The 574,206-nt window shown below is 42.5% G+C and overlaps 13 protein-coding genes and 3 long non-coding RNA genes across 65 annotated transcripts in view; 8 read left to right on the forward strand and 8 right to left on the reverse strand.

Annotated features, from left to right (window-relative positions):
- Window positions 1–919: 919 nt before the first annotated feature.
- ATP6V1E1 (ATPase H+ transporting V1 subunit E1) lies at window positions 920–11,215 on the reverse strand. Of its 3 annotated transcripts, none has more exons than XM_079303736.1 (10): window positions 11,111–11,215; window positions 11,024–11,065; window positions 7,820–7,885; window positions 6,814–6,923; window positions 6,270–6,336; window positions 4,378–4,467; window positions 3,046–3,114; window positions 2,556–2,650; window positions 1,645–1,732; window positions 920–1,064 (listed from the first exon to the last, which is right to left on the reverse strand). In XM_079303736.1, the coding sequence occupies exons 2-10, from the start codon at window positions 11,054–11,056 to the stop codon at window positions 1,002–1,004; spliced, it is 681 nt and encodes a 226-aa protein (XP_079159862.1). In that variant the 5' UTR covers window positions 11,057–11,065; window positions 11,111–11,215; the 3' UTR covers window positions 920–1,001. The 3 variants fall into 3 exon arrangements, with proteins under 3 accessions (XP_079159862.1, XP_079159861.1, XP_079159860.1); XM_079303735.1 differs by having other exon boundaries at window positions 11,024–11,102; window positions 11,133–11,173; XM_079303734.1 differs by having other exon boundaries at window positions 11,024–11,213.
- Window positions 11,216–12,139: 924 nt separating this feature from the next.
- Window positions 12,140–45,723, forward strand: BCL2L13 (BCL2 like 13). 3 transcript variants are annotated; one of them, XM_079303198.1, is made up of 7 exons: window positions 12,140–12,339; window positions 17,071–17,229; window positions 24,987–25,097; window positions 26,021–26,177; window positions 27,251–27,320; window positions 31,521–31,664; window positions 42,051–45,723. In XM_079303198.1, the coding sequence occupies exons 2-7, from the start codon at window positions 17,112–17,114 to the stop codon at window positions 42,849–42,851; spliced, it is 1,401 nt and encodes a 466-aa protein (XP_079159324.1). In that variant the 5' UTR covers window positions 12,140–12,339; window positions 17,071–17,111; the 3' UTR covers window positions 42,852–45,723. The 3 variants fall into 3 exon arrangements, with proteins under 3 accessions (XP_079159324.1, XP_079159326.1, XP_079159325.1); XM_079303200.1 differs by lacking the exon at window positions 17,071–17,229; XM_079303199.1 differs by lacking the exons at window positions 12,140–12,339; window positions 17,071–17,229 and adding an exon at window positions 20,630–20,752.
- Window positions 45,724–49,443: 3,720 nt separating this feature from the next.
- Window positions 49,444–56,459, reverse strand: BID (BH3 interacting domain death agonist). 4 transcript variants are annotated; one of them, XM_079303204.1, is made up of 6 exons: window positions 56,384–56,459; window positions 54,940–55,011; window positions 53,147–53,324; window positions 51,714–51,856; window positions 50,681–50,884; window positions 49,444–50,293 (listed from the first exon to the last, which is right to left on the reverse strand). In XM_079303204.1, exons 2-6 carry the CDS (start codon window positions 54,946–54,948, stop codon window positions 50,282–50,284), a joined length of 546 nt encoding a protein of 181 aa, XP_079159330.1. In that variant the 5' UTR covers window positions 54,949–55,011; window positions 56,384–56,459; the 3' UTR covers window positions 49,444–50,281. The 4 variants fall into 4 exon arrangements, with proteins under 4 accessions (XP_079159330.1, XP_079159328.1, XP_079159329.1 ...); XM_079303202.1 differs by having other exon boundaries at window positions 53,138–53,324; XM_079303203.1 differs by having other exon boundaries at window positions 53,138–53,324; window positions 56,378–56,459.
- Window positions 56,460–68,646: 12,187 nt separating this feature from the next.
- MICAL3 (microtubule associated monooxygenase, calponin and LIM domain containing 3) lies at window positions 68,647–233,708 on the reverse strand. 25 transcript variants are annotated; one of them, XM_079304036.1, is made up of 43 exons: window positions 233,567–233,708; window positions 170,088–170,463; window positions 164,705–164,912; window positions 163,279–163,395; window positions 162,486–162,587; window positions 161,768–161,923; window positions 161,147–161,247; window positions 160,329–160,586; window positions 159,676–159,791; window positions 158,328–158,454; window positions 157,743–157,836; window positions 156,492–156,639; window positions 155,092–155,288; window positions 154,095–154,207; window positions 153,541–153,603; window positions 152,635–152,808; window positions 151,475–151,567; window positions 146,113–146,208; window positions 144,022–144,078; window positions 142,079–142,180; window positions 139,494–139,601; window positions 136,856–136,963; window positions 136,070–136,256; window positions 132,797–132,885; window positions 131,679–131,766; window positions 114,776–114,971; window positions 110,706–110,944; window positions 109,524–109,613; window positions 106,355–106,492; window positions 104,202–104,264; window positions 101,388–101,492; window positions 100,701–100,838; window positions 100,269–100,360; window positions 97,455–99,330; window positions 96,457–96,551; window positions 92,808–92,858; window positions 91,117–91,224; window positions 90,314–90,407; window positions 85,452–85,502; window positions 76,954–77,019; window positions 74,604–74,703; window positions 73,593–73,666; window positions 68,647–73,512 (listed from the first exon to the last, which is right to left on the reverse strand). In XM_079304036.1, exons 2-43 carry the CDS (start codon window positions 170,349–170,351, stop codon window positions 73,328–73,330), a joined length of 6,927 nt encoding a protein of 2,308 aa, XP_079160162.1. In that variant the 5' UTR covers window positions 170,352–170,463; window positions 233,567–233,708; the 3' UTR covers window positions 68,647–73,327. The 25 variants fall into 25 exon arrangements, with proteins under 25 accessions (XP_079160162.1, XP_079160169.1, XP_079160151.1 ...); XM_079304043.1 differs by lacking the exon at window positions 233,567–233,708 and adding an exon at window positions 213,489–213,660 and having other exon boundaries at window positions 110,706–110,941; XM_079304025.1 differs by lacking the exon at window positions 233,567–233,708 and adding an exon at window positions 213,489–213,660.
- Window positions 152,128–248,663, forward strand: TUBA8 (tubulin alpha 8). 2 transcript variants are annotated; one of them, XM_079304081.1, is made up of 6 exons: window positions 152,128–152,131; window positions 242,234–242,297; window positions 245,273–245,495; window positions 246,134–246,282; window positions 246,800–247,480; window positions 247,985–248,663. In XM_079304081.1, the coding sequence occupies exons 2-6, from the start codon at window positions 242,295–242,297 to the stop codon at window positions 248,270–248,272; spliced, it is 1,344 nt and encodes a 447-aa protein (XP_079160207.1). In that variant the 5' UTR covers window positions 152,128–152,131; window positions 242,234–242,294; the 3' UTR covers window positions 248,273–248,663. The 2 variants fall into 2 exon arrangements, with proteins under 2 accessions (XP_079160207.1, XP_079160206.1); XM_079304080.1 differs by lacking the exon at window positions 152,128–152,131 and having other exon boundaries at window positions 241,984–242,297.
- PEX26 (peroxisomal biogenesis factor 26) lies at window positions 235,237–238,840 on the forward strand. Its single transcript, XM_079304087.1, has 5 exons — window positions 235,237–235,506; window positions 235,891–236,031; window positions 236,375–236,682; window positions 237,346–237,492; window positions 237,864–238,840. The coding sequence occupies exons 1-5, from the start codon at window positions 235,262–235,264 to the stop codon at window positions 237,965–237,967; spliced, it is 945 nt and encodes a 314-aa protein (XP_079160213.1). The 5' UTR covers window positions 235,237–235,261; the 3' UTR covers window positions 237,968–238,840.
- A 4,994-nt stretch (window positions 248,664–253,657) lies between the features above and the next one.
- Window positions 253,658–261,758, forward strand: USP18 (ubiquitin specific peptidase 18; the record flags this gene model as incomplete). The annotated part of the gene is made up of 10 exons (XM_079303737.1): window positions 253,658–253,826; window positions 254,511–254,607; window positions 256,125–256,267; window positions 257,785–257,864; window positions 258,631–258,777; window positions 259,188–259,283; window positions 259,741–259,911; window positions 260,634–260,765; window positions 261,180–261,229; window positions 261,600–261,758. 10 exons carry the CDS (start codon window positions 253,658–253,660, stop codon window positions 261,676–261,678), a joined length of 1,164 nt encoding a protein of 387 aa, XP_079159863.1. The 3' UTR covers window positions 261,679–261,758.
- Window positions 261,759–264,707: 2,949 nt separating this feature from the next.
- LOC306801224 (aldo-keto reductase family 1 member B1-like) lies at window positions 264,708–273,422 on the forward strand. Of its 3 annotated transcripts, XM_079304084.1 has the most exons (10): window positions 264,708–264,865; window positions 266,800–266,967; window positions 267,624–267,740; window positions 268,324–268,401; window positions 269,647–269,769; window positions 270,003–270,109; window positions 270,890–270,971; window positions 271,399–271,482; window positions 271,856–271,938; window positions 272,661–273,332. In XM_079304084.1, exons 1-10 carry the CDS (start codon window positions 264,800–264,802, stop codon window positions 272,698–272,700), a joined length of 948 nt encoding a protein of 315 aa, XP_079160210.1. In that variant the 5' UTR covers window positions 264,708–264,799; the 3' UTR covers window positions 272,701–273,332. The 3 variants fall into 3 exon arrangements, with proteins under 3 accessions (XP_079160210.1, XP_079160211.1, XP_079160212.1); XM_079304085.1 differs by lacking the exon at window positions 271,856–271,938 and having other exon boundaries at window positions 272,661–273,418; XM_079304086.1 differs by lacking the exon at window positions 266,800–266,967 and having other exon boundaries at window positions 264,757–264,865; window positions 272,661–273,422.
- Window positions 273,423–278,804: 5,382 nt separating this feature from the next.
- Window positions 278,805–297,883, reverse strand: LOC306800762 (uncharacterized protein). The gene is made up of 19 exons (XM_079303090.1): window positions 297,729–297,883; window positions 296,241–296,408; window positions 295,802–295,918; window positions 294,477–294,554; window positions 294,237–294,359; window positions 293,337–293,443; window positions 293,134–293,215; window positions 292,626–292,709; window positions 291,653–291,735; window positions 286,796–287,222; window positions 286,401–286,568; window positions 286,196–286,312; window positions 284,858–284,935; window positions 284,339–284,461; window positions 281,887–281,993; window positions 281,658–281,739; window positions 281,043–281,126; window positions 280,142–280,224; window positions 278,805–279,425 (listed from the first exon to the last, which is right to left on the reverse strand). Exons 1-19 carry the CDS (start codon window positions 297,792–297,794, stop codon window positions 279,383–279,385), a joined length of 2,220 nt encoding a protein of 739 aa, XP_079159216.1. The 5' UTR covers window positions 297,795–297,883; the 3' UTR covers window positions 278,805–279,382.
- A 2,405-nt stretch (window positions 297,884–300,288) lies between these two features.
- Window positions 300,289–304,706, reverse strand: LOC306801222 (aldo-keto reductase family 1 member B1-like). The gene is made up of 10 exons (XM_079304082.1): window positions 304,595–304,706; window positions 304,346–304,513; window positions 303,981–304,097; window positions 303,184–303,261; window positions 302,847–302,969; window positions 302,248–302,348; window positions 301,996–302,077; window positions 301,815–301,898; window positions 301,621–301,703; window positions 300,289–300,928 (listed from the first exon to the last, which is right to left on the reverse strand). Exons 1-10 carry the CDS (start codon window positions 304,703–304,705, stop codon window positions 300,886–300,888), a joined length of 990 nt encoding a protein of 329 aa, XP_079160208.1. The 5' UTR covers window position 304,706; the 3' UTR covers window positions 300,289–300,885.
- Window positions 304,707–304,874: 168 nt separating this feature from the next.
- Window positions 304,875–326,924, forward strand: BPGM (bisphosphoglycerate mutase). 2 transcript variants are annotated; one of them, XM_079304090.1, is made up of 4 exons: window positions 304,875–305,107; window positions 316,053–316,145; window positions 318,499–319,154; window positions 324,379–326,924. In XM_079304090.1, exons 3-4 carry the CDS (start codon window positions 318,554–318,556, stop codon window positions 324,555–324,557), a joined length of 780 nt encoding a protein of 259 aa, XP_079160216.1. In that variant the 5' UTR covers window positions 304,875–305,107; window positions 316,053–316,145; window positions 318,499–318,553; the 3' UTR covers window positions 324,558–326,924. The 2 variants fall into 2 exon arrangements, with proteins under 2 accessions (XP_079160216.1, XP_079160215.1); XM_079304089.1 differs by lacking the exon at window positions 304,875–305,107 and adding an exon at window positions 315,091–315,199.
- An 18,555-nt stretch (window positions 326,925–345,479) lies between these two features.
- CALD1 (caldesmon 1) lies at window positions 345,480–535,914 on the forward strand. 14 transcript variants are annotated; one of them, XM_079304064.1, is made up of 17 exons: window positions 345,480–345,694; window positions 418,336–418,419; window positions 447,015–447,109; window positions 464,101–464,212; window positions 510,301–510,447; window positions 511,288–512,224; window positions 512,794–512,868; window positions 516,253–516,392; window positions 519,653–519,902; window positions 521,840–521,980; window positions 528,183–528,226; window positions 528,333–528,411; window positions 529,686–529,817; window positions 530,763–530,858; window positions 533,020–533,100; window positions 533,330–533,363; window positions 534,206–535,914. In XM_079304064.1, the coding sequence occupies exons 4-17, from the start codon at window positions 464,142–464,144 to the stop codon at window positions 534,235–534,237; spliced, it is 2,259 nt and encodes a 752-aa protein (XP_079160190.1). In that variant the 5' UTR covers window positions 345,480–345,694; window positions 418,336–418,419; window positions 447,015–447,109; window positions 464,101–464,141; the 3' UTR covers window positions 534,238–535,914. The 14 variants fall into 14 exon arrangements, with proteins under 14 accessions (XP_079160190.1, XP_079160193.1, XP_079160188.1 ...); XM_079304058.1 differs by lacking the exon at window positions 345,480–345,694 and adding an exon at window positions 385,665–385,798; XM_079304068.1 differs by lacking the exon at window positions 345,480–345,694 and adding an exon at window positions 385,666–385,798 and having other exon boundaries at window positions 534,209–535,914.
- Window positions 458,161–458,998, reverse strand: LOC306801231. The gene is made up of 2 exons (XR_013774027.1): window positions 458,834–458,998; window positions 458,161–458,328 (listed from the first exon to the last, which is right to left on the reverse strand). It is a non-coding gene; the product is annotated as an uncharacterized lncRNA (long non-coding RNA).
- Window positions 535,763–543,306, reverse strand: LOC306801223 (aldo-keto reductase family 1 member B10-like). Its single transcript, XM_079304083.1, has 10 exons — window positions 543,158–543,306; window positions 542,246–542,413; window positions 541,143–541,259; window positions 540,462–540,539; window positions 539,878–540,000; window positions 539,101–539,207; window positions 538,842–538,923; window positions 537,837–537,920; window positions 536,987–537,069; window positions 535,763–536,813 (listed from the first exon to the last, which is right to left on the reverse strand). The coding sequence occupies exons 1-10, from the start codon at window positions 543,224–543,226 to the stop codon at window positions 536,771–536,773; spliced, it is 954 nt and encodes a 317-aa protein (XP_079160209.1). The 5' UTR covers window positions 543,227–543,306; the 3' UTR covers window positions 535,763–536,770.
- A 13,671-nt stretch (window positions 543,307–556,977) lies between these two features.
- LOC306801232 lies at window positions 556,978–558,639 on the forward strand. Its single transcript, XR_013774028.1, has 3 exons — window positions 556,978–557,750; window positions 558,321–558,449; window positions 558,580–558,639. It is a non-coding gene; the product is annotated as an uncharacterized lncRNA (long non-coding RNA).
- Window positions 558,640–570,444: 11,805 nt separating this feature from the next.
- Window positions 570,445–574,206, reverse strand: part of LOC306800820 — a 6,333-nt gene continuing 2,571 nt past the window's right edge. Inside the window, exons 4-5 of one of the 2 annotated variants that reach the window (XR_013773925.1) lie at window positions 572,072–572,188; window positions 570,445–570,573 (exon numbers count right to left, since the gene is read on the reverse strand). This is a non-coding gene — a long non-coding RNA (uncharacterized lncRNA). Of the gene's footprint in view, window positions 570,574–570,646; window positions 570,722–572,071; window positions 572,189–574,206 lie in introns of those variants that run through there. The other variant, XR_013773926.1, reaches the window with a different exon arrangement.

Below are 574,206 nucleotides of genomic sequence, written 5' to 3' on the forward strand. Positions count from 1 at the left end.
ACTTGGAGAAGATGAGTTCAAAACACATTTAAGTAGTAATTCACCAGCTTCTATTTTCCACGAAAGGAATCTCAAATTGAGCATTAGGAAGAGTCAGGGTACAGTTTGCATCTCCTGCACAGAAGCAACAAACTTGTGCTGGGAAATAGATGGTGTTTGTTTTATCTCAGTGGCACAGCTGTGTTACTGAAGTTCTCTCCTATGACAGGAGACTGAGGGAGTAAAACTACTGACCCATTTTTCAGGGAGAATGATGCTCCAGAGTCCTGGGCTCCTATTCAAAAGCCTTGCCTACAATCCAGTGTTACTCCTGCAAACAGCTTGACACTCCTTGCACTTGAATTGCAGCCTCACAGAACAGCTCACACACTCAGCTCAGGTAGGAAGTCCTGACACACACAATCCCACTTTTCAAAGGCTCTGCCAATGCTCCAGAGAGAAGTGACAAGGAACTCCATACACACACGCAATTTTTATTTTAATAAATAGAGTTTTACAGGCTCAGGCTTTTTTTTTTTAAATCACATATACAGAACAGGAAATGCCTGACCAAATAACATGAATTGAACTACTAACCTTGGGAAGGAATACATGCCCTCTGTTAACACTGAAGACCATAACTGAAAGGGGATTTGCCATCAGCAGCATAGGAATTTACTTCACAGATCAGACAACTGAGAGAAGTGGCCAAAGCAAAGAGAGTAACCCTAAATGGACCACTTGTCTTTATAGAGTCACAGCAGTGCAGGGAAAGCCAAGAGCCCAAGTGCCTCCATTTCCCAGTGTCACTTCTGGATGACCATGTGTCTTCACATCCCTTGAGCAAGGCACTCTAACCACAAGTAGAGAGGCTAAGCACAGCAGGTATGCAAAATTATTCCATTGAAGAACAGATACTGGATGACACAGTAATGTTAAATTTCAAAATTTTAAATTAGCAGATGCTTTTGCATCCCCTTCAGTATGGCAGTGGAACAGATCCCACCTTCTCCCACAGAGGTTTAGTCCAAAAACTTCCTGTTGGCATTAGCACCAAAGAGAGCCACTCGGATTTCTGGCATCATCTGTAGAGAAAGAAGACATCAGCTATGTGAAATGGGCAATGAAACTGCTGTGTGTTCTTCCTGTAGTCATTGTGGGACAGTTTAGTTGGCTTCAAAATTAACAAATCACTTTATCTGAGCTTTCTGAAGTCTTTCTCAGATCACACATTGCCTGTTACTCTATAGTCTGAAAGCATTGCCTGTACTGCACCATAAGAGAAGCCAAAGCTAGGGTTTTTTGCACTTGGGTGTAACAGATCTCAGCTGAAGTCTGTACTCAAGCTAGCTTCAGTAATTAAAATTAACCTCAGCATTTCAGCATCTTGACTGCAGTGCAGTCACAGCCAAGGCTTCCAGTACCATAATGTATAGAGTTTTATGCTCAAGCTTAATTCAGAAGGAATCATTCTGGGGAAAGCCATGTTTTTTTGCTGCACAAACAATAAGTAATTTACTTGTTTCTATTCAAAAATCACTTTTTACTTGTCATTCCCAATGAAATCTGATGCCATGCACTATTGTGATACTTTGGAAACACAAGGATTTCATTACAAGAACAAACTTGTTAATTGTACTTTGTTTACCTGTTGGAAAAACTCACCTGCTGGGCTACAAGGTCCAGACGACTTTCCAGGGTATTGGAAACTTTAATTTTGCCATCACTGTTGTAGATTTCAACACCTCCAGCACTGAAGATGGACAAAACAAAAAAAGAAATAATGCAGTGAAACCCACAGGCAGAGTCAGAATGTGGCAAACATAAATGCCAAATCAGCTTTTAGAGGAATGCCAGATACATGGCTAAGATTTCACTTCAAACTTTTTGGTCGTGTCTTAATAGGAATCAGCACAAACAGATCCACTGAAACAGTGCAAAGCACCTTTGGAGTTATCAGAGACCACAGCTGTGTGCAAGGATCCTCATCACCATGTTTTAAATCTAAGTGGAGTATGCAATTTGTCCCTTCAAAACAGCTTCAGACTCTGTTTTATTGACAGCTGTCACATTTTGGAAAGTGAGGAAAAGACTTGGAAGTATTGTTTGTTGGCCCTTACATGAAGATGACAGGATATACAGCTTTGTCTATGGTACTTCTATGGTATCATATGGAAATAGAGCCCTGCAGACAAAACAGACACAAACCCCATCAAGTGACTCTCCTGCAGCACCTTAGGACTCAGTTTGCTTCATCTTGAGACAGAAAGCATGGCTACCTCTCCTTAAGAGACCAGTGGCTCAGTTCCTATGCACAGTTATTCCCTACTCCAGTACTGTGAATCAGCCTGGAGACTGCACAAAACCTTTCCTCACATTTTGGATTGACACAGTGCTTGTCTGGATAAAACTGCAGAGTCTGTGTCTGATAAACTCAAAGAAGTGCCAGTTCCACAAGAACAGCAACAGCCACTTTGAGGACATTCCACACCTAATTTTCTGATATTAATGTGAGCTGTGGCTTGAAAAGTTGCATTAAATTAGTGCCCTGTACAAATCAATCCCATTTTCCTTACATATCTTCTGGCAGGAAGCTGTCTTGGTCAATGTGGACATCCACATCCCTTTTTATGGCATTTTTGTAGATGGGAATGCTCTTCTGTACAGCAGCCTAGGACAGAAGATAAACCTTCAGTTAGCACTGACAAATGCTACTGCAGCACTCAGGTTTGATCACTCAATTACTTGTACTAATAAAATGAAGAGATTGAGGCCTCTTTTTTGTTTGCTTAGTTTTTTTAAAATAAGCAAATGCATTTCAGTTTGGCTCTTCAGCCAAACCCAGTTATTACTTTTAATTCTGTAGCCATGTCTAAAGTTTCCAAGGTCATATCCAAGCAGGGAAACATTCCTCAACTATGGAAGCACATTGTAGCTGCAACAGAAGTTCAGGCAGCAAATCTTGTTTTCATATCACACAGAGAGGGGGATCTGAGCAGCAAATATCTATAATCAGATCTCAGCCTCTGTGAGCAGGGCACTGAAAAAATATTCCAGGTGTCTTACCTTAACCATGGGGAGGTCCTGCTTCCTGCACCGAACAACTAACCTGGGCTCAAGCAGCTGGTAGAATCCCTGCAAGGAATAATCATTCAGCTTCAGGAAGTCAACACTTTCTTTAGTATCAATAATTAATAATTTGTCAGAATTATTTAACCCCAAGAAAGGAAAGAAGCTGATCAATTTGAAACCCAAGCCCTAACAGTACCAGCCTTATTTATTTAGATCTTTGCTCACGAGTTCACCTCATGCAGAGGTCTGAGAGGAAAGCACCAATATTTGGGGAAGAGCCCAAAGAGGGATGATGTTTTTGGATCTCAAGTGCAACTAAACCTATGGAATCTCAGTTAATGTTCATGCACACATAAGGATCACTGCTGAGCATGCAACCAAGGTCTTGAAGACATGCAGCAGTTTCAGATGCTTGTTCCAAGAACCCCTGCCTCGCATTTCCCGTGGTAATACTTGAGGCTAGAACAGAATAAGTTTAGTTCCAGTTTGAAGGCACCTACAATGATCATCAATGGTCCAGCTGTGAGCACAGATCCCTCACTGGATCTAACACAATGAGCCAAGACAAGTGTGGCCAGTTTGCAACAAGAAGAATGGTTTGTTTGATGTACAGCAACCCCAGACCTGAGTGTGACAAAGAACAACACCCAGCTGGAGACACAAGGTGGCAGGAGACACAACTGAGAAAACTCTGCCATCCAAGTGTGACAGGAGAGAGCCTGGGTGGCTCCTGGAGCTCACAGCAACAGGATCAGACTGTGCCAGAAGGAGGCACCAGAGCTCACAGGACTGACCTGGCTAAGAGTGAACTTTCAGTCGTTCATTTCTGGGGCTTGAGGATGCTCTTCTAGGCAAACAAAGCACTGGTTTCTGTTTCTGTGCCTGCCTCTGTCACAGGCACACTCCACACTACAGTAAATTTGTCAAAGCTTATCAAGTCTCAAATGCCAAAAAGGTTTTCAAAGCAGATATGGACTGATTTATAGGTTTTGAGAAACAGCCTCGGCCAAAGGTGCATTTGATCCAACTGATCACTACAGCAGCTTGATGTGTGAACCCCAAAATGTGTGTGCACATCTGCAATTATTCTTACAGTGGAACTGCTGCTGGTGTACCAGATCCCACACCTCAAAATGAGTCACAGTCTTTTCTGTTCACAATCCAAGACTCAAAGATATTGAAGTGATGTTTAAAACTCAAGGACCACTCAGCAGCAATTGATCCAGACTCCCATACAACTGTAACTTTCAAAGGGCTATTTCTGACAAAAAGAAACTTGGGGGCTAGAGCAGCAATGATCCATTTTTTTACTATTTAAATATTTACCTGTAGAACTAGTCCATCCAGCAGTGTCTGGTACCTGGCATTATCCTTCACCACCTTGGCAAGTCTCTGCTTGGCCTCATTCAGCAAATCCTATATTCAGAAGAAATCAGATCAGCAGAGCCCATCCATTTGGCATTTGGTTTCATACTTACCAACTTTCTGTACCTTCATTATAGCTCTCACACCCTTCCAACAAGTAAATGTACACCCCAGCAGGTGTTCATCCAAGCTAGACCTCCATCTCTGTGTGTGGCACACTGCCCCTGCCCAACACTTCCCTTCTTCCTGTCCTGGGCTGACCTCATTAGAACCTGACAATAATTCCTTTTGTGGGAAAAAGGGAGAGCTCAGGAGTAAAAGGATAGTACTTAGAGCATTAACTTAGATAAATGAAATATGTAGTAAATAACTGCTTAATGTAAAACAATACAGTTGTCCAAATAAATTTTTTTCAGCTTTCTAGTTGAGCAAAGAAATCCAATCTACTTTTCCATCAAATAATATTCAGGTTAAGCATTCTTTAATTGTAAGTCAATACAAATCAAAATTTCAAAGAGAGAGCTTATTTTTAATTTGAAGTAGCTGTCTTGGTTATCTTTACTCAGCAAATCAGTACTGGATGGGATTGAATTCTAAAGAAACTTTTAAAGAAATGTGAGTTAACTCAGAGCTCATAAAACTGAACCATCAGAAATGCTTCAGATAAAGGAACTTTGTGATTTGCTATAAACCCTTCTTTCCTGTCCTGTCTCACAGTGTTTTGAAAAAGAATGCCCAGTAACACAATCAGTATGAGGATATAAAACTATCACAATTTACTGCCATGGTCAAACCTAGTTATTCTGTCCTCCCTAGAGTAACACTGCATTTTTGGAACTGCTCCTATCTCTTCATTAAAGAAGCCAAAGATCTGATAAGGGAAGAAAGAATGAGCAGCATGTGACCTCAAATGTCTTAAAATGAGGAAGAGTGTTCAGAACTACTCAGAAGCATGAGGTTGAGTCAGCAGATAAATGAGGAAGAGATGACCCAGTAGAGACAACCACAACAGAGTTAGCCCTTGAGCAATCCATCTTCCTCCTCTCTGGGAATACAATCTGAAGTTTGAAACTCATTTTAAAGAGCCAATAAACTGGTGATTTTCTTCTGCTAACTCCTCTTTTTCATGGTAGCATCAACCTGAACATTTATCCCATCTTTTATTTTGGACTTGCACGGGTGTCTCAAGTTTTTCCACCAGCTCAGCAGCCCCATCTAGCAGAACATGGAACACTCAAAACTATTTCTGAGACAGGGTGGGAGAGCACAGCACATCTGGTCACTGCTCAGTGAGCAGAATGGGGACACACTGCCCAGGGTGAGAGACAAAAGCCTGAATGTGGCCTGCCCTGACCAATGATTACTCACCCTCTGTGTCAACACACATACTGGTCACCTACCAGAACAAGAAACAAAACTTTTCATGTACTATAGGCCATTGAAGGACACAAAAAATCCAAGTTTTAAGCCTCCTTGCTTATGCCATTCTGGGTTTTTCACATAAACATTGCTTCAGGCAAACAGAATTTCAAAATTCTACCAACTGTGCAACAGAGAGTTGCTGTTCTTTAAAGAAACAAGTTACTGTGCAAATGACAGATACAACACTGCCTGCAATGTTCCTGGCAGACCAATCTATTTCCCTAAAACAGCAGGTAATGGAAACTGTGAAAATAGGGAGATTAGCAAAGCTGGACTAAATCTTCAAGGCCTTTTCAGAGCAGCTTGGAAAGCCATTTTTGGATGTTGAAAGCAAACATCACTCAGTCAAAAATCGTATTTTCTGGATAGAATGGTTCAATTTCCTAACACATGGTAGAAACAGACTGTGTGTTTGCTTCAGAGATACTCACTGCAATAAGGTCATCCCTTGCCTTCAGGACCTTCAGCCTGGCTTGATTCATCAGGTTGGACATCTGACTGCAAGTTGCATGATAAAGTTGAATCAATCCATCAGCCTTTGACAGAAAAACTGTAACATTTAACTGCACGCTTTGCATTTAAAGGTAACAGTTCTACAACACTTAAAAACAAGGTCTGTTCACCTATTTGAAACTGTTTCTGGACTTGCACAAAAGATTCAACTGCAGAAGCCCTTTCTTGGTGAAGACACAGCTAAACCCAACATGATCATTTCACCCAGAGTAACAGAGCAGGATAGAATTCCAGACATTACCTACATAAAGAACAGTGAAGGATTCTTTCATCACACTAAGTTAGAACATTGTAGTTCAGCTTTGATAATTTCTCCCCAGAAAAAAAACAGAAACTCATGATTAGAACTGAATATGTTGTCTACAATTTCCCTGCTCCCAAGGGAAGAAGAATTTTATATAAACATAACAACAAAATGCAAGGTCAGGCTCTGAAGTCAGCTGTCTAACCCAAGCAACTTACATTTTCTTTTGCTGTTCAATTTGCTTCTCCTTCTTTTCATAATACTCCATGATTTTCAACCTCTGTGTCTGAACGAGGCGACCCTTCTCAATGTTGAATTCCTCTTCTGCCTACAGTAAAAATTAAATAACTGAAGTGGAAATTGATTCCTTGGGCTGAAAAAAACAGAACCAAAATGTAAAAGAGCATATCCACAGACAAGATAGGATGATACAATTTATGGCTCTATGTAAAAACCCTTCACTTCTTTAAGTAATTCTTACACAAGGAGGGTGACAGCCCAGCTGTTAATTTTTTATTGTGAAGCCTCACCAGACAGAATGTAAAAACACATGGATAATTCTCCTACTTGTACCTGAGAATCCAATCTCAACTTCTGAGTTCTGTTTGCAGATCTTCAGGAATACCTGTTTTGGTACTGATTAAATACTTGTGTAAATCTAAATGTTTAAAGAAGATTAAATATTATCAGCAATACATATGCTGAGTCCAACACCACCAAGGCATTTCAGTAGTGGCACAACACAGATTGTTGGGGCTGAAAGGCACCATTAATCCTTCCTCAGTAAACATCTATACTCTATCACCAGGTTAATATTAAACCCAAACTCTTGTGGCTTAACCTAAGTGAAGCATTCTGCAAGTAATTCAATTCATGCCTTAAATACTAATTTAGTGGGGGAAGGTGTTCTGCTTAATCCAACTGAGTCACATTACCACTCAGCTTTTCTGATTCTGTAAAAAAGGGGTGAACTTTGATACAAATATATTTATATTCAAGAGCCACCAAAACATTGACCAAAACCAGCTCTGAGTCATTTTCATTTGTCAAAAGCTAAGAAATGCTAACTTTATTTGGTATAATATTTTTTGCTATGTAATAACTAAACAGAAATCAGCTGTAGCTCACAAAGGTGTTCTAGTCCTCTCTGACTGCACCTTTCAAAGGAGGATGTGGGATGCAGTTTTCCTTTTGCACTTACTGACAGTGAACTTCCATTTTTACCTTTGCATCTATTTCTTCAGCCTTTTCATTGGCTTCCTGCTCGATGAAAGCCATCATGTGCTTGATCTGTAACAAGAGAGAGGAAAGGAAATGTTTTCTGTTGGAAAGGACATTGACCAGAGGAAGTAGGTGTGTATATATCCTCATTTGTAGATCCTCTATATCCATTTACTAACTCATATAATGTTGTTTTGCAAGGGAATTTAATTGAGCATACACACTAAAGAGTCAGTTCATCTTGACATATATTACATGTGAAGCAAAATCAGTCTGTTTGTTGTGACATTTATATTAAACATAATGATGGCATCTGAATGGACCTGGGCCTTCCACAGGTGAACAGAGAAGCAAAGCAAAGTGCTACTGACCACTCTGGTCAGATTTGTACAACCAGAAGTTGCTTTGAACACCAGAGACACTTCTATTGAAAACCTGTAATAAATAACCTGTAACAAATTCTGTAAAGACTTGTAAGGTCAGTTTGGAGGGGAAGGAGACAGTGGCAGCAACACCCTGTGATCCAGACCACACCAAGAATGTCACATGCTGCTTCAGAGCCCCACATGAACCACTAAGTCCCACTTGAAAAACATTTCTGAAGCCACCTCAAAGCACTACAGAGCCCAAGTCCAGCTGCTTAAAGACCATGAAAGCCATCAGACCAAGTTCTGTTCATCCATCACATGCCCTTCTGTGGCCACACCTCAGATCAGGTTCCCATTTGGGGCTCACTGGAAGGACTCATTCCCAATCAAACTGCAACTGGGATGAGGTACAGACACTTCCATGGCCAGACAGAGCAGACCATAAACACCTACTGACATTTTGCTTGCACTTAGTGATGAGACACATTTTGCAGAAAATCCAGTCTGAATAAACTCGCACAAAAGACTCTATTTATAGAATCTCATGTTAAGATTAAATATTTTCAGGAGGTTAGAAAGGTGCCAAGGTGAAAACTGAGCCAATGTGCAGAACAGCACTAAGCCTGTAGAGATGAAAAAACAGAAGTGAAGAGACAAGTGGAAGATTTTAAACACGTGTTAACACAGTGGAAGAAGTGAACAGTAACATCTACATCCTCAAATTCCAATCAGCAGGTTTTATTTTAATTCATATCTTCAAAGACTCTCAAGTGCTTGTCTACCTACAGCATCATCTTCCTACCCTGCCCTTCAGAAAGGACAAGAGAGGCATTTAAAATAAGAATATTATTTTGCTGAATAGCCTATTGTTGAAGAAACTGACAAGACCAAGCAGCAGCAGCCTTTATGTTACTGAGTCACTTCCTCCAGTGTAGTCTGGTTTCTGAATTTTGGAAAAGCACTTTTAACAGTTCTGGGTGTTCAGGAAACATCCCCTGTGTAAAGGAAAGGAATGAGATGGAAGCAAGATAATATGGAATCTACTTCTAGACTGATAAGAATGAACAGTGTTACTTCAAAAGCTGCTGTACTGAAATCCCCTCTTGCTTTTTGTAGAAATGAAGAGAGTGCCAAACAGAGATTTTAATATCCATAAATAGTATTAGTTTTAATAACACTGACAAAAATGTATTTAGAAATAAGAGACTAATTTTAAAGCAGTATTTCCTATAGAAAGGAAGAAGGGGTTTTCCCATGAAGAGCAGTGGGATTATCCTTTCCAAGGGAAGTCCTAGATGTTAGATGGGCTTTAGAAGTGACCAGATGAAAAAATATATTAAAGACCTTTGACAGAACAACAAAGCAAGTCTGTCAGTGGGAAAAAGTCTCAATCAGGGATGATTTTCAAAGTGACAACCATTGGAAGTGTGGTGGCAAGGAGTTAAGAGGACCAGCAGGCTAATTCATGCCAGATTCATCCACATGCATGATTGTCAGCCACCAGCCCTCTCCTTTCCAGTTTGCAGCATCATCCAGGGCTCAGGAGTGGAAAGCACTCACAGGAATGCTGCAGATGTGCAATGCTGGTAGTTTTACATGTTTATGACATCATCAGAGCCTGAACTAACCTCTGAAGTTCAGCTCCCTTCTGGCTGAGCAAGACCACCCTAGTGTCAGCTTTATTTTTATTATCTTCGTGGGAGTGTCAGGAAAAAAAACCACTGAGCTTTGTAGATAAAAGGAACACAATGTAATGTTACAATTCTCCTTCTGGAGAAAGGCAACCTGCTAATTTTACTTTTATTGTGGTGCTTCCTTGCCAAGAGACTATGTTTACTGAATGAGAAAGTGAGACACGAGTACTTGTGATGCAGAGGACAAAGGGAACTTGCCTGATCTGCTTATCACCTGCAAGAAACCACCCAGACCAGTGCTGACCGGGTCCCCACAGCCTTTAACACCACACATCATCTCCAACCCAGCTGAAAGCAGCTTTTTTAGCTGAGGGCAGTGTTTACAGTCAACAGGGACAAGGCATCCTGTCTCTGGAGGAGTGTCCACAGCCAGACTTCAGGGCTGGAAGTTTCCACTGCAAGCCAAGGCCACTCTGCTTAGGATGAAGAACTGAAAAGGGCATTTAGGAATGCTGAGCAGCCCACCCAAATGCTGAGCTACAGCTAACTGAAGGTAACACAGCTACAAGCATAAAAGAGATGGGAAATCCTTAGAGAACCATAGAATCATTAGGCTGGAAGAGACCCTCGATATCACCCAGTCCAACCATCAAGGTAGCATTACACTTTAAACCCCTAAACCACTTCAGATCCAGACACTTCCTAAACACCTCAGGGATGGTGACTGCACCACCTCCCTGGGAAACCCATTCCAATGCCTGATCACACTAACAGTGAATTTTTTGGTCTCTTATCTGATGTAAATCTCCCCTGTCTCAGCTTAACGCCACTTTGCCTGTTAGCAAAAAGGGGCTTGTATATATCACTTGTATATATCTACCACAGCGACACGCAGAAACATTACTCGTCTAAAGCTGTTCATTTACCTGCCTTGGGGTGCAATTAAACACTGCACACAGCACACAGCCTGCTCACGAACCCTCTCGTTACAATCTGGCGCAAGATATCACCAAAACGCCTCAATGAAATTCCCCAGTGGGGCCCATCCACCCGGGCAGGGAAAAAAATGGCTTTGTCCGAAGACTGCTCTTTCCCGGCCAGGATCTTTCCCCTCAGCCATGTTCCTTTCGGCAGAGCAGCAGAGCCGGGCCCCGGCGCGGCCAGCCCCGCTCCTCACGGCCCTCAGCGGCTCCGCTCGGCCCTACCTGCTTCTGCACGTCGGCATCGCTGAGCGCCATGGCGGCGGCGGTGACAGTGGCGGTGACAGTGGCGGTGACAGTGGCGGTGACGGTGGCGGTGACAGTGGCGGTGACAGTGGCGGTCGCAGGCCCGAGGAGACGCGCCCGGTGCCGTCGGTGGCCGCGAGCGGAATCAGATCCGGTTCGGGTCACAGCTGCAGCGAGGCCGCCAGAGGCCCCGCCTACCGCGCCTCTGGACCAATAGGAACGCCCGTATTGTATGATGTCATCACACCATATATGGCGGGGCAGGTGCCGCGTCACTGCCACTGTAAAAACTGAGTCATTTCACAGAAACACTGCGGCGAGTGGAACCTGCAGTGGACAGAGATGAAACACGGAGACGAACTCGCTCGAAAGGCCCTGAAGTAGCTTTGTGTTGGCAGTGCAGGGGAGAAACAGAAAGATGCAAGAAAGAGCATCCTTTACGGCACAGTTTAAGCCAGCTTCATGATCTATAACAGTATTGGTTTGTTCCAATTGGCAACTTCCATTTCCATTCTGCAGGAATATCTGGGGGAAAAGACAAACCCATTTCTTTACAAATCAGTGTCAAATGAAGTATTCATCACATCGATGCTTCTTCCTGACTTATTTCCACCCCCTTAATTTTTTTCTGCGTGAAGAAGCTTATTGTAAAACTACGTTATAATGCTGGAAATCAGCGTGTATTTTGAGTCTGGAGAACGCTTTGCTCTTACTTCAGGTACCATCTAAATAATATTAAAACCAAATTTTAATAAAGAAGAAATAATACATAATAGTAATGAGAATTATGTCTATTACAACAAAATAAATATTACTAAGTAAAATAGCAAATACAGTTGTAATTATACGCAGACTGTTTCTTTTCCGTGTGCCCCCTTTTGGGGCTCCGACCCACTTAGCCTCACATGATTTAGGCGCCAGGGTCGCGGAGACCGAACTGCCGAAAGCCCGGCCCCGTTTCCCTCGGAACCCACGAGTAACGCGGGACAGGTGGGCAGGCGCGCGCCCGCGCTTTTCCCGGTGACCGAGCCCCCGGGAGCCCCACCCGGGCGGTGACGTCACGCGGGCGGAGCCCCGCCGGCCCCGGCTTTTTCCCCGGCGCGAGCCGTGACGCGCGGCACGCGCCGCTCCCCGCGCTCCCGCCCCCGCCCCTCCATCATGGCGGCGGCGGCGGCGATTTAGGGCAGAGCCCGCGCACCGAACGAGCGCGCGCGCCCGCCCACCGCCCCCGGCGGGAGCGACCCGGGAGCTGCGGCCGCTGCTCCGGCTCCGGCTCCTCCCCGCGGCGCCCGCAGGTGAGGAACGGCCGTGGGAGCGGGGCGGGCCGGCCGCTTATTTATTTATTTACGTGTTTGTTTATTTATGTATTTATTTATTTATTTATTTACCGACCTGTCTGTTTCATTTGCTTGTTTATTTAAGGGCGGGGGGCAGCGGGTACCGGCGGCGGCCCCGCGCGCGCTCCCGAGGGGCGGGCTGGGGACGAGGGGGGGGGGCGCGAACCGAGAGCGCGCGTCTCGGCGGGGGCGCGGCGGGGGCAGGCGCGCCCTCTGGCGGACCCCGCTCCACCCGGGACAGCCCCGGGATAGCTCCGGGATAGCCCCGGGACACCCGGACCCGCCCGCCAGGGCCGCGGAGCCGGCGGCTCCCCCGCTGCAGAGCCCGCGGCGGCGCGCAGGCTGCGAGTCCCGGTGACTCATCCCGGCGCCGTGCCCGCCCGCCCGGGTATAAATATCTCATTCATCGCCGTAGTAACTGAGGGGCTCACGCTGCGCTCCCGCCGGCGGCTCCTGAAACTTGGAGAGGCTTTTTTCGGATGCTCAAACCCAAATAGGCGCGTTGAGACAGAAAGTGAATGGGAGCTCGTTAATAAGAACAGTGTTTTGTCATAATTTAGCGTTGTGGTGAGACGGTTTGAAGCTGCGAAGGACTGAGGACATTCGTAGCGGGTAACGCGTGCAGCTTTTGTTTTTCTTCCTAGAAGAGCAGTCAAAGCGTTTGCCTGGAATGCTCGCTAATTGCGTTTTTGTCAAAGGTCAGCTACAGCTGCTACAGATAAAGAACAATTATGTTTTCCAGTATTTCTATCCCTTAAGTGCCACCAGAGGATCAGCAGTGGCTGCAGTATTGATTCATTTCCAGTAGGAACTGACATGTTTGAACTGAGTAGTTCTCAGTTTATTATAAACAATCTCTTAGTCACACCCTCATACACAGTTGGAAAAGTTCTCCGGAGAATTTATCTCCCCGGTTGATCACAACTGGGTGCTTTGGATAGTCCTGCCTGCTCCGGGAAGCGTTTTCAGAGGCAAACTGCTGCGAGGTTAAACTAGTCCACACACGCAGGTCTCAGCCAGATCCCCACGCAAACCTTCCGCTAAGGCTGCGGAGCGCTGGGTGTTTCCACCTCGCTGGCGCGGGTGCGGTTGTGCAGAGCTGCGGCTCCTTGAGGCTCGGTGGGTTTGTCCGAGCCCGGTGTGGAGCCGGGGCTGCGGGCGCAGCCGAGCCGGGAGCGGCTCCCGTTGGTGTCGGGAGACGATCCAGGCGGGGAAGGCACCCGGCTCTGGAGCTCAAGCCGGGAGCTGCGGCGCTGTTTGGAAAGCCGTGCCGGTGTGTCCGAGATCCTCGGTGCCTCTGCCGCTGTTTCGCTCCAAATGCAGCCGGGGCTGTGGCGGGGCAGCGGCGCTGCTGCAGTTTGGGGTGTGCAGTGAACGATCCTGACCCGCGGGAGGTTTCACAGATGGGCTGAAGCGCAGCCCGGCCTCCAGGCTGGGGATTATATTCGCTGTATCCATTGGCGGGCTGGTGCTGCCCATTATCCAATTTATAACTCTGCCGTGGATTAGGAGGTGACAGATGGGGAAATGTCAGTCCTGCTGCCACTCCTGCTCTCAGGTCGCTTGAGCAGCTCAGCCCACATGAGACAAGTGACAGCAGGGCCGGAGGAGTGACGAGCTGAGTGAGCTTCAACAGGTACAGCCTTCCATCCCCCAAGGCTGCCAAAGGGGATTCTTTTTGTTTGTCTGTAGCGAGCAATTGGTAATAATGTTGCTCTCTGTAGCTTTTTAAGGCCGGTATTCCCGCAGAGAACCTGTTAAACCAGGAGCAGCCCTCTTGCCCTGGCTTGGAGACACGGGGAGTCTGAGCAACACCTCATTTCTCTGCTCCTTTGCATCTCCTGTACCAGCTTGTTCAGGAAACACTCTCTGGACTCTGCTCATTTTGCTCCTTTAGCAGAGAGCTCTCTTTCCTCTGATCTGGTCTCTCAAGCTGTGTGTCCTTTTTCAATCCCCCTCACTGCTGAAAAATGGCCTTTTCTGAGATATTTACAGTATCTGAGTCAATATTTCTTGTTCCTTTTTGTAAACAAAACCAGTCATTCACAATCTAAAAGGAGTCATTCAGTCACTGTGCTGTGAGTTTCTCTCAAAGGAGGACCAGTGGTTCTGATGTGCACTTCCACTCATTATATTCTTTTATGTCAATTTCAAGATCTTTCCCATTCAAGTTTTTAAGTCTCTCTTCTCATTTCACTATAAAACTGCCTCTCAAAATATATCCACAAGGTAATTTTGGGGGTTTTTTTATCATTCTTTCCCCAGGGAAACATTAGCCACTATTTAAATAAATAGTGGTCTGATTCTCTGTTTTTTTTCTCCCCTCCTCCCCTCAGAAGTGCTGAGCCAAGCACACTGTAATTTTTTGTGAATTAGGCCTCCCTGTTGCACTGTGCTGCTTTGGATTTCAGGCTTGTTTTGATCAACTTTTAAATTTATTGCATTGATTTGGAATTGCATTGTGAAGAATAATCTTTGTTCTATACCCAGACTCGTTCTTTGGTCCACATCACAGTTTCTGGATGTCTCTGGACCATCTGTCAGGCTGATTTTTTTCAGGAGAGATCAGTTCAGGTTGTCTGGAAGGGCTCCCATTCACTGTGTAGGCATTGTGAGAAGCATTTTGATTTCAGGGCTGTGGATCTCTGCTGAACAAACCAGAGTTGAACCATGCTGGGGAGTTTCTGCTCTGGTGAATGGCACCTTTCACACCTGGTGATGTGAATGTGTGATGTGCCTGAAGAGCACATCTATTCTTAAAGGATCTTAAAGTCTTCACAGCTGTTATTTATTTTTTTCCAGATCCTCTTGCTCTGTGAACATCTCAGTTATGGAAGAGGCTCAAGGGTGACTTATTGTGCTAAAGCTGTGCTGCTTTGCTGTGATTTTTGAAGTTTCTGAAGCAGGATGTGCTGCCCATGGAGCACTTTGAGATGGAAGAGGCAGCACAGATGAAGTGTTGACTCCAAGTTTATTGTTTCCTTTGTATATAATTCACTACTTTGGTTCAGGCTGTAGCAAGGACCCAGCTGAACCTTTCTGGTAAAGGCTTTTAGGCATTTTCAAATACATGGAGCAGAGGCAGGGCTGCCATAGCATGGTCTTGCTGAGAGAGCCCTTGTCTGTTTTCAGAACTGAATGGGTTTCAGAAACTAGAGTTTCTAAAGAGAATAGTCAGCCACTTTTACACCAGTTCTTTTCCTTTTGCAGCTTTTAGTTTGGTGGTGAATTTTTCTTTGCCAAGCTGTCTACTCCCACAGCAACCATGCCACAGCACAGTTCAAGATCTGTTTATCCACAGTAACCAGTGGCCAGATGCTGTTAATCTGAATTCCTTCTCAGGGAGGGGGGATTAGAAGTTAGCCCAGACATCTTGAATAGCTACATAGGCAAGTGCTTTTCTTTTGCTTTCTCAGATTATTATTAATATTTTTAATCTTGAGGCTTCATTTGCAGGTTGTTCTTTGCTTTTGGAGCCTGAGATTGTTTCTTTTAGTCCCAAGGCATTTCCAGTGCAATCCATAAATCTCTTGAGATGGTCCAATTTCTCTTCCCTGTATATAGCATTTTGCTCTCTGCTTTAAACTCGATTTAATTTCTTATTCTAAATGTAAATGCAGTCTCTAAATTATCTGGCTCTTTCAGTGCCTGTTCAGTAGCTGTTCTGTAGCACAAACTTTCTTGTGTGCCTTTCATTTAGACATCCATTCTGGTGGCCAGGAATGGCTCTTTGAAGTCCTAGAGAACTTAACTTGAAGAGTTTATTAGAAACCCCTGGATAGTATTATTTATCCATCAAGTTGGCAGCATGTTGGAAGTAGTTACCCAGACTTTGCCAAACAAAAAGAGCTAAAACATGTTGATTAGTAGCAAACAACCTTTTAATCTGTTGCATGGCTTTCCCCCACTTCCATGTTGTTGTTTGAGATTTTACTTTTTACCATGTTTTTAATTTCTGTCTACCTTAGTTTTTTTCCTGCAGGTCTTATTTGGATATTTGAAAAAACCAACAAAGCAATGACAGTGAATCAGGGAGGAGTTCTTTGGCCAGATGTTGCTGTTAGGTGTGGGTTTCTGGTTTGCACTTAATAATGTCTGGGTGAGAAATGCAGAACAAACAATCATCTGTTCTTCCAATCTCCACAATGAATGTGGAATTTACTCTGTTGACCATATGTTTTCCATTGCTGTTGGCACAGCAAAATTAATTAGAGGCAATTGTGGTCACTCTTTCTGCATTACAATTTTTGAATAGGGAATCTGAGAAAGCAGAGGAAATACTCATGGGAGGCTTTGGGGAAAGAAGGACTCCTCGGAATTTCTCCTTTTACCACAAGCTGTGTTAAGGAAGTGTTCAGGATCTGTCAGAAGGTGAACACGTGTATTTTTGTGCGTGGTTGGGATGGGAGGTGTTGGGAGGAGCACACTGGTGAGGGATTGCTTGTTTTGCTTCCCTGGGAGTGTGAGCATGGCAGGCAGGGGTGGGAAATGCCACTGCTGGCAGCAGCCAGGAGCTGCCGGGGCACAGCCGCCTTGGCTCTGCACGGTTCTCATTACAGCAGGAACGCACAGGATAGCAGGGCAGAGACCTGCATATTGCTTCAGGACTGTTGCATAATTCCTTGTGGGTTCACGACCTGCTGCAGCCTCACAAACCAACAAACCAAACCCTTGCCTCTTCCCTGGCAGCCTCCCCAGAGCGACGCGTCCGCGCCAGCACAGCCACCCCCATGGCGGCCGCTGCCGTGCCGGGAGGATTCCACTACGAGACCAGATTCGTGGTGCTCAGCTACCTGGGCCTGCTGGCACAGGAGAAACCACTGCAGCATCCTCCTCCTCCAGCCCAAGGTAACATCTGCACCCTCACTCCAGCTGTTGGCATTGCAGCTGCATTTGCAGGTATTCTTGGGCTCTTTCTGCAGGGGTGCAGAGTGTGAGACAAAGCTCGTGGTTTGTTCAGTGAAAAATGAATCCAGCTCGCTTGGAAGATGAGAGATGCTGATGGAAACAAAGCTGTTTGCGTGTTTAATTTGAGCTGTGCCAGGGCTGACTGGTGTTTGGGAAGCAAGTCACTGGTTTTGATTGCTGGGGGGGATGGATGTGTATTACCTTTGAGTCATTGTGAGAATTTCAGCCCATGCTTGCTGCTTTTTGGGGCACAAGTGGAAGTAAGCAGAGGTGAGGTGCTGTTAATGGCATAAACTGAGTGGTGTCTTGAGCAATCTCCTGTGCTAAATAGTTCTGCCCTATTACATGGAGGCTCCTGTTGTTGTCACTCACTGCTGGGGCAGAGATGTGGTCTGTGCTACTTCTGTTTGTTCATTTATTTATTTATGAGAAGCCAAGGACTCTTCCTTGATGTTTCTTCCAGGACAGGTTTATGGATAAAAAAGGTTAAATAAATAAATAGAAGACAGAATAAAAGAAGTTTGGTAGATTGTGGTTCACATAAACTTAGGGGGTAAAGCTGTTCTTTATTTTGTGGTAGTGAGCACTTAAGCAATGTTGTTTGTCAGGATTACCTGGATGACTTGTCACTTCTTAATGACGTTTTAGTGTCTGCTAGTTCTGTGATTCAGAACACAGTCTGATGAAAGGAGGATAAAAAAGCCCAAAACCAAAGAGACAGTCTTCACAATCTTTTTTTTTGTCTCTTTGGACCATCTTTTAAGGATGCATATGTTGTCATTTACTGAACTTACCTGTCATGAAGTTAGAAATTCCTAAAAAGAAAAGATTACATCAAAGTTATGAAACTGAAAACTGCTTTTCAGTTTGGCACTAAAGCATATATCACATGCTGGTTATATTATATGTAATTCATTATGTTAATGTTAGTATATGTGATTCATAAAATTAACCTTAGTATATTTAAGGTATGTTTGGTACTTCCACTTTGACTGCATTTGTGGCTCATGAAAGGAGAAGCACCTTAGCTGTTTGATAAAAACCTTTGTTGAAAAATGTGCTTATTTAAGCAATAACATCTCATTGTATTGAGTATATATAAAGATTCAATGTGTGAGATTGTGTTAGTCTTAAAGCTTTTTAAAAACGATTTGGCTGTAGTTACCTTTGAAGTATTTGTAAATTGAGGTGAAACCTTTCCATTTCACAGTCAGTTAATTCTCATTACTAAAACCTCTAAGCTTCTAGTTTGAATTACAGAGATGTATTTCAACTTTCTAAAGAGGAAGCTGCAAATGCTTAAATGACAATTTTGTAGTAACTTAAGAGGATTTTACTTCTCAGATATTTAGATGTGTTAGCTTGTGTGACAGCAATCTCTAGTTGGATTTGCTACTGAAATACTCCCAAGCATTCATACTTTATGACTTCTAAAAAGGAAATCTTCCTACATTTTTGCCCCCTCATTCCCCAAACCAGACAGTGTCCACAATGTCTTCTCTCCTGGTTATGTTTCACTTTAATTAGATCTCTCTTTCAGTGTTTTTGCTGCTTTCAGATCAAAGCTTCTGGATTAAATCATTTTGCCTTACTTTCAATTTGCCAACTTGTTTCTCACTCTCTTTTGTAGTGCTTTGAATGAACTTCAGGCTGCATTGAACTAAGCAAACATTTTCTTTCGTTTTTCTCCTTCAGGATTTGTTTCATTCTTTCCTAACTCACTTTTGTTGGTGGTGGTTTTCTGCTTTCCATGCTTCTGAGAGGTTTATTTTGTCTGCCAGCTACATTTAAAAGTCCTTTCTCCTACCTTTTCTTACCTTGCTTGCAGTTAAGCAGTGTTTGAGCTGCCCTCCCTGATGTGTGTGGTTATATCAGAGTGCTGTGTGCATCTCCATTGGCTCTTGAGCAGTTCATATACCCAGTGTGAATCCCCTAGGAGGGGAGCACAGCCCATAATGGATATTTCCTGCCCTGCCTAATGCACTGCTGGGAGGTGTAGCTGGGTGTTATGGTGCTGTGCATGAGCTGGGAAACCTGGCTGGAGCAAGAGAGACAGGAAAGGTGGGAAATGGAAATGTCTGGAATCCTGTAATGAGGGGGAGGCTTGTGGGTTTGGTAACAGCAGCAGAGCATTGCTTCCTGCTTGGCTGTGTGTTTCCCAAGCACCATCACCAGCTGTTGATACAACACTTTGAGTGATCCCAGTTCCTTCCAGTGTGGATTTCTGTGGCACTTCAAAATGCTGGTCAGGAGTATTTCTGTATTGATTTGTGAATTGAGAGGATTCCAATAAAAAACACCTGTCCTTAATCTTACTTTGCTTTGATTTGGTTATTGTGCAGACACATTCCATGGGAAGTAATGAAGCAGCAATTTTGCTTTTGCCTGTTTCCAGTTGCAGAACACTTACTGTACTTTGTGTTTCATTCATATGAGGCCTTGACTCTGGTTTGCAGTACTTTCCCTTCATTTATTTTTCTCAGATACAAATAAGACTGTACTTCTGGTCTGTTTTCTGAACCATACTCATTGTAGTGGGAATATCCAGGAAGACAAGTTGCAGCTTGCCCTGATGGAGTTAAATTAACTTACTTGTCTGTGTGATTGGGAGAGTAAGGGACTCCTCTAGAGGGCAGTTCAGTGCAGGATCCCAGTTCCAGCCACCTTGTGTCACCTGCTGGAGGATCTTCTGCCTTGCCATTGCATGTGCACAGAACGTGGGAGGTGAGGAAGAAAGGTGCACTGGGTGTTGTTAGGATTTCTGTATTTCCCCTGAATCTCCTTCTATAGCAGTCTCCCAGATTTCAGTGCAGTTTCATCACTCCAGTTAAACTAGAAAGGGTATCTGGTGGGTCAAAACCAAAAGAGTGATGCTTCCCAACAGGAGTGCTGTTATTTTCTCTGTCCACCAGAACTGGTAGGAAGGATTGAATGCTTTTGTTTGTTCCCTGTCCTTCCCTCCTACCATCATCTGCCTCTGTTTTCCTGCATTTTGTACTGTTATTTTTTCTGGTGTATGTCTTTCTGTTTCAAAAACTGAGATAAGAATAAAACTTGAAGATAAGTTGATGGGTTTCCAGTTAAAACTTCTCATTTTTTTGTAGGCCTAATGTGCTTTGCAAGACTGATGGTTTTTGGAGGGTTTTTATTCAGTGAATAGAAAATTAAGAGAAATTACGTAGAAAATTTCATTGCAGTTTCCTTTTGGGTCTCTTGGTTGGTCTTGGTTTTGTTGCAAGGAGAATGGTTTCAATCACTTCTGGCTTCAAGCAAATAAGGTTGATCTAAATCAACACCTGATGAGCATTTGGAAATTTTTATTTTGCTCTCTTCAGCACAGGGACTGAAGAGAGCTATCCACAGTATTCTAGACTCTTGAAGAAAAGGCAGTTTTACTGGACAAGCCAATCTTTTAACATTATAGCTCTATAGTGTTCTGTAAAGGATTTCAGTGTCTCCAGAGGTAAATCCAGCAAATTTAACTGGCCAGTGCTTTGGGAGATATTTCCTATTTGTTTTGCCAGAGCAGTGATTCCACATAACAGTCACTGCAGTTTCTTTAAAGCAAAATCCATTAGCAGTAAATTCTGTTACTTTTGGTTGGTTTTCAGGTAGGTGAACAAATCAGATAAATTGATAAAACACATAGAGGAGCATCACCTGTGTAAGTCACTGTGGTTTGAGGCAGCAGATGAGTACATGTATTTAAAATGTGTAGAAGCTCTCAGCTGTCTGCTCATTGGATTGTGGAGAGATGCTTTGTATTTTTTCAGAACTCTTGTCATAAGTACTGTAAGTACTGGTTCAGACACAGAAAATAGTTATTAAGTATTGGAAAACATCTTTACCCTTTTCCTCCTGAAGTCCCTCTCTTTACAGAAGCCTCTGCTCTGCTCCAGTTGTTAGTATTGCTAACTGTTCAAGGGAGTCAAAGTACTTTGTTTTTGTGATTCAATTTAGTTGTGTTTTGTTTCTTTGTATTTTATCAAGGAGTTACTTTTAATGTATTTCTCCTTTTTAATCTTCCCCTCCATTGCTTGACACCACCCCATGCTTGTGGCTACAACAAACATTGGGAAGAAAAGTGTTTTTTCTGGGTTTCCCTTGAGGTGAAGAGTGAAAAATCTTAAATAATCCCTTTGTTTACAGAGCATCTGAAGGATTTATAGTCAGTGCTGCTTCTGCATGGTGACAGTGGAGTCAGGAAGTGTGCAAGGGTCTGACAGTTTTACACTTTCCCTGAGGAGCATGCTGCCCACAGAACTTTCATCCAGTTATCATGGAGAATGTCCTTGGGACATTTATTATCTTTTTGGAATTACACATGAAGTGCTGTGTGCAGTTAGTGGTTGAGCCATTTTCCTGGTTTCCCACACTCATGGCACCTGCTGTTGGCTTGTAGGAAATGGAGTTTTTTGATTGTTTTAACTTAGATGATGAACTTACCTGTTAGAGACCTTCTCTTAGGGAAAACAGACCTAGCTGGGCTGTAAAAATTCACATTGTGGGTCAGAGCAGTCCAGTTCATGGGGATAAGGGAGCTGTTCCTGACCTGAGGCAAGGAAAAGGAGCTTTTTGGGGTGGGAATTCTCACTTGGTTAAGCCTCCTTCTCTGCAAAAAGAAAGGAAAAAAAATTCAGTGTTAGATGGCAGTATCTTGTCTCTTTTTAATATTTTAGACTTTTTCAGTTTCTTTTAAGCTGAGCCTTCTTATGCTTTATAAAGATCTTTTAAACATTTCTGAAATTGAGGGCTCCATCTATGTGTGGCAGTCCCTGGCCTGGAGTTTGCTGGTGTAATGGATGTACTTTTCATTAAAGGAAACAGATAAATACATTTGTAAAGAGATTTTGTGTATCTTTGTCATTTCTCAGTGGTCACAGTAATTTTAGAATCTTACTTAATGTTTTAAGAAGTCTGAGATGTTCAAGAAATATTACAGTCATGCTGAAAGTAAATATTTAAGTCAACTGTGCAGAAGTTAATATAGAGACCTAGGAGAACTCAAAAATGAAGATACTACTAAACTAAAATTACAGGCATGAAAGAAAAAAATCAGGAGCAATCTGTGACATCAGGAGATTTCTAATCATCCTTCATTCCCTTGAACTAAAAGGAAATCTTTTCAGTCTCTCCTTATAATTGCTGTTGTCCCTTGTTGCTGAAGTTTTGGCTCAAGCACTGTTAAAATGAGATGTGCAGACTCTGTAGCTCTGATGAATGATTTCCCATCCCTCCTCCTGGGATCAAACCTGGCACACAGGTTACTCTTCTATTGTTGCTGAGCCTCTGGAGTTTTACTGAAGTATTACATTTGTTTATTAGTCTGATGCTCCCTGATGCAGTGCTTGATGGACTTTCAGAACACATTTTCCTCTACTTTTTAGGTTATTTCCAAATACCTGAAACCCAAAATCTTAACAGGAACATAATTGTGCCAAAGTGACCATTTATTCCATAAATAGAGAGTAGAATGCACTAACTATGTGTAAGAACACATAGCAGAGGTTTGTTGTGCCTCTGGGTTGGGAAGAGGCTGTGCAGAATTCATTTACCAAAAACCCAGAAGAGGCAAACCCATTTCCAGAGCAAATGAAAGCACTAAGTGCTCATGGCTCTTACAAACAGCATTTCTGGTGTGACCATTTGCATCTTTGATAATGAAAATATATTCTCATCTAAAATAAGCTGGTTTTTCTGTTTTCTTCTGTTTGTGACTTGGAAGTTGGCTAATTGAGAAAAAGATAGCCCTCACTTAGGACCTTTGCTGTTGTGCAGTGTTTGCTGGTAGCAGTGTACATCCAGGAGATGCAGAAAGCTGAAATCCATTCTTTATTAGGGGAATAAACAGTGCAAAGTCACTGCTCTAGGAGGGGTAGGGTTTTGATGTTCTGGCATGACTGAACAGTCAGGTGCTCTCAGAATTAGCAGCTGCTGCAAAGTTGTGGGTGTTACGAGATGGAAAGCATTGACTGCAGTGCTGATTATCTAAACAGCTCTTTTGTTTAGATAGCTAACTAGCAGCAGTGGAATTTCTCTTCCTTCCATTTTCTGGGTGACTTCTTATCAAGTATGACAGCCTGCCATGGGTGATCATCATCACATTAGTCCTGTGAGAATGGGTCTGTCCCTTTCCTGCATGGGGAAAGCACAGTTCACACAGGGGCTGCCATTTGCACACACTTGTTGCACTTGACTCCAGAGCAGTGGTTCAGTTTTTCAAATGACAGGGACTGACAGGGCATTAACCAAAAGGAGGAACAGTTTGCTCCTCTCTGGAATTTATTACTCAGAGTGACAAAGAGGCACTACTTGGAAAGGGATTTAAGAAGCTAAGTTATTCTGAACATGTGTGGTTAAGTCAAGTGGAACTTAACTGGTTATCATTGTTCTTTTCAATTGTAGGAGACCTTAGAAGCTTACTGTCTAGTGTTTTGGTTTTTTTTTAATACAGAAAATGCACCGTGTACTTCATTATACATTTGTGTGTGTTGTGCTTTTACACACCCTTTTGTGAAATTTAGTGATTATGTGTGTTCATTGTGGAAGAAGAGGGGAGGCAAGATGACTCTTAAAGTGAGTTCCAGCAGAGAAACAAACCAAAGAAAACAGGCATCAAGTTATGATTTAGCACCTTCAAAACAGGAATGAAAAAAGATGTGCCAGAAAGCTCCACTGGCTGTTCCAGCATTTACCTGAAGATCTGGGTGTAAAATGAAAGTGATGAGGAGGAAATTGAGTCAGATGATACCAACATTACAGATACAAATCCTTTCCCTTTTTTGTTTTCTTCAACTGAGTGAAGAATGTAGAGCAGAACATTGGTAGCCCTTGGTGTAGGTGCAGAAAGGGTGAGAAATTCAAATGTCCTGAATGCCTGGGTTTGTTTGGAAACATTTTTGTGTTTCTTGGTGCAGCATAATGATTAAGATGATTGAGGGTCTATGTAACCCTGACTGATAAGGCTGAAACAACTTTTTGTTACCAATATCTAGAGTGAGCACATAGCAAATGTATTTGTGATGCGTGTGAACTTCTGGGGATATGTAGCCATTTCAAATTCCTAAATTTCTGGTTTAGGAGAGGAGAATTGACAGAAAATTGTGAGGTCCTTTGCAAGTCTTCACAAGTCTTGCTTGTGAACCCAGTGTTAAATTGTGGCCTGTAGACTCCTCATGGCCAGGGAAATTACGCACAGTTCACAGGTTTCAGGATTCTTCATTGATGCCATTGCATTGCTGTTCTGAGAATGTTGAAGATTTTGCAGGTGTCAAGAGAAATTTTATATTTTTGCTACTAAAATTCAAGCTTATGCTAGTCTGCTTTGGTGTAGTTTGATAATAAGTGTATTAGTTATAGTGGCTGATTGTTTATGTGCCTTGGTTTGATTTTGGTCTTAAATTGAAGGTGTTGCTTTTAAAGTTCCTGTGCATTCTGTTTGTAGCCTTACAGTTGTTTTGTTTTTGTTTGTTTGTTTGAAAACTATTTAAAACATCAGTTCTACCTTGAATAGGCCTGGGTTCATGTAATCAAACTTTTGTAATAAGCCCTCTGAAGGGATCATACTTGTTACTTTGTAAAATCAAACTTTCATCTCGAATTCCTTTATACCTAATATTTCAATGCCACGTTCCATTATCTACCTTATTCGAAACACAAAATTAGAACATTGGAATTATTTCTTTGGTTTCTTTCAGGGACTCAACAACAGCTTATGGCACAGCCTGCTCTGGAGAAAGAGGCTTTGGAGAAGATTAAAATAGAAATCGAGGAGGAGCTAAAACGTCTCGATGAAGAAATCTTGGAAGGTGCTCTTGAGGTTTTCCCGTTTCAATCCATAATCTCTATGCACTGTAATGGTGGTTAATTTGTAACAGGTACTCCAGCTAAAGAGATTTTTGAATATGTTGAATCTCTTTATCCTCCTCCCCCCCCACCCAAGATTTGTACACATTGTCACATGGAGTAAAATAGTTAAAGGTTAGCATTTGGAGTGGTGGAGCCTGGCCAAAGCAAACAACTGGATGACATTTAATAGTCTGCTGTAAATAATGAAAAGTAAGCAGCCCTTAAGCTGCTGCACTTGATGGCAGAAGCCCTCAGGAGCTAATATTTCAAGGAGTGTGGATTTAAACTGTCACATTTCTCCCTTGCACCATGTTTATTTTTGTGATATTCTTTGACCTGTAGATGTGGTTTTTATAGAACTCCCAGCAAGGAATGATGTCAAACCCATCTTTGCTTGGCATGCATGTTGCAAACCAGAAATCTGAAATAGAAGCACTCCAGGGCTGTTTAAGTTCATTCATATGGAGCTTTCTACAAGTTTTAGACTGAGAAGGAAAAGGTTATATGAACCAAATAATATTGAAAATACCAGGACTCTAGTACTGCTGCAGAGATGTCCATGTGTGGGCAAGTATACTCTGGAAAGAGGCTCTTCTGCTGCTCCATCTGGGTTGGCATCAGCTTAAAATGGGAGAATAGCTCCATGTTCAGCAAACTTGCTGGTTAGAATGCAGTTGTGAATAAGAGCTGGTGGGGAAATATAGCTCAATCTCTGCCTTATAAGTAGCACTTTGAGAATGTATTTAGACATTTGTTCATTGCATGCTTTGACTACAGAGCTGTGGTTTTTTTCATCCCTCATGTAAACTGCTGGGATAAGACATCTGAGACTGTTGATGTTCTTCTGTCAATCTGTTTTATTTTGTGTGCCTTCTTCTCTCAGCATTTACCACTACAGGGTTTGACTGCCACACTTCCCCAGTGTTCAGCCCTGCCAATCCAGAGAGCTCAATAGAAGATTGCCTGGCTCATCTGGGGGAGAAAGTGTCCCAGGAGTTGAAGGAACATCTGCACAAAGCACTGCAGATCTTGCTTAGCAAGTGAGTTTCCATTTGCTTTTTCAAAGATGTTTCCATTTGCACTGTGACTGCTGCTGAAATGCTGAAGTTGGGACTGCATCTTGTATTGCAATTTCCAGCCTGAAATTTAATGGATTCATGTGAACTACTTTAGGCTTCTCTGAGTGACTTCCAAAATGTGTTGGTAGAGAGGTGGAGTTGGAAGGTGCTGCTTTAGGAAGAGTTGCATGAATGCAGCCATGCATTCAAGTGGTTCTAGCTTGTTGATGTTCTTGACTTTCTATGTTTTCTGTAGGAAAATATTTACGTTCCAGGTAATTTTTTTGTTTATCAATGTCAATACATGAAGTCTGAAATGCCTGTGAAACTGGACTGTCATTTTATAAGGCAAACTAGAGTTACTGTTTAATCTCTTCATAATATCCTTCCTGCAGCTGTTCCTGCTGCTCTCATCCCACTGATTGATTTAGATTTGGTTTCAAAGAATTAATGTGCCAAGCAAGTCAAGAGAGTGCCCTTAAAATGACCAACTCAAGTTATGTTTTCCCCAGTGTGCTTTAACTCTGTTCTTTCCCCCCTGTTGCCAGAGTAGTGCTATTTGATGAAATACTTATTAATTTGACTTTTATTTTCCTGCCCTCTGACATGCATATGAACAAGTTGGTACAGTAGGCTGTCAGATCACATCAGGCTCTGGAGTTCAATGAGCAGTTTTCTGTCCAATGCCAGTTACCACTATTTCCATTAAACTGAAGTCTGAACTTGCCTTTTGTAATGATCTGGCTGAGGACAGCAGTGCATCTTCTGCTGTTACTGGGCAGAAAGCCTTTGCTGTTACTGACTCTGAGATGCCAAATCATCTTAGAGGAAGATGGGAATTTCATCACCCAATTCAGATGATTTCATCATCCAATTCAGGATGTGATAAAGGTGTCTGGTGCTGGTGTTTTATATCTGAAACACAAAACTTGCTAGCTCTTGAAAATTACTGTAATACACGTGAAACATTTTGTCCTCTGGAAGCTGAGAACTTTGTTTTATTCATGTTCTTTTATTTCCTTTTGTAACTTAGAGTGTTGGTTTGACTTCTTTAGGCCGGTGACGTATCAGGAATATCGGGAGCGCACGCAGGAGGCAGCTGCTCACGCCAGTGGATGGAACAAGGTACCACAGCAGGGACTTGCACTTGCATCTGTCTCATGTCTCCTTGGTGTGCTTGTTTGTGCTAGCTACAGTTGTGCTTCTCAGAGCCAAAAGTAGAAATAACTTGGTTTTAGTCTAAGTTCTACTTTCAGAGTGGTAGATGTGCACATAGTGGGTAGTTTTATAGATAGAAGTTACTGAATGGAAGTGTTGGGTCAGCATTCCTTTAGTTTGGTGAAATAGAGTTAGACATGTTGCTTGACTTACTTTTTTTCAATTCCCAAGAGAGGTTAATTCCTGCAGCAGTTTTGGAACAAAATCTGAGATGGTTTTTTCATAATACTTCTCTGCTCTTTACCTGCTCCAATGTCAAGTTTAAAATATATGTAAAAAAGAGAACATGGTGAAAATAAAAATTGACAGTATCTTCATGATATTTAAATTTTTCAGAAAACATAGGGACTGTGTTCCTACATGGTTTCAAGAGTAGTTATCTCAAATGATGGGAGTCTTTTTTTTTTTAAACAAAATGCAAATCTGTAAATGAATTATCTTAAAATACTTTTAATGTAGTGTGAGTAGATTACTCTTCCCAGATTCATCTTTCATTAATCATTCAAATTCATCACCTTAATCATTCTGAGTTCAGCTGGGCATCAGAAAAAGAATGAAAGAATGAAATAACTTCTTGCAAATTTAATCACAAATTGAGTGTTAAAATATATACTTAAATTCAAAATAGAACAAGAAATCTTTTTCCCCTTCTTTACATTTTTTTTTCAGGAAGACTTTTTTCCCTGACTAGATTTCCCTGCTTACTACAGAAACTGTTCATCTAACCAAGGGTGTGGGCACTTGTAAAGCAGTTTAATAGACATTGCATGACAAGTTACTGCCCATGGCTCCAGCAATTATCATTGCTTTATGTGTGTGCTCTTTCAATTTGTCATCTTGTGATTCACAGCATTTTGGTTTAAACAACCATGAAATCTGATTATCAAGAAGGTGGCTTAAGCTAGCACATTTCACTTTTCAGCTGGTGAAAGCTAAAACCAAGCATAAAACCATTGATTGTGGCTCAGCTGGCAAGGGAGGAGGTGCAAGGGGCTTCTCAGGTCAGTCTGCTTTGTGCCACCTCCTCAAGATGCAGTGTGGATGAAGTTTATGATCCAGCCTTCATTCCTCTGGCTCCTGGATTTCCAGCAGCTTGTGGTGGAGAGCATCATCCACAACATCTTTGTCATCAGTTGTGCTTGCTCTCTCAGCATTTGTTGCTACAAAACATATATTCCAAAAGCAAACCAGAGTGGAAATTTTGTACCCAGCACAGCATCTGTTTGTGTTGTTTTTCTGGTGGCTTGGAGCTCCAGGAATGCCTAGCAGTTCCTTCAATAATCTTTGTTTTGAGGAGGTGGAATACATTTGTGGTGGTTTCATTTCCTTTTAATTTCCTTTATCATCTTGATCAGAATTATGTTTTAGAAGAAATCTAGATATCCTCTCCTGCCATCTCAGCTCAGCTTAATTTTTACTCTAAAGAAGCTGTTAGAAAAACATGGTGATGTTGAATTCTATAAAGGAAAAGGATCTTCATATTTTATTTGAAATAAGGCTGTCATTTAAAAAAAAAACTTCCAATCCACTTCAGACAGGGCAAATTAAATTATAGTAAAATGAACATAAGAAAAAAAATTAAATACTCTCATGGTGAGTTTTTATGCTTTTTTCTTAAAACTAAATATTATATACATAAATCAAAAATGCATAATCCCACTTTGTGCTTTATCTGGAAGGATAAGAGATATTGTTATTGAGAGCCAGTTGAACTGGTGAGTAGGGTAGCAGTCTTCTTAAATCCCATTCTTACTGATTAATGGGGGCATAGAATAGCACAAGAAAAATGCAATAAGTAGTCATCTGAAGAATTAGATTAATTTTAAATTGGATTAGTTACAAGGTACACAGAGCTGCAATAATTTTGGGTATAGCTTCCTCAAAGCCTCTGAAATTTATTTGGCTTTTTTTGTGTGTGTGCATTTAAATTTGTAGTATTGTACAATGGGATTGCAATAGTGTAGTGGACAAGTGTTTCATTTACACAATCAGCTGTCTTCTGATAGTGAAGTGGGTTTTATAATGATTCCCTAGAAGTTTTCTCCTGCCAACTATTTTCTGTGTGTGTTTTTCTTCAGTGAAAATATAAATAGCCTCTAGCATTCTTTCCCAGGTCCTGATGGAGGGAGTTACAGTTGCTTTGAATTGCAAAGGCTGTATTTTTACTTTGTTCTAGTTAAATCTTACCACCATTCACACAGCTGCTTTACTGTGCAGAAAGGTGTTGTTGATTTTGATGGAAGTCCTGTGAGGTAATTTCTTTCATGAATTTAGGGACATTCTGGTGCAAACCTGCTCCTGTTCCTACTGGTCTCAAAGGCAGCAGTGTCAGTAATTTTAGCAGGAAGGGAAAGCTGGATGGTGTTGGTCTGAGTTTGGTTCTTTATTCTGAGGCTTGAAGAGATTTGTTGAATTTGGGGGGAATGGGTGGATTAGGCATCAAGTTAGCAAAGGAGGAAGGCAACAATCATGTTCACTATGCCAGCATTTGAGCTCCCTTCATGTCCCAAGCAGCCTTCCCTTGCCTTTGTTTCTCTTGCCTTCAGCTTCCAGTAAATGTCAAATATTTTGAGATCTCAGTGTTCATGCTGCTGTGGAGCTATGTGGGTGTGCCCTGAAAGATGCCTCACCTTGACAGCCTGGGTTTTTTGATCCAAAAAATGGAAGATTCCTCCTGACACCCCATCTTGACCTGCTCCTTATATCTGTGCACTGTGATCTCTTCTTCATCTGAGTTGAGATTAATTGCAAGAAGCTCAAAAATCCCAACACTTTGAAACTTCTGGCACCATGACACCCCTAGTTAAGTGCTAACAGTTACCAGTGTTAACTATTCATCACAGAACAGTATGTGTCTGTCACAGTCTTGGACTCCTTTGTTAATCAGATGGAGCATCTCAAATTTACCAGATTATGCATGTTTTTTAGGCCCTGTCTGATTTTTAGTAGTCAATCTCAGTGTGATGGCACCATGAATTTAGCACAAATCTCAATTTCAGCTTACTTAACCTATTCATCTTCCTCCAGCTTTGCACCCTAAGATGTGAGTTTTTTAATAATAGTAATGCAGAATATTTACAGAGAAGAAAACCAGACTGATGGGGGAAGAGCCTGGAAAAGCAGTAGTAGAGCCTTCATCTCCCTTGTGCAGCTGGGAAACAGCATTCCAGTCTGCACAGTGAATAGATGTGCAGTGCAGTTGCCTCAATTAAAATGCAGTAAAACAATTATTTTTCTCTTGTGTCATAATGCTGTTTCAGATGCTAATGATTTCAGTCCATACCAGTTTCTTGACCTTGGCTGGCTGCTGCATATAAACATTGCCCAGAGAGCAGCTTGCATGCTCTAGGGGAATAAATTTAGAGTTTAAAAGTTCAACTTCATGTTGTTTAGGTGAACAAAAAATTTCAGAAGCAAGTTTCTAGAACCATGTAATGTGAAGGAGGTGGTTTCACAGAGTCTTGCATCTTCCACAGCAATTCAGGTTCAGGCTGAGCATTCAGTTGAAAGGTTCCTAAAAAGGAATAGGAGTAGGAAATAAGGGAGGAAGATGTCTCTCTGCTAAATTTGGCATCAGAGGCAGAGTTTGACATGGAAAGGGCTTTGTGCTTGTCATTTTAAACATTTGTAATGTTGTTCTGCTGGCTGGAGGTGTTTGTTTCTATCCTGCCTCAAAGCCAAGTGTGAACTTTTAAAAAGACTGTCTGGTGCAGTGTTCTTATTCAAGAATGTGTATGAGTTTGCTGTTTGCATTTGGATGTATATCCCTTCAAACTGTTTATGATGTTGCATCTTTATACTTCTGGGGTAGCAAATTCTGGACCTGTTCTGCTTTTCTACCTGTGTTGGGAAAGAAGTGGGGCTTAAGAAAACACTGCTGTGGTGTTCTGTGAAATTCTCCAGGTAGACTGTGGGTTTTTGCTCAGCAGATCAAGTGCATTTTATTGTGTGTTTGCCTTGTGTCCTCTCAGAAATGAAGTGTATGGTCCCTGGTATGTTTGGACTTGAAGGTTCAGAGCTTTTCTCTGGACACATGAATTATCTTCTAGCTGCACAGTAGTATTGATAATGCTTTCTGTATTTATTCACAACTCTTGTTTTTTAAAGGTCTTGGTGCCCCTGGTTCTGTTACAACAATTTCTGATGGAGCTGACCAGACGGGGCCAGGAGCCACTGAGTGCCCTTGTGAACTTTGGGGTGACGTATCTAGAAGATTATTCTGCAGATTTTATCATTCAACAAGGAGGATGGGTAAGAAAACTTCATTTTTGTGTGATACTAATAGGAGTGGAAGCTAAGAGGGGTTGCTAGAAGTAAGCAGATGCAAGAAGGAATGACTCAGATGAAGAAATAAAAATAATAATGAGGAGGTCAGGATCAGAGAGGGATCTTGGGCAGTCATCCATTTGTCTTCTCTGCCCCAAGGCAGAACTGACTTTCACCCATTCATTTTTTATATTGATATTAAAGACCTGTGTGACTGGACTCCACAATTTCCCCAGGCAATCTGTTCTACTTCTTTGCACTCTGGTTTGTTGGATTGCTGTGGAAATTGAAGAGGTCCTTAGGTGTCAGGTCACAATTAATTTTCATATAGTGTGTGTTAAGGTGGTAATTTATTGCAGTATGGTGAGCTTGGTGCTTCCCTGTTAATATACATGGAGCACTGCATTTGGAAACAGACACCCATAACAAGAGGTGCTATCTTTTGGATTCTCTTTTTAATGGTATCTTCATCCTCTGGTGACTGCTGGAAAAGGTATTTGGATTTTTTCCTCCTCTTAAATTTCAGAGAGTTTCTTAGCAGATAAGTAATTTGGGAGCATTTCATACAGAAATGTCAATAGGTACTAATTTATTTTTATAATAAGTGATAAGATAGCTAATGCATATTAGAGTTAATAGCTGTATAGGAACATGCATAGAATAAGCAATCAGGATTTCTTTGTGCTGCATTTTTCCATCTAGAAATCTTTAATTCATGGTAGCCAGTGTTCCTGAGTCATGGCATGCTGAGAAAGTTTCATTTAGAAATATTTCAGAAAGGCAGCTAACAGCTGATGGGCTGGGTGTAAAATTACTGGGTTTGGGTAGAATGCCAGATTTGAATGGAATTAATCTGGGATTTGTGAAATGCCTCCAGCAAAGTGATTTATTTTAAAAAGAAAAGCTGCTGAGGATAGTGATAAAAAAGTAGTAGTAGGAAAAAATCTCATTCAGAAGCTTCTTGTATTTACCTGAGGGTTTTTTGGTTTTTTTTGAAGAATAGCTTGTTCCAGAATTTCTGCATATCTGCACCTTCTTTACCTGTTCCCTTCCCAGCAGTTGTGGAGAGCAGTTCTCAAGGCCTTTGGGAGGGGTTGTTTGTCTTTAATGGACTGAAGCACTAACAGTATGCAGCCAAATGACCTTAAGTCATTTGATTAATGCACTCATATCTCAAAGTATTTTCATCTCAGGATAAGCCCTTACTTGCAGCTTTTAGACAGATCGATGTTAGTACTTTTTTGCTTTTCTTTGCCTTGTTTTTTGACCTCCAGAAGGGTTGTGCTGTGCTCTCCAGCCCCTTTTTGAGGCCTGCTGGAAACACACTTCATAGAGCTTCTGAAAACAAGCAGGGCCTGCCAGGGAGGGGCTGAGCTTTGTGCTTGGGTGGCTCTGCATGGATGTACAGATCTGGGTGCTGGTGTCCAGCAGGCTCCCAGTGTGTCTGTGCACATCCAGCCAGGCAGAAAATCAGACTGACACAGGCAGTGCAGCAAGCAAGCCAGAGCTATTTTTGAAACAGCACAAGAGGCGAGGAAAGATACAAGGTGATGAAAATCCTTTCCAGATGAATTAATGTAGCTGCACTAACCTTTGTGAGTTGTTCTGGGAATGGGCTTGGAAACTCACTAAGCTTTTTGTGGAGGAAGGGGAATATATGGTTATATTGTATTTTTTCCTCCCTATAAGGAAAAGGTTCATTTTCACTCTGTGGATTGTTTCTGGGTTTGTTCTGAGTGCATGGGATGGCAGTGCTGGGAGCAGGGCATGGGGCCAGCATGGGAGAGGTTGTGTTCTGAGAAGGGCCAGGAGAGGCTGGTAGCCACAGGGAAGTGTTGGAGTGTTTGCATTTTTTAAGATAAGCATCTGCCACAGGAGCTCTGTGTGCTGGATCAAGTTGTCAGTAATAATTTGCTGGAGCCATAAGGGTGGTGTGTAAACCTGGGAGTCTCCAGTGACTCCCGTTGCTGTGACAGTAAGAGCTTCAATTTTTGTGTTGTTTTGGAGCTGTGTGAAGTTAGGTCTTTCCTACATCTACTAAGAGCTTGCTTAAAAGTGAGATGCAAGAATAGGCTGTCTGGTTTTCTGTGGATCTGGAGCAGAGGAGAGCTTCACAGGAGTCAGCTTTTCAGGGGCAGACCTGAAAAGCTCAGTGGTATCTCTGGTGCTGTCTCATCCCTTGGCACTGTGTAATTTGGGAACTACCTCAGTTTTTGGATTGCAGTCAACCTTTGCCAGGAGGGGAGTAGCCTGTCAAAGGTAAGGGGTCACCTGAGCCCTTGCTGTGCCTCAGTGCAGATTTGGGGAGTCAGAATTGCACAGAGCTGTGTCATCCATTTGCTGCATCATCCTGTGCAGCCACAATGAGGCTGGAAGAGCTGCCAGGGTTCTGCATGTGTGCAAGACTTGAGGTTCCCTTGTGAGCTCAGGAGGCTTGGGAGTCCAGGAAAGCATCTGACTGAGGGTGGTAGACAGCTAACTAGAAGCAAAATTTCCAGCTCAAGGGAATAAAGGTTTGTAAATTGAGTAGCTGCACAGCAGATTGCAAGAAATTGCCATGGTTTGTGGGAAATGAGAAATTTGATACACTGGAGGATGAGAAGTTGCTTTTTGATTTTTCCATGCCAGTGCCACAGAGATATGATGCTGAGATGGTGTGTTGAAACAATGAGTGTTCCCCTCCCCTACTCCCTTCATTAGAATTGTAATTCAGCTGAGTTCTGATAGCAGTATGGGACTGAGGTGCACTGGTGGGTGGGTTGGTTGGTTGGTGAGTGAATGGCTGGCATATTTGTATGTTCCCTCTTTCATTAATTGCTCTGACAGGTTTGGCTGCAACTCTTGCATTTACCTGTTTGACTGTTTGAATTTTAGCATGCCCTCTCCTTTGGAGCAAAAAGCATGCTGGGCATTCCAGGTTCTCTAAACAGACATGTGAGGACACACACTTCTTCCTCCTGATTAGTGGCTCCATTGATCCTACTGAGACCTTCTACTTTTATCATCCTGAGCCATTGCAAAACAATACCCAGCTGGATTTAGAAGCAGCTTTGTTGTTTTTTTTCCCCAAAACCAGCATTAGGGGCTCAGAAAACAGACACGCAGTGTGTACAGGCTCTCCCCACCCCTTTCCTCTTCTCTCCTCCCTTCTCCTCCTCTCCCCTCCCTTCTCTCCTCCTACTGCCCCTCCCTTTTTCCTACCTCTGACTTCTCCGGGGCTGAATGCTGCTGCATCACAAGCAATTCTTGGTCTCCTGGAAAAGTGCACAGTAAGACCAGTCAGGATTGGTAAGGATTTTTTTTCCCTCTTCTTTTCCCACTCCTTCCCAAATAATTTATTTCTTCTCAAGTTCTGCTGATCCTGTTTTCCATTATTAGATTTCATCTTTGTAGAAATATCTGGGAATGTCTATTAGGAGAAAAGAGTATAAGTTTTATTGGAAGCTAGCTGCCTTTTTTTTCTCTCAGATTCCCATTTCTGTTACCAGCCCCTCTGCTTTCCTCTTGTTTGAACCTGTTTATCAGAGTGCAGTTAATAACCTTTCTTCTCATCACAAGCCTGGGAGTTATATTTTGACCCATGGCAGAAATTCTCTGCCTTCCCAGGGGTCTTGTCTCATTGAGTTCAGACCTGGATTTGCATTTAACTAGTTAACTGCCCATGTTGAAGGGAATAAAAGTGAATTTGCTTGAAATCTACATAGTGTTTACAGTTTCCTATCTCAGCCTTAGAGGAGCTGTTTTCTCTGTGTCTCCAGTGTTTTGTCTTAGGCTTTGCAGCTGGTTTAGTTGTTTTCTTTGCTGCTGGTGAATAATACCCATATTAGAGAGTGTTGACAATCTGGAGGACAAGGAGAGTAAAGAGGGAATTGTCATCCTAGGGAAGCAAGTTAATTAGTTTGTGCTTCCAGAGATGAAAATCTCCTTCTGCAGCAGTCCAGGTGTCTGCCCTGGCAATGACAATGCAGAAATAGAGAGACCTGCTCTGCTGGAGGAAAGAGAACTAAGTTTGATGTGGTAGAGATGCAATAAAGGGCAGTCTAGTTATAGGAGTCCTAGAAAGGAGTTTTCCTTTCAAAATAATTGTGCTTTATGCTTGTGTCATGGAATACTGCAGCCAAGTGTCTGCTTTTATTATATGTAACTTCTTTGTATAGTAATAGGTTTTTTAAATTTTCATGCACTGTGGCTGAAGAAGGACATTAAATAGTGAAGAAGCAACTAGATCTCCTTGCTATTTTCCCTTCCAACAACTTCAAGTCTGAAGAAGTGGTCTAGAAATAACTGAATTTACCTAATTTTAAACCCATGAGACTGAAAACTAAAGGGTGTTGCTTTGGTGCTGACTTTGTGCAGGTTGTAGAGGTTATGTAGAGGAAGGCAGGGATGGTAAAGGATCATTTCTGCAGGGTGTTCTAGCCAAAGTATTCCTTGAAGGGAATGAGAGCAGGGGCTGCAATATCAGAGTGCTTTGATGTGGTTCACTTGACCTTTTTTCCTTTTTTTTTTCTTAATAAAAAGTGCAGTCCTATTTGTAAAAACTTTCTTTTTTTTGGCTCCACCTATCTTGACAGTTTCAGCGGGATGAACAGAGAGGCACAGTAAGTGCCTGGGGGCTTTTCAGGACTTCTTCATATTTTGGAATGTTTTGTTCTGGATCTGAGTGTTGTCAGCAGCTCCTTTATAATCCGTTTCTCTGAAGGCTTAGCTGGGTGATGCTGTCTGGTCTGATTTCCATGAGGGTCTGTAAAGGTTTGGTATAACAGAGACAGATGGAGCTGCAGCCTGGGCACACCCAGGTGGGAGTGAAACCATTCCTGAGCACAGGCACCCCTGTGCTGCTCCTTTGCCACAGCTACACATCATGCAACAGCACATTCCCAGCTCTAGGGAAGTTTGTTGTTGTGGGAAGTTTGCTTATTTCCCTGTGGGAGATGTCTTGGCATCCCTGGCAATTTGTCACTCCTTGCCTCTTGTTTTTCAGACACTGGATTTCAAGCACAAAAGCATTTGATGGGTTCCTAGTGCTCACTGCTGTGACAGCATTGGTGTGGGGAAGGTGGCCATACAAGCACAGAATATCCTGTGTTAGAAGGGACCCACAAGGATCCCTGTGTCCAAGGATCCCTGAGCCACACCATGTGCCTGAGAGCATTGTCCAAAAACACCTCTCAAACTTCATTTCTCTCTGGGATGGGTTATGTGACAAGACAGTCAGTGCCCTTACCTAAGAAACTTTCTAGTATGAGTTGAGTGTTGGAAATTTTTATTATAGCCAAGACTGCTCTCCTGGGACTCTGTGTTCTTCCAGCATTTCCTCTTGAACCCCAGGATACTCTTTTTTCTCAGGGATTTTATGTGGCTCTGTTTAGTTCTGTGTTGAGAGATTGAAGCTCAGGGAATATGGAGATTTTTTCCACTGGTCCTGTTCAGAATTTTTGCCTGTGGCAGACAAAACCAGCATCTGGGGTGTACAGGTGGCTTGCTGATCTATATATTTTTCAGGTGGGCTTTTTTTTTTGTACCTTCAGAAATGAGTTTTTTGTGAGTTGCCTATCCACATCATTCCTTGTTTCTGCTTTAAGAAGTGAGCCAGAGAGACCAGTTGAGGTTTTAAGAACACTTAAAACCAAGCCCTGGAAGAAGTTTCAACAGCAGTTAGACACTGCTGTTTTGCCTTTTCCTGGTCTTTGGAGGACAGGGCAGGACATTCAAAGTCTGCTCTGACTGCTGTATTGGACACCTTAATGGGGATCTCTTCTGTTTTTATCTAATCTCATCTCCATTACAGATGCAGTGTGTGCTACTGCTCCTATTGCTTTTTTAGAGAAAAGAGTTGCTTTTATCTTTGAAACATTGAGAATTTTGATCTGAATATATCTTGGCACCAGCAGCAGCTTTGCATAAATCATGCTGAAATTATTACTTTGTTAAATAAGGATTTTTTTATCTTATGTGTAATTAGTTTTGCTGTTAAGCAAATGTATACTGTAGGTAATGAGCCTGTTGGTTTGTATACACTTAATGATAGACATATTGGAAAACAATGAAAGATACAGAAAACAGACATAATATAGACAACTTAAGAGTCAGTTTCTGTGTTTTGGGAGAGGTTTTGTCATGTCTGCTGTCTTTAAATCACAAGGTGTTTTTAAAAAACAGCTCAGTACTATATTATTGTGGGAGCTTTCAGACTTTTTTCCATTTTGTTACCATCTTGCTGTTCAGTGTAGCAGGCTGGCCAAGTGTGCCACATTTGTTAACAGTGTTTCCTGTCACTTGTAGAAGCATCTTGGAACATTCCTGGGTCAAACCCCATAGGCTGAGGACAGTGATTGATTTCAGTAGCAGATCTTTTCTCCAAGACTGCCTCATGGGATGTGGCCATTCTTGCTGTGTTCTAGCCAAGCAGGGAGATGTGCAGTTCTCTGTCTCCTCATAAGTTGTTCCAGCTCTCTCTTCAGGTTGCAGTGGGTGGGATCAGGAGTGGCAGGAGGCTGCAGGGAGGGACACCAGCTTCTCTACCCCACCTCACATAGCTCCCTAAGTATGCTGGATGATGAAAAGCACTCCCAAGTTGTTGTCAGGATACAGCTGGGAACCAAGAAAGCAGCTTTGTTCTCAAGCTGCTCTAGCCTTGCCTTTCTCAGGCCTTTACAAGGTCAAGGAATTAAAACAAAGATTATGCACCTGCAGGGTGCGTGAGAGATGTGATGTTTTGCTTAAAGCATGTTTCCCAAGAGGTGTTTCCTTCTTTGACCAATGAATCTTTTCTGCTTTGTTTTGCACAAACTCTTTTATTTAAAGCCATGGTTTTCTTCAATAAATGCTCTTTCTTGCACCATGCAAGAGTGCCATGTTACTATGTCCTGCTCTGTAACCCCTTATAGTAACACCAAGTTTGCAAGTTTCCAACAGCAAATACGGAAAAAAAGCAACTCTGTTTCTGGTTTGAAGCAGTATACTGTCTATTTACAATAAACAAAGCAGATAAAGAAATGCTTACATACATTCCTTACCTACTATTAAATCCAAAGTGTAGGGCTTATATAAGGCCTCCTCATGTTATTAAAAATCTTTCCACATGTCCCATCTTGTCCTGGAATAATCTGCCTGTTGGAGCTTTGCTTCTAGGTCACATCTGCAGATGAATCAAGAGAATTGTCCTAAATGTCATTCAGTTTTTATCACACCCGCTTGAAAATGAAAAAAACCCCACCAAAGTGCAAACCTCAACTGAACCAGCACAAAATCCCAGCTTTATCCGCTTGACTTTATGTATTAAATCTTAATTCAGCTCAAGAAATATTAATCATGTGTCCTAAATAATGCCCATTACTGTCTGGATTTTCAATTAAAGCTTCATGAGCTTTTAATGAAAAAGTGCTGGAATTACCCAGGGCCAGTGTGTCAGCTCTGCCCCACCTTCCCAGGCACTGTCTCTCCAAGCCTGGGGAGTTGTGTCCCTGAGAAGTGACACGGAAGGGAAATTGTCTGTAAGGACAGAAAGGAATCAGCCAGGCTGCACAAGGCTCTGATTTATAGGGAGCCAGCAGCTGATAGCTCTTTTGAGGTCAGTGCAGTTGGCGTGAGAAAAGGAACAATAAAACCCTTGAGCCCCTCTGGCCCTCCTCCCCCTGCTGAAGGCAGGCTGCCTGTGTAGTGTTGGTATTAAAGAGGTATTTGAAATTATGAGGATGGCCCATGTTCCTTGTGTAACCATCCCTTCATTTCCTGACCCTCTCCAAAGCAGTTTATCCTGCAGATACCCTCCAGATGTGCCCAGATCTCGCCTGTATTTTTTGAGAAGCAAACCTCCAGTGAAAGTATGTATTTAGAAGTATCAGGATGGTTTTAATTTCAGTCTCTGTACCTGCTGTCCCCTTTGACTACAGGTGGCTTCACCCTCTCCTCTGTGGGCTGCTGAGTCATGGCTTGAAGCCTCCTGGCTTTCACCAGTGCACAGTGTGAGAATTCAGGGGAATTCAAGTGCTCAGTGGAGCACTTGGTGATTTTTTTTTTTGTAACAGCAGCATAGTGTGTTTTTAGAATATTTTTTTGAGTGAGTCACAGCAGCATGTGTGCACTTCCATTGGAATGTTAAGAGCAGAGCAGTTATCAGTGGCATGTGTCCCTATTCTTTCTTCTCATGTCACACCACAGGTCTAGTGTATTGTGATGTGGTGTGGACAGGAAATAAATTCACCCTGATCTGTGGAAGTGGAGAGCTGAATAGAGAGGAGGATAGTATAGAGCTTTGTGAGACTGCAGGTTTTATCCCTAATTATTTTGTTGTTTAATTGCTGCTTTTCTGAGTCTGTGTCACCTGTGGTAATACAAAATTAACTTTGATCATAGCTGTCTGCTCATGGCTTATATTCCAGTGAGAGCATTTGCTCTTATGTGTAGAGCTCTGTTTTGTTTTAATGGCCTGAGCAGCATTAAAGAAAATCAGTTCTACTGCAACATGACTTTCAGAAGGGTACTGGAGTCTTGAACTGTCAGTGACTGCTTGCAGAGCACAGCTTCCTTTGGGTTTGGCATGTGGTTGGTGTCTGAATATTTTCACAAATGTAATGCTTTACTTATTTTTATTACATTCTGAATTAGACTTTGTGGTGATCCTCAAATGGTTAGTGAACAGCTTACTTGCTTTTAACCCTTTCCATGAGGAACTCTGTGCATTGTTGCACTTTAGTTCCTGAACATCTTACCAAGCTGGATGATGTTTCCCACATCCGAGCAAATTAAAGGCATTTATGAAGAAAAGTTCCTTTCCAAGCATTCTGTAGTATTCCTTTGTCCATGTCCAAACATCTTCCAAAATTCCATGGGCTGAGGGTTAAAAACATCTCCACAAAACAAAAAGAGTGTTTGTTTTTAATTGGGATGAGCTCCTGACACTGGTCACTGTGTGGATCCATAGAAAGTTGTGAAACAACTAAGGAGGTATCTTGGAATGGGAAATGAGGGAGGAATCAAACCCCAAATTCACAGCTGTTGGGAAGGGTTTAAAAAAGGGACAACTGCTCAGAGTGCTTTGGGAAAACTGTTGTGTGTGGAAGGGAGCAGGGAGAAAGAATGAATGGAATTTTTTGTTATAATGGACTGTAGAGGAAAGTTTGGAATTTGCACAGAAGGGGCTCCCAGCACTGCAGCACTTGATAGAATGTTCAAATCATTCTTGTTACAAAGAAGAAAGTTACTAAATCTTTGTTCATTATTTCACAGACTTCTATTTTATGTCGTAGGAATTTTGGAGTTTCTCTCTGTCCCCATCTCTTTGTCCCTGTTTCAGCTGGAATAGGGTTAATTTTCTTCCTAGCTGGTACAGAGCTGTGTTTTGGATTTAGAGTGAGAGTAACATTGATAACCCACTGATGTTTTAGTTGTTGCTAAGCAGTGCTACCCCTAAATCAAGGACTTTTCAGTATTGCATGCTCTGCCAGTGAGGAAAGAGGTTGGGAGGGAGCATGGCCAGGACAGCTGACCCCAGATAGGATATTCCAAATATCCAAAGGGATATTCCAGACCATGGAACATTGAGCCCAGTTCATGAACTGGGGGCTGATCACAGGAAATCAGTATTTTACATGTGCAGTGTCTCCAGCTGAAACCCATTGTCAAATTTTTAGGATGCCTACAGAATTTTCCTAGCTAAATAAAAAGCAAGCAAACCTTCTCACCATCTCTGGGTGTCTGTGTTTGGTTGTTTCAACTTCAGTTGTGTAGCCAAGGTTATGATGGTAGTCTTCAAAAGTGAACTTGTTTAAGAATAGCTAAAATTGTAGTAAAATACTAGAATTGCTGTAGATTTCAGCTTGTTGGTCCAAAGCAGAAATACAGGCTTCACATAGCACTGGAAATGTGATCAAATTAATGCAAGAGGAACACTGTTAGATGAAAATGGACAAGCCATAGACAGCACTTGCATAGAAAGGAGTGGTACTCAGCTGGCATTATGTACTTGTGTTTCCTTTCTTTTTCTTTGTTCTCTTGCAGTTTGGTTTCAGACTTTGGCATCTTGTCAGGTTAAAAATGATGTGGTCATTTTTAACCTGACAAGATGATAACTATTTTTTTAGTAGTTTGGTAAGTTTATTTAATCACGTGTTTTGGTGGTATCAAAACATCAGAAAAAGGAGGAGGTGCCAGCAAAGCTCATGTAAGGGGTTCCATTCTCTGGACATGCCAGCTGGACCAGCTGGGTTCTGTCATCTTTACTGAAATGTAGGTCAGGCTCCTGAGAAGCCCTCTCATCTTTCCTTCAGCTCACCAAGTTTCCAGGTGTCCTGTTCTGTCCTGTCCCGTGCAGGGGAGGGACTGCTGAAGGCATCACTCACATGTTGTATCCTCTTTTTTTGCCCGTAGGGAACAGTTTTCACTTTGGAATCCGAAGAGGAAGAATATCCTGGGCTCATTGCCGAGGACAGCAATGACATCTACATCCTGACCAGTGACAACTCAGGGCAGGTGAGCCCCCCAGAGTCCCCCACCGTGACCACGTCGTGGCAGTCGGAGAGCCTGCCCGTGTCCCTGTCGGCGAGTCAGAGCTGGCACACCGAGAGCCTGCCCGTCTCCCTGGGACCCGAGTCCTGGCAGCAGGTGGCCATGGATCCTGAAGAGGTCAAAAGCCTGGACAGCAACGGAGGGGGCGAAGAGAGGAGTGAGAACAACTCTTCCAACTCCGACATCGTTCACGTGGAGAAGGAAGAGATTCCAGAGGGGATTGAGGAAGCGGTGGTGCCGGCCGGCGCTGCAGAGACCACGCAGGCAGCGTTTCCAGAAACCTCTGCTCCTTTACAGGAAATAAAACCTCCTGAAATTGCTGCTGCTGAAAAAGCACATCCCTCCACACTTCTGCGTACAAAACAGGAGGAAAAGGGAAAAGCAGCTGAAGAACCTGAAATCCCCGTGTTAAGTAAACCTGTCCCAAAGTTAGCCCCATCGGAAGAAAAGGCTGCACCAGAACCTGAGAAAATACTGCTTCCAGGGGAAAAAAAAGTGGGGAAAGAGGGCCATTTGGAAGAAATAGAAGAGAAATCCTCAGCTGCAGAGGAGAAGCCTATCCTATTGCCAGAAGGGAAATCTATACTGCTGTATGGTGGGGCTGCTGCAGTCGCTATATTGGCTGTGGCAGTCGGAGTAGCGCTGGCGCTTAGGAAAAAGTAACAGAGCTCTCTTGAGGAGGAGGGAGGAGAGAAGAGAGCACATCCAATTTTTGTAGTTGTGTTACCTAAAGGTTGAGCTGCCTGCTGTTTAATTGGACATTTGAGTAACTCAGTGGTGATGAGGTGAGGTTGTTCAATAAGCCTCCAGCTACGGACAATCATGTTTTTAGTAGAATCGGGGCGGGGAATTGGATTTTCGTGATTAAAAGTATGGGGGTATTTTTAAAAAAAAAACAAAAAAAAATCTGCAAATTTAAGAACTTAAAGTGCAGGTGCTGAAGAAAGGGGTGCTCATACTCTAGGAACTGGAACAGAAATCCCCAGGGGACGGGGAGAGCCAGCTGCCACCAACCCCTGGAGATTTTGGCTTCTCAGATTGACCGCTGTTGCAGCTGTGCTGTCTTGTCACTTCCCGTTGTGCCCCTGAGCCCCTCCTAACAAACATTAGCCAACCTGAGTCCTGTAGCGAGAGGCTGGTGTCCCTTTTGTCTCAGCTTCCTCTCAGGTACAGCACTGCTCCTCATAACCTTCCAGGTTCCTCCTAAGCCCCAGAGGGACAGTGCTTATTCTTACCTCTTGGCTCAGTCTTTTGGCCCCTAACGTTTACTGGAGCCCCATCCTGTGAAGATGCTGCCTCTCTATCTCTGAGCATCCTGGTGGTTCCTGGGGCAGAGGTGCTGCCCAGGGGGATGGGAGGGACACTGCTTTTTGCTAGTTTGAGAATCCATTTGCTCTTCTCCTGCCCAGCCCACTTTACTGCAAACCCTTCAGTTACCAGAGGTACGAAATTCATGCTGGACAGGGTGCTGTTGGGATCAGTACTCTGATATCTGGGGTGCATTCAGCAAAAATACAGCAAAACCATGTGGAAGCAAGGCCAGTGCCTCAAGTGCAATTGAGACATTAAATGCTCTGCTGTCCTGTGTCATGCTGCTGTCTGCATTTTCTTTCCCAAGTTAAGCACAGAGTGTATTTAGTCCTAACTTGGTCTTGCCTGTGTCAGAATCCCAGATATATAAAGCAATGGATTCTAGTAACTGAGCAAAAGAGCATTAAACATCTCCATCTGCTTGTTCCTGACCTGGCCCAGAGTGGTGTTCAGTGCAATTTCTTTTGTGACTGTGAATCTGTAGTTAGCTAAACTTACAGGTTCACAAGTGGTGAGCAATTTACTTGGGCAGAAAAAGGAAATCCTCTATCCTGCAGTCACAACACTTCAGGTGTGTGTGGAGAAAAGCCTTTCAAGTAGTGTCCTATCCTCAGTGGGATCCAGCTGCAAGTGTTCCTCTTCCAGCATGTTTGTGTGTCTGTCCTTGTCCATACTGCAGCTCTGTAGGCAGCACCTTGGACTTCCCAGGCACAGCTGTGGATGCATCTCTGAGGGTTGGTGCTGACACTGTGGCTTAGACCAGATGGAGGGAGGTGAAAGGGAACTCGTGATAATGTAAAAAACAAAACCTGAGCTTATGGGACTCTTTGCAAAGCACAAAGACAAGGTACTTTTAGTTTAAGTAACCATATCAAGAGTACATCTCATGATGAGCCTGTTTCTTAAGGGATCTCAGAATGAAGAGATCTTAGCATATTCTCTACTTTAGGATATTCTTGCTGCATTTTCCTATCCCAGGATGCTGGAAAGTTAGTCAGAATGTGTCAGATTCTGAGGAATTATTTTTGTGTAAGCTTTTGTGAAATGGATTTTCTAGAAAACTTACTGGATTTTGAACTGTGTGTGTGTGAAGTTGAGTATTAAGAGGAAGGGTTGGGTATATACTGTTGCTGTGGACTCAACTTGGGAGCTCTGGACTGTACTGTTGATCACTGATTGCTCTTCTTCCATGTACAAAACAAGCAGGTTGGCCTTATCAAAAAAAAAAAAAAAAAAAAAAGCTAATCTTTTTATCACACTGCAAAATGGAATTTACTTCCTTTTTTTTTTTTTTTTTTTCCCTTTTCTGGTTCCCTGCTGGTACTCGTTGCTGTGCTGTGTCCCCAGAAGGGGTCGCTGGGATCTCCTCATGCCATGGACTCTGGTGTCTGCCTTCCCACCCAGCAGTTCCCTCTCCTGGCCCCTTGCAGGAGCTTCCCCCACGTGGAGGAGAGGTCTCTTTATGCTCCATTTGTCACGGACATGCAGGAATACTTTTGTTTCACATGAGTTTATCAGGGAGTGGTACAGTCTCTGAGGCAGCAGGGGCAGCTTTATTGCTTGGTCAGTCAGGGCAGGGCTGCCCCTCTCCTGCTGCTTTGCTGATGGCTTTGGGTTTTTGTTGGAGAGAACTGTTCTTAACCTACATCCCCTTCTTATGAAAGCAATGAACCTACTTTTGGTACAGCCACACAGAAGGTTACTCTGAAGCAGAGATGAATTCTGTGGACCCTGGGTAACTTTTGTACCAATGGGAGGAGGGTGGAGGCAAGGCTGGTGTTACTTCATCTTCTTTCTGGGTGGGGTTGTTTCAGTAGTAATGTAGAGATGGGTAGAGGACAGACAGGAATAAATCCAGTCTGGCAAGGGAAGAAGTTCCAAACTTAGTGTCACAAAAAAAAAGCTTCCATGCACAGCAGTGAGACGGTGGCAGCAGTAGTAAAGAAAATAAATGACAGTGTGAGGCATTTTCATGGTCAGGCAGAAGTCTTGAGTATCTGGTGTGTTGCTACATCTCATGGAGCATTAGTTGCACCATATGTTTTGGTGGCTTGGTTCTTTCTTTATAATGTTCTTCTCCTTCTGGTGTCTTGGATTTGGCAAGTCAGGGAGAGTTGGAACTGAAATTGAATTTCGCACATTCAGAAAATTTCCTATAGGAGTCTCTTTCCTCTGGGAACACTCCACTAGTTAAAAAGATCAGCTTTTAAAAAGTTAGTTAAAAGCACTAGTTAAAAAGGTCAGTGGGGTTGAGTTTGCAGAGTTTGGAGTCTGGGGTCAGAGCTGGGATCACCTAAGGGTGGATAAGCTCAGATGGCTGTGTTCCTACAGTCCTGAGTGAGAGGCTGCTCTGTTAAGAGGTGTGAATTAGAAAATGGAAGTTTTCTTCCCCCCATTTTCAAGTATATTATAGTAATCTTAAACTGCAGGGTCCAATTACCCCAAAAGGTGTGATAGAACCTCTATGAATCTCTTGTAGCTGGCAAAGGGAAGACAGGAGCTATAGACTTGCAAAAGGGCATACAGAATTACTTTCACTTGTGTTGCTCATCCCCTTCCCAGAAGTGCCTCAATATCTGTCCTCGAGTGGCCTGTACTTTAACAAAATATCTACCTTAGACCCACTCTGTCTTCACTTTATCCTTAGCATACTCTAAAGCTGAGATGCTAAAGCAGCAGAGGATTTGATCTATGAAAAAATGTGGGAAGGAACTGCTGTGGAGCTGCAGGGAAAGGAGCTGACAAGGGAAAGGCTTTCAAAGTAAGGGGCTGTGCTTAATTTTAAGCAATGCTTAGTTGGGCATTGTGGCTGGGAGCTGAGCAAAGTCTTTCTTCAGGGAGCACTGCAGGAGCAAGAGGCTGAGAACAAAGAAAATTCCTGTTGCCCAAAAGCCCAAAGTGCAGATGCAGAGCCAGGTCCCAGCCATGTTGCAGCTCTTGTGTGCTGGGTGGAGCCTGGTGGGCTCTGCCTCCTGAGTCCCTTGAGCTGCTGCAGAAGATCCAGGCTGTGGGGCAGGTCAGTACTACAGCAACCCATCCTTGTGTTGGTGAGGGCTTCATTTTTCACTCTCAGGCAGCTGCAGCTCAAGGGCCAGGTGGAAGCTGCAGTTCTGAGTGCTCTTACACAAGCAAGTTTTGCTGCCAGAATCCCATTTCCTTCCTTTCCCCATAGTGCTGATCAACAGCTAGGCTAAAGCTTTGGCCTGGATTTTTAAGCTAATCAGTGCTTTCTAATGGTCACAAATAAAATGTTTAACTAGTACTGAACAAGCAAGCTGCTGAAATTTGGTCTTCATTATTGTAGTAGATAAAATAATGTGAGGTTATAAACCTTCCCTATATTTAATGTCAGTTACAGAATCATGCCACTACTGGCAAAGCCTTAGTAAGATAGATCTTGCTGTTCTGGCAAAAAACTAGAAATGCTTCTGGCACTGCAGTCACTCATTCACCAGAGCAAGTTCCTGTTACAGAGTTTCCAAGTGTAATTCCTAGAATGTTTTGCTGTGAAATGGGGGAGTGGGGTGAAGAGGTGCATATGGCTGGCCCAGGTGTCATGTCTTCAGGCATCAGAAAGCCCAGGGCTTCAGTACAGTGTCATATTCTGGGCTCTATTTGTGTCTGCTCATGTTGGAACACAATGGGAGAAAGTGTTACCCAGTGGAAAAATTCCTGTTTGGCATCTTTATTGATGATCTGGATGAGGGGATCGAGTTGAACATTAGCAAATATGCAGATGACACCAAGTTGGGTGCAAGTGTTGGTCTGCTGGAGGGTAGGAGGGCTCTGGGAGGCACCTGGCCAGGCTGGATTGGTAAACTGAGTCCAGTTCAACAAGACCAAGTGCCTGGTCCTACACTTTGAGCACAACCAGCCCCTGAAGTGCTACAGGATGGGGACAGTGGCTGGACAGTGGCCAGGCAGAAAGAGACCTGGGGACACTGATGGACAGCAGGCTGAACATGAGCCAGCAGTGTGCCAGGTGGCCAAAAAGGCCAGTGGCCCCTGGCCTGGATCAGGAATAGTGTGGCCAGCAGGACCAGGGCAGTGATTGTCCCCCTGCACTCAGCACTGGTGAGGCTGCACCTCAAGTCCTGTGTCCAGTCCTGGGCCCCTCAGTTTGGGAGGGATGTTGAGATGCTGGAGGGAGCCCAGAGAAGGGCAACAAGGCTGGTGAAGGGTCTGGAGCACAAGTCCTACAAGGAGCAAGCTGAGGGAGCTGGGAGTGTTCAGCCTGGAGAGCAGGAGGCTCAGGGGAGAGCTTGTCACTCCACAAGTACCTGAAAGGAAGGTGCAGCCAGGTGGGTCAGGCTCTTCTCCCAGGGAACAGGGACAGGACAGGATGACACAGCCTTAAATTGTGCCAGGGAGGTTGAGTTTGGACATTGGGAAGAAGTTCTTTACAGAAAGGGTGACTGGACACTGGAATGGGCTGCCCAGGGAGCTGGTGGTCACCATCCCTGGAGCTGATTGAAAAGGCTGAATGTGGCACTCAGTGCCCTGGTCTGGTTGGCAAGGAGATGTTTGGTCATAGGCTGGACTTGATCTCAAAGGTCTTTTCCAAACCTAGGTGATTCTAGGAAACAGAGAGGGGTGACACACAGTATCTACCTAGTGAGGGCAGAAGCTGTGCATGATTTTAATTTGGCTTGGATTGCTTAATTTCAGCATGAGGAAGGTTGCAAGAACAGTATTACTTTAACTTCAGGTATGCAAGCTCTGTATTGCCATAACAAAACAAAAAGGAGGGGGGAGTGTTTATAAAATTTTAGCCAGCACTTGGACTCAGGTAGAGCAAGCTCTCAGGCCCAGAGGGAGCAGGGACTGCAGGGCCAGTCTAGGCAACAGAACTCAGTTTGTGTCTGATGCAGTGAAAGAAGGTGACCAGGACTTGGCTGGAGAATGACAGCGGCTCAGAAGGGTCAGTGGTGTTAAGTCCAGGGGATCCACAACACATCACTTAGCTCCACCTCCTTAAGTTAGATAATTTTATCACTTTTTTTCTACTTGGAGCTGACCTTCTCTCAGTCTCTTGGGTAGGCTGACTTGCTTCCTCCAAACTTGAGGTCTATGGTCATGCTGTAGAAGTGGGGGAGCTCCTGTTGGCTTCCAGTGGAAGCTGCTTTTGATCTCCCTGCAGTATTTGCAGGGCAGGCAAGGAACACTATTGATGTGGACACAACAAACTGGAGAGGATGCATCTTATTGCTATACCTTTAGGGGCTTTGTCCTCAGTTTTAACTTGCAGGAGAAGCTTTTATTCAAGTGTAAACCTAAAAGCCCACTCAGACCAAAAGAATGCCACTTGATTTGTTAGGTAGCAAAGATTAATGGGACTGACTCTGAAGCTGCAGGTTAGGGGATCTCTTCTGCTAGGCTTCTGCTGGGTGTAAGCAAATAGTGACAGACTTGCAGGGATTTTGGATTCTGTTTTCAAGAGGTCTGTCTGGGGGCAGACACCCTGACTGATCCTCAGGTCACCCATTGTCCCAGGAACTCATCACACTGTTCCTTCCAATATGCAAGTGCAGCCCTCTTGGGGAGAACTGTCTAAAGCTTCTTGTGCCATTTGGTTAATAAAAGTGTTTCCACCTTGACAAGAAAGTTCCTTCCAGCTTCATTGTTCAATATTCAATTCAAGTGAAGGGGTATATACATTTTTTCCCTCTGCTAATGGGACACTGCTGTAAGACCATGCCCCCAGGTTGCACTTTAATAAATGGTACAGTTTCCAAGAACAATGTGTAGACTCTTTCTGTGCTTCCCTTCTCCCCCTCTTTTAGTGCAGGCACCAGAAGAAAAGGTGGTTTTACTTACAGGACACTTGCTTATGCAAGGCATGAGGACAGGTCCAGAGTGTTTCTGCCAGCTGCATCATAAGCCATGGTGAATTAGAAGAATGCCATGAGTACTTGCACAAAAAATTCTTAGGTGGAAGCTGACAGTAGTAGCCATCAGAAATGAAATTTTTATTTAAGTTAAAAAAACCCACAAAATATTTACATACTAATAAAAGTCCTGAGGGAGCTGGTTCACGGGTGACACGTGTGCCACCTTGTGTGATTATATATCAAACAACCTGAGACCAAGTTTGTTCAACCTGAGATGTAACTGAAGATAATGCTACTTTTTCTTGAAGTATATCCAGGTTGCATTCCCAAAAGACTTGCCTTGTGCCTACCCTACCCTTTTCTTTACAGTTTTTCCCTGTTTTATTTTTCAAGGAAACTCGAGTGTATGATGATTGATACTGAAGTATTTCACGTGAGCCTTCTCTGGCCACAGCCCCCTCTAGCACTGAGGGCTCTGTTCCCTCTTGCCAGCTTCTCATCTAGACCTGATTCCCTCCCACCCCTGATTATTCTGCTGATGAACCACCCATTCCATAGCCTGAGGCCTTCCTGGGAACAACATTCAGCATGGCTCAGCTGCAGGAGCAGGGCTGGGAAGTAAATAACTGAAGCAGAATGTTACAGTGGCTTTCAATAAACCACAGAGGGTAGGCCCTGTGCCCACTGAGCCTGTGGAGGCACAAAGGTGGCTGCTGCTAAAATAAAAAATATTGTAAAAGGAGAGAGGCAAGCACTACTCCCTACAGGTACTGGAGAGCTGGCAGGCAGCTCACACTACAATTACTGCTGTCCTAGTCTACAAAAGCCTATCTATGAAGCTCCACCATCCCCTTCACAGCTGTATCTCAGAAGGTAAGAGTAAATCAAGTTATCTTCATCCATCAAGGAAAGTCTTCAGGAGTCCACATGTTCCACAGAGGGCTGGGGAGCTCACTCACCCAGCTAGAGGGAGAGAAACAGAAGGTGCATTATTAACAGCAGCAGGGTTGTCCCACAAGCCCTGCCCTGTTCCTGTACTGTTCCAGGAATTCCACACTGCCACCTGCTGTGCTCCTTGCTGTGCCAGCTCTCTGCCCAACAGAACAAATGCACTCTATTCCCTGGCTGCTGCCAGAGGAGGGCAAGCAGAAGCTGGGACATGACCCCCTCAAGCACACTCATCTCCAGAGCCCTGCAGGGACTGACATTCCCTTCTGGCCCAACATCCAGAGCACTCCAGGGAAAGCAGCAGGTCACTGGCAGTTCAAAGCTAGGCCCCCCCTGAGGGAATGACCCAGGAGAGCTAGAAGGCTGGCTGTGACTCCCACAGAGCTGTTTGACAGCACTCACCATTTCAACAATGTAGTCGTGGAACTGCTGGTTCATGTAGTTCACAGTGGCATCATAGACTCGGCGTAGAAGGGAGGGCACTGTGTTCACAATTTTCTTAGTTAAGACCATTGCTAGCACCAACATGGCCTTCTCCTGTGCCATGTCTGAGGGGATGGATGTTAAAAGCTCATTCACTGCCCTGGACAGGTGCAGGGCTATCTCCTGTATGGAAGGAAGTGAGGGATCTCAGTGCAACAGCTGGGGCAGAAAGGGGTCTCAGCACAGTCTGCCAGGATTGTGCTAATAACTCATGTGCTTTTTGTGCCATTTCACAGGGTGTGCTCCCCATGCTCCCACCCATGGGAGCCAGTCTGTTACATTAAAAAAACCTCCCCCAAAAACAATGACATTTGATCCAAATGTAGATGTAATCCTTAGATAGCCATCCTCTTCTTTTTTAACACAAGACACTTCCAACTCCACTTTTCTTGCACATCTTGTTAGATGCTGTTCCAACTGCATCTAGGAAGAGGCCACTCCAGCAGGTCACCCAGGCAGGCCTAAACTCACTTCTACTCCCCCAAAACTGTGCCTATGAACCCACTCACAGCACCACAAAAGGATCTTGTGACTTGCTGTCTCTTCAGTGCTCAGTAACAAGCACAAGTTAAGCTCCTGTCACTAACCTGCTCAATTTTTACCCACATGATGGTCAGCAGATGTACAGGACTTGGCACCAAAGTCCAAAGATCTGAAGTACTAAAACTAAGCCTTAGCCAGACTGCTCATTTTCTAAGATAAGCCATGGGGCCATCAAAAGAATGACAAAATGCTTCAAAGTCAATCCTTTTCCACAACCACCATTTCACGATCTGCAGAAAGGAGATGAACCCAAGGAACCCAATTTACACATTAACTTCTGCCACAGAATCACCTCTAACATATCAAAGCTAAGTGTTTAGGATGAATTTTCAGATGCCTTGCAAGTCACAGCAGGAAGTATGCAGAATATTTAAAAGGAGAACTGCTTATCAGGCTGCTTTTCTCTCACCTCTTTAGACAGTTTCTCATTCACAAAGTGCTGCACTAGGTCCTTTACTACTCTTGCTTGGATTTCTTTATCAAACTGGTCTCCAATCTCAGCGAGCTGAGCAGCAATGATCCGGATAACTTCTTCATTTGTTGGAGGCAACTCTGCCAACACAGAGGAGAATTTAGTTCACAGGCCATAGTCAGACCAGGTTCAGCACAGGTCACAGTATTTTGCTAATTTCCATTAGGAACCTCCTTCCCATCCCTGAGTGTATTCATGACCAATCTAAGCACAATTTCTTTAAGTGCACACAGGCTGCTTACCAGAAAAAAAGTGGCAAACAGGGGTTTGTGTCTGTAGTTTAGGTAAAGTGCAGACTCACCCTGCACAAAAAAAATAATTTCAGGGCATGTTAAAACATCTCCAACCAAAATTTGAACAGAATAGTTGCAGCCAACATCCTGCCCAGAGAGGGGAATTGAGAAGCTGTGCATGACCTTGAAGGTGTTTTTCAAGCTAATGATTCCAGAATTCAAGTGACTTGTCAGGACTTGTCTCTTAAGCACCATCTAAAATGCAGCACCTCATAGAATAATTGGGAGTTGGAAGGGACCTTGAAAGGCCATCTCCTCCAAAGCCCCTGCAATAAGCAAGGACATCTTCAACTAGATTAGACTGCTCAAAGTCCCAGCCAAGCTGACCTTGAATGTTCCCAGGGGTGAGGCATCCATCACCTCTTTGGGCAACCCGTGGCAGTGTTTTGCCATCCTCATTGTAAAAATCTTCCTTCCATCCATTCTGAATATGTTCTTTTTTAGCTGAGAACCTTACACCTTGTCCAACCTGCTTTTAGCATGAGATGTATGCAAATTTGTGTGAGGGTGAGGGCTATTCACTGTAGCAGTTCCTCCTCACTCTGCTTCAGTTGAAGTCAATGTGCCAGCTGACACACCCTGGGCAAGGGGCAGTAGCCACCCTGCAGATGGCAAGCAAAGCAGGAACAGGACCAGAAGCTACTTGAGGAACAGTTTCCACCAGACTGGTAGAGCAGAAAGGGATTCATCCAGTACCAGGACTCGAGTTGTTCCAAGATCTCAGCCCAAGTATTGATACTGCCTGAGGAGCAGCATGAGGCCTAACTTTTTATCACACTCCTTGAAGGCAGCTATCATCAGTAGCAGCTTTGTGCCCATGACTGATGTGCTGCAGACAAAACTCAGTGACAGGTGTTCCAGAAATCCACGAAGAGAGAAAGTACTAAGCAGCAGTTGTCTTAAGCTAAGTGTTAAATTCCCAACCAACACCACCAACAGCCACACAGTGAAGTTTCTCAACAAAACAAAACATTCCTCCTCTGAGACAGACAATGGCAAAAATAGGAAATGGGGCAAGAAAACCACCATGTTCAGAGAGACCTGTGGGATGGAGAAAAGCCTGCTCACCTAGCTCACTACTCTGCAAGTGGCCACTCCGATTGCCATCGGTCTGAAGCTCGTCATCATCATCTCCTTGGTACAATATGATCTGTGGGCTGTGCAGGGAATGCAGCTGGTCTTTGAACTGACAGTCAGAGGATGCATCCAGAAAGGTGAACAGCAGTGCATGCTCCATCTGAAGAGATCCATTGATCTGACACAGAAGGAAATCACTGTTAAGCCCACGCTTAGAAAATTTCCCACTCAAAGCATCTAGGCACGCACCATTTTCCAAATCTGAACACCTCTGTCTCTGTGGCCTCCTCTGGGCACCTGAACAGCATCAGCCAGGAGCCCACAAGGCCTCAGCAAACACAGGCTTACTCCTGGATGTGGACCCACACAGGACTGTCCCATGGTGAATGACAGAAGGCTCTGTTCTTACAAACTGGTGGTGAAAACCCAGCTCACCCTTTCCTCATATTTCCAGCTGTGGAAATGGCAGCAACCCCAGTCCAAGCTTCTCTTCTGACACAGCTGTGTATTCAGCAAAAACCATCCATCTCCTTACTCAGACAGCTGTGTTTGGAAGGGCTTTACCCCTGCATTTGGGAATGGGGCATTCTACTTGCTGTGCATAAAGGAGGCAGCAGCTCCCCACTTGTATGTAATCAGAGCAGAGCAGTAACAAGGTGGGAAACAGAGATAAGAGCATAAGCCTGCAAAAACCTCCAAGGTTCACATTTCTTCTCCCCCTTGGAAGGAACCAGCTCCATAATAAACCTGTTCAGCTCCTCACAGAGAGCCAAGCAGCTGCTCACAAGAAAAGGGACATGAGATGACAGACCACTGCCACCTCCAGTGGCACATCCACCCCCAGTAAATGGGCACGTGCTGACTCCATGGCCACACAACCTTCAGCTTTCAAGCAAGGCAGCACAGAGTGCCCAAATTAATTAGGCTGAGGAGGGCCATGAGGCAGGCAGACTGATGGGAGCAAGAGGCCCCACTGGAACACCAGGCTTCATAACCAGTTAAGGCCTCCAGAAAACCAGGAGACTCCAGAAATTTTAGTTTTGGGGAGTGGAAACTTGCAAAGCCTTGACTCAACCATATCTGACTGGGCAAACAGAAGGAGGAACAAAGTCAACAAAAGGCAGGGTTCAGAAATGGAAATAGATGAAAAATAAAGTATATAAGATATAGGATCAGTCAGAGATGAACAGAAGGCACATATTCCATGATCTGAGCATGCATGTATGCAGACAGTAGTAGTGAACCAGTGGCAATCCCCTGCAACAGCCTGCTGGACTGGTCCTTGGGTTTATCACTGATAACACTTTTAAATCATGTTGTGTTCAAAAGGCTTGTGGGAGGCCAGAGTAGGGGGTTAGAATTGTATCCTAACATGAGCTGGGCTGGGGGAAGATGGCAGACATTTCAGTTACAGTTCAATGTGTAAGATATAAATGTGCAAAGTAACAGCATCATAATTGCACAAACCAATGCAATGCACTGATCACTGAGCTGTGCCAATTCTTTTATTAGTTTAGCAGTTTGTAGCTTTATCAATAAACATTGTAGTCTGTTACATCTCCATCTCCAGCCTGCAGGACCAAGGAGAAGCCACAGTGAGAGCTGCAAGGAAGCAGCTTGCAACCCAACTGATTCCATTCACTTCCCTGTATTCAGAGCACTGCCAGAAACACTGCAGAAATTCTGGCAAATTCAAGAAGGCCACAAGCCAACACTGAGACTTATCACCTCCAAAGTATCTCAGGACACTGTACACTGTGAATAGCTGACTTCAGACATGTCTGAACTCTAACCTGTTCCATGATGGATTCAGAGACACAACAGCAGCTTGGGTCACCCTCTGCTTCAGACCAGAAATCCTCGTCCTGTGAAAGAGTAAGAAAGAAAAGTGTCAAAGGAAAAAAATTCCCGTAAATCCACATCTTGCAGCTGTACTTATATGTCTGGCCATGTCTCATAGGAAATGTTCCTTTTAGTGATGCATATCTCTGTTTCTGGAGAGAGCTGCCCATCTCACACCATCAGTCATGAAAAAGGCCTGAGGAAACCACAGTTGTCTCAGTGAGAAGGGCCCTGTGAATGAGAGGCACAAGTCACCTTTTTGCCATAGACATGTGCCAGACAGTGGAGTGACACAAGCTACAAATAGAGCTTTAAAGCCAAGAGCTGCTCTTGGGGATGGCAGGGACACCTCTCCATGGAGCCACAGGCTGGAATGAAGAGCAGGGTGATCAGAAAGGAACTCCTGAGCACCTCCTGAGAGCAGGTGAGCTGATAGGCCTGCATGCACAGCAGAACATTCTGAAATGAAAAAACCAGCTGACATTGTCACACATCCACAGGGCCTCAAGGGTGCATCTCCTCACCCTCCATGCAAGAGATGCACATGGACACTCTGGCTCATTTCTATACTTCCAACAAATACCTGTGGTGGGGAAGGCTGGATAAACTGCCCACAGAGGCTTCCAGTCATATGAGTGTAACTCTGCTAAGCCTCCAGGTAGGCTAGCTAGGAAGAAGGGAGAAAGCAGGGCAGAGCACAGGGGAGGAGCACCCAGCAAGGGAGGGCACAGGGGAGCCTCCCTGTGTCCCCTACAAAGGGGTAGGATGCAGGAGCACAGTGCTCCTTCCTCATCCTGCCAGGAGCAGGTGATGGGTGGGTCAGAACCTTGCATTTGCTGCCTTAGACACAACAGTCCCACAGCTGCACACAGAAATCTCTGGTTCAACTCTTGATGAGCAGGGCCTGGCTGAAAGGGGGCACTCCCTCCCTACCAAACCACCTTCACCCAGGGGCAATAACCTGGTTGTTATGCAGGCACCTTCTAACCAAAAATGGGCTAGAAGCACTAAGGAACCCGAACAAACCTAACCACCAAAGACCTCAGCTAGAGATAAATGATCCTATTTCACAGTAACTACTGATCACATCTGTGGTTTTTTAATAAGGAAGTGTACTGGTAGAAAAGAGGGAAGTGAAAGCAGAAAAAAATTCCAACTCTGAAGCAAACCAATCATATTTCAAGAGACCATGAATGTCCCAGCTTTTCAAAGACTCTTAGAAGTCTAAGACCAAAACACAATCTCAAATATATCTGAAACACACAAAAGCCCACATGAGCTCTTCTTTTCATGGAATTATGTCAGACTAACAGCTACAACACTTAGACTTATCTCTTGCTGCTTTGCATTTTCTTCTGTTCCATTTGAATCCCTACTGCTGCCACTCACTTCTACCCTAAGGAGTGTTCTGGCTGAAGAGAGCCCTCTGTTATTTGGGACCTGAAGGGGCTCTGAAACAGGTCAGGGTGACACAGATGTTAATTCACGTTAGAGAACTTGAAACAGAATGCTGAGATTAGAGGAAAGTGGGGATTTGGAATGAATTCTGTGGCAGGACTTTGGCTTTGTGCAAATTCCTCAGGAGTTGTCCACACAAGCAGGATTTCTGTAGGACAGGTAAAGCCTCAGTTTGCACATATACTGGTTTTAGAGATAAAGTTTCCTTTCAATGCAATTTTCCCACTCTCTGCTTTACATGGAGAGGCACAGACTGCTCCAGCCCAGCCAGGTGCCTGCTGCACCTGCAGATATCAGTGGCTGTGCAGGGAGAAGAGACCTACAACATCTGTCAGTTCTTCCCTTCCCTCAGGGATCAAATCAACTCTGTGGAGACTGAGACACTGCTCAGGCCAAGTCCACAAAAATGGACACATTAAAAAAACTCACCCACCATAGTTGCAAATAGCAATTTTGTCTACTCCTGCACACAAACAGAGAAAACAAATACACAACCAGAACAAAGAAAAGTTCCACCACACTCCAAAGTACTAATATGGCAAAAAATGAAGATAAGGGAGCCTGTACATGATAACTTCACAAACTGAATTTCCTAAACCAAAGGTTGACCACCCACACAGTAAATGCCCCTGAAGGCAACACCTGCCCTCTGATAAGAAAGGTCTGCTTGGGTGGTCAAAAATATACCTGAGGAAAAAGGATTTCTCTCATACCCCAAAACCCTACTTCTACAGTACAGGGCAAATTAATTTTTATTTTAGTTAACTAGTAATTACACGAACCTCAAGTTTTACAAAACTACTTTGGATCAATGCAAAAGCTTTGACAGACACAAAGTTCCTCGTGAGAAGTCAAATTCCTTAATGGAATCTCAAAAAAAAAAAAAAAAAGAAACCAAACAAACAAACCAAAACAAAACAAAACAAGTCTCCCCCAGACAGTCAAATGTAATCATGCTGGTATCACCCAATTTTTTTAATCATTAAGACTTTGGAATACTGGTAGTTTTACATTCAGATTAAGATTGTTTCTGGTGGAAGGAAAAAGGTGAAGGAGAAAAGATGGATACAAACAGAAAGATACAAACACCATATGCACTCATATTCAGAGTGAAACTAGATCATTTGCTAAGGCTGCCTTAGGGCTGCTGAAATCCTGCAATGAATTTTTACAGAATATGATGTTTTAATTGAAACACCAACTAATTTTAATATATTATTCACGTTTTACTTCACTCATTAGACAAATGAGCTTTGTGAGAAGCTCTCATTTCTTTGTGAGAAATGAGTGCTTCTGAGAAATCACTAAATGCCTTGAAGCACTCAACACATTACACTACAACCAGTTTTTTTGACCTGTTCTTTCTCTCTTTCTTAGAAAGAAATTAAAGAGGCACTTTAAGCACTTAAGAACCTCAGAGACACCCCCCATATGAACTCCAGACAGTGACTCTATCCATCAATGAACCCATTGTGTGAGCTGTCAAGGTGTTTATGGCTCACGTTTGAGTTGGAGCAATTAAAATCTGCCCAGTAGAAACTGCAATAAAGTATCAGTCATTGGCAAAGTCAACAACTTCCAGCCTGAGCATTGCTTTCCCCGTGTGGCAGCTGAAAGGTAAGAACTTTGGGTGTGGCAGACAGGATGACATCGTTATTGGAAGAAATAAAACAATGTTTTATTTGTCCCTTTCTGCCTCTGGTGGCACTTATCTGTCCTGTAGGCAGAGGTTTCATTGCTGAGCTGCAGCAAAGCAAGGGCATCATTTTACAGGCAGGGAAACCAAATATTTGGTATGTCCTGACATTTTAAACCCACATATCAAACCACAACCACTCAGTTTTACTGTCTTCATGAGAACTTGCCAGAGGCACAGTTACTTTACATAAACAGTCACTATTGGAAAATAAAGAGAAACAGCATCAGACTTAAGAAGTTCCTTACCTGAGAATATTCTGAGCTGTGCCACTGTTGTCTGCAGCACTTCAGGTCATGAAAGTGTAAGCAAATACCACATCACAGAGCCCAAAGTCACCAAAAGCCACTCCACTTCTAGCCCATAAAGCCAACAGGAACTAAACAGCTCAGTAAAGGGATCTTGGTGCAAAACCAACAGTGCTGAGATGAGTAAATAGGATTTTAACATTACCCCAGGAAAATTGTCCCCATGGCTCCTTACTCTGCAAAGGATTCACCAGCCTGTAACAATGTTTAGAACACCCCAGGATTTTGCCTCATTTGAGAATCACTCCTAAAGTAGAATTTGCTTCTAGGCTTTGGAAAGAGAAGCAGGGTGGTGGGAGAGCAGAGACATGCAAGGTGTAATCCAGGTGAAGGATGGGCTCAACAAGACCCTCTGGGCATGCATGGATGCACCTACACACACAGCTGTGAAACTAAAGGATGGTTTGGCACATCTGGTTAACACCAAATTTATTGGCTTGGAGAGTGTCAGGACTTCCCCTGCCACAGAGAACACTGCTTCCAAACAAACTGAGGGTATTTTCCACCCACTGACCTCTGAGGGAACATGCAACATCATGAGCTCATTTTGGAAGTGGCAAAACTGAGAAGCCATGAGGAGCATATTGGAGATAGCACCAGCTCAGTGGACCAGAGCAGGTCACACCTCCTGCCCCAGTCACCTGCAGGGCAGGAATGCCCTGTTAGTCAGGAATCATGACTACCTAAAATCCGACCAGAACCTCTCCCTGATACACCTAAGCAGGACAGAGGAATGCTTGAGGTTATCAGCTTTTGTTTCTCTTTCTTTCAGCTTCTTTAGGATGCAAATAATGCTAATAACTAATCCTTCCAGCAAGAGAAAACAAAATCCAGCACCAACACAAAGCTATTTACTCCTCATACTTTTGATGCAAAACATGCTGAATACTTACTATTGCCTTAGCTGGGGCATTTTTACCTTTGCTTCTTTATGTTGCTTTAGTACAGAATTATCATCCCAGCCAGCACACCAAGCACTCTCAGGTGCCTCTTTTGGCTTAGAAATACATTGCACTCTTTGTTTAAAGGGAGCTTAATCTTACTCTTTGGAAGAAAAACTTTATTAGAGACAATTCTAAAAAGGTGTCAGTTGGCTTTTTTGATGGAAATTTATTTAAGTTATTGAAAGTCTTTTGCCTTTTCATGATGACATGAATTGCAGCAATCTTCTGGTTATCAGGGCAGTACTTTTGACTTCTTAGGAAGAAAATGAGCCAAACCCCTCATCAACCACCCTTCTTTGGCTCAAAAAGCTCTGCTGACCAGCACATGAATGAGTAAGAAGGAACACTGCCACATTACTAATGCTCTAAAAAAAAAAAAAAAAAAAAAAAAAAAAGGTAGGCAGGAACATTTCATCAGTGTGGTTTCTGTATCAGATCAGTGACAGAGGCAGCAGGACAACACTTTATTCTTCAGCAGCCAGCCTACATAGAGCTGAGCTCAAACTGAGTTGGCAGGAAGTCTGCAGCTGGAGTTTGAATTCAGCTAACTGCAGCTGGAACCAAACAGAATTTCCCCATCTCCATGGTTTTTAGCCACACCTAAGAGGTAAGGACAGGACTTGGATCCTGGCTATCAGAGAGCAGGCAGTTTCTTGGATCTGGCACTGGGCTGTTTCTCCTCTCTGGTGCTGAGCAAAGGAACTCCAGCTGGGTTGGCACAGTGCATGTGCAAGCAGCTCTTATGTCTGCCTCTCAGAAACTATGGAAAAGCAGGAAGCAGTGAGGAATCACAGTCCCAGTGTTTGACATTATCAAGGAAGGACAAACAAACTGAGAGCAGGCAGCACTGGGACAAACTCCAACCATCACAGTGATGTGCAAGTGACAGTGTCCAACCAGAGAAATGCAAGAATTGCTTCTGGATTTAGAGCATGCCCCAGCTGGACCCTTGCACTCTGGCAAAGCTGCTTTTACTGAAGCAGCTACAGAGTGCTCAGTTCCTGCAGCAGGCAGCCTCAGCACTTGGCAACAGCACTCTGAGAGCTGCAGGTGCCACTCGGACAGGCTCTGCCAGCTGCAAGACCTCAAAGTGGGATGGATACAAGAACTGCCATGCCACCTACAGGACAAGACAATCCTCCTGACTTTAGCTGTAATACACGTACTACTGTTCTGTGCCAGCATGAGCACAGACCAGCCACAAGGCAGAAAATCAGGAATGTCATTCTGCAATTTGGATGCATTTCAGAGCTTACACCAACAGCAAAGAGGAATGTAAATCTTGTTTTTCCTCTGCGTGACTGGCTAGTTAGATGAGCAAAACAAGAAACTGGTAGGAAGTAATTTTAAAAAAGAATTCAAAAAGACAGCTTTATGGACACAGGTGACTCCCAACAGTAGCATTCCCTCTGCCTTTCAGGCCATATGAATAGCAAGAATTCCCTTTCTACCCTGGTAAGCACCAGGAATATCTGCTGCACTGCTTTCTGGAACAAAGAGAAGCTGTAAAGATGTTTCAGTGTGAAGTTTAAATACTGGATCTGAAATGGCATGTCCAAAGAACAACACTTCAGCACTTTGGGAGCTCCCTGCTGAGGTAAAACAGCAGTGCTGATGCAACAGCCAGGATGGCACTCAAGGAGCAACATTTCACTGCACTGGAAAATTTACTGTCAAGGGAATTCTCACAGAATGTCTTCAGTGGAGCTTGCCCACCCTCTCAGACTCTGAACATTGATCATAAAAAGACCCAAAGTATTTCTAGAGGAAGGGGTACAAAGACAAGTCTTCATAGCTGCATGCTCATGTGCTCTGAGAGCATCCACAACCCTGTGCCAATATTTGACACCTTTTCCAGAAGACAAAAGTGAATTTTCAACAGGCTCTCCTCCTCCTAAACTCCCAGTGTATCAGAAATGTAAATGTCTCTTATGCTGCTCACTTTGATGAAACAACTGTGCATCAGCCAGAGGAGATCCCCAGCAGGAAAGTCTGACACAGATCCTTTGATTCCATTCTCCCACTGTGCTGCACTGCAGCTTCCATTCCCACCATGACAGTTAAACTGATGAAGCAGGCCCAAAAATATATTTAAAAAAAAAAAATCAAGATAATCTTGAAGGAATGTCTTATGACAGTAACCCAGAAATCCTCAAGGACCTCAAAAAGAAAGTTGTGCATCAAACCAGGCAGCCAAAAACGATAGTAACTCAAAGCAGCATTCATCACCCTGATCAAAGCCATTTGACAAGAGCACCTCATACACTGTGAGCATAAAAAAAGCATCATCTCTTTTAAAAACCTTTCACAACAATACAGAGCTAAAAAAATATTCCCTCTCAAAGAAATGCTGTAGGAGCCATTTGGGAACTGTGACAGGAAAATGGCAAATAGATGCCTGCAGGAGTACACATTTCCTAGTGCCAGGCAAACAGGAGATACCTCAGCACATTGCTTCTTCCACTCAACACTTAGAGCCTCTGCTGACTGTGAAAAAGTGCCTGTTCTCTAGGAGAAAACACATGACTCTGCACGAAACAAAGCAAAACCATTTTGCTTTCAGTTCTACCTTAGGAGGAACAGGTTGATGTTGAAACGCAGGAAGAGCTGACAAACTCAAAATACAGCAGCTGCTGACATAAGTGGATTTGTTTTGTGTGGCTGTCAATCTAAAGGGATGACAGCAATTACACTGAACAAGCAGAAGACACACTTACCAAGGAACACCTGTGTCATTAAAAGATGAATGAAATAGCCCAAAATATTTAAGAGACCTGGGTATTGCCCATTCTATAAATAATAGTAAGAGCACTACAAACTGGCCAAAGGTCACAGGAAACAGAGCAGGTTTGCAGACATTTAAACAAAAATCCAACGTTCACGTGTGCCACGATTGCACACACACTCCACCTCCCCTGCTCATACTTCAGTGCAGCTGAATAAAAGCTCTTAGAGTTTAAAGGAAAGTGGGGAGCAAGCTGAGGTAGGAGGAGTTTAAAGCCACAATGGCACTGGAGAAAGGGCAGAATATCCACAATGCATGAAGGGGTACAAGGCTTTGCTCAGGCAAAGCCCAGCAGGGCCAAGCAGCACCTCCAAGCAGTGCCAGGACAGGGTTCACTGCAGACATCTGCTACAAATCAAGGCAACCACAGAAGTTTAACAGATTGCTACCAAACCTAAAGAGTGGCACTGGACACTGTGACTCAGCATTTCTTTCTACATTTCACCCCTCATTTCCCTATATCCTTCCTATCTTGTCTGGGTCAAAAAAAATCAATTTTGTACAATCTCTGGGGAAGGGACCATCTATGCACATAATGTGATCATTACTGATAAGCTTTAATTAAAGCTAAACTCAGTCCCCTGCAAGCTTCTCCAACCCCAAGCAAAGCCATCCAAAATGAAAAGGGGGCTCAGACTTCCAAGAGTTTTGCACCTTTGGTTAAAAGATAAGCTCCACTCACTAATTAGAAATACTTTCACATACTTGGCTTTGCACAGTACAGAGATAAATCCAGCCCCCAAAACTCTTTTGTAATCTGACACAGACAAAAAGCCATAGCATGCCAAGAAAAAAAGGAGAAGGAAGCTCCTCGAGAAAAAAAAAAAAACAAACAAAACAAGAAAACAGCCCAAAATTTATAGTAAATTCTGCTCTTTCACTCATCTAGGAACTGCTAAGCAATGAAAATGAAACCTGCCCATCTGCATGAATTCCCCTCAGCAGAGGAACCACAGGCCAGGCTGGCTCTTTCCTGCTGGGGAGTTCATACCCACAGGCCAAAGGAGCTGCTTTGTCACAGAGCAGAACCTGACACTGCTCCTGCACAGCCACACCAGCACAGAAACCTGTTCATTTACCACAGACAGCCCCTTCTCCACCATCTGATGACTTCCAAGCACCAGGCTGCTCCAGGAAGGTCTCCAAAGGTGACAGTCACAAGATTTATGTGTCTGCCTGCTTCGACTGCAAACATTTTCATTCCATTACAGGAAAAAAAAAAAACAAACCTGTTTGATCTGTCAGCTTCTCAGACTGCTGCTGAGTGTGGATGACTCCTGTCATCCTGTTAACAGGAAAAAACACAATATAGGGAAACACAGCACGAATGAGTGAATACAAACACTCAGAGCCCATATTATCCCCTAATTGTGCATCACAGTTCTTATGGTTTGGGACTTAACAGAAATAAAAAGCCACACTGAGCACCTTTACAAGGCCCTATCCAGAGGTGCAGTGTCCTGGTTCTGGGTTCAGGCATGCCCAAATCCCGGGCTCACAGCCTCTGGGTTTGCACAGGCAGCCCTGGTGGAGTGTGGCACACTGCTCTGCTGCCTGTGCAGAGAGAAACTGACCTGAACTCAGCTGGCCTCGTCTGCTTTTAAGAAACTGTGAGGGCAGGAACCCAAAAAAAAACCACCTAACCAAAAATTAGTCACATTTTTTTCTTCCTAAATTCAGTAAATGTCACCAGGTGCAAACAAGAAAGGGAGGTTTTTCACACCAGCCTTCCTTGGTACAGGGCAGTCCATCCACAAGGTTTGCCATCCCCTGTTACACTCTGCACGTGCACATGGAATTGTTTTGACTCGGGAGGTCCCTAAGCCCTCCCAGCTACCTCTAAAGTGACCTAGAAAGGACAACAAGAAAATGGGAAGAGATGGGTTGCAGAAATCCAAGCGAATAACAGGGTGCTAGAATGCTACTTTTTATACAATGCATTTCCCCAGTGTTTCTGTGTAACGCCAGTAAACTCATGTAAAGAGGTTTGCAAAGGAGAGGGGGAAAAAACCCCACACAGAAAACCCCTTCTTTTTAAATAACACCTTTTAAGATGCTATGCTTCCACAGGCAGGTGAAAACAGTTTCAGTCCGATTATGACAAAGTTATAACAGAACCAAAACCACTCTTCCCCACAGGTGGACTTTTGCAAAAAGTCCTTTACGAAAAAAAAAACAAAACAAAACAAAAACTTCAAAAATAATTTCCTGTCGGGGAACCACTCTGCTCTTTCCTCCACCAAACTCTTAAACCGTTTTGAACAGATAACAAGTATCCCATGATGAGATCATGGCCGAGATATTGCAAGTGACATAAAGAAATGTACACCATTTCTGAAATAACCATTGACTTCCTGAATGAAGACTTTAGTGATTTAAACAGCTCTGATGCACTCTATTTTTTTGGTTTTTTAAATTAAAGCTACAAAAAATATTGTTTAAAAGAAGACAAGAACATCCCCCCCCCTTACCAAACCCACAGTCACTGCATGGTACACAGACTATAGCATGTAACTTACAGAAACACTCTTTAACCTCTGCTCACTCCGTTCCCTTCACACGCTCGCAATCTCCAGCCTTCACCCACCCTGAATCCAACCCATCCGTGTGTCACGGGGAAAGTGAGCGCTGCCCACGGGAAACAAAGGGACAGCCAAAGGCTCTCACCTCCTCAACAGGCAGCCACAGCTTTGGGAAAGGCAAGGAGAGGACAGAAAAGCTCACACCGAATTGACTCATCTGTATCCATCACCAGCTCTTCCTAAATAATGTTAGCGCTATTATTAGAAATCTTTCCTCGCCTTGCTTTCCTTGTGGAGCCGCCACTCCCACATCCCCGAGTTGCTGGAAGGATGAGGCAAGCGCTCGTCCCTATGGAGTCGCCACTACAGGGTTCACTCCTTGCTCTCCCTCCCCTGCCCGGCCAGCGCCGCCAGCGCCTGACAACTCCCATTAGAAACTGACTGAGGGCGAGATGCTGCACTTTAACCACGCAGTCCAAAGGCGCTTTTATGAAATAGCACCTGAGCGGGAGGGAGGCCAGGGAGGAGGGCGAGGCTCGATCCCGCCGGGGGAAGCAGCAGAGGGGCCGGAGCCGAGGAGGGACGAGCGGGGAACAGATCAAAGGCAGAAACAACCGCATCCCTGAACTCGAGGCCGGCAGCGGCGGGCGGAAAGGAGTTCTGATCGGCCGGGAGGCAGAGGAGTTTCCAGCACCCAGAAGAGAACGCAGAAGGGATCCCAGGGGATCACTGCACGCCCAGGCTCGGGGGGCTGCGAGGGGCAGCCGGCACCTCCGGGCCCGGCGCTGACGCCCCGCGCCGCAGGAGCCCGCGGGCCCGACCCCGCCGCAGCCACCCGCGCTCCCCGGGCGGGCCCGCGCATCAGCGAGCACCCAGCGAACTCCCCGCCCGACGCGGTGTCCCCTGCGGCCGGGGAAGCACAAGCGACACTCACCAGACCGGGATGGGACTGCGGCGCTCGGCGCTCCCGGCCGCGCTATTTGGGCGCAGCGGCGGCCCCGCCTCACGGGCGGGAGCGCGCGGCACGCGCCCGCCGCGGGCCCGGCCCAACGGCCGCGCGGGCCGGGGCCCTGAGGGCTCCGCAGCCGCCCCGGGAATCGCTTCTCTCCCTGCCGAATAAATGCTGGTTTTTCGCTTAAAATCGTTTCACGGGCTTAAAATCGCAGAACCAGTTAGGTTGGAAAAGACCTGTGAGGTCGTCGTCTCCATCCTGTGACCAAACGGCACCGTGTCGCGAGACCGTGGCACTCAGTGCCACATGCAGCCTTTCCTTAAACCCCTCCGGACACAGCGACGTCACGGCCTCCCTGGGCAGCCCATTGCACTCTATAAACACCTTCCTGCGAAGGAATTACTGCCCCTGTTCATCCCCAACCTCCCCCGGCGCACTTTATGAATTTGTGCTCTCATTCTGTCACTTGGTTCCTGGGAGAAGAGGCCAGACCTCCTTTCCCGCCACTCATATTTCAGCTAATTCCTATTTAATACAGCCTTACACTCGAATACAGCTCTGTTTAGAGCAATGCTTAGCTGGTATTCAGTACGGGTGTCCTTCCCTGTCACCCTTTTCTTCCTAAAATGCCCAGTCACGGTGCCAATGCCATGAGGCTGCCTGACCTTAGAGTGCTTTTTAAAGTTCCTGGGATTCTCCAAAATAGACTGAACCGATTCTGACTCAGGTTTGAGTCATGTTGGTCAACCCACCGTTTGGCTTCCTGCTAGGAACGGTCTTAAAATTTCAAGGAACTGCAGCTTCTGTTTTCCCAAACTGTTTAGTTTTGTCCTGCAAAGCCAGCACTGCCCCAAGCAGCACTGGCTCCCTTTCTCCCATCTGCCCAGAGTGTATTTGGTTTTGTTTTTGTATCTTTTTGTTTCTGTGTCTGAGTAATATGAAAACTATACTTGTATAGAACATATGAATAATAAAAAAGAGATGTTATCTTTTGCTTACAGAAAGCCACGTGAATCCTTCACTTGTGACATGCAGAAAAGCACCACACACTCGGCAGGTTAGGAAATAGCAGTTTATTTACTTTCCTGGTGTCTGCAGGCATTCACACTGTTGCCAAGGTGCCAAGGCAACACAGCACTTTTTTCCAGAGCTGGTTTCTGGAGCAGGGGGATTTTTTTGTTCCTTATTTTGAGTGGTGTGTAAAAGGATGCAGGCTAAGGAAATAGGTGATGATTCTTCATCGTATCCCTCAAGCAATATCTATAAAATGATAAGCGTGAGGCCCCTTTTTCCTTGTGACTTCAGGAGGAGATGCAGCCACGTCAGCACTGTTGCTTTCACCCATTGCCACCCACTTCTTCTTCTGGTAACTGTTCCATTGCTGCTGATGCTGAGGATCTACAGCAGGAAGATACAGTCAGGACCTGCTGGAATTCTTAAGAGATGTGTAGCCAGGTAGAATCCTTACAGGATTAGGGTTGCATTCTCCAATATGCGGGACTTCAAAATGTAATTGCTAATTGCTGTCACAGCACTGATGGTGAGGACTTTTCAAAAAAGGCCCTATAAAACATGAGGGAAGCCAGAATGGCAGGGGGTTGTAGACATGACTGTCCCTTAGTTATTTTTCCTGACAACTTACATTCATTGTCTTCAGCCAGGCCGAGTACAGCCAGGAGGGCTGTGTAAGATAAAATATATCTGCTGCTGCCAGAAAGAGGCTCTGCATACTTCTGAATGAGTCCACTGACAATCTTCCTCTTGTGTTCTCGAGAGCAGAGGGAACATTCACCCTTCCCCCTGTTATTCTTTGCTGTTCCTCACCTCTGCAGGGTGGGGAGGGGTTGTGGTTCTGTGCCAAGGGGAACAATGCAGGGTGGGCAAGGCAGCTTCTGGGCATGGAATGCCACCTGTGGGGAAAGGTGGCATTCTAAAAAGCTACTGTCATTATCAAGGGGAAAGGAAAACAGCAGCTGCCACCAGGCTGGACTCCTGGGTGGGGTTTACTTGTTAGAGGGCCTTTTTCTGGTGCAATTTCTTAGACACGTGTAGCTAATCTGTGCAGGACTACTCATCTTGGAAGGCCAGCATAGGTTTTGCCCAAGCTAACAACAGATAAAGTTCTTCCTCGATCCGTTGTTCCATCCAGTTTATAAAACAGCAGTATGTTTTTGTCCCTAATTGGGATTGACGACTAACAAATTAACAGTGTAAATTAAAAAACCATGATGAAGTGTTGCAGGACTGCTCTCCTAAACTGTGGATTCGAGCCAACCTTTTGTGTCCCACATCCCAGCGCTGTCATTGCTGCCTCCTCCTGCAGCACAGCCTGCTGGCCCAGCCTCCAGGCAAAGGGAAATTCCAGACCAGCCATCCCTCTTGCTGCACTGATAGGCTTCCTTTCATCACGCCACCACAGGAACACCACGATTTATCCTTTGTTTTTGAAAGTGCTTGAGTGAGCACAAGAAAATAAAACACATTGTTTGGGATTTCCCCGGCTGGGATTTCCCCCACCATCCTGTGCAAAACTTCTTCTTTAAGAAAAAAAAAAAAAATTCAGCAAAGAGGCTGACTCTATTCAGAATATCATTCTGCCAGTAATTTACTGAATCCTGCTACACCAGCATCAGATGTTCAGGCTAGCACTCCAGTCTGAGGAAGTGAGGCTTCAGCTACAAAAATGAAATCCTAGTTTCTACAACCCAATTTGTATTACCTTCATTTCTTCTTGGCTATTTACTGTAACTTCTCTTCACTAAGAATCTGAAGAAACAATGTAGAATATGTACATGTAGTGGGGGTGTATCACTGATTTCTTTGCATTGGATAATTCATTCAGTGGCTGAGAATGAGCCAGCAAAAGAGAAATTGAAGCCCATGCCCTTGAACACCCAGATTTATCTCTAGATCACCTCCTCTCAGGTTCTCATCAAACATCAACCAAGGAAGTCACAACAGAGGAAAGAAACTAAAGCGCCACCAACAAAAAATAAAAAATAATTAATGACTTTATTTTTTTTTTTTTTTAGTTCAGTTGGCCATCTGAGGTGCTAAAATCTCAACACCAATGAAGCAAGTGTGCATAAAAACAAATGATAAAACACAACCAAATAGAAGAAAACAGGCTGGAACAGAGTTGGTTTTGTACAGGTAGGGTATTTGCTTTTCTGTTAACGCTCTATACATGCCAACCGTAAAAGCCTTGAACAATCTGAATATCAGAGTTCACGTTCATACAAAAGGGAAGACGCCAAAGCAAACTCCCTTTGCCTGGATTAGACTTCACACACACACGCATGCACCCACAGATACAGAGTATTTAAATTACTGCAATGCCATCAGAACATGGCATCCTCCCCTTCACACCTGCTTTCAGTGACATCCCCATCTGCCTGCTACCCTGCCTAGTACCTGCCAAGCAGTCCTTCAACAATCCAAAAGCAGGAACTTCTGGAAAACTTCTCATCTCTGTTACTTTGCAAAGGTCAACAGCCAGCAATCTCTTTGTGAACTATATACAGGCTGGTTTTTACTATTAAGAGCTTTAGGGCTCTCTTGCTTGCAGACAGTGCCACCTGAAATTCCCATTGCAGCTTTTCAGTTTGTACGCAGGAGATTCTACAATGCAACGCCTCTCTCAATCCACTGGTGTGTGGTGTAAACACTTAATGCAAAACTCATTTTAGAAGAATGTTAACCAAACAAGGTGTAGCTGCTCACAAAAGGGAACTGCTGGCTGCTCTAGATCATGCTGTCTAGACCACTTAGAATATTTCAGGACATTCAGGATTAGGATGTATAAAAATATTAAAACCACCAGAGTGCACACAAATGTGGTGACTAGCTCTACGCAAGCACCGTGTTCTAACAGAGGCCTAGGCATTGCACAAAACTCAGATTCTTGACCGTGGGAGCACCCCAAGGATCCACTGGTGCCTTTACATACAAACAAATATTTACAGAAAATGCAGAGACGGAGAGAGAAGGGCAGACTTTTAAAACTCGCGGTTTGCTCTAAAATATGTTCAGCAATGCAGTTTATAACATGCCCTAGTGAGACCAGGGAGTATTGGTTAACTGAAAGAAGGAATATGTCTGAAAGTTGGAGCTGAAATGTCTTGTCACCTCCCCACACATTAGTTCTCTGAAGCTCAGAATTTTACAGCTGGTTGTGACTTTTAATGAGAATATGGTTAAAAGGAACAGAACAGTTTAAAAAAAAAAGGTACTGTGAAAACAGCAGATTAGTTGTTTGGGCAGTCCTAACTCCCCCATCTCCATTTGCCTCCTAGGAGTTCCCTTCCAGGAGCTGGTGTTCCCCTCCCTTCCCCAAAGGGGGCTCAAGTGCTTGCCCCATCCTCAGTGTGGCCTCTCTTCCCACCTGCTGCCAGGACGAAGCGGCCAGCCCCGGGTCAGGACCGTGTCACCTGGGCACAGCCACCCACCTTGGGGTGCCCAGGTCTCTGGGGGGAGCTGGGGGTCCCCTGGCTCTCCTCACAGGGGAAATGGACACACGTCATTGAATGCACATGGCTGAGTCGCTGCTGCTGTGTCGGGCAGTGCCAAGAGCTAGAACGTCCTGCTCGGATACAAATAAGGAATCTTGTGCTCACAAGAGCCTTCTTCAGCTTTAAAAATACAAAATTTGAATTAAAAATATTCAGAGTAAAAAAACCCACTATCTGATATGCAAGTCATATTCTTAAAGTGCAACTGAACAGCAAATAACAAGTTGTGCCTTTTACAACCATTTTGATATAAAAAGGCCTTTTAACATTCCCTTTTGTGTATTTTTAATCAATTTGTGAGGCCATGTTAGCTCTTCGTTTTCATTCTGGCTGCTGGAGGCCTTCAGCACAACCCAAAGTGTTTAGGGTTAGGATAGGTGGGTTTTCTGTGCAATAAGGTATTACACCCTCAAGTGATCTCACTCCTTCAGCATTGCAAAGATCTGGCCAATGTCCCCCAGCATGACATGGAAATGAAACCATCTGATGTTTCTTCTTCAGGACTTTTTTTCTGTTCTACAGCTCACATTCAACGACCTTTTGTTACAAGTTAGATGTGGTCCATATACCCAGAGCACTGTAAAATAAACTGAGGTCAATTCTCTGCACAGTCAATTTACAGTAAGCTTTCTTTCTTCCCTCTTCCTGCACTCCAGTTTCCACTGGCCCCCTCAAATGCAGACTGTGTAAACTACCATTGCCTATTTGACTCGGGCAGCAGGCCCTGCACCAGCAAACAGGAGGGAATTCTGTTTGTTGGACATCCTGCTGATAAACCAACACTCCAGGATGCTGGTAAGGCAGGTACCACTTGCTAAACACACACAGTTATGAAGTAGCACTGCAGCTGCCTGTCTGCTTGATTTCAGGAGTATCTGGATTTAATTTGCAATGCCTTAGCATAAAACACTAATAAAGGGAGAACACTTTGGGTGGAAAACACGTTTCCACAGTTAGCAACCAGCACTGCTCACAGTCCCTGTGGACACTCCTACCCATTCTTGCTCAGCCTGGGGCATTCTCCCAAGTCAGAGGTGAATTCACAGACCCTGGCTTACAGGAGACCCCTCTGCAGGAGGTAGAGAGCCAACAGCAAGAAACCATGCAAACTTCTGTGCCCGGGCCAAAGACTGAAGGATGTTCAGCCCTGCTGGGGGGCCTTGCACCGGCAGTGTCAACTCAAGCTGGAAGAGTCAGTGCTCTGGACAGTGTGCTTGGGAATGGGACACATTCTCAAAGATGTCACAAAGCAGGCTTGGTGCTTCTTTAACAGGAAAAGAACACAGTCAGCATCCCGAGGAGGGAAACCCTCTGGACACATCAGGTGATGGATGGGATGCATCCCCAGTGCACGGTGCTGTTTCAGCTCTGCAGGACAGGTTAAGGACACGCTTTGCCCAGGGAGTCTGTCCCACAGGGAATGAATGGTGCTGAGCTGCTCAGTGCATATCCTGCTCATCAGTTGTCATGGGGTTACAGTCAGGACCCTCCTGGCTCAAAAAGCAGCAGATTCACTAACTGGGCCAAAAGGAGCTTCTTCCAATAGATGCAGCAGGAAATGTGCTATTTTTGTTTTCATGGAAATCTCTAGAACTGTATCAGCACTGTGAGGATTCCCTCTTTCAGTGAGGAAGAGACATATGGGATATTTCAACCTCACAGTTTTGGCTTTCTTGTTATAAAAATGTAAAATTTAAATAAATATAGGTTTGTTAGTCCAAAAGAGAGAATCTGGGATGTGGAAGAAAAGGATGCTAAGAACACAAATAGATTCTTAAACTCCATGAGTGCACAGGATTTTTTCATAGAGGAAAACTCCTTGGGCAGGACGCATCCATGGGTACATAAAGGCTGCCCTTGCTGTGAAGCAAGGACTAATCTGCAGTAGTGTCTTTCTCTAACAGAGTTAAAACACTCCCTCCACAATCAAATATGTGTAACAATCAAATTATTAATAAGAACACTAATAAATAGCCACAGGTAACAACGTCCAGTAATTTTGAAGTGGAAGTTGTAGGATGCAGCAGGCACACACACCCATCACTCGTCCATTTTTTTCCTAAAAGATACAAAAATGAATCTTCTTTCAAGTATTAAAAAAATAAGTTAATTGACATAAAAGGGTCAAAGTGACTGAGGGCCCAGGCAGGTCTTAAGCTTTGTTTCCAATGTGCAAAAACAAAATACAGAGGAAAAAAAAAAATAAAAACACTGAAAAGTCTTAATGGTGGTTCGGTCACTTAAGGGCTTCTCCCTCTTAGGGGCCAAATAACCAGGGAATGCTGCCTGGGAACACCCCTGCCCCAGCACACACTTACCACTGTCCCACAGCAGTATTTTCCAGTGTCAAAACAGTCACAAAAACAAAACAAGGAAGCCCACCAGCCTCTGAGCTGTGGCCATGAAGACTAAGGCCAGCAATAGCTGTCTCTCCAGTGTGTAGCAAAGCAGATGGGCATCTTCCCTCTCTCTTCTGCTCCTCTTGTTCCCCACAAGAAGATTTAGGAGGCTAAGGTAGGGAAAGAGTCCACTGATGCCCACTTCTCTCCAAAAACCAAGAGGCAAAGAGTTCCATCACACATAGCAGTATCTTCTCTGTCTTGTATTTCTTCATTTCCATGCATAAGGATCAACTGCAGGTTTCTTTGGTGGGGAGGAAGACTAAAGCAAAGAAGGTGTTGCCCTGGGCTTCTGGAGCTCTCTTGGACAGCTGACTCCACTGCTACAGGTTGCTGTGGTTTTTCAGGAAGGGTTGCCACTCCCCTCCCTTTCATTAGAACTGGTGTAGTAAAAATGGGAAAGGAATGGACTGCCTTAAATCCAATGTGGTTAAGGGTACCTCTTCCCTTAACCTCCTTCCCCACACATGGATTATACCCCCCTCCCTCCTACCACGCACACAAAATATGGCCCATCGTACAGGACCTCAAGGAGACTCCACAGTCTCAACTCACTTCTTCAACTTGGCTTGCAGACATGTAAAACTTAAGCTTCTGGAACCCACACACTTATCAAAAGGCTTTTGAGTGCTTCAAACCAAATCCCTGCATGCTGTTGGACCCTTCGGAGGTTTCTCCTTCAACATCTTCTTATCCATGTAACTCTGGCAAACTCAGGGTAGGCCAACTGGACAGCACAGACCAGCAGAGGTAAACTGTTAAGCTCAGGACCAGTTTAAGCTAAAACCTTTGGAAAGCATGACTGCCTCCAGGTCCTTGTCTTCTTCTTTTTCTCGAAGCCGCTGCTCCTCAAGGAGAGCCACAAGGGAATCTCTCTGCTCCACTACTTCAAGCATTTCGTTCAGGATCCTCTTCTCCTCTGAGAGCTCCTCATCTGTCTTCAGATGATCTACAGAGATACCAAAAATTCTCAGCATACACAGGGCTAGAAATACATGCAATCCATGAAATACTCCCTTTTGCTCTCACCTTCTACTGCCATCCTCTCACGGAGCTCCTGCTGCAGTCGACTCTGCCTGTCTTCCAGTTCTAGCTCCCGAGCACTGAAAGGAAAAGAGCAGAAATCCAAGTTCCAGATGTATTAAAATACTGCATACATTGCTTCATGTTCATTCTCAGTTTCTGCTCCCTCTCTAGATATCTGCTTGCATTTTACCAATCTTGTTTAGAACAAGTCTTAAGTAACTTAAGATATAGAACTGCATTTTAAAAGATTTCATTGCGCTTTTAGCATTTGAGGTTCTTTGCCTTCAGCTAGAAGTGCAATGCCAAAAGTGGAGCAAACTAAATATAGAGTGGAGTCAAAGAGCAAATAGATCTGCAATGCCTTTACTTATCCCCTGCTACTTCCCTCTCAAAAACCCAAGTTACTTATTAACCAAGTATTTATTGCTTAAGGACATGTCAGACCATTGCAAATACCACATTAAGACTTTTCTGCTTCTAAGGCCATCACCTTCCACATTGCTTAGCTGAGCTGACACACTCCAAATTAATTTCAGTGAATTTGCACAATGGGAACTGAAAAAAAAAAATATCCAGTTTCATTAACAGGAAAACATCTTTACCATCTGAGCCCACATGAGAGGCACTGGGGTGTCACTACAAGCAGAGAAGAGGGCCACATGGCAAAGGTGACTGAATTAAATGCATTTGGCTGTGCTTAAAAGACACTACCAAAACCACGAGTCCCACGTTATTTCTGCACAGCTTGAAAACACTTGCAATAAACAGGATATGCTTTATACAAGAATAGCAGGAGAAGGGCTCACATAGCTGTACTTCTGCATGTGCACAAATAACTGGAACTTTAATTCCTTACCACTATTATCCCTTCTTCTATCACTTCTCTAAAATGTAGCTGGATTCCTATCTCAGCCTAAGAGGCTGCCAAACTCCTGGCCTTACAGGGAAGACAATACTGACAGATTTTCCACTACTACTTATGACAAAATCCCCATTTTTTCCACATTCACTCACAATATCATCAGTTCAGACTCGTAGCGAACCAAGGCATTCTTCTCCTGCACCAGCTTGAACCACTCCTGCATCAGCCTGGGGTCATCCTTCTTACCCATGCCTGCCAAGAAAGAAACCTGGTAAATTTTCAGGTAATACCCTGCAATCCTTACAAGCCCAAACTGCAAAAACAACAATAGGGCAAAATGTGCAAAGAAAGCCGAGCAAGATGCTGCCAGAGCACTCCCAAGCCGGGTCCGTTCACTTTGCCTACAGCACTCAGTGGAGTGGAAGTCACCTCCAAAAGGATTTTCTTCTCTTTGGAGCCTACTTTTTTTTGTTTTGTTTCTGATATTCTTGTGATTACTTGTTTCTTCCTCACTTTTACTGCAGGAAGCCCAAATTCCTATGAGTATTCAACTTTTCCTTTCCTTAGGAGAATTTTATAGATGTGCATGCCAGCTACTTAAACGTATGCTCATCAGAAAAGATTCAGTTGCCACTCCATGTGTTTTACCTTCATTTTCTTCAATTCCATCTCCTCAAGCTTTTCTTTTACTAGCCAAAAGTTACATTTTATCTCCTCTGTTTTCAACAGTTAAGTAAATCTTTTCTGACTGCTCCTCCTAGCCCCACACATCTATTCATCTTGAAGATCCCCCTGCACAGTGACCACAGAAACTTCTTCTACTGTACTGCATAGCAGAGCTAGAAAGAAAAGGAACCTCCAGACACATTTGCTATTATGAAACAGGAATAAAGAAACCTTAGGCCTTGACCACCTGGTACAGAACTCTTAGCTGGTCCTTTTATTTTAGGATGAAACTCCTAAACATACTCAATAGTCTACTGGTAACTGCTGTGCCTGTCAGGAGTCATGTGGAATAAATGCAGAATGCTGTTCCCAAAGCCTTCTGTTGATATTTAGCAAACACAAGAACTTACCAAGGAGGCTCCTCCTGGCAAGCTCTTGGTCTGGGCCACTTATTCCACACTGAACCACCTGCATTCTCTAAGCTGTGATTCACATCAGACCCCATCAAGGCCAGTGGCAACATTCCTGCCTATGTGGAAGTAGAAGCAGGAGCAAGGCCTCAAATCAAGCTCAACAGCACTTTTGGACTGCTGCACGTGACCTAGCATCCCAAAGCAACTACCATCCCTGTTTCTGCTTGTTATTATGGATGCACACATTCTACATCAAGAACAAAAGCTCTCAAACAGTCCATCTAATGCTAAAATAATCAAGCAGCAACCTTCCTATTCAAACTCTACGACACAGACACATCATAAATACATTAATGGCCACTTAACTCAGACCCATGCCCTGCCTCACCCCCAGTATGCCAGAGAAGTGCTGCCCTGCAGTTACACAAGGGAGAGCCTACAACCCCTAGTAAGCTGCAGCTTGGGCTGCCTTTCACCTGCCTGTGCCATACCAGCCCCTGGGGGAATACCAGACTCGGCTGTACCACCCTAAGAGCCCCCAGCTCTGATCCCAGTGTGTTGCTCAGTTCCAAGCATTCCTTTCTGAGCATCTCTGCACAATATGCCCACGTGGCACAGGAAAGGGAGACTGTGCATGCAGATGTCCAGTGCTGTGGCGCCATGAAAACACTGGGAAGTCTCCCCTTCCTTTCCGATGCCAGGATGTAGAGAAAACAAATGCCTCTAAGAAAAAAGCCAAAAACACAACGCTACTGACCTATGAAAGAAGTAAGTATTTTGAAACAGCCAATGAGTACAGGAATAATGGGAGGATTGGAAAGGGAGCACTGACAACTGATGTGAGGGAGCACCATGGAAAGCGGGTAAGTGGTTAGCAAAATTACACCATGAACACACATAAAACAACCCCTTCCCCATGCCTTGGCAATGTAAACTCTACAGCAAACTTCATTTGGGATAGTTAAAGAATGCACTCAGCAAGACAGATGAAGGAAAGCTTGTCTAACTTAAGGTCTGTCGGTTTTTAAAGTTGAAGGATGTTTTTCAAATCAGTCCTTATAAAGACACAGTATTCCTTTAATCCCTATATGCTAATTAAAAGGCCATTATTTATTAAGGAAACAGATTTCCATCCCTTACCGAATGAAAACAGAAACTTTTGAGTGTGACACTTCTGGTCCCACAGCTGCTGCCCATTGCCCCTCCCAGTCACTGCACCTTCTCTTGCACAGCTGGGACTAGCAAAAGGGATACTGTACCTTTAACAGCTTGCCACAGGCTCAGAAAAGCTGGTTACCAGCTAGCTACACACAAGGCTGGTTTGGGGACACAGCAAGAAAAGGGCTGTGGTCACTAGCTGGCTAGTGCTGCTATGACAACCCAGCTGTGGGCAGGAGGACAGGGGTGTGTGAGGTTACGTTACCTTCATGGGCACAGCAAGGGCAGAAGGAGAGAGGTCTACGACGTGGTGTCCCGGCATTGGGCTCAACTTCAATAGGACCAAACGAGGAAGAGGAAGAGGCAGGAGAGGAAGAGGAAGTTGGAAGTGGAACGGAAGAGGAGGAAAGGGGTGAAATAAAAGACAAGCAAAGGACAAAAAGCGTAAGAGTGAGAAAGGAAGGAAACACAAGAAGAAAAGAAAAGAAAAAATACAAGAAATGGAGAAGCAGAAACAAGGGATACAGTCTACAGATGAATAATGTCCCTGATAAGCACAGATAACAGGTAAGAGGTAGACTGAGGTGCTGGTGAACTCTTACTGAGCTGTACAAATACCAGGCAGGAGGTTACTGTTACTGCACTTTTCCTAATGTACAGTTTTCCCGTGCAAGGTCTTTGAAAGGTTTGTGACCCAGATGTCAGGACGAGTAGAGACTTATATTTCACTTCTGCTGGTCAAGGTCAGATTTCAAGCAGGGTTACAGTAAGTCTCTCCTGCATGCATAAGACACCACCTGCAAGCAGCCACCCTACCTGAAGCTCTATCAGAACCATGCTCTTATCACCGTGGCAGCATCCACTGATGGTAAAAGTGTCTTTGGTAATGGAACAGAATGTTTTCAGACAGGGAACATCACAGGGAGAATCTGATTACCATGGAACCAGTGTGCCAGGATCTGCTGTGTCAAGTGTGGTGAGTACACATGTACTCCCCTGGATTGTTGTGCTTAGGGGGGGAAAAGGCTTTTACATGGATAAAGTGATTCACATCAGGCTCTGCAGGGACAGTGACCAACTGAGGACTTTGCAGAGTTAAAACAATAAATTTAAAGCTCTCCCTTGGTGTTCTCATAACACAAAGCATTCTAAAGCTTACAAGTACTGTTCGTATTGGTGACTTACTGAATCTTTATCATCTTTTCCATCAGCCAGTGAAAGACAAACATTTCTCATCTCTCAAAAGGTTCAGCTGTTTTAACACCAAGAATTTGCTTTTCAGTGGTACTTAACATTAGAGATATAAATAGCAGGCAGTAACCAGTATCACTAATAGTTACAGGAGAACATGCACCAGGGAGATGATGAACTCTGAAACGTCAGAGCTACCAGAATGGAACACTTACTGATCTCAGGGCACAACAGCATTTATAAAGAGGAGGCATTTCTGTGTTGAGAAAAGGCATCAACTCCACAACAACAGTATGGTAGGAATAACACTCATTTTGGAGAAGTCAGCAGTGTTTGATCTTGGTGGTTCAGAGAGAGTTCTACAAAATTAGAGTACCAGTGAAGTGGGAAGGCTTTAGAAGGGACCATCACAGAACTAGAGCAGCACATGGAGGACACACTGGAGCAAGAGGGAGAGCACACCAGCTTCAGAGCTCGTGACTGAGCAGCACAGCTTCCCCAGAAGAAGAAACCTCTGTACTGGAAGCAGGAAGGGGCAACATTAGGAAAAAAGGTGTCACAGCTGGCCATAGGACAGTTACAAATAAAGCATTGTACCAACAAGAGTTGAGATCAAGTAGCAGAACATGAATTACAGCTGTTCTGAATTTTCCAACATCTTCATTTAAAATAGAAAAATACTAAGGCTTTTTCCCTATAACCACCATTTCACAGAGCAGGTTACAAAAGCAAAACAAACAAGAAAAACCCCAAACCACAAAGGCACAGTGAAGAATATGCTTGCACACAAAGCACAGCATTTACTGTATGATATTTGTTAAATATTTTTTATTTCCCATCTTATTAAAAATTAATTCTTTCAGCTAAAAGCTTTAACACTCTAACTTGGTCTAACCCCTATTTTAAGGGTGATCAGGGAGATGGAGATTTAAGTGTATAGAAAAATTCACTTCTCTCAGGGTTTGACTTTTCATTCAGAACTGGGGCTGGAGGATTTGATACATTTCAAGCCATGGACATAGAGACTTGGTGAGGAACTTCCAGTTTCCCATATTTGAGCTGAAAATAAATACCCAGTATGTGAAAACATGATTCATTTCATTGTGAAATGACCACAAACTACTAACTTTTGTTATCAGTAAGCAAGCGAGAAGACACTAGGAGAGTGTCCATCCATGGAAAGACCATCTTTGGTCTCCAGTAAAAAGCCCCAGGGATCACACAGCACCTGACTAATACAGAGCTTGCTCCCCACAACTGTATTTTCCTCCCTTGCTCTTTAGTTATCTTCCCACTCTTGTCTAAAGAAAAGTTGTCCTTGAATCAAGTGACAAAGTCCATGGTGTCTACACTAGTCTTGCTACTAGAAAAGTCAACATGTTTTTTCAGTAGGATAATAAACATAACCTTTGCAATTAAGATCCTTTCCAGATACTCTAGATGTAAATTACAGTTAATTACATCCGTGAATACAGGTCATGATCAATGCAATTACTTTGGAAACAATTTCTGTTCAAAGCAGGATGATTAGCAAGGCTTTAAAAAGTCTTCCTTATGTACTGGAGGTCTTTAACAGCAAGAGCAAAGTGCAACCTGAAAACTTACTTCCTGTGGTTCTCTAAAGCTTATTTAATGGCTTATTGCTCCAGAAGCCATTACTATTCCTACAGTAATTATTACTATTACTATTGCATTGTTTAGAGAAGATAAATCATCACTTCTTAGACTCATTAAATTATAAATAGGATCATCACTGCAGAGAATTTTTCTTGATCTGGAGCCAGGGTCAGATAGTGAAAAACCCATTTGTTGTGCAAATTAAACAAACCTCAACAAACCAACACCCCTCCTTTCTGTTTAAGTCTCCTTCACCACCAAAAATATACTGACACAGGTCTTCACCCACAACATGGAAAGAGCAAATGGCAGCAGCAACATCTGCTGAAGCAGTTTGTTTGGAAGGAGCTGAGAGGCAAGAGAAAAATCATTTCTGTGAGCATTCCCTTCTTAGGTTCCTTCTGAGCTGCCAGCAAGTTCAAGGTGTGGCTATAGCCTCTGGACAGAAAGTTACCATTTTTTTGACCAGAAGGATAAAGCTGCCAACAGACTGTATTAGTCACGAGTTGCTCCTTTCAGTGCCACAAGCCAAGTGTTTTTTGGTTTTTTTTTGTGAAAAGCCTTGGCAGCAGAGCTCAGCAGTACAAGCTGCTGGCAAGCCAGAGCATGGTTTGGAGGCAGGAAATGAGTGTGCCCCAGTTCCTGAGCACACTGAACATTCTCGAGAGGCAGAAGCTCTGCTTTGCCCACCAGACACATCCCATCAATAAAGTGACTGGAATTACCTTGCTTCTGTGTAAAAAAGCCACAACAATGACCTTGTTTGTCACAGTACTTTTGAGAGATGGCAGATTTTGCTACAGTGGTAGAAACCAAGAGCCAGGTCAAGAATAAACACCACAGCTTCAAAGTCTCTTCAAAACACGGACCAGAAATTGTATAGCCACTATGAAAATATACCTTCATTTTTCCTGTACACTGTTCTTTGCTACAGAAGCTACATTGAACTGTTGCATTATTTTCTAATCTTTATTTACCTGTTGATTAAAGAGCAATTCTTCAGACTGCTTTTGTCCTTTTCCTCTCTAGCTCCATAACACTTCTTCACAATCAGAAGCACAGTGGTCAAAATTAATGATCAGGATAAAGAAAGCACTGCACAAAATTTGGGGTGGCAGACTCCATCACTCCCAAGCTACAGCTCACACTGATCCTCTTCACTATTTGCCCCTGCTTTTTGATATGAGAGCTGTGATGATTACTGAGAAGTGGTGAGCTGTTGCAAGTTAAATTTACTTGAACAGATGCACCACAGACCAAGTGGGATCACATCCTTTGTGAGCTTTGCATCCAAAGACTTAGATTTTTACATTGTTGACTAATCGTGGTGGTTTGGAAAACAGCAACAATGGACAGGAAATCCAGCTCTGAGGCCCATCTCAGTTCTGTGGCACTCACCTTCACAAGCTAAAAGCATGACACTTGAGAAATTTATTCTACCAATAAACTTCATCTCTTATTTACCAGGAATACTAAAAGCTCTGATTTTAAATCAGTGCTTAAAATATGGATCACTCCAAAAGAGATCGGTAAGCCAAAGAGCACTGATCACAGTAAATGTCCTCTTTTCCACCCTTAAAAAAAAATCAGGTTATGGTCAGAAATCCAAGTACTGAAAAACAAAGCATTCTAACTCGATTATTTGGTGAAGTTTCTCAACAGCAGCATTGTTAAAAATCAAGGATACAGAAAGCCAACCCTTGGAGAACAGCATGCACAGAACTGCAGGCTGAGAACGAGGATTTTGACAAATGTCCTGCAAGCACGTCACACTTTATTAAATCTGGGTCAAACTCAATATCCTTTACAGTACAATCACGAGAAGAAACCTGGGGAAAACTCACAGAGCACTGGATTGTCATGAGAACTGAACCACTTATTTACCCAGCAGAAGGGGGTGAGGGAAAGGCAGGAAAGGGAAGGAAAAAAAATGAGGAAAGCAATGGTTGGAACAGAACACACACACAAGTGACTCCACAGAAATCTTCTGCTTCCACTCAACCTTGAGGCACTTGATAAAGCACTCAGAATGAATACAATCCTGCACTGACCCTGTCTCCCAAGACTGTTGTTTTTGTGTGCAGAAAGAAGCAGGTGAATAGCAATTGCCTAAAACAAGTACTGGTACTTAACAAGTTCTGCTTATCAAGTGTTGCTTCCTGCACAAAATTTACAGCAAAGAAAACAAGTCACCGATTCACTTCAGGGTCAAAAACAGCTGCAGACTCTGAAAACAATGTTTATCTTGCAACTCCACTCCCCTTCCACAAGAGCTGTGTTCGCCAATCACAAGAAATAGGACTGATCCCACTTGAATATATCAGACTCCAGCCTTGCAGAGTTAGACCTGCAAGACTTCAAAGGACATAGCAAATTCAAATGGTTTAAATAAGTTTAAAAAAGATGAAGCTGCATAAGGCTCTTGTCAAGAAAACAGACACTATCAAACATACCAGCTCTCTTCCCTGCATCCTTCTTGCCTCCCTTGGCATATTCCAGCCAAGAAAAAAGCAAGATGGGTGTGTGTGGCTGTTTGTTTAATGATTCCCTGCTGGGTGCCAGGAAAAGGAAGCTGCTCACTTGAAGGCTGAGGAAACCATGGAGGTACTTTCCAGAGACACACAAGGAGCTGGTGGGTTAGGAGGAATTGAGGCTGGGACTAAGGAGGCAAGGTGACTCATGGAGAATGGAAAAAGGAGAGGGGGAAAAAAGGGCAAGGAATAAAAGGAGAAGATCTGAGAAGAAGGCAGGACCTAAAATTTACAGACAAATAATGCTGGGCAAAAGAGGCAGCAGAGCCCAAAAATTTTGGAAGAAGTCCAAAGGCTGGGATTTGTTCTGTGGAGACTTTGTCAGTGGGAAGACAAGACCAGGAGTAGCTAGTGGAGAGGAATAGGAGGTCTGAAGGGTAGAATGCTAGGATTTCTTGGTCAAGAAGGCAGGATTAAAATTAAATGCCTGAGAACGAAAATGGGAAGTGGGGTAAGGAGCTCTGGATGAAGTAAAACAGGATCAGGACAAGGACTGTCTCAAAAGAGGGAACAAAAGGACAAAGAGTATATATCCACCAGGCCAGGGCACCCCTCCACTGCCTGGCTCAGAATCCATATTTTCAAGTCTCACTATTCCACTGCTGCCAACAAACATGTATAAAATCTACTGATTGTGTCCCATTTCCTCTCCATAAGGACCCAGAAGATGACAACCTAGTGTTGCAACCCATTATTCCATAATGACATGAGACAGCTCTCTGTGGTGGATCTGAAGGTTATAAATCCCTTGATATATCAATATAATATAAAGACTTAATTTCAGTTGCTTTTGCAACCTTTGTAATGTTCTTTTAACCACACCACGCACACAATATACACACAGGAATAATTACTCAGAATTGAAATGTGACCATCTGGAGCATGAAATGAAACATCTGTGTTACAGCAACAGTACAAAACATTTCAGAACAGGAAGAGAGGAATATGACATCTGAGCAGAGCAACGGAGCTAGCTGAGATAGCAATCTATAATCCTACACACTGGAAGTTGACCAGGATGTCAGAAGTTATCACCCCCCTTGCAGAAGCTGTAAATATTACCAGTTTGCAGATAACTTTCCAAAGTGCTTTGCAATTTTTGTTAATATTCTATGACAGCATGACCAGAGCCACGGCCATGCCTCAGAGACAGGGGTTGCAGATATAATAATTAACTGTGCAGCATCCAAGCTGCCTGCAGTGCTCAGCAGAACCTCCAGGGATTTTAACAGCACTCCACTCAGATGCAGCATCCTGCACAGACATGTTAATCTTGGAGATGAGCTCTGTATCTGCCACTTGAGCTGACAAGTATCACCAGAGCAATGTATCCCTTCTGGCAGAAGTGTTCTGGCAGGCCCAAAAGCAAATATAAAGCAAATTACAGAGGCAACAAAATAATACTATAAAGCCACATACTCCAGGCTATACTGGCTCACTGCATTTAAAGGGATACTGCCAAGTAAAGTGTTTTTTAAATTTAGTTTGGAAACAGTGTTTTTGAGATGAGCAGGAATTTGAGAGAGTTTTAAGACGTATCAACTGTTTTTAAAATATCCATGAAAATTTCCTCTGAGTGTTGGAAGCCCATGTGACTGAGTCACCATATAAATAAAAGCAGCCTGTTCAAAAATGAACACTCTGAGGAACAGAAAAGCAAACACGCAAAGAGATAAACAGTAAATTCCATTTCCAATTAACATTTTCTGCAGCACAGCACATTTTTTTTAAAGTGACAGTGTCCCTTTAAGTGAAGATGATTTTGCTTTTCTTAAAGCCACTACAAGTGATTTTGATGGGATTGCTGTCTCTAAAGGGGCATTAGGAGCAGAGGCAGGAGGAGGGAGAGGTGTAGTGGAGATAGCATTAAACAGGGAGAAGGGTCTGTTAAGTGTAACTCAGCATCAACCCTTTTACAGCTCCTACTCTATGCACATATGAGAATGGGCCAGCCCTGGTGGATAAAACCAGGAAGAGGGTTTCAAAGTCTCTCTGCAGGAGATAGCCCAGGAAAGAATGCCAGAGGGACTGAACAGTGAATGAAGCACAGGGCTAGCAGAGGACTATCACATCAAAATTAGCACAGGGGAACTGGGCAACAAAATAGATTACTCAGGAGGAAAGCTTTCCATTCTGAAACTTGCACTTGGGTGGATATTCTGAACTCAGGTGGATGTTCTTCAATAAAAGGCTATTGAGTAATTCACAACAGGTAGGTACAGATGGATACTATGTGGGACAGCCTCCATGGAGCAGGAAAAAAAAGGCTCTTAAAAACCCAGGCAAGATTATGTTTGGAGGATCAAATACACAACACAATGAAACCAGGGAAGACTTCCAGGGATGTGTCTTGGATCAGGCCTAGAGTGTGTGGATCTTTCCCTCTGCAGAGCTGGTCTGCAATACAGTCCCTCAAAAAAACACAGCTTATATCAAGCAACTTTCTACTCTGAAAGATAAACTAAATAAGACCCTCAGATAACAAGGCAACTGAGCAGAGTTTGCTTTCTCTCGTATCTGCTGACAAACAGTCATGTTCACTTCCTAAGAATAGATTTTGGGTGGTTAGACTAGCAAGGGAAATTTTAATTTTCAAGATAGGCAAATGCTAATAAAATGTCATTTGCAACCCAAAAGTTAATCACCTACTAAGGGACTAAGGAAGTAACAATTAAAGCAAGGGCAGAACCATGGTATAGAGTGATGACCAGATTCTTAAGTGAAAATGAAAACTAAACACTGTAATGTGTGTTTAGCACTAAATGGGATATTAAAGCAATAGCACAGCAAGGAACTTAATATCTGTGTAATGATGCAAACTGGATTCCAGCAAAAATGACTGGAACTCTTAACAGCAGCTTCTCTTCTAACCTTACAGTAAGACAAAACAAGAAAGAAGACATAACTGTCATCTGCAAGTGTTTTCAAAGTCCCTTGAGGGAGCATTTCTGTTTTGTTAGATCAACATCACACTCTGGATTTTTTGGAAGAAAAAACAAGCCTCGGAAGGGCAAGACAGAGGCAATAGCATGACTAATCCTTGACAGTGCTGTTTGCTCTTGCTGTCCCCTTAAAATACTTTCCTAAAGAAAACATCTGTGATGGAGATGGAATTTACAAAGGAGAAGTAAAAAACCAGAATGACCTTCTACTGCTAGCAGGGAAGGTGGCTGGAATGAAAACAGTAAGCAAATTTAGAAAAAAATCAGCACTGTGAAAAACAGAAGAGGGAGCCTTACACATGGTTTGTGGAACATGCCAGGATCTCCTGCTCCTGAGCTGGAAAAGGGGTTCTGCTATCATCAGTCATGTGCAAGGGCTGTTTCTTCTCGTTTGTGAGCCAAGGATGGGAGAAGTAGGTGAAGGGAGGGTGGGGAGGAGTGTCAGCAGGGTTAGTGTCAGCAGCAGGTTCAGCCATACATACCACCCAGATGCAAGTCGATGAGGTCACTGTAATAAGACTCTCCCCAATAGTCTACAACAAGGAATTGGTGAAGACAGAGTTATTGAGTCAGATACCCACCCTAGCCCCATACAATCAAAGCTATATATGGGAAAGACACAGAAACAAAAAATGGGCAAACAAAGAGACAGGCAGCTATACACGTGGGCACACACACATATTTATACAAACACTATTCTCTTTCTCTGTATATAGACATATATGTACACACACACACAAATATATCACAAACATATATATTGGGAAGATGAAGAGAAAACTTCCAGCAGGCAGGCAAGGACTTCCAAGGGGAAAAATCAAGAAGGTTACACAGAGACACTTCACCTATTTGTGTTTGCAGCAGCACCTGTCACTGATGTCTCTCCTGTTCTTGCTGAGAAAAGCAGAATTAATCCTGTTGCTTTGGAGCTGAGCAATATGTCAGAAGGAAACTGTGTAATTTCTTAGGACAGCTGCAGGAAAGGTGTAAGGGTTGATTTTTTGGAGGTGAATGAGTGGAGGATGGTGGATGGCACACAGGTGAGAGGCACTGACTGAGCCCCAACACGAATGGCAAACACCCAGGCGTAGGAAGATGGGGTTGTGTGCTCCTGCTGATGCAGTCTCTGTGCCAGGGAAGAACTGCACAGCAGTTTTCAGGACAGAGATGTGCATTTCCACAGCTGCCAGAGACAGGGGCAGTACAAGTCTAGCACTGTGGAACATTTTGTTGGGAGCAGACAGATGGAAGTATTGAGAGCAATATTTCTCACTGCATATGATCCATTTGTTGTAAAGTGGTGGCTCTTAAACTTTTCAGGATTGATCTGACAGTAGATGTTTTCCAAGGTCTTAAAAATGACTATCAAGGTTTATGCTAGAGGGAATAAAAGAAAAGTCTGGAAATTTCTGATTTCACATATTTTTAAGTTAACGATTGAAAAAAAGAAAAATTCACAGAGGAAATTCAAGTCATTAGCATGTCCAAACAGGCGAATGCACTATAATACAAACTACTATTGCATTAGTAATATTGTATTACATTAATTAACTCATTCAAGATGTCTCTTGGGACACCACAGAAAACTGAGACAATTCTTCATTGAGACAGATCCTGCTTTACCACTGTAGTGAAATACCATGATGCAATAGGAAGGGGGCAGGGAGGGGAAGGAAAACAAGGAATGACAGGAGCTTAGACCACCTGTGTATGACAAACCTGCCCCTGAACACAGAGCTTACACTGCCACTTGAAAGAGAGCTCAGCCTCCTAATCATTCATTCTTGCTATGAATGCAACTATCAAAGGCTGAGATTTTCAAAGATACTCACAGAGAAGACAATAAGGCAATTAAGTAATCACAGGTTGTGAGATTTTCTGAATCAGAAAGTAAATGTTAGATTGAGCATTCAGGTTTTGAAAGAATAAAAGACCAACTGTTCCATGCCTGAGGCTGAGATAATTTTAAAAAAGACAAGAAGGCAACCAAGAAGATACAATTATTTTGTCAGAATTAAAGCTGATGGTGACCTCCAAAATCTCTGTGATTTTGATTAGCTGAAGAACAAGTATCACCATATAAATATTCCACCTTGAAAATTAGCAGATAATGTGTGAAACTCCTGGAAAGAATATTGAGCTGCCTGAATCTATTGCTAGGATCTAAAGCTGTGACCTCTCAGCAGGTCATCACTGTGAAGAATTTATTGACAATCTTCTCAGTGTAAGTTACTTGCCCATAACATATTAAGGGTGATGCAAAATGGATAGAAAGTAGAAACAAAATTATTCTAAGTCAATAAATTTTTATCCATAGAACTGGTTTTTGTTCTTACCAGTTGAACTGAAAAATACTTTTTTCTAAAAATGGAAAGTGGTCCAGACATGAGAGATCTGAGGAAATAAAGTTAGTGGAAGACCTCTACAAAAGAAAAATTTGCAATTCTTTACAGACAGAAAAGAAGACTAAGAAGCAATATGCTACAAGATAATAAACTAACTAGAGAAGTAGTTCAGATGGTCTTGTCTGTCTTTTTCCATAAGAGAAAAAGAAAAGAATCATTGCAAGTTACAGAATTCTGTTTCTTCTGTTTGGATTTTTAAATAGTAAGAAACTACTATTAACATTACCCAAAACTCCTTATTTAAATGCTGATCAGCAAGTGATTTTCTCCTTTCCCTACAGGGAAGGAACCTGAAAATCCCACTCATTACAGAGCCTAATATATTGTCCAAGAACAGCTAATACTGGCTGCTGCCTTTGAAATTGCCATTTTTTGATGCTGTACTGCAATCCTCTATTTATGTGAACAGAGCAACTGCACAGCAGACATACCTCCCAAGCTTCCCCATTTTTTCTCTTTGTATAACCTTATAAAGATTTATTTTTTTTTAAGGTGGCAACGCTACTCTACACACTGCTTTTCCCTTTTTGTCTTTATGGTTTCATTAGGGAAGGGACTGATCAGAGACAAGAGCACGACTCCACACCTTTACACAGAGCTCCTTGCTGGATGTAGTGGTCACTGTCAGGTCACAAAGCAGATGACAGAAAAATGATGCTTCCCTCTTGAATAATTAGTGGATATTGCAGGGAGAAATTAACCTTATGGACTGTGATACCACAGATCTCAAAAAGAAGGAATTCAGTTATTTTGATTCCAAACATATGTAAAATGTCTGGAAAAGAAGCAGCTGAGAGGAAACCTTACTGCACTCTACAACTTCCTGACAGGAGGCTGTAGCCAGGTGGGGCTTGGTCTCTTCTCCCATGTAACAAGGAGCACAACAAGAGAAAATGGTCTCAGGTTGTGCCAGGGGAGGCTTAGCTTGGATATGAAGAAACATTTCTTCATGGAAAGGTTTGTCAAGCCCTGCAACAGGTTGCCCAAGGCAGTGGTGGAGTCCCCACCCTGGAGATATTGAAAAGACATGTGGATGTGGCATTTTAGGGACATGGTTTAATGGTGGGCTTGGCAGCATTGGGTTAATTGTTGAACTCGTCATCTTTTCCAACCTAAATGATTTTATGGCCATGCAAGAGGATCCAGAGAGGTGAAACATGGGATGGATTTATAATCTTGTGTTTCAGTCAAAACAGATTAGAACATGCTTTTCTTGCCCACCCCAACAGAATTTTGATTCTGGCTAATCCCCTGAAATAAGGGGAAGAATTTAGGATGGTGAATTCTTTATATCAGAGTTAAGTTTCTGCAGCATGTGACCCACTGATAGAAATATTTTGCAAGAGCAAAGCATACTGTAGAGACTTCCTGAAGAGATCCCTTTTGAAAAGCAGGACCCACAATTGCACAGTTTTAGGAAATTCACAAATACACAAGCTCATCTAAGACTGCTTCCATTTGGGAGAGCTGGGAGTGAGAAGCTATTTATCCAAAGGTTTATTCTGCAGTCCCCCCATATAAAATTGTAATTCTTACTGTTGGTCATAGTCTGTCCTCTCTGAACATGTCTTAGGCATCCTATGATTGTTCAGTGAGAAAACTCTGTCATGAATAGAATTCTCTCAGCTGCTAAGATTTCCCACTTGTGCTGGCATGTCTTACATGAAAGTCATTCAGCAGCTCAATAATCAAGATTATTTGGACTTTCAGATGAAAAGAAGCAAAATAAAAAGAACCATTAGAAACAATGGAGGTGTGTTTAGTAAGTGCAGTAACTGGCAGGCCAGAGAACAGAGTGGGGCTACAGAGGGACACACAGCATAAGGAAGGAGGCAGCTCTGAAAGACAGGTATTTGCACAAGCCAATTTTTTTGATCCCACAAATGAAAAAAGACAGCCTGATCATAAACACATTGAAGTCCTCAAGACTGTTCTTGACACCTGCAGGACCTATTTGCTTGGATGAACACTCAGTCCTGCTTCTTTGGCACATCCATGTGGAGCACCAGACATACCTGACTCTGGCTGAGTAGCAACTGGCAGGAAGGAACCACAGACTTTTCCCTGGTGCAGCCTCACTGCCTAATCAAGCTCCATCTTCAGAGGCATAGATGTGGCTCTTCAAGCAACAAGCAAACATTTCCCAAAATATGTTCTACTGTTGCCATTTCTGAACTCTTGTGATCAGGTACATAATCCATATACACACACTGCATTTGCCTGTTGGATATTTGACTCCTTGCAAATTGAGGATTTTTTTTTTCCCAAATCATTATACTACTATCAGCATTATCTGAACCAGGTACTCCTCCACTCATATGCTTGCCAGATCAGATGATACTCATTTAATTTAGTTTCAAGTACACACAACATTTGTTTTAACAGCTTGACATGGATACCTTTCAGTACACATGTGCATTTCTGCTCTGCACAACTTTGTCAGAAGCAGCCAGTGTGCTGGGCTGTGCAGTGAGGAAGATGTTCTGTGATGGTCCCTTGTAAGGACACTACCTTGATAATCCAACACAGTAGTGAAAGCACACACAGTTTCCCAATTATTTCCTTAACATACAAACAAGGTTGTCTTACTGTGACAACTTTGTGTGAATGGCAGCTGAGAAACCCCTGCATTTTCTAGCTGTAGGATCCAGTAATATGCAGAAATAGACAGCCATTAGTAGTAGCTGGAGAATTACCTCCCACACCTCAGGTAAAGGTAAATGAACTAAGTCTCTGCCAACAGGGAAGTCCCAGAATTAAAAGAAACATAGGAAAAACAAGGCCTCAAAAAGATAGTAGAACAGGGAGAAAGGATTCACACTGGGCTCAGTCTCTAGGATATACTGGTCCAATTGCCTCTAAAATCCAAACAGCTACAGATTACTGCACAAGCATTTGGTAAGAAAACATGGGAAACCAGAGCAAGTTGTGATGGATACCTGCTTCTCCTCGAAGGGCCTTCTCCACAGCAACTCCTCTCTCCTCCAGCTGCCTCTGCTTCTCTTCCACTTGCTCCAACTGCCGCTGGATAATCTGTTCAGAGAAGAAGCAGCAGAACCTCACCAAAGCAGTTCTCTTGCTCTGTCTGCAGCACACATCCAGCACTGAGAGACTTGGGACAGATTTGCCTTCTCAAAAACAAGTATTTGTATTCAACAGCATCCTTCTTCAACAGCAAGCATCACAGATTCTGCTGTCATCCTCCTCACCCTGGTGTATCTTAACTCTTAAATCTGCAAACACCTTGATATTCAGTCACTTGCTGCCACTCCTATCACCTTGCTGAACACCCAAGTGAAAGGTGATGCTATTCAGTCAGCTGAGTTCCTGACAAATCCCATCACCTGTAGATGATGTTAACAGTTTTTCAGCAGATTCTCTTGTAATTAAAGGTTAATTTTATAACAGATCAACAACCAGTCTAACCTAGCAAAGCAATGAACAGGTGCAGCTCTATCAGGTATTATCTGAGTTATCACCATTCCATTAAGTGCATGATGGTTCATCCATGTCCAGCTACAAAGATGCTATGGGCATGATTTTTCTCACTGTGAAACTCTCATGATAGGTTTCAGCCAACCTTCAATTCTCTGTGGCACGACACGAAATTTGAAAGAAGGAGCAGGAGCACTCTTGTAGAAAGAGAGGATTGCGTTCTGATACATTTACAGGAATGTCAGGATCAGGGTGCTTTACAGAGTTATCTGTGTAAAGCCACGACAAGAGGTTTGAGAGACACTACCTGAGCTCTGTGCAGCCTCTTTAGCTCCTCTTGCTTGGCTTGTCTGCGGGCAGCTTTCTGTACTCGCCGCGTCAGCTTGGCGTTCAGCTCCTCTTCTGTGTAGGCCCTCTGAAGGAAGGAAAAACAGCAGCAGATCTTAGTGACATGCTCAGAGATATGGGGGCAGGGATGACCACTTTCTCTTCCAAAAAATCTCAGAAGGGAGGTGTTCTGTCTTTGCCATGGCTGTGTCAAAAGTCAAGCTTCTGTAGGCAAAGGTGTTCACAGTGCAGTGAGCAACAATTTCAGGATCAAATCAGGAGTGAAGAAGCATTTAAGCCAGCTGCAAAGCTGTGATTTTATATGACATCCCATCCCTGCCTTCCCTGCTATATGAAACCCCTTCCCAAAGATCAAAGTGGTTTTTATTCTCAGCAATTTTCATTTCTCAATAAATTTAGCCAAACGGATTTAGATAAATCAATGAGTACCATATAGAGGGTTCATCTTGACAGAGCTCCCCTTGATTTGATTTTACAAGAGGGTAAAGGCTTGTCTACATGAAAAGTTACAGCAGTGTAAGCTAAGAAATTACTAGAAACTAATGGAGAATATTGCACCACCAGAAGCCATTCAAAAGGGGAAAAACAATGTTTATAGAAATAGAAGGGTATTTCCTCTTCTGTCAGTGAAACTAGTTTCAGAACATGCCTTTCTAATATTACTGAAATTTGGTTTATGATCTTTCCAGATACACTAACTGGATATATCATAGCCTAGAAAGGCTTTCTCTCAAAGAGCTTTAAGAGGGTCAAAAAAACTTGATGACTGCACTAAGTAAACTACAGTGAGGAAAAAGCCTCTTTTCTCATGTACATGTATTTAAGCTTTAAGAGACTGTTGTAAACGTGCATCTTCCACTTCTGGAAATGTATCTCCTCTGTGGACAGTGAACCTCAAGAACAGAATGTTATTTCAGACCACCCTGAAATTTGCTTAATCTAGTTACTGTACTGCCACATGGGCCAGTCTACCTCTGTTGATGGTTCTCAGTGAACAGAGTTTAAGGTAGGATCACAGCTTAATTAAAAATCCCTCAGGTAGGTCACTGGCAAACACTACTGTTAAAGCTTAAAAAGCTCACACTTTATTCTTTCTTAACACACAAATCCACAATGGTACTTAAATTAGAAGGTAAAGTGACAGAACACATGACCTTTCTATCCTACATAACACTGTTGTGACTGCAAAGACAAGACAGTAAGAATTTCAGAAAGCAGCAACTTCTGCTTTTATTTTACCTTGATACAGAATTTCACTAAGATTTGAGCCAACTTGGCCATTCTGAAAGCTGCTGATTAAAGTGTGATGATTCATTTGAACTCACATGTGAAGTATTAAAAAAGTAGAATATGCAAACCTATACAAGTGCCTTGAAGACCAATTTGCTCTGAAGCTCACAGATCATCCACATCACTTTACAGTGGTGCACTGATAAAGGCATGCATTCCAACCAGACATTTCGGAGCTTAATGCATTTTTGGGAGACATCCTCTACAAAGAATTTGCTGCCCATGTCTGATACCATCTTAGGCATGCACAGTCAGTGTTGATGTTAGTGCACATGTGGTGCAGAGCTATGGATTCAATGGGTTAATGTACAGGGGGACATGCAATGCAACAATGGCCAGTTGTGGGAATGGAGACACTACCTTTGACGAGTATGATCTCTTGAATGCCAAGGCGTGTGGTACATAGATCGACTTTAAAGGGGGAATGGTAAAGGGAGAAAAATAAAAACAAAAAAAAACGCACAAAATGAAGCAAAATCAGTTCAACATTGAAAACAGATGCACAGTAATAAAACAAAGTGGTTTTTACATGAAACGAAATGGTGCAAATGCTGAACGTGGCCCACGCTGATGAAGCACAATGGAACTTCTGGCCACCAAATCAAGTTTCTAGCACTTTCCTGAAGGCAATTAGTTTTGGCAGCCTCCTTGAAGATAAAGTCAACTTGGAAATATCTTTTTCTAGAGGTTGTATTTGGCCTTTGCCTACCTCTATGAGTATGAAATTCTAGCTTAAAATTCGGAATAATGGCTTATTTCTGGAATATATTAGGTTTGAGCTTGGTGAAACTATTACTCTGCCACACAACTCTCCATTTACATTCCAATTTACAGGCTCTCCTAGGAGTTGTGTTTATTCCATAGTTTCAAATTATCTCTATTTCATAGAAATTATAATTGACATTTAACCAACATCATAAATCTTATTCACTGCTTTGTGAATAGATGGGCTCAGAGTGGGTTATGTGTCCTGCAGTAATGGAACCTCCTTGTCTAAAAGGAAAGACTCCAAAGATCTTGAGCTAAAACTAGAGGGGGAAAGGAGCAGGAAAAGGAAGGCAAAGTCACTGCTTACTCTAGCCAAGGACATTCTATGCTACCCTGTACCCAAATACAAGGCAAGCAAAGCACTTAGCTTTGTTTGCTAAGAAGAGAGGTAAATTTGCCTTCATGTCCTGAAGTCCAGAAGGCATTGTGCCACTCTGGGCAAACAGACAGCATTTTGCACTCTCACATTCAATTAACTAAACCAGTCACAAATGAGAAGCCAGAGAACAACACCAGCATGTTTACAGGCTCCAGGAAAAAGCAAGCTACCTGTGGTGGTGAACACCTGAGCACAACACCACAACTGTACACAACAATGACAAACATAGATGGTGACAACACACCTACAAACACAACACCCATGGGGCATTCACATTAGCAATCCTTTACAAGATGCTTCTCTTGAAAGACACCATGTTAAGCAACACTGAATTAATTCACTGCTGATCACAAAGAACAGGCTAAACAGAGCAGGATGTCTGGGAAGCAAGCTGACTACATTACCAAAAAAGCAGCATGAACAGGATTTCAGTTTGGAGAAGGGGTTCACATAAAAGTTAAGTAGCACACAGTAAGTCAGCTCTTACCCATATAAAGTAGCAGGCAGGTTATAACTTAAAAAATACAACTCCCACCCCAAACCAGTACCAACCCAGCTTGGTCACACTTCAAGTTTGGTTATATTTCTTTTGACAGCAAGGCATTCCAGTGTTTGCATGTATATTCTACATCCTTGGATAGGATGCAACAAAATGAGGTAAGTCAAGTTTTCAGATCCATATAGTCTAAATAAATACATTCTTGAAACTATTCTTAAGAAAACAGGCAGATGCTAGTGAATAAATTCTCAATGTTAGCTTCAGCAACAGCAAATGAGTGAAAATTACACACTACCACCATGCCCTTGGAAGAACTTGGATTCCAGGCATCTGGTACCATCACCTATCACCCCCTCCTGTGCTTAGAGATGTGATCTTTCTGCAAAAGCCATTTTAAATCTAAGTGGCCCAGCACAGAAAAAAAATTACCAACAAGGCAGACCAAAAACTCTGTAACTCTTATCTGAACCCCAGGCATTGGGTATCTGTCCTCTGCTGGCCCCAAGTACCTCATTCTTCTGCATCTCTTGGAAAATGCAGAATTTCTCATGAAACGCCTTGAGGGCATGCAAGGGGGAATGGAAGGGGGAGAGAAAAAAGGGAATAAAATAAAAACAAAATAATCTTCCTCTCAGATGAGATCTAGACCAACTAGGGAAAGAGATTAAAAGAGAGATAAGTAAATACAGAAAATTCCTATTTAGTTCATCAATTTCTTTCACCAGCCTTAAATTCATTCATTAGCCATTATAATTCATTCTATTATATATATTTAGAAAGCATTTCATATGACACTTCAATTTGCAGTACTTCCACACCTTTGCCATCTCAGCCAAGGATCACCTTGGCATCTGAGACTGATTTGTGCACATGGGATGACAGATTTGAGTCAGGAGGCACAGGACACTGTGCCTATGACATTTCCCTCCCAGAGGCTCTTTTCTTCTTGAGCTGTTTTACTATGTGTACCAGGCACCAATAGGCAAGAACAGTGGGAACAGTTTTCATTTTGATATACCAGAAGAGCCTTAGTGTTCTATGGGGTCAACAAAATCTCCTCAAAACCCTGCCAGTTCTGCCTAGCAGAACTTAGAGGCTCTCAGGAATGAAAGCTTCATTACTGTGATCAAAGAGTTCCTTAAATTATTTGCCCTAAACCAGGACACCTTGCTTTTGCATTAACAGTGACATTCTAAAATTCAATCAAATATTTAAAAACAACTAGCTTTGAAACTTGGCTTTCACCATATATTTTCCACATATAAATGTGTGCAAGTAAACTAAATCCTTATACTTAGGACAGTAAGGAGGGTGCACAGCAAGCTCCCTACCCTGGACTTCAGGAGAGCAGACTTTGGCTTCTTCATGGATCTGCTTAGTGGAGTGGAATGGGTTAAAGCCCTGGAAAGATGGTTAACATTGAAGGAATGCTTCCTCCAAACTCAGAGGCAACCATCCTAACAAAGAGCAAGTCAGGCAAAAGTGCTGGGAGGTCTGTGTGGGTGAACAAGGGGCTCCTGAACCAACTCAAACAGAAAAAGGAAGTCTACAGAGGGCAGAAGCAAGGGCAGGTAGCCTGGGTGGAATACAGAGAAATTCTCCAAGCAGCCAGGGATCAGGTTAGGAGAGCTAAGGCCCTGACAGAATTAAATCTGCTCAGGGACATCAATGGTAACAAGGAAAGTTTCTGGAGGCTTGTCAGTGATAAAGGAAGATTGGGAAAAACATGGGCCCTCTCCAGAAGGAAACTAGAAACCTGGTTATCCAGGATATGGAAAAGGCTGAGGTACTCTAACTTGGCCTTGATTTTCACCAGCAAGTGGCTCCAGCCACACCATCCCAGTTGCAGAAGGGGCTGGGAGAATGAAGAACTGCCTGTGTAGGAGAAAGTCACACTTGAGAACATCTAAGGGACCCACAGGTGCACAAGTTCTGAGGGAACTGGCAGAGAAAGGGCCTAGGCCACTATCCATCATATTTGAAAAGCTGTGGCAGTCTGGTGGAATCCCCACCGACTAGAAAAGGGAAAACAAAATCCTATTTTTAAAAAGGGGAAAAAGGAGAGTACAGGCCAGTCCATCTCCCTTTAGTGCCCAATAAAGTAATGGGACAGTGAGACAATGGATCCTTCTTCTAACAGCAGTAGAGAGTAGCTTGTAATCATGAAAATAAGTGAAACCATCTTATTTTACATAGGAGAGTCAGCCAATTTACAGGAAAACCTGTTCCATGGGAGAAAAACAACAACATTAATCATCTAAGTTCCTGCATGGGACAAATATTCACCATCTAAGTTGCTGATGTGATTCTCTGTGATCTGCATGGTGCTAGATTGATCCAGAGAGCATTTCCCACCCACGTACCTCTCGTTTGGATTTCTGGGAGGAGCGTTCCAGAATATCATCACTGGAGAGGTCGGAGTCCTCTGAGAAACTCAGGTGCTGACGGAGCTGTAAATCTGCCAAGTGGGGAATAAAAATGGCAAGTTAGAGAAGTGGCAACAATTCTGTCTGCAAACTCTCCAGAGCTCAGCTGTAGGCTGGTTGATTGAGCACCAAAGTACTCAGTCCTTTTATGTCATGTCAGTTGTTTTGCCTGAAAGGCATCAAAGAAGACCTGCTCCACAAAATGACCAGCAGGAGTTTGAGCTGTTCTAAGAGAGCATCACTTTCTTTGAATGCTGTTAGAAATGATGGTCATGGCTCTCTTTTTGTGCTCTATCAATGCTCTTAGCATTGGAATGACAGCAGCTGGCTCTACTTTGGCTGTTTGTACAATGCCAGAGAATTGTAACATGTTTGCTTTCAATCCTATTTATGGGTACTTACTTTACTGTACCCTAAGTTGTAATTTAACATCTCTGCCTGCAACTGGTGGGCATGTGAAAGATTTACAGGAGGTTACCAAATCCCTCCTTCAGATCAGCAGAGAGACAGACACATGATTACTGAAAACAGGAATAATAGCATTTCTGCTGCCTTAAGCTTCCATGGAGTCAGATGGAAAGAAAGAAAATACATGAGCCAAAGAAAAGATGAAGATCAGATTAAAAGAAGGGATGATATGTCACAAATTCCAACAAATAATGCTTATTTTCTCAAATCTAAGACATAAAACAGATGTGCCTTGTACATATTCAGAGTTAAGCTTTTAGTTAGGGTTCCATTTTTTTTAATGGATTCTGTCAATATACAGGCACACAAATCTAGTCCCTAGCACTTACCCTGCTCTGCCTATCTGACCCTGGAGAGTAACAGCATTCAGCACAGCAGCTGAATGATAAAGCAAACCAAAACTGTTTTCAAGGATACCTTGGAAAAGTAGGAAAAGTGCACTGGGCAGAGGCACTTATCTGTTATACCTGCAGCTGTAATCAGTGGAGAGGGTTTGTGCTTGCCAGAATCCACAGTGGCATTACTTGAGGGAGTACTTGGGCAGGATTTCTCATCAGCCTTTTTCTTCTTGTCTTTCTTATAGCCAGAGAAAACAGATTTCCATAACGACCTAGGCTTTGTTGCTTCCTCTGTCCCACCACTGGATTTGTCAGAAAGTCTGGTATCATTTTTGGATTTCTTCTCCTTTTTGTTCTTACGAGGGGAGAAGAGGGAACTTCTTTTCTTACTTTTCCCACTGGAGCCTTCTGAAGAGCTGACAGACCCTTCAGGTCCAGCCATATCAGCAAGAGGAGTGGAATACTTCTCAGTAGCAGAATTATGTTTTTGTGCAGATCCCTCTGCTAATTTCAAGGCCAAATGCTTTGGAGAGTCATAAAACAACTCTTTGGTCTTCAAGGGCATAGAAGATGCCTTTCGTGCCCTTGTGGCCCCAGCAGCAGCAGCAGCAGCCATCTCCATATCTTTCATCTTACTTAGCTGTTTAGCCATGGCATCACGTAGTGCTGGGCTCTTGACAGACTTCTCTCTGGCTCTCATTCTTTCTTCAGCCAGCTCCTTGGCCTCCACAGAGATGTCAGGGAACACTCTCTTCTTGTGGTGAACCCCTCCTTCCACCGAAGGTGGACCACCATTTTCTTTGACCAAGGGCAAAATCTGTGGTTTCTCAGGCCTTGGTCTGCTGGTAGGAGGCGTGAAGAACTTCTCATGAAGGCTTGAGTCCTCTGTCCTGTCATCATAGGTGTCTTCTACATCATCAGCAAACGGAATCTCATCCACGCTCTCCGCGAACGATTTCCGCACGTCGTCTCTCCTGGCTGGGGGGGACTCCTTGGCAGGAGGGGCTGGCTCCTGGTGTCTGGGAGCAGGAGGTGTTGATGCTGGTGTTGGAGGTGACCTGGCTTCAAGCTCATTCTGCCACAGTGCCTGGTACCTCTTCCTACGCAGCGTGGCTGGCTCCTCGTTCTGAGGAGGTGGTGGGGGCGGGCTCGATGGAGGAGTCAGCATGGTGGAGTCAGAAGTGTTGAAGCTCTGGCTGGCCATAGTTCTCATGTTAGATGAGCTCTCCTGAAGGCCAAGCCCAGAGCTGCTGGATACATCTCCCCGCACTTCACTGGGAATCTTGAGCTCTTTTTCTGAGGGAGACTTGGGAGTGAGCAGAGAAATCTGCTCATTTTCTAACTTGGATAGTCCCTGTCTTCTTGGGGCAGGCTGGGGTTTCACAGGATGGATCCTTTCATCCTCTGAAATATTCCTGCTGTTGAAAGCCTTCTGAGGAGTTGTCTCCAGAGCAGACACAGTGAAGCTGCTCTCTGAGTGTTTGTTTCTGTCCACGGGGGTGAGCCCTAAGCTCCTCCTGATTTCAGCACTCTTCATCCAGAACTCTTCCACCAGGCTGCTCCGTTTCAGGGCTTCTTCTGCAGCAGTAGGGCTCCTCAGTTTTTCCACCTCACCATCCTGGCCCCTGAGGGCCAGTTTGGCTAAAGGAGTAGATGTTAAGGCTGGGACAGGTTGGAAACACACTGGAGGCTCCACTGGGGATGGGATGGATGTTTCAGCAGAAGGCAAAGGCTGGGAACAGATAGGTGTTTGGGCAGATGCTGGGGATGAGGGCAGTGCTGGAGCTCCTGGCTGAGACTCTGCCAGTGGTGGGGGTGCAATGGCTTCTGGTGATGCAACTGGCTGGGACAACACTGGAGATGGTGGTACCAAAGGGCTCTTAACTTTCCTGTCTTTGGGAATTTCATCCTTTGGTCTTTCCTCAAGAATGAAAGGCTCAGGAAAAAAGCGTGGCTCTGGAGATTTTATTGCACGGCGTACTTCAGCCAGGGGATCTTCTACATTCTACAGAAAAATGAAAAAGGGGAGGATTAGCAATCACTGGGCACATGGGAATACAATTCCTTTTCTTTTTTCTTTTTTTTTTTTTCTTTTAACAAAGCTAGAAATAAAGGAAACCATCCACATATCAAAATACTAATTTAATGTCCAAAAGTCTGCCTGCTAAACATTAACTGTGTCTGATAGAATCATTAGGTGGCCATCAAAAAAAACAACTTTATTTTAATAGAAAGTGAATGTTATCAGCAATTGCTGTCAGCAAACGAGACTCAGCCCATTGTACAGTAAACTGGTCTTTAAAAAAACGAAACCAAACACAAAAAAAATCCCACCCTGAAATATTTGGAAAGGAAATTTGAATTGAACATTTTAACATTTATGTACATTATGAAGATTGAACATTTATGTACTTCCAGCTCTTAAGTTCTTACACACTGCAGTACACTTGCAAGCTGCCTCCCAGGGCTGACAACATGACAGTACAACACTGACATGCCTCAGTTCCTTAAGCTGAACTATGCTGAACCCTGGAATAAAGAAGCAGTGCTTTGGTTACTAATGTAATTTTCAACTGGAACTGTATAAGCATATAAAGGATAGCCAGACCAGGCTAAACAAGAAACACTTTACTTATGGCTCCCCACATTTATCACATATACCCGTGGTGAACTGCTCACCTCAATTAAAATACCCTGTATAATTCTGCCTGGGGCTCTAATAGAGCCACTACACTCTGAAGATAGGAAAGAAAGATAACACACATTGTATTTTAAGCCTAATCAAGTCAGATCTCAAGATTAACATAAGCATTAGAGACATGAAAGGAGGAGAGCCCACTGCAGTCAGCCCCCATTAGTTTATTCAACAAACTTTTTTATTGAACTACAGTCTAAGTTGAACTATGGTGCTAAGTTGAAAATGTCAAAGACTCCCTTTCTTACCTCTGCTTGTTTTGCTTTGGGACTAGCAGCTGGAGACAGAGGAAGAACACTGTCACTAGAAGGCTGGATAGGGATTGATGGCTTGCATGGATCTAGGGAAAGGAAAAATGTTCCAAAAATACATAAATCATTAACAGTCTACATTTTTTAATGTTACACACAGCAAGCAGCAACAAATTTCTCACCTTTTTTTCAAATTTTAGATTGATCATCCAGAACACAACAAAAATTTTTACATGTCCAAAATGGTACAAGCTTTTTAATAACAACTTTAAAAAAAATTAGTTAGAAGGGTTCTCACATTTTATCAAGCTGCAATTAATGGATTCAGAACATTCTTAAAATGTTAATGCAAGCGCAGAGTTTGCCAGTGAGAGTAGTGAAGAGAGTCTTATCTCATCTCAAAAGAAATTAGCATTATTGAGTGATTACCTTCTGTCACACTGTGAGAAGCACTTTCTGCTTCTTCTTCTTCTTCATCTTCTTCATCCTCAGAGACTTTCACTTCTGGCCTTTCCACACCACCCTGGCACAAGCGAAACTCCGCTTCTGCATCAGATGCGATGTCGTCTGGTCATGGATGGAAAATAAAAGAATTTGGATATAAGTCCATCAGGACATAATACTTTCATAACCTGAACACTTAAATGGTCACTCCATTTTTTGGTGTGATAATTAGTCATTTAAGCAGTAAATGTAAGCAGTAAATGATTGGACTGTTAGTACAAAGAGTTATTAAATCAGTAACTGAAGTCCTGCCTTATCAGTTCTCTGGAAAGTTTTCCATGCTTTCTGCCATATGCAGTTAATTTTACAATAGCACGGGAAGGATTCTGACAGTATTATGGAATATTTTCACAAATTTAATTCTATTTCTGTTATTCATCAGGATCAGTATTGAATACAGACACAAGACATGTGGTGAGAGGACATGAGAAATTCATTACATAATCCAGGACATTGAGGTTCTTCTCTTTCTTTTCGTCCCTCTCAAATATTTGAGACAAACTCCCACACCTCTAAAAATAAGACCAGGTTTAAGTAACCTCATGCAAAGTGTTCATTGCCAATACATTCTGTTCACACAACAGGTTTAAAGACTGCACAGTGGTACCCTACCATCATCCAGCTCTGCACCCGTGTCTCCCTCTTCACCTGCCTGCCCTTCTGTGTCTGCAGGCTCTGTGCCCAGCTCATCCTCCACATTATCCTCCTCACATGGAGCTAGAATATATTCAAATATTGAGGAAAAAAAGAAAAGAAAACAAACACTACACAGTGAAAAAGTTCTACATTGAACTGTACCAACAGGTTATACTGGAGATGTTTACCAACTACTGTCAAAAGAAGAAACCCTGAAATGTGTCACCTGGAGAGACATCTATGGAGAAGTGACACTTCCAGACTCAGTAAATCAAGGAATGCCTGCCCTTGGGGAGTCTCCAGGACATTTGCAGTAAAAGCTGCCAGGGCTTTTCTGAGCAACAGGTGTAATGAAAAATTAAAGAGAAGGGAACTGTGAGGACATCAAACCAGAAAAAAGGTTACTGTTCTTCCAGGAAGATTTTGTTTTTTTCTTTACCACAACAGAACAGTTACCACCCCTGATAGGATGTGTGTATTAGCACAAAACTGAAACCTCACAATTTACCAAGACTGTTCATCTTGAAATGGAAACTGGCCTTGAGGGTAAGTCAGAGTCTAGGTATAGGACTGACCATTATTACACTTGGAAAGAGCTTAACTCTGTGCAGCTACATCAGTCTTTGGTAATAAAGTCTAAGAAAATGCATATGCTGTATAAGCAACTAGTGCACAAATTGAGATACTGTAATGCAATAAAAATTATATATATAACACCTTTTTCTGTTATGTATCATTAATTGAGACACTTTTAAGCAGTTCAAATTACATCTTTAAAACATTGTTTTCATTTTTCATTTACAGACTACAATTTGATTTGCTGGGTCAAAATGAAGAAGAGATTGTTGAATTTGTAACTCTGAAAACCATGACATCTGACACTTCTGCTTTTGACAGGATTTAAATACAGGAGGAGAGACAAGACCAATGTGTGGAGTATAAATCTCATTATTAAATGATGCTTTAAAAAAAACAACTGTGCAATTAATTATTTGCTGCCTTTTTTTTTTTTTTTTTTTTGCTTAAACATTTCCATTAAACATAATTTAAGTATTAAAATAAACTTGAGCACTTCCAGTTCCTGATCATTTTTATTTGCTAGTGACCATGTGGCTCTTGGAATTATTTATGTCATTGCATTGCTAATTAAGACAATCTTGAAAACAAACTAACCCTCCCTAAAATTAAGGTCTTGCAGCCACTCCTTTAAAACAGGTTTTTGCTTATTTAAAAGACAGCCTTCAGCAGGTGGTTTGTCTTCTTCCTTCAACCTGAGAATTTCCTTTTTGGCATGCTCTGTAGTATTATTCAGACAGACAAATGTATGGATTAGTTTAATTTCTGTCAGCTACCATGGAAAGGTAATTCCACTCATGTACTGGCCTATTCCTTTACATCAGAGGATTATCAAATCCAGACCCTTACTGATGTCAAGCATAGGAAAACTGAATCATGTGGCAAAGGCTGGACTTCCCACAGGAGCATTTATAAATCTACTGAAGGAAACCAAACTATGGTCCAGACTGATTGTTGCTTAGGTATGCAACAGCTTATGTTATTTTGAAAATGATAATGTAATGGAATGGCTTTATGTTAACAGCAAATATGAGTAATCTTAATCAAAATCTTGCAAAAAATATGACTGATGTTAAGAATATCTGAATCCACTATGTATGTGTGAGTCATCAGATCCACAAACCATGAATGGATTTGACATAGAGATTGTATTGGAAAGAGAGGAGAAAATCAGGTTTTAGATACAAAAAACTCAATGGACGATTACAGATGCATCAATAAGTAACAACTTGGTGCAAGGGTGGATCCCATTCTGAGGGACACAGGAAGCTTGCAGGTGGCTGGTTATATGATGCATATACTGTGCATATACACATATGCAGTTAGGATAAGGAGCAAGAGGCCAGAAGCTGTCACACAATAACTCAGAAGTTACACACTACAGCAGCCAGAAACTGGGATCAGCACTTGGTTCATATTAGCTGGCAGCTGTGAGCAGCCTGCATCGTGTGCAGGCACCTTGTAAACACTGCTGACTTGCCAAAGCAGCAGCAGAAGCAAAGTTTTAAAGGCAAGCTGGCTGTTCTGGTGTGCCAAAGCAACTCAGCTGTAGATCAACTACCTAGCACAGACTGCTCCACTAATTTAGACACCTTCACAGCTTTACACAACTCCCTCACTGTCATCCCAGAATCTCCAGGCTCAGTTTGTAACAGAGATTAGGGAACCATGCAAAAAAACATCAGCTGAGCTCTGCCATCCTTCAACATCCCTGAGGCTTTCCTGAATACTGTGAACACAGGTCAATAGAGATTGAACAACCTAAAGATCTTAGCTTGGACTTATTCTTCTTTCCTCTTTTCTTCACCACATCACTAGTTTGCAGTTGCTACACTGAAGTGCAATTGCTTTGAGCTCTCTCTGTCACTTAACCTTTCAGCTGCGAGAAAGCCCCACGTTCTCTAAGGGCTGGGGGAAGAAAATCTGAGCCCATCTTCAGCTTACAGAGCACATGGAAGTGCCCAGCAGGATCCCTGCTCCATCCCTGCAGCACCCAGGGTAAGCTGTCCTTGGCCTGCCCTCGGGGGGCTGTGATGAGTGTGGGTTCATGCAGAAGGGGCTGCCTGAGCAAGGCGCACATGCACACTCCCCTTCCCCCCATGCAGTAGCGACAGGGCTGTAAGTTCCAGGGTTAAAGTACCAGCTCAGCTGCTGAAGGCATGGAGAAGAGAAGGGTTATTGTGCATTGGAATACATAGAACATCACCAAACTACCTCCAGGGACAGTCTCCAGCCACGCCTGTACTGCCTCATGGCGTACGGAGGGAAGGTCGGATGCTGAATTTAAAAAACAATAAATTGTAAGAAGTCACAATTAGACCATCAATCAGTGTCTAAAACAGAAGAGTGATAGAGGGAAATTTTTCAGTAGCAAACACAGGAATAAAACCTATGAAATTTCAAACAGCTGATTCCAGGCTTGAGAATTAAATTGAGGTAACACACAAATGCCAAGAGCCTCATCTTCCTTTGGGATCTGCAATGTCAGAGGAAATGTGTGACACAGTGAGAAGAACACCACATCTGACCAGCAGGCTGCTGCTACCCTGCTCCCCTTGGAACTTTGCAGAGGAGAGAGAGAAGGAAGAGCTAAGCAATGGGAGGGGGGTCCCAGGTGTCCCAGGACCCGTGCTGCCCAGCAGAAGAAGAGCTCCCAAAGCAGAATGAGAGGCACTCCTGGGAACTGTGGCACTGTCCCAGGCTGTCACATCAATCCTTATCACTGCTACAATGGGCTCCCCAAAAACCTGGGATCCCACAATAAAACTCCTTAGCCAGGAACAATGTGTCTATTGAGCTCAGGTTGAAAACTTACAGTATATCCACAAACAGCCTTTTAGATGCCCAAAGTGCTGATAACACCTGCACACGCCTCTACCATATGACAGAGCAACAGAAGCAGCTAATCTTATATCAAGATAGTCCTAGGTTGGCCCAGTTTCAGGGGACAGAAAGGAAATACTGACTCCTTTCCCAAATGAATTTGGAAAGATCACAAAATCAATTTTTTGCTGGCAAGGGTAATAGTACCCCACAGAAAAGTAAGGACTATAAAATACAAATTCAAATAAAAATTTGGAAACTAGAGTGACACAGATTTTCAAGCAGAAGCATAAGTAACCGTAATTGTTGTAAACTTAAACTCTGTTAACATATTTTACTAAATGCTTTAAAATATTAATAAACCACTCTAGCAATACTGAAATTTACAGCCAGTAGAACACAGCCTATTTCTTAGCTGCAATGGGAACAAAAATACCCTTCTCTTATTTGTAGAGAGCTGATTTCACACCAGAAAATCCCAGTGCATTCTTCAAACTGCAAATGTAAGTACAGCAAAACTGATCTAGAATTGTGTATCAAGCTAGACCAGGATTTGAACAGCCCTTATACCAAACATTTAACTGTAAGGAAAAGAGAATTATCTGAAATAGAACAGTATAAAGTATCATGAGGTAGAGCACCAGATGTATAACCAGTTTCCTTTTTTCTGTGAAAGACACCCCTTCTCACAGCAGATACACTCCCTCTACAATTCTGTCCCCAGGGTTGCAGAGAGAAGACCACTGCTCATCAGCTGCACGGTGAACTTTTATTTAAGCCCACACACAAAGCACTTATGACATACTTACCTTTAAGACATGCTGCAACATAACCTAAAAGGAGGTCAGCAGGGACTGCTGGAAGGTGTTCACATGAGATCTAGACTATCAGCATTTCCCTGTCCAAAGTTTCCCTTTGAGCAACTGACAACTTGCAAAGGTCACATCTCACATTAGAGGTAGATATGCTGTCAAATCTTAAACACAGGAAGTCAAACCCCCACTGGCCAGATTTGCAAAGCCCTTTGACTCTCATCATTCCCTGCTAATACCAGATGCAGTTACACACTTGGAAAAGAAGCACCAGAGAAATTTGCTCAATACAGAAGCTGACCCTGTTCAATTTCTGCCCTAGTAGATACACAACACAGCCCCTCAGCTCTCCCTAAAGAGTGTAGACTCCTCACTGCCACAAAAATCACAAGACTGCTGCTATTAGCATCCCCAATCAGTTACAGAGGGCTGATTGCCAGCACTAACAAATCATGTGTGTTAAGAAAAAAATGCTATGGAGTTAAAGCAGGCAGACAAATAGGTCAGAAGTCACAAGGTCACAGAGCTGAGAAAGCAGCAATTTTAAACAGACACCTGACCTGCAAAGCAAAATGTTTAACCAAGTGTAATTTCAGTGCAATTTGAAAGCAGTTCCTTTCAATCACTGCTGCCCCTGCTGAAGTCACTGCTCTTGAAGGGCGCAGAAGCAACAGAGTTAAACAGCTGCAACTGGATCCAAGAACTGACAGTGTGGGCTTGGGGGAAGATTACCTCTGGAGGTGGAGGACTTTGATGCTGAGACCATCTTTTCCTCCTCCTCTTTCTCACGGATGTGTGTCCAGTGCACATCTGCCAGGATCTCCAGAGGATCAACCGGATTTACAATCTGCTGCAGCCTAAGGTTTCCAGCTAGCAGGGGGAGGGCATGGCATAACAGGTTGTAGGCAGGGTGTATGAAGGGCAGGGAGGAAAAGATGGGAGAACAGTGGAAAGGAAAGGTAGCACATCATAAGAAAGGAAATAAGAAGAGAAAATATTATTGGCCAAGGTCAGTTTGCAAGACAGACAGAAAAAGCTCAGCACTGTGTGCGCACGCATCCACCAGTCTCAGAGCACTCCTCAACCTCCCATCAAAGCTGAGTAACACCATTCCAAAGGCAGAGGGATGCTATTAAAACATCATCAGACATCTTTAGACATCATGTCTATTGCAAGAAGCTTCTCTGGAATGAAGGACATTTTCTGGGTGTCCAGCAGTATGTGGTATGGAAATACCAATTTAGCAGAAGTTTCCAGCTCCTTCAGCCCATTCGTTATGATTATTGCCAAAGATGTCTTGCTGTTAAAGGTGATGCACCAAGACAAAAGGTTTCTCATTCCCTGCTATTGGGTTAGGCACTTCTTTCTAGGCTGGGTACACATTTTGTGAATTAAATAATATGGTGGATCTGAGAGTTTCACATGTGTATGTGTGTATGCACACATGCTAATTTTAACACCTAAAACACCACTTTGTTTACTCCTGGCTCTTTTGTACTGACTTGTTTAAGAGAGGATTTTTTTTCTGAAGGATAGCAACATTTTGGTTGTGACTTAACACTCCCCAGAAGGGAATTCCTGTCATACAAATTATTGTGTTTAAGAGAAATTGCATTACTCCTCAATTACCTGCCTACACAAAGCTCAGCTACTTATGGGGTGTCAAAGAGAACAATGGGCATCTAAAGCAATTGATGAGCTTGTTTAACTTCTGCAAAACACCTGCCTTGGGAGCACTTAGTCTGAGGTATTAAATTTATAGACCCTGTCCCTGCTGCTGTCTGCTCTGGTTCTGCAACTCAGGCTTCATTTATCCATTACAAAATAACCAGTTCTGCAGGGGACAGGTGTTCACCTGTACATTGTCTGCAGGAGTGGTCTTCAAAAGCAAATGTCTTAACCTCAAAAGGAAAGTGCCCACTTACTTTATAAAGTAGCAAGTCAATTTTCACAATAACTGAATTACCACTGCGTGGGGCAAAGCACTGTTGCAGCAGTTTAGAACCTCAACAGCAATTAGAGTTTCATCTGGTGCTCTACTGTTTGAAGGAAACAAGACACATTAGCAGCACTTAGAGCTTGTGCTCATTATTTCCTGCTGCCTCATTTTAACAAGTTCCTCTCTCCCAGCCATGTTTTCCCCAGACATGACAAAGTGTTTGGGCTTTCTCTTTCAGGAATGACTATGTGTGAGATTTGGCATTCAAACCACAGAAGAAACAGGCAGAAGGAACTGCAGGAAGGACAGAATCAGCAGATGGTCATTAAAGGGGAAGGGGCTCAGAGGCACAAACTCAAATGCAGAGCAGGATTCACAATGTAGCCAAGTATTCTGCAGCTTTATGTCTGTGTTGCCTCACCAGAGGGTTTTTGTACCAATGAGCACACCATGGGCTAGCAGAGGCACTGCCCATCCTGCAGGGACAGGAGCCTGGGCTGCTCCCTGAACCAAAGCACTCGCATGCAGGCCCCAGGATGAGTCGAGTTAGCGTTTGCACTGCCACACAAACTTTTGTGTTAACAGGTTTAGGTTTGCCAGCAATGGCTGAGAAGTACAGAGCCACTCAGCAAGGCTTGGAAAGAGCAGGTCCCACATGATCTGCATGTTTTCAAGTGGATTGCTCTGGGATTTAGACCTCTGTAACACACACCTTTAGTTTCTCCACAAGCTTCTGGACAGCCTGTCTATCCCTCTCACCTCTTCCAATAAATAATGAGCAGCACAGCCAGACATGAAGGGCTGCTGCTTGGCTCAGAGGCAAACCTAACACTTCTTCAAGGTCTAAGTGTTTGAGAATTTCAAACAACACCTGGCACAGCCTTTTCTCAGGACTGCCTGCTAAGCTTTGCAGGAAGCTGAACATAAATTGCACTTAGATTTGGATTGGTAGCTTTCCTCCATTTCCACTGTAGCACCCATCAGCACTTTATAAGCTGTGGCCAGGCTCAGTGTTTTCACTTTATTGAAGTAAAGAGCCACCTGCAAACCAAATCCTTAAGAGTCAGGGCTGAAGCACCCTAGAACTCCAACAGGGAAAACTTCTTCAGTTATGCCCTTCAGCCACCTTACTAATACTTCTCATTCTTATCACAGAAAAGTTAAATGGCAAAAAAGAATAATGCTTCTTCCTTTTTTTTTTTTCTGTCTTGGAGAAAAACAAAATAAAGTCAGAAGCAGAGTTGTTATTACAACCACAAACTGTAAAATATGCAGTTTGACAACTGTATATTCCCCCTTACATGCAGGGAGGAACTTGGATTTCCCTCTTATATATTCTGGCTCTAATGAACCACACTGAGGGAATAAGGGATTAACAAGATATTAGGACCAAGTGTTACAAAAAAAACAACTATCAAAAATAAACTACAAGAGAATGCATGTGGAAAATGACACAACCAGTTAGATTTGAATGTCTGATTAATTTTATGACCATTACATAACTGTTTGAAGAATCTTGAGGGACTGCTGTTGCTTGATTAGTTTCCTTCCAGACTCTCCCCACAGACAGACACACATAGAGGACAACAAAAAAAGCAGATTTGCTGACACAAGCAGTCTAAAGGCAGTACTTTTGATGTGTCCCATGTGTCTGAGATAATGCACAGGTGCAAGCAGAGAACAAATCTATACTCCTTATTACCTGGAAGTCACTGTTCATGCAAATTACAGTGGCAAATTGTCCGGGTTTTCTAGAAATCCTGAGGTACTTGGCAGCTTTATCACCTTCCTAAAAATGACAGATCTGATTTACGACACTCGAACCAGGAGATCAACAACCATCAGATTTGAGGGAGCTGGTGACACAATTAAATAAAACACAGAAACTGCTCATGTGGGACCTGCTCTTTGAAACCTTCCCCACTCCTGGGGGGAAGTAGAAGGGAGACAGTGTTGGGGTACCTTTCAGTGTACCCGAGTCCTCTTCATCTGAGAGACGTTGGAGCCAGAGGCCTTGCTGCAGCTCTCTCTCCCAGGGGTTATACTCCCCCTCTACAGCAGAGGGAAGCACACAGCCACATTTAACACCAGACACGCCAGCACACACAAGCCATGGAGAGAGGGAGAGAGAGAAACAGAGAGGACAGATCAGAAAGAGAGACTGCCTGGAAATGCTGCAAGCCCCTGTACTCCTGCTGTACTCCAAGTGCCTGACAGGAAAACTGCTTGAAAGAAGCAACATCTGTCCAAGAACACCACTGCTCAGCAGACTGAACACACAACATGCATGTCACCATTCTTACAAAGGAGTCTTGATTTCCACAGACTTCACTCAGCTCCTACATTGAGGATGCAGCCAAGGAGTCTGCTGAGCTCATCAACAACACTGCCACTAAGACTCAAAACTGGACCCCTGCTTGCAGTAGGCAGCCAAAGACCTTTAGGAAAAAGCTCTTTGGAGTCTACAAGTCTCCTCAAAAAGGAAATGTGAGTATAAAGACAAAGACAAGAGCAGTGAGAAATTTGGCATGGTGGTGAAACACTGGAAACATGTCTATTCTGAGCACAAACTTTGCATTCTGATGACTGAGACAAACACAGGGGAAGGAGTCTTTCCACAGAAAGCTTTCAAAGCTAAAATGGAAACTACCTCAACTTTCTTCTTTCTCAAGGCCATCTTTTAACTTAGGAGAGCTACAAGCACCTTCCTGTGGAATTCCCTGCTGACAGTGACAGGGCATTACCCCTTAGTGAGGCACTCAAACTCAAAACACTGCAACCACAATGCTTCCAGTTCCTGCTGTCAGAGAGCAAAAGGCACATTCAAATCTCTTTCCAAATAATAATAAAAACCAACCATATGCCAATACACCAGCACAAGGCTGTGAATTGACATGTTGGCATGGTGTATGGCAAGCATATTGTGTTAGTACTAGTACTCTAAACTGTCCTGTGGGCAAAGTCCTTCAGTCTCCAGAATAACCACCTTGAGCCTTCCTTGACAATAACCCCCTCAAAAATCAGAGCAACAAAGAAGTGAAAGAAAAAGTAAAGTTTTCCAAGGCAAAAATCCTTCTTGCATGGCAAATACTCAACTCATTTGTCTCTGCTGGCTAGAAGAAACAAAGGACAAACCAAGCTAACCTTCACTTGACTCCTCGTCTTCCTCCTCTTCGTATTCTTCCTCTTCATCATCATATCTGTACTCAATGTCATGATTTTGCTCAGCCTCAATCTCCTCTTGGCTCTTGCCCTTGAGGAGGGCGTGGATACGCACGGCCTCTTTCCATGGCACTCCACCCAAGTCTGAAGGGGGTTGCTGAGGCAGCAGCAGTTCATCATCTTCCTCCTCATCTTCCTCCTCCATCTCAGATTCTGAACTACTGTAAGGTTTTAGAAAAAAAATTTTAAAAAAAGGTTATATTGCTAATAATAAATAATAGCATTAAAGAACATGAAGTCAGTGTTTGCTTGATCGGTCTTAGATCACTAACAAATCATTTCAACACACACAAGGCTAAAACATAACACTGATTTTCAACTTGCAATGTTTCACAGGCCTTTTAGTGACAGCAGCTCCTGTGGACTGCAGTGTGGTCCTTGCCCTGCATCTTTTAAAGAAACTGAGGCAGCAGGAAAGTGCCTGTGAAGCCAAGTCCAAATATTTGTGCAGCATTTATTGTTACAGTTCAAGACAACTGAATACAACAGAAAAACTATCTTCTTCATATCACATTGCTCTTGATAAATTGGTGCAAGAGTTCTTCACAGTAACAGAATGTAGAAGGCCATGTCTTTTCATACAGCAGCTACTGTTAAGATATCTAATTTACTTTGGCACTTACTCCTGTGAACCAGAGAAGCCTTTGGGAGCAGAAAATACAAAACACGCCAAGCAAAGGATACAGCATGTGAACTAAGAAGAGATGGAGAAAAAAACCCCCAAAATTCCTCACTTTCATGCATCTCAGACAGAAATATGTATCCAATTAAGTACACAGTGTACATGGTGGCAAGAAACTGTAGGAAGTAGTGCAAAGATAATTACAATAATGAGATTATTATTCCCACAGCAAAGTCTAAACCATGCAAAGCAATAAATCATTAGTGTCTTTCAGAAGCGGCTTCTTTTTAATTCTAACAGTTCCTCAGCATCTGCAGCAGGGGCAGGAAATGTAACCACTTATCCAGCAACATTTAATCTAGCCCACTCTTACATGCCAGACTACCTAGAGGGACTGAGGAGAAAGATGGTTGCATTTGTCACTGGAAAATGAATGAGAACTACAACACACTCATAGATCCACTCTGCAGGGTGAAAAGGTGCTCTAGCTTTGTTTTATCTTAATAGAACTGCATTTATTAGAGCAACTGTTGGATGATTCCCCTATAAATCTTAAAAGGCCCAATTCATCTGACTGAAGGAGAAAACTGTTTGAGAATAAAGTCTGGGTGAATAATCTGAGAACAGTATTCCTGCTGCTTCCTCATGCCCACTATCACTGGCTAACAGCCTTTGGCAGAACCCATTCCATACAGACAATGAAAGGGAAAACCAACAAGTTGAAAGTAACAAAGTTTACACTTCTTGTAGGTCTGCAAAATACAACTTGTACAGCTGTAGTATCATATTTACATAATTTTATTCATCTGCTTGTCTGAGAGCCTATTTTTGATAGCAAACCTAATAAGGAGAACACTTTGTTCTTGCTCTGATTGCCATACACTTCTGTCCATAGGCTCTTAAATTTTCCTCACTGGTCTGATAAATTTAAAATTATTTTCAAATTATAAGTCACTCTTTCATAGCACAAACTCAAGAGTTATTTTTAACACACTGCCTGATTTTCACATGTGAAATACTGAATACAAACACTGTTGCAAGCCACAGAAGTGGTGCATGGAGACCAGAGCACACTCCAAAGGCTTTATGCAGATACTGTCACAGATATAAAAAGTGATGCTCCTCTTCTCCCTGATTTGCTTTCCCACCCTTTGGTATGGAAATAAACCTGACAGGTGCTGCATGCTGGGGGCTTGGTGTGCTGTCAATAAGGTTTACTGCTGCTCAAATTGTTGCCATGGGTGCTGGATGAGCTGCTGCTCTTCCACCAGCCGGCTTATCGCATGGAAGAGTGACGACACAAATTCCTCACCACACAGCTCACTGCACCTTCTTTGGGTTTCATTTATCACTTGGCTTTTGTTTGACCTTTGAATGCTGAGAAATGAGAAGCTGAAAGACAGCAGAGAGAGATGGCCTGGTGTAGTGAGCATTCCTTTCAGCATGAGGATTAATTCAACAGCTGAAATTTTATTTTTCTATAAAGCAGAAATCAAAAACCAAGGTAGGTTGCTCTATAGCATTTGAATATCTCATTAGGAAAAGGTGTATGTACACAGATTTAGAGCTGAGGAAAGGAACTGGAGCCTAAACTGTGGCAATGAATCTCTTCTCCTCCCTTGCCATACAGACCTATCCAGCACAAGTTGTCCTATGACACTCCTTGGAAAGGCCAGAGGGCACAACACCAAAACTGGAGATGGCACACTGGGGGTTACTGCACCTTCAAGGCAATGAATAAGCCATATAAAAGGTTTCCCACACCTCAGACTACTGTGTAGTCTGGGTTTAGCTGCTTAACTGATCTTTTTCCTGACTGAAACTTAAGGTTAAATCTCTTTTGAAAAAATATACTTCAAGTACTTTTCACTATAAACTTTCTCTGCAGTGTGTGCATGATGGGAAGCTGTGCACCAAAATGTGAGGTCTCTGCCTGATTTCCACCAGCCACCTCAGTGAACCCTGAATGACCAACCCATCCTTTGTAAAACATTGAGGGAACAAAGAGTTCCCCATGTCCTCACCTGCTCCTAGCCCTGCAGCACTGCACCAAGACAGTGAAGATGATTAAATCAGAGCCTTGGTTGGATTGTTGCAAGAGTCAAAATTTGGTTTTTTTGTGTTGCTGAAAAAGTAGTCAGACTTCTTCCCTTTTATTTTTTTTTTTTTTCAATCTTCACAGTCTATCCATTGGCTGGATATAGCTGGACAGAGGAAACTCAGTATCTACATCCCCTAGAAAATTCTCCCTCTGCTCTCTCTGATATTTGGTCCACACAGCCTTGTCCATTTTCTGAGTAAACCTGCTTGCCATATTTGGATGTGGAATATAAATTCTTCCAGGTCAAACTGACAGGGAATTTGATGTATTTTCTCTTTTCTCCTTATGACACAATGTGAGTTGCCCACACTGCTTCTCACATACAGAATTATACAATGCATTCTATTACAGACAGAAATACTCATACTGATAATAAGTTGTAGGGATGAATGTAGGACAAAAGGAACTAAATGTAACACCTACAAGACAAAAATCAAATTTGGTAACCTAATAGTGTCCTGCCCTTAATCTCAGAATCTCACAAAACACTTGTAGAGATGACCATCAGCTTCACGCCAAAATTTCACTTTTTTTAAAATTAACTCTTGGTCTTTTTAAGTTTTCTGCCATTTATTCAGCAGGCCTATTGTGTCCTGATTTATTGAAATCAAGACAAAGAATAACAACAGTCAACAGCTCCACACTTTTGTTTTAGAGGTAGAAAAACAAAGGAGTAAAATCCCCTGAGACCATCAATGCTTATACTGTCATAATTAATATAATTCCTAAACCTGAGCAGATAACTAGAGAAAAATATAGTTTGCATCTCCCACAAATAGGCCAAGATTATTCAATTTCTGATACAGATCTCTGTCTGCAGGTAGTGCATACACAGAATATTATTTCAGAATCTAAGTTTCAGGAAACAAATAGCAGCATTTTCTGAGTTCATTTCAAGACTACTGGACAGACTCAGAGATGAAAAGCTAAGGGCTGCAATTGCTACAGAGACAAGTAGATGAGAAGTTGTATTAAGAGACCAAGACTCAGCAGAAGTGTGTGACTGACTATAAAGTTCACAAGCATCCTTCCTCATGGATTTTCTCTCAATGATTCTTGGAACAATTGTTTCCAGTATCTCTGTCTGCATGGATGTGGATCCTGGTGTGCTTGCACAGAATTTTGCAGATGAAGAGAAATTCATCAAGATACAACACATTTATATACCTTCATTTTGTTATCATGAAGAACACCTTGGTGAACAGTTTAAAGAACAAGCAAATCTGCTGGGATGGGTGCAGAAAAAGCTGATGGGCAGTGTGTGCTGACCTGCTGGGCACATCCTCCTGTGTGCCTTTGTCCAGCACGCTGCTGAGGTTGTGCTCTGCCAGCGTCTCCTCGGGCACCTCCTCCAGCTCCTCCTCGCGCTGCAGCGACAGCCGGTAGTTCTCCAGCTCGATGCGCTCCGGGGTGCCCCGCAGCCTCTTGGCCAGGCTGGGCTCCTCCAGCCCGTTCACACTGGCACCTGACAACAAGGCAGCCAACAGTCAGAAATGCACCTTGTTCACAGAACTGAGCGACTGGGAGCAAAGGGGCACCAGGCAGAGGGAGGGAAATAAAGCGAGAGAATACCTTACGTCATTATCCTGGTTCGCCACTACTGGGAAGCCAGACTGCAAAAGGGAATCTTAGTGGTTTTGGCTAATAGATGCTAAAAAGAATGTTAAATTTCCTAGTTGAGAGAGGAAATAGGGCCATTTTAGCTGCAAAAACTAGAGATGCAATCGAGTCTGTGTGGTAGGTACTGGGGAAGGCCTGGGCAGAGGCTGGATGTAGCCCTGCTACATGTTAAAACTGGCACCAGCCAAGGGAAATCTACAGAGCTAAGGTGCAAGACAATATTGTTACTCCTTAAAGATGAGGGAAAGAATCAAAAAGGCCAAGTTTTAAAACTTGTAATACATTTGAATCTATTGACCTTTCAATCAGAATTTGTAATGAAATGAATCAGGGACAAATCTCAGAGACATTGGCATGCAAAAATCCCAGAAATCCCCAAAAATTACAAGGATATGTGAACCAGACAGTTGTAGAAAAGTATTGAGAAGCTTCATTCACTGCAGAACTCAATGAATTTTACTCTATCCTGCTTTCATCCATTTATTTTTAAATTGGAATATTTTAGCTTGAATACCAGGCCACTGCTTTTGTTTTGCTTTGCTAAACAAGCCAAGCCTTTCTCTCACTGAACATAACCTTTTCAGTGCACTTATCATCCTCTAGTTCTCTGCACCTGTCCCAGTTTGGATTAATCTTTCCAGGCCTGGGTGATTAAAAGTGAGGGTGGCTTTCCAGATGAGTTCTTATCAGCATAACACACAAATCTCTGCCACAAATCTCTCATCTGATACGTGCTGAGAAAACACAACCCTGCCACAAATCTCTCATCTGATAGATGCTGAGAACACACCTGCCTATTTACATGCTACATAATACAGGTGGCTTTTATGGTGTTGAGATCTTTCTCCTTCTTTGCTTTCAACTGATAAGCACTTTGTTGGTAGCCAAAATTCTTAACATCATCTTAGTGCATGACCCAGTACTTTCCACTATTACGTTGCTAAGTTTAATCTTGCAGTTGGCAACATTTTGCAGCTCTTAGTGAATGACATGCCTGTCCTCCTCTGCATTGATGAGGGTTTGAAACATTACCTCAGCACTGAATTTCATTAGCAGGTTTTTTCCTTGTTTGTTTGGGTTTTTTTTTTGCTGGTAACCTTAGTGACAGCATTACAAAGATCAGTCCCCATATCACCTTTTGGGACACTGCACAGTCTCTAGGTGACATCCAACCCCATTATTTTCTCCATTATTAAAACCTCTCATCTCTAATTTAGGTCAACTTCTAAGATACTCACACTTCATGTATTACTCTCCCATTTTATCCAGTTCCAATAATTATTTCCATGTGTCAGCATTCCTGTGCTTTACTCAAGTCCAAACTGTTCAAATGCAGTAACATTTCCCTCATGGAGGTATCAGTTGCCAATAAAAGCTGTCAAGCCAGTCTAGCACAGTCTCTGGTGAACCCATGTCACATTTTACAGCACTTACCTGCATGAGGTCAAAGGACTTCTCCTGCAGAACTAGCAGGTTTTAGTTATTCCTTAAAAGAAGGTGCTACACTCACTCTTTGACTGATATGTACTTATTCAGATCACATTTTAAATTTTTTTTGTTGTCTTTTCTTTTTAGTTTTTTATCTGCAGGATATACTTCTGTTACCCAGTGGTCACACAGTATTTCCTGAATGACACAGTCAAAGTACATCAGGACAGCTTGACTAAATCACAAATTGTTACCACAAAGCTCACAATTTCATTTTATACTTTTCTCATCCTTCTGAGACAAAGAAAGACTACTTGCTTCATTGTATTAGTCTTCATTTCCCAATCTTGCTGCACTCTGACTCTTTTGCTCCCATGTCTGACTGACTATACATAAAATTGCATTTTATGCCAGCTCAATCTTCACTATGAACATCCCTCTGCTTTTTCTTACCTTGCTTTTACTTACATGCTTAAGAGCTCTTAGCTTTTCTCTCCTTTGCAAAGTCTAACCCAGAACATTTACTTTATCCTCACACATTTTAACCTCCAGGCCAGTTTTTCCTTCCTTTCTTCATCCTCTGTAGTTTCACACTTTATTCCTAACAGGTTTTTTTTCACTCAGCACCACCTTCACATTTCACACAAAATTACACAGGTCTTTACATAATTACTGGCATCCACTTCCAGTCCCCCTCCTCAAAGATAAAATCTAAAAGACAACTGCCAGAAGTGTTTTTCTCTCTTCCTTAGTATGATTTAACCCTTCCATGGTGTGGGCAAGTAGCTGCCATGCCTTTAGCTGGAACTACAGATCTTCTCCATGGAATAAACAAATAAGCTTGGTCAGGTCAATATCCAGGGATATTGTGGTCTCCTCCATGTCCTGCTGCTAAGCCTTCTGCTGTGCTTTGATTTGCAAAGTTTAGTGGAACTGAACTGCCTTTTTCACTGGGATTCACATTTTATTTCATTCACTCTCTCAATGGTGATAGCAGTTCAGCTAAACCCATTTTTGCAATCTGGTACATTACCCAACTCTGAGTTCATAGTAACAGGGGAAATTACCTCGAATTTTGCTCTGCCACTTTGGCTGACAGCAAAAAAAACCACAGGACTCTGGGTAAAACAGTAACACCAAGGTCAGGGGAAACAAACAAGGAATGTACTAAAATAATGATTTTTTTTTAAGGGTTTTTTGTACTGCTCAGAACTCTTTATACACACAGAGCCACCACTGAAGCTCAGCTACTTTAACAGGAATGTGTTTCCACAAGCTGTTTTTAACTTATTCTCCTCTGATGCAAACCCTGACACAGGTGCAAAGTTCCCAAGAAAAAGAATTCTGAAAAACAAAGAACGAGAACTCTTATCCATCTGATATTATTTTAGTCCTTTTGTTTTCTAACCACCTTAGGGGCTTTTTTTGTCAGCCTTTTCAAAGGAAAAAACCAAAAAACCAAAAACAACAAAAAGTCCAATAAATCCCAAACAAACAAACAATTGCCATATAATTAAATTAAATTGAGTTCTTTAAAAAAAAGGCTCTTTCAACACTCCAATATCTAATGTGGGGAGAAAGATTGGCAGCAATCACTGTAAGGTAGAAAAGGACTGAAAATCAAGCTGATATCTGTTTATATGCTTTTCATGAACATGCATGATCCTCCAGGTAAGTTCCTCAAAACACAAATCATCACAAAGACCCAGTGTAACTGTAATTTGTTTGAGAATCAAACAGATCTTATCACAGCACAAACTGTAAGAGGGAGTGACTCAATGCAACTGTGTTAAAAATCTTAAAAGATGGAAACCAGACATGGTCAAGCCAAGATGTCCTGTGAGCTTGACAAGCACTCCATGCCTTGAAATCTCAGAGTAGGAAGGGCATTCCCAGCACTTTCTCTTATTAATTTATATATCTTACTTGAGATGCAAAAGTGATCACATCCCTCCACTGCACTCTGCCAAGAAAACAGCTCTGCATCAGACAATATGATACAGAAGCTCCACTGATGACCAGTTTAAGCATGGGATTTTTAGGAATTTGCACTACACAGACTATTTAGTCTACTTCATACATTAGTTTTGTTTCTAAAAGATGCCATTTAGCCAACCTGGCTGTTTGCAAAGCCACTATCCAACCCATTACCAAATATGAAACAAGAGATGTGCTACTATAGCCAAATCTCTGCATCACAAAGCCATGAATTATCAGAAGGAAAAGCTCTGCACTTCACAAACTTACACAAGGGATTAAAGTAAGTGTGAGATACAAGTGTCACTGAAGTGTTCAGATGATGGACAATTTCCCCATTTTTTATAAAATTCACACCAACTAATTTGATGCTACAATTAAAAAACAAAAATGCATAAAAACACTGGAATAAAAATATAAATAAGCTACCTTAAAGCCAAGTGTAGCTTCTTGAACAACCAAATGATCAGCTAAAAACTCACAAACATCCAAAATAGGACACATTTTAAAATCTGACTCTACTTTGGAAGAGTCAGTGTGCCATGAACATCACATAGATCATCTGAAGGGAGCTGTTTTTCTTAACAGGACAGGCTGCTGACCTGGTGCATGAAAGCTGCCAGAGTCCTTCATTTATCTCAGCTTTGACAGAGCTTGAAATAAGTGTCTGATCAGAGATAACATTCCTAGCAGAACTGCTCCTTGCCCAGGGGAGTGTGTCCTATTCCAGCAACTCTGGCAATTCCTGGAAGACTTGGGAAGCTCCTCTTGAGAGAGGATCCTATCCCCAATTCACCTCCAGAATTACCTTGTTCTGTAAAATTGACACATGATTCCCATGGGCTCCATGAAATCTTGTCAAGATTACTCCTTGACACACTTCCATGCTGAAGATGCAGGAGAGAACTGAGAATCTGAGAACAGTGAACTCATCCCTAAGGAAAAATATCTATTTTACTAGGAGCTGTTTTTCAATAATCATGCAGCACCTCTAGACTTGCTTTTCTGAGTTTGCTATCTTAATATCTGACTAAGGCACATGTCATCTCTTGTCCAGTATTTTGCACAGACTTAGCTGTGGCCTTGGGGAATTATGGAAATTCAGATAAAGGAGTCTGCTTTGAAACAAATGCAAAAGGGGGAAGGAATTAATAAGCTCTCAGGAAAATCTTCCTTATGGATTTCCCAAAGCTTGTGGTTTTGTGGTCGTGTGAAACACTGTACCTGTTTGTTTTCACTTGTCTTTTCCAAACACTTCAATTACTTCTACCTCCAAACAATTGTCTGAGAACTGTGTCAGATAAACCCTACAGAAATAGTAGCATATTGCCTGTGACCAAGTACTGAAAAGGAAGATGGGAACTTTTTAGGGGAGTTTAAAAGTGATGTAGTGAGCTCTGAGTTTGAAATGCTGGAAGTCCTCATATTACCTTGCAATTAATTTCTAAGAAATACCTTTTGGGGTAAGGTTTCTGAAGTGTACTATCCATTCAGTAAACATTATCACTGAGGTATAGTGAAGGCAGCAAACAAGACCCAGCAATATTTTTAGTTTCTCATTTTTCATCTGTGTTCATGTCACACTGAGTTTCAGGATTTTTCCTGGAAGTTTCACCCTCACCCACTTCAGTTCCATTAACTGCCTGTTTGTATTCCAACTCCACTTCTCATCCAAGGGCCTCAAAATGCTTTACAAGTGCTAGCACACTAAAACAAACCTATTTTGGAAGTAGGTAAGTACTGTAGGGGCACTGCACAAGTCCAGACACAGAGATTAAATACCAGCAAGGCAATCTCACAACAATCTGGTGGCAGTGCCAAGAACAGGATCCAGAATGCACAACACTTCACTCTCAACTTGACTCCAAGTCAAGAAAAAACACTTGGATGTAAGGAAGTGCCCAGCAATGTGTGCACAATAAGAAAGGAAATTTTATATCAAGGCTCATTGTTAGATGCTGCACATTCAAACTGTAAGTCAATTAAGACATTCCATTTAACTAAGTGCAGGATTTCTTCTAAAATCCTTTCCTTAATCCTCTCAAAAATTATTATCTAGACACTGTTAACAATTTCTGTACTGCACAGAAACAGATAGATAAGCCATGTACATGCCAGTTCTAAACTGACTGCAGAAGGGTGTTAAACAGAAGGGTTAGTAAGAAGTTAAAAGTTTTAAACCTGGATTCATCTGCCCTTTTACATTTATCTTCTCCTTTAGGAAATTTCTCCAGGAAACCCCTGGCAAAAGCTCAACAGACCTGCTGCATTCTTGTCAGTGCTGGTTCACACAGCTTCATATCATAAACTGCAGAACTGCACATTTCCTGGTAGGAGGCCCTGAATTTGGACAAGCACATCCTCAAACACAAAAGAGGCAATGCAACACCTTCTCAAACAGACACAACAACAAATTTATTTGAATTTAAATACTTAATAGTATCCTGGTTTGGGTTGGGATAGAGTTAATTTTCTTCCTAGTAGCTGGTACCATGCTGTGTTTTGGGTTTGGTGTGATATAAAATTGGTGACACTCTGATGTTTTGGCTGTTGCTAAGCACTGACTCACCCTGAGTCCAAGACTTTGCAGCACCTCATGCTCTGCCAGTGAGCAGGTGCACAAAAGGCTGGGAGGGAGTGTGGCCAGGGCAGCTGACCCCAAATGGCCAAAGGGATCTTCCACCCACAGAACATCATGGCCAGAACAAAACCTGGGGGGAGCTGGCCAGGAGGGACTGATAGCTACTCAGGGATGAGCTGGGAATCAGCCAGTGGGTGGTGAGCAAACTGCATCATGCACCAGTTGTTCTTTGGGGTTATTCCTCTCATTTTCATTACTATCATTATTATTATTATATTTTTCTTTGTTTCAATTATCAAACTGTTCTTTCTTTCTGATTCTGCTCCCTGCAGATGTGTGGTACTTAGTTGCCAGCTGGGGCTGAAGCATGACAAGCAGCCATCAAATGTCAATGTTATTTTGATAAAATGCCTCAACTTTCTCTCTTACTATCCCAGGGTATTCCCAAGCCCTCAGGAAACCTGAATTACTCAGCTGTACTATGAAGCCATATCTTGAGTTTTCTGATGCTTCCCATTTGATCCATAATACACTGTGCTAAATATAAAAGGTCTGAATTCAAAGAGGACAGTAGGATAAGAAAAACAAAGTCTATACAGAAGCAAGATACTGAAAATGTACTCAAACCTGAAGATGGCTCTCCTGAAATTTCTGAATGCACATGTACCAATCCTAATAGTAACTAAGCTTTCTAGAAGATGTGTTCAAAGCTCTTAGGAACTGTAAATGCAAACTGGCTTATGCTGGACCTCCTTCCTTACACCATCTGCTCTCTAGAAATTCTCCTCAGCAAACTGGTGACCTAAACAGAGAAGTGGGGAGATTAAACTGTACAGACAGAAAGGTGTTAAATCAAAAAAGCCCCTAATGCACCCAGTAGAGTTATCAAAGAAACATTTTTAGTGCTGGCCAAGAAGTTTTACTGCATTAATTGAACAGCACGTTAAATAAAAATCAGTGAGATGTCTATATTTACTAACCAATGAAGAGAACAAAGTCCCACTGCCCCAAACCATTATAATGAGTATAGGTACAGCTGACAGCTAAAATACTGAAGGGATTCTGAAACAGACACCTCAGAAGCAAACATTTGAAGGTGTAAGTCCTCCTCCACACATTCCACAACATCCAGCTAGAATTAAGCTCTCCATTCTCAGACACTGTCCATAAATGTGGAAGCTCGTTCTCTTCATAATAGTGAAAACTACCAGGACTCACTATTGAATGAAATTGAAAACTCACACATCTGTCCTAGGAGTGTTGCAATGTTTTGCCCCATTGCCCCCATTATTTTGGTTAAAAGAGATTTCTAGAATTCCCAAAACAGACACTGACAAAACAGTTGCTTACTGCATCAGTAGGGCTGAGCTTAGAAACAGCTGGCAATAGCATTGATCTGACCTTTCTCTGGTTTTAGCAGAAGCAACCAGAAGTGAATATAATTAGCCAGTTTAAGATCAAGGTCACCTGTAATTTATACTTGTGTCTTGGAAACAAGTAGAAATTCCTCTAACTCAGAGTATAAGTTATGTTTGAGGAATAGAGTTCCCCATATGCAGATGCATGAAGTAGCAGCATTGTGTAATGAAGGTTAGGAGTTCACTATATGGTTTAGCAATACAGAAAAGTTGCCTCCCTAACAGCAGAGGTATAGAATAATCCAAGCAGTATGGCTATTTTTGACTCCTGGAAAGTGGCCAGTGTTGTCACTGGTGGGTGGGGAGGACAATCAGGGGAAAGGAGGCATTAGGTCACCTAATCCAAGCCCCAGGGAACACTGCTAAGCTCAATAGTCCTTATTGTATCTCTTCTGGCAGGAAAATCTTTATGTTTGTACAGAATTCACTTTCATTGCTGCCCAAGTACTGAAGATACAATATAGGTTATGTAGGTATTTTAAGCCTATCACTCACACAGGAGCATTGGTAAGTCAGTATTCTATTAGCAATCATTCTCCATTTTGCTGGTATTATCTAGGATGGCAGAGCTCTCCCTGGTATTTTGATCAGCTCTGTCATATGTTGCCTGGCCTCATTTCCATTCTCTGAAAGAAGCTGAGTGTGGGAATGCTGAAGAGGATAAAATAACATTACTCTGCTGGCATAAATTTTCTTCTGGAAGCTATTCAATGTGTGATACCTCAAAGAACTACCTGGGATGAAGCACATCCAGGGACCAGCAGGGAGAAAAAGGAAAAAAAAGAAAAGGGCACACTAGATTTTAGAATCACAATGACCTGGCTTAATGAGGTTTCCCACTTTTTGAGTAAAGCATTCTCTTTATTTTTGTTAAGCAACTTAGAAATTAATATTTAAGACTGATTGTCCAGTTACAATGCAAATCAGTCAAAGGCAGGGACTAGAAGGATGAAGAAGTGGCCCATACAGGAGAAGGTTTTGAGAAGGTTTTGGGGTATTGGTGGACAAGAAGCTCAACATGACCCATCAGCGTGCACTCACACCCCAAAAAGCCAAATCCTGTCCTAAACCTAGGAAAATTCTTGCAATTATATATGTAGATAGTTACATTAAAATTTGGCACAGTTCCAGGAAGAAAGTTTCCAAAAGACTTATTACTGATTAAAAATAGTTTACACATCAGTTCTGATGTGTTTTCACATCAGCCTGGAAGTATTCAAAACATCTCTTGGGTAAAAAAATTCCTATTTTTAAACACTTCTACCCTCAAGCCATCAGATAAATGTCTGTAAGAGCAGAAAGGAGGATTATGAAATTTTCCTTAAAAAGCAAACACAGCCTTCTGGGATGACAGCAAACATGAGAAATGTCAGACTAAACATACATTTTTGAGAGAAGATGTAAGCAACTAAACAGGGTGTAGAAGTGCCATCTCATCCTTAAAGAGCATCTGCCCAGTTTTGTATGGAAAGCCCAAACTGAACTCTACATCATCAGGATCAGCTCAGCAATTCACCTTCCTTCATAAACACACATCAAAGGAGCAGGAGAATAGCTTTGATGTTGACTCTGGATTATCTGCTCCTTCCCTTGAGATAATTTCTATTTGCTTTGGTTTTGTGGATTTTTGTTTTGTTATTTCTGGTTTGGGAGCTGGTTTTTTTTGGGTGGCATTTTGTTTTTGTTTGTTTGTTTCTAAAATCTGGTTTCTTCTCCTTAGTTCTTGCATTTTAAGATACATCATCAACTACATATCTTAATAAATTACACTGTTGAGCACAAGAAGGTGCAGCTCCCTTGTTTTAATGTATATTCATTTTTATTCACTCATTATTTTAGAAGTACCTCCTTTTTCATCCCTGTTGCAGAAGTCATAACACTAGAGAAGGACCATAGGGACACAAACAGAGAGTATGAGCTATCTGTGTAGACTTTAAAGAGAATTGAGGTGAGGGTTGTCTTTCCTACCACTGCTACACATGGTTACTTCAATTTTTAGTTGATAACATGGCTTCCTATATTGGTACAGCAAGAAAGTCTCATTTCTGCTCTGAGAGGAGGAGGTGACCTCTAGAACTGCAACTCCCTTCATCCTTTTTTTAATTTTTTCCTTAATTCATGAAGCAAAAATTTGATTTCTGGAGAGCATATATGCAGCTGCAGAGTTAACAGCTTTCCTGATACAGACCAGCAATATGAAGTTTTACACTGAATGCTCATGGATTCCTCCTCCTCAGAAGTGAAAGCTCATCTTAACCTCAAAACTATCACTGCTTAACACAGTAATGAAAAACAACAGGCAATTTCAAAGGCATAAAGCAATCACCTCCCTCCAAAGAAGGAAATTTTACATATAAAGGAACTGGTTTGTGATTGTAGTTCTGTGACCTACCATTTAAACATAACTACTCTGGCCACTCACAATTGAACTTTCAAAAATCATCTGCTACAACAAAGCTTTTAGCAGTGGGTGGTGCAATAGGAAACAAAAGAAGCATGTGAGGAAAAATCACAGAACAAGTCCCTAATGGAGACCAACTGAGTGGATTTCTGAGACCAGGAAAATGAGCTCAGAACTATGATCCAGGTCTGTCATGGTGAGAATATCACAGAATAGGCTCCTAAGGGTCTGGAGGAAGGCAGGTCACCTTCTTGTGTACAGCTCTCAGAAAAGACAACAGTCCAGCTAGAACATGAGAAGCAGCATTTGGCTACAGAGCTCAGTATTTACTCATTTTCTGTCTTCTCAGCACTCCAAAACATCCCAGCATGGCAGCAGATCTACACCAAGCAGAGGAACTAAAGCCTGTCAAGACTCTGACCTGTCACACTACATGTCCCAGTCCCCCCATGGGTGTGACTGCCCTGCTCACAGAGCATGACAAAGACCCCTGCAAGCCACAAAACAACCTCCCAAGACACCAAACTCTGCAAATGCACAATGCTGAGAGCACATCTATCCAAAGCCAGCAGAACATCCAGTAAGGAGGTCCCCAGAGAATCATGCTGTCTGTGCAATGTGTGCCCTGCACTCTGAACAAACCACAACGTCACAGCAAAATTTAAAAAAGCCACCACAACACAGAAAGAACCTGAAAAGCAGTACTTGGCAGTGACAGACAGCACATGCCATGGAGCTCCTCAAATGGCTCTATTCATTCCACTGTCCCCCAATCCTGTATCCCCTGCAGCATCCCTTACCTGGGACCAGTGGAGGGATGAAGGGGAGGACAAAGAAAAACTCAGAAACCTGAAGTTTGTTTGGAATTTATTCCCTTGAACATTTCACACAGTTGAACAAAAAAAAAAAATCTCAATTTCACAGCAACAGGGAAACCACGTGTTACATAATTCAGAGACCACACACCCAAAGCAAAAACAGGTTAAAAACAACTGCATAAATCAAAGTCTTCAAAGGGACTATACAGTGGAGACATGAAGCCTTTCTGAGCACTGAATTGTCTCACTTGAACATTATCTGTCACTGAACTTATTTTATGCACAGCCCCTCCTTTTCTCTGAGGGAAACAATCTCAAAAAATAGTATTACTCAGATTCCACTTTTCAAAAAACCAGACATTTTAATTCTGCAATTAAAAAAAACCCAACTCTTTCACAAAACTTAATACTATTTTTCTAAGACACAAAAACATTCAATGAAGCTCTTAAAGTGCCCAGAAAAATTCATATCACCCTTCAGAATATACACATACAAACAACAAATATTCCAGTGGCACAAGTCTACAGGTCTGAAAGCTAGAGAGAGGAGAAGCTGGGAGCCCAGTAACTCCCAAGAAAAAGTGTTCTTAGCAGGATCCAGCCATGAGCACAAACTCAGCACATTGTTGTTTTGTGCATATCCTTCTCAGTCCTCAAAATGTTTTTCAGGATTTTTCAGTGAAACTGCATCAGATCAGTTGCATCTCCTACTCTTAAGAACAAATGACCTTCTGCCATGCCTTTTCCTTCCCAAATTTTCTGGGCTTCAAATTGCAGATCCTTTATCCAAATCCTGATAAGAACACTGAAAAAGATCATGATGGACTGGGAACAGTCAAACACTTATCCTAACAGATTCCTGGCTGGTTATTGAGGGATGATTCACTGGGCACTGAACCTGGTTCTAATCAGGCAACTCATACACTCCCCTCAATTTCCAAAAATACAGGGCCTGGGTCTTAAGTCTGTATTGCAAATGTCACAGAGAGAAGCCAATCTTCCATCAGATTTCTCTGCAGTTGTATGATGCCCCAAAAAGGGTTCAGTATCATGTGCCATGTCCTGCTAAACACACCACCTCCAAACAGAACAGACAATATTCAAGGCACACTAGGAGAGGAAATAGCTTTCATCCCAATTTGGTGGTGCATCCTGAAATATTAATATTTTCCCTTCTCTTCTTTATTTTTGGCAGGGAAAAGAATGGGATGTAGTTGAAAAGGTTCAGTGGTTTAAAATGAAGGCACATCAAACAGAATGTCGCGACACAGCATTTGTTTGCTGTTATCTTCCATAATTTAATGCTTAAACTAGACCAAATTAAAACAAGAACAAAACCCAAAGGTGAATAATAATGAAAAGAAATGGCCAAGTAAAGCATTTCATCAAGATGTTTGTTTGCACAGCAAACAGTATTGCTTTGAGCTAAATAACTTTCACAAGTAAGGCATGTTCACAGTATGGACAATGGTGAAGAGGCAATGCTTCTGAACAGAGGCAATGTTTATGAACAAGAAGCTTTTCCCTAAACAGAAATACATTGGTAATTTTCAGACGCAAAATTGAATTGTGTGCAACTAATATTGGATGAATTAAAAATATTTTTTATACTTGTACAGATACTTAAGATCCTTTACCAAATGTGGCTCAGATGATTCACTTCAAAGGACTTTGTTTAGAGGAAACAGCCACTCTGTCCTAGCTCTTCAGGTCACAAAATAACTTCCTCATGTATATTGCTTGCTATAGACAACAGTACTAGTTTAAGGGTCTACTGTCAAGGGTTTAACTCTGAATATTTCTCCCTGAAAACACTTAAGGCACATCCATAGGAGGATTTTAACTTTTCAGATTGCATACCTATATCATACACATTACATATTTATGTGACATTAAAGCAAAAGTCCTAGTACCTCAACTTTGTATTGCATTTTTCAGTTTTTCATACTGTCACTTATGTTTGATTTCTTCATCTTTCACAGGTCAACTAACTAAAGCAAAAGATCTCATGACTTGCCTTTTATTGCTGTACAAGTATGAGTTTCCCTAAGCAGTCTTTCCTTTATGAACTTCCTATTGCTGATAGGAATGCATTGTTGTAAAAACATGTGCCTGAAATGGGAAATATTTTACAACAAAACATTGCTGGCTAACATCACCCCAAGGAGCATATCATAAAGCTGATAGGGGTAAAGACTGTTCCAAGTCCATCCGTCAAGAAAGAGCTGAAAATTCAGAAACATTCTTACAGACCTTTAGAACAAACAGAAGAACAGCATTTGCATTAAAAGCACATCAAAACCATATAAGTACTGTAAATAATATAAAAAAAAAATTCCAAGACACAGCAGTTACAGATTATCAAAGGGAGAGACAGTCAAAAAATAAGTTTTTTGTTCTTTTTTTTTTTTTTTCCCTTGGCAATAGCAGCATTTTGGCACAAAGGCAGATGCAGAAGATAGAGAAAAACAGGCAGACAAGGTACAGAGAAAGTTACAGAATCTAGGACAAGCATGCCACAGTTCAGCAGGACCAGAAGCACAGGAAGAGCTGCCCCCACCTTCCCTTGCCCCAGAGAGAATGGCAGCCACTGCCCAAAAGCTTGTTGCCACTTCCCACACTGAAGGGCTCCAGAAGCCAGTTTGGCCACAACCTCCCCTGTGAGCAGCAGGGCAGAAGCCAGGTGGGCTCTCTGCACACCCCTCACAAAAAGGGTGATTCCAGCTGAACCAACCTCAGCTTGCTGATCAGACTGTGCCCTGCAACCACTGCTGCACAAGGGACAGACAGAACTCACTGAATGCCACAGGCAGGGACTGACACCTTCAGCAAAGTTAATCTGTGACAAACAGGTTAGTGACACACAAGGAAGGGCTTGCTGTGACCCATCTCACCTCAGCTGACTAAACCTGCTGAAGGCTATTTTGTGGTTGAATATATTTTAAGCATTTAAAAAGGTTTGCAAAGTATAGCAAAGGGGGTAGTAAATGTAGGGAGAAAACCCATGCAATTTACATCCATTAGGGATTTCATGACAACTACTAAAAAGTCATGAGTCACCATAAAGCTCCCTGAAATGAGCCCTTTTGCTAACCCAGGGCTGAATTTAACTCTCAGGTATAAAATTTTTAAATGGCTGCCTTTTTATATATTCCACTAGGGATCTTACTGTTGTACACCTTCCCTTTGCCTTCTAAACAATCTCTACATCTCCACCAAATATCAAACCTGAGCATGTGTCACACTTTTCTGCTTTTACTTAATCCTTTTAGAGGCAACACTCTACACCAAGACCTACCTCACCACTGAGGATTAGCTCAGATCTCAGGGCCTGAAATTGCTATTGCCAAATTCCATTTGGTGGTCTTGTCTTAAAGGAAGTAAAACACTTTCAGAAGTATGACCTGTACCAGGTGAGTGACCAGAAGGATGAAGTGGAGGCTTGGAAACAGAACTCTGCCTCCATCTTAGACAGGTTTTTGCTCAAGGTGTTTATCTAGTCTACAGTGAAAGCTTGCAAGAAAGCATATACACCAATAATTTAAATTCAGGATTTACACTGAGATTAAATCTTACAGACTCCTTTTGATTATTCAGGAATAACATCCTGCACTTGCACTGTACAGGTAAGCTTGGTAGTTCAAAAAGGTTTGTTTTTTCAAACCATAAATAACTGTAAAACTCATCACAGGTTTCCTGAGCTATCTACCCAGCAAGAACAGGAGCTAAAGGTAGGTACCTATAGGACATGGCTGTTACTCTAACAGAGAACTGACCTGCCTTTAATGCCACTGTGGCTTGTTTTTAAAGCACATTCCATTTAGCTCCCTCCTGCTTCTTAACCACTGCTTAGTCAGTAGTGCCAAGATTTCCTTAAATCAGACTTCACAAAGAAAATGAAACTAAGCCATTAATGGCATTTCTTTAGCACAGAGGCACTGCTCACCTCTTCTGCCACTGAATGTATTTCTGCCATGCACACACAAGAATGCACCACAACACCCTGCCTGAAAGGTGACCCAGCCAAGCTGAGCATGTCCTAATGCTCTGGGCACTGCAAGGGGCAAAACTTCCAAAGCACCAAAAAGCTCTAAACATTATGCTACAGTTATACACTGCCTTCAAAAAGCACAAAGAAAACAGAAGGAGCCCTAGATTTTATGTTTTGCCATTAGACAAAAGGTTTCTGTTCCATCCTACTCCTCTGGAAGTACTACAGTGCTGCTACAGGATTGTGCCACCACTACAGAAGGAGACATCTGATTTATAGCTGATTTTTATCTCATTCATAGAAGTTTATCACAAACTATGCTCTGTTTGCTCTACTTAGTGATCACTCAGGTGCTACTTGCTTTGTACAAGCAAATAAATTTTATTTGTTGGAAGGACTAAAACAAAGGAGGTTTTCTGTGATAAACTAATCAACAAATGTAATTAAAATCTCCTCCTTCCAATGCACATCACCTACAGCTTCACTCCACAAAACAGCTTATGCTCACACCAGTTGCCCTAGGTATCAGTAAATATTTTTTCTGTTCACCTTTAAGAATATGCTCCAAGCTACAAAAAAAATGAAGTTTCTTTTCACTTTCAGAGAAAGTAATTTTAAATCTATCCACTTATGCAGAAAATGCTGCAGTTCATGCATCTGTCCATAGCATTTTGCAAGTATCATTTTTCCCTACCCTCCTCTCACTTTTGCCATATGGAAATTGCACACACACAAAGGAGGAAATCTTGAAAGTAACTACACTGCAAGAATCAACACACTAAGAATAAATTTGTCAGATGGCATTCAGTTACAATCTTAGAAACACTTGTATAATAATATGAAGTCAAAGAACAAAATGATTTTTATCTGCTCCTGTTGTTAAGGTCTTAACAGGCACTATGAAAACATTTTTTTCTCAAAGTACTCCTCTAAGTATGCTCCCTTTCTAAAAGCAGCTGATTTAGCTTATTCACAGTCTTCTGGAACAAGTACTAGAAATTAATATTTCCTCCTTTTTCTGAAATCACAAAATGAGCACTTGGGGGCTGGGCAAACGAGCATTTGTAGCACAGACACTTCTCTGGTGTTAGAAGGAATTAGAATTTCAAGTTAAAGGGGAAAACTACGTCACAGTAAGACACACACATTCACCACCCCATTTCCCAAGCCACGGCCAGGAGCAGCACAGATGCTGGCAGAGGGAAGAGCTCCATGACCTGCCAGCACTATGAAATTCAAGGGGTTTAAGGAATCCAATCCCATTAGCTGTCAGACACCCAGAATTCCAAAGGAGACACAATCCAAAGATAATGGCATCTTTCCCATTCAAGTACCAGATCAATAAAGAGAAGCTTGGGAGAACGAGAAACCACACCCAGAATTCAGGAAAACACAGAAATCCAGTTTGTGAGCTATTCCAGTGCTTCAGAAAAACTTTTAATTTCACTGACATTGAGCTGCATACATTACAGGGCTCTTCATCTGGGCTGACTCAGAGGAGACCCTCAACTGAGCATCTGTGTTTTCCTGGAACGAGTTCAAATAACGCCCTCGAAAGAGCTGAGAACATCTAGGCCCCAAAGCCACAGTGCAAAATAATATATTGAGATTTCCACACAGCACACACAAAATTCACATGGCACCGCAAAAACCCAAACGAGTGACACGGCTCCGAGTCGGCTCACACGAATCCTTACGGGTCAGCAGGCTGCCCGCAGAACTCCCCTAGGATCTGCCCGAGAACTTCTGACTGGACATAGAGAAAGGGAACCCCAAATGCCAGCAGCTGACACATGAAAAAGGAGTCCAGAGGGTTCTGGGCTACGTGGTGCCCAATGGAGGAGACCGTGCTGTGCAGGCGCTGGCTCAGCACCCTAACTCTGCCCACGAGGCCGAGCGAGTACTGCACCACCCTGCTAAGGAAGGAAGCGGAGCTACCTGGGGCCCTCTCAGCCGAGGCGGGGATGCTGCCGGCCCTTCCGCTCCCGTCGCTGGCCATGGCCTCCTGCAGGGCTCCCTTGGTGTCCTGCAAGAACGTGGGGCAAGTTAAATCCACGGCAAAAGGCAAACGGCTGCGCGCACGGAACGCGCCGAGGGAGGAACTGAGAACCGCCAGGCGAGGCAAGGTCTGACAACAAGCATGATCCTGCTCAATTTAAAGCTTGATTAAAGCTCTGGAAAGAGCCAAAGTCAAAACAGTAAGATCCCTGAAGTCTGATCCTCTGGGAAATAAAATAGGTACCATTTTTAATCTTTATTTTTGGGATGGATCTGTTATCCTTCCAAAAAGGAGTACAACTTCAGCTTGTACTAATCAAACCTGAGAATCAGGCAGAAGGATAGGCACAACTGCTAGCACAAAGGAAAATATAATTTAAGGGAGAGGGGCAATTTGCAGCATGCAAGTTTAACAGAACTTAGGAAACTAGCACACAGTTTCCTCAGTGTATGTGAAAATACTGAAAAGGGGTTTGAGGAGAAAAATTAGTAACAAAAGCTGAGGGACTTGTCTGTATTACACATCGTCTCCTCAACCTATATTTACAAGCACAAATACTTCTACTATGATAGTACAGGAAAGGGGATATTCTGTCTTTTTCTGCAGGTTCCTGTTAAAACACAGCAGACTTTCAGAAATGAAGGCATGTGATCTCCATAGCTTATGCAAGTGGGGTAGAATTTTATGTTTCAAAAGAAATGCAAATAATTTATTTCATCTTAAGGAAAACCATGGAGAAATAAAGCAAAACCAGAACTGGTAACATTATCCATTTAGTTTCAGTACAGACTGAGAAAGCATTTCAGCTGACAAGAAAAACAATCAAAATTCTGTTTTGAACAGGATAGCATATCATTTTATAATAAGTACCATGAAAAGGGCAGTACTAAGTAGAGGAACTGCTTTTAAATAAGATTTAGTTTTACAATAGATAAAGCAACTAAATACACTGAATTTTTCTGCTTTCTGAAAACACCCCGAACCACCACACATACTTTCTCAATGCTAAGAATTAAAATCTATTAACATAGCATTTAAGATGAAAATAATGAGTTACCTTTCCTGACAGAGGACCCACTGCTGGCCTCTTCCTCTGAGCATAACCAGAGACTCGGTAACAGTAGTGAGGTTTACAGTAGAATTTACCTGCAGATAAAACACAAAAGGTCAGCAACAGCAACACAGGAATTTAGCACAATGTAAACGTCCATCTCATTGCAACTTTTTTTCTGATGCCATTTCTGTTGCTCTCTCATTTCTTCACTACATGCAGAGGCAAACACTGGCTGAAGTTTTAGTTCCAGCCCTGCTCTCTCCCCCTGTAACTAGCCTCTTTTCCATTGGGTGCCTGACAGCCATTTAGTTTAAAATCCTATCAAACACCAAAGCAAAGCTGTGAGGCTTGTGTGGTATCACATGCTAACAATGCAGCAGTGTGTGAGGAACAAAGACATCATCACATGAAAAGCTGGCAGAAGCACTTTTGGAAAAAGCAAGAATGAATACAACCAGCAGAGGAAAGTGGGAGAGGACAGTGCTAACTCCCAAAGAACCATCTCTCAAAATGCACAGTGGCTACTTGTAGAAAGGACAATGATACATTTTCACAAATAAGACTTCTTGTGATCCTGCTGGTTTTACTCACACCCCAGAAGTCTAGAGAGGTTTTTCACTGGTATCTGAGCACTGTCAGCAAGACAAAGCAGCATTAGCAACATCATCATGCAAATACTACTGGTACTAATAAAAGCAGCAAACTGATGCCTCATAATTATCTTGACAGTACCTTTGTCAGTGTATCCTGCTTGGCATATGCAGCCCATAGCACCCTCCACTGCTATCCCATTCCTAGAGCTTTGCCAGTGCATTCCAACACATATTCTGACCTCTGCCTTTTCCTCTAGTTTCTCTCTGCTGCTATTTGCAAAATGCTTCATGTTGGAAGCAATTATTCCTAGAAATCTTTGCTTCAATAAGCATTTCTTAATATTTACTCTTGTCAAAATCTGCTTTTTGAGATTGTCTGAAATGAGCAACAACTGAAAAGCTCTTACATAAAAATTCTCAGACTTTGAAGCCTAAAACTAGACACTGACTGCAGAAGGCTGCAGAATGCTTGTCAGCCCAAACAGCTAGATGAACAGTGACAATGTGTTGTATAGCTTTGTTGTTTTTTTTTTTCCTCTCAAAGGAAACTCAGAATGAAATACAAGTGAGTGCTCAAAATAACACCAGTGCTCAAAAAATGCTTTTCCCCAACTTTGATTTCTGACAAAGATGTTACTCTTATATGTTGACTTCAAAATTACCACTGGCCCCTTTAAACTTGCATGCCAAGTCTGCTGGACTTCCAGACAAGCAATAAAGGGGTTTCTATTCCTTTCTGGGAGTCTGGTTTGATGACTCTAATTTTCCTCAGCTCTTCACAACCCAGTAAGTCCATTACTTAAAGTCATTACATAATGCTTTATAAATACACTATTTTAGTTCTTTTTGCCCCTTAAATCAGATGGTGTTTCCACAGCCATTTTTCTACCCAGTATATACCAAAATATTCTTCTTAGTTACACAAAGTGGATACCCATCAATTTCAAACTGCAGTAGACTATCTTGGAGTTCCATCCTGTGACATCAATTTAAAATTTTTACTTCATCTTTGCCTCAATCAGTGGGGGAAACTACTAGTACTAACACCTTTTTCCTGCTATTTTGTTTTCTACATCATCATGTCCAAAATAGAATCCTTGGCACATTATTTGTCACTTCTTTTACACCATTTTGCACTTATTTTCCTACTGAGACTGGACTAAAGATAGGTAGTGTGTAAGAAAATACCTGCTAATGTGAATCAACATTTACCTGATTATCATACATTTTCTTCAGATGTGACTTTTGTCCATCACTGCTCAAAGATTGTAACACATATCCACCCTTATGACAAGGACACTTTTCACAAGTGATGGATGACCTTAAATTATTGCTTTCAATATGCACATGTTGTTGATAAAGTGAGTTTCACTTGCTGCCATATTGTCTGGATTCTCCAACTTGTAACGTGTAGTTGAAGCTTCCCTTAATTCTTAACATGTTAGATCTTGCTGACTGAGGCATCAGCAACTTCTGTAATCATATTTTTTCTCCTTAGTCTATCAGATACAGAAAATCAGCCATTATTCAATCTTCAGTAACTACTGCAGCAACACTGCAATACTGACTTACCTCCACTCAACTTTGATGCTCCATCTTTTCTATGTAAACAGAACTTAGCTTATAATGACCTATTATCACAGCCCTTGATTATGAAGTCCTTGTTTTAGTACATCTAAAATAGACAGAGTTGTGGTATCTTCAAGAAGAACAAGCTGACTGCATTTCTCTCCAGCTTTGAAGTGGTATTAAACACTCAGGAGTTTTATTTAAATACTGTCAAATGAGGAGAGCAAAAGGTCTAGCCCTCAAACACAGCCTGTTAAGCTTTTTAAAGCCTCCAGTTACTCTCTGCTTCCCTGCATTCCAGCAGCTGTTATGCTGTTGTATTAATTCCTACAAGTTAGGCTGCTCTGCTGCTGCCATGACCTGGTCATAGGAAATCCATGAAGCTCCAACAGCTTGAGAGATGATGTCTAGGGAATGGATGTTACTCTTTGTAAATGGGTTAACTGCAGCACCTAATTAGTGGCTTGTCCTTATTTTGTTTGGCCTTCACTCAGAGTCAGGATTAAAACCAGGAAGGAGATTAATTTTCTTGTGTTTGGGCTTGGTTGTTTAGTAAATCTTATCTAAAGTAGAGAGTTTTGCAACACTTCTAGCTACCAACTAGAAGTGAGCAAAACGGAGCTGAATTTAGCTAGTTACAAGGTCTCTCCAAGCTAAACAGTCCAAAAACGAATTAACACCTATATTATTTATCCTTTTGACCCAATAATCAAACTCCTGTGACCTGCAGTATAAAGGCAGCTGTGAGTGCTATCCAACCAAAACTATTACCTTCAAGCACAAAGGAAGAAGACAACACCCAAAAACTTCCATCTTCCCCCATACCTATTACTATATTCTAGAAACCTCAAATTCAAACCTTCACCAAGTGATATTACACACTTTTATTCCACCTACACACCTGTGACTCTAACTTCATTACCCAAATTTGGAAACCTTCTCCAAGACCTCAATCGCATGCTGCGTTCTTTTGGGGGTCAGTGCCGGACAGCACAGAAAGCTCCAAACTCTCAGGTTTCTGGGTTCCAACAACTCTCTTCCCAAATAATTTTGAAGTGATAGCAGAGCTGCCATGCAGTGGAGAGCCTGGGGAGCAGAAGGCTGTGTCCCTTACCATCCTCGATGTCGTAGGCGTAGGAGGACAGGCGCAGCGTGGTGCCGCAGTACTCGCACTTGAAGCAGCTGCGGTGGAAGAACTTGCCCTCGGCGCTGAGCCGCTCCATCACGTACACACGCTTGCGGCAGAAGTAACACACGTCGCTGCCTCCCAGGTTCTGGGGGAACTCCTTCTTCAGAGAGCCCTGCACACAAACAAGGATGGCTCAGTTGGGTCATGCACCAAGGTTTGGTTTTCTCCTTGTTTGTGTGGATACGGGAGCACCTGGATGCTGCTGCTGTTCTCGGACATGACTCACGGTTTTAAACAGAACACCAAAAACTGACCTTGTTGTCCAGGAAAAAGGGCCCTAGGATGCCATGCCAACATGTAAAACAAGTTCTGGGTAGATGAGTGGACACCAGCACTGTTAATGATGACCCTGAAATCAGTGATTTCAGCAAGGAGGCATATGAATCAAGGCAAAACCATTAGAACACCCTCAATGAGCAATTATTAGACCTGCATTACCAAAACCAGTGTCTCCTCCAGAAAGTAGTGCAGAACAGTTTTCTCAATTCATTATGCACCATCTTTGGATGCTGGCATTAGACTAAAAATATTTGGCAAAGAAAATGAGGACAAGAGTGAGGGTAGATGGAGAAAGGGAAAAAAAAATAAAAAAATCACTCACAAAGCTACGACAGATTCCATCAGTGGTGTAACAACTGGACATTCACAAAACTTGAGATCTACACAACATCTAATCACAAACACACCATCACCTCCAGCACATCATCTTACCAGTTCCTTCTTGTCTAGAAGGGTTTTGGGTTGCTCTTTCCTTTGAAGCTGATTGGCTATTTGCTCAGCCAATGAGCTCACTCCGCCTGTGTACATCTTTATGTACTTCTATCAGATGGGTTGAATAAAACAAGAGTGATGTGAGAAAAGAAAAAAAGAATCAAATTAAAAAAAAAATAACTAGAATGATGAGGGATTAGGTGGTGAAAAGGTGCAAAGAGGACAAATCATGCCAAGACAGTGGACAATATAAAGTGACAAGCAGTAATAGCAAAGCCAGTGTCATCAGAAATCACCAGTACAGTCCAGGATCACCTGTAGGAACAGACAGGAAGGCTTGCATTTTACATTTTTTAAGCGTTCCAGAAATACTGTGATGATGAAGATAGCAGATCTTGTTTTCACCTGCAGGGTATTTTATCCCTGGAAACTTGAGTTTAGACACTTCCAAAAGATGAGGTTAAATACAGGTAAAGATCTTAGGTTGCAGGTAAAATTGACATCAGAGAGATATTTTATAAAGTATGTTACAAAGTCTAATGCAACAATGCTGATTTACAGCAGTACATTTGTATGCTTTGCACCTGGAAAGAATTAATTTACAGAACATTCACAGAGCAGGGAGAAGTCCTTAACTAAAGGATTCACAGTGATTGAAAAATATTAATTCTTTCAGTGCTAAAAATATGCAGAGGCCTATATGGAAAAAGATGGAAGAGCCTCATCCAATGCCATACCTGCATACATCTGGAACATGTACTTGTTCCACCCTGAACACAGCTTTATGACTTGGCTTTTCTCCATCACAGGCACAGACCGACTCCATAACTCTGGATATCTAAAAACCCTCCAGTGTTTTCAGCAGTCTAGGCAAGTTGGCTGTTACCTTAGATGGTACCAAATGAGTGTCTGCAAGCCAAGTTCAATCACTGCAGGAGTGGAGGAAGTGCTTTTCACAGCAAACACAACCGTTGGCAATAATTACATGGTTAAGAAAATGAGGTGGTTACATCCATGTTAGCCCAGTCACACTGCAAACGCCACGGATTTGACTCAGAGCAGCAAAGAGCACGCCAAGCAACTTCCCTTCTCCTGACTAAGCAGCATGATGAATGTTTCTAGCTGGATTCTTAGCTAATACAGGATCAGAGAGCCACTCAGCTTCTAGCAAGTGTGAAATGCCAAGGATAACAAAAAGGAAGTTGTATCTTAAAACCCCCTTTACCTGTTTAGCAGAACTTGCTTGAAGCATAGTAGTTATTTCCCACAACTAATAACTAATTTAATATGTGTGGTTATAAGCCTCTTAGAAATGTTTAAAACTTTCACAAGTTCAGACATGAGAACAGAAGGAAGCATCACAAAAACTGAAATTGACCACAGAATAGGTACTTCCTTGGGGAAAAAGATTATGGAGTGAAAATGGAGTGCTCAGCCAGAGATTACTGCTGCTGTCACTACAGTCCTAATTCTTTAAGCTCTTTGTCACTGCAGTAATGAGGGTTTATTTCTACCCAGAAAGAATTTACACCTGTCCACTGAGTCCATTCCAAGAGGCACTTGTACTATTTCCATATGCAAGAAATAACAAATGATCTGTCTTTCAGAGTTTTCCAGGTTCCACATATATATATATGTGCAGACTTGCTTTTCAATGACACGTCTTGTCAAACATTACACTTAAAATGGTGCTCACTTCTAAACTTTTCTTCAGCATTGATTTTTAACCAGCAATCATAATAATCTGGCCAAGAGTTTTCCATCTCTTCTGAATGATCAGAGACCTTTGATGATGTTAAACTTTCTTAAAAGAGCTATCAAGCATTTCCAGGGGAAAAACTTAATTTCAGCTGGACTAGGTTTCCACTGATCAAGTTTTGATTTGAAACCTCCAATTGCAGATCCTTCAGGATCTTTAAATTTCTACCAGTACATAAGAAGTTCAAAAATGAATATGCTAACTCACAGTACCTTGGACTGTTTGATGTGAGAAATTTACTTGCTGAATTTTTCATTTGATTTTGTGTGTTTCTGATTTGCATTGCTTTTAGCCTGCAAATCACATCTGGCCTAATTATGAGCATTAAGTGAAGCATTTTATCTTTCTTCCTATGGTCTTCAAGACATACAGTGTTCTGCAACATTTTCAAAAGGAGGCAAAGAACTTGCTCCAGCTGAGGACAAACCAAGTTCCTGCTGTTTACGCAGGACAACTGTAATTAGCTAAAATTCTCAGTGATTCTTCAAGAAGTCAAAGCACTTTTTATTTCACACTATGCATTAACCACATATGCACAAACACATTCTGTTGTTTAGCCCAAAACTTCCACAAAAGCAGCAAGCAAAACCAGAAAGCTTCACTGCAAAGCCAGAAGGACCATCAGTGCTCAAAAACCCTGGCTGGAGTGCGAGATGCACCACAAACCTCTCACGGACACGGAATGTTAAACGCGTTTAGTTCCAAACCGCTTTAGGGCTGGCAACACCCGAGCCGTGCCCGGGCTGCCTCTGGCTGCTCCTTTGGCATGAGCAAGCACAGAGGCTCTGCAGGTGAAGCAGTGCCAGCCTGGCTGTGCCCCGTGGGTGTCCTTGGCAAGCAAAGGCAGCTGAGTGCAGCTGGAGCTCAGGTGAGGGCTACCTGTCGGAGAGAGTCGGAGGAGGGTGAGGAAGGGCGGTTGGAGGAGCGGAGGCTAAGGGAGAGCTCCCACTGGTCAACAAAGAATCGGCGAGATGGCTCAGCCTCAGGCTAAAACATAAAATAAACATCAGCACAATCACACATGCTCTCTTCTGACAGAGAGGAGAAAGTTAAAACAGAAAAACAACCAACCCAGGCCTTTCTGGCTACCATCAAGAACTAATTTTTAAAGACTCTTACAGGAAAACTTAGAGGAAAATACCCAGTGCACCTTGACTTTCTCCCTAGCGAGGCAGATCTTTATTAGGTTTTACATTATTTAGGGCCATTTGGAAGCAGTTACCTTCTCCCACAGATGTCCAACCTCCAGTAACCCAACCACCTAAGCCACTGGCAAAGACCCCAAATCAATTTCCTCTGCTCTTTCTGCATCTCCCAATGCTCCCCATTACTGGCCCAAGGCACTAAGATCATCTTTCAAGCCATGTGAGGCCTCTTCTACATCTTAACAATATAAACCAAAAGTCTGCTCTCCTGGGGGACAGAAGAGAAAAAAGTTAGCCTGTATGTATTTCCAGTGATTAACAGCAAATTTCCAACCTAAAATTTACAGCAAGCAGATTAGAAACACTGAACCAAAAAAGAATGAATCAATATGAAATAATCTGATGATCTTGATTATCAAATGGCAAAGAATAAATCACAGACTGAGCACCTGCATCCTTCTGAAACTGGTTCCCCACAGGAGAACCAAAAAATTGGTCTTCTCATATACCCTTGTCATTACCTCTATGGATGACTATGCCCATCTCCCAAGAAATACTTCAAATAAATAGGAAAAAAAAAATTGAAGTTGAAAGTATCAGACAAACAGCACTGGAAGAAACTCTGCATTCCTAAAAATTATAGTCTGGAAAGAAAAAATATACACATTACAAATAACTGGCTTTCTTTGAAAAATAAATTATGGTTTTAGTTATACAAAGGCAAACTAAATGTCATGTAACTACATGACCCATGAAAGTAGCTACTTCTAGCCACTTGGACCAGGCTAACCTCAAGATTAAATTTACTGATCAAAATGCAAAAGACCTTGGCTTTCACAATTTTCCCTATTTATGGAAATATAATTGTTTATAACAAAAATTTTTTTGTACACCAACATTTAATCAAGTTTCTTCTCTGAAAATGTCTTACTTTGTTAAGCCTTCTCTCCCTTAGTGTTTTTCTTGTTTTCTTCCCTTAAATCCCTCATCATAATCCATCATTGCTTGCAGTGTTCCAACATCTGTTTCCTTTTTCCTCTCTGCCCTACCCACTTTATGCTTTCCTCTACTTTGAGTTTTCAGTCTGTCCTCCTTTTCAATTCTGCACAATACAGAAATTAGCCAATTTCAAAATAATTTCTATCTTTGCATTACAATGCTGTAATCCTTTACAGCCTCAGAAGGGGCTTAAAATCTGTCAGAGAGCACTACAAAAGGTAGGACAAAGTATTTTGGTCTAGATCTTAATTTCTGTATCATCATTTTAACTGAATAATGAAGTGCATATGAGCATTGTGGACCTTGCTTGAGATGCTAAGTCATGGCACCCATTAACAAAGAGGTGACACTAGGTTTAAAGCAGTCTTCTTATTCAGGCCTTCATAGCTCGTCCCCAAAATTTCTAATCTACCCAAAGGTTTGCTGTTCCTTCTTGGAGAACAGCTTCTGTGATTTTAGCCATCAGGAAAAGATGGCATCCCAAAAAACCCCAGCAATGGGAAGTGACCTAGATGTCACAAATTTCTATTCAGTAGGGCTTGCAAAAGTTATGCCCACCAGCAAAATTCTGGGACTGTCTATGCTCCAGCTCAAGAAGACAGGTTTGATTTGGGATGGTTAACTCAAAACAGTAAGTTAATGAAAAAAAACCACTTCACTTCTGTAGATAGTGCTTTCCAAAAAAGCACTCTGCAGTTTGCCAAGCACTGCTGAAGATAACTGGAAACAGAAAGCAACCAAACAAACCACAGTTCAACCTGGCATGCTCCCATAGCCCCAAGACAACAGACTGGAGGGAAAATTAAGCACAAAACCAAAACAAAACACAAGTGTGGAGTCAAAGACAATCTGCACAAACTGCCAGCTCTACCACTGGAAACAACTGCACAGGAAGGATGGACACAAGAGCAATACTACAGAGCCAGGAATTAAGCTTGGAAAATGTGAATTTTCTTGTTGCTTGCTTCTGGAAACTTCTCTGAGTGGCTGACTGCTAAATGACCACTGTGAGATGACTTGATCCAGAGTCCATCTGGTTTCCAGCATTTACTCTGAAGCTCAGTGGCTGCTTTTTACTTCATTGTTTATATTTTGTTTTGAGGAACAGAAAGGGTCACTCACCACACAAGGAGTCCTCTAGGAAATGGCAATTGAATTAAACATTACACAGAATAATCTTGACAGTTGTTTTAACCAAGTGACTGCCCAACAGTGGTCATCACATTTTGGTGACTTTTTTCCTCTCTCTGACCCAAGGTTTCACCTGTACCAAGAATCCCACCCTGCTACAGGACAGCAGATAGGCAGGGCTGTAGTCACCTGATGCCTCAGGGCACGTCTGGACTCCAGGAGGGCAGCCAGCTGACATGCCCTTTGCACAACATTCATGGGCACTTGGTCACGAGAAAACAAACGAGATCTCTGCGAGACGAGGAAGGAGGCAGCAATGAACAAACCAGCACACCAAGGAAGAGACACCAAAATGCCAGCCAAAAGGTATGACATTCACATGCACAACAGTAACAAAAGCTCTCATGTGAAATTTGGGGTTGCTTTACCCCCAATATCTACTTTTCTACTCAAGTGCTACATTTTGACCCTAAGGGCAAGAAAAAACAAGTTGAATTAATTGTTATTCACAACTCCTTCTAGGACTGCTGCAGCCAAAATCAAACAAGCACATAGCCTCTCCCTCTGGCATTACCATCAAAAATAAATTTAAAATGTGGCTTTATCATGCACAAAGAGCCTTATTTGTCAGTTTATTTCCCCACAGTTCTCCATTCTCAAGGATTTCCTTTAAATATTTCAACCTGTACTTAGTTGTTTCTTAGATTTTTGTGTACAGAAACACATTTTAGGATAATGCTCTTCAACTCTCATAAAGAATGAATTAATTTCTTAAAGATGGTGTAAAGTAAATACTCTACATGCCAATGAGTGCATGTTTAACAAGTCTGTCTAAATAAAACAAAGAACAGCAAAATCCAACACTCACAGAAGCTGCCAGTTTTACTTATGCAGCTTCACTGTCCTATTGTTCTTATTGCACTAACATGTCAATACAGCCCAGGCACATTATTTGACACCTCTGCTATTCTGGTCTTTCATATCAATGTTCCTAAACTGTTGTGTGGTGCACTTGGTGACATGAAAAAAGACCTGGCAGGTGGCCTGCTATATAAGGCAGGACTATCACTGCAGTATCACACAGCCTTCAGCTAATTTGTTTGTAGAGTACAACAGTAAATGGACCAGGAACTACAAACATGTGCATCAAGAAATCTGAGGCTTGATCTGTCAAGAATGCCAGGGTGCTGCTCTGTATTACTAATTGTCCTCCAGTGCATAAAAGAGAATTGGGTTCACACCCAGTTTACAAGAAACACTTTTCCCATTCAGATGCATTAAATAATACTCCCTACTTTCAAGCTGCTTTCCATTCCACCTACTCCTTCCTACTAGATCATTTTCACTAAAACTGGGGCCTATTATAAAGCTGTGGGCTTCTGTGTCATTGCAGACACGCGTATTCCTTTTCTACTGCCTGTCAGAAAACATTCAGCCCACAAGAGGCTTTTGTTAGAACACATTCTGGAAGTTGCAACAGTTTTATTGCTGGCTCTCATTTATGACTTAATTCATTCAAAGCCTGTACAGGAATGTCAATTAATTTGTCAATATGAATTCAAATCAACCGGTCCTTTTGAGTGGCTATCTTTTCTTTTCCCATGCCTCTGTAGAATACTGAGCCATTCAGACAGACTGTTGAATATTTCATTGTTAAGAAGGCTTCAAAGTCTCTATACTAAATAATGTCTCATCATTTTTCCTTTTACTTTGGCCTGTAGGAGGGAAGATGGAATGCCAGTTGTTTAACCATCCAGAAAGCAAGCGGTGAACACAATGCAACCATGTTCGCATGAATTAGCACAAAACATAAAACTCTTCTTGTTCTGCTGCAGCCACAACATACTTCACTAAAGAGGTGGAAGAGAAAAAGAAGAATGACAAGAGCTCAAGTGCTCGACCTAGGGCAAAATAAAAGCAAAATATAGCCAACTGTTGATGAAGGCTTGTTGTGCATTTATGTGGGGATCACACAGGAAGGATTGCTCCTGACACACTCAGCAGTTCCAGCGTGTTAAGAGCAGCATTAGGGCAAGTGTGCTTCACCACCCCCTGTATTTGACCTCTGTATGGCACACATCCACCACAGCTTTGTGTCATCAGCACCCATGCCATTTGTTCATGCTCTTTACCCTTTCCTGTCTGGCACTCTGCTCCCCGAGATAGCCGGAACCAGGTTCCCTGAATCTCTGCAGGCAACAAAGGATGAGCTTAAAAACAATCACAGACCAGCTTCCTAATTAGAACACACTTTATCTGATTTTTCTTATGATGCAGGCAGAAAAGAAGCCAGAAGAGCAGAAGTTTATTAAGAATATTCTAAACCTGGCAATAGCAAGTTGGATCCTGTAGGGAGTTTTTTAAAAAGTATATATTCATATTAGGTCAATAAACAACAACAGAGTACCACAATATAATTGAATTAGTGCAATAAAGATGGGAAGACACTCAGTGTAACTGTGATGTTAGTTCAGAGGAAGGAAATGGAAAGTTTAAAAGAAGTGGCAGAATAAAAGCAGCAGAAGAGTAGAATAAAAGGTTTTAAAAGACACCAGAGTAGCAAGGATACAGATCCAACTGACTTGCTATGAGGCCTGGGCTAAGGCAATTTCAGGGGGAAAAAAATAATTTCTAAGGAAAAAGAATGCCTCCAAAAGCAATTTACACAACTGAGTCTAACATCAGTTCTGGAGCACAGAAGGTAAAAATTCCTGAATTAAAAGAAGGACTTCTATAGGTCACAACATAGAAAATGGTCAAACTACACTTGGCAGTAGCTGGCTTTCATGACTGAACTAGACAACCAAAAAGACACAGGACAAACAAACACTTGGAGGAAGGAAAATATGAAGTTACCAGATCCTTAGTGAGTGAAAACTAATTTCTCTACATGGAAAACGAATCCCACACTATAGATTAGAAAGTGAAACTCAGCACAGTTTCTCTATCTGTAAGATTGGGGAAAACCTTTGTTCTTTCATAAAATGTATCCAACAAAATTTTCAAAGGATTTTGACACAAGGAAGGCAGTTAGCTATCACATCATCTGATAACGTTACACTGCAGTTTAAATGCAGGCTTTGCTAGTGAAAAGGGCTTTCCTCACCCATTCTACCTAGATGTCCTCTTGAAAAGTCTGCTGTTTGCAGTGTGGCAGAAAACCAAGCCCCTTTTTTGTTAGGACAGTTTCAAATGGGATCAGTAGGCAGAGCTGATCTCTCTTGCAGATGCAGACGCCACAGAGGCAGCAAAGAATGTGTGTCCTGGAGGCTGACAATAATTAGACCAGATAAACTGCAACATGTAATTAAAATTTGAGAATCACAGCAATAAGGCAAGTCAAACTTTCTGCCAAAGAATAAAACTTGTCTATTCTGCTAAAAGATAATGCTCCTTTACAGTTTATAGGCACACAAGAGCTCAGCAAAGAAACATGCTCCTCCTCTGGGGAAATTCATTTGTACAACCCTTACGTGACTGCCAGCTCTAAGGAACTACAACTGCCTTTTCAGGATCTCTAGTTCAGGATTAATCAAGAAGTGGATGTGGATAAGCAGGAAAATGAAAAAAAAAAAATTTAAAAGGACACAACTCAAAGAGGCACAATGACAATATACAAGAAGACACAAATATTAGAAGGATTTTGGGTAATGTTTGACTGGGATAACAAATACACGAGCACAAACACATGGATGCACATTTTTACAGTGTGCTCAGAACAGCTCTCAGTGCTCCAGGTTCAAAGTCAGACTGAGACAAGAGCCTGGTGTGGGAGAAACAGAAGGACCACAATGCACATGTGCAGGCCACTACAACACACAAAAACCACTTCAGATAAGCAATCCTAAAAAAGTTACATGGATTCAAGGGCAGATTTTCAATAATTTAAATGGAGAGTGGAGATGGAACAAATTTTAATTTTCTTGCCCTGCATTACTCCAAACATTTAATTTCTACTTTGCTGCATCTTAAAACTGTGAAAGGCTACTGTAATAAAAAATACTCCTACAGCAAAATCTCAGAGTCTCCAGTGGAGACTCTTCATGCTTCCAGTGAGCAAATGCTGCCCTATCTTCCTAACCCAAGAGGCTGAAAAACCCCTATGAGCACCTGAACTAAAGAAAAACAGAAATGTATTGGTAAATAAGCTATTTGGTAACTGAGCTAGTCACTTGTACAAGCAGCAATGAAGAGAAAGGGACAGAGCATGCAGAGGGAATCACCTGCTGCCTGGGATATGGTGGAGAGGAACATGGAGTGGAAGAAGAGAGCATGATCACTTTTTTGGGGCAGGTCCGAGAACGTTCTTTATGCCTCATCTTTTTTTAAAACAGAAAAAGAAAAAAAAAAATCAAAATAACGGTAGAAAGGAGGTGACATTACCACTGGTTTAGTGAGACAGGCCAGAATGCATAAACTGAGAAGACAGTCCTAAGCTCACACCTCTCCCAAATGAGCTACAAGCACAGTGTATGCAAAGCTGAGAAACCCAAGATTTTACCCAGAGCCACACAATCACATTTGACAGTCAGTGAACACAGACCTGTATCAATCAGCAATTAAACCATCAGCTTTTGAGTCAAGGTCTTACAATCAGTTAAAGGCAAAATTTGAAACTCTTCATAGCACAAATAGACTGCTCTTTTTGCTTCATGAAAAAAATACTTATTTCTGTGCCTTAAAATGCTTAAAAATACCAATCCTGTTGACCTAATTACTCTTGCTTGCAGCTCAGTACTAATACAATTCAAGTCTCAGTGTTCTCTTCTCAGCTTCAGATCCTCCCTCTCTAACTTAGACATTACATCACCTCAGGCAAGATAAAATGTACTAAATTCTACTTAGAACAGAAATCCAGCTGGTTTATAGATAAAATGGAGCTGTATCTAATAGTCTGCATAATACACAATGCACATACATGTCCTCAATTTAACACACCTGAAAACATGCCTTTCTAGTGCTGTACCTCCTTATCAGGTACAGTCTTTTCTCCACCATTTCTTGTTTATTAATGTGTCTTCTTCCTAATTTTTCCTTTCGAGTTCTCACCAGAGCATAGCTGGAAATAGTTGCCCTGGAAAAAACAAATGCTGTGTACCCAAAGCCACTGTAAGATAAGTCCCTAAAAACTGCACATGGTATAGAGATATGTTTATTAATGCCCTTGCAGATGAGCTGGCACTAACATCTGTTTGGGTACTGTCTTTTCAACAAAACAATTAAATAAATAGTACACTCCTCTATCTCAAACAGATGCTGCAAGCAGCTTAAACTAAAGCATATGACTTTGCACTGCAGTGGATGAGGATCATTTATATGATGTTTCAAAAGGCTTAGCTATGAAGTCACTAATTTCTAGCTGCAAGCATGGCAACATTCTCAACCATAGAGCTGCTCATGGATTTCCATTTGTCCATGGCCAAGTTTGCATTTCCAATACCAGAATTTTCACAAACTTGCTTCTTTTTCCAAGGCAAATCTCAGAATATAATACTGGATGAATGCATGAAGTACATGCCAAGTCAGTCCTCCAGCAGAATCTACTTCTGAGCACACAAAGAAAATGATGACTATAGGAAAGCAGAAAAAAAAAAACAGATTTAAACTAAAAATTTAAGGCAAAAAAAGCAATATTTGCAGAAGTCATGGGTGGTTTTTGTTTTCTCCTGTTGAGGTTTCAGCTCTTGCTGTCTGTGGTCATCTCAGTCATCACTTATCTTTAAAAAATACAGTTCAAACAAAGTTACTGCACAGTTTGCACTACTGCCCTTTATCACACTTCAGGGAATGGTCTCAAAAGAATAAGCAGCACATCTCCAGAGGCAGAAAAGATGAACAATCAAAAGACATGGGATCTCCATCTCACAAAAAACTTTGCACACATCAAATATGATTTAAGCTTATGTATTACACACAGAAGTTGCTGCTCACAGGAGACCTAAGGAACAATAGCAGAAGACTGCTGAAGGCTGTAAGCTGAGAGTCTGGAAATCCAGGGCAAAATTCAGTTCCAAAGGCTCATCTCTCACACCATATCCAGTCAGAACCTCTTCTGGATAGATCATATGGCTTTCAATGGCTTCATGATCCTGGATGAAATGCTGTTCTCCCAAAAGCAGTCAAAATGGCTCAGAAAGCAATAGAGCACATGATGGAAGATGTTCTTATACAAGCAGGCATTCATTTCAGGAGATTAATCACATCTTCAAACACAATCCAGCCTTTTTAAGTGATATTATCATCATATGAAAATAATTACATTTCCTCTGTGCATATTCACAATATCTTCATCCATGATTAGATGTTGCTGTGGTGCTCATAAGAACACAAAACCAATTTTGACAGCACAGGTCAACATCCTCAAAGTGTAACTCAATAACTTTATAATCCAATTCACAAGGGATGCAGGCCACACAGAATATTGTGAGAGGCAGATTGGTGAGGTCTTTAAACATGTTGCTCTTTGAAAGGCATTGCCTTTCAAGAGAGACAGAATTAAGGGTCTTGTGATGGAAGTAAAAACTTTATTAGAACAGATTCTGACAGGATTTCACTATTTCTAGGAATTCTCTCTTAGCAAGCCACCCCTACCCCACCTATACTACACACAGAGTTATCCTGCCTTACAAGCTCATGGAAACTGCTCAGCTAATACCTTAATTCAAGGGTAAAGCAAGAGTCTAGATTTAAACTGGTAACCAAGTACAGCTAAGGAACTCCATCTGACAGACACCAGCAGGAAATACCCTAAAGTAGATGCCAGTTTTTCATCAGAAAAATGTGGGTCCAACCCAGACCATTTCCTTTGCAACTCTCTTCCTTGCAAACACTCTTAATGCTTCTGCAATATACTTTCCTCTTCCATGCAGTTACCAAAAGACAGGAAGAACCAAACCTGTCAATTATATAACTGCCCTTCTCCCAAAGAAGGAAGTTAATTTTGCCAGCTAGTAAGAATATTAGGCTATCTATGGTTTCTCTCAGTAACATATCCCACTTTGTCCCCTTGGGAGCTGCTTTGCTCCTCTTCAAGGCACTCTCCACTAGAAGGTATTTGCTATGTGATATATTCAGTCAGTAGCAGAAGTTCCTGCTCATGAACTTCAACACCTGTGCCAACAGAGAAACCTTTCCAAAAGCTTCATGAACAGCTCTTTCTACCAAACATACATCCTCCCTAAAGAGCTTGTCAGAAGCAATACTAGTCCTGCACAGCATGTGCAGTGATAAAGAACTGGAATGGTCTGCCTGGGGAGGTGGTGGAGTCACCATCCCTGGATGTGGCACTTGGTGCCATGGTTTAGTTGAGGAGTTAGGGCATAGGTTGGACTCCATCACCTTGAAGGTCTCTTCCCACTGGTGATTCAGTGACAGGTCCTGGTGCTCAGCAGCACTGCCCTGTCAGCAGTCTGTCACCCAGGGATGAGCTATAAAGCCCAGAAGGCCAGTCCAGCCCCATCAAAGGGTGCAGTATCACAGCTATCAGGTTCTGCCTGCCTAAGCAACCAGAACCAGAGATCTCAGCAGCCAGCTGAGGTACTGCTCCAGAAACAACTTCCTGCAGGAGGGGTTTCTGTCCAGGCTTGGCAAAGCTGCCTGCTTGGCTCAGTGGTCTCAGCTGATCTCTGCTCAGTCAAGAATAAATGGCTTTGTGCACACCCATGGCTTTTGAATGAAGGTAACTCATATCCTTCCCTTCCCAGCCACACAGGAAGGAACCTTTGGAACAGGGATCCCATCAGTGGGGTTTTGATCCTTCTGTATCCTGCAGATTTTGCATCCTTGAGACCCAGTTTTATACTTCTTCATTACATAAGCACTGAAAATCCTGCAAGAAATCTGGACCCAGGAATCAATCATCTTCTGTTGACGTAGTAAAGCCAATCAAGTAAAGATCATCTCCATGTGTAATACTGAGAGGGAGATCATCCACACAAGGAAATCATGCCACTGTTGAAAAAAAGATATTTAAATCCTCTGAAAGTAAAACTTGCAGAAAGATTTTTCAAAGATATGCCCTACATTGCTTACTATACACAGATGTTATCAACATCAAGAGACAGCAGAACGATTTTTTTCTCCCTTTTAAAAAATTTCTTTTAAGTTGTGTAGTGGTGATATTAACAAGAACAAACAAAAACCTAAAAGCTGCTCCCTGGTGGAGCAAAATCCTCAATAAAAACAGGAAATAAAACTTCGTCCTCCTTTTTTCTCTCAGTGACAAAAGGGTGACAATAAGAACCTTTGTATTTCACTGTAAGTGCTAAAACAGAGAGAGACACCCAGTGCAATCCACTTTTCCTTTTTCCAGGAGGTAACATAAGCAGTGCTCATCAACTCACTTAATATTGTACAGCTTTTTTGCATCAGGTTTTTTTTTTTTCCTCCTTGCTAAGTATTCTTAAGAAATAAAATTAGCCTTAATCATGAATTATGTGAATCCATCTCAAAGTGCTCATTAGCCTACAAAGAAGATTTTGATGAGACAAAAGGAACAAGAACAAACACTGAGTCAGGAAACCAAAGCATCCTGACAGTCCTAGTGACAAGAACTCCCCTGGGCTTAGGTCTTCTTCCTTGAAGAGAAATCTTCTGGATGGTGGCACCAGTCATGACATGCAACACTAATTGTGCTGAATGCCTCATACATGAAGATCACTGTGAGTCTGTATTCATCAAGAACAGTGAATTTCCAAACCAGTGTCATCTTCTTCCCCTTGACTCTCAAGTATGCTCTGATTAAACTACAGCCAGAAAGAAATAGATGTTTCTTCAAATTGTCAGCAAAATACCTCTGAGCACTCTCAGCAACATGAGGAGGCCATTTGTACAGGGAAACAGTGGAAGCAGATGAAGCCAGTGAGATGAGTATTCTTAAATGCCTGAAAAGATCATCTAACAGAAGTCTTAGTTTTGGAAAGTGCATGGCTGAAAGAAAAACAGCAGCAATGACAATGGCCCAAAACACTGGAGAGAAAATAAAATTTGATACCTGCTGATTTTTCTGCTGTTGATCCCTATTCTGAACCCTTCTGTGGAAGAAAACCTAAATGTTCTGAATTCACAGTAACAAGTGTGAGAAGATGGCAAGGAAAGCTGCATTAAAGAAAATGTCATTAAAGAAAGGGAAACCACAGGGAAGTTTCCTGCAACTACAGAACACCTAAGACTTCCCACAGGAATAGCAAAACTGATAACCAATTTTATTCTTTATATCAAGGAAGAGCTTTAATATCATAGATATGACATCTTTTACCTTATGAGTTTCCATAAATGTTTACATCTTTTCTTTATTTCTAACAGAAGAACGCAGAAATTCTATAGCAAAAAATTTCTGCTGCAACATCCATGAAAGTCTTGCTAAGTTGAAACTAGCATAAGAGGACATGGAAATTTTGATTAAATATTTTTGAAACATTAAACCATGCATCATCACCAAAGGGAGACGTCGACTTCGTTGACTGCAAGTTATTTAAGATAATGAACTCAGACAAGGTGCTGGAAAAGAGACTGGCTTAAAAACACAGCAGTGATAGGTGGTGTTGGGTGCAGGCAATGCATTGTAGTCAGAATGAGTTTCTTTACCTGTTTCCACTGGGGTATGGGGGCAAGCCGGCCCTGCTCTCGTCTGCTGGATGCCTGGCTGTGAACACGTTCTTGATAAGGCAGGACAGGTTGCTGCATGCAGGTTGTAGGGAAGGTGGGACCAAGGAGGAAAGATAAAATAGTGAAGGAAACTCAAAGGAAGCCATACAAATGGAATACAGAGTAAGACAAACATTTACAAAAAAAAAAAAAAATAATAGGGAGGGGGGAATTCATTTAGCAAGTAAAATATAAAAAGAAAAAAAACAAACAAGAACGAAAAACTTGGCATATTTTTGGACCTTTCCTTTAATTTCACTGTTTCTTCAAATCATTGGCTGCGTATGCCAGCCCATGTGTAGCAGCTGAAGAAACATTTCATTGTATGGATAGACATCACCATTGTGATTGTTTTACACTAGTGCTGATGAATAGTGTGGCATAGACAAACTCGAGCTGGCTTTCAGTCAGCCAGGTCAGGTCCCACTCACCATGTGGCCATGGCAGCACAGAGCAGGCACAAGCTGTGGAGATGGACTCATGCAGCAGAGCAAGGACTCTGGCACTTAAACCACACTGAGTCTCATCCTGCTGACACTGCACTGCCAGCAGCAGCTTGAAGTGACTCAATCTAACTTCAAAGACAACTGCCCTGCAGTTGCAGCAGTTCAGATACCATCCTGGATAACAAACAGGCCTCACTTGGAATGACACAAACATCCTGATTGCCAAGAAACTCCCAGGCATTCATCTGCTGCACATGTGTACATGTACAAAGTTTAATCAAGTTCACAGGAACAAACAGATACAACCTGATATGAAAATGTTCAAATCAGAAATCAAATGGTTGCTCTTAGACACTATAAGGAGAACATTCCTGGAAAGCTTTTAAAGAGCAATAGTAGTTATAAAAGGAACTAAATTGCTGGTAATGTATTTGTGAAAAATTACATAATAAGGGTAATAACAGAGAAACAGACTTTTTTTTAGGAAGTTCTTCTCCACCCTGTACTTGTAAGCTTTGGGTAAACTTCACTCTTCTCTAGGAGAGCCTTTGAAGTAGAAAGCAACACTACCATCCAGTCTTGAGGGCTGCATGCTGTCCTTCATGGTTTTCCTCTCCAATTCCAAAACAAAGGAGTTTATTATCCATCTCCTACCTGTCTTCGTAAGTTTGAGGATGGCACTGGTGCATTCTCTTCAAACTTGGCCAGCAGCTGGGTTGCCATGGACTTGACTTTGTTCTGATTCCCAATGGCAGCATCAATTCTCCTCTCTGTTAGGGCACTCACCAGCGTGGGCCTTTCTTCTCTGTAGCTTCGTGGGAGGTCCTCCTAACAGTCAGTGACATCAAAATTGAACAAGATACAACCAGGTCACCTTTTCCTTTCTACCCCTTTGCTGTGAAAAGTCTCTTGGACTACAAATAACAAATCTCTTAGCCTCACTTGAAAGCTCAGATTTTAATTTCCTTTGGCAAGTCATCAAATGTTCTGTTAAACTTGACTGATCTTTTCAAGCTAATTTGATACACTTACTCACCAAAAAGGCCTCAGCTGAAACACCCCTGTGAAGGCAGTGACATAAACCAAAGGCCATCTTCAAACAAAAAAATCTCAAAGCACTGAATTTTAATTCACCTGTGCCCATTTAGTTACAAACACTGAATTTGAAAGATTGCTTTATGGGGCATACTGGAAATGTACACTTTTTGTACAAACCAAGGTTAAAGTTGAAATATGCATCAAGATTCTGACAGTACTGCATGACTTTACTAAGAAGTTTTGAGTGTTGTGTCCTCATCAAACCATAGTAATTTGCAACTAAAATAAAATCTCAGGGAATTGCAACATTTCATTTGTTATGCAGTATTCTTTCATAAACATTAGTAAAATGTTTGCACTAAGGATACCATGAAAGTGTAACTTCTTAAGAATAATTAACTCAATCTAAAAAATCTTATATAAACCCTGCCTAGATACAAAAAAAAAATTAAAGAATCGAAGTGGAGAAAAGGCACCTACCCATTTATTTTGCTCCCTGACACCTCTCACTGCAATACTTACATCCTCAGATTGGCTGGTTTTTCTCCTTTTTCCTGCACCATCCAGTTCCTTCTCTTTTTTGTCCTGAAAACAGGAGGAGTAGGGGAAAGGAAACAAAAATGAGTCTCGTATCTTTCTGGGCTGAGATAATTGTCATCAGTGCACTTAAACAGTTTAGTTGCAAAGCTTATTTAATTCCCTATGCTCATTCTCCATTTGTTTAAGAAAAGAGATTTTTTTTTTTTTCCATAGACACTCCTTAGGGGATTGTTACCTCCAACTGGACAATTATTCAACACTTTGAAATCACTGAAAACTGAGCAAGCAGCTATGTTCCAAGAGAAAATACATGCCCAAACACTACCACAAGGCTAAGATTTTAAGACTGAAGTACACCGAGAGTACATATTACAAATGCAATTTTGCAGTCATAAATGTCCTGTATTGTCCCATACCAAGAGCTGGTGAACACCTGGTGTCTTGCAAACCAACTACACAAACAAACACTACCAGCTGCATTCTGAGCAGCACTGCTTGGACAGAGCCTGCCAGTGCCAGGTGCTGTGCCTGGTTACCTTGGGAGTGCGCTTGCGAGAGATGCTCTGTCCCAGTTTGCTGAGGAAGGAGATGGGAGACTTGGTACTGGCAATCAGGGCAGCCTTTTCTTCTGCATTCAGGTCCAGGCTGTCTGTTAGTGAAAACAGGCAGAACAAGGGAATGCCATGAAGGTTTTTCTGTGGTGCTATTAATAAACATACAACTGAAGGACTTGCTGATTCTTTTTAATGTAACAATCTTGTTAAATTTTCTGTACAAAACGACTAATGTCTAGAATTAATCATTTTCTCAGCTATCCTGCTTTTTCATTTTGCCCACAGTAGTTCTCTCAGACAGATACTGTGTTTACTCTATTTACTTCTATATTTAAAAAGCATGATTTAAAGAACATGAATGTCAGTATTCTTAAAAAGAGTTCAGTTTTAGAAATAATACATTATACATAGTATATTTTTAATAGGCTATTAAACCAAATTCTTTGCCCTCATCAGACAGATACATGTGAATTAAGATCATCAGTAATAAAGAGCTGTAACAACATTATCAATATTTAAAGGCTGCCCATATTGATTTGGGTTAGGTAATTATATATTTTAGTTCTGATGAAAGATGTTTTGCTCCTCATTGGCCTGAAGTCAGTCTCACCATTCACAGGTGGCAAATATGTATAAAACTCAGTTGGTGCTTTCAAATTACCCATTCAACAACTACTAGCAAGACTCTTAACATTAGTTAAGACAAACAAGCAATAGTGAGAAAGCAGAAAACTTACCTAGCAGTGCTGATATGAGTTTAGAATTTTGAGGACACTATTTTATATTAACTCCTTATTTTGCTCCTGCTGCTGCTAACATGGTCTTTATCAGCACCACTAACATGTTCAACATTTGTAATGTAAAGCTGCAGTGAGTGATTACTCTGTGCTCATGCAGAAGTAGCAAGAAGGTAACTGAAGCACACACACTGACCCTGGAGCACTCCTCAAATCTGACAGAAGTGCCCCAAACTGCTTACCACTAGAGGGGATGGTGTCTTTGAACATCTCATAGAACTGTGTGAGGTACATCACCATGGACAGCTTATCTGGCTCTCCAACAGATGCCATTTCCTTTCCAGTCATAATGGGAGATATTCCAAACTCCTTCTCAGCAATGTCGAAAGCAAGTTGGTTATTCTTTTCCACATTGTGCTCATCCAAGGAATCAAAGTCTCTGCAAAGTGCAAAAAGAGGCCTTCTGAACCAAGTAGAAACCAGCACTCTGAAAGAATTCCAACACCACTCCCCCCCCTTTTTTTTTTCACTCGAAATCTTCATTTTTTCTGCCATACCCATGGCAAAGTTAATGCTACTTAATGACAGCAAGCTTTGGCTCAAATATATTCTTTTTAAATTTGTTCTTATTAAAACCTAGACTTTTCTTAAAAACATTATCCCCTGAAATACATCTCCACTTCCTCCTCTGCTGGAACTAAAATAAATCTTGACTTTTTGTCCTCTTTTTTTCTTGACTGATGCATATTTTTGTCCTGCTGGCTCTTTCCAAAACTTGTATAACTATATGAAAAGCTAGAGCTTGTAGAGAGCTACATGAACCACTTTAAAAGCCATCTGAACTCTCCACAAGCAATAAAGCTGTTAAACACTTTGTGTAGCTCAGGTTAACTCAAGTACACCAATACAGAAGTAATCCAGTGCATATGGATTGGACTAACTCCACAATTTTTCAGTATGTTTTACAGTGGATGATGTCTTCAAGTACAGCTCTACAATTTACTTCTTCTGATGTCCCTTTGGAAAGTTGGATACATTTCAGATTAAAGTACCAGAGTCTCTGTTACCATCACTTTTTCCAGCCAGTGTTTTCCCATTTTAGAGTCTGGGCACTGTTTTACCCAGTATATCACTGAAGAGGACACCTATTCACCCAATCAACAAGTCAGGGTGCAAACAGGAATAACCTCTCTGTTTAGGCTGTTGGTCACTACTTCTAGAAACAGCACCCTGAAACTCTTTAGTGAGAGTTGCTTTGTTAAACAGGAAATTTACACAAAGGACCTTGCAGAGACTTGTTCAAAGAGATTTCACTGAAGCTATGAACTGCTCCTTACTCACTTCACACATAAAACCTGTCAGTCAATAATGCTTTCCAGTCAGTACTAATTTAAAGCTTAATTCTGCTAAATCATCCAGAAGGGAAAAAGACAACACACTTATTTTCAAATTCATCAAGCTATCATGACCTTCCACTCTGCTAGTGAATCACTGGACATTGGTTTCTATCAAGTTTAATTGAATTAATTTCAATCCATTTCTTCATAAGTCACAAATGCACTGCCTCCAACTCCATATTATTAGTTCCAAACACCCCTCATTTCCTGCTCTTCCCAGTCATTTGCAGCAGTCAGTTACTCACATTAAGTCTGGACGGTATCTGTGGATAATGGCACACAAAGCTAAGCCACTTTTCCATGACATTGTGAGATCTGTCACATTGACACCAGCATAGCCATCAGTCTGCCTCTGGCACCAACTGAGCAATTTACTAGAGCGAGCTACGGACTCTGTAAAAAATATAACACGTTTCACAACAGAAATGCACAACAGCTTAAATTCTAAATACAACATAAAACCCCATGAATCAACAAGCAAAACCTTAATCTAAAAAACAAGCCCCTTCTACAATGGTTAATGGAGGACAAGATTTTTTTTTTTTTTTAAATAAATACTATCATATCTATTTTAAATCCAAGGAAATATTTTTAATTTGCTGAAAAGTAATTATCTAAGTTGTAACTTGCCAGACTTTTCACCCTAGCCATTGTAAAAGAGCCCCAGGAAATATTAAACAGTTGCAAAGGCTTGTTAAATATGATCAAAAGGACATACAGTAGCAATGCTATTTCTAGAGGAAGAACTGCAAATGTACTTCTGTAACTTCTTCTTCTGCCTTGAAACTTTCATTTAAAGTGCTGACCTATCCTGACCTTGTCTTACCAGAAGATCTGATGAGATTACAGCCTAAAGGGACATGGCTGTAGGGCAAAGAGCAGAGACTGCACAGCCATTCAGCAATGAAAGGGAGGCTTAGCAGCAAAAAGCCACTCTGGAAATCCCAAAACACTGTCTGGGCATCCAAGACAAGGTGTGCAAAAGGAAAAGTCTGACCTACCCCTCAGGGTAGAGACAAGTAGACAGATACTGAAATGCTTATCACAAGGCATCCAGCTATCAGAATAATCCAAGCAAAGTGAGATTTCATTTAGTTGGGAGACAAGAAGAAAAGGAAAGCAGGAACATGCAAGACTGCACAAGCAATACCTTCTGTTACATTTGTAAGAGTTCTGAGTCTACTGTTAGAGTGAACACAGTCCAGCCTTCTGCAGTTTAAGCAAGGACACTTAGAGATAAAGGAGGTGAAAAGCACAAATATGCTTAGAAAATTAACAGCATTATAAGGCAAGGAAATTAGGCAAAGAAAAATAAATTCCCATACTAATGGAAGCTTGAAAAATTGTAAGCTCAGAATGTTGACAAAACAATTACTGGATACATTTTCTAAATGCAGAGACTGGTTAAATAATACCCTACACCCCTGGTGCTCCCTAGTTCCTGCACTGATCCAGCTCCAGAATACCAAAAGGAGTAGGAGAGCAGCCAGGCCTACCATTTCGAGTCAGTTTTGGTGTCCTGGAGTTGACAAAGTTCTCTATCTCCAGGTGAATGTCTTTCAAGTCTCCTGTATTATACAAGTGGCGTACCTAAAATGACACACAAAAACATTGAAGATTATCAACGTGCCATGCACCTCAGATGAACACAGAAATAAGAGAAGACAATAAGGAGACATCCCAAGGTAAGCACACGTAGATAGCAAAAATCCTACCCCAAGAACCTCACAACAGCAAGGGTCAGCTCATCAGTGCTGACCAGCCCAGCTGGCTGCTGCTGCTGCTCAGTGGATACCAAATTCAATAGCAATGACTGACTGCTAGTCTGGATTATTACAAAGAAAACACACATGCACACACAGAAAAGACACATTTATAAATCTCCTGAATCATTATATCACATTTAAAATTATCAAAATCAAACATTCCTAAAAAGGAATTCGTTCAAGTACACAAGTCTACTCCTGCCTGATACATCCATGTCATACACACATTACTGTGCTCCCAGAACACTGGCACAGCTTTGCCTGAGCAAAGACAGTGCAGATGACAAGCACTCAGCAGCACCATCTGTCATGTACCTGCTGTGGCCGCAAGAAGTTGACGTTGATGTTGGGATATCGGGTGGCAGGATCGATGCTGTAATGGCTGAAGTTTTTACTCACGTTCTCTGGGGTGGTCTGAGGCAGCAGCCTGTAAATGCTTTCCCTTGGGAAAATAACACAAAAAAAAAAAAGTTGGGTTGTTTGTTTTGTTTAGGCTTTGTGGTGGTTTGGGGTTTCTGGTTTGAGGTTTTGTTCTGTTTTGGTTTTTTCTTTAAGAGATGGATCACTACTACTATGGCTAAGTAAACTCTGGAGAGATAAGCATTCAAATCAGAAATCTAACCACTTCAGACACTGCATAGCTAAGAGTCAGCATAAGCATATTAAAATCTGCAACTCCAGAATTCCAAAGGAGGGAAAAGAACAATGCACTAAGGCATACTGAAGGGGCTGCCCAGTACAATAAAGACACAGACACAGGAGGGGCCCAGGAAAAGGGCCACCAATGGGACTGGAGCATTTGCCCTGTGAGGAGAGGCCAAGAGAAATGAGTTGGTACAATATGTGGAAGAGAAAACTCAGGGAAGATATTACTGCTGAGTGAAGTGGCTAATGGAAAGTGATGAAGTCTGCTTCAACAGAAATACTATTTTCCTCACTGTGTTTCAAAATTCAAACAAAGGGAATTTTAAGTATGAATTGTGCTATTGTGCAATTTTAGAAATTATACTATGATTCCTGATGGTCAGAAGCTGTAGTTGCTGAATTTTAAAAGAGAACCTACAAACTGTTGCTTTTATTTACTCCATCTTCTAATTCTCCAAGTTCTGATCTCCAAGAGAGCCCCTTGAGTCACCAACACAGCACTCAGGCAAACCTGATTTAAACATCAAGAACTCAATACTTCAAAAGAGACAAGATGCTGTTTGGCTTACAGGAAACAAAGTGACCAAGGACAACATAAAAAATAGCAGGTCACAGCTTCCTTAAAAAGAAATACTAAAAAGTATTCACAAGATAACAGGAGATGGCAAGAACTTATGTATCTTGGACTTACAAGGCACCTACATCTTCATCTAGTTTGCCACTGAAGGGTTGGTGGCAATGTGTCAGGCTCACTTTGTCCATGCAATGTCAATAAGCACCTAAAAAAAAGATTCCTCATCTAATTTTTTTAAACTAGGACCAGGAATATTCTCATATTTCTTACTCCTCCGTATACTTCAGTTTATCAACTCCTTTGAAATTTTTTTCTTCAGGTGAATTATACCCTGAAGGATTCCCTAAAAACTGTCTACATATTTGTACTAAAAGAAACTGGAATGAATGATGTGATGTTGCAGGATTGGATTAGAAGCTTACATGTATTCACTTTCTCCATTACCTCTCAGCAAGAACTTCCAAAGGACTAGCTCCAAGCGACCAGCTTCGTACCATCCAAGCAGAGTCCATTGCAGCCAAAAATCCTCTGGCTATTCCAGTTCCCATTGGCCAAAAGGGCTGATATTATAGGTTACCAAACAAAAAAAAAAGAAGCAGAGAAAGGAAAAGCATCACTTAGGGAAAATTTTAAAGAAGTATCAAGTACATATTCAGGCAGCAATCTGCTGGGAAATTGTAACTCAGTAATTAGCTTCAAGCTCCACTCCCACTGGGTTAGAGGAAACCAGATGTATGAGCTCTCCCAAAGCCAATGTCCCTCTATTTCCAACAATAATTCATAGCCTGCAGTGCCTTAACAGCTTCTCTTCAAGACGGCACTTTTTAACCAACTACAAAATGCTAATTATTGGCAGGCCTACATGAGGTTGTGTGGAGAGTCAACTCATCCCAACAAGAAGCAGATGGAACAGACAGAACTTCGGAAAGTGCCCCGCACACATTTCCTTAAGAGAGATGATAACCACGCTAAAAATTCTCCTTTCCCAACACTCCCACCCTTGCTTGGGATCCCACTTGATCCTGTGGCACACAGCAGCCATCCTCCCAGTGATGGGTGCCAAGGCTGGAGCTCCCCCCAGCAGGCAGGGCACGCACCTCCAGCAGGCTGTCCCCGACCAGCGCCACGAGCAGCTGGTGGCCGTTCTGCTCGCGCACCAGCGCCGCGTTCTCGGACGCGTACATGCACGTGAAGTCGAACATGGCCACGTCGGGCTGCCCGTAGTGGTTGATGGCAAAGTCCAGCGATGGCAGCTGCTGGTTAGTGGAGAAATCTGCTGCTTCCCTGGCGTAGTTCAGCAAAGCCTCCTGGTCCACGTTCTCCCGTGAGAGCAAGACCTCTGTGTCGGCGTGGTCCTGCCAAAATCAGCAAAGTATAAGTGTGGTCAAACCCACAAGTTTATTTTAAGATTGGTATACGTGGTAGTTGGCATGAAAACGCTGACAAATCCACTCATACAAATTTTGGTTGCTGATTTTATTTCATTCTGATCTGTGTTAATGTTATATAAACATATAAATCTTTTATTGCAAACAGTAGTCAGTCCTGCTTGCATTTCTGACTGTCAAAGGGCCTAGAAACTTCTGGGTATTTTTCATTCCCATAAAATGAGGGAAGCTCAACTAAATTATCAAATGTTCTTTCAGCATATTTTATCTTAACATGAACAAAACTTAAATCCACAAAGGGAGACAAATTTGAAAAGGACAGGTTTTGTAACAGTTGTCAGATGGTTTAAAGTACTTGGGAAGGGCATTAATTGCCTTTTAGGACACAATTACAATAATTTCTAAAATAACAGCTGTATAAAATAATTTTGTGATGGAGAAGTACATTTTGCTACTTTCACCTTACAAAAAGTAAATAGTCACCACAATTTTAGCTTACAGAGAAGACAGGAGAAGTTAATACCCACATGCCGTATCACTCCTTTATCCAGCAGGCTCTGCTTTTTGGCAGTCATGACAAAGTAGTGCGTATCATCTTTGTAGTAGACAATGTTCTCCAAGTCAATGCCTTGTGACAGAACAAAAAACATGGTAGTGAAGGAACAACTTAGGAGTTATGTGCAACAAAGTTCTACCAGAAGAAAGAAAATTGAAACTGCACGGTTAGAAAAAGTCAGAGGCAATGCCAAGCAACTTTCTCCCGTGCTCTGGATGACTTTAAAATCTGAATTGTCAACAAAACCACAGACAGCACATTTCACCTGCATAAAGCTACCTCTTTTTAAAAATCCACTTATTATCACTCTAAGGTTTGCACTCAGCTGTGGAGTGCAAACAGCAGAACTCTGGATTCATGATCTCTTCCCATCTAAATGGGAAAATCTCTCCACTTCTGAACCAAAACAACGCACACCTGCTTTGTACAGCACAATAGGGGCAAAAATAGGGAAGTGAGATTTCAGAGACAGCAATGACTGACTGCCTTGCACAAGGTGCTTGTTACTTGACTAAACACACAAATCTGAGCTGCAAATTATAACAACAAAGACAAATAGTTTTCACTGGAATCCTGTCACGTGCTGGCAAACCTGTGGCGTCTCGGAGATCCTGGAAGAACTTCTGGTTGAAGATGAAGGCCACGCCGCTGATCTCTTCTACTTTGGCTTCAGCTGTGGTGTTGCGGTTGATGAAGTTTGCGGTGATAGCGATCGCAAGCTTCCCACGGAATTCCTTCCGGCGAAACCCTACAGGACACAGGAAGGGGAAAGCTGCAATGCTGAAAAGCAGACACACCTTCAGAGAAGGCTCAGGGTGCCACAGACAGGTACACTCACAAAGGAAGGACAGGGAAGGGAGTTGATGAGTTACAAACTCCTCCACAAAGGAATGAACAATTGCTTCATGAGAAAAGTGTTTAGGGATAGAGCTCCCCAACATCCCCTCTCTCATCTCTGTTCCCAAAGCTGCAATTTTCATTAAAAAAAATTAATATGGGATTCTCTGCTACACAGAATAACATCCAGCACCTCAATTCCTGAAGGTAGGAGTGACATCACTACTCAATTAAAGAAAAAATGTAGGAAAATTTAGTCAGATAGAAAACCCTTATGTGTTTATTAGTTTAGAGGAAGAAAAGAAAGACCACCCATGTCTTGGCTACAGATGGATTTTTACATGGACTTTTAATCTCCTCATCACTTGTCAAGTGTCTTTCCAGATGTTTGATTGGCATGTTAAAGGCCACTTATATTCTAACAAATTTAAGAATAAGTTCTGTTTGGAGGTGAATTATGGGCACTCCATTACCTTCTAAGGTGTTTCTCCTGCCGTCCCCTCCAATGATTACTTCAAACTCATACTCAGACACTGGATGGGTTTTGGGGTGGACCAATGCACGCCAACCTATTCCTGCAGACAAACTCCAAGTTAATGACAATATAAATGGCAATAATAAGGGGAAAAAAGGTAAAACCAGTTCTTAGTGTCAATAAATCCCTCAACACATGATCAGTCAAGAAACCCTACAGGACAGCTGCACTGATGACAGGGCTATTCCTGAACAGTGCAGTCATTCCATGTAAATCAGAGGCAGACACAGTTCTGCTAAAACTCTCTTAATTCCTTTAAGAGCCACTACAAACTTGTCTACTATCTATGCAATTAATAAAAGACCAAAAAACAAGTAAGCTACATCTCCTGTGGTGATGAGAGAATAGGCTTCACAGTTATACTGAAAGCATAACATGGATCATTCACCAACACAAATATCCTCAGTGAATGCAATGAAAGGAGCTGTTTGAAAATCTTATCAGAACGTTATGTAATAGGCTTAAGTATTTTAGAAGCAATTACAATTTACCATGTCTTGGTCTATTTCTGTGTAGTCCTGGTGACTTTGTTTCACACAGTAACTAATTTGGATTTGCCACTAGAAAAAACAAATCCTACTAAAAATCCAGGCAAAAATGGATTAATAACTGTTCTTGCTAATGGAGCAAGAGGAAAGGACTTAACATAATGAGCAGAGTTAAGGAGTAGGAGACACAGGCTCCTACCACAACTTCCCCCCTCCTCTACTGCCCATTTCAGTGCTACTTGCTTTCATTCTCCTGGTCCTCTGGAGGGTAAACGAGCCCCCGAAACTCCACATTGACGTGGATCTCTATTCCCAAGATCAAGGCAACCTTCAAAAGGATGAGCTGGAGCTGACGGATACCTGCAAAAAAAAAATAGCAGGTGATAAAGAAACAGAAGAAACAAAAAAGAGCACAAGTACCCGTGTGATATTACTGATGTCCTGATTCCAAGGCCAGCTGCTACTTTCTTCTTCCCCACGGTGTTCCCAGTACTTTATCCAGGCACCACCAGTGTGTGGTATCACAGCACGCCTAGAAAATTCTACATAGGTGAAAACCCAACCCTTTTCAAAGAATAAAAAGTAATTTTTTGATGTTTCAGTCCCCTAAATGGAAACAAGGGAAACAACCAGGACAGGGAGGGAAGGCAGGACTGCACTTGTCACAGATGGCAAAGAGCCACTGGATCAGCCTGGCTGTCATACTGACCTGCACCTCCATCCCAACACCTCGGGGTTAGTGAGGGCATAGGAAGCTCCTCACCACCTCTTTCCTCCTCAGGTAACTTTGGCAATGAGGATGAAAGTTGCAGTGTGCAAACTCAATTAATTTCAATGAAAACACCTTACTGCCATATTTCAGATAGTGAAATGAAAAAATCCTTCACCTAAACACTAAATTTTAGCTGTGCTGATACACAAAACTAACAAAATGCATAAAGACTGAAAGAATAAAAATCAAAATCAATTAGAAGGAAAAAGCAATTTGCAAGACTGCAGTTATGAAAATCTTCTGTTTTATCATTTGTTACCAAATTAAAAAAAAAAAAAAAAAAAAAAAAAAAGAAAGAGAACAGACTGGTGGGCACCACCTGGCTGTGCCATGTACAGTCAATTTTGGCAAAGAAAAAAGAAAAGTAACTCCTGCTCCACCAAAGCATTCAGCCTTCAAAGAAAACTGATTTAACAGAATTTAAAAATCATCAAGATTATTCTCAATTCTAACACATAAGCATCTATTTAATCAAAACACATCATCACTCTTCTGAAAATTAACAAAGCCAAAACCCTTCCTCCTTTCTCCATGCAAGAAATTCACAAGAAAGTTCAAAAGAATGCACTGATTTTTCTTTACAAGTTGCTCAAGAGAAACAGCTGCAGGAATGTATCAGCAAAAAATAGAATAATTATCCATTAAAAAAAAAAAATAAAAAAAGTGTCAGAGTTTTAAGTGCACTTTTCAGTGTCGGAAGAATATATGCCTTAGGAATGTCTAAGAGATGTGTTTATCTCACAACTAGCCCAGTGCACACAATGCAAAGTAATGATGAATTTTGCCCTAATAACTGGAGAGCAGGGACTGATGTGGGCTGAATATCCATTATTCTCCACCTCCATCTCCCCCCCAGGAAGAAGCAGAGCTGCTGTGCCCAGCCCTGGCTGCACTTACTGATGTGGTCTATGGAGCCTGCACAGAATTTGCCGTAGAACTTTTTGGCGCCAAGGCCCCTCAGGTCATGGATGGTGAATGGCCAGAGATGCAGCACGTTGTTGCGGGAGAAGGCATCCCTCTTCTCTATGACCACCACCTTGGCTCCCAGGAACGACAGGTCGATGGCTGTACGAAGGCCACAGGGTCCAGCCCCAATTATCAGACACTGCAAGACAACCAGCACACAGTAACTGCGCAGTCCTTGGAGGAAATGCATGTTCCTGCAGCAGCTTCCGAGCATCTGCAGCTCTTAGGGGTAAGTGCTCTTGGTCTGAAACATAAGCTGAAATTTCACATCAGTCCTTCTATTACTAACTGATAAACAGAAGCCACCACCTGAAAATGAAGTGTATTGCAGAGCAGTGAAAAGACTCAGGAAGCAGGGAAGTGAAACTGTGTGCTTGCAACCATTGCTGTAAGAAGAGCTGCCAAGTCATACTCTCCAAGATATCTAAGTACCTGGATAACAACAACATTTCTGAAGGCTTCTTCCTCTCACACTCTTCTTTTCTTCAAAACAAAACAAACCCTAAACAACCTCCAGAAAACTAAAACAAAACCAATGACAAGTTTTCCTCTCGTCTTCCAAACTCTGAGCTGGCCTTTCTTAAGAAAATCTTCAGTAGCATTGCAACACCACAGCAGATAAACACAGGACACTAATGTTTTCATAAACTTCATCATTTAGAATAACAGAATAATACAGAGTAGCCAAGTCAGAGCATTACAAATTATGCCTTTCTTGGTGCTTTGCTGCTTCTACTACTGCAGCAAAGGAGACTTCAGGGAAGTGAGCATCACATAAACCAACCTTTGTGTGGCCAGACACATTCCTCCAACCCTACCTTTGTTCTATGAAAGCTCTCACTTTCTCTTATCTTTTTCCACTCTACTCACAAACTCCAGACACCAATAAACAGCTTGAGAACGTGAAATACGTGCGTGTCTAGCACTGAAGTACCTTCTGATGCAGCAAAAATAATTCTGATTAAAAACCCAAGATAGTGAGGAGACACTTGTGACCCACAGAAGCTGAGGTCCACAGAGAAAGTGTTGGTATGTGCAGTCACACAAATACAGTACACAGTCCAATCCATCATATCGTTATTGTACTTTGATTTCTACCAAGCAAACCAGAGGCACGGAATAAAGACCTTGGTACATAGCTGGCTGCTGCTGCCATGTGATTCTTTTCCAGATACTTTTGGCTGCACAAGAAAGCTCTTTGAGAAATTCTTAATTATGCCAAAATTTAACCATGAGCCAGTGTTCTGATAAACAACCAATTCCAAAAAGCAAAGCTTTGTGTTCAGTGGTCATCCTCATCTGACAATTTTTACAAGTGGCCACATTCTCACCATTTATTGACTGGGCCATAAACTCTGCAAGCATCATGAAACAGCAAAGGTAAAGCTGAATGATGGAAAACCAGTACAAGTGACAGCAGCAATGACACAGCTACTGGCATGTAAATTCCACGTAAGACTAATGAGTAAGATAACAAGTCCCATAAATCTGAGGGCAGAGATCCAAGTCTAGAGGAAAGGAAGGGAATAATAACACCACTGCTTCTTTAGTGGCTGCAGGAAACTGAAAGCATTTGCAACAAAAGGCACACCCAAGCTCTGAGCTGATAAATACCTAAATAAAACTGTATATTGAACAGCTGTCCATCTTGTAATTTGGTACACGGGATCCTCAGTTAGGACCTACTATATTCCTCCAATTTAATCCTGCTTTCTTTGTAGCTAAGTGTAACTCCCAAACAACACCTTGTCTTTCTTTTTTTAAACTTTTCAGAAAATTAGCTCAGCATATCATACTTACCCAGGTAACAAGTTTGTTTTGCTGACAACTACAATCTTCAAAGAGCCTGGATTTCAATAAACATCAACAACATCCTAAATTGGGTGACTTTCTTGACAAATTCTTTGACAAATTTCCACATACAAAATATTTATCATGTATGTACACAATAGTACTTTGTTGCAATTGTACTAAAATCAGACCATTCAAACTCAGGTTTCATGAAATTATAAACTAGTTTTTAGTTTCAGTTTACTGCAGTTTTGTCACAGGAAATTAAAAGGTTCCCTTCTCTCTATCCTTCCTCTATCCATCCATTATAGCAGGATGTGGCAAAAAGAATTTAGGATATGTTTGAGAGTCTAGATGTTCTAAATGTAAAACACTCAGGGTAAGGAATTTATGGTCAAAGTTGCCTTTTTTAAATACTATTGCAAAAACATGGAATCGTTACAAAATATAAATTCTAAACACAATTAAAAATATAAAATATTATTTTCCACCTCTAATGCTTTTTCATAAAAACTCAACTTCTGATACTCCCAGTCAGCAGTAACTCCATGAGATGCCAAGTACAGCCAAATAAAGGCAGCTACTGTTATTCCTTGTCCCCTTTCCCCTCAGTGACTCCAAGCAATTCTGCAACTCCCTGCACTGAAGCTGTCTCACCCTTCCAAAACACTTCTTGCTCAAGATCCTTCAGACAGATTATATTAAGTTTCCAGTAACAATGCCATGGTAATGGAACATCAAATGCAAACTGAAATGTTGTATTCTCTGTATAGCCAATGAAGAGAGAGCACTAATTGTAACTATTTACATTTGAACCAACAATCACATCCTGGATGCCTCCTACAACTCTGATTATCTGAATTTTGGTTAGCCTGGATGCTGGCCACGTACACAAACTGCCCAATTCCAGGCACAGCACCTCATCCCTGAACAATTTTTAAATGGGCAATTAAGAGCTATCATACAAAGTATGAAAACTTCAGAAGGGTTTATGTTCAAGTGTACAGAAGCCAGGCTTTCTAAAGAAATGACTGACTTCTGTTCTGGCATGGACAAAACCCTAATCTTTATTTTAAATTCTATTATCTCCACATGCCCACTTAAATTTCTGTACCTTTTAATCAGCAGTTTGAAAATTACATTAAACATTAGGAATATAAAGCTAAGTGAGTTAGGAAACATCAAATCAGACATGACTCAGTTCTCAGAAGGCCTCTGCTTTGAGCAGCTATGATTATCTCTTAGGAACTACATTTAAACATTTAATGGCACATACTATTTGGATAGGAAACAAGAAATTAAGAGAAATATACATTAAAAGAGAAATATTTTTAAAAGTTTAAAAAATATATCCACTGCAGTCACTGCCCACTGCCATCACCGTGACCCTTCACACCAACACCATCAAGTTCTGAGGTTTCTCTCTCATCATTCAATGAGGGACAGCCCCACATGAAGAGCTCTTTTAAAGACACTTGGTTACATGTATCTATTCAAAGCACACTCTTTTCTGATGACATTTGAGCCTCAGTACTCCCCTGGGTCTCCAGTTATTCTTTCAGAGCCCATCTGAAGGATTCTGGAGGACTGTCATTCCTCTCACTGCCCCTTCCCAGGGGGCTTCACCCATGATCTCACATGTGATCTTCCTCCATAAACTGTCTTTGCATCACCTCACTCAGAGACACTGGTTTAATCACCTTTGTCAGAGCTGCCAATTCACAGAACTTCAACTCAAGAGCATTTTGGCCAAGCTAAAGCCTCTACCTTTCTGAGGTAGATTTCCTCGTGGCTGCCTCGTTGTTAATTCAAGCCCATCACAACCAAATGGAGCCCTAATGTCCTTCCAAACTCAGTTCACCACTTCTCATCAATGTAAATGCCACACTCAATTTTCTGAATGCCCTTCATAGCTGGATGTCACCCTCCACTCACATCTGGTTTTTCATATGCTCTCACAATCAAGCCTATCCACTTACCTGCCCATTAAATCCCTTCTTTAATGTTTCATCTCTATTATTGAACCCATCTTTCCCTCTTTTCTCTGTCATAAAAACATAAACCATCTTCATTTCACAGACTTAAACACCCTAGTTCAGTCCAACATATTATGCTTCATTCAAAGTAAGAGCAATTCCTGAATCTAATGAATGCACAGGGCAATCAATTTTGCAGGAAATTTTGAATTTTTCCCATGATGCTCATAGCACTTGCAAGGCTTATTCCTAAGCATACACAAAACCTACTACATTTATCTTCTGGTAAATCCTTCCTTTCTTATGTCACCTGAAAAATGCAAACTTTAACAGTTGGATTTTTGGGATGTTGTTGTGACTACCAACAATATCCAATAGTTTGATTTTCAGAATGTTACTATAGTAATCATTATAAATGAATGAGTTTATAACAAATGTGTTTACCAAGTGTTACTATAGTAATTCATTATGAATGCCTCCATCCAAATGAAAATGGCCACTGGAAAGTAAAACAAGATAAACATTTAAGAAACTAACATAACTTTCTAATATTCAGCTGGGGGAAAATATAAGTCCACAGATCTTAAATTACATTGTCCAAACAAGATATATTTCACCCTTAATTCTATACTGAGGAATAAGTCATTAATTCTTCCAATTAAAGTAGTTCCTTCTCTCAAAAGGTGACTATTCAAGAGAAAGAGCAGCATCTATTGTCCTCAATGAAGGAGGACAGAACCCTGTTCTAATTTTATCCTATTCTGCACTATTGGTCTGTTCTGAAAAAAAAAGACTGCTTGATTGCTTACAAAACCAACCTATCCTATTCACACTTCAAAAAATGACATAAAGAACTGCTTTCAAACTGCACTGTCCAAAGGGTGCAGCACTTAAATGCCAGCTCACAATAATTCAGGTTAAAAAAAAATAAAATGCTCCGTGTACGTGTGTGTGTAAGAGCAGGAATTCCTGCACTAAATACCACACATACCAACCTTTTAAAAAGAATTTGCATGAGTTTCCATGCATATTTTTTTCTTTGAACATAGAATCTAGATGATTACTTTCTAAATAATGGGAAAGAGTCTGTTTTGTCAAGTTGAAAGTTCAGTTTTCTTGAGTCATGAGAATTTTCAAATTAAAACTTGAAATTTCCAAACACGCATATTTTGCATCCTAGATTCCAACAGCACACATTCCTGTTACTGTCAAAATGCAAAAAGAAGATAACCAAGATTAAAGGTTTACCAATTAAGATTTTCCAAGCCATCTATCTGTAGGACTGATGCCACAAAAACTTACCATGTGAAGAACCTGCTGGCTGCTTCTCCTAAATAAAACACAAACATTCAGGCGGGCAATCACATCTGGTGTTGCCAAAGGAATTCCTGATTGCTGATCACATGTTAAAATAGTGACAACATTCCTGAAACTTCCCATGGTTTACAGTGACACCAGGCACTCTCCTCCCACATCCACACCTTTCTAGTGTGTGTTCCAGAGGGACTGGGTAACAGCTGCCTGGGCCATGGGGACTGAACCCTTACCTTCGTGTTGGCGCATGCTTTCCCCTTCTTGTAGTCCTTATGGCTGCCTCTTTTATCCAACTTGGCCCACAAGGCTTTGGCTTTCCAGTAATTGAGCTTGGACTTGAGTTTGTGATAGAAGGAACGATAGTCCTTGGGCTTTAGCTCCAGGTAGTCACAGAGCTCCTGGAAAGCCTTCAGAGTCCCCTTGCAAGTGGAAGCCTGGACAAATCTGTCGAAGAGAACATGAGCCTGGTTCACCTTCTCGTTTTTACTCTCCTCCATGCTTCACACGTGGCAGCTGCCCAGGGAGGCAGCTGTGCTCTTCCAGTCTGCCAGATTTCCTGATGCTGCTCCGCTGAGCCACTTTCACCTCTGGCTTACAAGCATTATTAACCTAGAAAATAAAAAGAAAAAAGTGTAAATGAACTTGCTCTTTCTTTTTCGTTCCAAAATTTGTCTAAGCCTGCTGAACTGAGAGCCCAGATTCCTAGTCAGTTCTCAGCTAATTGATATCCCAATGATTTCTGCCCAAGCTGACTGAAGCAGAGGCTTCCAGAGTCCACTGAGCCTCACTGCAGACAGCAGCACATCTCACATCTCTGTTAAATCACAAAATCCTTTAACCTGAACCGGTGTCTTGGAAGTTTTATCAAAATTCACACTGCAGGAAGAGCAGAGAAGTTACAAGTAAACAGGCAGATGTTACACGAGGTCTGGAAGAGGGCAGAGGTTGTAAAACAGAACAGGCAGACCTTCTGTGTCACAGTTACCATGTGACACCTCAGCAATGGTTATGGGATGGTCTTAAAAACATTACTGCCACAAACCATTTCAAGAGTTGGTGCTCCATCAGTAAAATAGGCTTTGATGCCTTCATTCTAAAAAGACATATATCTCATCTCAAACAGAGATGAGAGAGGATGGCACAGCACAAGCTGATAGCCAAGAGTGGTTTTTGCACAGTGATGGTTACTGTGATCTTAAAACTATCAATTTCTTAGGAAAATATGTCAAGGCTGAAAAAAAGGAAGCCTGTCTTTGTTGCATCAAGCAGTATAAACATTTCCCTTACCTAAAGCCTATACACATATTTCAGTCAGTAAATGAGGAGCATAAGAGTGGAATGTGGCTGGTGCACAGGCCTGCTAAAATATAATAATTCCTATACTAATCCCTCTATTCTCTTGTTTTTGACTTCTTTTGATATGCAGACCCATACAAAAGTTTAAGTGGTAGCTGAGGTCTACTTTAATCTGCTGGGGCAGATGGGCTCCCATGAGCTCTACTGCTCACTTCTGGGATCCCTCAGAAGCAGGCTGGAGACCTACAGAATGGATTTTTTTATATAGGCCATGATTAGAGATGTTGTTTGAAGGCTATCTTCTCTTCCTCTCTCTTTTATATGCAATAAACCTTTTTCTTTCTTTTATACATAACACTAAGTATATACACTACATTACCCTACTTGCTGAGAAAGAATGGTTCTGTTTGCCTACAGACACAAAGGCAGCATGGGAACATATGCACAAACTATGGAAGTGAAAGCACTTGTGAGGTGTTTTTTGCCCTTTGCTTTTTTTGCAAAGGCTATTAAGGTAAAAAGGGAAATATGTGGACTTGGATAAACTTCTTAGATTCTCACCAGCTCTTTTCCTGCTTCCAGCAGACAGGAAGCCAAGTCAAACATTACAGCTCATGTCTCTTCCCCTCCCATATGAACAGCTCTCCAGTAGTTTATTTGGGCACTCCCGCTTTTCAGCCTCACATGTTTATGTTTGGAAACAGCAAAGGAGACCTTCACATATATCCACAGACTGGCAGCTTTTAAAAATAAAAGGTTCTACAGAAGTCAAAGTACATCAATGGGTTATAGTGCAGAATGCAATTCTAACTTTATTAGTACAACCACCTTAGAGGACTCAGTACCCATGAAGCTGTTTTTCCAACTGGCTGATAGTGATGCCCATGTCCATATCAGGACTGCTCACTAAGCAAACAGGAACTGCTTCACTCATGTTCCATCTTAACTTCATTGTTGTGAAGCTGGAAATATGGTTCAGCCTTCCTCAGGGAAACCATGCACTACTACAGAGGTTTAAGTCTAACCCTAAAACAGTTTGGTTTGAAAGGGACCTTAAAGGTCACCTAAGTCCAATGCCCTTGCCATGGGCAGGGACACCTCCCACTAGAGCAAGCTGCTCAAAGCTCCATCTACTAACCTGATCTTGAGCACTTCCAGGGATGTGGCATCCACAGCTTCCCTGGGCCGTCTGTGCTAGTGTCTCAGCACCCTCACAGTAAAGAACTTTTTCCCAATACCCAATCTAAACCTGCCCTATAACAGTTTGAAGACACTCCCACTTGTCCTATCACTCATGTCCTTGTAAAAATTCCCTCTCCACTAGATACTGAAGGTTTGTGTCTCCTCTTTTGTTCTCAAGAAGAATATTATAATGCACTCCAACAAGACACCTCTAACGCTGATGGAGTTATTTCAGTGTCTCTGTGTCATGCAAACACAATAAAATACCTACAGTCTAAAGTCATATGCCTCATTAATCAGCACAGCATTCCAAGCTGAATACTCCTATGTTCCACCCAACTTCTTGCACCCCCACTCTACCACCCAAACACTCACTTTACACCAGTGCTTTGGAGACAGACTTCTTCAGAAAAAGCAATAGAAGTTACACGACCTAATTTAAGCAGAGTCACAATTTAGGACTGTTAGTCCACATTCCACTGCTGATATACCACAGTGTAAGGACAGGGATAATTTCTTACTCTTGCTTCTCCTGTAGTTTTTCACCAAGGAATTGAAGCAGCATTGTTTTGGCACTGCCCAAGGATCCCAAAGTTAAAACCCAGCCTCCTTTCACTGTAGAAACTTACTGCTGTGTGTCCAAGGTTTGCCAAGCAAGCAGCCAAAACTGCAGAAAGCTGATCGTTTGAGCCAGCACATTCCAAAGGGCACCTTAGAAAGGCAGCTGTGCCCAAATCCCGTTTCACAGCCTGGGAAATCAGTTATGCCCACAGGTGAAACACCGAGGCTTCAGTCACCACATTAGGTCACTCCCTAGAACTCCGCATTCCTGATGTAAACACCCCGAGCCCTTGGAACCCGCGAGCAACACGTCAGAGAACATGGAAATTACAGGAGGAAAGCAAGGGCAGGCAGGAATTATTTGCCAGGTTTCCAGGGTACTTGTGTGCCTTGCCGGCTGTTCTGCAAGTCTGCAGCATCCTGCGTGTTTTGTCTCGAGGCAGCTGATTGCTGACTCAGATGCTCGGTGAATTCCTTGGCTGCGGCGGCGGGCGAGAAGGACAAAGCCCGTGGAAAAACGCATGCAAGAACAGTGGTAGCGTTGCTATTTACAATAATAGCAGGAGGTTGTCACTGACTCATGGCTCCAAGCACCCTCAGGATCTCCAGTACTCGCCCAGGACAAAAGCAACCAAGGAAAAACACAGAGATGTAGGGAGTGAATAATTCCAGGTGGTGGTTCCTCCACACAGTCACCACAGATGCAGGAATATGAATATTTTATCAAATGCATACACGAGAAAGAAAGCCCAGTGCCCTACTTCTGCCAAAGGCAAGAGATAAGAGGAGATTTTGCAAATTCTACACATAAGGAATTTGGTTGTACAAATTGAAGTTCTGCAGTAAGTGTTGCAAATGCAGGAGTTATATATTTCACACAAATAAACCCCCATTATGTGAGTCACTACCCCCTCTACATTTCCATCCTAATTTTGTTCAAAGTGTTCATTCAAGCAATGACTTGAGTCCAGGAAAAAAGTAGACTACTACAGGGATGTATTTTTCAGCCATCTCTTTTTTTTTCCCATCAGAAATTATTGAGTTAATTCCATCTACATTCACAGCTTGTTCTTTCTAGCCTAAACCAGGAGTGAATAAAACATTTGCCAAAGTAACTGCCCAGCTGCAATTCAAAATGCTGAGTTTCTCTGAGCACAATGGAAATGCTTTCTTCCATTTGAGTTATTTCACAGCCAGGCAGACACCACAGATGCACCCTTGACAGACAAACCTCTGAGGAGTCAGGCATCAAGAAGAGGTGGCAATATCATATGGACTGGAAAGCAAATGGGTCTGTGATTATAGAACTACTGTCCAACAACATCCCCCATGCCCTTGCCTCCCTTTCACAGCCCCTTCTGTAGCTGGTGCCTGAACAAGGCTCAGTAACATGCTCTGGAAACTCAGAGATGACTGCAGTACCCAAGCAGCCAGGACACACTTGCAACCTGGCTAGCAAAAGCCTAAGCACAGATTATAGTTAAGCTTATGCTACAGACATGGGGACACCTATTTTTGTCTCTCTCCTCCACCCAGCCTCCAGTTTTCTTGTAGGAAACCAATTGCCTTTGAGCCTCACTCCTCATTGAATCTGGATGAAATTGTTCAAAAGTTATTAAGGATGAACTGAAAAGCAGATGAACAAATGGCTCAATCCCATAAGCCTTCCTTCTTTAGGAAGCCACACACAAAAAAAATCTTTATTCCAACAAATGAAAAAGCTCTGTTTGCATTTCCCAGATTTAATTTCTTTTACTTTTAGCTAAAATTGCAAAATAAACAGATTTTCTACAATATATTAATGACTTTCTAAGTGAACACAGGTATCAAAACCTGCAGCTTTAGGGCAATGGTAAGACTGTGGAACAGCTAGCAAAAAAAAAAAAAAAAAAAAAGCAATTTTGACAAGAAAAGCTCAAGCCAAAACAGGCAACTGTTTTAGCTCCATATTACACAGAGCAAGAAGGGGAAAGCAGGAGGACAAAGGCGTGGTTGCCATTGTTTGCAGCTTCCCTTTTACACCAGATGGAAAAGGGGCACGTCAGCACTGTCCACAGAATGTTTTAAGATGGGATTTAGATCTGCTCCTGTTCCTAACATTCAAAACTCAAGCAAATAAGCTGTCAAAAATCCATGTTTTAATGCACTCATTAAACTTCTGCCCACCACATGGAAGAGTCTCTTGGGTCTCACTTCTTGCCTGTCTAGCCTCCCTCCCAAGCTAGGCCAAAAGTGGGAGAAAGAGAAGCCAAATATGAACGTGACTGAAAGGACAAGAAGCTGCTCCTAGCACATACCCAAAGAGTTCACAGAACACTCATGTCAAGAAAAACTCAACCCAGTACTGACTTAAGAAGAAATGCTAACTATAGAAATGAACATGGAAACACACAAATACAGAATCAGTTACAGAAAACATTTTGGTTCCCAAATTCACATCAAGGTACAGAAGGAAAAATGTGTACATTGCTTATGACTAACCATTTCTTCAATGCCACAACACAACTACTGAGAGCATTTGACCTACAAAACACAACCTTTTATCTATGAGAACTCAAAAAGCATTCTTTGCTGCTGCTGTCATATACAAGCCTTTGATCACAGCACTCCCTACACTGAATGAACAGTAACAAAGAAAGAGATGGAGAAACAGATCAATGCTTTTTGTTGGATGGGGAAAAAAAGAAAACTATACCAAGAAATAGGTAGCTGTACCCTCAGAGAATGATAAGGGAATAATAGTAAGCCAGCTGGATAAGTGTCATTACCACACCACGATGTTACAGAGCAACACAGTTAAATTCTCTTACCTGAAGTGCTTTGAAGCTGTTCCTGATGTTACATTTCAACACAGAAACAAATCCTAAAGTTAGCTCCCACCCAGTTTTACAAGCTGGATTTCCCCAGAGTTCTGCAAACACTAACAACCCTAGGAAAGTGCCTATTTAAAAAACAAAAGAAAATAAAGACTCCTAAAATTACCAGAATTACACTTCCACAAAACTTTATTTCTATGGGGATAAAAAAAAATGGGGATAAAACAAATTGGTTGCCTTAGCACAGCAAGATATATCAGGACATGGACCCATTCACTTTTCTAAGCTGTGTATGCCACAAGAAACACCAGAAACACCAGCTTTTTTGAGAAAAGCTTTGCTGAACATTCAAGAACAAGAACACTGTTCTGCCCCAATTAGAAACTCTGAGCAGAATGAAGACTGAAGGCTACAAACACACTTAACAACCTCTGCAGTCCAGTGAGCCAAGTCCTCTGAGGTCTCCAGATTCTGCCAGTGCACTGATCATCCCAAACCATTCCATGGCACAGGAAGGAAACAAATAGAGCTTGTGATCTTGGAAAAAAAAGTCTCAGATATTCTGTAATGAAACTCACATCAACACATTTGCAAAAATTTGTATAAGTGAAAGTTTCTATCTGCCAGAAACTAGCACCAAAACACAGACTGCAATGATCACAAAGGAGAAAAGATAATCAGGAACAAAGAGACAGATGCAACCATAAGATCTGCAAGTAACAAGAAGATAAAACTTACCAGTCTTTGTTGAGCATGTAAAATGGTTCAGAGATGCAAAAAAATTAAAAGGTCTAGCACCCTCTGTAGTATGTGCTTGCTTTGTCCTATATGCAATTGCCTCCACTTAATGTGCTCCAGTTCTCTCTCATTACCTAATTAGCCAGAGAAGGGAACAAAGCCAGTGAAGGGTCTGAAGCACAAATTGGAGGGAGCTGGGGTTGTTTAGCCTGGAGAAAAGGAAGCTCACAAGTGATCTTATCTCTCCCTACAACCACCCAAAAGGAGATGCAGCCAGGTGGGGGCCAGCCTCTTCTCCCAGGGAAGAAGTAGACAGCCTTGAGCTGTGCCAGGGGAGGTTCAGACTGGGCATCAGGAGGAATTTCTTCAAGGAAAGGGTCATGGAACAGCTGCCCAGGGAGCTGGTGGAGTTGCTGTCCCTGGAGGTGTTTAAGGTAAGACTGGACGTGGCAGTGCCATGGTGGTGTCTGGTCAGAGGTTGGACTTGGTGATCTCAGAGATCTTTTCCAAGCTCACTGACTCTGTAATTTCCCCTTATATAGGTCAAAGATTACTTATCACCTAGAGTCACGGGATCCAAACAAGACTGAATTTATCAAAGCCCCCTTCATTTTCATTAGTCATTAAGAGAAATATTTAGCACTCCAGAAGCAAGCTCAAAGACTGGTCATTTGTGACAGCATTTATTTTAATCACAGCAGATATGATGCCTAGACTTTCAATCCAGGGCTCACCCCTCTGTGGTTTGGCAAATCCAGACTCTTACAAAAAAAATTCCACTTACAGTAAAAAATGAACATGCTAAAGCAAGTTTTATTTATGCTGCTTCCAACTCTCAGCTGTAATGGGTGTGGAAAAGAGGCAGGCACTTCCTGAAAGGAAGTGGTGGACGACAAGGGAGTTAGAAAACAGGATTAGAAGATTCCTAATTTCACCATTTTTACACAGTCCACCAGGTACGACGTCAGAAATCCCCTGCACAGAGCAGTTCAAACGTATTACAGGCTATTTAGTGGATGTATAACCATTTTCTGTGGAAGAAGACTGATAGGAGAAAACAGAGGAAGTTCAAAATTTTGCAATCTTCTTCCCTATACACATCTTGCAAGACTCTTTTGGGAGCCAAGAAACCTAAGTAAACAGACATCTGAACAAAAGAGATGTAAAGATTTCTCCAACCAGCAAACCACCATTTAGAGACTACTGAACTTTTAAAAAAACCCTAACAAATCCAAGTTTTTATTCTAGTTCAGGAAGGGTTGAGATCATGCTATAACCCATGGGTGCAACATTAGCTTGTATAACTACCACATAAAAGAGACACACAAAATCAAAAGAACACCTACAAAAAATCAGACCTTAAACCCAGACCTCCAGAACTGGCACCTCCTTTCCCTTGACAAGACAAGTCCAGCCTGGAACAGCATCTCAAAGACTCACCTGCAGATCAGGTCACTCTGCATCCCAGTTATTTGATGCTCCAACCTGCCCCTGTCCCCAGCCCATGCATGGCCAATAAGGCCCAAGATCCCACAGGGCAGGGTGACACCCCCAAGCTTCACTGCTGCCAAAGGAAACCCCACAGTGTGTTTATGGCCACTCATGGCTGTACCCTGCTCCTGTCACTCAGACCACTGCCCCAGCCTTCCTTTCTCCTTCCAAGTTATGCATGAAAATATGTGCTCTGCAGGCTGTCTATACACCTAAAATCAGAAATGGCAATGACAATGAACTCAATCCAGGTTAGATCAGGATTTCTGAACACCCTGCAGGCTCCACAGCCATGTACTGTCCTCCAACATCAGTTACTAGATCAGACCATAATACACAATGAAGTAATTTCATTTGGCTTTGCAGAGGTGGAGAATTACACACCTCAGCAGGAGCACTACTGAGTGAGCAGAGTCTGAACAGGGCACCAAGCAGGATTTGAAAGGAATCAGGAGACTACTTTCCATCATGGCTTATCTTTTTGGTCAGATTCACTATGGAGTTACATCTCATTTTTACAGTAAATTTTATTTATCAGACTCTAAAGGCATGGGGCTTCTAGGTAGCAGAAGAGATACTGAACATGTTCAATGGACACAATGTTAAATCCCAATTTGTCACGGGAAGAAAACACACCCACACATTAATCCTATAATTTATTTCATAAATTAGATCATTTGGTTGAGGTCTATTCCACACAACTCACAAACCTCCTCTATAACCTCTCCCAGGCTGCACTTCTGTAGACGTAACTTTCATTTCAGAGGCAAAGAAAGTCTTTATCATCCTTTCCTCAAAATACTCTTACTATGCTTACATTTTGTAGTTCTTGGCAGTATGTTAAACTTAAGTTTAGTATTTACCTTTGATAAATTTACTCATGTAAATCCTCTTTCCAAGATAAGAATACCAACCCTTTGCACATGCCCACAATCCTTAGTAAGGATTATAATTTTAAAAAGCAAAGCAAAATAAAACCCTTAGCAACTAGCAAACTAACAAACTGAGACAATGACATCAAATGACAACTGATGAAATCTATCAACTTAATGAAAGTTTGTCTCTGTTACACAATCTGCTGTGCCTAATGCTTCCCCATCGTTCATTTTCCTCACAGGCACAAGGAAAGCTTCTACCAGGAGACAGGAATGCATTGCAAGCAAATAAGTAGTTCAACATTTTGGCTCAGTCTTGACAAATAGACAGAATAAAGAGTTTGCATTTTCTCAAGCTACAAAATATACCAGAATCTTGAGAAGTAATCAAAAATGTAGGCAGAGAATGGCAAAACCAAAACTCTCAACACTGAACTTTCAGTTCAGCAGAGGATATCAGATAATACCAATTGCACATATTGTTACATAAGTTATAAATAGTAACCAGGCAGCACCATCCCCTCTTGGCTGGACATTGACTCACAGTAAACACGGAGCAGTTTCAATTACCCAGATAGAGATTTCCCTGCAGCCCTGGAACCCGCAGCATGCCCCTCTCAGCAAACACCATGCCAAGCTCCGTGCCTGGAGCCAACGAAAATCTGTTAGGAAATCAGCTAGAGGAAAGAGGTGGAGGTGGTTCTGGGATTTAGCCTCCTCTCCCTGAGGCTTTGGCAAGCAGCTCCTGGAAGAAGATGGCAGCCATCACTTCCAGTCTCCTCAAATACAGCTGCACTGTTGGGGACATGAAAAGACTTGGTACGAATTAGTCAGAGATTACAACCAACCTAAATGTAAAGATGCCATCAGCAGAATTTGCTCCTAGTATCGAGCACACATCTCTCCTTGCCTTTCATCCTCAAGGACTGTTCTGTTTAAGTCTTTTTAATTCCATCCTCCTTTGGATAAAGGCCATTCCTCTGCAAGGATATCTGGGGGTCTGAGGCAGATAGCTGGGAGGTTCAGCTGAGGATATCTGGCAGAGAAAGTAGCCTGGGGAGGGGGCAGGAGCATTCCCTTTGTTTGATGCACTTTTTGTGCAACACATCAGTGTGCACTTGGTTAACAGGCAGAGCTCACAGACTGCAGTGTGAAACAATGACTGCCCAGCAGGGCTGGACAGGACTGAGGCACTGCTCTGCTCCTGTGCTGCCCACAGGCCAGGATCTGTCCCATAGGGCAGTCCAGATTTCCACTGGCTGATGATTCAGTTCTGGACCTTGGACTCTAACTGTGTAATTTCCACAATCTCTTATTCCATTACATCCTGTATGTGAGCACCAGCCAGCATGACCCTTTTCCAAAATGCTTTTAATGCAGCAAGAAGGAACACGAGAGACTGCAGGTCACTTGTGACTTTCCCAGTGACAACACCAACAGGCTGCTGCTGGCATATCTGGAGAAGAAAAGCACTGAAATCAAATATTTTCTCCAACTTCTGCTTTCAGGCTCAGTCAGCCAGAGCACAGCTCTGTAAACTGGTAATGACCAGGGTGGTGGTAGCACCACAGCATGACTGTAGATGCTTTCCTGGGAATCCATACAGTGCTCCTGGAGAGCATTAACAGCACAGAACCATCTGGGGTCTTCAACTTCTGAAAACTACTCTCTCTCTAGTTGCTCACACTGGCAGTAAACAATTGATTATCTATATATTTGCTATTAGTTTACATGAATAGAAACAAATGCTGCTATTAAGAAAGCTTAGTTTTCTCCAAATTGAGGACTGAGAAATGTAAACTATTTGTTTCTTATTACACTGGGAGCTACCAGTAAAATCCATATCTACTCTCCACTACTCCCCTGTCATTTCCCATATATACACCCCAAAAATTATCATGTGGGGTTTTTTTTTCCATTGACTCAAAAGATCTAGCTAACTGCAGTGAAAAAATTCTTATTTCCTGGGGCAAACCAGAAAACTCTGCAGTATTTGGTACTTGAGATAGTTGGGAGTGACCACAAGTAATAAGCAATGTTTGCTTTCAACCTTTAATTTCTGTAACACTCTTGTTTATTTCCTAAGATAGAAAAGACTATTCCAGTTGAAAGAGCCCTACAGTGATTGTCTGATCCAACTGCCTGGCTGAACAAAAGCTCAAGTGTGTTGTTAAGGGCACTGCTATAATCTAAGTTCATTTCCCTTCCCTGGCTGGGAATGCACCTTTTGCTGTAATTTCTGCATTATGTTCTGTACCTATGGGGAGTAACAGAGAAATGCTCATTTGAAGAGTAAAAGGCAGACAAAAGGATCTAATGCTCATAAAAATGGGCAATTTCCTACCCTTATCACACTGTGGCTGGCCAGTGAGATTATTAATGCTTTATGTCTCATCCCTGTTATCAACTCCAACATTTCTTCCTGAGCCAGTTGTTTTTATGATCAATAGCTTTCTTTTAATTTCCAGGCCAAGTTTATACCTCTCTGTTTCTGTGATGATGCTGACCTATGCATTAGCTTTCCCTCCCTTCCCACAAGTATTTATAGACCTTGCCCTTGCCCATTATTCATAGACATCTCCCCCTGACCTTCATTATGCTAAGATCAAATCAAGCTCTCTTGGACTAAGGCTTTTTTTTCCTATGCTTCCCAAAGAGAAAACTGGGATATTGTTGGGTATGGGGTTTAGAAGTTTGAAAGGTGGGGAGGTTGTGTGATCTTAAGAAGAATTACAGCTGTACAGTGTATTTGACCAGATGAGTTCTCAGAACAGAATTGCACAATGGGGTGTACAATACATCCCTCTCCTGCCCACTCTGGGATTGCTTGAGCTTCTTCCACCTCTACAATCCACAGCTGGCATTCATGTTAATGTACCCATGGATCAATGGAATCCCTCTTTCTCCTTTCTCAGTTATTTCCAAGACAAAGGCCATCAGACTGTCTCACACTACTCAATTTAATTCAATGTGCATCCTACAAGTTCTAGTTCTTTCTACAGAAAGAGTTGGTCTCACAGGGAGAGAAATACAGCCCTAATCCTTTGAGAGCAGGAGCAGGAACCCTTCCCCTGCAAATTAGTTTCTTCCCCTTCTAAACACAATCTGGTCCTTTTTGTGAAAGATACAACTATTTGGATGCAGCAGTCTTTTCAGAAAAGAGATGCAGTATCAATGCCATGGGCCAGGTGACTGGTGGAGCTCTCATGTGGAAGATTCCCACAGTCAGCACCTGTGATCAGCCCTTCCAGTCTCCTCTACTTCCTGACCTACTCACAGCAATATAAAAAAATAGTGTAGAACACCTCCAGGAGTGGGAAGAACAATGTGTTGGCTTTTGTCCTGCAACTCAGCATTTGAAATCAGCCAAATGGGGTTCTAGAGCACTCTCCAACATGAAAAGTCCAAGGCAATTTCCCAGTTTATTAAGAGAATACAGTTCTCTGAAACTGAAAAGAAACAGATCACATACTAGGATTGTCTCCAAACCAGTCCAGTGTTTTAATATTACTGTATGGATGCAGACATGACAATACACACACAGGTGATGTGCCAAGCCAGAATTACATGCTCCTAACCATGACTGCAAACATGCAAAGCAAAATAGTTTTATTGAAGGTTCAGTGAAGGCTGTGCAAAATGATCAGGTTCAAGGCCTTTAGCTGCATAAAGTTGAATTTCTGTGAAAGCAACTGATCCTAGAGCCATTTCTGTAACCCTCTGTCCTCTGATAAGTGTTGTGTGGGGTGAGAAGAGATGTGAGGAAGGTGACCCTGTCATCTGAAACTCCATTTCCTTGACAGGATGGATGAAATTTTGCTTCTTCCTCTGTTTTAAAGAATTACAGTCTTGAAAGCTGAAGATGGCAAGAGACTTCCAGAAATTTGCCAGTGTGCATAGAGCTGCCAGAAACAGTGTTGGTAGCAGTGTTGTTTGCAAAGGCTGCTCATACAATTTCAAGAAAACTTGAAATCTCAAGTGTGCTTTTGGTACAACAGCTTACTACAAGCTGCTGGTATGCTCCTGCATGTTGTTTACTTTGGAAAATGAAATTTGAATGTTGTTTTATCTCAAAGGCAAAGCTATGCAAAGAAATACTTGAGGCAATTTATGCCACATCTGTGTCCCCACAGCTAATAAAGGAATGCAAGATGACTACAAGTTATGTGGGTATAATCACTTCACTAAATTACATAAGACAATTTAAGAGATAAGTACTGTTCTAAGTGCTCCAAGCATATATTATATGTTGCCCAGGAGTCCATTATCACAGAAGAAGAAAAATTATTTTGTCTTGGAATAGCTTTTAGAAATAACTAAAATATCCCAACAGCGTTTTTAATTCAGCATTGCTCTAATCTGATCTCAAACGAGATCAGTTTTCCCTTTTCCACCTATGCAATGGAACAGTGACTTCACTTTCATTAGTCCCCTGGCTAACTCCTTAGATCTGACAGTAATACAGTCATTAAGCAGATCAGCAGGGTCTCAAGTTTAACAGAAAGATCAGTATTTAGACATGTCTGTTACTTCAGTCCAAGGTTGCTGGGCAGCCATAGATTGAGATGCAGTAGTACCTTAAAGAAACAGAACAAAGCAGCAAGTTTACAGTATCCAGATGTAATGAAATGTGAAACTCTGCCCTTGACAAGCATAACACAGCATTGTTCACTGGATACAAGAGGTGGCTTGGACTGCTACCTGTTCCACGTGCCCCTAGGCCCATCACACTTGGTGGTTTTGGAGCAAACAGGCTACCAGGGTATTGCATGGAGGGTCTAGAGCTCATCTCACTGCAGACTGTGGGGAGGAACCCTGAGGGGTACCCAGCATTGTGGTACCTCAGTAACCCCCAGCACACCCTGGAGAGAACATCTGTGCTACCCACAACCCTCTCCATGGAGTCACCCAGCACGTAAGTAAATTCAGGGCAAGGTAACATCTCATGAAAACAGCCAATAAAACAGGTACCTTGCTATTAAAGGTAATGTGTGGGAGAAGCTGACATCAGTGCAAAGTAACCTGCAGCAAGGCAGATGTGGATGCAAAACACCTGCAAACAAACTCAATCCATTATTAAAGGTGAGTTTGACTTTCACTTAGAACTGAACATCACACACAGTCTGTGCCCACATCTATTTCAATCCTGTCTTGGGACAGCCCACAGACACACAAATGACCACCTGAAGTGGGCAAGAGCTCTCTGTAACTGGAATGACCAAGCTAGGTGGCCCATTCTCTCAGCAGTCTTCTTTACAAACAGAATGGAGCATGGAGAAGCTTCCAGCACACTCCTCTCCTGGTTTCCTTCACAAACATAACCCATTCATGGAAAAACAGCCCACGTGCATGCAGAGAAAAACTAGTCTGTCTCAACCAGGCTACACTAAACAACTGGAGTCAGAACTAAGGTGACCCAGACAGGATTAAGCTGGAGGTCTGCCACACCATTAGCTTGCATCAGATCAGTATTCAGCTGCAGAAAAAGCAGATCATTTCTGGGGGAAAGGCATCCATGTTTCCTTTTCTCTTCCTGATTGGGAAACTTGATTTGGCTGTTGATTAGGGAAGTACACTGATCCAAATTGTTTAAAACTCCTGCTTGAGGAGTAGGTCAAACTAAGAAATTGTGAGTCACAGAACCACAGAATAATTAAGGTTGGAAAAGACCTCTGGAGATTGCCTAGGCTGATCCCACTGCTCCAAGCAGAGTCAGCTAAAACAGGTTATTCAGGACAGTGCCCAGTGGGGTTTTGAGCATCTCCAAGGACAGAGTCACAAGGGATGCTTTAAGCCTAACATAATATCTCTTGCAACAGACAGACCTGCATATTTAACCTCCAGGCAGATTAATTTTTATGTACCGAAGCAATACAAGAGAGGATAGATACTCAAGTCCCAGCACACATCACCCTAAAAGGTAAAGTCAAGGGCGCCAAAAGCAGCAAGTCACTTTTTCCCCTATATTCATGAAACTCATAAGGTTCTCAGATTTCCTCCTTGCCCTGAAACAAATTCAATTGTTTATTCCCAGGCCTAATGGAACATTAAACAAAAGAAAGCTTAACCCATGAAGACAACACGTGAAGCTTCTCTAGCACATAGTACTGAAGCTCTGAATCCCATTTTTACACTCCACTTTCTAAACAAAGGCAACACCTAGTGCAAGGGTTTAACTAAGCTGTCTCCTCTCTCCCTGAAAACAATTCTTCCAGATCTGAACTTGCAGTAAACAAGCACCAGCAGAATCAAAAATAACATTTAAGAGACCCTCAAGAAGTGGTTGAGTGTCATGTTGGTCCAGATGCTGACCCAGAACATGTGAATTTCTTACAAGCTGCAATATCAAAGAGGTACCTAATGACATCAAAAAGGATATTCACACCTAACAACAAAAAATATTAGGATTAAAAAGTCTCTGCTATGTTTTCCAAAGGCAGAGTGCAATTCCTGGCAATGGAGCAACAAGGAATAGCTATGCAGCTGGCAAGTGAACCACAGGGTTTTAAATAGATAGTTCAAAGCCAAAGATTACTCTCTTATCCTGTGCTGGAGGTGTTACAAGGCTGTGAGGAAAGATAACAATGTACAGAGAAGAATCTAAAAATGTATCACTTCAATGTTAACTTATCTACCTCTGCCTTTGCAAAAATCACTTCTGGGATAATTTGCAATATGATTTAAAACAGTAGCTGTTTGTCCAATTCAAAGACCCCTGATTCAGTTTGGGTGTAATCAAGAGGATTTAGCTTTTGCAGGGTTACTATTTTAATTTTAACATATAAAGAACTCACTGAATAAAATAAGATTCACCTCTGGGATGAGAAGGTGTTTCTAGTCTCAGTTCATGGTATGTACTTAGGAATACTTGGGTAAAAAAGTGGTTTTGGTAGGAAAAAAAAGGTTGCTCATGGGTGTTAAGAAGTCAGCAGCACCTACAAAGAGCAGATTTTAAAAAGGGAATCTATTTTAAAGAGAATTTTTCATGGCAATCTGTTACACACAGGCATGTGGGACTGCAGAAGCATCAGCAGCCCTCCTCAGCCCTCTTACACCCAGGGTCTTTTCTTTTCTCATCCCCTAAGAGGAGGGTCTGGAGACGGGATTTGAGAGGATTACCAGGTCAAAGCTGGAAGTGCATTCCCACCAGCAGTCTAAAAGTGAAGCTAATCACCTCAGCACTTACAAAGGGGCAATGCCCAGCAAAGACTGAGCCAGACTGCTTTCAGCAACTGGCCTGAAACCAGTCACAAGCCACACAAATGCCAAGACTTTTTTTGTTAAAAGAAAATAAGCAATAATTTGTGTGTGTTTGTTTAGAAAACAACTACCTCCACTCAAATCCGCTGGCAAACAGGGAAACAGCACTAAGTCTTTTCCAGGGAAAAAACTTCAGTCCAGACTTAGAAAAGGCTTAGTCCAGACATGGATACCAGCAGTGAAATTGGGACATTTTTTCTGGTGTCCTCAGTGCACAGGATCAGTGTCTCTCTTCTCACAGCAGGCAGCCCAGGTCGGGGTCCAAGACTAAATTCAGCTATCATATTACCATACCCTGTCATGGTGCAGACTTGCTCAAAAACTTAGCAATTTATGCTGAAACTTGGAAGAAAATATCCCAGCCAACAACTTCTAGCCAAATTTGAATCAAGTCTTTAGCCTAAAGAGGTCAGCTAGCAATTGCAGAAGTATACACTGAGTTTGTTCTGCATTTCATACATATATATTCATCCTTCCCCTCACATAAAAAGGAAAGTCAGGGATTCTATTTTTAAAACAAGCTTGTTTTCATTTAAAGAGAGAAATCTGCACATATGCAGCTTTAATATCAAGTAGTCCAAATCTTGGGCAAGTTTTTTCTTTAGTGACTTGACTCCTCAAGCAAACCAAGAGGTCATCCCAAGGAGACACATTAGGGTTCTGGGAATTATTGCTAAAATCCTTAAAATTCAATTCTTCAAAGTTCATTTCAAACACAAACCCCTGACTAAGGCTTTAAGATTATTTCAAAACATGCTACCTTACTGCTAAGTTTATATAAATTAATTATTTCAATACATCCTCGAGCTTTACAGTTCACTACTTTAAAAAAAGCAGAGCAGGTTTCTTTAGACTTAGACCAGAAATTCATTTTTAAATTAAATTATTTTTTAGTTTAAAACACTAAAAAAATATTCCATACCTTGATATCATTAGTAATACTTTACAGATCATTATTATATGAAATTTTGAGATAGGGCAACCAAAACTGTTTTAATTCTCTAAAATTGGAATCTGTCATAAAAATTGCACAGGAAAAGCCACAGTTGGTGGTTTTCTTTTTCCCCCTCTTTGTTTTCAGATCCTTCAGTGAAGAGGAAACCCTTCTAGAAAGAAGAGCTATTCCCTGCAGTACTACCTCTCCATTCCCAATTTCCAAGAACAGTGCAAGGAATGGTTTCTAGCATGGGCACAGAGAAATCTTCTTCCAAAAGTTTGAGGACGCTCTCCCTCAGACTATTTCAGTCACCAATAACTGCACTGGAATGGCACTGGAGATTCCAAAGGGAAAGCTGTTATCCATCACCAGCAAGTCAGCTACACTCAACACTGTAAATACATCTCAGAAGAATCAAGTGTTAGATTTTTCCTACATTTATAGTACTGCAAGAACAGAACAAGGAATACAGTCTATTTAGCTTTCATTTTTGTCTTGCTATGTTTCCATTCTAAATTTCAAAATTTATTCCTATCACTGAATTGTACATTTATTAAAACTGAGCACTTTCAAATGCAATCTCAGTCAAAAATGAAGAAATGACCAAGAGAAAATCCAGTACCTACATCCAAAGAAGTGCTAACAGACATTTCCACCTTGAGAAAGGCCAAAGACAACAAGCTTGTTCATCAAAACCAGTTCCTGAATTTTACAACTTTCTCTTCCAGTCCTGTGGTTTCACTGGGTTTATTAAATCATATCAGCTGGTATTATTAAGTACTTGATGATAATGCAGAAAGGAACAGCACTTTTGTGGTCGGAAATGCAGCCACACAACCTTCCTGTTAATGCATAACTGGAGGCTGTAACAGCAGATAGCAACCAACATCTCCAGACATATGGACCCATACTTCACTTAAATCTATTTATCTAGGATATCTATTTCATGCTGCCACTGAAAGGTATTTGTTTCTCTTCCCTCTGATTTTGGACATGAGTTTCAACTGAAGATCATGCTGGAAACTCCTCTGCCTAACCAAACACAGGTATCCTCTTCAGTCAGGTCAGAGATTTGACCTGACTCCTCACATGGCACAACTAACACAAGACAAATGGAAGAGGAAAACAAACACAAGGTTTGTGGTGAGATGAGATCCATCCCTTAGGCAATTGTTCATCTCCAGTTGTTTCATGCAAATCATGAAGAAATCCCTATCTTTATACCTTAGGGCAGAGGCTGTAAGAAATAAAAAAATCTCCCTTAGCTTTCAATGTCAGTGAAAGTTAAAAAAAAAAAAATTGGAAATCAGCAAGGTCTTGGCAGAAGAAAATATTTATGTCAGTATTTAAAAAAAGAAAAGCAGTTTCAATCTCCTCAGTATGACATGTCTGGGAAAACAAGTTTCTTTCTTTTTTGTTTGACTTTTTTAAAAGTTGCATTACCACTAAGTTTAACTAGAAATTGCATGAGCAAAGCCAAGAAGCCAGCCTGCTTAACAACCAAAGAAAGAATAAAAATTATTTGTCTGGATCTACCCTTTAAATCTTCTGCATGCTTTAAGGACACACCTCTTTAAAAATGCAGATTTATTTCATCTTCTTACCCCTTTAAGAAAGGCTCCAACTGCTCTTTTAACATCCCAATAGTTAATTTCAGCTTTAAAAACCTGTCGATTTATCACTGCCTTTTTCTTGCACTCCTAGTAGCTGTACACTTCGCAGAACTTTATTCCAGGATCTTAAATGTACTTTTTAGGGCTACAGCTAACTAGCTTTCAAAAAAATTTTGGAGAAACATCAGTCAGAGCAGTCCAAAGGGCTGCCATCAGAAACTGTGACAAAGCAGCACAGAAGAGCTCATACCCACATTGGGGCTGCTGTGGAACAGAGTCCAACTCAATGTTTGCTCTATTATCAACTTGGCACACTCAAGGGAAGTTGTGGAAGTCTGTTGTTCAAGTAATTTAAAATTAGACTGCTTAAAAAAATAACAGGAGGAATAAAGTCTTAGCTGTCTAGATTATGTTTCCTATAATTTTACAGGAAAATTATACAAATATCCACAGTTTTATTTTTGTGCAAGGGTAATAAGTTCGTGGGATGTAAATTACCATAAGGTTTGATGCTTAAGAATAGAACATCTGAAGTGCAATATTCTTCCCACTCTCCATGAGTGTTCTCAGAGCACTTGGCCAGGTGCCTGACAAAATATATTTGTCTCACAGAGTTCACAGGTCAGCACCTGAGACTTCTCAAGTGTCCCATGACATTCCTACCCAAGCCCTCTTCCACACAGCTACAGAAGAAGACAAAAGACAATCTTGATCCTGTTTCTGCTGGAATCCTGACACAGAGAACATAAAATACCTGTGCCAGCTGATTGGCATGTTTCCTTGCAGATTTCAGATGGAGAGGCAGAGGTAAGCACAGGGAAAAAAAAAAAAAACAAAAAACAAGTATACAAACAAGACGTTATCACAGCCCATCTGTAGAGGCAAACAATACACTGGGTGGATTGTAACTGGGAAAAAAACAACCTTCAGCATCTGACACCTGCTTTATTTTAGGTATGATCATCTAATTATCTAAGAATTCAGAGAAACATTTCACAAGCTTTCATACTTTATTTACACAAGAGAGTTTCTCTCGATGAAAGAAAAGGTTGTAATCTCTGAATATGGCTTTGAATCAAAAATACAGTCAAAAATCTGATTTTCACAAGTTACTTTAACTCAGCTTGAAAACCCATCTGATTTACCATCTTCAGCTAGCAAGGCTGCACCAAGAGCACAGCTCCAGAGCATGCCTACTCTCCTGGACTATGTTTTGTTCAGGAGAATGTAAACCATCTGTGAAATTCTGTCTTTCATGGGGTGAAGTTGTACCACATAGCAGCTAAAGATATCCCAATCATTATATGTTTAGAAGAAAGCAGTTAATTAAGCCAGAAAGCAACCACAGCCTTAACAACTACCATTTCTACAGTGATTTTTTCATCTTTCTTTCCAGAGCCAAAATACATAGTTCTCCAGAATCTCTAAAAGATTAGACAACCTAGGAAATAGCTTACTTTTTCAAATCAGCAGGGAAGTGGCATCTTTAAATCTGAGTTACACAGGTAACAAGTGCACCCAAAGATCCAGAAGGGAGATGTTTCAGAGGAAAAAAAGGAAGACAAGTTTAGTTGGAAACAATCCTACAGCCACAAAAGCACATACTGTCCTCACTATAAAATCTATTTACTTTTCAAAGCAGCAAGATGAAAGATTACTGAAAAAGTGCCGGACAAGATAAAGCAACAATTCATCTCAATTAGTGCCATTCAGTTTGTGTTCAGTTTCAAGCCTTTAATCTCCACTTTTTTTAATGCCCACTTCTTGCCAGTTCACCACTATTTTAAAGGAGAGCTAGGACAGGCTCCACAAAACCTTCATTCTGATGAGGTTTATTTGATTGCAACACAAAATCAGTTCATTCCCAAGCAATTTCCAAATTCTCAGCTGAGGCTGCTGGCACTTGAGAGGTAGAGCAAAGCAAGCAGCTCCTGCATTTTTGCTGCCTTACTTCACTGTCCCTCTAGATCAAGAGCACATATCCTGCTGGCTTCACCTCCTGCCTTTCAATTCTGCACTCCAGGGAAATCGATGCATTTCAATTATGCACACTGACATCACCAACTTCCATCCAGGCAGCACAGAGTTCAGCTCATCCATTACACTCTGCTCCCTTTGGCAGCAGGGAAAGGGGTGCAGGTGGAAAGCAAGAATCCCATCTGTGTTTTAAAGGGCAAAGGTAAATCAGGTACAACAGTGAGCAATTGCAATAGCAGTTAGGCATGAGACTGAGCTGAGGTTCTTAGAGCACATATAGATACTACAGCAAAAACTGAATCACTTTTGTCCCCATCACACATACACAGGGTGGCAGGCAGACAGAACCCTGGTGATGTGGCAGCTGGTTTTTCTTCTCTCCCTACAGCAGAAGATTTCATGTTAGATTATATATTGATTTAAAAAAAATATCCAGAACTGTCATGCTTTTCAAAAAAAGCATTTCTGACCACAATGTGGCAACACAGGGCTAAAAAGGGAGACAACAAAAAAGCAGTTTTGTTTGAGAGCTATTTTAAGTTCACATCTCCAGGCAGAACAGCTTTTAGCATTGCTATGCTCAGTAAGAAGCTTCAGGGTCAGTTGGTGCATTTGTTTTTTCTTCCCTAAGGGCTAACTAGGTTTGCATGAATAGCACTGTCTAGCTTGGCTGAGACTGTGCATGTGGGGGAAGGTGGAAAAATACATGAGAGGGCCGGAAGAGACAAGAAGAAAATTGCAGTGCAAACACTGTTTACAAATGTTACACCACACTAAGATAATTTCCTCAGCTGCTCAGGCAAACCATTACTTTAAATCCCAAGCAATGGCTACAGAGGTGGAAAAAAGCCCTGCTGCCATCTCATCCTTCCCTCCAGGGGTAGGTGGAAGGGCAAGGATGTTCCATGCAAAGCTTCCAAGAGGACAATAGAGGAAACCTTGAGTTTTGCCCAGGAATTAAGCACTCCAGTAAAGCAAAGTGAGATAATTTCACCACAGCAAAATAGCAGACTTCCAATGAATGACATACACAAGTGAGACCAAAACATGACTGTGAAAAAGTCACTACAGTCAAAAAAGTGGTAATTTCATACATAAAAAAAAAAAAAAAAAAAAAAAAGATGACAGAGTCAAAAAGAACTCAAGGACAGCCAATTCTGACCATGAAAGCACAGCTTAGCTGGGGCCTGGCCTACACAGCAATGCTGCCATCACAGGTTTCTATTTTTATCTGGACAGTGAAATTGTAGCTGATGTAGTTAGAAGATTCTCACTACTTTACTGACTAGTTTCTTTTATTTGAAGTTCATGAAGGAATGCATAAACAGCCCATTTATCAGCTGCACAAGCACGAGTGCTGTGTCCTGTATGCCTACTTCATTTCTTCAGTTTTTCATTGACACCTATTTACTTCTTTGACTGCAAGTTTATTTGCAAGTACCATTTATGGTTGTTTTTCAGAAACCCATGCCCTAAGAGCCTGACAGAGTGCCACCCCAAACTGAAGGGCTTCACATGTCAGCTCTGCCAAGTCAGCCTGGAACCCCTGAACATGGGGAATTCTTGACATGAAACTTCTTCAACTGTGGTATCTGTTATTCCCCCAGAAAAGCAGAAGAGCTAATAAATATGCTTTTACAGTCATCTTTAAGCCTCTAGAAATTACTCTCCTTTCTTTGTCTTGACATGCCTTTCTTCCTCTTGAACACTCAGGATTTTCTATTACCCCAGTGCATTTTAGAATATATTCTTTAATCCCTTTGCTGACTGACAACTTCACTTAAGATTTTATCTTCACCCTCTTTACTTACATGGTCAAACTCTGCTCTTCAAATAGCTTGTAAAGTGAGGACTGAACAATAAGGGGTGGGAGAAATGAATTTAGCATCAGACAGACAGAACAATTCTGGCTCCTAGGGTTGGGAAAGCCTTGGAAAACACAAGACTTCTTGCCATCATACTGCAGATCACCTGCCAAAAAGTAAACCCCCCACAAAACAATAAAAAACCCCCCAACAACTAAAAAGACCACAAAAAAATCCCCAACCATTTTCAGATCCAAATGTAAAGGAACAGGCAACACCACAGAGCTGATAGCCTCCATCCTTGCTATAGTAACAGAGCCTCCCAACCAGCTATTTATCAAGAATCCACAGCCACATGAGCTGGAAAACACTCCTCTCTTCAGACTCTTGACAGCTGTCCCAGCTCAGGTTAATACCAAAACTCCAGTCTGGTACATGCAGAACCTGTGACAGGCTTCACTACACTGAGAATGTGACTAAAAAGGTGCTGCTTCAACACCTCATCAACTCAATACCTCTGTTAGGTCTAATATTAGAATATTTTAAGTCCATTAGTGCTAAGTGCTTTCATTAGTCTTTAAATAGTTTTTCCATGGCAGTATCTCTGAATTCTCTCTCAGTCTCCAAGCACTGGGGCACACAGCTGCCACACTGTTTTCTGAGGATGGCAAGCCTTGGGTGTTATTAAGAGAGGAAGCTACAGTTGCCTTCATTCTCCTCTATTAAAGCTCTTAAGATAAATCATATTGCACCAGCACCTTTTCAACCACCCTGGTTAAAAAGAGGCCTCTCCAAAGCACTGTTCACACATGCACCTCCTTTCCAATTCCTCCTCTCCACAGCAGAGCTGCTCCCAACCTTGACAGAAAACAAACAAAACAAGGGAAACACACATGACTTCCAAGTCTAATTTATGAAGCTATTTAGACACTGAGAACAAAAATGTTTGATCAGCAACAAGCAGACAGGAATGGCCTGGTCCTGAAAAGACTCTGAAGGGAGAAAGAAAACACAGCACAAAGATTTGTTTCACTAGTGCTGCTAAAGATAACTAAGCAATTGAGTATGTCTCAATTTGTGGTACCTCACATGCCCTCTTGACCAGTTCTTGACCCAGAAAAAAAAAAACCCTAAAGGGACAGAGAGGAAACTACATGAATATTTATGTTCTTTAAGAACAATAATATGTGTATTGAAACACATAATATATAAACAGTTTACTGAGGGTCAGATTTTGAGTGCTGCATTGTCCAGCCAAAATTTTTTGCTTGTGAGCTATTACATGAATCCATCTTTTAAAAAAAACCTGTCAGTCTCCTGCTGAAAACAAATCAAGTATTAGTCCTTGAAATCTCACACGAGCAGTAATTATTTTTAGACTAAGGGATACTAAGTGAAGGTTATGAGGTGAGCAATGCCATTTGCAAATAAGCTCTCTGAAGCAGGAAACATCTCAATTTGGGCCTGTTGCTATTCAAAACAAGTTATCTAGCATTTCTAACCAAAGGCACCTTTTATACACACAAAGGTGCTGGTTTCCAGAACCAAAACACAACTGCCACTCTTGAGCACCTGTGATAGATACAGAGCTTCCAAAATAAAGGATGATGGAGAACACAGACCCCCCTCCCACCCAATTTGAAGTTCAGAACCACTTAGGTGCTTTGAACAGGGAAAGGAGGCTACATCCAAACTAAGAGGAAGCAAAAGGAGGGATGGCTTCTTTTAATAACAGACAGGTACAGCCATGATTTCAATTTGTGTGACATGACCACAGAGATTCACATGAGCTCAAACACAGCCCTCAGCACAGACCAGTAGGGCAAGAAGAATAAAATGGTTACACTGGACATTGCTATTCCTCTTCCATCAAACAGACCACCAGCTAATCAGTTTCCCATCACTACTGGTGCAAGTTAGGAGCAATCAAAGTATAGAAGGATGATGAGTGGCCCTGCTGTATCATGGACAATTTCAGATTCAAGGAATAAATATTGTTCCTTCCCAGCCTCCAAATTAGATACCAGCTGAGAAAAAAGACTGGCCTGCATACTCCACATTTTTGCATCAGCAAGGAAGAACAGGTTAGTACAAGAGCCTCTGGAAAATATCCTGTCAGAAGCTATAGGTCATATTTCTGGGCTTGTTCTCTTATCCTTGACAAAAGCTGCTCCACAGTGCTATGCTCATTTCACCAAAACAACTTTTTGGGAGTGTGAGGAAACTTATGAATAGCAGAAGTATTTTTTACAGATAAGTGGATTTCCACCACCATCACCTCCAATGTATATTTATTTTTCAGATTATGAAACATGAGTCTTTGGGTACTTCATATTCAAAAGCAGGTATTTGTTTATTTCAAATTCCAGCCTTTTTTACTATTGTTCCCCACATATATCCCTGACTACTCAGAAAACTAAACACCAAATGTAGCAGCATTTACAAAACTCAAGACCTTGTTAGAACAGAGTTCTTCATGCTTTATCACACACTATGTCTCTCACATAAGCTGTTATGCATGTTATAACCAGTTACATTACTTTTTAAAACAATTGTTATTTAAGAAAAAAAAAAAAGACAATATTTTGTGGTGTGTCTCAAGAAAGGCATAATATCTGCAGCTGTTGTTCATTTGAGAGAAACCTAACTTCTTCTAGAGCTGAGGTCAGTACATGGGCACCACAAAATTCCTGAAAGGAGGAACTAAGCTGAAAGGCAACAGCTCTTCCATGAAATTTTAAGACTCAGCTTCAGCCTCTTGCCATCAATCATGAGTATTTACATTTATGGCTCAGCATTTTCTCCAGTATGGTATCTCCACTTTGTACTAGACAACTTCTAGGACAAATACATTAGAACTAGAACCAAACTTTCAAGTCTTACATACACTCTCAAACAACCTAAAGAATAACTGATTTTAGCCTGCTATTCTCCATTCTCAAACAATCTGAAACCATGACCAAATTTCCAAACCACAAAGTTAACACATATAGCTAGAAAAAATTTTGATTTTTTAAATCAATTTCATCAGCAAGAGAGTTGTCATGACTTACAAGTCAGTGTAAGTTACCAAGGTTACCAAACTCTGCAAGATGGAAAAAATGTTAGAGTAATACCTCTTGAAAAATCATAGAATGGTTTGGGTTGGAAGGGACCTTAAAGATGACCTAGTTCCAACTTGCTTGCTTCCAACCCAAAGCCATTCTGTGATTTTATGAATTGCCAAACATTAAGAGGCACCACAAGCACTTAGAAAATACTCCATGAATGTTAAGCAAACCTGTTGCCCTCCTACACAATAACCTCACTATGCCCTGAACTTGAAAGACTCCTTATGGGAATGCTCCTGAATCTGGAAGGAAAGCCTGCCAGTAAGCACTAAACAAACATGAGTTGGGGTGCTTTTAAGAGGCCACTTGACTTGATAAAATGATAGAAATATCACTAAGAGCAACCTAGAAGGATGAAGGCCCAGCTTATATTAACAGCACAAGTGGCAGTATAGTCTCTCCATCATTCCTACTGCTTTAAGACAAGGGGAGTTGAGGGAGGCAATAACTCCATAATCTCCCTTCAGCACCACAAACCAACTACTTACAGTCTTCAAAGAACTCTTAGCTGAAGAGCAACCAGAGGAGCAATGTGACCAGAAGTTGCCTGGGCAATGAATACACAAGGGATTTGAAATTTTGCTTCATTTTGTACTGAATCACTCTGCTGGTTTTATAGCAGGAAGGTTATAGAATTCATAGCTGGCAGGCCAACTCCAAGGGAACACTTCAACATGCACCCTATAAATCTCCATCAAGCTATTTGTATAACTGTGGATTAACAGGCTCTTAGACAAGAAAATACCTTCACTTAACAGTGAATAGGCTCTACTGCCAATATTTGAGACCCAACTGCTTGTGTTATGCACCTGCTAAATCCATTTAAGTCAAGTCTGATCCAGAGGGACCAAGCTTAGAGAGAACCATCTCCAGGTGTACTGTGTAAGTGAACAGAGCCAAGGCTTAGTCACTGAACAGTGTAAAACCATAAGAGTTTAGTCCCAACTCTCACAAACAAATTTTATTTCCAGAGGATCTTTCACTGTAGAGGTCTCTGTGTCTATCCCACATCATCATTCCTTTGAAAATTCAACAACTTATTCCAACTAATGGAGACTTATCAGTAAACTATTTGGTTTCACACAAACCCAAAACAAGTGAGGGTTGCTGAAGCACAGTCCAAGCCTTTGACCTGTGAAAAAATATTATCTTAAGATTCAAATGGGGACCACTAACACCAGTGCTGAAAAAATTAAGGGAGACAGAATATCAGCAGAGAAACAGAGGCAGGAGTTAAAAGTAAATCTTAAAGCCATCTCTTTTATCCTCAGCCCTGGAACCCCTGTGATGAGGTTTATTTTCCAATAAACTGATTTGTCCAGAGACACAGGTTTTCAAGGATTCAAGCTTCTCATCATATGGATGAATTTAACTTTAAGCTTATTCTTGGGTCTACCAAATTGTTCCTTGAAAATCATAAATCATGAACAAAAAGAAAAACCCCTAACACCAAATCCTTTATTTACCAAATTACCCTAATCACATTGGCAGAGGTAATAAATGACATAACAGATGGCTGCATGACACAAAGGCATCCAAATTTGAAAAGCTGGTACCTTGGTTCTATGGCACTTTAGTATTTCTATAATAACCAAAGTTTTTCAGTCAGTTCTTCAAAAATGCACATCTCACCTCCAACCATTTGTTTTGAGATGGGTCCTATAAAGGTTTATCAGACAAGCTCTTTCCAGAAGACTTTGTAAGATCTGCACATCTAAATCTCACTGAGCCCTACAACAGTTTGAATTCTGTTTTTCCTCAAGCCCTCCAGGAAGCCCTACCAGAAGCATGCTGTGGCACTAAAAGCCAGCTGTCCCTGCTGAGACTGTTCCTAAATTCTAGAAAGGCTTCCTCAGAGACTGGAAGCATACCTAGGAGTGCAGAGCATTACCTCTTCACATTTTAGGATGACACCAATATTCTTGACCAATGTAAGGACAGCTTCCACTCATACAGGTATCTACACTGCCAGAAACCTTCACAGTAAAAATAGCAAAGTCAGAAGCAAGGGCACTTACAAATCTCAAACTAAGGAAGGTTTTCAGCCAAGTTGTGTTGTGTGCCCTGCCCATCTCCTCAGCCCATGCCAGCAACCTTCTTCATTAATTTCTACAGATACCAGTGCAGACCTTCAAGCAGGCAGTAAAAATCCACATTACAGTTAAATGCTGCCCTCCCCAAGGGGCCAACACACACACTGTGCACACACATCTCTCCCCAGGCAGGCTGCAGCACTTGAGCAGAGGGACACAAAGATCTGGCTCCTGGAGAGTGCTATCAATCCTGTAACAAAGTCCAGGGCAGGCTGACAGCAGCCAGCACTGCAGCCAAGCCTCTGCTGCAAAGAGCAGCCCCACGGTTATCTCCCGCGCACAGAGCGCTCCCTGCTCCTCCAAACATGGAGCTCTCACAGCACAGGGAAAAGCCCCAGAGCAGGAGGCAACATGGCTGGGCTGGTTTATGGGCTTTAGCCCAGAAAAGCAGATAGCCCTGGCACTTGGGATAACAGCACAAACACTGCAGCATTCCTTGGGAACAGAATGGGAGAAGGTTTGTTACTTGTACAGTCAGCGAGATGTCGCATTTCTATATCTCACTGCAAACTACAAAAAGGAGCTGTGCCCTTCCCACTCCAAGGGAAGTTTTCTATAGGATTTCTTTATTCCATCCTACCTCATTCAAAGCAACATTTTTAATGCATGCTTCAGAGTTGTCTTCCATTTGTGGCAAACAAGTTTTATTTAGACAAGATTTATGTGCACATTATTGCTGAAAGTAACACCTAATACCAGTTTTTAAAGAAAAGACTAGAATAGGCACCTGTGTCAGAGCTGTGCTAGTGTCAACAGGCCTGCCCCCAGCCAAAGAGTAACCCCATCAAGCCAAATGTGACTGTTTGGTGCCTCTGCTTCTGTTTCATAAGGGAAAAACAGCACTGCAATAAATGCAAGTTTGTCAGATAAAGAGCTCTCCTTAGCTGTCAAGTCTGAGCTCCACAGGCAAAAGTGTTTCTACAAACCAGACTGTAGACATGCCCTAATACCTACTACATTTGTTCAAATACAGTGTGTTCCCTTGTTTATAAAAGTAAAGTTTATAAATGTCTTTTCAGCACAAGAGAAAAACTGGCCATGCAAGCAGAAAATCTGAACATGACACACTGTCAAGCTGACAAAAATAACACTGAAATTTCCCTCACTCTGTTAGCATAACAGACTTGAGTAGAAACCTGTAAGCAGTAAAGTATTTTCAAGGAAACAGTCAAGATAAAGGCATTTCTTCCACCTGCCAAAGTGAATCTCCACTGCTTAACCATAACACAAGTAGTGAACATAAACCTGGAAAAGAGCAAAGAAATTAGATAGAGTTCAAACCATAACTGTTGCTGCAGATACACAAACATATGAAAAACAACTTTAAAAAAATCTGTTAATGCAAACTGCAAACACTGGACAGTGCTGCTCTAGATTCTGTGCAACAATAGTAGGAAATGGAAGTATCTTGCCTTTTTCAGTCAAAATACACAAAACACAAACACACTAACCATCTTCCAAGTAGCTGTTCTTCCACAGAAAAGCAGAGGAAATTTTCCCCTCTGATAAAACCTCCAAAGCCAAAGCTGTTTCAGTAAGAACTAAGCAGAACCCTTTCATCTCAGTTCAGATCCAAACTTCTGCTTCCCACCATCAGAAAGCTGGAAAAGCACCTACTGGAAAAGCACAAAGTAAATGATTCACTTTTCCTCTGATAACCACAGAGCAGATTGTTGCTACAACAGACCAAAAGAGAATTGGGAAAACATGGTTTTACTTGCCCTTAACCAGATATCTGAAATACATATAGAGGCTGAAGACACAGTTCAGTCCCAGAATAAATATCTCCTAGGCCTCCAGTCAGGACTTGTGGTTCCAGCTTAGATGTGTGAGCTTTGCTCTAACCACCAAGGAGGGGATTACTGTACTGAGAAGTTACAGCAGCACAGGTTAATATCAGCCAGGGCACACAATCTCTTTATTATTATTTTTACTACTGCTGTTTACCAACAAGAGCCCAAGTTGTGCCTTCATATCCAGCATATCAGCCATTCAAAAAACCCTGCTTGGAATCTGTGAATGTACCTCAGATGAAACTGTGAAAGAACTAGCCAGATCAGAGAAAGGAGCAAGTCATTTGCTCATTTAAGTGTTTTAAAAAGCCAGAACTGAGCCAAAAAAAAAGCAACCATACACACTTTCTTCAGCTGGCAAACCACACACTTTCACATTATGCTCTTAACTAAGAGAAAATAGTCCAGGGTTGTTTCAATTTCTTTCCAAGCTGCATCATCAATGACAATACTGGTCTAGGAATCATTCACTGATTATCCTTCTACAAAATCAAAAGTGAGAGCTTCTACATGTCATACACAGGAGCACCTCCCACTCATATAGAAGTGTTAAATACAGTTGTAAAATCTGGACTGCTTCAAAAGCCCAATAAAAATACAAGTCAAGTTTACTACAGTGATTAATCCAGCATAAGAAGACAGAAGCTAAATAAGGCTGCTGGGCTCACTTCTCAGGGCAGTAGCACTAACTTCATTTCTTTCTTTTTACTGTTATTAGCATGCCAAGCAGGAGCAGGAAGAATTCCACAGGCTCCCATACATTATCCCTGGCAAACTGAGCTGCCTCTTTTCCATCAGTTAACTTGAAACACACCAACAATGGTCTCTGAGACACTACCTGACAACTTGTGAAATTCATTTCCACAAACTAACTTACAAGCAGATGACTCAGTGTGACCACAAATTGAAACAACCAAACAAACAGGGCACACAGGAACGAGCACAGAAGAAATGATCTGCAGTCAGACTGGTCAATATTAAAAAAGCACACCCGAGGGCACAGTAATTTCCAGGGAGGAAATCCATGTACTGGCAAAGATCAGAACTAGATGGAGTACATACTCTCATGCCAGAGGCAGAATGTAACATATTCCAATATGAACAACTGCTTCACTCATGGCATATTGATCCTCAAATACCAACTCCAGTTCAACTCTGGAACTCCTGTTATTGGACTATTCATTCACTAGTTTGCACTCCATGAAACAGCTCAAGCATTGAATTTCCACACCTCCATTTTTTTCACCTGTTGTGGCAGGACACCTTGAGAAAGCACCACAGCAATGACTGTGGTCAGAATGAGAATTACAACAAAAAATGTTACACTGTGTATTTCAGTGCAGTTTCCAGCACTGGCCAAGTTATATAAAGCTCAGGCACTGATTAATCATATAGTCTACATATTTTTTTTAAAGGCAGTAGTTCAGATGTTTGCAGTGAAGAACCCAAATTTACTCCATACCCAAGAACTGTGTTCATTGCACAGACAAAGTCACTAAAGGGCCATGAACCCCATTTATTTCTTCATTTTCTGGAAAAGAACACTTAATGTTACAAAATTACAAAAGGGGATGGTTAATTAATGCCAGACTGCCCAGAGCAACAGAAGGCTCGAATAATAGCTTCCAGACAAAAAATTATTAAATACTCACTGAAACAACTGTTTAAAAAAAGATCCTGTGAATGCTAAAAGCAGAACAGGCTGCCTCCACTAGGTCAGTCCTCTGAAAAGGTCAAACACCTTTTAAAAACATGAGTACAACAAGAGAAACCAAAACAGAGCAGAACACTATTCTTATTTCTCTAGTTATCTAGAGCGCAGCAAAATAACAAAATCTGAATTCCCCCCTGTGAATCAGTACTCTTAATATTTAAATCAGAATGATAATTCTACAAACATTTCTGAATCAAATACTGAGGCTCTTGTTATGAAATGATTGTGTTAAAGGAACAAAAGCAGGTCATGGGGGGCCATCAGCTGTGACAGACATTCAAAAATACTACAGGTGTCAAGGCAAGGCTGTGGGAACACTATCCACTTGAGAAAGAAGCATTCTTGCAACTAACTCCAAATTTAAGCAAGTCAGATTTTATAACATATCTGTAAATCACCAATCTCTTAAAAACAAGTAAGCACAGAAAGAAGAGCCATCTTTGTCACAGAAAGGGCTCAGAGCACACATCTCTAGAAACAACTCCCAGCATGCAGTCCAACAGAACTGCCAGCTTCACCACCAGCCACTCAAATTTTAAATTTCACAGTATATTAAAAAGGGTTTCAGGTTCACTTGAACAGCATTCAGTTTCCCACAAGCAGCATTACCAAGTTTGCCTGCTTGGGGAAGTGAACAGTGGTCACACAACCCATTCAAAAAGTCACCAGAGACAGGAAGTACAATTAATATTTTCAGCAAGGGATAGTTATGCTTTTAAAAAAGCCCCTAGAGTTCATGACTCTTTTGGGGAGGGACAAAAGAAAGGCAATTTCTTATTTTACCTTTTAATACTGTTCTGCGAGGAGGCATTTGGACACACTGTATGTGCCAAGTGACACAGTTACAAGCTATCACAGTTTTCCCAGGCCTGTATCTATTCACACCCACACTGGTATCTGGCAAGTCCATACCCATGTGCATCTGTAAAAACAGATGTAGGACTTCATTAGTAGATGCATAAATATTCATTAGTTGCTACTCATGCCCACAAACACATATATCACATCTGCAAGACTGCAAAAGGTTCCTTTGTCCTGTTCCTGGGGTCAGTGCATTAAGAGCCCTAGACTCATATCCTGGCTGTGTCTACACTCACCAAGGTCAACTCCAGAGCAATAATGCTGCATTCCATTTATCTCCCTTCAGAAACTGAGGGGACAAGCACTATTACCCATTTGGTAAAAGGGCAGGAATACCTAGAGATGAAAGAATTTCAGGGTAACGTTAGATCAATAGTATTTTCACCCCTGGAAAAGGTAATGCTGCTTTCCTAGATAAGGACAGACTACAGACAGAAACCCTGTCACTGCAAATGCCTAATCTCACCTAGAGAGCAAAGTACAGAAAAGCAACCATCAGTATCACACTCCTGAGTAGTACAGAGTGTGTACAGCATGCAGTCCACCCTGGCTCTGTACAGGTGCACTGCAAAGAAAGCTGGGCCTTTCCTTTCCAGTTTTGCTTCCTTTCAATTGCTACTTGGGCTTTGTAAAGCTGAGTAACATTCACACCCAGCAGGGTTAGAACCTCTAATTTTTCTCCTGACTTTGGTCAAAGACTGCACTGGCTCCACCAGGTTTACATTCCTTCACAAAGCAGGCAGGGCACCTTCCTTCAAGTTTCTCTGCAGATACAAGCTCAGTTCCTGAGGGTAGCTGCTCATCTTGGAGCAGTGAGACATGTCACCTCCCACCACCCTCTGGGTACAGCCAGGATTTAAGTCAATTCCATTCCAATGCTTCACAAAAGTCCTGGCATATTCTGTCCCTCCTTTTTACATGGGTCAGCATCCCAAGATCACACTACAGTAAAAGGTGCCCAGCTGAATCAGTGTCAAGCCCTTTGAAGGAAGCATAAAAGAGGCAAGACATCTCAACCTAACACAAATGGGTACTTAAATATCCACCTAAAAACTAAATCTACAACAAAAACAAGTTTAAAAAAAGAACACAGCTTTTTAGGCTACCTACATTTCACCAAGCTGCTCCTAATTGCCAAGAAAAAGCAGTCATGTGTTCAGTTATTAAAAGCTTTGATTTTTTACATATTCAGTAGTAATTAAGAATGAGCAATTAGTATATCCTTTGCTAGTAAAAATATTATGAGGTTGTGTACAGCAAGAGGCAAATTTTGTTATAAAAGCAGCTGGTACAGGCAGAAGTCCCAATGTTCACAAATGCCCAAGCACACCTGAAGCAGTTGGCAGAGCTAAGAGGAATAGCAGACAGCAGCTAACAGAAAACCACATTAAGTACTGCTCCTTTTAATTCTCAGCTGGGGCCCTGGACATACAGAAGAACCAGAATAGGAGCCTAGGAATCAAAACCCTACATGGGATAGGAATAATGGTTCAAAAGAAATGGTGATTTTATGGCACCTCATCTAACCACTGGATGTATTTTCTCTCCTTTATGCATTTGCATCTCTCACCTTTCTTTCATAAAAGCTTATAGTACTTCTCTTGGAACATTCCTCCCTCTTCTCCACAGGCACTGTGCCCTCCCAAGTACAACACCATTAAGCAACAACTTTTCCTTGTCATTCACCACTAAATCCTCCTCCCTGACCAGCAATGCCATCGTGGCAGCCATGGATCCCACAGTAAACCCACCCCATTTCACATCTTTTATTCCAGCAAGGCTATTTTTAAACCCAGATCAGATTTCTGATAAGACTCTGTGCACTCTCAGACAGCTGTGCTGTGTGACAAGAGCAGGCAAAGAGCACACACAAGTCCAGGGTTTTACTGGAGGGCAGGGGCACAGCCCAAGACACTTAAAAATCCTGTAATTGTTTTTTCTTTTGTGTTTAGGTTTAGTACTTGTTGCTGTTGTTTCAGATCTGAAGAACCTGAGGGCCTTAAAGCATGTCTATTTACTGAAAAGGAATGCACTTCACTGCACAATGTATTCATAGGAAAGCTGTTTCTAAAGCCTGTTTAGAAAACAATGAACAATTGTCTTGATTTAAGCATCTTCAGATCTCTAACTCCACTAGTATCAATATTTAAACCAAGGGTAAAAAACAACCTCTCACAGCAAGCACTACATATTCACTTTATCCCACTGGCTCTGCAGCAACAAAGCTTAGTTGAGAAAGGTCCTGGTTCTAATAATGCTGCCATATCAGAAAAAGCAGGAAAATACTTTCATAAAGGAAAAAGCAGAAATCAAACAAGAAAGGAATTTTGTTTGTTTGCTTCTAGAGCTGCCTTTGAGTTTAAGAAAACACAATGGAAAGCATAAAAACCTCAGAAGAATGAAGCAGACAGCAGTGCCCTGAGGGAAAAAGAAAGAACACAGATGCTGTGTTCCAACAGCAGGCAAGAGTTATTGGGCTGTAGATGGCTGAGTGCTGCACAACCAAAGCCCCCCAAATCCAGAAGTATAAATTTATGATTATATCTGGGCTGTCTTCTTAACAGCCTCCATGCTACAGTACACCTGCTAAGCACCTATTTCATTCTATCCGTGGGATTTCCTGAGTTAATTTAACACCCACAAAAGAGTCAGCACATCTTGCAGGAGCCTGGGGATAGCAGCATTTACAAGATCAAGAACAAAAGTGACAAGCAGCAGCTATTACACTTCCACTGCAAAATCAAAATAGATCTCTGAACAAATGCAGGACATTTAAACTGCTTATTCCCCAAACAAAAGGGCCTCCCAGAAAATATTTTCCCAAATGCCAGTCACACACGGTACTGTTTGTTTCACTAGAGCACACATTCAAGGTCACTCAACTCCCCCCCCCCCAAATCCTACTTTTACATCTAGCTGTTTTCTGTGGATCCTCAAATACAGGACCCTTAAAAGATTTTTCTCTCTTCATAGCATCCTGTCCAAGCCCTAGGAAAGGCTGCCACGTTTAGCAGGCTCCACATTAAGCAACGCTTCGTCCTACATTTACCCCAATTCTCTCCAACAGCAGGGCTATTAAATGGATTTCCCCAGCAGCCTCCAAAAGCACATGCCATGTACCAGATGTTCACTCACCCAGAAGCTCACAGCCTGCCACCAAGGGGAAAGAGAGGTGGGCAACAGCTCTGAATTCCTCTGTGTCTGGCTGAAGAGTGTTCCCCCTCCTGCGTGCTGCATTCCGTGGAGCACTGCAGTGCTCAGAGCAGGCAGACTTGCAGGAGCAGCTGGAAAGCTGAGCAGAGGTGTCCATCCCAGAGCCAGGCTGGTTTGTGCTCAGCAAACCCATCTTCTACAACCCCCTGACCAGGGTGGGTCACACTGACAAGTGGCCATTGGAAGGTGCTGACCAAGGCAAGAGAGGATAATGAAGCCAGAAAATTTGCCTGCACATGTGTAGGAAGGGAAAAGAATAAGTGGAGCAAATAATGAGTGAAAGAATGGAGTCAGTATGCAAAGAAAATTATTTACTGAGCAGACTATTCGTGCTGCTGACCTCAGGCCATTCCTCTCCAAATTTTAACTCCTTAGAGTAAGGGCTCTGGCTGTGAGAGGAGGTCACAGCTCATCTCCCCCACTGCCCTGCCATGAACCACTGTAGGATGGAACCACCAGATCCTGCACTGAGACTCCACAAATGTGCTGCTGCTCCATTCCACTGCTCTGGGAAGTTCTCACAAAGCAGAACATGAACACCAAAAGCCTGGTTGGTCCATTATGTTTTCCTCCTACACCCAGCAAGGAAAGCCCCTCTAATCCCAGAGCTGAAGAGAGTGGCCAGAGTTCATATAACTACCATTTCTAAGACCTTCACAGAAAGGAGAATTTTTCTGCAGTACCTGAATATTATCAGGTTTTAGAAAGTTGATGCTTGCCAAACATTCTTTTGGAATGCTGTATGCAAGTTAATCTCACACCCACGACCTTGTTCTTGCCACCTAAAGATTTGGCTGTCAAACTCCATAGACACTGCACACATTGAACTGTGGCATGAACTCGAATATGTTACAGCAGTTTGCTTTTCATACAGCAGCAGCCATCCTATCAAATGGGAATACTCATATCTTTTGCATTTCTTCTTGAGGATACAGAACAATACCATTTCTTATACCTGAGGGGAAAAAAATTTTAAGTCATTAATGCATTTGAGAACAGGCTTACAAAATCTACTTGACTCTCAGATTCCCAGATACTTATCAAGGATATTCTCTCCATATGGGAGCCTACATGATGAAGCAAGTGGCAAACCCCACAGATAGCATGCAACAGCCAATGTAACAACCCAGCAGTTAATACATAACACTGGAAACACCTTCTACCCCATACTACTGTATAGAATCTTTTCAAAATACATAACAAAGCCCCTGGCTTTGTAGACAGGTTGAAAGCTTTTCCTGTTCTTCTGTCATCTGTCAAAAGACTCCATTCAATCAAGTCAGGAATTAACACAGAGAATTTGTAAGTGCTATTGCAGTTTATGAAGCACAATTCTAGTAAATAAGCCAACCTAGCTTAAGCTAAGGCAGCTGTTGGAAGAACCAAGCTGAGCTACCCATTTATGTGAATCATTTCCTGAATTGCCATAATTAGCAGAGCATTGTAATGCAATTCATGCTCCAAACCAACAGAAGTCAACATTCATTTTACTACAGTAGTCTCAGAGCTCTTGATTCCCATTATAAGTTTTGCCTTCAGGAGGCACCTCTGCTGTGACACCAGCTGGAAAAGGAAGAATTGAGAGCAGTGTGCAGTAGGCACTGGTCTGCTGGGTCACACCTGACCTGTGTACCTGGAACCTGCTTGGCCACATCCTTTCTTCTCTTTTTACAACTTGGATGTGTGCTCCTTGTTTCTGAAAGTCTTTGCTTTCTCCAAAGTCTAGAACCAAAACACTCTGCTCAACAGCTCAATGCATAGGCAGACCCCAACTATGAGAAAGCATCGTGCCCAGAAATCACCACCACTGCTTGCATGAATGCTAAGAAGAATTCACCATGATTTCTCACTACCATCAAAAAAGTCTTGACTGCCTGGGATGCTTTGCTGTGTGCTGGTTGATCCCTAGAGCTTTATGAAAGCTGCTAGCTTCTCTCACCCTTGGAGAGACACACTTTTCATATTATAAACCCTGAGCTCCTTGAGAGTTTGAAGCAGCATAAAATAAGCATAGTTTAACAGTCAAATGAACAACAAAGGGCTTTTGTGATAACTGGAGAGCACAGGAATGGAGCAGCAAAGGAATTAGGACTAAGAAAAAGACAATCCCTTTCACAAGGAGGTAAAAAATCCTGGGACTTTTGATTAATGATTTATCAGTGACATCATATGATTTCAAATTAACACAATAACTTTAATTCTTGTCCTGACAGAATCCATCTGAAGACTTTAGATCTAGACAGAAAATTATATCAAGTAGAACGGCTACGAAGCCGGAGAAGTACAACACGATAAGGAAATCTGACCTCCGGAAAAACATTTCTTTTCATTTTTTTGGCAGAAGGTAAACAGTAAAGTCCCCAGGTTTTTGGCACAAGAAAGGAAGACTTACAAAATGCTTCTATTGAAAAAAGTAAATTTATTTTTCTTGTGTAATAGTACCTTACTGCTCCATGGGAGCTACAGTTCCAAGGTGGCTACCTCAAGATGAAGCTCACCTTACAATGGCAGAACATAACACAGGTGAAAACAAGTCATCTTTTTATAGCAGAGAATGAAGGACAGTGCACAGCAGCCCCTCAAGTAAAACATTTGGGTTTGGCAATATGTCAGTTTGTGAACATACACAATTTAAACTAGGGGGTTCTGAGGAAGAAAGATACAAAGTAAACAAGTCATCTTTAACACAGTTTCAACCAGCCTTAGAGAATAGAAGATACAAACTTATTTTTGTCAACCTAGACTTTCAGAAGAACACTTAACATTTTAATTCCTTCTACCCTAACACTCCAGCATTTCAGGAGACTGTTGCTTCAGTAACTATTTAAAAATAAACTCTCCAGAGAGCACGCAGCACTAAAAACAAGCCACTCCAGACTGATGAGACATCTAGACAATGGTCCAGAAAAGGGCACATTAGCAGAAGAATTCTCCTAAGGAGGAAGCAAACATCTCAAGTGACACTCGGCAAGCAATTCAGCTGGTTTAGATCACAGCTGATACTATACCATTTCTAAATTAGCATTAACCAATTCCTCTCCAAGAGGAGAACACAGCAAACTGCACAGCTAACACAGCCCATGTGGCATGTCCTGGACACATTTCTTGGTCCTACTGGCTCATGGCTATTGCTACCAAAATGTATAAGCAGCCCCACTGTCCCTGAAAAGGCTAGAGTATGTTTAGATTCTGTTTATAAACAGCAAGACAAATGACACCGGATCTGGAAGAAACCTGAAGTACCTGGAGAGAGGCACTGGCTTTCCCAGGCTCAGCAGGGAAACTAGACACAAAGGCTAACTCCAAACCAGTCTTCCTTTACAATCAGCACAGCAAGAGGCACAGCTCTAGAGAGTTCTGAATGGGAACCTTGCCTAATTAATGAATTAGTGATTTAGTGTAGCAAAGTGAATCATCAAAAGCATGGTGCATTCTCCAAAGCTGTTTACCCTTCCTGACACAGAAAAAGCCATATTAGACTTGCTCAAATGGAGCAGAAGCAGAACTCTGTTTACACCAGATGGAGTACCATACACCATGTACACAGACTGCTATTAAAGAAGTTACTTTCTGCCACAAAATGACCCAATAAAAAAAACAAACTAGCGAAACATTTTTAGATTTGACTGTTTCAAGCAAGACTCCCAGACAAACACCTGCCCCCATTCCTCATTTCTGTGCACATTACCACAGAACAGAGGACATAGAAGTCTACTGTCCTCCCCTTCATTCCTTCAGTCACATAACCATGATGTTGGAAGTGCTGGAGGACACTCCTCAACCTAAGAGAGAGAAAAACCTATCCCATGGATATCACGGATGGATATCAATTGGGTTTGTGCTCTTGACCTGGGTTAGAATCAAATTCACCTTCTGCTTGTCTTTAGACTCAATTCTTAAATGAACCCTGAAAAACATCTAAGTGTTAAATGGTGCAAATCACTATAAGCTGCAGCATCTCACCAAACAGAGCAGAGTTTATATTGTCCTGTACACTCAACCCAACAGGACTTCTTAACAGTTGAGTAAGTCTACACAACATATTTAAAAACACCAAGAGGAAGGCAAAAAGGGGCTCCCAACCATTCTGTTCCATCATGGTCCTAAAGAAATAGAAATATTAGATAGTACTCACACAGCCACAAGCACTTTTATTTGTATGGCAGAGATATGATCCCACAAAAATGCTGCTGTTCTGCCTCCACTTCCAGTGAGAGCTCTCCCCACAGAATCAGAGTAAAGATAACTCAGTCATCTAAACAGAGGTCACTGTAAAAGTTATGCTATCCATTGTCACTTTAGTTCAAAAGTTGCTTAGAAGACTAGGAGATTATACCCCAAGATTTCATCAGACACACCACCCAAAGTTCATTCCAAAGCATTTTGCAGTGATGAAAATAAAAGATGCAAAGTAAAGCTTGAAAGAGATTTATTAGAAGCCTTCAGTGCACTCCCAAGTCCTTTTCCCTCAGCCACATCAGCACCCAGCAAGCCTTGCCTAGCTTCAAAGCACAGCATTTTCAGAGGAATTATTTCCAAACAGCAGGGCAGGGAGCTCTCATACAGAACAATTTTCCTGCTGACCAAAGAGGAAGTTGATTCTGTAAATGGGCTATTTCCCAGATTTTAATTAAGCTGTGCAACTGGAATACTAATGTAGGTAAACACAGCAAAAGACCCAGAGAGCAAGACAAATATTCCTGGGCTGAGGTTGGAGCACAGAAAATGGCAAGAATTTACCTTTGTTTTGTATCCTACAGTAACATTTGAGATCATCAGTCTAAACCAGAATTCCAAAACTTATTGCCTCAAAGCAAGCAGCATTACCAAGTGGGACTACCAATCAAGTGCTCCACAGCATTGCACTCCAGATGACAGTAGATAAGTAGCAAAATGAGCTTATGTCTGTAGCTGTAGAACCCTACATAGGAATGATTTTCAGTAAAAGTGGTCATTGTTTTGGACAGTTGAATTCAAGAAGAAATCCAGACAAAGCAGGGCAGCCTAGACTAGTTTTAACCATGTGGCTAGACACAAAAGATCATATCTCAAAGGCTCTGTGGAGAAAGAATGAAAAAGGTTAACATATAACAAGGATAAAGATCTAGGAAGAAAGAGATGACAGGCTGAGAGAGACAGGAATGTAGTAAAAAAGTTCTTCTCATAATTTCCATAGCTTTCTTCAGTGTCCCCTCTCAAAAATGAAAGGCAGTTTGTCATGTCGTCTATTGCAAAACAAGTTCAGAACAGTTCATCTCTATCAGAGCAATCAAGTTTTTGTTTCAAGTAAAAAATAACTATGCTGCTAGTGCCCACCTTCAGTAGAAAAGTTAAGAACTCCCTCAGGAAGTGTGGGATGAAATACATTCCTCTTTCCTGAAGCTGAAATAATTCTATTGTTAATTTACTGCTGTCTAGGAAAAGCAAGAAATTGCATTTCCTTTCCTAATCTTACTGAATACTTTTGAATGGAGTAAATTTCAATACCTAAAAAAAAAGAAAGAAAAACATCCTTCAGTTTCCTCTTGCTACCAGGGCAAATTACTGCTACTTGATTAAACTTTCAAAGGAGGAAAAAAAGAGAGGCTGCCCACAGAGGTGAGCAACCTCTCCTATTTTAAATTGTCTCCCATATCTGGCACTCCATTTTCTATGACAAGTCACTCCATCCACAAGACTATCAGAGTGCTCTTCAAACCACGATACAACACAGGCACAATGACAAGAGCCACTCCAGTTTACTGTTAACACAAAGAAACCAAATGCTGTTAGAGCCTTATCAACTCATTAATCCATATTCCAACCACCTCAACATTAGAAGGAATCTACAGGGACAGACAACAAGTAATTCATTGAAACTGAACTCGTGGTGTGCCCCACTCAGATAAAATCCAAATGTTTTCACAACGTTCACCAACACCAATCTATTGCAGATGTCATTCCTTGGCATGTCTATGTTCCTGGGTTCTCCTGGATGCACTTTTCCCTTTCTCCCTCTCCCCTGTGCAACGTGAGATGTCACATTCATTGGGGGGAGGGAGGAGTAGAAAAAGGAAGGAAAGGGTGGTGAGTTGATGCTCCTATGCCAGCTTACCTCTAGCTCTATCTCCACTGTTTTGGGCTCCCCTCCTAGTAAACAAACAGTGCCTGCCTCTTGTATCTTATCACATCATTCCCAAATAGCAGCATGAACCCCAGCTCAGTATCACTGCTATTTTATTGCCATATCTCTAATTACAAGCAGCATCTCTGGAGCTGACATCTAGGCTACATCCTGCTATATACTCTGCAAAGGTCAGGCCAGTTCTAGACTCCAGTGCTGCTGGGACACCTATAAAAACACTTCAGAGCAAACACAGCTCCCCTCATGACAAAGTAACAGTGCAGAGCCTTTATCAAGAGACCTGCACCTGCAAAATAACTGAGATTTCTCATGTGAGGCATGTTTGCAGGATATTTGAAACCCAGAGAGGCAAGAAAGCTTAGAATAAAATGTCATCCTGACCTCAAACAGCTGTGTTTTGGTTTAGACCAGGAATATACAGTTACATACTATTTACAGATCCTTTCTTAATACACAGGATAGTCAGAAACAGGATTTGCATTCAAATTTATTGAATATTGAAACTGAGACACATGTAATTCAGCAGCAGTACAACCACTAGGCATTCCTTCTGCACAAATACTTAGAAGTAACTGGTAAAAGAAAAATATTTATGGCTGTCCTGTAACATTGAAGAGGAGTTCCCCATCCATTAATTTAATAATTACAGGATTACCAACATCACCAATTAGCTGTAAGGTGTGCCTTCCAACTGTAATTTAAGACATGAATGAATACAAGTCCAGCACACCTAGTTAAGCCATCTACTTAGACACAAGTATTTCAGCAAGCTGCAAGCTAAATACAAATATATCTGTTTTCTTAACTGCAGTGTGACTTTTGCAGCTGCAGATGAATGTCTGGTGGACTCTTGGCTGGTTTCAAGGGGCACTGCCAACTCCAATCTAACTCTAAATCTAGTTTTGTACCAGTAAGCTTTCACAGACTCTCAGGCCAGCAGAAATATTCCCATGATTGAAGAGCTTAATTCCCATGCAGTGAGTTATTTTTACTGAATATATCCCTTCAGTGCAACCAACACAAACACAAGTACTGAAAATGCAACAGTGAGAAATAAATAGAATATGTTACAAGAAGTACAGAAAGAGGTATTAGTGTAACCATTGACAAGACTGGCATATTTCAAGCAAGTGCATAGCCAAGTAAAGATAACATTGTTTATTGCTCATTGCAAAGCTCAGCTACCTTGTATCTTTGAAAGTTATTAGCTAAAAGGAGCCTCGTGGATGATCAGTTTCTGTATATCCAGCTTGTCCACTCAGAGGCCGCTTATTTGCTCAGCTCCCCCTAAGTCGATTGCACCAGCACAGACAAAGTTCATTTAAAGCGCAGAGTAACCAAGAACGCCAATTGTGAGTCTAGCACTCAGATTTCCCATAGATTCCTCATTTTGTTCAACTTCCAAAGTAGCACAACAGGACCAAAGGAAGCAGCATTTTTTTGTCGTGTCAGACTCTAACTTTGGCCGAGATGAAGGGATCCTTTCCAGGTGTTCCAGAGCACTAACATTAAACGGATCACCGCACGTGGTAAAAAAGGATTCCTTCACAATATGGAATTAAGTCATTGCAGCGAATGGATAAGCAGGTTTTTATTATTATACAAGAAGAAAATCTATGTTTAGAAGCAGCTACCCCTGTTAAGTACTAAACACCCTTAAACACATCTTAGGACAACAGCCCGCAGAGATTAAGAACGAACCGCAACACAACAAATAAAGCAAGAGAGGCACAAGTACCACAACCCCTCGCAGCGAGTTTATCTAGCAGGACAACGAAGAGGCCGGAGGCGAGACGAGCAGCAGCCGGTGCGGTTTGTGCCGTGCCTCACGCAGGGCGCCCCAAGCTCCGTGTGGCGGAAGCGCCGCAGCCGCCGGTGACCCTGAGGCGGCCGCGGCTGGCGGGCGGTGCACGGCACCGGAGCCGCCCCGAGCCCCGCCGTGCCCTGGGCTGAGCCTCCCGAGCTCCGGCCCGCGTCCGCCCCGTTCCTGCCCGGCGCCCGGCCGTGTAATCGGGTCACGGAGCCGGCACGGCTGTGCCAGCCACGGCCGCTGCCCTCACGGCGCGCAGACCCCGCTGCTCCCCGCGCGGTGCTGCGGCACCACCGGGTACTCTCCGCCCCTGCCCCACCTGCCGCCCCGCAGCCCTCCCGCCGCGCCGCGCCGCGGGCACTTGCCTTCGCTTCATGCCGCTGCCCGGGGGCGGCGGAGCGGAGCTGCGGCTGCAGCCCGAGCCGGAGCGGAGCGGGACCGGCCCGTCCCTGCCCGCCGCGGGAGGGGCGGGTGAAGCGGCGGCGGCGGCGCGCGCGCGCACACCTTGGCAGCTCGCGCTGCCGCTGTCCCACCCACCGCGCGGGCAGAGCCCCCTCCCCGCCCGTCCCTTCGGGCGGCGCACCGGGGAAAGGGGGGGGCGGCTGCAAGCGGCGGCTCCGCAGCCGCTGAGCACGCTTTGGAGAACGGGGATAAGGGAAGGAGAGCGAAGGCAACGGGAAATTAACAGATGTGGGCGGAGAATGGGCAACACCCCCCATGCGACTCTCCGCCCACAGCTCCCAAGCGCTCTCGTTCCCCCCCGCCCGCTGCGTCAGTGGTACGCTCGCACCTCTCGAATTGTAACAGGCCGAGCGGGGATTGGCGGAGATCAAAAAAATGGGCGGGGCGAAGTTGACCGTTTAAAGGGCCCGCGGGCGGGGGGCGCGTGTCCCGGGAGCGCGCCCTGCGTCCCGGGAGCGCGCCCTGTGCCCCGGGACACGCTGGTGGAGCCGAGAGATGGCACCGAAGGAACCGGCTGGAGGAAGGCGCCAAATAAATCAGATCTATAAGCGGCCGCTTGTAAAATTGTCATGAGAAAAGTGCGGCGATGTTTTTGGGCCGGGGAGAAGCACTGAGGGGATCCCAGAAATGTCCTACCAAAGCCACAGCCTTCCAACCCTACCCTAAAAGTTTTGGTCTCCATAGCACATTAGAGATTTTGGCATGAAAAGCAGTGAGGTATTGTAATAGTACACGATAAAGTACCAAGCAGGTATAATTCATAAGAGATGCATAAAGTGAGTTAATGATATGGCCAAGCAAATTCTTACTACAGTGACATATGACAAATATTAGCCAGAAGTGCACAATTCCCGATTCACTATCTATATCCGTGTCTGAGAACAGATGGAGGGAAGCCTTTAGCTGATCCAAACTTGGCTCAACCCACCCTGTTTACTGATGGAGTTTCCATGAACACAGAAATTAGAGCTACTGGTTGCAATCACTGGAGAGCCTCAGCCTGCTGATTCAGCTTACGTGTTGGAAAATCTGGCAAGGATACCTGTCCTTACCTGAGCAGATGCACAAAGTCATGCCCATACAGGCACCAAAGGGTGACAAGAGCTCCAGACAGGCGATATTCCCCCTTGGAAGTCACCGAAGGTCACTGACAGAGCAGCTCTTTGCAGGGGAGGCAGCAGCTTGCATTATCTGTTCAAAACCAATATTTGCATGCGTCCTCCCTTGCAAAGATGCAGGTTGGGGGTGTGTTAATTATTGAAAAATGAAAGCAGATGGAGGAGGGGATTTACATACAGCGGTAGAGGAGATGTTTCAAAATGTTCTCCCGAGCCCCTGCTCGCAGTGTTTGCAGCGATTACTGGCTGAGCGCTCCGAACAGTCAGGAGGAGAGCTGGCAAGTGTAACAATAATCTTTGAAAAGTGCTAATAAGGACCCAAACAATTCCCATTAGGGAACTGAAGAGCCATCTGCACTCTAGCATGAGGCTGCCTATGGCATCCACAGCAAGACTTGTATGTCTTGGCTCGATATTTTGGAATCCAGCACCAGAGAGGCTTAGTCATATGACAGGGTTATTTGCATCATTATGCCGCTGGATTCCCAGAGAAGTTTTCACAATGCGCCGTAAGAGGAAGGGTTTAAACAAGTAGAACTGAAGGAGAAACAAAGGACTGTACTGCCTCTGCATGTCCCTTGTCACCGCGAGCACGTGGTGCGCAGAGTGGGAGGAGGGTGGCAGGCAGTACTGTACAGAACTTTAAATAAATAAAGCACACTCACAAAAACTGCAACAGCAGTACAAAATGGGCTATTTTGCAACACAAAAGCAAGCTAAGACGGCTGAAATCCTGCATCGCAGCCTAGTTAGAAGCCTGATGTTCCAGGCTGGCGATGCTCAAGGCAAGCCCAGCATCGTTATCTCCCCCGAGGATTTTACAGAACCGCTGGGCTGGGGAACAGTCACCTCGCCCCAGGCAGGCAGTGACTGACTGCCTGCGAATTCCTGCCTGCAGGCACTGTAAAAATGGGTGTTGGCACTCCACAAGTGACCGCTAGTGAGCAGAGCAGCTGTGGAAAAAGCAGTTCCAAACTAACCCAGGGAAAAATATTGTGGTGCCAGAGCTTTTTGAAGGAGATGACCTGCTACCGCTCAAAATAAAGTCAGAGTATACTTATTTTCAAAAGTTTGTATAGAAACATAAGGCCTGAGTTTTTTTATGTATTCTAAGAGAAATTACTGAAGGCTCATAAGGCTCAGGTGTTGCTCCCAGTCAGACAAGGAGTATAACAAGGAAGGCAAGTTACAGAAGAAAATTTGATAAAGTTTTTGCTTTCTCTATGAAACCAAAGCTATTTTCACAGTAAAAATAGCCAAGGAATTTTAGATTCTATTTTGACAACCTTCCAAGGTTCAGGATTTGCCAGGTGCATGTTCCTGTGGGAACGTGTAATCTCTTTAAACCAAGAACACCAAATTCCACTGGAAGCGTACTGTCCCAGAGCAGAGTCCCCACATCTGGAAATAGGAAGTGAAAACACAGCAAGTGGATTTTCCAACAAGGAGGTGATCACCAAACTACAGCACTGGAAGGGATACTGAGAGGTCATGTAACTCCAGCCCTGTGAAAGCACCTCTGTCCCATCTGTTTTACCTCTTAAAGACCTCCCCAGTGCAGACACCACAGTCTATCCAGGAAAGATGTTCTTTTCTCATGATTCACTCTTTTTTTGCCTTTACAAAGTTTCCCCTTATACTCAACCTTTTTACCAACGGATCTCTTTTTACCATAATTTACTTCTCATCCTACCCAATAGACACAAAAAAACCAACATTTGCTCCTCTCACTCCTGCAACAGCCTTTTAGATGCATGAAGAATTCTTAAGTCACTTATCACATTCCTTAGACCTAAAACTCCATTTCTTCTTGCCTATCCTCCTAGCTTAGATTGAGTGAGGCTCTGTTGGTTCATGGTGTTCCCCTTGGTCCCTCTCACTTTGATCCATGTCTTTCCTGAATGGTGTGTTCTGCAATCATCCCTCCTGTTTATACATTTTAGTGTGAAGTTTACAGTAACAGAGGATTTTTTTGTTGTTTTTTGCTTCAATTTGTAAAAGTCAAGGCCACAACATGAAATCAAACTGCCACTGAAGCCCCTGAGATGCTCTCCATTAACAGGAACCCTTTTCTCCTGTGTACAAGTGTTTCTGTTAAAAGTCACTGTATTTGAATTGCCATCTGCTGTAAGCAATTGCATTGGGATATTGATGAGTTATAGTCTTGTTTTCTCATGCTCACACTTACTTGGACAGCTAAACCCATTTTTTTTTTTTTTACTGTAAAAGTAATCTGTATGCAAATAAGCAGCTAAGAGCTTCCAAAAGAAGAACTGTTTTCAGAAGAAACTGAAGGACTAGTCCAGCCTACAGAGGTTTTAAAATTTGCTGCTTTCTGTCCATTTTTTCTGGAGCACTGACTTCCTAAGCAAGAACATAAGTGTTCAATCTGAGGCTCAAATGCAAGGCAGAAGTCACCAAGCACCCAGCATTCTCCTGATGCAAGTGATTATTCACTGCATAGGCATTTGAATAGCTGTAATATTTATGAAATGATGCATTCAACCCCCTGCACCACCTCTGAACACACATGCACACCCTAATCCTGACCGACTTGTGTGCTGAGCTGGAAGCTGAGTTTCAAATTAATTGCTTGGTGGTGTTTGGTTGCAAGAAAACAAATACAAGTCTAATTCACCTGAAAAAAAAAACCCCTATCTCTTGGCTCACTAAGTAGAAATTTCTGTAGGTAAAAACTTCTGCAGTTAAAAAGGAAAATAAAAAGCCAGTCCATCAAAGCCAGAGAGTTTTGATCATGTAGATTAACATTTTTAATCCTTCATGCTGAAAAAATAAGTGTTCTGATAGGAACAAATAAGGAAGGTTTCTCTGGGGCTACATGCAAATCTGCTGAGTGTTCAGTATAGACTTTAGCATTTGGAACTATTTTAAGAATAAGAGAGGCTCTGGGTCTGTGCATGCACACTGCAGACAATTTCACTGCTCACAGATTTTGCCAAGCAGTAAAATATAAAGTTGTAGCTGGGTTTGCTGCCATGAGTTAGGACCATGGGCATAAAAGAAGCTGATGAGAAACACACAACTTTCACTTCAATTCACTTCACTATACTATAAAGTTTTAAGTAGAATTAACCCAAACCAAAGGCTACACAAGTGCAGAAAACTCCCTCCCAAAATGGTACATGATGCTAAGGGCTAGGAAGAGTAGCCCAGCTGAATTTCACTTCCTACTTTAGGAACAACAGTTCAAGTGTGTGAAGAGGTGTGAGATCATCCAAAGCAGTAAGACAAGTGCTTGTCAAGGAAGAAAATATAGATATGCAAGAAGACCATACCCATATGAAGTACTGCTATTAGACTGCTGCCCTACATTTAATACATGAGTCAAAAAATACAAGTACAGCATTTCCTTGTACTCAGACAGTCCACAAGAAGGACCAAAGGGAATGGATTCAAATGTACCTTGGTGAAATGTAATGGCAATTCCTGCCATGGCCATCATTGAGACATTTTATTGGTTCTTCATCTAATTTGGACTACACAAGTTCCCAACAAGAGCTGCCTGTAAAGCTGAGATTGGTTTACTCCACGTAGAATGCATCAAGGTCTGAAAGCCATGTTTACTATTTGGAGTTTGGATTAAGGGAGAGCCTGAGCTCTGCTTTCTATGTTTTTAAAGCAACAGCTTTTTACTCCTTTAAGGATGTGGACAGAGCAGCTCCCTTATGGTGTAATCTAGAATAACTGGCAGCCCCAGATCTCAAACAAATTTGGCAGTTTCCTTCAAACTCTTAACCATGGTTAGGCTCTCTTTGGCAAAAGGCTGTATTGCCCTGATTGAGAAGCTTATTGCTTTATTAGAACTACTGGAACTGTTTTTGACAAGCAATAAAAAAGACTCTACCTATGTTCAATCCAAATTCATCACTGTTTAGAAAAGTATTAATAAAAAGGGAAAAGTAAATCAATGAAGTCACTTTATTGATCTTGAGAATGTGGAACTACTATTAATAAAACATGTTGATGCTGTTTTATGGATAGGTCAAATTCCTGGTAAGGGTGTGTTTGTCATTCTAATTTTTGTGCAGCTTCATCAACAAAGTATTTGCTATTGCAGTATTGTAGTTATTCATCTCCTGTTTTCCTCCCCCACAGCCAGAACATCTGCTAAACGTTTCTGAATCTGAGCTTGCTGGGCTAGGGCCCGTTGCTTTTGCATATTTATGAACTGTGTGGTACACTGGCACTCATTCAGCAGCTGCTTCCCAAGGCTCATGCGCCAATGACATCAACTGCTGCGGGTTTGTGTGCAGGAGATCCACATGTGCAGGGGTCACACAGGGGCTGCAAATCCACTGGCCTCCAGAAGCACTCAAACCCCACTGCTGAGAGGAACGGAGCTATCAACTAATATTTGAGTGATGCAGGGCTGAGGAAGAGCAACCAGAGGCTTTTGTGGTGTCCCCTGGAATTGTAATGAAGAGTAATGGGCTCGAATTGAATGAAAAGGGTTGTATCTGACTCCAGAAATATACAGTAATAGCATCAAAATATGTTTAATTTGGTCAGAGAGGCCAACTAAAACAAACGCTACTATGCTTGTGTTAGCTATAACAGGCAGGACAAAGCAGAACACAGGAGTGCTTCTGGGGCTGGAGAAAGGAGCCCATAATTAATTTCTGACTTCTGTTTTTGCTCTGTGGTAGCCCAGCCTGCCATGCCAACACTGGCACAGGCACAGCTGTATTTCCACACGGAGGGGAGTGTGCTGTGCCATTATTGTGCCCACACGTGACTCCCATCACAGCAGCACAAGCCCTGCTCACAGACTGCCCTTGTGTGCCCGGGCACAGTGACCTGGCTGGCCCTGCCTGCCTTCCCAGCTGCTGTGCAGACACTGCCTGCCCAAAGTCGAGCTGCAGGATGTTCAAACGCCATGGGAAACAACGGACCCCCATCTCCTCTCAGCTGTGAGAGCTCCAAGGATCATTTGTCTGCCCCAATGCATGCCAGCAACAGACCACAAGCACAATCACAGCCTAATAGTCTTAATGAGATTAGAGCTAGAGATGCCCCAGTGCTGCTGTCTGATTAAGGAACAGAACAAGCACCAAATTCATCTGGAGAAAAATAAATCTCCTTGGTTTTCATGTGAGCAGGCTGCAGGTTGATCAAGATTTCAGATCTATGGTATACAACCTTTGATTTATTTTCCCTTATAATTGCTTTTTTTGCAAGGCATTACTTTCTTTACAAACTGCATCCTTTCCACAGATGTCTAAGTTGCACTAATATTTTTTCAAGACATGATTTAAAACTGATTATGATATTGCTCAGTAACATGACTACATTTATAGATGCCTATTGTTAGCTAGATTGATCTCACCCATGGCTACTGTCTGTGTGCTTGACTATGACACCCATGTGCTACAGGGAAACCTGGTGGATCTTTGCCAGTATAATAATTCCTTTTATCAGCAGTTTATCTGGAGCATCTGTTTGTCTCATCAGAATGAAACTGCTTGTAACTCTATCCTTGTAACACAGAGCAAATACTCATTCTGCACCTGTTCAAGCACTTGATTTACTTACTGCTTAAAATCTTAATCTCAACAAAAACAAATAACTCATCTTGTACAACAAAGGCTTGAATCATGAATCAAATGAAAAAGCTGATATAGGACCATATCAGCTGGCTAGAGCACAAAACCTGGTTTTAAGGTAGGGATTGTGCAGTGCTCACTGCAAACTCCAGACCTCATCAAGCCTCCTGCAAGAAACGTGCTGCTAATGGCAAGGCTGCAGCTCCTGCAGGAATTCATGCCTAGGACAAAAAACCAGTAGTAGTGCATTCATGGATTTTGCATGAAGCCTAGAGCTAGCACAAAAGAAAATTCCTCCCCTTAGACGCAAGATACGCCGAGATTCACTAGCCACTGACAAACAATAAATAATATTTGCAGCAGAAGGCAGAGAGGCTGTCTGGGTCGGTACTCACAGAGAGAGGCTGCAGGAATGACCTTCTTCTCACATGAGCCAGCTCCTCCCCGGCAGGTGCTCACAGCTCCAGGGGCAGACACCTCAGCCAGAGCCCCTCGCCACTCCCCCTGCCTCCACACCGGCTTCTCTCTGCAGGGCTCCCACCAGCGATTTTCCCTCTAGGCTGGCAAGGCAAAGCCAAAAATTAAAAGGAAGGGGGATCTGAGATGCAAATGTGCTTGTGTAAGCCGTTGCCAGAGCATCTCGCCGAGTCTCGGGGAGGCTGTGTGATGATGGCTCTGGCTGCCAAGTCATCGCTGTTGCCACAGTAACGGAGCACTGGTCCCAATGGGAGCACCGAATGGATGCATTGCCTCCTCCTTCCAGGATTCCTCTGACCCGGGTAATCCACCCATTTCTTTAAAAAGCTGTTTTATACAGAAGGTATTTCCCTCGCACCCCTCCCCTCCCCTCGGTTGCTCCACTCACGCAGCTCTACAGCACCTTTTATCTTGTTCCTGGGGCATAACCCCGAGTGAGCTGCTGGCTCCCCTGGGAAATACCATGGCTTGTGAAAAGAGGAGAAAAGAAACCTTGTTCTGGTGAATACCTGAACACGAGCACACGCTCACCAGCGTTTGAAGAAGGGCTGGGATGGGGTGATACGATCTGGTCTCTGTGAGCAGGTGAATGAGCAGCTGAGACAGCAAGAGGGGATTTCTCTGCCAAGTGTTTCTCTGCCAGCACGACCGAGCACAAGTGTGTCTGTGAGGCCCTATTACAGCCACGGGGAAGCTCAGGGCTGGCACAATTCCTTTGTTCCTGTCCCCTCAGCTGAAAAGTCTCGGTGCTATCATTTCTGAGCCTTAATATCGCTGGTTTCTACTTATTTTTATTAACATAAACATTAGCAGTGCTGTTAGGCAGGACAGTCCACCAGAGTGGAGACCTACAGACCCTGGGCTGTAGTCAGAAAAGCAGCCAAGGCTGCAGAAACAGGCATTACTTTGCTGGATAATGAACAATTCAGCTTTGTTTTGGAAAGCAACTCCTTGGATAGTTAAATAATACCACTTGTTTATGAGACAGACTATTTATCTCATCTTCTTTACAAAATGTTGCTAATGGTTCTTTGTTGCCTTCCTTATTATTCTCTCTTAAAGCCAAGTGCTTCTTTTAAGGTAATGGGTTTCCTCTCTCAGGATGCCAGTAACAAACACAGCTCTGTGTGCACGTAGGTGATGTGGACAAAAACACACACAAGTAAAACCCACACATTTAATTTCTTCATTTCCTCTCCTCCCTTTCAACTCAGGTTGTTTAGGCAATCTGTGACAGTGGCTCATCCCAACTTGCTAGGTAGGAATAGGGCTCCAGGTGCCAAAGCCCAGGTGTTAAAGATCCCATCATGACAAGGGGTTAAGGACCTTTTTGCCCCACTGTAATCTGCAGCAGCAGAGGTGGAAGTAGTTAAGAATAGCAGTATCAGCCAGAGGGGCTAGAAAGAATTGGATTAGATTATAAAAGCCTTGAGCAGGCAAAAAAAAAATAAAAATCTCACGTGTTAAAAAAAGTAAAAATTCTAATCTTTTCACTTATCTTTTCCTCTGCCTTCAGACTGAGTTTTCCAGCTTTCCTCCAGCATACTGTAAGGATCAGAATTTAAACTGATTTAGAAAAAAACCTTCCATTTCTCCTATGTTTACAGGATTCTTAAATGTGGGTCTGGGAGAGCATCACCAAATACAGTGATGGCAATGACAATGCCACTGGGTTTGGCAGTGCAGAATATCTCTGCAAAGTAGGCAAGTCCATCTAGGCCCAGCCTAAGGGTATGAGGTTATTAAACATATGAAGGCATCTTGTAGAAATTCGAGTTACCACAGGCATTTTATGCCTGTTTCTTCAGTAACCCTGAATAAGACCCTAAAATGAGAGTGCTCTGATGAAAGATCTGAGCTGCACACTTGGTCTCACATAGGAAAATATTGGTCAGTACATAAAATTAAATAAATCTGTTTTGCTGACACTCCCTCCCCAGCCCTTCCCTCAGCTATTTTTATGCTTAGTGGAAAAGACTTGGTGCCTCTGGGTGTGAAGCATGAAGCCATTCAAAACGAAGCTGTCCCCTGCAGAAGACAATCCTGAGAAGGAATAATGCTGGGCTCTCAGGGAGTATGAAAGCAGCAGAGGAATGTAGGGGAGAGGAGGTGGCCGGGCTTAGCCTGCAGCACTAAGTCTTTTCCATTTGCAGCTTTTCTCCTCCTTGCAGTCAGAGCTATTTAATGGGATCACGAGGGCTGCTGTGCCATTACTTAGGGAAGAGGGTATAAAAATGACAGCAGCTAATAAGCACCCATTTCTCAAGAGTTGCCTCATAAGGCTAATTGCACAAACAGAACGATTTGGAGGCTAACGGGCTGGAAATGACATTCTGTCTGCTGGACCCAGACCAGTACACAGAGACTGCATCCCTGTGCCTGGCCACAAACAAAAAGAGGGCTATCCCTAAACGTATGTGCCCACAGGAGGACACAGACTTGGGAAACCCAGCTGGAATGCTAAAGACACAGCACAGTCATTCTTCCTGATGATTAGGAGGCACCGGGGAGCAGAAACATTGAATGTTCCTTTGTCCATAAATGTCCAGACCACATTCCTGGTTCTGAAGTTCTCTCACAGAAAGGAAGGCTTTGTCTGCAGCAAGAGGACAGCAAGAAAGACTTAAAAAAAAACAACTGAAAAAAACCAATCCAAGCTTGGTGGAGCAGGACAGAAACACACCTTTAAGTGAGGCCTCGGTTCAGAGGAGGCATTCCTGCTTCCCAGAGAAGAGGCTGGCTGATGGGAAGGGCAGAAAGTGGACAGAGCTGCGTGTGGTCCCAGAGCAGGATAAAGGCAGGGAGTGTGTGTTTATGTGTGTAGGAAGGGAGCTGTTGGGAGTGGGAGTGCAGTCCCTGCACGTGAATTATAGATGTCAAAGCTGAAAAAGTGCTTTCACTTTTTTTTTTTTTTTTTTTTTTTTTTTTCCCTGTTCACTTTCCCTTCTTTTGGCTGCTGGAGATTTGAAAATTGGAATCTTCCACTCATTGCATCAAAGGATCTAATGTAGTATATTTGCTCTAGTATCATCAGTCACTAATTAGATAATTCTGAAAAAAATACTTGATAAGGTTGGTTCTCCCAAACATCCAGGTTCCTTTTGCTCTTAGTATCACTATCCAGGTTTATTTTAAACCCACATTTAAATTTTTTTCTCACTCTGATCTATACTTAGGCTTGTAAAGAAGTGTCTGTGCTGTTGTTCTATTTTTAAAATATGGGCCCATGTTTGATCAGTTTTTGCTTGAGATTCTCTAGTGCACTGCTGGTAGAATTAACTCACAACCAGTTCTCAAGGCTATTGGAAAGTTATCACCACATTAGAATATATTCTGTGCTAAATGATTTGGATATGGTAGGCTTTTTTTCACAATATTTCCACACCTGATTTCCATGGAGATCCATGCCACTGCCTGCTTATTTATACTCTTATTAACTGCTGCTATGGTCATGTAGGTTATTGATGGGTTTCTGGAAAGCTCAGCAACTCAGCAATTTTATAACTGCATTATAAATAATTCTATCAACTGTTCTTCTCCACATCTACTTCTCATTTATTAATGGACTTTCTTTCTAGGCATTATTTTCTTATCTCTCATCACCATCATATATATATATATATATATATACACACACACACACACACACACTTGGGGGAGGAATGTAATTAGTTTTGCAGTCCTTGTGCCAAAACTTCCACTGACTTCAGTCAGAGATTTGCCTGATTACAGCCTGTAGGAGCTGGTCCTATTTCTGTGCACCAGGAACAGGCTGAAGTGAGTGCACACAGGTGGGCAGTGCAGTCCCATGGGTGTTTGAGCCCAGAGGCACTGGAAGAGAAGTGTGGGCTTGTGTGTACAGGGAAAGGAAGGTGAAGCACGTGGAGAGGAGCCAGGCAAAGTGATTGAGGATTCTGTTGTACAAGGGCAGGGGAAATTGAAGATTTTACATTATTAATTCATATTCGGCTTTGTTTGTTTGTTTGTTTGTGGGTTTGTTTTGTTTTAACTTCTCAAATAACAGATGAGTGGGTTTTCTCTTTCCCCCTTTTCTGTCATCAGACAGCTGTGCAAATATTTTAGCATGTGATTGTGGAAGCACACTGCAAACTTCTGCATTGTGCCAAGAGAAAAGTACAGGAAAACAAAAGGCAAAAGCCTGGGGTAGATCTAGCTGCCAGGATCTTCTGTCCCCAGGGGAACCAGAGAGAGGAAAAGGCAGAGAAAAAAGGAGAACTGTGATAGCTTTCACTGCTGACAGTATCCCAGGTCAGAATGAAACAGACTGGAGGGAGAGCAGCAAAGGTATCAGAGCAATTAGCAATCATAGAACCACGTCTTTCTTCTTCCTTTTTTTTTTTTTTTTTTTTTTTTTTTTTTTTTTTTTTTTTTTTTTTTTTGGCTTTATCTGTATCACCAACTGCTTGTATTGTACCTGCCCTAAGAGCCTGAGTTCTCTGGTTGCAGGTAAATTGAAAACCCAACTTACACAGTGCAGTAAATCAGACTTTTAATTTAGGAAGTCAGACCTACATGCTTGATTTGTGGTTATGCTGGCCTGGCATAAATCAGGTCTTTTCCAGCAGCTTAAGGGGTTCATCAGCAAAGCAGAGATTCAGGCCAGACAACTGAAAACTCATCTCTTCACAAGTTCCCTCAGGAGTTTATGCTACACAAGTGTGGGCAGTGGGTGATAACACAAACCTAAATATGCCACAGCCAGGAATCAAGCTGACTGATTCCCTGCCAAAGAATCCTATTTTGTTACTGTAGGGGAATGAATTAATCCATTAAAAAACCCATAAAAAAGCCATCACTTGCAACATTCTCAGTGATTTTTGCCACGCTCATTTCAGTGTTTCCTCTACATCACATGACAGCACATCTTCATCTTTCACTGCTTAAGTGAAAACAATAGGTCTCTGTGTAATGGTACTCCATCTCCCAGCCCATCCTGCTTGTGAGAAGTCAAAGGATCAAGACTCATTCCTGAAGCTGGTCATCATTCTGAGCCCTGAAACACAGAGCTGGGGATATTTTTTTTTTTTAGATCTATAAAACTGCCAAAGTTAAACAAACAAAAAACTCTTGGCTGTACTGCATGTAATCTCCCATCCCAGGGAATTAAACAGGTGGTTATTAAAACTGTAATAACACCCACACTGGGAGAACATTTCAACCCTAGAGGAAGAAATTCTTCCTCCATCAAAGAGAGCAGAATCATTTAATGGTTTCAGGAAGTCCTCATACTCCAGCTTCCTCTAACCATTTACACTCCACTTCCATTTAATTACCTGAATGATTAATTAGCATCTATCAGCTAATGATTTGCACAGTGCTTCAAGTAAGTATAAATCCTTGGTAGGAATTTATGTCACTGTTGTTGCCTTCTGGGCTCTTCCCATTCCTTTCCATATTCAATTTCATAGGCAGTGGTCAGTGCTACCTACCATGGCTGTTATTTCCAGCCCAAGTTATGGAGTCAACACCACCATCCTCCTGGAGCTGTTCCAAGAATATGTAGCTTTTCTGGCATTGTCATGTGTACTTTTAAAGGACCTGAGTCCTCAGCCAAGATCTTGTTCCCTGTTACCCACTTGAATGGCATTTTAACCTCACAGACTCCAGCCTCACAGCACCTCTCCCCTGCCCAGTTTGCACAGTGGTGAGGATGGAGGCTCCCTTCACTCAGCATGAAGCAGAAAACAAAGGTGGGTACAGCTCCTCCCCAAACAAGCCCTGGAAATATCTGCAGTTCCATCCCTCCTTTAGGAAGCCTCAGCAGGGTTCTCCTGATGCCATAGGGGCTGAGCACGGATTCCAGCAGAGCCATGGTCAGTGTGGCCTCTGAGGGCAGAGCAGAGTCTGTATTTCTGGATTTCTGTCTGGAACAGAAATCCCACCCACCACCACATGACTCTCCTGTGACTCTGGGCAGGCCATTTACAATTAGGTGTACAGCTGGTGAATTTGGGTGTCCAGAGTTGCAGCTGCCTTGAGAGACCAAAGACATGACTTTACAAACCAGGACATATCCCTGCAATTGGAACCAGTTGTCTCTGCAGTTACTGTCTCTGCAGATCCTGTGAGACAAGTACACAAAACACTGCATTTGCTTTGCCTTCCTTTAACTGTCAGCCATACAAGTTCTGCTTTATAATTGAACATCAAGTCAAGTTCTTTCCTTCTTACTCATAAGTAATGTTCAACAAGCCAAAACAGGCCACAGGAATGCCAAAAATATAACCCTTTGGAACTTGGTAAACAATTTTGTTGATACTGCTGAAAATGGAGCAGAATCATTTTCTCTGCGTGCTTTGGCTCTTCAGAGGTAATGAGAGCCCATTTCTTTGAGTCACTGAACTCAAGCCTGAGTGCCAATGGGACAGGCTGAGCTGGTGACTCTCATGATCCTTCCCTTATGTCCCAGTTTGTTTTAACTCCTTCTAGTCTCTGAAGGAAAAGACTCTTATGCTCAAAGACACTGAAGCAGCAAAGGACAAGTCCAGGATTAAAGTCCCTGTAATGTTCTTTTCTTCCTTGCCTAGATCAGTGCTGGACAAGCATAGGACTGTCTCAGCAGAAATGTCCATGGAGAGAAGGGAAAGAACCTCATAATCCCCTTTCCTTCTGTGTCCTCACACTGAATGCAGCTATGGGTCTGTGGGGACTCTGAAACCTTGCTTTCTTCTAATCTTTATTGTCTTGGTCCTTAATAACTCTGGAAGTAGACTGCTAACAGCACAAGATTTCCATGTAAATCCCACAGTGATGTCCAAGGGTTTGCCTTGCACAACTGCCAGTCACAGTCCCCAGTGCTGAGAAATGATGGAATCTGCAGTAAGTCAGCACTGGAGGAGAAAAGAGAGAACAAAATAGAGGAACAAAAAATTGAGGGTGACAAATGGAGATTGCAGAAAAGAAAGGTACAGAAGACAAATCAGAACCACTTAACATGGGTTAATTTCTTCATGGCTGGCATCTCTAAACCCCAGGAGGGGTAGTTCAAACCCAGAAAGGCAGCAAGCTTGCTCTGAAGACCTGCATGCACATTCAGATATGGAGACATTATACAGGCAGTATAGAGAGTTCAGATGAAAGGGGTAAATCTATCTGCTGCAGTGTGCATGTGCATCTTCCATGGTATGCAGCACCAGCAGCTCTGGGAGTAGAAAATCACAAGCCAGGCCTTACATTATACCACAATAGGCTTCAAAACCTTGTGATTTTGAGCTATAAATAAATAAATATACTTTCAAACACAACAACAAAACAAACAAAACACAAACAGAACTACAAACCTCACAAACAAACCCCACCAAAACAAACAAACAAACTCCAAACAAACAAAAGTCCATACCAGGGCAGTGTGCACTCTTTTGCTGAAATCCAAAAGTGGCAGAAGAAGGTGAGGATGAACAGAAGTGGTTGCTGAAGTTTGTTTGCCACCCCTTGGTACCTGTGCTGGAGAACTCACACAAATCTGGAGTGTCCTGCACACTTTGGCAGCTTTGTGCCCAGACTGAAGGCTTTCTTTGAGGGACAAATCTGGAATAAACTGCAGCAGAAGGTTGATGAACTAGTGCCTGACTGACCCATAAAGAATGTAAGGAGCAGCCTTATGGAGAAGACTGGACAGAAGGGTGCAACAAGGGGCTTGATGTTTTCCCCCACTGAATCAAGATGGAAACAGTGAATGGGTTTTGGTTCTCTTTGGCTCCAGTGACTCTGGGGAGAGCAGGGGGATTGGTTTCAGTGCTCATTACCCCAGGCTCCTGCTGTTTCATGGAGATCAATGTATCATTTAATAGGGAGAGGCTTTTCAGCTCTCTGAGATTTTATCTGCTGATGGCTTCCATGATATTTATAGACATACCCATCAACCTAACAGCAGGAAGCAATTCTCCAGGGGTCAAATTGGGTGGATTTCCCCTATTTAAAGTGCATTATGGATGCAGCTTTCTGTATAGGATTAACCACTTAACTCACTGAATCCTGAACATCATCAGCTATTGTTCACAAAAACTGATGATCTCCACGGCTTAGTTGTGGGATGGTTGACTTGTTTTCAGCCTCAATTATCTTTTCAAATAATAAGGTCCTTTGTTAACCTCTGACTTGCTGAGCACTGTGTAGGCAGCCTATTAAATACTTCACAGTCCTCTTTTAACCCTATGATTCAGGCAGCTCTAGAGATTTAGTTCCATGATTGTCCTATTTCAGGCCAGTCTGAATCTTCGATTGCCACATGAATAGCAACACCAGAGAACCTGCTTTGATCACAGCAAGCTTAGGAAAACAAACCACGGTGGCTTGGAAGATCAAGGCTTATTACACAAAGTGTTTTAATGCTTTCAGCCTAACTTTTGGTAATGATTTACAGAGCACGCTTCCTTGCTAAGATTATTTAGAGTCAGCTCCTTTGAGGATTTAGGATGCAGTGATTCTATCTCCTAAAATTATTCGACTCTCTTTCTAGTATTGAATTTCTCTTTTGGAATGAGGCAGCCCTGCGAGGGGAGCTCAGAGTATTGTGCCAGCAGCTCAGAGTGCATTGGAAATGTGAACTCCTGTGAACTGCTGCTTGGTCTGACACAGAAAGATGGATGTGGAGTCCTGACACGGACAAGTGTTCTTGAATACAAATTTGAGTTATTTAAGGTTTTGTTTCCAATCGCCAGAGCTATCATCGGTCACGTCTGGCAGTCCACTCTCCCTTTCAAATTCATGACCTCCTCATGCCCTTATTTCACTTAACCTTGCTGTGTTTACAGTGACCTCCATCCCCATGACTTGGTTGTACTGTGAGTGCCAGGCTCACACCAGCATGCAGCTCTCTCACTCACAAATACACTCCATGAGGAAATGTAAGAGCAGCTTATATTTCTATCTATCTCTCTATCCCTGAGAGCAAAATTTAAGTTCCCAATCCCACCCCATTTTCCATCCTTGAAGGTCTGGTCAGAGCTCATTCATGAATCCCATTTCCATTTGTTTGCTCTTGAGTGATTTTATTTTCCTGGTGTACACAGCTGCAGTGTACTCTTGATCCTTTGCTTTACCCTCATCCATTTATTTTCATTCAGATATATTGGAACACCCCATAAATACAACTGAAATTACAAATCAAATAAGCCTCTGTCAGGTAGGAAAGATAATGACATTATCCTCTCTGTTCCCCTGGCTTCATCTGCTGAAGGATGGCAAGACAGGAGAGCTACAGCCTAAAGTTTACTTTGATAAGCAAAAAAATATTATAAATACAACTTGTCCCAGCTATAGTTCCAAAATATATTAATTACAGCTTAGTAGCTTTTCTGCCATGTTTCAAGCAAGTTCTTTCAGGCTGTCTGCACTGAGTCATTTTTTGGAAATAAACTTTTTGGATCTAACATTAAATGAGAAATTATTTCAGATTTGGTAATACAGACTGTGTTTTCAACTTCCTCCTTGAACAGGCATCTGGAACAAAAATGTGTCTAGAAAATTTTGGCCTGACTTGAGTCTGCCTGGGCTCAGGCTGCTCCCAAAGCTGAAAACCTCACTGAGAGTCAAGGGCTGGATTCCTAACAGGCTGCCCTTCCCCCAGTGCCAAGAAGTAACCACGTATGTCTAAGGCTGCATAAACTAATTAGACATCTAATCCTACCTTTGTCTGCACCTGGTATTGCCAAGAAAGATGAGAAGGAGCAGCAAGTACAGGAGGTAGAGAGGGAAAGAGAACAGCTCATCAGGGAAATGAGGGCCAATACACTGCTTGAGACATTAATCCTACACACAGTGTAAGCACCTCCCAAACCAGCAACAGCACACAGATCACAGTAAACGTGAGTTCAGGATGAGGGACAGATGACTGACAGACACTGTGAAAAGAAATACTGACATGTCAAGAAGTTAGGTTAAAAACGAGAAGAACCATTTTCTCAAATCCCCTTGTTTGCCTTGTGGTACAAATAGTTCCAGGATTCACAACTGCCAAGCCTTTCTCCCAGTCATGAGAGCACAAGGCTGGCTTTTGCAAAAAGAGGAAAGGTGGAGACCAGTGGATGAGAGTTGATTTTGGCAAGTTGGGCCTTGAGAAGAGGTATTAACTGTTAGAGGGGTTGTGACTCTACAGCAATGAGCAAAGAGATGCTGTGCTAGGCAAACAGGGTGTAATTGACCCACAGTGATGACAGCCTTTGGTATTTTCTCACAGATAATGACTAGCTGAAGAAAAGAAGATGCCTTAGGCCTCTAACCAAATTGGTCACCTTACAGCTATGAAATGCCCCACCCAGAGCTAATTATGACTATTATAACAGTAACAATTAAATCAAAGTAACTGCTGGTGTTCTTTGACAGCTGCCTTGCCAAGGCGAGTATTTTGTTTGATTATGAAGCAAAGAAAGGGACTTAATCAACTTAAAATTGCCCTTTGTTTTGTAAAGGTTTTGTTATTATCTGATTAAAACTCAAGTTTTGACAAGTTGTGAACACAACCCTGTGTTTCCAGTTTCCCAATTTCCAGTGTTTACACCTCATGCAGTGTTTGTGCATCTGTGATGAAGGTTGAAACAGAGATTTGCTCTTTTATTTTATGTGATACCCCCCCCCCAGTTGGACTGTGGCTGTAGTTGTCTTTTCTGCCCTGTACCATCCTCACCTGTTGTTTACACAGGTTTGGGTACAGCCAAAATCAGACACTAGTGCATTTAAATACACTGACTAGGAACACCAGCAAGTGGGCTCAAAAAAATCAGGTGAGTCTCCTCTATCCAGTTCTATTTTTGACACAAACAAGCAGGTTTGATGCTGTGCCACGATGCTCAGTGAGATAAGGAAGCATCACCATGGGCCATCTGTTCAAAGCACAGCCAGAGAACATTCACCTTCACCCAGCCCCAGGCTCTGCAGACTGCCAGCAGCCAGGGAAGCCCTGAATCTGGGCTAATTGAAGGCATCTGCAGCCAGCCAGCTTCATATTTAATGAGGATTTACTTCTGATGGAAATTACAAGTGAATCACACATTGCAGCTCGTCATGGTCTCGCCAGAGTCAAACAAAAGTGTGTGGTGGTAAGAACAAAGTGCAGCACGCTGGGACCTGAGGTCTCCATGGACCTCACTGCTTTCCTAAACAATTGCTGGCTGGTGCTACAGAGCCCCACAGCTTTCCTAGAGGCTGTGCTCTCCTCAGGTGTGCTTACAATGCTGTTACAATTTCCAGCTCTTCTGTTTGTCCTTACACCAGCGTGGGAGGGTTTCTTTCTCTTCAAATCAAATCACAGGGCCTGACCATTTCTAGCTCAAAGTCTCCCTAATGCTGCTAATCTCCTATTAACAGCCTACTGACACAGAAGAGACAACAGAAAAAGACTGATTGCCAGCCCTCTGGCCCTGTGACCGTGTGCTGGTCAGATCTGGATTAACACTTGAGGCGATTTACCTCAGGAGGCCTTGTCACAGGTGCCTGTGACTCTAAACTCTCCTCAAACTGCCTGGCAGGAGAGGGAGGAGGGGAGCCAGCAAATCCACAGGTGATGCACACACAAAAACAAGTGCTGAAACTCATTTTTCTTCTCCTATGCAAAATCAGGATGACTGCAGGGAAAAAACCTCCTTGACTTCATATAAAAGGCAATGAGATGGGCATGGACATCCCATCCAGGACACCAAAATCACTACCTGTCACTGGCAGCAAGTTCATTTAACTTCAGCTTTTCTGAAATTGTTATCCAGGAGCACACTGCTTTTCTCCAGTGCTCGTTTAGTAGGAAAAATTGCCCTGCTGGTTCAAGTTCAAGAAGGACCCTTCCAGCTTTAAGACAATTAACCTGCTCCTATTCAAGGAAAGATGGAAAAACAGCATCACACTCTTATTTGGCAACAAGTATCCATGTGACAGTCCGGTTCAGCAGCCCGAGCAGCCTCAGGCCCCCCTCCAGGGCTGCACCTCCTACATCTGCAGTGCTGGCTGAGCTGCTCCATGACCCTACATAGCAGGAGGAGGGTGCTGGGATGACCAGCTGCACTTGACGTCAGCCAGCAGCAGTGTGAGCATCCACACACAGCGACTGAGCTGCACCAGGACTCTGCCTGCCTGCCGGGGGGAGAAACAGAGGCAGGAGCTGGGGCTGCCTCTGGCCAGGTCAGCTGCCAAGGCTTCACGTGTGCCCGACAATGGAGCTCCAGCATCGCTCTCATCTCCACGAAGATGATTCTATTTCAGGATGATTTCATTTTGCTTGCTAACAAATTGCTGGTAAAATAGGTAATTGTTCCTGGCCTGAAGTTAAGCAATCCTATTACAGAGTGTTATTTGCAGGTCAGAGAGCTGCAAGAGGGTTGGACTTCAAGGCACCACACTGTCCCCTCTAGGAAGAGGGTTGAACTACAAAAACATTCTACCATGCCTAACAGAGAAATTAATTTAACCTGTAATTACTGTTACTAGAAGGCTGCTTGCCTTCTTACACAGCCACACATGGCAACTCATACAGAGCTGCTGTTCAGAGCATCTCCTACCTCTCCCTGATCCTTCCCAGCCTCGAACATAACTGCATCAATGTTGCAGCTCTGTCTTTCCTTTCCATAGGTCTTTATCCATCGGGCGTATCTGCAGGGAAGCAGGTTCTGACTCACTCCGCAGCACAGCTGCTCCTGCTGCTCACTCCCCCACCCAAAACAACAGCCCGGTTCCAAAAGCTGCCTCTACGACCACGACACCCACTGCGAGCATCACCAGAGCGGTGCTGTGTTGCCCTTCTAAGGGATAGAACATTGCTGGCTGCCCCCCATGAAAGAAATCCTCGAACAGCATCCTTGCAGAACGCACACTCACCTTGTTTTTGTGCTGTCTCCCTCCTTTTCTGAGTCTCAGTGAGGAGCATCCAGCCAGTGTGAGTCTTTTTCGAACTTGATTCCTTATCCATATTTGGGAATTTGTGCTGGGCACTGGCTGGTACGAGGCACGTTCTTCCCACAGTGCACTTTGGGACTTGTAGTTCCCAAAAAGGAATGTTGTTTTCTAAATTGCAAGCACCGAGCAACAGAACGAGTCTGAAAAACCTTTACCTCTGCCTTTGCTTGCTGCTGGGCCCTTCCTTTCACATGTTTCTGTGCAGTGGTTTCACCTCAGCCGGCCCGAATCCTTCAGGAACCTCTTCCACAGTTAAGGGCGGTGTGCCAAGCTCTTGGATGAGCTACTGTGTAAAAGCTGCTACTGCGGAGTGCTTCTGCACAGGTACATGGCCCTGCCTCCTGGAAACACCACCGAGAAAAAGAGAGCTCGCATCAAGATTTTTGTCATATTCGCCACACTGAAATGGCACAGAAAATCCCCTTGAAAATATGCGTTTCACTCTTCAGCATGTTTTGTGTTAGCCTATTTGATTTTTAATTGAATAATTATATGTAGGGGCACAGATAAACGTGTCAGTTGTTTAAAATGATTGCAAGATAAATAAATCCTGTATCTCCTGTAGAGATCCATTTCTGAGGAGCGTTTGCAATGACTGCCGTAATTACCCCGTATCCAAGACACCCTGTTGTTTTCAAATAACACCCGCCGGAGAACGCGAATCGCTGCCTGCCGGGGACTGCTGGAGACGCTGTCATTACTCCCGAACTGCACTAACAGCGTAATTCGCTAAAAACTGCGGGCACGGGGTGCCTGGGGAGAGGTGCCCGGAGAAAGGACGGGAGCGGAGAGCATCCCTCAGCGGGGCGGTGCTGCGGGCGGCGGGGAGCGCTGCCCCGCTAGCACCGAACCGAGCGGCGTCTGCCGGCTCCGGGCCGGGCTGACTCCCGGTGGCCGCGGGGAGAACAGCCGAGGGGCATCGCCGGCTCGGTCCCTTCCCTCGGCAGAGCAGGAAGATGAAGGAAGCGCGTTTTGGTACGGACGGGCACAGATGTCGGTGCCGTCGAGACCCCGCTTTGCAGCGCTGATCGCCGCAGGGTCTCAGCAGAGATCAGGCTGGAAGGGAGCGCAGTGGGCATCTAGTCCCAGCTCCCTGCCCAGTCAGGGTCACTGCAGAGCAAACAGCACAGAATTGCATCCAGGCGATTCTGGAATATCTCCATAGAGGGAGAACCGCACTTTTTCTGGGAAATCTGTTCCAGGGCATGGTCATCGCACAGAGAAAAAGTTTTTCCCCATGCCCTGGCGCGTCAGTTTCTGCGCGTTGCTTGTTATCCTATTGCCTATTTCACAGGTGCTTTGTCTTAGCACCTCCCTTTAGGTATTTATGCCCATTAAGAAGGTTCCCTCTCAGTTGTCTCTTCCCATGGCTGAAGACACTCAGCTCTCTTAGTCTTTCCTCGCCAGAGACGCTCCGGCTCTGCCATCCCTTCGCTGCCCTCAGCGGTGACTACAGGTCCCGGCGGCCCGCGGGTGCTCGCCGGCGCGGCCCTTCCGCTGCCGGGCGGCTCCATCGCGGCTTTCCGGCTCCTGCCCGAGCGGAGCCGGGCCCCGGCGGGGGCGGTGGCAGCGCTGGAGCCGGAGCCGGAGGTCGGGGAGAGCCCTCCCGGCGCGGCCATGAGGGCCGAGCCGCCCGCCTGGGCCCCGGCGGCCGCGCTGCTGGAGGAGGCGGCGGATCTGCTGGTGCTGCACCGCGACTTCGCCGCCGCCCTGGAGCGCTGCGAGGCGGGCTGCGACAGCCTGGGCCCCGGGCCGGGCCCCGAACCCGGCACTGGCTCCGGTCCGGAACCCGGCACTGGCCCCGAACCCGGCACCGGCCCCGAACCCGGCACCGGCCCCGCTCCGGAGCCCGGCCCCGAGAGGTGCGAGCGCTGGCGGCGGGCGGACGGGACGCGGTGGAAGCGCTCGGTGCCGCACCAGCGCCCGGCCATGCCTGCCCCGCTCTGGGCTGGGAAAACAGCATAATAATTATTTGGCAACAAATATCCGTGAAACAGTTGGGTTCAGCAGCCCGAACAGTGCAGGCTCCCCTCTGGACTGCACCTCCTACATTGGCAGCATTGGCTGTGCTGCTCCGTGACCCTATATAGCTGTAGAGACTTATCCTTTCTTTTATCCTGTCAATATTAACATGTTTCATCTATGCGTGTTGGAGGGAAATGAGGTGTCTCTTAGTTCTCTCAGAGATACAGTCACGGTGCATATACACCTAAAGAAGCACTTATTTAGGTGTCTCTTCTTACCAGTTTTGCAGAAGTGAAATGCTCCCTTTGTGTTGTGGGGATTCAGGCGCTGGCCGAAATGAACCGGTGGAGAGAAGTTCTGTCTTGGGTCCTGCAGTATTACCATGAACCTGAACATCTGCCTCCAAAAGTTCTGGAGCTGTGGTGAGTTTCTGCCTGTTGCTGTCAAATACACACACGGGGCTTGCATTAGGTTTAACAGCAGGCCAGGCTTGGGTATTATGTGATATTTTTATTTTGCCTGGTGTAAGTGAGATCTGCTACAGGTCTGTTATGTGTGTAGGAGCATGACTGCAAATTTGCTTCCTGGTGATGAAGTCCAAAAGGGGTGATGCTGAGAGAGTAGCATCAACAGCTGCACCTGTTGTCTGTCTCAGAATTGGCTCTGTTTTGATCTAGACCCTGACTCACACCTTGACCTAGCTGTCAGGGATGTCACCTTGGACAAAGACTTGTGTTTTTCTCACATTTCTCCCTTGCCTTTCAGCATCCTGCTGTACAGCCAGGTGGGGGAGCCGCAGGTGATGCTGGAGGTGGGCAGCAGCTGGCTGAGAGCCCAGGCCAACCAGGGTCTGCCCGAGCTGGGGCCGCTGCTGGAGCTGTTCCTGGCGCAGGTGCTGCTGCCGCTGGGGCGCTTCGAGGGCGCGGAGCGGCTGGTGCGGGGCTGCCCCGGGCTCCACGGGCAGCAGCAGCTCCTCAGCTCCATCCTGGAGAGCCGCTCCCGCTGGGCTCAGCGCCAGCAGACACGCCCAGCTGATGGGGAGCGGCAGGACCCGGCTGCTGCAACTCTGATGGGTGGGTTTCCCTCTCTGCTCTGTGCTCCTTTCTTGCAGTTTAGCTTTGCCTTCATCCGTTACTGGCAAAGGGTAGCAGGTATTAGCTATGTATTAAGAGTATTGCCATGATAAACAGGCCATGAGAAAGTCCCATTATCTATCACAGCAGGAAATTAAAAACTTGGTGATACCTTTGCAAAGCATATTTAGTCTCTGCCAATATCAAGCAATGACAGTGTCCAGAATGGGGGTTTTGGAGGGGATTTTTAAGGTAAAAAAGGATAACTAAGACTACCTGGCAATCCTTTAAGGGCACGTTTTGTTGGCTCTGTGTACAGTTTGCTTCATTTCCATTTCAGTTGCAAAGCAGAACAATGCCTGTCTAGCATTTAAAGTAGTGCTTCTTTTCCAGAACTGTAAATCATTTGATGTTTTCTCCCAGGACAGAAGTTGGCAGTACTGTGGTGTAAGATCATATTGTAGTAAAGTGAATGCCTGAAAAAGAAGTATAGTGAGTTGTTTTACAAAATTGTACTGTTTCTCTGTTCTGTGTTGTATTAAAACCCAACCCAACTCTGATGCAATCAGGCTTCCAGTATCTTAGTTTCTTTTTGTCTATATCTGTGCAATTGCTTTTTAAACTTTAGTTTGCCCTAACAGCCTTTCTGTTCTTGTTTTCCAGGAGTGCTGTCCCAAAAGCTCCTGGCCATGTTGACATTGCTACGTAGAGCACTGAGGTCCATGTCAAACCACTTCTATTTACTTCCTTACAAGAAGATGCTCTTGGCTACTTTTTTGCTGTACCTGGTGGTGGTGAGATTAGACCCAGGTATAGGATTAAGCTTTCCAATTTTTCAAATTGTGTTAGGGTTATGGAGAAGAAATTAGTTTCTTGTAATAAATTAGGTGTCTCAGGGAGACACAAAATCTGGGTGAGTAGGAACTTAGTGTGTCTGATGGTTCCAGTTGCAATCCATGGAGAATGATGAAGCTCCACAAGTACTGTTTTTTTGCAAACTCTTTCCAGCAGACAAGGAACAGACTCTGAGGCAGAGCTGTTCTAGTCTCAGCCTTTTCCTTATTGAAGGAAGGAAGAGAACTAGGTTTTTATTAACTCTGTTTGGGGGTAGTTCTTTCTTAATATGTTTAGTGTATGTTAGTTTTACCTGCTGAGTTTTACCTTTCTGTTCTGCTTTGCAGCTTCTCCCACATCACTGCCATTCATTTACAAACTGGTCCAGCTCTTCAGACAGGCTTGGGCAGCTGTGCTTTCTCCAATCCACAGGCCTCCAATTCCAGACTAAGTGTCTTCCTCCACTGAAGGTGTCACCTTGTTTTGGGGACCTTACCAGAAAATGTAGAAATCTGAGATGACCCCCTGTAAACTCCTGGAATTTCTTCAGATAGGGAATGGTGGTGTGTGAATTTGGAAGCCACAGCAAGTATTCCTGACGTTTTCCTTGCTCCTGTCCAACACTTCCATATCTGCAACTGAGTAAGAATCCTCCTTTTCAAACACTTTGCTTTGGATGTGTCTCTGGAGTGACAGTTGTGTAGCCAGTTATCAACAATGGAAGAAGTTCTCATCCTTGCAAATGCTGAGCAGTTCTCTGAACAAGTGCAATAGTGTTCCTGGAGCCATGACTGTGAAAGGCAACAGAGTACCAGTGGTTAGGGGAATATTCTGTTTTACCTGAAGACATCTGAAAAGCCCAGTTCCTACAGCATGGGATTTAGGACAAGCACATGGAAGAAAAGCACTTGAGAAAGTGAAGCCTATTGCATTTTGAAAGCCATTATTTCTCTTGTGACTGATGCCCCTTTGGACAGTCATGCTGGATTTTAATAATATTTCAACCAGAAAGATGAGGTGGGTGGGCCACAGACTGTTCTGCTGTATCTCTTCTTCTTAAATGCAAATTACAGCAGTTAGTGCTTGCCTGATGTATAGTCATTCTTAGAAGCACTTGGTGGTGGTGGTGGGACTTATTTTTTAAAATTATATTCAATGTTATTGTCTTCAGTTGAACAACAGAAGTTGTTGCTTTGTTTTACTCTTTCCCTACCTCTTGCTTTGTTTATGTAGATGTCAAAAAGTCTCTCTGTATATCTAGAATTGCTCCCCAAGTGCCCAGTATCAAAAGCCCTGGGTTAGGTGGGAGTCATTTAGCAATGCTCTGTCGTTCAGAGCAAAAGTTTACTTTTTATAGAAAGAGATACTTCTCTGACATAACAAGACCTCCCCCAGATCAGTGGTAAGAAAATTGTACATAGGCAGATTTGTCACCAGACCAACCCCATTTCTGGGCACTTGGGGCAGAAATTGGAGGTTTGAGGTACAACATTGATTTCTCCTCCATCCATTCATCCATCTGTCATCAACTAACAAAGGGTAAATTCCAAGGAGGGAGCACTGACCTAACAAAGCACTGCTTTCAAACTGCTGTGTGCTGGAGGGGGCTAGTTCAAGGTGAGAGGCCACAGACAAATTGGCTTCTGTCATTATCATCAGCACCTGTGCCAAAAGGGTGTCAACTCCCTGATGGCAGCCCAAACTACAGAATGTTGTCAGGGCAGCCTTTTTGGTGGGACCACACCAAAAGAGAGAAGCAGCCAGTGCAGGTCCCAGTGTGGTGTCTCAGCAGCAGTGCCCTTTGTCTCTAGCAATAACCATACTCCAGGGTAGTAGCCTTTGCTGTTTTCTTCACACCCATGGTCCTGTTGGTGCCCTCAGTCTGTGTGACCTGCTGCTTTGCTGCCTGCTTGGGGCACTTTGCAAACAATCTAACCTTCACTACTAAAAATAGTCTGTTTCATCTTAAATTACCCCAAAGAGCTACACTCTAGCATTATTGTCACACAGACACAGGCAGGTTATTCATGAGTGCAGTAATACCTTGCCTAATTGTCTCAAGAGTTTTTAAAGCCCAAACCAATCCCATATCCCTCCCCAAAGTTGTCTCTGCCAGGACTCTACACCAGGTTAAGTAGCACTTAGTGCTTCTCCATATAAAAGAGTAATTTTTTATATACTCTCCACACACAGGGATGAGCAGCCTTTGTTGCTAAATGGTTCCTGTAACCCAACAGTAAGTGGAGTTACAGCACTGAAACCCAACACCTGATGTGGAATCAGGTAGAATAAAACATAGATGCTCTGTCTGGAGCTGAGCTCTTCCAAAAAAATAACCAGGATGAGTTTTCTGCCCCCCTGCTTTGCAAGGCCTCAGGTTAAGTCTTTTGTAAGCCAGTTAGGGAAATGGCAGACTTCACTCTGAAGTCAGTTCAAATTCTTATCCAAGTGACTGTTAGGTAATGAACACTTTTTGCTGTAGTCTCCTGGCATCATTTTTAGCTGGATGGCAGAGATGCTGTTTAGGAGGATGGTTGGGACCAGTGGTTTCAGCAGGCCATACATAGTTTCTAGAATGCTGTTAAGTGTCATTTACCAAGACTTATAACATTCAACTTTAAGTGTATGTTGGGAACCTTGACTTGATTGGAGTACAACTGATTTAGAATTTATATTGTTTTTAATTTATCATGAGGGAGTAAGAAGGCAGAAGCAAGCTATCAGGGTTTTTTTTTGCAATTAATACTAAAGCTGCAGTATCTAATTTTTATAATAAAGTGACTACTGATTTACCTCTTGGTAGAGTTGCTTGTTTGTGCTGTGACTGAGTATATATATATTTTAAAAAAGTGTTACTTACTAGACTTGTGAAGTTCAGAAATCCTCAAGTGGCATGCTGCTGGTTCTCCCAGCAGGTGGCAACAGACTGACAGAAAACAGTTACAGAGGGAAAGTGTTGAAATCCTCATTCACTTTCTGAGCAAGGTATTATAATGTGTGGGAAATGAAAAGGCTTGCATGTCTCAAATTAAAAGGAAAAGAGGATTTTGTGTGATCACCTCAGGAGTTAATAAGAATGCATTGCTTTGTAAAATGGCACAATAATGTTCTAAAATAACCCATGATTCTGACACTGTTGTAAGTAACCAACCTGTTAACTTAGCTCCCATCAGGCAGGGAGTGATGTACATCCAGTAGAGGAGAGAAAGCATTTAACTGTTTTATTTGCCTCTTGATGTATTTCCATCTCCAGCATATTTGCCAAGCATATTGAGTTGGGGGAAGAAGGAGGAAGGGGAGGACATTCAGAGTGATGGTGTTGGTTTTCCTGAGCCAGTGATGGAGCCCTGCTGTCCTGGTTGTGGCTGAACACCATGGCAAGTGTGAATCCACTCCTTGGTTTGCTCTGCTTGTGTGTACAACTTCTGTTTTCTGTGTAAAACTGTACCTCAACTCACAGGTTCTCTCTTACTCTTCTGATCCAGTGCTCAGTTGCCAGCTGGGGTTAAACAAGTGCAACAGCACTTCTGAGTTCTGGATTATTCAAAAATGCCATTTTCAGAGGTGTTTCTATCTTTAATTAGAGACAAAGGCTTTAGGTTTGATATAGCAACTCACCATCTGCCCACAGGGGTTGAATGCCAGCATCCATCAAGATGATTTACTTTCCAAAAATCCAGGTCCGGGCCATATCTGCCTCATGTCTCTGTGGGCTCCCACTGGCAGAGAAAATGCCACAAAGGACTAAATTCCAAGTAATTTTGTATTTCACAAACCTCTTTCAGAGCTCATTGCTGCTAGATCTGATACATTGAGTCAAAGTGTGCCTAAGAGATTTTGCTGCTCAAAGTGAGACTTTTTTCTAATTCTCTGAAGCTGTAAGCATTAATATTTCAGATTGTCCAGAGCACCAGAGCTTGTCTGGAATGTTACCACTTCCACTGGAGGAGGAACACTAGAGCAACCTATTCCTTAGTCTCAAAGCAACCATCTGATGGTTTTCTGAAGAACTTTGAGATGCAGCTTAAACAAAGCAGCAGATGGAAATCATAATGGAAATCCTTTGTTAGAAAACAATTATGGCTCTCTAGCTTTTCCCAGCCAAAAGAGTAATGATTTGCAGATTTATGTGAAGAACAGCAAAATGAAGACTATACCAAAGTGAATTTGTAAAAACAAGGATGAACTACTTCTCACTGTTAAAATGTAGGTGTTAAAGAATATACTTCTATGCTGGTTGCTAAACAGCTGCAGAAAAATCTATTGATATTATAAGGTCAGAGTAGACTACATTTTAGAAGTTGTCTATCTAATGTCTGCTGATTAAACAGCATCATAAACAGTACATTTACAAAGTCTGGGGATACATATCCCAGAGGAAATAAGTGTGCCTTCCTCTTTGTTACCTGAGGATTTCTCTGGTGAGAGAAGCTGCTGCTTTCCAGTGGTGAGCTAGTGCAGAAGCAGCCAAGTGGAGGTGGCTGCACTGATGGTGTGTGTGCTGCAGGTGATGGGAATTCCTGAGGTGTGAGAAATCACAGTGTTACATGGCCACTCTCCAAATTAACCAGCATGCCAAGCCTGGCTGGCTGAGCTTGAAGCCTGGGGTGTCTCAGGGGGTGGATTTGCACAGGAGGGTGTTGGAGCAGCAGGGTGACCTCTTCCCCCTGTGCTGTGACACTGAAGCACAGCAGCAGGTGCCACAGGGTGCCTGCAGCCCAGAGCCAGGCTCCAGCACAGAGCAGGATCCCAAAGGGGGAAACACCTCTGGAGACACCATGGTAAGGGGGCTGGGAGGGCTGTGGGTGAGGGGAGGCAGTGGGGTCTCTGCTGTTATCAGTAATTTTTGCCACAAAACCCTGACCTCACACACCACTTACCACATAACAAGATGGGAAGGCAGTGCAGAAAATATCACTGAAGCATTACAGCATTAGGTTTTCTTCAGAATCCCTAATGAGTGGAATTGCAAGATGAATTAGATGTGGAGTCTTAGCTGTTTGGTACTTCCTGTTGTTAGCACATTTTCTCAACACCAGTTAATTTTCATATGAGAATTTTTTTATAAATCAACTTAGTTACCCTTGTGTCTGTTTTAAATTACTTTAGCCCAAATGGCTGTACTGTCCATAGCTATACAGGATATGCAAGTGTGTTTCTGTAGTCCAAGAATTCTTTTATATATGCATGTGTTTAAGTAAGTGACAAAATGCCTTTGTTTATAAGTCTTGGGGGTTTGTTATAAATTTGTAGAAATCTCTCAAAACCTCTTAGACTGTGAAAAAATCCATTTTACCTTGTACCCCAGTATATCTCTAGCACTGAGTCTAATTTTGGTGCAGAGGAAGAACTTTCTGCCAGCTCATTTCACAGGCAAAATACTTCCACAGTCTTACCAGACCCAGGGAAGTGAGAATGATTGTGGAGCAGCTGGAAGACTAAACTCTGCCTTTTCCACTCAATACTGGAGCCAGGTTTGGTTTTTTAAGAGTCAAAGCTGTCCCAGGTTTAGTTTCACAAAGGATCTGGTCCTTTCTACCATTTCTTTGTTAGACCAGTCCTGGTACATTAGTGGTGGGATGTGAAACATGAGTTTGGAATAGACTCCAAATTAAAATATCATGTAAAGATCAGTTTACTCTCTCTGTGACTGAATAAGGGTCGCTCTCTTCCCTGCTAAAAGTCTGGCATGTATTTTAATGCTGTTTACTATGCAAAATCAGAAACCTCTTTTTTACTGTCTTCTCTCTATGGCAGAATATTTCCAACTTACTGCTGGGGTAGGAGAAGATGAAATGGTTCAAAAAGCAGGATTTCAATCTAGAGCAGCTGAAAACTCAATCTGGAAAGTCTTCAACTGTAGTCCTATACAAAACTTTACAATATTAACTTCCTAAGGCAGCATTCACTTTTTCTGTCTGTAAAAACCAGACCAATTCCTCTACAGACTTGAAGAAGTGAACAAAGCAGCTCTTTAGGTTTAAAATATTGCTTGACTTGTAATTGTAGTTTTGCTTTAAAGGATATTCTTTATAAAAGCCAGCTGGCCTCATTGCTGTGCTTGAAATGGAAAGAAATATTTTTCCTGTCCTTCTTTTTCCTTATTTTTCTTGCTGCCAGCCTCACAGCTTCACCCTGGGATTTGAAAGAAAAGGCAGGAGCCTTCCCTGTGGCAGGTCAGCATTAATTGAATTCTCTAAGACCATATATGCCTTTGGTGTCTCCTGAGAAATCCTCCAGATTGCAGCACATTGTTTTATGAAGCCCCATTTTCACTCAAATAACTCAGAGACTTTTGCACAACTCAGTTGAGAAAAACTGGCTTGTGCAAGAGCACTTGAGAGCACATGCATTTGCAGAGTCAGCAGCTTAGAAATTAGTGCTGAATAATTTAATTCATTGATTGAAAGATTTAAATTGAGCTTTTGTGTTCAGGGCATCTCAATTCCCCTTCCCTCTCCAAAGCCTGGCAGTGGTCAGTGAGCTGCTCACTGGAAACCATTCCTGACAATTGGTTGTTTTCTGCATGGTGCCCAAGCATTGTCTGGGAAAATATTGACTGGCCTAAGCCTAAACTGTGCCAGTTTTTTTGGATTATCAGTCAGCATAGGAGATAACAGTCAAGTGTTCAGTGCTGTGACCTGACTTTCTTTTTTTACTTCCTAGTGTAGACAGGGCCCTGGAGATCACAAAATCAGAATTCAGGCAGCTTTAATTGCTTCAAGTAAGAAACCAAATCTGAAAAAAATCCACATCCCTGAAACCACTCTCTCCTCAAAAAATACCTTCCACTACACCCAGTGTTGCAGCTGTTGGGACTAACCCAGAAGTATTTGCTTTATAATTCTGTTTGTGAACTTATGAAATCCAGCACCATTTCATGCTCCTGTACTTTTAGAGGGTTTTAGAGCAATTGACTCCTGCCTACTTTAGCCTGGTGTTACACAGTTTTCTCTTCCTGGCTGCCACAGAAACAATGCTGGAAATCATGCAAACACACTATACTGCAATGGCATTGCCTGACAAGCAGTGGACCCATGATACAAAATTCATGTCTGCTCAGGAGCTGGAGGGAACATTTGTTTCAGCTAAGAAAATCTGAAATAGTTTCCTTAGGTGAAAGCAACTCTTCCAAGTTTCCATGTGTGCTGGTTTTGTGTTAATTGGTGAGGAGGGCATTTACAGAAGTAAATGTAGAACAGGAAAGAAGGGGTGGTCTGAAAGATTTATTCTAAATTTATTATTCCTGTATGTTGTTAACAAAAGTTTTCTATGCACCCTTTAAGTTCTAAACCTACCTTACTTTTACTCCTATCTCACAACAACAACACAAAGTATATTAAAATTAACAAGCCTAAACCACTGTACCATGCTAGCCTGCTATCAGAGGGTAGAAGGATCAAAAGACATCACCTGCCTTGGGTTACATAAGGGTGAAGGATGCCACATGGCTGAGTCAGGTTCCAGCCAGGAGTAAAAATAAACCAAACTGGGATGTGCTCCTCAGCAGGGCCAGTCCTGACTCTTTTATAGTAAAGCACAGAAATCTCAATTTTTTAAAGAACTGTCTCAATCTCTGGCATGTGCAATCTCATTGTGTGGTGGGGCTGAACAATCAACTGAACAGCTGACAGAGACTACTCACTGATTATTTTTTTTTTGGAAAAGCAATGCACTGGGAAAATGTAATCCTGGAATAAGGAGAGCTGAGGTTTCACTGTTTTTTTCTGACCCTGCCTTTTCTCCCTCCCCTCAGCGTGAGTGCATCTCTGTCCACGTTGGCCAGGCTGGAGTGCAGATAGGAAATGCCTGCTGGGAGCTCTTCTGCCTGGAGCATGGCATTCAGCCTGATGGCACCTTCAAGGACCTGCCAGATAAACTCAGCTCTGATGACTCTTTCACCACGTTTTTCAATGAAACAGCCACTGGGAAGCACGTGCCAAGGGCTGTCATGGTGGACTTGGAACCAACTGTGGTAGGTCAGTAGAGAAATAAAATGAAAAATGGAGATTGCTTTTTCTCATATCACCATGCTGTGCCACCAGTCTTCACTGGCACAAAGCAGCCCTTTGTGCCTTGGGATACCACTAGGTTACATAAAATGAATTTTTTTTGTGACACAGGATGCCAGATTCTGTCACAAGTGTTACAAACATAGGAACAGAAGGATCCCCAGCAGTTTAATAGCTGGTCCATGTGCTGTACAACTTCTCTTTGCATCAATATTTAGCTTTCAGGTTTGTTTATCATGATATTTTTGCCATTCAAATTCTGCTTTCCTTCAGTTTGGATTCAAAATGAGAGCCTGACCATTTCCCTCCAATAACAGAAGAATGAAAAAATTCAGGTGTCCCAATTTTTAGACACACTCTTTTTTTTTTCTGGGGACTTGTGGACGCAGGCTGTGCTTGTCACTGACAAGCTCATAAGAAGATAAGTGGCTGGATTGAGGATGCACCACAAATCAACCAAATGCAACAATGCAAAAATGCTCTGGAGGCATTTCCCTTCTCCATCAGCATCTGTCTTTTGGCATCATGAGCTCCTGTGACTGAGAGCAACAACCAGAATTTGTTGGCACTGGAGCATATCTGTACAATTTCTCTTTCTTCTTCAGATGAAGTACGGGCTGGCACCTTCAGGGAACTTTTCCATCCAGAACAGCTGATCACTGGGAAGGAGGATGCAGCCAACAACTATGCCCGTGGCCACTACACCATTGGCAAGGAAAGCATTGATATGGTGCTGGACCGTGTCCGTAAGCTGGTAAGTCCCAGCAGTTCTGGAAAAACAGCAGTTTGGACTCTGCAGAAGATAGAAGGGCAGAACTAACAGCTTGTTAATTGCAAATGATGCCTAAGTTTCAGAAAAGAGATTGCAAGTCATACAGAAGAGAGAAGCCCAGCAGTTCACTTCTCAGCTGCATGCCTCCAGGTGTTTTTATAAAGTGGTTCTGAATATGTATTTTTTAATTATCAGCACAGCCCTACAGCACCAATATTGATACTGAAGGGGGGATTATGCAGTTGTACATTGCTGGTTTCAGCTAGAATAGCAGAGCAGTGTGAAGTTCAGAGAGAGAGAGGCCTGGGCAGGTCCCTGTGTCATAAGTTGAGATGGTGAGGGAAGCAAAGGTTGGAATTATCACCAGGAAAACTTGACATGAAATCAATGCTGTACACTGCCTGTGACAGCTCACTCCTTCAGCTCAGGATAAGCTCACATGGCAGTCTTCTCCACCTTTTTCAGCCCCTGCTGTTTCACTTCCTCTTGTGCTTTCTAGAGTGATGCCTGCTCTGGGCTGCAAGGATTCCTGATCTTCCACAGCTTTGGTGGCGGCACCGGCTCCGGATTTACCTCCTTGCTGATGGAACGCCTCTCCGTGGATTATGGAAAGAAGTCCAAACTGGAGTTTGCCATCTACCCAGCCCCTCAGGTCTCCACAGCTGTGGTGGAGCCTTACAACTCCATCCTGACCACGCACACCACCCTGGAGCACTCGGACTGTGCCTTCATGGTGGACAACGAGGCCATCTACGACATCTGCCGCCGCAACCTGGCCATCGAGCGCCCCACCTACACCAACCTGAACCGCCTCATCAGCCAGATCGTGTCCTCCATCACGGCCTCCCTGCGCTTCGACGGAGCCCTCAACGTCGACCTGACAGAATTCCAGACCAACCTGGTGCCCTACCCGCGCATCCACTTCCCGCTGGTCACCTACGCCCCCATCATCTCCTCCGACAGAGCCCACCACGAGCAGCTCTCCGTGGCCGAGATCACCAATGCCTGCTTTGAGCCCAGCAACCAGATGGTGAAGTGTGACCCCAGGCATGGCAAGTACATGGCGTGCTGCATGCTCTACCGGGGTGATGTTGTCCCCAAGGAGGTCAACGTGGCCATTGCTGCCATCAAGACCAAGAGGAGCGTCCAGTTTGTTGACTGGTGTCCAACAGGCTTCAAGGTGAGGAGGGCTGCCAACAGCTTCTCTTTTGTGTTTAAAGGGCAGGTTCAGTCTAGGAGAAAACTTGTCTATTTCTCCTGTTTCCCCTGAACAGGAATATAGATATTTCCCAATGAATATAAGAATGATACATTTATATAAAATGTGCCTCTTCTCCTTTGGACACAGAAAACTTGTCTTTTTCCCCCTGAACATGGGGGAATATAGGTATTTCCCAATGAACATTAGAAAGATACATTTATATAAAATGTGCCTTTTCTCCTTTGGACATCCCGATGACACAGGCTCTCACATATTTAAATAAGTGGAAATTCAAAGTATATATGGGTTAGAATTTAAAGAAGTTTTAATTTCAGACCTGACCTTTGGAACAGCCAATGAGCATTGCCTCTGAGGCACAACCTAAAATGGAGGGAATACTAAAACGGATAAAATAAATAAATAAAATGCTGATACTAGAGAGTCTCCCCTTCCCCTCCTTCTCCTGCCATTCCCTCTCTCCAGGTTGGGATCAACTACCAGCCTCCCACGGTGGTTCCTGGTGGAGACCTGGCCCAGGTGCAGCGGGCAGTCTGCATGTTGAGCAACACCACGGCCATTGCCGAGGCTTGGGCGAGGCTGGACCACAAGTTTGACCTGATGTATGCCAAGAGAGCCTTTGTGCACTGGTATGTGGGTGAAGGCATGGAGGAGGGAGAGTTTGCAGAGGCCCGAGAGGACCTGGCTGCCCTGGAAAAGGACTATGAAGAAGTGGGTACTGACTCCTTTGAAGAAGAGAATGATGGGGAGTAATTTTAAAATACATTTTGCTCCTGGTGAGCACAGAATTGTCTATGTATCACTCTATTGCGTGTGTCAACAATTAGGTCAGCTTTATTTATTAAAAATAAATTTAGTAGCGACATTTTTTATTCTATAAATGACAGGGCAACTTTTCCTGTAAGATATCATCAGCTGTAGTAATGCCCCACCACTCTCAGTAATGCAAAACACACTTGCTTTCCCTTGCACACTTAATGTGAGCCTTTTAAAATTCTAATGTACATGATAAACTCACTGCATTCCACATAGGTCATCCCAAAAAGCTGCAGAATTCTGCTGCAGCCCACAGGACACCACAGACACCTGCCAAAGCTGGGATTCTGTGGAATCCCCAGTCAGCTACAACACCCTCGGGGATATTTGAAAACATGCATTAGTGGTCCTCCTTGCTCATTTCAGAATCTAGATTTTTTAATGATGCTACTACAGAATTCCTTTCAAGAAGGACTTGCCTATAAAAAGCAAGACAATTCTTAGACATACCCAAGTTGGCTTTCTTTCCAGACTGTGAACTTTCAGACCTGAAAACCTTTCTGGGACTGATTCTGCCAGATTTTCTCTCAAAAATTAAAACAATATTTCTCCTTTACACAGGTGTGTTCATAAATTCCCAGCTAATTAATGCATGAGTGTTAATTATCTCACATTTCCCAACCTTTCCCTCTTAATGTTTTTCATCCTTTTTCCACCTCAGGCTTCCCGCCATTTTTTACCTCACGTTTCCCGCTCTTTTTTACCTCACAGTTCCCGCCATTTTTTGCCTCATGGTTCCTGCCATTTTTCTCTCATTTTCTGCCCTTTCACCCTCTGTTTAAATACTTCAAGTGTTGGAAAACAGGGTATTTTTCCTCAATTAAACCTTGAATAATGGAAAAGGCAAGTTTTCCTTTAATTCATACCTTACTATCACAGGTGAAGGGGGATGCCCTCCAAATTAAGGACACTCAGTAACCAGGAGCTCTGCTCTTGAAGCACTCAATGCACTTTCTGGAGCTATTTGGACATTAGAAGTGCTGTGGCAATTATCAGGACAAGCAGATTAGTCCAAGGGACACCACACCATGACACTGCTCAGGCAAACTTTGCACCTTTCAGTTTGAGCCACCCCTTCACCTGAGCCCATTTTCTGGGCTGACTTCTGCCTGCTTCCTGCTTGGAAAGGGACTGAGCTCTGCAGGCAAAGCTTAGACTATTCTGAAGGCTTAATACTCCTCCTAACTGAGCACCCAGGCTCTCACAGGGGTCATCACCAAAAGTTGTTTCAATCTCACACTTCTTCACCTGTCATTAGTTCCTGTTCAACCTCCAATGTCCTTTTGCACTTTGCTCAGGTGGTTTCATTATCTCCAGACAGTTTTATGGCTTAGAGGTTCTCTCTCTCTCTTCTATGGGGCAGTCACCACATAAGCCAGTAATAGGAAGGGAATGTCAAGAAAATTATGCCACAAACACCAGAGGTTTATGTCCATAAAGGAGACAGAGGAGTTCTTTTACTATATTCAAATAAAGGGCATTACCCTGGAGTCTCTTAAATTTTTGGAGGATGCAGCCTCCCTTTTTATCTCAATTTCCCAGCCACCTATCCCCACTGACTGAGGTACTTGAGAGGCACAGACTTCCCAGAATATGTGATACTTGAGATTCCCATCTAATGTATAACTCTCCCTTTTAATTTTTAATTCCTATGGAATTAATGGGTTTCCCCCATTGCTTCTTTCACCTTCCAATATCCAGTTTCATTTATACAGCTTGTTTGTAAAGGCAAATACGTATTTTTTTTTCCATTCACCAATCAGTGGAATCCATCCCATTATTTCTTTTATGTCTCAATGCTGCCAGCAGACCCCACACCTTTTTTGTAAAGACAAATCCACCATTCCTGCTTAGGAACATCAGTTAATTTCAGCTATAGCTGGGAGCTTCTGCCACAGCCAAGAAGCTGAGTCACTTGTGCCCTCATCTCAGAAGTCCCTACGGATATCCACACCCTTACTGTGACTATTTAGGACAGTTTTCACTGTCCCTGCTGCCTCAGCTGAAGACCTTGCACTGCTAAGAACTGAGCCAGGCAGTGTGAGCAGGTTCCCCATTGCCTGCCCAGACAGGTGGCAACTGGGAGCCCTTCACGAAACCCACAGTGGATTTTGGAGCTGTGGAGGGGCCCCTGCAATTTCCAATACCCTCCGAGGAGCTCTTCAAGCACAGGTGAGGGTTGTGGCAAGACTGTAATTTGGACTGTCCATAAATCATGTAGTGTGTCACAGGACTGGCAGTTTTACCCTTGGTACCATCTCTCAAACTGGGAGGCAGTTCTGTTGTAATAAATGTATTAGCAGAGAGCGTGAAAAGAGCTGTGTCACATTTTTCAAAGCTTTATTCTTTTTCGTGTGTAAGTGTGTTTTTGAGCTCTGATGGCTCCAGACACCTCCTCTGGAAGCTTCCCGTGCGCTGTGTCCTTCCCAGGGCTCAGCAGAGCCGGGTGGGAGCTGCACAGAGGTACCTGACCCAGGGCTGGGGGTGCCTGCTGTCCTCACCTGAGTGTGGACACTTCAGCACCATCACCTCCCCCAGAAAGCACACGAGCAGCGATCTGCATTCAGGGACAAAGAGCCGGCAGTAAAATCCTCTTGGCTCTTTGTCCCAGCTCCCTCTGTGCCGGGATGAGGCGGCGCAAGGCGGCTCCGAGTTTCACTTTCTGTGCCTGCTCTCGGCCGAGGGAGAAATGAAACCTGCGGGGCCGCTCCGCCCCGCTCCGCCCGCTCCGCCCGCTGCCCTGCCGGCTGCTGCTGCTGCTCTCCTGCTGCCCTGGAGGAGCTCCCGGTGCTGCTCTCCTGCTGCCCTGGAGGAGCTCCCGCTGCTCTCCCGGCTCCTGCTGCCCTGGAGGAGCGGCTGCTCCGGGCAGACGTGCCGTGCCAGCCCCGCTGTGCCGTGCCAGCCCCGCTGTGCCAGCCCCGCTGTGCCAGCCCCGCTGTGCCAGCCCCGCTGTACCAGCCCCGCTGCCCCTTGTGAGCCTCAGGTGCTGCGGGAAATGGTAAGAAGCCGACTGGCTGTTTTGGGAGATTATGGAGTGCTGGGAGGTGTCAGGAAGGAAGGAAATGGGGAAATGGTAACGGGGAGTAGTTTAGGGGCTGAGTGGGAAGTGTGCTTTCAGTCGCGTCCCAGTGTGGAGGTGATGCGCTCTTACGTGCTTCCTTCCCTTCAAGAGTGGATCGGCACACTCAGTCTGCTGGAGCCCTCAGGGGGACCCTAAAAACAGAATGGTTAGGGTTGGAAGGGAGCTTGAAGATCATCCAGTTCGTGTCCCCGTGCTGAGGACAGGGACACCTTCCACTGGAATAGACTGCTCAGAGCCGCGTCCAGCCTGGCCTCGCCACGACCTGCCTTAGCATCATCTGCACCCCAAGATTCCCATCAAGGAAAAGGAGCTGAGGAGTGTGAGGGGAGATGATGATGGGGTGGAGGGTGTGCAGAGGACTGATCCCTCTTCTCCGCCCAGTGAGAGTTGTGTTTTTGCACAAGTGCAGTTGCTTGGCTTGGTGCTTGAGGTACCGAGTCCTACCCCTGACTTGCAAAGAAAACCGAGAAGCAACGCTGCTCCTGCAGCGAGAGAGGAGAAATGAGAGGCAGGAGGAGAGCCTGATGCTCAGTTCTTTGGCTCTCTCACCAGCTGTTTTATATCCTTGTGCAGGGAAAAGGACGACAAGTGCAAGTCTTAGGGAGGTTGTATTTCTGACAGCCAAAACAAGGTGGTTCCGAGGGTTCAGAAGTTCAACTCGTGTCCCTGTTCCCACAGTAGGATTCCTGATAGTGGTGACTGAGAGAAAAATCCATGGAATCACGAACAAAATCTCCTGTGTCCCACTGCACCTTCCTGCCCTGACATCTTTCTACTTTTTCCTCGAGTCACTCAAAGCCATTCAGCCCTGTGCTTGCTCTTTAATCCCACTCTTAGTCCTCCCTTTCCTGACAAAACCTGTTTCTTGCAGGTTTGCTTTATCCCCGGTACATCTCTAGCTGTTGTTAATTACCTCTGTGCTGCCCGCCCCTCTCCTTTTTGTCTCTTTTGACATCCCCACTGCCTGGGAGCATCCCTTAGCTTCTGGCTTGTTCTACACCAGCTAAATCCAGTCTGGGATGGGCTCCCACTCCAGCTCAGCTTTCAGAAACCTGAATGTGTTAAATCATCTCCAGGAGAAGAGGCAGCCTGTGTTCAGTTTCTGTTCTCCAAGGGAGAAATCAAATGAAATTTATATTTTCCTGTGTAGCTGTTCTAATCACCAAGTTTGTGTATAAAAAGTAATGTTCTTGAATTTCAGAGTTCCCCGCCCCCCAAATGGTTCTCAGCAAATTTGACAATATTTGGTGAATCTTAGTGACACTTAGAGATCAAAAGTAATCTTCAAGAGTAAGCAATCAAAAGTACAGCTTAAGCTTAAAGGTAATAATCAGGGAAAAAAGCCATTTAATTTCTAGCTTCTCTGCCTTCAGTAACTTTGATATTTGACACTATTAGGCATAGTTAACCCAAAACCATGCTTTTAAAGCAAAGATATTCTTTTTTTTTAATAAAAGGCAGAACCAGGATTTTGCTTATTTCCCTTTCTTAGTAGCTTTTCTTCATTCTTTTAGTGCTTGGCCTTAGGTTGATTTTATCTGCTGTTTAATACTTTTACAATAATAATTTCCGAGCTTTCTTTTGCCATGACTATCCTTGTTTTTCTGATTCTCTCTCCGTGTTGGCATCGGGCTTTTAGAAAGTTTTAACTTAGTTGCATTTGAACTTTTATCAGATTGCTTTGTTTGTGTACTTTTATTTTGCTGTAGTAGCTGAGTCACAGGAGACTGGCAGAGTAATGGTCTGTTTAATACTCCCTTAAAAATCTAGGCTTTTTAACGGCTCTTTTGCATGATCAGTTACTTTGTCTGTGATCACTTGAAGGAATAGAAAAAGAAACTGTTGGTGCTTACATGTCTCTCAGAATTACGGTCTGAAGTGCTGTGATGCAAGTGCTTAAAACCAATGCAGGAGCCCAGTACAGAAACCAAATGTGCTTGTCTGGTCAGGAGAGAAGGTGAAACTTGAGCTTTTCCATACTTGGGCTACATTTTGATAAAAGATTGCTTTTTCTGAACAGAGGAGTTTTGCAAGACCTGCTTTTGGGCAATTTGAATCATCATTTAATCAGGGGCCCTAAGTAACCTGATCCAGTGGGTGACATCCCTGACTGTGGCAGGGGATGGAACCTAGATAATCTTTAAGGCTCCTTACCAACCCAAACCATTCAATGATTTTTAATTTTTTTTTTATTTCACTTTTTTCATAATGAAAATGTCTCTGCAGTCCTTCTGTCCTTGATGGGACAAAGAAGTGGACGTCAAGAAAGCAGCAAGAAAGCAGAGATGGCACTAAGTGAGACCATGGAGGCAGAAATTGAAATACAAAATAATAAAGAGGAAATTGAAGAGATGAAGGCAAAAAACCAGAAGCTGGCATCAGTCTTTGGTGTGGCAGACTTAAAAAATGGTAATAATATTTTGCCTGTTCTTCACTGTCATATTTTCTGTTTCTCATGTCTGCTGTTCTGTTCTCTGTCTATAGGATTAATTTTCTCCTATTCCTTACCTCTTCACTGAGGAATATACAGATGATTTTCATTTTGCCTTGCCAAGTAACCATGAATGGAATTCATTAAGATTTCAGAGCTTTTTCCTTATTTTAGTCCTCAAATTGGCCATTGCAGCCAAAAAGGCTTAGTTGTTGGCTCCATCACTTTCCAAACACAGCCAGCATTGCTGGATTTGCTAAACCATGGACTAGGCTCTGGTTATTCCCCTCATACTGGCAGTCTTTTCCTTCTCTTGTTCTCTTTTGTGTTCAGGTGTGTTATGTGAGGGCTGCAAACAGAGGAACCCAGTGAAATCTGAGCATCATTAGCCAGGTCTACCTGGACTTTTTCAGTCAATTGCCAAACAAAACCAGATGTTATCTGCCTGAGCAACAGAAGAATAGATGGATTGTGAAATCCCCTTTTTTCAGGTCTGACCAAGATGCTGATCACTGAATGACAGAATGACAAGAGGCTCATCACTGAGTGACTGAATACAAGAGAAGTTTGAATACAAGAAGAGTTTGCCGCTTTCAGATAATTTTCACTTTCTTTTCCTGTACCTATCCCTAGGCCTCACTTCCTCTTTTTCTCCCCTACAGAAGCTGTTGGACTGTACAATGTTGGAGAGACCTGCTGCCTGAACTCCCTGCTCCAAGTGTTCTTCATGAATATCCACTTCACAAGGATTCTCCGAAGGTACCTGTTGGAACCACCCGAGATATTTCCAGTTGCCCTGTTGTCTCCACTCCTTTTTTTGATATGGAATGTGTATTTATTTGAAGGCTTGGATCTCTGAGGTGCTATCAGGATGCTTTTTGGTCCCTCAGCATGGTCTCTGTCTTGCTGTGTCTGTCACACACTGACAGCCCCTGCAAAGGCACAAGTTGCAGTGCTCAGACTTGTTAATCATCTCTGATTCATTTCCTGAACTGGGTCTTTATGGCTTGTATCTCTTTTCCCTAACAGGATATAATTTTATTTCAGGTTTACTGACACGCCTGATTAATAGGCAACTTTCAATTTTGTCACTTGAAGCATGTAAATATAAATATACCCTAATCCCTGACTGCCCTGTTTGGCCTCTGATAGAGAAGAATGTTGTTCAGATCATAAATACATAGCATTACTTTGTTTGGCTTGACTGTTGTCCCTGTGTGCTTTGAGGAGGATTTGGGCTTCTGTTTCCCCAATGACCACACTAATGACTAGTTTGATTTGGTTTTAGTTTACTTACTTCACTACAGATTTAAATTAGTAGCTAGTTTGTTACTTCTATGTGCAGCAAAGTAACTTGCAAGTTCCCATGTGGAAACAATCTTAAGCATGAAAACAGTTGGCACAACAAGCTATTCTGGTAAAAGAACCATTTGCATCTGCAAGAAACAAGAAATCTGTCTCATGAGAATCAGTGAACAAAATATGTAAACTAACCAAGAACAGAGAAATTTGATAGACAAGTAAAATACCTTTTACTAACCTATGGAGTAATTGGCAAGAAAACTATTGACCAATTAGAGTTGCACATGTGGCCTGTAAAAACTGTATAAAACAAGTTGTGTGAATAAAGAATTGACTTTTCCTGCATGAAGAAAATTCAGCTAATTTATTACAACAGTGGATCTGAAAAGGAATCTGTTCAGTCCTTTCTTATGTGCTCACTACTGAGCAGAGGAGAAAGGAGACAAATTACAGGCATACAGAGATTATAACTATTATAAATGGGAAAAGCTAAATAGTGTAGACTGTAGGTTACCATGCTTATTTAAAGAAAGAAAAACCTGTAGGCTACAGCAAATTTAAGGAGAATTACAAGTTTTTATTGGCATACAGTTGAAATACAAGCATTATGATATACATGCCCATGAAATTTTGAAGGCATGTTGAGAGTGAGGACATCAATGAGTGGGAGGCAATAAATGTCTGAAATTGGCTGTAACTAAAGTTGTTTCTAGAGGCCAGAAAACACTTGAGGTCCTGCTTGGCTTGTTTCTTGTGCAGGAACAAGCCAACTTAAAATTTTGGCCTTTTACCTGAGGACTGTCAGGCTGCACTGTGGGATGAGCTAGTGCAAGTGACTGCTTTCCCTTATTCCTCCTTTTGCTGAAAATGTACCCATGCTGGTTCCTCTTAAGCTGCTGCCTCCCTACTGCCCTGTGCTCCTTTCAGGTGTGATGTCTGATATTTCTCCCCTGTACCTCTGAATTACCTTTCAGGATCACAGTGCCATCCCCTGCATGGAGGAGGAGCAATGTCCCCTACCAAATGCTCCTGCTGCTGGAGAAGATGCAGTGTGGAAAGTGCAAAGCTGTTTGGCCCACAGAGCTGGCTTACTGCCTTGCAGAGCACAGAGTGAAATGTGAGCAGCCCTGCCTCGTGCCCACCTCTGTCTGCATTATCCAGCACTCACAAACATCTCCTTCAGGAATTCAGGAATGCCAGGAGCTGGCTGCACAATGACACATTTTGTAGCTGCCTCTGAGCTGAGGGCAATTTCTTGCTTGTGAAGAGAGGGGGAAAAAGAAACCCTGCTGGATATATTTGTTGATATCCAAAGGGTGGGAAGAGTATCAGACTGTTAGAAGATTCAGATGTGGATACTGGCCAGGAGGAAAGGGCTGGGCAGGCCAGAGAGTTCATTGTTTGATTCTTCTTGCTGTACTGGCATCATGACAGTGAAATAGTTGCTGCTGCTTATTAGAAGAAACGGGTAGTTTGGAAAAGAGAATGAGTTGGCACAGATCCCCCTCCTGCAGCTTATTATAAGGGCAGAGAGAAGAATTTACAGGCTGAATCTCCCAGCTGGTCAAAGTTCTAAAAGAAAGAGGTTTTTAATGCATGAGTGACCAGTGACAATGGGATGTCAAGACTCTGTCTGTGTGTACAAATACACAGGGTATAACCAAATTCCCTTATCTTTGTCATATGAAAGCCCAAACAGGAGAGCACTGAAAGGTGTCCTGACCTTTATGAAAGAGGAACACAAGATAAACTCAGTATCCCTGTTTGCATCATTTTTCTCCTGACTCTGAGTGGCTTTGCAGTCTGACATCCCTCTTGCAGCTAAAGAGAGATAATCATCAAGGGGTTTATACTATCTGCTGTGTGGGACACATGGATGGGCCCTCCTGGCATTTTAATCTCAGCTCTCAGGAAGATTTTCACCTTCATGGGGCATGAGGACATGGGGGAAACAGATCTGTGCAGTAATGAAGGTGAAAAAGAGAACAGAATCTTCCCTGCACTGTTTCTAAGGACTGTTCAAAGGAGACTGCTTACAAGGGCATGGTAGGACAAATGACACAGAAGGATAGGACAAGGGGTTAAGGCTTTAAATGGAGAGTTGGTTTAGATTAAATACTGGGAGGAAATTTTTTATTGTGGGAGTGGTGAGACACTGATGCCCAGAGGAGTTGGATGTTGCATCCCTGCAAGTGTTCAAGGCCAGACTGGAAGGTGTTTGCTGGTCTAGTGGAAGGTGTCTTTGCCCATGGTGGGGGGAGTGGAACCAGATGATGTTCAAGGCTCCTTCCAACCCAAACCATTCTCTGGTGCTGTGAAATGCAGCCCTCAACTCAGTGAGCCAACTGAGCCCTGCTCTGGTGGGTATTGAGTGTCCTCTTGTCCCTTCATCTGGTGACAAGGACATGATTTCTGCACTGGGTGGCACAAACACTCCTGTCTTTCCCCACTGCCTGTTCAGGTCACATGGAGAAATTGCAGCTTGTGTGCAGCCTAAGCTCTGTGTCTGCAGGGAGGAGCAAAAAACAGACTGGTTCTAAGGAGGGACAATAAATATCCCTTTGCCATTTGTGGGAAAGCTGTGCTTGGTGCTGTTTGTGATGCTGATTGAGGCTGTTTTTTCTGTTTGTGCAGTGTTTGTGCAGTATGATGCTGCTCAGCTCTTTCTGACTCTTTGGAACCTGTTAAAGAAGCAGATGAAAAAGCCAGAGCTGGTAAGGATGGTGACTGAAATGAACCTTTGCCCCTTATCATGTGTGGTTTCCCCTGCTCCTTGAAGGATCCCATTCACGGGCAATTGCCCTAACTTAAATCTTTTAAATTATCTCCTCTTTCATTGCATCCTTCAAATCAGACAGAGAATCTTTATTTCATAAGCTTTGACATTTTGAATCACAGTTATGTTTTGCTCATCCTGCTTTCAGGGTATGCCAGTCTCCATTCTAATGGGGGAGCTGATTAATAACTAAAAGATTGATCTTTTTTCAGCATTGTATTTAGTTATATTTAATTTATTTTTCCCCCAAATTTCTGTAAGTGTTTATTGGTGTATCCTGACACAGCTTTTGCAATCATTGAAGTCAGCCACGTGCACTTCATTAAAATTAGTCACTGACAGTACATGATGTATGTAACAGTTCCTCCCATGGGACTGAGGAAAGTGACTCTTATTAATACAGAAGACAGGCTCCTGTTGCAGTTTCAAGCAAAACAGAAGAATTCTGCTTCAAAGCAGATATTTAACTCTGATCTTACAGGTTCTGTCTTTCCCTTCTGTTAGGGAATGAGGGGAAGGAGTCGATCTCCTTTAAATAGTGAGAAGTACCCTGTCCACACAAGTCGTTGTCACATCTTGGCTCCAGTGTTAAAGCAACAACCTTGCTTGAAATGTGTGGTCACACAGGCTTTCCCACCCTCAGGGAAACAGCTCAGCTGTCTTCTTCACAAACCTTGTTTCTGCCTCTTTTTTCACCCCTCCAGGTTGAAGAGCTGAGTGATTTGTACACGATCCACATACAGGAGCATCTGGCCTGTCAGAACTGCTCTTTTGAAATAAAGAACAACAGCACCATGTTAACCCTTCCACTCCCAGTGCTAGATGCCAATTCTCACAGGCTGAAGACTCTGGTAAGTTCAGCAGCAGCACTGTTTCCTTAGGAGATGATTCCCCTCTGTTCACAGTGGAGTTTTCAAATGCCAGTGGACCACTGGACCTTGTTGAATCTCTGACCACTTTACTCTGTTTTAGCATAAAGGAACTGCTTTGAAAACCTCTATGGGCTTTGAAGCAGGTATAAAAGGCATTTATACATCAATACTTTCTTTGTGGAATACATATACTCTTTTTTTCCCCCCCAGCTATTGCACTCACAGCAGTAGCTAGGAGAAATGAGGTACCTTTTATTTCAGGCTGCTAGGCAGCCTTTTGCCTTTTGAGTAAAACATGCCTTCTGTAACTTTGGTGTTTGGACCCTGTGAAATAATATAGTAATAAAAATTGAAAAAAATTCAGTTGAAAGAAGTCTCTGTCTTCTTAGGAGCACTGTCTGCAATACTTCTTCCTTCCAGAGGAGCTGACTGGACAAAACATGTGTTTCTGTCAGCAGTGTGGGAGAGAAACACCTTTTCTGCAGGTAATTGGAGAATTATTTTGCCATGTCTCACACCCAGAACTCCCTTGAGGACTGCAGAGGGTGGGGAAAGGACTCAACCATGTGAGTTTAAGAGGAGAGCAACAACTCAGATTTGTCAGCACAGCAGTGTCAGTGAGATACAAACCACAGACATCTTTGCTCCCGTTGGGAAGGAGGTCCCTTGTCACAAGGAAGTTGATTTTCCTCTTCTTACCCTCCTAGTGATACCAGCCAAGGGCTGAGAAAGCACATGAGAAGTGAAGCAGCTCTTGAGACACCCAGAGCTGGGTGCTGATGACACTAAAGCTTGTGTGCAGATCTGGCCCCATGGAATTGGCAAATATTCCCTGGAGCACTGGCTGCTCCCCATTCTACACACATTGGGGGTGACAATTTCCACCCTGCCTCCCCAGGGTTTGCTCCCCAGTTTTTAACTGCATTATTTATTGCTTTACAGAGCAGGAAGCTTGTCCAGCTGCCAGAGACTCTGACCCTGCACCTGAAGCGCTTCTGCTTTGAGAGATCCTCTTACACACTCAAGCTGAGTCACTCCCTGCCATTCCCACAAGAGCTTGATTTCAGGGAAATCTTGACAGAAAACCAGTGCCAAGCAGATGACAGTGAAAAGGTGAGATGCACCTGTTCAAAAAGGGCAGTTTTAATTCTCTTCTCTGCTCCATTCTCGTAAACATTTAAGAGATCACACCAATGCTTGTCTCAGTTAAAAGGGCCTGTCTTAAAAATTTGTGTCTGAAACTTTACCTGTGCCTGGTGCTGTCTCACTTCCCACTGATTAACTGGTTCAGTCATTATTCAACATTCTGTGCTCAGATTAAATCACCAAAGGCATCATAACTGGAGCTTCCTGCCTTCAGGACAAAAGCCAGGCTTTGCAGATCTCACCTGTCCAAGACAGGGGACTCTATTCCTGGTATTTCCCAGGCAGCATTGTTGGTATTGCTGGCCACAGAGTTTGGTACAGCTGCCCACAACAGCTTTGCCAGGTAGCTGAGATGGATCTGCCCCACTGTGGATCTGTTTCTCTTTCTGGAGATTAACAAGGTGAAGTGTGGCAACAGCACAAGTCTCTGGCTGTGTTGAACCTCTTTGCTGCTCCTTTGCTGTCCTGCTGCCTTTTTCACAATCCTCTGGGCTCCAGAGAGGCTGCCAGCCCACAGCTGACAGACAAAACTCTGAGGGTAAGAGCAAAAAAAGCAGGATACTCAAGGCCAACCTGATCTTTTTTTTCCTTACAAAATGCACATCCTTGCTGCCCTGGCTGCTGCTTCTCTGCAGTGTGTGGCAGATGAGAATTGCTGCTCTCAAGTTGTTCCTTGTGTGTCTTTGCAGGCTAGCTGGCAGTATGAGCTTTTTGCTGTGGTTGCTCACTCAGGATACTCCAGCTGGGGCCATTACTGTGCCTATATTCGGAGCCTCACAGAGTGCAGATGGTATTGCTTCAATGATTCCCACGTTTGCCAGGTCAGAGTTTCTTTTGTGCCTTCCTGGGCATTCCTCCAGGTCTCATCCAGCCTGGCTAAAGAGAGCCAGGAAAGGAGACTAAGGCTGCAGAGCTTTGTCCAGCTCTGCTACAGGATGCTCTGGGCTGAGGGCAGAGTGACTCTCACTTCTGTACCAAACAAGGCTTCAGGCTCTGTTTTGTGATTTGCACAAGCAGCTGAATATCCTGCTCAATGTACCTTACATCTGTTTAATGTGTAAACCAGAACTGGTTTTCCTCAAAGAGTAAAAGCAATAAACCAATTTATTGAAAGGTGTTTAGTTCCTGGAGGTGCCACTTATTCCACTCTTATGAGAATTCCTGGGATGGTATCAGAATGTCTCTGTCCTTTAGGGGTTTTTACCAGTCTCATCTCATGTGTTTTTCTTCTCTAGGTGTCATGGGATGATGTTAAATGCACCTATGGACGTTCCAACCTCAGCTTGTAAGCAAACACATCCCTAATTTCTCCTATTGCTGCTCTGGACTTTGGAATGAGGGTAGCAAAGAGAGGGAAGATAGATGGTTTAATGGAAGATAAATGGGCTGCATGTTGCCTGGGGTGTGGTGGGGATGCAGGAGATGTGTCAGTCAGGAATTCTCCATGCTTTTTGTTTTGAAAGAAAATGAGATCACAGCAGGGAAATAATCTCCCCTGTAAACTATAGCTCTGCCAGGGAGTCTTGACAATAGTGGAGAGGACCAGCTTAGTTTACCTAAAGCTCAGAAAGCTGAGCAGGAGCAATTCTGGGATGTTACCTGCAGCCTAGATCTTCAAACATACCTTGTGATTTGCTTTCTCTTTGCCTCCACAGGAGAGAAACAGCCTATCTCCTGTTTTACATGAAAAAGCACCCTCAGCAGCCCAGTCCAGGAGAACCAGAATGTCTCTGAGAGCTGTGCATTGTCCATGGAGCTCAGCACCTCTGTGCCAGCATGGACCTGTACAAATATTCCACAAGGAAGACATTCTGCACTCATTCTTCACATTCTGTGAAGACCTTGGTCTTCACATTTATTTATGGAAAAGAAGTGCAGCTGACACAGCTAGAGAAAGGATCTAGGAACTATTGCAACTACAGACCATTTATTTTGTGTTTTTTTAAATATTTATGTGACTCTACATGTTCATTTCCTCTTTAAAAGCTGGTGATGTTAGTCCTTGTCTCTGCTGCCTTACCTTAATGCTGGTGCCTGGATTCCAGGCCAGGAGAGGTGTTTGACTTGAAAGCCTGTGTGATGTTCCAGGGAGGTGTGTGGTTTTACTGGAGAGCTGTGGGAGCCATACAGAGCCAGTAAGACCTTGAGATTTACTTTGTCCTTTTAGCACTGTGTTAGATGCTGGCAAACTGGGCAGGAGACCCCAAAAATCACCCCAGAAACAGCTGGAGGAAGGATCAGAACCCTTGTGACATCACACACTCCTTAAAACCTCCCTGAAAACAAATCACTGCAGCTGAGATGTGCTTTAAATCAGGAGCTACTGGAGCAGTTCTGATTTACAAGAGGAGTTTGTATGAATTTGTGCAGGTGATTATTATTTCAGCAGGGTTATCAGGCTTTTAGATGCATTTTCTTTCCTGTAGATGAAAATATTCAGAGCAGCAGAGATTCTGAAGCTGGCTAGTGATTTTGCATAATCCAGGCCCTACATGGTGGTAAGGGGAGTGAGATGCCTTGATGAACTTTTGGGATTTTTGATTGTGTGGCTTTCAAAGCACTTGTGTTGTTAACTCTTGCTGATCCTCTTGGATTGAGGATCCCAGCACTTTGAGATCTGGAAGTACCTTCAACCTAACACACTCTATGACTGTATCTTTAGAAAGGTGCTGTTTTTATGGACTGAGCAATTATTAAATTATATTAAAATAATATAAATTATATAAAACTGTAAAACGAGTGTAGATATGCTGCCATCTATGTATAACTAAATTTTATTGTGGTAATGTCAATGAAGATCACAAATCATGTCCATTTTCTGAAGGTAAACTGAGAAATCTTAGAGCATAGCTGTGAAATTTCTCTTTCACTGTGTGGAAGGTATTTATGCTAAAACAGGACCTGTATTAGCAAGCTCCATTATTCTGTTCAGCTCTGTATGTGCATTGTTTATTCTGTGGTAAAAAGATCCCAGCACATTATTTGCCATCAGGATGAGGAATTTTCAGGCTGCTCACCTTCAGGAATTCATTGCACTATTTCTAAAGCATCTTGCAATGGGTGAAAACCAAGTTTCTGTTTCCTTTTCCAGCACTGCCTCTGTGAAGGAGCTGAAAAAAGATGGACTTTCAGGAACTGGGAAGTTAATGGGTTAAGAGACTGACATTTCTAAATAGCTGTAACTTGAAATTAAAAAACTTGTGCTTATGAAAAAGGCCTTAAATGTGTCCTAACCTTCCAGGGATGTCACCCATCAAGGAAACAATCGCAATTTAATTTTTGAGAGAGAATAAAGTGCTTGTAAGTTTTATTTTGGGCAGTGAAAGAGCTGATATTTTATTTGGGTAGTAGAGGGCTTTTGGATTTATTTTTTTTTTTAGGTGGGGTGGTTGGAGTTATTTATGATTTAAAGTTATGTTGGGGGTTGGGTTAGGATTGTAGGGTTTAGTTAGAAAAGTGGTGATGAGTTTTTTGCTTTATGGTTGTTTTTTTGTATTTGTTACATTTCATTTTAATTAAAAGTTGGATTTTTTAAATTGTTTAGTAGAAACTGTCTGACCTGGGCTTTTTCTTTGCTGTGTCCACAGCAAAGCCCAGCCCAAGGGGTTATTTTCACCCCAGGACATCCCTTTCAGCCCAGTGCCTGTGATTCAGTACTGGTGTGCTGCCATAAAACAGCTCCTGGCATTTCTGCCAGACACAGGTGCTCACCAAAAATTGCTACAAAGGATCTGGATTATTTGTCCTGTGTTTGACTCACAGTGCAAATGAAGCCCAGCAGCAACAAGGGCTTGGAAAAGCCAGATAAAGACAAGAGAATGTTTATGGAAGGATTATTGTAGGTCCTGGTAACTCCTCATTTCCCATTTTTGTTTGGTTTAGGATTACCATGCAGTAGCAAATTACACATTCTCTGCTTCATCTCTGCCAGACTCCTCCTCAGATTCAGATATTCTTCACCTTCAAGGAAGGCACAGAAAACCAGGAAAAGACAGGAAATACATCTAATAAATGTCTCACAAAGGTATAATTTGTAAAATGGTCATATGTAATTTACAAAATCAGTGAAGGACAGGGAAACAATGATTCAGAGAGGTGTGGTCATCACATAATTTTTTTTTTTTTTTTTTTTTTTCACAAATAAGGAGAAAAACCACGTAGGGGAATGAAATCTCCACTGGGCAGCCCTGGGCACTACAATTTCTGGTTAAACCCTGCTTTCATGGCAGAATTCAGACCAACAGGCCTGATCTTCTTGAGCTCAGCAATAAAATTAAAAGGGTTCTGAATGGAGTACCCACTCATCATGGAGTGATTGAGGGCAAAAAGTTATGGAGAACCTTGAGATCAAATATATATATATATACTAATGAAAGAAATATAAATAAGTATAAAAACATAGGTGCCTGTGCTGTGGGGATGAAGCCATATTGGGAATTTAAAAAAAAAAAAGATTGCTCCTGTGGACAGGTTAATGCTTCTGCAGCATTCTGGCATTTGTGGTGGTGTGTTCAGGACAGGTGAGATGAGAAATTATTTTGGGGTGTGTGCCAACTCCCCAAATGCCACATTTCTTGGAAAGCAGAGGCCATGAGGTGTACAAAAATCTGTAACCTCAGCCAATGCAAAATTGCCATTATAAGATTGCTCAATTAATGAGGAGCCTGCAATCAGTGTTGAAGTTCTTCCAAAGGGTGAGATAAACCAAAATCCCTGCCCACTCTTATTACAGCCCTTCTGCCCATATTTTCCTTGCCTGCAGCCAGTCAGCAGCAGGAGGGAGGGGCAGAGCTGATTTTAAAGGTTGTGCAAGACAGAAACCACGGGCTCTGCTTGCCTGTGGTGCTGGGAGGAGATGGACAAGCACCTGGAGCTGCCCACTGGTGGGAGGATGCCCATCCTGGGACTGGGCACCTGGCAGGTACCTGCTGCAGCTGGGGACTAATGGTCAGGCAGATTTTCAGCAGAAAATCACAGTATTTTTTTTTTTATTCAACACAAATCTCAGGTAATGAAGGTATTTATTTGTATTTATTTATATTCTTGACCTTCAGGAAACCTTTGGAGTGACTGGAGGTAGACAAGTAGATAAAAGATTTTTCTTAGCTGTGGAAAAAAAAACATTACATGCTAAAATGATGCAGCAAAAACTTCTGGCCAGCTTGTTTTGCTTTGCTTTTGGTATTGTTTGTTTGTTTATTTGTTTGGGGTTTTTTCTTTTGGCAATGGTATTAATAACCCAGCATGTCATGTAGGTGTCAGCTTTGATGAGATATAGGAACTTAAGGGGCAATAAGTATATTTGGAAATGGGAATTCACAATAATGCCTTAGAGACTGAGGATAACTTATTTTTGTTGGCAGCAGATGAGTATGCAGCACTTTACAGGGATTTAGTTTGGGTGGTTTTCTACCTGCAAATGTTACCTAATGGACTTTGGGTAAGAGAGAATTTAAGATTTAAGAATATACAAAATTATAAATGTAAAAGGAATCTGGAAATGAGCTGAAAATTTTAAGAAACTTATCTTAAGAAAGATAAAAAGGTTTTTTAAAAGTAGATTTTCCCCTGGATCTCAGACTGGAAACAAAATATGTCAAATCACAACTTTGCAGCTCCATGAAACACTTTTCCAGTCACCATAAAAATACCTTAAATTCTTAAATTTTTGGCTCAGTTGGTGGTAACCAGCATTTAACTTTATGTACACCAATGGGAGTGAGTTTGTTTAACCCTTTCAGTCTTTATTTTTCTGATGACAAAGGACACTAAGAAGCCTAAAGAAGTTCTCCCTGGAGCTTGTTTAGCTGCTAATAGAAACTGCTTAGGACTAAGTAGAAAGGAAATTTTGGGCACACAATCCCTGCCACCACAAAATAATAGCTCCTAGTGATTATTTTATTAAAGCTGTTTGATTTCAAGGCTCAGAGAGTTTTGGTGGAGTGACAGGGCCTCCCCTTCACCCAGCAGCTCTGACTCAAAGCCCTGTAAAATGAAATGATTGTTTTTTATGAGAAATATCTCACATGACAGAGTTTTGCATAATCTCTTGTTGCCTTTGCTCTCCACTGACTCCTCCCTCCTGCATGGCAGCAGCACCCAGAGGTGGGGGGCTCCAAAATTCCAGCATTTGGCCACTGTTAGCCTCCTTCCCCATGCCTGCTTCCCTGTGCTGCCCCAGGAGGAAGGGATGGGATGGGGAAAGGGATTGCAGAAAAGAAAACCTCTAAAACTTAAAAAAAAAAAAAAAATTGCTGCATTTTCTATGTTTCTGTTGTTAATTTAGATGAACCAGGTAAACACCCTTTGACTGGAAAAACTTGGAGAGGTGATATAACAAAACAAAACAAAAAAACAAAACCAAAAACAAAAGGAGGGGGTCATGGTTTTGAATCACATTTCTGTTTGGAGTGGCATTTTCTGGATTCAGTCATCAAACAGCTCTTTAGTGTCTCCAAGCCAACAATCTGAAGTGATTTATTTTGCTGTTAAGTACCAAGTGTGAATTTTACCCAGGAGGTGGCACTGTCTCTAGTGTTTTGAGTCCCCTCCCTGTCCTGTGTCAACAGGACCTGGATTGTTTTTGTGCAGTTGGTTTCCTCATGTCACACGAAATTTGCTCTTGATTTCTGGGGAAATCAGAACTTATTTCAAGATAGCTTCATCTCCCAAAGTGAATTTTCAACCCTTGGGAAAGGGCAGATCAGCTCAGGTGATCATCAGTGCCACCCTTTGCCATTCGATTTCACAAAGCCTGGAACTGCTTATTCGGGGGCTTAAAAACGCCAGGTTTTCAGGACAGCAAACTTCTTAACCTGCTGTTTGTCAAACCAGTGGCTTCTGTTGTGGTTTCAGTCTCTGCAGGGAGCAGCAAGGGAGGCAGTGAGGTTTGCCATAGACCTTGGGTACCGCCACCTGGACTGTGCCTACCTGTACCAGAACGAGAGAGAGATTGGGGATGCCCTGAGACAAAAAATCCAGGAGGGAGTCGTCAGGAGAGAGGAGCTCTTCATTGTCAGCAAGGTGTGCCTTGGATAATATCTCTCACATGGGGCAAGCTTGGGGAGGAAAGGCAAAGCCCCAACATGGAAAGTGCCACGGGATGAAGCTGGGAATTAACTCCTCTCTCTCACAGCAAAGAGATTTGTGGATGGGTAGGGTGAAGGAATAGATCAGCCCTTGAGGAACAAAAGGCTTGGTTTGAGAGGGGCTTTTTTGTAGTCCATGCCCATTGTCAGCCATGGAGACAGGAACTGAGGCTGTGCTCTCTCTGGCCTCTGGGATAGGAAGCAGGGCTATTGTTTCATGGTCACTCCTGCTGCGCCACCGGCCTCAGCCTGTCAGCTCCTCTGTGTTGTGCTTTGTTTTGTTTGTTCCCCCAACAACAATGGTAGGAAAAATACAGTAACTTCTATCTGCTGGAAGCTGGAGAGTTGATTTTCACCAGGTTCACTTATTTTCTTTGTTTCTGTAGTTGCAGTAATTGATGGGATTTCAGAGTATCCCATTCTCATTCTACCACAAAACAGTCCAGGTGCCTCGAGTGGCACTACCTGTAGATGAGAAGATGTGCCACATCCTGAGCTGCCCCTGTGTCTGTGCTGTGTGCTTCCCTGCCAGGGATGCTCTGCCTTGGTGAGGGCAGGAGAGCAGCTCCCAGGCTTTGTGTTCCCCCACAGCTCTGGTCCACTTTCCACGAGAGATCCCTGGTGAAGGAGGCCTGCCAGAAAACACTTGCTGCCCTCCAGCTGGATTATTTGGATCTCTACCTGATGCACTGTCCCATGGGATTCAAGGTATTGCAGCTTTGAGTGCTGGGATCCACCTGTCAGGTTCCCCTTTTACCTTTGGGACCAGACATGTCTTTAGTCCTCTCCAATGAGGAGTGCTGGCAAAGCTCATTAGGACATGTGATAAAATCTGCAGGGAGAGTCCAGGAGGAAAGGTAAGGTCATGTCTGCCTAAACTAGGTCTTGTAGTACAAAAACCACCTTTATTTTTCCCTGCACAGCATTTTCAATGACCATCCAGATCACATTCCTCTTAGAGTGTGGGGTTTGGCTGCCATTTCCTTATCAACAATCAAACACGTGAACTACTTAGTTCTGTTTTTTCTATCTCTAAACCCAGGTTAAATAAATCCTGATTTCCCCATCGTGTCACCTCCCAACCTGAGGCACACAGGCACATTTCCTCTGCCTGCAGGACAGAATCTCAAGAAACAGATTTTCTTGAAGATTTCTCTTTTGGTACAAGCTACTTGTTTCAGCCCTGTCTCAGGATATCCAGCCCCACTTGTTTCCCCAAATTTCTAAGTGGTTTCTTTAAGTCCTTCTAATTCAGCTGACCTTAATGTTGCTTTTCTCTTTGTGTTGATAGGCAGGAGAGGAGTTATTTCCTGCAGATGGACATGGCAGGATCATTCCCAGCGACACAGATTTTCTGGATACGTGGGAGGTACATTCGTTTACAGGCCAAAAATATCTTGCTAGATTGAAATAACAGCCTGAAAACTCTGAGCTTTCCACTGTGGGAATTGTTCTGAGAAAATTTCTAACACAAAGTATTCAAGATTGTTGATTTCTCTGTGTCCTTGGGCTCCTTTTTGTATCACTGTGCCAAAGTTTGGGTATTTTTGCATCTACTGCTTACTAAACTGGCTGAGTTGGCATGACAAGAGGAAATCTTTGGCTGTGTGTACCCTGCAGTGCCTTGAGCTAACAAGTGCTGTCACTCTCATCCCCACCCAACTCTCTGGGCAATTTTTGGTGTCTTTAGTTGTAGCCATGCTCATCTCTAGCTGCACCTGAGCTGTCCAGACCCCAGGAAAGCCAAAATGCCCAAGTGCCAATGTACCAGAGCACCCAAATTTCTGTCTCTGGAAGATAGTGGAACTTGGCCAAAGACTTTTGCTAAGCTCTGTGTGCAGCACAGGCTGCCTGGGAGGCCAGGCTCAAACATCAATTCAAATTTCTGCTTGGCTCTCAGTTTGGGCTTCCTTCCCCTTCCACTCCCACCAAAAGCAGGTAAGAAACTCACTGGAGTCAGAAGAATCCACTGATGCTTTTTGCTTTCTGTCAGATGAAGAATAAGGCACAATTCTGTAGTTAATTCAAAAGTAAAAAGTTGCTGCTTATGATAGAAACTTCAAATGAAAATTATTTCTGCTTTGGATCAAGGGTATCTTCTGCTCCAAAGGCTGGTAGTAGATTATTTTCCCCTGTTTCTTTTCTGCTGGATGTGACAATTGAATTAGGACTGTCTGGCTGTTTTATTGCTCATTAGTGTGAAAGAAAGTGAAAGTGCTGCTTATCCTATAATCCAACTGCTAAATGGTACATCTGTCTTAGGAAATTAATGTGTGGATCATCAGTATCCATCCTGTTCCAGCTGTGTCATAACAGCTCCTTGTAGAACTGCTGAAGTATTACCCTAAAAGAATCTCTTTCATCTGTGTGAAGGTCTGCCTGGAGATAGTATTTAAAAATAGTCATATTTTACTGAAATTATAATAATAGTTCAGGAATTTAGTTTAGTGTGAATATTGCTGTTATTTGTCTGTATGGTGACACATGATGTGATATCCTGACTCTGACCAGAGCCCCACTGTTCATTCAAAAGAGGAAGATTTTTTTGTTGGGCATTTTTTCCATATGAAAGTGTAAGAACTGACTAGGAAGTGTGATTCTGTGGTGTTTCTAGGCTATGGAAGAGCTCGTGGATGTGGGAATGGTGAAGGCTATTGGAGTCTCCAACTTCAACCACAAACAGATCCATCGGCTCCTGAGCAAACCAGGCTTGAGACACAAACCTGCAAATAATCAGGTAACTTGTCCTCCAGCTCCTCAGTACTGACATCACACCTGTTTGGGGTGTTGCACTGGTTGGAATATCTCTTAAAACTCCCTTTAAAACTCCACACCTGCAGAAAGAATCACATTTCCAAAGCTGATGTGACACTTGGGAGGTACCACAGTGATGCTAAACCTTGAAGCACTTTCTGCTCCTGAGAACTGAAAGCTAATTTTTTTTTTTTTTTTTTTTTGTTTGTTTTTTAGATTGAGAGCCACCCCTACCTTCCTCAGGAAGAGCTGATTAAGTTTTGCCAATCAAAAGGAATCCCTGTCACTGCATATTGTCCCCTTGGAGCACCCAACTGGCCAAGGTAAGAATGTTTTATGAGATTTCTTGCTTAGATGTAGATTGGAGTCAGTGCAGTAAAACACTCTTAGGATGTGGATGAAACCTCAGAGTAAAACTGTAATTAGAAAAAGATTTATTAATTCATTAAAAATCACACCCAATACCTCACACTTGTTGTGATATTCAGTCCACTGCAGTTTATATTTTGAAGAAAAAGGACCAAGTGGTTGATGAAAGCAGAGAATTCTTAACTGAGTTTTGGTGAGCTTATTAAACATGTAGGAGAATTTCTGAACTAAAAAAAAACAAAAACCACCCACAACAAACCAAACAACAAACCAAAGCAGCAGATGCTTAAGAAAACAACTTTGCAGTCCTGCTGGGACAAAGGGATGCAGTTTTTAAATGGATAAGTTTTAATGGATAAGCAGAAATTTTGCTTTTATTTCCATCTTTATGGCTTTCTCTGACCCAGAACAAAGCATTTGCCAGAGCAGCTGTGCTTGTAAAGGACAAGATGAAATTCTTGGGATCTGGATCAAAGAAATTCCCAGCCTGATTTCAGGCTGGACATAAGTATATTATAGTGACTGTTTTTACTAGAACTACAGGCCTCTTCTCATGTGCTCATGAGAAAGAATTCTTCCATTCATGGAAAGAATGAAGGCAGGAACTGAAGTAACAAAATGTTAAAGCATTTTAATAATTCAAATAATATTCTTATGACACAGGGCTTGAAGGATAAGACAATGGGTCGTTCAACTACTGAAACCTGTTGTTTTTGTTTTTTTTATTTTCACAGGGCCAAGCCTGACCATATTTCTCTTTTAGATGATCCTCAAATTAAGGAAATTGCACTCAAGCACAAGAAAACCCCAGCTCAGGTTAATAGTGGTCAGAGTTCTTTTCCTTTACCTTATAAAGGAACTATTTACAGAGGTATTATTGAGTTCCAGCTGTCTTATATGCAGTTTAATGCTTTAGAAAAATATTTCCTCTAGCTTACTTTTAGTGGTGGACAGAAGATTACCAGTGTCTTTGGGTCACTGGCTGCCTCTGCACAGCATCCCTGCCAATCCTGAACTCTTGTTCAATGCACTCCCTTGTTGTCATCTCTGCTTCAGAGAGGGAGAAGGATTTAATGAGCTCATGTGATAATGAGGAAGGGTTTGGGAAGTGCTTCTCCTCTGTGAACCCTCTCTGATTTACCATAGAGCTGCTCTGTGTGCCCATGCAAGCACCTTTGGTTCTCAGCTTGCTGAAGAGAGCCAGCACACTCCTCATCTGTAAATTCCCTCTGTGCTCCTGCAGGTGCTTATCCGGCTCCAAATTCAAAGAAATGTGAGTGTAATTCCCAAATCTGTCACTCCACAGCGGATTGAAGAAAATTTTAAGGTAAGGCAGCACCCACAGAGTCATTAATGGTGTTCAACTCCACAGGGAAAAACCCCACTCTGCCAATGGTACAAACCACCCCCCTCCAACTTCAAACCAGCAAAATCTTTGTAAGATACCACACAGCTTATTACTTCTTTAGGAGTGCAAAAAGTCACTGTGAAAACAAGGAGCTATGTCTTCATTAGAACACATAGGGAAAAGCCAAACCCTTGTGGCACAATTATGACACAGGCAGACCCCACCAGCACTGTCACACATTTAGTGATTGCTCTCCCTGCAGGAGTGCCTGCTTTTGCTATTCTTCCTGCAAATCAACTTGCTATTCTTGCTGCCAACAGAAGTAACCCAGCTGTCTGGGCCCTTCCTGCAGGTGTTTGACTTTGAGCTGACTCAGGAGGAGATGGAGACCCTGCTCAGTTTCAAGAAGCGCTATCGCATCTGTGCGCTGAGCGAGTGAGTGCCCCCTCCTCCTCCCACTGCAGACCCTCTTGGACAGCCCCACTTAGAAAGGAAAAGAGACAGAGCCTTAGGCAATAGCTGCTGCAATCTCACCCTTGGGTTTATTAGAGTTTGCCCATGCTGCATAGGTTGGGAATGCTGGCACAAGGTTCTTAAGATATCCTGTACTGGATGCAGACCAAACTGCTGCCTGAAAATCAAAATCAGCTGGAAATTTCAAGACAAATAAACAGCTATTCCCCCCCTGTTTTCTTTGTCTCCTTTACATAAGGGACAGTCAGAGTAAATAAACTCCATTTTAAGAATGAGAGTTGTAAGGGTTTTTTTGAAGGGAACAGCTGTGCCTATGTAGTCCTGCCAACAGTGCCTAGATAACAGAATGGTTACAGACTCACCAAGACTTGCATTCTATTCAGTTTTCCCAGGTTACCCACTTGTCTAACAACATCCTCAGGGGCCTGGGAGTTCCCAAAAGAGGTTTAATATCTCAGGGAACTTTGGCCATTTCAACTGAGCAAAAGATAGATTATCCTTCGAGGAGGAGGTCACTGATAAATACCAAGGTTACAGAAAATTCCCTTCCCTTGCCCCAGGATACACTAAGCAGATTAACATCTTTTTAATGCATTTCAGTTTTAGTTCTTTTACCGGGGGGGGGGGAAAGCTTTTCCTTTAAACTATATCCTTTAACTGTTTTAATCATGCTCTTTTTCCAGATGCAAAAATCACAAGGACTATCCTTTTTTTGAAGACTGATGGAGGCATCAGCTTCAGATCCTCCAGGGATCCAGACCATTTACTGTTAAAGCAATATGCAATGCTTTGTGTATTAGTTAATGATAGAAGGGGACATGTATTAAAAAATGGGAGAAGGTAACTCACAGGCATTCTGAAGATTCATCTTTGAACACAGATACATTTGCTTCCCTTTTTATCAACCCCTTGCACCAGTCCTTTAGCTGCTCTTCTAACACAATTTTCAGTTGCAAAATATATATTCTCTATTAATTTTAGTAATTATAATGAAGTTTAATAAACCAATTATTTGGTCAAGAAAAAGCAGTCTTGGTCATAATCATAAATCCTGACAAAAGGGTAACACATATACTTTTAATTATCAGTTAAAGACAATCTATTTAACATGAGAAGACATTAATGACATAAGAGGCTGAGTTCAGTAATTGCAGTGTAACAGACTGAAAGTTCTTTAGAGGACACCACTGAATGTGATTCAAGAGATCTTAATGATGTCTCCTATTTATGAACTTCCAAAAACTAATAAACTACCAAGAGATTTATATGCTTGGTTTATACTATCTGCAAGAGTACACAAATACTGTCTTTATCAGTAGAATGGCTGCAGTTGAGACTCTGAATCTCTCCTAGAAAATCCAAAGTCTGATGGAGACACACAGGAATTATTTTGTTTGGCAACTGTCATATTTAGCAAGCAGAAAAGCTGGTCAGCTTCACAGAAGCCAAAAGTAGATTTTCACTCTCCTGTACTGTTCCTTAGGTACTGTTTGCTTGTTTTTTTGACTCATAGGATGCCTCTGGTTAAAAAAAAAAAATAACTAAATAAACAGTCAGTGCTGCTGTAGCACACAACAATTTTAATGAGGTGCCTGTAAATCAAGATTTGCTCTTGAACACTTGACTCAAAACTCCTATACTTACCTTAGGCTCTCACTCAGCATTGCATGCAGAGAAAAGGAAAATTGTGCACTTAAGGTTCAGGACTAGGATACACACTTGATGAATATCCTTTTCCCAACTGATTTTCTTTGTAGTTGATAAAGGAATTAATGACATCTTTGAGCTACTTCAGACTTTTCCAAGATGTTTGAGTAACAGGTGCCCTACAAACAGGGCAAATTCCCATCAAATTAGATTTCCTACAGCAACTCATCTAAAGAAAGAGGTCTGAAAAATCCATCAGGAATTGACAGTGAAAAGTGATAATGCAGTGATGTGGAGAGGAAGGTGCCTGTAATGGGCACTCTCTTGTTTTCTCCCAAGTTTTTCTGCTCCCAGGTCTTCAGCCTCTGGTCACTTGTCAATCTACAGCAATAGCAGCAACATCCACTTGAAATCTTCTCCACTTCATAGGAATTCTCTAACCACATTCCAATTTAATCACAGCTATCAGACTTGAAGCTATTTACAGGATGTTTATAGACTGTGGTAGGCAGGAAGTCAGACTAGATGATCACAGTAGCCATATAATAGTAAAAAATTCAAAACAAGTTAGAAGCCAGAGATTGTGTGTTTGTTTCAGAGACAATAGATCTGTTTCAGCTGCAAAGACTTTAGCAAAGGTAAAAGGAGAAGAATTTGGGTGGTGTCAGTTAGTGGGAAGTAAATCCCCCTGTTTTGCAGCAGAACCTCAGCCCTATTTACAATGTGCCTTTTCTAGAACAGAGTTGCTGCTTCCCAGCAAGCACAGCCCTGACTCTGCTGCCAGAAGCTGTATGGAAAGGTTTTTAGTATCCCAAATTAATTTTTCAGTTTCCATCAGCTGTGCAGCACTGCTGTCACACCAAAGTCACACATACATGGCTCCTAGTCAGCAGCAACATTATCTGTGCCAATGAGCCCAGTAAAATGAAAATACCTTAACTGAGCATTTTGTCTTTGTGTCACAGTGTGTTGTCCCATGACTTCAGCTCTTTATTGTGGAGTTCATCCATTCTGGTACAGTCAAGCCTCATGCAAAGTTCCAAAGGGGCTGGGTGAAAAAAGTAAAATGTCCATGTTTTGGAGGGAAAACCTGATAACACAGGTAAAGAACAACAGGTAAAAATCCAAAACCCTGCTGCTGATCACTGCTCAAGTTTTCCATCTGCTGTAATTCCAAGCTCTCCCATGTTGAGGTCGACATTGTACAAAAGCAAACTGAATGAGAAGTCAAATACAGTCAGGTACAAACCCATTTCATGAACTTTTTCAAGCAATCCTCTACAAGAAATACTGGTCCTTGCCTTCCTCTGAATCTTAAAAAAACACATTAGGATAAGCAATGGCCTAGGAATAAGTTATACAGATGGTAGTAAGAAATAAGACTTTCCTTGGCCTGACACCAGTACAAGGAGCTGTTCCAGATGTTTATCAAATATGGAACAGCTCACAAAAGTGTGACTGGAAATAGACCAGTTGTTATTCCCTCCACTGTAAAAACCAGTAGAATCAAATTAATCTATCAGCAAATCAGCCCCAAACAAAAAGTGGCAATTCTTCATCAACTCTGAGTGTGAAGCATCATTCCCTTGGAACATAGACTCAGAAGGTAACTGAACAATAAATAGTTAACTGATGGATTTTAAACATAAAATAACATATTTTGAGAATATTTAAATAACCTCTGCTGCAGTGCTCAACTTACTCATCTTCAGCAACTTATTCTGACCACAGCTAGAGACAAGATGCTGCAATATGTAGATACTTGGTCTGATTTAATTCAGCTGCTCTTATGTGCCAATACCACCTGGCTTGTAATCAGGCCTGTTTCAGTTTAGAACAGCTTGATTGTGCAATCAGCTTTTTTTTCTTAAGCATTTGGAAAAGATATGGAGTTTTGCAGATGTTTGCACTAGTGGTCCTGTACCATGCACTTAAACAAGTTAAAATGCAAGACCAGTGGGGCCTATTTAATAGTTTTAAGAGCTGCCTCATAGGTAAAATAAACAAGGTCCTGCCAGAATAAGACAGGGCTGTGTATTTTAAAGAGACCAAGGACAAGGCAGAGGAAGGGATGATATATAGTTCCTGACAGTTTGTAGAATACTAAGTGACTGAAATGAAAATAATTTGTCACAAGTTAACTCTTGTGTGCCCCAGTTCAGCAAAATACTCCAGATTTCTAGTTGTCTCTTCAACACAGTGAGTACAGATGAAAATCTCAAGACAGGATTTTCTTTTCCCATTTTGAATACTGTAGTTTCCTGTGCCCCAGTTTTCACAACTCTGAAACAAGTGCAGTTCACAGCATTTGTGCAGTTCTGTGAGCTGAGTGAGAGGTGAGGTCCTGCCTTCTTTTTCCCTGAGGGAAGTAAACACCAAATTAAAGAGCATCATGAAAAGTGATGCCAGCCAGGCAGCTCTGTGTATTTATGTTCCAATATCAGAAGTAAAGCTATTTTCTCTCAAAGGAACATCAGCTGCAAACTGAAACAAACATGCTGTGCCCAGACTGTGCTGTCCTACCTTCAACCAGCAAGATGCCAGTTCCAAATACTTCTTGTCTCTTCTACTACACAAAAACTTGCAAAAACACTACCTTGCCTTCTCTAATGAAATAATTGCTGATTTTCTCTACCTGTTTTGCCTGATTAATCAGTTCACCACCATTCTTAGCTACCATGTAAATGGATCTGTCCTGTGAGAGCCATTTTTCTTTTAAACATAAAATAAAGGCCTGCTAATCTGGTATTACTTGAAGCAGTGAATGCAGCTAATAGATTTTGTGCAAGTACTGATTTTACCAGTTCCAAGGATATGGTTTTTTTCTGTTAGCTGCTCCTAATCTTGGCTGTAGGCTGGAAATGCTCTTGCTACAGTACCACTCTAGCTCAGTTCCTGCATCAGAGTCCCCAGAAAGTCTAGGAAGAGGCCAACAAGGTGGAGCTGAACTACAAGTTCTTAAATTAACAACACAAAACAAAACACAAGCAACTTTTCATTGGAGGAGCTACAAGACTGTATTTGTCCTTAAAAATGTCTTTGATCAGAAACCCAGAGATCTGTCAAACCCCAACACAAAAACAAATGCTGTGAACAGTTTCAGCAGGAAGAGCTCAGTTAGCAGGAATGCTGAGCTCCGGATACTGAGCTCTTTGATCTTCCCACTTCACCTTGCAGGAGATGAAAGGAAATCTCTGCTCCTGCAGGCAGCATATGGCACAAGCACGGGGGTACAACAGGCTGCATTTTACTGTAACAATTCTGGGACTAAAGGAAGGTAACATCTTCCTTTATCTCCCCTTGGAGAAGCAATCCAAAACCATTAAGGGTGACAGGGTTTCCTGTCCCTCCCTTCCCATGCTTTCTGTTCAAGCCTGCGCATCATGACCCCTGCACTCAGGTGCTTCTGTTTCCCTCAATCCTCACCCTGACATTCCAAGATCCAAGCCCTCTGCCGGCTGAGTGCCGCACTGTGTCCCAGAACGACCCTTCCCAAATTCCTTCCCCCTAAGTCACGCAGGGAAACAGAGAGAGCCTGTTACAATGACACTGCTCGCTGCTCTCCCTCCTGCCCTGCTGCACTCCGCCTTCCAAGCTGCCTCCAGTAAAATTCCTACTTCCAGAATGGAAAATTTCAGGCACAAACTTGCATAAAGTTACAGTGAAACGAAAACAGAACCTGATGTGCTCTTTTGGAAACGCTGACCCTTAATGTAACTTCTTGCCAGAACACACTTGTTACAAAAATGCTATTTGCAAGAAAGTCAACATTGCCCCAAACAGTTTTCTGTCACAGCTCAGACTAAGCAAAGGACATCACCTCTTCTGGCTTTTTTAGATGCCTTAAGGCCTTTGCTTATCACATTAAAGATTCCTGAAAACACTTGCACAGCTGAAGCTTTCTCTAAGTGCTTATAAGCCTAGAATGTAAGGTGATTTATAATCCATTTATACTAGAAGAATCAACATTAGAGAAGCATATTGCTTCAAGTCAGACACTGATTCTCTCCTCCTCATATATTAACTCATTCTTGTCTGTTCAGCTTATTGTAAATTATTGTGACCAAAAACTAATTCTGGTCTCAGCATTACTGGAAAGAGTTTCAAAAATATTTTTAAAATTTTCCAATAAATACTAACCACTACATAGAGAAAGCAGATTTTTTTTTGTTGTAATTTTCCATTAGTATGACTCCTTATGATCAGAACCAGAAAATAAACCACCTATTTCACAATTTCTTTGATATCAACTTGCAATCATGTAACACTTCAACCTGGCCAGGTTGACTTGAAGGTTTGCTATGCAAATATGGAATCACAATCCTACATTTACTATTTAGATTGGCTTTGCCCTTGTGTCTCCCTCCTTCCATCAGTTCAGAGAGAACCCCCTTTCTGCCAGACCTAGACCAACTCCTCAGAGGGACCACTGACATCCCAGATCTACTCAGACATCTAGAAAACTCACAGGAACACACAAGAAACCCACCCAACATTAGCCATTGCTTTTACCAGAGCCCAAATTTGCATTCTGTGAACAGTCTTGAACAGCTCTCAGGTGCCAACAGCTTTAAAACCACTACATGCAAATACTGTGAAAAATCGAACACTTCACAAGCCAAAAGTTTAGTATCAGCCTATTATTTTTTGTGCTCCCTGAACAAAGAATTAAACTACTGATCTGCTAGCTCAATGACACTGAATTTTATTGGCAACTCATTTTTACTGTATTTGCCAACAGTATTTTGTACAAGCACCAAATTCCTTCCAGCATCATGTGCTCCCCTCCTGAGAGGGCAAGTTTTCTGCTGCTTATCAGAGCAATCCCACAGGATGCTGTGTGGGCTTCAAGTCTTCAGTGGAGTAAGTTTTCTATTAGCAAAAATGCATGCTATCACCTCAGTAAAATAAAAACTGAGCTAAACATGACTGCATGGGCTGTCAGAACCAAACCAGTTCTATTTAAAGAGAGACACAGAGTCATTAGCCACAAGTTTAACCATGAGAACAGCAGGCAGCTCCCAGGGCACATGCAAGAAGTGAATATCAACAAATGATTTTGTGGGGGATGGTAACTTTCCTTGCTTTTGTATCCTCTCTAGAGACAGCTGAGAATATGCAGCTGCTCCAGCATTACTACCATTAGAGCATTGCTGAAATAACCATCTCATTACACACAGTAATGAAACTGTATTTTATTATAAGCAAAACAGCTTTTATATCAAAGAAACCAGGATCTATACACTTTTCAAAGAGCTACCCATGTAGAAAACACTTAGAAATCAACTTACATTTCCAATTAGAGGAGAAAAAGGCATGGAGTGTTACAAAGGAACAGAACCATCTCCAAAAGTAATCAGAAAAAAAGCAGACTTCATTATGCAACACCTGCCAAAATCCTGGTCCTTCCAGACAGCAATAATCACTAGCTCCAAATCACAGTATTCCAAAATAAGTGACTGCTTCTTCAAACTTGCTCAATGCTTTCTGCTTACCCATTCCAGACTTGCTGTTTGGCAAAGAAAATCTACTAGTCCACACAGTGTGCTCTTCAGAAGCATTTCAGCATTTCCTTCTTCCAAAAAAAGAAAACAGCACAAAGTCATGGAATACATATACTGCATCTTTTTGGGGGAAAAAGGAGGAAAAAAAAATGGGGCTGTGGAGAGGTGTCTGATGCAGTGAAAAAGCTACACAGAACTCATAGGCAACAGCAGAAGCATATCTGGGAAGCTTGGAGAAAGTCAGGAAACCATCTTCAGTATTCTGCATTGAAAGGGTAGCCCTTGTGACTTTTGCACCTGAAGGAAATCAAAAAGCAAAGATTATTTCACCTCCCAAAGACATTTTATGCAGCTCTAACCACTTCAAAGAACCACTAAGTGAAGACATGAACTGCATAAAGGCAAATTCTGTCTCTTTTCCTTGGTGACATGCTGCACTTCCAAACAAAAATATTCTGAGTGCCTTCTATTGTTTGGGTGATGGGACCTAGAGGTGCTTTGTAGACAACTAAGTCAAGGTATGGCTGTTTTAAAAAAGGAAGAGCTTTTTTTTGCAGCCTTCCAAAAAACACTTCATATCTGGACCTATGCTTCCAAGTCACAAATCCTCACATCATATTTTGAATGTTTATCAACAATTCCTGAAGAACTCACAGATTTTGTAATGTACTTTAGAGTGACAAGAAAGACAAAACACCACAAGCAAAGCTAATCGAGATTTTAAGTCTGCATCATGCTCATTCCTCCAATATGAAAAAAAAAAAAAAGAATGAGAAGCCTCTTGTAGCAATTCCAGCTACAAAGAGTCCCATGGTGACTCAACTGAAGTTTGCTCAATGCCCATCATGTTTTGGTGAGTTTTAAATGCTCATGTTATGAACATTTAAAAAAAAAAAACCTTACTCTGGGATGTTGAGTTTGCATATCCTGCATTTCAGCCATGACTACCATCTGTAACTTCACTTACTGAATTGTCACAATTTAATAGCTAAAGAAAAGCAAGTGGCACTTACATCATCATTTCACAGGCTCTCCAGTTTCTATTGAAGCTGAGAATAGTTGCCATCTCCTCTTTAGTCAATTCAAAGTCAAACACCTAACAGGAGAAAACAAATGGAAATCACCTCTTGGAATAAACCAGTGCTTGTAAGCAAAAAAAAAAAAAAAAAATTAAGAAAAAAACAAAAAAAAATTAAAGAACAAGTCCATAGTGTAGGGTGTTTGTTGGAAGTGACTGTTTCATGAAGGGAAAGCAAAAAGACAACTCTGAAATTCTGAGCCTCCTCTAGCTGGAGTGGGAGAGGGAGCTATTATAGACTCTTGGGTTGCATTACACATGCCAGTTGGATTAAGAAGTTTTGGGACACTGTGTAGCAGAATCCTCCATCTTCCATTTGTGAAGGATGCATCTTTCTGTGCTATGCCAAAGTAGAGGCTGCAAGACCTCCATATTCCACCTAAAGCCACTGAGTGTTTGGAAGCAAAATCCTAATCCTGAGTCCAGGCCAAACCACTGAACCAAGAGCAGCAACATGGTTTATGGACACCAGGACTATTTGCTTGAAAGTACTTGTTCTACAGAAGTTTTTTGGGGTGTGCTACAGCACTCAGGCCCCAAATAAGCTGTCACATTACTCATTCACATGACACAGAATGAGGAAGGATCACAATGTGACTGCTCAGATTATCAAGATACAGTGTTTGCAAAGCTTTGGTCACTCCTCCTCTCCCACTGTCATCTAAGTTCAGCCCTCAGGAGACTGCAGGGAAACTCATGGAGAAAAAAAATCAAAAAAACCAAAAAAACACAGTCCTCTTGTGAGGAAAGCACCCAGGAAGGGTGAGAAAGGACCACTGCTTGCTGTGCAGGGAGAAGCCAAGCCATCCCTGGCCCAGCTCACTCCTGTGACCCACCTGGAAGTTCTCCACAATGCGCTGCGGTGTGACGGATTTGGGAATCACAATCACATTTCTCTGGATGTGGAACCTGATGAGAACCTGCAAGAGGCACATCACTGCATCAGAGAGGAGATGGCTCCTGTTCCATGGCAAGCAGAGCCATGGTTTAGCAGTTTCTTGCTGTAAATGGTACAATTCAGCACAATTAACCCAATCTTTGGAGTTGCTTTGCAAATTATACCTGAACTCTAAACTGCACTTCCTGGAGAAGTAGAGGAGTGGTGGAATGCCACAAGGCTTCCTTTCTCCTCTCCCCTGCAATTTAGTGACACTCAATTCCTTTCCTTCTCACCCAGATTTTGAGTAGGCTATTCAAATGGTCCCCTCTTTGCAACAGCACTTGAGATGGCAAGACAAACATGGCAGCATCTGAAGATGGAGCAAGAAAATGGTTCTTGTGATGATCAGAGCACCCTTGCAAGCATGCATGGAAGGTCACACAAAAAACAAACCTGCATTGCTACCTAAGACCACAGGTGCCAGGGAATGAAGAGCCAGCCTATCCTCTGCATTGTTATGAACTGTCCTTCATGCTTTGCTACAGGAAGGAGAACCCTGGCACCCACCCACCTGTGCTGGGGTTTTGTTGTGCTTGGCTGCAATCTCCTTGATCTTGGGATCATCCAGAAGGGAAGGATCCTCAGGCTTAGCCCTACATAGAGGAAAGAAGATCAGTGGCAAGAAACCTCCAGAGGTCCAGCCTAGTAAGGATCTGTATCTGATGAAAAATTAATGCTACCCATGTAGTGTCAGTGCTTCCAGAATAATCCACACCAGCTCCCTGGCAAAGCAATCTTACCATGGTCTGTCAGGAGAGCCAAGGGGGCTGTATGCTGTCACAGAGATCCCTTTGGAGTGACAGTACTTGATCAGCTTCTCCTGGGTAAGGTATGGATGACACTCCACCTGCCAACATAAAAGCATCCAGACTGACAGTGACTTCAACATAGTCCAGGGATTAGTTTTTAATCACAGGTTAATTTTTCTGCTAACTCAGTCTCTAAGCAGTATTACACAGTCTTTTATTTTCTCTATGCCTCACCCCCATTCTACTACTCATAGTAGCTCTGCTTGCAGTCAAGGGTCCAAACTCCTTAAAACTTGACTGATCCAGATCATCTCCAGTATATGGGTGACCAGCCACAAGTGTCTCAATGGGACAGTAAAGTGCACCCCCAGGAGAGCTGTAAAATCCCAGCAATAAGATTGCAGACCAGGGAAGTACAAAGTTCTCTTTTCACCCTCAATTAAAAGTGTCATAATCACTTTTTGCAGCTGCCATATTAACTTCAAGGTCAGAATTGTTTCATTAATCTTTATTTGCTTTGTGTCAATATTCCCACTCAACAGCTCTAGTCTGAAAGTGTTGAGAATGGTTGCCTGCTACACTGCCCATTACAGACCTTTGACAAACACATGCACTCAGCATGAACTGCCATAAAAAATAGCTGTATAATAAAACACCAACTCCCTCACAGTGGGTTTGTGTTGTGGCAGGCAAATGCACAGATAAGGAGTGTGGAACAGGAACTGTTCACGTGTCAGGAGGCAGTGAACAAGCATGAATTCTTGATACTTTGCACAGAGGGACTTGCAGGATAGCTGCACACCAGGAAGCACTACTTTTCTTTCAGCAGGCAACAGCAAGAAGCATTTGGATTAGGCTGCCATTTGAGCCTCCTGCAGCTGCACTCTGAGGGCAGTCCCTGGAAACTTGTGTGGCTGGCAGGTGGAGCAAAGGAGTGCAAAACATGGAATCAGTTTACAGCCTCGAGTGCTTTATTTGTGCTTCTAGCTGCCTGCTGTTATCAGAGGCCTGCATGCCTGTTTCCCCTCTGAGACATGCTGGAATATTAAACACAACACACAGCTCCATTTTTAGGACATATTGTACATATTTGTTTTGCTTCAGCAGTTGCAGAAAGAACTATTTAAGAGTAACAGAGTAACTCAACTACTCAATAGATAGAATCTTGGAGGTGATGTCAAACAGGGGAACAACCAACCAACACACTCAAGGGCAGGACTGCCACAGAGGGACCCATTCAGGCAGAAACAACAGGCAAACAAAAACCTGAAGGAATTCAACAAGGCTGCATACAAAGCCACACAGGAAAAGCCCCTGGCAATAGCACAGGCTGGAACCTGACTACCTGTTCAGCAGCTGTGCTAGAAAGGACTTGGAGGGGGCTCATAACAGACTGAGCTGGACATGAGCCAGCACAAATGCAGCCAGTAAATTGTGAGAAGTGATCATTCACCTCTACTCCTCCTTGCTCTACCACCTTCATAGTACTGTGTGCAGCTGTGCTCTTCCCAGCTCTCCTCAGCAGCAGAAATACTGACAGGCTGCCATCAATCCAGCAGAGAAACTCCAGGATGGGTAGGAGCTGGAGAACCTGCTGTACTTGGAAAAGCTGAGGGAGCTGGGCTTGCTGTGCCTGGGGAAGGGAAGGTTTCAGGCTTCCTAGGAGCACCTTTCCAGTAACTAAAAGGAGGTCAGTCCAAGACAAGCCAAGCCCTTTAGTGGTGCTTGGAGAAAGGCAACATACACTCTCCCTGCCATACACTCAAGGGATCAGGGAGCAGTGACCTAGGAGCTGCCTAGGGAGGCTGTGCAGCCTCCATCCTCACAGCTTTTCAAGAGGGATGAAGCCCTGGATAACCTGGTCTGATCCTCCTCTGAGCAGATCATCTCCCAAGGTCTCCAGCCACCTGAATTTTCCTAAGATTTCACTCAAGTGCTGTCTACACAACTTCTACCCTACTGCCTACACTCCAACTCAATTTCCCCCTTCCTCCCAACCCTCCTCAAGTGTTGAGTCCATAAAGCATGATCCTGATCAATTCCCTCAGTCATCACCAAGAGAAACTGGTTTCTCCACAGAAGTGGAGGTGAAAAGGCCATCCAGTTCTCTATATACACATACACCAAGCCCTACTCTACTGCAAGGAAGTTTCTAGAGCTCATCTGCACTTCCCCTCCTCCCCTCATACAAGAGGGGATTCTGGAGCTGCTCATTGCCACATTTCCAAGCAATACCACAGAGTTCATAAAAAAACCAGCACCTTGGCAGCCAGAAGCAGCTGGAGGGTGAGCCTGAAGAACATGCAGTGTCTACTCCAGTCTCTCTCCCTACAACCTTATTTCAGAGTAACATCTTGGTAATTTTCTTTATAAAACCAACCACAACAAATGAAAACACAAAAGAACACCACCAAACATTTGCCTCTGACACTCTGCAGCTTACCTGATTAGTTGCAGGTTTATACTTTAGTCCTGGCTTGTTCAGGATTCTTTCAATCTGCTCATGGTTGAAGTTGGAGATTCCAATGGCTTTTACCAGACCAGCATCCACCAGCTCTTCCATGGCCTGACAGAAAGAAGCACAAAGTCAGCACCTAATATACAAAGGCAGGGCCTGAAGAACACGTGCTTCCTTACATGCCTTGCTTCCTTCATGAAAAACCTAAATTAAGCATTTAGATTTTCAGAGTTCAAGCTTGGAAAAAAAAAAAACAAACCCAAACCCTCAGCACTGGTGTATATGCACCATGCCTCCCATGCTCAAAGGACTCATTCTCTGAGATGATGGAAATTCACAGCAAGTCAGAAGTGGAAAATCACCAAACAAGACACAATTTGCAATTGTACCAGAGAGTCCTTTCAAGGAATTCTAAGTACACAAGATTGTCTTCTGTTCTCAGCAGTCTCTGAGCTCTCATTACCTTCATCAGTCTAAACTTTCTCCTGCTGTGGCTGAACTCACCTCCCATGTCTGGAGAATATCTGTGTTGCTGGGGATAGCCATGCCTTTGTCATCTACAGGGAACAGCTCCTCTCCTGCCTGTCAGTGAGAGAGAAATTGCTTCAAACACATGTTATTAGGAGGATGGGTTAACACCAGCTGAAAGCCATTATCCTATAAACTAATTACAGAACAAACTAATCCTTACTGTTACACTAATTATCTACATATGTATTAGATGTTAATACTCACCATCTATAGTCTTCAACCTTTTGTTTTGTTTTCACTTGGTATTATGGCTTTTTTTGCCTACAGTCAACCCAGTAAGGACAGATACTTCTGATGGACACTGTGCCCCATTGCTCATCAAAACTAAAGTCTCCACTTGTAGTACAGAAAGCAGAGTTATAGCCAGTTTACAAAAATACACAGTTGTTACCTGCTTATAACAAAGTGCTTGAGTGAAAGGCATGAGGACCCACTCAGGACTTGGAATGTTTTCACCTTGGGACCAGATTTCCTGACAGCTCTTTCATGGGGAGTCTCACAGTTTAAGCTCCTGGCATAGGGAAGGTTAGAAGACCCTGTGTCCCAATTAGGACTATGTGCCAGGTAACAATTTCATTTAAAACCAGTTATTTTCTACTCATTATTTATATCACAACACATTTTCACTTTGATACTTCTGTCCATGTGAAATTAAAAAAAAAAACAAATATTATAAAGAACAATTCATCTTGGTAGCAAGAGAAAAAATTTCATCAAGCACTTGCTGAAAGCCTAAGCTTGAACATATTAAAAGTGAGACATCAGTTCCTTTGCATGCAGTCTGTAGAAGAGTTAGGAACTAAAAAGTTCAAACCCTAGAGCCTGTGGAATGCTAAAGCTCCTATAGCAAAAACTGGACTGTATGTAAGAACTTAGTGATTAAAGACAAATGAAAGAGAAGCAATCTCTTATTTTACATATGTAATATGCAGAGGAAAGAACTTCTGTCAGACAGCAAAGCACAGTCCTCTTCCCACAAAGAGGGAACCACACTAAGCATAACTTTGGACTCTTAGAAGGGAATACAAGCACTAATCAAAAGGAAAGAGATATAACTTCTGCTTCCAGCAGGGAAGACCATCCCCACATCCTTCCAGGACCAGAAGGGCAGCAGATGCCAAGCAAGCAGGGATCTCAGAGGTAAAAACCAGCAGCCTGGCTCACATGGCCACAGTACAGCTGAGCACCACAGCAGTGTTGTTACACAATATACAGAAGATGATTTGTGCAACTGAAGGAATCACTGGGTTATAAAGCTACATAACTCTTCATAATTGCCACTCAGAGACAAGGGCACTGCTGGTAGTGTACCTTGAAACCAAGAGGCCAGTGGATGAGGTAGAGATCCAGGTAATCCAGTTTCAGGGCAGCAAGAGTCTTCTGGCAGGCTCCCTTCACCAGCGGCTTATCATGAAACGTGCACCACAGCTGGAGACAAAAAGCCAAAGCACATTGTGACCTCCTGGGTTTAAGCTCTTGGAACTCTTCTGCACATCCTACATCACCAGACCCGTACCTTACTGACGACAAAGAGGTCCTCTCGTTTCACAACACCTTCCTTGATTTTCTTCTGGATCCCTTCCCCGACTTCGTTCTCGTTCTGGTACACATAGGCGCAGTCCAAGTGCCGGTACCCGGCATCGATGGCAGCCATCACCGCAGCTGTCACCTTCCCCGGCTGGGACTGAAAAAAAGCCATGGCAAAAAAACCCCCTCATCAGCACAGCACTGAAGACCTTTCTCACGGTAAGATAAAGCTAAGAAAGCCACCATAGTCACAGCAAAGCTCGGTTAAATAAGAGGAGATGGCAGCAGCGGCCTGGGCGGGTGCCGCAGCGCTCGCAGGGCCCGGCCGCGCTCCCTCCTCCCCCCGTCCCTCCCGCCGCCGGCCCGGGGAGCGCGGCCCGGTACCTTCCAGGTGCCCAGCCCCACGATGGGCATCTTGGCGCCGGTGTTGAGCTGCACGTAGGTCGCCATGGCCGCAAACACCAGCAGCGGCTGAGCCCCCGCCTTTAATAGCGAGCGGGGCCGGGCCCGCCCCGCCCGGCGCAGCGCGGGGCTGCGGGGGCGGGCCGAGCCCGGGCCGAGCCGGGGCCGTGCCGGGGATGGGATCGGCCCCAACCCGGCTGGGTAGGACAGCCCTGGCCCCCGGGACCCTCCCGCAGCCCCTCGGTCCCCTGGAGCCTCACCCAGGGCTGGGGGTGACAGAGCGGACATGGGACAGCGCTGTGTCCCCGCTCCCCAAGGGCTGATGGCCTCGTCCGCCAAGCGCTGAGCCCCGTGTCGGGGATGGTGACCCGGGCTGGTGCCCCTGGCCGGAGTTTGGTGGCCCTGTGTGCTGATACAGGGACAGGACAGCAAAAATCTCCTTGTGCCTGTTTCCTGAGAGCCGGGAGAAGCTGTTCCTGCACCAAGTGGGACAAACGCGGCTTCCACTGCGAGCCGTGGCTTAGGAGTAATTCAGGATAGAGTCAGTAAAAAAATAAATAAATAACTAAAAAAAAACAAACAAAAAAAAAAAAAACAAGCAAAAAAACCCCAGCTTTATTTTGGATTGTAGAAGAGGTTTTTTGCAAGTGTTTTGGAAGTCTCCAAAGGGAAGCAGTGACATTTTAACGAGTGACATAAGGATCGTGTTGTCCCTGTGTCTTTAGGGAAGTGCTGAGGACATGGCAGAATAAAAAGCACATTGTAATCATACAGGGCACTGGCCAGCAGTCTCACACCAGAATCTGCCTTCCATGCTTCTGCAGACAAGCGTTTGCTGTTCTGCTGAAGACGTCACAGCGCAATGGAAAAAGCCAGACTTGCCTGGGAGGCTTTGCTGATTCATGTGTGGAGAGTTTCTTCAGGTGAGAGTGTTTTCTCTGAGTGCCTCTCTGCAGATTCATATTTCTTGCTCCGTTTAGCTAAGGGTTGCAAGGTAATTGGTTTTGCTCTTTAATGTTCCTCCTGTTTTGTGTCAGCACCATCAGGCATCCCTGGCAGGATGCAATGTGCTTTCACTTGGATCACAAAACCTTTATACAACTTGGTGCTTCTCTCTTACTTCTCGGGCTAAATTTTCCCTCGTGGTTTCAAGTCAGTGAGATGCCTCCATCCTGTCCCAAGGGGATTCAGGCAGAAGTTCTGTATTTTGTTTGTGCTGTTAGCTCTTCCCCCTCAGCTCTGTAAGGTCAGTCAGCTCTCCTCTGTTCGCCTCTCCCGAAGGTCTGGTGGTGCCTTGACAGAGGAAGAAGTACTGCACGTGTCACCCTGTGTCAGCCAGCCTGCTAAATCTTGTGCCCTGTGTCCTTGATAGCATGGCCATGTCTTTACAGAGACTGCTGACAATGAGGAACTGTGAGGGGGAAGAGATCCTTGCTTTCTTTTTTTCCCCCCCTTGATCCACATGCACTGAAATAGGGTGTAACATCATGAGTTTTCAGTTTGTTTTGCTGTCTTTGCATTTAGCAACTGTAATTTCACCACAGGCTGTGACTTGGATGATCAACAGTGTTTAGAATCTGAGAACAGGGCCCAAAATAATGGAAGTGGGTATGTCCTTAACAGCAGTGTGTACCAGAGACACCCAGTGGCACGCTGAAAAACATGAAGGTGAAGTAGGGAGGTGACAGTGCTGCAAGGTGTGATCATCTCTACAACTTCAGATCATCTCTGCAACCTCAGAGCTACCCACAGACACAGGCATGGCTTAAAGCAGGGTTTGGAGGTGAGGGCATGCAGGTTTCAAGCTTGAATGGCTGGGAAGCACTGCAGGAATTTCTGCTTCACCTGGAGGTAGATTTATCTTGCTCAGTGGGAGGTTTGAGTTCACCCCCTGGATGCCAGGAGGCAGATCTGAAGGGCTTGGCCAGCCCTGACTCTAGGAGACCTTGGCCAGGAGCATATCTTGGTGGATCTCCCAAATTCTTAGAGCTGGTGATGCTTTTTGTCCTCATGCTTTTGTCCCTTAACCACACCTGCTGAAATAACAAGCTCTGGGCACAGCCAAGGATGAGGCAGTGATCCCACCACCCCTCTCTGGTGAATATTGTGTGGCAAGGGCAGATTTAGTGCAGCAGGGGAAACCTGGGCAGGGGGGCACAGCCAAGAAGTGGATCAGTGAGAAGAACTGTGGAAGGAGCAATGATCCTGGCTCTGGGAACACACAGCAGTGGAAGTAGAGAGCCAGTGCATGTCCAGGAGGGAGTACACACAGTGTGCAATTGCCTGAAGGGAGGACACACCAGGGCTTGGTAGGAAGATGTCTTGGAAGAGAGAAACAGATGCTTTCTGAAAGCTGATGGCAAAGTGAAAACAAAGCCTCTTCAGGCAGCCCAAGGCTGCAAGGCCTTGGAGGTGAGAGTGCTGCTCCCCAGAATGTGAGTGCTCTCTTGCCTGTCCTTTGCTCAGAGTGAAATTGCAGAAATATTGAGCACGTGCAGCAACTGTCCCTGCAATGGCTGTGTCAGTAATGGGAAACTGAAGCAAGTGGGATACAGATTTTTGCCTTCTAAGAGCAGAGTTCTGGGAAGTTTGGGCTCTCTGCTACCCTTCCCAAGGGAGAAAGGTTTTAGGACCCACCAGTGAAAGGCTGTGGGGAGAAATCATCTGATCCTGCTGATCCCACAGATGAGACTCCTCCCCAGTTGTTTGGACTGCTGGACTCTGTTTACAGGCAAAGGGGAGGAGACCCTGAAAAAGTGGTGATCCCTGATGCCATGCCTGAAAGCCCCAAGGTCTGAGCACAGTTAGTACTGGTATCACTTGATAAGCTGTTGGGAAATCAAGGAGTAACTTACATACACTGTACTTTTGGTGCATGCCAGAAGATGGGCAGATTAGTGGCACAAGCAAGGGTAGAGCTGGGAGTTCAGCTTGGAAAGTGTTTTAGAAGCAGTTGAAAATATGTTGACTGTTGCAGTGTTGATGCTGATAACTTTGTCTGTGGGAGAAGGGATGGGTTTGGGATATGTGTCATATGTTCACACTGGTGAGGTGTTAACTGCACTGGTCTGCAGGGACAAGGGGTGGGTTTATAATGAATATGCAGTTAAGATGATGATTGTGTTAAAGATGGAGTTTGAATAAGGGAGAAACAAATCTTTATAGTATCTTTCAATTAGGAGCAGGGAGGAATGTAAAGAACAAAACTTGCAGATGGTATCAAGGGATGGCAGTGGTGACCTGTGTGGAAACCACTGAAACAGATATAAACAGCCTGTCCCATGCCAGAATTTCACTGTACTGTGACTCAGGAATACTTCTGGAGACCAGGGAGATCTATGCTGAAAGGACTTAATTCCTTTAAGGTGAGTGCAACTGGTGGATGAGTTATGCTTGAACAAGGAAACCCCTGAAGGCTCTCTGGTGACTGGGTAGCCCATGATGGAGAAAGTATTCACTAAAAAGACAGTGCTCCAAACTTTTGCATCATAGTAATATTTATGGTTCAATAAAAATATGTGTTTGATTTCAGGAGAGCTAAGTCTCATCTCGGCCTGGGGATTACAGAAGGTCTTCTGGGTTGCTTCCTTTAGGAAGCTGCAAAGCAAATGTGAATTTTTGTGAATTGCCAGTGGAAATTTTGGAAATAAGTCCATTAGGAGCTCATTTTCTTGAGCAAAGGTTTTGCTCTTTTGCCTTGAAACCCAGTGTGCAACTTCATAATTGTTTTTGGTCACCTGCCCAGAAGCTGGGAGCAGAAAAGTGACACAGCCCCAAAAGCAAACACCTCCTGATCTCCCCTGGGGCTGTGGGGCCAAGGGCAGTGGGATGGGTGGCTGGGCTGAACGGGGAGGAGGATGGAGCTGGAGGGGCTGGAGCTGTAGCCAGAATTGAGCCCTGAGGCTGACAGGGGGCTGAGCTCCCAGTGCCAGCAGCCAGGTGCCCTGTGTGACATCAGGGATGTCCCTGCACTGCTGGGTGGCTGAGGGATGGCTGCCCTCTGCTGCCTGCAGGGAAATGGGGAAAGGGCTGGCCCAGGGAAAATCCACACGCCCAGGAGGAAACCTGGCTGAAAACACTGCTGACCACACACCCGTGCAGTTCTGCTTTGGGAGCTGGTTTGGGTTTTATCCTAAGGGAAGGCTTTCCCTAAGTAAGAAAAACTCCTTTCTCAGTTACTTCTGGGATCATAAAACTGCTGGTCTTTATTTCACAGATTTTTCTCCTGTAACTGCCAACTATCCTCCTGAGCCTGTTGCATTGATGCAATATAAATTTAAAATGTGACAGTGTGTTTCAAAGTCTCTCCCTTGCTAAAATTATCGCAGGAAATTATTACAGCCCCCATTTTATTCTTTTGGAACAATTTTACTGTGTCTTTCAGAAAGAATAAACAAAAGATGATCACTGGGTACATATGCTGTGGCTTCACTGGCTGCAGGAGGAGAAATGCACTAAAAAAGTCAGATCCATTGATAGGAAGAATATCAGGCCAATCTCTGAAGGAGGGCAGGATATGAGCATCTTCAGTATTCTGCATCAAATGGGTAATCCTTGTGAGTTTTGCCCCTGCAGTGAATAGAAGACTTTGTTTTAGTCATAATTTTTCTTTCTAGTTTTGCTTAAATAAGCCACTAAGGTGGGATCTGAACTCTGAGGGATGAGCTCATTCCAGATTTGTTTTCCTCTATAGTATGTGTTTTTCATACACTTGGAACATCCCAATCACTTTGTCATTCAGGCTGTTGGCATTCTAGGCAGTATTTAGATGTAAAACCTCTGTGTATATAGTATTCATAATTATTGGTTTGGAGAAAAATACTGAATGCTCCCACTTACATCTTCATTGTATAGACTCTCCAGTTTCTGTTAAAGCTGAAAATAGTTGCCATCTCCTCTTTAGTCAATTTGAAGTCAAACACCTAAAAAGAGAAACAGCTGGGACATTTGAACAAAGCAGAGGCTGTAAGCAAAATCCACAAAATTAAAGAGCAAGTCTGCAAGGGAGGGTAGCTGGTTAGAAGATGTGACTGCTTCATGAAAAAGGCATCTCTCTGTATCTCTCTGCATTGGCAGAGGGAATAGAAAAATCCATCCAAAGTTGCATTACACATGCCAGCTGTTCCAGGACACTTGGCAGGCTCTTGCATCTGCCACTTGTGAGAGTTTCCTCTTTCTGTCCTATTCCAAAGGCACATCTACAAGTTTTCCATATTTCACTTAATCTGTCTAGGCTTTTTGAAATCCCAATGACCAGTTGCAGTCCAAGACCACTGAATTAACAACAGAGCAAAATGGTTTGTACAGCTGTTTTCTTAACACTGCTTGCTCTACACAAGCCTTTTGTGGTGTGCTGCTGCACTCAAGTGCCAGTGAAAAACCATGTGGCAATTCATCTCCAGTGTGCAGAATACAAGACACCATGTAAAGTGACTGCTAGAATTACCAGCATACTAAAAAACCACTTGGTTCATTCCTGCTCTCCAACTGTAACCTAAAGTTTAACCCTTAATAAGTTGGAAGTTAGAAGAGTCTTTGTGTACAGATTATGAAAAGATGTCAAGACTGAACTGTGTTTAGCAGCTGTTTGCTGCTGTCACCATGAGACAGTTTCATTTCCATGGCTCTGTTAATATAAAGCTAAAATAAAGCATGAAAAAAGATGAGCATCTCAAAGAGTGTGTAAACAGGCAAAAAGCCTGGTGTTCTTGCCTGAGCTGGGAAGAATGATAAAGGATCTTCTCCCTTGCTGCACAGGGAGGAGCCAAGCCATCCCTGCAGGGCAGCACCCAGCTCACCCCTGATCCCTCACCTTGAAGTTGTCTGCAATGCGCTGTGGGGAGGCAGATTTGGGAATCACAATCACATTTCTCTCGATCTGGAAGCGAAGGAGAATCTACAAGAGCAGACATTTGAATCATTCCTCTTGCTCTGGAAGAAACACATCCTGTTCCAACAGCTCTTATCCCTGTTTCCAATAATTCTGATCCCTGCCTGAAGAGCAATGTGGTGGAGCCTCTCTCCTTTCCCATCCAGTTTTGGGCCAGTCAGGTCTTCCTGCTTTTCTATCAAGATTTCATTCTCTGCAAGAGGACTTGAGATGAAGACCAAAACATTCCAGCATTTGAAGATGAGTCAATAAAATGTTTTCATGATGACATTCAGAGGACAGTTGAGAGTGTGAATTGCAGGTCACACAGAAAACAGACCCTGCACTGCTGCCTCTCACCAGAGGTGACTGGGAACAGAGCCAGCCTGTTCTCTGCATTATTATTATCTGTGTTACAGCAAGAGCTACCTACAGTCTGGCATCCATGTACCTGGGCTGTGGATTTGTTGTACTTGGCTGCAATCTCCTTGATCTTGGGGTCATCCAGCAGGCAAGGATCCTCTGGCTTAGCCCTACACAGAGGAGAGATAACACCAGAAATCTGTTTTGAGATCAATGTCTAATAGTACACCTGGTGTCTCAGTGCTCCAAGTGTTATCCATGCCACCCTCACAAATTGCAAAGCAGCCTTACCATGACCTGTCAGGGGAGCCAAGGGGGCTGTAGGCTGTCACAGCAATCCCTTTGGATTGGCAGTAGTTCACCAGCTTCTCCTGGGTCAGGTATGGATTACATTCGATCTGCCAGCAGAAGAGTACAGATATTGATGGAATACATCTGTGACTTATTGCAGGGATTGTTTCCCAATGCATTAAAAGCTGCTATTTATCCTCATGTGCCAGTCTTTGCAAAGTATTATTCAGCTCTGAGATCTCTTGTAGCTCTAGGCCTTTGCTCTGGGGAAAGAACATTTCATAAGGCTCACCTCTGGGTTCTTTGGCATGTTCTGAGGTTCTTGTCAGATTTCTAAGCAGTAGCTTAGCAAATATTGAAAACTTGTATATTCAGCAATGGTGTGGAGTGGGATGAGAAGGACATGCTGCATCTGTCCTGTTCTTCCCCTCTGTCTGTTCTAGACATAAAAGCTCCCATTCTTATAAATTAGTGCCCCTTACTCATGTGCTATAGTTTTGGACAAAGATGCATGCTTTTTTTTGCAACTACAGACAAAGGAAGGACTGGCAGGCTCTGAAGACTGAGGGAACTTGGTACTCTTAGTGAATCTGCAAGAAGTACTGAATTCAGAACTGTAAGAGGTGTCTGAATCTGTCCAAGACCCCTTGAAGGCATAAACTTCTGCAGCTCCTTAATACAAAAGGGCAGTGGCTGCTGTATGCAAAGACTAGGTGATTTTTTAAAATGTTTATGTGTATAAAAACATTTTATTTTTTATTTTACATAAATCAGGGTATACACCAAGAAGTCACTAGTGTGTAAATGCTCTGCATCTGTATAGAAGTTAAAACTGCATCTCCTCATTCAGCTCTAGTTGGATCTTTATAATCCAACAAAATCAGTCACTTGGCAGCTCACCTGATTATTTGCAGGTTTGTACTTCAGTCCTGGCTTGTTCAGGATTCTTTCAATCTGCTCATGGTTGAAGTTGGAGACACCAATGGCTTTTACCAGCCCACAGTCCACCAGCTCTTCCATGGCCTGGCACAGAGAAGCACCAGTGTATGTTATATATTATATATATTTTATTCCTTGTGTGGCTTCCAGTAATTACTTCCAGTAATAGCTAACATGATTTCCCACCATGGCTGAACTCACCTCCCATGTATCTAGAAAATCTGTGTTGCTGGGGATAGCCATGCCTTTGTCATCTGCAGGAAACAGCTCCTCTCCTGCCTGTCAGTGAAAAAAACAGATTGAAACAGATTGATTATTTTTATTGGCAAGCTAATACCAAGACAACTGAAGACCATGTGCAGAAAATACTAATATTTGTCTCCATTTTTCCTGGCAATTTTGCCAGCAATCATTCCTAGTAGGAACGATCAGGAATCATTCCTAGTAGGAATTCACGTGTATGTCCTAGACCAAGCAAAGTGGTGACTCACTAAAACACATAGAGATGAACAAGTCAAGCACTTGTGGAGCAAACAAGCTTCCTGTACTCCTCTATTATTCCTTTAAGAGGGAACTGTGTTTGTTCTGTTAGTTTTGGGTTTTTTTAAGGACCTGTTAAAATCCCAGGAACATTTAAGTCAGGTTTAGGCTAAGCCACATCTGCTGAACCAGGCACTATGTAAACACACATGTGTCCTGTGAGGGGAGCCTCAGTTTAAGTTGGTGGCAAATCAGAACACCCTGGATGTACAAATTCAGAAATAGAACCTCACATCCCCACATTGCTCCACCTCCAGCGTGCAGATGTCAGAGTATTATGCCATGACACTTTATTCAAACTCTTTGTTCACATAAAACTAACCATGACAGCTTTGCCAGTGTGACAAACAGTTGACAAGCTCAAAAGCAACAGATAGGATGGGGATCTTAACCTGTCTGCAGCAGAAAGAAAAAGCCAAGACTAGACACAGACTGAGCCCTCAGCTCCTTTGGAGTACATGAAGAATGAGATGTATTTCATGCACTTCTGACATGGATGTCAGAAAGTCTCACCTTTAGAAATCCAAGGTCTGTGGAACAACTTTAAGACTCCTACAGCAAAGCTCAGCTCAATCTGTACTGTGTTAAGGACTCACTGATTACAGTAAGAAATGGAAGACAGAAACATTCTCTTGTTCTCTGTTTCTGTAACATGCAGAGGAAGGTATTTCTGTCAGGCAGCAAGGTACAGTCTTCCTTCCCTCAAAGCAGGAAAAGATAGATAATCCAGCCCAAAGTTAAGCAGCATGAGTCAATCTTGCAGCCAGAGGCATGACCTTGGTGCTGGGTCTGCCTCCCCATTATCAGGAGGGCAGAGTACACAGTGCAGGCAGAGACCAGAGAGCAGGACAGGTTGGCAGCTCCAGAGCAGAGCTGGCACAGCAGGCACAGGCTCTTCCTGGAGCAGCAGTGGTGCTGCAAGTGCTCCTGGCACTTCTGAGGAGCTCTCCCAGCAGAGACAACCAAGGGCACTGCTGCTGCTGTACCTTGAACCCCATAGGCCAGTGCATGAGGTAGAGATCCAGGTAATCCAGTTTCAGGTTGGCAAGAGTCTTCTGGCAGGCTCCCTTCACCAGAGACTTCTCATGAAAAGTGGACCACAGCTAGAGAAAAAAAAACAAGGCAGATTGTGACCTCCTGGGTTAAAGCTCTTTCCTGAAGAAGGAAAAAAAGTTTTCACACTTTCTGGGACCATTTCCACTTAGCACGTTATTTTGAACAGTCCCATGAAAATGAAGAATGTAAAACATATCTTAAATAATGCTCTACAAAATGCAATGACAAAAAGAAGTTTCTAGCTGTATGGGTTTGAGCTATTCTCCTAATTACTCCACACTATAGCACACAGCCTTTCCCCACTGCTCTGAATTTCCCTCTATGCATACATTGGCACACAGCTTTCCCCTGGATCCTAGGTCACCTTACCTTGCTGACAACGAAGAGATCTTCTCTTTTCACAGCCCCTTCCTTGATTTTCTGCTGGATCCCTTCCCCAATCTCACTCTCATTGTGGTATGCATAGGCACAGTCCACGTGGCGGTACCCAGCATCGATGGCAGCCATCACTGCAGCCTTTGCTTGCCCTGCTTCAGACTGCAAAAAGAAGGTTCAGATCCCAAACCAAAGCATACAGTTATCCAGCAACTAAAGAAACACATACAATGGGGGTTTAAGTTTTTTCCATACCATGTTCTTAAAGCTCTCTTAATCTTACAGATGCAGGCTCCAGCCATTTATCCATAGCCCCATTCCCAAGCAGGCTCAGCCAGCAGCCAGGCAGAACAAAGCCCCCAACCCTGCCAGAGACAGACCAGGGGGAACCGAGTTTGGTGCCAGGGAGCTCTGCAGGGCCTCTTGTTCAACATTCCTTGCTTCCCAGTGCTGTGTCTAAGAAAAGAAATTCAAATGGCCCAGCTAGGAAAATTCTATGGGGAGGGCAGTGGTCTACACCTTAGTCATCCACATCACTTTGGAGTGTTGTACTGTGATCTAGGCACATCCTAAATCCTTGTCCTGGGGCACATCCCACCTGTAATTTGAACTTTATGTCAGCTGCTTCCTTCAGAGACAGAGGATGTGTGCAATTCTTTGTGTTCCTATACCCTGAAAGGGCTCCTGAGAGCTGTGCACAATGAGATGTTGGCATATCTTGTTCACAAAAACCCAGGAATTGTATAGACCAGTGGTTCTGTAGTCATCGTAACAAGAGTGCAAACCTCTTTGTCAGAACTTGCCTGAAACGCATGGATGGTTTTCTAAAGCCACACCCTGTGACCAGATGATTCCCGGGGACCTCGCCCAGATTAGAGTTACTCAGCACAGAAGCATCAGGGAAGCGCTCAGTGCAGTGGCACGGGAAGGGGCAGGAGAGGGGACCGGGGAGCCGCGGGAGAGCAGGGGATGCAGGAGGGATGGGATGTCGCGATAGCAGGGGATGGAGGAGGGATGGGATGTCGCGATAGCAGGGGATGCAGGATGGATGTGATCCGCGCATCCCGGGCGGGCACGGAGGGACGAAGCCGCTCCTCCCACAGGCTGGGGACACCCAAGGGTCACCTCTGTCCGGCGACAGGAGGGGGACGGCAGGGATGGAGGGCACAGCAGGGAAAGCGGCTTCAAAAGCAGCGGAGACCGATGCTCGAGGGGGACCGAGCATCCTCGGCGGCATCCTGGCGGGATGGCGGGGATGGCAGGGGGTACATGTCACCGATGGCGGGGATGGCGGGGGGGACATGTCACCGATGGCAGGGGGTACATGTCACCGATGGCGGGGATGGCAGGGGGCGATGTGACACCGAGCTGTCCCCGCTCCCTGCCCATCCCCGAGCGCTCCGGACCCCTCCGGACGCGGACCCAGCCCCTCCGAGAGTCTGAGAGCGAGCGGGCGCTGTCCCCGCTACCTTCCCCCGGTACCTTCCATGTGCCCAGCCCCACGACGGGCATCCTGGCCCCGGTGTAGAGCTGCACGGAGGTGGCCATGGCTCAGCCGGAGCGCTGCCCGCTGGCACCGCCCGCGCTGCCCTTTAAGGAGGCAGCGCCGTGCCCGCCCCGACCCGGGACAGCCACAGCCCCGGCGGCAGGAATGACGGGTTTGTCCTTACTGGTAGATAAAACCAGTACTGAGAGATAAAAGAAGCGATGGGATGGATTCTACTGATTGGTGAATGAAAAAAAAAAAAAAAAAAAAAAAAAAAAAAAAAAAAAAAAAAAAAGATGTTTGGCTTTACAAACAAGCTGTAGGTTTGCCGATAAATGACATTGGATGTTGAAAGAGGAAAGAAGCAATGGGGGAAAACTATGAATTCTAAAGGAATTAAAAATTAAAAAGGGGGGTTATATATTAGAGGGGAATCTCAGGTATCAGGCGTTGCTGGAAGTCTGTTCCTCTCAAGCCCATGGGGAAGGAGAGAGGGAAATCCTGCCAGGAAATTGGGATTACGTCCTCCAAAAATTCGAGAGACCCCAGGGGAATGCCCTATGGCCTTTCCCTTTATTCGAATAAAGCAAAAAGGACTAATCTGTCTTCTTTTTAGGCATAACACTCTGGTGTTTGTGGATTAATTTTCCTGGTCTGGGGTAGAGCTGCTTCTCCCGGAGCCCCCGCAGCTGCAGCGTGGGGTCTGGGCTCCCCCCGAAGGTGAGACGATGCTCCTGATAACACGAGAGGAAAAGTGACCTCCTTTGTAGAGGTAGATTATAAAGCAGTTATTTTAAAGGAGAATGTTATTTTTAGTGTTGGAAGAGGCTTCTTTTAATGTTCTATGAAATGTGCTGAAGAATAATACATGTTATGTTAGAACTTTGCTGCATGCCCGTGCTTGGAGAATTTATACAGGTGTGAGCATCAGCTGCCAACATAGTAATGCATTTCTCTCTATGTGCCTTTCCCACAGCAGATGCTTGGCTGCTTTGTACCTCTTTTTTTGCCCTGCTTACAACAGTAAGCAGACAGCAGTTTGTCTCAGTAAGCCTCCTGTTTTTTGTCAGCACCATCAGCCATCCTCAGCAGGATGTGACGTTTCAGTTAACATCACAAAATAGTTATGTAACAGTGTTTGCCTTTTACTTTTTTTTCCCTCTGTGAATTCCTTATCCGTAAATCTGCTCTGAGCATGCTCAGATTCTTGGGCTTTGGTTCGAAGGACAGTAAAATCAACAGAAAGATTGTGATATTAGGAGTATAGTATTAAAGACAAGCTGTTTCCATGACAGACCTGCTGCCATCCTAATCTGGGGTTTTTCCCCCAATGGCTTCTTGACTGAGAGATCCTCTGCCCTTTAGAAAGGATTTTGGGCAGCAGGTTTGCATTTGCTGTTATGTATCCGAGGTCCATTGTCCTGTCTTTCATAACCTAAACTCAAACCAAAAGCACAAGTTTTGTTCACACCTCATTAACAAAGGCTTCTTTCTTTTCAATCACATAGAGAGGCCAAGTTCTTTTTGCATCTGTCACGGGGTAAGGGAACACCAGGCAATGTGATAGTGCTGAACTGGATGCACCAAGTGCACCAATGAAGGAAAAGCCTGGCAGAGAGAATGTGACCTGTGCACTGAAGGAGTCTTGGATGATAAAATGACAGAATGATAGCTGAAAATACTCACAATGTACAACAGTGAATGCATAACCCTTCATAAAATACTCCAGTGAGTCAGTGTGGCCTCAGCTGGGGGACTCTGACCTGTGTCAGGCTCTGGGCAGTGGCTCAGCACTAACACATGCTCTTACACCTCGTGTCCTCATAATTTTGGATATCTGCATGGGTGTAGTGATTTTTCCCCCATAGTCTGTTTTATTGTAGTATTTTATTGCAAAGCTAGATCAATGTCAGCACAGCTTGGAAGCCAGAGCAGTCCCCACTTCCACCACAGAGCTTTCCAGCACTTCCAGTTACTGTTCTCCTGGCATTTTCACACCATATGTACCAAGACTCCTCCTCCAATTCTTTTCTGCACCAAGTGGTCAGTCATGGCTCATTATATCCAGTTATTTTAACTCCTAATCAGGGCAAGTTCTTGATGCTCCTGTGACATGCAGTCCTCTTTCTCTCCAGCCTTTCTGTCATCTGTCAAGCACCTTTCATCCATGCACTCACACCTAGCACCCAGTGATGCACAATGCAAGCAGCTCAAGCTTGTCTAAGTGTATTCAGCCCCTGCACACTGAGTTAAATAGTAGTACAGCCCTGAGCACTGAGTCAGTCAGCATTGGGCTCTCATACCTAATTGAACTTCACAAATGCTGTGGACCCACAGTCCATACTGTTTGTCCTGCTCAATTGCTCTTTCCAGCATTGCTATGTCAATGCTTGTAATACAAAATTATTCAACTTTTGATCAAGACAAGATCTCAGTGCTCTTGTGACATCATTTAAAATTGAATAGGGATGAGTATTTCCAACTACACTGTTAATGCAAGCTTCTTAGTTTATTAATTTTAACAACAGAAGAACAGAACAGAACAGAAACAGAAACTTCCAAACCAGCAGTAATCCAAACATTTTTATTTTGGTCAAGAATGAAATCAAACATCAGTTTCTGTCCAGTTTCAGCCTGTAAAAAAAGTGACTAAAATAAGGCCCAGAATGAGTTGGCATCCATCTCTAAGTCCAGACACTTCTTCCATTTATTTTTCTTTCCCAGAAATCTTTGGGCTGTACTCTAGAAGTTAATTTTGTTTTTTTACCTTCAGGCAGTGATTATGTGATTATTCAGGATGGCTTTTCCTCCTGCACTTACATATCCCTAACCCTGCAGCCTTAAGTGGTGCTGATGCAAGACAGTAGATAAAATCAGTTGCTAGTTCCCTCATCCTTCTGTTTTCTCCTTTGCTATTTCAGCCATGCAGAGACACTCACACAATGAGAATTACCATAGCCCACATTTTGCTCTTCAGAACAACTGTTCAATTTCCTTCCACTAAAGAAGAAAACCCAAAGTCACTGAGCACATATCCTGTGCCTTTGCTGGCCAAAGGGATACAGTGTAAGCTACATAGTGCACAATTTGAGGCAATGGTAGAAACTCATTAGACCCTGGAGGCCTGAGAGAAGGCAGAAAAAAACCACATCTTCAGTATTCTGCATTGAAAGGGTATTCCTTGTGATTTTTGCACCTGGAGGAAATCAAAGAGGAAAGATTACTCAAGGCTAAAATAATTCTATATAGAACAGTGTGTGTACAGAGGAGCCTTCAAAGGAGGCTCTGGACTGAGTAACTGCAGAATGAACATTAGGACCAACAAGTTCCAGCCTTTTTCTGTTATTCAGGCACTGAACAGTGGTGGAACCAAGTTACATTCTAGATAAAGAGTTAAAATTGAATGAAGAAATAGCAGCAGTTTCTGTGGCCTTGCAGCCCAGACTTCCTGTCTTGGGTTTCAAGGTGCATATCTGCAAGCAGCTGTGCTTTCCACTGCACAACAGATAGACATTCCCCACCACAGCCACACGTGTAAGAACTGACATCAATTTATAATACCCCACAGAAAAAAAATTACCCTAAGTTTAAAACCACCCAATGCTCATTTCTCCCACATAGAGACAGCCAAAGTCATCAACTAAAACTCTCATTTTGGAATTCCAGGCATATGAAGTTTCCTGGGGAATGGGTTTACAATGAATACACAGCACGACTCATACTTGCCTTTCAGTCAATAAAGTGAAAGTATAACAACAGATGGACATCCCCCAAAATTATTTCATATTTCAAAACATACCCAATTTGAACAGCTATACCAGTTCCTGTAAGATCAGAATAAAGATAATTGAAAGTGTAAGAGTTTGAAGGACACAAAGTGTCACTTACGTGACCATTGCACAGATCCTCCAGTTTCTGTTTAAGCTAAGAAGGGTTGCCATCTCCTCTTTAGTCAGCTCAAAGTCAAATACCTAAAAAGAGAAAACCAGCTGGATTTAACTTCTTTGAACAAATCAAATCAGAAGCAAGATTGACAAGATGAAAGAACAAGTTCACATCAGAAAAGATGCTGCTTCCCTCACCTGGAAGTTCTCCACAATGCGCTGTGGGGTGACAGATTTGGGAATCACAATCACATTTCTCTGGATCTGGAAGCGAAGGAGAACCTGCAAGAACAGACAACTCAATCCTTCCTCCTGTCCCAACAGCTGTTTTCCTGATCTGTACCCAGGGGTATCCACTGTCTGGCACCTACATACAAACCTGTGCTGGGGTTTTGTTGTGCTTGGCTGCAATCTCCTTGATCTTGGGATCATCCAGAAGGGAAGGTGCCTCTGGCTTAGAACTAGACAAAGTAGGGGAGAAAAGGATGAAACAATAAAGAATCCCTTCAGGAAGATTCTATCTAACCCCATTAAGTATAAAATAAATAAATAAATAAATAAACACCTGAACCATTACTCAATTAATCTGAATGCTTCAGACTTAAATGACACAAACCCACTTGGAAATTACCCATCAGGACGTCCAAGGGGACAGTATGCTGTCACAGTGATCCCTTTGGAGTGGCAGTAGTCAATCAGCTTCTCCTGGGAAAGGTATGGATGACACTCAATCTGCCAACACAGAAGCAGAGAGTGAGAGCTGTAAAACTACTTAGTTTTCTCTTGCTCCAGAGGTTTTTCTGAATCCTAATTTCCTAATTACAGGATGCCCTTCACCCATCCCTGCAGGTGGCCTATGTGACAATACAAGACTGTAATTCTATAGGGCACCAACTTTAACCCTGAGTCTTCAGCTGCTTTTTGGATTTTTTTTTTCCTAAGAGACTTTAGTAGAGTCAATCATTGTGTCAGAATGATTGCTCATATCAGGATTCTTCCTGCCTCCAGAGAGAATGGCTCCTAGGAAAATACTCCAGAGTTAGTTGTTCAACAAGATGAGACAAAAAGGAAATATTGTGGTTCTGCTTGTACAAAGAAATATCCAGAGAGAGGGACTTAAAGCACATGCTCTGTCTACTCTGTTCTCTGTTTTTCCACCCCTTCATTTAAATGTCATCAGCACTTCAAATTCCCTGAAAAGTATTCCCCTGCAGTCACTTTGCAGCTCACCTGATTATTTGCAGGCTTGTGCTTCAGTCCTGGTTTGTTCAGGATTCTTTCAATCTGCTCACGGTTGAAGTTGGAGACACCAATGGCTTTGACCAGACCAGCATCCACCAGCTCTTCCATGGCCTGGCAGAGAGAAGAGCACAGTCAGCATGCAGTGGGGAAGACATGGCTGAACACATTCTTCTTGACATGCTTTGTTTTTCTTCATGGGAAGTACATTCTTAAAAGTCACCAGGTACTTCTGAATTCTTTCCAACTAATTCTGCAACTGCTGAAGCCAACACCACTGCTGAGGACAGAAGATGTGACTCTTCCACTCACCAGGGGATGAACTCACCTCCCATGTCTGGAGAATATCTGTGTTGCTGGGGATAGCCATGCCTTTGTCATCTGCAGGGAACAGCTCCTCTCCTGCCTGTCAGTGACAAAGAAAATGCTTGAAAATCTCTTGACCAGTCCACTTGAGTGCTCACAACCACAGTATCTTCAACTTTTAATGCAAGAGTGCTAATTCTTGTCTGCAATCAGTCATTCTTTCCTGAGAAGTGGAAGGAATTTGAGGCATGTTTGCCAGTGACCATTCCCTGTAAGAACAGGTTTTTCTGCTGGACCCCTGCTCACCCAAACACCTACAGGGAAACAAACCAGTCAGAGCTACAACCTCCAGCCTCACATGTGCTCCCTTCAGCTCAATCTGTACTGCATCAAGGATTTGGTGATTAAAGAGAGAAATGGAAAACAGAAATACTTTATTTTGCTCCCTGATTTTGTAGCAAACAAAGGAAAATTGCATAGAAGCAGCAAAAAGCAACCCTCCTTCCCACAAGGGGTGATTTTGAGATGAACACACATTGGATTTGCAAGAGAAAAGAAAAGCATTATGTTTGCAGGAAAGACTTATGTTTGGAGCTGGGAGAGCTGCATCTACTTTCTCTAGTTTTCAGGCCATCATTCCCAGGATCACAGGGAAAGCAATTCCCTCAAGAGCCTGAGTCACATAGCCAGGATCAAGCTGAGCACCAGAGAAGTGCTGGCACAGATAACAAGCATGGAATTTTCTCGCCAGCCAGAACAATTGTTGGGCTGTTAACTCAACCACAAGAAACAAAGTTATGGGCACTGCTGCTGCTGTACCTTGAAGCCAAAAGGCCAGTGCATGAGGTAGAGATCCAGGTAATCCAATTTCAGGTCAGCAAGGGTCTTCTGGCAGGCTCCCTTCACCAGAGGCTTCTCATGAAAGGTGCACCAGAGCTGGAAATAAAAACAGGGCAGAGTGAGAGCTGCTGGCCAAAGCTCTCCTGCTCTTTGGAACGAGACGTGGAACGAGGCCAGCGGGGCTCCTCACACACAGTGAGCTCGGAGTACAGGAAACAAGAAAAGAGTACCAGGAATTAACCCATTTACATTGCAGACTTCTCCAGTGCTCCAGTTAAATGTTAGATGTTCCTACTGTAAAAACACCACAGAATGTTCATAATCCATGACTATCTCATCCATACCTTGCTGACCACAAAGAGGTCCTCTCGTTTCACAGCGCCTTCCTTGATTTTCTGCTGGATCCCTTCCCCAACTTCCTTCTCGTTCTGGTACACATAGGCGCAGTCGAAGTGCCGGTACCCGGCATCGATGGCAGCCACCACCGCAGCTGTCACCTTCCCTGGGGGGGACTAAAGGGAAAAAGGGCAGGACAGGTCTGGGTGAGGGATTCCCAGCTGCTCCCCCGTCCCGCAGCGCGGTGCCCGCCTCACCTTCCATGTGCCCAGCCCCATGAGGGGCGCGCTGGCAGCAGCGCCGAGCCGCACGTACCCCGCCATGGCCGCCATGGCTGCGCCGCGCCCGCGGCCAATCAGCGCTGCCATCCCGCCCCAGCCCGCCGCGCTGACCAATCAGCGCCGCCATCCCGCCCCAGCCCGCCACGCTGACCAATCAGCGCCGTCATCCCGCGCGAGCCCGCGGCGCTGACCAATCAGCAGCGGAGCCGCAGCCAATGGGGCGCGGCGGGCGGCCATGGGGGATGCAGTTCGTGAGGGAACGGGTCGGGCGCGCTCCGAACGCTCCCTCAGAGACGGGTGAAGTTCCTTAGCGAAAGGTGAGGGCCTGAGCTCAGCTGTGCCCCGTGCCCGCTGGGATTCCGGCAAGGATCAGCCTCTGCAGCGCCCTGTCCGTGTGTGTCCGGCTTGTGCCATGTCCCCCGGGTGTTCTGACACCCTCTGTGTTCCCTGAGAGAGACACAAACGTGGGACAAAAGGTTTCACCCTGCGGTGAGTTCGCGAGTGATTTCGGATATGATCAGTACGAATCACTTCATTCTAAAGGCTGAGTTAAAGCGTGTTTTAGTGTTTTTCAAAACTACTGAAGAACACTGAGTTTTCAGCGAATAACACAAAGGTCGCGTTGTCCCTCTACCTTTAGGCTGGTGGAGCCCGTATTTCAGAAGCAAACATACGAGTGTAGAAATAAATTGGTTAATTTCCCGTTAGAAACTGACTTTGCAGCTTCGGAGAGGCAAAACGCGCTGTACGGATGAGGTGTTGAGAGTGAAATGAAAAAGACATTAATTTATCAACAGTATTCTTCGAGTGCTCCATGATAAAGGCTGTTAGCGCTGCTTGGGAGGCTCCGCTGTTTGTGCTTGGAGAATTCATTCAGGTACAAACACAAATCTGAAATGTGTGCAGTGCTGTGTTTTTCTCTAGCTGCCTCTCCCACAGCACATGCCCAAGGCTTTTTTAATTTCACTTAACTGAAGGCAGACAAGGTAATTAGTTTTCTCTCTAATTTCCCTCCAGGTTTCTGGCAGTGCTGTCAGCTGTCCTCTGCATCGTGTTTGATCACAGAGCAGGGCTGAGAAATGCCATTTGTCCTTTTTCTCTATTTCTTCTGTGAGCTGTGAGGTACCTGGCTTTTCCCAAGGCATGCTGTGAGAGACACCTTGGTCTGTTAAGAGAAGATTTTGGGCAGAAGGTTTTGTGTTTTGCTTAGTTTGTGTGAGGTCTTGCCCAAACCACAATGCCCAGGAGGTGTCACTTGTTTCTGTCCTAAAGGTGTGGCTGGTGTTCTCAGGTGATGCCAGGGCCTTTGAGAAAAGGGTATAGATTGGAACAGAATGTTTATGTTGCTAAATGGTGTGCATTGGTTCAACTTCCAGATGCTTGTTTAAGGCAGGAATAAAACAAGGGGGTAGAGAATTAAGCTGTTGTAAAAAAAAAAACCAGTAACATAAGCTAATAAAGTGTCTTTATAGTAAGTAAACTACCTGCTTAATTAAATAACACCTAGTAAAACCACCTACTACTAATTTACCATTTACCAATACTGACCATCTATAAAAATTATAAAACCACAGCCCAAATTAAAACTAATAAAGTAAATCAATTAAAACCACAGCCAAGAAACACACATACTCTAAAAAAGCAAACTCAAGGAGTAGCCATGTGAAACAGTTCCTGAAATATAAAAAATAATTTATAAAAAAGTTTATAAATGTATAATAGATCTATGAATATACAATGGACTGATACATTTTAAAAGAGCAGGTGTGATCTTAGCTAAATGCCAAGCACCCAGTTGTTATAACCTTTTACTTTATTGTTTGACTCTTATTATCTTTTATTAAACCTTTTAAAAATCTCCCAGGAAAATAAACCTTGCTTTTCACACTTTTCACCCTCCCCAAAGGTGTTGGTATCACTCCTCAGGCTCAAAGGTGAGGCACAGGGAAGTTCACACAGGGTGTGTGTACCAAATTTCTCCTCTTCTCTTCTCTTTCTCTTCTCTTTCTCTTCTCTTTCTCTTCTCTTTCTCTTCTCTTTCTTCTCTTTCTCTTCTCTTTCTCTTCTCTTTCTCTTCTCTTTCTCTTCTCTTTCTCTTCTCTTTCTCTTCTCTTTCTCTTCTCTTTCTCTTCTCTTTCTCTTCTCTTTCTCTTCTCTTTCTCTTCTCTTTCTCTTCTCTTTCTCTTCTTTTTCTCTTCTCTTCTCTCTCTTCTCTTCTCTTTCTCTTCTCTTTCTCTTTCTCTTTCTCTTCTCTTTCTCTTCTCTTCTCTTCTCTTTCTCTTCTCTTTCTCTTCTCTTTCTCTTCTCTTTCTCTTCTCTTCTTGTTTTTTAGCAGCCAGTGCAGACATAAAGAAGTTTCATAATGCAAAGACATGTGAGTGTAGAAGAGAAAAGGGTGTCCTGTAGCTTCATGGTCGCTGTGGATTCCATATATAATCACTGCCACAAAGGAACACAGCCCTTAGCACAAAACCAGAGCAGCACCGGGGTGGATGGGTGTGTTTTAATGTTTGCACACACGGGGGCAGAGTTTAACTTGTGTGTGGCCTCTGCTTTTGCATTTCTTCAGTCTTAACTCAGCAGACTGATTTGGATATTGTGTGCTCCTTAGATTTTGTAATAATGAGAAGTTGGAAATCTCTCTTCCTCTTACATTTGTGATGAATAGAGTTGAAAATTTTCAGGTAGGGACTCAAAAGATACAAACTTGGGTTTAAAGAGGAAATTAGCCAGTTGTCACTAACATACCAATTTTCTGAACTGTCTGATCCTTAAATTAAAGACACAAAAAATTAATTTCCTTTTTCCTGCATTGTTATGCACCTGGAGTGGAAATCAAGGCACTTAGCTTCAACAGTGATGTCCAAGGAGAAGCAGAAAGACCATCTAAAATTCAGTATGGTTGGATTTACTCCAACTGGGAGCACTCTCCTGTTTTTGGCTGCAGCTGTCTGTGGGGACTGAGGGCCATGTGCAGCTGGTGGGAGGCAGAGGGTGCTGTACACACTTGGGTGGTGAACTGCACATTTGGGGCCAGAGGCTGCTTCCATTGGGAAGTTTGCCATGGATTCAATAGCCTGGAAAGGAGCCATTTGTTAAAATATCTGCCAGCAGTGCCAGCTCTTTGTTCAGCCAGTGGAGTCCCAAACTCTGTCTAACCTATTCTGCACGTTGGCCCTGGTGCTGGGATATCATGCAAAGCTGAGAAAGCAGCTGCTAAAAATGGCCTTTTAAATATTTTTGCCTTTTAAATACTTTTTCTCACTCACTGTATGTCACCCTCTGGAGCAAGATGGGCTTCCCAGAAGGAGTAGTCCCAGTTTGACATTTCCACAGCACACAAGAAGCTTGAAACAATATATTTTGGGTTCTGAGAAAAAACCTTTGTGTTCTGAAGCTGGAGTAACCATTGCTGTTACAAATAGAGGAAAGGTGAAAATCTGGAGAACATCAAGTTGAAACTACCCTGAAGAGAAACTTTTTAACTTAGCAAAACTGCAGGAAGCTACAGTTTTTGAGAAGTACATCAAATGGAGTGGTGGTTTCATGATAAAGAGAAGTGTAACTTGCCAACAAGTAGGTACCTGAGGGTAAACAGGACAGGAAGAAACAGTTAATAAAGCTGTCAGGCAGTGGGGAGCAGACCCCTGCAGGCACTGGAGGAGGTGTTGATGGCAGACAAGGGCAAAGCAAGGCATGTTCATGATATTCCCAAAGAATAATATAGTTCCATTTTCTCCTGAGTCTTGTCTACTTTAAAATCTTGCACTGTTTCATTATGCTGATGCAAATGCCTTTTTTGGACACATATCAGTTAAAGTATGTTGTGCATTGATTTAGCTTAAATCCCTTCCTTACCACTTCAGTTAAAAGAGTAGAAACTACTCCAGCAAAATAACATCCATCCTCCCAAAGACTTCACATTAGCTTAACAGCATCGGTTTTTGAACTGGTTTAATTAAACTGCAACTTTCTTGCACAGGCCAGGGCTGGTTGCTGTGGAAGCAGAAATATGTCAGTGTCTTTTGTGCCTTTTCTTTAACTTGTAAAAAGAAACCTTCTGATCACAGACTGGAGAGGTGGATTAATGTGGGACTGGCAAATACTTTGCTTGATTTTCTGTAGGTAAAAAGAGCAGGTACCAAAGCATCAACAAAGACTAAAACTTCTCAGTTGTTTCTATTGGAGAATGGGCTTTGTAATGAGGGCATAGGCAACTTCAATTAAATAGGAAGAACACCATGGCCAGCATCCAGACCCATCTCATCTATAAATGGAAAATTCTCCCATCCCAGACCTACATTCCTGTCCAGTTCTGTTGGTAGGCATGGTTATCACAGGAATGGGATTTTCCTTTCTCGTGTGTGCAGACTGCAGGTTTCCCAAAGCTCATTACTTTAGAGAACAGTTGACTTCTTTTCTTGCCAAGTGGAGGCTCTTGTTCTCATGGAAAAATATTTTCATGCTTCCTTTCAAGTTTCAGCAGTAAGCCATGTCTGGTTTTGACAAGCAAAGGGATGCTTTGAATGTCCTAAGAGTGGAGAAAGAGATATGCTTTCCTTTTTAAAAAACACAAAAGTTTTGAAAAGTGTTGGAAATATTTTTCCTGGTGTTTGAAAAACAAAACGAACTGAAGCACACAGTAAAACCAGTAAGTTCATCTTGATTAGGAACAACATGAAAAATACCCCAGTGAAATCTGTACAGTTAGAGCTGAATGGAAATTGCTTTATAACCTGAACTCGTACACAACAGGGGAGCCAGATTGTTTTAGCTGACTGAGTTACTGGGGTTTTGTAAATACCAGAGCAGAACCTCATGTGCTGTTTCTCCCATCACATGGCAGGACCCGTGGGCAGTATGGACATTTAGTGGGGATGTGGAAGGTCCAGGGATTCCCACAGAAGTTCAGCTCATTGTCCTTCACTAATCCATGGCTGTGCAGTTATTGCTCTCTGTGCTCCAGGTCTGCTCAGGTCAGATGGGCACTCTCAGCATCTGTCATTTCCAGAAGGAACTCAGGGTGGGCAGGGAGGAGGCTGTGAGCTGGACATTGTTCTAGCACGAGGCTTCCAGCAATTGTCTTGGCTCTGCTTGTCCTGCAGGCAGAATGAGAGTGCAGCCCCAGGGGCTGGGAAGAGATGGTGGCCACGTGTGGGCTGCTGCAGAAACCAGGAAAATTGGTTTGGCCTGTGTGTGCTCCCAGCTGCCCCCCACACTGCATGCACACATAAGAACAGACAAAGTGGCTTCTTATCTCTGAAATTTCTGTATTTTGAGAAGCCCTTTGTCCAACAGCACAGGCCTCATTTTGTGGTGTCTTTCTAGAGACACTATACCCTTCCCCAAAAAGGAAGACAGGTTGTTTCCAGATGTATCTATTTCTGTAATTTCCTTTTTAAGAAAGGCAGGACCATAGTACCCTTTTTTTTTTTTCCTCACACATCCCTTGTATTGATCTTGGCTCAATTCCTTGTTTGATACATTACAGATGCAGACTTGTACAGAGAAGAATCACGACAGCCATACTGAATGTTTAAACAAGTACTTGACCTATCCAAAATACTGAATGTTGGATGGTGCTGAAGCAGAAAAGTCTCTTTCTTTGTAAGATAAAAAGGAGATGCTGAATTACAGACAAATATCCTTCCATGGATAGCTAGATCTAGTGACAATATAGAGGAATAGACTAATTCTGAATAGAAAAAGAGTGGAAATCAGGCACAAAAATTTTTAAGTGAATGGTTTTCCATGTAAGTAAAACAGATGAAAATTCAAATTGAAAAACTCTGGGAAGAAGGATATTCTGACTCCCCATCATGCATGATTTACTAGTTCTGGCTGTCTTTCCACCCATGCTCCCTTTTTGTTAAAGAAATGAGGTGGAGCAGAGGGGGAGGAAGCATGAATTAACTTGTGATACACAGCTATTTATTTAGTAACCTAACTCCTAAAGTTTCCTGGGAAACAATCCTGTGAAAGAGAGGCCTGATTCTGTTGCTTTTTATGGTCGAGAGCAGCCCTAGTGAATTCTGAGGAGTTACAGTAGAGTAGAAAAACAGTGTGACTCAGTCCTTCTCTTGATATTATCTAACCATGACACATAGGACAGACTTTTAATATAGGAAGCTCATTTTTGTGCTCCATTCAAAACCAAACTGAGCTTCAGGCAGTCTTGTTTTGTAAACTGCTGTGATGCAAGAGAGCCACACATACCATGGACAGAAACACAAGCAGCACCAGAAAGGTCTTGGGGATTTGTGGAGTTTGTGAGAAAACAAACATCATAAATACAGACAGAGAGAAGTTTACACACACAGATCAACAAGGTCTTAGGTAACACAGGGTTCATTGTAACATGGATATGAAAGACCTTAGAGCAACTTTTTTTTGTGAGGTGAACCATTCATTTTTCATAGCAAGATGTTCATACACACAAACTTGAGTATGTGGGGTGTGTTTGTTGTTCTCACCATTCTCTCCAATGACACTGAAGTTCCCATTTTTACCCTTTTGGTTGTATTTGCCCAGATTGTTATGTGCTGTCATCATGCTCTAGTATCAGCACTATTCAGTTTGTTTTCAAAATAACTTATCATGACTAGACACCACCCTGCTGCTTTCTTTTTTTCAAAGCCCTTTAAAATTATCTCTTCCCAGACAGTTCCTTACTGACGTCTGGTGTCTGGAGCACTTTGTTTATCATGGGAGGAAAAAAGCAGATTCATCACAGGATTTTCTTTGCTTTTGATACTGTTACAATAAGTTAATTTGTACAATGCTGTGACTAAAAAAACAGTGAAATGATCCAAACCCAAATCTGAAATGTAAACCCCTCCAAACCCACAAAATTTTAAAGTGAACCTTGTAAATCTTCAAATTTTGTCTCTGGCTCTAGAAGTGGGAAAACTTTTGATTGTGAGAAAGAATTTTGTTTTCCCAGCCATTGATACCTTGTAAAACTTTTTAAAGATTTATTTTTGAAGACTAGAACTGTATCCATGAGAATTTCTTCAGAACATTGTGTTCCATGCTTTTTTGTATGTTCTAGGCACCTGCTGTGCAGAGGTGTTTATTTGAAGATGACAATGTAATGGTTTTAAGGGCATAGAGAATATAAGCTTTTTCCCCATGCATATGTTCTCAGTTTGGGGCATGCAGAAATTATTTTTTTTTTTTTTTAGTTAATATTTCAGAAGAACAGATGGAAGTCACCTTTCTTACTTCAGAATAACTTTATCAGTACCCAGACATTGGTATGACATAAAAAATTCCATTCCCACTTCAGATTTAGAATATGATGCCTCACAAAAGCAGCTTCCCTCCATCTGTTTTGCATATAATGAGGGCTGTTATGTATTTTCTTCCTCCTTCTTGGTAATTTATTTGGTATTAATGTTTCAGAAAAACTTCTGCACTTGCTTAAAGCTCTGATTCTGGTGACAAATGCAGGATTAGTTTAAGTGCTTACACACTTTTTTTTTTTTTTTTTTAACAGATTTTCCCTCCAAGTAATGCAGTTGGAGAGAGAGAGACAGAGAAGGAAAAAAAAAGGTGGAGTACTTTATTTTCTCTTCACATGGACTTATACTTCTGGTTTTGATATAAAGAAAATCTCCTGAAGTTGTATATTGCATCCACACCCCAACAGGATGAAAGCCCCACTGTCAACACTCAAGCATTGTATTAAGCAGCTGTCAAGCAGGTACCTAAACTAGTAAAACAAAAGGTGCAAAAGGGCCTTTGCTAAGGAGCTTAAATGATAATTGGATGACTCCCTGGTCAGTGCTGCTCTGTCAGTGCACCCCCAAGTTGGAGGTAATAACAGGCTGGGTTAGATGTGGTGCTGTGCTCTGTTGACAAAGAGGGGTAGGTGTGTGATGAAACATTGCCCACACATAGGTGTGCAGGAGCCCAGGGAATGCTGAGAGCCACGGGAATGCTGAGAGCCACCTGTGTGGGTACTGCAAGACACAGAGAGTGGCTCCAGCAGAGAGGAGAGAGCCTGGCACATCCTTGCCTGCTCCCTGAGCTCTGAAATGGAAAAGGTTAATTTTCCTTGCCTTACAGATCAATCTGGTGTGTAGAGACATATGAAGGGGTGGATTTAACCAGAGTAATTTTATGATGTTGCAGTTCTGAGTCCTCAGGAGGCAGTAAGGATTTTTCTCTGCATAGTGTGTTGTACTCCCAGAGCTTTCTCCATACAAATCTGTCCACGGGTAGAAATGGGCCATCAGAATAGTTGCAGAGGAATGTGAGACAATAGCATGGATAGCTGACAGAGGAAAGACAGTATCTAGGTCTTCTGTAGGGAAAAATAAAGTCAGGTGTTGAAAATGAATGGGCCTGCATCCCAGAAAAAGGTGAGGGAGGATTTCCTGGGCACACACCTCAGTGGCAGAGAGGATGGGCAGGAAAGGAGTAGGGAGGGTCTAGAAAAGGAGACATAAATTCATACAGTAGGGAAACACACAGGAGAAGTTTTAGAGAGGGGGTTTCAGGGTTATTAAAGAGTTCAAGGACTTGATTACAGAACTTTATTTTGAGCATGAAATTATGAATGCAGACAGATCATGTATCAAATAGTTCTAAACAAAGAGATCAGGGTTTTCTGGAAATTAAAATGGGTCTATCTGCAATGCTCTGTGGCTAACAGTGGATCTGGCTTTGAACAAAGTAACTATTCTGTGGAAGAATACCAAGAGCATAGTCAAGAACACTCCCCTTTTGCCACAGTTTGAATCAGTCAATTATCAGCCTTTCTTCTTTCCAGTTCTGTTTTCTTCTGCTTTTGCTTTGCCCAGCTCCAGGCCTTTATTCAGTGTGGTGCAGTTGCACTGCTGCCCTCAGTGGAAGTTTATGAATTGAGGAAAGGAGTTTCCTGGACTAATTCTGCCACAAACATTCCAGCTAAATGCAACAGCCTGGAAGGGCTCCAGAGCAGAGCCCCTGAAAAACACAACCCAGCTGGTGTGAGAGATAATAGCTGCCAAGTGAGTCTAGCTGTCTGCAAGAAGTCACGCACAGGGATGTGGCTTTGACTCCTGTCCTTGGATAGTCTGAAATGTGAATCAAAATCATTAGGCTGCTTTTGCCATGCCAAATGAAATGGTCTTTCCTAAAGACTAAAGGAGACAAAAATCTGTATTTAATGGCCATACAGGTCGGCTCACTCACGACTGCATATTGGCACAGAATGTTTCTTTCTGTTAATTGTGTTCTTAATGATTGATGTACAGCCAATGCACAAAGTGGTGATATTCAAGAAAAGATACTTTTCCCTCTCTCTCTAGGAGCTTTGCTTCTTTTCCTTAAAAAGTCAACCGACCAGTTTGCCTGAAGGCATGGTGGCTGCAGGTGTGTGGTTGAGCAGTGGGATGTGGGAGCTTTTCTCTTCACCAGTTGGAGCTGGTGGGTGGCAAATCAAACTTTTCTACACTGTGAACTTGAGTATTGCTTTGATTACATAGGCTGGACTTGGGTTTACACAAAGCTGACAGAAATGAAAGGTAGTTGCTAATATTAAGGTTGGTGGATGAGGTGAAAAGGATTTTGTGTATAACTGTTAAGTACAATACACATCTACTAGAAATATTCTGCCAAAGCAGATTTTATTGTGGTTCTGTGGTGAGGTCAGGAATAGCTCTATCAGGAAAGGCATTGAAAATACTCTCCCTGAGATGCAGAATGCTTTCTGGAGCCTCCCAAATTAATGAGGAATGAAGTGCAGTAATCACCAAAGAGATGCAGGATGCTGCTCACCATGTCGCTTTTTCCTATCAGAACCCAAATCCTCCATATTTTATTTTCATGCACTATTCTTTTAATTTATTAAAAAGGGAGATCACCTCTATCCCCTGTAGAGAGGATGATAGACTACATTTGGTGTACATCCACTTAGTGTCCCTCTAAGATTTACCTTGTGGCTGTTCAGGGGTAAGCATTTAGAGAAGAAAATGTGACTCTGATGGGGTATGAAAGATGTGCTCTTCTTTTTTAAAACAGGACCAGACCTATGGCAATACAGGCACTAAAGGATATCATCTCACCACTTCCCTCTTGTTTCGAACCAGAGCTGCTCCATCCACTTGTTTTTAATTACTTTAGATTGGATTTACAGCCTATGGGAATGAGGGAGCTAGCATGATCCTTAGCAAGACTCACGTCTATTTTTTTTTTTTTTTTGGCTACTGATTTCATTAAGAGCACTTAGATTTTGGACCTTCGTTTTTCACCAGAACCAGAAGGTTTCGGGAGAAGCCAAAGGTTCGGAGGCGCGTGTCGCCAAGCCCGGACCCGCGCGGGTATCCAGCGGCGGCAGACGGGGCCGCTCCGGGATGCGGGAATTCCCGCGGGCGGCGGGAGGGGAGGCCCGGCCGAGCGTCCCCGCGTCACCGCCCCGCCCCGCGCCCATTGGCTGCGGCGGCTGTCCGTCCGCTGCCCGGCCAATCAGAGCGCGCCGCTCTCGCGGGCGCGGAGGCGCGGCGCCCGCAATAAGACGCGCTGTCCGCCCCCCGCCCGGCCCAGCCCGGCGCGGCCCCGGCGCTCCCGGTGCGGCGGCGCGGCGGCTTCAGCCCGGTAATTCCCGGGAGCGGGGATCGGACCGGGGGGAGGCGGTGGAGCGGCCCTGGGTTCGGGGGGGGCTCACTCGGCGGGCTGTTCCGGCGCTTCGGGCAGGGATGGTGGATGGTGGTGGTTCCCCCGAGGGTGCCGTGTTCGTGTTCGTGTGCGGGTCGCGGGGGTTTGCGCGTGTCCCGGAGGTGCTGCCCTACTTCTGGAGCCTCCGTGCTCGGGAAGGGCTGCGACACGCAGGTGCCTCCGCACAGGGACGCCTTATAAAAGGGATGAGCAGCGGAGCTTGTCCCGGCTGGAGCTGGAAGTGACCGCCTCTGGTATTAGAGCATAAACCTGTGCTTGGTGTTATCCTGAGCACCGTGCTGAGCTGGGGCCCTGCGTTTCTGCTCTCTCACAGAGTGAACCACACAATGGTTTGGCTTTGAAGGGACCTTAAAGGCCATCCAGATCCACCCCCGTGCCACCGGCAGGGGCACATTTCACTAGCCTGCATTTCTCCAGACTGCAACCAGCCTGGCCTGGAACACCTCTCCTGATGGGGCACCCACAGCTGGTTCTCTGTGCTGTGTGTACCAGAGCTTTTGGTAGAGTTCTGCACATTAGAGCTGTGGTTATTCCAGCCTAAACAAATCTTAGGGAGCAAATGATATCCCAGGGCATGTGGGAGGCCAGAAACTTTCCCTTGTTGGAAATCAGGAGCTATGTGTTGGCATCTCTTTTTGGTAGCTTTCCCAGCCCATGCAAGGGGTGTGTGCTCTATTTTTTTAACAGCTTTAAGAGCAAATGATGGCTGGCATAGCCATTTGCACTTGTGGGCTCTTTCTGTGAGCACTTGGTGTCTATTCTTTCCCTGCAGGTAACCAGCTAAGAGTGTGTGGTGGCCTCTGTATAAAGCAGCTCTTCAGCCTCTGCTGGGGTTTGTGTAGGTTGTTCCTTTGCCATAGGAAAGGTGAGTAGGATTATCTCCATGTGTTGCTCTGAGGCTTTCTAGTTTAAATGCTTCCAGAAGTGAACTGATATTTAAACAACGCTCCAACTGCTAGTTCTTTCTAAATTTGTTTGAGAATTGGGGTTCTGCCTAATGTTTTATATAAGTAAACTGAAATTTTTGGCACACAGATGATATTTGGTCTTTGTGTAAATCTATCTCCGATGCTAACTAAATTTTTTATTGCTTTTAGCTAAAATGCCAACTAAACTTGGGTGAAGAGGTGCATCACCCCTATTGTTGGAAGTTAATTTGGTTTTGTGGATTATGTAATCTATTCCTTTGGATGATAGAATCAGTTAATCTAAGGAATGATGTATCTGCAGAGATAAAATAGCTCCCTGTGTGTAGTAGCTCATGCTGTGGACACACTGCAATTTTTTAATTGTGTCTATGGTATGTTAAGTAAGGATCTGTTGCTTTAGGTAGAAATACTATCAAATAGTTGTTTTTGTTATATACCTAGGATCTTACAGGGTGTAGTTTAGTGTTGGATCTGATGTGACACGACACTCTAGCAATAGCTGATTTCTTTGCTTAAAAGTGCAGCTGATTATTGGGCATGGCAAAAGTGGACCATGCAGAGGAGTTGGTCTGAGATGTTCCTTGCCATACACACATCTCAGCCTGCCTTTGCATGAAATAAGCCTTACTTTTGTATATATTGAATACAATTTTTTGTGTTTTGTATTGTGTGCCAAACAATATCTCCTGTGTAAAAATCTCAGTCCTGAAAGGCTTTATAATCCTGAGCTGTGCCATTAGTCAGAAGTTAGCAGTGGGGAGGTTTTGCATAGTGCCTTGTGTGATGTAGAGTGTCTTAACGTGGTATTAGAGGAGAACTGAACTGCTGTTACAAGAAAGATCAGATTCCTGAGTCTGTTAATGAATTCAACTTTTCTAGGAACTTTTTTTTTTTTATTAAAGTCCGGAAAAATGAATGCTGGTATTGTGCTGGGTATTTTCCAAAACCCAGAATGCATGGGCTTATCCCATCCTGCTGACTTAATTCAGGGTCACAGTGGGCCTGAGTTTGAGATGCTTGGAGTGTGATTAAAGCAACTCCAAGTGATTTGAGATGATGGGAGCTCCTTAAGTGTGTTTTGGAAATCTAGCCCAAGGCTGGGTGTGCAGAAATCAGAGCTCAGTCTCCCACTGTCCATGGTTTTGAGAGCACCTAATATTCATCTGATGTACCCCAGTCCCCCCAGTGCAGAGAGTTGTTTTATATGTTTTCCACTGCTCTGTCCATTGCTGTCTAGCCTGTGTCCAGGTCAGAGGGATCAGGTGGGGTTTTCAGAATTGCAGTCCTGGGTTAGATGGACCTTTCAGGATGCCATTGTCTGGTAGCAGATCCCTTGTCCACCGTGGCAGACCCTAGGGTGTGTGGTCAAAATCTATCTGCTATTGAAGACAATCCAGAGGTGCTGTTGCTTGGTCAAGAAAAAAGAGAAAGAGGCTGTTTGACCTTAGGAATGTGCAGCTGTGTGAGTTCATGCAAACAGCGAATAGTTCTTGCCTTTGTTCCCACTCCAAAAGTAAAAACATTAATCCTGGTGCTTAAGAACCTGGCATTGAAATTCAGAGACAGGAGAGGAAGAAAAGACTTGGCAGTCAGGAGGAGCATGGGATAATCTGTGAGGTCATCAGTGAAATGAGGACTTGCTATTTGCACATTGCATCCCAGAGTATCTGTGTTGTCACATTTGAGTGTGGAGGAATGATGGAGGAGATGGCCTGGGGAAAAAAATCAAGCACAGACTGGCATAATTAGCAGGATAGGATGGGGATATGAGGAAATTATGCAGAGTGTGCCTGTGTTGACATCTCCTTTGAGAAAAGCTGATAAGATTTTGTGTGTTGCCAGTTGCAATTCTGTGGTCCCACTCTGCAGTTCCTCTGGCTGGGCTGCTGCCTGTGCCTGCATCCCCTTGGAGCAGTGAGGATCAGGATGGTTCTTATGGGCTCAAGCCTCAGAGCTCTCCAGTGAGGGATATCTGCTGCTCTGGGAGCCTGTGATACCGAGTGAGGCTCCTGAGGGAAACATGTAGGCTGGAGCAGCTTGTACAAATCTGCTCCTAATCAATTGTTTAAGTGAGCTAGTTGCAACAAGCTAGGTGAAGGATGGCATTTCCCACATGAGGTCCCTTGGTTTGGAATTCCTCCCACTCTCCATTGTAAAATCATACTCAGCAAACACTTGTTTCTTTGGTTGTTTTGATTCTGATAGTTGTTTAATTTTCACTGCCATCTTGCTGCTTGCAGTGCATTATCTGTGGGATGTTTGATGTGTGTATCTCGTGTCTTTGTGCAGATGTATCATTATTAAATGCCAGACCAGCTGCCATCTGTGCTGAGCTGCAACCAACATGGCAAAGTACAGGCTCGTTCTCCTAAGACACGGGGAAGGGGCCTGGACCAAGGAGAATCGCTTCTGCAGCTGGGTGGACCAGAAGCTGAGCAGTGATGGGATCAAGGAAGCTCAGAACTGTGGCAAACACCTCAAAGCACTGGGCTTCGAGTTTGACCTGGTCTTCACCTCGGTGCTGAGCCGCTCCATCCAGACTGCCTGGCTGATCCTGCAGGAGATGGGCCAGGAGTGGGTCCCCATCCAGAGCTCCTGGAGGCTGAACGAGCGCCACTATGGGGCACTGATCGGACTGAACAGAGCAGAGATGGCTCTGAATCACGGCGAGGAGCAAGTGAAGATCTGGAGGAGGAGCTACGATGTCACCCCGCCTCCCATCTCCGAGTCTCACCCCTACTACGCAGAGATCTACAACGACCGCCGCTATAAGTGCAGCGATGTCCCTCAGGAGAACCTCCCCAAGGCTGAAAGTCTCAAAGATGTGCTCGACAGACTCCTTCCCTATTGGAATGAAAAGATAGTGCCAGAACTGAAAAGTGGCAAAATGATTCTCATCTCTGCTCATGGCAACAGCAGCAGGGCGTTGCTGAAGCACGTGGAAGGTAAGGGCCTTGGTTTCAGCCTTCCCCTCTCCTCCTTACTCAATGGCTTGCAGCTTTGTGTCTTGCTCTGTAGTGTATATTACTTACTTAAGGAAAAGGCCTGATTATTTCATTTTATTTCTCACTGTTCATTTGAAACTGGCTTCAAAAAAACCTTGTGGTTGGTTTAGATAGACAAAAACGGAGGACTCACATTATTTTTGGTTTTTTCCAGCTGCTTTGTCAAGTTTGTGATAATCATCTCTTAATTTACAAAGCATTGCTGTAATACAGCAGAATCAAATTGCTTGGCTTGGCTTGTGGAAGATGTTCTTGTTCTTCTGATGGGCCACTTAAAAAGTTATGTGACAGAGTTCTGCAAAAAGCAGGCACTTGCTAAAGCTTGTGTAAATACTGCACTATATCCCAATACAGAAAATGCATCCCAATAAACAGCCAAGTTGGTAGCTGAGCACAAGGTTGTTGATTTATCACAGAATGCTGTGTATTGGGAGATGTCTTTTCAAGTCTAGTCCCTGTGCAATGAGCAGGGACATCTTCAGCTAGATGAGGTGAAGAGTCCTGTTCAACCTGACCTTTCCAGGAATGGCATATCTGCTGTCTCTTTGGGCAACATGTTCCAGTGTTTCACCAGCCTCATCATAGGAATTCTCTTCCTTATATCTAGTCTGAAACTATCCTCTTAGTTGAAAACCATTACCCCTTGTGCTATTGCAACAGGCCCTACTAAAAAGTCTGTTTCCATCACTCTTAGAGACCCTCTGGAACCTTCTCTTCTCCAAGCTGAACAGCCCCAGCTCAGTCTTTACTCACACATCATCTCCACCCTCTGTTCATTTTTGTGGCTCTCTGGTCCTGCTCCAGCAAGTCTGCCCCCTTTCTAGAATTGGAAAACTTAGAATTTCCAATAGTGTTCCAACAGTTGACACGCTGAAGCTGCACATTGTGACACTTAGTGTGGATTGTGTGCTGAGGGCTTCTTAATAAGATTATTTCACTGATTTTGCTGCTTAGCCTTCTTAAGGAAATGCTACTTAGATGAGTGCAGTGTTGTGAGTGCAGCTGTAGAAAACAGCTTGAGATGTAACAACTTAGTGCTCTTGAAATGAGATGGTCTTGCTCTTCCAGTCTTTGCTCAGTGCTTCTGCTGCTTATTTCTTGTGAGCTGTTGGCCCTTATTGCAAATTACCTTGGCTTGTATTTTGGCCACAGCTAAGCAATGCTTCCACAGCATCAGGAATGTCTCTCCAACACTATCCCCAAACAGGCTGGGGTTGGGCAAGCTCTTGGGAGGGGATGTAGCCAGGAGAGCTGACCCCAACTGCCCAAAGGGATGTTCCTCATCCCTTATGATGTCTGCTCAGCTGTAACAACTAGGACAAAAGAGGAAGGGCATTTGTGATGACATGGGAGCAATAGCTCTGCAAACTGAAGCCCTGATTAGTGGGAAGTGACTGGATTGCCTGCTGGTGGGAAGTAGAGAATAAATCCTTTGTTTTTCTTTGCTTCTATGCTTGGCCTCTACTTGTGTTTTAGCAAACTGCTTTTATTTTGATCCTCAAGATATTTTTGCATCTTTTCTCCCCACCCATTGTGCTGAGGGTGGGACTGATGGAGCAGCTTGGTGGGCACCTGGTGTCCAGCCCATTTCCTTTTTGGTGCCCTCCTGTAGCCTCCTACTTACTAAAGCCTGGCTGTGCAAACCTAAGACAGACAGAAAATCTTGGCACACATGAGGGAAACAAATGTAAATGATATACTCTAACCATGGTTGTAGCCCACCCATCTTTGCTTAAAATTTGCACAGCAAGGTAACATGCTGTCAAGATCAAAAGCCAGATTCTAACACTGTGCTCATTTCCCTCCTCTGCCCTGTTGAAATTATATCTTCAGCCTGCATGGAGGACAGAAAGTGGCTCTGAATATTTACCTTACTAGGCTAAAGCTTTGTATTTTCATTAAGTGTGTGGGAAGGATGCTATGACCTGATTTGGACCTCAATTACAAAGCACCAGTATTAAACAAGCTTTTGTGGCTGAATTTATGCATTTAATCTTGTTTATCATCATTTATTGGATGAATCATCTGGCCTCAAGTGCAGTTGACATGCAGAGAGGAGGGCTGTTATTCTCAATAACTCTTGTGGGTTTTGGGTTCCTCTGACCATAAGAACAGAAGGGAAGAACTTGGTAAGAATAGGTGAGAGGGAAGGGGAAGCTGAACCAGCTCCTGTGTAAGTGCTGCAGGTGCTCAGAATCACTGGGGTTTGTCTTTGTAGGGCTTTGTAGGTACAAATATTTCAAAACACTCTATGGGCTACCACATGAAGGTGAATTCTTAAGATTGCCTAGAGATATTTCCACTTTGTGTGTTTGGTTCACAGTTCAGTTAAATGGAGGATAAGTGAGCTGGGGAAGAATTTTGAATGTGATTGTGAAAGGCCTCTTTTATATTAAGTGCTGTACCAATTTACAGTAGTGTCCCTGTACCTGAATGCTTCCTGCCATCCAGGTGAGGAGCAGTGTTCTCAGGATAGAGCATGCCAGATGTCCACTTGAGGAGTGCAGTGGCCTAGTCAGCATTTCATCTGGGCTCCTGAGGAAGCCATCCTGAGTACTTCATTACTGACTGTGGCTTCTCATGGCTGTAAGTAGGTGGCACCTGGGTTTTAAATCTCCTTGGGTAAAGGCTGCTTCCAGCAGCACAGTATTTCAGCAGTTCTTTGGTGTTAAACTGGAGGGAAGAGTGTTGCTGCTTCAGGGGTCTCAGTTGCCACTGCACCTTGTAGTCAGCAGTTGAGATCTTGCCCTTTCACCCTTTTTCCCTGTGCCATGGGCTGGGTTGTGACACAGTCCAGGTCAGATGGAGTGCAGGAAAAGGTCAGCTGGTTATAGTTACAGCACATGGAGTAACTGGATAGCTCCCACTGCAGCCAGGGCCACTGCAAGGTGTGATCCCTCTGCTCTCCTCCTGGCTGCTGCCTGGGGAGGGTTCTGCTGAGCTCCCCTTCAACCAAAGAGCTTGTGTGACCAGCCTGCTCAGCCTCTTGCTTCCTGAAGAGCAGGAATACTCTGCACAGCCTCAGGACACTGTTATTTCTTTAGGATTTTCTTCTGACTTCAGCTTGAATTTTCTTCTGATTTTAGCTGTGGGGCAGCACTTCTGTATGAGGAAAAGTCCTGAGGAGAAAACCATCCTGTTTGCTGCTGTGTGTTTATCCTAGACTGCACTGTTTTGCTTTGTAAATCAATACTAGTTGACATTGTGGTCACTTTGTGCTCTGTAAAAACAGTAAAATGCGTTTTTGAATCCATGTAGCTACAGCTAGTTTTGTTTAATCCATCTCCAGAGGAAACTTTTAAATATCATGTCTCCTAACCACATTATGTGGTTTGCCTAAACTCTCCTGCATGACTTCATCTGCTTTGTGTGTATATGAATGGTTTAGTCTGGGAGGCTGAACTTAGGAGGTGGTCAGAACATTTCCTAGGCAGAGATTCTCTGGGAATATACATGGTGATGTGGGTGTTGTTAACATCTAATGTTTAAGAATCCTTGAAATAAGAGCTCAGGCAGCTTGGCTGCTTGTTTTGGAAACAAAGTCCTTGAGAGCAGTGTTTCTGCCTGGTAAATGGATGCAGTATTTTCCCCATTAATATCTGTGCCATTTTTAAATTTTAGGTATTCTTTGAGGTTTTTTCCCTGTTGGTCTGATTCTGTGTCCTGCAGCAGGTGAATTATTTGTCCCTTGCTTAAGCTGAGTGTGACTTGTCTCAATGGACTGATGCTCAATATGTGACAAGGTGTAAGTTTTTTTGCAAAGGCTTGTTTCTGGTTCTCCATTCCCTTCTGAAACTTGGGGCTCACCAAGGTGCTGAGCATAAAGCAAGAATAGGTCACTGCAGAAATTGGGTGCTGGTGTAACCTCTGAGCAGGGTCTGTGATCCTCACTTCATGAATAATTTTGTTTTTTCCAACCTGTTGTCACCCCACTGTTACTGAGTTGCTTGACTTGTGTGTGTTTTCCTGTTAGTATGATGGCTCTGCTTTTCTACTTGATGTGAAAATCTCTGGTTAATTCACACCCCTGTGCTCTGAGGACCATCTGTTTTGTCAGCTGCTCCAGCAGGATGTTTGCTTGGTGCACCTTGGTCTAGTTCATATGGTCTCATCACTTTGGAAGCTTGTTGTGTGCATTTGCTGAGTTACTCAGAGCTGCTCTGCTCCACAATTACAGGCTGCTGGTGGGACCTTAGTGCTTCTAAAAAGGGGAAGAAAAAGGAAATCTTGGCATTCCCAATGACACCAGCTTTCTTTTGTCTGGTTTTTTTGAGGGATAATGTCTTTGCAGTCACTGCTTGTAATGCAACTATTTAGACTTGGTGTGGAAACTTTGCAAGGATGTTTGGTCTTGAAATTCACTTGGAGACTTTGGATGTGTGTTGGATATAAAAATAACCTGCAATTTCATTGAGATGAGAGCCCAGAATATTTTCATTACATGTCTGCATAAAATAAACTTTGTTTCCAGGTACTCATTCCCTTAGCTAAGTGGAAAAAAGAAGAATGCTCCAAGCTGTATGAGTTTGACTTTCCACCTCCTTTTTCTTCCCCTCATTTGAAAGTGGAAATTAATATCCTGGATGTAGTAATTCTGAGAACAGTACTGTGGACCCTGCTGCAAACTTGCTTGTGACAAATCAGGTGTGGGCAAAGAGTGATTCTCACAGAAGAAGAATTAAATACTGATTTTTATCACAGTTTGTGTGATAAGAGTTGCCCAGAAAATTTAAAAGAAAACTTAACCTTGTTATCCTGCCTTTTTAAAGAGTCTGTGTTGGTTGTGTAGCACAAGTTGTTTCATGTTGGAGTAGCACATTTGGGCTCTCATCACCTTTTGTGATGGGTGAGTTGGGAAATTATGGAGGGCACTCTGTTATATTCCATTATCTGTATTAAAGGAGTGGTGTAGCCTCCAGGGCAATCTCTTCCTGTTTATTTCATGCATGTAGGCTGAAAAAGTGAAAAACTGTCTTCACCTTGATGGGAATTCTCTCCTTCAGCTGTTCCTGAAGCACTTCCCAAGCTGTGGGCTAGCTGGGAATTGTCCCTTGAGTGGCTGGTGGTATGGATGGAGGCTGGAAGGTGTCCTTGAATGTTTTAAGACACAAATAAGGCAGTGAGGAAGCTGGAGGTGTAACTCTGTTCTGTTTTTCTTTGACAGGCATCTCTGATGAGGACATCATCAATGTCACCCTCCCCACTGGTGTGCCCATACTCCTTGAACTTGATGAGAATTTGCACCCTCTGGGCCCTCACCAGTTTCTGGGTGATCAAGAAGCTATCCAAGCTGCCATCAAAAAAGTGGAAGATCAAGGGAAAGTAAAATCTGCTGAGAAGTAAAATCCCTCTGTCTATCACAGCTGTGTTCAGGGTGGTAGTAAGTGACAATGTGTGGATGATTGCTAGGTTGCACTGTGTGAATGTCTCAATTTCAAGCACTAAATAATTGGAAGGGACAATTGTTAAATCTCAGGTTGGTAGTTTAACCCTCTGCCTTTTCAAAAACTGGAATTTAGTTTGCAGGTAAGGTTTTCAATACTGGAAGGGATGATTCAGGTAATGCAAACTTGCAGGGCTGTCTGTCCCAAATCCACCACTGAGGATGGCCCAGTAGAGAAATAAAGGGGTGTGTTATTGGTGTCTACCAACAATCAGTCCTAATCTGTGGAGAAAAGCACCAGCTCACTGGATTAATTTAACTGCAGGATGCTGCAGGCACTAAAACTGTCACTAATACAATGGAACCAGATAACTCTCTTACCAATCATGATTTTTCTGTCATAGTAGCCTTGTCAATTTGTTTTTGATGGATTTCCTTCAGTCTTTCAATACACTTCCAGCTGGACAGCTCTCTGTTATTTTGAGTCTTCTGTGGCCAGTTCATGGTCCAGAGAATTTTGTAGAGATGTTCTGACTACTGGAGTTACTGTAGTTGTCTTTTATTACACTGTATTTGGTTTTTAAGGAATCCAAATAAAATCCTTTTTCCTCCACCATATTTGCAAAGCCTAGCATCACTGCATTTTGCTGGCTTGCAGTTATAGGATTTTATACTTTAATCCACAAACACCTGATCTGTTTCTGACCTTGGATATCAATGTAGGTGACACCTGTGTGTGTGCTGCTTGAGCTGAGTGTCTTCTCACATGGCACAGCTACAAATCTCAATGTTGATAAGAATTTCCTTGATATGATGATCAAGTTTTAAAATCCTAGAGGAGCAGCTTTGGAAGCATGAGAGGGTGTTTTTTCCTGTTGAGGAGAGCACTGTGACTGTGGTGTGCCTCTGACAGTCTTGCTGACATGTGGAGCAAGACTTTGCAGGTCTGATGCCAGCTCACATTAGAGTAGCACATACTCCATAAAACACTTCTTGCTAGAAGGTAGTTTCTCATGCATGAATGGTACTTGGGCTTCTCTTTGGTTTTGTTTTTGTAGCCCTTGCAGTAGTAATAAAGTTACATGTTTCTCTTTTAAACATAAAGCTGGTAGGTTTCTTCCCTTATTTGTACAAGAGAGATATTTCAGTATATTTTTGGTTGGTTGTTGGTTTTTTTTTCCCTGGGAAATGCTATTATCAGCTTCTCAGCTACTTGATTTGATACTGACATAGTTTCTTGGGTTTTAGTTTCTGTGCTTAGAGTAACTCTGAATCTTAGTTGATAGTTTACAAGTGAGTGTTACAGTGTTAGATTGCTGATCAGCAAATGTTCACCTGTGAAAGCCCTGAGAAGGGTGACTGGCACTCAAGTGAATAAATTCTTCCCCAAATATAAAATAATGTGTGAAGCTTAATATCAAGAATAGTTACTGTAGGTGTGTAAACAAGACTAGCAGAGCCACCTGTTGCCAGTGGGAACTGTGGGCACACAGGCCATGTCCTTGTCCCTTTGACATTGTGGAATTGCAATGTAGAACTTCTTCAGGATGTGACACACAGCTGGAATAAACTTGGAAATGAACCCAGCTGAACTGGGAGACAGGAGAATCCATGGTCTCTTCTGTGGATGGAGGGTGGGATGGAAAGGTGGATAAGGGAATTTGGAGAGCATTAATTGCAGCTGAATGGATGAAACTGACTGAAATCATCCTTTGAGTCATGGACAGGAAGAAGAGAACACCAGTGTGATGTTTTCAGGAGGTGCTGTTTGTGCAGTGCTGCTTGAGATGTGAAAAGTGACAGTGCTTTGGCAAGTTTGACTTTGCTTGCTTGGATTGTGGCTCCAAAATGATGACAGGATTTTATGTGCACATCTGGCAGCAGTAACACCTTGCAAAAGTATCAAATGGAACCAACTGGGATTTCACTGTGCTCTTTAAGCTTGCAATTTTGAGTAACCTTCTAATTAAAATCCTGATTTATAAACCATGTCTATTGAAGAACAGAAACCAAGTTCCATCAACAGTGGCATAAGGATTCCTGATCTTCAGGCACAGCTACATCAGAGGGAGAAATGAGAATCCTGCTTTGGAGATCAGTGGTTGGGAAGCATTTTTCCCTATGTTTGATTGTGCCTCAAAGTCCTATAAGGTAAATGGTGTTGTTACACTTAACATAAAAGATGTGGTTGATTTGGTTAGTTTATGCATTTTTAACATGTGGTTCAGTAGCAGTAATAGCTCTAGATTATCTTGAAAACCTTTGTAAATATGGTGGAGCTGGCAGGTTCTTTATAACTCAATAAATTAACTTGAAATAGAATTTAATTTGTCTTCAGTCTTTTTTTTCCCCATTCTACTTCTATCCCCTTTGTTTCCTTTTCAGGGCTGATAAGTAAATAAAACTGACCTTGAGGCTTCCACAACTTCTCAAGCAGTTGTTTGTCACACATCATGCAGTCAGTTGGGTTGAAACAGTGCTGCAGCAAACACTTCCTTGTGTTTACATGTAAAGAAGCTGTGTTGGAGAGAATACATACCCTTTCAAAACTATGGGGGCATTTACTTAGGAACAAGGAATTTTAGTTCCAGAACAGTGGATCTAGACAAATGCTTGCTGATTCCCATGCTGGCTTTTCCTTTTAGTAAGCAACATTACTTTTTGATGGTGTGTTTCAAGCTGTGGCTTCTGAAGACAAAGCCAACCCCTTCAGTCTCCAAAGCAAGTGGGAAACACAGAGCTCTGAGGCTTAAAAAGGAACAGACTTTTAAAGACATGGTCTTGTGATTGTGTTGAGATGGGGTAGGGAATGGAACAGATCTGTCTGAGCCATTTGTGTACTGATGTTTATCATTTTGCAGTTCATGTGGCACTGCTGCCAACTAATCCAAAGTTGCATTGGTGTTTTAAGCTGCCTTCCCTCCCTTTCCCCAGTCATTTCTTGAATTTTGCTTTAGTAGCACCTCAGATTGTTCCAGAGCCCTGCCCACAGTTTCCTGTGTTGGGAAAAGACCATCTGAAGGCCAGCTGCTGTCAGTCTGCTGTTCTTCTGTGCCAAGGACTTTGCTATAAACTTGCTGTGCACAGCCTGAGGAGAGTCTGACTCTCTACCTAGTCACATTTTCGAAATTTCAACTTTGCTTTTCTTCTTCCTTTCTTTTTTTTTTTTTTTTTTTTTCTTTTTTGAAGATCCCCAGTATTCCCTAATGACAGTGCAATTGCACAAATTGAAGCAGTGGATGGACTTGTAGAAAAGCAAGAGGCCAACAGGTGGAGCAAGTGCATTGTGGTAAAACAAGCACAGGAAAAACAGGATCAGTTTTACTCCCGTGGTGTAATCCACCTCTCCTGAGAGGCAGCACGTTTCATCTCTACCAGAGCTGCCCTGTGTTTAACAAGTGGTGTGAGGGTGAGTTAATTCTGCTGTGCAATAAATTGCACTCATCATCTACTGCTTCCACATCAGCAGCTTCACCAGACCAGTGCTCAGCAAGGAGCAAATGCCAAATTAAAACCAACATGAATTGCCAAGTGCCTTGGATTGCAGGCATCTGGTTTCAGATATTCTTGTACTAATTTTTTCCAAGGGCTCTTGTATTCTTCTCTCCCTGTCAAAATTTGTGGAAATTTATAAGCATTCTGCATGCTGTCAAATTGAGCTTTGAGAAAGACAGTCCAGACCCCCCTTACACCTATCTTGAAATATGTGGACTGATGTGAGTTATCCAAGTGAGTGAGTGTAGGTGTAGCAGATAGAAAAAGACTCCTGCTAAATAAATTCTCATTTTTGTTCTGCAACCTTCCCTAACACATTAGTGTGAAAAGTGCTCATTACTGATGCAAAACTTAGGAGCCTTGTTTTTTCACTTGGTCTTTACTTCAACCCATATCTCTAAAGTACATGAAGATAAACATTTCAGTTCCATGAGATGTTGTGGGAACTGATACTTAATTTTTATTGGACAATAGCAAAACAGAATAAACTTTCCCAGACCTCATTTTTCAGGTGAAAGCTTTAGGAGACTCTACAGAAATGAAAAGTACTTTGCTTCAATATTGGAAATATTATATTCTGTGCTTTCCCTTCTGTGTGGTTGACTCAAGTGTTTTCCATGGCCAGAAATACCTCCTTTTAACTAGCACTAGTATTTTATATCCTACTGTCCTCTGGTTCCTTTTTTAGCTTCCCTGCCCTTCCCTTCTGATACCTTAGAACTCAAATTCCACAGGAGCTTGGATTTTGGTTCTATTTTCTTAGCTTGGCAAGCATGAATCAGATTTGGTCAGAATCCACCAGAAATACTGATATCTTTGTTCAGAACAATAAAAAAAATGAACACTGCCAAGTGCCAAAATGGTTTCCATAGAAAGCTGCTGTCTGCACAATAAGGAAACAAATCCCAGTTGGCTGAAAACTCACATGGTCCTTCATGTTTGTTTGGGGGAAGAGTCATCACTTGGCTTTGGGTGATGCCTTTGGCTACTGTTTCTCACATCTTCTCAGGTTTGTGGTTTTTTTCTTTGTCCCCTGATGTGGCCCTGCCCTAAACTTCTCCATCCAACCCCAAAGTGCCATCCAGGTGCTCCCACACAACTTTTCTCCATGGCCCCTTCCTTGGTGGTGTGTGCCAGCTTCAGGCTGCTTATCAGAGCTGCTTACATGGGGAGAGACACAGTCAAGTGTGCAGTAGGTTTAAGAGGGAGATGCATCTGAAAAAGCCTGAGAACTGCTCTGCTGAGGTATGGATTTCCAGCTGGATCACATTTTATATTTTACAGTCCTGTCTGCATTCCAATGATGCACAGGGGAAAATGAGGATTTTTATGTTTTAACTGGAAAAAGCCACCCACGTGAGAGAAACACTGAGTGACCTGTTTTCCTCTTAATAATTTTTATCTGCTTGTTCTGTTCTCTCTGTTCCTCCAGTGAAGCTCTTTCCCACCATGATGCCCAGCTGTTTTTTGTAGCTGACAGTGGTGGAGCTTGTTGCACAGCAGGATCTGATGGAGGGAGCAGGAGAGCTCTGTGGCCTGAGGGGCTCTTGCAGTGTGTTTCTGTGTGCATTGACTACATGACAAATTACTTCTCACTGCTGTGGCTGACCAAAGAGCAGTGTGTGCCTCCACCACTGCTGCTGAGATCTGTGGTTGTTCATCACCTCATGGATCAGGTCTTTTGTTAATGATATCCCTCAAAAAAAAGCATCATACTTAACAGGCACAGCTTGATGTTCTTTCCTTCAGTGTCCAAGGCTGGTGTGCCAGGAATGAAGAAGAATTGGTTGAGTTAAAAAATGGAAAAATTGATTACAGAAATATTAGGAGTGCTATATTAGATATGCCTGTACTCCCCAGAGGATCATCTAAGGGGTGTCAAAACACTGGGCAACCTGTTTTCCAGTTTTATGTAGCTTTGACTTGGTTTTCATGGAGATGAAGTAAAGGCTCCACAAGGCCTGGTGATTTGGTCTTGGTTCAGAAGGTGCTTAAGAGGTTTGCCTCCCATGTCCCTGTTTTTGAGTGTTATCCACAATAATTTCCACTGGACTCAGCATTTCTGTGACAGCAGGTCACTTGAAGAGCTGTCTCAGCTGGATGCAGAGAGTGTGAATGTGTGATCTTGTCCAGCTCTGGGGAGAAGGGATGAGGTGAGGGAATGCCTCTGCCAGGCAGCTCCAGCTGCTGGACAGGTGTTCAACCCTTGTGTGTTCAGCATGTGCACTGGTGACCACAGAACTCCTGACTGAAAACACAATACTGAATTCAGCTCTACACTCTCCCTTTGCTGTGTTCACCTTGATTCTCATAACCTGGGATCCTCATCCTTGTTTTCCCTGCAGTAAATGGTGGAGGTCCTGCTGTCTGCAGAGGGAGAGGACCAGACTCCCCACGAGTATTTTTTTCCCCTGGATGAAGAAATGAAGAGCAGGCTTTGAAATGCAACCTTCATATCTTGTCAGTGTATTTCTTGTGAGGTTCCTGGGAGGGCCCTTAATGACAGCAGCCTTGATGGGCAGACAGGAAGAGGGCTAGACATTGCAAAGCGTGAATAATCCTGAATTCTAGCCTGGTCATGAACCTAATGGAGCTCTGAGTAATAAAATGAGGTTTCTGGGAAAGTTTGAAATTCCTACCTTACCTTCTATTTACAACAGCTTTTTGTGTTTTCTCTTTGGAATGTGCTTAAAAGATTCATTTGTTTTTAAAATGGAGTTTCCCTGCCTCTTCACTCATGCTACAAGAACTGTCATAAGCTTTTATTATGTAAAAATTGTAGAGAGACTAGAGCTCAGAAGTCTTCAATGGTAATTTAAATTGCATTGGTTGAACCATGCCATAAGTATCTCTGCAAGAGTTCATTCATGCAAATAAATCAATGTCCAAAAACAGTCTGGCCACTACCAGCTCTGCAAAAGGCACGAAGATCATTCTCACAAGTCCTTGTAATGCTGTTGCAAATGGCCAGGAAGTTTTTCAAGTTCAATTTAAACAATCATGATGCCAAGTTGGAAGTGGAGGAAGTGTTCCTGCCTTTTCTGATGAAGCTCTTCAAGGCCTGTTCCTGCTAACATTGTTTTCTTTACCAAAGGGGACTGGTGGGACAGGCTTTCCCTTTCTTCCCTGGACATGTCTGCAGAATAAATATCCCCACTTGTGCAAGGCCCTGCCTTGGCTCCTTTTATTGATAAGAAGGACTAACAGTCCTTTTCAGGATGTGAATCACCAGACCTGTTTCAGACATTTCATTTAGGTGAGATTAATAGTGGCCTCCCACTATTTTCTTCTCTCCAGTGACTCAGGGAGCTCCAGTGTGCCTGGATCTGATTTGGGATGTGTTTTGCAGAAGCCTCTATCTGCACAGAACATCACCATGCCCTTTTTGGTTGGTTTCTGAGCTACAAAGCTCATTTTGGTAGATGATACACATTGCAAGCAAAACCATGGGTGGTTAGATTTATCCCTTTTTAAATCATTTGCCCCAAAGCTGGATTTTGCTGTCCATAAAGATGACCCAGCACACTTGGTGTCCTGTGTGACACCCCATTTAGGACCATGGCTTTCCAGCATGCCTTCAGTGTCCAAATCCACCCAGAGAGGATGTCTGCAGACTGATGTCTCCGTTCCTCAGCTGCAGCACAGGCAAATCCAGTGTCCAGAGACATCCTGGGGATGTGACCCTGCTCCTGGCTCCAGGCTGTGGTTGCACAAGCAAGGAGGATTTCATCAGGTCAGAGCAGTGTGACTCAGGAAACACATCTTTTCTTAGAAAGTCAAATGCTCTACAGAGCTTTGGTTTCCATTTTCTCCCCAGCAGGTCCTGCTGGGGAGACGGGTCAAGGTGGAGGGAACTGGGCTCTTTTCTCTCATTATTGGAGTGTTAAATATTTTGCAGAATTCTGGTGCTGAAAGCTGCAATCTGAACAGTTGAGAAAAAGTTCAGACCTGCATACTTAGCTTCCAGAAAATGCCCACATGAATTTCTTTGATTGAAGTGGAGCAACCACAAGGGAAATTCTCAGGACATACAATTTCAAATTCTAAATAGAAATGTAACAGGAAATTAAAGTGAAAAAGAAAGACCTATGACCAATATCCATAAAAAAACCATTTGACCAGTGTCTAGATTTCAGCTTTGTAACAAATCTAGGCAAACCACTAAGAAATATGCATTTGTTATGCTTTCCCAGTTATGTTTCTCAAACCACTTGAAGTAAATAAACAGCCTCAGGAAATTAGTGTATTACAGTTCTCATTGATGCAATTGTAATTGTAAAACATATTTTGCAGTATTAATGTCAGCATCCAGTCAGTTTGCAGTCAGTTTAATTGGATGCATCTGATAATTAAGAGCCCAATCCTGACCCCAGTGATCCTTTCAGGATTTCTTCCTTTGCACAGCTGAGCCTGTCACAGCCTGTGTTTGGTGTATATGAACAACAGGTAAGAGAAGTTTCAAATAATGAAGCTCCAGTCTCCCTGACAGCAATTCTCAGTTGTCTCTTTGTTTTTGGGAGGCAATGGGGACAGCACAAGAGGGACATTGACCCTGAGCAAGCCCAGAGGAGGCCACCAAGGTCATCAGAGGGATGGAACACCTCTCCTATGTGGAAAGGCTGAGAGAATTGCACTTGTGAATTCTCCACTCATGCAGGAATTCAGGGGGTTTCAAGATATACCAGGGATGTGGGTGAACTGTACAACTCACAAGCCCATTTTCCACATAAAATAAGGCAAAATATTAGTAAGTGGAGATAAAATGTATTTCCTGGAAGACCATCCAGAAGATAATGAATATTTGTACCTCTTCCCCATGCAGGACCACAAAGGCAGTACCAAGTTTGACAGTCAGAGTCCAAGCAAACCTGAGTCAGAGATCCCAGTCTCACTGCTTGCACAGATATTATTGGGAATAATAAGATCATGCAGCAGTTTGAGATGTGCAATTTGCCTTCTGCTGCAGAAAAAGCAATCCTCCTGCCACCTCCTGTGTGACCTGGAAGTCTCCCATCTAATCCTCCAGCAAGGTGTGCTTATCTCTATATAAAAGAAGCAAGCATGTGCTGCTATTGGGAAAAACTGGTTATGTTTGTTTTTTTTTCCTCCTTAGGGTGTTTCAGAAGACAAAAGTGTGGTTTGTCTTTTCACAGATTTCAAAAAATGAAATGAGAAACCACAACTTTAGGATACAAATATTTTGTTTATAAGAACTGGAAATTATTTTGGGAAGTGGGTTTTTTTCAGAATAATAGAAAATAGTCTAAAAAAACAGGAGAAAACTCATTTTTAAGTCTATGCTCCTTTGTCCAACAGGAAAACATTTTCTGAGGACAAAAAGATGGAGGGGGGAAAAAAGCTATTGTAATCTGCTACAAAAATACTTGGCATTTTAAGAACATTTTTATGCCTTTGTTTGCATCTTGCTCTGCCTCTTGTTTGTCATAATTTAGCCTTCTCAAGATGCAATATTATTTACCCAGGCATTTTGTGAAATGCGTCACACTCTGAAAGGAAGGTGGCAGAGAGGACAGTTCCTGCCTCAAGACAGCATTCCTGGGGGAAAATCACAGTGTTGCAGCTCTCTGGAAATATGTAACAGAGGAATTTCAGATAAATATGTTACAGAGGAATTCCACCCCACCAAGAATGTTTGCTGTTAGTTGTCTTTTCCTTAGAATTACAGCACATACATCATCTTGCCAAATGATTGTTCTCACATCAGTTATTTCCCATGTTGAGGAACTGCAAATCTCTGGGTAAAACTGCAGCTCCCTAAAGGCAGCTGAAAGTTCAGGATGGGACTGGGTTATGGGGTGGAGTAACTTGGGATTTGCTCAGTCTCTAGTTAGGAAATAAACTGTTTTTGCCACTGTAAGGTCTCAGGAAGGAGGAGGAGAGGATGCAGTTTGTCACAGAAGTGCAGGGGCTGGGGTTAAATTGTGACACCTTGCCACAGAGCTAAGGATGTGGGAAAACAGGAATAACTCTCAATAGTGGATTTAATGGAGCTGCCAGAAAATATCACTCCATCAATCAGTAAAACCAGTAGGTCCTACACCAAAAGACACTGGTTTTCAGAAAACCTGATTGCTCCAGGTTTTCTGAACTGATGGAACTCCATGCAGGACCCTCTGTGCTGGTAATAGCCAGCAGGAGTTTCATCAGTGACTGAAAATTGCACTTATCTCAGCAAGGGAGAGCCAATAGTGGCTATAAAAATCGAAGCAGCTTCCTGCCATGGGTTGGCAGTAGCTGAGGTGTCCCTGCACACCTCAAACCCTGCCCAGGGGGCTGAGCTGGGCAAGAGACACCACCACTGACAATTTTTGCTCCTCCAGAAACACAGCCAGGATGAGCAGGGCTTGTCTGGCTCTGCCAGCAGCAGCAGCAGCATTACTGAGGGTGGGAACCAGTGAGCAAGAACCCCTCCCAGTTTGAAGGTCTTTACCATCTCAGGGAATCCCCTCTGATTTTTGAATATTGCTCAGCTACTGAAGCAGAGCACTGGCATTGCTGGAATAAAAGAGAAGAGCTCTGTGGTTTTCCAAGTCTTTTAAATGGAGTTAGGCTGTCCCAGCTCTGAGAGTCCCATTACAGTACTTTGGCATCCTTTCTATTATCTAGATGCTCTTGCTCCATCTAGTGAGGAAATTTATTGCTCATCCTGGCTTAGTTTAGACTGTGGAGGAGGCCTGGGGAAAAGTAACAGAATTTATTCATTTGACCTATGCAAACATGGGAATTACCCAAGAAGACTCAATTTTGATTCTGTTGGAAGAATAAGAATGGCAATGATTTAGCTTACAGCTGCTCATTGACATATCTATTAAATTATTTTAAAAAAAGGACTGGAGGGTTTTTATAATGAACTTTCCCATGAAAATCTATTTATGTTTATGTTCAGTGGGTGGATTTGCTTGTTGTGTGAATCTAATGGGGGGGAGGGTGAAGAGATAAAATGAAATAAGTTGGTTTAAGGGGTTTAGCAGTATCTGTTACAACCCATCTTTACTGTTCTTGTTCAGCAGCCAAAACACATTCCTCTTTCATAAAAGAAGGAACACAAGGGCACCAGCTCACAGATCTTTAGTGCAGTGAGGCTGTCTCTGAAAACTGTGTGAGGGGCTGTGTCCTGCTGAACTGGTCAAAAATAGAGACCATGGCATTTCTTTCTGGGACTTGCACTTTTGGGTACACTTGAGTGCACAGTAAATGCCATTTTCTTTGGGTAGTAGTTTCCTAATTTTATTTGAAAACTCCTGTTGTTGCTTCTGAGTTTGGTTAGGCTCATGCAGTAGAGATGTGTACACCATATATTAAAAAGTATGTATATATCCTGCAAACATACAAGCTGAAGACAGGGCTGCTGTGGATCTCTCTGTACAGTGCTCTGTAGAAGGTAAAATTTCTGCATAGATTAAAAAGTGTAGAAATCTGACAAACCAGTCAAATATTTCCAGGGTCTGAAAATATTGCCATGGGCTTGAGACAAAGCTGAAGACACTGCAGTGTCTGTGGTTTCCTCTAGTAAAGAAATGAGACAACAGGACTGGACTGAGAACTGCTTTTAAAAGACCAAAATCTGTCCTGGAAGATTTTATATTTAATGAATCAGTTTACCTAACAGATAACCAGGCATTTCCTGTCATGAACACAACCAAAGGCTTTTAGCTTTGCCTGGGAAAATCTGGTTGAATTAAAGAAGCTCAAGTGGCTCCTTGACAGAAGCAAGGAGGAAGATGGATTGCAAGAAAAGGACAGTGAATTTATAGAGGTCCCCTGGAGAAGAAAGCAAGATGTTACAGTGGGGTGGCAGCGACTGAGCAGACCTTTGGGGTGGCTAATGCATGTAATTTATCAAAGGCAAGAGAGACTGTCAAGCTTTTTAAAACATACCACAGTTTCCTGAGTATGAACCAGCATCTGATTGAATTTTCAGATCTCTGGTCCTTTGGAAGTTTCATGTTGGAGGACATTCACTTCCCTTGAACTGCTTGAAACAATAAAAGAAAACAACCAAAAACCCCCTGATACTTTCTTTTCTTTTTTTTTTTTTTTTTTTTCAGCATCCTTGACATCTATTTTAGGAAAAAAAAATAGATAAATAAATGAATGAATAAATAAAGACATTTCCATAAAAGCTCAAAGATACTTTATGGAATTCAATACACTCTGCAGTTGAAAGGCCAAAGGATACATTAAATTAAGAAAGTACATCTTATACAGGATATGAGTTGGCACCTGAGAACATCCTCTTGTGGGCCCAGGGGATTCCAGCTGGAATCCAGCCTGGGCACCAGGTCCTGTCTCCATCCCTGTCTCAAGCCCCAACTTCAGAATCCACAGGGGATGGGCTGATGTCTCTGCACTGCTTCTAAATCCCAACTTTGGTGATGCATTTTTATTCAAATGTTCCTCTTTCCAAGACTGAACAGTGCAATTCCACACAGTGTATCTGGATGCACTACAGGAGTACAAATGATATTGGCAGCCCACTGCTGTTATTTTTGCAGTTTATTTTAATTAGTAATCAAATACAAATTTTCAGCTCTGTGTTTTTTTATTCCAAATTTTTAATGTCTTCCAGATCCACTCCAGGTTCACTAGACTGGGTGGTAACTAAGTCTTAGTTTTGATCCAGAGGAAACTGCCATGCCCATTTTGAGCATTCCTTATTTGCTTACTTTTGCTCTTTTATTTTTAGCTGTATTTTGTACTGCATTTCTCTCTCTCTGTGTATTTAAAAATAATTTTAGACTTTTCATTATTATGTGGCATTGATTCTTGATACTGAGGTTAAAGTCTGGAACTGAACAAACCATGAAATTACTGCCTCAATACAACCATTTGAAAATCTCTGTTATGTACTTGGCCCTGTGTTTTTCAAACCTCTGCTCACCTTCTCTGTAGGATCCTACATAATTTATTCCTCACCTGAAGAAGAGAGAGGAAAAGAGAGAGATGAGAATACAAATCCCCCATCATTTACCTGGTCCAGGATTTGCCTGCTGCGCCCTGAAATGAAAAGTGTTCAAAGCTTTTCCTTGTAAGTGAAACATTATAATCAAAACCCTTTTCTTTATTATATGTTCTGTACCAACCAGTGCCTCAGCAAGAAATCTGCTTTACCAAGTGGAAGTGCAGTGTGAATTTCCCTCAGCAATGCCCAGGATGGGCCAAGTTCTGGGCTGCTGACTGAATCCCATGCAGGATTCTTGTCTTGGTTTTCACAGTCCCTGTCCCTTTTTGGGCTGTCTTTAGTTGGCTGCAAAGTGCATTTTGACTTTTGTTCTTCCTTTATTAAGATGTTTGTTTACAAGGAACTGTTTGTTTATTTGTTTAAAGAAACAGTGGGGGAGTGCTTGGGGAGTATCTCTGATACTTCCTTCTGGTTTAATATTCATTTTTTGGTTTAATATTCATTATTTCATATCACCTCCTCCTTTCTGTGTTGTAGAAACCTCTCAGAATCTTTGGACAGATGACAGCACTGCCTGTCCTGTGTCTTTGCCTCTGATTCCTTGCAAAACAGAATAACTTGAGCCTTGCAGGTTATTGGATGTGTAAGATCCTAAAAACCAGCAGGTGAATCCATGCAAAATAGAGGTATTTCCCTAAAATCCAAGCCAGAACTGGGTAGACACTTGCTTCTGCCAAAAGCACCAAAGCAGAAAAGTCAGAGAATTATAAAGGGGACATCAGTAAAATGTGGGTTCTTCACATCTTTATGGAGATAAGAGGGGGAAGTTTGAAAAAAATATTGTGAAAAATTCAGTGTCTTGTTGTAGGCCCAAAGTGGTCCAAATCCTTGTCTTTCCTTACTATTTCTTTCCCTAGTGCATCAGCTGAGGGAAGTTTCATATAGTTCAAATATCTCCAAAAGACTGGAAAATCTGAAAACATTTTTCTGAACATTTTATGTGAAAACTTTCTGGTATTTTTTCCTTTTCAGCTTTACCCATGGAATAATGACATGTGCATGTGCAGGACCATGGCTTTACCTCCTGCAAGCTCCCAAATCACTTCTGAGCCCAAAAATAAGGATCATTCTCTTACCTCTGGACAGGAGGCAGGGTGACTCTTGTGCTTCTCTGCAGAAGGGAAGAGGCATTTTTCCTCTGGAAAGTCTTTACTTGGACAGCAATGTGCTTATCTAAGCTGCAATTTCCAGGACTCCCTGTCAGAAAAGAAATGTGCTCAAGAGTGTTTAACACCAGAGGTGTTCAGAATGCCTTTACAACACATGGGCTGCAGGATAAATCTCCTCTTTCCCTGAGAAGTCATCAGGAGATTGATTTAAAGTGGCAATGAGCATATTGGGAGGGAATAGGAAGATCAAAGGATGCTAAATATTACAGCTGTTTTCTGAAGTATTTTGTTCACAGGGTGAGCATACCTGATCCTCTGCTGGATGGAGCTGATGGTCACATTAAACACTGCTTCATGGCTCACTGGGGCCAGGCTGCTGCAGGTAACTTGGGTATTAGTTTTTCTTGCTAACCATCTGTCTGTCACCATCAATAGCCCTCCCAATCATTTACTGCCCAGGTTCTTGCTTGATCTCCCACCAAAATTGATTGTTTGAAATGTTAAAGCCATTCATCAGCCATTCTTGAAGCCAGATTTGGGGGAAAAACAAGTAATAACAAATATAAAATAAAAAAAAAATTAATGGTTTTCTTTGTAAGAAAGAAGCTGTTGAGTCAGCAAGGATTGCCTGAAAGTGTCCAGGGCCAGTCAACACTGCTTTAGTGTGTGTCTGAAGAGAAAAATGATCTCTGGCAAGAACAGAGAACAAGGAAGGAGCATTTGCAGAAGCAAACAAGTCTCTTAAGAGCTAATTCACTCAACCTCTGCCTGCTTCTTTTGTCACTTGTTCTTTCCTCTTAGAGCAGGAGCACTGCTCACTCCTTCCCTTTTCAGCTGTGATACTTGTCCTTATCATGAGGATATCACTTGATCTGTGCCCAGCAAACACTGCTGTGGCAAAATATCTTCAGGAAGAGAGGAACAACTTTAATTCCTACATTATGTGAAGGGTTTTTATGAGCAGTGCTTCCCCTTTGGACAAGAGGATGTCATCCTGGCTGTAATCCAGAAGCACTCAGAGACTCAAAGGTGAGACAAAGTCCCTGTCAAAAGGAGCATCATCACACAAATCTGAGTGAGGAGGGGACAGGAGAGGAGGCTGGGAGATGGGATTTGTGGGTTGTAATCAGTGAAATGGGGATGGGACATGAGAAGCAGCAGCCTCGTGGTTCGGTTTCTGTTGTCTGTTTTGGTCAGGGTAAGAGCTCCATGTTTGGAAGATAAGCCAAGCCCTGAGGAGAAGGAGCTGATCCAGGCTCCATGGGTGGTGTCAGCCCTTCCCAGCTGCAGAGCTGGGCCAGCCTGGTACAATGGAGAGCATTTTTGTGTGTGTTTGGACTGTGCCCCAAGGGACTGATGCTGATTGCACTGATTTTCTGCTCTCAGAGCAGAAAGCCAGCCACCACCAGGGTGTGAAATCCACTGCTGTGCCTGGGCTGTGAGTTCAGCTCATTGCAGTAAATGCAAGTCTGCTGGGAGGGGAACATCGGGGCTGTTCAGATGCAGCTTGGGAATTTGCCAGCCCTGGTGTAATGCATCCCTGGATAATTGTTATGGGGGCTCCTTTTGTATTTGTTTATCTGTTTGTTTTTTAACTTCAGTTGGCAGGGTGGTCACTGGTTACTACAAGTCAGTAGACTCAGTGCTATACACAGCCTGGATTTCTTCCAGCTTCCTTTTGGATAGTTATATGAAACTGCTTTCAAAATAACTACTGCTCCACACTCCTCTGTGACAGCAGCTTCTGCTATTACAGGCTTTGTAGTGAGTGTACTGCAGCTAAATAACTTAATTAAAAAGATGATGAATGATTTATTTCATCCTCTGTAGCCAGGAAATAATGATGATTGGCAGTTGTACTAAAAGGATGGGTTGGACTCTGACTCCTTTTGCTGCAGGTTGTAGACTTGCCAGCCCAGTTTTACTTTCTGTAAATAGCTGATTGCTTTTCTTGGCAATTCAGTGGCCCAGTGAGTTCTAGACATCTGGCTGCTGAATAACTCCAGATCAATTTGTGCACCTATAATAGCCCAACATGCTCAGGTTTGACAAGTGGCTGCTGCACATTGATGAGGATGCCAGGATGGAGGTTTTGGCTTGCTGTGTGTGAACAGGCTGGTTCTGTATGAACTGTGTGGCTGCACTGTGCACACTGCTCAGGATTCCAGCTGATGGAGCAGGAATCCAAAATATTGCATCAGGACAGGCTCAATCAGTAAAGTCAGTAAGTAATACACTGACACTTTGGCTGTTGTCCTGCAGCTCTGGCTTTGTGCATAGGTGAAAAGTGATCCAGAGTTTGCTTATCCTCCATGAACACTGAGTGAAGATTGTCCTTCATTAGAATGCCAGCTGTGTTTCCTAATGGGATCTTTCAGGACAGGATAAACACACTGATTTTGCATGTAAATTACACAGTCAAGAGATATGAATCTTGTAATGCCTGTGCAGCTCAAGTCCAAAAGCAAATTCCAGTCCCCAGAATGTGATGTGCTGCCATCTCAAAGCTGTGAGTTCACATTTCCATCCATTGTGTTGAAAACCTGTGGGACAAAAAACACAACCCAGTTGTACTCAGAAGGAAGAACAATGCTTGAACAAAGACTTTTTTTCCCTGCTGTCCTTAAGTGAGCCAAAGCCCCCATCCAGAACACATGCAGGAGATCCAGCTGAACAGAGAGCACTGACTGGTCTCACTGCTGTGTTCTGCCTCTTTGAAATGCCTGGTAGCCCTGGCACTTGGATTTTGGGTCATGTCACTGGGGAGAAGCTGACAGGCATATTTGGAGGACCCAGTCTGACATAAAGCAAGAAATCACAAGCTCCCCTGTTCCAGTCCTGTTTTATGAAGCTGGCAGAGGAACAGGCTCTCTAGGAGTACCAGCTAAAGAGAGCAGTGCTGCTGTGGGAATCTCTCTCTTGTTTTGTATTCCCCAAATACACTTTTGGCTCCTCTGAAGGCATACAAGCAGCTCCTTAGGGGCCTTATCCAAACCCTGTGGATCTCACTGAGAGCTTGTGCCAGCAGTGGGATTTGGTTGAGTTTAGTTATGAGCCTTTATCTTTTCTCCACATATATGGAGATCTGAGGTGGAACTACGGGTACCAGTGAGTCCAGGTGAGTCTCTGCCTGCTCCTTCTCTATGAGGTGGCTGCAGGGTTCAAAGTCCTGAGTTTCACCTCCCCCTCTCTCAAAAAGGCTCATCTTTTGTTTCTCTCTGCATCCATTAGCCAAGAAGACACTATCTCAAGTGAAAACACATTCCAGTATTGTAGTTCTGCTCCTTGGAATGTTATGACACATCCCTCAAATATCAGCTTTGTTAACTGTCCACAAATCAGTGTCCTTTCACTCCCAGTGTCCTCACTCATGTTCCTGCCCTCACAGAGCAGCACCAAGGCTGCACTCCAGGGAACACTCCCTCTCCTCCCCTCCTGTCCCAAAATTCAGCCCTGGTGAGTTTTCCTGCACCATCCTGGCAAGTTATGGTTGGACAAAGGTCTGAGCCACAGGACCATCCTTTCCCCCCTCTCAGTGTCCCACAGGTTCCCCTGGGAAGCCTGCTGCCATTCCAGGCAGAGCAGCTGGGCTGGAAAAGGCTGAGGGTGGCTGTGCTCTCTGCCAGGGCTGGCTCTGGATCTCGGGGTTTAAACCAGTGTGAGAGATCCCAGGATGTGGGACCCTGTGGTCTGGGAATTACAAACCAGTCATTTGCATCACATGGTTTGAATTTTGGTAAACAGTCAGGGAGTAAGCAAGGCATGTCCCCCAAATGCAGTGTCAGACACACCATTTAAGGGAAATGAGAGGGAAAGAGCTTTGCTCCAGCCCAAGGCTCATCCCAAGGCATTCCAGCCCTGAGCTTGAGGCACAGCAGAAGGAAGCTCAGCCCTGCAGGCTGCTTCACTCCATTCTGCCTGCAAAATGAAAACCCTGCAGCTTCACTGCTGTACAGAGTGTGCCAGCAGCCTGGTGCCTTTGTGATGTGCCAATGGAGCTTTTTGAAGTAGCTCCTATGTGTCCCCAAGGTCAATAAATATTCATATTAATTATCTGCTTTCTGCTTGCTCCTGAAGAGGGTAAGCAGCTGAATCAGACTTCACAAACCTCCCCCCCAAAAAACAAAAACAAAACAAAAACAACCAAACAAAAACCAAACAAAAAAAACCAAACAAAAAACCCTACCTCACCTTCTGAATTTTTCTGCTTAGAAATCTGAATTTTAGAAGCAGATGTACCATATCTGAATTTCTGGGGGGCCTCCAAGCAATCAGACTGACCATGACAGTACAACACAGCAAGTGAAGGGGAACTGGGCATGCTTGTTAGTCAGCTCTGCTTTTTCACCCTCACTCTGATTATCCATCCTGCCTTTTATCCTCTCTTGAAGGACAAAAGGTAAATTCAGGGTGAATTAAGGCATGGAGAAATTTTTTTTTGTGTTGTGGTATTGTTATTTTTTTATTATTTCTTTTATTTTAATGCCAGTCTTGCTTTTAAAGTATAGGAAATGCTGCATGGTCTCCTGTGAAGTCAGTTTACACTAAAGTCAAAGCCTTGCAAATATTCAATTAGGAGACCAGTCAAGTATGTGGGATTAAGTTGTTTATATAAATGTTTGCAGAACCAGAGTGTGAGTTCACAGGCAGGCATGGGAGCTTTGGTTTCCCAGCTGATCCATAAAAAAGGTCAAACACTGTATACTGATAAATGTACAAAAAAAAAAAAAAAAAAAAAAAAAAAAAAAAAGCCAGCCAGCCTCAATCCAGTCCTGACTGGAGCTTCCAGTACCAATTCCCAGTTGTTTATCAAAGTTAAGTTGGAGGCTGATGAATTTGCAGCATGTGTAATTTAAAAACAATTTCAGGCCCTTCCCTGGGCACCACTGCACATCCCCACACAGAGATGTGCAGTTGGGAGCTAAAAGCAGATTCTGCTTTAAGTAAACAAAGAGCTTCCACTGATTACCAGGAGAGCTCTGGTGTGAGCAGGAGTGGAAGAGGCCCCATGGAATGAGGTCTGAAGACACAGGGCAGCATCATTCCCTGCAATTTTCTGCCTTTGCTCCTCTTTTTTCTGTTTCTGGTTCCAAATTCCTGAAAGCAGCTGGAGAGGAGTCCTGGTGTTCAAACCCAGGGAAGATAGAGGAGAAAATTAATTCCTCTTATGAAGAGAATCAAATGATTTAATTTTGGTGAGCTCTGGTGGGACTGATGGAGTGTACAGTGGAAGACAAAACTGGGCAAAACATAAAATATAGAAAGAAGATAATTTGATACAATTATATTTTTAAAATTTAATTTGGCAGTGGTGTCATTTCTGCAATAACTTTCTACAGTCTCTCAGGAAATAGAGAACAAACAAGGACTCCAATGATCTGAAAATGCTTCCTGCCTGGTTCCCTGCTTTCTGCTCTGGTCAGCACAGGGAGACACCAAGCCAGCAGCAAGCAGTCAGGAATCTGTCAGGGTAGTTTCTTTAGAGAGGTTATGCTGTTCAGAACTGGTGTCTTTTGGGATGAAAGGTGCTATGTCAGTGCAATATGTTGCTTTTTTCCCCCTTGAATTTGTTTTTAAGTTTTGCATATCTGTACTGGAGTTACTAATAGAACCAAACAGGGATTCTTCACCACTCCTGCTGCAAAATCCAGGCTGTGTTCCTGTTGCTACAGCATATACTGCTAAGTTACAGCTAGTACAGTCTGTTTTTCACTAAGTGCATCAGTGAACAGTTTAAACAAAGTTAAACAAAAAAAAAAAAAGTACTGGCAACAAAGAGATGACTTATCATTTGCAACTTTAAAAAGGAGCCTGCAGCTATACAAATCTGGAAATAATATAAACTTAACCCACAGGACTGTTGCATTGGTTTTAGAAGAGCTTACTTTAAAGCTGGTATGTGGGCTCACTAAGAGACTGAGTGGTTGGCAGGGATGCTAACCATTTATGGAATGTGTCTTTGGAAAGGATTAAAGCAAAAAACATGTTGCTTCTTACCAGCCCTGAGCTGGGAATGTAGCTCCAAGGGGCGAGTGTTAAACTTTAAGCATTCAGTACGTAAAGCTTTTAGAGAAATAAACTTTTTTTTTCTTTCCTTGCCCTGGTGCTTGGGATCCAATTCAGTCCAGACTGGATAGGCTAAAAATCATTCCCATCTGACGTCCAGGAGAAGGTCAGGAGTTCCAGCAGTGCTGGCAGTGTAGGAGCAGTTCCCAGCTTGCATAAGTTCTGTTTGTGAGCTGCCCAAGATAACAGTCAGCATTTTAGCTCTGAGTGTTCCAAGCCTCACATAACTCTGCCTATTCATTTTGTCCCTCCGAGCTGGCTTTTGGAAAACTGCTTTGTACCAAGTAAAAGCACAATTAAAACTAAAGCCTAAGAGCCCAGTTAAAATGCAGAATCCCTACGACTTAGTTGAGAAATCTTTCATTTTCTACTTTCATTGGCCTTGTTATGACTCTTTCTCTTCCTCATGGTCCAGCCCCTCACTGGGGGGGTGGCACTGCCTGTCCCAGGCTGTGCTTGAAAAGACAGTGAAAAATGTCTCTGAGTGGCACCACGTTCCTCTGACAGAGATTCTGTTATTGGTGAAACAATTCCATATTTCCCCCCTGTTTGTGAGTGGATGTGGTGCTGCAGCTGTGTGTCTTTCCAAAAAACACTGGCTGCCAAACCCAGTTTTGTCCCCAGTGTGGAGGAGAAAAGAAGCAGGGTGCTGTTCTCAGCTTTGATATCTCTCCACAAGAGATCTCAGGTGTCTTTTTAGCCTCACTTGGAAATCAGTGATTGAAATCTCAACTACAGAAACTGGCTGTGGCAGGATTTGTGTGTGACTTATTTTTATCTGTTTAGTAAATAGTCTGACATGCTTTATTTGACATTTATTTAATGTGTACATCAGTGCCACAAAAGCATGATATCACACTTATTATGAGGCTCCTAAAAAGGAAAACACAGCTAAATGTGGAGGTGAGGTGAGCACCTCTTTCTTCTTTAAAGTGAAAATCCTAAAGCTATGTCTTAATTATTAAGAATAAATTTATTTCCTTCCAAATGAATTGCATTCTATGGAAACCTCATCTATTTTTTTACCATATTGTTCGTGCTGATGAAGTTCAAGAAAAGGTAGTACCAGCTGCTCCTTGTGAGTGTCCCTGATCAGCTTCACCTAAGCCCTAATTGAGCTCAGCCCCAGTGAAGAGGTGATAAAGGAGTGTTGATTGTTTACCTTCCCCTTGGCTCCCTCTCCTGAACTGATGTTGGATCTGTGTGGTTTTTTTTGGTTTTTTTTGTTTTGGTAGCTGTCTCCTGGATGGGGTTCTCCAGGGTGCATTGTACATTTCCAGCTCTTTGTCCTCTGCTGCTCTTGAGAAGATCCCTGGATAAATTCTGGGCTTGCTTTGCTACTTGCTGTGCCTGGAGCATCTCTAGAGGCTGCCTGATCTTTGTCCTGCCTCCACTGCATTGTCCTCAGCAATTAAGAAATTTTATGCTCAAGTGCTTGGCAAAGGTAAGAGGAAAATGTGTAGCTTGCAATTAACCTGGTAATAATAGAATCAGCAAAGCCTGATTGTGCTTTTCCCCACTCCCCTATAGTCTAATGATTATGGTGTTTTGAAGATGTTTCCCATTTCTTTCTCCCATGTGGAATATCTGCATGCCTGCCCTTGTGCATCCCTCAGGTATGCTGAAAGGCATTAAATGTCTGGTTTTCAGTTGCATGTGTACTCTCAGCTACCTAGAAAAGGCCAAGCAGCCCAGATAGCCTGTGGTGCAGTCTTGTTCTTGGGATGGGTGCAGGTAACTTGCAGAAATCATTATAATTGCAGTGGCAAGGGTGTTAGGAGAAAAAAAATGAAAGGTTTGGGATGAAGTTTTTTCAAGAAGGTTTGCATCAGGAGCTTTTAGGGACTGCACAGAGAGGCAGCTGGAGGTGAGGATGGTGCAGAGCATTCCTGGTACTGGACTGTTCCTGTCCAGGTGCACCCTCCTGCCTCTCAGGAGTGCTCCTGGACTCCTTGGATCTCCTGGGCTTTTGCTGGAGGAGTTTCACAGCTTGTCCTGGATGTGCAGCCAATGCACTCTTATCTTTGTGTCCCTTTTGAAAAGGGCAGTGTGGGAAGGCTGAGCTGGTTCATGTGGAGTTATGGGTTCAAGGACCAAGCTGTTCCTACACTTTTTCTTCTGTGGCTTTATTGCTCTTATGACCCCTAGTAAACTTTCTGGAAAAGAACCTGAAGCTAATTAAGTGGGTCATTTTTGTGGCATTGGTTAAATGGGAAATGGAATTTGGTCATTTTTGCACAGAGGTCTGGCAGCAGTTGGAACCCACGGCTGGAAAATAAGAGGGAAGAGGTCTGAAATAGGTTTCAGAAGAAACACATTTGTTTAAAATGAGGGTTTACAGATCTGTGTGCCTGGATTGGAAATATGTGCCTTCACACATCCTGCTCTCAGTTGTGAGGTAGCTCTTCAGGCATCTGACCCTGTGGGGAATTTTCAAAGCTGTGTGAGGACACTTAATATTTAATACCCCAACACCCTGCCTCTCCTATTGCTGCATAACTAATAATGTGAACCTGAATTGATTAGATGCCATCATTGCCTCAGGAAAGGGATAGTTAAGTTGCCTTTTGTGCTGTGATGTAGCTGTAGGCATTCTGGTTTATTTTGGCAGTGGCTTGGACCTGAAACAAACTTGGTTAATTTGATATCAAAACAATTGGGTCCCTTATGCAGTTTATAATGGGTTTTGCAGTAGTTGCTTACTTATAAAGTTGATTTCTTTGTCCATTGGATGTGGTTCATAACTGTATGGTCAACATGATTAAACATAATCATTGGTGGATTTCTGGGTTCAAAATCCAAATGCAAATCTGTGCTTAGTTCTGTTGTCCAGACTGAGATGTAGAAAGGGTAGGTGTGACAGTGAGTTTATTCAATATTGACAACACTGAAAATTCCAGTATCATGAGCCAAACTCCTCCAAAATTCTGTACTTGGTTTAAGTTAATGAGACTTAGAAAAATATCTAGTCATCCATTTTCCCCCTCTCTGCAATAGTAATTATTATTCATTATTTCCAATGAAGCCTGTAATTCTCCCATGAGCTCTTGTCTCCAGGTGCTCTCAAAATATTGCCAATTATCAAAAAACTTGAAGTAAAATGTTATTAGTCCTTCTGTCTCTAAGCTAGAACAATGGACCTGTTAAAATATTTATAGTTAATGCTAGGGCAGCCTGTGGGAATTTGGTCTGTGAGTTTCATTCAGACTTTTACTTCATACATATATATTTCTGCTCTTACTGAGTGTTTGTTTTGAGCTGGGGTTTTGGACAGTGAAGAATATTGAAATATTTGTTTAGCATAGCATTCACCTAATGCTCAGGGAAGTGTTTCCTTGCTGGTTGGCTCTAGAAGCCTCAGATGGCCAGGATGCTTGCCCAGATCATCCAGGGAGGAGATTTATTTTTATTTTTTTTAATGGCAGGTGCAAATTGTGGTAATCCTGACTTGCAATGTTCATTTGCACTGGGGACATCTTCCCACCCTGTTGAAGTACCACAGAAATTGGTGAAGGCTTCCTTCAGCTGTTTGTATCTTAGATGATTACTTTTTTCTAAGCACACACTGGATCTTCACCCAAAAATTAGCAAAAATTAGGCAGGACCTAATCAGATAAGTATTTCTACCTGAACCAACTGTGAGTTGTGTGAAACCACACTAACAAAACAGTATTGGTTTCTTCTTCTCTCCAGGAGAATCAGTCCTCACAGGAAGAGGATGCTGCTGCTTTCAGTTTATCAATAGAGTGTGCTCAGACCTGGTTTTGTTTTTTTTTTGTTTTTTTTGCACAAGTTTTATTTCAGAGGACTTTGCTAATTCTTCAGTCTCTTTCAAACTAGACAAACCCATGTAATCAAACTCAGATTCAGTGTTCTGCTTACCTGCTGTTGCCCAAACCCATAGACTCTGTTTGCCCTCAAGCTTTTTTTGCCTTTTGGCAGCTGTTCTCATTCCAATTACAAAATATCCTTGGAAATTCAATACCTCAGTTTTCTATTATTTAAATTATGGCTCACATTGTAGTTCAATGAATTTAATTAAAGCATTTCCTTACACACGTGGTGTCCATGTGGATAGGGAATAAGAACTTTTAATCTTAAAACTGGCCATGTGTAATAGTTACAGCACAAGAGATCATTCCTCATTGCATCCTTCAGGTGAGATGAATGCTCCTGTTGCCTGGAGGAAGACATAATCTGCATGAGCTGGCTTTAAATCCTTAGGTAGCAGAGGGAATAACCTGTTTTAAATAACCATATTGTGAGATCTTTGTGGGATATTGGAGGGGTGGGCCAGGACCTGCAGTTCTGGGGTTACCCACTAGAATTGAGGATATTTCTGCCTCAGCCCTGGGGCTCTCACCAGAGCTGCTGGTGCTGGAAGGGGGCTGTGATCAAAAGTCTCACTTTTTGTCACAATGAAGGCTTGCAGATCTCAGTGGTAATTTTGCTTTGCTTGTTCCCAGGGCAAGGGGAAGTGAATTTTTAAGAAGTAGGGCCTGCCATTATTATGGGGTGGGGGATGAAGAAGTTGTCAATATTTTGTGCTGCTGGGAGGTGAAGTTTAAGGTGAAGTTTAATTTATTTAGCCATAAATAGCACAAAGGTGCTTTTGCACTTTTGGGGTGGCTGCAGGCTCTGCAGTAGTGTCTTTGCTCTCTTTCCAAGCCTGGAGTGATTAACTCTCTTTCCTTTGCTCACCATTCTATATGTGTCCCTAGAAAAATTACAAAGTGAATGCAAACCCAGCTCCTACATATTTAAGATAACACAAGTAAACACATGCAGCCAAGTGGTAGCTGTATTTCATATACAGTCAAGTCTTCTAAAAGGCAGGAAACTTGAAAATTGTGAAATATGCAATTTCACCAATTTCCAAACCATGTACTTCACTGGTTTTCAATGCTTTTGCAAAGCAGTTTTCTCAATCCCTATTTCAATATAAGTGATTTTAATTCACCATGATCCTGTTGCTATATGGATTTGACCTAACAATTTAGCATTCTAGTGAGAAATGCAACCAACTACTTGCATTAAAAACCCATTTAATTAATCAGGTTCTTCCCTTCCCTTGGTAATAGCTCCAAATGTGGGTATGGACACTCCTTGCCTCCTCTACTTTAAAAACTGGCAGAAGGTTTGCATTATTTGGAGAGTAGTTCAGCAGCTTCTTTTTGGGCAAGTGTTGCTAAATGAGAGGAAATATCAGTAATTGTGGCAATTCTGGTATGATGTTGGTCACTTTCTTGGATGCAGAGTAGTAAGAGGCATGTTCAGGATGCAAATTGTGTCCATCATGTTCTTGTGCAAGGGAAGTGCTGTGCAGTAAATACAATTATGACACCATGAAGTCTGACTCTGTGGTATCATCTGCCCTTGACTGACTGTGATAACACTGAGTCAAATCACTGGTGTGGCTTCATAAACCAAGGAAAAGCAATTTTTAATGATAAACTAATTAAGAGCACAACCACAGGACCTCTGTAGCCTTGGAAATGGGCCAATTATAACATTCTTCTTTGCTGAAATATCCTAACAAAGAAGCTACTTTAAGCTAAGTGTAATCCATGGTTAGCTTATAGTTAATTGATTGTTTTCCAGAGTGCTGATTTTTGTAGCTCTTCCATCCAAAATTATTTTAAAATATGTCTCAACATAGTAACTGTGCTTTCAGCTACCAGGGTGCTGTCATCTCTGAGTGAAGTATGGTGCCAGTGTGACTTTGCCATGTTTTAATTTCTCCATTGCCTTTCCATGATATCAGTGAGAACAAATGTGTTACCAGCTGCACTGGGCACAAACAGATTCCAGTTGCATCTGGCAAGAATTTGGGTGAAATCTACTTTGAAGTACAACTTGGAAGAACTTGTTCTGCTTTAATAGCAACAAAATTCCAGAACATGGGTTTCCTGAGCCCTTTGGATGTGGAAAGCCATCACAAACGTGATGTGAGTGATTTTCAGTCAGCCTGCCTTTCCTTGGAGGAGATCCTGAGCAATAAAAGCAGTGTGCTCTATTTATAACTCAACAGACACAAGCAGTACCAGTGTCTTTGGCCACTTTTATTTTTGTTGTGTTGTTTGCAGAGCAGTTACTAAGATGCTCTGTTTTGGAAGTGCAGAAGCAGCTGTGCAATTCCAGCAGCTAAAGGCTGAAAGGATGCACTGCTGGTCTCTGCAAGTTTGTGCTCCTGATGGATCATTAGCATTAATTACTTCTTGTGTCCTACTCTGATGGATGAGCTCTGTCACCACCCTGCTGAGGGGTGAAGCTGTTCCTTGACTTGCTGCAGCCCTTGTGGCACATTTCACCTGCAGTGCAATTACTGTTAATTGCTGGTGTGCATTAGCACAAGGCACCACACTCTTGTATCCTCTGCCAGTGCTTGGGCTCTCGTGGGTGACCTGCAGCCTTGCAGGGAACTGTGAAAAGCATCCCTGCTGCTCAGCTGGCTCGTTTCAAGGGAAAGCAGATCCTAGGAAGAGTTTCCTTCCACTCCCCTTATATGAAAGGAGTATCTTGGGAAGCTTGGAGTGGCTCTTTGAGTCTCAAGGAATACATGGCAGCCAGCCAAAAGACAACCCAAATCCTTTAAGCTGCTTGTTAGCCTACGTGTAGTGGTTTTAATTTGCTAATTTGGGATTTCCTGGCCAATGCACCAATTATTGTAGTGGGTCTAGTGTCTAGGGACATGTGCAGGTTGGCACACAAGATAAAGAGCCACAGAAATAGAGGCCCTTTGGCAGGGATTGAGTTTTAGGGAGATCTGAAGGCATTTATGGTCACAGCCCAGTTTCCTGTGGCAGTCTGTGTAATCTTTGCAGTGTTGTACAGCAGGTCTGCCACTAAATCAAGCAAGGGGGCAATTTATCCACGTGGAAACTTGTTTCCTTTCTCTGGTCACCCCTTTGAAGCTGTTTGCTTGTGACACAAAGGGGTGCTCAGGTTGTTTTAAATAGAAATTCTTTTCATCAGTGGCTTTAACTGTACAAATAAGCTGCTTTACTGAGCCTAGGCACCAAACATTCAATTTGGAAACCAAATATTTTTGTTGTTGTTTTATGCATCTGCAGCAATAAAGATTTTGCAGCACATCTTTATTAAAATCATCTTTTCCTATGATCCCATGTTTCTTTTCTCCCTGTGTCCCTGGTTGGTTCCAGCAGTTAGTGTGGGCATTTCCCATGGTTGTCTGTTTAGGAAATCAGCCCATTTGTGATGCACTACCTTTTTGTAGGTGTAAGATTTTAATTTTTTCTTTAGATTCTATACCTATTGCCGTGCATAACAATTCCTGCAGCTCCAGATATTAGTTTCCAAACTAATTTTATTTAAAAGTAATTCAAACAGCTTGAAAAAAACCAGGACACACTGCAGTGGCAAATTACCAAAGTCTGGACTGATCCCCATGTTCTGGATGTCAATATAATTTAAAAAAATTTAATCTGTATTTGATATTCATTTTGGGTTTCATTCTAGCTTGGAACCTGTAGGCCATTACTTTATAGCAACTTGTACATTTTGGAGAGCAGAGCTCTACTGAGATCTCAAGTACTTTGCCTCTCTTAGAGTTTAAATTAGTTTATTAGAGAATATGTTCAGTTATTTAGTGTTTATTTCCATAAACTTTGTTCAGAGCTGTGGCTGCCTGAGGCATGGGTTTGATGGATGGACTGCTTAGTGAGAAAGGAATAGCCTGGATGGTCACACAGGGCTGTGGTTTGATGGGCAAGTGCAGAGCAGAGATAATTGATATTCCACAGAGTTCAGGTTGTACAACTAAAGGGAGCCTGCAAGAAAGCTGGAAAAGGACTTTTTACAAGGACAGGCAGTGCTAGGACAAGGAGAATGGCCTTAAGCTGAAAGAGGGAAGGTTTAAATTAGATATCAGGAAGAAATTCTTCAGTTGAGACATGGAAATACATTATCCAGAAGAGCTGTGGATACCCCCATCTCTGGAAGTGTTCAAGGCCAGGCTGGATGGGGCACTGAGCAACCTGGTCTGGTAGAAGGTGTCCCTGCCCATGGCAGGGAGGTTGGAATGAAAGGATTTTTAAAGTTTTTTTCAACCTAAACCAATCTATGATTTTATCTATGTGCGTATTTTTTGGTTAGCATTGCCTGGTAACTCAGAGCATTATTAATCTGTTAAGAGATTTTTTTTTTTTTTTAAGGTTGCTTATCCTGTGGAATTTGCTTGATGTTCTGTGACTGCTGTATCCTTAGGAGACCAAACACTGGAAGTATGTGGTGCTTGAGACAGCCTGAACCAGATGTTCCCCACTCATCCTGAAACTGCTGCAGTGCTGCCAGGTCCCAAAGGGAGAATCTGAGCTGAGCTTTGTGTGTGTTGAGCCCCAGTAACTAGGGAGACCCAAGGAACTCTGCTGCATCTCACCCTGGTCTCTTTAGGGGGGATCACACAATTCCCTGAGTTTAAAGGGACCCACAAACATCACAGAAGTTTTACAGCCCCAGGAATGTCACCATGTGCTGGAGAGCATTGTCCAAATGGTTTTCTTCACTGGCAGGTTTGGTGCCAGGACCATTCCCTTGGGGAGCTTTTTCTAGTGCCTGGGGGAAGAACCTTTTCCTAATATCCAACCTCAGCTTCCCCTGCCACAGCTTTGTGGCATTTTCTCCAGTCCTTGCCATTATAATGATATTTTTACAACTTATAAGGAGAAGATATTAGGTTCATTGCTAGCCAAGCATCCCTGCCTTTGGTGACAAGTAAAACTGGCTCAGATTGCTCAAACTTCAAGTGAGACAGAATAATACTTGCAAATATTTCCTGGAGTCAGTATTGAAAGTTTTCCTGCTGTTCTGAGGTGTGGACCCCAAGTTCAGCCCTCCCCACCTTTGAGATTCAAGTCCCACAGGTGTAAACAATTTTTCTAAGTTAGTGGTAGCTGTATTTATATTGTGTTGGATCCTTCCCAGAGTGAGTAGATTACTGGAGATGTACATGATCCCCCTGAAGGAGCAGAGTTGTATAAAATTCTCCTATATCTCTTATGTAACCCATTCTAGATTTCAATTACCTTAATGCTATTAAATGCCTTTTTTTTTAAAACTTGGCATCAGAGAAATAAATGTGATTTATTTCTGGACCAAGGAGAGCATGAAATCTGCTCTCAGAAGCCTGGCTCTTTCAGTAGTGGTGGGAAATAACAAGAAATAAACATTGTCACTTTCTCATTAATGCAATTACCATAGCCTATCAAACATGTGCTGATAAATTTGAGAGGCTACTATTCATTAGCCATATACATTCATTAGTGTAGCAATCATCAAATAAAAAGGGGAGTGTCCAGGGGAAAAAATCCAGAGAACAAGAGCTCACATTATACAGAGCTATGATGATAAATGTCTCCTGTGGCATAATTTTAACTCTTACCATCTGTTATTCCCTGTAGCCATAGCAACTTAAAATAAATATTAAAAATAGTCTGAAACCAGGAAAAGCACAGCAGGGAATGTCTGTCCTGAAAGAAAACAAACCCTCAGTATGACCAGGAAATAGCAGGAAAAAGGACTGATGAGAACTAGAGGAGGTTTAGCTGGGAGAATTTTCAATATGCAGGAGTGGGTGAGAGAAGGTTCCCAAGCCAGTGTTTATAAGCAGTTGTAGCTGAGCTACCAAAGCCCTATCAGATGCTCAGTGCTGTACTTGGCATCTGTTTTCAGCTTTGAGCTTGAAAAGTAATTTTACTTCAGCTTTTAGAAGATTTATATGTGCATAAATATGATTTTATGTTTTTGAGAGATACTTTTGTTTTGTTTTGTTTTTTGTTGCTGAGCTAGAGGGCCATGAGGAGCTGTTATAGCACAATCATTGTAAGCTGTGAGCACTACACTGGTGTTGATCAAATGATGCCATTCAAATATTATTAGAACTGAGTGTTTAGGCCAAAGGCAAGGCTTAAAAGAAGAGCTGCACTTTGATGCCAGGCCAGCACAGGAGCTGTTTCCAGAGGCTTCTTTCTGGAAAATACAAGAGCAGGAAAAGCTGATTTAGGAAAGAAAGGCTGGAAGACTGCACTTAGTGTCAGGGGCATGAAGAGTTGTTTAAATAATTGCAAGTGTTGTGAAATAAGAGAACAGTTCAAGAACCTAGGAACTTGACTCTTTTGGGGAGGAATTAAATCATTTGGGGATGCCCTATCTAAAGAAATCCTTGGTTGAAAAATGCATGGGAAGAGCAGCCCTGCTTGGGGAATTGCTGACTGTTCTGGGTGGGTCCTTGCCTTAGTCTAATTATCATGAAGATTTGTTTAGCTTCCTTGGTGAGTTTTTAGCATTCCCTTTCACTTGTTTGGCTGTCACTTCAAGACTCAATGCACATCTCATTTGACTCACAAACCAAGACTGGACATACAAACATCCAGGTGCCATCAAATTTAGGGTCTGTGGCTGGGCTCAAGCGCAAGAGACCCGAGGAACACAAATCAGAAATTTTCTTTGGTCCTGTTATGGCTGATGACCTGACAGGCAGATTTTTGTCTTCAGCCTTGTGGTTTGGTCTGTGACAATAACAAATGCTAATTCTAAAAGGCAGCCAAATGTAGGGGAGATCTGCCCCACCAGAACTGTAACTTACAGTGATAAAATGTCTTGAGTTCCAGTCACAACCACTGTATGTCTGAGTTTTCCTAGACTTCTTTTCTTCCCCTCTTCCATCTCAGGAACCTTGGTGTAGATTCAAGGTTTCTCACAAGGCTTCATATTCTTCCTGATGAGTTATTGATGACAGATATGAGGTGCCTCGTGCTGCTATGATCTGGTAAAATCTTTCCTGATCTTGCTGTGATACAGGAGAGACCTGTGCTGCTTTGTTCTTGCTGACACAGCTTGTCCTGGTCTGAGAAGCTTTTCTCTGAGACCTGATTCAGGTGGTGATAAAGGAACCAATACAATGACCTACAATAGTTTCAGTCTCTGTTGGTGCTGCTCTTTGTACTTGGTGGACAGACTGAAAATTCCCAAATCCTTCAACTGATCAATTAGCTCCACTCATTTCATCTGTGCTTCAAGCATTAATTCTGCAAAATGGTTGCTGTGGAACATCTAGAAAAAAATTGTGCAGTCTGCTGAACTTTACTCTTTTTTTTTTCTTTCCTCTTGTACTCCATTCCTGTCTGCTTATTTTTGTGGGGAATCCATGCTCATACTGAAGAGGTTTCTGGCATGCTGCAGGAAGGAAAGGGTTTCCCAGGAGTTCTGGGAACCAGCCAATTACTTGGAAGTCCTGCCGGAAGCACTGCTTGGAAGATGCACAGAAAACAATAAAACTTTGCAGCATTCTGCTCAAAACAGGCTGTTATTTAATAGTAAATCTAGTTAGATATGGTGGAGATGTGTGTGTGTGTGTGCTCTGACTGTGCTCAGTGTGCACATTACTTAACACAGGTCTTCTCTTGCTACTGCAGATAAAATATTTCCTGCTTTGAGGAATTTACAGCCTAGATGGACACTCCAGGAAGACCAAAAATCCAACAGCAGCTCAAGATGGAGTAGCTCATTTTAGGAAGTTTATCTCTATTTCATGATGGTGATGACATAATTTTTGCTTGGAGGAGCAGGATTTATGCTGATGTACTTTCAGCTTTTATGCCAATCTCCTTATGTATTGCATTAGACAGTCCCTGCTGCAAAGGTTTGAAATCTCAGCTAGATTAAGATATCTGATCCCTGCTTCCCAAAAATTCCTCTGTGTTGTCAAGTGAAAGCAGCAAGCTGATGGAAGACATAAAGTGTGCAGAAGGCCTGCCATATTTCACCATGATTTACTCTGACATCTCTGTGTAGCCAGTTGATTTTTCTCCTTTTGACCCAAACAGCAGTGTGAGTTCAGCAGTCAGCAGCACACATTCTTGAATGCATCTAGAGAATTGAAATTATTGTTTTGTGGGCCAAGTGATAGCCATGCAATTAGCATTTCCATCTGTGCAATCCCCTGCTTTGGTATGGTGGCAAACATGTAGCATGAAATCAGCTTATTTCAGCTGGGGGAGGAGAGCTGAGCTTGAGCTTCCCACTCTACAGTTTTGCTGTAGAATTTTACTTTTTAAGGAACTTTGTGGACCTTTGCAAAACTTCCATGTAGCTGCTTCCTGAAGTTATGCCTTGCCTTTAATCAAAACTGAATGCCCAGAAGTTCCCAACCTCCCTATTTGCACAGAAACCTTGTTCCACTTGGCTTTGAACTTGTGCTGTCCCCTCCATGAAAAGCCCTTGCTGTGTCTTCTTGTCCATTCTTTTACAGCATAGATTATTTATGTTTTCAAGCATACCTGAGTCTTGTTCTCCATGAACTGAAGTTTAGTTTGGACCCAGTTAAAACCTCTGTTTTGCATTCATAAAGGGTATGTGGATTTGTATTTATTAGAGAAACTTTTTTGAAGTTTAGTGCTAGATTTTTTTTTTTTTTTGACAGAATGCTATTTTGCAGTTAGCCATGTCATGCTATCTGAGCTGGAGATGTATCATCAAACTGTAAATAGCTTCCAAGTTGCAAAAGGTATTTTCTTCCTTATTCCAACCCCTTAGCTTTCTTTCTCTCTCTCTCTTTTTTTTTTTTTTTTCAGGCAGTAATAGTTTCCATGCTCATTCTTCAAGATCCCATGGATCTGGAGAGCTCATGGTGACTATCATTTTATTCTGCTGAGTACTTTAAAAGTTGTAATGAGACTGTGTGGTAAAGTTAATAGAGCCTCCTGGTTATTCTCACAGTACTTGTAAAAAATTACTTGTTGTCATGACTTCATATCCAGATGACTGTATAAAATTAGGAATACTCTTAATACTTGTTCTCCAAGATGTATATTTTTAAATTTATTGGTGCCATGAAAATGCAATCATTTTATCAGACAGATAACTTGGAACTTTCCAAATGCTGGTGAATAGCATGCCAAATCTTTTCAGTGCTCAATAATAAAGTTCAAAGCATAACACATTGGACACATGGGAAAAGTCTTTTGCAGGTGATTGATGTGCCAACCTTTCATTCTGCTTGTGCTTTGAGATGCAGATGATTTTTTTTAAGCAAAAGGTTGCAGGTCTTTCAGAATTTTTTATTTATACTATTTAGAAACTTAATGTTTTAACCATTAAGTTGAATGACAACTAAGTTTCATGTTGTCCCTTGCAGGAAAATCTTTAGGGCTTGGTGGAGTAAATGATTGTGCTCAGGGTTGTGCTGGGTCATCCACCCACCTTGTTATCTTGTGGTCTGTATTAATTAGATTTGTGTATAAGTAGCTTTGCTCCGGTTCTGTATTTTTTATTAATCAAGTGAGAAGTGGAAATTATAGGCTAGCATGGTTTTAATGAAGAATGGTCTTTATTCTTATACATACTGCTTACAGAACTTTATGCCATTATACAGTTTTGTCAGCCTATTTCAGGTAACTTTTTATGGATAAAAAAGTGATAGGCAAGACATTCACATGTATTTGTGAACTACAGTGCTGAAGTGTGCACCCACAGAAAGTGGTCACTTTGTTGTTTATAACTCTTCCTGCAAGGTCTCTCTAGCTCTTCCTTTGCCATCAGCTTCATCCTTCTTTTTCTTTTTTTTTTTTTTTTTTTTTCCCTGAGAAACTAAAATGGAAAAAACTGCCTTGAATGTGACTTGCTGTGCTGAAATGACCATGCTGCCAAAGTCAACCTTTCCCTGCAGTTGGCTAAATAGTCCCACTCTGAGGATAACACAGTCTGTCCTTACAGAACAAGAGTAACTGGGATGTTCTTGTGTGCCAGCAGGGAAAAGATGGTTCTGCTCCCTGATATCCTGATAGGAGGTTTGGATGTAACCTTTCAGACAAAAATTTTTCCAAGAGTCTGGCAATGTTTTGTTGGGTAACACAAAATTATGCATGCTATTCTGAGATTAGCTCTGCTGTTTGGAGCATGATGATAACCAGTTCCAAGGTCAAGGGTTTGGTCCCCACATGGGCCATTCACTTGAGGGGTTGAACCTGATAATCCTTTTGGGTGCCTTCCAACCTGGAATACTCTGTAATTCCTCATTAGCAAAAGCACAGGAAATGCATGCATGATATGAAATCACAGGCAAGTGAAATACATGTTTAAGATAATGTGCTCCTCTTGTTTAGCCCAGCTGTAAGAGGCTACTGGAGCTGATGGGATTTTTTTGCAAATTTGGGGCTCTTCCCAGGGTGGCTCTTTAGCATTATTAGAGGCCTCATGGCCTGTTTGTTATCTTTAGAAATATTGTCCTTGTGTTCATGCTTCCTGAAAGATGCATGGCTGCAAGCAAGAGCTCTGTACCTGTGCTCTGGCCATAATAGGAACTCTGATTTACCTGACACCTTCACTACCTAGAGAAGCCAGAATACTTTGCTTTTTTTTTTTTTTTTTTTTTTTTTTTTCCCCAGTGGAAGAACTTTGCAGTCAAAGGGATAGACTTAGCATTTCTACAATTTATTAATTGTCATATGAATAATCTCTACAGAAAAAAAACCCTACATTTTTAGATGTTAGTCACATGTGATTGCCTAACTGAGGCCCCACATAGTTTTGTAAAAGGTCATTAAAATGATCTTCTGAAAGTTGGTGGTCATATTTCACTATAGGCTTTGGTTGATATTAATGATGCCAAAGAATTACTGAAAAAAATAATAAATGCATGCCTGGGGAAAAAAAAAATCCTTAAGGCAAAAAGTACAAACAGCACCTACAAGTGTCTGATATTTCTTCTTTATCTGAAAATCTACACTGTGTACTCAATCAAATGTTCTCTCCTAGAGATGCAAAACTGTGTAGCTTCTGGCTTATCTGTCTAAAACACAGGGTTGAGAGCTGTTTCTGCCAATTGTTGATTTAGCAAGCTGGTGATGATTATCAACAGCATGAGAAGTGACAAGGGTCATCTTTGACTCACACAACTGCCTCGACTCAAAAACTCTGCAAGTGCTCTGAAGCTGCTCTCTCAAAATACCTCCCTCTGTTATTTTCTATTTAAATTCAACCCCCAAAGGTATGTGAGAGCTGCAGAGTGTTTTACTGCTGATATGATGTGCCTGTAAGTTGTGTTCTATGCCAAATTAAGCAGCAATACTTCTGTATGGCATACACTGTAATTAAATACAGAACCCAAGCCTCATGTTTGGCCTTGGAGATTTTGATTCAGTTGATTGTAGTGTTGGTGGGAAAATGAATTCCATAATTGAGGCTGAGATCTGATGTCCCTCATGGTATTTGAGTATTCAAATACAAAGTTTTGGGTGAAGTCCATTTCTAATATTCACGCTAATTTATCATTTTAACTGACATATTTGGATTCCTGAACAATTGAAGATTAAACAAAAGGAAAACAGGAAATTAAAGGATCTGATGGGTCCAATCCAAGTTCTGTGTGAGTCTCTCTCTCTACTGGCTTTAATGGAATGTGGCCCACTCTCTAGAAATAGTTCTTGACAAAAATTAATATGCCCCTAAAGTGAAACAGACCTGGGAAACAAAACTCAGCTCTTGGAATTGTCCAAACCAGAGGAAGTGCAAAGTGAAGCAAATTCCATGAGAATGTAAGAGAGAATTTATTTTTTCAGTCTTAATATTTAAGGAATGAACAACAAAGATAAGGTAGTGGTGATCTATCTGCTAATTAGAATAGTGCTGCAGATAAAGTAAAAATGGAAATTTTAAACATTCAGGGCCTTACTGGAATTGGGACAGTGGGATTTTGAAAGACATGATTTTTAGGATAGTGCTGGCATGATGTATCTCTTATTGACATAACAGCTGTAAATAACCAAAGGTGTGAAAAATTCAATATGATGCATCTTTTTGAAGTCTCAACATACCCACCTTTCATTGGGCAGAAAGAATTCCTCAATGAATGGCATTTTCCTTTGTTATTTTAATTTGTATGGAATTGTTTCTATCATGTAGAGTGATGTGACTTTTTTTGTAGTGGTGTTTTTGGCTTTGCAGTGTCATGTGAATGGCAATTGCCAGGATAAAAAAATTGGATCCTGGAAGTCATCCCAAAAAGCATAATGAAAAATATTTTGTCTTTTTTCTATGCATTTACTGCAGTGAGTCAGATGATGCAGGATCTCTTTGCAGTTCATTTTCTACCCCCTTTTTTTTTTTTTTTTTTCAGTTGAAGTTATTCTGTGTAGAGTGCTATTGCAGGAAATCCCCATTCTTCAAGCTGAGAGTAGTTTTAATGTGACTTAACTGGTGCCAGTCAATTTAGCTTTAAATGCAGTGGGCTTTAATCCTGCAGGAAAGCAGTGCTTTGTGTGAGAGAGGACATGAAAATTCAGTTTTTCTATGGGAAAAAACTGCAAGTGGGATGTGACAGTACTCAACTAATATTGGAAGAATACATTTATCAATTTGTGGAGCAAAACAGCTTCTAGATTGTTAGAATGCAACAAGGGGCATTTTCAGATTTTTATATGTATCTATATATATTTGTAATGGGTGGTTTCAAGTTATTTGTTTGGGGGTTGGTCACTTAGGTTTTTTCTCTTGAATTTTGGGCTCTGCTTTCCAATTCTCAGACCTCACAGTCCATGGTATTATTGGAATTGTGCTCCAAATAGTCAAATAGTTCCTGGACACACACCAAAAATCCTGAGGGTTTAAGTCAAGGAAATTCCCTCTTACCTTGCAGGCACTGGCAGGAGTAAATGCTGAGTGAAATCTGCATTAAATCACTCAATGCAGGATGCTCTGGTTAGGAAGAGGAGCATGTGATCTGTTCCTCCACTGTAAATGTTCCAGAAAAATGTCTTTGTTGAGTTTATAGGCAATTTATGGATTAATTTATTTACAGGCAATTCTCTGGTGCTCACCACTGCAATATCATCTCATTGCTCTTAGGGCATTGGTGCCTTTCATGGAAAAGGACAAATGTTTTTTCTCTTCAGAGTTTTGCAAGTGAGGGCACATCAGTGAAAATAATCTCAGGCCTAAATTGTTAATGTAACTAAAATAATGGGGTTTTCTTCTGAAGAATGCTGCTGTTTTGCAGCAGTTTTTGGCAGGTTTCTTAACAGAAATGGAATAATGAATGCACTCTTCATGTTTCCTAAAATGCATCTTGTATTAAATGTGAAATTAAATTTTTAAAAAATCTATTATGCATAGTTTTTCTGACTTGCAGCAGTGTTTATCTAGACATTTGCTTATTCTTGCAAAGGGCACATGCCACAGGGAAAGGCACATGCTTGGAAAATATTAATCCCTTTAGTGACCTCCTTCTGTCTCAATCCCCCAAAATTCTGATGACAATGGAAAGAATTTCACTCTTAACAAGAAAATTCTACTTAATGTTTAATTTGGGGGAGATGAAAGAAACATAACCATAATTTTTCTAAGTGAAATCAAAACATTGTGCTGAATGAAGTTCTCAAAATTTGGCCACTGCCTCTGCAGTCCCTAATGAGCCCAGGGTATAATTCAGATTTGTTAGCTGGGCTGCTTGAAGAACACCAGGAGAAACCAGAGTTAACTGAAAGACCAAGCCTCAAAAAAGTGATTTTTAGAGCCATTGGTCCTAGAAATCTTGAGAGGCTTAGTCTCTTCTATTTTTGAGGTTGGTTTAGGCCAAAAGTTTAGCAGTTCTCAAAGAAAAACATTATTTTTATGGGGAGGGGGTAAATGTCTGACAAAATACTTGGCATTTTTTGGACTGGAATTTATTTTATTGTAAAACCAAAATTAAGTAGCTTGAAATCTTAATCCTACTTCTGCTGCTGATGTGAATCCTTAAAATCAATTTATTTCCTCTGATTTTTGGCTTTTACTACAAAGCCACTGACTGGAGGAAAAAGTACTGTAAAGGTTTAACTTTGGACCTTTCCACACCTGAAACACAGTAAATAAGTTTTAATATTATCTCTGCTATTAGTTGGGGCTGAAATTCTCTTTGCAATATGATCCAAAACGAGAACAGAATGACAATTTAGGGAAAAAATGCTGTAACTGTCAAGGCTTTAATCCACATTATTAGTACACCTTGTGTGGTTTCCCTGAAAACCAAAAGCAAGCTGAAAGCTTTGACTCTCATAACTCATATGCATGATGAGTCTGTCTTCTGGTGTGTGTTTGCTAAGGTTTTTGGAAATGTTGGAACTTGCAGAGGAGCCTGAGGCTAGAAAAAGTGTTGTAAGTAAAGAATAAATGGAAATTCAGAGGAAGAGAAGCAATCTGATCCTGGGGAGCTTTCTGGTAATGCAGAAAGGCTGAGGAGGAAGAGGTGTATGCTTCTTCAAAGCCATAGTTTTTACAAATGAACTATTCAAAGTGAAATTCCACTGAGCAAAAAGAACAGGAAGAGAACTGATGTGAGGGAAGGGAAGGAATTTTTTTGGGGGGGTCAAAGGTTTGAGAGGGACAGAGCTTGTGCTGGTGCTGCAGATCCTGTTGTGGAGATAATTTCTATGACCAAAGAAATAAAAAAGTTGCAGGAATGGGTGGCTCTCCAAGAGCAAGGGAAGGGAGATCATCAGTGTAATGTGCACACTACTGGCTCACACCTGTAAGAAACTTGGTTTATCCCTGTTGGAAATACTGCTTTTAAAGCTGGGCAGATAAATGACAGCAGCTGTCATTTATCCCAAGCTTTGGAATTTTGATGTATTGAAATACAGATAGAGTGGAAGATGATTTTCCCTTCCACATGGTTCCTGTCCTGCTATATGAGGGAGAAACCCCTTTTGAAGGCAACAGGGTTTCTGTCCAGAAGGTATGAGGAATATTTTTATTGTTTAGTTAGAGGGAAAAAAAAAAAAAAGTGGCTCAATAATAAAATAAGCCAATTCTTGTGTTAGCAGTGTTGCAAGCACAAGAGACAAGTATGTTAGAATAACAAATCTCTCTGTAAAATCAAAATATTGGTTATAAAGCTCAGACTCAGAGCCAGATGTCACCAGTGTTCAGCCATTCAAAGTTGGGTGGGTGACTCTGAGTCTTGACTCTGATGAGCCATGGAACTTCAGAGGAGCAGAAGCTCCTTACTGTTGTATGAGAAACTTTCTTGGCAACCTAAGAAGGGTTTAATTTCTATCCTGTGGGATGCTCCACACACAGAAAAACCTACTGCCTGACACTGTTCTTTTTGTTTGGAAGCAGCAGAATAAGAGTGTGTTCATGACTGAAATGATAGCCCCTGATTACAGCAGATTTCCTTGTGTTCTTCTACTGACCTGTGAGATGATGTCACAATTCTTCAGAGACCCATCAGAAATTCCCTGGAGCTGCATGGAAGTGAGACCCCAGTTACAGGGAGCACTCTTGGTCAGTAGGTGCTGCTGTAGTTTCCAACACAGAATGCAATGTGCTCTTGGACAGACCAAATCAGACTAGGAGAAAGTCTGTGGGTTGAGTTTTAACACTTGCACTTACAACACTTTTATCTGGCATAGTGGTGTCATGACTTGATGGAGAGAGAGAACTTCAGTTGACTGATTTATGTTCTACCCAGCTAAAACTGTTCCTGCATTTTCATCCTCCCTGTGCTTGTTGGACCCCATTGCTTGGTGCTGTCTTGCTAAACAATTCTTTTCTTTTGCTCTGAGTTGCATGTTTCAGTGTGACTGATCCAATTCCAAAAACCTTCCATCTCCCTACAGTGAGAGGTGATGTAAAATGCCAGATATGTTTAGATGTGTTTGTGTGTGCTTCCAGTTCAACAGGTAACTTCTCCATTGCAAAAAATTCCATCAGTTCAGGCTCCTACATTCTTCAGATTAGAACAGCTGGTTTTGTTCCTTGCCACCCCAAAAACCCTTTATGTACCTTACACTTAAATGCCAAGTGATTATTTCCTTTTGGAGCAATTTCAGAGGCCTCAAACAAGAGTATCAACTGTACTGCAGACATGTGCCTAGCAGGAGTTTTACTGAGACCACCAGCTCATTTCACATAGGTCATCAAATGGTTTTCCAAGCATGTGCTGACTTGGATTGGTTTTGAACCATTGACTTAGAGTGGAAATATTTCATATCCCTTGCTAATCCCCTGAGCCTGCTGGCCTCCCACCCCTGTGGCCATTATTTTTGAGGAGAATCAATTAAGTACAGAAATTCAGCTTTGTGTTCTTTCACTTAGGTCTCCAGCATTCTGTGCTGTGTCAGGGAAGTTTTATGAAGTCTGGGAGGGGGAAAACCAGTAAAATCAGGAGATTGCAAAGGACTGAAGCTTGCTTTTCACTCTAAATGGCAACAAAAATATACTTAACTACAAAAAGATGCTAAATAACATTGCATGCTAACTACAAGTTTCTCAGCACAGTTTAAATCCTGGTGTTCCTCTTTGGACAAACTGGGTTACTTGATTTCAAGGAGATTTATGATTTTGGTTTTTCATTCTTTGCAGAGACAAGCAGATCTGATAAACAATGTGTACATGTATATCTTGAGCCTCCCTAATTGCTTTTCCTGCATTTTCTTCCCAATAAAGATTGTGGAACTGGCACTTCTAGTCACCACAGTATTTTAGGGTTATTTAATTCCATCCTTGAATATGGCAGTAGAGGAGGAGCTGCAAAAGTGTGTAGAACAAAATTATGGGAACTTGACATACTGTCTGGAAAATATGTCTGGAAAGCTGTGGGTTTCCTTTTTACTCATATGCCTCTAAGTGGATTTGCTTTATTGCAATGCCAGTAAATAATTTAAGCCATTTATTAGACAGCTTGTGATCCTGTCCATTAGGCTAGTGTGTTTTTGTTAAGAGGGTAGAAATTTCCTTGGGTTATTTTTTTTTTTTGTTGGTTCTAGCATGGATAGGTCTCCAGCTTTTTTTAATCTTAATTGCATGAAAATCTCTTGCCTCACCAATGCTATTGTAACCTCTGCTGAGTACAGCACTGAGAAAAGTCTGTTACCATCTGTAAAAAACAGATTAATAAGGTCAGTGTTGTGCTACACAAGTGAGGAAAGTGACAATTTATTTCCAGTTCTATGCAAGACTTCAGGGAGCAGTCTTTAAGCTCTGTCAGGATCATTAGCTCTGTAATTGTAAAATGGATGTGGGAATCTACTTTCTGGAAAGTTTAGAAAATGTTTCCAGAGAGAAACTCTCCAAGAATACTTTTTCTGGAAATTCCTCCTTGTGAAATGTGGAAATTAGGGTGGACAGGGGAGTGGCTCCACCTGCAGATTCAGGAGGATTTAACCTGAAAGCAGGGGAGGTACCATGCTGGTGTGGTCACTGTGTCAGCTCAGCATTCTGCTTCTTGTTCTGGGTTGGTTTGGAACTGGAACTTTTAAGGGCATGGTCCTAGTTCGAGTTTGTGATTGGATCTTTGCCATTTCATACCCCTATATATTGTTTTATATATATTAAGTTTGCTGGGTCTTTGGAAAATGGCTCTCAGGTTGCGTGGTTTCAATGTTTGTTAATTTATTGCATTCAAGTCTTTATTTTTCAAGCCAATCCATCATTCCTGTACCTGTTTATGCCACAGACTTCCCAGCTGGACAGGTCCTGGTATTGCTGCCCCACCAGCAGTAACAGTGAAATAAGATATTTTTTGAGATTGTCATTGCTAGATATTTGTGTGTTTGACTGTATTTTCTGCCTGTTTTTCACCCACTTGGGAACTTCTCTGGGATCAAGTGTTAACAATATCATCCCTGGTGTCTACGTTTTTTGGTAGTTCTTTTAGATAAGGTTTCCCTGTCATCATCCTTCTTCAGAGTGGCTGGTGGATCTACCTACTCCTTAATGTAGCATAAAAACCTAAGCAAAATTTGTGGTGAGCTAATTAGAGACAGTATGGCTGAAAGTGATGAAAACATTGTCAAAATCAATGAGGAAAAAAAATTAAACCTATTTTCTCCCGTGAAAGCAAGTCAAATGCACTAAGATACCCTTAAGGTGCTCATGAATTTATATTTTTTTTTTAGATTTTGCGTATTCATGTAATTGAAAGACAAAATATATCACTATATCCAGTCTCTATTTGGCAACATGCAGCTAAAGGAATAAATGTTGTAGGAAGGAAAGACTGCACATCTTTATATAGGAATTTTGCTCTCTGTGTCTCACTTGCATGGAGAAATTATTCTTTGTGCATCTTCTCCCTGCAAAACCAACTTATCATCATAATTTCTCTTCACTCTTCACTCTTCTGAGTTTGAATCATCATTTACAAAAAGGGCACTAGCTCTCTGTCAGTCCTAGCCAATATTTTATCCTTTGTGTTTTATCTTTCTTCCAGAAGCTGCTGCTTTGTCTTCTTACCCTGTTGCCTCTTCCCCTCTTGGTTTTTGCCTGCTGAACTTGGCACCACAGTCATGGAACACTGGGAGTTGTGCCTCAAAATCATAAATCAGCTGTTCTCAAAACCATCTTTTCATAGCATCTTCCAGAATGCTGTAACAAAAGGTGGAAATTTGTCAGTTGATGTTTCACTTCCCTCAGTAGCATGAGGGTCCATTGCTTGCTCTGATCTTCTTGCTGAACTTTTGGAGCCCAAATAAATGTCTGGATTGACTTTGGTGCTCCAGCATTCCTCTGCAGTCAGTCCTCTTTCCAGAGGGAGTCATTATCACAAAATAGGATTAATAATCAATGGGAGGTGTCTATATCAAGCTACAACCCAGAAGCAAGGGAAAGGAATAAGGGGGATGAAGGTTCAGACACATTTCAGCCACTTTTCCAGTACTGGGGCACCAAGGTGAGGCACTTCATTTTCTTGGGAAAGGTGTTTTCCTTGAATGTGAGAGTTTGGTACTGCTCTGCATGAAGCCTTGCCCATTAAAAAAAAAGATAAAAATGCAGGGAGGAATCACTGGTTGTGTGCTGTGAGTGCTGAGCACTTGAATCTCTTTGCTCCCTGTGATTTGGAAGCACTGCTGGCTCTCATGGCCAAAGGGGGTTTGGGCAGAGCATGCAGTGTGAATAATAATGGGAAATTAGGAACAAAGAGCATTTGAACTCCTGATCAGCAGTTCAGCTATGCACCAAAATGTAAACATTTGGCAAAACTGTCTGGCACACGTGTTTCGTATTTCAGAAGATGAGTTAGACATTTCTAAAAGCTTAAAGGCTTTGATGTTCTCCAGTTCTTTCAAAATGAATTCCTCCTAAATGAATCTGTGAGGAATAGATTCTCTCTTCTAGGAATTTATGAAATGTTTTGGAATTTTTACTTTTGTCTTTACTAAGGGAAAGCGTGGGGATGTATGAAATGGAAAAATAGAAATACAGAGAGAGTATCCAAGTTAAGGCTTACCAAAATTTTTAGAGTTCTTGGCTGCAGACAGCTTCTACACAACAAAAAGAAATTAACATTTCAAGCAAGAATATTAACTCTCCAGGATCACTGTCCTTGTTGGAGTAAAACCACATGTACTACAGTTTTGCTGAATGAACTATGCATGCATCAATTCCTACAGAGTAAGGACTAACCAATGTTCATGAGGAAAAACAATCACAAAAATATTTCACATTGGTTATTTTTGCCAAGGGGAAGAACTTTGACTCTAAAGCAAAACAATGTCTAACTAATGTTGAGCAATTAGGAAAGACCTTATATCCAGGGAAAGTTTGACATGTGAAAGTTCCAGCAGCACAAGGGATCTGCCCCTTCCCGTGGGGAATCAAATCAGTCACCTCAGCCTGGGCTCCTTCCTCTGCCTTCCCATTTCAACAGAACTCTGGGGAGGAAATTTACAGTACTGATTTGGTGCTGATTTGTTCTGTCAATATACTTCCAAATAATTTGGGAAATGAGGATTTTGGGCCTGGGATAATGATGTTTTCCCCAAATCCCAAAAGCTGAGTAGATGCAGAGTCAAGTCCTTATGTGGAAAGTATTTTGCCACATTTTTTTGGTGTGGGTCCTGTTATGAAATGAAGGGTAAATCTATTATTGATATATTCCAGAAATGGGCAGTAAAGACACATGGCACTCTTATATTTTAGCACCAATCTGCTTGAATTTTGAGTGCTGGCAAGTTGGCTGACTGAGGAGCAAAAGACTAGGCATGCTTGAAACTTGATGTTTTTAACATCTTCCAACTAAGATGTTTTTTCCTTTGGCAGAAACTTTGGATCCCCTTGTGCCTAAAGGTCCTCTGCTATAGACTTTGCCTGTTCTAGTGCTTTTAATCACTATTTATATATAAATAATTGACAAAAATAGTACTCAGCCTCCCTCTAAGTTTGGAAATGATGCTAGTTGTCTGTGCAGTCGTTGTGTGAGGGTCAGGATTTCCATGGAGAGGAACCACAAAGGAATGTGTGTTATAGAATATTGCTCAACACAGACTAGCAGGTATCCTCTCCCTTTCCTCTTGACAATGTCAGAGGACATTTAAACCTCACAAAAACCCCAAAGCAACAGGAATCATTGTTTGGCATCACATGGTGAGAACTGTGCTGCAGCATCAGAATGGATTTTTAACTTTTTTACTGTTGCTGAAGTCCAAGAAGAGTCTGCCTATAGTAAAGGAGTTGGGGAACCAGGTTATCCACAAATAAGTACAGGTGTTGAAAATACTGTTTGTTTTCCTAATAGGCTTTTTTTTTTTTTTTTTGCCATAGATTGGTTTTATAGGGGAAATGGGTATAAAGCTGCTCTTGTACAGGTCATTATGTGAAAAAAACCCAAAACCCTCCTCTAATTTAGATAACTCTTTTGCTTGGGCAGTAAGTATTTGTGAGCAAAACACCTAATATTTAGTCAGTCTCAACTCATCAGCTCAGCACCAGCATCCTCTGACTGCAGCCCAGGCTCACTTTGCAGGCCTGGCTGCAGAAGCAGATTCCAGAAAATTAGTTTAGCATGTCAGTCCAGCAGAGACCTCCAGGCTTTGGGAGCAGGAATGAATGGAGGCACAGTTCTTGTGTAGACCACATGGATTGGAGACTGCCCTCTGATTTACACACATGCTGAGCTCAGGGGAGTGCACAGGTGGATGTGGAGGCAGAAAAAGGCACGTTTGTGTTTGCTTTTGTTTTTTTTTCTTTTTTTTTTTCTTAATTTTTTTTTTTTTAAGTGGTGTAGCCAGATCTGCCCCAGTCTGGCACATGCTCTGTGTCCATCCAGTAGCTAACTTCATACCTGAGGCTAGATTACAGAATCTGCTGCTAGTTCAAAGTGACTTTGTACTGCTGCCAAACAAGGAACAGGCTCGTTGCTTATTCTCCAAATCAAAAATACATGGTAAAAAGCAACCTAACACAGAATTAGGGCTGCATGGTTTAAACATTAAACAGCCAGCAGAACCAAAGGGAAGGATTTCTGTGTCTGCATTAGCCCTAAGCCAGGCTATTTCTATTACTATTTTTCCAGCTAGACATGCAGCTTATGTGACCAGTGCTTGCTCTTGATGAAACAGTGACATTTTTGTGGTGAGGGAGCCAAATGGAGCCTCTAAATTGGCTGGTGTGAAGAAGTGCCAAGTGGACTTTAAACCTCCCCAGTGCATCTGGGCTGCCTTTCAGCTTGAACTGATCTAAAACTATTCCACAGAATGAGGGATGTCTTGAGAAGGTGTTTGCTCTGGGCACAGAAGCCATGGCCTGCCTTCCTCAGGTAGATAATTGTAATTGTCTGGCTAATTAAACCCAAAGGATGTGTGCAGGTCTGCTGCAAGCTGCAGAAACATCTCCCCCTGTTCAAACAGATATAATCTGGAGGTATTGAAACACAGCTGCATCTTCCTCCCATCCTTACTCCTCTTTTATAGCAGAACTGAGTCTGGCAAGAAGGTGGATTTGGGTCTGTCAAACTCAGGATAGACCAAACCTGCATTTCAGGGCCTTTAGAGAACTGAGTTGTTCTTAGGTGTGTGCTGGCACAATTTGTGACACTGACAGTTCTGAAGTATTTAAGTTTTTTATCAGTGAGTAGCCTGCCTTGCCCATGAGCTATTTAACATGCTTCTGAGGCATGGGCTGCAAATTGCTTTAAGAAGCTCGAGCCACAGATTGATGCTATCTCTCCCCAGCCCCTGTAAGTTCTTGCTGAAGTATGTAGTCTATAGATTTGCAGCTGAAACAGTTGTGAAAGTTGGTCAAGAAAAGCAAGAGCACATGGCTCACTTGGCAAACCAAGCCCAAGGTTCCACTTCATTGTTATTTGCAGATCTTATTCCAGGTTCAGGCTCAATGGGTTTGACAAACCCATAGCTTAAGATTCCTGATTAATGACCCAAGAAATAAAACTCGTGGGTTATTCCTCTGTTCTATTCCATGCTGCCTGATTTTCATTTGGAGCTGATATTTTTCTCTTGGGAGGGGTAGGGAGGGCAGAGAAGTCCCTGGAAAAGGGGAAAGCTGAAGCTTGTGTGGCTGCCCATGGTATAGGGGCTGCTACTCCTTCAGGAAGCCAGCAGGCAGTGTTGGGCTGATTTTCTATTTAATAGAGGCTGTCTTTCTATCAAATCTGACACTTCTGTGCTCCAAAGCCTGGAAGCTCTCTGTGAAACAGCTGTAAGAACATTTCTTTTCACATGGTCCAAGATACTACTTTAACTTTTGTAAGCACCCAGAAAAAAACCCAACCCTTAACAGTGCCCCCCAAACTGTCATCAGGTAACATCAGGACACAAATGCAGAGCGTGGAAACTTCTATTCAAACACTTAATACTGAGAAAAGTAATAAGCTCCTGCAAAGGGGGTGTCCTGTAATGGAAAATATTATGCAAGATGAGCTAGAGGAGAAGCTGCCACTGGTATGTGAGACTGCACAGCCATGGGTGGCTGGTTTTTCTTCTGCTTTTCCACCTAAGCTGTATAAGCAGCATCTGCCACCAAGGTCATTTTTGCATTGAATTTCAAACTTGAAGTAGAATTTACAGGCTGGTTTATGGTTGTGTGTTACAGCTTAAAAAAAAAAAAAAATAAATAAATGCACATGCTTTCAAGTAGGATCTTTCAAATTTAATGCTGGGGGAATAATTCAGACTCAGATTCCAAAAAATTATCTTTTTTTCCCTCTGAACCAGTTCCTAAAATGTCAGCTCTGATTCCCTGACTTTGCCTAATTAGCAATTACTCTTGAAGAATGGTCTTACCTTCTTTTTTAACCTCCAGAAAGATGAAGAGTGAATTTTTGTAGCCTATTTTTCTTAGGCCTTTAGAGATGCCCTGATGCTTTCTCCCTCTTCCTCAGCAGTTCCCTTTATCCCTGGACAGTGTCCCTATGGAAAAGGCAGTGCAGGAGCAGCTGTTGAGGGAAAAGAGGGGTTGGGGTAGAGTGGAGGGGCTGTTTTATTTGCCAGAGAATCTGAACAGGCTCTCAGCTGCCCTGCTTCTCACTTGTTTCTTTCTTTCCCCTCTCCACCACAGAAGATGACATAATTTCTCTACAAAATGCCACAGTGGCCATTTTTCCAGCCCAGCTCCTTCGGGGAATTTTTAGACCTAGTTTGAAGACTCATAAAGGTTCCATTACTCTTCTAATTAGGAAATAAAGAAGGCTCATTATTTTGTTAGGGGCAAAGGACTTAAACCTTCTAAGCAATTATTTCCATGGTGAAATATTACCCATAACTGTGAAATCAAAATGGAAAACAGAGAGATTGAGATCCCAACAACTGGTTTGACATGAGAAAGAAGAGGGGGAAAGTTCCCAATGTCTGTTTGCCCTTTTTCTATTAATCCTTCTTGCCAAAAGGCAAAAACTCCCAAACATCTGGCAGAGTTAAGTTTGCAGGAGTGAATGAGAGAACTTGAACACACACAAAGGGTTACAATAAGCAGAAGATTATTTGTAGAAATGAGATGTACAAAAATCCCCGGTGCCTACAAACTGGGAAAGAGAGGAGTAAGAAAACAATGACCCAGTTTTGTCAAAATCTTCCAAATCTTTTAGGAATTGAACAGTACAGATCTTGCTAAATATCCAAACTTTCCCAGTTGATTTCTACCACTGCACTAGGTAAGACTGGCTTTGTTTTGCTGCATCCAGCGAGTTCCTTGTGCAGGACTACAGTGACCCTTGCTTATTTCAAGGGCACAGGAGGATGCAGGATGGGATACAAAACCTGTAGGATGTCTCCAAGCCTAGCTGTCAGCTCACTTCTTGATTTTTTTGGTTTTTTGTTGGTACAACTTCAGTTTAAAAAAGTATTAATGAACAGAATTAAAATTAGCATAATAAACTGGTGCATCACTGATAATCTCTTTCAGTTTGCTGTCTCATAAATATGAGTTTGGGGGTGAAAATGGTTTTTCTGGCCAGCCACTCCACAGTGCAAGCTGCACAAGAAAACACCTGTGCATGTGCCTAAGAGAAGAACATGGTGTAGCTGTGCTGAAACTGCTGCCCCAAAATCTGTAGCTCTTGAGTCAAGGAAAGGCTTGCACTTGCCTCTGGGTTCAGCTCAATTGAAATTCTGGCTCTCTTGTTGGGGGTTAAGTTTCTTTTCTGTTTGTTGTTAATTCCTTAGATGTTGTTTTGTTTACCTTGTTATACATACTAGTAAATAACTTTTATTCCTATACTCATATCTTTAATGGAAAGAAAATAAAAACTGGGGATGTTTAGAGAGCTGATCTTTGCCTGGGCAGGATGCACCTTTTCACAAGGGATAAATGAGGTTTCAGTGTTGCTGACTTGATTGAAGGCCACGTGAAAAGCCCAATAAATCATAGCTGCTCATCAAGGTGAGTTTTAAAATACATCACATTCAGGTGATGTAATAGGAGAATGTTTATTTAATAGGAGAAGGAGGATACTGTACATGGAGAATTTGAATTGGTGCTCTCACTAGTGCTTGTGTTTGTGTGTTTTATGAGGAGGGAGTTATATCTGAAAATATTCCCTGAGGACTCCATGCACAGGGGTGGACGAAGATAAAAATCTAGCTTTCCATTTTCTTTGGAATATCCTACATATTCAGAAGAGGGAATGTGTCTTAAAACAACAGGGGGAGTTCAGTTCCTCCTAATTTTAAAATCCTTCATCACTCACTACTGTCCCACTTAATTTATGCTGCCTAAGGTGGGCCAGCCACACTTGAGCAGTACAAATACTAAATACATAATAAAAAGCTTAAATAAGTTTTACACAGAGGATGTGGCCAGCATGAACAGCTCACAATGTGTGTCTAATGCCCAGTGTAGGTGTCTGTGGAGCAAGAAAACAATCATTGTTAAAAGAAAAAAAAAAAAAAAAGAAATCTTGTGTTACACTAGACAGCCTAAATTCATAACATTTCTGACCCTGGTGCCTCCCTCTGGTTATGTGTTGGGATCTCCCAGAACAGAACAGTTTTGCACCAAAATTTTGGAATGTTTCCATTTTGGCAAGAAGTGCTGTTTGGAGGAGACAAGCAGTGTTGCTCGGGCACAGGGATGGGGGAGACTGACCCAAGCCTTTGCTCCTTCCTTCAGGTCCCAATTTTCCTTCCCAGATTTCTCCTGACTCATTAGGGCAGGCTCTGGAGTAGCCTTCAGGTCAGGGTTAGTGGTTTGCTCCTGCTGTAGAACAGAGGAAACCCAACAACATTAAATGGAAATAAAAATGTAAGCTTCAATGAATGAAGTGATAATTCATCTGAGAATTGCCCTTTTGTGCTCATTCCCATTGAAATTTATTATACAGTCATGCCTTCACCCCTTCCTTTCAACACCCCTTGCTGAAGATGAGCTTACAGTTTGTGTGTCTGGGCAGCACAAAAACCTTCCTAGGGGAATGACCCCCCACTCTCCAGTGTCATCTCTTTACTCATCTGAGCAAAGCCTGCTGGCTTATGGCATCTGCTGCTGTTCTCTAGGAAAAATTCATTGGCTGGGCTTGGTTTTTGAGCACAAGGTCTGGAGTGCTTGACACCTCATGAAGGGCTGGGTGATTTCTGTGTCTTTGGTGATAGTGCTGTAAACAGAATATCCTCAGCCTGGTTTGGGCTGCAGAGGGCTGTGTGAAAAGGAGAGGCAGTGGCTGGGTACTGATGAAAGCAGGAATAAAGTGCTGTGTTTTTTCTGCACTTTATCAAGTAAAACTCGCCTATAAAAAAAGGAAGGGTTTGGAAATTGCCTGAGTTGATTGATTTATTCTTGTTGTGTATGATGCCTTAAGGCTATGTCTGTAAACACTGCCTTGTGTCCATCAGAGATGCTGCCAACACCAGCCCATGTAGCTAATTAATTCACTAATGGACCTACAGTCCTACACATCCAGCTGCCACCTCGAGCTTCAGGAGCCCACTGACCTTTCAGCTACTAATTTCTGGGTGATGTTCAGATTTTTTGGGCCATGTGCAGCCTTTCAGCAAGTTTTTGGGGTTCAGGGTGTGTCTCCAGTTCCCTTTGGGGGAGCTATGGCTCTGATATGGAGTTTCCTCCCATTCTGTATAGACTCATCTCTGTTCTTTGTGCTATTTCCAGATCTCTACCCTTGTCCTCTGGACTGGTGTTTTGTCCTGTTGGGACTGTGTGGTGAATGGTGAAAGCAAGAAACATGAATATTTTGCTTATATTTAATACCAACAGTCTGGATTTCTTCTGCAGACTTAATAGGTGTTAAGGTTTTGTAAATGTCTTTTTCTACCCATGTACTCCTGGTCGTATTGTATATAAATTTAACATCTTCAATTGCCAGATAAGCTAAAAAAGATTAGGAGTTGTCCTTGTAGGTGGGAACCCTGAAAATCCTGTTTGGATCTAAGCTTGTGATCTGAGTGTGGCAGGAAAAGATTTTTGGAATTTGAACAGGTGAGCATTCCTATAACAACAGAAACTTCAGCCTAACACAGTAGTAAAACAAATGGTACAGGAAAATTTTAAGATGGCTTGATGACTGAACTATCCAATACTTGGACTAGTAGAGCAAACTATTTACTTTTTGTGTTTGTGCACTCCTTTGATTGGTATTTATATCTCACAGAAAAGCAAGCAAAGTCTGGAGAGAGATCTTGTGAGGCTGGGTTTGTTTGGTGGTAAGCTTTGAGAATTTCCATAACATCAACATAAGCTGATACAGGAAATGGAAGAAAAGCATGATTTTTGGTAAAAGAACTAAAAAATATCTGACCTTTTCAAAATGGAAAAGCTTCTGTGTGAGTCTCTGATGGCAGTGCCTTGCAGCTGAGGGAAGCACAGACATCTGGGTTGTTTTTGTTGTGTTTGTCCAACCAGTCTCTCATGTGATGCTTTCTGAAACCTGCCAAATTCTCTCAAATCTTGGGTGGCCTGGGCCTGAAACAATAAGTGGCCCAATTTCCCATACTTCTGCAGTATGTAAGCACCAATATATTTTTATTCCTGATTAAATTTGGACAGCATTTATAGAAAATACCCTTCCCCTTGGAGAAAATGAATCAAAATGCCTTTTACTAATCCCTTTGAGCATATGAAGTTCATAAGACAGAACTTGTACTGTAGGAATTTCCTAATCAATCACAACTAATCTGGAAGATAAGCTGAAAAAGCAATAGGGACATTGGCCACTGTGTCAAAAAGCTTAAGCTAAATATTTTTCTGGATGTTTCTCTGTGCTTCTTCACACATCCTTAATGGCTGTCAAGGGACCATAATAGAAAACAATGATTGAATAATATAATTTCAGGAGCTGATATTTGTTCTATTGCAGTCTGTATTTATAGACTTGCTGAATATCACTGGACTATATTTCAGAAGAGTTATTTGGGGGTGTTTTTTTGGTTAAATGTTATTGAAGTGGCTCTGAGAGCAGTTGTTGCACATTGTTTGAGCATTCATTTCTATTTCTGATACTTTATAATAAAGTTGAGTGGAGAATTAGCAAGGATGTCACTTGACATTGACAAGAGGAGGTATGCATGAAACTGAACTGGAGTTTTCCTTCCAGTTAAATAATGAACTCAAGGAGTTCAATGCTGGAATTTCCCACAAGACAGGCACTTGGGACTCTGACCACCCCAGTGAAGGGCTTGAATAGAATTTTCCCTGTTCATGGCATTGAGCAAATTGTATTTAGTGTGCCTCTGGCACAGGTGGGGATGGAGCTGTGGGAGGGAGAGGGGAACTTGCCTGCAGGGCTTGGATTTCCCAACAGCTCCTGGAGGCTCCAGGCAGATGCTGAGCACTGCTGGGATCCCTCTGCTGGGCTCAGTGCAGACTGAGGAGCAATCCCTGCTAGTGTGGGCTGAGGGAGGGCAGCAAATCCTCTCACTGTGGTTTTATGAGCTCCTGACACACACTGACAATGGTTTGAAATATGGAGCTGTGCATTGCAGCCATCCCACTGCCTGCCCCTGCAGTCTGCAGCAACAAGGTTTTATGGTGTGGCTCAGTCTGTCAGAAATGGGGCTGGTGTCTCCCTGAAATATGGGAAATTTATCCATCATCTAATCAGAAATGGGAATATTTGAGTTGCATGCATCTATGTATGAAGACTTAGTGATTTTGAGGAAGTGCTGATTTGGATTTAACTGCTCAGAAGTTTAATTAAATAAGCTGAGTGTCATTTTTACAAATCAAATATGAAATAATTAGACTTGTTTTGAATACTGAAAGTTGGCAACTAAATGCAGGAGTGTGTTTCTGGCCCATTATCAGTTTAAAGCATCTTGAAAAGCAAAGAAAACCTCTTTCTTCTTAGCCTATCAAATATGACTTTTTTTCTTCTCTGCTCATAGTGTGCTAAATTCTAGAAAAAGTCAAATTTGTGATATTCCTTCTAATGAGTCCAAACAATAGCTATTAGCTAGGAATTCAACACACATCCTGACACTCAGAAGCAGCTCTGACTCAAGGCATGTGTCTGTTTATCCTGATGGTTATAATATCATATGTGGCAGATGCTGGCAAGGAACATCCCTTCCCTTTACCCAAAAGCATTCAGCAGTGGTGAAAAGACTTTTGTCAAGGCAAGCATAATTCTTTCCATAGTTGTGCTTTAAAAAAAGCTCACTGGTTATTTTTTTATTTATGAATGTTGTCCCTGTGGCTGAAAATAACAAAGATGGTAACCATGAGCCACTGGTGACTGGTTTGTATCATTGGTATCTAAACTTGCATCACTGGGAATTAGTCCTGCTGACTTGTGAGATTGAGTGGGGCTACCTTAAAAAAGGGTAGCATGTGATAATCTAGAGTTTCATGGAAGAATAAGTTATGTTCTTTATAGGAAAATATTATGAATCCTCAACCAAATGTTCTTAAGGATGTTGTTTTGATGTTTAATGGGGGAAAATGCAGCCTTTCAAAGATTGCTGCTTTTTTTCATCTTTTTATTTTGAGATTCTTATCAAGCCAGCTCTGAGATGTGTTTTGTGAGGGTGCTCTGAACGTGTGTCACAGACATGTTAATTTTTTGTGGTAACTCCTGAATAAGGAGCACAGTGCCAATGAACACCCATAGAAAGCTGTGACCTGCTTGCATTGCCAGGTTCCCACTATATTGCTGAAGCAGATAAGCAGTGATTCCTTGCAGACATTATTCAAGGTAGCTGGAGGCATTTCTTGTACCCATTGTTACCAATGCAAGAAGATACAGGAGCACTGCAGCTTTTCCTGAGGATAAATGGCTTATCTGAGGAGACACCTTGTCCTTGTGCAAAAGAATTCCAGACAGCCAGCTGGGACCTCTAGTATTGTATTTCCATTCCTCTAGAAATAGAACTGGAACAAGGTCATTAAAATCACTTTTAAAAGCACTTCAAATATAAATTCAAAGGACTGAATGGGAACAGAAGGGAATTGTTTCCCCAGTGCTGTATATTGTTAATTGAAAGTGTGCTTCATACAGCTGGCACTTGGTGCTCAATTGCTGTGAAATATTCTTGGAGGGAAAAGAGAGAGTTTGGTTTTGTGACATTCTTCTGTCTCAAATAACAAGAGAAAGAATATTTACACTCTGGTCTGCAAAGCCCAGCACTGTGAAGATTGCACTAAACTCCAGGGGTTAAGAGCTTGGCAGAGAAGGGGAATATGTGTCATTTTGGAAAAGGAAGGGACAAACAGAGTTTGGAGTGATTAAGAAGATCAGATATTTGATGAACACTGATCATGGGAAAGCTGGAAGGCCATATAGTGTTTATTCCAGTAAATGTGATCCCTACATAGAGAATTTAATTCTAATACTTGCAGTTTCAGGATGCAGTTTATATGGAGAAACAGCAGAGCTGTCTGCAGGTCACACCCCCAGCTGAGAAATTCTGTCATGCTACTTCATCAATACTAACAATGGAGATGGTCTGAGGATATCAGTGGGTGGGCAGCCCAGAATGAAATGCAGGGAAAAATATACAGCATGGAGGCTTCTGTCCTGGTTCTAAAAACAACAAAAAAACCCAACTTAATTTCTTTTATTTAAATAAAGCTGTTACAGGAAGTTGCCTTTGAGGGGACATAACCCAGAGCACTTCACAGAAATCTGGGTGTGTCTAGATTTGAAGAGGATGAACTGAATAGTTGGCCAAATCCCACTAGCTCTCTTTGCATGTGAGAGGGGACAAGGAAAGACAATCCACTATGTCCACTATTGCACTAAATGCTGCATCTTTGGAGAAACTGCCTTAGGGATTCATACTTTCCTAGGACTGCTCATATGGAGCCCTTCCTTACCTGTAGGGCTGCACAGAAAGGATTTAGGTTCTCTCTATAGGTGTGCAATGTGACCTAGACTGGTTAGAGCTTCTTGAATCTGGAGGAGATGCAAGAAAATATTTGACAATAAAATAAAGCATGAGCTGGCTGTAAAGTGGGGACTGTGTTCATGCTGCTCCCCTCAGGCTGTGATAAAACAGGGACAGTAATAAATTCACTGTTTGAAGCAAATACTGGCAGAATCATGTATTCCTGCCAGCAGCTGCCTCTACTTGATTTTGAGTGAGCCCAGCCTGCAGTTTTTGAGGTGCTTTTCTCTCTCCATGGCTTGCCATCCTTAGGGATGTGGCCATGGAGAAGCAGTGCAAGTTGTGAGTTCTGTTACAGCAGGCAGAGCTGCAAAAGGAGATCTGAATGAAGATCAGGAGTGTTGTTTGCAAACATGGGCATGTGTGGAGGTTGTGTTTTTCATTGGAGTTCAAGTTAATGGCCTTGCCCCCACCTCTGCTCATTGCCTGAGCCAAGATACTGAAGCTGAATGGTTCAATAGCATCAGGGCACAAAGGGACCTGGTTTTCACATTGCTGTGACAATAGGAGATGTCACAGAACACTGATTTGATTAGGTTGATACTTGGTGTAGCCTGCTCCAAGTGAGGGGAGAATCAAGGCCAGGGAACATGCCTCACCCTCAAAATGCCTGTTCCAGCAGCTGTGTAATTTGTAAGCTGGTTGCAAAAGCAGATGATGGCACCATCTCTTCTGCCTGGAAAACAATACCTGAATTAAAGCCAAATTTACAAGGAGGAGTGTGTGCTGAGCAATTGTTCTGGGCAAACACGCTGATTTTTCTCAAAATAAGGCAAACAGAGTCAGTGTGTGAATTTTTGGAGCACTGCTACTTGCATTGTGTGTATTTTTTCCTGAGTGGCTTTGGAAAATGATACACATCTGCTGTCCATAGTTGGTACCTGCTGTGAGAAGTAGGCGTGTCCTTTAAAAAAGTGATTTCTGAGAGCAGAGTTCCCTTATGTGTTCACCTGCAGAAAAAGTCTGTAAAATTCCCACTTCTGGAAGCAGTGAAGAAGAGCTCTTTTTTTTCTTTTCTGCTAGTGAGTGTAGGTGCTGTGAATTCTCTGTTCTTTGGGGGGCACTGTGTACTAAAAGCTAGGTTTAGTTTTCCAGTGGAAAAGTAAAGTGCAGGTATTTTGTTTGCTTTGGAATATGGGCCACTATGTTGTTTGTTTTGCTTTTAATGAGGTAAAGTCTCTGTGTCCATGATTAATTATTTCTTGTGGGTAAAATATCTTTTTTCCAGCAGGTTTCTGGATGATTTTTTGTTTTGTTTTGATCTTTTATCATGTATAAATGTGCTTTGCACGTATTTAGTTGTCTAAGCTCAGGGAAATAAAATACCTCATCCACCTGAAATGGGTGGATGTATCACACCAAAATAAATGGCAAAGAGGCCTAATTACATGCCAGATTTTTAATTGCTTTAATCCAAGGTGAGGAAGTACTGCTCATGGAAACACTTGGCTAAATCCTGCTCTTAGAGTGCTAGCTATGTTTTTTCCCTGTAGCCTTTTTTTCCCAATACCTTTGGAAAAGCTGAAAACTGGTATCACCTTCTGCCCTGCATTCCTTGCTTGATTTTCATGCACTAATGCACAACATGCTTTTTGATTCTTGCACCTTAAACAGGATCCATTGTTTATTCATTAGCACTGTGAAGAATTGTGTTGCTTTCCAGGTAGAAATAGAGAACAGCCCTTGCCATTCATGGGAGGTTTGGTGCCCTGGGTATGTGCTAAAAATCCATGGTGGGAAAAGCTCCTTGCAGGGCTCTGGCTCTTCCACTGGGTATGAATGAGTCCAAGGCAGACTGAGGCTGAAATCTGTGTTAGGAAATTGTTAGTGGGTCTAAGCAGCACTAGTTTTATTTTATTTTATTTTTAGCTGACTGACACTGCACTGCACACAGCCCCACATTTGAAGAGATGCTCATATTTCTCTGCTCTCTCTTGTGGTTGTTTTTACACCCTCTTTGAGCGTGCTGGTGGCTTTGAAGTCCTATGGATTGTGCTGTTTCAGGCCAAAAGATATTGCCTGAAGCAGCATGTGTAAAATTTTCCTAAAAAGTTACCTCTGCCTGTCTAACATAGAAGCAGCTTGTCTGTGCCCAGGAGGTAATTATGAGGATGATCAAACCTGCTCGTGGTGTGTGGGCTTCTCCCTCCTGCCTCAGCAGCAATCCCCCAGACAGAGCTGCCAGCTGGGTGTCTGGCTCACAAATCCCACCAGCTCACCTTGGTGTCAGAGGGGCACAGCTGGGAGCTCCAGCACCTGGTGTGAGAGGGGATTCCAGATGAGCTGTGGAAATGGCAGAGCCATAGCATCATTTAGAAACTGTCTGCTGGGGTGGGAGTCACAGCACTGGGCTCTCTTTGTGCTGTGAGGAGATTTGAGAAAATATGCAGAGCCCAAAGCAAACTCTCTGGGGTGAGCAGGGGAGGTGTGAGCCAGCCTGGGGTGCACAGCACATTTCCTGCTGCTGCTCCTCCAAGGAGGGGAAAAGCAGATTCTGCTGGCCAGCCCGGGGTGAGCTGGTGAGCCATCATCTCCTCAGCTGCTGGCTTCTCTCTGGGTGTGCTCCTCATCCTGGGGGCCAGGGGAGGTTTAGCCCTCCCTCCTGCCTTCCATCCAAGCAAGTGACACAGCTGTCACCTACCCTGGTACAGGCAATAAGGCCTCCTTAAATCTGGTTGTGGGAAGACAGGTTTGTAGGGATAGTGCAGAAGAAAATCATTCCCAATGAATTACAGCTTTGCTGATGGCTGAGGAGTGCAGACAGCCTTGCCTGCACAATGAGGCTGGGGGGGTTATAAAAGTGGGGGTTAAGTAGCTGAGAGTGAGTTGGAGCTTGGGAAAGGGACAGGTTGGGTTTAGCCAGTCAGGCAGAAGAGAGAAGGAAACTTGCAGAGAGGAGAGAAGGAGCCAGTGCTGTGTGGAGCTGCCTGTAAGGAAAGGAGTCAGAGTTGCTTGAGAGAAGTTCATGGAAAGAAGGCATGAAGAGCTTTTAATAAAGGACTGGTGATGATGCCAGTCATGCACTGACATAATTACTACATCTGGTCAGCCTGGACATTTTGTGTTATCTCAAAAAAGTCCCCCTCATCTTTGGTGGTGAAGTTCCACTTAGCACTTATATTCTGGAAGGGCTGAAAGTGAAGAATGATCCAGCTGTGCCTGGTTTTTCAAGGGTCAGGATCAAGGCTCTGCCCCAGCCATGTGACCCTCCAGGGATGAATTTTGTGTGTCTATATTTTGTTAAGACTCCTTACCATCCCCGTTGTGCTCAGAGACAAAGGATGGCAGACCTCTCATAGTAAAATATTGCACAGCACGGGTGTGAAGGGTGTGAAGGGAGCCCAAACCTGCTGGCAGGGTCTGAGGGTATTTGCTGTGCTCGGGTCCTGCCTCTCTGTGTCAGCCTCTGGGCTGGGGAATGGGGCTGGTTATTGCAGCCCTCACTGCTGGGATTCTCCAAAGCAGAGCTTTGGTCTCCCAGCCTCAACAGGGAGCATCTGTGCTACTTGCAGGAGAGAAGCTCCTTTCTAAAGATTTCTGTGAGCATTGGGACAGTCTGACCTGCTGTTAGCTGTGGACAACAAGAAAATGTCAATTTGGGGGTGAGAGGCAAGAACCAATTTGGTAGAGATGGGAAGAACAGCCTTCCCTGTGGTGTATTTGATGCTCTTTCTGCATCTTGCTGTTCTGTGGGAACGTGCAGGTGTGGGCTGGTTCAGGATGTGTCTTTGGAATGGCAGCTGCTGACATTGCAGTGACAGTGGTGGCACAGTGCTGCACACCTGCACCATGTCAAATAAAAACAAAAATAATTTTGGGCAAGTTCAGTAATAGAAATGGCTTCATTTTGAAAAGCAAAATACTGTCCCTCCATAAAAGCCCCAAAGATTTTTTTCCGGGCAGGGATCATGGCTCTGCAACCACAGCAGCTTTGGGAAGGCTGGAGCAGCAATAACCCAAGTGGATCCCTGGCCACCACTGCCTGCTGAGCCCCAAAGTGCCAAAATTCAAATGGTTCAGAGTGTCTGCACCCAGCAAGCAGGGCTGCACCCCCAGGGGGATGATTTACACTGTATTTCTAGACCACAGGTTTACCTCAGCTTTAGACATTTTACAGGAAAAATTGATAAACCTGTGAGAGCTCCAGTCTCAACAGAGATTTCCAGGTACTTCTAACATGATTCTTGAGGAGGAAACTGCAGGCTGAGGTCTCCCAGAATGCACTAACAACCCAAAATGTGTAAGTGCTTTGACTCTTATCACAAGCAGTCCCACCCTTGCCCTGTGTTATCACACTTTAGAGCAATGAGCACTTGCAGGGCCCTTCCTTACTGTGATAATGTATTGATATTAAAATGGTACTTGATTTAGGGGTTTAATTTCTGCATATACTGTTTCCCCCCCCTAATTCTTACATCTGCAATCATAAACCAGGATTTGGGTTATTCCAGTCCCATAAATATTTTTAGGTGTGAGCTGTGACACAAAGCAAAGGGGAGGGTGTGGCTAGAGTGGCAGTCCTGGTGGCCAGGGCAAGGACTACCATGGGAGCTCCCTAAATTGTTACAACTGTGGATTTAGGCATCTTGTAACTCTCTTTACAGCAGGCATTTACAGGTGGCTCTTATCATAGGACGGAGAGGGGTACCCACTACTCTGCATTCTTTAAAGCTCAGGTTTCCAGCACCATCTCCAGGAAAACTGTGGGATCTGTGGCAGTTTAATTGCCTCAAACCTTCAAGTCATAGAATTCAGAAGTTCCTCTCAGTGAAATTCAACTGAGCCAGAAGGATGCAAGCTTTACTTTTCATGATGTAATTTCCCCCAAGCAAAATTGTTTTTTTGGTGGAAAGGTGACTTGGAACACAGAATGCGGGATGCTTTGGCAAGGGACTTTTATTGGCAAAGTCATGGTGAGAAAAAAAAAAGCTAAAATATCCCAGTTGCTTCCAGCTTTAGGTAGTGTGTCCCTTCTAGGTCCCCTGTTGCAGTGGACACAGGGGTTCATGGCCATACTGGATGGAGAGCCTGAGGGCACTCCTGACCTTCAGTTTTCTTTTTTTGAGAGTCCACATCCCTTAATCCTGCTTTTCTCTTAGCCTGGATTCTTCAGTGTTTTCCAAAAATCTAGGGGATGCTAAGATCCAGCAGAGATTTATAATTTCTTCCTGAATAATGTCACTACCTCTTTTTATTTTGTTGTGGATACATAGGATAATAATTTCTGTAGTTAATGGAATGACTGAGGACAAGGATTTTGTTCTCTCTTTTCTAGTAAATCCTGCAAAACAAAGTTACATATATGCTGTAGGTATTGCTTTTAACATTTAAAACTGTTGTAGCCAGTCATGGCAGCTGTCTGGCATAAGAAGAATTTTCCAGGGGGTTGTTAAAGTGAAGGAAAAAAGTGCCTTCAAAAAACAAACACTGCTTTCTTCTCCATATAATAAAACAGTGAAACTTAAAATGGCACTAAGAATAATTACGATTTCTTGCTGTAAATCTTCAGAGATTTGTCTCTCTTCGAATTTTTTTATGCTGTAAGGTTTAGTTTACTGTCTGTGGACTAGGTCCTTCTTGCATTACACATGTGACTAAATGTGAGGCCCATTTGCCAGGAAAAAAAGACCCAGAAAGGCATTAAAATAGTTTAGCCCATTCAGCTGCAAAGTCATCTTAGACATAGTTTACCCCTAACTGGTTTAGTGTATGGTATTGTCAAATATGAATCTGCAGAACATCTCCTGGTCTGGAATCTCATTGCCTTGGAGCACTCAGCTGTTCTGTTCTAAACCAGCCTTTCTCAGAGACTGGTACATGTGCATGTTGTATGTCTGTATGATTTTTGTAGGCAATAATTTTCATACTTGATGTAGTTTGTATGTTTCCATGATCAGTCTTTATCTGTTTGTCCATTTTTTGATGATACCTGCACGATTTGTGAAGTTATCAGCAGTGTGTGATCGTTAAAGCAAAACAAAGATAAAAATTAATCTAGGTTTACTTTATTGATAATATTCAAAGGCAGTGCAAATATTGGTCGTATTAAGGAGATGTGTTTTCATAGTAAATGAACCAGGTTTAATGTTTAGATGAATAGCTGTAGAACTATAAACTAAACCTGTGTATCCAACTAGTCCAGCTTGCCCAGGATCATCATCAAAGTTTCAAATCTCTTTAAAAGTTGCTTTTCAGAACGTGGCTATTCTATCTGTAACTTCTATTGTGCTGTTTGAAATGGAATCATGCTGTGAACCCTGCCAACTCATCTTCCATGTGCCTTTCCCACTGGTGTGTCTCTCTGCAGAATCAAGCTTGCACAGCAGAGCGTTTCTGTTGCCTTTTACATGTGGTCCTCGTTAAAAAAAAAAATACAATGAAGTTTAGCTGTGGTGAAATTATTTATTTTATTTTCTTAAAAAAAAAAACAACAAAAATCTGGTGCAAAAAGTAAATATGTTTACTGTATCCCTTTCCATCCAGCGCATTTCCTTTTTTTTTTAAGCCCCGTTTCTGCTCAACAAGACAGCCTCTTTCTCCAAGATTAACATTTCTTATGATTGTTCCTGACAGAGGATTTACTTTCAGAGGCCCTGCTAAGGATAACCAAAAAAGGGCATGCAGCAAGACAGTCCTGGCAGCCCGCACGAATTTTCGGAGGCTTTTTAGGTCTCGGTTTTTGTGATGAGTGGCTTCCTGAGCATGCCTGGGGAATGACAGGCATCCCTTCAGGCAGGCTGAGCCCACCTTGCCTGTGCTCGGCCATTGGCTGCCCGGCAGAATAAATCCAGGACAATGCATTCCGCCGCCTGCCCATTGTAAACATCGGGGATATGTGTTCGCTCAGCATCGGCTTGTTGGGAGGGGCCAAGGCAGAGCTGCGCTTTTATTGAATTGGGCTGCGCCTGCGAGGCTGCTGCGCCTTTCCCTGCTGCCCCAGTTATTATTCATTTCCTTCCTAGCAGCTGAGAACTTTGCAGCCGGAGGTAAGGAAGGGCTTTACGGGATGTGTTTGTTTGGGAGCGAGCTGTCGGTGACTTTTTTTTTTTTTTTTTTTTTTCTCTCCTCCTCTTTCTCTGTGCCCCCCTCCTTTCCAGATGTTCGCGGTGAAACTGAGGGAGGTCTTGGGTGGAATCTCGATCACCCCGATGAGGAGATGATGGGCAGGATCTGTGCTGCTCCCACCAGTCCATTTTTCATCCTAACCTTTCTTTTCTTCCCCCCACTTTTTTCATTATTTTTTGGGGCTTTTTCCTTTTAAAAAGTGAACTTCGAGGGCAGCCCAGCGGTCGGGGTGTAAGTGACCCAGCCCAGCTCTGCTTGGTGTCAGTGATCTGATACTCGCTGCAGCAGATGTCCCTCATGGCAGCTTTTCACACAAGTATTGTTGACAATAGATGGCATCAGATTTTGTTTTCAGCCTCCAACATGCGCGCCAGAGCGTTGCCAGAATGTTTCTTGTGAAGTTGTCTTTCCTGTTAAAAGGGAGTGGGGAGGGGGATTAAAAAAAATGTGCTTGGGTGGGAGCGGAGCTCTTGGAAGTCTGGGTCCTTCCCAGCTCCTCTGACATGTCGGGAACAGTGGGAAAGCTTTGAGCTGATGGCACGGTGTTCTGCATAGCAGGGAATTTCTCAGGGAAAGGCTGGGAAAACCAAGGGAAAGAGGAAGTCAGCTGCAGATGAATGTTGGTAGCTGCAGACACTGACCGAGCTGCTAAGCTCTGGCCAGACCTACAGGGATAGACTGGATTTGTCTCATATGTCAAATGTTGTTTGGAGGAACGAAAACATAGCTGTTTTAAAATGACTTTTTTATGGAGTATTTGTTTTCAAAGGAGAATTTCTTTTCAAAGTATGCAGTTTTTGTACAGCTTTGCCTGAGAAGGCTTCCCCTGCTAAAAGGCAGACAGAAGAATAATTGGGGAAAATAACACATTCCCTCCTTGGCAGCAGCTCAAAGAAAATAAGGAGGCAGAGTGGGATTTTTTGTAAGAACCATGTATTTATTACAGTTTGTCTATTTTAGATGCCATACTGTGAATGACTGTTTGTATGATTTGCCATTGGAGAACCCTCAGACTCTGCCTCCATTCTTTTTGTCTCATTAAATGTAGCAGTAACCCCTCATTTGCAGCAAGTCTCATCTTTTTCTGCTGCCATTTAGACAGGATGGAATCCTGAAACTACACACACCAAAATCAATGGATTGGACTCTTTTACCATAAATTACAAATGCAGCAAAACTTTTATTCCATTTGCTCTATTAAATTGCCTGTAAGGTAAAGCAGGGCAGAACTTTTCTTAGGATGTTTGAAGAAATGATAGATCTGCCTTTTCTGGAGAAACTGCTTTGATAGGCAGTTTTAATCAACCCTGAATATGTTAATCCAGACTTTAAATTGTGGTGGGAGGGAAGAAATACCAGATGAGATGTCTGCGAACAAGAGACTCAGTTGGGATAATTTGTTTTTCCTGAAAACTCCTCTTTGTTGCCATTTGCAATACAAGAGGATCAATTCCACAGGCTTCATTCACAGGATTAGTCCTGGTGAAATCAATACCAGCATTAATGGATGATGCAGGAGGAGTCCTGTGTGCTCTGGATACACTTTGACAGTGAGTGATGTAAGCATGTTTTAGGAGAATGAGGGGTTTTCTACAACTGCTTCTTCATATGTAAGTTTCTCTGGCTGGCATTACAGGGAAAATTGAAGTGCATTTAGATTTTATTGGTCTCATTCATGGGGGGCACATGTGACACAGAGCTCAATCCCATCCAGGGTTAGGGTGCAGTGCTGCTTGTTCCAGGTGGGGAAGGCTTTTCTCATGGCTCCCTGTGCCATGAAGATGCCAGGGAGGATCCATCAGGAGCCTGGCTGGAAGTGCTCCTTGTTTCACACTTTCCTTTGCACAGCTGGAGCAGCCCTGCCTGTGGGGGTGATCTTTTCACTGCAGAAAAGTGAGAGCCTGCAGGACTTCCTTCCTGCAGGACAAACACAACTTGAGTGCTCTGGAGCTGTGGAAAACACTGATTTCTCAGGAGCTGCTTGCATGAGGCCTGTTCTTGTGGGCTGCCTGAATTTTACTTTGTGTTAAAGATCAGTGGAGTTCTTAACCCCTGTCTGCCAAGGGTGCAGCTTGGAACGTTTGATCCCAGTGTGTGAGCAAAGAGGGACAGGAAACCATATATGCCTAAGAATGAGAGGGCCAGGAGATCACAAGAGTCCATCTGCAGGGCTGCTCTGGACTCTCCTGGCTATGGGAGAAAGCACCAAAAAAGGTAACAGGGCAGAAGGGGAAGTGCAGTCCTTGGTTGCCTTTGAGAGGAGCTCTACAGGGAGTTTGCAGGATTGGGCTCCAGGTGTACAAAGCCTGAGGCACACAGGCCTGTGACTGCAAACAGTGGGAGCCTGCCTTCAAAGAGAGCTTTCATTCTTTAAAAATTGTCTCCTCTCACTAACTACCCCCTGGCAGGTTGTGATGAAAAAGTTGCTGCCTGGCTGCTTTGGGGAAGGTGTGTGTGTGTGTGTGCAGGGGATGGTTTGCTGGCTTTGTGCAGAGCTGCTGGGTGGTGAAATGGGTGAGGATGGATTTGGGGCAGCTGAACTGGAAGGAAGTCACCTCCCTTGTGTGCAGGCACCTCCTCTTGGGGTGCTGCTCTTGCTTGGAAGGTGTAGCTGCTGCTTGTCAAGGGTTTGGCTAAGGCTGAAATTTGACTCAGAGGCATTTGAAGGTCACATTAGATCTGACCTCTCTGGATGAAACACCCAGGTCACAGGACAGTTGAGCTATATAACACTGGGTTTTGGGGTTTTTTTCCCTTTCCTGATGCTTTTCTACATAACCCAGCAGGGAAGGACGCTCAGTACTCTGTAATTTGGGATCCCTCCCACCCCCGGGGGACCTTGTTCCTAAATTTCTTGAAACTGATTTGACCAACCAAAAAGGTCAGGGAATGTAACACTATTCCTTAGCTGGTGTGTTAGCTGTGTGCTTTCCATCCTGCATTACAGGAGTGCTCCTTTTCATGCATTTTTCCTTTGGGATGACCACCAAATACTGATGTCTCTTTCCCTCTTCTGTCCATGAAGTTTAAGGGCACCTCCTTGTCAGAAAATCTTACCTACAACAGTGTTTATGGGTTGAAGCCAGGAAGAATTGCTTGTGGGGATTGTCCTGCTGGCTTGCAGTGAAGGCAGGAACAAGTAGCTGAGGAAGCAGGTGAAAGAAAGGGAAAAAACCAGCAATGTCTTAAGCCACTGGAGTAATTTCTCCTTTGAATTTTTTTCCTGTGGTCATAAATACCTGGTGAGTCACTTAATGGCCCTGTGTCTGTTTCTCTATCTCCAAGTAAAGGATAATCTGTACCTTTCTGTATTTAGCCCGTGGGTCTGCTGGGGCTTAGTTCATTTGGTGTTTAGAAAGAATTTGCAATATCAAAATGCCAACTTTAGGCACTGGCTGAAACCTTATTTTTTACTGATTTCCCAGATAATTTTAGACTTTTTTTTTTCATGTTGTTTTCACACAGATTATGGGTATAAAACCACTGAAGCCCAGGGAATGAGGTGAAGGTGGCAGTGGTGGCACTGCTGTCATGTCCTGAGGGCATTTCCTGTGTGCTTGGAGATGGAATTGTTTGTGCTGCATCTGGACAGCTGTGAAGCTGTCATGTGAGCTCCAAAAATGCACAAAGGCAGCTTTTGCTTACAGATCCACCATAGTGTCATAAGCTTGGAAGCAAAACTACTCAGCAAGCTGCTGGACCTTATCTGCTTGCTCAGTCTCATGTTGATGAGAGAAGTTGAAATTTTAACCCCTGGGGTCAGGCCAAGCTGCAGTGGGGAAAATATTAGGAAAGGATTTCAGGGCAATGGAAGCATGACATGTTTCCACACCCTCTTGTGTATACAGAATACAAATAAAGAGCATTTTCCCTTCAGACTTGCTGTGGAGGGCGTGAAGCAAAGTGGAACCCACCCGTTTGCACATTTTCTGGTTTATGTCCTTAAATGGCAAAAAAGAAAAAAAAATCTTTGGAATTTAGCTCATAGAAGGGTTATAAATAGATTGTGGAGATAAAGTTTTGTTGTAAATGCTCTGCTTTGGGATCTATTCAGAAGGCTGGCAAATATGAAGTGGAAAGTATTGCTAAATGCAGGAAGGCAGTGTCCCTGCACATCCATGCATGTGTGACCTTCCCAAGTGGACACCTAAGTAAGGGGCATGGAAATCACTGTGTTCCTTCTAAAAGTTAAATAACTTGGGCTGAGGAAGAACTAGTGCTCATGATTGTCAAGTGGGTAGGGGAGCCTGGAGCTGTGACAGCAGTGTAAAAGGATTTGTGTCCTTGTCCAAAGGAGCTGGCTTTGCCTGGGGGAGGCAGAGCAGGGCTGGCCAAGCTCTCATCCAGGAGAGCAGCAGCCCCTGATCCTGCAGAAGTCAAGGTTCGATCCTGCAGCCTTGTGCCCATTGCATCCCACTCATCTTCAAAGGCAGCTCTGCCCAAATGAAGCAGTCTGTGATCAGGCCATTGTTTGTTTCTTATTTGCAAGGCTTTGATGTTCTCTCTTGTCTTGCTGACTGCCACAGGGCATGTTTCTACCCTTTTCCCACTTCATTATTTTCTTTGACAGCGAGCTCTCTAATGGTGAAATGGCCCTCACTTGATTTTTTTTTTCCCCCCCCTCCCTTGAGCCACAAAGTTCACCCTGGTAAAATCTTTCATCCCAGAAGCACAAAGGCATGACCTTTTATAATTCCTCTCAATTTCAGAGGACCTAGCAGTGCTAGTGTGACCATTGCTTTCTGCTGTCAGCTGCTGTACTGAGGACAATTTCTGCTCAGTCCAAGTAGGTTCAGCTGCAGATGGAGGAGGCAAAAAGAACTTTATCTGCACCTTCCTAATGACCTCGTGATAACCTCATTTCTCTCAGAAATTTCAGCACTCATTGAGCTGTGAGAATTTGGCTTTGCTCTGACCCAGTTAAAAGTCATGGGTTTGGAAAAAGGAATTTCAAGAGCTTGGCTACCAACGTTTGGAAATAGGAGAGAAGTGTTTGAGCTCTCCTTTACCTGCAGGATGCCTCTAGTCAGCATCACTTTGGCCCTGCAGAGGTTTTGCTGCTTTGTTTGGCTTGGGGAGCAGCATATCCCCATGTGCAGAGCCACACCCCTGCTATGAAAATGAACAGTTTCATTCAGATGTCTGATAAGCCACAGCTGTTGCTTTGCCACTTCAAACAGAACTGGGATTATAAAGACTGAAGTGCAGCATTTTAATTGCTGTAAATATGAGCAAGAGTGTTCAGGCAACCCAGATGATACAGAGCCAAGCATTTCTGTGGCTAATGTATATTATACTGACAAAAGCAGGCCAGCTGAGAATTTCCCTACTGCTGTCCCAGTAATTTAAAACACCACTTATCTCTTTTCTGACATGAGGAGGGAGAACCTGGGCATTAGCTGGCCTGAATCTGAACTTGATTTCAGTAGTTGTGCTGGGGTACATTTAGTGATGTAAATGATATTGGGAGTTTTTAAAAATAGACATTGCATTTAGTGTGTTTGATTTCCTTGAGTTGGAGGAATTCAGAATTCCCTGTGAGCTGCTTGCTATCAAGAAGCTGACCCTTTTGGTTTGATTTTCTACAAAACCCCTGAAGGACAAGGATAATAGGAAATTGGGTGAAAATCTCAATAACAAGGGAAATGATATTCTGTACAAGAGAGGGCACTGCAAACCCAGGAAGCCAGGAAAATTCCATTGCTCCATGGTGATTAAAAGGCCCTGCCATATATAGGAAAGGTCTGAACTTCATTCACTCCAACCACAACAGTAAATGGCTTATTCACTGGGCACAATATGCAATCAAGGAACATGTTGTCAATAAAAAGGAAAAGCAGAAACTTCTGTATGTAGTCTGCTTGGAGTTTTCTCTGCTGTGTGTTACTAGAAGGTCTGAGAGCAGTTTTTTTTCTTGCTCCTTTATTTAGATCCCTGTAAACTTCAGTCAGTTTTGTTTGCCACTTAACCCTCCTTTTAAAACCACACACACCAGTCTATTTCCTCTCCCCTCCCCATATAACCCAAACAAGAAAATAACATTTCCTTTACCAGTGCATGTATAAGTGAAGTTCCTTGGTCTTCAGTGCATCTAGTGTGCATTTATATGACTAAAAACTGGGATTAGTGGGCAAAATCTCATTCTCACCAGGTATAAAGCACTAACTTGAAGAAAAGCAATGATTAAATGCTGGTTTGTCAGGGATGGGGAGTGAAGCAAATGTGTGTGTGTATAAACAGGGATGAGTTTTGGGGGGAGCAGTGTGCTTTGGATGGGAATTGCAGAAGGGGTTCCCAGTGCTCCATGTAGCTCTTGGGGATTTTCTTTCCATCCCAGCAGTTTCTAGGTGGTGAAACTCTACAGAGACAGCATTGAGATGCAAAGTGATTGGAGCACAGTCATGTTTACAGTCTTGCTTTTCAGTTTATTTTGTTTGGGGATTGGTCCTCTCTGCCATCAGTATCGTGGGGGTAAAGTAGTTGGTGTCGTTGGATTTTATTTCACATAGATCAAGTTTAAGTGCAGTAACAGAGCAGGAAGATGTACTTTGCTTGATGGAAATTTTCTGGAGTTTTTGTTGTTTGCTTTGCATTGAGCACCTTAGAAACACGTTGTTTGTCTCATACTGGAAAGTTTAGAGCTTCTCTGATACCTCCTATATAATTTTGCTGAAAACCCACATCTTTGTGGCCAGGAGGGCTGATGGATCCATTGGATTTCCCCTCAATGCACACCATGCTCGTGTTTGACAGGACAGATTGCCTGGGTTTGAAACCAGCAAATACTTTTTCTCTGGCCAGCAGTGCTTCTGAGGTGGTGGCACTTGACCCTTTTCACAAAATCATGCTAGGACATGCACACTGAGGAGCTCTAACGTGGCCAAAAGCAGCACAGTCAACTGGGACTGTTGGGTAATTCAGTAGTAGGACATGAATAATTCTGTTCTCCATCTCTTAGAAAAGGATAGGGGGTAGCCAGTTTGGAGACCAAAATAACTACTTATCTAATCTCATTCATATTTTTTCATTCAGGATTTGGATTGTGAGAAACTCTGTGTTATATCAGCTTTTTAAATGGCATCTGGAGCCTTTGGAGAAAGTCCCTTGAGTAATAATCACAGTGAATGCAATAAGTATTATTGCATGGGCAAAAATGCTTTTAATTTCTTCTATTTTTACCGTCTCCATGATTCCAAAGGGAGACTGCTTTGTTTTTCTTTTACCTCCTAAAGAGGAAAGTCTCAATGATGCCTGTTGGGGTGTAATTTTCCCTTTGGTTTTCACCTCCCCTGAATGATTTGTGACCCAGCTCAGTGTTTGTGCAATCTCCTTCTGGCTACTTGTAGAGAAGCTTTGCAGGAGCTCATGGTGTAGAACTCTGCTGCTCTACACTGTCCCCATGGTCTGTAAAGATGTTTATTGCTTCACTTTTCAAACCAAAAACTACTTTGTAATTTTTATGCCATCTGCTGTAGTAGTGACCTAATTGCTTTTCTAAAACAGGCAATTTATTTTTTTTATTCTGTAAATAGATGTGAGCTCCTTTCTTGGAGTCAATGTATAGCAAACTTGATATTAACAAGTGTAGAGGGAGTAATGGTGTGTTTGCCTTCTGTGTCAGAGTATCTGATAAAGATCAGTTCATCTTGGTGAAAAACGAAAGGAATTTACTGTATGTGTAGGAAATATGTTTTGTTACAAATGAATGGATTGAAGTGGTGACAGGCTATGAATCTGACTTATATGACAAAATGCAGTTATACACTTGTGAAAGCCTGGAGACTGGTGTGATGAACTGGAAAAAACATTATAATCTGAGCACGTTATTTCTGTCTCTCCTGTGACCCTCCAAGGCAATAGAAAGTCACTGAAGGAAAGGCTGTTGGCATTAGCAGGTATAGAACTGGTCTCATTGGTCCTGGTTCCATGCTTACACACCTCTGAGGCTCAATTTAAGTAGGTGTTTCCCAATTTGGAATTAAATACCAGAAGCTGTAGGTATAAAAAAACCCCATAACCAACACCCATCTCCCCCAGAAAACTGAAAAGCTGGGAAAGCCATATACAGATAATCTTGCCCCTATCCTGGAGGCAGTGTAGGGTAATTCCCAAAAGTACATTCACACATGTTTTGTCCATAAACACCTCTGTTTATTAACAAAATGCAATAAACTGTCATTTTTTTCAGTGAAGATAGGGATAGTTTGCTGCACTTTCTAGATTTTTAGCAAGGGGAAATAGCTATCATTCTAAAATGTGTTTCTTGGCCTGTGGGTATTGCTCATGTGAATTCATGCAAAAAAAAAAAAACCCTCCCAAAAACCCTAATGAATGGAAACTTGTAGAAGAGTTACCAGCAGCTGGTTTTGTTATGGACCATGGCTCTGACATGATCTCACACACGTTTAAGACAAGTGTTACCTCACTGGCTTCAGTGGAAATGCTTTTCATTTGCAAGGGAGTAAATGAAGCCAAAATCAGACAGAGACCTAGGGAGACTCTCTGGGAGAAGGTTTTAGTCTGGGAAATGTGCTTTAAATATGTATAAAATATATGGGCATATCTGCACACTGCAGTAAATGTGTCAGGCCACCTGAGAGAAAGCAGCCAAATTCTGCTTTGAGTAGCACCTGTGTAAATCCAGAATGGACTGCAGGGAAAATGTGCCAGGGCAGACCAAAGAAATGTCTGATTTTCTTAGAGTGCATTTTTCTTATTGGATTCCTTAGGTTTCCTTGATTAGATGGCTAGAAAATCAGCAAAATTAGATTGTTCTCAGGGAGCTTCATACTTTTGGCTCCTTATTTTCCACCACACCAAACAAAGTTAACTGTGAAACCAGTTCAGACAAAAGCACCACATGTACACTTATTCTGCCTTAAAAATACAGAAGGAAGCAGTGAAATAAGAACTGTGTATTTCTTGAGTCAACTCTTCAGAATTGTGTAATATTGCATCTTCTTTCAAGCTCAGCCTTCACCTCAGCTAAATCTTGCAGAATTGGAGGGAGGTGGCTGTGCTCTATTGAAAATGTAGCTGTGGCCTCAAAAAGGCAGAAGACCTTTAAAACTTTTTGAGGTCTAGTAGAGATATTAGTTAAGAGGGATGTTTTGGTGCTACAGCAACATCTGCAGCTGTGGGATGGGCTTGGCTGTTTTTCTGGGTGTGAGGAAATGCAGTTGAAGATGAAAGTATTGGTTAAGAGTGAATGAAGGACACAAGAGGGATTTGCTCTCTTGGTTTGTTTTTGCTGTCTTCCTTTGTTTTGGTATTCCTGCTTGCTGCTCTCCTGTACAGCAGACCTGAGGTACAGGCACCCCTGGAAATGGATCCTGCAACTCTTTGGTGTGAGCTTGGAATTGTTCTGCTTTAGGTGCAGGGTTCAACCTGGCTCCCTTGACTTTTAGCAGGATTTCCCACCAGTGTAAACACTGGTTTCAGATGCTTTTTGCTGCACTCAGTGTTTGCACCAGGGATGTTTACAGGTGTGTGGTGTAAAGTTTCATTGTAGTGTGGTTTGCAGCTGATGCTGTGCCCTCCCCATGGTGAAGGGAAAATGTTTTAAGACTCTGGAATTCAGTAGTGTTAACTTTCATTTTTACTTTCCTTGAGGACTTGAAGGAAAGCAGAATGATGGTAATTAAGCTTGATCTGTAGCCCAAAATTGAGGGGGGGAAGGCAGTAAAGTAAAGGGAATGTTTTAAATGGCCCTCTCTGCTTATTTAAAGCAGCCTCTTAGAGAGTGGGGTTACAAGTCTCTTCTCAGCCTATTACAGGTTTCTGAGTGCTCACTGTCTGAGCCAAAGCTAATTATATTGTCCACAGAAAAAGCACAGCAGAAGCTGGTGTCCCTGTGGTTCATACAACTGCTAATTATTTCCAGTGGTGATGCAGAAATATGTTCTTACATAATTGGTCTGAGCTCACCAACTTGTTTCACGTCGATGCCATCAGGCAGAAATGATTCTGCCAGATTCACAGGGGTAGGCATGGAGAGTAGAGAGCCAATTGCTGAAAGCATTTGAGATGAGATTTTTTGGTTCTTCCTAGATCTCCTGCCTGAGGAAATTAAATGCTGTTGAGAGAGAAACTGGTGGGAGAGGTCACGTTTGAATACAGCACAGAAATCCTTTTCTTCTGTTTGCTTCCAGCATCCTTCTGTCTTAAAAACATATTTCTATTCTATTTCTATTTTGTCTTTAGCTGAGCAATGCTTACTAAATTCAGTCTGCCTCATATGTGCTAAACAGTGCTGTGCATTTTATAGGTCCCATTATTGAGACAAAACTGGCCAAGGTTATGTGGAAAGTCAGTGAGAGAGAGGGGCAGATGTTGGGACTTCTGTCTCCTCCAGCAAGACACACAGCTCTGAAATACGCTGTCATCCCAGGGAATAACATCCATAGGTGTCCTGGTTTGGGCCAGGACAGGAATAAATTTTTTCAGTAGCTTGGGGGTGCTGGTGGAGGAGAGGCTGGACCTGACCTGGCAGCTTGAACCTGCAGCCCAAAATGCCAGGTATGTCCTGGGCTGCATCCAAAGCAGCCTGGGCAGCAGGGCAGGGAGGAATTGTGTCACTCAGGTCTGGGGACACCCCAGCTCAAAAAGGACATCAGCCTGGTGGAACAAATCCTGGGGAGGACACCAAGGGGGTCCACAGGAACAGCTGCTTCTCATACAACTTTGGTGCTGCCCTCTGCACAAAGTATATCTGAAATATGGGTAAAAAATCTTGATGAACTTCACGTGGTTTTGCATTTATACAGGTGCAGTTGGCTTCAGCTGAAGGGCCATTTGGATGAGGTGGAAAGTCTCATTTACATCTTAGATATAAATTACATTTGGACATTTGCAGGAGTAGGAGAAAACAAACACACTCCACTTGTGTTGCTGTTTCTTGTGTGCATGAAAGATGACCTGTCCTCCATCCCCAGGTGCATTTTCTGTATGGCCATAATGCCCCTTTTCAGTATTCATAAAGACAGTAGTGGCTACCCAACTTGGCTGCTTGATGCAGAATTCCACCCAGCTGAAATCACTGATTCTGCAAATGGGATTTGTTTATACATTTTTCTTTCATTAAAAAAAAAATGCAATTATTGGTTTACAGTGTTTTTATGGATAGTACCAGCTGAATCTTGTTCTAGTCCATTGCATACTATTTTCATGTCATCTGCAATAAGCATTGTGCAAAAAAACTCACTGGGATGTCCAATTTTAACAAATTCCCACTGTAAGTAAGAAGCTTTGTCAAGCTTAGTTATTCTCTTTAGGTGATATCAGGAATAGTGTGGGATTTTTGTTTTATTTTGGGCTTTTTTGTTTGTTTATTTTGTTCTGGTTTTTTGTTTTTTGTTTTTTTAAGGGATAGAAATAAAGGAGACTGAATAGAAGTAAGCTGCTATCCTTTAGAGGAGCTGTAGGCACTGTTATGTTCTGTGGCAAGACATTCCCAGCAGCTTTTGAAAGGAATCATTCCTCTTTTGGAATGCACAATATAATCTGGATTTCCCCAACACAGTGCTTCTAGGAACTTTTCATTGTCATCATTTGGATTGGGAGTTAACTCTCCTAAAAGAGCAGCTCTGGCTGTTGTGGGGATTTTTGTCAATTTTACCTGTTCAATATTATTTTAGCATTTCTTCTCCTACTAACAGCTGACTGTATCAAAGAAATAGGTGCCTGCCCTTGACTTTTACCCATTTGAATCCTTTTAGTGGTTTTATATTTCCTAGCTTGTAGTTATGCTTGCTGAGAGGAATGGCAATTGAAATGTCATTTTGAGTGGTGTTTTGTCTTCAAACAGCTCAGCCACTGCTGCATGGCCAGAAGTACCAGATTTTGTTAACATCAGCCTCAGAATAACATCATTTCTTCTGCATAAATTTAGGTAGATTAAGAAAGGCTTCTTTTGACGGAGACCAAAGATTTAAACATTTAAGTAATTGCCATTTATCATAGCCTGGGTAATGTGACAGGAAAAAAGAGAAAAGGACATAAGTTACTTTGAGCCATCAGATAAGAAATAGAGATGCTGTTGTGCATGCTAGCTGCAGTATTTCAGTTCTTAAAATGTGTGTATGGTTAGCAGCTTGAGGCACTTGGTGCTGTCTTTGATTATAAAGTGCTGAACTTTAGCTGCAAAATTAAAACTTCTGATTTTCTGGTACATCAGTGAGTGAAACCCAAACCTGTGTAATCTGTGAAAATAAATGTAATTACTTTAGCAAATGTGTTACAGCTGGCCAGGTTTAGCATCAAGGTTTCTTAGAGCTGACTGGTGTGACAAGACAGTGGTGATGGCTTAAGCTTTGCTCTGCAAGCAAAATAGAAGAGAAGAATTATTGCTTTGCATTCTTCTGTGTGTACATTAAAGTGAATTTAACAGAGTTGCAGGTCTGACCTCTGACACTCCTTCCCACTATTTTCTTCTGTTTAAAGCATCTTGGTGTGTGAGAGTTACTTTTTTTCATTTCAAAATCACTGGTAAAACTGTAGTTAAGTGGGCAGCTTCAAAATTGAACACTTGATAAAATCTTCAGGAACACCTGAGGCATCTGAAGCTGATCTCTTTTGAGGTTGCAGTCTGCTGGAGCAGGACAGGGAACTCCTGCACTCCATCACTGGTGCTGCTTTGGTTTTCCTTTAGCAGGACTTTTGTCCTTTTATTTTTTTTTATTTTTCTTGGTTGCTTACCTAGCAAATCTATTTGGGATTTCTGCATTAGCACAGAGATAAGGGGCTGACACAGCAGAGCCCTCCAGTGTTGGTCAGTGATGGCTGTGCTGAAAATGAGATAATGAAAAGCTGTACCAGATCTCTCTGGCACAAAGCACTGCTTGCACCTTCATTATTCTCCAGGCTTGGGTGTCATTTCCTGTCCTGGGTAGAACCTTGTTAATCTGCTATAAGAGCTCACTTGTTTCCTGACCTTTTGGGAATTTCAGCAGCTCTTTTTCACAGGAATGCTGTGGCTTGAGGCTTAATTAGTGTTTAGGAAGTGTTTAGGGGTCCTTTAATGAAAGGTGCCCTGGCAGTGGTAAATGCATTGTGATGTTATTAACTAAAGTGATGCCTTACCAAAAATGAGTGCTGGGTAAGGCTGTCATCATCTGCTCAGCTTTTCTGTTCCTGCTCTTTGATCTTGCAGGTTTCTGGTTCTTCCACTTGGGCAGTTTTCAATTCCTCCTCACAAAGAACACCTATTGAAGTTATGTGGACTAACTGATTTTTGGATCACTGATTCAAGCTGGAGCAAATTATTAGGTTTACAATTTCAGTCTCAGTTGAGAGCTTTTGGGTTTTTAGAATTGTTCTGAGGTTTAACATTTAGGAACAACTGTGTTGAGTAGCCAGGGTGTGTTACAGGACAAGAGTGCACATGGATTCTTACTGAGAGGTGGCCTCACTCTTTTTATCACATATTTTCTTTCCAAGAGTCATTTTTCTTCTGTGAGATGTTACTGGGAGTGTTTTTGTGGCATCAGTAACAACTCTGTATCTTGATCTTAACCATCCTGGACCTCATGCATCATCTGGAAAGAAAAGCTGCAATGAAGGCCTAAATTTGTGGGGGTTTTTTTTGTTTTGCTTTGGGTTGCCCTTTTTCTAAAGAAGCAAAATTATAGTTTCTGAATGACGTGCAGACATTATGTGGGCAAAATTCCTGCTTTGAATGGTTCCCAGGATAACTCTGCATTGTATATGTCCCAAGCAACTTGTAGCTGGGATTTGTTTTGTTTGCTTGGAAAAAAAAATTAATATATCATGATGGGCAATGCATGGCACATAAGTCAAATTGCACAAACAACTGAGGATTTTTGTGTTCTTATATCTGTCCATGGATAATATTTAGAAAACAGAGTCATTTAAAAACCTTAAAGAATTTTGGCTGCCTTTCAGAAATGGTAGAGTTAAGTCAATAAAATGCTCAGCGGAGATTGTATGTCCCCAAACATATTTTATCTTGACAAGTTATATACTATTGAGAGCTGCAGCCATGACTTGAAGCCAAGTTGGGAAAAGAACAGTTGTGTTACAGGGCTGCATTTGATGGGAATCTGAGGAGGGGAAGGGAGAGAATTGTGTGTGCTCTGAGAATGCCAAATGCAGAAAAGCTTTGCTCAGCTGAACCCCTGGGTTCTATAAATCATTGTAACATCAGTAGGCCTTTACTGATTTACATCTCTTGGGCATCTGTTTTGGTTTTTATTTTACACAAACCTAATTTCTCTGGATGCATGGAAGCATGGAGTTTTAATAGAAGGGCAGTAGCTTGGAGTCTGTGCATTAAAGTCTGTAGTCAGTATCACTGACTTGATAAAAAAATCAAATAAAATGGGCAAGTGTGGTAATGTCTGGCCTCCATGACCTGGATCAAATGGATCCATGATTTCCCTGCACTGATGTGGCTCCACTGAAGTTTGCTCATCACACATCCTGCTTCTGTGCCAATGTGTGACTGGAAAGAATAGACCTGCTGGGTAGGAGACTGGAAATTACAAGTTATGTGACATTAGAACAGATACTTCAGTGCCCTCTGGGTCCTCCCAGCTGGAAAGAATGTGAAAAATACATTCAGATAGCAAGGAGGGTAAAATCTCTCTCTGTGCTATCTGTTGAAGGAAGCTCAGTAGGTGCAGTCACACAATTGCTAAGTTGGAACCCTTTGGGTTTATGGGTCAGAAAAGTGCTGCTGTGAGCAGTAAAGTGCCTGATCTCTGCTTCAGTCAGCCTGCAGGTGAGAAATGTAGAATCCTGCTCTTTTCTCCCACTAAAAAGAGGCTCCGTGTCAAGCTTGAGGTCTGGCACAGGTGTTTGTTCATCCCGTTTTTGGGAAGTTAAATTCCCTTTCCAAATGCTGAAGAAAACCTGTACTGGGAATGGCCATGGGCTGTAACATGCCCTGGAGGGCAGGGAGGAGTAACTTGGAAGTGAATTTGGGTGAATCTGAAGTGAATTTTGGCCCACTCAGCAGAAGTTGGAACGGTTTGGCGTTAAAGTTGTGAAATAATTGTAGAAGATTTAAAATTAATTTAGTCATCCCTTATGAGCAAGGCTTTTAAATAGGGAGTTTAAAAAGCCTGATTTTGGGAGTCTGTTCTCCTGAAACCTTTGCTTTGGGGAGTCTTTAGTATGATGTAGGTCCTGTGGAAGATACAGTGGTGGTTGGTGACTTTTGCCTGTCCCCTCAGAAACCTGACTTTTAAAAAACCCCAAACACTCTTAAAGTGAGGAGGAGCTACAACAGGAATGTTTGTCAGGCTGAGTGTCTTAAAAACTGTGACCACAAGTCACACAGCAGTATGCACTATGTGGTGTGTTAAAAAGTTAAACAAATGATATTTAGACTTGTAGGTCTTTTATTGTTTTTCCTTCATAGAAATATCTTGAGAAGATATTTTATTGTGTTGCTACTATTAAAATAGATATTTTTGACTTTTATAACTCGATTTATTTAAAAAGAAACAGCTTGGAAGAATGTTTGTTTTTCTGCCTCAGATGTTCTGTCCTTGAGTCAGTGAACAGAGGCTTGAAGCTGATAATGGGATGCAGCTCAAAATGCAGAACTGCTTCTTCACCATGGCTTTGTATGTTGCCCTGATGGGTTTTATCTGTCCCTGGAAGTCTCTCTTGATCCACTTGGGTATTGTCAGGTAATTACTGAGGAGGCTGGGGTGGTGCTGTTTGCACATGGAGTGAGATTGACCACTGTGGAATTATTTCTCTTATATGAGAGAAGAAAGGGACTCCTATAGGAAATATATTTGAATTAAATACAGCAGATTCATCCATTCACTGCCTCAGGGGTGGGAGGCATGGGAAGCTGGTGGTGAAATGACTTTGACACAATTGAACAGGGTGTCAGGAGTAGCTTTGTCCAGCCAGTGCATGGCATGGTGTGCCCTTTTCTGCCATGAGGGAAGTACCAGACTATATTTTCTTTCTCCTTTCAGTCTTTGCACAGTGAGGGTAAAACTGGACTGTGCTGGAGCCATTGCACAAGGACAGGGGTGGTTGTCTTGTGCTGTATTGTATTGACCTAAATTGAGCTAAAGTAGGAGCAAATCCTTAAGGTTCAGGTGTAGCATGTTCAATAATGTGGAAGTTATAACTTTATTTTTTTTTTTCTTTCTTCATGGAGAGGTCCTACATTTAAATTGAGAGCTCTCAGTCTGTTGAATTTTTTTGTCTTCTGATGACTTTTGGTCTTGAAAAAGATCAAGACTTGGGTAAATAAAAGATATTAAAACATACCAGGAGCTTAGATACTTAATTGAATACTCATTTTGAACTGAGCTCCTTACCTTTACTTGATGATTCATTTTTAGAGAGATACCTGCTAAATGAGACTACATAACTCGAAGTTCTGGGCACACAAGGCCCAGTGTGGTGAAGAATTGTAAGGTCAGATGCAGCTGAAGTCAGAAATTACTGAGTTTTGCTGTCTGACAGCTTCACAGTGATTTAAGGCATGCAAAGCAATATATTCCAGCAGAGTTCAGGGAATGCTCTTCAGTTCAGTTCTGAAGACATATTTTTTTTCTACTACACTTGTGTACAGTCATTCTAATCATTAGTGGATTATTGCTCAGGACTTAGTGGTGCCTTTAGGGAAGCATCATGAAGTCTGTGACTTTTTCTAAATGGAGGATTTTATACCCAGCATTTTTCATCAGCCCTGGCTTCACTCAGTTTGTCATGCTGCAGTGACCTCTCAAATATTCATGGTCAGTGGGACCTGTGGTGCTGTGAAACAGTGGCAAAAACTCACAAGGTCTCCCAGAGACAAAAGAGAGTTTATTATAATGCATATTCATAGACATGACTGTGATTGTTGTATAGGACGTGTCTGCCTTCTTTAATTTGTAGCAACTTAATGTTTCTTGTTTTCATAGTGCCACGTGGAATAATTGTTCTAAATGCTGAACCTGCCATTGTTGGGAAAATTTTGCATTTGGCTAGAAAATACTCAAATGTTATCTGAGGCTTTCATTCCTTCACATATTTCTTCTCCCTAGATGCTGAGAAATTGCACGATGGTGGCTGGCAGGGTAAAGAAAATCTAAAGCAAAAAGACTGCAGTGAATGATTGATATTGGTACAGATTTTTAAATGTCAAAGTGTCACTGTGATCCAACTGAAGTTAATAGTGTTATTCCTGAAAGTACCACTAAAAAGCATCAACCAGTTAAAGTGAAGTCGCATTCTAGAAGTGAAATCAGGATTTTTCAGAGATCACACTTTAGCAAAAGCAGACTTTGGTTTTTTTTTTTTTAGCTTTCACTGGTAGAAATCCAGGTGCATGTGCTTTAAAACTCAGTTTGCTCTGGCTGTAGTCAAATAAGTAAAGACAGACTATTGGTCCAGATGGGGATGCTTAAATCACCAACCAATGTCTTAATTTTTCTTCTTTTCCGTCAGTTTATCCTCCCTTTGAAATCTGGTCATGTAAGAATTTTCCTGAATGCTGTGATCTGGAACATTTCCTTAAAACCATATCCACTGAGTTATTTTAGATTGCTGATTTACTGCTGTCCTTCCTATGTCTTTTTAGGTTTCCAGTTCTTTCTGCAATGATTCTCCATTACTGTCAAGCCTAGGGCAGTAATAAAAAGAAGTTTCTAGTCTTGTACTCAGTTCCTGGTTGTCCTAAGTCCTCTGATTTCTGAGCTACCCCAGCATTTGGCATGATCCTTCATGTTATGTTTCTTGAAAAATGAAATTTATTGGAAGCTGGCTTGTTAGAATTGCTGGATGAGCGGTGTTGGAACAAAATTAATTTGCTTTCTAGAAGAAATAGCCCAAACAGAAGCTTTTATCAGGCTTCTCTCCTGCCCTGAAAGGACCCAGCTGTTAGGAGGTGGGAAGGTGGTTGGATTTTTTTAATGCAGGCTCTTGGTAGGGCTGCTCATTTATAACAACTGTGGCTGTTTGTGTGATCAAGTGAAAAACTGTCAGGGTCATGTCTAAAAAAATTGTGTTCCATTGGTGCAAAGCATCATCAGGTGTCACGAGGTAGATTAGTAAAAATAAATTTGCAAATTTTTCCAGCCATACAGCCCTGGACTGTTATTGTAAAACGAGTAAAGATACTCAAAATACACATTCCTTTGGGTTTTCTTTCCAAATCTGAAAAAACAAATAGTCTATCTAAAGCTTCTTTAATGGAAAAGGATTCCCAATTGGATTCCCAATTCTGTTTTTTGTTTTTTTTCCAGTAACTGAAAAGTTAGCACTGGAACAGGAAGTGCATATAAACATCTACTCAGCAAACACACTGCACACTGATTTTCTGGAGAGTTTAGAGGTTAAGAGTGTCCAGTTGGTACTGGGAATGCTCCAAGTTCTCCAGGCTTCATTGTTGTGTTTGAAACCTTAGGGAAAAATAGAAGTACTTAGCAAATATTTGCATTTATCCACATTCTTGCAAATTGCATGCCAGAATGGTATTTTAGACATTGCTTGAACTTACTCAGTGGTTGTGAAAATTCTGTGGTCTGCCCTGTGCCATACTTAAAAGTTTTGCAATTTGTCTAGCTGTTACTTTTCAAATTAAAAAAAAAAAAAAAAATAGAAAAAGAAGAAAAATTTAAAAAAAATAGAAAAAGAAGAAAAATTAACACACTGTAACAAGGAGAGGAAAACCAAAATTCCCTGCCCATGTCCTCCCCTATTGAAAAAGGATTTTTACAGAGCAGGGCTGGCAGGAGAAGCAGGGTCTGGAAGCTTTGTACATAAAATCAATGGTGGGAGAATTTCCAAGGTCAACAGAACAGAGTGTGGCTGTGCTCCTGTAACCTGTAACTCCCATGAACACTCCTTTCCAACATGAAAAGTAGCCCAGCTCCTCTGGGATTATCCCAGAGCAATGGGTCAGCAGGGGACCCTCCCTGTCAGCAGTTGTGTTTTGGTAATCCTTGAGCAGATGGAATTCCAAGGTGATTTTGGGAAATGTCTATCAGGCATGCTGGTCTCTTTGAGCAGTTGTTATTACAGCCCTCTAGACCTGGAAAACTCTGGGAAAATAATGAAGTGAGGAGCAGAAGTGAGGGAGAGTTACTACTGGGTGATGCTCCAGCTGCTGCTACTTGGAATTCAGATAAAATCACAGATTATAGCAGGATGAGGAGGGTGGGGGATAGTGAGCAGTGATGAAGATCAGGCAGCTGTAGAGTGCAATCTGTATCATTCAATAAAGTGACTCTGTTCAGATAAATTGTTGTAATGCAGCCAAAACCAAAATCATATATTAAGGAACAAGAAAAATAGAATGAGTGGCTGTGCCTTCTGTGTATGAACAATATAGAAAACTCTAATAAAAATCAAATATTGGTACCTCCTCGGGGACAGATATTGGCTACTAACAGCCAATGTGTGATTCTAGCAGAGAAAATCCTATGGAATAGTTGGAATCTGAAACCAGACAAGTAAATTAGACACAGATTTTTATGCTCAGGGTGATGGGCTGCTGGAAGAACAATGTTTGGTTGATTCTTCTCTTGGTGGTGGTAAGAAAATGTGACATTATGTCACAGAGCCCACAATTGGTTTTCCCCCCTTCTTTCTTGTAGTTCAGAAGTCCCCTTGAGTTCTGTCTAAAAACTGATTTTGGGACATGTGTGCACAGCTAAGTCCTGCTAGACCAAGCTGGAGCTTTTCTGGTCACTCCTGAAGTCCAAATGTCTTGCAGCAGGAATATTGAGCTTGTTTAATTAAAACCCCAACAGGATTAACTTTGTTACAAAAATGGTTTTTTAACCACTGTGCTATTGAGCCTGTCTGGAGCTGTCACAGAAATGTGATCCAGAAAGGATCTGGAAAGGCAAGAAACACAAAATAAAATGTGTGGAAAATGAGTCTGGGTGGGTTCTTTCCTGGGAGACTTTTGGGCTGCAATCTGTTGTAGATTTAACTTCATATTCTCACTTCCAGTGGAGAAAATGAGATTACAGAAGTGAGATGTTCTGCTCTGCTGCATCTCCAGAATGAGAGCAAGCTGCTTTGGGAACTCATCATGATGTAGTTACTAAAAGTGTTGTGCAGTCACTAAATGTGTGACTAGGCACCTCAGTGACATCATAGAACAGGAAAATGTTATTTAATGCTTGCTTTGTACGTAGCTTATGCAACATGGAATAATTTACTTTCAGCTGTGCCTTCCATGTTTTGTTTTTAGATGTTTAGGCATCAATAAATATTATCTTCTGCTAGGTTTTTTTCCATAGATCAAATTAGTGGCAGCTGATCAACAGTTTGATAGGACAGTGTGGGCCTGACTCAGAAAACCAAGCCCCATTCCTTTTAGGATGGTTACATGCTTGCTTTTCTGCAGAAGCCAGGTCAGATGAGGTTTTTTTGCTATTTTTTTTTTTTTTTTTTGTGTGTGTAATATGGTCAGAAAATGGATGTGGGTGGGAAAGATTAGTTCTGCTGTGGCATTTATAAAGCCAAGTAACTGGGAAGGGTGCAAAGTAAAGCAGATATGACAAATAATCAGAAAATGTTGTGAGTTGTGTGGTTTAGGGGCTTTTTGTTATTATTTTTGTGTGTTTGTTTTTTTCCCCCCTCAAATTAGCCTCCTCAGTAGTATTAATGCAAAGAGAAGAATTATGAAAAATGACAGTGGAATTAAGCAAAGGACTTGAAATTGGGGGGGAATGTGAGGGAAAGAAATGAAGATTGCATTGGATCTTCAAGTTTGAGCTGAGAGGGAGGAAGGAGGGCAGAGATGCCAGGAGTGATAGAAAAAACAGAAAACAAGGGAGATGGGTGCAGGTTTTGGAAGAACCAACGTGAAATAATGAAAAGAAGGTGGGAAGGGATGAACAGAACATTTATAGATGAGTAGAATGTTACAGCCATGGAAGTGAAATCAGAAATATCAGCTCTGGGCACTGCTGGAGGTGATAAAGTGTTTAACACAGGTTATGAAGTCTGCTGTATTTCCATTTAGGTGTGATGTTATTTCATGTATTTTAGACTAGTAGTGTCAATTTTGTTAATTGTGGCACTGCTCCATCTGGTGGAAAATTTTTTTTTTCCTGTTTAGCATGGGCACTTCACATATCTGATGGCAAAAAGTGATTGGAAAATCCTACCCAATATATTTCAGTGCACCAAAAGCAAACAGTTGCACTTCAAAGTCCTGAGGGGTAAAAAGCTGTGCAAGACACTCATAGGATGTTACATGTATATTTTTTATGTAATGCTCTGCTCTCTAGAAGTTTGTTATGGTCATCCACACTATCTTCCTACTCATCAGTGTTTTGGCAACAAAAAGTTTGTCTTCTTTTTCTGTAAACTGTGTAAGCAGCATTGGCTTGCTGTCTTCTGTGACAGGTCTTGTTGTAGGTCCAGGTTTTTGTTACTGTCTTTTGTTTTGTTCTTTTTGGTAAGCACAGAAAAAAAAACTTGTTGATAACATTGTTTTTGTGGAATTTAGGAGCATGGTGCTTTGCTTTTTTTTTTTTTTTTTTTTTTTTTTTTTTTTTTTTTTTTAATTGAAAAGCATGAGCATATGTAGAGGTTTAAAATGTTTAATCTGTTTCTATGACTCTGGCCCCAGAGTCACTCTGTGATTAACTGGCTCAGTGTGAACCTCTGGGAAAGTAGCAGAAGGTGCTGCCATCACATGAACCTTCAGAAGAAAGTTTTCACCTGAATCTTTGGGTTAGTTTGAGAACAGATCCAGGTTTAATGTGTGATTTTCCACTGAGTGCCGTCCTCTTTGTGATTTCAGTTGGGCATTGCACAATGGTTGGCAGGGCCACCTGATTGATAAATTTAATAATAAGATCGGTCTGATCAGCATGACATGGTTTGTGTGGTCACTCTCGGCTCCATGGGAAGCTTTGATGTCTGTGTGCTCTCCTTGAGCTCCAGGTAGCTGCATGGCTTATTACCTGGCTGTACTCTCAAATTCTCCTTGTTCTCTTCATGTGTTGCCAAGCAATACATGCAATTTTATTGCCACCTTCCATTTCATGTAATATGTCTGGGTCTGTGTATTATATTGCATAGCATATATTATTGCATATCTATATATACCCACACACACCTTTCCTTGCTTTGTAGTCTGGCCAAAATAGCATTGCAACATGGATTGGTTGATGACTTGCTGGGTTGGGAGCAGTGAATTGAAATTAAACTTCCCTGTAGGTTCAGCCTTCTTTGACAGTGTTGTCTCAAGTTGGAACAGCAGGCAAATATTTGCTGGATTTGGAATAAGTGACTGACATTGTGCTATCTGTCATTTTTAATGAGCATTTAACTGTTAGGTGTGAAATGGAAAAAGTAGTAAGTGTAAAATAAATGATTTCCCTCTGCTGCAGTGGTTTGCAGTTTCACATAACAGTAGTTGGTACTGACTGGGATTAAGTCTGGATTAAAATTTGGACACTAGCTGCAGACCCCAAGGATGAAGAAAAATAGAGAAATAAATTCCTTCATGATGGCTGATTTTTTTTCAGAAATGCCTTTTGGTTGAAGTACTGCATGAATTTTATGGAGTTCGTGTACCTTTGCAGTTTATTTTAAGAGATCTGAATTTATTTGGTGTAGATTTATTTCAATTATCTAATCAGAAGCAGACACATAACTTCTTAGGCTGTCAAAGGTATTCAGGAATGTATGACAAACTTCAAAGGAATGTATAAGATCTTGCTACACATCTTACTATGCATTTTTATAGAGAAGAGTTAATTAAATTTACCCTTTCTGCCCAGAAATTACTTTTAGGCTAAATTAAATATGTGGGGTTGTCAGGCTTTTCAATGTTCTTTCTGCTTTAGCTTTGTGACTGATTAAACAACCCAATGCTTATCTGGATCAAAGAAATAATAAGCAGAAGGGGCATCCTTAGGGCAGTTATCAGTTGAAAACAATTTCACTGTCAGGTGTCCAAGGCACAGAGCCCACCAGAGGGATTAAGCATTAGGGACTGTGCTCAATGATGTTGACTTGAAAAGAAGAGACTTCCAGGGGGAACAGCTCAGTGTCCCAGCTCATGTTTCTGTAGGCAGGGGGATAAAAGGACTGTGCCAGGTGGGACAGAGTTCTCTGGGTGCAGGACAGCATCCTTCCCTGCCCCCAGACTGGGAATGCAGCTCGTTCTTGGGTTAACTCCTGTGGAGAATTAACCCATGTTCACTCACTGGGAGGCAAAGGGAGAAGGGATAAAAAATCCCCTCTGGTTATCTGAAAATGCACCATTCAAGTATGTTTGCAGGGACAATATTTCAAGTTACTTGTTTCAGCAATTTAGATAAGAACATGTACTTTCCTACAAAAGGCAAGGCACGGTGTCTTAATATTAATACCTGACACAGGGTAACCCTATGTGATAAAGTACATAGATAGCACAACAAGGGGTGAATTAGAAATGCCTGGGAAGATTTATGGTGCCATTAGTAAAACATGGAGATTTATGTGTGACATGAACATCTCTGAGAGAGCAGAAGCAGAATTGTACTACTAAAGCTGCCTAAATGTTTTTTTTTTTCCTTTCCCCCAGATGCAATAACAAAGAGATCTGAGAGAAAGGGTAAAGCACTGCCTGCAGTTTGGCAGACCCACCAATCCCTTCAAAGTTTGCTCTCTATCCTCTGGCAAATGACTGGGACTCGATTTCTTGCAGACTGGCTGATGGCCATAATGATAGTGGCATTTTGGGTGTGGCTGAACCCAAGGGCTGGGCTGCCCTTCCTTGGCACTGAGGTATCCTGCTGGGAATGCTGTGTGCATCCCAGGGGAGAGCTAAGCACAAGGAATGGCACAGAGGTCTCCTGGAATCCACTTCTGGAGCTCTTTGACACCAGTGCCAGGGAACAGTGGAATTTTAACTCTGCTGGCCTGTGACATATTTCATCTTCCAGGGCTGCAGGGGCACTGAGGGAGTGGCTTCATCCTCTCTGGCTGTGCCCTTGGATGTTTCACTCTGACCATGGCTGCTGTGAGTTACTCAGGTTGTTTCTGTCATGCTCTGTTTTGCATGTACATAGATTTTGGGACAGCAGTGGTGCATCCTCATTCAGCCATTATATTCAGTTTCCATTACATAGAACACAAAGACATGGTGCCACAATTATAACCTTTCACAGCCCTGGAATTTGAAAATGTTCTGTTGCCTGTTGGGAGCTTCTTGCTGTATAATGTGAATTCAGCTAAGCAAGAAGTCATTTTTTTCAAGAGAAATCTTTTTTACAGTGCAGGAAGTTCTCAGGTGTGGAGAGCCAGTGTGAAAGTCAGCAGTCAGTCTGTATTGTCTTAAAAGCAGAGAAGAAAGAAAAACTGTCATTACCCTGAGGATGGAAAATGTAAGGAATATCTTGGTGTACAAGCAGAGAATACAAGTTTCTCTTGAGCAGACATCACTGTGTAGTAAACTGAGGTATAATTATCATTTCCAATTGAGCTTTCCTTCTCTTTGAACTGTTACCATTTATACATAAATAGAAGTTCTGGTGGTTTTGAGGTAAGGCAGTTTAATATTGACACATTATTGGTCATGTGGGGAAGGTTGTCTGGTGCTGTGATGGGTGTGCAACATAATGAAGAGTTTTATAAATACCCTCAGAAATTGGGAATCAGAAGTTAAGGCTGATCCCACCCTCTCAAGTACATGGTTAGTTTGCTGATTGGAAAAGGTTACTGATAAGTAAGAATAATCAAATGTGGAGCCCTTTTACATCTGGTGAAGTGTCATTGGTAACAGCACATCACTTGTGGAAACACCTCCTCTGAAGGTTCTCCAGGATCTTTTCAAAGGTGAGTTTTGTGCCAGAGCTCACTGAAAGGATCACTTGGATCACCACGACTGAAGCACAGTGAGGGTGAAGATTTGATGTTAATTTACACTTGAAATAGGAGAGGGCAAATTAGAAACCTGATTCATGACTGGTTACCTTACAAGGTTTTGGGGTCTTTTCCTTTCAGCTGGAAAACAACCCTAACATATCCAACTGCTGCATACAGAAAGAGTACAGACATTTACAAATATCAGACATGCTGACTTTTTACTTTTTGATGCCTTTTTCATTTTTATGAGAGAAGCTGACCAGAAACAGCTCCATGGTGCATAACCCTTTATTGTTTAGGGGTTTTGTAAGTTCAATTTTATTTTTCACACTGTAATTTTTTTTTAATCTCGTAGTCTAAAATGAAACAAAACCTCACTTTTATGATGTGCAAGCACATATATTTTACATTTATTTTCATAACTTCCAATGGAAAGAATCACTCCAAGGAGCTGTAGTCAGGTTAATAAAGCTGTGGAGTCTGAGGCTCCACAGAGCAGGGAAGTCCCTGAGCTTCATTCCATGACATGGATGGTTCTGGCTGCTTTACAGAAACAGAGATGTCAGGGTGTAATTTAGGAGCACTTGTTTTGAGTAGTCACACGATGAAGAGCCTGATGGAAAGTCTTCAGTGAGTTTTGGATCACATCATGAAACAGTTTGACTATGAAACACCACAGAATTAAGATTTAAGAACAGATTTTATTGGAGACCAGGCTCTTTATATACATATAAAAAGACTTAAAGAATATGGTTGGAAATAAAGCCATCCTGGTGATTTCTAAGAAAAGTGAAAGTTGGCATGTGAAAAATGGATTTTTTGGCCCTGCTGAAACTGATGATGAAGCTTCTCTCCTATCCAGTTTTAACCTTCAGATTTGGCAGACTGTTTTTCTGGCTGTTCACCACTTCTAGCAATAATCTCTGGCCATAATGCACCAGCTCACTGTATGTCCAGTGCCCTGGGCTAATTCATGCCTGTGAATCCTGTTTGAGTGTCTAATTCATAAATGCAAAGCATTTTCACTCCACATCTTGGTCTGCCTGATGCTTTGGATTGATTCCAGCTGAGTGCTGTGTCAATCAGTGCAGCACACAGTAATTCTAATAGAGAAATATTTTAAACCTACTTACTTTGTCTCATCACTGTTGGCAGGGGGGGAGAGCTCTGCACAGAAATTGGTGAATTTTCATGTAACCACAGCATTCTTCTAGAGTAAAATGGATGTTGAACAGAAAAACCTCATAAAAATCACCAGAATGAGTGAGCATGCATAATAGAAAGCTCCCAACCAGTCTTGTTAAATTCATGTTTTACACTGTCACACAGTCATGGAATGCATAACAATAGTCTGGCTATAGGTCAAGGGTCTGTTTGTTCTTTCATATTTCTCCTTAATTTGGCAAGTGGACACACTTTCTGTCAAAAAGAAGATGCCAAAAGAAAGGGCAGGGTTTTTTTCCAAGTTATTTTTGAAAGGCCTTGATTCTTGGATGTCTGATTAGGATATTTTAGACCTGGCTGTCATTACCCTGGAAAACAAATTTTGCAACAGCTTAATACAGGCAGCCAAAGTCATTAAAAGAGTTCCAAAAAAATTCATCTGAAGATACAGTTGAGTTCAGCTGCACAAAACAGCAAGGCACCAATTGTAAGCTTAGCAGGGGATTCATATCTTCTGTCTTACATCATTTTTTAACCACAATTAAGTGTCTCCTTTGAAGAGCAAAAAGGTGGGGTTTGCTGTGCTCTCCTTTCTGTTCTCATGCACATCCACATAGTTTTTTCTGTATGAGAAATTTATTTTTGTGCTTGGGTTTCCTTCTTTTATATAATAAGCCAGATAAGGATAATCTGTGTGCTGTGCTTACCTGAAATTCTCACAGAATGGGAACTGAGTTTTGTGGGAGCCTGAGCTGCAGGATCCAAGCTGGGCTGTGTGTTTTACCTGTCTGCAGAGGTGAGCAGCAGCTCCACTGGGTGGAAGCACCTTCTCAGGTGTGAGTCTCATCAGCTTTGTCAAAAAACCCCGATGGGAGAAGCTGCTGTGTATTTATATGGTAATGGCCTCTAGCAGATCATCTCTCACTGACCAAGGGTATTTACCTGCAGAAAATACATGATGATTCTGAATTACTTTCAACCCTGTGTTAGCTGCAAGGTGTCAAGTGGTTTTCTTAGTATTTATTTTTTAAAAATCTTTTAAAATTACCTTCTTTCTGTAGCATAAAATGGCTTTATGAACAAGCTGTCAGGCATTGCTTTTTCTGTGATCCTTTACAGAGGAGTTTGGCATTGTTTTCCCTTTTGTCACTCAAAATGAAGCACAAAAAAGAAAAATTAATCTTGTGACAGCCCCAAACTGGAGGTGATGCCAAGTGCTTTGTCCACTGCCATGCTGTGCTTTGAAGGGCACTAATCTGCCAGTCCAGCTAACATCAAACATGCTACTAAAACCATCAAAACATTATTAATCAAGGAGATGGATGGGATTTGAAAATGGGAAAAATACTTCTTACAGCAGTTGACAATATAATGGAGCTGTAGCAAATGACATATTTTGAAAAATCCAGCAAAGGGTAGAATGAGATTAATTTCTTGAGGGATTCAATAGTACAAGTTATGCTGTCACTTGACATTTTAGCATGCACAGGTGAGCCAGACTACTGTTGTTTTAACCCTTATTTAACATTCCCATCAGTAAACCTGCTCAAAGAGCCCCATATCCATATCTTGTGTGGTGCTGCCATTAAATCTTTTATTGCTACTGCCTGGGATTTCATTATGAACAATCAGTCATCTAATACCAAAGCTATGGAATCTTAAACACCCCTCAAAATCTGTGGCATAAAGGAGACTCTGAACAAATCAAAAAGATGCACTATTTTTTGTTGGTACTCTGTTGGTGTTTGTTTTTTTATTTTAAGTGACTCATTGCAACATTTTCCCCAAACATATTTCAACAAAAATGTCTCAAAAGAAACTTCTTAAGCTTTAGGGTTTGGGGGTTAGAGTTTGGGTTAGAGTTTTGTTAATAAATCTTGTTTCTGTATTTTTTTTTTTTTTTTTTGTCTCCCATGTTTCTGCCGCAGTTTTTTGGTTGTTTGCTGCCTTGCTTTGGGTTTTATCTCTAAATTTGTATATTGACCAGCTCTGTGCCTTCCTATTGCCACACAACTTCAGTCCCATCCAACTCTCAGCCTGTCACAAAGCTCTGCTGGGTGCATGTTGTTCAACACAAAATTAAGTATTTGATGCTCAGTACATTTCCCACTTGCAGAGCTCTGATTCTCTTTCTGTCAGCAAATATTTGTTTAGATTTTTTTTAATTTATTTTTTGAAAAAAGGGTTGATTTCTGCCTGGTAACTAAGTCTCAGTCCAGGTGAAATGTTGTTTGGCTTGCATTTTATTCCTTGCATCCACACACATTGAAACTGAAGAGAGCTAAGTTAAGAAAATGAGTGGTGAAGTAAAAATTATGTGGTTTATAATACAGGCAGGGAGCACTCAGTCTGGTAGTGTGCACCAAAGTTGGAATTAATTACTTCAGAGACTGGAATGTAGGTGAGATTCTTCAGAGCAGATAATGCTTTAAATTCTAATTCTCCTTTATAAGCTTGGTGATAAACTTTTCAAAAGATTTTTGCAGTTTTAAGGAAAAAAAACCAACAACAAACAAACCACAGATAAACAAAACCTCTGTCCCACAAACCCCTGTCTCTTCAGTTTTCTTTGAGCTATAAATTCACTGCTGTTATTGGCTGAGGAAATGGCTGCCTGCCAATATAGTTGTCCCACAAAAATGTACAGAATCTCTATCTTTTAGTCTCCTATAAAGAAAAACATAGAGCAAAAATTTTGGGGGAAAAAAATAAGTGAAGCAGGACATGACCTTCTTTGGAGTAAATATATGGAGGAATGAAAAGATGATCAAAAAGCCTTATTTTTTTTTTTTTTTCTAAAATGCCTATGTTTGTTGATGATTGATTTCAGAATTGAGTAGAGGCAAAAGGATGGATAGGCAGGTGGGTGGTGGAAGTATTAACCAAAAATATCTAAACCAAGTTTTTTCCAAGATTTAAAGAGGGTTCTGCCTGCTTGTGCAGTGTTCATGTATGTGTTGTGTTTTTGGATGCTGACAAGGAAACAGCATAACCTGCCTTGCTTTTTTCCTTGTCACTTAATGGAATATCACACCTTGGGTTATCATCAAAGTGTTGTTAACACAAATTGTCAGAAATTCAGCTTCATGTTTGAGTTATGAAAGGGACTAAAGCTGTACTTTGAGCAAGGCTTTGTGCCTGACTGTGCTGTACAGTGACAAAACAATTGCTGCACTAGTTCAAGTAATAGACAAAACTGCTTTAGGTCCTTTTTAAGTGTTGCTAGAGGAGAAGCTCAAGGACTTATAGGTAAAATGAAAGCGTAAAAGAAGCTATCTTGCTAAAACCCCCAGTATTTTTTTTTTTTTCATTTGAACTATGTCTCTTCAACCAGTCATATGAAAAATGACACCTTAAGGGGGATTTTCCACATGAGAATTCTATAAGCTGCCACCTGTGACTCCTTTCTGTCAAATGTCATCCTCAGCCTGGTCAGCTGAAGAGTTGGGAATTTGAATGACCCTAGAGACCATTTCAAATGTATTTTTGCAAATGTGTGGCTGCTTGCTTTAAGGACACCAAGGAGGTGCTGCTGTCTCTGGTGGTTTTCATGTTGTCTCTGCAGGTGATTGTAAATGGAAGATGATGTTTCTGCTTTTTTTTGCTTCTTTTAAAATGTCTGCAGCCCAGATCCACTTGGGTTGGGATGTGTTTTGATCCTAGGGGCTGAATAAAACCAGACTAAGTAATCCCTGGGAACTTGTGCAAGCAGAATTGCTAGGAAGCAATTCAGGGACATTCAGCACATCTAATGCTTTCCTCTGAACCAGTGCCACACCTGTTATGGTTTCAGTGGGAATTTGGGCTGCTCTTCATGCCTCCTGCTTTAATAGCCCTGAGCCAGGGCTCCAGAGATGTTCAGAAATCCAGGTTTGATTTCTGTAGGTTTTCTGATATTCTCAGCGCTTGGGTCCAACAGAACTTCCCAGGCTTTGCCATTTCCAGGGTGTTGCAATGAAATAAGGCATTTTGTTTCTTTTTTTAGCTTATGGAAGATTTTTCCATTGGATTGGAAATAGGTAGCCCTCAGTGCTGTTGTTTTTGCTTGCTAATGCAGGCTGTACCATCCGAGTGTTCCCATATTTAATCCCACAGGACAGGACCATAGGGATTGCCCTCTGTGAGAAACATCTCTGAAAATTATAATTTCCCCTTCCTACAGGGAACAGAATTTCACATTGGAAAAGAACTATGGAAAAATACAATTTAGTTTGCTTATAAAATGTTAAATGGTCTACTTCTCTGTTTAGAAATAGCTCTCTCTAGTTACAAAGTTATGGAAAAAAGGCAGTACTGACTCCTGGAAGAGAAAGTTAATATTTCCACAACTGTTTGTGTTTGGTACTCAAACCTCAATTTCTCCCACCTGGTAATTACTTGATCAGTGTGTCAGTAATTACAGTGATGAGATGATCTACAGGAGACTGAAGAAATACTGAGGTAAATAATAAGGTAAATTAATTTGTGCTGCATTTAGTGCTCCTTTTATGAAGTGAGTGTAAGATAATTGTCTCAGCTTTTCATTGTGTGTGTCATCAGAGATTTATTGAGAATGAGCCACATAGATTAATTTTATAGAAGCTTTTTAGTTATTGCTGTCCCTTGACTTGGATATTTTGCAGGCTATATGGTATGAAACAGTATAAAAGTATATCAGCAAGTGGATTAGAAACAATTCTCTGGCTCAAATCATGTCTAATTGTCAGGATTTGCTCATTCATGGAATCATAGAGTGGCATGATTTGGAAAAGGTCTGAAATCTATTTGTGAGTTTTGCTTCAATAAGGAATTTTTGGAGATATTTGGCAAAATGATTTTGTTTTTTAAGTTTTTTTTTGTTTTTTTTTTTTTAAGTACTGTGCTTACGACTGTAGAGTAAAAACAGCCCATGAAAGAAAAACAAGCCCTTGGTCAGGAAAATGTGTGTGTAGGTTTTGGCTCTGCCTCAAGAAACGTGTGCTTAACTTAAAGGAGGTGAGGAATCTTGTTTGGGTGGTGAGGAGAGCACTCAGGAACCACCTGGTGCTGAGGTACCACAGCAAACAGGGCTCAGTCAGAGCCCTAGGAAGAAAACAAGATGTTCTTCTCATTAAGACTGATGTCCACCTTCCAGAGCTTTATCTGCAAAACATCTCAGCACTCAGGAAGTTGCACAACTTAAAGGTATTTATATTGTACCTTGGAATTTATATTTTCTTCTTGGTGTGTAAATGATGGGGCTTTTTTTTTCTCACAGCTATATTCAATTAAGCAGAGTTTCTGTTTGAAAGTCCTGGATCCCTTCATGTAGCTACATGACTGCTGAGTGGAATGTCAGTCCTTGGATTTCATTAGTGATTGGAGTAGTTTGGCATTTTATTGATGGATCTGGATTTTCTCTGGATTAGCACATGCAACTGACTTTGGTGGGAATTTGATTAAGGCTGAGATATTCTGTAATCTGGATTTATGCATTGCACCAAGACAAACAGCATTCCTTTCACCAGGTCTGCTGGATTTGGCAAACCTCAGGAAAAGCTGGATTCTTCAGTATTTCCTGTGGAGGTTCAGAATGGAGTTTCCTGGAGGAATTGCCATCTTAGCTGGTCCCGGCTGTGATTCTTTGCCTTGGCAGCTATTGGGGCAACCAAGGTGTTGTTTCTTTGATTTGATTTGATTTGATTTGATTTTTTTTGTTTTATTATTTTTTGTAAAACCAGGGTACTACATGTGTGGAGAAGACTTTGACTCCCTCTTCATTTAATCACACACTACCTTCAAAAACCCCCTTTGACAGGCAATATAAAATTAAAACAAGCACCTCAAAATTCTCTCAGATAAGCAAGTCTTGCCCCTGACACTACTGCTTAAACCCACTGAAACCCATGTAAATGCAACCCTGCAGCTGTGGATGAATAGCCAAAATTTTTTGCCTCTCTGACTGGAGGCAGCCAGCAATCAAGAAACTGTGCTGGTTGTAGCCAAATGAAATAGGGAATTCCCTTGGTTTTTGTTGTTTTGTTGTTTTGGGGTTTTCTTTTGTTTGTTTAATTTTTTTGGTTTTTTGAGGGGTTGTTTGTTTGTGTGGGGTCTGTTTTTTTGTTTGTTTGTTTGTGTTTTTTAAATTTCTGGAAGTGATTATTGGGGGCATGATGAGGTTTGGCTCCATATTAATCAGTGCAGCCTGGATATTCAAATTCTCAGTTCTGTGGCTGATGCTTCCCAGGATGTTCTCAGGATTACATTACACTGTGGTTGGGTTACAGCCATGGCAGCAGGATCAGGTGAATGGAGCAATTTTCCTTCCCCAAGTGGGAGTTCAGATGCATTTTCTTGCTTGGGAGTTTCTTCCTCACAGAGGAAAAAGCAAAGGGGCAGCAAATCAGTTTAGCCAGTGTATCTGGCAAATGCAGCAAAGGATCAAGATCTATTTTGCTTTCTAGATCATCCTAACTGTACTTTTTTTCTGCCTCTGGTGCTCTCTTCAACCCCTCACATAAACACTTCTGTCTTCCAGTGCCTGTGGTAACCATTGAATTCCTCAGAGAATCCCTTGGGAGCTGAAGAGGCTGCATCTTCCAGGCTCAGGGCATCATATCTGGTGAGATATATACTTTTTATACCTTTTTTTCCCCCCCGGAGCTATATTTTATTAAATTGAGACAATTTCTGTCATGAGCTCTACTCCATGTTAGTTTCCTTTGAAACTCAAAGTTTGATATGGAAAGAGGTTGGTTTGGGTTAGTGACCAGCCTGATTTGCAAGATACTTTGTGATAGTCCTAGATCAATCTGGCAGCCAGAAATTACTTGAATATTTGGGAATTTTCCACCCTGCTTTTCCCCTTTTTTTATTTTTTTTTTTTGCATGCTAAGGTTTATAAGTATGTGCATGGTAATTTAGCTCTCTAAGTTGTTGTGGCTCCATATTAATCTCCATGTTCCTGGAAATTAGCTGACTGTAAGAAGGTGGTTTTCCCTTGGGAAGGTCCAACTCTTGTGTCTTTATCATTAACCCTACACATGGTCATCCTTGCACACACAGGGCACAGACTGAGGGAATGAGGTCAGCTCAGCAGCAACACTGAGCTTTTTTTTTTGGTGAAAGGTTGTGAATATGGAGACCATTATGTGTCATTAAGATAATAATGTAGCTGAGTATGTCAGTGAAGTCAATGACTCTCTGTTCCCCAGGTGTTCTGGTTTTAGTTTGATAGGGACACAAAAAAAAATTCTGCTTGCCAGGTGGGAGCAAATTTGCCTTTCAAAAGATTGTTGCTTCAGCACTTGATAGGAGCCTTCTAAGCAAGAATGGGAATAATAATAATAAATGTTCCCAGGCTGCACTGGTTTTATAATTGCTATTTAGCCCAAATTGCTCTGAGTGAGGAAACTCCTTCATTGTGGCTCCACAGGTGGAGGTTATGATGTCATGTGCAGCCAATTCACCAATTCAAAAGGATGAAACATTTATATAAAATAGGAACACAATGCAGAGTTTTAGTAGGGAAAGCTAAGGGAAGTAAAAAGGATTCAAAATTTAAGTGAAGCAGCCAACCTTGATGTGGAGGTGAGAAAGGACTTTACTTGTATTGGTTTGTGAATTTGAAATTGTTTTGTTGTGAGATGGGATTTGGAGGAAGGTGAAACAGGTTTAATTTTAAATAGCACTAAGAGAAATTTTATTATTAGAAACTATAAGGAAAAAAAGCTTAGAATCAAATTTCAGGCTATTTTTTTCTACATTTATTTTTAAATATTGAAAATGCATAGAAAATAACTTAGTTTGCTATTTTAAAAATAGTTTTTAATTACAAACTGCCACTGTCAGGGCTTGTGTTTGCATGATCTGATCTGAACTTTTCCTCTAAGGGGAAGGTTTGTAAGCATCCCAAGAAGTTCTGGCCACACAGGTGGTCGAGCTGATGGCTCTTGTGTCTGCACACACTTCTAGTGAGTTTGTCTCTGAGTTCTGTATCCTCAGTGCCTTTTTTTCTCATTTTTGGTGTTCACAGGCAGGTTCAAGTGGTCCAGGCAGAGCCAAGTCCTAGCACAGAGTTCCTGTGGCCAGCTGAGCTCTGGCTATCACAGATTGTGTCAGGAGAGGAGGGAAAGAGGAGGCAGGGACAGCTGGGCTGAAACCAGGAGGATAAAAACCTAAAAGTGAATTTGTTGGGCAATATTGGCTCCCAAACACATTTTTTTTTCATTTCCACATGGATCTCTAAAGGCTCCAGTTTCAGTTCTTGGGAATAATTAAACCTTAAGCAGTGATAAACAGTGCAATATTTAATTAGTGAGCTGTCCTGACAAAGGCATGTTAAAGTAAATTGGGTATTTTGGGGTTTTTTTTTGAGGCTGTTAACTGTGCTGACAGAGAGTTGGTTAATTCTTGAAGGATAATGTTTTGGGCAAATTCCCAGTCTCCAAATGCCTGCAGGCAGACTTGTCCATATTTGTGGTATATTTGAGGTCTAGTGTTCCTCCTTTGGGCCATATATTTTAAGAGGGAATTTTAATGGAATGAAACATTGCTGCAGAGCAACAGCCTTCTCTGAAACACTTCCCAAAAGAATGTTAAGGCCCAAGGTCTTGTTTTTTCATGGCAAAAGATGTGAATCCTCTAATATTTACTCAGTTATAAATAGTGATGGGCAAGGCTCTAAGGATGGATTCCTGGGAGATTGTATCAGGGATAGTTATTCTCCAAACCAAGCAAAGACAGTGGTTGTCTTTTAATTGTGTTGCATCTTCTCTGGCACAGAGAACATCATTATTAAACAGATAGCAAATAATTACAATATATTTGAGGTTTTCACTCCTCTCTTATTGCTCTCCAGTCCCAACAGGAGCCAAAATATATCTTATTTCTAGTAAGAGATGGCAGTTTAATGCTGGGGGGGATGTTCATGCTGAGTGTTTTGGTTCTCCAGTGAGGTGGCAGGAGAAAAGTTCTTGCCTTGTCTGGGGTGCCAGAGGTGCTGATCTTGACCAGTTGGGCTTGGACAGGGAACTTGTCCATTATTTCATTTATCCACACCTCTCTACCCCCATCTGTAAATAGGAGGGATGATTATAACTTTTCTTAGGGAGAGGCTGTTGGAAAATGCTGTTGCTTTCCCCTGAAAGCTCAATCTGCTGGTATCATTGCTAATAAATAGGTGAGTGTTATCTAATGCCATTAACAGGTTAGTGTGCCTCCCACAGTGAAATTCAATCTCTCTCAGTGAAGGTCTTGTAAAGTTCAGGGTGTAATTTGTGCATCACCAAAGAGTTAACATGAAACCCAAGTGAGAAATAATCCTTGCTAAGGAGTCTGAGGGCCAGAACCTCCATAAGTGACACTTCCCAACAGAGGCACAAGAATAAATTCCTTTATTTCTTGGGACAGGAATGAAGTTTCTAATTTATTTTCTAATTTCCTGTATCAAGAGCAAATCTGTAGTAACTGAACTGACTGGAAAATGCTTGGTAGTAAATAGTAAATAATTAATCTACTAACAAAATAAATCTCAAATAGCAAGAAAAAGTATTTTTCAAACACAGATGTACTTTTGTGTCGATGTGTTTTTTGCTGGTACTTAGAGAAGAAAAAACAGACTTCTGATAGCTATTAGGTATCATTCCAAAATCTTGCAGTTCAACATTTATTTCTAGTGATGTAAGACAGGTACTTAGCTCTGTAAAAAGTTGTAGCTGAACTCTGGGATACTTGAAACTTTTGAGAATCAAAGAGATTTCTCATTGTAACGTGTTGTATGCTATCTGTACCCCCCAAAATTAAGAAAAAAAAAAAAAAGACAAAAAAAAGGACAAAGGGATTAAATGACAGAATTCCTGGTTTTTTTTCTGGTGGCTGTTGGTACTATCATATATTCTAAAGCATTCCAGCCAAGGGCATGTGGCTGCAGTGGAATTTGATGTACAATCAGTTTTAGGGAACAGCCTGTGCCTTGTTAATATAATCCATAGAAGGCTTCCAAACTTCCTGAAACCAGTCCCTTCTGTTTCCAAGCCTGCATATGATCTCATAGGAAATTATCTGGGAGAGGCAAGCTAACCCTTCTGCATAATCAAGGTAGCATTGTTCTTTTAATGCCTGAAGTGAGTTGTTTCACTGATACAAAAATCAACAATCCCCTTTTCTTCTGTCAACAAATCTCCATTATCAGACTTTGCAATGATTTTGGTGGCATTACAAAAGAGAGTAAGTGGGAAGACTGAAGTGTGATTTGAAGGCTGACCTCAATAATGTCATTAATTTCCTTTGTCTTAGCTATTTCAAAAATCCTAAAATGCTGCTCAGTGAAATTGGAAAGACTGAAATGCAAATACACAAGTGTAAGGCAAGGTTTATTTGCAGTGGGCTCAGAGGCAGGTAAGCATCCTGCACCTTGCTGAGTTTCATAAATGGCAAGGAAAATACCTGCCCTTTTTATAGGTTTGATATAAAACCTTTCATATGCACATTAGCAGTAGAAAAATCAAGTGTTCTTGTATTGGAGCCCTTGAGAATATTTGTGCAAGTAGCAGCCCCAGGGTGCCTCGTGCATGTTCTTTTATATCCTTGGGATACCCAGGATTTCCTCAGTATATTTAGCCCAAGAAGGGAAGCTCTCCCTTGAGCTGCTGTCCCTGAAATCCTTGTAGGGCAGCGAGCCTGAGCCTCCCCTGGCAGGGCAGGGAGCACAGAGGGCTCTGGGCTTTGTCACTGTGCACAAGGACAATTATGGTCTAGTTCATGTGAACAGGCAGCAGCAGGCTGGAGTTCCAGTGAGCCTGAGCAGAGGGTTCTGTGGCACTCTGATTGCTGCACAGTTGTTAAATTTGGCACTCTGCTCTGGGATCCAGTCAAACAGTTTCTTCACCATATTAGGATATGTGGAAATTGGCCAGGCTGCAATGGGCCTTTGGTGTACTTACTGCTTGTGTTTTAGGGTGTAGGCAGCCACTGCTTTACTTAAAAACTAGCAGGTTTGACAGAGTAAGGTAAATAGAACCCTTTAAAATTGTCACTAAAGTATGGCAGGGGAAAAAAAAAAAAAAAAAGGGCATTTCCCAAGACAAAGGACATTGTCAACGTTTGGGGTTCCCTTGTGCTTTTCATGCATAGATATTGATCATCCTGTAACTCAGATCCCAGTAGTTGTGCATTGTGCTGTAATTCAGGTGAACAGACAGAGTGAAGTGAGCCTGGCTGGCTGTGACATGAGCATTCCCATTCCCTCTGCTGGCTTATCCCAGGCTGGGGAAGGCCAACCCTGGACTGGTGACTCCCAGGATTTTCTGGAGTTCGGTGGAGCAGGAGCAGTGGGGATGAGCTCTCAGAGGATGACTGAGACTTGCCCAGCAAGGGATGGAGTATTCCACTGGAGAAATTCCAAAACAGAAAATCCTCAGCATTTGAGTGACAACTTTTATGTTCTTAAGGGTTGAGAATTTGGCAAGTGTTGGTCAAGCATATTATCAGGTCTACGTGTACTCCAGTAGATTTTGCTGTTGAAATTGCTTTTTTTGGTCAGTGTGTTTTCATAATTTTTAATTTACTACTGCTCCCTGTAGCTGTAAACCTCTGTTTCACTAAAATTATTCTCTGTCCTTTCTAATGTTGTTCTAACACTTGAAGACAGTTCTCACATCCCCTGCTTAAAACTTATTTGATGCATGCATAGCTCTTTTAATCTCTTTGTAAGTCAGTCCCTCTCTGCCTGCTTAACACTTTTATGGCTCTCTTGTGATTGTCCTCTGGGTTGTTATTGTCATGGAGGAAATGAGTTCTCCAGAGCTGAATGAAGGATTCCAGGTGTGATCATCACAGAACTCTGTCAGGGATATCACCTTTCTGCCTTGTTTCATTTCATGTTGCATGGACCCCTTCTGCTACCACATCGTGCATTATTTGATGCCTACTAAAATAACAACAAAAAAATCCCCCCAAAACCAAACAAACAGGCTAAATTTAAGCTTTTCAATTACAAATGTTGATAACCTTCCTCAAAGATGCAGAAAAGGCTGAATCCATGCCTGTGCTGCCAGGAGGTCTGGAATCATCACATCAGTTCTGACCTTCCAGCTTTTTGCTGATGGTGTGTGTGATCTTATACTTTGACTACTTGACCCTCATGTCTGGATAATAATGCTGTAGTAGCTGCATTTGGTAAGGCTGTGAGGGTTGGTTCAAGTTTGTGCAGGATCTGGAAAATAAAAAGAAGTGGCATTGTAAAGTATTTGGGCAAATGGCTGCAGAAAACCACATTACATGACCTGTAAGCTTATGCTGTCCAGGCTTGTGGAAATTCAAGAGGGCCATCAATAAAAATCCAGTTTCTTTATAATGATTTATTTGCTAAAAGAGGAGGGGAACTAAATCGAATGAGAATGATGAATTTATATTGAGTGTAACCTCTGTAAAGTTCACTAGAGACCCACTGTGAATATGGTTTTAAAGTGTCCAAGTTTCCTTTGTTGTTTTACCCAGCTGTTAATTTTTAGTTTGAGAGACCAGCACAAGCAGGAATACAAGGTTGACAGTCTTGGAAGAGGTAGTAAGCCTGTCTTTTATTTAGGCATGTTTATATTTCATCACAAAATTAATGCAGTATCATAAAACTGTAGCAGAGCTAGGAGTGGGGCATGAAGAGAATAAGATATTATTTTTAAAAATGCTCTGAACTCAGGTAAACTAAAACACATCACAAATGATTCTTCTGAGCCCAGGCTGGTAAATCCCCTCACTGGCACAGCACGTGGATTTACCAGGTTCAAAAAGCCTTTATCTGCTGCAGATGGAGGCAGCCTTCCAACTCTATCCATGATTTTTAATACATAAATCAGGTGAAGTTTTCAGTGCAGCAACATTCAGTTGGTGTTAATTTGTGAGGACCAGGTCTTTATTAGTGATACATTAAGGAGGGTGTGCAAAGGTGCATGAGCACTTGGGGCAGGAGGGTTTTGCTTGACTTTTTCATGCCCACATCACACTGAAACAAAATAAATAGAAACACAGCCTCAATACTGCATCCACATAAGGGAAATGCAGAAGGAAACATTTCTGTTGGCTTCCATTTTAGATCCATTATGAAAAGGAGCTCAGCTGTAGGGCTGTAGCTGAATGCAGGAAGCATTTCTATGGAATTTTGGCATTAGGTGAAGTTCCCAAGAACAGCTACTGTCCAGAAGATATTCCAGAGAAAATCTTCTGAGAGCAGTTTGAAATGTTGGCACTATTTCATCTCAAGTCTGATCCAACTTGAACTAGGAGAGGAACAGAGGAGGCTCTGATTTGGATCTAAATGGCTCCTCTCTACACTGTCCAATTGCACATAAAATATTCAAACAGAAGAACATCCCGACCAAACAACATCCCCAAATGACCCCTTACAGAGGATATGAGAGAAAAAAGGTTGTACAGACCTTGTGTTTGACTGGACTGAGACATGTTTTGAACCACAGCATCTCCTCAGCAGTGAGAGAGGGGAGATGGTGGCAGGGGAACATGGCCCAGAAACAAAAGTGACCCACACTGCACTTTTGGGGAGTGCAGCCTCTGTTCTGGATTGCTTTGAGCAGCCTTAGCAGAAATTCTTTTTGCCACAGCTAATTCACTTTTTACTGAACCAGTCATCATCTGCATGTGGATCTTTCCCAAATTTAATTCTAAACCACCAGGACTGGGTTGAGCTCTGTGAACAGATAAGGAATATTCAGCAAGATGTCTTGGGCTTTTGTTGGGGTTTTTTTTTGTTTTTTTTTTTTTTTTTGTACCTCAGTTTGCCCATTTGGATCACTCTGAAGGGTTCCCCTCTGTGACTGTGGATGTTGTGACAGCAGGAAGGATGGTGTGGCTGGGTTTAAAAAAACTCAGAGAATCCAAGCACAAGCCTGGATGAGCTGGCTGCAGCTTGGACCCAAACTTCAAAGCCTTGAATGAAATTCTAAATAACCCAACAGGAGATTTTTGGGTTTGATTTGTTTTCTTAGACATGAGACAGCAGTATGAAACTGATATCTGGGTGTGTTCTAGATCCTGCCTCCTATTTTAGGTATATAAAAGGCAGCTCTTTTGAAGCACTGCTAAATTACTGTCCACCTTTTCTTGCCCTTGGTACAGAATAATTGCGTTGCTTTGGATGTTGTGGGTTTTTTTGCATGATTTGATAGGTGAAATGTGGATTTGTTTCATCTCCTTACAAATATTTTGTAGCCACTTTTGGAGATGGAATGCTGATGCTGGTAGAGTTGCAGCTCTAGCTGATACCAGCTCATGTTATGCTTGTGATCCAAACCAGAGTAAAAGATCAGAGCTCTGTAATAATAGGAAAAGGAATTTCATGAACAAAGTAAATATGTGGGGAAATTCAAGTGAAAAAAGTAGTGGTTGAGGGGAGAATTTCAAGGACAGGCAGTAGGTACTCAGTGAAAGACAAAGCTGGTATCTGTCCATTGTATTTCTTTAAATTATTCAGATTATTTTACTTTAAATAAAAGGAATGGAATTTATGGATTTTAAAACTGTATATTTGGCAAAAAAAAAAAAGTTAAAATATTCTCCATCTTGAGTCTGTTATATAGCCATTCCAATCTGGCCTTAGATGGGGGTTTTGAGGGTGTATTCTGTATTGAAAGTGTCCCATGCAGAGCTTTGCAGTTTGCCTCACCTGACCTGTAACAGTGTTTAATTATCCTTCCCTTTACACATTTTCCCAAGATTCTTTATTGGTAGGGAAATTGCTGGTGTCAAGGGAGAAAATCTCTGTTGTTCCACTTTAGCACATTACATCTTCTCCTGCCCTCAGTTTATCATTCTGTAATAAATATGTGTAAATTACTGGTTTTTAGGCTTGGCAAGGCTGACCTATCCAAATTCTCCATGGACACCATGTTTCCTAGAGCTCTGGGAAGTTTGCTCTATTCCAATAATTCCCCAGTTTCCTGAAGCCATGTGAATGTGCTCAGGTTTCCAGGCAGGAACTGATCAGTACTGAGGAGGGAGGCAGTGCTGTTTGTACCTGCTGTGTTTCCAAACATGAGTGGGATTTGCCACCAGCCCTGGATTTCAGGTTTTTTTACTCCTTTTTTTTTTAATCTATCAGTTACTGCCTCAGTAAAATATTATCTGGTGCTTGTGAAAGTAATTACAAAACCACTACCATATTTTTTTGAGATATTTAACCTACAAGTTGAGAATACTCAAAGCTGAATTTGCATGTTCTGGCTGTTTGTCCCTTCACTTGAAATTCATAACTCTCATGGGTTTTTAATGCTATTTATAGCAAAATTTGTGTCAATGAATATTGTCAGTGATCTCTCTGATCAATGGCTTGGGTTGCCTGATATATTCAGCCACATTCTGGCTTCACAGGATAGGTCAGGCTGAAAAAAAAAAACAAAAACGAAATAGGGAGAAAACACAAAATAAAATAGGGAAAAACACTGAAATAGGGAGGAAAGCTTTAGAGCAACGAGGGGAATGAAAATTCATGCATGAGATGGTTCAATGAGGTTCTTGCAAGTGCTTAGAAAAGCAATTAGAGAAACACTTTGGGAGAGCAGGATATGTCTGGAGCCAAATTTCTTCAACACCTATGGGTGTGCTTCTCATTAATTTTTAATATCTGCTTTTAGAAATCTTGAGAAAGTAGAGGTAATGCCATGACAGAAGACCAAATATATTTTGTTGAAAGTAGAGTGAGTCCTGTGGAAGATGCCATGTTATTAAAATGGAAGCCACCTCCTTCCATGTAAGAGGGAGAGTTTAAAGTAAAGATCTTGCTCCTCTAATACTCCTTGCAATACTATGAATTAAAGATTTTGGAGTAAATTTTCTCTAGCAGTGGAAGAATTATACTGATCTCCTCTAGACTGACTTTCCAGAGCTTTCCTAAATGCTCAGATGATTGTTAATGAAGAGAACACATGAATTCCCTAAAGTAGTAAACTGAGAGCACTTACCTGGGTGTAGCAAAGAGATTTTCAGTTCCTGGTGCCATGGTTTGAGCCTGCTGAATTTAGAGCAGATTTAGAGGGAAGGGTTCATCACCACCCTTCAAAGCCACTGAGCTGTTCATTCAGTTCAAGCCAGCTTTTTCCACTGAGAGGAGGAATGAGAAAGTGCCTGTCAGTGGAGCTATGCAGTACAGAAAAGAGCTTTGGAAATACAAGGCTTAGGAAATATAAAACTGGACTCTTACTGTTGTGAAGTATATTGGTGAGAATTGATAATGTATCTCTTGCTATAATGAAGCAGAGAAAAAGCTCTAATCCCCTGAAGAAAACAAGTTTTTCTAATGTTATTTGCCCAGGTGAGGGTGTGATGGATGTGTCCAGGTACCAGTGGTGTAAATCTGAGTTCAGTGTGGGCAGTGCTGAATCTGGCCAAGATTCTCAGGAGAGATTTCCTAAAGGGATGAGCTTTATGGTGTTGGTGGCTTCCCAGCCACAGTTCCACTCACCTCCAGAAATATTCAAGCTTACCTCTTGGGGTGATAACTGATACACTGTGGATTTTCACAGTGCCAGGAAAAGGAAATACCTGCTGTTTCCAACTTTCCCATGCACCCCTGGATAAGGACATGTGTTTTTAAACTCACCACCTTGTCTTCTTTTTGAAACTGCTGGAAGTTTTCTGTCTGAACCCTGGAATATTTTTGTGCATGGTACCATGGTGAATAGACCTTAGCTGGCTGCTAGTTACTGTTTACAAAATTCTGTTTGTGTGTTTACAAAATGGTGATTGAAATCCATGGAAACATGAAATAGACTTTCAAGTATGTTTTGAGCCAGGATCTGCATTACAGTAAACATATTGATAAGTCACTTGTGCAAAGGTAGATATTTGTTTTCCTCTTCACAGTGAAACAGAAGTGTAAACACTCCTGAGTATTTACTTAGTAATGTAATATCTTATATTTGTAGATTTGTGGGGGGAAAAAAACAAGCAAGTGTTTTCCCTCCCCACCCTTTCCTCTGGGGCATTGTTAAGATCTGTGTGATCCATAGAGTTCTTATCCAAACCTAGGGAACTGAAACTTTTTCTCTGTATTAAAAAAAAAGAAAAAAAAAAAGAAGCAGGGTTTGGTCATTTCCCAAAGGCTCAGCAATGTTAGTCATGTCACTTTTCTGTCTTTAAGAATTCATCTCTGTTACAAAGGCCATAATGGATATTCAAGAAACATTAAAATGAAACTCTGGCAGATGAAATCTCCATCTCATCAGTGGCTCATGGTTCAGTGACAAATTGTCCAAGAGGGCTCATGGTTGGTTATCCCTAAAATTACAGAGGAATTAGTGCTCTTTCAAGAAAAGGGGGATGAATGAAAGAAATCAGCTGCTCACAGATATGTTGCATGAAAGCCACTTCCATCTCTGCCCTTTAACACCCATTCAGGTCTTGTATGGCATCAATTGTGTATTTCTTGTATTTTCATTCTATATCTTGAAATCTCATTAAGGTGAATAAAACACCAATGCAAAAATGGAAAAAAGGGAGAGTGTTTTTGCATCCTTATGAGTGATAACAACGAGACCCCAGGTGTTGCTGTCCCTGTTTTGTACCTTGCTGTTTTGAAGTTTCCAGGTGTATCTGTCAGATCAGTGTCAACAGAAGGGATTCCTTCCATCCTGCTGGGAGTCATGTCAGTGATGCTGCTAGGGAAGACAAGGCCAGTTGTTTAACTAAATCTAGTTGTTTAACCCAAATTTAGTTAAACACATTAGGCTTGAATATCAAAAGCTCACTAGCTTTCCCACCTCTCATGTGGGAGCTAGCAGATATGTGAATTCCCTGGTTTTTGGTTCCATAATGTGCCTCAGTGGGAAGCATGAAGCAGATTTCAGCATCTTGTGCTCCTGAGCTTTTAGTTTTAGGTGGGTTGTACAGGGCTGGCATGATTCACCCCAAAGTTTGTCTCAGGCAACCTTTGGGTTCATCTGTTGGATCCTGCATATTTCATGGTTGATTTAGCTGGGTTCACAGAGCTTTCTTTAAACTGTGGAGTTCTAGAGAGGAATTTATGGGTTTGGAAAAATAACCACCTTCATAGGGCAAATGGCACCATCTCTGATTACTGTATCAAGAAAGGAAGTTTGGGTTTACCACTAATTGCAGATAAAAATTAATATTTGCGAAGGAGACACGTATGATTTATTTGTAAGTGTTTTCTGTTTCCATAATGAAATTTCCTTCGGGTTTAAGTACAGTCATTTGGAGGAAAAAAACAGAGGTCTGTGGCTCATTAGTTTCTGGTGGTTGTCAGAAGCCATTAATCAATTGCCCCTTTTACCAACATAGGTCCTAATTCAGCAAAGCATTTAGGCACATGCTTAACTATAAGCATGTGTTTCAGAGCACTTTGCTAAATCAGTGCTTTAATGTGATTCAAGCTTGCTGCATTTTTTTTTTTTCATGTCTAAGGTTACCTCAAAATGACAAGAGTCACTAATACATCAGCTAAAGTGTCATGTACCTTCCTCACCTGTCTTTCTAAAAAGTCATATGCAAGAGGAGGGAAAAAAGGGTCAAATTTTCCTTCATCCTTTTCAAATCCTACCTCAAATGAAGGCTATGTCCTGAATAGTAGGACATGTGAAATAGCAGCAAGCCAGGAGCAAAGGGAGTAGTAGAATGTGGGGGAAGCAATTTCCACTTGATTATTTTGTTCTCTCTGTTTTTGCTGAAGCCTGCTTGGTTAGGAAGGAAAGAGGAAGGCATCAGATCTAAGTTTTGGTACAGCCAGATGAATCCTGGTATGCAGGATCTGGTAAGAATAGGTAGAGTATGCATGCATCTTAATCTGCAGAGGACATAAAGTCAGTTCCCCTCACTCCAGGATTCTTCTAAGTGCTTCTACTACTCTGGTAAAAATTACAGAGTGACTTTCAGCAGTTGGGATTTGGTAGAGATGATTGAGAAGTCTCAGAAATTACAGCAGTTACTAGACCAATACAATTTTTATGGTTCAGCAGGAAGTTCAATATGTTCAGAGTATAGGTAACCAGCCTCATAATCCCTTCAGGAATTGTTTGGCATAGGAGAGAGTGAGTAAAGCCTTTAGGCAATTTCTACCCATTCTGTTTTAGCCAAAGTGACACCCATGTGTCACACATAGTCTTGATTCCTTTCACACTTTGCATTAGGGAATGCTGCCTGTTGAATCAGCAGAAGCATTTTTCCATAAATGTAGGTTTCTTTGGATTTTCTCCTCTCAAATGTTGCTGCCATTCAAACTTGTTTTGCTTGTAAAACCTGGCATCATCTCAGCCTGAGGCTGTGTGTGGGAAGGAAAATCACTTCATTGGTTGATGCTTTCCTTTTCCTCCCTTTCTGCATTTGACAGCAGCAGGAGCACATGATGGGATGGTGCACATAAACCTTTGCTGTGTGCATGGCACAGATTGAAATGACAGCTGAGCTTTGGCTGTCAGGCTCAAGCAAGACCAACATTGCTCCTAGTGAACCTTGACTCTGCAGTCAGTAGATGAGTGTGGAAAATTTTGCGTGCTTCCTTTGACTTTCTATTGGTATTCTTTCAATCCCAGGGAGAAGAAACCAAAACACTTTCTATTTTCTGTATTAATAGTTTTATACCACACTTAGGGGGAGCTTAAGCACTGTTTATGTTGAAAAGCATTCCAAGGCCTCAGAGACTTAAAATCTGATCAGTTGAGAAGCAAAGGGCAGTAGGGGAAGAAGCAGCATTGAGGTAACCCCCTGTCCCCAGTCTCACCCCACAGCCATGTCACAGAGAAGTCTCATCTTCAGTCCTAGGTCACAACTTTCTCTTGCTGGTAAAAAAATGTCTTTCAAAAGCTTTGGCTGGTAATTGTGGCAGTGGCTTTCTCCCCAGCATGCTTTATCATTGGAACCCTCACCAGTTGTGGAATGTTTTTGGTGAAGATGTTTTGCCACTCTAGAAAGAGTTACCAAGGCTGGTAAAAGCATAGACTTTCCATGGTACATTTTCTTTTTCAAATTTGGAGCTTGTCTTTTGAATGATTTTGGTTTCAGAAAGTTAAAGCAACACTCAAGGAAGTTTTAAGATAGCTCTCTTTTATCTTCATGCTTTGATCATGAAGTTATTTAGAATCCCTTATTGGCAATTATTTAGAATCCCTTATTGTCTTGTCCTTTTTTTAATGAGCAAGAAGTTTAGGGGGCACATCTCCTATCTCTATGACTTGCTAAGCACTGTGTGTTTCAGTATTGCATCAAAATCCAAGGGCTCTCTGTGCAAAACTGTGCTTAAGATGCTGAGCAAATAAATACAGGTGGTCTTGGAAAGTGTGAATACTCAGCCCTCCATAGGAGACACTTGACAACAGCAGAGATTAGATCTTGAGTAACTCAACAAAATATAATGCCTGTGGGTTTGGGGTTTTTTTCCCCAAGTCTCTGAAGTTTAACAAAGAAAAAGGAAGAAAAGGGCAAGGATGGTCAGGCAACAAAGGGAGAAATGGTGGGATATGTGTGATTAATACACTTTTAACTTTGCTGTCTGTGGTGACACTATGCAGTGATGAAATTGATGTATTCTGTGATTTATTTTCTTCTACTTTAAAGTAGTGGAGCTCTAAAAATGACTAATGAACCTCTTTTCAAGGTTCATATCTATGACCTAATTCGTATGTGCAGGAATCTTGTCTTCCTTTTAACTGCTGTATTAAGTTGAGGGCTGCTCATCTACAGAGCATTAGAGGCCAGAGCAGAGACCCTGGACAATTTCCAGCACTAATAGCTGCATTCCAGGGAAAACAGGAATCAGATGTCCAGGGTACATGACAGCCTAATTGGCAGATGCTATTTACCATATGTTAATTGCAAGTTTTACTCTAAGTTATGATGTTGATTAAGGCAGCAATTAGAGCAGTTCCTTGTAATATGCTGTGTTTTTCAAGATAATTGTTCCACTAGATGCATTTTTATCAGTGTACCACTGAAGCTTATTCTTCAGAGGAAAACCTTCTTAATGTGTATTTTTCCTGACCTTAGTAGGGCTAATTTCTCCAGAAAAGTTCCTACCTGAGGAAGTGTCCTGCTGTATTTATTTAGACAATGGAAGACATTATGATGTGGATGTTTGCATATTATTTTTGTGCTCCATCTGTTGCAAAATATATCAGTGTTTGTATATGTATATTAAAGTCTATTTGATGTAACCATCTGTAGGCCTAAATAGGGATTTTTCTCTGGAGTTATTAGAAATTAATATGATAATACATGGAGCACCATACCCTCAGTGGGGATGCTATTATAAAAAGCTAGTATATAAATGAAGTTCAGTTTGTCTTGTGGACAAATGGTAGTGTAGAGGGTGGAAATCAGTCTTGGGATTGTGCAAAGCACATGAAAAGCTTCCTGCTGGATTGTCTGTGTGGTGTTCCCCCATAGTATAGGAAAGAGAAGGGGAAAACTCTTGCAAGAACAAGATGCAGAAGGTGTTCTCATCCTTCAGACCAGCTGAGCAGGCACAATCCTGTAATTTCTCTCTGGTACAAAGTGAGCCCAGGGTTTTTGCTTCTGGCAGACCAGCTGCACAGCTGTGGTGGCTTTTATTGTTAGGACTGAGCAGTTCTTCAGCTGAATCTCTCACTCTTGAAATGACTTGTGTTCTGGTAACTGAGCTAGCTACATTCACATGGGACATCTAAAGACATCCCAAAGGAAACAGAGCTAATTATCTGCTTGCCCAAATGATCCTGGTGATGATTAATTTGCCATTAATCCTATAACCTGTAATCCTGTTCTCAAAAATGTGCTGAAACTCCCACTGGTACGAGGTTGTGACTGCACAAGTCCTGTGCTCACCACACTTCTCTCATGCCATGGCACTGACATTTTCCTCTGCATTTAAGCTGGAGAAAAGCTGATTTTCTGTCATTGTTCTACAGTCCAAGTAGTCACTCAACCATGTCATTATAACAAGTTTTTAAGCTGTACAAGCAGAGGTGAGGAAAAAAGCTGATTTTTCTCTCCTTAAAGAAAATATTTCACATAATATTAGTGAGCAGTGTGTGGTGCTTTGAAAGACTGGTTTAGATCCATTTTCTCAAAGTGAAAGGGACTTCAAGCAGAGGAAATGACCATGTTGAAGGAGAGGCTACTTTGTTTTATGCCATCTTCAAAGTGTTCAGATTTCCAGTCACACTCTGAGCTCTCAAACTCAAATAACTATGTCTACCCAGGGATTTGTCAGGGCTTAGCTGCATCTGTTCAGAATTGTACTTTTCAGTGAAGTAGTGCAACTTTTTCTTCCTAGAAGAAGCTGTTTGTGTATTAGCCAAAGGCTGCAGTTGTAAAGGCCACGTTGAACTGGTGAAATGGTACATGTGAGGGTTTTGGTTTAGGGGTTTTTAAATTTTCTTTTCTTTTCTTTTTTTTTTTTTTTTTCCTGCTTTTTCTGCTCTATCAATAAAGTTTACATTGATGGTGTGAGCCATCATTGATTGGCTGTGGGTATGTGCAGGGCACCAAAGATCCACACTCCTTGGGGGCTGAGAAATCCCTGTGTCCACATGAGCTCCATGGGGATGTTCATGTGCTATCTTCTGAGATGTTTGGGCAAGCACAGGTGATCCTGTTGCAGATCTCAAGGGACACTAAAGATGTTGCTGCTGTTCTGCAGGCTTAGAACAAGGCAATACTTGGGACTTGTCTGGAGCTTCCTCTGTTTTCTACATCCTCATCTTCCCTCCATTATTTTAAATGGTTTAGATGTCCTTTATGGTTGTATGAAGAGGCCCTTCAGTCTGTGTAAAATGTGTGCTTTGGTTCTGGCTCAAGCAGGGAAGCTGACAGCAATGAAATCACTATTTCTGGAGAAGGCAGCACTTTATCATCTTCTGCCACATTCTTCACTGCCCTCTCTCCCTTTTCAGAGCATACCACTGAAAGAATTTGACAGAAACCAGTTTTGTGTTTCTAGGAAATGAATCATTTGTTTCTTTCAGAGAAAGTGACTTTTATTTTTTTCCCCTGTAAAGAAAACCAAATAATACTAATAAAAAAAAGCTGTTTCACTGCTTGACACACTGGGAGGCCGCTGTGTTAGGTCTTCATTCACAGAACACATCTGTGTCTGTACAAGTTATTTTCTTTCTCTTATAATCAGTTTTTTGTAAAATACAGAAATCACTTCTTCCTTCTCAGGTTTGTTGTGAGAGTGAAAACTTTGAATCACTCACTATTGTGTTGAAAATCCTTTGCATACTACAGACAGAAGCAAAAACTTCAATGTGATTGCATGTTGACTAAAAGTGAGGAGAAATATATTTGTGCTTGATGAGAGATTTAGCCAGGTGAAGAGTTAATAAAGTATTACCTGAAGTCTTCTCTGTGTGGAGTTTCAACTGTTTTTTCCTCCTGCTGGAATGAAACTCTTTTGATTTCCCACAAATATGCAGAGGGCAAAGCCATGACTGGGATTGGGAATTTGCCACTGGAAGGAATTTGCCACTGGCTCCATGGATGGAAAATTCAAAGTAGCCAGGCATGAACTGGAAGTCACCCTGTGCCAAAGTGCCACAGCTGCCCCTGCTCTGCCCAGTTTCTGGAGCTGAGTTCCAGGCATTGCACTGCAGTAGGGAGGTCTATGGGAAAAAGTCAAGGAGCACTGTCTGCAGGAATTAATGTAGGCTAGTCCAAATTCCAGCAGAGGGATCCCTAGATGATAATTTTTTAGGAGATTTCTGATCTCTAGTGGTAAAAGTCAAAATTAGAAAAAGGCTGAGGTGATGAATGGCTCAGAGGAGAACAGTCTAATTGTTTTGACAAAAGCTGTTTTGTAGATTAAACTCAGAGCTACAGCAGCAGCCATTCAACTTCTCAAACACTCATTGTTCTCTTCTCCCCCTTTCTTTGATTATCTATTTCTAATCTCCTGTTTCTGGACACACAGGTAGAATGAGCCTTGTTGCATGAAGTATTTGTTATCATAAGGCTTTTTGTGCATTCCTCCCATCTGACACTTAACACAGATTCCTTCTCTGCTGGTGTGTGGCCCTCTTTAATAGACACAAAATCATGATCTGAAAATCATCTGTCTTTTTGGGATGAGCATCACTGAGGATACTACAGATACTAAATATATATCCTAAATATAAAGCAATAGCATCATAATGCCTTGAAGTGACTCCATGCAGCTGCAACAGCTGGAGGTGCTGCAAGAGCTGCTTTGGGTCTCTGGTGTAATGGACCTGTCCAAGCCTATTGCTAAACCTTTCTCATTCCCTTTGTGACCAATCATCTTTTGCATCTCCTTTCATGCCTCTGTATCAATGCTCCTCTTTATTTTTAACAGTCTTTTCCATTGCTTTAATTTTCCAGGTCCTCTTTCATCCTTGTGTTGTGTATTCTGAGTGTGGTTTTTTTTTTTTTTGTCTGAAGCACAGTGCAGATTGCTTTCTACAGCTCTTCCTCCTGTCAGCTTTCTTCACTCAGCTGCAGGTGGAAATGTTATTTTCAGTGTTCATAAAGGAGATGTAAACTGTGATAGGTAGCCTAATAAATTTAAAAGCACTGGGGGCTGTAGAAGCCAGAGATCCTCTCTCTGACTGACACCAAAAGAAATGAGCCTGAACTGGTGCTAACTTGATGTCATTGTCACAGTGTGGCAATTCTGGTGGAATAGGGTTCTGCCATTCCAGATAAAATAGTTGTGCTCTCCCTTGGGAGAAGTATTCACTTGGCACCCACCAAATGGATGAATAGAGGCAGCATTTCATGAATATGGGCAGCATTTTACATATGAACTGCTTCATTCACAGATTTTCAACAGAAGTGAGGAAGGAAGGTAGAACATACTCAAATAGAAATGGTCTTTGAGCTGTGTTTTTGTACATTACAGGACAGGAGAAATGAGTGGAGTGGGTGACTATTGTTTAGTTTTGTATATTTCTACAACTTAAAGATCAAGGAAATCCTGAGGTCTGAAAAGAGGGTTCTGTTTTTAAATAAGAAATGCGCAATTGTTTAATTCCACTTGGTGAATGAGTCCTGATGCCTCTGTGATACTTTGGCTGTTTATTAATCTAATGGGACACTTCTAGAAAGGTTGTTTTGGACAAATGGCATCAAGACATAAAAGTAATAAACTCTCCATGAATGCTGCTAACAATGAGAGCTGGCAATAGACAGCATCAACTAGTTTCCCATGAGAAACAAAGAAATATCAAAGGGCTGTAAATAGCATTGCATTTTCTGTTTGCCAGATGAAGATGGGACATGTGGATGGTCTTGAATGTTTTGCCCATTTTGGCACATGCTTGCATTTTCAGTGGCTTAGCTGCTTGGTCTGGGATGTAAAAGACAAAATAGTGCTGTTAAGTGGTGAGAGAAGCCTCCCAGCATTTTAAACCAGCAAAATCACTGTTATTCTCACTGCTGTGACTGTTCTTCTGCATAAAAAGACTGATGGCATTTTTTAGTTCATTACAACTCTTCCCCTCTAGACAGGATCATCTGTCCTTCCCCTTTTGCTTTTGAGCAAAAGCAAGATTTTATTGAGTTTGATTTTTAGACTGAGCTGTTGCAGATTTTGAAGAAAAGCCAAAACACTGTGAGAAGGATAACAGAATCCTCCTCAACAGTAAGAATTAGGAAATTTCTAATATGGTAGTCAGATAGTCACCTTACCTGGAAAAGAAAGTTTAACTGAGAAGCCTCTCTGACTTCTCTGTGTTCACATAACCCTCAGACTTTGTCAGCAAGTGACCATCTGAAAGATAAAACCTTCCCTCCAATCATGTTTAATTCAACTAAAATCTCTTCTTACAGGGGAATTGGTGTAAAACCCAAGCTTAGCATGCCTGGGGTCTGCCAGTGCCAAGTTATTTGTCTTGCTGCCTTTCTCTTCTTTTCTAATCCAATTCTGTGTTGCCACAAAACAGAGTTAATGTTCCTAGAATGTTTCAGCATCATGCTTTGATGCATAGATACCCAGAATTCATTCTGTTGTGTACTGCTGGTCACTAAATTGTTGAGTTATTTATATTTTGTTGGGATAAGGAATAACATTTGATTTCCAAAGACCTTTTTTTTTTTTTTTTTTTTTTTTTTTTTTTTCTTTTTTCTTTTCTTGTTATAGTTTGGGCAACAATGACTTGAACTCTGACTAGTTGCAGTAACATTTATTTGTGAGCCAATGTCCTTGAGACAAAACAATCACATTGCTTTGCCTAATGTGGTTGTCTTTCCTATTCCAAAAAATATGCAAAGCATAAAGAAAAATGTTTTGCAACCCCATATCCTCTTTTTCCTGTGTTTACTGTTGCATGGCAAATAATATGCATTATGGTATTTAGTGAGCTAAGCTTTTGCTCTGTGGTCAACCACAAGTTTTCTCTGGAGTCAGTGGAAGATTCAAATACTAGAGGAATCTGGATGTGAGTCAGCAGATACTGACCAAAGCTGGGTGAAAAAAATATTTCTAAATTTTCATGAATTCACAATATTTCCGAGAATTCATTGGGATGTGTAGAAAGAGTGTGTTAAATAGAAAAGCAAAAAGAGACACACTTTCACTCTAATCTATTTTCATCTCTCCTTGAGAGATTAAAGGTTGAAATACCACTCTGTGCAGCTGGGGGTGAATATTGGGGCTTTTTCTTATGAAAATGTGGGTGAATTTGCCATCCTGTACTGTGCTGATCATGACTCTCTTTATAGTTGTTCTGCACTGAATGAATAATTAAATAATTATTTTCCCTTTTTCTTTTCATGTCAGCTGGGGTGATTCCAGATAGTCCAGACAGCAAAAAAACCCCACTCCTAACACCCTTTAGGCTGATGGTGCTTACCTGAGATGCAGGATGCACTTACAATTATTTTTGCTTCACCTTAATTCTCTTTTCTCACCACTTAGCTTAATGCCTAATTATTAGATAGGTCTTTCCTTGATTCAGCTAGAGCTGATATATTTGCTCAGCTGAAGATGGATGTTTCTATAGAAAACATCCATTTCATTGATCTGAAATTCTTGATTTGGGCAGGTTTGCCCCATCAGCTCCTATGTATTTTAGAAGAACAGCTGCAACTGCCTCTGCATAGGTATTTCATGAGTAATGGCCTAAAACATGTTAAATAAAATCTATAACTAGCAGAGCAGATGGTAAGAGAGAAAATAGAAGTTGATTTTGAAATGTGATGTGGAAGCTGTGTAGAGAAGATCTCAGTAGCAGAAACCTTCTCTGAGGTCAGGCATAATAAAAGCACTCAATAAATGTGCAAGATGAATGAATAAAAAGCTATGGGTAAAGAAGCTAATGAGGTAGTCAGCCTTTAAAAATAGTTAACCTTTGAGTCCTTGGGACGTGTGAAAATCCTGAAGTGAGTCTTTGGTTTTTTCTCTGCTAAGTGACTGCACACTCCCAAAAATGTGAGACCTTCACTGGTGTTGGACACAAGCAAATTTCAAAAACACTGGGGCAAACCCCTCACCAGATGTGAGCAAAAAGTGCTTTGGTGTGGAAGAGAAGCAAGGCTGAACTTGGAAAGATTAACATGGCTCTGCTGAAACCTTCATGAAAAGGTTTTTTATCCTTCACACACGTGCACTTCAGTCATGCCAGCTTGTACAGTTAGCATGAACCTCAGCAGCAGAAGAGAAAATAATTAACAAAATTGAAATAGTAGCCTGGCTTCTTTCAATCAAAGGGGCATTGCTGTGAGAGAAAGAGAATGCCCTAAAAATTCTGCATGATGCTGCAGACTGAACTGGATTTTATGACCATGTTCTTTTTTTGCAAAATCTATAAATACTTTTTTCTGGGGGGAAGGAGGGGACAGAAAAGGGAGGGAGGTTAGGAGGGGAATGAGAATGAAGTAAAACAAAATTCCTTTTTTTTTTCCCCTTTTAAAATGGAATGCTAACCAATCCCTTGGCAACAAAGGCTATGTTTATTTTTAATTAAAAAATAACATAGCTGGGTTGACTTCAGTTTTCCCAGCTGCTATTCTTCCATCACAACAGCTTTCTGGCCTCTTTTCCCTTGCTGATTTCTTTCATCATTTGCACTTAGCTTGTATGTGTTACATGGATTTTATGTAATATTTCCTACCACTGCAAACAGTCTAAACAAGTAGCTGGGGCTCTGTCATCTTGATTCTCATCTGCAGCACCTGAGCATGCCCTTCCTTTTGGAAAAGTTATAGGTGTGACCAGGAGAACTTTTTATTTTTCATTCCTTGCTGTTTATTTGGCTGCCAAGCGAGGAAAAATGTAAAACTGCATTTTGAAGTTGTGAGTTGTAGCCCATTAAAATAAATGGAGTGGGTTTGGCAGAGCTCAGGTGGCACTGAGCACACAGGTAGTGTGTGAAGGCTGACAGGCAGCCTTGGTGGTTTCCCCTCTAGATGATGGATTGCAGACTGCCAGGTTTGATGGAGTGCCAAGTTGGAAAATGGACATGCCAGCCATGCCTTCCCCTGCAGCTCCTTGTCCTCCATCCCTGGGGCAGAACAGGAAGAAATCAGGGTGATGATCCATTTTTCAGCACAGAGCTGATCACTTACATAGTGGAGCTACATCTGCAGCAGTCTGCTTTCCTGAGCAGACTAAAATTTCACTATTTCTATAGACATCTAGAGACCCTTGAGTACTCATGCATATCTGCTGCTTTCTGCAGGCATTTTTCAGCTTTTTAAAGTGGAGATAGCAATGCTGTAGCCCTAAAGTTTTCAGTCATGTCTATCAAACCTCCAGCTGCTCCCAGACAGCAGCTGGAAAAATGTAGTGTTTTTTTGGGTCACTGGAAAGACTATGGAAGAAGATATATGTATTAATCACCAATAACGTGACTATTGGGACACTCTTTGTGATGTCTGATTTGCAAGCTTTCCATATCTAATAAAACCACTTCAAAAAAGTATTTTTGTATTGTTTTTTTTCTCATTATTCCTGAGTAAGTGGCAGCATTCTGGTGCACTGTGATAATTTTCCTCTGTGGAAGGTTAGCTCTGCTCACCTTGCCCCAGTCAAAAGGCAGAAAGGCAAGCCCAAATGCATATGAATGCTTATAATTTGAAAAAAAATGCATTATCCAAACATTTTTTATGGCAGAAAAACGGAGAGATTGGAGATTTATGGGAACAACCCCCAAAACTGATAGGATAAGAGGTAGGAGATATCAGGACAAGAACAATCAGGAGTAGGAGGGAGAGGATCTGGGCCAGGACATTGGTTCAAGTTTGGTGTAGTAAGAATGTGAACAGAAATGAGCAAGTAAGTTGGAGAACAGTGGAGTGAGGGAAAGCAGGAGAAGAGTAGAGGAAAAAAATGGGACAAAACCATCAAGATATGATGGCAATAAGATGAATGAAAATTTCTGGGATAGAATAAGTGGGTCTGGACTAGGTTATCCTGTGAGGAAGGTTATAGAGAAGGGATGTGGAAAGTGAAAATAATCAGATATTTTTTTCTTCTTCTTTTCCTCCATGTCAAAGTTTCTGGAGGATGGTTCAGCAAACTGGTGTGTGCTTCCTGTGGGAACTGGAATGCTGTCCTCCTTTTTTTTTTTTTTTTTTTTTTCATTGGAGCAGCACTGGCTCATTTCCAGTTTCTTTTTTTGGCATGTTTTGCATTACCCCTTGTAAAGATGGTTTATTTGAGATAGTACTTAAAGATTTGACAATAATCAAATAAAACACAATGCCTGTGATCAACTTAATCGTTTGTCCCAAGTCTTTATAAGTGATTAGAGAACTGAAATCTTTTGAGCTGAGTGTTACTGGGAAAATACTTGATTGTCTTAGTAGGAAGGAGGTAAGAATATGGAAACTAAAAGTTAGTCTGAAGGAAAAGCTGAAATAAATCCAAAAGAAAAGAAAGTGGAACCAAATGTTTCCCTCCACAAAATTTGGAAACGCTCATTTTTAGGGTTTAATTTTGACTCCTTGTAGAAACTTTCCCCAAGGACTAAGCTAGAAAATGGAATCAAACCTTCTGCCTGATGGGGAGGGTGTTCTCCAGGGACTTTCTGCTATCCCATCTCCACAGAACAACCCATGTGAAGGGAAGCCACAGAAGAGGTTCACATGAACCTTCCCTGCTGAGGGGATGCCTTCATTTGCACAAAGTTCTTTTCTGAACTGTTTTATTTTTATGGGAGCTGTGAGCTCCAGGATCCACAAATAGTAACTTTTAAAGCTGTCACTAATCCTGTCAATCAAAATTCTTCTCAGAAAAGCCATTAATTAAACTTGCCTGAAAAGGATACAGCTCACAGAGTTTTCCCTATAGACCCTCTCTTCTAACACCCATCCCACTGGTGTGTTTCTATTCAATAGCTGAACACAACACAGAAGAGAAGAAAATCAGAGCATTTTTGTTGCTTCAAAGTTTTTAGCTTACTTACTCTGTTCCTTTTGAGCAGATTATTTTATTTGAGATGTTGAATGTTACTAGCAGCTGTCAAAATATGCTTTAAAGCAGGCAGTTTCCATTTACTGTCTGTTGGAAGAGACTATTTTCTGAATTATTATGCAGTATTCTTTATGGATTATTAACAATTTGGATTAGAGCTGTAAGCTTTCTGGAACCCTTTTCTGGAAGGGACAGGGAATTTGCAAGGAATTTGGGACTTTTTATTAGCAGTAAATAGTTCCCCCCAGAGGCACGTTCTGTAGCAGACGTGCATCCACTGCCAGGGATGTAGGGGAGTTCATGCTCAATTTCCAGATTAAAAACAGGGATATTGCAAGCTTTGGCTTTTAGATTTTAAACTGTTTGCTCTTCAAACAGACAATTTAGAGGGGGATGCTCTCCTTCAGCTGTCCTTCCCCTGCTGTGCGTGCTGCTCCTCCGCTGGCACGTGGGGACAGAGGGACAAAGGGCTCCTCTGGAACAGGCTTGGCCTGTCCTGCTGCCACTCATGTCCCTGAGAGCAGCAGATCCTGCATGGAGCAGTGAGGAGCACAGCCCTGTGTTTGTTCCTGTGGTCACTAACTGCTGACCAGAGCAGGAAGAGACCAGCAGTCTGGTTTTCTGCTGATGTGAATGCCACTGCTGTGTGGTTAGCAAATGGTTTCTGCTTAGCAGCACAAATGTGGCCAAAGAAGGAAGCAAGTGCTGTGTTTGCATGGCCAGGGATGCTGTTCCAGCCCACATCTGCTCAGATGTGCTCATTCTTTGCTTATTTGTTAGCCTCTGCTTTCAGGAATTGCCATGCAAAGATCTCACCATCTACTTCTGCTCAGTATGAGCTGTACCTGGTCCTCTTTGGTTGTGTTTCACCTTTGGCAGGAAATACTTTGCTTTCTTTCCTCTTCCATGCCAGGATGTGCAGAATGAAGCCCTGCATGTAGGACAGTCATTGCATCTGAAAGATGTTCTCTTTTTTTTTGAGAGGGTAGCATTGTGAATGTGAGAGGAGTGACTTTCCTCCAAAATATCAGTGTCCTGATACTCAAGTCAGCATAAGGATAACTGATATTTTACAGTGGTGGAGGGGAAATTTGTCATTTTCTCAGACTTTGGAGGTTAGATGAGTTTCTCATTAAGATCTTAGCAGAGTGGCAGAAGGGAGGAGGAAGATTTTTCTCCTTCACAAAGGAGTGGATGTTCCCCTCTAGGAGATGGAGCTCAGGCACAGCAAACTGTGTTCAGCAGAGCATGGAAATGTGTGTTTAGCCTGAAGCAAGTGGGATTTGACTATGGATTTTTAATTTGAGTGTATTGCTGCATGAGGTGTTTTTAATTACTTTGAACTGTTGTTTTATGCTGATAAACTGTCTGGGTGAGCAGCTCCCAGGTGTTAACACACCTCCCCTTTCTAGGTCATGCTAGAAAGGCAAATTCCATGCAGAAAACAAATTCCTTGGGCTCCTGGTTTGGGTCTCCTAGTGATGGATGAGTTTGAGGCTTCTTGTGCTCTCTCCTACTGGCAACACTCATTTGCCAAATCCTGTATTGAAAAATCTTGTTAATGCCTATAGCATGTCCAAGAAATGGTTCTAAATGGCTCCCTCTGTGATATCTTCCCAAGTGAATAAACTACATGACAACAGTGACAACATAAAAGTCAAAAGAAGAAAAGTAGTTCTGGAAGGAGTGAGTATTCAAAGAAATACTTCACCTGGACTTTTTTTAAAAATAGGTGTTTTTCTGCTGTCATTTTCATGAGCCGAGGGAAAAGAAATAATTTGCACAACAGTCAATATTGAAACCTATGGATAAAAATTTCCAGCTGCAACTGGGATGAGATTCAAGATTAACAGCCACTCTACACTGTGACTGTCTCACCATGGAGCTGGGGACAGATAAAAACAACCAAACCAAAGTCATCTTCAAGGTGCCAGTGAAATGACAAGAGGAAAGGGACAGAGATTGAAATTAAAAAAAAAAAATCCCATTTAAATGTAGGGAAGAACTTTATTACTGTGAGAGATCAACACTGGAGCAGATTCCCAGGGGAGGCTGAGGTGTTTCCATCCTTGTTGCAAATAGTCAAGTGAACATGGTGCTGGGGCAGCCTGCCTGGAGCAGGGAGTTGGGCAAGGAGATCTCCAGAGGTGTTTTCTAACCTGAACTGTTCTGTGGTTCTGTGAAATAGTTGCTGTTTTTGCAGACTGGAGGATGAGTCCTTTTATCTAGTAAGTTGCTAACTCAGAGTGCAGTAGGTAGACTGGGTTGCCTCCTTTGTCATAAAGGATGCTCAAATGCACTTTTCAGCTATTCTTTATGTTCCCACTCTCTCCTACTGATGGAATTTCATTTTCCTAATTGACTGTGTATGTAAATGGGACTGAAACCAAGGAGTGCTCTTTCCAAGAGAGGTTTTAACCACCTTGCTGTCAGCTTTGGGATTGCTCCATTGTATGGGATGCAGTGCTGAATATTTGCTGTGTGAACTGAGCATGAGGTGAGTGAGGATTCTGTCATGGGATTTTTCTTCAGTGTTGGCAGCTGCTGAACCTAATGGAAAAAAGCTGCCATGGAGATCAGTAAATATATGGATTCCAGCTTTGACTCAGTCATTCTGGGAGTCACAAGCTGCTGTAGAGTATTTGTGGGAAGCATCATTATATTCTTTCCCTGTCCCTCTGTTCTACTCTAACCATGATCCTGATCACTACTGGGATCTCTTGGATAAAATGGAATACCTACAACACAGAGTTTGGTAAATGGGCTCCATAACTTTATTTCCATTCATGCTGTTCTCTGTGTTTATGCATATACTTTTAATAACCCTCCCCAAGCCACATTTAAATGTCACAGGTCAACTGCTGAATGACCTTAGATGTGATGTGATTTCCCCAGTTTCTAGAATCAAGAGAGCAGCAACTCCTGAACTTCTCAAGCCACAAAGTGCTTCTGATTGAGCATTTTTAAGAACTTCTGATAAAAGCATTTCTGTTACTAAAATTGTATTTAATGGCTACTGTCCTGTGTTTTCTGGGAATCTAGTGCTCATGTTAGCTGGAAATTGAGTGTTGAATGTGCAGTGCTGGGTATGTGCCAAGGTCTGGGGTGCTGTTAATGCCATTGCACAAATGACAGCAGAACATGAGCCCAAAGTTTATGGTCAGGGAAATTCAGAGGACTGAAGAATCCGTAAAAATGGTGTCAGTTTTACAACTGAAGATTACAGCCCAAAGTGTGTCCAAACCTGAGGGATGTTTGTTGGATTGGAGGGTTTGGATTTATGGAGTCTGTTTTTTGACCTGCGCCTGAACTTCCTTCATGCTTAAGTTGTGTGGAAATTACCTGTTTGTTAAATTGTTCATAACCCTTCATAGTAAGATTAAAATGGAACTGTGGTGAGATAGAAGCTCTTTTGCAAGGCAAACACTGGGAGAGAATATTTCAGTCATTTCACTGATCTCACAAATGATGTTGAATTTGATTCAGAAAAACATTGCTTTACAACAGAGGAAATAAAGGAGAACAGCAGAAATGGTCTTCACTACTGTGAGAAAGAAAATTAAAGTATTTTTGGAGGTTGTCTCCATTTTAGAAATCTGCAAGAGACTGAAAGAGAACAAATGGTCTGAAGCAGAAAAGAGCTTTTGGACCCAGAACCCTCCAAAAGCATGAATGTCTCCAGGTTATGCCTGCTGAGAGTCAAGTGGGGCACACTAAACAATAGGAATGAGCAAAGTAAGATTTTCAATTTGGTGGAAAAGTTGGAATGAATTCAGTGACCTGGAAGGGCCTTGTTATTCATGAGTTGGAGCTCTGGACTGATGGAGCCTGGCCTGCTCTTTGGTAAGAAGGTGTAATCAGGGAGAGAGAGAAGATCTAAAGCTCTTGGTTGTTCTTTTCACACCCTGGTAATCAGAGATAGCTTCTTACATTGTTCTTTTTTCTTGTGTCATACACACACATAGTGCTCAGTATCAAATGGGGTTTGGGATCTTTTGAATCTAATACTGAAACTCCTAATATATTGGATCAAATTCTTGGCTTTGGCCACCCCAGTGTGAATCAGTGACAGGTGTCTTAAAACCTAGAGACCAGACTGGAAAATTGTTGAAATTACAGAACAGTAATTTGCATGGAGTCCTCAAAAGTCTGAGTCTCCAATGAATAACCAGAAATGAATGCAAGAACCAACCCTGCACTATTATCTTAATGTCCCTCAGACCCCAAGAAGGCATTGAGTGTCATTGGTTTATTTAGAGTTAATTGCTGTGTATATAAAGATCTAAGTTTTTTTTTTTTTCTCTCCTCTCCTCTTTGCTTCTGAAAAATGAATTCAGTTTGCCTGTAGAAATTCATTGCTATGATTTCTTTCCCCAGTTTGTTACACTGACTTTAAATTTTATTAAACTGAATATTTTCTTATCAACTACAGACTCTCATCTTACTGTTTATCTGCTTTTGCAGAGTACTTTTTTGAACATCTTTTATACTGAGAGAATATCCTATATCCTTATGGGGGTGTGCTGGAAACCTGGCTGTGCTGTGGAAATTGACTCCTAGTCAGACAGTATGTTTCAGCATCACTTCTTAAAGATGATTCAGTGACTAACTTGGTTAAAAGCTCTTGTGAAATCAGAATCTCCTTTGTCAAATTCTAATTTCTAGAGCTTTTGAGAGTAAGTTTTTTTTGTTTCTTGAAACTTTTTGAGTTTTATTCCATACTTAAAAAAAAAATCAACCTTTCTAGGAGTGTCATTAAAGAAGACTTTACCAAAGAAAAACAAAGAATGCAGAGTAATTATGCCTTGGCTAAATAAGGTTCTTTATTTTCTATTTCTATATAGAGATCACCTTGTTTTTTCTGGAGTCGTCATTTTGATTCATCAAGCAGCTGGTTTGTTACTGAAAAGCTCAGAATATTTCCTCTGATTGTCTTCCTGTGAGTATGATCAAAGAGTTACCTCAGACTTCCTTTCCTGTGATATTCAGAAGCTGGGGGGTTATTTGATTTTTTTCTTTTTTTTTCTTGTGTGTTTTTTTATTTCTTTGGAGGCTGCTCCAAATTCCTCTGAAAATCGGTGGAGTGCCCTGCAGCAGACCCTTGGCTCTGGTCCCTCTGGGTCACTGGCACCAGTGATTACTTTTTCAGAATTGATAGCAGATTTAAAGCATTTCATGTGGAATTTCACCTTCAACTCAAAATCATTGTGTTTTGCAGTAACCTTTGTCAATGTATGGCCATTCTTTTAAAGGTTGGAGATCTTTAGCAAGGTTTTTCTTGCAGTGGGAGTCTTAAATCATATTTAGTTGTGTTATGGTCATATGCTGGTGTGCTACTATCCTATTGTGTCTTTTTTTTAGAGCAAGCAGGCTCTGAGCAGTATGTGAGAGACCAAGTAACTGTGTTTACAACATGGAACACTTAGACATTTTTTTACAAACATTGTTTTTTTTTCACTGCCAGAACGAGTGAGGGCTCACAAACCATTTAAAGGAAGTGTTTATAATGTGTGTAAACTTTAGCCCCTCAATATACGGAAATTCCAGCCTGGAGACAAACTGTGGGCTGGCTCTAAATTCAAGCAGAAAAGGGTCAGAAATATTTGAGTCAGCTCCCTTAAACCCCATCATCTTCAGTCAGTTCAGGGTGCAATGAGCTGCTTGTCACTGCTGGGGGACATTTTCTGTGCCCCTGTTTTTGGCCAGAGCAGTGTGGAGGAGGAGACAATCACAGCAGCAGGCTGGACACTGCTTCCCCTGCCTTTCATCTCCCTGCCTTCCCTCCCCATCAGCATTGCTGGGTCCCAGCCCACTTCAGCTGGTTTTGTCATCATCCTTGGGGAAGCAAATTTCACTTTGTCTACACTTGTGGGGAGGTTTGTGCAAGTGCTGAATGGGCTGATAATCGCTGCAGGCTGTTCTCTGCCCTGCCTGTTGTCTTGCAGTTTTGTATTGCTTTGTTGGGGGGAGTATTTGAAACTGAAGCCAGATGCAATCTGGTATTTGCAGTTGTAGGAAATGCTGATGTTTCAAAATTAGGGTTTCTTTTTGATAGTGAACCAGCCCAAATGCTCTAAAATTTCCCATGGAATGCTTCTTCCCATGAGATGTCTCACTTCGAGTTCCCACATGCTTCCACAAGTAGTGTGTTTATGAGGTATTTAAATTCCTTAAAAATGTGGATCCAGGCAGAGAAGGCCATGCTGTCCAAAAGAAGTGGGATCATAAATATGAGTCCTTTTCCCCTGTGCTAAGGATCAGATATTCAAAGAGAGCAGTGAGTGCCCTCCAGAGTGTTTCTGACACCCCCAGCAGCTGGAGCTGTACTTGTAGACAGGGCTGAGCACACAGGCTGTGGTGTTGAAAGGAGGCACTTCAGTCCCTCAAAACTGAGGCTGGTTCCTTATTTTGTTTCATAAATTACATCTGAAAATCCATCCTCCAGAAACTGAGCCACCTTCTCCAAGTGCAGGATGCAGGGAAGGTGCCACCTCTCTCATGCTGAAGTCCCTCTGGTGCTTGCCCAGCACTTGTCAAGGTGATGAAAGAATTCTGTCACAAAGAAGTAAAGGCAAAATCTGATCATATTTTCCATACTTCACCTCCACTTGCACATGGCAAAGCTGGCTGAACAGGAGGATGGCTTTTTGGGGACGTGAATGAAAATGCCATGAAATAGCCATTAATTGCCTTCAGAAAATCATTAAAGCAAATGTTGTGGACCAATACTCATTTGGAATGGGAAGAAAAAACAACCCAGCATTTTCTCTGTGCTGGAAAAGAGACACGTCTCTTTATCTGAATATAAAAGGCAGTAACAATTTAGTATTATCATGACAGTCCTGTTAAGTCTTCTGTTAGTTCTTGAATACATTCAAACCTGACTTTGGAAGGCAATCTGCCGTGCTTATATGAATTACTGTCAAGAATAAATGCTACTCTCAAAGGTTGAGGTTCAGAGTCACTGCATAGGGATGATTATTTTTTATTTTCCCTTGGAAATGTTTGTTTCATTGAAAGATGTTTGCCATTAGGAACTATTATGTAAGAATGGGTTTGGTCAGCTTTTGTCCTACATAACCAAGCCTGAAAGCATTTCAGTGGTGTCTGAAGATATTTTCTGTGGCTTTACTGTAATAAGGTAAAGTTAGATGAACACAGGGTCTTCCTTCTTTCTCCATCCCCTCTGCTACTTGGCAAAGCAGGGGCAAAACTTAATTTTGCTGAAGTTTCCCTGTAATTTCTGGGACCTCGAGTGACCTCTGTGTGCAGCTGGGCTTTTTTGGAAAAGCTCTTTTGTGAGAGATGAGAGCCTGGTGGGTTTTGTGTTGTACTAGGTCACTGGATAGATGTTAAAATTGTTTGGAGTGGCTGCAAAAAAAGCCAGAGCATCATTTAGATTACAGAAAGTTACTCTTCTTTTAAACAGGTAAACCTGTTGTGACTTATCCTAAGTTTTTGGGATGAAGAACATTTTTTTATTTTCTAGAAATTACAGCAGTTAGGAATTGTGAAATGGACACACTGAATAGCTGAAGATAAATCTGCTTCTGATAAACCGTGCCTTGTCAGACGAAGGTTTAAGAACATTTGGGGGGGAAAAAATTTAAAATATTATGAATCTGTAAGGGCAGAATCACTGCTGTGCTCAGAGTGAAGGGAGTGGGGTTAATTATTTGCATGTTCTCAGTGGGTAGGGAGCAGATAGAGCTCACTGGAGAGGAGGTGGCAGGAACATGCTGCCCTTTGGCAGGGAGTGCACAGAGAGCAGTGCCAGGCACAGCAGAGGCACAGCACCCTGTCCTCTGTGCAGCATTGCCCTTCTGAGTCAGGAAATGCATGTGCTGGGGTTCTGCAGTCCTCATTGACAGCTGCTCTTTCTCAGCTCCATCACAATGAGCTCTCCTGTCACTGCAAAACTGATTTTTTGAACTTCCCAGGGCCATTGCTGGCTTGGTGAGTCTAACTTCCCAGAGCAGACCAATCTCTCTGATAAATGGTAAATGATAAATGATAAAAAGTTGTTCAGAGCCCTGATAATAATTACACCATGCAGCATGGCACAAAATTTCCTTGCCTACAGTTTGGTGAAGGTTTCAGAACATGGCATGCCCAATATTGGCCCAGTATTTCTGTATAATGTGGAAGTGAGAAGTGGCTGAAATTTTAAGCTCATGTTGTACACTCATGTATATCTTGTGGTGGAGAAGCCTCAGAGAAGCACACCAGCATTTTTAGATGTTGATGTGAACTGAGCTTGAACTCCCAATCTCTGGAAGTTCCCCATGCCTCTTTTCCAGCAAGAGCCTGATTTTTCTTTCTGCATCTTTTTTCTCATGTGAGTGCTGTGGGTTTGGAGCTGTTAAGTCTTTGGCCTCTCACTTTCACTATAGTCCCTTTACACAGTCAAGGCACTCTGCTACAGGGGTCTTAAAATGAAAGTAGATGACATTTAATAGCTTAAATGAAAAACAGGTCCCCTAAAAAAATAAGTGAAATTGGTCTTCCCTAAAATGTTGAGTGCTGACCTTGAAAAAAGCCCTTACAGTCTCTGCAGGCAGGGTGGAATTTTTTTCAGAACAGAATCCCAAACTTCAAGAGATTACCTGAAGCAGGTCTTCTTTTTGCTCTTCTTTTTAGGAGAAAATTCTTTTCCATTACACTTGGTACCAACATGTCTGTCTTAAATCACTATTTATTTGTCACTGACCTTCAGAACTGCTGATTCAGTATTCTCACCCTTCTTTAGGATTTTTTAAATTTGCTAGTTTTAACAATTTATATTTAACACGTATTTTAATGTGAGCATATTAAAGACTCTGGTTGTATTTTGAATATTGGGAGGGCTTTTTTTTTTATGTGGGAGGCAATGTTTAAACATGTTTTGAGCAGGGGGGAGGCAAGAAAAGCTGTCATCCATCAACTGGTATTAAGTCCAACTTTGAAAGTTTGATACAAACTAAATCTGACTGTTAGTGCAGACATGATACAAATTAGCTGTGACTTTATGATACCAGCTGTTTCTCTGACAGGGTAAAAGGGCACATAACTAGAATAGCATCTTTTGTTGAAAGCAATGTTTCCCTGTGTTAAATGTGGGAGCCTCAGGCAAAAAAATCATGGTCCATAGTTTTGTGACATGTGCAGTCTGCAACATGTTCATGGAGCTCAGGGGGCTTTTTACTGATGGTTTTCAAAGTCAGGGTTATCGTTAGTGTTCTATTTTTGGCTGGTTTTATCACTGAGAGACAAATCTCTGTCATGTTTTTCCCTTGTGTTAAAAGTGAGGATAATCCAAGTGCTGTTTTCTTTACAAGTATAAAGAAAATCCTGAACGGCAAAACCTGAGAAAAGTCTACAAACCTCAATGTAAAATTTGTTTGGATTGCATTGAATTATTTTTATTAATTGCTCTCTCAATTTTTTTTCCTCTTACCAGAATTTTCAGGGCATTTTATTCCATAAAAAGTCTCTAAAAAAGTTATTATGAGCAATAGCTGAGATGTCACTATACGTCTGTGTCTCTGGTCTTCACACCAGACAACCCTGACTAACTCAGGGAACAGAAAGTTGGCTGTAAATAAACTTGAAACAATGGGATTTATCAAGAAATCAAATTAATCTTACTTCTGCCACTGGACTAAGAGGCAGTAGATTTAAAAAATTTATTACTACAGGTAATACAAGATATACTCCATTTGAATCAATATTAACAATGGAGTTCTGTTATTAGTACACAAATATTTAACTAGAACTATTGAGGCTAGAAGTGCCCAGAGAAGCAAAATTTGGGCTAAGTATCTTTCACACTTCCTTATCCATTATGAGAAATGGTAGAGCAAACAAACCCACCTCCTACTGAAGATGCAGAAAATAAAAAAATGCAAAGATGTAGAAATGTAGGAGGCATGTGAGAGAAAAGGCAGAGTTAAGTGTGTTGAAAAATATTCATTTCTATTTGCAAACTTCTTGGAGTAAATTTTCAAGAGAAATACATTTCAAAAGAAAAGTTGAGGGTGTAATAGCTGTTGAGTTTTCATGCATTGCTGGTGATAATATGAAGCATAAAATAGAAAATTCCAAGCACTACTAAATAGGTCTTGGCCATTTCTATTGCAAACATCCAATTTTACTGTCTAACATCTGTTTCTGAAATTATGTGAAGTATTTATTTTAAATGTCTTACCATGATAGTCTAAGTGACAAGAGAACATCTTGTTTTCATGAATGTGTAGAGTGGTATGTCAACAAACAAAGGTCCATACATGACATTTGAAGAACAAAACCCAACCACAAGGAGTTCCACATTCTGTATTAATTTTTTGTTGATGTAAAAGTCCCTTTAGCCAGCTTTCTCCTTATGGTTATATCCCTGCAAATCTGGAGGATCTCCAAGGAGAGCTTAATGTGTCCCTTCCATCCATGCAAGCAGGCTGAGTGTGGGAGCACAGGGCTGGCTATAGATGGAAATACAGTGGAAATGACTAGTGAGCTGCTAGAGAAATGTGTTAATCACAAATTAGAAACAACCAAGAGGAGAAATGACTTGGAGAAATTCAACAGGTAGCATTGCAGCAAGAAAATTATGTGCTAACAAATGTGTGATAGCTGCAGAAGCCATGATGTAAGATATGAGAAGGGATAGTAGCCCTCAAATCCCAGAATTTAAATAAACATTTTTATTAACTGCAAATACATTCCTTTTAATGAAAACAACTTTTTCCCCCTCCCCTCATTTTGAGTTGCAAACTATTGAGTTGTATTGCTGTGAACTTCAGTCAAGTTGCCATATTCCATCCCCAAGATGCTGACATTCAGTGGTGAGATGATTCTGGGTGTTTTGGGTGTTTTGGGTGTTCTGTACTCAGATGTGCCAGCTGCCTGCCATCCTCTGGGATAAGGAATTTGTGCAGTAGCTGAGTTACAAGTCCTTGGGCACCATTTCAACAACACGAGGAGCCCAGGGATCCTGGAGGAGCCTCTTGATCCTCATGGCAGATAGGTTATTCCTAAAAGTGAGTTACTCTGGGATTTATGGTTGATGATAAGCAAAATCCCTTCATTTTAAGTTGCCACTGTTCTGCAGATGCTAACCATGCACAATGACCTAAGTGTCTGAGTTTCATTTTGTTCCCCCTCTGGCTGGTGCAGCCCTACCCTCATGATCATTTGTGCCTCAGATTGATTAATTTGGGAGGGTCAGCAAATCCTTGTTTGTTCTGGTCATTTGGAATCACACTCTGATTTGTCCCTTTGGGAGACTGTACAAGCAAAAACTCTTCTGTAGGAATAAAATGGGCAAAATTTCACCTTGAAACATTTAAGGACTTGCTTCTGCCAGTCAGTGACAGGCTGAGCATTAGATTCATTCTTAAATAGTTATATTGATCTTACAGGTTCTTTTCTTTCCTTCCTTCTTCTCTCTCTTTCCAGTTCTTGCTTTCAATTTATTTTCATCTTTTAATTTCTTCCACCCAGCCCAAAGCAAAAATTCTATAAGCAATGGTGTTGTTCAAAGCATGGAAGCCAGCTCCAAAACCAACCTTGCTCCAGTTTTAAAACTTTGCTTGAGGGAGCCAGAATCCCTTTACTTAAATGATTTAATTTTCAAGCAGTATGAATCATGCAGCAACTGCACAAGCTCTGGCTAGGATATATTGTACATATGTTTGTTCTTTAGGCAGTAAGGAGAGAATACAGAACTGGAGGTCATTTGAGTTACAACTGCTTTGGGGGATTTTTATTTTTTTTTTTCTAAAACATTCCTTCTAACAAATGCAGTTTAAATGGGTTTGTTTATACAGCGTGGAATTGGAAAGGCCCAAACTAACCAGGCTTTACACAATGTGGCCTTCTTCCAAATTAATCTAAAATATTTTAATCCCTCCGGAGTTTCTTTATCCTCTGCATCTGTGCTATAGTGGAGACACATTTTTAACATTTCTTTGAGGAAAATTACCTTTTTTCCCCTCCAACTGTACTCAGCAAGGTCAATGGAGCACTGTTATATGCTATTTAAACATCTGAGATTCATCATCTATCTGCACAACAGAAAGAATCATCATAAAAGGCCTAATGAATCCCGACTGCTGGCCAAGGAAGGGAGTCCCCTTACGGATACTGGGGATTAGAAACAAAGAATACATGCAAAACACAGGTTTTTGCACTTCAGCCTTTGCAATTAATAACTAAACCACCCCCCTAGAAGGGAGCAGGGAATGTTTGAGACCCCCAGAACAATTCTGGCCAATCACACCCTGCTTGAGCCAAGTTCTGAAGTCATTTTTTGGGCCAAGATGTTTTCTGGGCTCCCCTGTCCCTGTGGGACCAGCCTGGAGGGGCTCCTTGCCCTGGGCAAGTTGCAATGCTGGCTGTCTCAGCCCCTCACTCTGTGCCCACACTTTGTTCTCTTGCTCAGTAGCAAGTTTATGGGACTAAACTCATTTTTTACTGCCTGGGAATTGAAATCCTGAGGGAAGCCACTGCTACTCTTTCAGTTCTTGTAGCTCCAGTCAGCCTGGAATGGCCACAGGGAGCAGATAGAGCTTGGATCTCCTGGGAGGTTTTATCAGGAGAGCTGTAATATGGGCATTTTTTATCTGAAATAATGTTATTTAGTTTGATAGGGATGGTCCCAGTGAAATCACCACCCTGGACTGCCCCTGCTTTCAAATGCAGTCATGCCTTCCTCAAACACATTTCCCCCATCTTTTCACATAGTCAGAAGTATTTTGGGACCATTGCAAGCTATCCAGTAATAGAATAAATTCCAAGAGCTGCAGGAGACCACATTGGAGGAAAAACTCATTAAGTGCCACGGGCATTTCTTTAACTTTTTCTATCAGTACTGGAAAATATTCCATAAATAAAAAATCTGGATGTGGAGGAGAAGAGAGGGAAAAGATGAAAAACAATCCTTTAAATTCAGTAGGAGCCTATTTAATGGCTTGTTTAATCTGCCAGCTGGCACAGCACTGACTTCTTGCTGCACATACTTTCAGAAGACCTATGTAGTTCTTGGAAGTGAATTTATATTAAGTTGTAGAAAGTTAAATATGGATAAATTGGCAAGGCTTTTTGGTACTTAATAGAAATCAAGAAACTGCTTAGTCATCTCCAAAGATATTTCTGTCTCCTTTTTAATATAAATACCAAAATAATGTGGACCTAAAGCAGCAGCAAAGACAGTAAAAATTCAGATCTGTTCCCTGTGTGTGCCCTCTTTGTATTTTTTGCACATCCTTCAGACTTTGGAATCACATATATTCCCTATGCAACACCATGTTTTGGGCAGTGTTTTTATAATGTTTGTGACACTATTTTCTTTTTTTGCCATTATGAGTTTATGAATTTGTGTCTTCTGCAACACCACTAAGAAAAGTGGTGCTGTCTTTATGTGGATTTTATTAGGGGTGTCTTGCAAGTGCTATCACCTACTAGGTTCTCTAGGGTATAGTTTACATCTATTTTATATGACTCTAAGTGTTGATGCTGTTAATTGGCTTTGTGTGAAGGTAGATGGGTGCAACTGAGATCTAACTTGATGTGCAGTGTGATATAATTACATTTACACTTTCTGTTCCTGAAAAGCTGGGCTGCACCAAGATGCATGTCTTCTGTTTTCAATTACTTTCAGCAGTGGAAAAGCAAGGGAGAAAGGATTTAACTAGAGAGCAACCTGTCTTTTATGCTTAGGGACTGCTTTAACAGGATATGAAGTGACACTTGTCAGTATTTACAAGCTGTAAAGGTTTTATTTGGTTCAGGTAAGCATTGAAAAAATCTGGCTGTTTGTTTATGATTTTCAGATATGTTTTTTTTTTTCTTTGTTCTCCTTAAGGGTGCAAGCTATTTTCAGGGTAGTAGGAAACATTCAGTACAGAAATTATGTTTCCCCCACCTATTTTTTTTATGGCAATTTTATTTTTTTTTTTTTGCCTCTAGACCACTCAGATATCTGAGGCACTATTCCTAAATAAATGAAACAGTTAAAAAATTTATTTGCTTTATGCAGTGCTCAAGTTTAACTTTCTTTTGTCACATTAATGCAAAACATTTATGTGTGTCTGTGCACACAGGATACTCTTAGGTCTCACCTGTATTGTTTATTTGAGTCTGATCCAGGCCAAATCCTCACTGTTGTTGGGTCTTCTGGTTTGGTGATAGTGTTGTGTATTTCCTTGTTTTCAGCTAAGCTCAGCCTGTGTATGATGTAGACTTTGAGGGATATACATCTATTTTGTGATACCTTCTTTGAATGATCATATTGAAACACTTTGTGATTTTCTGCCATTGACTAACTGGCCTTTCAGCTGCAGTGTATCTGTCATGGTGATGTGTTGTTTAAGTGTAAAAGTAAAGATACTGGGAGGGAGGATGAGGTAAAGTTTAAAAGCAACTGGCAACACCTTGAAAATTTATTATTCATTTCTTCCAAGGACCTGATTGACTTCAAGATACTCAGTGTCTCTTAGGGCAAAACTGGTAACATCAGCAAACCAAAGAACTTTAGGTGTGATAGGTTTTTTTGGTCATATTTCTCTTTTCTTTAGAAATGCAGGGATGATGTCTAAAACCTGGTATTGTTGTTGCTTGGTGTTGGCTCAACAGAGCAAGCAACAGAGATCCCCTCAAGTCTCATTAGAGTTGATGATGTTCAGCACTAGGCAGAGCTGGATCCTGATTCTGCATGTTTTAGCACAAAAAGAAAAAGGCTTGAAAACACAAAACTGAAGCCACAGTGAGCTGGCTGCATTATATCTTCATATTATTTTCTGTTGCTATTTCATGACTGACTATGTAGCTCAATGTATCATGATTTTGTATTTTGAAACACGTTCCAGAAAACATGTGCAGTTTGAAGCCTGGCTGAGTGAATATTGCTGTTGGACCCTTACCTTAAGATTTGCTCAAAAGTTTCACTATTTTTAATGGCATTGCCTTAGCTTTTTAATTCAAGACCAGAGAAATACAGAGAAAGTATGTAAATAGAGTGATAAAACATTTGTAAAACCTGCTTGGAAACAAATACATTCAGAAGATGTATTGGTGAAGCTTTTCCACAGTTGTGCAGCTGCTTCTGCCTGTGTGATACTCTTTTGCATTCTCTGGTTTTGGTTTGGTTTTTGTGTTTTTGTTTTGTTTTTAATAGAAATCAGTGAGAAATTTTCATTGACATTTAAAAGGGGCAAGAAGTACATTCTCCTCTTTAGTATGTCTTGGTCATCTGAGCTAGTTGTTCTTTGTTCTTATTAAGAACAAAGAGTTTGTGGCTGAAAGTTGTTGGCCTGGGTGCTGTTTTTCTGCTCTTGGAGTTTGGGAGAGGAAGCTGCCACCAGCTGGGGCATCACCTCAGATTTGGGATAAAGCATGCAGGAGGACTGAGTGCATGATGGGGGCATAATTGTGATTAAATTAGTTGAATTAAGGTGAAGGTCTTTGCTGGTAGAAGCAGGTAAAAGGCAAGGGTGACTAGTGAATGATATCCCATTAACTTTCTTTCCAGTTTCTGCAGGAAAAAGTGAATGCTAGACAGAGCTCATTTGGGGATTAAGCACTTTTACAGATTGTTTTGTGGACTACAAAATCCCCTCTATTTCTGTGTTTTACCTCATGGTCATTACCTGGGTTATTCTCACTTATGGTTAAACATTGGTAAAGGGCAATGAAGCTTTTACTGCACTTTGTATCTGCAGCAGAGGCTGTTTCCTCAGTGATAATGGCACATGTAAAAATAACTCATTTCCCACAAGTAAGGACTGGAAGAGTAAAAGCAGTTCTGCCTTTGCATGTATGTGCACAAAGGTACAAGAGGATGGTGAAGCCTGTAGTGGAAAAATCTGAGATGACACCAGTTCCAGTTTCTGGCATGCAGGGTATGCCCATTGAATTTCCATTGTGTGTATTAGATTAATTCTGGGTGGAATCCAGTTCTGATTGAGGTCTCTGGGAAGTGTGCCAAGGATTCCAACAGGACCAAGATTTCAACTTCAGTTTGTGTGAGAGTAATATTTCAGTATCTTCTGATCTTTGGGGACAGCATATTTGAAATTCTTGGGAGGACACTTGAAGGGGAGAGTCAAGGGTCGCTCCTTCTACCATGAGAACCAGGGGCTGTGCCAGCTGCTTCCAGCCATGCCTTGTTTCTTCCTCCATCTGCTAATGGGAAATGATAGACAAATGTCACAGGGATCAGGGGTGGGGACCAGTCCATGTGAATCCAAATGTCAGGAGAGAGCTCTGCCTGGCCCTTAAGTCACTGTGCAGTGGAGGAAAGGAGAGGAAGGAAGCAGGAGGAGTGGAAATGGCTCAGGAGTCAGCATGCCTAAGGGAATGAAGATAACTGGGGACTTTCCACTGCAGCTGACTGGCTCTGAGATGAGCAGCAGTACAGGAAATGCACCAGCCATGCATCTTTTAGTTGCAGACCCTAATGCCTTAGGACTTTAGCTTTTGTGTTTTTTTATACATTTGTAATCCTGCAGTTCTTTAATGTGTAACTCTAAACTCCATATTCAGTGCAGGCTGCTGCTTTCCCAGTTTGGTCAGACACAACAATTCCTCTCCAGGCCTGGGAATGAAGGACATCTCACTGCCTTAGGCCTGAGAGATGAAACAAAAGTGAGTTGGGAAGGAGCAAACCTGGGATAAATGACTTGATTACCTGAAGCTGTAATTGGGAGATTAACCCCCAATATGCAAATGGACCAAACTTATAAAAGTATGAAGACCCATGACCCATTTCTGGGTGCAGCCCCTGGATGAGTTTCATCTGCCCTAAGTGTACCTGAAGGCAGTGAGTGTACCTTCAATAAATACAACCACTTTTTATTCCCTTAATTCTGTCTAGATTCTGTTGTTGGGTAGTCCCCATAAAGGCATCAACCCAAAGAGTGAACTCTGGCAGTAACAAATTCCTGTAAAAAGCTCCCTGTCAGCATTTTCATGTGTTTTGTAGCAGTGGGAGCTGTCACAGGGTCTGGCATTTGTGACACACACATTGGCAGCTTGTCCTGTGGGCCATCAGTAGTTTGCAAAGCACCAACTGGAAAATCTCTATTCTGTGTAACCACTGTGTATTTTTGCTCAGGATGCCTCTGAGGTGTTTGATAATCTATTCATCAGTTGTGCAAATGCCTCACCAATGTACATGAGATTTTTTCACTCCCGTGGAAGATGAGATGAAAAATGTACTTCATAGCAAAGGCAGAGATTTTTATAGATGGGGAGTTTGATTTCCTTGCTGAAATTCTTTGTAATTCACTGCCTGCTCCTCACAAAGTCAGTTGGTTGGAAATACACATGTAGCTGGAAATGAAATGTTTGAAGAACTGAAATTGGGACCTTGAGAAAACCCCAAAGTTTGATTTTCTTATGCTAAGGTTGGTTTGCCATTTGATGAATTTCCCTTGGAAGTCCTAACAAGCATGGTCAGATGAAACAAGGCACTGCTCCATTGCAATAAAACTGTGCTCATGTGACCTAGTATATTTATTTTAGCTCAAGTCCCAAATGAGCTATTCTGTTTGGGAAGGAATAAAGCTGCTTGGTACAGATTTGTGTGTATATGTGTATATACATATATGTACAAGAGTTTATTTTCTGCAGTCAACATGAATACTTGGCCAAGTTTACAGAAACAATTGCAGATGTGGTTTTGCATGAAAGGGACGTTGAAAATGAATTTATGGAGCAGTACTGTTGGTAATATATGATTGCAGTGATATCTAACATCTCAGACTAAAGGAGGGGCACTCATGAGGTGTGACAAAGGAGAAATCAGTCCTTTGAACTGCACCTTTTGATTTCAATGAAGTCATGCTTGTTTCTGAAAGACCTGAGTGGCACTGAATGCTTCTAAAGCAGAGTTAAGAGGGGAGCAATGAAAATAATTTCCAAATGTTTTCTGGCAGATTTTAATAAAAAACACATTTATTTGTTTTGACTGAAGATAGATTAAGGAACTCTAATTCTCCCAGATATTGCAGTAGAATGCTTGTCATACCTGCATTTCACGGGTGCCAGATTAAACAAGTCACATTTAGACAATGAGTGTTGCTTGCTGAGTTGTTTTCAGCTTCAAAAGGGGCAGTGAGGAGGTTGTGTTTTCACTTCTGAGGTGGAGGAGGCAGAAAGGAAGGGCAGTGGTAGTCTTAGGGAGACAGTGGATGTCATGGCATTTGGCCAGCTAATGGAAAAAATCCTTTGTGCTGCTCACTGACCAACCCTTGGCTGGCATTTGAAAGGTCCTTTGGACAGCAGGGCTTTGAGCCACCTGAGGTGGACAATAAGGCAATATAAAAAAATCTAAATAGTGTCTTTTTCAGTGTTCATCTTCGTCATTCTTCTTCATAAATTTCAAGTAATGATTTCTAATTAGTCAATATCACACTAAAAGCCACAAGAATTATTAAGTTAAAAAATAAGTAATATGAGCATTAATTCTCTATTAAATGATTGAACTTGAAAAAACCTTTGAAGAACTAAATCTTATTCCCTTTTCCTCACTTCTAACAACTAACTAAAAGTACTATTAAACACTCTGTACTTTTTAATAAAATTTAACAAACAACCAAACCCAAACATAAAAAAATCCATTTGCATCGTATATTTTTTAATCCTAACTCTAAATAAAAACAAACAACAAAAAAACCCCCTAAACCCACTAATTAAATAATAATAATTAATTTGATAGGAATTCATAATCCATCACCCATGGGTGGTGTAAGCAAATGTGTTCTATGTGAATGAGTGTTCATTTCATTTGCTTACTGCAAATTTCCTTACTGCAATTTCATTTCATTTCCTTACTGCAAATTTCAGGGGAAAAAAAAAAAAGAAAAATAAGGTAAAAAAGAAATTAGCAGGTTGCAACAGGTATCCACTGTCTTTAAGGCTGTGAACTTTTAGTTGTATAGAGAAATTCTTCAACTTGGTAGCAGCTATTATAATGCTGTTTGTGGGAATTAAAGCCAATATATCAGTATATCTCAGTAGTTGCTTTCAAAAAGCTGATTCCCACCATGTTAAAATATTTAGCCACATATTTGCAATTGCTGCATGCCTCCCTCTGATTTTCTACCTGGATGAAAGCTTGAAGAGAAAAAGCAAAAATTTTGATAGTCTCTCATGGAATGAGACATAAAGGGGAGTGGGATTGGCACGTGTGTGCCTTGTTCTGGGAGGGATTAAATGTGGCTATCCTTGAAGAAAGTACTTTTTAGCAAGACAGTGAGAAACTCAACAAATTTTAGCAATAAACCATAATCAGCTGAATATGGAAGGCATGGTGAGAAGTGCAGAGAGGAAAGGAGGGACTGGTACAGCTTTTGAAATGAGAGTTTTTTGGAGGGAGAAATGATATTTTTAGGGGACATGCTTTTCAGTGATCCTGATTCAAGCAGTGTGGCAATGCAGGTAAATTCTCCCAGAGGAATCTGGTGGTGGAAAACCCCTCCAAAGTTTACTTCAGATTATTTCAGTGGTGTAAAATCTGAGAAGATGCTGAGGGTCTTGTTTTGAAGTAGAAAAAACAAAATGGTAAGTGGCTTTTCACACTGTAAGAATAGCCCATGTTCTATAATTTGCACATAGGTGTGGATTCCAATGGAATAGAACTGGTGAAATAATTTCAGACACCTACATCTATGTGATAAATACATATGTGTTTATTAGATGAAAATCATACCTGGAAATAATTTGGGAAGAAAAAGTAAATTGAGATATCAAAATATTTTCCGTTTTAATTTGAAACCCAAACATTTTATATTTGAAATAAAACTAGGAAATTTTTCCTTTTTAAGCTTGAATGAAACATTGCTTTTGAAACAGTTTTCTTGGGATAGTTCTCTCCTTTTCAGAAAATGAAACTTTTTTAAAGTGGCTTTGAAGGCAGGGCCTGGAGAGGAGCTGGGTGGAGAGTTACATTTTGTCCCAGGATGATTTTACAAATGAACAATTTTAATCTTAAAAAAAGAAGCATTAAAATGTGCAGACTGCAAAAAATGGTTTGTAGAAAACACTTCTAATAATTGATACCTACATCAATAATAAAGCAATTTTTGAGTCTTCTGAGAATCTTACCTTTTATATTACATATAAAAAATGTGCATTATATTGTATATATTACAGATTTTTGTGGAAATAGGAGGAATTTTTAGGTAGATTGATGTTATTGTCTAGTGGTTCTTAGAGGCTGAATGACAGCTTGTCATTTTTGGGAAGACAGTGAGCACCACTGAATAGCTGAGTTCTGCCTGATGACTCCTTTTCTTGCACTAGTATGGATGGCTTTGCTAAAGCTAAAGGTCAAACTCTTGGCCTGAACTCCATTTCTCAAGTGCCTCCTGAATTTTGAAAGAGAAATTTGGACTGGAATCTGAATGTCATGCAGTGGCTGTGCCTCAGTCCTTTGCTTTTTAGGTATGTGGTCTAAATGAATTTAAAAAAAAAATAGTTAAAGCAGCAGCAATTGTAGTGTCTCTATCAGATTTGCAAAATTAACTTTTCCTTTGAATCCCCACAAAACAACCCCAGACAAACACGAGGAAAATCGCATCAACAACAACAAAAAAATTTAAATCCCTCAATCTGGGAACAAATCAGAAAGAAAAACACCCCTGGGGAAAGTAAACTAATAAAATTACCTCCACAAAACCCCTGCCCTCAGCAGCGTTTTAATCCAAAAAAGGGGGCAGAAAATGATTCCCTGCAGCCATGCAAGGCTTTGCTGGTGCCAGTGATTTCACGGGGAGGGCACTTGGAATATAAAACCACAGGGCTTTGCTCCATCTGTGCAGTGCTTCAAATAATGTCCAAATGCACCTTGGCTTGGTTTTTGTTCAGCCTCAGCAGCTCCTGAGCCACCTCTGGAAGTGGTGGCTTTGCCCTGGGGGGGCCAGGCTGGGAACAGGCAGATTTTTGGGGGGTGGAAATGCTGGGATTGCAGAGGAAGCTGAGGCCTCCAGCCCTGCACAGGAAGCAATCTCAGAGCAAGCCTTAAATGCCAGATTCCAGGCTGAGTTTAACTAACCACTGACAGCTCTGTAAACAAAGCAGGGACAAAAAGAGAGCAGCTTTCCCTTTTCTGGTAGTCATTTTTGGTTTGGGGGCTGCAGGGGAATTCTGTAATAGTCGGCTTGATGGGATATAAACCGAGGCTGGGAAGGCTTTGTATATGAAGAACTGTAAAGGGGAAAATACTTCATGGACTAAATCATAAACAAGAAGGTAGGGCACGGGCAAAACGCGCGGGTTCAACTACAAAAAAAATATTGCTGCTTTTCTTTCTTTCAGCAGGGTCTGTACATGGTCCTGTGTGGTATTTAAAAGCAGTGGCTTATTCTTCTTGTTTCTCTTTTCATTCTTTTTTTTCTCCCCCCCCCCCCCCCCTTTTAAAATTTTCCTTCTCTTTCTTTTCTCATTTTCTCTTCACTTTCTATTTTTTTTTTCTTTTTGCACGTTTCTGAAGGTGGGGGTGGGGATGGCCGGACGGGGACTAACTTTTGCAGAACTTTTAATTATCTGTGCTGCTAAAGAAAATAAGAGCTCCCTTGTGCAGTGCTTTTACTACCTGTGGTGAAAAACTGGAAGCTAAAAGTTAAAAATCCTGCTGAATTGTTGCTTTTGTTAGTGGAAAAGACCTGTGACGTTACAAATAGCTGGTCTGTGGCTAGCAGATGTGTACAGTCCTTGCTTGAAGCATGTTGATTTAATTTTAACTAGGAAACTAAACGCAGGCACAGGCTGTGTTTATCATACAAGACATTTCATTAATCTCATTTATCTCAGCAATGCTGAGGAAGTCGAGCATTTTGATGGAAAAAGAAAATAGAGCAAAGTTGAGGCAGCAGAGCAGAACTGAACAGGCTCAGCTGGTTAAATGCATCTCTTGTGTGTTCACTCTCATCTAAGTGATCTTCTCCCTTTTAGATTTGGATCTTCCCAGAGCTTGGAACACTTGAACACCCACCATGGATGACTTTGAGCGCCGCAGAGAGCTCAGGAGGCAAAAGCGTGAGGAAATGCGCCTGGAAGCAGAGAGGTGAGTTAGAACATCTGGAAAAGGGGGCTGGTGGCTGTGAGAATTCCTGCCTCAGGTTCCACAGAGTCCTCGTGCTGACCATAAGTGCCAAAAAATGGCTTCAGCCAATGCTGTGGGGGAGATGAGGGGTGTGCAGTGCCTGATTTCCTCAAGGCTTTGAGTGGTTTTGCTGCGTGGATAAAAGTAAACAGCCAAGGTGGAATATAACTATGTGAAATCACAGAAAGGAAAGCTCAGCCTCAGGTGCTGTGTGAGTGCTTGTGCTTGCCAGGTATTTTTATATGTGCTAAAGATAAAGTTATAAGATATAAATGGAAAGCTGGGATACTCTTGGTATGTGCAGCATAGGATATGTGTGGATTGTCTGCCATTCTAGTGCAGTTGCTGTTGTGTTTGTGCCTCTTGGTTTTTATTCATCTTATGTGGGCAATGAGCAGCATTTGCTGTGTGTTGTTACAGATTTACTTTGGTGAAATGAGAGTAGAATTTGATGTGGGTATGATGATGTCAATTTATATTAGAAATACCATGAAAATACTGGGAATGACGTTCCTTAACTAAGGCCATTTTACAACTGTACAGTTCTGTTTGCTTTAATGAAATTTCATGATTTACACTGGTGTAAACAGGGAGGAAGGCTCAATTTATTTTTGTGATAAAAAGATTTGATTTAGTTTATTAACACTGCACTGACTTTAAAAAATAAAAGCTAGGCTTAAGCACATTTTGTTCTCATTTTTTTTTAATAAGAACTTCCTTTTAGTTTCTTCTTCTTTAAGAAATGTTGTTAAAGGAAAGTAGGGTTTGTTGGGAATAGAGGCCCTGGGTGGTCTTTGGAGGATGTTAAGGGTTGTATTTTGGGAGTTGCTGTAGAAAAATTCCATTTGGCTTCTCTTTGAAGACCTCCAGGCTCTTGTTGAGCATGCAGAGGCTGCAGGGTGACCTGGGCATCAGCCAGGTGCTGTGGGCAGGCAGGGACAGCCACAGGGGTGGGGACAGTGGGCTCTGCTTTGCCATCCCTGGAGCTGAAATCCAGGGTGCCAAGTGTATCCTGCTGATGGGAAGTGTTTTTTCCATGTCTGGGCTGCTCTGCTGGGTTCAGTGTGGTGCTTTCATGGAGGAGGGGAGCTTGGTGGCAGCCTAGAGGAGGAGAAGGGCTTGGGCCTGTGTCCCTTTTTCTCCCTGATCACTGCAGATGCGCTCCATGCCCTTTCCCACACATTTAAGGCTTTCAGCAATAAATTACTGTACACTAAATCTTGCTGTACTCCTTTTGCTGCTGCCAACCTCAGGCATTCAAGTACAATGAGTCAGACCCCTTAAAAGTCACAAGGCTGCTTTAAAAATCTTAGGATCTTAAAAATAATTTAGTCTGGCCTTTTTATTTTTGGTTTGCCTGAACAATAACAGAGTCTGATTTTCAAGTTCGGATGTGACTCTGGGAACTGGGACCTCCCAAATCCTTCCCCCTGGGACCTCCCAAATCCCATTGAGGGCAATGTGGGGCAGGAACTGAGCTGAGCATGTGCCCCCTTTGCAGTGTTCACACAGAGGGAGGGCAGTTAATAATAAATTATGTGTGATGCTGCATGGTTTTGGCAAAATCAGATTTTTAGAGTTTTGGGGATCATCTTTGCCTTTAATAATACAACCATAATACATTCATATGTCATAAGATGCAAAAATCTGCTTGCCAGACTTACCTCTGAGCACTTCAGGTGTTTAATGAAGTGGGTTGTGCAGTCCTAAAGTGCAGCATGGAGGAAATGTTCCTCTATGATTTCAGAGCAGAATTTTATTTTTTTTCCCCCAGCACTCTCATTAGTGGGCTGTAGCCTTGCTGTGGGGAATGCAGCACTGGTTGCAGACATTTCTGCTGGGAGATGGACAGATGGATGTCTGTGTAGGATGTGACATGATTGCCAGGTGAGGATGCATGTGCTGTCAGATTCCCAAGTGTCTGTGATGCTGGAGCCACTGCCATCCAGCTGTTTAATCTTTAGAGAAGCTTAGTGTAACTTCAGTCCTTGTGGTCTGGTGTTAGGCTTTGTGTTTTGGGGTGGTTTTTATCCATTAGGAATCTGTTGGAAATGGTACTTTGTTGGCATTCCAGGTTCATATGCTTAGGGCTGATTCTTAGAAATCATTTTGCCTTTTGAAGATCATCATTGCATTTCCCCCCTGCTATGTGCTAGTAGTTCATGGTGAGGCAACTCACATAAGAAATTGACACCAGCTCAGGAACAAAGTGGTTTTTTTTTTTCGTTTTAAATTCTTATAATTTCAAGGTATTCCAGACATTCTGGATTCCCCACACAGGCTCACTGTGCCCACCCAGAAGTTTTGTCCAGCCAGATTTAGTTTTTTAACTATTTATATTTGTCTGGATCTCTGGAGGCCTATCAACGTGTTTGGAGCAGCACTGCAGACCTGTCTAGGGGGCAAGTTTCCAAGAGCAGACATATGAGACTCAGTCCAGCTTTCTCCCAGGCTGTCAGATTTATTGCATGTGCTCAGCCTGGCAGGGACCCAGCAGCTCGGGTACCTTGGGGGAAAAAGAGACTTTTCAGGCTGGGAAACCCAGGACAAAGTGTGGCAGCATTAACCTGTATGGCAGAATTCTCTATCTGCTTTGGACTCAGCAAGTGTGAGGTCAGGGAGAAAAGAAAAAAAAAAAAAGGAAAACTTTCAGCTGTTGGGATGATGGGTTGGGATGATGTGGTGATATATCTCTAATTGTTGTGTGGCAAAGCTGAGGCTTTGTCCTGCTCTTGTGCCTGTGACAGTGGTTTTATAAAGCCCTGAGATACCAGGCTGGAGCTGGCTGAAGTCAGTGGGAAGCTTTACACTGATTTCAGTGGCCTTTGGGTTAACTCTACCTGAGTTATTCCAGCCAGCTGCTTTTGAGGCAGCCCTGAAGGAGCTGGATGGACACTCTGCCTTCCCAGGCACGGGGTGCAGCCTGTCCTGGGGTGTCAGGGCTGTCACAGGGATGAGCTGCATGGCACTGGCAGGAAGAATCCTGTGTGGAATTGGGGCACAGCCTTCTTTCAGCAAGAGAAAAAACAATTACCACCTGCTGCTTTGTGCTCCTAGGCAGAGAAAGATGTTGTCTTGAACAAAACCATCAGGTTTTGTCATTTTGGTGTAGTTGACACTGGAAGAATTTAGCCTGGAGCTGGGCAGAGTTTGTGTGTCTGCAGGGGTGGTGATTTCAGAGTATCTTGCTGGTCCACCTCAGTCTGCTGCAGCTGCACTGAAAAATTGAGTTGAAATGCTTCTTGAAATGACAGTGCACTTCCTTGACTTGAGCATAACTGAGAGCAAAAATAAGCCCCGTGAACTCTCTAAGAATATTTCTCAGGTTAATCTATTTAGCCCTTAAGTTTTACAAGTGGCTGACTTGCCATTGTACCAGCAATGAATTTTTACTTCTGCTTTGTGCTCGTTGTTGTTTAGTCTGTATTTATTTGTTTGTTTGTTTGTTTGTTTTTTAAATCATACTGAGAATCACATCCAATTTGCTCCATTGTCACATTATCACTACTGCAGACTTCAAGAAGGTCTGAGGGTCATTTAGCTGAAACTTAACTTTGAATCTGAACCAGAGTTTTGCCTTGCATCATGCCCTTCCCTAAGGGATTTCAGATCATGGTCATCCTGTTGTGAAAACATGGCAAAGAGAGGGAATTTATCTAGATCAGTTATACTAAATTCACCCTGAGAAAGGGTATGTGAGTAGGACATAGAGAAAAACACTGCCACAAACTGTATAGTTCATTATAGCATTAATTTCTAAAGGAAGTAGTTAAAGATTTCTTTTAAAGATTTTTTTTAATAAAAGATCCTGCAGGTTGGGGATGGCAGCAGGCTGCAGGAGGCTGAAAGTCTCCTGGAATAGTAAATTGCTTAAGGCAGCTTCTGCTAAAACAAGACACATGGTTAATCCTGGTACCAAAAAAAAAGAGGTTAGGTGGGTTTCAGGTTGGATCTGTGAAGGTGTGTAGAGAGACAGAAAGGCATTTCACATGCTTTCTGCTGTTCTTGGTGAGCCTGTTGTAGCTCTGGTAGCATACAAAGGACTGATTTCACCAAATTAAGAAGGTCAAACCAGCAGGGTACATCTTTGCAGGACAATCAGAAGCACCTTTCTTACCTTCTGGAGAGGTTAGGACTGGACACATTTTGCTTCCAGAGCATCTTAATGTTTCTGGAAAGGAAGGAAGTGTCATGGTTGCCAGCCACAGAAAGTAAAAAATGTCCTTTTCCTGTCCAGGACAGTGAGGGTAAGCGTGTGTCCATGTTAGAATAATGTTAAATGACCACAAATAACTTTTGAAGCTGTTTTTCATTCCTGCAGTGGAGTTATCCCTGCTATGGGGTGTACATTAGTGAGAAATGTTAAACAGACTTGAGAGTTTAGGAATTACAAAAATGGTTCCTTTCTGGTTTCCTTTTTCATGAAACATTTGCCCATTTCTTGCTCTCAAGTGTCTGGTTATGTTTTTATTCAGAGTTTCAGAGACTAAGCTTCAGTTCAGGTTTGTGTTGAGGAAAGGAGAATGTCATCTTAATACAAATTTTCAATGGGTGCATGTTTGAACATAAGGGAAACTGGCTGCATGTGTATTCCATGTCATTTGGCAATGTTGATGTTTTATTTCAGAGCTGTATTTCCCCAAAAGTTAAGCCTCTGTCCTCCTAAGGGCTGTGTTCCTTATTCCAAGCCTCTTTTGCTCCTAGGAAAAAAAACCTTATCTCTCCATGACCATCATATATCCTGAAGTTGCAAATATTTTGGGGATTTCTGTTTATTTTTCTGTAAAATACTAATTTTTGACTAGAGCTGAGGCATGACATCTTCTATCCAGGAGTTAAATATCAAGGCACAGAATAAATAAGATCAGAGATGCGTGAGAGTTGAGAAGACATTGAAGCACAGTGCTCCAGCTGTTCACCTGTCTTCCCAGCTGCCTGGAATTCCAGGGCTGACAGGACATATTTGGATTATTGAGGTGTGTTTGGCCCTTCACACTGAATCTCTGTGGTGCAATTTTTGGAGTTCATTCTTAACCCAGGCAGAAAAACACGACCCAGTGGCTCATTAAAACCTTCTTTAGTCTCAAGTGAGAGTAGGTACTAAACAAATCTCTGCTATTGTAGCACTTCAAATGCCATGCAGGAAATAACCAAATGTATGGAAAGCTGGGTAGAATTTAGCAGCTAATTTCTGTGTTTTTCAGATTACATTTCCTTTAAAGTTTTTGCAGGGAAATGTTTCATAAAAGCAGCTTTTTTCTTCCCAAGAGCCAGACATCCAGAGTAAAGGCTTCACTGAGCTGAGCTTACTGCAAGTCCTAAGCAGACAACAGAGTCAGAGTCATACAGAAATCACATTTCATGATAATCCAGATTGTGTATGTCAGTATGTTAAAATCATTCTGTAATTTGTGTATTACATGCACTGTACCAGGAGGACAGCCCCAATCTAGCACCCAGACAGCAGCCAAAATGCCCCATCCTTCATCTCCTGGAAACACCAAGGAATTTTGGAAATTATTGGGTGAAAAGAATCCCCTCCAATCCTGTAATCAGGTAACTCACTATTGCTAATGGAAAACCTGCCCTTTGTTTCCTACTGTAAATTTTTAGCTTTAGCTGCAGTGATGTCCTTCATGAGATGTATGTTATTTAAATACCTGATAAATACAGTCATGGAGACACAGATTTGTGTGCTAATTATTGATAATTCTGACAAGCATGCCTGCTTAAAAGAGCACCATGTGAGCACTTTATCATGATTTTCAGAATCAGACCAAAACAGAGGTACTGCACAAAAAAAGTCATAATTCTGAAGAAATGTAGCTGATACAGTACAAATAAGTGTCAGTGGCTTTCCTGCCATGTTTATGTTGAAAATGTAGATCTGTTTAGTATCTTAGATGCAAATTGGCAGACTGCAGCACTCTTGCATGTTTGTCATTGCACCTTCAAACAGTCTAAGTCTTATCTGCCACCAGAATTTTCTCACACAAAAGACTTCAGGTACTTGAAATGCAAAAAGGCTTCATAAAGTGAACACTGGCCTCAGGTTGTGAAGGCACAGAGCCTTCAAACTTGAACATAGCTTAACTTATGTTAACTCCACACCAAAGGCTTTGTTCTAAACTTTCTTCAAAACAGGTTTTGCTCTTGCTCCCTGGTCTGCTTTTGTTAGACTCTTAGGCAGGGAAATCCCTTTATTTCTAGGTTTCCTCCTAGACTATAAGTAGTCACTGAGCTCTCAGCTGCTTGGTCACTTTCCATGTGCCTGATATCCACAACCAGTTCAAGTGGCAGAGTTGATTTAATTCATTGTATAAAGCATTCTCACATAGGATTACATTTACCTCATCACAGAAATGCATATGCTTACAAATGCTTCGGGTGGCTGAAAAATCTACTTTACCCTTCTTTTAACTAAATAAGGCCTTATATTTAATAGTGATGCTCAGCAACAAATTTAATTTAGTTTAAAGAAAAGGGAATACTGTGCTGTTCCCATACAAAAGAAGCTGATGGTTGAATATCCCTGGGTCCTAGGAAGAGATCAAATATATTTGATCTATTTACCTGCAGTAACATATTCTGTAGGCTGCATATGTGTGTTGCAAGGGGTCTGGACAGAAGAAGAACTAACAGCAGCCTTTAAAACTGCAGATTTTCACTATCTCCTAGCTGTTACATTTAAATGCCTTCTTCTAAGAGAAAAAGAACATTGTTGAACTTAGTGCCTAATTATGTTACTCTTCTTCAAGGCATTCTGGGCTCAGAATGGTAGAAGTTATTAGACATGAGAGAAATTGCAGTTATTGCCCAGCTGTAAGACTCCTTAAGGAGTGACATGAAAATAAATTTAGCCAGAGTGTTTCTAGGAGCATCTGCTTCTCAGGGTGAGTTTGTATTTTATTAACATCTTTATGATCTAATATCTGAAATTAAAGCAGATAATCAGAAGATGAGATTTCCCTTTAAAAAGCTGAGGCCAGTTGGTTTGCAGGGATAATAGATTAAATGAAGTCAAACACTAACGAGTTTTACACACAAATAAGTAGAGTTATGTAAACACTATCAGACTGCTGGCAGCCAGGGCAAAGCCATCCCTTCACAGCTCAGTTCAAAGAACCACAGAGGAAAAATGTGATTTGCAAGTGAAACCCCAAGCTGATTTCAACAAGAAGCATCTCATTTGGTCAATTAGCTTCTGCATTTTTGGCTTTGTGCCTTTGAACAAGTTTTTAATTACTGAAGAAAAAATGTTTATTTCTCTCATCGTAACCTCCTTATTAGCTCGTGCTAAATGAGGAAAATCCCTCTTGCCAGCAGATTGTCCTTGTGTGTTCAAGATCTTTCATAGCATGAAGGAAGTCATCAGGTGGCTGTGCTTCTTGGGCAAATTAACTCACAGCACACAGCTCAAGAAATATTCCTGGCCAGAAATAAAGTCAGTGGGCAGCTACACCTTTGGGAGAAAGTCTGGTGACAGCACAATCCCTGGGAATGCTGGCATGGAGCCTGAGCAGAGGCTCAGGTCAGCACAAGAGAGACAGCCAGAGATTAGGAGTTGTGTTGGTGCTGCAGCTGAGCCCTTCTCTTCCTGGGGAGCAGCAAGGGATGGGAAGTGGAAAAGTAAGCAGGATGCATTTCTTTTTGTTTATGGGAAAGTATAAACCAGTGGGAGTCCATGTGACAGCTAAAGGTTAGCTTCATCTTGGTTGACATTAAGGAAAAATAAATAGATGCTGTTTTGCTGCTTTCTGTGTCAGAATTTGTTGGTTGGTCCAAATAGAGTTTGTCATGCTGACATAGAAAATCAAGGGAAGGATGCAACTTAACAGTAAATTGTGACTGTCCTTTAGTTTGCCATTTTTTGGAGTTTTTTTCTCTGACATTTTTCAGCAAATGTACCTCATCTTCCTTTAAGGTAGGTTGTGACCCATCTTCAATTCAGACATAATTTAAGCAAACAGCAAGGACTGCTCTAGCAAAGATGGACTGTGTACTTGTGCTGAGAGCAGAAGAGGTGCTCTGAATTGGCATCCAAAAGAAACCCAAAAGCAGGGTTTCTTCAAAGGCTTGGTTAAGTTCCTTTTCCATACTCTACTTCCCTCTTCCACCAGCTTGAGACAACATTTTAATGTATGGATTGATTGAACTGAAAAATGTACTCCCTTCTTAGTGAGCACTCTTTGCATGATCTAAACCTGCTGCAGACATATCATGGCAAATTTTAAAGTCAGCTAAATGCACAGAGTGGAAAGAAACCAAATCACCATGGCTCAATTTCCTGCTTGCCAGCTGAGCCTCTCACAAGTAATTTTCTGCTATTTCTGGGCACAGGAAAAGACTCTGTAGCTGTGATGCACTTTTCAAATCACTGCAGAAGTCACTGAGAACAATTATAGTGATGTGTTACAAGACACACATCTTCCCACCACAAGACAGGTTCCTATGTGTAATGGCTGAATTTGGAGAAATGTGTCTTTTGGGGTTGGGAGGATGTTTTTTAGCAGAATTCCAATGAGCAGACAGTGTTAACAGCAGCAGGCTGGTTTCATTTATAACACTGTCAACCCTCTAGTGATAGGGAAAAATATCAGATACTCAGTGTATCAATCCTGGGAATTTCTGAAAGGCAGTATATAATTATAGTGGTGAGAAAGATACAGGGCTGAAGTTGGCTCCAGAGCAGAATGCTTACTTAGTATAAAGAATAAATTTTTTTTTTATCTGTTTTTTTAGCAAGGAAAAGAAATAAGGTGGTAAATGACTTTAAATGAAATGGACCTTTTGGGAGAGGGGAAAAGCAGCAAGAAACAAACCTCAAAAATTGTATTTTGATCTTCACCTGAATTCCAGAACTGGTAATCAAAACTTAGCCACCAGATTTTCACAGAAATGCTTACAGCTGGGACGTGGACCACCACAAAAGGCTGCCTCTATTCCTCCCACTTTTACTGCACACCATCTCCTCAGATGCACAGCAGAGACTGGAGAGGAAAGCCCTTTCCACAATCCATAAACAGAGGGGTTTTTGTCCTTTTTCTTCCTCATGAGATGATTATTCCTTTGTATTGGCATGTCACATCATGCCATCCCTCAAGACGAAGTCCTCAAACTGCAGTTTGTTTTGTCCCTTTTGCCCACATAGAAAATATTTAATTGGTTAGGAAAAAAAAAAAAAAAAGTTTATTTCTTTTCAGGAATAGGATGACTGTAGTTCCTTAAGAATAGGTTTCTTTTACTAGCCTGTGATCATCAGCACAGTCCTCACAGCTTTTTCAAGTTCATTTTCAGCCTACACAAAATGACAGGCTTGTTCTGGGCACTGTTGCTCAGATCATTCCCCAGATTCTCCAGCAGCTACTACTTCAGTGTCTTAATAAGGCAGTACCAGAGCTGGGAAAGACAAGGAGATGGATTTTCTAAACACTGGCTACACATGGATTCCTTTTATGGTCCAGCCTGCACAGTGGGGTATTCCTCTGAAGGTCAGAGACACGGATGACAAAGTGCTTCCCACTGCAGCTTGTTTTTTCAGCCATGTGTCTGCTGCCACATATCCAGCCTGTTCTGAGAAGGAGAAAGAAATAGTTGGGTAGGGAAGTGTAGGAAGAAGGAGCAAAAGCAGGGGCTGAAGTTCTGTGTGTTTGGCATTGATGCTGCACTCACTGGGGTGCAGGATGGATTTGTGACTCTCACGTGGAGAATGTGTGTGCCTGTGCTGATATTTCACAAAAAATGCCCCTCAGAATCTCCTCTGCAGGATTTCAGGGGTCAGGTCATCCCACAGCAACAGCAAGGGCAAATGTTCATGTCATGGCCATGAGTTTGGTTCTTCCTTCTCCCAGCAAAAGGAGATAGAGTGCTAATGACCTTTTCAAAGCAGTGAGTTATGGTAGCTGGAGGGTTTGCCTGTGCTGGAATGCCACAAGATGAATTTGTGTAAGGAAAAGGTTTAATTCCACCTCTCCTTCCCCTTCTCTCTTTCTCTATTAGCATGTAATCATCTTAGACTGGAGGATTGAGCAAGTTCCTTCAGGGCTATAGTCTCATTTCTCACCCAAATTTTTCATGGAATGGATGAGTCATTTCAATATTCTAACGAGAAGGAATATATTGGTGATTAAATTAATATGAGAAAGCCTCCTACTAAGTAATGAAAATATCATCATGAAAATATCATCATCATGTTTTTTCAGGCCTGAATATAAATATAGGATATACATACATTGAATGAAGAAAATATATCTTCAAGGCAAGCCTGAAATGTTTAGGCAAATTCAATGGACTTATAATCTAATTTTTCATTTACTGATTATTATCAGATGGACTAATACAGCACCTAATAAACTGTGAAGATAATGAAAGACTTCAGCTGTGTCACCAGCTCTGACACTGAGTGAAGAGAAGTGCTCGAAGGTGTTGTTTTGGTGACTCATATCTTGAAAGTCTAACTATCTTCATCTGCTTCCCTGTTGTTTTGCTGGCTCCATCCTGATTTCACCTATCGTGCTCACATCATACTTACAATGAGATCCTGATGTACTGCCTTTGATATCATCCTAGGTCTTGCATGCTTGTGGTTGTGCTGACTTTAGAGGAAATGTGACTTCTCAGTTTGTTGGCTGCATGGTTTTGCTGGATATAATATGTTGCTTTGGGGAGATAAAGGCACAGAAGTGGAGCAAAGACCACAAAACATGCAGTTTGGTTGATGAAAGCTTTTAAACTCCTGTCCTTGCTTGAAGATAACAGAAGAATTCTGAAATTCAAAAACATTGAATATGTTTTAAAGCAGGGTAGATCTAGGAGGAGAGGGTTGGCTGCCAGTCAAACCTAGGGGACACATTTAATAGGCCAAGTCATTCATTCAGAGCTATTTCATGTTAGGAATTGAATTCTGCCTTTCAAGGCTTGCCTTTGTTTGAGTCTGTTTTTGGTGACTGTGCCTGTTTAATAACTCCTCTGGGTTTGAGGGATTGGTATAACTGAGAGCAGGGATGCTCATCACACTGCTGGAAGAAGTTCTGGTAAGATGTCTTGGTGACTAGGAACAACTTTTCCGTCACCAGCCTATCTTCATTTATTTATTGGTCGCTCTTGCCTCAGCTTGGGCTGTACCCTGTCATCAGTTTTCAAGCCAAATTCTTTATGGGAGTCAATGGGGAGTCCTGCGCAAAGGGAAATGACATCATGCTGCCCTTTAGTCCTACCTACAGAGAGGCAGACTTGGGGAACATACACATTTTCCTAATTACCAAGCACTGAATTTACAGCATGTGCTCATTTTCTATTGACATCCGGCAGCAGCCCAGCACGTTGTAAATTGCTATTCCAGACAATTGTTTTTAATGAAAATATTCTGGATGTTGTCTTTATTTGCCTTGCCTGTGGTAAATGTTGAGGTCTTCAGTCCTCTGAGGTAAAGAATGTGCAATGTGTGTCAGTGTGGAGTGTTCTTAGCTGGAAATGTTTCCTTGTCCCACTGGACTGGATGATTTTGTAGGCTGCCACCTTTTACCCATTCTGCTGGAGATGTGTGTCTCTGTAGTCTGTAAAGCACTTTTGATATGAAAGATGCTTCTGTAAATGTAGGTAGTGCCTTCAATTTGTTCTTCTGCAGGACAGGATAACCTGAGTTGCAGAATGGGTTTAAAATTTAGACTTTCCTAATGGGACAACCTCTTTGCTAGTTAGAATTCAGACTCTTTAAAGCTTAAATGCTTATTTAGGTGAAGTAAGGATGTAAGCATAAACATGAAGAAATCTGGCCAGAGCAGACTGCTTGAAAGGTTTTTGATTTTGTTTGAGGAGACTGAAGAGTCTTTCAAATGCTGTGTGAGCTGTAGAGTCACATCTTGAATGGTCAGTGGATAAGGGCACTTCAATGTTGCTGGAGATGTGGGAGACATCTGGAGACTTATTCTGTCCAAAACTAACAAACATGATGCTGAATTTTTGGGAAAGCAATCAGAAAATAGGAAAGCAATCAGAAAATAGGGCAGGAGCAATACCAGACCCTTTGACTGAAAGTACTCTTCTGACATTTGTGAACTGGATTCATCATCTGGGACAACAGTTACAGCCATATCAGATAGAATTTTTTTCCCCTGGTTTTGTCTTCCTCTTTTATTTCCTTTTTTTAATTTTCTTTTTCTTCAACCAGAACCATGGCCCTATTTCCTGTAAATGTGCCTTTGTCATCATGGGTTTGGGTTGTCATAGCATATTTCACCTCAAGCTCCATCTTAAATCACTTAGTGGCAGACCTTGGAAATAGAAGCCACAGGACCACATCATCTCTCCAAGGCAGAGAACAGCTGGGATCTTTCTTACAGAACAGCCTGCCCTGCAGTGTGCTTGTAAGCTGCATTTTGGGTCTCTCACAAACTGGGGCAAATGCAACTTTCCCTTGTAACAAAGAGCAATCTGAGCCTCACAAGGCACAGACCTTGTTTAGGCAGAAGAGGGGAATGTGGCAGCTGAGCCTGTGCATTTAGTGAGTGTTGGGAACAGATAATAAATTAAGACTTTTAAGGGTGAAAAAAAAAAGTTTGCTTGTTTAACCCAGCTCCATTTGTCAGACTTCCTCCTCCCTATCCTCATTCCCCATTATTTATCAATTAAATATGCTGAGAGTAGTGAGCTGTTGGCCACGAAATTGGGGAGGGGGTGTTGTTATCCTGTTCCAAAGGCTCTAATATGGATAGCAGAAGGAATGAGAGTCAGATGTAGATGCTGCTGTTGAGTTGCCATTGGTGGAACAGAATGTACTGTACTCTGCAGCCATGGTTGTTGCTGTGTCTGAAACCACACAGTATGAGTGAAATGTGGGTGTCAGTCTGGAGCACTGGTGTGGTTTACAGGCTCCTTTGCTAAACTGTGCACGATAGATTAAACTGCCATAAAAATTCCATGTCTCAAAACAGCTTATTTTTGCTGCACTGACTTTGCTCTGCTTCCACTGAGAGTTGCAAGGGAAGAGATTCTTATAATTCAGGCACTCCAAGGTCTGTGTTTGCTGTTCCTACAGTCAGCACAATCCTGATGGACTTCATTTGCAAAAACTGGATTAAATGCTTGTAGGCTTGTTTTCCATGGAAACCTGGATTGCTGATGGGGAGGTGGGAGAGAGTGCTGAAAACTGGGAATGCCTGCCCCAAACCCTTTTTCATGTATGAAAGTGAAGGGGAGGGGGACAAATTCTGCATTTCCTGCAAGGTGACAATGAGCACTCCGGTTTTCTCCAGGTGGAGAACATTCTCTGATGGTTGCTCCATTAAGAAATAAGGGTAGATGCTTTAAAAAGTCTTTTTAAAATTAAAATATTAACTTGAGTTCAGCCAAACTGAAACCAACTCAAAGCTGAGCTGAAAAGTATACATTGGTTGAACTTTATGGGCAGGGCTGCACTTCAAAGCTGCTTGCAGATGTGCAGAGAAGGGAAAGACCTCTGCTCTGGAATTCTTGCTGTCTTAATTAACACAGGGTGTGCACAGCTGATTGACAGTGAAATGGCAGAACATGGAGTCAGGCAATTGCAGATAACACAAACTGTGGTCACTACTCATCAGCTTGGCTGTGGAGTTCTTGGCAAAACAGACCCAGACTCAGGGGTTGCACTGAAAAATGAGTTTTGTAGGTAGACCTAGAAAGGAACAAAGCAAAATCTCTCACCTACTTCTACACTCCAAGATGTTACTGCTTACCTGAGACAAAAAGGAAGGACACAAGTCCTTGGGGGAGTTAAGGTGGGGCATTTGTGACCCATTTAATGGGATGCCTGCCCTTTACTGTGTACAAGTGTGGGGATCCTTTCTCCTCTTGCATCACAGATGTGCCCTGTCCTAAAAACCAACCAGCAGTGCCTGCAATCCATTATCAGACTTGTCTAGATGAAGCCTCCCATAGATTTTTCAAGTATATTTACAAGCAGTTTTATTTTTCCTTGTTCAGAGCTGAAGGCAACCAAAACAAGAATCTATGTTGGCACATACTGGGAGTGATCAGACTAAGACTAGTGAAAAGATTTAAAAGAGGAAGAGCACATTAGGAAGAGTGAATTTTTAAAGCATCTCCCATGGGTTGAGCTGATGACTCTAGCACAGGTGGTTCCCCAGTGGTGCAGCATCACATCCACGGTGTGGGGATCCCCCTGAATTGTCCCAGGCAATCCTGGCTCCAAACTCCTGCTGTGAGAGAGCTCCTGGGCAGTCAAGGCTGGGCTGAGAAAGCTGCACTCTCTTTATTTCAGCTCAGACCCTGCCTTGCATTGCTCAGGTGCTGACTTGTGGCAAATGTACCAGGGTTTTTTTTTTTTTCTTCCCTCCCTTGAGCACTTAAAGCTCCATTGTCAGCATTCAGGAAAGCTGTGTTTAGACTGAGCTGGGAACAGGTACCAATAGGGCTAGCTGACGCAAGAGTGGTTTATTTTCCATTTTAATAGTTCTTTAAACAGGTCCTGCATTTGTATATAGCTCCTTTGTTGGAATAAAAATCTTTGTTGGAGGCTACCAGACAGCTATAAATAGCTGTCGTGAGTATTTATGCTGAGGATAATCTCAGGAGAAGATATTTTTAACTTTGCACATTGTTTAGAGTAGGAAATTCTTTTAATGCCCACATTTTCCATTCCCAGTGCCATTAGCTCCTCCTCCCCCTCCTATGATGTCTCACTCTTTCTCCCTCTCATTTCCTTTAAGGTTCAAGGTTACAGCCAATCCACTCCAGAGGCAGACTTGAGTTTATTTTTTTTTTTTTAAAGGAAAATGCTAACTTTGGCCTTTTGTGACTGTGTGGGAATTTAGTTCATTTCATGGGGCTATCAGAATGTAAACGAGATATCTCACCAGGCTGTCTCCATAAATTGGGTAATGAATGAGCACTTTATTTCTCTCCTGCATGGAGCTCGTGTGCTTGTTAGAATAACAGTGGCCAATCTATTTTATACTCCCACAGAAAGTATTCCACTTTTTTTTTGGCAAGTTTGTGAGAGCTGCTACTTGTACCAATACTTAATGCTGGACCAGAAAAAAAAAAAAATTAAAGGCATTATGCTGAACTATGCTTGCCACTTAAAAATGTGGTCCATAGCAAAGCTTGTTCTTACACAAGCTAATGTATAATCATCAAATTTGTGTTAAATTGAAAGTGAGGTGCAGACTATGGGCCAGACTGAAAGCAGATATAATTTGAGACAATTTGAAGCACAGCCTTTGAGAGAAGTTCAGTGTTTACCTGTGATGCAATCTAGTCAGACCTTTTTTATTTTTCACAGTTCTCTTTAGTCTTAAAAGAGACTGACAAAGCCTAACAATTAATGGGAATTAGGTCCCTTCTAGACAGGGGAAGCCTAGATTGTGAGGATGAAGGATTATTTGACAGCAAAAAATATGTGAGGTCTGTCCTGTACACAGAGGTATTTCAATACCTCTTGAGATTTGCCTTTGAAATCTCTTTTAATCTCATGAGGCTGCACAAAAGACAATCTTTGTGCTCTTGAAAACCTCACCCAAGCTCCCTGCTCTGCCAGCAGCCCTGGAGCATCTTCTAGCCTGCATGAGGGGATGGTGTGTTTTTAGAAGATGAAAGATATTTCAAGCCTCTCTTTCTCTGCATAAGGATAAGGATTTGTGGGCTGTCACCTACCTGTCCATGTTTGTAAAGCAGTGCTGTTGACTTCATGGGAACTGTATTTGTGTTTTTGACAGCTTGTGCCCCTGTTAATTTGGCTATTTAATTTGTGTTTGCCACATAAATATGTAGGTAGATGTGCACACATCCTCTGCAGTTTTGAAATGCTGCTGTGCTGGAGGCAAGGGCTGGTGGCCACACAGCTCATTTGCTGCACTAATGGTTAGAGAAAATGAATTGTGAGGACAGGAAAATTTAAAAAAAAAAAAAGAAAACAACCCTTCACTGCAGACTGCACCTCTATTTTGCCTGCTGAGTGAGCAATGTCATGATCACAAAGATCAGGGCTTAATTTCCCATCTATAATGTTGTTTGCTTAAAGATCAGGGGTTATTAAACATGGTTATGTTGTCCAGAAAGTGACCAGATCAAATTTCTCCCTTCTGTCATGACCATTAGTAGTTTTGTTGTGTTTTTATTTTACATGAAGCTTTTTTCAACAATAAAATCTCTCCCAGACTGTAGTTTTATAATATTCTGGGTCACAGTAATCATACCAGACATCCTTCTGTGCCCAGAATCTATGGGGGAGAGCAAGGAGGAGTTTCCTTTCCTTGGTTAGTGTCATCTTTAGGATGAGCTGTAATAGCCTGAGTGGTTATCCCTGCAATCCTTTGTGCTCCCTGGAGCACAGCCTAGAAATCTGCCACAAGTTTTTCATTGCTGCTGTTAATCCAGATTGAGCCTTTGACTGCTGTAAGAAATGCCAGCACTTTAATAGCAGAAGTAGCTGTGTGCTTCCTTGGACTGCAGTCCAAGGAAATATCAATATATCAAAATATCAATATATCAAAATATCAATATTGCCACTTTTTCCCTGGGCAAGTATGCATTCAAAATTTATGTTTATTATTCTAATTTATCTCTGGCTACAACACTTTTTTTTGGGACTTGTATCCACTCCTTGCTGTCAGCAGGATTTAAGGATGTTCTGAAGAGCTTTGCAGCCTGAATGGTTTAGAAACCTGAATGGTTGAGGAAATCTGCACAGGATTAGACTCAAGTTTTAGTCAGCTCAGCATGTTCTCATCAGAACAGTCCCTGTTTAATTGCACCAATGAATTTATGGAGGGCACATGATTTCTGGTGTGGTAAGAGATCACCTGAGTTGTGGGGATTCTTCCCAAAAAGACAGTGAATGGAAATTGCTGGAGAGGAAAAAACACTGCCAGAAAAAGAAATTTTGCTAACTGGTCTGTGTTGAAGTGGTGCTTGCTGTGTCATCCTATGGCCTTGGTGAGACATTGCAAATTTCTCTGAATTCTGCATTTAATTCTGAAAGTATGACAGTTTGTTTATAGTGCTCATGTAATTTGATGGTAATTTTAAAAAATAATTTTGAAAAAGCAATTTGACATCAGTAAAAATATTCAGATCTTAACTTCAAAATAAACAAAGCTCTTGTAAATATGGACAAAGGTAAGGGCACCATAGAGTATCACAGTAAGAGACCCAAGACTGTGCCAATAGTTGTTAATTTTGAAGGAAGCATTAATTTCCTTTTCCTGTTTTTCAAGAAAAAAAAATTTCATGTGTAGGAGAATTGCCCCTGCTGCATAAACATTTTTTCAAATAATGGCTTTAAAGGGCATGAATGAGAGCCTGAATCTGAATGTTTTGCTAGTACTTAAGGACTCTTTGTTTAACTCTTTCTTCCTTTTTTTTTTTCTTTTTCTTTTCTTTTTAACATAGCTATAATATGGCTGGAGCCAAGATCAGTGTAGGGCAAATGTGGCCAAACCCCAATAATAATATAATAATATCTGCTTGTCCATCATAACCTGCTCTGTTTGCCTGCCTAATACTTTAGAAAAAAAAGAGCCAAAGCAGGAAGAGGAAAGGAATATTTTCTTTCCTCTGCAGATACAAGAAGGCAATTTGATCCCAGCTTTGGGTTCCTTTCTCAACATATTTCCTTTGGGGACATTTGCCATCCTTCTTCAGAGGAAAAAAAGGAGTTCCAGGTGATGTTTGTTTCTGAGAACATAATTTGGAGGTGGCAATTATGTGCTGGGCTTATGACCTGCCTCTGGTTGCTTGGGTAAATAGAGGAGCACATTTGGTATAAGAGGCTAAAACAGACCCACAGGCAAGGGCTGGAGCATCTTTTAACTGTGAGGTCACCTGGCATCATTGGTGTGGAATAGAAACCAAACTGGGGTGACTTCCCCATCAGTAACAGCTTCTTAAAACACACTGAGAGCAGCTGGTGGCATAAAGGGAAGTTGCAGAGTTCATAAAGTTCTTTGTGTGTGTTGCTGGAAGTGATGTAGGTAGAGCAAGCTGTAGGTTGAAGAAAACCACAGCCCTCTCTTTAATAATAGGCTTTTTAATAATGTTTGCTCTTCCTTTCTTTGTGCTGTCTTGGCACATCACATGGATGGAGACCACAGTAACTACCAATTAATTCAGCAAGTTTGAATTGTAAACTGTGTCTTATGAGGTGATGGAGTAGAAAAAACAGTCCTTTAGCCCAGTCTCCCACTAGGGCAGGGATATGAGAATCAGGGAAGAAATTCTGGTGTGTTTGGTGTTGAGGGCATGGCTGGGATGCTGCCTGGCCTTTCCATACACCATGCAAGGCTCTGAACTCCCACTCCTTCAGCTGTGCTTTTAAGGAAGGATTGTGAAGCATCTGGCCCTCAGCTAGAAAGTCAGAAGGCAGGAAATGCCTTTGCTGCAGCATTTGCCAACTCTGGTTTCTGGTATGTTGGTGGGTGGGTTCTCAACGTGTCCATCTTGATAAGAAAATGCCTAAAGCCAGACCCTGCTCATCCTTCATCAAAGGATCATTTTCTTTATCTCCAGTTTCAATTAAATGTAGAGTTTCTGAAAACAAAAAGGCTCCCTGCTCCTCTCACAAGCACATTTAACCTCTTAAGCCTTGTTGTGTGCATCAGGAATAAGTTACAGCTCAGGACCAGGGCTTATCTTTCCAGTTGAATCAATTTCTCTTGACTTTCTCCAAAGAATTTTGTATCCACTGAAATTGTGCATGTCTTATCATAGATGAGAGGTTTTTTTCTGGGAATGTTTTAGAGGAAAAAAATAGAACAAAAGGTTATGATGGTTGAAAAATTGTCCATGTTTTGTTTTTGTAAATTATAAAAATGTAAACATGAAAATAGTCTCCTGTCTAGTGAATACTATTATTCATATTTTTCCTGCTAAGGAGAAATGGATAAAGAAAACATCCCATCATTTGATTGGGTTGTTTGAGAGGTATATAGTCTGGGTTTTGTGGTTTTAAGAAGCACACTTAAAAAAAAAATTGTTTGCAACTCAAATGGAATGGTGTAGACAAAGTTGGGTTTTGGAAAAAGACTGTATTTAAGAAGAATGCATTTTAATAATGCTGATAGGAATAAAATACCAGCAAAGGATCACACTGCACTTGTTTCTTTTCTGCACAGTTTCTCACATTCCCAAAATACCTGCTATCTATTAATCTTTGGGTTCAGAATTGGTCTAGACCAGCTGTTTTTGTATTAGCTCCTAAATGTTGTAGATACTAATTTAAATTTCACCAAGTGAGTCTTTGTCCATGGTGGTGTCCAGAGAGGCAGGACCTGTTGCTGGTCCCTTCCCATCGTGGAAAGAGTGGAATCTCCACTGGGAATTGTTCTCCCAGCTGTGTATTTCCAACATTAAAAAAGAGCTAAAGTTAAATCCCAGAACATCCCATCAATAGTTGTTAGCTCACTTGTTGCCCAACCAAAATTTGAATTAAACAAATAGTTTAATGCTTCCATCCTGCTTTGCATCCTTCTTTGCATTCTGAGGTTCTTTCTTAATCTTAAGCTCAGAATTTCACAGCAGCCTCAGTGTAAATAAATGGGCACTGAGGAAAAAGCTGCAAACCTTTCCCAAAAAGAAAAAATAAATTCTTTCTAGTATTAGAAGTGCTTAGAAATCCTGCCAAGTTTCTGAAAATGCTTCTGATTTCTTTCTTTCAGACTTTTCTGAAATGTTTATTTGAAACACGTTTTGGATATTTTTGAAGCGTTCTAGTGAATTAAAAGATCTAGTGGCCATTTTAGTGAGATATTTCAAATTATTCCCATGGAAACCTTCAAATGTGAGAAGCTCTCTAGGTGCAAAGATGATGCCCTCACAACAGGTTTGTCTCCAGTTGCCTGTGCTTTGGAATGATAGAAAATTCACTTTCTGAATGCAGGTTGTTGAGATTGGAAGGGTAAGTTCCTGTTATAATGTCTAATTTTAGGGGGAAGTTTGTAACACTGCCTATGCTTTAATCTCTCCTGAACCTCTGAATCCTGTAAGGGCCCCTGCAGGAGGAACTCCTGGAATTCTTCCCATCCCATGAGGTTTATTCATAAAATGGGACACTCTGAAGCCATATCTCAGCACAAAACATCATCAGGGCATGGAAGTGCAACCACAGCTCTGAAACTCAGGCTGCAGCTTTTGGCAGATCTTGAAGGGGAAGTTGGCCATTGGAAAAAGAGAATTATTTTTCTTTCTAGCTAGTGGTTGATATTTCTCTATGCAAACTAGACTGCTACTGGCTCTTTTGGTAGGTATTTTGTTTAAATCTCCTTGAAGACAGGTCTGTCAGCTGTTCTGGGGAAGGCTGTGTTTCACTTCAGCCCCTTACTGTCAGTTTTTTCCAATTTTTTCAGTTTCTATGAGGAACTGTATTTAAAGGGAGGATATTGGTTAGTGGCAGAGAATGCAGACCCATCACAGCCAGTGAGAGCTGACAAGGATTTCTTTTATGTCTAGTGGTGGCAAAGGGGATTTTCCTGTTCTTTGAGGAGCAAAAGAACAGCTGAGGTTCAGACCCTTTCCTGCAGGCTGGTGCAAGTTTGGCAAAGTTCTGTTTTCATTCACAACTCAAATCCTTAAGAACACAGTGCAGTGACATGGGAGACCTGGAATTGTGCAGGGATGCTGATCCTGGTGAGAGTGATGAAGCTACTGGGTTTCAAAGATTGTGAGAAGAAAGTAATTAATTGTTTCCCAGTTTCCCTTAAACACAGGTGAACACTCACAGTTGCTTTTCCTGCTGTAGTCTGTCACTGCAGATGGGAAGAAATCAATGGATTGAGTGTTGGCTCAGAGCTGTCCTGTCCTGGTGCTGTAAGGGGTGGCCAGAGAGCCATTTTCCAGGAGAAGCTAGGAAGTAGATATTGAAAGCCTAAAAGAGTTATTGACAGGGTGTTTTTATACATTACAACAGGTTCCAGGTACTTCAGTGCAGAAACAAGTATTAGCACTTATATATATAGTATTTGGTAATATAGTGTTGGGTTTGCAGGGAAATAACAGAAAAAAAATACAATTGGGTGTTCTGTTACACTGGAGTAACCTAAACCCTCACATCATTGTGCACTTGATGCACATGCTGTGATGTAATCACTGAACATTTATCACAGAATCAATTAATTTGGAAAAGCCTTCTAAGATTGAGTCCAAGACACCAGTCTTTCCTTACACACCTCCAGGCACGGTGAAGAAATCAGTCCCAATGTCCAACCTAAACCCCCCCTGGTGCAGATTGGGACTGTGTCCTGTGCTGTGGTGGTTTAATTCTGATTTCTTGATGCCCTTTTGTGTCCATTGCCATGTAGTAAATCACTTCTTCATTCTTTTGCAAGCCTGCCTGCCTGCAGGAGGAATTCTGCTCTGCAGGGAGAACTTTGCTCCAAGAGCCAGGTGCAGTGGGGTTTGCATTTTTTTTCTTTTCCCACTGCTTTCCTCTGAAATGTTAGGTGTGAGGCATGGCTGGAGGCAAGAATCCAGCCTTGATGTCCTGATCTGATATGACAGTCCTTGTGGAAGTGTTCAGCCTCTACCCTTTGCTGCTTTCAGGAGGGAAATCCCAACACATTGTGCAGATGAGACTGGGTGACTTTGTGTTTAGATTTCCCTAAGACGAGAAGAAAGTAAGGAAGCCTTTTTGTGTGTGTGGTTTTGTTTTGATCTCCTTCAAGAAGGAAAAATAGATGTATCCTGTTTCTTCTCACACAGTTTGGTGTCCCCTTTGGTTCCTCTATGGAGGAATTGGCAAAGCTTGCTGCACAGGGAGAACAAGTTTGATGTGTTGCTAGCTCATGTTGGAAACTGGAAATGGACTGGGGTGGGAGTGCTGAGGAGATGGATCAGGCAGCAGGAGCTGTGGGTCTCAAAGTGAGTGCAGGGATTAAAATCCAAAGGAACCTCTGCTGTGAATTGTGGAAATGGAGTAGCAGAGACAGCTCAGATCCACTCTCTGCCAGTTTGCTGAAGTGGATTTGAATGAAACTGAATGTATAGCTGGCCCCTGATTTCCAAAACATTTTTGTGTGGGTTTAGCAATCTGATTCCTGTCAAACCCAATGACTGTCACATTGACGTAAATACCAGGCAATATTTAGAAAATTTGGGAAAGGTATTTTGCCAAGCAAGAGAAAAACCCAACCCCTCTCTTTTAACATGCATTCCTATAGGAATCAGAAATAGACAAGAAAGGGAAAAAGCATACTGAAGTGTTGACCATTCTAACAAAAATCATACTGCACTGGTCTTCTTCTGGAATTTTTTTTTTTAAGTTTTCCACTGGTTGGAGGCTTTTGAAAGAAAGAAAAGATTCATCTTCTGTCTTGAATTAACTTGGTTAATGATTAACAGAGCAGTGCAGTATGTGTGGTGCCTTTTAATTGAATCAGAAGAGACATGATTTGGACAAGATTTTAGTTTCACTTTGAAAGTTATTAAATAAACTGACACTGTTTGCTCTCCAAAAGTTCCTGGGAGCATCCGGTGAGTTGGTAATCCCTGTGCAGCCTGTGAAACAAAGCTAAACACCCAAGGGCCAGAACCAGATATTAAACATGCCTGGTCCAGTCAGGCAGGGGCAGAACTGAACATGAACCTGCACCAAGCAGGTCTGAGGATCCAGCTGCAGTTCAGGGATAACAGAGGTCCAGACTGAGTGTTTCTGGTCCAGTTTGCATTTTGAATACCTCTGAGCTGTTCAAGTGGCATAAGCTGTTGGATGCCTTTGTGGAATTGGGATGGCTTTTGCTAGCTGAGCTTATGGGGGTGTTTGTGAGGTGAGATCCTGGCTGGGGCTTGGATGTTGCTCACCAGGAAAATTCAGAGTATCACAAGAATGGCCCAGCAGGAACTGCTTTTCTCCTCCCAGAGCTGTGTGCATGTGCACACATTTATTTAAATGCATTTATATAAAGTGCATTTATTTAAAATTCTCCCAGCAGTGAAGGATCAAGCCCAAAGCCTGGACTCACACCCTGACTTGAGTCTGGAGAAAGGACAGTGGATGCTCTTGCTGGCATTCACACAGGGGTGAACACATCCAACGTTCCACACTCTGTGTTTTTGTTGTTTACTGCTCTGTGTGATAAGGAGCTGTGGCTGAGGCCTCCACCCATGCCCTCTCAGCAGTAAAATCAAGGCAGAGCCTGTTTTGCCTGGAGATGCATCTATCATCTCTGTTGGTATCACACCTACCACATTGTGGCTCCTTCTGCCTTTGCTGGCCAAGCTTGAAGTGAATAGTTATCTTTGCAGCATGCCTCCAATATTTTTAAAAATAACATTAATAATCTCATATAAAACCTGCTGTTGAAATTACCTATTGCCAGAAACAATTGGGGCAAAGAGAACTTGCATCTACATGATTGGCAGCTTTATGCAGCTTTGTGTTTTGTGGGCTCTGCAAGTATTATCCCACATGGCTGTGAGCAGAGTCCCTACAAGTCTGGGCTTTGAGTGTTTTCCCTCACACTGATAAAGCTGAAATTTATTAATAGCCATTAGAATTCAGGTATAAATGAGAGACAGCAAATTTTAAAGTCTGAAAGCCAAAAGAGTAGATGGTTTTTTATTGCTGCGAGAATTGCCATGTGTCCCTGAAATGCATGAAGCACAGAATTGAGTGGGGAAACAGTGACCCTTCCATCTGCTGCTGGTTCTGGCTGAGAGAAAAAGGGTCCTGCTCAGAGCAGAAGGGCACCAGAGTCTGCCCCTCACTTGTGGCAGTGCCAGGGCACAGGGAGAAGTGATGATGCCTTTGTGATTCCTTCCCTCTTACACTTTCCTCCATTCCAGCTCTCCAGTGACCATTGTCTGTGTCCTGGTGGTTATGTGGAGACTGTTATTTGGATCTCCATGCTTATTTGAAAGCAGTGAAAACATGACATAAAACAAAAAGCTTTTGGTGGAAGTGTTATGCTGCTTTATTTCTGGATTGTGCATTTCCCCATTGACTGACTGATGGAGAATGCAAACAACCAGCAAATATATTTTTCGAATCAAGTTTCAATTTACAGTGATAGTTCTCCTTGGAATATGATTTTAACACTTGGAGTTTGTTTTGTTTGCTGTTACAGCCATTCATGCAGTCAGTAGCTTTTCCATGTGAAAAGCAGGGTAATATTACCTCAAAAACTGAGGACAATCAGAGAAAATTAAACTCTCTTCCCTAGGTCCATCCTATCTCAGCAAATCAGGCATCAGATAGGATTGGATGCTGCATGGACTCTCTATGGGTCTTATCTGGAGCTACATCTTTTGGAAATGTTCCTAATTTCAGGCTGCAGGCTCCTCTTGCATTCTAAGGTACAAGGGTTGTGTTTCCAATCCTGCAGAACTTGTCTATGCAAATAGTTCTATTTTCTGATAAGGCATTTGCTACCTGATAATGTGTCAGTGTGAACATGCAAATTCTGCTTGTGTGTGGCTCTGTGATTTGCACATGCAGATGCCCAAACCTACAGATTTCAATTTGAATGTATTTATGTATTTTAATACATAAATCCACATACAGTACATAGCTGGGTTTCACAGCTATGTTTCATTGAACACATTAGAATTTTTGACACTGCTGCTCTTTCTGGGCACACAGGTTGTTATAACTATGGGATAGATTTTAAAAATGAAGGGAAGAACAGATATCAGAGCTGTAGGATGGGTTCTTAGAGCTTGGAAAACTTAGGACTGGGAAATGCCAGAATTTCTGTTACTTGAGGTATTTACAGCTTGACTTGGAAAAAGAATACATAGTAAGAGACAGCTCAGCATTATTTGATGGCAAAGTACATAGTCTTGTTTTTATAAGTGCTCAAGAGATACACTCCAAGAGCTTATGTATGAGCTGCTTTTACCTTCAGCATGTGATTTAACACACAAAGTGTTGTTCATCTGTGAAATAAATTCCCGGCTCACATGCCAGTGTCCTAGAAGGAAATCTCCTAGGATGGTGAATGCAGATGCTTTTTGCCCTGTGAGATGCATCCCCTGAGTTCCCTGCAGTGAACTGTATTGGAGCATTTCAGAACAGACCTTAAAAAAACCAACAGGGTTTGTCTGCTCCGTGAGAACATGAAAGAGACTGTGGCATCTTTCATTTTCCCAGGGTGGGAACAGTTAAAAATATTCTTCAAATAAGGAGCAGATGTTAATGTCATTAGAATGGGTTTTCATAAAAAACAGAGATCTCTTGCAAAATGCCAGTAGCTCTGCAAACTTCTCTGTGAGTCTGCCTGCTTATTTCAGATTTGTGGCACAGAGAAGGGGCAGTGCAGGGAGAGTTATTCCCTGTCTCTGAAACCAACCAGGTACATTGCTGCAAGTTTTTAAATTGCCTCAACATGGACTAAACAGCTAAAGAAACATGAAGGTATTTGAATAACAGGACAAGAAGAGTGAGCATCACAGCAAATTCCCTGTTGACAAATAGGGACAGAAATGTATAAACTGCACAGGGAAAATCATGGTCTGGACAGGTTCTAAATTCACTATGATTTCAAAACAAAAAAAATATGTACAGGCATTTTTGATCAGCTCACTGAAAATTCTGCCTTGGCTGCAGGAAATGGTTAAAGTAAAAATAACAAACAAAATGTTAAGTGGCTCTCTGGATGACCTCTGGACATTCTTATTGTTAGCATGAGTAGACATTGGAACCTCCCAGTAATAATTTCCTTTTGGAAAGCTCTCCTGTCTCCTTCCTCCTCCTCATTTTACTGCTTTTAATGTTCAGAAGATAGGAAAGGCCCTGTAGGTCCTTTTGTAGCTGCAGTAGATAACCTCACACTCTGCTAGAGCCATTTCCCTTGAGTTCTTTGGCATGAGGGACACCTCACAGGTGCTCTGGTGTAGTCAGCATTTGTTTGCTCTAGTTTTTTTTCCCTTTCTACTGCTTTCCTTGGGGGTTTTGGTGTCCTAGATCTCTGAAGCATCAGGACATTCAAGGAATGCAGGTTGAGACATGTCTGCTGCCCCTATCATTTTTTTTGTGCTTCACATGCCCATGTGAATGTTTGAGATTGTCTGGGAGGTGATTTGCCTCTCCTTGCTCCATATACAAGACCTTCACCTCAGGGCCACAGTGTACTGTAACTCTTGGTTAAGTGGCTGAGGTAAACAACAAACATTTGACTTCCAAATATTGAAGGGATTATGAAGTGCAGGGATCTGTAGCTGCCTCAGATCCTCTTCATTTCACATTGCAAGAGTGGCACGGTGTGTTCCATTCTGCTTCTTCCAGGGCAGGTGGCTCTGCACTGCTGTGTTTCACCTGGACTGAAGTTCTCTTCCAGAATTTTGTAGTTCCAAGCAGTATTTGGAAAAGTGAAGGAAGAAAAAGTGTGATTCTTGTGACTGTCCAAAGAGGACTGTTTTAAAATGGTTCTGGAGTCTACTACAAGTGGAAGAGGCTTCCCCTGTTTCTAATGGCCAACAAATAGAGTCATGCATGACAATACAGGCAGATTTTCTACAATTCTGAAACTATCCTTTGAAAATGTAGAGTGGAGTGTTTTAGAGGCCAATCTTTCTTCTTTTTATTTTTATCCTGAATGGAAGCAATTGATGAGCACTGCAATCATCTAATTTATTCCAGGATGGATTGAAAAGAGTGTAGAACACTCAACTGGAATAAAAAGTTTCTGTAACACAGAAGTAAATAGAGATCTGTATTAGAAATCTCTATGGCTGCCTTGGAACCCAATTTAGAATTTCATAAACATCAACTCTTTCATCTGGCATCTGATTAAAATGTGTATTTTGGAAGAACAGTGATACAATCTCTGTTCAGCTAATGCTCTTCCAGAGGGAAGAATTTTGCTTCTGTAATTCCTCAGCAGCAGAAATACCTTTTTCAGGAAGAGTAAATATGCCTCCCTTTTCACGAGTATTTTTAAGGACCCTATGTATTTTAGGTAATATATAACATTGCCTTACATGTTCACCTTCCTTTAAGGGCAGGGTAAAAAAAAAAAAAAAAAAAAAAAGCAATTGCCTGCCTGCTGCACTCTCATCTCCTTTGCAGATCTCTCTGCAATCACAGAAGTGGAATTTATATTTTCCTCCTTTGGCAATCAGCACTGTTGGCCTTTCCTTGCTCCAGGCCAGAATTTAAGTATATTTTATATACTAAAAGATGTGGGGTTTAGTTTAGGTAGGGCTGGTTCTACAGAAGCTGTGGATGAAGAAATAGCAGCTTTGTGGGGTAAAAATACCCTTGTGCCAAGGGGATAGTTCAACTTTGTATAAAGCACAGGATTTCTGTAAAAACACCTTTACACCAAAAAAAAAAAAAAAAAAAATCTATCTCATCAAAAGTGTGGAGAGAGTTTTGGGGAGGAAAAAAGACCCAGTTATTGCCCATGGGACTTAGCAGATCATAAATGAATATCAGTGTCCTTAGCAAAATGCAGCAAAATTTTGATTCTTGAGAGCTCTGAGGAAAAAAGAGTCAGGGTTGGTGCTCCATGCAGCAGTCCATGTGCTCACTCCAAGGTGACAGTGCCACCTGCTGAACCCACACACAGGAGAGCTCCAGGGTAAATTTCCCTTTGGGGTGCTGATCCATCACACCCACTCCTGTCATTTGTGAGGGTTAACAGGATCCCAGTCCTGGCAGGACTGCACAGTAGGTGGTTTCAGTTTGCTCACATTTTTGGGCTTTAGGGGAAGGGGCATGAGAGCCAAGCATGTGAAACTGGTCAGTGGTGGTGCCTCCATTTAAATCACTGTTTGCATTTTTGTTTCCTGCTCTGCTCACTGGAATCCATGGAATAACACTGAGGACAGTCTGTTAGGCTGGGTTCAGCTCCAGCCCAGTTTTTAATCCTGTTTTTAAACCAACTGGACTGCAGTTGAGCTTGCAGCAGCTCCCTACCTCCTTGGATTTGTTTGTGTTTGGTATTCACCCCCAGTCTCGAGCTGTCTCATCCAGCTTGACCTTTCACAGGTTAGACTGGATGCAAGTGCCTGCAGAATCTTGGGCAGTGATTTACTGTCACAAGGGTGGGCTGTTCTCTGGGCCATTATTTTATATCTTGGTCCTCTCCTCTCTCAGCAGGCTGGAATGGGAGTTTGCTGTGAGCAAGACTTGCCAAGGCTCCTCTGTGCAGGGCTGGGGCTGCTCAGTGCTCACACATGCTGCCTGAACAGAATCCCTTCTTCTGAAAGCTGAATGGGAAACAAGCGTTTGTCAGGCAGCTGGAGCAGCTGAGAAATCTGCAGGAATTTCTGTGACTGGGAGCCCAGTGATGAGGAGGATCTATTAGAGAGAATACAGTAAAAAAAAAAATTAAAAAAATCATACAATCACAGAGCAGAGGGGAGGGGGAATCCAAATAGATAATGTGCTTGACAGCATGCAAATACAAATTCCAGGAGCTACAGGACCAACCAAATGGTTAACCTGTGGGGTGGAAAGAGCATCCAATGAGTCTCACATGCCTGAAAGGATAATGGCATTTTTATTATCTCATTCCACGCCCTGATCACCCGTCCATTTGCTCCCTGGAGCTGCCAGCAGTTTGCACTGATTCACGGCTGCAGACATGATCAGCAGATCTTACTGCAGGCAGAACTTGTCAAGCCTTTCCAAGTGAGTTGCCAGTTTATTATATCTGTATGGATTTAGCCTGTTGATGTTGTGTAGGAGGTGCTGGGAAGCTGGAAAAGGAAGGGGAGCAGAATGGTGTAACAAGCTGGGCAGCTGGTTGAACTGGGGAATGAGCAATGTAGATTGAGTTCTTTTGCTTATTTTTTTGCTGCATTGTGCTCTGTTGTCTAAAATCTTTGTATTCATGCATTTCTCTGACCTGAATTGCAGAATTCAGATTTTTTCAGTGGCAGAAGGATGTGTTGGGAGAGCTGACTTCTAATCAGAATTCTGTTGGTGGGAAATTTGCAGAAGTTTCTCAGTTTGTGTGAAAGCGTTCACATAACTCAGATTGCTTAATTCACCAAGCAAATAAAGTCCTCATGGCACATTCATCCCTGAATGTGGAAGGGAAAGCAAGAGAAGAAAATCAATTAGCCTGTGTCATATTGCCAGTAATATAATCTCCTTTATTCCTGTCCTGTATTGTTTTGTTGGTCTGCTTTATGAGTTGATGGGTAGGAAACAGGACTCTATATTTCTAAATTGCTGTGATGTATATAAGGGTTTGTTTTAAAGCTTGGGAGAAATTTTGAAGAGCAACTGGGATTTCTATGTGTGTTTTTTAGAGTTTCCAGCATGAAATCCTGTGCTCTTGGAGGGAGAGAGAGCTCAGAGATTTCCAAAACTCAGCCCCTCAAAGAAGTCCCTTCCAGGAATCTGAAATCCTTCATTGTGATTTCAGAAACTGGGCAATAAATAACAATTTAACTAAGAGCATGTCAGATGGCATGTTTTTGTGTGTTGTTCTGTGGTGAAATGCAGTCACAAGCCACAGTAGCCAGAGCAGCAATTTCTCTGCACTCAGTGCAGGGGGAAAGCAAGGGAGGGGAAGGGCACAGTGGGTCAGATTTGCACACTTTAGTCATTATATAAGTGATGAAAAGAATGACTCCTGGTACCTGGAGTGGGGAGCTGGCCCTGAGTGCAGGCTGGACCTCTCAGGTGACCTTGAGATCCTTTCCAGATCCCTGAGATCCTTTCCAGTCTGTGCTGGACCTGGTTTAGTGAGGTATCAGGGTCTGGCTGTTCTGTTTAAAATACTGGGGCCAGTAGATATTCTTGCAGGAGATATTCTTCCCACTCTCTTTTGGGCAGGAAAGGGAACCAGCAGTGTGCTGCCTTTATACTTGGCACACCTGATGTGTTGGGGCAGTGCTGGGAGCTTGAGTGAGAAGTGAATTCACTGAAATTGTGTCTTAGTGAAAATAATGGTTTTCTCTTGAAGCATGATTAGCTACTGCAGTGTTGTTTTCCTGTATCTTAAGAGTCTTGGGACCTATAACAGCTTCTAACAAAAGCAGACACACCTTGAAAACCAGACATGGGTTTCTTTTGTCAAGCATGCTTGGGGAAGAAAAGCAAAGTTCTCTTTGGCAAGCACTCCGAAGAGAAATCAAACGTGTGGCCAGAACTTGGAAACTGATTTATTCCCCTGTAACAAACATCTCTGTGACCTCAGGCCAAAAAGAGGGGAAGACACCTTCAGCATTACCCACAAAGGCTTCTTCAAAGCATTGCTCAGAGAAACACATGATGAAATACTGCCCTTCCCAGGCTGAGGCATCACGTAATCCTTCCAAGTGCTCGTGTCTTCTCAGGAGATTGCACTGGGAAAGAAAAAGAGCATTAAAATCCTTATAAGTTAACTCTCTGGAGACTCTCCAGGGAAAAGGAGGAGGCTGTTATTGCATTATTTTGAATGAGGTACAATGTGATTGCTAACTTCTTGCAAATGTCCTCTAATGGCCCCTTTATATGATCATTTCATCTGTGCTGTTTAAAGATATTTTCTGTGCTTTCAGTGGGCTCGTGGTATTTGTAGAAAATTCTGTAATTGCTAAAGAGCTGAATATAATCCTGTTAGCATTTGATACACTAGAAATTAAAAGCAGAAGCTCTCAGCAGAGCCAAGAAATCATTCTGGTTGGCCTGAAAACATGAAGTCAGTTAAATAAATGTATAGGGATTGGCTTGGCTCGCTGTGCTGGTCACTAAAGTGTTTACTGTGCAAGTTCCTAGAGAAAGCAGAAGTTCTCTTTGCCAACAGGTAGAATATTTTCTTCCAGCAAATGATAGCTTCTGTTCAAACTTCAGTCTGGTTGTTGGAAGTTCTGGTTTTTTGCAGCATTTTCTTTGTATTGTAGGTTATGTTTTCTGTTTCTTGTCTGGATTGGTTTAAGACTGGTATCAGCTATTTTTTAGGAGAAGAAGGGGTTTAAGAGGACTCCTCCACAGATAATGGTGTTGGTGGCACTGTGATATCTGATTAATTCTGCTCCAAAAAGTCCATAGTAAGGTTATTTTTCTGTTTTGGAAGAAAAGAATCCCAGTCTCAATTTCTGAAAGTGCTGTTCCCCAACAGTGACAAGTCTATGTGAAGAACTGAAACATTTTTGAGTGGGAGTTTTTGTGGCAGAGAGAGGACAGGTCTATAGGGAAATGTCTGGGATTTTCCAGCCTTCTTACCTCAGTGAAAGATGCTGTTTTCAGCATAAAAAAAGCCTTAAGCTGAGACTGTGAGCATTGAACATCTCAAGTTTTGTCAGAGAACAAGTGACTTGGGAGAGTTTAATGAAAATTCTAAGTTAAAATCTCCACCTGTGCAAACCTTGGTTCAGGCTAGGAGCTTGCTGTGAATCCAAATGCCTGAAATGAGCTGTGAGAATTGCTTCTGATGAAAGGTAAATTCAGTAAAACTTAGAAAATATGAGAGAGTTTTGGCCAGACCTCTTTCAAAACAGTTCAGAGCAGAGCTGGTTATGAGTTCATGTCAGGTTTCTGAAACTGGCTTTGTTAAAGTGAAAGAGTAGGAAATACTTTCTTTTTTAAATGCATTTTTTATACTAGATAAGAAGTTACTGAGTTGCACTTTTCAGTTTTTGTAAATATTCTGATATTTTTTGATCTTTTGATTCTAATTTTCCTACCTTTCAAAGAGAAAATGAAAAGAAAAAAATAGTTACATGAAGGATTTGCTTTCTTGTTCCAGGCTGAATTAAATAAAACCAACCCTGAACATTTTCCATATCACTTCACTCTGACAAGGGTTTTTGCTTCTGCTTCAGCAAAACTAGAAAATTCATTGTTAGTGCAGATCTTAAATGCAGATAGCTCCTCCACAGCCACACTGTTGGCATAGGTGTTCAGCCAGTGGTGGATGGGGGTGGTGGAGATTTATCTGCTCCTTTATCCCTTATCCCTGCCTTTCCCTTTCCTGCCAAACCTGCACTCCCCATCCACCCTGTTCCCACTTCAGAGTAAAAGAGGAAAAACTCAGGGAAATTCTCTGTTGGTTGCTTTAGGTCCTCTTTGCTTTTTCAGTTCATATATCTGTCTATATGTCCATATAAAGTCCAGTAAATTAAATGCTTAAAAATGCAACTAAGAAAACCACTTCCATCAGTCATTGAAATAATTGAAACACAGAGGCTCAACTTACTGTAACTTTTCATTCTATCCATGTCTTATTTTTTTAAAAAACCCACAAATACTCAAAAAACCCTTTCTTGCACTGTTTTCATGTAGTGACTATTGGATTTATATTTTGGGATGTGTAAGCTCTTAAAAGTAGTGAAAAATCTCTTTGAGTTCAGTAAGGCAGCTTGCATGTATAAGTGACCACAGAGCCAAATTTATAATTATATATCTGTATAATGTTAGCCTTCATACATTTATCCATTCCAATTTTAATTCTCCATTCCATAAAATCTATGATCAAATTTTGGAGCTCGAGCTAAGCTGATGTCGTCCCTTTTAATTTAGGACTCAGCCCTTTTATTCTCCTTCTGTGCTTTACTTTTATTAGTTGCTTTCTTTTTGTGCTGATGTGCAGCACATATTGTTAAAGGCACTTATTAGAGCCAGAATTTTACAGCATGGAGCTTGTCCTAATAAGGGAAAAAAACCAGCCCTTTTATTGGTGAGGTAAGAGAAATCATGCAGTGGATAATTTCTTTTTTTTTTTTTTTTTTTTTTTTTTTTTTTTTTTTTTTTTGCTGATTGAGAAGGATAAGGTGTGGTTTGGCAGGTATTGTGTTGGTTTGGCATTTGCTGACAGGGTTCCTCTCTGCTGCACTTCAAATCCTTTGCAGAGCAGACAGGGAGGGTTTCCCCACTCCCCCTTTTGCCTTTCCCTGCCCTCTTCCTTCTCTTTTTCACACGTGTTCAGCTGCTGCTGTGAAATCTCACTCTGACACTCAAACTGGATGTGGTCATGAGACATGTTTGCAAGTCCAGCAGTGCAATACTGTAATCACCTTTTTGGGGAACACTGGAAAACAGTTTTCCTTTTTTTTTTTTTTGTTGTTGTTGTTGGTTTTTGACCTCTAAAGCATTTAAGCAGTTTGTGAAGCTGTCAAAAAGATCACACTGCAGTCCATGGTATTTCCATACAATTTCTCTCTTCTCCAAAACCTGCTATTGAAGCAAAGTACTAGCTACAAGGTTCAGTTGATTGCTCATCTGTTTTTCCCTTCCAATTGCTTTGGATGCACATATTGAATTCCAGAGAGGAGCAGCACATCCCAGGCTTAAGTACAGGCTTCACATCTAAAGTCAGTGTAGCTCCTTGACTTTCAAGCTGAATTATGGTGAGCAAAGTTTCAAACGAGGGCAGAAGCCAGTATTTTGGGATTTTTGTTCCTCAGTCTCTTGGAAAAAGAATACTAAGCTGTGTATTAGCTCTGCTTAAATTCACTTTGTGCTGCATCAGGAGACTGGAGCTGATGTAAAGTGGCTGCCCCCTTCTCACCTAGTGGTCTGATGTGTTTTTCTGACTGTAGGAGGAATAATGGTTAACTTAGTTACTAATTCCCAGTTTTCTCTGTCACTCTCTTGCTTATTTTCTTCTGAATGCTGTACATTTGCTGGCATCACTTGTAAAGCAATTTTTTTCCTCTGCTCCCCACCGTAGTAATTCTAGAGTACATGTGCTGTCATTATTGGGGTTAGCTTGCTGTAAGGAAAGGATGTGAATGACAAATAGATGATAATAAAGCAGAAAAGGAAAATAAACAGCTTTTGTAGCAGAGGTTGGATGTACCAGTTCAAGCAAATATTATTAAGCAAATATATATTAAGCAAAATATACAGATGGACCATTTGGTGTGGACTACTCCCAAAGGCTTAATAAACAGCCCCTTTTTGGGGAGATTGGTAGGGTTTGGGGTTTTTTTGCAAGATTCCTGCTTGTATTCAGACTCTTCCTCAGTCAGCATTTCTCTTGAAGATCGGGGACTTGACTAACTTTGTCCTCTTTTTTAATTTCCATCCACCGCTTTTCCATATCCCTTGACTAAGCAACAGTGAGAAATACTCACTTTCTGGTGAGCAAGACTGACTCCAGCAAAACCTGGCATCCCACCTGCAGGGGGTTAACTGGAAGTTCCACTCTGATTCTTTTTCAGATCACTTTCAATCCACTTTTTACTTTTCTTCAGCAGGATTTGGTCCTGCTGTGGGTCCTTGAGGCAAACGTTGCTGTATTACAGAACAAAAAATAAAATATGATTCTGCTTCCAGACTGAACATCATTCAGAAGTATCTCCTAACTGGTGTACTATGGGTTTGAAAATTGGAGAGATCAGGCCCTACAGAAGCCATCCATGTGCATTTTTTTCCTCTAGAAATGTGGAGACCTGTCCTAGAGGTGTGTCCTTGAGACCAATGCACTCGACAGAACAGGATGTAAAATTCTGGCTTCTGTTTGGTTTGCCAAAGCCAAATTGCCCACAGGCCTTTATAACCATAAAAATATATGACATGTTTCTGAACAGGAGGTTTTTGGCTTGCCAGGTTCCATCTGCAATTTGTTCAGCAGTGGAGTTGCTGCAATGAAATTACAGAAGCACCTTCTACCATCACAACTGTTGCTGTCCTGGCTCGTACCTTACTATGGGTTTTTGTTGTTTGAGTTTTTTTTTGGGGGGAGGGGGGGGTTGGTTTGTTTTGGGTTTGTTTTTTCTTCTTTTGTTATCTTATCCCTGATTTGGTGGAGTTGGTGACTCAGCAGGAGGATCATGGGGTGGGTGAACTTCACAAGGTCAGTGCACTGTGGGTTTCAGCACCCACAGATGATGTGTGTCACCATCATCACACACTGGCAGGGTAATGGTGGAGCCTTTGCAGCCTCTTTGGTCATTTTCAGGTTGTTCTGGCTTTCCATGAGCTACAGTGACATTCTCCATTATGCATTATTTTTTTCCCATGGATAGTGTTTTATTTGATTATTTTGGAAAACCCCAGTGAATCGTGTTCTGACCTTGCTGTATTCTCTTGCACGCTGATGTCTACAAAAGAACAATCCCATTTTTAAATCAGGGTGTGTATTTTCTGTAACACTCATCCTCCCTCTGTGAAGCCTGAGGTTTTTAGGATTCTGTTTGTCCTGCAAGAGGAAAATCACTGGCATGTGATTGGGTGTGTAAGTTGGTGTTGTGCATCTTGGCCTTACTCATCTCCCTCCTCCCAGAACAGGAGTGGTCAGACACACCATGTCAGCAGTTTTCTTTCTCAGGGCTGCAAAAAGCCCAAAAGCCTAATTAGCTGAGGCCACATCTGTTTCCAGAACCAGCTACATTTTTACTTTACTTAAAAAGATGAAGTTTGAGGTTTGATTTTCTCCTTGCTCCTCTGTTAAATTTGCCATAAAGGCTGTAGCAAAGCAGTTTTGTTCTTCTCTGAAAACATAGCTTTAACTCAAGGCTTAGCAAACTTTAGAAACTCTCTGAATTCCTAGCAGAGCTATCTTGGTGTTCCCACAGTCCTTATCTATATGACTGAAACCTTCCCACTGACTGTATATGCATTGGTGATAGTTTGCAGCCCATTCAGCTAAAATATTCCTTCTTTGTGCACACCTGAGAGATGCATTTGGCCCTTTGGCATTTGGGGAAATTAGTTTTAATTAAGATTAGTTTTATTTGTACAATTTAGAGTGTTTAGCTTTTGTTACCTTATAGCTGCTACAGGTTATCTTCTTCAGACAACAATCACCATATTCTTGTTTACTCAGTGAAAAGTGGTAGCAGGTTGGATCATACTCTGTGTGAGTAGAAATTCAGATTCTCTTATGCTTGTCCCAATTCTTTGTCGTGCCAAGTATTTGTCATTTTACGTTGCCAAATCCTTGCTTTAAAATGTACTTTCACAAAAGTATATTAAATGTAAATTTCCTGTCCACTGCTGGATTTTTGACCCCTCCCAGTGCCTTTCAGGATGCATGACTGAAATCCAGAGAGAACTTTCATAAAGGGATAAATGGAGTTTGTCTCCTTTGCAGTGAGCTTGGTGTGTGTCTGTGCATTGCTGGGAAGGGGATGAAGTGTGAGGTCTGTGCTCTGGTGTTATTTCCAGGGATCCCTCTGCTGTGCAAATGTTGTGGGAGTCTCAGTGGCACCTCAAAACACTGTGTCGTGCAGTGCAGGTGAGAGGGGAGAATTTTTGACTTCAAATCCAGACCAAGTGCTGCAGGGGCTGGTGTTGGAAGGGGTGGCTGACATTCAGCTCAGTTCACAGTCCTTCAAAAGCCTCCAGACTGTATTGAGCCTTGCTGACTTCTGTGAAAAGTCCAAGGTGCCTGTGAAAAGTCCAAGGTGCTTTTGCAGTGACATGGCCACAAGATCCCCTGGGCTAAACTTGCTTTTGGCTCTTCCTTTCCTATTTCCCAGCAGGCACATAACTTTTTTAAAAATGTAGACTGCTGACTTGGAAATAGCTAGCAACAGAAGGCATTATTTAAAACATAGAGGAGAGACAGGCCATCACTTGATCAGAGAGAGCTCAGGGGAGCTTTGGTTGGTATGCCAGAAAAAGATATCTCAGGATAATTCTGTCAGTGACTTTCATGTGCTGTCAAGAGCAGCAGTGGAAGTCAGCACAGTGCTGAGCTGTTGGAGATGGGGCTGGGAGGAAGGAGTCCACATGCCTACAGCAACTCCCTTTAGAAGTTGCTGGAAGAGCTCCTTGTAGCTTCAAAAAGTTTTAGGGGCAGGTGTGAAGTAGTGCAGCCAAAAGAGAACCATATCTGCTCTGTGGTTTAGACTAAAACTAGTACATTCATCTATATATCTGTTTTTCCATTCCATAAACTGGCATTGTAATAGTCACAATACCCACCACACAGAAGTCAGAAGGGTTGCAAGGATTGCTTAACATTGTGAAACATGTTGAGATCTTTTGATGGAAAGAATTTAACAAGTGCCAAGAACTAGTATAATAGCAAGGGGAAAATAGCCACTGGTCTGCATTCACTTCTGGAATGTAATGGATTGTACCAGAAGCCTTGGCTTGAACATGTGTGGGTTCAAAATCCCACTGGATATTGCAGGAAAGCCCCTCACCCTGTCCCTCTATCTCCACAGGGCAGTTTCTCTCTGTTAGGTGCCTCTTTCCAGCTGCCCCTTTGTCCCTTTGGAAGTCTCCAGGCTCTGGGCACTTTTAGAGCAAGCAAGTTGTTATTTTCTATCGATTCCTGGTGTCTGTCTGGATACTTTCTGTGGGCAGCTTAAAAGTTGTGGATAATTTGTTAGTGAGTCCTTGAAATGGAAGAGGTTTTTGTTGGATGCTGGAGTTCTATGGGAAGGGTTGTTCCCCAACCCCCACTTTTAAAAAAAATAAAACAGTGGCTTTTAGATCTGTGTTTGCAGTGTGATTAATCAGCTTTAATGAGCTCAGTCAGCTTTCCAGACAGCATCTCCAATACTGAGTTTGGTCATTTCTTACAAGCAACTTCTCTGGAATAAGAATTACAGTGAAGCAATATGAGAAGAACAAGCACATCTAAGGGAAAACTAATTGAAAGGATAAAGCCAGGATATTTTATTGTGTTTATGTGGGTGTAGTTACAATGGCTGCATTTCAAACTTCCAGCTGTTTCATTTGCACAGTGCTGTTATATGATGTCTGCAAATTGCTGTAACATTAGTGTGCTGCTCAAAGTGCTGTACGTGACCCTGCAGGTCTGCACTGGCCTGTTTCATGTGGAAGGGTTCTTTACCTTTCATGAAGGTGAAAGACACATCAGGATTAGCTTTCCCAGGGATGCATGGAATGTATCTGCCCCTAATCCTGTTAGCAAATGACGGGATCTGCACTAATAATTGCTCTGCTGCCTCACCAAAAGTGTCTCCTAATCACCTTGGCTGTTGACAGTAGTCTTCTTAAACACCCCAGAAAGAGAGAGATGCTTGCCCATGTTAAAAGCAAACAGCCATGAATTTCCCTTGAAACAAAATCCACACCTGCACAGCATCCCTGAGCAGTGTGTAGGGGAATCAGTACCAGAAAATGTTGAGACATCTGATTTCCATTAATTTTTTTTTTCCCATTCACCACATATTGTAGCACTGGATGTATTTGTAATGCCATATTTCCCCTCGAGTGGTTTATTTCAGCTAGCATGAGGGTTCACAGTCTGCTCTGTGTTGGTGCCTGTTCTGCTCTTGCATTTCATCTGCTATCCTCTTTGAGGCATTTATTTCAATATTTAATCTGCTGTGGTATGTTAAGGCTGTGTCCTCCTAGTGCATATTTTGTGCTGGGAAGAGTGGATAAAAAAAGATTATTCTATTATTATCTGGATAATTATCTGGTAAAATGATTTTTCCAGGCTCCCTGTGTGCAAATACATGCCTTGTACTTTGTTTGTCAGCACAGTGTTCACTGTATTTTTGAAAGCTCCAGCAGACATCCTCAGGGACCTGTCTGGCTCTGAGCAAAAGTCATTTACTCACAATCTCTAACCCCTGGAGAAGACAGAACAGTTTTGATGCTTCACAGAGATCAAACTAATGCTAACACCCTTACCTTCAATGGAGCAAGCAACAAAAATCCTGGGCTCTGTTTGTAGCTGTTTGAGACCACAGAACACTCCAATCCAGGCTGAATTTACTGAGTGATGTGGAATCTGGGTAGTCACAGCCTGCTGGGTTCCTTTTCCCTTCTGCTCTGAAATGTGTCATCTTTGAAAACCAAAACCTTGTTCCATCTCCAGCTTCACAAATTTCTTGTTTTATCAGGGTGGATGGTAAATAAATATATGCTGGAAGTTGACTGTGGGTAGGTTGGGCATGGTGATGGAGGATTAGGGTGTGTGAGATTGGTTTGGATATTGATATTATATTTTTTTAAATATATTTTTTTGTATTATTGGTATTATTATTATTATTGATATTTCATTCTTCAAATGCCTGATTCTCTGAGTTAACTTTCTTAGTCTTTGTGCAGGTTGAGATTAAAGAAGCTTTGTGTCTGTGAGCCCTTATCCTCATGGTCCTGCACTTCCTTTTCAAACACAGTGTTCTTAAAATGCAGCAATCCCATTAATCTTTGTAGAGGAAATGCAGTGCAAGTGTTGGTTTGTTAGGAGGTTCTCTGTTTCCTAGAGTGCTGCATTAAAGAAGCCTTCAAAGCTGGTGAGCAGGGTGAAAGTAGATAAGCAAGATGAAATTGAAGGCTGGGTTTCCAGGTCAGGAATAAATACATGATTTATTATATTTCAGTTTGGGCTTTCCTGAAATCATCTTTTCGTTCTTGTTTGCTAATTTCTGAGGATGCAGTGTACTGCTTTGGGATAAAAACAAAAAATAACACCAGAAATAATATTTTATATATTTTTTTAAACTTGAAACTGTATTTTTAAAAAAAATATCGCCTGCTGCAGCTACTGGGCAAAACTGCACATTGAGTTAGATCTAAATTTTGGATGCAATCAGTAATGTAGCAATTTGAGGTATAGAAGTGCCTTGAAATCCACATTAAATATAGTAGACCAAAACCACAAGAAAGAAGACTTCTTATTGTCTTTGTAGAAACTGTGGATTGTACATTCTAGGGCAAATCCTGTAAAGCCTGGCTTATGCCTCAGCTAGGCAAGATGCCCATTGTTCTCAAGTCATGTGCCTGAAATATTACTTACTGGTAAGGCTGTGGCATAAATTATTCTGGATTTTATATGCAATAAAGCACTAGAAGCTGGAGGTGGTGGCAGCAAGCAATTTGCTTCAGAGTGAGCAAATACCACATTAACCACAGTGGTATGCACACTGATGGGGTTTTGCTCCCACTTTTTCACGTTTGGAGAAGGAAACTTGTTTTGTACACTTTACCCTCTTCCAGGGAAACAGAGATCTGGGTGAGCAAGCTTCAAGGAAAACAGCAAAAAAATAATTACCAGGTAGAAGGCACTTGGCCAATTATTGTTTTCTGCTCAGTTATTTTTATATTTTTTTAAAGAAGCTTCTAAATTAGAACAGATTCAATAGCTGCTCTGCTGGCAGGTCAGTGCCATGTCTGTTGTTAGGCAGTGAAACTGCAGAGCATTAGGCTCCACATATTGAGAGAATTACCTGCTTCCCCCTGGTACATTTCCAGCAAGCACTTTTATCTAAATATAATATAGGTGGGAGGCAAATTTGACATTGTTTCAGTAGCAGAAGGGTTTTACCCTTCGTGTTTGCAGCCCTGATTTGGATTTATGCTGAGGTGCTCAGAGGAGATTTACCAGAGCTATGTGGCTGTGGTTGGAGAATCTGCTTGCATTTCATGTTATGAAACAGATCATCAGTTTTGAGCCATGAGGAAAGGGAGGGGAAAAAAAAAGAAAAAAAAGACAAATAGGAGCGTGCATGAGTCATTGTGCCTTTGTGCAGAGCAAGGCTGGGGTGGCACAGGCTGGGTCTGACTGAGACCCAGGCTTAAGGCTTGGATCTAAAACCAGATCTGTGCTGCTGTGAGCAGGGAAAAACAGAACAGAGGGCATTGGGAAATCTTGGAGACCAACAAAACTGAAATCTCAACTAAAACCAGTAATTTGGGAAGCCTTTCCTAGAGGCTTCAGTGCCGTGCCCAGCAAAGAAATGAAAGCTCAGGATGGTTTTGGCATTAATTGCTTGGTGGTCACCAAAGATTTTTGTTGTCACTGTGAAGTCATTTTTCCTTGTGGTTTTTACTTTGCATATCACTTTTTATCTTTCTTTCTTCAGCAAGAATGGCTTGCACCTTTCAGAATCACACTGTTAGAGGGATGAATGTTTTCACATTCTGCTATTTCCTTACCTGTTAAAAACACCTAAATGTCAATAACATAAAAAAAAGAGAAACCATAAAAAAAGTGCACAAACTGAACCTCTCAGAAGGCTTTTTCTTTCCCATGCTTCACTGTTTTGTCATGTAAACAAAATAACAATATTCCAGCCAAGCCCTTAACCAAAGTAAATGATCTAAAGGTTTTGCTGAAACAACAAAAAAAATGTGTTGTCAAAATGGCCAAAAGTTTTAGCCTTTAGGTATTTTAGATCAAAGTTTAAGGTAGAAGAAATGCTTCTAGAGGTGTGGTAGGAAATTAATGCCAGGTCTGACAGAGAAAATGTTCTTCTGAAAATGAATTTGATAAGTGGTTACCCTTCAGGAAAAAAATAATAATCCTTGAAATCTCCTGAGCTATGGAAAAGAAGAAAGTGTGTTAGAAACACAGTATGAAAATGAAGTGAATGAGAAAAAAATTTACTGAAAGGTGCATCAGTCTCTGTTTTGGCCTGAGAACTGTGCATATCTTAATTTGCCTGCCCACAAGTACAGGCTGTGTCCCTGTGGAGAATGGATGGATAAACAAAGTAAAAATACTTGTGAGACAGAGATAAATTGTGAGCAAAATGAGGAAACATATACTGTTTGTAAAGACAATGTTTAAGTTCAGCAGGTGCCACCATATAATGTAGTCTCATTTCCCATGTATAAGTGTTAGTGGGATTTCGCCAAGCTATCTACAATGAGCCCAAAAATCAGTATTATTTTGTAGTACAGCTTCCAAATTGGCATCCATCTTAATGTCGAGATGCAAGAGATGGATGTTCCATAATTTCTCATGTGTGTAATTATCCTCACTGTTCAAAACATGTGCTTAATTTCCAGTTTTAATTAGTCTGGGTTTCATTTCCACCCATTGGTTAATTTTATCCACTTGTCTCTCCTACATTTCAATGTGAAAAAAAAAAAATTTGGTGCATGTCAAATTGAGAAATATGTGAAAAATATGGGTGTTAATAACAGCATTCATGCACAACATTGGACTGGGAACTGTGGTGGCATGTCTGCATGGCTCCAGCATAATCCCCTGTTTTCACTCACTACATCTTTCTGAAGCAGAAAGACTGAAGTTCTGCTCATTCCCTCACAAAAATGAATCTTCTTGAGCAGGTCTGAGCAGAATTTTGGCAGCTCTCATTGAATGGTGGAGGAATGATTAGAAAGAACTGTTTTCCCCACAACTGCCCCCCACCATTCAGCACATTTTTAGATATGACTTGAATGAAATACAGCTGAGATTGACACGCAGAGCTTGAAAGAGGCACAGCCCTCTGTGGAAGCATGTGCACTTGTTATGCTTTGTTTTTTTCTTTTTTGTTTTTTTGGGGGGTTTTTTTTGAGGTGAAGACTGATCAGTTGTTTATATTCAGGTTTTGAAGTGTGCCTATCATAACACAAATTAAGCAAACAATAAAAAGATGAAAAACATATGGAATCATAAATAAAATGGGGCTGAATATCAACAGTGTCACAAAGAGTACTCCCCACTGGGTGTTTTAACAAAGTCCATCCTCACCCCACCCATCCTTTCAGGAAGAGCCTGGGTAAATAGAGACTTTCTAAGAGCACAGAAGGCCAACAAATTCAACTTTTATAGACTGAGCCTGGCAGTGAAATTTGTCATTGAGGACATTTTACTGACATCCTCCATCTGACATAAATTTGGAGACACAAATCAACAGGCACCACTTCCACTGCTGCCTTCTTACGTAATAAAGGGCAGAGGTGTCAGAAGCAGGTTGGGTGCAGGATGGATGATCTCATCTTGCCTGGACCACAGGCAAAATCAATCTGTAGTGCATGTAAAAACTTCAGGAGAACAGAGCAGTGTGGGGAAGGTGCAGTTGTGTCTGATTGAGTCCATGTTGTGAGGGCACTGCTGAGAATGCAGGGTACAAAAACCAGGCTGACAGTGGAGTGAATCATGGAGGAAAGGAGAGGCAGATATGAGCTGCCTGCTTAAAAATCTTAAAGGCTTTTGTTCTGTTTGGAGTTTTTTCGTGTATTTCTGAAACTCTTGAAGTGGAGTCTGAGTTGACATCCATAGCAGTTCTTTCTGCCTCCTCTAGAATGGAGCAGTGTGATCCAGCCCAAATTAGGCAGGTTTTTTCTGCTCCTGTGAGAAATGAAAAAAGAATTTAGATTCATCAGGTTTATTTATGACTCACTGAGGGCAGATTGTGCTACAAATTATAAGGTTTCTCTTTAATCAGAATACACACTGTTTAGAATGGGGCCAGATCTTGCCCTCTCTTCATAAATTGCCTACTGTAGCAAGCCTATGAGCTTGATTAGGAAATTTCAGTGCTGTCATAATTCAGACAGTAATAATAATGTAGTAGTACTGGGCAAGGAACTTCCAAACCCAAAGTGCCTTAGATAATGCTTGGGCTGATTTATGGTTTCAAGTGGAAACCAGTTAAAGCTGGATTGTATGGAATGGTTTCAGCCCATAATCATCCCAGCTATTACCAAGTTTCTTGCTGGGTTATAACTTTACATAAATTCAGTGTTTGGTGTAGAATACAGAGTGCTCTGTTTCTCTGAAAAAGGTCTGAGGCAGATGGCCACATCTCCTGTATTCCCCATCCAGCAGATTTATTTTTCACTCAAAGTCTTCCTGTTAAATCTGAGGGCAGCATTTTTATACTTACTCAAATAATAATGATTTTTGATGTTGAGTTCTTCAGGTCTGGGATTTCAGTCCTTGAGAGATGCACTTGATGGTCCTTGTGGGTCCCTTCCAACTCAGAATATTGTGTTCTGAATATTCAACAAGAGCTGTTGTACAGCAGGCTTGGCATGCCTCTTTGTGATCATGCTGTGTTGTGGTCTCCTTGCCTGAGACAGCTGGAACAGCTGAATGTGGAGAGTTACTTGCCTGCAAAACCATGTGGAAGGTGACAAATGGATCTAAGTTTGGTTTAATTTAGTTGCTGGGTGTGTGCTGGGCTCTCAAGGGTGGAGGAACAGCACAGGCCAGCGTGGATCATCACATTTCCATCTGCCTGATAAACAGAGTTGGAATCTTGGAGACATACTGTTTGCTCTTAGTCTGAAGAATGTCAAAAGCTGCAGGAAAGTAGAAGATAAGCTCTGAAGAGCTCCCAAATTGATTTTGCTCGTGATGGGTTGCTGCAGAGATCTGTAACAGTGGGAGAATGAGGGTCACTCCTTACACTGAAGGCAGTATTAACACAATTGTAAGGAAAACAAGAAGCACATCCCTTAAAAACCCTGCAATTAGTTGTTCCTATGAATGTTTCCAGATTAATTCGCAGATTGCATAAATGCTGGTGAGCAGAAATGAACACTTAAGGTGATTCTGATGGATGGAGCCCATGCCTGCTGTATTTTCTTGCAATAGGAAACTGCTCTGATATGTACTAAGGCAATGGATGCATTTAGAATCATATTAAGAGATATTTTCAGCTTTCTTAACAGATTATCTATGTGATAAGTGTCCAAGGACAGGAAGTGCATATCTGTTTAATGGGTAAGATCTTGTGGGAATTTTTTGCTCCGGGTATTCTTTTTATTTCCTTTTTTAGTTTTCTGAGCAACTGTTGGTTTAAAAAAAGGCATTTTAAAGAGGCTTTTAAAAGCAGTTGTTCTCCTTGCTGTGTGGGGTTTTTTAATGTGGGTACAGAGAGTGGAATGAACTTCTTCATCTTTGTATGGTCTCACTGCAAGGACAAATCCTGAGCTATAGACACTGGGTGTTGGCTCTGTTGTGGCCATTGTCCAGCTGCCACAGGTTAGGAGCAGTCTGTCCTCTCCTGTGCCCTTGCAGGTGGACTTCAGAGTTGAAAAGACCACAGGCTTCTTGCAGCCAGAACATCTTACTAAGGAGGGGGGTGGTCAGTTTGCTAGTGCTGTTTTATTCCAGAGTCTCTTTCTTGTGGAAATTCAAGACCCCATTGGTTTATTACTGTATTCACACCCTTTCTGTTCTGCACCTAAATGAGATGTTGATACCCCTTGAAGCTGCTTACAAATGGCAGGAAGTGTTTTTTTTCTTACCTTCCCTGCATCACCTTCAGTGCTTTTAATTCAGCTCCTTTCTTTCTTCCTCATCCCCACTGTGATCCCTCGTGGCTGTGCTGCTCATGGTTTGCACTCTGTTTAATAAGAGTTGTTTCTATAAAGGACAAGGTTGCAAAAAGAGTGTGAAAGTAGCAAATTAAATTCTGCAGTGCACTGAGGATGAAAATGCTGTTCTTGATCTGGCAAGTGGCTTAGTCATGTTTTACACTTTCTGAAATTCTTAAAGCAAAATTGGGGTACCTGAATCCCTGTACTTTCACCCTTCTTTTAGCAAAGGAGAAAAGTAGTATCAGAACACGGTGGTGGGAGAGTTTTGTACATTATCTGTACCTGGTTTTAGTTAGTGCAGAACTCTGGGTTTTTTCTGCATTCATGGCTGCACTGCTAATTTAAATGTGTGACTATGTAAAGAAGGGAGACTTCTTAACCATGATGTATCAAACCACTGCCAGAAGCAAAGTAAATGAAAGTTCTGACTGGGTCTGGCACATGTGAGCTTCCTAATTCACTTTCCCTGCTCAAAAAGATAAGAGGAATGCAGGCCTCTCCCTTTATCTCACACAGCAATAACCTCAGCAAAGATTTGAATGGGACACAGGATTATTCGGATTTTAAGGTCTTGCTTTCCTTTTCAAGTAGGATGAAACTAAATGTAGTCATCTGTTGGGTTGGATGAATACAATGGGTTCTCAGCTGTAGGCTTTCATCACAGCAGTGATCTTGTGTGATTTGGCCTGGCAGGGCTCCGGGCTCACAAAAATTTTGTGGGTGTCAGATGTTTGGCACTCACAGCCGACCACTGAGAGCTGTTGTCACACTTGTGTCTCCCTGCTTTCTAGTCCTTAAAGTGTAGAATACTGTCACCATTTCCAGCATGTGATATTTAGAGGAGGCTAGTGGAGAGCTGCTTTGCTGAGTCCAGTTTCAGTGGGTCTGAGCAATAATCTGCTCAAATGCTGCTGTGAGTGCTCCGACAGGACCGTGGGGCAGGCTAGGAGATGTTTGCTCTGTTACAGAGCTGAGCTTTTATGGATTTTGGTGTTTTCTAGGAGCCAGCTGACAGTGTGGTGTGGCTGCTGCCTTCACAAGGACTATTTTCTCCAGTTCACTTCCGAAAAACAAAAGCAAACCAGGGCTTGAAATCCACCATCTCAATTTCACAGCGTGTTTTCGCAACAGCACGTGGAGCAGCCACTGCAGCCATGCCTACTGCGCTCTAGAAAACTGCTTTTTGTGATTTTTTTTTTTGTGTCCAGTTTGCTGTAGGACCAATGTTTCCCTCTCCCTGTTGCAGGCTGTCCTACCAGAGAAATGATGATGATGATGAGGAAGCTGCCAGGGAGCGTCGCCGGCGGGCTCGGCAGGAGAGGCTGCGGCAAAAGGAGGAAGGAGATCTCTCAGGAGAAGGATCAGAGAAATCTGAGGTCAATGCCCAGAACAGGTACATCTCTGGTGCTGTTTACTGACCAGCTAATTTTTATTCAGAGTAGAGAAGCATCTGGAAGAGGGTTGCTGTGGTGCTTGAATTTGAGGTGCTCGGTTTGGCCGTCCTTAAACTGAAGAAGTGTGAGGATCGCCCTGGCTGTGTCTGCATTGGAGGGTGGGAGCATCATTGACTCATGGAACATATCCAGGCACCCTCAAGGCTCTCTGTAGGGTAATTCATCTGGGGCTCTCATGAATGGATGAATCTGACCTCACAAAACACCACATCTTTTGTCATGCTGGCAGGAGTCGTGGCATTGTGGGGCCAAAGCACTGGGTGGCACCCAGCCCTTGAGCTGTGCCTGCAGGGTGCTGGGTGTGAGCTCTAGAGCACTGGACTCAGCTGGCACTCTGTGTCACACAGGTGTCAAGAGGAGAAAAGCTGGGAGGAGGTGACACTTAAAATCTTGGACTCATCAAAGTTGGAAGGTGCCTTTAAGATCCTCAAGTCCAGGCATCAACCCACCAGTGCCCCGTGGCCCCTAAACCATTACACCATTTCTCACAAGCTGTGTGGTCTTCCTGCCCATCTGTCATTTGTTTAGTTTCACACAATCACAAATAATATACCCAGATTTCCAGTGGCCATGACACGATTGATAGAAGCAACCGGAATTGTGATGGCAAGTGCTATTAGATACTGAGCACAAGAAGCAATTTATTTAAGGCAAGGAGGATGGATATAGATAGCAAAACAGCAGCTAATTTTTTTTCTTCCTAGAAACAGTGAAATGCTAAAAGTTGTTAGAATTTTATTTTTTTTTTTTTAAATGGAAATCTGTCCCTTTTTCCCTAGTGTGGCAGGGGAGGAAAGCAAGCGCTCCACAGATGACGAGGCTGCATTGCTGGAGAGGCTGGCAAGGAGGGAGGAGAGGCGCCAGAAACGCCTGCAGGAAGCCCTGGAACGCCAGAAGGAGCTGGACCCCACGATCACAGATGGGAGCTTGTCAGTGCCCAGCAGGAGGGAGGTGAACAACGTGGAGGAAAACGAGAGCACGGGCAAGGAGGAGCGGGCTGAGAAACGCCGGGGGCGCTGCGAGGCTGAGGAGACAGAAACAGACACCAAAGCGCACCAGAGGAACAACTGGAGGCAAGATGGGGAAGAAGAGGGGAAAAAAGAAGAAAAAGACAAGGAGGAGGTGCAGGAGGAGAAACCAAAGGAGATCCCCGTAGAGGAAAATCAGGTAGATGTGGCAGCAGAAAAAGGAGAGGCGGTAGCTGTAAATGCAGAGGAGCACAAAGCAGAGAATGATACAAATGCTGTGCCAGAAGGGACCCCAAGTGAAACTGATGCTGTAGACAAAGAGAAGCTCAGGGATGAGGAAAAGGCTGAGGAAGAAAGGAAGGAAGCAGAAGAAAGGGAGAGGTTAAAAGCAGAGGAAGAAAAGAGGGCAGCTGAGGAAAAACAAAAAGCAGAGGAAGAAAAGAGGGCAGCTGAGGAAAGGGCAAAAGCAGAAGAGGAGAGGAGGGCAGCTGAGGAAAGAGAGAGGGCTAAAGCAGAAGAGGAGAGGAGGGCAGCTGAGGAAAAACAGAAAGCAGAGGAGGAAAAGAGGGCAGCTGAAGAGAGGGCAAAGGCAGAAGAGGAAAAGAGGGCAGCTGAGGAAAAGGCTAAACTAGAAGCAGAGAAATTAAAGGAAAAACAAAAGATGGAAGAACAGAAAATAGAAGATAAACAGGTAAAAGAGAAGAAAGTAGAAGATGAAAAACCTCAAGCAGCTTTCTTAAAGAAACAGGTACAGTAAGCATTTTGCACCAAAATAAGACACCTGTGGTTTGTGTGAAATGTAATGCAAGAAAGGATTGAATTGGAATTTCCTCACGGATCTAACCCTGTACTGAAGTCACTAATACATGTGCTGTCACTCTGTCTTTTTAAAAACAAATCCCCTCCTGCTTACCAATAATTCAGTGCACAACAGGCCTGACCTCACCCCATAGTTCAAAGAAAACTTTGCATGTTCAGACCTCTGCATGTGCTTTTGTTGCCTTTTTTCCCCCCTCAGCTGCAACACGAGGTGGAGGCAAACACACCTTGGCAGAAAATATTATGAGCACCTGTCAAACTGTGTGGGGAATGCTGTGTGCTAAAAGAAATGACAAGGAAGGGACACATGAGCATGAAAGGCCCAGGAGGGGGAATGGGAGGATTTAGAGAGGGTGGAGGGGGCACAGCAGCACCTGGTGGAGTTGTGGCTGCACACTGGATTGCTGCGTGAGCACAGCGTGGAGAAACAGAGAGTGCAAACAGGTGCCATGTGTTCATGTTAAAAAAAAATAAATTATTGAAAACCCAAAAACAAAGGAGGAAGAAAAAGTGGAAGCTAAAAAGGAAAAGCTGCCAGAAGAGAAGCTCCAAGCTACCTCCATAAAAGATCAGGTAACTCATGAACCACTGGTTTAGATGTGACAGGGAAACTTGAGATGTGAAAACAAATAAGGCACCCGTAAGTGAAAGTTGCTTCTTCAGCAAAGTACTTAAGCTTGTGTTCTGCTTCAAGAACATGGGTAATTCTGCTGAAATAAATAGGGATGAAGCTCCTTAAGTGCTTAAAATTAAGTAAATTCTTAAGTAGTTTGTTCTTTTGGGGCTTTACAACCAATTCCTGTCAGTCTTAAATATTTCAGGAAACTCAGTTCAGTCAACAACACAAGTATGATTTACTCTCTAGGGATGAATTTTTCAGGACAGTATCAACTAATCATCCTTCCCTGGTTTCCTCTCACTTTGCTGTGAACTTTTTCCCTGTGAACAAAACCTATAATAATCATCATCATCATTATCAACATAATGATAATTAATAACAATCATCAACATGATAATAATAATCTAGGCCCCTTGGCCACCTGACTGCCTTAACTAATAATTCCCCTTCAGGCTGCAAATACCCCATGATATAAACTCTGCATACCCAAGATTCTTCTTTTGTTTTAAAGAGAAAATCCACCAAATTTACTGCATTGCATTTCCACTGTAAACACAGGACCTGGTGCCATGGTGTTTTACTGTATGGTAAGTAAATGAGATTTGAGGACCATTTGATTTTTCAGCTGGACATGGGAAGCTATGCTCAGTGCTGGGCACTGGTTTTGGTTCAGCCCCTGGTTCTGATTAGGGTCAGAGATTGGTCAGAGCCTTGCAAGTTTGGACCCATTTGGGTCCAGCCAGTTCTGTGTGGCTTAAATTGCTGCCTGTCCAGTGGATTGGGACCACTGAGGGATGTAGAGGGTCCCCTCAAGGGTCCTTAGTAAGCCAGGAAAGGAACATATATTATTTATATGTGTTTGAAAAACAGCAGATGAGTTTGGAACATGCTGTTGATGCTTAGATCTTCACCCTCAGAGAGCAGTGAGGAAATAGCTGCACAAAAAATAAGGGATGGATTATATTAAGAAGACAGAACCAGTTTCCATCATTCACTTTTGCATGTAGTCTTTGAATATTGCAAGTAAATGTAAAGAGGAGTGTGTGACTGACCACATACTTTGATTTGTGGGGAACTTGAGACACAGTTGCCCTGCTTGTTCTTATGTAGAGCTTGGCCAACTCTCCCTGGAGCTCTCATCATGCTTTTAAAACCTCCTCACTGGGCTGGATTATTCCAGGAAATTGGCAAGACTTACAAAAGTTACTTGTGATTTTAGTGTTTCAATCTTTGGATACTGAAGCTGAGACAACTTAATGGAATCCCACTCCTAGTGCAATGCTGGATACCCATGCTGAGCATTCAGAATGAAAAATCTCAATTGTTGCTTCTTTACTTGTGAACAAAAATTGGTGATCAGGCAGGATCAGGCTCCCATCTCCACTTCTCTCCCCCCTTTCCAGGACATACAAATTCAGTGAGGTCTCTTTCTGAATGTGCATGCACCCTGAGGGAATAGAGTGTATCTACATAATCAGGTTTTGCTTTTCACCTCAAAGCCCAGGTTTTGATTAATTTGGCAAGAAAAAATGTGTCTCTCTTTCTGAAGTTCTGCACAGTTTTTGGTTCTTAGAGTGACCTGAGAAGTTCATAAGAACAAGCTTTCTCATGATGTGAGACTCCTGGTATTTCCTGCTTCCAGTTTGGCAAGATGTGCTGCAGCAGTTGCTTTTCTCAGGGTATTTGGGGGTGGCAGTAGGCTCTGCAGGGAAGCCCTAGACCCAGATGCCCACAGCTTTTAACTCATCAAATAACTGAGCCCAAGTTAGGAATCAAATCTCCCAGATGGGCCCCAACCTCAGCAACAGATTTGCTTCAGTCTGAAGGTGCTCAAACTCAAGATTTAGAAATCTCAGCTCTCAAATAATAGCATAAAAATCTTAACAGAAAAGAGGCAGTATAGAAAGAGATAAAAATATAAATACATAAAACTGGAAATCTGTTAACCATGCCTTTGGTCGTGTTCTAGCTTGAGATCAGGATTTGTGAGAACATGGGAACTATTTCAGTTCAGATAATATTAGCTGTGTGCTCCAAGTGGAGTCATTTATGAATTCAGCAGAAGCTGAATTAGCCTGTCATTTAGGGAAGCAGTAAGACAAGGGAAAGAATTTATTCTGTTGCTTGCCTTTGGAATGAGATACAAAGGTTTCTGCTCCTTTGCTAATCAATGTCTGCTTTGGTATTAAGATTAGTAGGAGAAGGATTGAGCCCAAGAGGTGTGAAATATTCTGTAATATTTGTTTTACCATCTTTTTGGATAGAGAGGCCAAGCTGTGTTAATGGTTTTCTCAAATGCAGACACATTGTCATAAATCCTACAAATTTATAAATCCTTCAAATGCTGTTAAAGGCTCTGAACTCATCATTTTTAAGTAAAGATTTTGCTTCTCCAGGAGTTGTTCTTTGATGAGAAATTTCTTTTAATTTGTACTGTGTACTGCTTTTTTTTTTTTTATTTCAAGGTGCATCTGAAGGCACCTTGCAGATAGAAGTGTTAGAGAAGTTCTTTATCTTTCTGGTTAGCATGCTGGGGTCAGGCCATCTGTGGTATTGATAAATACTTTAATCTCATAACTCTGCAGAAATACTGAGAATGGAATTTATGCACAAAATATTCTTGATTACAATTAAGAACCATAAGACAAAACTTTTTAAGGATAAAGGGACTTTTTACTTGTGTTTTTCAGAGCATTTCCTTCTTCATAGGTTTCAAGTATTTATGTATGATAATGATCAGCCCCAGGCAGGACTGTGCTTTTTGTCAGAGTAAGTTGTACTCTGATATAAAGATGATTTTGTGTTTTGGCCATTATTCCTGCAGTAATGAAGTATCCCTCTGCCATGACACTGAAAAGGGGTGAACTTTGTCAAACAAGCTTGACATTTGCTGGAGGTTATGTGCTATTTTTATTGCACCAGTGCCCTAAACCTGGTACCAAAAATGTATTGGCAAGCCCCAGAGAGTTTGCAACCCATGACTTCAGAATCAGCAGGTGAATGATGCAATGGGAGGGAAGAGTGAAGCAGTCCCATGGCCACAGCAAACTTTCACAGAAAGTAATATGAATTATCCTCTGTGAAGAAGATATTATGTTCAAGGAGGTAATATTATTTTCAAGATGCTTTGACCTGGAATTGAGGTCAGGACAGCTAAGTGATAGTTGATCACAGTTTAGAGCTTTGCAAACTACTTCTGCCCTAAAACACGTAAAGAGTTTGAAGACAGTTCCTGATCTTGCCAAGAAATTTGCTTGTGTGTTTCTCACTTATTCTGACTTTTTTTTTCTGTGTGTGTCCTGTGTTTTGTTCTGTGATTTGTGCTGTCTTCTGGACAGGTAAAAGATGACAAAGGCAAGGCACCCAGAGAGGAAATGAGAAGTGTGTGGGACCGTAAGAAGGTTCCTGAGCAGAAGGCACAGAACGGGGAGCGTGAGCTGCCTGCCTCCAAACCCAAACCCACTGAGAATGCCTCTGGGTGAGTTCAGGTGACAGCTGGCCTTGCAGCACAACAGGGGCACCTTCTGCTTTTCTTTTTTTTCCCCCCACTTCCTTTTTATAAGCTGTGTCACGGTTTGATTTTTATTTTTGATTTTAAGGAAATATTTGGCTTGTGGTTATATTGGGAAATTCAAAAAGGTAACAATTTTGTAGTGAAAATTTTATTTAAAAGGATCCTGCCTGCTAAAAGCATGGGATACATGAAATATAAATCAAGTTCTTCCTTTTAACACAAAACTAGGAATGAGGTTAGAAATCTAAATTTTTCTCCTTGTGCATCTCTCTTCCCCTTTTACATTGACACAAAGGAAGGGTTAAGAACTCCAGGCACTTTGAGAAATCTGAGCATGGCAGATGGGATTTGCAGTTGTATCTCAGCATTCCCCTCATGATTCTTCCGGGAAAAACAAACTTTCTCAAAATAAAATGCATTTCCAAAGACCCTGGAGACACCCTGACCTAAGGCCAAATGACAGCAATGGAGATGGATCAGCAGGAAATTGGCCTTGCTCAAAACTTAGGTCACATCATCAATAACATAAGAATGGTTTTCTAAAAATATTTTTGTTGTGTTTTCATTTGCTTCACTTCCTATGGGAGACAGGCATTAGTGACAAAATGTAGATTTGAGTTTCCACTCCTTTCTTTTTTTTTGCTATTTTTGTTTTTCTTCTACTGTTTCATGAAGGTGTGAAGAAGCCTGATCAACAAGAAGATTTGGGCTGGCAACATCAGCAGAGGTGCCAGTGTTTTTTGGGTTGTTGGGTATGAATTAGGGCTCTTGGTCTATTTTCTTATGAATTGCTCCTGCAGAGTTGGGCTTTGTCTGGAACTGCCCTTTGTTCCTGTTTTTAAATTTTTTATTTTTTAATTTAAATGCACACATCAGATGATATTGAGAAAAAATATAACTTAGCTAACTTTCAGTGGTGAGAAGTGAGAACAAAATAGGGTAATGGAAGCTAAAGAAAAATGTTATCTCTCTTTTTGTCTACATCAGTCAGTAAGAGAAATACAGAATAAAATCCCATTTTATGGCTTCCCCTTCCCATCTCCCCTCCCACCTGCCTTCCTCCCTATTCTAATACAGGACTGCAAAAGTCTTAAATATTATGTAACATGTTTTTTCACATTGTTCTGACACTTTTGGCACCCACAAGCCACTTCTTTCCTTTTCCTCCTTGTCTGAAAGCTGGCAACCAGCTTCATTTCTTAATACCAAAGAGGTGCTTACAAAACTCTTCCTCCACCCAGCACCTCAATATTAATTTCCCAATGTCAACAGCAGAGATTTCCCAGAATCTGTTGAAAACAGAGGAATTGGAAGTGGAGGAAAATAATGACTTCCAGTGTATTCTTTGCTATTTTGGATTATGCAGAACCAGTCAGGACAAACCTATGAGCAGCATGAGAATAAAGCAAGTTCAAAACTTCAAATATCTTTCTTAGTAAAGAGGCCAGAGCAATCACCCAAAATCAGCAAATGAGAATGTCCAGACTAGATTCTGCCACTGGCTTCATGAAAGCTGAAAGATGAGTGTTTTCAAAATTTCATTGGGGGGACTTTCTTGGGCTCTTTCTTAGGAAAATCTTGGAAAACTTTCTTCATTCTCTTAATTCTGGAGGACAAATGTTTGGCCTTGCTAGGGGATCATTTTGTCAGTTTGAAGTGACCACTTCCATCTTCTTTGGTCCCAAAGTTTGCAGGTCTTTGGCAACACAGTCTTAGAGACCAAGAGGCAAAGGTAAAAAAAAAAATTATTGAGGTAGCTGGGTTTGTTTGCAATGAAGCAGGAAAGCTTTAAGGATAGCCAGGGATTTGTTTTGTCCTGTGCATTGGATCTTTGGGAATTACACAGTGCCTTGTAGAGGCCTCTGGAATATTTTGGGTTCTCAGTACTTCTGCAAATTGAACCAGAGGTGTTCCAGGCTGGACACCCACTCAAAATCACACCTCAGGTATTGCTCTTGACTTTGTTTTTGAAAGGGCTAAATGAAATTTCAAATTAAATTTCCAATGTATTCTCACAATACTTGGTCAATTGTATATGTATTTCTCATTTAAAAAGCAGGAGTTCCTTTCTGTGATTTGGCATCACTACTTGATGCAAGCCCTTATTCGTGGCCACTTAACTTGTCTTATGTTTTTTTAGTGATACAATTCCTAATTCCATGCTGGAACCAAATTTCATTCAATTTGGTAAGATCACGAGGAGGAAGAGAAGTCTGCATTAGCAGATTTTGTGATGATATTGAAACAACAAATAATTTAGCTCCTGTCCTACAGCCTCTTTTATATCTGACTCCATCTGCATGAAGAGCATCTTTGCAGGATTGGATGTGTTTGATTGGATTGCAAATGTATATGGAATCTGGTTTTTTATATTGTTTTTTATATTTATATAATTACTCTTGGAATCTTTGTGGTATTATACTCTGCAACACTCTGGTTGCATTAATGAAGTCATTTATACCCAGGTTTTTTTTAGATGCTAACAGCAGAGAAAGTTTTTTTTTGGAGTTCCATACATAGATTCATCTTCTGCATTTTTGTCACTAGCACACTTAGAAATCTTAGAAATCTTAGAAATCTGTCTCCTTGTCAGCAGTAACATTAAACACAGTTAAAGAGCAGACATTTGTCTAAACACTGATGAGGTAATCATTCAACAAGGTGATGCTGTCTGACTCTGTTGGAAGCATGCACTTCACCTGTGCAAATTCTTTAGGTTTGGGGGTTTTTTTGGCATTCTTTCTTTCTGCCTCATGTATTACAGCTGCTTGGAAAACTCCTGTTTTTTTTCTCCTGCGGAAAGTTACCATTAATAATTTCCAGTTCCTTACTAAGGAGTCATATTTTCCCAAGAAAATGTAAGCAAAATGACGAACCTTTCATTTCATACGTGCTGGTGGAGTTAATGATGGGTGTTATAGCTAAGACAGAATCTTTTTAGGGTTGAAATTGGAAGATGCGCTCTTCTTTCTTATTTTTCCCTGTTTCCTCTGAGTCAAGTAAATTGTTCTGTCCCCCAGGATTCTTGCCTTTTTCTGGAGGGTTTGTAAAGAAATAGGGGGTGGCACAAGTTCCTTCAATTCTGGGAGAGACTCCTCCCCAGCAGCGACAGGAGATGTTCTCCATGTAACATCCCAACCCAACGTCTCCTGATGGAAATTCTGCCAGCGAGAGCTTGCAAGGAGCTGGAAGGGGAAATCCCATGGCTGCATTTGTTCTTCCAGGCGCTCGGGGGTGAAGGGGAGCTCGGAGGAGGCCAGGCCAGGCACGGAGGCTCTGAAGAGGCTGGAGGAGCAGCGGCGCCGGCGCGGCGGGAGCGAGAGCGAGGAGCTGGAGAAGCTGAAGGAGAAGCAGCAGGAGGCGGCAGCAGAGCTGGACGAGCTGAAGAAAAGGAGGGAGGAGCGCCGGAAAATCCTGGAGGAGGAAGAGCAGAAGAAGAAGCAGGAGGAGGCTGAGAGGAAAGTCAGAGAGGAGGTAGGAGTGTTGGATTTGGGTTTATTCCATTTTTTGTATTATATTTATATTTATTATATTTATTATGTTTGTTGTATTATGTCCTGGTTTGAAGGACAGGTGTCTGCCAATAAAGGCAGAAGCTTTTCTTTGAAACGGAGAATGTAAACCCCCATCCTCCAAATTATTATAGTTTTGAAATTAAGGGGCTCTCAGGCAACAATAGGGGAATTAGGAATAACAGTTCTTTACTGGGAAAATTAAAGTAGGAATACAGTATTACAAAGAACAATCCCAAACCCTGCCAGAGTCAGAATCCAAGCTGACACCCTGTCAGTCAGTCAGGGTGTTGGTAGCAGTCCCATTCCATGGTGGCTGCATCCTCCTACAGTGGCAGATGTGGTTCAGCTGGAGCAGTGCTCCTAGAGAAGGTGCAGTTTCCTCTGAAGGTTCAGGGATGATGTGGAAAAGTCTGGTTTTTCTCTAGAATCCAGTGGAAAGAAGGTTCCTTGCTGTCTAAAATCTCAGTTTTTCTCTGGGTAGGAAAGGCTTGGCTCCTCCCCTGGCTGGAGCATCTCCCAGTGGGATGATGGAATTTTTTCAGTCATGCACTGGAACTCAATGGCCATTAACAGGAGGTATCTCCTGGAGGGAGGATGGGCTGTGGAAAGACAAAAGATGATTGCCCAGCTGGTTTAAAGGTGGCCTATTAGCAGATAATATGTTCCAGGAGATCAGGGGCACTGCCCTACCTGGCTTCAACAGATGGTGATAGAATACACATTTCTGGCCACATCCTGTATTGCAACCCAAGACATTATTATTACTTTATTTTGATATAATTTTAATTATTTTTATTATCCATTTATCATTGTTAATAGTAATAATAATTTATTATTTTATTGTGTTACTTGACAACTCTTTTCAGCCTAGTGAAGACCTGAGGTAATACATGCAGCATCCAGGGTAGACAAAAATATTCTCATTCTAGCCTTAGGAAAGGCAGGGCTCTATTATCTCTTTCTATGAGTCAGGATTTCATCTGTTCATTCATCTCTTATCTTCATGGGGATTCAAAATCTTGGGGCAGTACTCTAGCCACAGAATTTTTTTGACATTATGCAGTTTGAATTACAAAGTGCATGTCAAAATTTATCTGCTGCAGATGGGCTGGAATGCTAATGTTGTATATAGTTACAATAGGCTAGATCTCATTAGGGAGATATTCTTGTCTGTTTAAATATTGACATCTGACAACACATCTGTTTTCTTGTACTTCCTCTGCCAAGGGACTCTACAAATAGGATTTCCAAGTCTCTGGTGCATCATTTAGGAATCCTAGTTGTTTGGAAAAGAAATGGTAAATGAATAATGCTGATAGTATCTGGCAGCTGAATGCCAATTCCTTCAATGTACTAAGCTCTTTAAAACAGAAATCAGTAGATGCCAAGATTGCAAAATACCTTGCTGGACCAATGCTCACTATGATGTTGCTTTGAGGGCTTCAGGTTTGAGCTTGTGAAGCAAAACTCACCTCTGCAGGGAGATCTACAAGCATTTCATGTTGGGTTTCTTTGCCACCTATTGGTTTTTCCACGTTAAATATGAACCTTGGCACAGTAAGTGTCAGAGTAGAGGGACAGAAGAACAATACCACTATGATACATGAGAATACAGAGGAACTGAGCTTGAGTCTTTTTCTCTGAGTGGAACTGTGTGACAATAAATTTGGTGACCTCAATGTGAGAAGACACAAGGACAGCACACACTAATTGTCTTCCTGGCATCCTTAACATTGTGATGGATTGACATTAACATCCTTATACATTTCAGGCAGATCACTGGCCTTTCCTGACTGGCATAAATTTTTAGAAAATCTGGTAAATGTTTGCAGGGCTGCACAACCTTGTGGTGGTGATGTAGTTTCTGAAAGACGAGTAAACATTTGTGTTTTTAAGGAGGAAAAGAGGAGGATGAAGGAAGAAATAGAAAGAAGAAGGGCTGAAGCTGCTGAAAAACGCCAGAAGATGCCAGAGGATGGTGTGTCTGAAGACAAGAAACCATTTAAATGCTTCAGTCCTAAAGGTTCATCTCTCAAGGTAACCTCCCCCCTAGCATCTGTAGAGCACTTAAAAAGTAATGGGGTTTGTAGTCCAAACCAACAGTCCAACATCAAAAGCGATGTTGAAATACTTGTAATCAGACCTAGCAAAATGCTCTGATAGGCTTAGCCTGAACCCTCTAGCTGAAAAACTTAATTCACTGAGATGAATGAAATTCCTAAAAATAGAGACTAGACTGGCAGCTGTCTCTTCTTGATGAAGAATCTCCAAAAAGGATCTTCACCTCCAAAAGAAAATTATTTTTTAAACCTAGAGCTATATTACTGTGTTTTTAAAAATTTATTATAGGGGTGCTCTGTGAGCTGGAGTAGAATCATAGAAGCATTTGGGTTGGAAAAGATCTCTTAAGACCATTAAGTCACAAATGTTCTCTCACTCCTTCCACATGCACAGTTATTTTCTTGCTTGCCAGATGACTTTGTCCTTAAGCATATTCAGCCTAATCATCATTAATTGTAACTGACCTGTATGGGAATTCTAGCTTATGTCTAATCCCCCTAAAAATAACATCTAGAAGTACTGGGCTGGATTTCATTTTCTTACATAACATGAAATACCTCACCCTTCAGTTGCTGCAGGATTTCTAAATGGTCTTTTGTGGCCTGTATTATATTAGAAGTGTGATAAATCAATTAAATGGTCTTTCAGCATGGAAGAGGAATCCTGGCCCCACTGAAATTATTGGGAGGCTTGTTTTGGAATTCAGTCCAGTTGTTTTCTCAGCTCAAGCCCAAACTGCATATCTGTTAATGTTTTCAAAGATCTTTTAAGAATACAAAATGTTTGTCTGAAAGGGACACTTAGTGGGAGCTAGGAGAGAAAAGAACCAGGTAACAGCTCATTGAACAGCTCATTGAACCATGAATTGTATCTCCATGAGATTAAAACTGTTGAGTGAAAAACTGCATTTGGACAAAATCAGTTTTCCACTCACAGAGAGCTGCACTTTGATCCAGTCTGGAGATTCAGGTCTGGTTTGGGTCCAATTCTAGCAAATACAGAGTCCAAATGTTTTTGAATGGATTCATCTTTTGATTCTAAGACACATTTGAGCCTGAAATACTGGAGCAGAATGCACACAGTTGTAAACAAAATTTGCAAAGCTTCATGGCTTGCTCAGATTATTTAAACCTGGTCTTGCCATTTGTTTGCTAAAGATGATGTCTATAACAGACACTGTAAGTGTACAGCTCCTTCCCAGCCCTCCTGGGAGGGCTTCCTTTTCTTCTGTTTATTGAGATGCCTTTTATGACATACATTTGGAGCTTTAATTTATAGAAGACTCAGGATGGAGGAAATTATACTTGAAAACACCAAGAAAAAAGGATATAGATCCTAGTTTTGGGAAAAGTGAGAAAAAACACTGTACTTGGCAGGAGGTGAAAAGCTTCCAGATAACTTTTATATACTGGATGCTACACTATTCAAAGTGTATTTTGAGAGGAAAGATGAAACTTTTCAAATGTTGTTAGGCATCCAAGGTACAATTTTTTTTATACTGGGTTTTGTGTCTGGTTAAGTAGAAGTTGTTTGCTACAAAATCTGATACATGCAAATCTACACATTTTTTCCCTCGTTGTCTGTTTCTCTCTCTGAGAAATTGGTGATACTCTGCAGATCCCAGTCCAGTGTCTGTGGGTGGCCAGTGTAGATACGTAATGCTGTAGGAGTTCACACCCTAAACTGTTTCTTGGCATTCTGTGGTCAAGAGCTGAGGGGAGAGTAATCCCAGTTTATTAAGGTGATGTGAAACTTGATGTCAGAGTGCAGTTGTTAAAGACAGTCTGTTTTGTTACCTTTAATTTGGACTGACTTCTCAGGCTGCTCTCACCTGCTTGGCACGCAGCTTTCTCACTGCCTGCTCTGCACTGCCCAACTTATCTTTTGGTTTGGAAATCATCTGGCACAGGTTTTCTCCCTTGATGGATGTATCATCTCATTAGATCTGCCATGAGTCATGTGAGAATCCCAAATGCACGGCTGTGGGTGGGTGGTTGGAATTAACACTGGAGAAAGAGAGGCTCAGAGTAAAAATAATGTGTGATACATGTGCACAGTCTGACTTCTCCTGGGTCACAGCTTGGCAAAGCACCTCTGTAATCTTTCCCTGTCCTTCCTGATGGGATAAGCTTTTGGGAAGAAAAAGAATTTCATAGGAGTGGCTGGTATGAGGCAAGTAGGGCGTGCTGATTGCCAAGGGAACTGCAAGAACAGGGGAAAAAAGGGAGATTACCTGAGCAGCAGTGTGGCATATTGCCATCCTGTGGGTGCTGCCTCTTTCCATCAGGCAGACTCAGAGTTGGGAGGCAAAGATGTGCAACTCCTCTCCATGTGTGACACAGCTGGTGGATGCCCACATGTAAATGTGCATATACAAACATGGGCAAAATATACACACATGCTTATATATTTAGAAAAACCTGCTGTGATTGTCTAGTCTGGCCTCTAAAAATCACAGTGATTGACAACTCCTGTTGTTCCAACTGGTAAATAACAGTGTTTGCCTCAAACCTGAGACACTACTTCAGCAGAGCTAGCACAGTGTGGAGTCCTTGTAGTGACAGCCCAAGGGTTGGTTCCTTCTGAGGGGACAGTGAAAAGAGAATGTGCCAGGTAATTACAGCCCAAGTTCATCACTAGCTCAGGGGCAGAAGCAGCTTGGATTTCTCAGGGCTGGGTGGACACCCTGTGGGCTGCAGTGGTACCAGATTTCTGTTCAGTCTCTGTCCTGTATCATGTTATTTTTTTTTAAATAAGGACAAAGCCTGGAACAGCCTCTGCTGCTCTCCCATTTGCTTGTCCTTTCCTTATTTCAGTTTGTGCAAAACACAGTGCATTCAAATAATGGAATTTCCTGGGAAATCATTAATCATTTTGCTTTTTAGACAAATTCATTCCTTGTGTTTCTTTGTGAAGGAAGGTTACTGAGTCCTTACATTCTATTCTCTGGATGAATCAGGAGAGAACAGGATATTTCAGCACTAGGTCTTTTCTTGGGGATGAGCACTAGAGAAATGCAAAAGCAGTTAGGTGTTGAGGGGAGGGAGGAGTGGCAGGAGACTGGGATATCCCTGTCCTTGGAGAAAATATCTCCTGGGAAACAGGGACTGATGTGGCAGCCAGCACTCTCTGCAAAGCATTGCTGACAACTAAGACAGAAGACAGGACTTTCCAGAGACTTTTTTTTTCTTTAAAAACCTGTCTAATCCTGTCCCTTTATTGCTGTCAATACCTGACAGCTGGGGCAGTGACTGGAAAAAACTGGACTCCACATAATCAGCTCTTCCCAGAGCTGTTCTTGTGGCAGAGGGAAAATAGGATGGTAAGAACAGGATGTGTGACATTTGGTTTTCCCCATCTTTGATGCTGATGGCAGCACTTGAGTCTGGTAGGTAAACTGAGCTGAACTGGCACACTCTGCTCAGAGGCTGCTGACAGCAGGAAAAAACATAAATGTGCTTAATGAAGCAAGAGGCTGTGATAGCCACTGAGGGAGGATAAGGAGAAGCCTCTCCCAGGGGATACTGCTCCAGTGGATTTCCACTAGGTCCTTCCACATGCTAGATATGAGGCAAAGTTAAAATACTCTTTTAATTTTCTTTTTCTGTATTTGTTTTGTATTCTCCTTCCTCCTTTACACATTTTTTGAGAAGAGTTTTTTACAGATCCATTTACAAGTTTCTCTTGCATAATATTTAGTACGCAGTTTACAACTCCTAAGAACCATGTAATACCTTCCTATGAAACAAGTTTTACTGGGAATATCCTTTTTTTTTTTTTATTCCACAGGTCATGGTCTCATATTGTGTGTTAACTCATTCTTTCTGGTCACAATTCAATTAGAAGCTGATAGTTTGGCTTTTTTGAATATGTCTGCCTTCTGAAAGTATTCCATGGTGACAAAACATAGTCCAAGCTATTTAACAAGATCCTGTTAAGATGAATGCAGTAAAGAGATTGTCCTTATTACTTGGTCTGAAACTGAGAAAACATCTTGCATTTTGTGTTAACCACCTTGCTTTGCCTGTTTCTTTTACAGATCTATTTTGTCATACTGTTTACTGTATGTGCCAAACCTTTTAAACTCTTTGCATGGAGTTTGTGTGATGTGCAGTGGGTAAATGACCTTTAGATGTTGCTGTGCAATCTAAATGTATATGACTTATGTGTTGAATGCATGTGTGTTCAGGTTTGTTTGCTCCAGGTGTGTTCCATGCCTGCTTCTGCTGTGTTTGGAGGAGGATATTCTAGAATAAATCCTCACAGAAATGTGCAGAAGATATTTTATCCCTCCAGAGGGCCTTGCACATCTCTGAGGGCTTTTTCCTCTTTCCTGTTTATCTTCTGTTTTGCTTTTTCACCCTCCTCTTCTGAGCACTCCCTGTCCTTTTCCTGCTCCCACAGCTGGAGCTCTGAGAGCTGCTCTCACCAGTGGGTGAAACATTCCCCCACTTTTGTCCAGCCAGAAGAATAATGTCCATATTCCCTCTCACCTGTCCCCCTCTTCCACCAGTGCCTGCTCTGGTTTATTCTGCTGTGCACATCAGACTGTGAAGATCCTGTAAATTAACTATTAGTCTGTTTCCTTGAGTCCTGGTTCTTTGAGGTAGTCCACATTCTTTGTCCTTGCTGCCCAGCAGGGTTTCTTTCACTGGTGCAGCTGGGCACAGACTGGGGACAAACTGGAGGCTCTTGCTGGAATAACTCATGTTTTTTTGAACCATTGGCTTGCTTATTTTGGGCATTGCATCTCTGGGTGGAAGAGCTATGCCCTGCTCTGCTGGTCTTTTGCTGCCACCTTGTGACACCCTTGCACTGAAACTGGGGATTTATCCTAGCAAAGCCCATCTTTGCACTCAGAACTGCTTTTAACTCGTGTTTTGGCAGCTAAAACTGGTAATGGAAATGACTCTGTAAGTTGTATGTGTATTTTAGAGCTTCAGTGGTGCTTTGAGCTGGCTGGGTGGTAGCTGGAGTTCCTCCAGTGAGCTCCTTTGGCAAATTCTGCACTCAAGTGAACTGCCTGAGCTTTTGCTTGCAAGGGCTTGAGAAATAAACCCTGCATGCCCTTGGATGGGATTGCTGTGGGAGTTAGTGTTCTAGGATAGCCTTGGATGCTTAAGGCACTGAGGAGAACCATTTAAAGAAATGGCAGTCAGGTTAAAGTGAATTGTAAATTTACTTTACAGGCAGAGCCCCTGCTGACACTGGAGAGTCCCCAGGAATCCAGCCAGGGTGATTATTAATCATTTCAATCCCCTGGAGCTGCTTGCATGTATTTTAGTTCTATGTGAAACTGTAGAGCCTGGCATGAGAAGTGGAACAATGCAATGTAGATAAGACCTGAGGAAGTTGGATGAAACTATTTCTTGACCCAGAATACAAATAGATGCACATATTCCCCATTCCCCCACCCCCCAAAATGAAATGTGTTAAAACTTTATTCAGGAATGGAGTTTTTTGCAGTATTTAGAGATTAGACAGAAATCATATGAGACTTTCTTGAGTCTTCCTCCCTGGAAATGTCACAGTATTTTCCTGTTACAGAGTAGAAAATGATGATGAAATGTCAGATAGCAGTTTGTATAATAACAGCTGGCAGATACAGATTCAGTATTCAGTGACCCTGCCTGGACATGATCAGGGTTTATACTGATGGGTTTTTGGAGCTCAAATTTTAAATTGTCAGTGTCCTCCAAAAACCTGTGTAAGGGAGGCTTTGTGGCTGAGCTCCAAACCTGGCCTAGGCTGATGTCTCAGCTCAGAAAAACTTTATTAAATTTGCTGTTTGTCTCAAGAGATACATACTTGCTCTTTTGTGGGAGGTGTGAGGATGGCATAGATTGTTATGCATATCAATCCCTTCCTTGAGACAGACTTCTTCCCTTTTCTTTTTTCTGTGTTGTTCATTTATTCTCTTACATGAGGCACTGAAGAAATGTGTAGGATGCAAACATTCATGCAGAAAATATTTCCACTTTTCTGAATCTGTAATCATAATTCTGAATCATAATAGGCTGCTATCTGTAAAACCTTCGTGTGTGTGTCTGTGAAATTTCTGTTGGAATGAATCTCAGATTGACTTTTTTGACATATAAAATGATGTTTCAGGTTGGTCTTGTACAGGCTGACTCTTTATTAACTTTAAACTTAAAGCTTTTGTTCCTCTCTTTTCTAGATAGAGGAGCGAACAGAATTTTTGAACAAATCTGCTCAAAAGAGGTAAAGCAAATAAACAGTAAGTTCAGTTCAAACAGCAATGTTTAAATTGAAGGAATAATAATTCTTGTTTTTCTTGCTTTTGTGGTTTTTTTTCTTTTTCCTCTAGTGGTATGAAGCCCACCCAGACAACAGCAGTTGTCTCAAAGATTGACAGCAGACTTGAGCAATACACTAGTGCAATTGAGGTAAGTTAATTCCAGTAAATGATCTAATTACTAATGGCTTTGGGACCTTTAATCAGCCTTTGTTTTGCTGTTCAAGAATTGCAGGGTTTTTTTTTTTACCACAAACTCTTCTTAAAGGTGACTTCAAGAACAAAATGCTTGAGGCACATCTGTAACCTACATCTGGAGGTGTATCTAAACAAAACCTCAGATTTGTGTCTTTTCTTGCATGCTGCAATTTGCTCTGTTTTGTCAGGTTAAATTTGGAGGGTTCACTCAGCATCTTGGCTGATGAGAGACCTGTCAGTACAGAGCTGATGGTCATCCTGAGCAAAGCTGACCCAGCATCTGATTTTGGAGAACAAGGAGCTGGCTCTGTGCTGCTGGCTGCCACCTCACAGTGAAATTCTTTGCCAAAGACACATTCTGCAGAGAATTAGTTGGGCAGTGACAAAAGAGAAATCAAAACCACATTAAAACATAGAATTTTACCCCAGGTGATTTGTGCCATTGTCCCTAAGAGCCAGAACTGAAGGCTTTTTCTGTCCATAGTCCAAGGTAAAATAGGAGATTGATACCAATGTATCCAGCTGCCATCTGGCTTGAAATATCTTTGCTGAGTTTCTGATTTGTCCACAAGTTGCCAAATCTGACTTTCTGTGCAATTAGACAGGCAAAACATCATGCATACACCTTCTTATTCTCATCCAATCTGTGATATATAAAATATGCAAGAATTTTGAAAAGGAGAAAGAGGAAGAATTTGGCCTGGCGTTTTTAGTAACCATGCAAAAGACACATTTCCCAAAAAAAAAAAAAAAATCTGAAAACTCCAATTCTCCATTTTTTGAAGGAACACCTTGTTTTAAACATATTGTAGCTGCTGAGATTCACCCCTAGGATGCTGAGGTTCAGTTGTCTGAAGATGGAGCAGTCTGATGCTGAATGACAGAACAGCTTTCCCCCTGCCTCTGCCAAAGGATTTTCCTTTGCCAGGCTTCCAAGATCCAGGCACTGACTAAGGTTTTAAGGCCTTGGAGCAGCTGTGTGCAGAGTTGTGGTTTGAATGGGTTTTAGAAAGGTAATAAACACAGAAAGAAGTGAGTGCCATTTTCACAGATGTATCAAGGGTGCAAATGGGAAAGGAGAGAGAATCTCAGTGGCACTTCTGGAGCTGGGTATTCCTCCTCATCTTTGCATGATCAGTGCTAGAGCCAGATAAAAATGCTGCATTCCCTGGAGTCAAATCACCCTGCAGATCCAGCTCTTAATGCCACACACCAATTTTTCCCCAGGGCACAAAGGCTTCAAGACCAGCTAAAGCTTCTGACCTTCATGTTCCAGCTGAGGGTGTCCGTAACATCAAGAGCATGTGGGAGAAAGGGAATGTTTTTTCATCACCTTCTGGGGCAGGAACACCAAATAAGGTTTGTGTTTAATTTAACCTAGTGATTATGCTCTGGACCTGACCTTGCTGTTCATGTTCCTCTGGGTAAGCCTGTCTGCTCCTGTTTGAGAGATCCCAAAGGATCTTGAAGACCTCAGAAATCACAAGATGGTGTGGCTGCAATATTGGGTATAATGGAAGAATTTAGTGACCTACTGAGCTCAGTTATGAGACATTCCAGAGCCACATCAGATATCTTAGAAAAACACATCTGGGTCATTGAAGCAGAGTACAAAGAAATTCTTTTGAGTAGGGCAAAATTCTTTTGGGGAGCAGAAGAGATTTGAGTAAGCAGGATAGTGATGATACTTTCTAGATAATTCACAGAAGTACTTGTGAGACCTTTATCTTTTCTATGTAAATCCTTGAGGCAACATTTTCTTTTTATAAATTGATGCGAGATGCTGAGCGTTTATCAAAGGCAAAAAGATGAGCCATGGATTGAAGTGGGTTATTACAGAGAGTAATTAAATTTTTGTAATTTGTTCTAGCCTTTTAAAGATTTAATGCTTTAAATTTTAGGCCATTTCTCTATTGTGTCCTTTTTTTGAAAAAAAAAAAATTGGTTTCACAAGAGAAAAAAGGTAGATTTTAACTGATGTCTCTTCTATTAAGCTGAAGATTTTTGGAGTTTGGGTTTGTAGTGGAAACAGCATGTTTATGTCTGACATTTATTACTGGAGTAGCAGTGAAGTGGAGATGTTTTTATGAGTCCATGTATTAAATTTTTGAAAATTAGAGGGCAGTAGCACAGTGTAATTCATAGGGACAATACCTTCAGAGCACACAGGATATCTCTGAGCAAGCCATAGGCTCAGTGAAGACCTTTCTATTAAACTCAGGCTTGGCTTTTAAATCTAAACCATTGCAAACAGAGCACAGCCCATTCTGGAAGTCTTTCTGACTGGATTTTGTCATTTTGCAGGAAACTGCTGGGCTGAAGGTTGGTGTCTCCAGTCGTATCAATGAGTGGTTGACCAAGACCCCAGAGGGCAACAAATCCCCTGCTCCAAAACCTTCTGTAAGTAAAACTGGAACAACCATCTCTTCAGCAGTGGGGTCTCTCCTGGGGCAGAGGCTTTTATCAGCCACAGACCCCAGGCTGCACACCTACACACACTTGGAATTTGGCCCTTGCCCTGTAAAAAACTTCCAAATATGTTTTAAAACACAGTTGAAATAATTTAGCTCTTTATGAGCCTAGATGTAACTCCTAATGAAGGCCCTTTAGCCTGGCCATTAGTTCAGCAGGAATCAGGACAGAAAATGCTATCAAGGTAATAAATAAATTGGGAGTGTGGGAGGAGCAAGAAGAGGTAACTTGGAGTGGGAAGGGTGAGGATGAGGAGCTGGAATGTCAATGTCCATATTGGAAATCAGTTGTGGTGTTAGTGATTAAAATTGAGGATTTTGTTAAAGAACTTGTTCCTTCCCATGTCCTTGTGCAGTGTTTTTCTGCCAGTTCACCTGCCAGTTTATAAAAAATGCAGCCTGAAAAAAAAAAACCACTTTCTCATTCCACACTCCTGTTTGTCCTCAAGAGGAGTTTCAAATTTGCAGCAATGTCCGCTCTAAAATCTGCCTCCAGATTTTTCTCTCTCTCTTTTAAGTTGCATCCTTTAGATAATGTGAAACTAATCTCTTGTTTTTCCCTCAGCCAACTGTTTCTATCTATGTCTTAATTTCCCTCTTTCTCTATAGATTGCTCTTTCTTCTTTCAATGTCTCTGCTTGAAGGAACGTGCCCTCCTCCTATTCTTCTTCTTTGGGGGTCTGTTTGCTAAGTTGGTCAGGTAAACCTGTTTATAATTGACTATGAAGGTTTATATACATCTGTAATGTGTGATTTTTACCTTTATTTTTTCAGTCAGGATAAATTGAAGGGAAGCCTAGAATTTCTTATTTAGCAAATAACTTCTCACCCCCATCACATTCTGCTAAAGTAAAGAAATGTTCAAAGTTTTTGTGACCATCAAGATTCTTGTGGCTTTTGGGAGAATACTCAATTCAAGGCAGAGCAAAGATTTCGGTTTTATGGTGAACTGAAATCACAGACCCCAAATTATTTCAGGGCTATGGGAATGGATCTGTGTGGTGATTGTCCAGTGATAAGTGGCTTTGTGATAAAGTCTAAGTTGGTTTCTTTCTTCCTTCCTCTGTCCTACTGAGCTCCCTTCTTAAAGTGCAGAATTGGCTTCAAGTTTTAATCACCAGCAGCCATGCAAATCATGATCAGTTCTAGAGGATCTCTGCTGGGTGCAAATACCCCCTCAGGAATCTCATTTCCATTCATCCCTGAGCATTTTGCAGGTAGAAATTCTCATGTGCAGAAAACTTTCCTCCCTGTGGAGGGGCAGCACAAAATCCTGGAAGCCATGCAGGGCTTGAACACTTCCTGAAAAGGAGAGTTCTTATGTCCAAAATTGTTTGAGTCCCTTGCTTGCTATGCACAGGGGTAGATACCAATCCATCTAGCAGATGTCATTTCCATTTGCAGCCCTCCTTTTCCCCAATAAGCTAAAATTTGACATTTTTATGGAGTTTTGATTAAACTCTCCATAATACACTCATTTTCAGAGAATACTACTATTCTTTAATAACTTTGCCTCATCTGTTTTGTTTTTTGGGGTTTTTTCCCCCTCTCAGGCTAGTGGTTGGCACATCCTAAGATTGCAAATGATGCAGTGGAAATTAAAATGGATATGAAAGATTAGAGAAGCACTGAAATCTGTATTTAAGGATGCAGAATAGAATCTGCTTTTTTGTTGTATTAAAAGTCCAACTCTATTTTTACACACTTTTAAATAAAATATTTTGATTTTGGTCTAAAATAGCCTCTCTCTTGCAGAAATACTGTTCCTGAAAAAAGTGTTTTTATGCAAAAATTGTCTTTGTTTTTTATAAAAATCAGATGGTGCAGTAACTCTTCCCTAAGTTGAACATACTGAGTCTGTGCCATATGAAATGGTTGCATCAGGTTTTGTTTTTTCTTAAAACATGGATATATGTGGAGTCATTTTGTGAAATATAATTCTTTGTAGTGATAGACAATGTAATATCTACCTCTGGTGGGTGTTCTTCAACTTCTCTTGTGAGGAAGTTGCATTCTAACTTTTTTCTTTACCAAGTGAAAATAAACCTGAACTAATGTTGGTTTCTTGTTCTCTGCCATTACAAATGCAGGATTTAAGACCAGGAGATGTATCTGGCAAACGTAATCTCTGGGAGAAGCAGTCAGTGGAGAAACCAGCTGCTTCCTCTAAGGTAACAACACCTCTGGACAGTGTTTAGAGGATAATATTCTCTTTTTATCTATCAAAGAAAGCACAGTGAGGCTCAGAAAGCAGTGTGTCACTTTTATATTCCTGTTTGGCAGAGCTGTGTTATGTGTGGACATCTGTCCTTTGCACTGAGTTGATTTTTTTTTCCTGTTACTAATTGCAGTGTTCTCCTGTATGGGATTCTAATAATGGCTTTTTGCTTTTTCAAACAGGTATCAGCTACGGGGAAAAAATCAGAGACTAATGGTAAGGAATGCCTTAATGTATGCATTGTACCTATTTCTAGAGTTTAATACATGTAGTTACATATGTATAATATAATAATATTTTATATATATAATGTTAACATGCACTATCATATCTATATTTAATAAAATAACACATGCAATATTTGATTATATGCACATAATAATACAATATAAATATTGTAATACCTATTATTATATAGAGATATTGCCACATTTTTTATAGGTGTACCTGTGTTTTAAATTTTAAAATTTAAAATTTTGGTATCACATTGGCTTTATGCCTTTACCTTTCAAAAACTCAATTACAATATCATTGAAATATGAGTGGTTGAAAAACTGCTTTTCTGGAGCTGTGCATTGGTGTATTTTCAAGGCAAAAACAGTTATGGTATTGTCATTTTGAAACCACTGCTTGGGGAAATACAACCTAGTTTTACAGAAAGAAATCAGTAAAATAGCCCTCTTAGCTTGTTATTTTTATTTTAACCTAAATCACTCCAAATAAAGACAATTAAAACAATTCTATGGCTCAGAACCAGTGGGGAAGAATGGAAGTTCACTGACCAATTAAATAGTTTTGAGGATACTTTGCAACATCCTTTGCTAAGAGTGAAACAGTCAAATACAGGAAAACTCTTGGTTTTCTGCACTTTATTATGTGCACACACATTTTTAGTGGTTTTATGTAAAGCCAATGTATGGTATACCTGTGAACTTTTCTTTTTGGTTTAGAGTTGTGCAAAGCAGAATTGTTTTGTTCCTCTTGTCCTTTTTTTAAACCAAAGTGTCAGAGATGTGTTTGGGCTGTTTCAAGCCATATTTAATCTGTCTCTTTCTCAGCAGGTTTGAGACAATTTGAGAAAGAACCATAGAAGGCCACTAAAGACGCTGGACCAATCAATTTGGGGGGGGGAAAAAAAAAAGGAAAAAGTGCTAAATTGTTCTTTTTATATTTATGTTTATTTACCAAAATGTCTTTTTGCATTATCCCAGTTAAAACCATGTATATTAGCACTGTATTTAATAATCAGTCTAGACATTCATCAGAATAGTACTGCCTTTGCACAAGAGCCTTTATTCCTAGAGAAACCCATGCTGTGAAATATATAGACTCTCCTACTGATAGTCCTAAATATGTATCTGAACAGTGACTTCAGCTGGCATTAGAGGTCAACCCAAAACTCATGTAAAGTGAAGTTGCTTGGGAAAGGTGTGCAGCAAACCTATAAAAACAATGGTTCCTTTTGTAATACAGAAGTCTTTTTCTTTCTGCACTTTAGACTAAGGCATGGAAGAAATATCTTTAGTTGACAATGTAATATTTTCTGTACGTTGCCCATGTCATGAGAAATACTGCATCAATAACGTGTTTTAATTTTTTTTTTTTGTTTTATACTTTTTTAAACTATCGGTTTTTTCCATTCTAGTTTAAGTTAATACCTAAATTTGGATGATTATGTTAGCTGACAGCGGTACTGATATTTCTTTTTGTTGTTAGTAACTAGTAATTGAATGCAATCTAGAATATATATATATACACACATAGCTTTACAAAGTTTAGCCTAAAGGCACTACTAATGGTAGAATGCTTTAATATGTGCTAGAGTATTATATTTAGCAATAAACATACATAATTAGCCAATATCACAGCTTTAAAAAAAAAAAAATAAAGACAAAATCACACACTTTTCTGTAGTAAGATTTCATAGTTGTCCTTAGAGGTATGGTGAGATAAGTATTAAAAAAATTTAAATGTCAGTTGCCCAGTAATGGGTAACTAAAAAGAAAGTATAGTTTTTAAAAGAGGAAAAGGTAAGGGTATAGAGGGTCAAAAATAGGTCACTTGTATAAAAAGTTGTAGTTTAATTTATATAAAACTACCATAATTAAAAAGAAAAAAAAATGTAAACAGAGTTGGAGCTTGTTTCAAATGACTGTTCACTAAATCTTGCCATCCATCAGTGCCGTACACCAATGAAGTTAACCTCTATCTTTGTGATAATTCTTTTTACTTCTCTCTCCTGAATATCTTATTTACAGATGTTTTCATTTGTATATAGTAAATACATGGCTATAGGACAGCTTGGTTTGGGTTTTCATGCCATGCAGTTTAGCATTTACATCCTACAGTGTATGGGTGGCATAAACTGAGCAACTCCAGTAGCCCCTGAGCACATTGCTGACAGCTCTGTTGTGCATTGGAACCCCCAGGACCTCCCTTATCACCACTTCCATTGTCTTACAGCATCTGACTTCTTCCCAGAGAAGTGTAATGTCATATTTCAACCCAGAGCTGGGCTCCCCTGCTTGGCTGAAACATCTTGTTTACAAAGAGAGATGCACAAAGTTATCTGTAGGGGGTGAAACTGTGCCTGACATTGTCTGTGAGTTGTCATGTTATGTTTTGTTTTGTTTTGTTTTTTTTGTTTGGGAGATTTGTAAACACTCCTCTGAATCTTTCCAATATATCTGATAGCTGCAATAAAAACCATTTGTTCAAACAATGTACTCTGGAACTGCATCTGCAATAAATGGAATATTTCCATCAGCAGCCCGTTTGTTCATGAGTGGCAATGGACCAATTGTTGTAAGTGGGATAGGAATTGTGACAAATCTGAGATAAGGTGAAGAACCCCTAAGGATATCTCTCCTGAAGCTTGGCTTTGCCCTGGCAAAATCTATCTGGAAATATTTTAATGCAAAATACTATGAGGCTGTCTTGGGGTTTGCTTTGGTGATTTTGGAGAAGAGTGTTTTCTTTGCTTTCCTTAGGTAAAGCCAGCCTGTGTCTGAGTGTAATATTCTGCATGCTGCCAGCAGAGTTGCAAGAATCTAATTTTATGTTGGTGACTCCCAGATGTTGGAGGCAGGGCTGGGTTTTGCTGTGAGCTGTCCCTGCCCATGATTTTGTCTTCAGACTTTAGAAAAACATGCCAAACTATATAAAACAATTTAAGGACTGCACTGATGGACTTTTGTTGTTAATAAAATTTTATTCATATAAAATTTTAAAGCATTAGAAATACACTGTGTAAAAATCACAAATATATAAAAAGCAAAGTAATTAGAGCATTCTTTGACAGTGAGTCATGACTGACCACACTGGAAGTAACATTAAAAAACCCCGTGGAAGTCACTAGTTTTTTGTTAAACATGTCTCTAATTAAGGACCACCAGAAAAAAAGGAAAAAGACATTGTCTTTTTACTACTAATCAAAACCAGGTTTCTCCTAAGCATCTTTACAAAAACCCAACCCTTATTGCAGCATTCTTACATCAGTTAGTGATCTCCTTTAAAAAAGGAGGGAAAAGTGACTGCTCATAACAATTATCAATTACAGAAGACACGAAGATCAAGCTGCAGAGTACATCTGATCTGGAAGGAGGTAAGTGGAGGTCTTGTGTTTAATACTCTGCTTTGAATGGGTAGTCCTTGTGGTTGACAGCTCTGAAAAAAGAAAGACCTTGTTATTGAAGCAGTGCAGAAAATACTTTGCAGGATGTGCCTCATTAAAGTTTAAAGCAGGAGCTCTCCCTGGTTTTGGTCATGAATGTTTTCAAGATGGGGGGATGAAAATAGAGGCAGAAATAGGACAAGTAAGGATAATAAGCAAAACATACTGGACCACTGGAACTGCCCTCCAGTTCCTGTTAAAGGTGAGGATGACTTCCATCTCCTTTTTAGACAGTTCAAAGTCAAACACCTAGCAGGGAAAGAGGAAAAAAGAAAGCTGTTTTTAGTTAGGTTCATGAGTAGTTAGCTACTAAGTGTGGTTCATACACTTAGGACTTGAGGTAGGAATGCATCAAGCATAGTTAAGCAATCCTCTTATTTCTGAGGCAAATAACAACCCTTGAAGTCATCAAGACAGTGCTTTTCTTTCTGAGGTGCTTTTCAGAAATGCATTTCTGGGTGGCTGGATGCCAGCACTACTGCAGTGCACACAGAGAAGACTGCAGGTGCCAGGATGTGCCACAAATACTGGAGCTAAAGGTAAATTTTCTGCTAAAAGAGAGGGCTACTGGGTAACACCTAAGAGTTCTTGCTAGGGGATTCATAGGAGAAATAACTCCAAACCCTCTCACCATGGATTTCAGGCAGCACAGGGGTATTATACAGGATGTGGCACCTCATGTTCACTGCCAAGGGGGACCAGAGCCTCAAGGTGAGACAACTCTGACAGATCTGGTGTTCACAACTTGTTCCTCTGCACCCTAAGCACTTGCTAAGCTTTCCCCCAAGGGCAAGTCCAAACTTGGGGCTCCCTTTCTGCAGCAGCAGAGCTCAGGCAGCCCTGGTGTAACCCATTTCTCTCCTAGCAGGAACAAAATGCTCCTCCCCGGGTGGGTTGGAAGTGCTGAGCCCCAGTGTTCAGATCTCTGTACCCCCCTCCCAGTGACTCAGGTGCTGCTGGGGAACACAGGGGGGCTGTGGCTGTGGGTGTCTGTCCTGCATTTCCAAATGCTTCACCTTCATGTTCTCCTCCACACGGTGTGGTTTGTCAGATTTGGGAATGACAATGATGTCTCTTTGGATCAGAAAGCGGATCAGGACCTAGGAAAGAACGAGGAGCACAAACACCTTGGGGTCCCAAAAATCCATTCAAACACATTTCATGGATTTTTTTTTTTTTCCCTCTTAATCTACAATTTCTTCATTGCACACAGGAGTCTGACATGCCAGAATTTGCTCATGTATTTGACAGTAGACTGGCAAACTGTAATTGTTTCTGGCCTGTGTTGTTTCTACATTGTGGCTTTTCTAGGATTTGTTTTGGTTTTGTTTAGGGTAGTATCAGGGGGGAAAAAATGATGATGTTCTGGCTTGTATTATATGAGTGCTCAGGCTCAATGGGCATAATTATACTACAGATAATTTTGGGCTCACAGGTAAGTACCTCACAAAAAGGTTCAGCTTTTGGCATTCTATACAAGGAAAAACATATTTATAGGATTTGAAAGTTGTCCTCCCACAAAAAAAGAGCTTTTGTATACAATGTTTTAGTCCTGTCTTAAAATATGATTGTCTTTGATTGCATGTGACTTTGAAGTACAGGTTCTGCACACCCTTGGCAACAACTCATTTATGTGACTAGCTAAACTAATAGAGAAAAGAAGAAATCTTAAATAAGCAAGCAGCTTTCAATAATTCCTAGTGAACACGAGCAGATTGGAGGCAATCAAATATATCTCCAAATTCTTCTGAAAAATAACTTAGCTGGAGAAAGGAATAAAAATTTACGAAGGTGAATATCTGAGGTAAGCATGTACCATTGCTGATCAGTCCACCCCAAAATTTGGCACTCAAGACCTGCTTGAAAAGAGCTGATAATTTTTATGAATGCTGTGAAGAACTTGGGCAGAATGAAAATCAAGTTCAGCCCCATTAATAATGTATTTCTAGAGAAAGCAGCACCTGCTAGGACTGGCTTGTAGGACATTTGAGGAGGAGGAATAATTTGCTCTGACAACTTACCTGGGCAGGGCTTTTATGGTGTCTAGCTGCAATTTCTTTGATCTTGGGATCCTCCATAAGAGTGGGTTCCCCTGGCTTAGCCCTGTTAGGAAATAGAGATGGTGGCAGTAGAAAGGTGATAGCTTCCCTGTAGGAGCTCACATCATCTGCATCAAGACAGCAGAACTTTTCTCATTTTACTGTATCATTGACCTAATTTTCTAGTAATAACAATGATTTTCATGGTTCAGCTGCAGGGTTTTGTGCAGTGCTCTCTTACCAGGGGCGGTTAGGAGAGCCCAGGGGGCTGTATGCAGTCACAGCAATCCCTTTGGATTTACAGTACTTGACCAGCTTCTCCTGGGTCAGGTAGGGGTGACACTCCACCTGCAGGCTCAGAAAGATGGTTGATTAAGAGGCAGACTTGGCTGAGCTGCAGAGCATTACATTTTAAGTCCTCTCAGGTTGCAGAAAATGTGAAGAATTGGCTTCCAGTATCGAGATTCAAATCTATCTTATGAAAAACTTCCAATATCTGGAAGAGATGGGGATTCAGGACCTTCAGCTGGCTGCCCAGAAGTGGGAGAAAATAAAAAAATCAGAAGGTCCCTGAGCTGCTGCTGTCCTGTGATTACAGTCAAGAGGTATGTGGTGAGAATTTATCATATAATTGTACTCTTCAACTCCTTTCTGTAATGAAGTTGAATGGTTTATTTTATGTTGAAAAATGAGTAAGTCCTATGCATCTCATGCTTGTGCAGAAACTCCCAGTGGGGATTCTGCTGGATATTTAAGATTACTCTAAATATATATGATATAAATTATGTATTATTTATATAAGATGTGTATATTATATTTATATAATAATTTAGGTAAACTCTAATTATATATATACACACACACATTCTAAGTATATTTAGGAATACTTCTAAGTGTAAGGCTGCAGCCTCATGGAAAGGGATTGAATCTAGATAATCCTTAAAGTACCTTCCAATCCTAATCCATTCTGTGATTCCAGACTGCAAGGTTAGGTGAGGAATGGAAACAAAATTCTCACCTGGTTCATAACAGGCTTGTACTTCAGTCCTGGTTTGTTCAGGATCCTTTCAATCTGCTCATGATTAAAGTTGGAGACACCAATGGCTTTTACCAGACCAGCATCCACCAGCTCTTCCATGGCCTAATGAGTAAGGACAAGCAAGGTGTGGGAATGAGTTGGTGGCATTACATTACATTACATTATTTTATTTCTCTCAGGCTTGTGGCAAATGAGTAAACAATCTCACACTAGAGATTACATAAAAGTATCTTAGCTAATGAAAGAAAATAGAAGCCTGACTGTATGAACACCCAGTAAACTAACAGCCACACCTAGATTGATCTAAAGGGTTGGTTCCACCATTGTGTGCATCCAAGTATTTTGGGAACAGCACCTACAGTGCTGATAGCTTCCTTCTCTTTAGCCTTATTAAAACATCCCCTTCTTACTCCCCAAACAATAATACAAGCAGCTGTCTGATTGAAGCACAGCTTTGTGTGGCTGTCCTTCATACCCAAACATCCTTCAATTTCATTTTGCACACAGATCTCTGCTCCATCTTTAGTGCTGGTACCTGCCCAGAGGAGCAAATACTGACTTACCTCCCATGTGTCCAGAAAATCTGTGTCACTGGGAATACTGTGACCTTGGTCATCCAGGGGATGCAGCTCTTCACCAGCCTGTTAAATCAAGGCAGATAATGCACTTTTAAAATGTTGAATTTCCTACAGTGTACTAAAACTTTGGAATGCATTTACAGGCAGCAAATTAGCAGGTTATTTAAACACATTGCATAACTAAAAATGATGTGTGTCTATTGGTATTCTCTTTTGGATCAGGGCCATATCTTGCAAAATCAGTCCCTGCATGCAAAGAGTGTGGGGATTAGTAATAATTATGTAATTCTGTAGATCTGGAGAGAAAGAAACAGACACCCCTCAGCCCCTTTATTCTTATTTATTTTACACAGATGCAGACAGGGGGAAGAAACACATTCCTTCTGTTCTGTGCTTCATTTTTCACTGCAGGCTGCCAACATCCCCAAAACCCAGATGCTCGTGCTGTAACCACCATCCTGTGCTGATTGCCAGAGCACCCAGGGTGCTCACACCTCTATCTCATTCCAAAAGGCAGGGAAAGCCAGACCCCTGTGCTAAATGTGACCAAATTCTTGCTACCAGCAGGATCAGGGAAGAGCCAGATGAGCCCCAGCTGTGTGATGAAGGTGGTGGCTGCAGAGATGAGGGGATGCACCCTGTTCCTGGGCAGGTAAGGAGGAATACCTTGAATCCCATGGGGAAGTGCATCAGGTAGAGGTCGAGGTAGTCCAGCTGGAGTGCAGCAAGGCTCTTCTTGAGCCCCACCTTAACCATGGGCTTCTCATGGAACGTGTTCCACAGCTGTGGGGAGAGACCAAGCCCAAAATTTCACTTTACAGCTCCCACAGGGGACAAAGGCTTCTCACTTGGAGGTCTTGGAGGAAAACTCCCTCCCCACTTGAGCCAGGAGATGCTGAAGATGAGGATTTTACATTTCACTGTGAGGCAGGACAAACACCACAAAGCTGCCTGCCCTGAAGGTGGAGTCAGGGTTCCCACTTAGAAGATATTCTCAGATATAAATGCAACACACTGGCTGGTGTGTCTGACACAGCAAAGCTGTTAGCATTACAATTATTTTTTTAAACCTAAGTTTTAACTATTAAGAAGCTCATAGATACCTTTTTTTCTGTCCCTTATATCTGTTTACTTCATTTTTGAAATCAAAATTAGAGTTGTTTAAATAGAAGAATAAGTATTATTAAAGGAAGCCATGTTCTTTAACAAAAACAAAGCTTAATGTGGAAAATCTTAGTTATACTCAAAGTTTTCTGGTTTTGCTGGTGAAAACCCAAAGTGATAAATTTATTAATTGAACTGTTCTTTTTGGTAAGGAGCACTTCTGGGACAGGTGGATGAGAGAAAGGAATGAAGAAAACACATATAAAATAGTTTGCTTTCTGTTCCCTTTCAGGACCGTGTATACATGACACAGTTTCCAAATGTCTTGCTTAGCATTGATGAACCCAGGCAACAATTTTATCTTTTTTTTTTTTTCCCCCTTATTTTTCTTGGGTGTGTCCAATTGAATAACCTGTACAATTGATTTAATCGCTATGAGGAAATTATTAGATCAGTAATAACATTGATATCTTTCCTAAATTGTCAGCAGTTCCTGATAAAACCAAGCCCCAATTGCAAATACAGGATGGGACTTTTAAGGTAGAACAAGAAAACCATGAAGTGAATGTCAGAGAGGGGAATGGCTCCTTTTCTCCTTTACAGGTACAACGAGGGTTTCTCCGCAGGAAAAGCTGAATTTCCCCGACAATTTTGCATCCTTGTACCTTAGTGACAATGAAGAGCTCTTCCCGTTTCACCACCCCCTCCTTGATCTTCTGCTGGACGGCGTTCCCGATCTCATTTTCGTTCTGGTAGAAGTAGGCGCAGTCGAAGTGGCGGTAGCCAGCATCAATAGCGAACTTCACCACCTCCTCCACCTTTCCCGGGGGAGCCTGGAAGCGAGCAGCAGCCCCCCATGAGCTCTGCCATGTGCCCCTGGCAGGGCTCAGCGCTGTGACAGCTGCTCGCAGCCCCCCCTTTTCGCCCCTCTCACATTTGACACAAATCCCACGGCGAAGCAGCGTTTCTGCAGGGAGCGGGCACGGAGCGGAGCTTGTTTATGTTTGTGCGAGGCTTTCAGCTCTGCCAGCAGCGCAATACCCGCTGCCATTTCCCCTCTCTGCTCCCTGTGTTGCCCAAGGAGTTTCGCCACTCCGCCTTCCCCAAATTTTCCCCGCAAGAGCGCCCGGATCCCCTCTCCCCATCCCGCTGCCGCTCGCTCTTTTTGGTTTTTCTTTTTCTTTTTTTTTTTTTTAATTTTATATTTTTGTTTCGTGCATCCTTCCACCTTCTCCAGTCCCTAATTTATATTTATTTTCGCTGCCTTTCCCCCGTTGCCCGTGTTTCCCCCCGCCCTCCCCGCTGCTGGCATCCCGCCCGGTTACACAAGCGGCCGCTCCGAGCCTCACGCAGGGCACGGATCCCGCTTCCTTCTCTATTTTATTATTTTTAGCTTTATTTCGCATCGCGGGTCGCCTCTCTCTCCTCTTCCAGAGCGGCTCTCTCTTCTCTATTTTATTATTTTAAACTTTATTTAGCATCTCAAATCCCCTCTCTCCTCTCTTCCAGAGCGGCGCTCCCTTCTCTGTTTTATTATTTCTAACTTTACTGCGCATCTCGGATCTCTGCCTTCCTACCTGCCAGGTGCCCAGCCCCAGGGCGGGGATCTTCATCTTGTTGCTGAGCTCCACGCAGGGGATGGCCATGGTGCCGCTGTCCGTCTGTCCGTCCGTCTGTCCGTCCGTCGGTCCCCGCTATAAGGAGCGGAGCCGCCCCGGCCCCGCCTGGTCCCTCCCCGCCCGTCAGCGGTGACACCCAGAGGATGCTCAGGGGCACGGTGAGGATGCGGAATGGATCCAAAGGGCGCCAAAGCCTGGATGAGGATTTGGGGTGTGTTTGGAAAGGAGTGAGCCGGGAGCAGAGGGCTCAGCAGCGCTGGGAGTGGAAGGTAATTGGATTGAGGACATGGGCTGGGAGGGGACAGGATGGACTCGACACCTTTGGAGCATTTTCCCATCCTCAGCATTCCATGGCAGCCTCAGAATTTCTGGGTATTTCTGCCCAAAACAATGGGTGTCCATTAGAGGATTTTCTCACTTTTTGGTGCTGGAAATGGACCGAATTCTTCATGTTTTCCTTCAAAAATATTAGGCTCTCCTGCTGTTCACAGAGGAATGCATTAAAAGGGAATGTGGCCTTATGCTTTGAGCTCATTTCTGTGCTTCCTGTCTTTGCAGAGGGCTGGACCCTTCCTTCTGTGCAAAGGAATCTCTTCCCTGGCCTCCAATTAAAATTTCAGCCAGTGCAGGAAGGGTGTCAGATGCTGCACAAGGGATTTGTGATCAAACCTTGTCTACACTGAGTGCTTTAGTCCAAATAACCCCCCTGCTTTTTGCACAGAGTGAAAAATGACATTTAAAGGTGGCAGGAGGCTGTGTATGAGTGCAATACCCCAGAAATCAAGAGGCAGAGCCTGGAGGGACTTGGTTGCTTGGCTGGCAGCTCCCTGGAGGAAAAGATGCTCCACACCAGGAACCTGATGTAAGTTCAGCACCCTGCCTTGGGCATCCCACATGTCACAGAGACTTTCTGTTTAGTTATCACAGCATATAGTTATCACATTTGCTATTTGAGGCTACTTTTTTCTTCTCCTTGTATTGCTACAAACTCCTCCTTGCTCACTGCTGATCCCTGACCACCAATTTAAATGCTGTGGAATTCCACTGATGTCTTAAATAGTTATTTAATCAAGAAATAAATACTTTATGCTTAGACTTTAAATGTTAGCCTATCAAAGCATAGAAGCAGCCATGAATTATTGAGCCACTTACCATGATTGGTGTGATTTGTTAAAATGTATGTGCATTAGCATTGTTTAAACTGCTTTTATGACACAGTATTTTCAGTTGGCTAGCAGGTTTAAATATAAACAAAATCTCTTCCTGCTCTCCTTGGCCTGGTTTCTAAGCCGTGGGCTTAACCAAGTTTTGTTGTTATCTTTCTGTTTCCTTGGATGTCATCACACACACCAGAATGGGGGAAAAACCCAAATTGGAATGAAGTAGAGACAGAGAAGCAGGGAATCAATTTTTTCCAAGTGATAACTCCAGTATGGTCAAACAAGAGCAGTGAAAGGAGGTGTCTTCTATTGAAAACAAATATGAAAAGACACATAGATCAAACAACTCCACCCTCCCCCCCCCCAAAAAAAAAGACAAAGCTACTGCGAGAGAGGTGATGAATTTGACAGAAAAAGAAAGACCTATTAAAAAAAAAAAAAAAAGGAAAGAAAGTAAAAGTCTGTTGAGATTTTATGAATTTAGTAAAGGTACTCCAATTACATTGAAAAGATTTTACACCAAGCCTATGTCATATCCATATTAGTTAATTTCTTATTAGATATGCTTGGGTGCTACAGCAATAGGAGCTGAGTAAAATTATGTAGAGAATAGACTAGGAAATGCTGAGATTGAGCTATTTAATTTACCTTTAATTGCAACAAATCTTGGCCTGGAAGTTATAAACTCTTTTTTTTTTTTTACCCATTTGTTTAAGAGAGCTATCAACAATTTTCCTCCCTGTAAATCTTTACTCACAGACATTAATGACTTTGGAGTGAACTTTCTTCGGGGCAGGGAGGAGTAGGGGCAGATTTTGGCAATTCAGCCACAGCATGGGCTGGCAGAAGAGAACAGCTGGAAGGGCTCTGTCATGTGTGCAGGCTTTTCTGTTCAAGCATTTTTGTTCTGATTTCTTTATCTGCGTGGAGGAAGGCAACTCATCATTCAAAGCCATATAAAACCTGACTTTATGAGGGTTTAAAAGGCTTTAATTGTTTTTAACTGCTATTTTTTGCTGGATGCAGTATGGGTGGTGGCTGGGGCCCATTCACCTTGGCTTTTTAACTGAGTCATGGTGATTTCACTCCCTGCAGAGTGTGGCACCTCCCTCGAGCACATTGCTGTGCTGCTCCGTGAATCAGAGCCTGCAGGTACAGGTGGGGACTTGACCATAATCTCATTAATCATGCCCATGGCTTTTCTAGAGGGTAATAGTGCTCCTTCTTGATCAGATTTTGCTGAAATGCAAAAATGCAAATCTCCTTTGTGGACAGTCCAATGCTGTTGGGAGTGTTTTGTCTAGACAGGATCATAGAACCATTAAGGTTGGAAAAGATCTCCAAGACCATCAGGTCCAGCCTTCAGAGAGGAAATTTTTTAGGTAGAAAGCCACAACCTGAGTCAACCTGGCTGTTAGGGTTTTTGGAGAAACAATGTGCATTATTTTTCTGAACTAATGCAGGAGCTAAGTGTCTGCTCCTGCACAGCTGACAAAACATTGCAGTGGATTGATGGCAACAATAGTGAAACAACAAATGTGGTTTTGTGAGCTGTTGAGAAGGTAAGTATCACTATTTATATTTTAGTAAAGTTTGGGGTCTTTTCCTGTGAGTCTAAAGGCACACTGGGCACTTTTTCAGGATCTGCCCTGGGTGAAGATGGATCATAGCACAGAATCACAGTGTGGTGAGATGGGAGAGACATCTGAAATTCATCCTGAACCCCTCCCCTGCTCAAGCAGGGCCACTAGAGCAGGCTGCTCATCTCCAGATGGGAGACACCACCACATCTCTGGGCAAAGTGGAAAAGTGTTTTGTGATGGCAGAGGGACCTTCCCCTGTCCCACTTTGTGCCCATTGACTCTCCCCCTGGCACTGGGCACCACTGAGAACAGCTCTGCCCTCTTTGCACCTTCCCTTCAGGCATTGACCAGACCCTCCTTCTACCTTCTCATCTCCAGAGCCTCAGCTCTCTCACGCTCTCCTAACAGGAGGAAGGATTTAATCCCTCAATAATTGGATTATTTAATGCCTGTGCTTTAGCTGAGTCACTTTCCTGTCATGCCCTGGGGCAGAATGGCAGCCTTGGTGTGTTCCTGACTTGTTGCATACTCTCAGCCTATCCATAAAAACCAAATTGAAAAAGCCCCAGTAACTTAGAGCAGGAAAGGTCTGTTCTTACTGAGACACAACTACTTCTATCAGTCTTATTTTCACAATATCATGTTCATGGATCTGACTATGTCAGTAGGAACTGGTACATCAGCAGTGAAAAAAGTTTTGAAGTGAGAAAGACATTTGTAGAATGCTTTGATTGATTCCCCCCTCTGTGAGTGCAATGGGCAGTACCCAAATTTATCAGCAGGCTGTGGATTTTCAGTATTTACTGAAATAATTTCCCTGCAGCAGCTGTCTTTGGAGTGGTTGCAAGACACCGACTTTGGTAACACTGAAATGAAACTTTTCACCAAAACTGTGAGAGCAGGGCCAGAAACTGACTGGAAATAATCTCCAGAGCTATGCCCACTGCATCCCAAGCAATGTTCTTGTTTCTCCAGCATGGTGGTGCATTTGCTCCCCTCTCTTTGGGCCTGCTCCACATCCTTAGGGATTCCTGCTGGTCCTAAGTGAGGCTTTGGGGCTCTCCTGGCTGTGCCAGCACCTTGCTGCCAGTGGGATTCCTCTCAGAGCTCACGAGCCCCCAGACCTGTGATTCTTGGCAGGCTGCTGCTGAAAGTTGATGGCAGGGCTGATGGCACATTCCTCCACCCCCTGAGAGATGCAAAGGCATCCAGTGTGAGTATTCCAGTGCACTCAAGGGGAATTTTGGCCAGGTGCCTTTGCACAGACAGATACAGGTGTCTGTGTCTGTGTGTGCATTCCTGTGAATTGATCCAAATTCAAGTACAACAGCAATGGTGCCATCTGGAAGGGTGCTGTTAGGTCACTCTGGTAATTGCAACAAAATCAATTGAATCACTTTATAAATATTAAATTAGTCAATGATTAAGTGCTGCTAAGCCCTTTTGCACCATTACCCTTTGCACCTTTACTATTTTGCATCTCTGGTCTCCATGTCCTGAAATTATTCTGACCTGATCTAATCTGATTTTCCTTTGTATGCTTCACCTGTGTAGTAAGTAATGGAGTCAGTCTTGCCATTGAACTCTTGTTAAATTACATCTTTACAAATTTATGTTAAAACCTGCTTTCACTAATACCTTAGACAGTGATTCTTTCAGCAGCCTAACACACTCATTTTGCCACATCCATGAGCACAATACTTTAACTGTGTTCAGAAGAGCCTTAAATCCTGCAAGGGCTTTCTGCAGTTCACCAGTTGTGCAGTCTGCTTGCTGCTTATTCTTCTTCTTATTATTATCATAATTATTATAATTATATTTTCATTCCCTTCTTCCTTTCCTCCTCTGAATTTTGGAGCTCTTCCATTGCAGTTTTTTTTAAAAGAGCTGAGACAACATCTGTGATCCAGATAAGAACCTTGACAGCTTAGATCACCTGGAATCAGCCATGCAAAGCTTGTGAAGAGTTGTGATGTAGGAAAGTTGTGATGGCTGAGGAAATGTTCTGGCCTGGCAGCAATCCAGCTCTTTTTGCACTCTGGAGTGTTGATGGAGGCTCTTGTTTCTGGGCATGAACAAACATACACCAGGGTGGTGTCCAATGAACTAGCTGAGAAGATATTTACATTTAGTAACTGGCAATAGTTGATTTTTAAATGCTGTGGCTGATGGTTCCCTGTTGTCATTGCAGCTACAAGAGAATTGTCAGTCTTTTATTTAATGGCCTTATTAAAATAGGTGCTGTTGTGTCAGGAAGGATGTTTATGAGTGTGTTGGTGGGAGGGTGGGTTAAAAGCAGAATAGTGGTGATTGTGGATCTGCTCAGGTGACCCTGCAGCTGGGAATAACTCTGTGAGCAGCAGGCCAGTGTCCCCAGCATGGGCAGAGTCCAGCACTGCTTTGCCTTTTGCCTGGTGCCTCTGCCCAGGTGCCCAGGGCATCCCCTGCTGGGTGCAGTGACAGAAATTACTGTTCCCTTTGTGTTCCAGTTCTGGGTGTGTGGCTGTCCCAGCTGCCTGGGCTGACTCACACACGTGGAAATGAGAATAACCACATTTATGCAAACACAGTGTTTGTTTTTGCTACACTTTAAATTTTTTAAATTTATCTGCAGGCTTGTATCTTACAGCAGTTTTCAGCATGGTTGGTGCACGTGGGTAAAAAGGAGGAGTTCTGTAACTGCAGATCAGTTTCCAAATGGAATTTTACAGCTTTCTTTGGCAAGAGAAGACAACCACGTGCTGGAACCAGTTCAGGGCAGGTAAAGTGACAATATTATTTTCTCTTATTGAGAAAATCAAATTATTAACAAAGCTGGACTATGCTAACAATCCTGTTACAAACAGTGCAGCTTTTAAACACCTCTAGGAAAAGCAGCCAGTTTAACCATGTTTTTAGCAGAAAGACAAAAAAAAATATAGGCTTTTCCCCCCCTTTTTTCACTATTAGAAGTATAAGAAAGCTTGGACAACTGTCTGCTGTTATAAAAGAATGAAGATGGCAGGGTGGGCAGGGTGTACTGCCATTCATCCTTCAATTCTGGCATAATTTGTTCTTGATGTTAAGGCTGGAGATATGTTCCAACCTCCCTAATGTATTTATGTGACCCCCACAGAATATTAGCATTACCTGGATGTCAGCTGTGGATTTTAATAGGTAGGAAAGTATTATACTTGTAGGTCTTTTGAATTAAACTCATTTTATGGTTGGTCTTTTGCTGCCATTGTTTCCTTATTGACATCCAGGGAGGTTTCAGAAGCAGCTGAAAGCAGCTGTCTGCTTCCAATTCACACTGAAGGCATCAGGAAAAGTGGGATGGAGTCTTTCCCTGGAATGTGCTTGAGACTAGTCCAGTGTGTCTGATTGGAATCCTCAGCTGCTGCCCTGGTTGGTGTTTGCTGCAGGGGGACATCAGGTAAGGGTGCACAGTGATACATAGAAAGAAAATTTTATCTTGCCTCTGATACCTGCCCAGTGCAAGTCTTTTGGTCAGGAGTTTTGGAATCAATTGCTTAAATAGTGTGATTTGTATTTGGAGATCTTTAATAACTCTGATTAAATCTGGGCATGCAGTTTTCTAAGATGAAAAGGATTAATTGTAAATAAATTGTTTGATTTGAAGACATTATTAGGATAGTATTGCAGTAGCTGTGTTTACATCACAATGATGATCTTTGATTCCAAGAATTGCAAGGTTGAGACCTGCAAGGAAGAACCCAGCATCATTATATAATTTGGTGGGGAGGTACCACTCTTCACCAAGGAAAGATTAAGGGCTTGGGGCCTGTTATGTACCCATCTGCAGCTCTGCTGTAAGGCAGGGATATTTGTATTTTCATAATTTAGAGAGCTGGTCTGTGGCACAGCTGAGACCTCAGCTGGCTACAGCTCCAGGCATGAATTTTAGGCCTGGCCTGAGTGGGGAAGTTCAATGTGCAATTATTTCAACAGTAAGTAATACTTTATTAAGCTTGGGGTGGTAAAATGGAAGCCAAAGGAATTATCTGCACCCTTGGGTAATATTCTCTGTACCTAGGACAATTTATTGTTTCCAAATATTGTCATTACATTCTTTATTGTCAGCTGACACTTTTAGAAATCTGGCTGTAGTGTTAATTTTATTTTCCATGTATCCTAGGGCATGAGAATTGACAGAGAGCTTTGCTGAGAGAAGAAAAAACTCATGAATTTTAGTCCTTTTTGCTGATGTCTTTGATATTTTAATTTACCATTTGAAAATGCAGGGCATGTTTCATGTGTACTTGTGTTTGTGCTGGGATTTTTTAATAGATGGGAGGGACAATTTTATGGGAAGGCAGGTGCTGCTGCCACTGGAGCCCTGGAGTCCTTAATGGCATCTGTAGCCACAGGCTTGCAGCAGAGTGGATTGTTAAACTCATTTTTTTCTTCCTCTCCTCTTTTTTTTTTTTTTATTTTTTTTTTTTTAATACCTTTCATTGTTTGTAAAAAAAGTTGTATTGAAATCCTTTCATCAGCTGCAGATTGGGATGACATTGAGTCATCCCCAGGGTGAGCTCCCAGGTTACCACAGTGGCCTGACCTAGCAGAGTAAGTGTGTCCCAGTGTGCTTTGGGAATTCAACACACGTGGGATAAAATTAAACATTTTTGGCAACATCTTATGCTCTTTCAGTGAAAATCATTCAGGCATTATCTTGTTGCAGCTCTTTGCATATTCAGATGGGAGCTTTTCTCAGCTTCTCACTCAAAAGAATCATCTAAAATTGAAATATTATTATTCTTTGTGCAGAAGATAACTGGGTCTAAAGGAGAATAAAATTCCTGATTTATTTTTGGAGTCAGGCAGGGAGAGAGAGAAAGGAAGATGTTGTCTTTTCTAAATGCAGAATGCTTTTCTGGCTATTTTGAAGTGAAATAATAACTCCTAAAGAGAAGTTGAAATCCTTGTGTTTCTGACAGACAACAAGCCTGTGAATTGAACAATATCAAGATACTTGAGTCTTTACAAATTATAAAAACAGGACTTAATGGGGTTTCTCATCAGAGCTACAATAATATTTTTCAAATCTTTCATTTTTGTTTGACTCTAGAATCCAGATGTTCCCTGAGATCCTTATTAAGAACAGATTCAGGGGGAGCTGGAGCTGAAACAGCAGCTCCTAAACACCTGCATCACTTTTCTTTTAAGGCTTAGCTGAGGCTGAGTTTTAGTTTTCCCTGGGCCTGACTGAAACCCTGTGAAAACCAGGGCAAAGATTTCCATTGTATTGAGTCTGCATTGGAATAAGCCCAGAAATTTCATTTATTCATTGACTGGAGCATCCAGGATGGTTCAAACCAGCCCAATCCTGCTGCATTTTAGTTCTTTAGGATTCTCTCTCTGCCTTACACTTCTTAATGCACAAAACTATGTTGTTCCTCAGCTGTGTCACAGTGCCTGTGTTGAGCCACAATGTGCCAACACAATGGTGCAATTTGAATTTCCCCCAGGAGAACTTTGGAGGGAATGAATACTCTTAAAAAAAAATAAAATTAGATTGTGTTTCAGTTCCTTTTCCCTAAATGTAAAAATAGGCTGAACTTTCTCAAGTCTCTGCTAATTTGGAAACATCTCATTAGAGTTTTGCTGCCTGGTCTGTGCTCACTGATACATTTGGCTTTAAATAAAAGCTGTGATGTGTTGGGTGTGGTATTTCCATTCAAGTTTGAGGGATTATGCTGCTTTACAAGGTGCAGCAAGCCCTTATCTGAAACATTCCATACCCAGCCAGAAAGGTGGAGTCCAAGTGGGATTAAACTGGAGGAGACATGGCAGAGCCTGGCTTGTGTTACCAAAGGAGCCTTTATGTTTGAGAAAACCCAAAGAGAAACAGAACCAAAGGAGCAATTGATGCCAGGGAGGGAGGAAGAGCTGCCAATTCAGAGCTGATGTCAGGAGAGCTTTTGAACAAAGCCATTTTTAATTTTTTTTCCCAGCAGCTCTTTCAAAAGGGAGCAGCCCCAAAGGGGGTAGGTGCCAGTTCAGTTGCCATAAGCAGCTGAACTGAAACATGCAGAGAAATGTCCCAGCCATTCACTGCCTGGCAGGCTGACAGAGAGGAGCTAAACTGGATGGGAGCAGGGAGAGAGAAAAATCCCTTGGCACTGGATTTGCTAAGGAAAATGTAACTTCAGAAAGGCTGGGTGGTGAGATCCTAATGCTGAGCAGATGGAAGTTTCACTTCAGAGTCAGGATCAATTCTCACATCCTTCATAGATGCTGTCCTAACCAAATAGCTCACATGGAGACAACACAGGCTTTGGCTTTTGCTGAATTTTACACTGAATTCCCTTTCTAAAATGAAACATATTTTATAACTTCATGAAGATAAACTCTTTGTAACTAAGGACATTTGGCATGTTTATTTCTAAGTGTCACACAGATTGTTTTTTTTTGTTTTCCCCCAGCAGAAGTAGCACTGGTACCCACTGAGATGTTTTCTTAAAGAACAATAAGAAAACTTGAGCTTTGGAAGGCAACCCCCATTACCTGTGCAGGTGCTTGATACCATCTCCTTGATACTCACAAGATGCACCTGAATGGGAGGTCTCAGCTGTGAGTTCTAGAAGGGCTGACAAGTATTTGTCTCTGCTGTGCTGCAGGTTGGTACCACAAAGCTCTCTCATGTTTTATTTGTATGATTTTGTCTGGTAGTGGAGGCAGAAACTTCCTAGGATTTCCATTTTGCTATTAACATCTTGGGGAAAAAATCACAAGTGTCCTATCTACTTCTGAAATTTTAATGACTTTTAAAATGTTGCTCTTTTATACTCCAGCAGGCTGAAAGAAGATTACACAGTTCATGTTTTATCAGAGCATTACAAATGATATTTTGCTGACTTATTGAGAACAAACTCCTCTATCTCTTTCATAAATAATGAGTGTCCCCAAATGCTGGATGCAGTTTTATTAAAGCTTTCTGATGCTGTCTCTTTTATTTCCCACTTGTTAGGTTTATGGGTGGAATGAATTTTCTCTGTGCTGCCAATTGCTAATTTGACCCATACAAGATGTCAGGAAACTGTGCTGAGATAAAATACTCAGCTGCTTCCAAGTGTTTTGTTATAAATGCTGGAAGACATCCCCACAGTCAGGTATGTTAGAGGCTGGTGTGTCATTTTGGGCATGGGGTCCCTTTTGATGTGATTCTGAAGTCCTGAGCACACCACCACAGCTGTGCTTGTTATTCTGCTCTTGTGCCTTAGCTCCAGAGTACATTATCACATTTGCCATCTCACTGACTTCTAAAGCCTTGTTAGTTGACTCACAGTCACCTGGACTTACAAACACTAAGGAAGATTTTTGATTTTTAATTTAAGGAAACTTTGGAAATTGTTTTTTTTTTGTTTGTTTGTTTTTCTCTTCCTTTCCCATCTTTCTGGTGGATTTTTAAATCCTTGCCATATGACTACAAATCACAAATCTTCTCTCTTGGCTAATTCATATTTCTTTGAGCCAATGGCACAAAGTAGTCTTGTAATATTTATTAAGTCTTCCTTACAATTGTCAGCTTTGGAATGGTTTCTCTAGTGCTAACATCTCTCTATTGAAAATCTTGTCAGGCTTCTCCAGCAGTCCTGTAAGAAATCATTATATGTGCCACCATGTGATTGTATTTTTTTCATCCAGATCTTTACAGGCTGCAATCAGACCCACAGAGAGTAGAGAAAAATCTGTGTATTCTCATTTCTGATGATGGCAACCTTTGTTGTACTATCCCACAGAACTGTCAGCTGTGTACAGAGGTGATGAGTGTTGGTGTGGTAGATGGATAAGGAAGATGAGGAAGAAAATGATTCTGGACTAGCTAAAGACCTCTGTATCCATGGTACTACAGCTCTGCCTGCAGTTTCCACTCAAAACACAGGTGAGTCCCCTCAATAATATTCAAATTGAATTTCAGGGAAGGGTTGACTTTACATGATCCTTGGGAGCAGGGATGTTTGGCTCACTTGAAACAGGCTGCTTTCACTCTGTGTTACAGCATCCTGTTTTCCTGTTGATTTTTTGCTTTTACTCAATGCTCTCAATGACAGGGTGCTGTGAAGAGGAGGAGCAGAGTGAACAGGATGATTTGTTACCTGTGCTTTCTCTGTTCTGTGGGAGCTGCAGCCTGTGGCTGCTCTGAGGAAACTGAATGGAGCATTAGTCCAGTTTGCTGATGACAAGGCACAGAACATTTCTTTGTCTTGAGGGCTGGATAATTTCATGTAAATACCAGGCTGCAGTCTTTGTGTGGGCACTCCTTTAGGCAGTGCCTGGTCCCACAGCTGTCTGTGGCTTTTCTTGCTGTTTTATGTCCCAGGAGATGCTTCAGTGCTGGAAGAAGCTTTTTTGGAAGCTGCCACAGCTATGACTGGAAAGGACTTTCCAGCCAAAGGCAATTTATGTGCAGAGAGTTTCACAATGGGGCACCAGAGCAGATGTAAAGAGCTTTTCAGCTGGCTGATGAGACACCTTTAGAATTAGATTGTCTGTTGCCTGCACTTGCAGCAGTCAGCTCCCTGAGCTGCTTGGCTTTCTTACCTTGCTGCACTCCCCTGGGTACTGTGCAGCTTCTCTCCCTTTCCTTCTCCTGCTTCTTGCATTCATCTCCTCTACAGTGCCATATTTGTGCAATAGAAATGTCTAAAGTGCCATTTCACCTTTGCTCACTGCTGCTCTGAACTTTATGGACAAACACAGTTGAAGTTGATATTGCATGACATCAAACCTATGCTCTGATCATGGTGTCAGCCTTTTGTCCCTGCCCACAATGAAAATTTGTCTGACACTTTTCCCCTGATTCAATTCAAAGCAGCAGTGTCAGAACTGCATACAGTAGTTTGAAGGGTTTTTGTTTGTTGAGTTTTGTTCCCCTCTTTTTTTCCTGTTGCTATTATCTACTGCCCCATTTAAAACTCTTAAGGGCAGGTTACCATGCATATTTTTTCTTTTTAATTTTTTTCCCTCTAAAGTAGCTGTAACTTTCTTATACTCTGTGCTGACCCACTGTGTTAAAAAAAAAATCCCCCCCCAAAAATCCAACAAAACCATCCTCCCATGGATGGAACTGGGTACTGTGGATGTCCCAGGTGGTAAGCTTGTGCTGTAGAAACCCCAAAATCAGAAGGTAAGAAACCTTTTTGTGCTCATAGAATTTGACACTAGACAAGGCTTTTAACTGTTGCAGAGTTCAGGGTAGATAGAAGACATAGGTTCAGGTAGACAAAAGCAGCTTCTTTTTTGTTTGATGATTTTCCCCCCCTTTTTCCTAAGGCCTGTAGTTAAGCATACTTGAGTTTTGTTATGTAGGATAAGATTATGAACAAAAAGAGACAACATTTAGAATTAACACTTAGAGTAATCAGCAGTAACTGGAAATACTTGATTTCTCTGCATCCAATCTGGGTTTTAAGGAGATAAGTAAGTTATAGTGTCATACCTATAAACAATTTTTTCTATGCATTCCATATATGATTTCTCTGCATCCAATCTGGGTTTTAAGGAGATAAGTAAGTTATAGTGTCATACCTATAAACATTTTTTTCTATGCATTCCAGGGCCTATAATTACTGTGGCTGCTTATTATGACATGTATATAATGTATGAGAGCTTGTATTCCCAGTTTTTGTGTTTTAGTGGTTATTATTGCTGTTTCTATTGCATCCCTCCAGGCAGGCCTCCCACATCTGTAAATCTGTGTGTTTTTCTGCTTAGACTGATGTTAAGTGTGACTCAGAACAGAATCAGTTCTTCTGGTAAATAACTGATCTGCTTATTCCTTAAATAAGGCTTACTTATAATTTAAATGATGCCTTAAAACATATTTATCATTTTAATGAGGTAGCATATAATTCACAAATATCTCACTTTTCAAGTTAAAGGATTCTTTTTAATCACAACTGACGTGGAGTTGGATGCAGGGCAATAAAATAGTCCTTGAATGCTCTCAGCCTCACTGAAGCTTGAGAATGTTAAAATGATTTGTAGCAAATTGTTTCCATCTCAGGAGCAGATGAAAACTGAAATTTTGTCTCTTCTGAAATGTTTCTGTGGCTGGGGTACCAGGGGCAGGGCACTCAATTTCTTCTTGTGCAGAGACCCAGTGAGTCTGGACCATCAGCTGCAATTCCATACACAAGAAGCTTTTCCCTGTAGTCACTGGTGTGCTTGTTGCACAAGTTAAAATAAGTGCTTGTGCTGGGAGGAGCAGCAAAGCTCAGCACCAAATGACCTGGCACCTGCTAGATCTTAATCTGCTGTGCCAAAGGTGAGCCAAGGCTCAGAAATTAGGTCTGTGAACAGGGTGAACTTATCTTAGTAACTGGATCAGTGCCTGCAGCCTGACAGCCCAGAGCTGTTGAGCCCTGGCATAGTGCCTCTGGAAACAATGGAGCAGATTGCTGCATCTGCTCCAAAACAGAAAAAATCCTAAACTTTCATAAAGAGTCTTGCTGGCTGTAAAATTTCTGCTGGTCAAATGGGCACAACCATTTAGGTTGCATTGGTTATGCTTAGTTTGTATATGGAGGTTGGCTAAAGAGACACTAACTGGAGCTGTGAAGGAAAATTTTATTGTTCTGTTCAACTTTTTCTATTTATTAACTTTATTGAAAGGATCAAGTGGGAATAACAAAAATACAAGACTGAAAACACATAATTGCAGGCTCTGAGGAGCAAGATGTTTCCAAGAGGATTCAAGAGTGGTGCCTAGGACTGGACATAGGAGGGAAATCTTCAGTTCTGTTGGGAACTTGTCCTTCTCCATGAAATATTGTAACAATGCTAGGAGCACTGCAATGGATGTGTCCACCAAGATGAGGTTGGATTGCCTCTGCTCTGATGATAATTCTTGGTTTTAAACCCTGTCTGTGCAAGCTGCAGCTTCAGGCTGGACATGCCAAAGTGGGTGCAAGTCCAGCATTGCCACTGAGGGCTCAGCTGTGCTGAGTGGGAAAGCAGAAGGATCAGAAATACTTCCAGGCTCCATTTTCTTCCTGAAGCACTTTTGCATTGCACTTTTGCCTTTTGTATTGCATCTTCACTTACCTGTTCTGTGCCTGCCTCCATTCCCTTGATTTCATCTTTGCAAAAGCCTCCCTGGCTGCTTGGGGTCTGACCTGCCACAGCCAATGGGAAAAGGTGAAGGTGACTGCAAAGCAGAAAATAATCCCAGGGGAAAAGCTGGAGGGAAAGGGGGTGGTGGGGAGGTGTTTTCAAATTGTTTATTTATTGCAAAATTTTAATAAAAAATGTTTTTGCTTCAGCCAAGGGACCTCCCTGGGGCCAGAGATGGACCATGAAGATGTCTGTGCTAGCAGTGGGTGTGAGTGCTGATACCTTTGGGCTGAGTGGTGCCTCTGGCCCCTCAGAAGTCAGGGCAAGGCTGAAGGAAGGAGGGAAGCTGCCACAGCTGCAGGTGAGGGCAATATTGGCTGTTTCCAGCTGCCTGGTGCAGAGCTGGCAGAACAGCTTTCCTCCTTTCTCTCCATCACTGGGCAGAGTACTAAGATGAAGCTGCACTGAGCTCTGTCTTCTGTGGGTTGCTGTGTGGTTATTGTTTTTTCTGGCTTTTTAATGTATTTCCAAGTGGTGCAGGGAGGAGCAAGTTGCTGGCTTACCTGATTGCTGAGTTATCACAGAAATGGTCACCTGTGTGTGCACCTGCTTCCTGGCAAATCCAGATGTGAGGTGGAAATCCTAAGTGAGGATTTCCAGCCTTGACTACAGGTGCCACAGGCTTCTGAAAATGGAACTGACCTTGGAAAAACAGCAGCTGTGAGGGGGAGCACAACTAAAATACAGGTAAGCAGAAAAACCAAGTGCAGTGGTTACTCCTTGGTCCTGCATGCAGCTTGTGCCTCACCTGCTGTGAGCACTTGGGGGTGCAGCTCAATGGAGTTCATTTCAGGGTTTGCTGGGTTTGATTTTTGTGGTCAGTTCCTCTAAACAACTCCCCTCCTTTACTGGACACATCCCTGGAGTGGGACCAGACTCACCTTAGCCTGGAGGAATTCTCTGCTCCTCTGGAGAGGGGCTGAAGCCCAGGGTTGTGAGCAAAGGAAAACAACCCAACCCTGGCCATGATGTCCTGGATGCCTGCAGCACCAGGGGTTTGCAAATTCCCAGCTCTGATGAATCTAAACAAGAGAATGCCTGTTCCCTCACTTCTCCAGCTCCCCTGCTCTCAGCCTTGCTGTGCCAATGTCCTGCCTCCTTTTAATGGCTGAAATGGTTATGCTGGAAAAGGGCACTCTGATTTGGTGTCACCTGCCATGGATAGAACCCCATAGGGAGCAATCAGAGCACAAGGGTGAAAGCTGGGATCCTTTGACTTCTGCCCTGAACTTAGTTTCTGTTCCTTCTCTCTTTCAGCACAGGAAAAATCCTCACTCTCCTCCCACCTTTGCCAGAAGCTGTGGTGTTTGAGCAGCCCAAGCCAAGAGGCTTCAGCACCAGGGGTCTCTGCTGGGGGCTCCTGGTCCTGCCCATGCTGTGGGGTAAGTCAGAGGGATGCAGGGCTCCTCTTTTCCTCCCTGCAGGGAGGAGCTGCCCAGGGAATCTGGGAGAAACTCCAGCTCTCCTGGTGTTCAGGGTCTGAGGGACTGCGTTTGCCTGTGGCTTTGCAGGTCAGCAGGAGCAAGAGGAAATGGGGTGCCAGAGCTGTGTCCCACCAGGCTGCATCTCCCTCTGACACTGAATCTGGGCTGAGATGGCCACGAGTGCTGGATGAGCAATCCAGGGAACAGGGAGCTGGGAAGTGCAGCTGCTGCCAGAACCATTGCCTTGGCCTGCTCTGTGCCTGAGCAGTGGGATTTGTGCTGGAGAGAGAGGTGCTGTCAGGAACAAAAGGTGCAGTAAATCCTCCCTGGGGATGTGCAGCAAAGGACTGAACAGCATGGGAGGAGAGCATTTATAACCTCTATCACTCTTTCTCCCAACACTGGGCTAGAGCAGGGATGGGGTGGTTGGGTTTGGTCAGGGCCTGTTATTATTTGTGCAATTTTTGAAGTCTCTTGTATGATTTACTGTCCAGTATCTTTCTAACAAAAGCTGACAGAAATTTAGGTTAAGCATTAGAACTTGGGTCCATTCATTGCAAAAACTTGCCAGGGCAGCAGGACTGGGGTGATGACTGCTCCCAGGAGAGGTTACTTGTAAATACTGTGTCAGATTTCCCTCAGTGACTGTCAGCCCTGAATGGCTGTGAGTTGGTGTTCCTCTCACTGGGGCAACAGGAAATTATTTCAGTATCATTAGAAATTTTAGAAAAATGCAGCTAAAACTCTCACCTCTGTCCCCTCTAAGTTATGCCAGTTTTCCCAGCTAGGAGCTGAAGTCAGGCAGGGGAAATGACATCAGGGAACAGCTGTAAAGGTAAAGGCAGAAAGAGATTTACCAGCAAAGGGCAGGGAAGGGGAAAGGGGACAGAAAACATTTCTGTGGTCTAATGAACAATATTTTCTGTTTCCCCAGTTAGAAGAACAGATTCACAGCCAGTCAGGCCTGACTGTCCCCTGCAGCGAGGGCTCAGCACACATGCACAGAGACAAGTGCAGCAGCTGAAAGAAAAAAGAAGAAGCAGAAGAAAAAGGTAATTTCTTTTGTTTCCAAGTAGTTTGCAGTTCTTCAAGCCCTAGCAGCATTTGCTCTTGGTTTGGGCTGGGTGAATGATGAGCCCTGGGCACAGCTGATGCCATTCACTCAGCTGGAAGCCCGGGGTGGCTCAGAGGGGACACAGAAGTGTTTGTGTAGGACAATGCCAGGGGATGCCAAGGGCAGGCAGGTGGCATTTGGAGGGGATTGCTGAGGGGCCTGAAGGGAGCTCAGCAGACAGTTTCCCTGGGAAAGGCCAGGCCCCTGGGCAGAGCAGGCAGGGCTCTGCAGGGGCAGCAGGGAGGGCTCAGCTCTGGGCACTCTCTGTGTCCCCCTGGGCTGGCACAGGCAGCCAGGAAGGGAGGAGAGGCTCCCTGGGGATGAGGCAGAGAGAGCCAGCAGGGGAGCGGCCTCGGGCTGCAGAGGGGCAGCAGAAAGGCAAAGGGACCTGCCTGGCCACTGTGGGCAGCAGGATGGACACTGGGCTGAGCAGGGCAGGGCAGGAGGGGCTCTGAGCTCATCTGCAGGGACACAGGGAGGGCATGTTTGGGAGGGAAGAGCTCAGGGGATGAGTTCACTCACCCTGGCACCTGTTGTGTTTGCACCAGGTGGCACCAGAGGGGAAGGTCAGAGCCAGCCCTGCTTGACCTCTGAATTCCTGGATAAGTTTCAGAAGCTGCCAGATGAAGGATTAAAAATACACAAGAATGAAACCAGGAGCATGAATGAGGTAAGGGGGACTCCATTACATTGTTATCATGGAATTCATACCAGAGTTCTGATGACAACAATGCAGTTCTTCATTTGTGTTAGTCACTGAGTGGGATTTGGGGTCTGTCTGGATTTGCAAGCCCTCATGGTGGCCCTGACACTGCTCAGGTGGCAAAAGCAGAGTCAGAGCTCCTGGCAGGCACAGGGTGTGTTTCCCCAGAGTGGGTTATGGAGGAATTGTTTGGGACTTGGCTTGTCCCTCTGGGTGATCACAGCCCAGTTGCTGTGATTTGTACAATTCCAAACATTTGACTGCCCAAACTGCCCAGCCCAGGGGCTTGAGCTGACAGGGCAGCACAAAGATTGTTCTCTGTGCAGCACCCAGATTTGGGCTCACTGTCAGCTTTGCTGGTTCCCATGAATTATCCCACAGCTCCCTGCTCAGTTCCTGCTGCCATAACCTCACAGTGCCTCATGGAGGGTGGATATTCCCATGCAGAGCTGCTGCTTGAACACCAGCTGTGCCAGGAACCAGCAGAGCTCCCAAGGAACCTCAGCAGCATGGGGACAGGGACAGGTGTGTATTGCAAAGAATTTGCTATTTCAAACCCTCATCCCCAGCCCCAGCCATGTCCCTGGAGGCCCTTGACAGAGTTGCTGGAGTTCAGCTGATGCAGCCCCCTGAGCTGGGCTCCAGGTGATATTCCCAAGCAGGAGAAGGCAGGGCCAGGGGCGCTCCCAGCCCGTGCCAAGGCAGCTCCCCGTGCCCAGGGGAGGACATCTCTCCCTGCAGCAGCTCAGCTCCTTCCAGAGCCTCAGCAGGGGCCTCTGCAGGTTCTTTTCCCTCAGCACGGGCTGCACATCCCTGCCTTCAGCACACCTCCAGCGGGACCCACCTGGGAAAGCTTTCCATCCCTTCTGCACCTCCAGCTGGCTCCCTGGAAACTCCCACCTGCTTCCAGACACAACTTCATGCCACCCAAACCTCTGGTTTTAAGGCACCTCTGCAGGCTGTTGGCTGGGATTTAGTACCTGTGAGGGAAGATGGCCTTGGCTTTAGTGCTGCTGCTGCTGCTGGGTGATGGGCTCAGGCTGGAAGGGAAGGGATTTGGGGTGGGCAGGACATACCTGGCAGCTGCCTGGCAGCTCTGGGAGGCTGGAACCAGGAATTGCTGCGTGAGCCCCTGGGCACGCAGCCCCTGCTGCCATCCCCAGGAAAGGGCAGCTGTTCCTGGGGCTGCTTCTGGGCTGTCAGTGGCTGTGGCCAGGCTGCAGCATCTCCAGGAGCCCGTTGAGAGCAGCCCCTGGCCCAGGAGCCACGGGCAGCCCTGGAGCCGTGTCCGTGGCAGCGCCGGCCGGGCCCCCAGCGCCCATCCCGGGCCGTGTGCTGGGCACGGGCAGGACACTGCAGGCACAGCCCCTCCCTGAGAGCCCCAGGGCAGGAGGGGCTGGTGCCTGCCAGGGGCTCCTGGCCTCCTCCTGCCCCCCGTTCCCTGCAGCTGGGACACACACAGACACCAAGGAACATTGCTGGCAGCCAGCAGGAGACACCGAGGCCTCTGCGCAGCTCTGGGCCACAAGAGCAGCCCCAGCTCCAGCAGCTGCCTTCATTTTGGCAACACTCACCTGCAGCAAATGCCACCTGCCCCTCTCCAGAAGAGCTCTGGCCACGCAGCAAGGGAAGCCTCAGGACTCCTCCTGCTCATGTTTCTCCCTGCAAAGAAACATGGCAAGAGCAAATCTGCAGCTGCTGGGTAAATCCTGGAAAGGGGCAGGAAAATCAGGGTTATGGGAAGAGTTTGGTGCTGTCCTGTCAGCTGCCAGCCAGTTCTGCCCTACAGCCAGGGCAGGGGCTGGTGTGTGAAGCAGCTTCAGCAGAAGAGAAGGAGCTGCAGTTCCCTCGCTGGTGCCAAGGATTCCTGCACCTGGGGAGGTTCATACCTGGGATGCAGAGACCGGCTCAGTCAGTTGGAGCAGAGTCCTGGTACTGCCCAGCTTGTGAGCTCAATTCTCCCACGGGCTGTGTCCCCCAGAGTCAGATTCCAGCGAGCCCTCTCAACCCCACTACATCCTGCCATCTGGAAATAAAACAAAAGCTTTTCAATAAAAGTTTCAATGAAATGTTTGGCCGGTGCAGAGCTTTTTTGGGTTGCAGAGCAAGGGGGAGGGGGAGCATCTCACCCGGCAGGTGCAGCAGAAGCAGCCCGAGTGGAGCCGTGCCCGGCCCCGGCCGAGCGGCTCCTGCCGCGCTCCAGCCCCGCTCGCTGCGCAGGGTTCCGGGCAGGAGCCCCGGGCTGTGCGGGCACGGGGAACGGGGAGCCGGGCGCTGCTCCCCGCTCGGGGCTGCGGGGCCTCCGCACAGCGCGGGACGGGGGCAGCGGCAGCGGCGGCGTTTGGGGCTCCCGGGGCCGGCACGGCGCTGCCCGTGCCCCGGCCGCTTCCAGCCGCGATGCGGCGTCCGCACGGGGAGATGCCGCCGCCGCTGTCCCGGGCGCGGTTCCCGGCACAGCCCCGGCTCCCCGCGGCCGCGGCGGGATCGTGCCCGGAGTCCCGCGGCCGCCGGGCCGGAGCGGCAGCGGCAGCGCCGGGCTCGGCCCCAGCGCCCGTCCGGGGCGGCTGCTGCTGCTGCTGCTGCTGCTGCTGCTGCCCGCGGCGATCCCGGTCCCGATGCCGGCCCCGATCCCGGCCCGGCCCGGGGAGAGGCGGCACCGCTCGGAACCCCCAGCGACACCGGCAGAAGCCCGAGCCGAGCCCCGGTCCCAGCTGAGCACCGCGGGCTCCGCGCAGCACCGGGAGCGGTCCCTGGGTCGGGCTGGGCGCAGCGATCCCGACGAGCATCCCGCAGCATCCCGCAGCATCCCGCAGCATCCCGCAGCACCCCGGCAAAAGCGATCCCGTATGGAGCGGGGCGGGAGCGGATCGGCCGCTTTTAAAGGGCGCGGGAGGGGCGGGGCCGGGGTGGGCGGGGCCTGCACAGGTGCGCGGGGCGGAAGCTGCACAGGTGTGCGGGGCCCCAGAGCGCATGCGCGGGGCGGGGCTGAGGGGGATTTAAGCGGCGGCGCGAGCCCGGCGGAGCCATTTGCTCGTCGGAGGTCGTGGTGCGCGGGTCGGGCTCTGTCTCTCTTTTTCTCTATATTTATATTTTTTTTGCTTTTTGTTTTCTTTTTTTTTGCTTCTCCTCTATTCTTCCCTCCCTTCCTCCCCTCCCCTACCCCCCACACCCCCCCCCCCCCCCCCCCCCCTCTCCCCCCTAGCCCTCCCCTCCCTCCCCCCCAAATTCTCCCTTCCGTCCCCCCCGGCCCGGCGGCCGGCCCCGCCCGGCGGCCCCGCCCACCCCATACCCCGCCCCATACCTATACACACCCTACCCTTCCCTATTCTGCCCTATCCTATTCTACCCTACCCTACCCTACCCTGTTCTACCCTACCCTACCCTATTCCTTTTTCCTTCTGCTGTTCCTTCTACCGTTCCTTCTCCCCCAACCCTGGGGTCCCCGGGCTCTCTCCCCTCTGCCCCCCACTCCCATCCTCCGTCCCCATTTTTGGTTTTTTTTTTTTTTTTTTTCCCCGCACGGCGGGGTTCGGGGTGCCGGATAATAAAGGCCGTCGTGCCCTGAGCCGGCGCCCCCACGGTCCCTGCAGCCCCACACGGGACCGCCCGCTCTGCGGGGGTCCCCATTCCGGTCCAATACACGGCCCGACACCGCCGGGGTTCCGGCTTTCCCTACATCACACGGGGGGTCCCGGGGTGGGGGGTTCAGGATGGGACCCTCTCACTAGGAGGGGGTCCCGGGGGTGGGCGGGGTTAGGCGGGGGGGGTGGGAGGGCCCCCTCCGGGGGGAGGCCCTGGGGGGGGGGGGGGGGGGGGGCCCCTCCGGGGGGGAGGGGCCGGGGTGGGAGGGGTCGGGGGGGTCCGCCCCCCTTGACCCCTCCCACCCAGGCCCCTCCCCTCGGGACGGGCCCCTCCCCCTGGCCCCACCCCAGGACCCTCCCCCGGACGGGGCCCGGGGGAGGGAGGGAGGGGTGGGGTGGGGGGGCGGGAGGGAGGGGAGGGGCGGGTGGGGGTAGGTGGGGAGGGACGGTACGGTGGTTTTTTTTTTTTTTTTTCCCCCTGTATGTATGCACGGTGCAGCGTACCGTGCCCTCCCCACCTACCCCCACCCGCCCCTCCCCTCCCTCCCGCCCCCCACCCCACCCCTCCCTCCCTCCCCCGGGCCCCGTCCGGGGGAGGGTCCTGGGGTGGGGCCAGGGGGAGGGGCCCGTCCCGAGGGGAGGGGCCTGGGTGGGAGGGGTCAAGGGGGGCTGACCCCCCCGACCCCTCCCACCCCGGCCCCTCCCCCCGGAGGGGCCCCGCCCCCCGCCCCCCCCCCAGGGCCCCCCCCCGGAGGGGGCCCTCCCACCCCCCCCGCCTAACCCCGCCCACCCCCCGGGACCCCCTCCTAGTGAGAGGGTCCCATCCTGAACCCCCCACCCCGGGACCCCCCGTGTGATGTAGGGAAAGCCGGAACCCCGGCGGTGTCGGGCCGTGTATTGGACCGGAATGGGGACCCCCGCAGAGCGGGCGGTCCCCGTGTGGGGCTGCAGGGACCGTGGGGGGCGCCGGCTCAGGGCACGACGGCCTTTATTATCCGGCACCCCGAACCCCGCCGTGCGGGGAAAAAAAAAAACAAACAAAAATGGGGACGGAGGATGGGAGTGGGGGGCAGCGGGGAGAGAGCCCGGGGACCCCAGGGTTGGGGGAGAAGGAACGGTAGAAGAAACAGCAGAAGGAAAAAGGAATAGGGTAGGGTAGGGTAGAACAGGGTAGGGTAGGGTAGGGTAGAATAGGATAGGGCAGAATAGGGTAGGGTAGGGTGTGTATAGGTATGGGGCGGGGTATGGGGTGGGCGGGGCCGCCGGGCGGGGCCGGCCGCCGGGCCGGGGGGGACGGAAGGGAGAATTTGGGGGGGAGGGAGGGGAGGGCTAGGGGGGAGAGGGGGGGGGGGTTGGGGGGGGGGGGGTGTGGGGGGTAGGGGAGGGGAGGAAGGGAGGGAAGAATAGAGGAGAAACAAGAAAAAAAACAAAAAGCAAAAAAAATATAAATATAGAGAAAAAGAGAGACAGAGCCCGACCCGCGCACCACGACCTCCGACGAGCAAATGGCTCCGCCGGGCTCGCGCCGCCGTTTAAATCCCCCTCAGCCCCGCCCCGCGCATGCGCTCTGGGGCCCCGCACACCTGTGCAGCTTCCGCCCCGCGCACCTGTGCAGGCCCCGCCCACCCCGGCCCCGCCCCTCCCGCGCCCTTTAAAAGCGGCCGATCCGCTCCCGCCCCGCTCCATACGGGATCGCTTTTGCCGGGGTGCTGCGGGATGCTGCGGGAAGCTGCGGGATGCTGCGGGATGCTGCGGGATGCTGCGGGATGCTGCGGGATGCTGCGGGATGCTCGTCCGGATCGCTGCGCCCAGCCCGACCCAGGGACCGCTCCCGGTGCTGCGCGGAGCCCGCGGTGCTCAGCTGGGACCGGGGCTCGGCTCGGGCTTCTGCCGGTGTCGCTGGGGGTTCCGAGCGGTGCCGCCTCTCCCCGGGCCGGGCCGGGATCGGGGCCGGGATCGGGACCGGGATCGCCGCGGGCAGCAGCAGCAGCAGCAGCAGCAGCCGCCCCGGACGGGCGCTGGGGCCGAGCCCGGCGCTGCCGCTGCCGCTCCGGCCCGGCGGCCGCGGGACTCCGGGCACGATCCCGCCGCGGCCGCGGGGAGCCGGGGCTGTGCCGGGAACCGCGCCCGGGACAGCGGCGGCGGCATCTCCCCGTGCGGACGCCGCATCGCGGCTGGAAGCGGCCGGGGCACGGGGAGCGCCGTGCCGGCCCCGGGAGCCCCAAACGCCGCCGCTGCCGCTGCCCCCGTCCCGCGCTGTGCGGAGGCCCCGCAGCCCCGAGCGGGGAGCAGCGCCCGGCTCCCCGTTCCCCGTGCCCGCACAGCCCGGGGCTCCTGCCCGGAACCCTGCGCAGCGAGCGGGGCTGGAGCGCGGCAGGAGCCGCTCGGCCGGGGCCGGGCACGGCTCCACTCGGGCTGCTTCTGCTGCACCTGCCGGGTGAGATGCTCCCCCTCCCCCTTGCTCTGCAACCCAAAAAAGCTCTGCACCGGCCAAACATTTCATTGAAACTTTTATTGAAAGCTTTTGTTTCATTTCCAGATGGCAGGATGTAGTGGGGTTGAGAGAGCTCGCTGGAATCTGACTCTGGGGGACACAGCCCGTGGGAGAATTGAGCTCACAAGCTGGGCAGTACCAGGACTCTGCTCCAACTGACTGAGCCGGTCTCTGCATCCCAGGTATGAACCTCCCCAGGTGCAGGAATCCTTGGCACCAGCGAGGGAACTGCAGCTCCTTCTCTTCTGCTGAAGCTGCTTCACACACCAGCCCCTGCCCTGGCTGTAGGGCAGAACTGGCTGGCAGCTGACAGGACAGCACCAAACTCTTCCCATAACCCTGATTTTCCTGCCCCTTTCCAGGATTTACCCAGCAGCTGCAGATTTGCTCTTGTCCATGTTTCTTTGCAGGGAGAAACATGAGCAGGAGGAGTCCTGAGGCTTCCCTTGCTGCGTGGCCAGAGCTCTTCTGGAGAGGGGCAGGTGGCATTTGCTGCAGGTGAGTGTTGCCAAAATGAAGGCAGCTGCTGGAGCTGGGGCTGCTCTTGTGGCCCAGAGCTGCGCAGAGGCCTCGGTGTCTCCTGCTGGCTGCCAGCAATGTTCCTTGGTGTCTGTGTGTGTCCCAGCTGCAGGGAACGGGGGGCAGGAGGAGGCCAGGAGCCCCTGGCAGGCACCAGCCCCTCCTGCCCTGGGGCTCTCAGGGAGGGGCTGTGCCTGCAGTGTCCTGCCCGTGCCCAGCACACGGCCCGGGATGGGCGCTGGGGGCCCGGCCGGCGCTGCCACGGACACGGCTCCAGGGCTGCCCGTGGCTCCTGGGCCAGGGGCTGCTCTCAACGGGCTCCTGGAGATGCTGCAGCCTGGCCACAGCCACTGACAGCCCAGAAGCAGCCCAAGGAACAGCTGCCCTTTCCTGGGGATGGCAGCAGGGGCTGCGTGCCCAGGGGCTCACGCAGCAATTCCTGCTTCCAGCCTCCCAGAGCTGCCAGGCAGCTGCCAGGTATGTCCTGCCCACCCCAAATCCCTTCCCTTCCAGCCTGAGCCCATCACCCAGCAGCAGCAGCAGCAGCACTAAAGCCAAGGCCATCTTCCCTCACAGGTACTAAATCCCAGCCAACAGCCTGCAGAGGTGCCTTCAAACCAGAGGTTTGGGTGGCATGAAGTTGTGTCTGGAAGCAGGTGGGAGTTTCCAGGGAGCCAGCTGGAGGTGCAGAAGGGATGGAAAGCTTTCCCAGGTGGGTCCCGCTGGAGGTGTGCTGAAGGCAGGGATGTGCAGCCTGTGCTGAGGGAAAAGAACCTGCAGAGGCCCCTGCTGAGGCTCTGGAAGGAGCTGAGCTGCTGCAGGGAGAGATGTCCTCCCCTGGGCACGGGGAGCTGCCTTGGCACGGGCTGGGAGCGCCCCTGGCCCTGCCTTCTCCTGCTTGGGAATATCACCTGGAGCCCAGCTCAGGGGGCTGCATCAGCTGAACTCCAGCAACTCTGTCAAGGGCCCCCAGGGACATGGCTGGGGCTGGGGATGAGGGTTTGAAATAGCAAATTCTTTGCAATACACACCTGTCCTTGTCCCCATGCTGCTGAGGTTCCTTGGGAGCTCTGCTGGTTCCTGGCACAGCTGGTGTTCAAGCAGCAGCTCTGCATGGGAATATCCACCCTCCATGAGGCACTGTGAGGTTATGGCAGCAGGAACTGAGCAGGGAGCTGTGGGATAATTCATGGGAACCAGCAAAGCTGACAGTGAGCCCAAATCTGGGCGCTGCACAGAGAACAATCTTTGTGCTGCCCTGTCAGCTCAAGCCCCTGGGCTGGGCAGTTTGGGCAGTCAAATGTTTGGAATTGTACAAATCACAGCAACTGGGCTGTGATCACCCAGAGGGACAAGCCAAGTCCCAAACAATTCCTCCACAACCCACTCTGGGGGAACACACCCTGTGCCTGCCAGGAGCTCTGACTCTGCTTTTGCCACCTGAGCAGTGTCAGGGCCACCATGAGGGCTTGGAAATCCAGACAGACCCCAAATCCCACTCAGTGACTAACACAAATGAAGAACTGCATTGTTGTCATCAGAACTCTGGTATGAATTCTATGACAACAGTGTAATGGAGTCCCCCTTACCTCATTCATGCTCCTGGTTTCATTCTTGTGTATTTTTAATCCCTCATCTGGCAGCTTCTGAAACTGATCCAGGAATTCAGAGGTCAAGCAGGGCTGGCTCTGACCTTCCCCTCTGGTGCCACCTGGTGCAAACACAAGTGGTGCCAGGGTGAGTGAACTCATCCCCTGAGCTCTTCCCTCCCAAACATGCCCTCCCTGTGTCCCTGCAGATGAGCTCAGAGCCCCTCCTGCCCTGCCCTGCTCAGCCCAGTGTCCATCCTGCTGCCCACAGTGGCCAGGCAGGTCCCTTTGCCTTTCTGCTGCCCCTCTGCAGCCCGAGGCTGCTCCCCTGCTGGCTCTCTCTGCCTCATCCCCAGGGAGCCTCTCCTCCCTTCCTGGCTGCCTGTGCCAGCCCAGGGGGACACAGAGAGTGCCCAGAGCTGAGCCCTCCCTGCTGCCCCTGCAGAGCCCTGCCTGCTCTGCCCAGGGGCCTGGCCTTTCCCAGGGAAACTGTCTGCTGGGCTCCCTTCAGGCCCCTCAGCAATCCCCTCCAAATGCCACCTGCCTGCCCTTGGCATCCCCTGGCATTGTCCTACACAAACACTTCTGTGTCCCCTCTGAGCCACCCCGGGCTTCCAGCTGAGTGAATGGCATCAGCTGTGCCCAGGGCTCATCATTCACCCAGCCCAAACCAAGAGCAAATGCTGCTAGGGCTTGAAGAACTGCAAACTACTTGGAAACTAAAGAAATTACCTTTTTCTTCTGCTTATTCTTTTTCCTTTCAGCTGCTGCACTTGTCTCTGTAGATGTGTGCTGAGCCCTCGCTGCAGGGGACAGTCAGGCCTGACTGGCTGGGAGTCTGTTCTTCTCACTGGGGAAACAGAAATTATTGTTCATTAGACCACAGAAATGTTTTCTGTCCCCTTTCCCCTTCCCTGCCCTTTGCTGGTAAATCTTCTCTTTCTGCCTTTACCTTTACAGCTGTTCCCTGATGTCATTTCCCCTGCCTCACCTCAGTGCAGCTCCTAGCTGGGAAACACTGGGATAACTTAGAGGGGAATGAGGTGAGAGTTTTAGCTGCATTTTTCTAAAATTTCTAATGATACTGAAATAATTTCCAATTGCCCCAGTGTGGAGAACACCAACTCCCAGCCACCAAGAGCTCAAAGCTCAGTTAATTGAGGCAGGTCCAAGAAAAAATCCAGCCATGCCAGGCTGAGGCTGGAGCCCTCTCCTAATTCATTGCTGGTGTCTGCTGCAGTCTAGGAATAGCTCTCCCATTCTTCACTTGCTTCATCTGATTTTATATCCCTGATGCAAATGGAGTTATGCAAACTTCATGTTTGCCATCAGGCTATGAAGAAGCCTATTGCAACCAGCATATGCTTAGTGTTATAATCCCTCCCAAATTCCTGTGGAGGGCACTGTTACCATAACTGTGCAATTGGCTACAGCTGGATGGAATAGAGATGGACACTAAATAGCTTTGCTGGCAGAGGCAGTGTCTTGTACCCCAGACAGCTTCTTTACTGCTGCCTGCTTTGTTTCTCTGCTTTAGGGAGAATGGGCAACCTTAGATACAAAGAAGAGATTTATAAGTTATAACTGTACAAGTTTGTTATGCAAAAAGGTGCTGGGGTTTGGGGATTTTTCTCCCCCTATCATTATCTTTGTTATCCAGTACTAGAATTTGGTATAATCACTCCAAGGCTTTGTACAAGTGATATTTCCCAAGAGCCAGGATGATCTGGGATGTTTGGGGAGGGATGGAGGAGCTGATTACCTTGTGCACCCTCCCTGCTCTCTTGCTCCTGTGAGACCTGTGCTCCATTCCCTGTTCCTCAGGGCACAGCCAAGGCATCTATTCCCCCAGGATTCAGAAAAGCCAGCACACCATCCAGTGAGGGAAGGATAACAATGTGGAGCCAGGAAACAGATTGGGACTCACCAGGGTTGCTGAGAAGCTCCATGGTTTTCCAGAAGGGAGAAGGAAATCAGAAGTGAGCCTTGCAGTTCATAGGAAAACTTCTTTGAAGCAGGAGAGAAGTCCTGGAGGCTTGGAGAAGTCAAGCTGGAAGTGAAGGATCTGTCAGATCTGGCTGCCCTCCTGCTGTCCCAGAGCAGATTGCAAGATCATCTCATCTCAGTGCCCAGAGATTGCTGGAGATGACAGCAGGGATGAGCTGAATCCTCCAAGGGGCTTTGGCTTCTTTCAGGGGGAGTGGCTTGTGTGGGATTATTCCCTCCTGCATTTTCTGGGAAAGATCACAGTTTTGTCAAGAAAAGAATTCCTACCTTTGATTTTACTCCTTTATCTTATTTCTTTTTCTTTTATGACTTGCACAGATAGTTCACCTATGTTCCAATTAAAATAGAAATTATTTGTGAGAGTTATGAGGGTCTTAGGATATTATATCATATAGAAAACAATATACACTGTGGTTTTAATTAGGCTATCAAACAAGGAAAAGAAGGAAGGGTGTATTTCAGTTATGGCAGGAATTATGTACAACAATCTACTATTACTGAGAAAGCATTGGCAGAAGAAAAACAGCCAGAATAAAAACTATTAGAATGAAAATAAATACAGATTTTGAATTAACTTGTTGTCAACTTAGTTAGATCTGCATTGGTATTTTCAATTAATTAAAACTATCTTGGCTCACTTTCATGGATTTCTTCTACATTTCAGCCTGAACTCTCCTTTTCTCATTATCACCTAATTCCCAGACAGTCCCCATGGCAGTGTTTGGTTTCAGGCTCTTTCCTCACTGACAGATCTGCATTGCCACACTGAACACTCACAGCCTCTGCTCTCAATCACTGCCCTCCCACAGCAATGGAAGCATTGTGCTTTAGATTAAAAGATTTGTAAAAGCATAAGGGTGAATGACATAAACTTTGCAAAGAGGTGCAAGGGAGAGAAGAAAAAACAAAGGGTCAGATTTTGGGTAGACCAACCCTGACATTGTCCTTGTCAAGCACTCCCCAGGCAGCTTTAACTTGTGCCAGCAGCACTCAAGCAGCCTCTCAGCCCAGGGCCCAGTCATCTTGGCACAGGACAGAGGCAGCATTGCACAGCAATGAACAATTTCTCCAGGATATAAGGTAAGCATTCAGCTCCCTCTCTCCCTTTCCACCTGTCCTTTCAAGTTTGAACTGGGACTAGCACAGCTCCTGTGCACAAGGCAATGAAAATCCTTCTTTCTATTATCCCTTTGAACCCTCAGGACAGGAGTGACACCCTCAGAGTTTGAAACAGAGACAGTAGGCACAGAAGGGCTCCTCTTTCTGTCCCCCCACACCAGCTGTTTTTTCCCTCCATGTAGTTTCCCTTGCAAACAAACCCCCCAGTGCCTCCCTAACTCAAAAAATCTTGCAGAGCTTTCCAAGGGTGAGCATGTGCAGGGGGGCCAGGCAGGTGCAGCACCCAGACTCACTTTTTGGATAACACATTTCTGTCTGTTTCAAATGGGACTGGCATTCTAATCCAGGCACCAGGCAACACACCTGGATCTTCAGCAACTCCAAAGGGTCACAAACCTACAAGCTCTAATCAGGAATTTAACTCCTTGGGCCTGAAATCCAAGAAACAAGCATCTTACCTGTTCCTGGTTGGATGATGCAGGTGGGTATGGAAGCACAGTTCTCTGCCCAAATTCTCTGCACAGCTCTTAGAATGCAGCCTCTGGGATTTGGCTGAAGCTCAGTGTTGGAGTAAACTGGAAAGGAGAAAGCAGAGGGAATTCTGGATAAGGAAACCTGCACCAGCTTTGTTGTGCTGTTACATAAGCAGTCACCTTCTGCAGTTCTAAAATTCCAAACTCAGATCCCATTTCTCTCAGTGGGGCTAGCTCTGCTTTAAACTGGTGTGCAATTTTTAATGGGGGAAAAAACCCCAAAACATTCAGCAACAAATCTTTTGGCACCTATTAAATAGAAAATAACGATTCAACAAGATTTGATGAACAGATAGTTCACACTTGGTGAACTAAATTCCAAGGAATTGAGGGAAAAAAGCCACCCCCCATGGCCAGTGCCACTGACCAGCACAGCAAGAACATCAGCTGCCCCTCAGTGCTCTCAGCCTTTCTCTGGCCCAGCAGGATTTCTCTCCTCTCTGCTTTTCTCCAACACTTTTGCCAAGCTCCCTTTACCTCCTTAGCTGTCTCCTGCCTGTTTCTCCCTTTGCCCCTCTCCTGTTTGCTGCTTTGCACCCTGATTTACAAGGACAGCTGCAAGGAGTGCCTGTTTCCATCCAGCAGGGACTGAATGAAGGGTGACAGCACAGCCACAGAACTCCAGAACTATTCTCATGGAAGGAAAGTGCATCAAGGAGAAGAAAAGAAGCCAAAAAAGGTCAGTGCAATTCAATATTTGGAAGGGAGTTCAGTGAGCTGCTTCTGCAGAGCAGGCCCTTGGCAAGAGCTCTTCCTGTGCATTCTTTGCTGTAGAGAAAGGGAAGCAAACCAGAGCTGGAGCACTAATGAAGCACTTCAAGCATTGATGGTGTGCTGGGCTGGGAATGACAGTGAACAGGTGAAATGTCATTTATTAGAGCTCCTGATCAGCAGCCATCCTGCTAAACCCAGGGCCGTGGTTCTCAGACCATGACTCTGGGTTTGGGATTTTGTGCTCAGCAGTGCTCTAGCAGCTGATGCACTGGACTAATGGAGCTTTAACTCCCACACTGGACTCACTGCAGAACAGGTGGATTCAAGGGGCAGCAGTGGAACCAGTTCAGACTTTGTTTCCTCCCTGAATAAAGCCCTGACTGGGGAGGCTCAGCTGGGACTGTGCCCAATGTGGGCCACACTCCCTGTGCCAGTGACATCTGTTATGCACCAGTGCAGATAAAAGTGATGTCCTGCCACTGAAAGCAGCTTCATCAATAGAATAAAATCTCTCTGTCACTGGGCAGAATTCTGGAAGGACAGGAACAATCACCTTGGTTATGGGCACAGCTGAACTTGCACCACTGTCATGGTGAACATTCCTGGATGGAGGGAACTGCACATTGTTCAACTCATCTCTGTTCTCTGACTGAATTCTTCATCTTTCAAACCCAAAATATAGAATACAGAACTTGCTGGACTACTTATTTCACCACAAAGGTTGTTTGGTTCTATGATGGCTTTCCTAGTCAAAAACCAAACCAAGCAAACAAAAATGGAACAAACTAAAAAGCCACTAAATTCAACCCAAGGAAAAAAATCACCCCAGGGATCATTACAGTGAGCCCCAGTGTGAATCAGCAATGCACTGTATTATTCTAGGGGACTTTAAAAAGAGCAAACCAGGAAACAAAAGCATGTTAAAAAATACTTTTGAGCATTTTCACAGGAACCAAGGAGTTCCCAAAAGGAAACCAGAGAAGGATTGCAGTCCTGACCATTGAACTGAAGGTAAAACAGAAGAAAACTCAGGCAAGTGAAAAATCCCAAGCAGGATCTGTGAAATATTCTGCCAGCTGGACAAAAAGTAAACCCCACTGCTCCAAGAGCAAGAGAGCCCAACTGTACAACCAGAGCTTTTCCAATGGCCTGGCAGGGATGATGCAGGGAGCAGCTTTTCCCACAAATAAAATGCAGCATCCACTCATTTCTCCTTGTGCTGCTGCAGTTGCTCAGCTGGCCCCCACTTGGCCCCTGAGCTGAGCACTTAGCACACTGAAAGCTCCAGAAATATTGCAGTTTTCCAGCTAAAACATTCCAGTGAACCAGCAAAGCAAGGGGCAAGG

Source organism: Erithacus rubecula (assembly GCF_903797595.1).
Source record: "Erithacus rubecula genome assembly, chromosome: 4".
In the NCBI taxonomy this organism is placed as follows: Eukaryota; Metazoa; Chordata; class Aves; order Passeriformes; family Muscicapidae; genus Erithacus; species Erithacus rubecula.

Coding starts and splice junctions, on each gene's coding strand:
- ATP6V1E1 (XM_079303736.1), bottom strand. CDS start 11,056: ATGGCGCTCAGCGATGCCGACGTGCAGAAGCAG. Junction 7,886..11,023: donor ATGCCGACGTGCAGAAGCAG/GTAGGGCCGAGC, acceptor CTCTTGTTACAG/ATCAAGCACATGATGGCTTT. Junction 1,733..2,555: donor AGCTTCCTGCCAGAAGATAT/GTAAGGAAAATG, acceptor GTCCATCTTCAG/TGCTGGAGGTGTTGAAATCT.
- BCL2L13 (XM_079303198.1), top strand. CDS start 17,112: ATGGCGGCCGCTGCCGTGCCGGGAGGATTCCACTACGAGACCAGATTC. Junction 25,098..26,020: donor CGATGAAGAAATCTTGGAAG/GTGCTCTTGAGG, acceptor TTCTTCTCTCAG/CATTTACCACTACAGGGTTT. Junction 31,665..42,050: donor TCATTCAACAAGGAGGATGG/GTAAGAAAACTT, acceptor TTTTGCCCGTAG/GGAACAGTTTTCACTTTGGA.
- BID (XM_079303202.1), bottom strand. Junction 51,857..53,137: donor CTTGCAGAGTAGTGAGCTAG/GTGAGCAGGCTT, acceptor CTGTGTTGGCAG/AGTTGCCTCCAACAAATGAA. Junction 50,885..51,713: donor ATGAGAAACTGTCTAAAGAG/GTGAGAGAAAAG, acceptor CCTTCCATACAG/GAGATAGCCCTGCACCTGTC.
- MICAL3 (XM_079304036.1), bottom strand. CDS start 170,351: ATGGAGGAGAGTAAAAACGAGAAGGTGAACCAGGCTCATGTTCTCTTC. Junction 146,209..151,474: donor CCATACCCCAGTGGAAACAG/GTAAAGAAACTC, acceptor TTTTAAAAAAAG/ATGAGGCATAAAGAACGTTC. Junction 136,257..136,855: donor TTCTAGACAAGAAGGAACTG/GTAAGATGATGT, acceptor GTTTGTGTGCAG/GGCTCTCTGAAGAAGGAGTT.
- PEX26 (XM_079304087.1), top strand. CDS start 235,262: ATGAGGGCCGAGCCGCCCGCCTGGGCCCCGGCGGCCGCGCTGCTGGAG. Junction 236,032..236,374: donor CCAAAAGTTCTGGAGCTGTG/GTGAGTTTCTGC, acceptor CTTGCCTTTCAG/CATCCTGCTGTACAGCCAGG. Junction 236,683..237,345: donor GGCTGCTGCAACTCTGATGG/GTGGGTTTCCCT, acceptor CTTGTTTTCCAG/GAGTGCTGTCCCAAAAGCTC.
- TUBA8 (XM_079304080.1), top strand. CDS start 242,064: ATGGCCACTCTCCAAATTAACCAGCATGCCAAGCCTGGCTGGCTGAGC. Junction 242,298..245,272: donor ACACCTCTGGAGACACCATG/GTAAGGGGGCTG, acceptor CCCTCCCCTCAG/CGTGAGTGCATCTCTGTCCA. Junction 247,481..247,984: donor GGTGTCCAACAGGCTTCAAG/GTGAGGAGGGCT, acceptor CCCTCTCTCCAG/GTTGGGATCAACTACCAGCC.
- LOC306801224 (XM_079304084.1), top strand. CDS start 264,800: ATGGACAAGCACCTGGAGCTGCCCACTGGTGGGAGGATGCCCATCCTG. Junction 267,741..268,323: donor ACTGTCCCATGGGATTCAAG/GTATTGCAGCTT, acceptor TTGTGTTGATAG/GCAGGAGAGGAGTTATTTCC. Junction 271,939..272,660: donor CGCATCTGTGCGCTGAGCGA/GTGAGTGCCCCC, acceptor CTCTTTTTCCAG/ATGCAAAAATCACAAGGACT.
- LOC306800762 (XM_079303090.1), bottom strand. CDS start 297,794: ATGGCCACCTCCGTGCAGCTCTACACCGGGGCCAGGATGCCCGTCGTG. Junction 296,409..297,728: donor TGGGGCTGGGCACATGGAAG/GTACCGGGGGAA, acceptor TTCTTTTTGCAG/TCTGAAGCAGGGCAAGCAAA. Junction 292,710..293,133: donor ACAACAAATCCACAGCCCAG/GTACATGGATGC, acceptor CTGCTCTTGTAG/ATTCTCCTTCGCTTCCAGAT.
- LOC306801222 (XM_079304082.1), bottom strand. CDS start 304,705: ATGGCAGCGCTGATTGGCCGCGGGCGCGGCGCAGCCATGGCGGCCATG. Junction 303,262..303,980: donor ACTGGCCTTTTGGCTTCAAG/GTACAGCAGCAG, acceptor TGTCACTGACAG/GCAGGAGAGGAGCTGTTCCC. Junction 301,704..301,814: donor GCATTGTGGAGAACTTCCAG/GTGAGGGAAGCA, acceptor TTCTCTTTTTAG/GTATTTGACTTTGAGCTGAC.
- BPGM (XM_079304090.1), top strand. CDS start 318,554: ATGGCAAAGTACAGGCTCGTTCTCCTAAGACACGGGGAAGGGGCCTGG. Junction 319,155..324,378: donor GTTGCTGAAGCACGTGGAAG/GTAAGGGCCTTG, acceptor TTTCTTTGACAG/GCATCTCTGATGAGGACATC.
- CALD1 (XM_079304064.1), top strand. CDS start 464,142: ATGGATGACTTTGAGCGCCGCAGAGAGCTCAGGAGGCAAAAGCGTGAG. Junction 464,213..510,300: donor ATGCGCCTGGAAGCAGAGAG/GTGAGTTAGAAC, acceptor TCCCTGTTGCAG/GCTGTCCTACCAGAGAAATG. Junction 533,101..533,329: donor AACCAGCTGCTTCCTCTAAG/GTAACAACACCT, acceptor TTTTTCAAACAG/GTATCAGCTACGGGGAAAAA.
- LOC306801223 (XM_079304083.1), bottom strand. CDS start 543,226: ATGGCCATCCCCTGCGTGGAGCTCAGCAACAAGATGAAGATCCCCGCC. Junction 540,001..540,461: donor ATTTTCTGGACACATGGGAG/GTAAGTCAGTAT, acceptor CTTACTCATTAG/GCCATGGAAGAGCTGGTGGA. Junction 537,921..538,841: donor ACCATAAAAGCCCTGCCCAG/GTAAGTTGTCAG, acceptor GTTCTTTCCTAG/GTCCTGATCCGCTTTCTGAT.